The sequence below is a fragment of the Hemitrygon akajei genome, chromosome 5 (genome assembly GCF_048418815.1).
Source record: "Hemitrygon akajei chromosome 5, sHemAka1.3, whole genome shotgun sequence".
NCBI lineage: Eukaryota > Metazoa > Chordata > Chondrichthyes > Myliobatiformes > Dasyatidae > Hemitrygon > Hemitrygon akajei.
The window spans coordinates 140,379,624-140,829,736 of record NC_133128.1 but is presented as its reverse complement, the minus strand read 5'-3'; the positions used below and the strand labels follow the sequence as shown (position 1 = coordinate 140,829,736).

Sequence of the window (450,113 nt, the reverse complement as noted above, 5' to 3'; positions counted from 1 at the left end):
CTTAAAAAAAAAGGAGTAACAAGACTTTTCATGGACCATTAAGAAATCTGATGGTTGAGAGAAAAAAGCTGTTCCTAGGTCATTGAGTGTAGATCTAAAGGGTTCTGGACCTTCTCACTAACATTAGTAACAGGATGAGGGAATTTCCTTTATGTGAGGGTTTTTAAAGATGGATGCTGCCTTTTTGAGGCACAGCCTCTTGAAGATGTCCTTGATGGTGGGGGGCGGGGGGTTGTGCCCATAATAGAGCTGGCTGGGTCAAGAATCTGTGCAGATTTTTGCAATCCGATGCATTGGAGCCTCCATATCAGGCTGTGATAGAACTAGTCAGAATGTTTTCCACTGGACATTTGAAGATATCTGCAGGAATCTTTGGTCTGACATACCAGATCTCAAGATCATAATGGAATATATCCACTGGCATGCCATCTCCATGATTGCATCAGTGTGTTGGGCCCAGGATAGATCTTCTAAGATGTAAGATGTTAGCACCCAGGAACTTGAAGCTGCTCACTCTTTCCGTTGCTGACCTCCGATAAGGATTGGGGTGTGTTCTGTAGACTTCCCCTTCCTGAAATCCACAGTCAGTTCCTTGGACTTGCTGCCATTAAGTGCAAGGTTGTTACTATGAAACCACTCCACCAACCAATCCATCTCACTCCTGTAAGCCTCCCTGTTCCATCTGAGATTCTACCAACACGGTTGTCAGTGGCAAGTTGTGCCTGGCTTCACAGTCATGAGTGTAGATCAATGGGCTAAGCACATATCCTTGAGGGTGGAGAAGATATAACTGATTTACACTGACTGCAGTCTTCCAATAAGGAAGTCGAGGATCCAGTTGCAGAAGGAGGTACAGAGACCCAAGTTTTGAAGCTTGTTGATTAGTACTGAGGCAGTAATAGTGTTGAATGCCAAGCTGTAATTGATAAATAGTAGGCTGTCATGTCTTGCAACTGGCTAGATACTCTGAAGCAGAGAGGACAGCCAGTGAAATAGTGTCTGCTGTAGACCTGTTGTGACAGTAGGCAAATTGCTGCAGGTTCAGGTTCTTGCTCTGTTTACCACAATAGGAATTGAACTTAAAGCTCTTCTTAGGCACTCCCTTGTGGTCAAGGATGTCTTGGTCCTTCAGCTTTTAGGGGTCTAAAGTAACAGACGAGGAATAAGGATTATAGAAGATGGGTTGTCAGTCCATCTCAAAACAAGAAGTAACTTCCAGGGTGCCTAGGCACGACTTGAGTAGCAGCAGTACTCTCAATGGATATGATTATATATTCCTGTTTCAGCCTGATACAGCTAAAAAGCACAACTGCTTCCAAGGTCAAAACAGCCAACAAATATGTCTTAATGCATTTAACCAAACTATTGCTGCTTAAGACTGACGGAAACAATACTGATTGTGGTCAGAAGTGCCCACGTACGATACCACAGAGCAAGCATGGGTGCAGAATGGGGTTAAAAGTGCGTTTAAGGAAACGGGGTTTTAAACTCCCTATACTGACTATCTTGTGCTGGCAAACATGCAGTCTCTGGTGAATAAAATGGATGATCTCAGAGCTAGGGTGATGAATCAGAGGGATGTTAGGGCCGCGTGTGTCCTTTGTTTCACAGAATCCTGGTTAACCCCTTCCGTACCAGATGAAGTTATTCAGATGGACGGGTTTACTGTATTCTGTTATAGAGTCTCAAAAGCAGAGGTGGAGGAGTATGCCTCATGATCAACTCTTCTTGGTACACAAATATATCAGTGCTGTCCCAATTCTGCCCACCAGACCTGGAATATCTAGCAGTTAAGTGGCGTCCTTTATGCCTACCACGGGAGTTCTCCAGGGTCATTTTGGTAGCAGCATACATCCCACCTCAGGCCAGTGTCAATCAGGCTTTAGATGATCTGAGCAATAGGATCAACATGCACGAAACGGCGCACCCTAACACCTTCACTATCATTTTGGAAGATTTTAACCAGGCCAGTTTGAAAAAAAATCACTAAGCAATTACCATCAACAGATCACTTGCAATACCAGAGGTAACAACACACTGGACCATTGCTACATCACCATCAAGAATGCCTACCGTGCTATTCCACGCCCTCACTTCGGGAAGTCTGATTACTTGGCTGTACTTCCTGAGTATAGGCAGAGACTGAAGATTGCACCAGTAGTGAAGACCAAGAAGATACGGACAAGGGAAGCATAGGAGTGCCTACAGGATTGCTTTGAATCAGTGGACTGGACTGTATTCAGGAATTCGTCTTCAAACCTGGGTGAGTATGCTGCAGTTGTTACTGACTTCCTTAAAACCTGTGTGGATGAGTGTGTGCCTACAAAGACTTACTGCACATTTCCAAACAAAAAGCCGTGGATGAACCAGGAGGTACACCATCTGTTGAAGGCAGATCTACTGTGGCATTCAAGTCTGGTGACCCAGGCCTATACCAGAAAGCCAGGTATAATTTGCGGAGGACGAAGAGACAATTTCAAATGAGGTTGGAGGTGATATCGGATGTATGACATCTAGCAGGGTGTGCAAGACATTACTTCCTACAAAGCGAAACCCAATAGCATGAATGGCAGCGATGCTTCACTACCAGATGAACTCAAGGCCTTCTTTTCCCACTTTGAAAGGGAGAATATAACTACAGCTGTGAAGATCCCTGATGACCCTGTGATCTCTGTCTCAGAGGCTGATGTTAGGCTGTCTTTAAAGAGAGTGAACCCTCACAGGGCAGAAGGTCCACATGGAGTACCTGGTAAGGCTCTAAAAACCTGTGCCAACCAACTAGCGGGAGTATTCAAGAACATTTTCAACCTCTCACTGCTACGGACGAAAGTTCCCACTTGCTTCAAAAAGGCAACAATTATACCAGTGCCTAAGAAGAATGATGTGAGCTGCCTTAATGACTATCACCTGGTAGCACTCACATCTACAGTGATGAAATGCTTTGAGAGGTTGGTCATGACTAGACTGAGTTCCTACCTAAGCAAAGACCTAGACCCATTGCAATTTGCCTGTCACCACAATAGGTCAACGGCAGATCCAATCAATGGCTCTCCACAGGTCTTTAGATCACCCAGACAACACAAACACCTATGTTAGAATGCTGTTCATCGACTATAGCTCAGCATTTAATACCATCATTCCCACAATCCTGATTGAGAAGTTGTAGAACCTGGGCCTCTGTACCTCCCTCTGTAATTGGATCCTCGACTTCCTAACTGGAAGACCACAATCTGTTCAGATTGGTGATAACATCCTCCTCACTGACAATCAACATTGGTACACCTCAGGTGTGTGTGCTTAGCCCACTGCTCTACACTCTATATACTCATGACTCTGTGGCTAGGCATAGCTCAAATACCATCTATAAATTTGCTGATGATGCAACCATTGTTGGTAGAATCACAAGTGGTGACAAGAGGGTGTACAGGAGTGAGATGTGCCAACTAGTGGAGTGGTGCCACAGTAACAACCTGGAACTCAACGTCAGTAAGACGAAAGAGCTGATTGTGGACTTCAGGAAGGGTAAGACGAAGGAACACATACGGATCCACATAGAGGGATCAGAAGTGGAGAGAGTGAGCAGCTTCAAGTTCCTGGGTGTCAAGACCTTGGAGGATCTAACCTGGTCCCAACATATCAATGTAGATATAAAGAAGGCAAGACAGTGGCTGTACTTAATTAGAAGTTTGAAGAGATTTGGCATGTTGACAAATGCTCCCAAAAACTTCTGTAGTTGTACCATGGAGAGCATTCTGACAGGCTGCATCACTGTCTGGTATGGGGGGGGGGGGGGCTACTGCACAGGACGAAAGAAGCTGCAGAGGGTTGTAACTCTAGTCAGCTTCACCTTGGGTACTAGCCTACAAAGTACCTAGGACATCTTCAGGGAGTGATGTCTCTGAAAGGCAGCGTCCATTATTAAGGACCTCTAGCACCCAGGGCCTGCCCTTTTCTCACTGTTGCCATCAGGTAGGTGGTATAGAAGCCTGAAGGCACACACTCAGGAATTCAGGAACAGCTTCTTCCCCTCTGTCATCTGATTCCAAAATGGACATTGAACCCTTGGACAGTGCCTCACTTTTTTAATGTCCAGTATGTCTTTTTTTGCAAGTTTTTAAATCTATTCAATATATGTATACTGTAGTTGATTTACTTATTATTTCTCTCTCTCCTGTACTATGTATTGCATTAAACTGTTGATGCTAAATTAACAAATTTCACATCACATACCAGTGATATAAACCTGATTCTGATTCATCCTTTTCTTGGGAGGATAACACTCGATAATGTTTGTATCAATGAGACTTAGGAATCAATTATAAAAAACATTATGAAGTCACTGTTCTAATCTGAACTTTAGATTCCATATCTTCTTCCACACAGAGATCAATTCTGCCCAGATATATAACAGCTTTTGTTTCAGCCTTGCTTTTGTTAACTGTGGACTTGACTAATCTCTCTTGTATAAACTTGAGTGCTTTTAAGTCTCTGCTGTTACTCTGCTCGACCTCCTTACCCAAAACCATACGGTTACTGACATAGATGACTCCCAGTCTAAAAATCCATTAATTTCAAAATTCTCCATCTTGCCAGGCCTCATTAAGTTTATCCTTCCTTCAGTACAGCCCTGTGAGATGTCTTTGTCCTTCCAATTCAGTCCAAGGAAACGTTTGAAATTTTAATTGATGGTTATGCCTCCAGCTGCTGGGTCTCTAAACTGCAGTGTGCTTGAAATTGCTCCTAAAGCTTGGCATTAACCAAACTCTTGCTTATCTGCCCTAGAAAGTTAAAAGTTCTCCTTTACAAGTGGCCTTTTAGGGCATCCCAAGCCACCTAACAGAAGCAGTTTTCAGGTATGGTCACTATCCCAATGCAGGGAGTGCAACAGCCAATTTACACACTGCAGATTCCTGTGGAATGATGTAGACTGGAGTCAGTTCCATGATGTACTGCATCAACAAAGTAGAAGACCAGGAATGTTGGTAAGTGGAGGATTTTGACACGTGGGATGGAAATGCTGGTGTTTTTACTTAGTGAGTGAGTGTGATTAAAAGAAGCATGGCTGGCATCACAGTCCTGTGGAATGCACATCCTGCGCCATGTTGGAAGTCCAGCTATTGGAGTTGGAATAGCCGTTAATATCATTGCTGATCATCCTAGAGGCTGTGTTTGATGGATAGCATGTTTCAGAAACTGGTCACCCTGCAACTCTTGATACCACAGTCAGACCGTCATATTTCCTTTCAACATGGACTCAGTGGGTGAAGTGGCTTCCTCCAGTGCTCGGTCTCGGATCAATCCCTTTCTTCCACTTAATTCTCTGAAATTCATGCTCTCAAATTAATTCCCTGGTTCTCCCACCACTAAGCACAATAAGAATAATTTGGAATAATGCAGAGAGAAACTGTATGCAGTCACAGTGAACATGTGAACTCCACACACACCCAATGTCAAGATTGAGCCAGGGTATCTGAAGCTGAGAGGCAGCGGTTCCCAGAACTGGGTGACGGTTAGATAAAGTAAAAGTGGGATGTCTTTCAGAAGACCCAAGAGGGTATTTCGCTCTCTGGTCAATATTTGATTCTGAATTCTGATGAGAGGATTCCCCTGAGGAGTGCAGCTACAACCAAGACCGTTACAATACAGGTAGCTTGGGTGCACAAGGAGAGAAGAGAATAATGATTATAGGGGATATAATGGTTATGTGAGCAGAATGGTGAAGGTATGTTATCTTTGATCCTGACACCATCACTGACCAGCCTCTGAGCATTCATCTGCAGGTTATGTCTACTGACCTGGGTGGATAAAGGGATAAGATCCTGCAGGCTGAGTTTTAGTGAGTTTAAAAAAGTGATTACAAAGCAGAACCCGGGGGGGGGGGGGGTGTACAAATCTATGGATTAACTTTGTTGTCACACATCAGTGAATATAGAGGTGCAGTCAAATATGAGGCTGGAAAGGTGATGCAGAGAGGAGAGTTTCATATCACTGAGGCTTTGGGAGCAATTGTTGGGAAAGCTGGGTATCAGCCAAATGATTTGCACTCAATAGGACTAGACAATATCTTCATGAGTAGGCTTGTTAATACTGCTGGCTGAGCAGAAGAGTGAAAGCTCAGACATTGAGCAAAGAATCAAGCGAGAAAAGCAATGTTGGCAGTGGAAGGCAGAAAATGAGAGACAAAGATAAGGAAAGCAAAGTCTATTCTGGCTTCAGGGTATATAACTAAATACAAGGAGTATTTTGGATATGTCAGATAAGAGTACTGGTGAGCACCTGTAGGGTTTGATATTTAAGTCACTATTGCAACATGACTTAGGGAGGTGGGACTGGAAGATTAACCTTTCTGGTTACGGGTTTTTCTGATGACAGTTATGATTTTTTTAATGTGCTAGTGATATTGGTTAACACAGAGAAAACAGATGTTTCAGAAGGATCAAAAGAGACTGTATAGGTTGAACTAAGGTGAAGAATGGCGACAGTGACCTCTAAACAATCCAAAGCAGATGGAAGAGTAAATTTGTAAATGAATTATCAAGAGCAATGCACAAGGGGAACAATGGTGACAGATTTCAATTACCCTGGTGTTAACTGGAATGCATTCAGTGTTACTGCTGTAGAGGCACAGAATTTGCATTGTGGGGATCTTTCTTAGCCAGTATATAGCAGGCAGAAATGGCAGTGGAGAGGGAGGGTGATGCAGAATACATTTCTGGGTTTAGGATTTAGTTCAGGGATTGAGGTAGGTGGGAAGAGTAGTTCTGTGATAGTGATTTTAATTCAGTTAGAATTAAAAGTCTTAGTATAGAGTTTAGGGTAAATGTGTTCACATTCAATGGGTGGGACAGCAAACCTACAGCCCCTAAATGATGTGTGTAGAAGTTCAATGAAAAGGGAAATATGTCAGATAATAAATAACTATTGAGAAATGAAATCTATTTGGTTTTGATTTCACAAGTACATTAAGAGTTTGGAAAAAAGGAAGACCAACTGGGAAACTGTGTTGGAGCATGGATGTGAGCTAGGTTCATAATGAATATCTTGTGTCTATCACTAAAAAAGGAGTTGAAGCTGATGCAGTAGTCATGCAGTTGAATGAAATGATGGATGGGATAAACATGATGAAAGAGAAATTATTAAAGGGTTTAGCATCTTTCAAAATGGACAAATGACCAGATTCAGGTGAAACATATCTCAGTCTCTTAAAATAATCAAATGTGAAAATTGTGAAGGCTCTGACTCTAGGGGATGTAGAGTTGGACTTTGAGAGGCATAGACATTTTCAAATCCTCCTTCCGTTATGTGTTTCATGCAAGTTATTGGAGAACAATTAACATAGTAGCACACACTAAATACTGGAAGAACTCAGCAGGTCAGGCAGCATCAGTGGAAATGAACAGGTAGTTGGCATTTCAGGCTGAGACCCTTCATCAGGTCTTCGAATTCGGAAATCTGCAAATTTTGGATCAGGTCATCTGCAGCTTTCTCGTGTTTAAAATTGACTTAGTACTGTCATTAAAAAACGAACAAAGGGATAAACAATCTTTGGTGTTGAATAAACGGCTGAAATGCATTCCAAAAGGCAATAATAAGCCTTAATGTAGAAGGTTGCGGTTAATGAGGAACGGTCAACATGAATTTGGTGAACATGAGAAACAAGCAGGAGTGGGTCATTCAGCTCCACCATTCGATAAGATCATGGCTGATATTTTACCCCAGCACCATTGTGCTGCATGAACGACGTAACTCATAATGTGTAAACACACACACACACACACCCTACCCCTACATATACCCTGCCAGGTACTGTCTAGATTTTGTACATTTTACTGTGATTGGTTCTCAGCTCAAGTATAACCCCCTAGTTTCAGCACACCATCCCAGGAGACCATGACTAAACACAGTACTCCAAAGCAATGCACACAAAATATTTGCTAGATCCAGAGGAGTAAGAGGTGATGTTGCTAAAGTGTACAAAGTTCTTATGGAACTTGGACAGGGTAGATGAAGGAATGTTCCCCCTTGCTTAGGTTATCTCAATCGTAAGTGGGGGAATAGTGGACACATGAGTGTTAACTGATTTAGGACAAGAAGAGAAGTTGTTTCTATGGCCAGGGTTTTGGAATTCTCTACCCTAAATAATGTTGAAGAATCAATGACCCAGAGGTAGATTTTTGGATATTAAGGGAATTGAGAGACTCGGGGTTGGTGCAGAAAAATAGCACTGGAGTTGAAAGAAAAATCTGCTATTATTCCAATGGATGACAGAGCAAGCACGAGGAGCTGAATGGCCTACTGCATATTCTGATGTTATTTTGGTATGAGTAATGCAATTGATGGTGTGAAAGAAGTAGAATATACAATAAATGTCAGGGTATTGACTGATGTAGAGAAACAAAGGGACCTTGGAATGCATGTCCACGAGTCCTTAAAGGTCAATAAGGTGGTCTAAAAATAGATAAGGATAAAATTAGCTTTACTTGGCACGTGTACATCAAAACATAGAAACATACGATGAAATGCATCATTTTGCATCAATGACCAATGCAGTCTGAACATTGTACTGGGGAAGCCCACCAGTGCCCCTACACTTCCCACAACTCAACTAACCCTTTCCACATTCCACATTCTTTGGGATGTGGGAGGAAACCCACAAAGTCAACGGGAGAATGTTCAAACCCCTTACCCACAGTGGCGGGAATCAAACCCTGATCAATGATCGCTCGTGCTATAAAGTGACTGCCCTAATAGCTACGCTACTGTGCTGCCCTTACTGGTATAAGGGATGTTTTACTGGCCGAGGCAGAGGATGTAAGAATAGGAAGGCTACACCACAGCTTGGGAACTGGTTACATTATGGGAAAGATGTGAGTGCACTGAGGATATAGCAGGAATTTACCAATAGTTTGCTGGGACCAGAGAATGTTTAATTGTTAGGAAAGATTGGATAATGAAAGTCGGTCTGAAATGTTAACTCTATCTATCTATCGAGATATAGTGTGGCATAGGACCTTTGAGCCACGCTGCCCAGCAACTCCTGATTTAATCCTAGCCTAATCACAGGACAATTTACAATGACCAATTCACCTAACAACCAGTACGTCTTTGGACTGTGGGAGGTGGGGGGTGGGGGGGAACCGGAGCACTCGGAGAAATCCCCCGTGGTCACAGAGAGAACGTACCAACTCCTTACAGGCAGCGGCAGGAATTGAACCCGGGTCACAGGCAGTGTAATAGCGTTAGCTAACCACTACACTGCCGTGTCACCTTCTCTCCCTGGATGCTGCCCTAGCTGTACTTTGCTGACATTTTCTGCTTTTATACTATGGATGACTCCTTTGCTCTCTTCTGAAGCAGTGTCTGGCAGTCTCACGTCGCTGCAAGAAGCTCTTGGCTTAACATATGTCTGTAGGTTAACACCTCTGATGGTGCAATCATTGTGTGGGTTTCTGCGTGCTCACACTTACCAGCTTCTACATAGCACCTTTTGAATTGAATTGACTTTATTACTTACATCCTTCATATTCATGAGGAGTGAAAATCTTTACATCACGTCTCCATCTAAATGTGCAGTGTGCAATTTATAGAAATTTATAATAAATAGTATGTGCAACGGGACAGTCAATATAACATAGAAATACAGTTGTGTCAGCATGAATTAATCAGTCTGATGGCCTGGTGGAAGAAGCTGTCCTGGAGTCTGTTGGTCCTAGGTTCAATGTCCATTTAGGAATTGGATGGCAAAAGGGAAGAAGCTGCTCCTGAATCACTGAGTGTGTGCCTTCAGGCTTCTGTACCTGCTCCCCAGTGGTAACAATGGGAAGTGTGGTGGGGATCCTTAATGATGGACACTGCCTTCCTAAGGCACTGCTCCTTAAAGATGTTTTGGATATTACAGAGGGTAGTACCCATGACAGAGATGACTAATTTTACAAGTTTCCGCAACTTTGATCTTGTGCAGTAGCCCCTCCATACAGGGTGGTGATGCAGCCTATCAGAAAGCTCTCCACGGTACATTTGCAGAAATTTTCAATTGTTTTAGTTGACAAACCAAATCTCTTCAAACTCCTAATGAAATATTGCCACAATCTTGCCGCCTTTATAACTGCATCAATATGTTGTGTCTTCAGAGATATTGATACCCAGGAGCTTGAAATTGCTCAGTCTATCCACTTCTGATCCCTCTATGAGGAATGGTTTGTGTTCCTTTCTTTTACCCTTCCTGAAGTCCACAGTCAGCTCTTCGGTCTTGCTGACATTGAGTGGAAGGTTGTTGCTGCAACACCACTCAGCCAGCTGGCATATCTCGCTCCTGTACGCCCGCTCATCACCATCTGAAATTCTGCCAACAAGGGTTGTATCATCAGCAAATTTATAGACGGCGTTTACACTATGCCTAGCCACAGGGTCATGGTAGAGAGAGTAAAACAATGAGCTAGGCACACATCCCTGTGCTTAGAGCTGTTGCTGCAACAGTTAAAACTTAAGTCATAACCACCATGATCTGTCATCATCTACAATGTGAAATTGTAATGAGTGGATTTTAAGGACATAAACGTTTTTTGAATGAGGCCAGACTGTTTGTAACCTTTGTCATTTTCCATCAGTTGTGTAATGTTGGGAGAATACTCCCATAGATCAACAGGCTATTTTATTGATTTATTGAGATACAGCACGGAATGGGCCCTTCCAGCCCAGCAACCCCCAACTCCCGCCCCCGATTTAATCCTAGACTAATCATGGGACAATTTTCAATGACCAATTAACCTACTGACTGGTAGGTCTTTGGACTGTGGGAGGAAACTGGAATACCCAGAGGAAACACACATGGTCACGGGGAAAACATACAAATTCCTTACAGGCAGTGGCAGGAATTGAACCCATGTCTTCGGTACTGTAAAGCGTTGTCTTAACCACTACGCTATCGTGCCACCCCTGTGTACTATTGTAGTGTACAGTCTCCAAAGCAGTTTGTGCTTTTGTCAAGGAACCTTTGGTATTGGTTTGTCATTGTCACATACAGTGATTTGCCTCCCATCCAGATAGACCATGTCATAACACACACACACATGCTGGAGGAACTCAGCAGGTCAGGCAGCATCTATGGAGAGGAATAAAGAGTTGACATTTCGGGCCGAGACCCTTCTTCAGGACTGGAAAGGAAGGGAGAAGAGGCCAGAATGAGAAGGTGGGAGAAGGGAATGGAGTACACGCTGGAAGATGATAGGGGAAACCAGGTAAGGGGAGGGACGATGAGTGGGTGCAGGAGGGGTAATGAAGTGAGAAACTGGGTGGTGATAGATGGGAAAGGTATAGAGCTGAAGAGGAAGAAATGCTGTGATACTAAAACTATTCGGGAATGAGACAGGGTTGATGACAGGTCTGTAGGGGAACACTTTGCCTCTAGCGATCATAATACCATTAGTTTCAAGGTAGTTATGGAAAAGGATGTGGCCGGTCCTTGGGTTGAGATTCTAGATTGGAGAAAGGCCAATTTTGATGGTATCAGAAAGGATCTGGCAAGTGAGGATTGGGACAGGTTGTTTTCTGGCAAAGGTGTACTTTGTAAGAGGGAGGCCTTCAAAAGTGAAATTTTGAGAGGACAGAGTTTGTATGTTCCTGTCAAAATTTAGGGAGCCTTGGTTTTTGTGAAATATTGAAACCCTGGGTAAGAAAAAGGCGGAGGTGCTTAGCCGGTTTAGCCAAGCAGGTTGGGATGTTATGTTGAAATTGTATAAGATGTTAGGCCTAATGAGGAGTATTGTGTTCAGTTTTGATCACTTACCCACAGGAAAGATGTCAATAAGATTGAAAGAGTACAGATAAAATTTACAAGAACGTTGCTGGGACTTGAGGACCTGAGTTAGTGGGAAAGCTGGAAAAGGTTAGGACTTTATTCCCTAAAATATAGATGACTGAGGAAGATTTGAAAGAGGTATACAAGATTATGGGGGTTTATAGATAGGGTAAATGAAAGGCTTTTTCCACTGAGGTTGGATGAGGCTACAACTAAAGGTCATAGGTTAAGGATGAAAAGTGGAATGTTTAAGGGGAACATGAGAGGGAACTTCTTCACTCAGAGGGTGGTGAGAGTGTGGAATGAGTTGCTAGTGCAAGTGGTGGATGCCTGTTCGATTTCAATATTTAAGAGAAATTTGGATGGGTACATGAATGGGATGAAGACTATGGTCTGGGTGCAGGTCAATGGGACCAGGCAGATTAATGATTCAGCATGGACTAGACTGACCAAGGGGCCTTTTTCTGTGCTGTACTATTCTATAACTCTGTTCTAGAAATCAGATAGGAGAGGAAGGTGAACTATGGGAGAAAAGGAAGGAAGAAGGGCACCAGAGGGAGGTGATTTGCAGAAGAGAAGAGGTAAGAGGGGAGCCTGAATGAGGAATGGATAAGGAGATGGGGGGGAGAGAAATTAATAGACATTCTAGTAGGTACGTATGGATGTATACATACCTACATAGAGGTAGCAAAAGAAAGTGCAGAATACAGAGAAAGTGCAGGTTGACAAATAAAATGCAATGAGACAGACTGGGAGATCAAGGGTTTATCTTTTAACATATGAGAGGTCCATTCACAAGTCTGATGTCAGTGTGTTGGAAGCTGTCCTCAAGTCTGTTGGCACAAACTCTCAGACTTTTGTATCTTCAAGACACGGAAGAAGAGAGAATGACAGATGGGAGCAGTCTTTGATTATGTTAGCTACTTTAAAGATTCAAAATTGTTTGATGTCATTTCCAGTACACAAGTAATAAGGAGAATGAAATAAGAGTTACTCTGGATCTGATGAAACACAAAGGAAACTCAATAAGATAAAGAAAACTTTCAAAGTAACTTTATTATCAAAGTACATATATCACCAGCCATAGTCCTGAGATTCATTTTCTTGGTATACTCAATAAATCCAATGATCATAATAGAATCAAAGACCACAGCCAACAGGGCAGACAACCAGTGTGCAAAAGACAACAAACTGTGCAGATACAAAAGAGAAAATGGAAGTAATAGTAAAAATAAATAAACAATAAATATCAAGAACTTGAGATGAAGAGTCCTTGAAAGTGAGTCCATTGGTTGTAGGAACATTTCAATGACAAAGCAGGTGAAGTTATCCCCTTTGGTCCAAGAGCCTGATGGTTGAGGAGTAATAACTGTTCCTGAACTGTTCCATGTGGTGTGAGTCCTGAGGCTCCAATACCATTCTTCCTGATGGCAGCAGCAAGGAGAGAGCATGATCTGGGTGGTGGGGATCTCTGATGATGGATGCTGCTTTCCTGCGACAGTGCTCAATAGTGGGGAGGGCTTTACCTGTGATGGACTGGGCCACATCCATTAGCTTTTGTAGGATTTTCTGTTCCAGGTGTTTCCTTTCTAGGCTGTGATGCACACTCCACTGCACATCTATAGAACTTTGTCAAAGTTTTAGATGTTCACAAACTTCTAAGGAAGTAGAGGTGCTGCTATGCTTTTCTCATGCTGGGCCCAGGACGGGTCCTTTGAAATGATAACACTGAAGGATTGAAGGTTGCTGACCCTCTCCGCTTCTGATTCCCTGATGAGGTCTGGCTCATGGACCTCTGGTTTCTTCCTCCTGAAGTCAATAATCAGCTCCTCGGCTCTTGATGACATTGTTGTGGCACCACTCAGCCAGATTTTCAAATTCCCTCCTGTCTGTTGCAATATACAATAATAAAAAAACAATAAATATAATTACATAATATAGTGCAAGTTTTCACAAAAAATAAGGTTGAGGTGTTTTAAGTTTAAGAAAACCATAACAACACATTTATTGAACTCCAAAACCTGAACACAAAGCGAGCGGAAAGTCCTTTACATAATTACCTCATCACGTCAGACCAGCCCCTTAAAATGAACCCCAACCTAACGTCAGTGGTTGTGAATCATGTACGTCTCCACCAATTACATTACCCTACAATAGCTTATATACAGTACTTTGATTGTATGTCCATAAAATAATGCTAGGCACAGGAGTTGTCTGTACATAAGGTGACTGACAGGATATTAGAAAGTAGTGGGTGGGTGGAGGTGTTGATCAGCCTTACCGCTTTGGGAAAGTAACTTTTTCAGTCTGGTCTTGGTGTGGATGCTACATAGCCTCCTCCCTGTGGGCGTGTCCAGACAGGTATATGTAGTTCACCACACCTTCAGCACTTTACCTGATCCAGCTAACCTCCCAGTTTCTCACTTCATCATCAGTGCCCCTCCCACTCACCTGCCAGTTAGATAGATAGATAGATAGATACTTTATTCATCCCCATGGGGAAATTCAACTTTTTTCCAATGTCCCATACACTTGTTGTAGCAAAACTAATTACATACAATACTTAACTCAGTAAAAAATATGATATGCATCTAAATCACTATCTCAAAAAGCATTAATAATAGCTTTTAAAAAGTTCTTAAGTCCTGGCGGTTGAATTGTAAAGCCTAATGGCATTGGGGAGTATTGACCTCTTCATCCTGTCAGAGGAGCATTGCATCGATAGTAACCTGTCGCTGAAACTGCTTCTCTGTCTCTGGATGGTGCTATGTAGAGGATGTTCAGAGTTTTCCATAATTGACCGTAGCCTACTCAGCGCCCTTCGCTCAGCTACCGATGTTAAACTCTCCAGTACTTTGCCCACGACAGAGCCCGCCTTCCTTACCAGCTTATTAAGACGTGAGGCGTCCCTCTTCTTAATGCTCCTTCCCCTCCCCTCCCCCTACCCTTTAATCTGGTTTCCGCCCCTTCCTTTCTAATCCTAATGAAAGGTCTTGGCCCGGAACGTGACTATTTATTCCCTTCCATCGATACTGGCTGACCGGCTGAGTTCCTCCAGCATTTTGTGTGAAGGAGTTGCTTCTGACATTAAAACCACCAGATGGAGCCCTCCCCTCAACTGCAGAGCGAGCGAGCGAGCAAGCTCGGGTTTCCCGGTTTGTGCGTCTTCGGATCTTTTTTTCTTTCTGTTGAGCCAGTGGTGCCTATGTGATGGCGAGGGGAGGAGGATTGTGTCAGCAATATATATATATATCCTTATAAAAATATGTATCCTTGGTTGGAAGAGTTTAAAACATTGTAGGTGCATTAGTAGCCTATAGGTTAGGTTACTGGAATAGCGGCTTAGAATTTGATCCCGGGGCACGAGTTGAAATCTTGCTGTGGCAGCTGGGGAATCTAATATTGAACAAATAAATAAAATTGTGTTTTATAAAGGTGATTTTGTTTTTTTAAAAAACGGTAAAAGTTATAATGGAACTGCCAAATGGTTGTTAAATTTAATCTGGTTCACTCGCGTGCTTCATCGAATAAACATCCATATCTGGGCCAGCCTATATTTGACTCCAGTGCGGTTGACCCTAAAATGTCCGTCAGTTTACGATGATCGGGGATGCATGTTGGTATTCCCGGCAAATGGCACATCCTGTGAATGAATAACAAAACAAAATGGCTCCGTGCAGAAATCAGTATGCACCTGAATTGCTGCATACAGATTGGAATTGGTTTGGAATTTGTGATCAACTTCCGTGATGTTGAAAGATGTAACGGGAGCAAAGTATAATCACAGGCTTATTATTGGGAAGAGTTTAACAAAGGAAGACTTTGAAAAGTTGAAAAGCAATACACTTCCGATGTTGGAAATCTGAAATAAAATTGATCGGTTCTGAGGAGGGATCATTGGTGTATTGCTCTGTCCACAGAAGCTGCTTCAGCTGCTGAATATTTCCATTCTGTTCACGTTATGTAAAGTTGAGCTTCATTACTGCAGATGACCCAATAGAGAGAGGGGGACATTTTGAAGGTAATAATAAGGAAATATTGATTATAGTTCCGTTAGAAACCATTGTTGGAAGCCCTATCAAAAATGATTATAGAAGCGATTTTTCAACTTCTGACCCATTTTCTCAGATTCTTGCGGAATATCCTTTGTTTCAGTTCCCTTTAACTGCACATTGGTTAATACGTTGTTGAGCTAAAGAGTTTTGATGTTTTTGCTGTAACTTTCCAGCCTGTTCTCGCCTTCACGTGATCTTTTCAATTCCACAATCTGTCGCATGTGTTGTGTGTACTGCTATGTTTTACACCTTGGTTGGAAGAAACATTGTCTTATTTCTATACATCTATTGCATGATTATATAAGTTATATACATGTATATAGTTAAATGACAATAAACTTGACTTTGGGAAACAGGCTTGCAGCCATTACCCTGTTTCCACCACAAGCCCATATACTCCCACCCCTACCCTGATCATACTTCCTACCATTCTACTTTCTTTAAAGACTTAATTCTGTTCTCTTTCTGATACTCTGTCATATCTGCCTAATTTTTTCTCAAAAATGGATTCCCTTCAATTAATTAAATTGATAAAGTCCCAACTCCCTCTCTCTCTCTCTCTCTACTAGTTTACATACCTTGGCTCCCTCCTCACTCTAACTCCACAGAAATAGGATGAAATTACCTTTGTCTGTGCTTTCCACCTACCATTCCTGACAGTCAATGGATTTTCTAACAGTTTCCAACCCATCTCATGTGATGTGATTTCATCTTCTGTTCTCTTTCACCATTTCAGGATTCTTACAACCCTGCTGACATCCATTCCTCCCCCTACTCCCTTCCTCTGCCAAGTTCTTATGCAATTGTAGGAGGGGCATTACCTGTCTTTTCACTTAATCTCTCCCCATGTCCAGGATCTCAAACACTTGACAACTATGAATTTCTTGTATTGTACTTAATCTTCATAACCTGATACCCAGCGAGAAGACCAAATCTTGTTTCGTTTCAGCTTTTCAGAACCTTCAGTCTGTAAATGTAACTGAAACGCCACCTGCTGGTCACTTAAATCCTCCATCTCACTGCCCTCTGCAGTTGGCCACCCACGTTTAGGCATCTCTTCCTCCAAACCAGCACCTTAAGTTTTCTGCTCTCAACATTAAGTCAATAACTGAAGATTATAAGTAATTCCAACATTTATTTCAAGTTTTCAGTCATAATGCCCCTCCCCCAGAATTTCAGTTATTATTTTACATATAATCTCCATCTTGATCTTTTTTAGTTAACTTGCTCTGTTCAAAAGTTTAAAGGTTCATTTATTATCAATGTATACAACTCTGAAATTCTTCTCCAGATAGCCATGAATGCAAAAGAACGGAAGCATGATTATCAACCTTCAAATCCCTCCTCCCCACACAAAAAAGCCATAACAGAACAGGCACATAGACCCCCAAATCCTCCTCCCTGCACATAAAATATTGAAAAAAAAATCGTGCAAAAACACACAATATAAAAAAACTATAAGACTGAAAAAAATGTCCATTGTCTAAGTCCAAATCCAAAACGCAGAAAACCTGGGTAACATTCTCCAGACACTGTAGCAGGCTCTCTCTCTTCTAGCAGTAGGGCGATCCCACCAGCAATCAAAAAGCAGTCTCCCTTCTCCAGTAGCAGAGTGATCCCACCAGCAATCAAAAAGCAGTCTCCCTTCTCCAGCAGCAGAAATTATACTTCTTTCACGGTCCACAATCATTACTTTAATTATTTAATCTCTCCTACCTTCCTTCCTTTCACACACATTCCTGTCAGTTCTCTACCACCCTTTTCCTCTTTTCATCATATAAATTGCTTCACCTACAATTTTTTTCAGTTTCTGATGAAACATCATTGACTTCAAATGCCAACTCTGTTTCTCCCATAGATGGTAACTAACAGGCTGAGCATTTCCACCATTTTCTGATTCTATTTTAAGTCTTTCCATGTTCTGCTCCTTCAACTTTGTCCTCTTCATCCCTTAAATGTAAAATGTTCACACCATAAGTGGGTGATCCTTTAAACTCATGAGCTGGTTCCTTAAACGTCACCATAATCTTCATTTCTTTCATTCATTAAGAAGCCCCCTAAAACTAATTATTCCCATGGTGGTTCATTTCCAGTCTTTTTTCAATAACACAACTATGAAGCAGCTTAGGACACTTTACCACCTTAAAGGCATTTCATAAGTACACAGAAATGCCATTTAGAAAGCATTATTATAGATCCTTGGGAGTCAAAATGAGAGGAACATTGTGTAGGATTTTAGAATTCATCAGGATTGAGTAGGTTAGTAGAATCAAATTGGGCTATCTACTAAAAACAAAGATGAGTGAGCTGTTGGGTGAACCTAAACTGGGATATTTTTACATAGGGTAGGATAAGATCTTAGAAGGAAAGGAGGGTGCGGCAGGACAACAGGATATCAACATCAGAAGTTTTTACAAAAATGGTAAGAGCCTGGGTGATTAAAGATCTTGTACAGGCAATTACGTCAGGAAGTGGCAGATTTGCTTGGGCTTCATTCCTGTCCTGATGAAACACGTAAATTACCAGAGATATAAGCAAAAAAAATAAACAAATAAGGAATGAATTTGACAGATAAGTTAACATTCCAGATTTCTTTATCACACAGGAGGCCATTGAGTTTATTCAGACTCACTGAGCAATCCTTTTGCCTCTTTAGTGTTCCAAGCAATGTAGTTTCCCCACATTCTCATCAATTATACCATCTACCTACATGAGGGAAAATTCATAGTCTTTGTTTAACTTTCCAACCTACTTGTCTTTGGGATGTAGGGGGGAAAACCAGGTACCCACAAAGAAAGAGGCAAACAGCAAAAATATGCAACTAAATATAGGTAGGATTTAATGGTTTTTGTCCAGAAATTGTTAAAGAAAGATATAGCAATATTTTAATGAAAGCCTTCCAAATTACTTCATTCAGGAATCGTCCTTTCGTTTAAAAAAAACTCACCAATACTCATGTTCATTGCTTTATTCGCAGTTTGCCATCTTTTGCACACTGGTTGAGCAGTCGGCACAGACTTTCAGCGATCCCATTCCATTATGGATTTTATTGAGTATGCTCACAACAATAATTATGTATATGACATAATTTGAATCCCCACTCTGTCTCTTGGCACCTGAAATGGATGAGAGAGAGATTAGAAAATTGTGGACAATATTCCAACGTGTTGTGATTGTGAAGTGCATTCAAAGACCAAGCCAGGGAGGAGAATAGTGGGCACTTTGAAAATCAGAAAATATTTTCATCTTCCAGCAGCGCTTTTTTAAAAAAGATTTCAGCATCTGCAGTCTTTTCTGGCTCTGGTTGTATAAACTTCTGGTCTATATTGTTGATGAGGCTTGCACTTGCTTTTGTAGACGATTGATTGTCCTAATTATGCTCAAAATGATTAAAGGTGTTGATTGATTCGATGGTCTGAGGAAGATGGAATTGGACTCGTTGGAATGTAAGGATTATAGGGAATGATTTAGCGAATGAAATTAACCTAGGCGCGGCGGGCTGTAAACGGGTTTAGACCAGGCGGATCGTGAAAAATTTTACAGCGCACGTTTTGAATCAAATTCCAATTCCAATGGAGTGCCGCAAATGCAAAATTAAAACAAAAATGATGGAAGTACCCACAATCCTACAGATACAGCCTGATGTGCTGAGTGTTTACTGCATTTTCTGTTTGTATTTTAGTTTTACAGTATTTGCAGTTTTAAATTTCACCGACACGGTTGTCGATGTAGTTCTTTCTATGACCACTGAGTCGCCAGTGAGTAGCATGGGCGTGAATACTGAGCCGAATGCTCCCAATTTTTTAAAAAGGTTTGTTTCGATCGTGATCTGGAACTAATTGCTGCTCAATTACAGTCATTTGCAGAAGTTTGCGCTGGCAGTCCGTTAGGCACGAGCAAAATCTTGAAAACAATTATCTGCAGCTAACACGCACAAATTGCTGGAGGAACTCAGCAGGCCAGGCAGTATCTACGGAAATGAAAACAGTCGACGTTCCGGGCTGAGTTGATGCTTTGGATTTTCAGTTTCTGCAGAATTTCTTGTGTTTATAATTATCTGTAAGGTGATAAAATTGGTTTTCTGGCTTAAAGAGGAAATGAAATCGAGTTAGGAGGAGATACTAAAAAGAGAGTGGGTAACGGAAGGGTTGGGGTGGGAGAGTTTGAGACCGTGCTAGTCTCAACTTAAATTTAGAAAGAAGATACTGAAGGACAGAAGTTCCTCAACTTGTTACAGGAGAAAACCAGCCATAATTATTTAAAATAGGCAGAATATATTTAAATGTTTTAATTCTGAAGGTTTTGTTGTTCTGAAGGATAACGAATGAAACTGTTTAGAAATATTTCTAACTTTCATAACTTGCAATTAGATTAGTGACTTCACAAGCCAAATGTGTTTGTCTCGTCATTCATGTTCAAATGCTGGAAATGCTGACCTGAGCGTTTAGAATGGTTTCTGCTGCGGTCAGGTGTGTCAAAAAGTGATTCAGTCTCCCACTGAAAGTCTGCAGTTCACGTAGGCGTGATTCATCCCAATTGTCCCGCTGTTGAGAAAGAAGCTCTATGATCATCAAATGAAAGCAGTGTGCTGGGAGTTTGGCGCTATTGCACAAGGGAGGTCATTCATACTTAAAATGGTCTGTTTCCAGACGCTGTTACTGATGGGGACTGCACCTTAGATTGTTAAAGGTATGAGAGAGCTCTGAAGCTTGAAATATCTGGGGAGAATTTTATCTAGCCCTCCCTTCTCCCCCGAGGAGCCCAAAAACAGATTGGTGGAGAGTGAAAATTGGTGATACTTGAAGCAATTCGGAGAACAAAGCATCCACATCTGGGTTCAAACAACGGGATTCTGGATCATCACAAATAACCAGGTCATTGAACTCTGAAAAAATTTAACATGGAAGAGGGGATTAACAAATACTTGGCTGTTTCAAATTGTATTTCATCTTCCTCAAACTTCAACTTGAGCAGGTCAGGGTTGGAGTGATTGATGTCAAAATTGATATGCCAGGCATGTGTTTAAATCAGCTTGGATCTGGAACATTAAATGTTTCTTTCTTCCCAGATGTTACCTGACATATAAAATGTTGTCAGTATTTTTCCTGGATTTCCAGTATACGCAATTACCTTATTTAAATTAGTCATTGTCCCATCTGAATAAAACTTGTCATCTGCAGCTGTTGTTTCATCTCCCTCTGAAAGGTGCACAAGGGAGAGTTTGTGTGCATACGGCTGTTATCATCCTAATGCTACCTGTAAAATGACCGTCTAAAGAGTTGTACAGCACAGAAATAGGCCCATCGGCCCACTGTGTTTATGATGACCCTCTTTCCATTCTACACTTAACCTTTTATGCCTTGCCTATGTCAGTACCTGCCTCAATGCTTCTGAAACATAGTGTTGTATCTGATTCCTCCACCCCCTACAGCAGTGCATTCCAGACTCCTTGTAACTCACTGATGCTCTTTAAAACTCCTCCCTCTGATCTTAAAACTATGCCTTTTTGTTTTTGCAAAGCTGTGGCTGTGCATGTTGGAAGATCCAAAACCGTGTGCTAGGGTGAGTCTTGCGCAGGTCTAGGAGTGGGGCAGATGAGAGGGGCTAATGTCATGGGGGAGGGGGATATTATGGTTTCTGTCACAAGAGTCAGATTCTCTGCTGCTTTTAATTCTGGTGAGAGTAGTGTGTTCATTCCAGATGTCACATAATCAGAGATGCATCAGATAGTTAGGAGCAAGATTACTCCGAAGAGAGCCAGCTGATAACCAGGTCATTGGAGACATTGCTCATCCATTATCCAGAACCATCTGTAGACAGCTTTGGGTTCATGTTGGTGAGGGTGTCCGGAATCCCAGTCCGCTGCAATCTCTACATCATTGTGCAGCGGTGAGTACTGCAACGGGAGTGGGAATTAAGGAGATTTGTGACTCTGTTCCACGTGTTTTATTTATGACGTACAGGCATTGTTGATCATTTGTGTTAGTTCCTGAGAAGTTGAGGATGAATTTCTGCCTTGACTTGCTGTTGGAAGTTTGTTGGGCAGGGAATTCTGTTTCAACCAGTGTGCTGTAGTTCCAAGTCAGGATAGTATTTGAATTAAAGATAACTTGGGGCGGCACAATAGTGTGACACTATTACAGCGCCAGGGACCCGGATGCAGTTCCTCTGCTGTCTGTAACGAGTTTGTATCCTGTCCCCATGACCACACAGGTTTCTTCCAGCTGCTCCAGTTTCCTCCCACTCCCGCATTCCAAAGATGTATGGGTCAGTAGGTTAATTAGTTACCAGGGTGTCATTGGGCTGGAAGGGCCGGATACCATGCTGCATCTCCAAATAAATAAGTAAAGGACCTGGGTGTTGGCATTCAGGAGTGTCGTGCGAGGCCAATGTGGTATCTGCAAATCCAGCCACAGGAGTGGCAGGAGGTGTTTGGTGGAATAGTTGGGTGGGTGGGTGACGTGGGAGGAGGTGGAATGGGTGGGTGGGTGACGTGGGAGGAGGTGGAATGGGTGGGTGGGTGACGTGGGAGGAGGTGGAATGGTTGGGTGACGTGGGAGGAGGTGGAATAGGGTGGGAGGGTGACGTGGGAGGAGGTGGAATGGTTGGGTGGGTGACGTGGGAGAAGGTGGAATGGTTGGGCGGGTGGGTGACGTGGGAGGAGGTGGAATAGGGTGGGTGGGTGATGTGGGAGGAGGTGGAATGGTTGGGTGATGTGGGAGGAGGTGGAATAGTTGGGTGGGTGGGTGATGTGGGAGGAGGTGGAATAGTTGGGTGGGTGGGTGATGTGGGAGGAGGTGGAATAGTTGGGTGGGTGATGTGGGAGGAGGTGGAATGGTTGGGTGGGTGATGTGGGAGGAGGTGGAATGGGTAGGTGGGTGGGTGACGTGGGAGGAGGTGGAATGGTTGGGTGGGTGACGTGGGAGGAGGTGGAATGTGTAGGTGGGTGGGTGACGTGGGAGGAGGTGGAATGTGTAGGTGGGTGGGTGACGTGGGAGGAGGTGGAATAGTTGGGTGGGTGGGTGACGTGGGAGGAGGTGCACTCCCATTACCCACCTTTTTCACTTGGCTGCTCCAGGGAGCAGACGTTCATAATGCCACTGCCACATCACCTCCTCCACTCTGAACAGTCATGGGCCAGGGTTTCCCACCACTTGGCAATTTCCCAAGGAGGCTGCGATCCACCAAGTGCCAGCAGCACAGTGGGAGACATCTGACTGCCAGCATCAGACAAGACTAGGCAGTGGCTGCAGCCTGATCTGATCTTGTGAGGATGATGCACTGGACAGTCCCCACAATTGGAAACTTGGTTGGCCATCTCTAACCATGTACTGTGGCTAGTGGAGCAGATCAAAGGCTATGAATCCTGTGGTGAAAACCGTTGCCATATCACTCTCCAGCTTCACTTCACCTCACCCATTACCCGGTCACTATCAGTTGTTCAGCTCACCTTGCCTTTGGCGTCTTCACTGGCTGAGGAATCCAATGTGAGTGAACATCTCCACTTCAGGCAATGTGAACCAGCTGAAGATAGTCAAGTCGGGTGCTGCCTCAAGAAACTCCAGCAGCAATATCGAGAGACTGGGATGATTATCAACTCCCTTTGTGTTAAACTATGACTCCAGGTATAAGCCAGTGGAGATATTCTGCATCATTTCTATTGGCTTCTTGAACTCTTTGAAGTTGCACCTGCTTAAATTCTGTGTTTGCTGCCTAGAACAGTCATTCTCACTTGGTTCGGGAATTCAGCTCTTTACTGCCTGTTTGGACCCAGCCTATAGTATGTTCTGGAGCCACACGGTCCTGGTGAAACCCAGACTGGGCGTTAGCGAGTGGCTTGTTAACTGCTGCCTGATAGCTCTGTCAACAAAACCTTTGTTGTGGAATCTCTCATATCTTGCTGACGTTTCAGTGAATGGCTAGGGGCCCACATCCACACCTGGTGCAGATCCCGGAATCCAGCTCCTGACTGGTGAAACCTACACAGCTTAGTACCTTCCCACTGAAAGTGACAAGCCCAGTCTGGGAAAACACTTTGACAGCCAGCTGAACCATGCTCTCAGGTTGACTGTCTATCGAAACTGTTAAGAGGTGGAATGTTTGTGAATGAGTAAGCATATTTAAGTAGTTGAAGAAATATGTAAGTAGGCGTGTAGACATGCCAAACATGATTGCAGTGAATGAAGTGACTGAATTCATGGTGTCTTAACATCTGCAACGTTGGCATCTAGATTTCCTAGAGTTACTGTTGAAAACCAGAAGGAAGTTGGTGGTCCACCAAGAACCCAGAGACAAGTCAAGGATTTTATTGACTTTATTGACTTCATAAAATTTATTGATTTCATTGAATTTATTATCAAAGTATGTATGTCACCATAAACTACCCAGAGACTCAGTTTCTTGCAGGTATTTACAGGAAAATAAATGCAATAGATTTTATGAAAAAGTATACATAAACAAGGACTAACAAACAATCCATGTCCAAAATAAGACAAATTGTGCAAATAAATAATGCTGAGAACCTGAATTGTAGAGTCCTTGAAAGTGAGTTTGTGGGTTGTGAAATCAGTTCAGAGTTGAGGCAAATGAAGTTATCCATACTGGTTCAGGAGCCTGATGGTTGGAGGGTACTAACTGTTCTTGAACCAGGTGGTGTGGGACCTAAGGCTTCTCTGTACCTCTTGTCAATGGTAGAAGCAAGAAGAGAGCATACCCTGGATAGTAGGGGTCCTTGATGATGGATACTTTCTTGTGGCAACACTCCTCGTAATTGTGCATAGAGGTGTGGAGGGCTTTGTCCATGATGGACAGGGCTGTGTCCACCACTTTCTGTAGACTTCCATACCTGGGCATTGGTAGTTCCATATCAGATGTGATGCAACCATCCAAATTGTGCATCTGTAGAAGTTTGTCAGATTTTTGGATGACATGATGATCTACTGTACTGAAACCTCTAAGAAAGTAGAGGCACTATCACACCTTCTTTGTGATGGCACAACTGTTGGTGAAAAGCTGGAAGTCCGGGGGGGGGGGGGGGGGGGGTTTCTGTCAAAGTATATCATTTAAAAAGTCATGGGTAGATACATAGAATGAAAGCGAAATAGAATGTTGACCTTTCTATCTGGAGACCTTAAACAGAAGTAGAGATTCTATTGGAGGGTATGTCTAGACCAAGCTGGGGAACTGAGAACAGCCTGGGTACCACACATTATGAAAGAGTTGAGCATAGATTCACCTGATAACTTGATGCAAAGTGTAAAAATAGGTGTTACACAAATATGTCTAATATCCATCAGAATCTAAAAGATAGAATTACGTCCATCAGGATATTGACTACAAACATAGGAGCAGAAACATCCTCTTCATGTGCACTCTATCTAGGCCTTTCAACATTTGATAGGTTTTAATGAGATGCCCCGCCTCCTCATTCTTCTAAACTCCAGTAAGTACAGGCCCAGGGTCATCAAATGCTCCTCACGTGTTAACCCTTTCATTCCCATAATTCTAGAGAACTTCCTCTGGATCTTCTCCATCCTTTCTTAGATAAAGGGCCAAAAACTGTTCACAATACTCCCAAGTGTGGTGTTGTTAATGCCTTTTTAAAATCTCAGCATTACATCCTTGCTTTTATATTCCAGTCCTCTTGAAGTGAGTGCTAACATTGCATTAAGTTATCTTTAGGAAGTCCTGCACTAGGACTCCAAGTCACTTTGCACCCCTAATTTCTGAATTCACTCTCTGGAGTTAAAAGTGATTTTTTTTTCTTTTTTACAGAATCTGTAGTTTAGAACCAAGAGCTATAATTTAAATGCCAGACAGTCCATAAAGTGCATGTGCAAAGCCTGGGACTGTCCAATGCTAAGGAAAATTGATGCCAGTTCAATTGTTGGTTTTCACCATGAGTCTGATGGTAATTGCTCTAGAGCCTGGGTTTGCAACCTGGGGTTCATGGACTCCTTGCTTAATGATATTGGTCCATGGCATGAAGAAGTTGGGAACCCCTGCTCTAGAGCATGTGGTGGGGGTGGGGGGGGGGTAGGGAGAGGTTATCTAGAGATAACTGAGCAGCTGTGATAACAATTCTGGCTGAGTGTAGATCCCTCCGGACAGCTACAGTATATTCACTGGTTTCTCTGATTTGCAACATAGTGTTTTTTTGCACTTCTGCCCAAAATGAATAACCTTGCAATTTTCTGCAGTAATTTGGCTTCCGTTTTGACCTTCTGCTTCACCAGCCATCCCTTTGCAGTTTTACAATGCAGAAGCATCTAAATGCAGGTACTAACAGCAGTTGGGAAGGCAAATGTGAGATTAGGAGAAAGTAGGGGCAGAGAGAAGTGGGTGCGGAAAAGCAGGTGGAATAAGGAAGGGTTGGGAGAGTAGGGAAGACACAAGGGTGAATGAAAAGGGATGAGGTAAAGAGAGCAAGTAAAGAGCGGAAGGTATGAAATGCAATGGGGGATGGGGAAGGCAGATTGAAAGAGGAAGGTGAGAGAATCTGAGGGGTCAGATCCAAGGAAGAGGGTGTGAGCAAGAGTATGTGTGCTGAAAGAGCTATATGTATATTTAGCCTGTCCATCAGAGTTTGTTCTCCTTGAACCTCTTTGATATTGGACAAAAGCCTCATTGTGTCAAGACTATGTAATAACTGGAGGAGTTGGGGGCAGCACCATCGCACAGCAGTTAGTGTACTGCTTTACAGCACCAATGACCCGGGTTCGATTCCTGCCATTGTCCGCAAGGAGTTTGTACATTCTCCCCATGGCCATGTGTATTTCATCCGGGTGCTCCAGTTTCCTCACACACTCCAAAGATGTACCAGCCAGGGTTAGTGAGTTGTGGGGATGCCTTGTTGGCGCTGGAGGTGTGGTGACACTTGCCAGCAATTCCTCGGACTGCGTTGGTCGTTGATGCAATTGAAGCATTTTCACTGTCTGTTTCAATGTACATGTGATAAGTAAAGCTAATTTAATCTTTATCTTAATTTATGAAGGGATGCACAAACAGGCCTCAACCCCAAGCACAAGTGATGGAGAGGCAAAGTGGTTTTCTTCTGTTCTCACTGGACTTCAGTTGTTCATACAGATTGTGGTGTTAGACCATTGATGGCTTTTCCTGTAATTTAATGTGGCTACATTTAACCCTTCAATTTTGCCTGTGTATAGACAGACAGATTTTAATTGAACTGAGAGGAGAGTGGAATCGATGGACTGAAAGCATGGTGGAAGCAGATTCTCAAAAAAAAAACATGCAAGATGGAATTAAGTAAATGAGGAATTATCTGGCGAGCAGTGGGGAAAGAAAAGTGGCACTAATCTCAGAGCTGGCCTTTTGTTTTGAGGATCTGGGGTATTACTTGCAGGGCCATCGTTTATTGCCCATCACCAATTGCCCATTAAGTCACTGTCTTGAAGGTTTGGGGGGGGGGGTCACAGTTCCAGTGGTCCTGTCTCTGTGTGCAGAATCTCTTTGTGACAGTGCGGGCTCTCTCCCTAGGATATGCTTAAAGAGACATTTATGCAGAATACATGTTGCATTGATACCTATTACAAGAAACCTGGCATCACATAATTCCTGCTATCCTTGTGGAATCAGAATATTAACATCAGTTTGAAGAATCTGGGTGAAAATGTCTACATACAGAAATGATCACAGTAGAATCACAGCAGTAAAAGAAGAATTTGATTTTTCTCCACTTCACTTCTATATTTCTTATGTAGAATCATTGATAACTAAAGACCTTGATGCATATAATGGGTGGTGTTAGCTACAGTTTCATTCTTAGTAGAATTTAATCTATATATATATATATATATATACTGTTATTTATTTTAACTTTTTCTTCTGTATTATGTATTGCATTGAACTGCTGTTGCTAAGTTAACAAATTTTATGACACATGCCGGTGATATAAACCTGATTCTGATTTTCCTTTCTCTTTGCATTTGCATAATCCCCTTGCTGGATTTAATCAATTCTAGGTTAATGATTAACTAACAGTTATGTACTCCAGCAGTTTATTGTTAAATATTGTTATCATTGGTTCAACGGAATCACAAGGTTAAAATTTCTGGCAGCTTTTTTCTGTTGATTGCCAAAACCATTTGGAATAGATAATGAAAGTTCAAATGATGTTTATCAGTATCTGATGGACTCTTGTGTCTTGGAGCAGTGAAGCCTAAATAAATTTTAAATACTGTTTTATCGCTGTGGTGAATGTACTGAATGTTCCCTATTAATGTAGTTTCAGTGAGGTTTGACGATGTTGTATGTATTTCAAGTTTGGCAATTTCTCTATTCCCCGCCCTGTCACTGGACTTTGCTTGCTCTTGGCGTCCAATTGCCTGAAGACCTTCAGCAATGGCTTTCTTCCTATTGCTCCAATGTGGCTTTTAGTCCCATCGTGATCTGTTCCTCCCGCCGCAACAAGCGTGCTGGTACTTGTTGACACCGTCTGCAGGTACCAACTTAGTCACGCAGATATACCCTCAACCCTTCCTATCTTTCCAATCTCTTGCGCTCCAACTACAGTATTTCTGTTCTCTCAGGCACCTTGATGCAGCGTCTCGATCTGAAATGAGATAGCTCGGGAACTGCAGCTCGACCCGCCGCGTTCTTCCACGTTCCAGCATCCCCAGACTCTTGCGCATTCTTCATTGATGTGTAAATCCAAAGTGTGGCGGTCACGCCTCAGACGTTTCCTGCGAGCGCTTGTGCCCCCACCCTTCCCTCATCATCGCCGCCACCGCCGCCGCCGCCGCGGTGTTGCCGTTTTAAGGGGGGGAGGGGGCGTGGCCGGGCGGGGGCGCGCTGGTGGCGGTGGGGGTGGCGGACCGGAAGTGCCGCCACACAATAAGTCACTACGGCCGGAGCGCGCGGCGCGGACTGGACCGGGGAGCGTGAGGCGGCGGCGGCGGCGGCGGCGAGGAGAGCGAGAGGACAGGCAGGCGGTGAGTGGAAGGAAGGAAGGAAAGAGGGTGGCCGCCGTTTGGCGGTATGGGGGGGGGGGTGGCAATGGGGATGTGTCTGTGGCAAGCCACACATCCCACCCCACCCAAAAGCCAATCCATGGGTCACCGTGGCACAGATTTACCGGCCCTTGGCGGCTGTGGGACGGAGACCCTCCGGCCGTCGGACACCGATATTTCTTCCCGGCCGCGATGTAGTGACACCTCTCCCTCCCTACGTGGGCCACCGAGGGACGGAGACTGCGGCCTCTCTCCCGGCTCACCGAGAGAGACTCACCGTCCCCGGTCCGCTGCCGGACACCACAGATATTTCATCTCCCTCCCCAATATTCTCCCCCCCCCCCCCCCCCCCGCTTCCTTGGGCCAGTTGAGGGTCCGAGATCCCGAGCCACTGACAGACGGAGACTATGCCACCCATCCCCAGGCCACTGAGGGACAAAGATTTCCACCTTCCTCCCCGGTCACCGAACTCTCTCCAGTCGCTTGGGGCCTAAGTTCTATCTCTTTCCAGGCTGAAAGGGTTCCGTTCCCGCAATCACTGAGGAACAGATTTCTTCTTTCCTAGTTTCCTGCACAATAGAGATTTGTTTTCCTCCAGCACCACCCCCCTTCTCTCCGGCAATGAGAAATATTTCTCTTCCTTTCTCACTCCCAATTCCCCCCCCCCCCCCCCCCATTCCGAGCTCTTACGGAACAGTGATTCTAGTTTTCTGGCTGCTCATGATCAGTTTCCCCTCGTACACCTCTGAGGAACAGGGATACTACTTTTCCCCCTGCTGCGGGGCAGAGGATTGTCCCATCCTTGCATCACTGAGCTGTCTCCAATTACTGCGGGCCGGAGATTGTCTAGCCCCACCCCTCTGGGCAATTGAGAGGCAAGGGATTCCTCACCTCCACTCCCTGGGGTACAGAGGGACAGAATTTTCCCGGCTCGCGTCTCCCTCACGTGGACAAATATTTCTTCACTTCCTGGACCACAGATGTGTGATTTCCTTTTTTTCCATCCCTCCCCCCACTCAGGCAGAGGCTTTTTTTTCTTCTGTCTACGGAACAATTTTATTTATTGAGATGCAGCATGCGTGGAAATAGGCCCTTCTGGCTCATCGAACCCATGCTGCCCGTGAACCCCTGATTTAACCCTAACCTAATCACGGGACAGTTTGTAATGACAATTAACCTACCAACTGTGGGAGGAAACAGTCACCCAGAGGAAAATCATGCGGTCGCAGGGAAAACGTAAACTCCTTACAGGCAGTGGCAGGAATACAAGAGGCACTCCTCTCATTTCACTGAAGGGCAACAAATCGCCCTTTTCATATTCCCCCCCCCCCCCCCACACACACACACAGAACTGAGGGGCAGAAAATACTTACAAAGACAATGGTGGTTGAAGTGATATTTACAAATACTCTTTATCAGGAATCAATGGATATCATTGACCATTCTTTGGGGGTGCTAATGCCCATCTTTTTGCACACCCTTCCACTGAAAGCCAATGACAGAGTGAGCTTTGCCTTTCTGACACCACAGAGGGGCTTGTCTCAGTTGATTGGATGAGGTCACTGCAAACATGCTACTTAAATTAGACAACTGCACAACTCCAAATGCAGTCGTAATTGTTGGAATAACTGTGGTAGGAAATGGTATGGGGTGTGTATCTTTGGCAGCCCTAGAAGCGACTGTCTTTGGTCACAATTTGCGAGTCACAAATCTATTGAATATGTACAATAATGTCAAACATCTGTTACACATCCAGAAAAAGTGATTCCAATTTACATCTGGTCCTTGGGGTTGTTGCTTGGAACAAGAAACACTTCAATTGGCTGTGTACTTAGGCTAGAGGCTCAATTCTGCTAACTACAGATCCAAGAGTTTTGGAACTGTTTTGGCTTTGTGGGGGTGTGGGTGATCTAATATTTGCAGTGTTCATTGTCATGATTACTCAAATAACTAGAACTATTTTTTGTCAATTTATTCTTCAGATATTAAGCTTGGGTTGCATTATTTAATAGGTGGTGCATAGTTTACTTTGAAAATAATTTTAATGTTGTGCTCAAGTTATTTTCTTAATATTGTCAATGTTAATTTTTTTCCTCACTCGTTTGAAATCACGGCCTCAAACTGAGGTCCAGTTTTTCAATTGCTAGTCAATGTAGTTTTGTTTTGTGCTTGAAAGTTGTGCTTAGTAAGTTACTGGCAGGGCTAATCGCAATCTATCCCAAGGTGATGTTTACAAATACTTTTTACCAGGAATCACTGGACTTTATTCAGGAGTAGATTGTGGACTTCCTTTCCTCTAGCATTATCATAAATCTTCAGTGGGAATGTAGTATTTATATCATTATAAAATCTATAAGGAAAAGAAATTCTATATATTTTATTAATATGTGGTCAGTTGGATTCAACTTTGGCTTAACCGGAGTAGCAAAAGAGTGGTGGTAGATGGGATTGTCTCTCTGAATGGAGGCCTGTGACTAATGTATGATGCAGGGATCAGTGCTGGGTCTAGGGTTATAGTGAACAGCAGGGAAGATTATCAAAGCTTGCAGTGTGATCTTGGCCAGCTGAGAAAATGGGCTGAAAAACAGAAAATGGAATTTAATGCAGACAAGTGTGAGGTGTTGCACTTTGGGAGGACAAACCAGTGTAGGATTTACACAGTGAACAATAGGGCACTGAGGAGTGCATTGGAACTGAGGTACCTGGGAATACAAATCCTTAATTCATTAAAACTGATGTTGCAGGGCTTTTACAATGAGGGCACAGACTACATGAATTGGGAAATTATGTTGAAGTTGTACAAGGCATCAGTGAGGCCAAGTTTAGAGTATTGTTTGTAGTTCTCTTCACCTATCTACAGGAAACATTTTAATAAACTTGACAATTTATCAGGATGATGCTAGGACTTGAAGACCTGAGTTACGGTTGAATAATTTAGCACTTTATTCCCTTGAATGCAGGAGAATGAGGTGAAATCTTGGCGGTATACAAAATTATGAGGGATATATATGGTAAATGTATGTAGGATGTTTTCCTTCTGAAGATGGATGAGACTAGAACTAGAGTCTGTAGGAATAGACTGTGAGGTGAAATATTCAAGAAGGAACTTCTTCACTCAGAGGGTGGTGTGAGTGTGGGACAAGCTGACGGCGTAAGTGGTGGACATGGGTCCATCTATAGATGTACTGTGGAGAGCATTCTGACAGACTGCATCACTGTCTGGTATGGTGGGGGGGGGGGGGGGGCTACTGCACAGGACCGAAAAAAGCTGCAGAAGGTTATAAATCTAGTCAGCTCCATCTTGGGTACTAGACTACAAAGTACCCAGGACATCTTCAGGGAGCAGTGTTTCAGAAAGACAGCTCCATTATTAAGGACCTCCAGCATCCAGGGCATGCCCCTTTCTCACTATTACCATCAGGTAGGAGGTACAGAAGCCCGAAGGCACACACTCAATGATTCAGGAACAGCTTCTTCCCCTCTGCCATCTGATTCCTAAATGGACATTGAACCCTTTGATACTACTTCACTTTCTTTAATATACAGTATTTCTGGGTTTTTTGCACATTTTTAAATCTATTCAATATACATATACTGTAATTGATTTACTTATTATTGATATTTTTATTATTTTTTTCTTTTCTGTATTATGTATTGCATTGAACTGCTGCTGCTAAGTTAACAAATTTCATGTCAGATGCCTGTGATAATAAACCTGATTTCTGAATTGTAACATTGAAGATAAGTTTGTATAGACACATGGATGAGGGGACTTAGATATTGTCCAGGTGCTGGTGGATGGGACAAGGCAGAATATTGGGTTGCTTCGGATTAGGTAGGTTGAGTGACCTTTTTCTGTGCTGTAGTATTCTGACTCTAACAATTCCCTTTATTTATTAACAAGATAGAAGTTGACCAGATAGAAATTTAGTTTGGTTTGAATATTTCCATTGGGTTGAAGTTAATGTGCCTCTGATTTTGGAATTTATTATTTGTGCTTCTATCCTTTAACTTTCAATGTGGCTAACCTCTTGAGAAGTTTCCCTTTAATAGCTTCAGATTCTGATTTGCATTTGAAAAATTACTTTTTTTTCAGGTTGCATAGCAGCAGTTTTTGTATTTGAGAAAATGTTTTCCCTATATTTAGCCTGTACTCTTGCTTATTTCCTCTTGTAAATTGCATTTCTCATTTTCTTTCTTCCTCTGGAGGTAGTAACTGGTCCCACAGGGGACGGCTGTTGCATTTTCCCTCAGCAGTTCATGTCTCAACCTGGATGATGTATTATTGGGTTATGTGGGCAAAAGCTTTTCTTATAATTGTCTTGAGTTGTTGATATGTTTTATGTGCCTTTGAATGGAGAAGATATCTTTCCAATTTCAGATGGCAGCTGAGAATGCATCTGAAGACACTTAGTCTAGATTGGGTAAACATGGCAGATATACATAAGGCCATAGAGATCCGAATTGGTTTTTAAAATGGTCCTGGTCTATGCTGGATTTTTTTATTCTAGATTCTGCATTTAATAAAAAGCTACATTGGAATGAGAAATTATTCAGACCTCTGGTTTTCCAACCAGTATAACTCCAGTGCTGTCATACTTAATTTTAATAAAGTGTGAACTATGGCATTTTATCCTTTTATTTCAGTCATGGCATTGAGGTTAGTTCCTGAACATGCACAACCTTTATTACTGACTGTAACCAACTTGATTAAAACAAGTAACCAAAACCTGGATGTTCTATGCTGTTCAGAAATTTGTGAAATTGTGGCTTTGGTCCCAAAATATCTTTTCCAAAGAGGAAAAGTCTTGCATTAATACAACATCTTATTATTGACTATGCCTGCTCCAAAGTTCTTAATAGAATGTAAAATAGTGTGTAATTACTGTTGTGGAAATGCAATTGGTCATTTGCGTGTAACATTCTGATAATCAGGCAATCTGATTTTGTGGTGTTGATTATGGAGCAAATATTTGCTAGCTCATCTGGATTATTTTGTTCCCCATGATGAACCTAGATGGTTACGTGTATTTCAGAGGTCAGGATTTTGAATACTTAGCATAATATTGCTTCAGTTTAAACTTTGTGGGGAAGTTAGTACTGTATCACGTAGTGGATTATGATTTTTTTAAAGTTGGAACTTCTAGGAACAGTGCAGTTGATTTCTTGTAGAGTTTAATTGGGTAGATATGGAATTTTCTTCTCCGGTAGGGGAGTGTTTAGAACCCTGGGGTTCACAGTCTCAATGTAAGGACAGAGCTAAGAAAAAGTTATCTACCTAGTAGAGTTTAGAAAGCTCAGTTACCAAGTATTTTCAAGACGGATTACGGATTATTAGATATTAAGAAGTATGTAGTTAGTGCAGGAAAGTGGTACCAAATAAAAGATCAACTAAGATCTTGCTCAATAGCAGGGAAAATGTGAGCAGTCTGATGACATTTTGTTTTTAACTTTGCATGGTGGAGCATGTTCTGACTTTGAAAACATATTGTGATGGAAGTGAGTGGCTAACAGAACATCTCTTGCAGATTCTTGGAGGTGAATTCACCAAAGTGCTAAAAATATGGAGTTTACAAATCATCAGAAAATTTTCCTTGGTGTTATCATTGACGTATATATACTACTGCATTCTATCATATTAAATCAGTCACTCTTAGTTATGAAAAAGATGTGCTATTTCTAAACCACAGGCAATTTCCCACTGCCTTGTCTCAAACAGTCTCAATCATTTTAGTACATCCAGATTTGAAATCCGGAGCAACTCAATGGCCTTTAAGATTTTTGGTATTACTTGCACAAGGATTATCTTGGTTTGTTTGTAGTGCAAACTATATTTGTATTCATCCTCCTCTGACAGTGTTGAGGTAAAACTGGTGAAGGATGAGGTTCTTGCAATTGTGCTGATCTATATTTGTTTATTAAGAGTGATTGGTGTTTGGGGAAGTGGTAGTTTATATATTAGATTTATAACATGATGTATAAATGTATATTATACTTAACCTAGAATGAATTTTGTTATGTTTCAGAATGGATTAAAGGAGTTTGAAATGACAGGAAGTTTTCTTTAAGTAGGAAATAGCACATTACTACAAAGGATAGTGGCTTATTCATTGTTCTTTTGAGGCACCCGTGAAGGTGCAGTGCTTTTAAATGAGGTTAAGATGTTTGTAGTACTGTCAGTGAAACCTCAATCAAGTTTAAGTGAATGTGTAGAATTTTCAGTGTACCTGTTCGAATTGTACACAAATCTAATGATCCTAAATTTGGGTATTCTTGTGGTGAGAACATTTTCATTTGCATATTTCAGTTGTCCATCTCATCATTCAAAATAGTCTATTATTTGCTTAATTCATTCCTCAATATTGGTGTTCTGCAGTGATGGCTGAAGAGCTCCAGAATAAGTTTTTTTAACTTTGATGTCATTGACTGGTGTCTACAGTTTCATGTAATTGGTGACCAAAAGTTCATATTGCAAGATATTTGAGTAAATCTCAAGATTTATCACCCATATGTAAATGCCACCATCTTGCAAACTTTTAAATGTTTTATGCTCTGGTAAATCGTAGTGATTTTGGACAGTGATTTTAGTACTTAGACTCAAATAGACTGAAACTACTTGGTATATTTTCAAGACAGAGTAATCTATTGCTTGGAAGTAATATGCAAGTTCCCATATGCTGGTTAACTATGGTAACTTTGGGTATGATATTATGACTTTGAAAGCTGCTAAAGTCTTAATAGGATATTAATAGTGGGGATCTAGCAATGGTCAGATATTGAATGTCAAGAGACATTTGACTGTCTTTTGTCAGTGACAGACATTGGTTGGCACTATGAATCATATGGCTACATTTGTGGGTGATGTTCACAAACTATCAGGTTGTCGCTCTTCAGCAGCCCATCAAAATTGAAGGTGATTTGCTTCTAAGTCAGTTCTGTTGAATCCAAGTTAGTGGAAGAATCCATATGGGATCACAGATTCTGCAGTAGATAGGGGAGGCAGTGCTTGACCAAAGGGTTGAATTGTTTGGGATAATGTTCACATGTTTTCACGCATTTTGTATGGCCTGTACACCTTGAGTGATCACGCAACAGGGATTTCTACAAGTTAGGTAAATACAATACTATATTCATCCCAAAGGAAATTGCAGTGTCACAGTAGCATTAAAAGTGCACCAATATAAATATTAGTAGTGAAGTAAAAAAATAAGTTACCACAAACAGTCTAAAAGGAGGGGTCATCACTTCCCCAACTGTAGGTTGACTCATTATAGAGCCTATTGGCTGATGGTAAGAATGACTTCGTATAGCGCTCTTTGGAGCAGCGCAGTTGTCTTGGTCTTTTACTAAAGGTGCTCCTCTGTTTAGCCACGGTGGATGCAGAGGGTGAGAAACATTGTCCAGAATTGCCAGGATTTTCCATAGGGCCCTTTGTTCTTCCACAGCCTCCAATGTGTCTAGTTTGACTCCTATAACAGAGCTAGCCTTTCTAATCAGTTTATTAAGCCTGTTGGAATCACCTGTGTTGATGCCATTGCACCAGCACACCACTGCATAGAAGGTTATACTGGTGACAGCAGACTGGTAGAACATGTGAAGGAGAGGCCTGCATACTCCATAGGACCTCAGTCTCCTCAGGAGGTAGAGCCGACTCTAGCCCTATTGTATACTGCCTCTGTGTTGGTGCTCCACTCATCTGTCATCCAGGACCTCGCCACATCCATGTCCTGCTTAAAGTACTAAATTTTAGTACTTTCTCCTCTATGTTGATGATCATAATAACAGAGGGCCTATTTCAGGAGTTTGGAGCAAGACATGGGGACAATGTGATGTACTTGCTGGAGCTGATTTGGCATGCTCAGAGCATTGAAGCTGGCCTTGGAGAAGCTGCTTGTCCTCCGGAGGATGTGGAGAGTTCCATGCAAGCAGTGTAAGTGGTATTTCTGCAGCACTATGAAGTGACTACTTTAGGTTACGTCTTTGAAGCATATAGGAAGATGTGGATTACTGCCACCCGATAGGTCATGAGATTAGTGCTAGATTGCATCTCTGGGAGGAGTTAAAGATGATTAAGGATCTCTGCAAAGATTGATTTCTTGGAGAAAGTAAGAAACTTGTTTGTCATTATCCCAGTCAGTCTCATTTCTTTAGGCTTTGTCATTGTTTTTGTATCTTTGTAATCCCCTAGCCTACTTTCTTTTCCAGATTGGAGAGATGAGATAAAAAATTGTTCCAGAGGTACTTTAATGCCAGGTTCTAGTATTTAAGAGATTTTGTTAGCTCCATGTTCTTTGAAGGTAGCAAGATTGGTAGAGAGTTAACGAACAGTTTGTGATGGCTGAGCTATAAATTACTAGAGTGGGCAGATCAAGCTTGAGCTCCATTTATTTAAAAAAAATTGGGTAGGCTGAAGCAGGAGTGAAGTGTACAATTTTTTAACCACTTTATAAGGTGTCAGAATCTAATTCTTCTGAATAAGTATGGGCCTATTTTAGTAAACGCTGCACAATTAATCTATAGGAATCATTCTGAAGAATGTGTACACCTATTGACAATGTCATTTTGGAGTGAGGGCCTCCATCAGTCAGAGTTGACCATGGATATTGTGTCCTAGCTGTCTAGATACACAAGCCTGTGCCGTACGATAAGGAGAGCAAGCTGTTGCCCATATAGCGTGCACCTTCTCTGCACGCATCCGATGAACCCAAAGGAATGGCAAAAACCAATACAGTTTAGTACCAGCAGTGTCGCAGAAGTTCTCAAGTCAGCTTTGAACTCAATGTAGGATTGCCTTAGGGATTCCAGCTCCAGATTTTTCTCTCAGTTCAGGGTTTACTTCCGAAGCCTTCCCATGAGTAGGTAGCCACAAAGCACAGGAGGTTTGAAACCAGAGTTTTCCTTCTCCTAGATGAACTGCCAACTGCAGCTGACAAGCCCCATCTGCCAAATCAACTGGCTTTAAGGTGCCAGTAACCCACTTTTGCCCATTCTCCTTTTAGTAGAAACAATTTTATCGGGCTTAGTAGCTAAGCCACGTGTAAAGGCCAGGAGCTGGACTTGGTTGTCAGAGGCTATTTGAGGCACATGCAATGGAAGCATTTAATAGGTAGTGGGAGCTTGTCCCCATTACCACCCCCGACTATAATAATCTTAAGGAATCTTTTGAGGTGAAGACCAAGGAATTTACACAATACAAATGGCTTAAAATTAGTACTCTTAACTCCCTTGCACTAAAAGGCCATATACTGTTTAAACCAAATAAAAAAAATAGATCAATAATGATTTATTGCAAATCTGAAATAAAATTAGTGCTAGAAACACTCAGCAGATCAGATATCTTTGGGAAAAGAAGCAGCATTTTTGATTGAACATTCTTTGTCAAATTGGTGCAAGTGAGAAAACAAGTGGATTTTAAGTTGCAAAGAGGACGGAGGTGAATAGAACAAAGGACATCTAAAGTTAGGTGAGGCCACAATTGCTTTGGGAATAAGTTATAAATGAGATCATCTATTTGATCATTTAATGGGGGCAGATCTGAAAAAAGAATGCAAAAATTCTGAAATGAGGGCACAGAGAGTGAAAACACAAAGGAATGAAAAAGTTGAAAAATTCTGTAATACCATATAACAATCACAGCACGGAAACAGGCCATTCCGGCCCTCCTAGTCCGTGCCGAACTCTTAATCTCACCTAGTCCCACCTACCCGCACTCAGCCCATAACCCTCCACTCCTTTCCTATCCATATACCTATCCAATTTTACCTTAAATGACACAACTGAACTGGCCTCTACTACTTCTATAGGAAGCTCATTCCACACAGCTATCACTCTATTCCACACAGCTATCACTATAGGATATCAATATAGGATAAATTTGGCAGGCCAGACTATGGTGGTGGAGAGAAAAAAAACAGCTGGTATCACAGATGGGCTGATGAGTTCTCACATGAACAGGAAAGTGAACTACTTGAAGTAGTAGAACTCACAGTAGAGCTCCATCTTGTCTGGGTAGAAATTTGAGGTGGTTTCCTCAAACTTTAGGCATTGTAAGGAGAATGCCAGAGGGCACAAAAGGATGGGTCTGAATGAGTGTGGGAAGGAGAATTAAAGTGTTAGGCATTAGGAAGGTTTGCAAAGCAGTCCCTCAATCTGCATTTGATTTCTCCACATTATGATTATTGAGTGCTGTGCACAATATTGGGAAAGATGCAAATAAATTTCTGCTTAAACCATTTAGGTCCCTGAACTGTCTGAAAGGCCGAACGTAAACAGGCAGGTGTTGCATGGGAAAGTTACAAAAGACTGTGATTTCCATTCAGATGGAAGAATGGGCCAGAGTGTCACAAAGGGAATGGTTCCTTTTGAAATTTTGAAAATTCTCTGTTGGTATCTAAATTGCGTACTTTTCCAATCAGTTTTGTGTTATCAGCAATCGTAAGTGAGTTGCACTCAGTCCTTTCATTTATTAACATGGATTGTAATTTGCTCAGGCTCCAGCCCATTAGGATTGAGACAGACTGCCAATTTGAAACTGAACTATTTATTTTCAGTTTGTACTCTGTCCAAAAGGCAGTCCTCTAATTATGGTCCCCCAATCCTAGGAGTTCTTTTGTGCAGTCTCAAATCACTCAGATTATTTCTAGGATGGGACATTTAATTAGATGACCATTGAGGTTGGAGTGAGTGTGAGGGCACTTATGAACATTGAGAAGAATGAGATGTGATATTATTTCTTTTGACACAGTGGAGAACTGGAATGTGATTAGTTATTTAGTATGAGGTAAGGTGTTTACTCATTTTTTAAAAAATCTTCAGAAATCTCACCTCCGAGGGCTGTGGATGCTCAGTAAAATATTCAAGGGCACTGGAGGAATGGAAAGTAGGGAAACTGATGTAAGGATGTTGGAAATTAAAGATTGCAAGTTTGAGGGACTACATAGATTTAAAATGTGAAATTCCAGTCATCTAGACTTGTAGAGTTTAGTTCCAGAGCAAACCAAAGAGAAATTATTTATGAGTCTGAATAATTTCTGTCAGCAGGCATTTCAACAATGATTTTGAATTATGCTGCCTCAGCTAGTTTAGTGTTGCCCAGAATGCTCAGCTGAGGAAAAAAAAGTACAGCAAAAGTAGTTAGACTGAAAATTCACTTGCTAAGTTTTAATATTTTGTTGCATATGATTTTAAATGTTTGAAAGAACTAATTGGTGATTCATCACATAGAATTGGCTTAAAATGTATCCATTTTCTCCTGTGTTTAATAACAGTACTTACAAAGCTAGAAAAGCTTTGGTTGAGCAGTAATAGAATGCAATTGGTGTTGAGACCAGTGCTCATTCTAGTTATACTTCAGTTAGATATGCAGTCATCAAAGAATGGAGATTATTGTTCTCCATAAGTAAAGACATTCCTTCATTAAGAAAGAGAGGCTTTCTGGTAAAATGTCAATGAAAATTTTGTAAATCAAAACTTTGTATATAGAGAAATAACTGAAAAAGGATCTTGTGCTTTCCCAGTGTACATGACACATAACCTCTTCATGAGCTTCCAGCTGGGTACTGGCATCGATTTTAACTGATGAATTGATGATAAACACCACCATCTTCATTAGGGATGATGCCAAGCCACGTCAAGTCCGCTGGTATATATATTCAACTCCTGTTGTCCATCCCTCCTGATTGATTCCTCAAACAATCAGGTTTCCGCTGTCCCACCTTGTTTATAAAATTGTATTCAAATTCTTACTCTGAGCGAGACCTTTGTCTTTGTTAAAATTCTTATTCTCTAGTTTCTTTTCAATGGCTTCCTTCACCAAGTGGTCCCAAAAGCCACTGGCGCAGCACAGTAGTTTTGTGCTGTCAAAATCAATCCTGTGGTCATTGCATATGTAATGTTCTACCACTGATTTCTCCAGATAACCCAAATGGGCACACCTCCTGCTCTCCTTGATGTTGGTTTCCACCATGCACCCTGTCTGGCTGATATATACTGCTCCACATTCATAGGAAATCCCAGGTCATGTTTGACCTGCGTCAGCTGGGATTTGAGCTTCCTTATGGTTTTGTGGTTGGTATTAATCTGGTATTTATTCAGAATCCTGACACTCGTTCCAGAAACCATGGAAATATAGGAAAAATGGGCAGTAGCTATGAGTTCCTGGTTTTTCCATCGGTTCTTTAAGGGCCCAAATGATTTCCTTTGCCTTGTAGCTGTTCTGTAGGAACGTAGTACGTAATCATCTTTTATCTCCTCGTGGCGAATCTCTGGGTCAGAAATAATTTTCCCATGGTTAAAAAGAACCACTCTATGTTGGGAGGCGTGATGGTGACTGTTATTGTTGAGATACAAGTCTGTGTGAATGGGCTTGTTACAGATGTCATGCCTAAGGCTACCGTCCAATTTACTTCATATTAGAATGTCCAGGAACAGGAGGTAACCATTCTTCTACATCTCCGTCGTAGATTGAATGTTTGTTTGGAAAGTCCAATGGATTCTGGACAATCCTGCCTTCAGAGTTCTATAGCAGGATCCCATGGATTTGATTGTGAGGATGACCTCTGCCAACTGTCAGACCTCTCTGACCTCTGACCTCTGTCAGACTGCCAACAGACGTATGCAAGACCCTTCTACTTCAGGTACTGGTACCACCAAGATTTTATAGCTCCCTAAGATACACAAGGAACGACCCCCCCGAGGCCTGTCATCAGTGCAAAAGATTCTATGACTTACTCCCTTGCTAAGCATTTAATTACAATGTTGTCTCCCTTTGTTGGGGGCTGTGAGCATTACATCATGAATTCAACTGACTTTTTAAAAACAGTAACCAGTATGCAGCTGACCTGGAGGACATAATGGTCAGTTTTGAGGTGGTGTCCTTGTGTTCACAAGAGTTTCCATTAAGGACATCTTGGTTCTCCTGCAGTTAAGGTTTGAAAGGGTACTGTTGACCTTTTTGAACAGAACCTTACATCGACATACTTCCTTTCTAGGGAGAACTACTATGAACAGTTGAAAGGAGTAGCCATGGGGTCGCCATTGTTGCTGGCTATTGCTGATTTCTACCATGAGGACTTTGAGGAGAGGGCATTGAGTGTATTGCCTTAACGCTTAAATGCTTCTTTAATGACACCTTCGTAGTGTGGCCACATGGACTCCAGGCACTCCAACAGTTCCACAATCATCTGAACATCCAAACATTCAATTTATGATGGAGATGGAGAAGAATGGTTGCCTCCCATTCCTGGATATTCTAATATGACGGACACTGGACAGTAGCCTTGGACATGGTGTCTATAAGAAAACTACTCACACGGGCTTGTACCTCAACAGTAACAGTCACCATCACACCTCCCCATGTAGAGCAGTTCTTTATACTTTGATTAACCATGTGGAAACTATTTCGGACCCGGAGTGTCTCCATGAGGAAATTGATTATGCATGACGTTCCTACAGAATGGCTACAAGGTGAAGGAACTCAATCGGGCCCTTAAAAGGGCTGAAAGAAAAACCAGGAAACTTAACAACTAGCAGGAACCCGTCACTACCACCTGTCTTCCCTGTATTTCCACGGTTTCTGGAAAGCTTGCCAAGATCCTGAAGAAATAGCGGATTAATACAATTCACAAACCCGTAACCTCAAATCCTAGCTTATGCGGATCAAAGTTGACATATGACTCAGGACAGCTGGCATTTACAGGATTCCCTGTGAATACGGAACAGCGTGTATTGGCCAGGCAGGGCGCACAGTGGAAACCCGCATTGAAGAGCATAGGAGATGTATCCCTTCAGGTTACCCAGAAAAGTCGGGTAGGAGAACATTGCATACTCAATGACCACAGGATTGACTTTGACAGCACCAAATTACTGTGCCGTACCAATGGCTCCTGGTGAAGGAGGCCATTGAAGTAAGACTAGAGAATACAAATTTTAACAAAGACGAAGATCTTGCTCTGAGTAAGAACTGGAATATGATTTTAAACAAGATGGAACAGTGGAAACCTGATTGGTTTGTTCTTCAAATTATCAGCCGGGATGGACAACAGGAATTGAATATGTATGCCACCAAGCTCGTTCTGCCTAGGCGTCATCCCTGGTGAAGATGACGAAGTTTGTCATCGAAATGTTGGTTAAAATTGACACCTGTATCTGGCTGGAAGCCTGAGAAGATAGAAATAACTATTACAATTTTGAAAAAATATCAATACCTTTATTAGCTTGAGTCATTTTAAAGGTTCTAAGGTACAATTTAATGTCAGAGTAATTTATACAATATAATCCTGAAATGCCTTTTCTTCACAACCATCCACGAAAACAGAGGAGTGCCCCAAAGAATGAATGATAGTTAACTGTTAGAACCCCAAAGTTCCCTCTCAGCTTTCCTCCCTCCTGTGCATAAGCGGCAGCGAGCAACAATTCCCCCTCCCCCACCTGCAAAAAAAAAAGCATTGGCACCTGCCACCGAGCACACAAGTGTGAGCAAAGCAATAGCAAAGACAGACGTGCAGTTACTCCAAAGACTCCGTGTTTCACCCGATATTATACATACCACAGGTTCTCTCTCTCTTCCCTAATAATGGAGGAAGAGGTGTCTCCATTTCCCAGCGAGTGGTGGGGGGGGACATAATAAACAACTCACTGGTTTACGATGTTAAAAGTCCATTATGTCGCTTTTTTCGAGCTCTGTGCCTGAAGATTACAAAGATCCTGGGTCTCCAGCCACACAGTCGCAGATAACCAGACTCCTCTGAAGACACACGGGTCTACTGTAACTCCTTCAGAGGCCATTATGTGCTTTTACAATGTGAGAAGATCCTTATAGACAGCATAGTGATAATGGTTTAGTTCTTTTTCTGTACTTGATAGGATCTTGATTTGAGTCTTATATATTGGTCTAGATCTTGTGTCCCTTGTATCTGTTTGTAACACAGTGGTGTAAGCTGCTGAAAAATAGTGAATATTAGATTGACTCTGAAGTTTTTTCTTGCAAGCTTCTGTTCCTTGATCATTATTTCAGTCTTGTTGGTTGCTCGTACATTGAGTCAGTTGCTTTCTATAGGCTTTTGACATTGAAATATATTTAGGATTCAGAAAATGGCAAAATATCAAAACCCTTATTCTCCTTAGGATTGAGAATGATTTGCCTCCCCTCCTGGGCATTCTTAGGCGAGTGTTGGGACCAGCAGTTACTGCAACAGATGGGCCAGGAGATGCTTTGTAAATGGAGAAATAAAAACAAAAAATGCTGGATATACTGAACAGGCTGAACAACTACTGTTTCAGATCGCAAACTCTTCATTGGAACTGGAAAGGAGACAAAAAAAACTTAAGCTGCTGAGGAGGTGGAGGTGAGTGTGATAGTGTAAAACCAGGGTGACCATGGGATAAGCTGTAAACAAGATTTTACCTATCAGAAACCTTTCCCCTTGCCCACCTTCCCTACAGTTTAACAAAATTCCTTTATTTTCTCTTCGTTCTGATGAAGGGTTTGACGTGAAATGTTAACTACTTTTCTTCCCACAGATGAAGCTTAGGCTGTGGAGTATTTCCAGTATTTTCTGTTTATATTTAAGATGTCCAGAATCTGCAGTTCTTTCATATAAAAAAAATCTTACTCATTTTAAAATAAAACTGCTTTAAAACTCATTTTCCTTTGAGAACCATGGCTTCAAATTATGTTTAAACCTGGTTGGATTTTAAGAACGTTTTAGCCGAATTAACAAAAAACCTGTTGTGAATATTGTTTTCTCATGCTGTTCATGTTTAAGACAAAGCAATTATATTTTGAATATTTATTTATGCAAAGTAAAGGTTGGGATTACATTTCTGACAATATGTTATGATTTTCTTTTCACCTTTGTTCTGGTATTTTATTTATTAAATTTTAATCGGCTTTTTAGTTGCTGGTGGCAAAATATCCTTTTCCATTGTGTGGAACCATGTCTCTTAGTGCAACAAGATACCAGGTTTACATAAGAACATAAGAATATAAGAAATAGCAGCAGGAGTAGGCCATCCAGCCCATCGAGCCTGCCCGCCATTCAATAAGATCATGGCTGATCTGTCCAAAAACTCAGCTCCATCTACCTGCCTTTTCCCCATAACCCTTAATTCCTCTACTATGTAAAAACCTATCTAACTGTATCTTAAATATACTTAGTGAAGAAACCTCGACTGCTTCCCTGGGCAGAGAATTCCACAGATTCACCACCCTCTGGGAAAAAGTTTCTCCTTATCTCCGTCCTAAATCTTCTCCCCTGAATCTTGAGGCAATGTCCTCTAGTTCTAGTCTCGCCTACCAATGGAAACATGTTTCCTACTTCTGTCTTATCTATCCCTTTCAAAATTTTGTATGTTTCTATAAGATCCCCTCTCATTCTTCTGAATTCCAGAGAATATAGTTCCAGGTGACTCAATCGCTCCACATAGGTTAACCCCTTCATCTCTGGAATCAACTTGGCGAACCTCCTCTGCACCTCCTCCAAAGCCAGTATATCCTTCCTCAAGTATAGAGACCAGAACCACACACAGTACTCCAGGTGTGGCTTCACCAGAACCCTGTATAGTTGCAGCATGACCTCCCTGCTCTTGAATTCAATCCCTCTAGCAATGAAGGTCAACATTCTGTTTGCCTTCTTAATAACCTATTGTACCTGCAAGTCAACTTTTTGCAATTCATGAACAAGTCCCTCTGCACAACAGCATGCTGCAATCTTTCACCATTTAAATAATAATCTGTTCTTCTGTTATTCCTTCCAAAGTGGATAATCTCGCATTTACCAATGTTGTATTCCATCTGCCAAACCTTGGCCCACTCACTTAACCTGTCTATATCCCTCTGCAGACTCTCCACATCCTCTGTACAATTTGCTTTATCACCCAGTTTTGTGTCATCAGCAGATTTTGCTATGCTGCACTCAGTCCCCTTTTCCAAATCATCAATGTAAACGGTAAACAGCTGCGGTCCCAGCACCAACTCCTGCGGCACCCCACTCACCACTGACTACCAACCGGAGAAGCACCCACTTATACCAACTCTCTGCCTTCTTCTGGCTTTTCTGAACAAGTTTATTATATGCCATTTAAAGAAATTCAATGTGATGTCATAAATGAATTTTTAGTTTGGACTCCATTTAATATCACAATTTATTTGTGTTTTCTGTATAAATGTTTAGATTGCATGGTTATTTACATATTGGAGAAGTAATTTTCCATAAGGTTATTTCTTCTGTCATTTTATCACTCTAGCTTTTGCTGTTTGAACATGATTAATGTGACCCAAAGCAATGTTAAACCCACTTAATTGAAGCCACCATGCAAGAATTAAGTACTTGGGGCATCATGGGCTATCCAGCTTTCAAGATAATGCATCTTCGAGTCTTTGCATAACTACTTCAGGATTGTGGGAATTCAGCAGGCTTGGTGTACATATGATGAACTGGTACATTTTTGAGGGAAGTCAATTGAGATTGTGTTCTATCTAGTCCACTCACACAATCTTTTCATGGCTTTTCAAATGATTATGTTTAACTTTGAGATTTAAATGATTAATTGATTTGGAGGTTCAGCTTCCAAGACAATATTTTAAGGTGGAGCTCTGATTAGGTCTTAACCAACATCTGAGACAATCCTCATAAAACTAGATTGGTTAAATGGCACTTTTGTAGCTGTTTCTAAAAGAAAGTTAACAAAAATATTACATTAAAATGTATTCATTCTGTTTGTTTAAAGTAGTTAATTGAAGGTGCTAAAATAAAAAAAACACTAACATACACTTAACACTTTCATCAAATGTCAAGTTTTTCCATTGAATGAGGCCTGCTACTTATGCCAGACTTGGATTGAATGAAGGTGATGATGGCTTAATACCAAGTACTTCTGACCTTCAGTCCTGCATGTCCACTTTCTGTTGCTGAACTTAAATGCACTGCCATCTAGCTTCCAGCTCATCACTCGCTTTCAAGTATCTCAAAGTTCAAAGTATAGAGTAAAATTTCAGAGTACATAATGTCACCACATACAACCCCGCGCTGCTTTTTCCTGTGGGCATACTTGACAATTCTATAGAATAGAAAGAGCAAGTAGAGCATAGAAGACAAATCCTGCAAATACAAATATAAATATATAATGAGAACATTAAGTAGCAAGATAAAGAGTCCTTAAAGTAAGATCATTGGCTGAGAGGTAGTAACTATTCTTGAACCTGGTGGTGTAAGTCCTGAGGCCCTTGTACCTTCTACCTTGATGGCAGCAGCAGGAAAAGAGCATGGCCTGGGTGGTGAGGATTTTTGGACGCTGCTTTCCTACAGCAGCATTTCATGTAGATTTGATTAGGAGGGCTTTACCCATGATGTACTGGGCCAAATCCACTACCTTTAGTTGGATTTTCCATTCAAAGGCATTGGTGTTCCCATATCAGGGTGTAATACAGCCAGTCAATACACTTTCCACTACACATCTATAGAAGTTTGTCAAAGTATTTGATGTCATGCTTAATCTCCACATTCTCCGAAGGAAGTAGAGGTGCTGTTGTGCTTTCTTTGCAGTTACATTTGTATAATGGGTCCAGGACAGGTCTTCTGAGATAATGACACTCAGGAATTTAAAGTTACTGACCCTCTCCACCTCTGATCCTCAGATGAGGACTGGCTCATGGACCCAGATCTAGTTTCTCTGTCCTGAAGTCTATAATTAGTTCCTCGATCTTACTAAAATTGAGTGTGAGGTGGTTGTTATGACATTTCTCAGCTAAATTTTAAATATCTCTTTGGTATGCTGATTCATTATCACATTTGATATGGCCCACAACAGCAGAGTCATCAGCAATCTATATCCAGGCATGGAAGTTAAGAGATGAACTGTTCTGCAGGAAGGATGTTGTTTGTGGTTTTCTAACACTGGCCAGGGTAAATGTGATTCACACCTTGTAAAACACTGGTACCTATGGTGTAGAATTAAGTAGGCTCCTGCTCATTCTCAGTGCAATATTGGTTTTATTTTCTTTGCTGATGGTTCACACATGAAATTCTCTTGACCAATATTCAGTTGCTGATATAGATACCTTATTGATCCCAAATGAAATTACAGTATCACAGTAGCATTACAAGTGCACAGATATAAATATTAGAAGAGAAGTAAGAAAGAATAAAAAATATAAGTTGCCTTGAACATACTGACAGCAGGGTGTCATCCGTCCCTGGCTGCAGGTTGACTCATTATAGACCCTAGTGGCCAAGGGTAAGAATGGCCCCATATAGTGCTCTTTGGAGCAGTGCAGTTGTCTTAGTCTGTTAATAAAGGTGTTCAGCCAAGGTGGCATGCAGAGGGTGAGAAACATTGTCCAGAATTGCCCAGATTTTCCATAGGGTCCTTTGTTCTCCCAAAGTCTCTAGTGTGCCCAGTTTAACTCCTATAACAGGGCCAACCTTTCTGATCAGTCTATTGAGCAGGAGGTTGAGTCTGAGAGGAAAACTGGATCAACCATAATGAAATGGTGGAGCAGACCCAATGGGCCAATTAGTCTAATTCTGCTCCGACATCATATAGTCTTATTATAGGAAGGTATCTTCATGAATTTGTAGTTATTAAGTGTCTGTTATTATATGTCTGTGTTTTATAACATAGGGCATAGAATAGCACAGCACATTATGAGCTTTTTAACCCACAATGTCATGCCAACTTTTTAACCTACTCCAAGATCAATCTAACCTTTCCATCCCACAGAGCTCTTCATTTTTCATTCATCAAAACATGTAGTTTTTGAATTCATGACTAACCCTCAACAATTACCACCCCCCAACCACCAGGCTCTTGAACAAAAGGGGATAGCTACACTCAGTTAAGGACTCTTATTATTTCATGTTCATTATTTATTTATATTTGCATTTGCACAGTTTGTTTACAGTTTTCAGTTCTTGATGTTTACAGTTTACGATTACTGTTCTATAGATTTGCTACGTATGCCCATAGAAAAAGAATCTCAAGTTGTATATGATGTGTATGTACTCAGATAATAAATTTTACTTTGAACTTTGACTGGTGTCTTTTTCACTCTTGATCTACAGTCAGGCTGGGCTAGTAATATATATGGAGAGAACAAGCCAATACATTTCATCATAAAACCTTGACATTCAGTGGAACTCTTCCACAACCAATTATGATAATGCAGCCTGCAGCATTTGGGAGTGTACAGCACCCTACAGAAAGCTTCATAAATCATTTCAGCTTAATTTGTTATAATTTTGAACAAATGTATATAATCTGGGAGGACCAAAGGATGTAGTTAATGGCAAAGGTGGAGCACTGTGGAAGAGCTGTGGGACAGGTGGCAGAAAAGGAGTGCTGGTGGCATGGGTGCAAAGACACTCAGTCCTGAGATATCAGGCAGGATCATTTAATTCCAAACAATTGGCTTATTAATCATTACAGAATGTCCCTCCGGTGCTTCCCACTCCCTCCCCTCTCCCTTCCCCTTTCCCAACCATGATTCCCTTCTCTCTGCCCCCTTCCCATTCTCAGTCCACAAAAGGATCAGGTTTATCATCATTCACAAATGTCATGAATTTTGTTGAGGCATCAGTGCAGTATAATACATAAAATTACTACAGTACTATGCAAAAGGCATCCTAGCTATATATATGTACCTAAGACTTTTGTACAGTACTGTTATTTTGGAAACAAATAAATTAAATGTTGCAAGATTAGTGATTTAGTTTGTGGACTGATTACATCTTCCATTGGCATTTAAATCTCTGATTTAAGCTGAGCAATATTTGTTATTAAGTTGAGTTTTTAATCACTTAGGGTTATTTCCCTCTGTCTCCCTCCCTTGCCTACAAGCATGTAATACATAAGCACAGGATCAACTTCCATAAGTTTTAAAGGTGGACTTCTCATCGCCATTTCACTTGACACCTTTGTGGCCTATTTGTGATCTGTTTGACTGTGAGTTAAGAGTGAATGAAAACTTCGTGCAGTTAGAAATGTTTTAAATTCTGAAGTGTAATCACTAATTCCATGCCACATCATTCTAATCTGGAGTGGAATTTCATTTGAGTTGAGTCTTCAGTTCTGCATCTAATCCATCATTAATGTGGATTAATTTTAGTTACATGGCATTGCTTGTCTACAACCGTAACAATATTGTTCTGTAATTGAAAGTTAAATGTTTCTTTTTTACCCCCTTATTTGGAAGCTCAGTTAGCGTAATCATTATATGTGGGCATCTAAAATTCTGCATGTATTTCATGTAGTTGGACAGAAACCTTTAATGTGCATAACAACACATTCATATTGTTGGAGGAACTTGCTAGGTCAGGCACATCAATGCAAATGAATAAACTGTGATGTTTTGGGCCGAGACCCTGCATCAGGACTGGAAAAGAAGGGGGAATAACAATGGGGGTGGGGAGGTGGAGGAAAAGGAGAACAAGGTAAAATGTGATGGGTGAAGCCAGGTGAGTGCGGGGAAGGGAGATGATGGATGAAGCTGCAAGGTGATGGATAAAAAAGGTAAAGGGCTAGAGAAAAATCTGATGGGTGAGGAGAGTGGATCAAAGGAGAAAGGGAAGGAGGAGGGGGATCAAGGGGAAGCTGATAGGCAGACAATGATAAAAATTATGGCAGATGATGAGAAGAGGTAAGAGGCCGGATGGGGAGGGGGGGGGGGGGGGAGAACTACTGGAAGTTGGGAAAATTGATGTTCATGCCATCAAATGGAGGCTACCCAGACTGCTCCTCCTCCAGCTGCGTTTCACCTCTCTCATGATTCCGCCTTCTACTACCCATAGTGATTTCCCCTTACATTCCTTCTTCACTGGCCTATCCCCTCCCTGCTTCCCCTCTCCCACCCCTTGATCTTTCCTCTTGCTGGTTTTCACCTGGCACCTACCAGCATTCTCCTTCCCACCCTCCCCCCACCTTCTTCATAGGGTCCCGCCCCCTCCCTCTTCAGTCCTGACGAAGGGTCTCGGCCTGAAATGTTGACTTTGTTTCCACGGATGCTGCCCGACCTGTTGAGTTCCTCCAGCTTGTTGTGCGTGTTGCAGAAATTGAGATGTTGCTCCTCCACCCTGAGAGTGGCTGAGTGGCTTTATGGTGGCAGAAGACATGTCAGAATGGGGATAGGAATTAAGATGGTTGACCATTGTGGAATTCTGCTTTTTGTGGATGGAGTGTGCACAGTTTTCATTGCTCTTCATCCCAAAGCCCATAAGCAATGGTTATAGCTGGTAAAAGTAGTTCTTTCTGACAATCAAATTTATTTAGTTATGGAAGTATTGTATTTCATTGTGAGTGGGAATGCACCTTGTGACCTGAAATTTCTAGCTTCTAGGAGCTGTGCAAATCGAAAATGTGAAACTCAACCCTCTCTCACCATTTGAACTGGCATTGTGTAAAAATCCAATTAGACTACAGCTGATCTGTATCTTAATCTCTATTTGGTTCCATAATTCAGTAGGGAAAATTATATTTTCCATTGGCCTTGAAAGTGAAGATTTTTGTCTTTGATTCTGAAAGGAGAATCTCACTGCTTCCTGCATGAAGCTCAATCAGAAATAGGAGTGGGCCAAGCTCTTGATTCTCTGTAATTCAAAATGATAGGCTATCTTGTGCTTCAAGTTTATTTTTCCCACATTAATCCCTCCTTCTTTTAAATCTATTGTAACCAAGGCAATCTTTGAATTAAGCAGAGTTTATTAATTCATGATACAATGGTGGTTTCACCATTAGGGTGATAGGCTGCAGTTTATTTGCTCACTGATTTGCTATGATGTGTTTTGGGAGTGCATTGGAACATTTGAGTTTTGAAATAATGGAAAAGAATTACTCAATGAAGTTTGCAGATCGTGTTAAGTGGCACGGTAAGTAATATTGATAGGAAGTAGTTGTGCCAAGGTCATTAATTGTGCATCAACAAAATTGCAGACGAGATTGCATGTGAATAGAAATTGAGATTAAATAAGTGGAATTTAGAATGAAATAATCTAATTGAGACACAAGAATCTACAAGTAACTGACATTATGAATACTAAGCAACACACACAGAATGCTGGAGGGACTCGGCAGGCCAGGCAGCATCTATGGAAAAGGGTATAGTGAACGTTTTTGGTCGAGACCCTTCATCAAGACTGGAGAAAATTCTAAGAATACTAAGAATCGATTTTTGAAGCTACAGAGGTTCGGATTGGGGACCAGTCATTTAGTCAGTGTTACACAGCACAGGAGCAGGCTCTTCAGCCCATTGAGTCTACACCCTCAATTAAGCCCCTATGTAAACTAATTCTGAATTCATTCCCTTTTATTTTTCCCCATGTTTCCATCAACTTCCCACCCCCACCCCTCCAGGTTCCACCACTTGTCTGCACATCAGGCACAATTTAAATTTGCAAATTAATCTCCTGACTTGCATGTCTTTGGTATGTGAGACGGGGTGGAGTGAAATCAGAGCACCCAGAGGAAACCAATCCAGTTCATGCACCGCCAGGATTGAACCCAGGTTGCTGGAGTTCTAAGGCAGCAGTTGCACTAGTTGTGAAACAGTGCTGCCCTATGACTGAATTAAGGAGGAAATTTCATTGAGGATTGTGAGTCTTTGGAAGTTTATCTAAAGGGCTGTGAACGATGAGTCATTCTGCATACAGTATTCTGAATCTGTCTAATTCTTTAGAAGACTCGAAGACCTGAGGCATAGTCTAAAAATAAACGAACATCCCTTTAAAACTGACATTTCTAAAGTAGACGGTGCTGTATCTGTGGAATTCATTGGCTTAGAGGGCTGCAGAAACCCAGTGATTGGGTGTGCTTAAGGTAAAGATTGATAGGATCTTGATGGGTAAGGGGATTAAGGGTTATAGGAAGGCAGGAGAATGAGACTGACAAATATCAAATATAATTGAATGGTGGAGAAAACTCAGTGGGTGGGATGGTCTAATTCTGCACCTATATCTTATGACCTTATGGTAGATTTTTGAGCATACAAGAAAATCAGGGGAGGGGGTTGGGGTTATAGGAAAAGGGCTTTGAGGTCTGTATTTAGATTAATGGTGGAGCAGGCTGGAGGAGCCATAGCTATTCTTTTATTTTCTTATTCTCATTTAATGATTAGTTTGGTATTGGGAAGACATTTGCTGGTTTCAAAGGTCTATTAAAATGTCATCATTGATTTTATTTACCTTTTATAAAAATTGTGTGCATTATTCTCATGATTGAGTAATTGTATGCTGGAAGATTCCACCTTCAAATTTCACAAGAGGCATGCAAAGCCTCGGGCTAATAATTACACTCGACTTCTGATGCTTATTGGCTTTAGAATATAGAACACTATAGTATAGGTCCTTCAGCACACAATGTTGTGCCTGCATTTTATTCTATTCAAAAATCAATCTAGCCCTTCCCTCCTACATAGCCCTCTTTTTCTATTTTCCATGTGCCTATTTAAGAGTTTCTAAAATATATCTTAATGTATCTGCCTTTACCACTAACCCTGGCAGGGTGTTCCATGAACCCACCAGTCTGTTTATTTAAAAAAAATAACTTCTGACATGCCCCCTAAACTTTCCTCCATCACCTTAAAATTAAGCCCCCTCACATTAGCCATTTCTGCCCTAGGAAATATATCTGGCTACCCACTCGATCTATGCTTCTTATCATTTTGTACACCTCTGTTTAGTCAATTCTTGTCCTCCTTCACTCCAAAGAGAAAAGCCCTAACTTGTTCAAGCTATCTTCATGACATGCCCTCTAATCCAGGCAGCATCCTGGTAAATGTCATCAGAACTGAACACAATATTCCAAGTGTGGTCTAACCAGGGTTTATAGAGCTGTGTACAACACGGCTTGTGAATTCAATCCTCTGACTAATGAAGGTAAACATACTATATCTCGTCTTAACTGCCCTATCAACTTGCACAGCAACTTTGAGGGAGCTATGGATGTGAACCCAAGATCCCTTTGTTCTTCCACACATGAATCCTGCCATTAATCCTATATTCTGCCTTCAAATTCAACCTTCCAGAATCACTTCACATTTTTCCAAGTTGAATTCCATCTGCCACTTCACAGCCCAGCTCTGCATCCTGTCAACGTCCCATTGCAACCTTTGACAACCTTCAATACTATCTACTACTCCAACAGCCTTTGTGTCATCTGCAAATCTGCGTGTCATCAGCTTTAGTTAAAATAATTGTTGGCTAGATTCCTAATTACAGTGGATTCTAGTTAGTTGGGCCATTGGTTAATTAGGGCAACCCACTTATTTGAGAATTCTTAGGGAACATAAACTAATCAAGAAAGTAGTTGGGATTCCCTTTGTTTATTTGAGATACTATATAACTCTATTGGGACAGGAGACTTTTATCAAGCAGTTTCTAACTAGCATCAGATGCTTGTACTTGTGTGGCTGTTAGACATGAAACCATGCTTACAGTGAACAGTTTTTAAAATAGCATCAGTTGCGTGTGCTTGTGTTCAAAAAGCAGTGATTTTTGTCACTGATAGTTGGCAAGAAATAAGCAGCAAGACAATTCAGAACTGTTTTGCTCACGATGGTTTCAAATATTCAGGCCAAAATAGCTGGGAGTGAAAATCAAATGATTTCACTACTTCAAGTTAGGAACTACAAAGAATTTAAAGGTATCGACAATCATCTTGAATGTTACAGTGAAAATGAAAATTTGGAGGATGTAGTCGTCAATAGCATTGTATGAAGGTTCTCCATTATCTACACTCGGTGTCTGCGCTAATTTTGTTCATTTACAGTCAATCAAAAGAATGCGGCAGAGTACAAGTACACTGGATGTATTCCTTCAATAACAATTAGGAATTCATACAGTTTTATAGTACCATAGTAGTATTGAGAGTGTTCTAATTTGTTCTGTATTTCAACTAAATACATAATTTGTTACTCAGTTAAATAGTAGTAGTTATACTTTTTAAACTATTTCCATGAAACTGACTAATTAGGCAGCTGCATAATTGGGCCAAAATATTCTGGTCCCAATGTGTCCCAATTAACTGGAATCCACTGTACTTCTTATCAGTAGATTTCATTTTTTATGTTCATTGGTAAATTGTTCTTATAACTGCAGTTGCACAAGCGGAGTTCCTACATATTAATTCTGTTCCATTAATAAATATGAAGTGATAAATTTCATAACTGTGTTGCTGCACTTATTTCAATAGTGTTAGCCATAGCTGAATGAACAGTCTGAGAACACAGAAGGTTTAAGTTCCAGTTCTAAAACTTGGATGTGTTTAAAAACAAAAGTCTTTCACACATATGCAGAACTAATTGCATATGGTCAGAATGACTATCTTCCAAATGGCCAAATTTCTTCTACTATCTATCATTGATAAGGATCTCAACACACTGTCTAAAGACAGGAGAGTTATCCAACCAATTGTTTTACTTTCCAATCAACATCACTAAAATGGATCTGATGTGAATGGGAACATGAATATCACATGACAGTCATAAACACGAGATTCTTCAGATGCTGAAAATTCAGAGCAGCGCACATAAAATATTAGAAGAACTCAGCAGGTCAGGCAGCATCTATGGGGGAAAAAAGTACAGTCAACATTTTGGGCTGAAACTCTTCAGTAGGACTGGATTTTAAAAAAATGCTCAGGAAATGGGGATGAGCGTGGATGTCCAGGAAATGGGGGAGATGTGGACGAAGGCAGCATCAATGGTGGAGTAAGGGAAACCTCGTCCTTTAAAGAAGGAGGATATCTCTGATATCCTGGAAAGGAAAGCCTCAAGGTGGGAACAGATGTGGTGGAGACGAAGGAAGATAGCTGTAGGAATTGGTAGGTTCCTGAAGATATCAAAAGACAATTTGTCTCCAGAGATTGAGAGGAGGGAGAGAGGTGTCAGAAATGGACCAAGTGAATTTAAGGGCAGGAAGTTGATGAAATTGATGAGCTTGGCATGGGTGTAAGAAGCAGCAGCAATCCAGACATCAGTGGAGAGCAGAAACAGTTGGGGAGCATTAGCAGGGAAAGTTTGGAACATGGACTGTTCCACATAGTCAACTAAAAGCCAGGCATTGCTTGGACCCATGTGGGCTCCAATGGCTATTCATTCAGTTTGGGGAAACTGGGAGGAGACGAAGGAGAAATTGTTGAAGTTGACGACTTTTCCACCAGATGAAGGAGAGTGGTGGTGGGAGGGATACTGGTTGGGTCTTTTGTTAAGAAGAGAAGAGTTTCAAGGCCTTCTTGATGGGTGATATAATAACTGGACATCCATGGTGAAAATGAGATGGTTAGGGAATTGAAAGTTGCCGTGGAGATTGAGGGCATGTTAGGTGTTGCAGATGTTCGTGGGAAGGGACTGAACCAATAGGGAAAGAATGGAGTCGAGGATCACATGACAGTGTTGTTCACAAATGCTCTGCTATGTAGGTTGTCAGTTGTACTCAGACAATTTTATCCATCAGGACTTTGAACCAGTTAAGGATTTAGAATACTGGAGCAAAAACTGCATTGTTTGGAAGTTTGACCAAAACTTGAAATGTGAAATAAGAACAGAAAATGCCAGTAGCATTTAGCAAGTCTAGCTGAGTCCTTAGGGAGAGAAACAATCACGTTTCAAGTTAAACTTTGTCAACTTGTTGAAAGGTTCATTTATTATCAAGGTATATAACTGTGACATTCTTCTCCAGGTAGCCACAAAACCAGGAAAGAAAAGAGCAGCTGCACAATCATCAACCCTCAAATCCCTCCTGCTGGTAGCACAAAAAAAAATGAACAATAGCAGAACAGGCACTCTGACCCCCCGTCCCCCTAAAAATCACCCTCCCCTGCACACAAAAGATGAGAAAGATCAGGCATAAAACATGGAATATTTTTTAAAAACCTATAAGACTGAAAAAGAAGTCTCTAGTCCAAGTCCATATCCAAAAATCAGAAAACCTGGGTAGCATACTCTGTCTTGATAGAGTGATCTCACCAGCAATAAAAAGGCAGTTAACCTTCTCCGTAGCAAAGCGATTTCACTGGCGAATAAAAAGCAGTCTCCCCTCTCTGTAGCAGAACAATTCCCCCCCCCCCCCAAGTGATTTTTAAAAAGGCAGGCAGCTGGCTTTTCAACCTCCTCCGACACTTTTGTTGGTGAAATGGAGTCAAACATCGGCTCGTATCCTTCTCGCCACAGCGTTACCGCATGCTGCCTCTGCCTCCTGGAATCCTCTTGGAGACTGCAGAGCACTGAAGCACCCAAGCAATCTCCAAACTGCAAATCACAGGCTCCAACAGTCCCAGCATCACTTTCAAGATGAAAAAAAATGACATGAAAGAAGTGAAATATATGGTTTCATGATCTATCTGGAAGATGTCAACCGAAGGAGCGTTGTACACAGGCACCATCTTGACTAGTGTACCCATGTTCAGTCTTACAGATTTCTTGAAGTTCATGAATCTGTTGTTGAAAAAACAATAAATTTGAAAAACTGATATCCTTAGTGTTACTTTAGTTAATGTTGCTCTGTGTTGGTGAAAACTAAGGTATTTTAGATTTCCAGACCAATCAATGAATTCCATCTCTGTGGGCCAATGTGCATTAGTTTCTTATTGTCTTTAGCTTAGTTGATGAAACATTTAGGGAAATGAGTAGATGCCAGTGCTTTGTGAAATTGTTCATATTTGATAATTCCATCCCTGGAATAAATTAGCAAAAACAAATATTACTGCTATTTCCTGTTTTGTAATTTCCTATGAAATACGAGACAGGATGTCACAGATTTTATCGTAAATGCTGATTAATTCCTTGGATTTTGCTGGTCAGGGGTTGTTAAAGGCAATCCATCATCTTGTTCAGTCATAGAGACCAAGGTTTATCAGAATGAGCTGGTATCGGTTGGTGTTATTTAAAGCCTAGATGACTTGTTGAAGTGGCAGGTGTGGTGAAATTGGCCATGAATTGTTAAACGAAAACTATTGCATGAAAGCTTTGAAGCGAATACAGTATATATAATTAATATATTCCTACTCTTTATAATTTAAGCAATTAAATTCTTGTGAAATTTGGGCATTTTATGCACTTGCGTTTTCGATGTGTAGCATACATTACTGAAAACTTGCTTACTTTGTCTCCACCCTTGTGAATTAGCTTTTCACGCCTGTAAGAGTAGTATTGCCACCTCGTTTCATAGCTTTCTGTTTAAATGGCAGGGGTCATAACTCTGTTGCTGCTTAAATTCAATAAGTAGATTCTTTCTGAAACCGAAAATGTGTTGCATTTTAAAGTTTTAAACTATTTTCCTTCTCACTTAGTCCTTCAGTGTACATTGGGGAGAAATGGGATCAGAATTTTTACCAACGTTACTGCCTTCCCAATTTTTTGGGGCTCTTGCAACTATTCAAGTGCAAGAATTAAAAGAGTTCTCTCATCATTAAATACTGCACTTGTTGAAGTTTAAATGCTAAAACTAGATGTCGTAGAGTTTAAATTGAATATTTATTTTGACTTGAATATTCAACTTCAAAGCTTTCCAGTGTTAAATTTGTACCTGCTTAAAATTAATATGGTCCATAAAAGCCAAATTTTGCGGTTGTTCTTGTGTTCTTACTTTTTTCTAAATGCTTTGTCCAGCTTTCTCAAACTACAATAAATTTGATTCAAAATCATTAGATTATTATTGGTCACTTTGAATGACTTGGAAGTTATTATCCTCTTGTCCCATTGAGTGGCAAAATTTCTAATGAAGTTTATAACTTTTTTAGATAACTTTGATTTGTAGTTATTATTAAAATTACTATTCAGTCTGCACTTTATTTTCCCCCACCCCCTAGCTTCCATTCCAGCCAGTTATTTTACCATTTTCGTTGAATTGACATCCTAAGCTAATGTTCCTGTTAAGAATCCTTGTGATGGAATTAGTTATATATTTGCAGCAAAAAAAATTGAATTCTTGGGTTGTGTGTTTTGAATGTGCATAAAGAATGATGGATATTAACAAATCTACATTAAAGATAAAACATGATGAATTGAGGTCTGCATTTAATTCCCCTGGGGTGAAACATGCATTCTTTCAGCAATGGGAACATCGTGCTTGTTGCATGGTTTCAGAAGTGAAATTAGTGATTGGACATCTTGGTTGTGCTTTTATTGAGAACACTTATTCGTGGGTTCAAGAAGGGTCATGTGAAAAAATAAGCAAACTTCCAGTGCTAGAATGGAATGTGAAGCCTCAGTTTTTTCCCCTCATATTTATTGTTACTGATATTATAAGCATTTATATAGGGTATACTTCCTTCATGCTTTTGGTGCTTGCAGCGCACTGCACAGATTGGGATTGGTATGATCCTGTGGGTTTTTGGATAAGAGCACAAATGGGGCTCCCAGGGCTCTAGTATGGCTGAACTGGCTGCCAAGAATGTGAAAAATGCAGAGCATATTAGTTTGAGATTAGAGGTCTTTTTTTTTGCTTTACCCTCCACATTCCATTCTGATGTATTTTGGATGTGAGGCAAGACAGTTGATAATGGTGGATGTACTTTATGATTACAGAAATTATAATGATAAAGCTTGATTGTTTCCCTGTATAACATTGCAGGTATGTGCATCTTGCCAAGCATTAGCACGGTCATTATTAATTTGTTGAATTGTCAACGGGCTTGTGGCAGGGAGGTTGCAGAGAGCTAAGCAAATCTATATTCTCACTTTTAATCGATATCAGTTAGAACATGACTGTATAAGAAAAATGGGAGAGAGAAAATGAGAACCTTATTTAATAAGAATCTTTTTCTTAAGATTTCCAGCATATGCAGTTTTCAAATTCTCTAGAGATAATGAAGAACTAATAGAATGGTATTTTTTGGATTTTCACAAGGTATTAAGCAAAATTTTAGATTCATAGTGTTACACAGCATGGAAACCGTCCAATCAGACCAATTGGACAATGGCAACCAAGATGAGACCAATTTTAGTCTCATCTACAAACTTACTTATCATTTTATTTGCATTCTTATCCAGATTCTTTATAAATAAATAAAACAGACAATGGGACCCATCACCAATTCTTGTAGCACAACACTAGTCACAGACCTCCAATCTGAATTTCAACCCTCCATTACTACTCTCTGCCTCCTGTGCAATTGGCTCGCTCACCCTGGACCCTTTGTGGATTGGTCTACAATGCAGGACCTTGTCAGAGTCTTTGTTAAAGCCCAGGTACTCTTGTCTATTGACCCATACTCATCAGTCCTCTTGGTCACCTCTCAAAAAAATTTTAATCGAATTTGTGCAACAGGATCTCCAATGCCAGTATCCCTCGTCAGTCCTTGTCTTCTGAGATGTAATTAAATCCTGTTCCTCAATTCTTTCCAGTAATCACTGACATTGGTATTAGAGCAAAGGGGATAGGATTAATCAGAGATAATATACTGGTATGGATTGAGGACTGGTTGATGGATTAAATATGGATAGGATTAATCAGGTCATCATTTTTGGGATGGGCAGATAAGACAAGTGAGGAATTGGAGGGATTTGTTCTGGGACTCCAGTGGTTCATTTTCTACCAAGGCTTTGAAGGAAGGGATCAAGGTACAGTTTATCCAAGTTTGTTGTCTGAAATGGATTGGAAACAAGAATAGGAAAAGACTGTTGATTTACTGATTTTCTCCTATTGTGTTTGTTATAAGATATGTTGGAAAAGAGTCTACCGAATGAAGAACATTTTGGCTTAGATTGGACTGGGGTTATATGATGACAGTTTGGGATTGGAAGAAATAAAGCCCAGATTATCCAAGAAGGGATTGAAATAAAGCCATTAACATTCACTACTGATAATTCTCAGATTTTTAAATTTTAATTTTTAAAAAGAGATGTAGCACAGTAACAGGCCCTTCTCACCCAATGTGCCTGTTTTGCCCAATTATACTTGTGACCAGTTACTTAGTAATCCTTACATCTTTGCAATTTTGGGAGGAAACCTGAGCACCCAGAGGAAACCCACGTGGTTATGGAGAGAACATGCATGCTGCTGTAGACATCAGTGGGAATTGAACCCTGATCTAATGATGCTAACCACTACACTACTGTGTTCCTGGTTTTTATAGGTTTTTTAAAAATATTGCAGAGATCTCCAATAGAACTTCAGTTTTCTTAGAACCAGTAAGAGCTACAGTACCGTAACTGGACCAAAAACTGGAAATTTCCTGTTGTTGGGCTTGGGGGCAGAGTGGGGGGTGGAGCTGGAGAGAGGAAAACATAATGGAAGAGTTGTGATTATGGATTATGCGGAAGGGCAAACTAACCTTGTGCTTAACCTGTGATTCAGGGCATGCTGATAAGGAATGGGAGTGTTATTAGTGCAGGCTTGCTGCCATGAATGTCTGACAAATACTTCTATGTTGTATTCATCTATCCTGAGTTTTGCAATAATGTTTAAAGTTGAGCAGTTAAGTAACTTTACATTTTCATCCAAAAATAATCTATTGCTTTCCAGACTTTTTTCAGTTGTCTCACTGATGGTCAGGTCTTTTTAGCTTTCAAAATTTTTTGTTTCGGTAAGGTTTCTTTCCACTTAAAATTCTGCCTAAATTTATTTTGTGCCCTCATAGAATCACTGACTGGTGCACTGCTTCAGATTAATAAGCACTCTTAAGTTGCTTCACCTTTGAGACCCCATGGCAAATTTGATCCAGTCTATGTAACCTCAGTGCATTTTCTGAGAGAGCTCACTGAAATGGGCTGTATCTTGAATGCAAGCTAACTTTATACATTTCTATTTAAGAAGAATAAGAACTGATTCCATTGAAATGTACAAGGTTCTGAGAGGAAGTGAAGGGACTGCTGCCAAGGTACAGCATTTACCCACTGTTCTATGAAATATTTATTTTAAACTTGTAATGGCTGATTAATGCTAAATGAGAATGAATGATCAAGTTCTTGGATAATGTTCACCTTTTATTTTCTGGGTGGGTGCAGAAAATTGCAGGAAGTAAATAGTATTTGTTTCTATCATTGGTAATATTAATTTGTGATATGCATAGTCGTGAAGGGGCAAGTGTCATAATATAAAAACAAAAATGAACGTGAGGAGGTCTTGTGACCCCTTACAAACTTTATTCATCATTTAATATAATGGCTAATCAAGTACGCCACCCAGTTTTTGTCATTATCTCTCTATCTGCTGATTTCTTGATTTTTTTTTAAAAACCTGTTGGTCTTGACCTTGTATGTGCTTAGTAACTGAGCATTGAGTTGGAAAATTCCCAAGAACTACTGTCTAATGCATGGTCTTTTGCCTCAGTAATTGCCTCTCATTTCTCTTTATCTCATGTTGTTCGAAATTCACACTTATTTTTGAAACAGCACTGACAGAAGATCACAGATGTACTTGACATTATTCAAACTCTTAATTGCAAAGACAAGGTACAAATTCAACTCACGCAGTATGCTACCTTTGAGAACACAAGTCATGAGGTCATCACTTCCATTTTCTCAACAAATTGTATAGCATTAGTTCTGAGCCATTCAGGAACAGGGGTGTGTAGAATTGATTGCTCCTGACAGATTGAAGACCTCGGTCCCTACGTGGGTCTTTATAATCAAATCTCATCATTTAACCATGATAACACCCATCCCTTCTGCTCATTGTTGGGACCCTAGATAACATTGGAGATGTCATAGCAACACACACAAAATGCTGGAGGAACTCAGCAGGCCAGGCAGCATCTGTGGAAAAAAGTACAGTCGATGTTTTGGGCTGAAACCCTTCGGCGGGACCTGTACTTTTTTTCCATAGATGCTGTCTGGCCTGTTGAGTTCCACCAGCTTTTTGTGTGTGTTGCTCGGATTTCCAGCATCTGCAGATGATCTCTTATTTGTGATTGGAGATGTCGTAGTGTGTACCCTTTGTACCTTTCTTGTAACAACCAGAGTGCCTAATTAAGCCTGTGAAGCTTTAAGTGTTAGTAAAGCCAACTAACTTCCCAATTTATCACTGTTTCTTTCAGAAGCCAAGAGAGTAAAAACTTAAAAACTGTAGATGCTGGAAATCTGAAATAAAAGCAGAAAGTTTTGGAAACAGTCAGCAAGTCAGGCTGTATCTCTAGACAAGAAGTAGTTAGTTTTCAGTTGGAGGAAAAAAAAGGGTATTCCCAATATGATGTACGATTACATTAGAGAAACTAAACCAGGTTGAGTAATCATTTTGTAGAGTGCCTACATCCAGTCTGCTGGAGTGACTATGAACTTCTGTTGCCTGCCACCTTAATTCCCCATCCTACACTCACTTTGATCTTTCTGTCTGAGGCTTCCTGCACTATTAGCCAGCTGGTGGCATAGTGGCATCAGCACCAGACTTTGGAGCGAAGGCTCCCAAGTTCGAATCCAGCTGGCCCTCTTGCACGCTTTCCATCTGTGCTGGATTAAGCGTCGAGCTAGCAACTTGGCCTCGTAAAAATAAGGAAGCTTGCTAAAAAACTGCCATCATGACGGCGTCCCAGTGATTCTACTTGGAGTTAAGGGCTTTCTTCTTCTCTTCTTCCTCCACTATTATAATTAAACTCCACAAAGGCTTGAGACTTTGGCAGCACATTCTAACTAATCACTATTCTTTGTGTGATGAGCTTGCTTCTTGGTCTCTTAAGTTTTTTACTTTGTGCTGCCTCTAGCTGTAAACTCCCTAACTCTGGTAGTGGTGGGGTGGGAGAGAGAAGATTATCATGGTTCACCTTATACCATTCATTTTTATAACAATAACTTGAATAATTGCAACATAATGTTCCTACTCTAAAACTCAATGCCCTGACTGATGAATACTAATCACCTTCTCAACCCTGTCTATCTCTGGTTACTTTCAGTGAACTGTGCACTTGTATTCCCAAGTTCTTCTGTTCCACACCACTCACCAGTGCCCTACTATTCAATGTGCAAGACCTGTGCTGATTTGACTGTCTAGAATGCATCACCATTCACTTATGTAAGTGGAAATCCATTTGCCACTTCTCAACCTGTATTCCTAACTGATGAAGATCTCTTTACAATTCACTGTAATCTGCTTCATTACCAACAAGGCCTCCTAATTTACTATCACCAGCAAACTTGCTAATGAATAACAGAGGTCCCAACTCTACCCTGGGGCACCCCACTAGTTAGAGAATCAGCCTCCAACCATCATAGTTTTCTATCATTGAGCTTAACTCTGAATATACCTCACTAGCTTTCTCTGAATCCTATGCATCCTGACCTTCTCTTCTTGACTTGTAAATGGTCTTATAAAGTCCATATAGACAAAATACACTGTCCTACCTTCAACTTTTCCCTGAGTTACATCTTCAGAAAATATTCTAAAAGATTTGTTAAACATGTTCTCCAACGCACACAACTATGCTGACTATTCCTGATTAGGCTTTACTATCCCAAGTAAAAATAACTTTCCTACAACTGAAGTCAGGCTTGCTGGCCTGTAGTTCCCTGGCCTGTCTTTGCTACCCTTCTTGCTGCCTTCCTGTCTTCTAGCAACATTAGCTACCCTCCTGTCTTCTAGAACTTTGTCAGTGGCTAATGAAGGAGCAAATATCTCCTCAAGGTCCTCTGCGATTTCTTCCCTGGCTTCCTGTAAGATATGAGGTGCACTTGGTCAGCCCACCTTAGTGCAGTTCAAGGCTTAACAAGTCTGTAAATGTGCCCGTTACTCAACTTGGACTTACCCTATTAGAGATATTTCTTTTGTTCCACCCATGGTCACTTACCTATCCTACTGAAAAATAGCTTGTTTATCTCTTCAGTTTTGATGAAGGGTCTTGGATCTGAAATGCTGTCAGATGCTGTCTGACCTGTGAAGCTGAAGGAATGTTTTCCCATATTTCATGCTGGATTGGTTTATCCTGTAGTTGTGTCTATTTCACAGTTTTTAACAGCCATAGATAGCTTCTGCAAACAATTCTGCATGTGATCAATTATTGCAGCAGATTAACTCTTGTCAATTAACCATCCTTGTAGGTGGTTACTTTCAAGTGTGCATATTGAAAGCACTGTTCTCGGATGATGCTTTTATTCCAGAAATCAAAGTAGTAGAAAACAAACTGCTGGAGGAACTCAAAAGGTCAGGCAGTGTTTGTGTGGAGGGAAATAAACAGTCAACACTTCAGTTTGAGTCTCTTAATCTGGACAAAAAGATAAAGGAGAGATAGCCAGTATAATGAGGAAAGGATGCAGCAAGAGCGACCAAGTGATAGGTGGATGTAGATGAGAAGCTGTGATAGGTAGATAGAGGAGGGAGGAATAGTAATAGTGACAGTTGCTGGAAGGAGGGAGATGAAAGCAGCAAAAGCAAGATTGATGGAATCTGATAGGAAAGGTGGAGGGGACCCAGTGGGAGGAGTGTGTGGATTATGGGTAGATGGCATTGGTAGAGGAGGGGTAAGCAACAGGAGGTGGGGTTTGTTATGTTGGATGAATGTAGGAGGAAATGGATTTTTTGGTGGGGGGAGAGAAAAGGGACAGATGGGGCAGATTACCTGAAAGCGGAGAATTCATTATTCATACCATAAGGTTATAGACTACCTAGATGTAATATATTAGGCACTGTTCCTCTTGTTTGCTTTGAACCTCATTGTTATGGTAGAGGAGTTCAGGGACAAGACAGGCTGTTGTTTTGTTGGGAAGGGGAATTGAAATGGCTAGCAGTTGGGAGCTGCTAAAGGCTATGATGGATGGAGCACTATCAAGCTTGGTAAATCTGTGGCCTAGTTTTCACTTTCCTCAACAATATAGAGGAGGCCACACAGAGAACATCAAAAGCAATAAACAGGGTTGGAAGGGATGTGTGAGAATTTTTACCTCACCTGGAAGGACTGCAGTAAATTTGTGCAGTATTAGCACTAATGGAGGCTAGAATTGCTGAAGGGGCTCAACATGAGAACTCAGAATCTTATAGGATTTTTACTGTCATGTCAGCCTCTAATAGTTTAAAGGCTGTTCTTTAGAATGAATGCTGCAGGATTTTTTTTGTGTTTTTCTTTAGATTAAAGTTATAAAAATCCACTTGTGAAATGTTGGTCTAGGCTCATGAACTCTGAGTACATATGAGTGCTGGCAGAGCCAATTTCAGGATTTGTTCCATAATTTTTGTTGCTCTTTGGTCATTTTTCCTTTGTAACTAATCAAATTTGGGTTTACATTTTTGTTTATTCAATTTAATAGTTAATATTTCCATTGGAAAATTGGAAGGCTTTTTGAGTGAATGTGTCATAAAAGTTTATCGTAGCTCTGGCATTCAATGATGATGTTTTGAAGTTTGCAGAGCAAGTTAATTGTGTGTAACAATTCATTATCTTCAAACAAAAGACAGAAATTTTAATTATCATTTCAGTTATCTAATAGAGCTTAAAAGGTTGTGTGACACTCAAGGGGATGTTATTTCAATTTATTGTAACAAAAATTATTTCAGATTTTCAAAATTGACAATTGAAATCCACAATTTTTATGAAATCTTGGGATCTTGTTAAATAGTAATTATTATTCATTTGCACTACATGGGGCATAAGTAAAAGTAATATATAAGTACCTGAAGTTGTCATATCAGTGATTTTTAAAGATTATGCAGGAATAGGTTTCAGAATTGCTTTCTGTACAGAATCACGAATCATGCATGTTAACAGATTTTTGTGGTTAACTGCTTGTGAACTGCAGAAGAGAAAAGCATCATTGGATGTCTCCTGGTGTAACGGTGATTTCTGCCTCATTACTACCATTGAAATTGCAAAATATTGCCCATTGTTTAAAGGAATTCTTTAATAATCAAAAAATTGAAATCAAAGTTGGATGTCACAGAAAGTACTTCCTATTAACATCGTAAATCAGCGAGTTGTTTATCTCTCCCCTCTCACTATGAAACGGAGACACCTCTGTCTCCCTAATAAGGTATGTGGTATGTTGAATACCAGGTGAACGAGCAGTCTTTGGGGTACTGCAAGTCTGTGTCTTTGCTGTTGCTTTGTTCACGCTTGACTGTTCAGTGGTGGGTGCTGATTTTTTTTTTGCTGGTGGGGGTATGGGGGATTGTTGCTTGCTGCCACAGGAGGGAGGGGAGTTGGGGGGACTTTGGGGTTCTAACATTTAACTGTCATTCATTCTTTAGGAACACCTCTGTTTTTTGTCGATGGTTGTGAAGAAAAAGCATTTCAGGATGTATATTGTATACATTTCTCTGACACTAAATGTACCTTTGAAACCTATTACTGCATTTGGCTACCTGAAAGTATAATACTCTGGCATTTGGTAACCACTGAACAAAGTTTGTTTGCAGTCTTATGACATCATATGACTTCTGACTAGCATTAATTATTTTTATCTTTTTTATAGATGTCTTTGTTTTTCTCTTCTCTGTATAAAGTTCTCATTTATCAAAACTGTTCAACAAGGTTTAGTCTATAATTTTTTTGTGGGAAGTGACGTGTTGTCTGCTGCTTTTGCTGGCGCTTGCTGCAGTTGTGGGCTGTTGAAGTGCATGTTTGCTAAAAAGTTCCTAATTGCAGGCATGGAATCCCTAATGAAAAATCTTAGAGAGATGAAGGCATAACTGTTTGCATTCTGTGTTGAATTTAAAAAGTAACTTTTCTCTTTGCCAGATTTTTATCACTTTAGAGCATCTATTTGTAAAGGAGATCTTGTGTTCGATGAGAACAGATTTCTGTCAGTTTAAAAAAGTGTTGCCTGTTCTCCAGTAAATTAGCTGTTCAAATACTAGGGTTAGAAGTAGTAACTATGGGAGGGTTAAGTACTGATACTTTGTGGTTTAGATTATTGTATGGAGGAGTGTGCATAATAGTTTACGCATTTACTTTGCGTAATAATTTCTTTAATCTTGGAACACAGAACAGTATAGTACAGACCCTTTGGTGACCCTTTAACCTGCTCTAAGATCAAACTAATCCTTTCCTCCCACATAGCCCTCCATTTTTCTTTCACCTATGTGACATGTACCATTCTTTTTTGTTGAAAGAATTACTAATTCTTGTTCTTGGGTTCCAGTAACCTAATTCTAGAATGGCAGAGGAGAAGTGGAATGCTCTAATTTTCTAGGAGTTCTATCAAAAATTCCAAAATAAGGAAATGAGTTGAATCTCTCTTTAATAAGGATGGTTTATTCTTTTGTCATGAAGACTAACTTGTGACAGTGTGCATATATACTCATTAAAATGCACAATATCAAATGTAATAGTTACAAAAATAAGAAGGGGATATGAAAAATTATGTTATGTGACATCTGCTTTGACTAGGATTTCTTCGTATCTGAGGAAAGAAAGTTGTGCAGTCAGAGATGAATATGATGCAAGATTCTTATGCAGGAGTCCTGATTCAGGGTCTCGACCAGTAACATCATCAACTCCTTTCACTTCACAGCTGCTCAGCACACTGGGTAACTCCAGCAGATTGTTGCGGATTTTAGAATCTGCAGTATCTCACGCCTCTTGAGATGATTATTCTCTAATGGGGGTTGCTGCAGACCATACAAGTGACCAAATTCTTAAAGCATCTAGTTGTCATTGCTCTTTGTGTTCCGGTAGCTAATCGCCTCCACACAGTAAATGAGAGACATAACTGAAAGCTGCATTTGCTTAAAAGAGTAGCAACATCAAGGCACAGCAGAATAAAACTGCAGACACTGGAAATCTGGGGGAAAAAATGCACATGGAAACCTAAGCATGTCAGTTGGCATCTTTGGATTGGAAATAAAGTTAACATTTAAGATTGGCAAACCTCAATATACTGGCAGTGTATTTTGTACCATGGGGAACTCTGGGTAACTCTTTTATTTAACTTGAACAGTTTTTACATTGTTGCACCCATTTCAGGTACAAATTGCTGTGTTCTAGATCTTGATACTTACTCTTCTACAATGCTTCAAGTGTTCATCTGTGTAAGACCTTTATAGAAAACAATGCATTGGCCACCTCCAACTTTTTCAGCCGCAAGTTCCAGGGCCCCCCTCCCCCCCTTCCTGTGGCTGGAAAAATGTTTCAATGTCTCTTGAATCCTTCAATTGTTTTGTTTTAAACCAGTGGCCCTTCTTAATTTCACTGTAACTACATCAGGATCCAAATCACATGGCACAGAATATCCAATTTCTAATTTGGCTTGTGTTGCTCCATTTATGTTGTTGTTAGCCGAACAAAGATTGATGGACAGGGACTCAAGTGGCAATGCATTTGAATATTAATGATCAACAGATGAATTTTAGTTCCTTAGACTGTATGGTACCAGTACTGCTTTTCACTCACCAGCCCATGATAAAACCCTGTTTTGCTCTATGTAAGTATTTGGTATCATCTGAAAATGTGGCTGTTGCATTAAAATCTAATTCAGTGATAATACATCACAAAAGCAATGCACCAGGCTCTGATCCACTTCATAAAGCTTTCTAAATGATAAGTCACTTAACCTTCAACACTGATGTCTTCCCACACCACAGTGGTTTTGGAAGTTGCAGATGGGTCTGTTCTCGGTTTTGCACTGATGATATTGTCAGTTGGCACACCTGCCAGCTCCGTGCCTCCATTCTGTTTTGATCTCCACCAACATTGTCAACCTGCATTTTAAAAAAAATTCTAAGTTGTATGATAAGTTGCATTCTAGGAATACAGGTGTCCCCCGCTTTACGAATGTTCGCTTCACGCCTCTTTGCTTTCACAAAAGACCCAAGTTAGTAACCTGTTTTCGCATTACAAAGAGGAATTTTGCTTTTACGAAAATGTTTCCCATATAAGTTAATGGTTCTTCGCTTTACTTGGCTTAAGAAAGGTTTCATAGGAACGCTCTACCTTTGTGGGGGGGGGGGGGGAACACCTGTACTGAAAGTGTTTACTTTAGTCCCAGCCAAAATTTTCATACAATGACACTACTTCTCTTTCTAATCACTGTTTCAGACTTTACCAGCCTAACTGCAGTGTTAGCCCAACTTACCTGTCCCTTTCAATACAAACATTCTGCTTTCTGTGCAGTGTTTCTGCTGCTAAAACCCTCCATCTGTCTTTTTATTACTCTATTTGATTAATTCATCACTTTATTTGCTCTCCAAAACCGTGAATTTATCTAAAACGTTGACTAAATCACATTCACTCTTCTGTTCATCTGATTTATATTAACTAGCCATCAAATTTTTCAAACCTAACATTTACAGCCATTTCCTTTAAATATTTCTTCCATTTGATTTGCATTTCTGCCATCTGGTTGAAATGAAATAAGCTATGTGATTTTTTTTGTGCAGTATTCACATTATGAACAAAGGACATTTAAACATAACAGATCACTACTTGTAATACTGAAATAATCCTCAGAAATTAATTAGTATTTAAAAATAATATTGTCTTTTGGCAATACTGTGATCTCCATTATGTTTGAGGAGGGGCTAGAATTCAATTTTTTTTTGCAGCAAATGGTCTAATGTGTGTTTATATGAGAGAAAATGTAAAATAGAGCTGCCTGGTTAACCGAAAATCAAATGAATAAAACATATTAACATTATGAGAAGCTTCAAAAGAGAGGCCAAGAGTAAAGATGAGCAAGAAACACAAAGAAAGCAAGATAAATTCTGCTAGGGCCAATCATGTACAAAAAAGAAAATGTGCTTGTGGAGGTAAAGGGTGTGTTGATGTTTACATTAGATGCTGTTGTGTCTCAGCCAAAGAAGAGATCTTTCTAAGACCCACCAAAGGGCTCTTCCTTTGCTGACACTAGGCAGCATCAAGATAGAGGTTCAAGACACACTAGCTGCTCTTAAAATGAGCTCTAATAGCATTGAAGAAAATTACAGAACACAGTGATGAAGGATATTTTTATAGATTAGTGGGATGTGTACACTGGAGTTCCTTAGTGGTCATCAATAAAACCACTGCTTTTGAATGTAGCTGATCTGCACATTGGTGTACAAGGTGCAGTTTCTAAATTTGCTGATTCAGTTTTCCTGAAGGTGTTGTAGACTGGGGGAAAAAAACTGAGCACAAGGAGATACAGACAAGCTTATGGAATAATGGGATAGGTGACAAGAATGATGGTCTGACAAATATTAGATGTTAAATTTGGGTAGGAAAATTATATCAACTAGAAGGTGCAGTTGTAAAAGGAGTTCAGGAATAGATCAGTTAGTATATGGAAATAGTTTATTGAAAGTAGCTAGGCCAATTGAGAAAGTGGTTTTTAGAAAAAAAAACACATCATCCTGGGTTTCCAATAGTTGTAAAGTGGAAAGATGTGTAGGCTTGGAAAATGCAAAAGAGCTTTACCGATTAATTCCAGGGAGTGTTTAGTTACGTGTATTGACTAGAGAAGCTGTATGCACTTTCCTGGGAGTAGATCAAGTCTGTTAGAGGTATTTAAAATGGTTAAATTGATGATCAGAAGGAAGATGAGGGGAAATGAATTTTATGTTAGTCTCTCACAACCAGCTGTAGCAGCTGCATGAAAACTTTCTTTTTTTTAAAAAAAGATCTGTCTGCTCTAGTAATTCAGCAAGCATTGATTGTTGTGGTAGCTCTTGGCTTATCATTCCTGGTCCAGTATTACCAGGAGTGGTTAGAACTCTTCAGAACAGCTACTACAATGTGACTAAGCTTATCTGTTTCAGAAGTTTTGAAAGGTAATTCAGACCAGTAGAACTGCTGTCTCATTGTTCCAGTGACCTAAATTGAATCTTAATCTCCAGTGTTGTTTGTGTAGATTCTGTACATTCTTCCTCTGATCATGAGAGTTTGCTCTGGATACTCCACTTATTACCCCTCCCAAATATGTTCTGTTACAGATTAACTTGCCACTTGTGTATAGGGAAGTGGTAGAAGTAGGACGTGTTGATTATTGTGAGGTTTTTAAGTGAGCCAGTATAGATTCACTCTGCCAGATGATTGTGTGCTTTGTCCTAGGGTAATATGGAATGCAGTGCTTTTTATTCTGTTAGAACTGAATAGAAAACATTGGGGGAGGGAGCTTGTAGAGTTTTTTAAAGTTTGGTTTGAAGCTGGTGCGCAATGTATTAAATATAACTACTATGTTAGTGATTGAAAGTTACTGGGTTGATGGTTTTAACATCAAAATACTTGGCAAAAATGGATTTCTTTGTTAGCAAGAATGTGTGAATTTAAATATTTTAAAAAGCTTTAAGTTCTTAGTTCCCTCAAGTGTGTTATAAGATCTGATTCAGGACCTCAGCTTTCATGGATTTGTTTGAAGTTATGCGGATCACAAGTCGGCTCCTATAGGCAATCTTATAATTCACTCCAACAACCATTTGTATCTCAAAGGCAAGAAGAGACCAGAAGTAACAAATTTTAAAGTAATTGTAAAAACATGAAATGTAGAAGGGAGGATAAGTCATTTGATTGCTCATGCCTGCAGTAGTTTCAGATATTCAATTCTGCCCAGAGAAGAAATTTTTATTAGCTCTTTCCTAAATAGCTCACTTCTTGACTATGTGACCCATCATTCTGGACACCTTAGCAAGGGGAAACATCATCTCCTCATCTACCCAGGTAAGCCTCTTTAGAACTTTGTACATTTTACTGCTATCACTTCCTATTCTTCTGAACTCAAAGTTATGGGCCCAGTTTACTCCATCTCTCATATAACAAACTTACTGTTCCAGGAATCAGTGGAGTGAAGCAATGTACTCTCTCTTCCACAAGATTATCCCCCCTTTGATAGGGAGATCAGACCTATATGTAGTTATCCAGGATCTGGTCTCACCTGTGCTCATGTCACTGGAGCAAGAAGTCTTTCAGTTTGCACTCAATTCTCCTGCTATGAAGGCTAATGTACCATTTGCTTTTCTAACTGTTTGTCAATTTTATGTGTTAATTTTCACCAGGTCCGTCTAAGCACTAACACCTTCTAATTTGTCACCATTTAAAATTAGTCATGTCTTTCTTCCAAACCGAAGTGATGACCTCCATTGCATTTATCTGTGTATATTTGAAAATTTCAACTATGTTTTAATTGTATGGTTACTTATCCATTGAATATGCTTGATAAACTTGTGACTTTTTTCTATGTTCTGGTGTTTTGTAATGATTCTGTTGAAAAATGTGGTGGAAGTTCCCTATGAGACTATTGCTCTGTGACCCCAACAGCAATGTGTAAAATCTCTGAATGTAATTATAGTTTGTATATACAGTATTTGTTTGTTTTTCTTCATTCATTTTAGATGTCAACTTTGAAAGAGTGGAGTTTCTTAAGTGCTCCCTCCCTACCCCTTGATTCAGTAATAAATAAATGATGAATATGAAACTTGATGGATGGCAGGCTTATGCCACTGGATATCCTGAATACTGTGGAAATGAAAGAGAGTAGAATTAGTACAACCAAGTCTTGTTCTTAACTGAATAAACAGGAAACCCATAAGATTATTCACTAAATGCTATGAGTAATGGCTAAAATTAAGAAAGCGTCATACTAGGAGGTCACATTCTCTCTGGAAATTCCTATGAGCTTAGAAGCAGCAGTCTCACTCACATCCTCCTCATATCCTCATCCTGTTCAGAACAGAATTATTTAAAGTAAATGTGCTGAATTAATATAAATCAGTCTTGAATCAATCTCGTTAACACCTTGATGTCTGTTTGCCATCAAAGTGAACTTTGGACTACAAATCCACACTATCGTTAAGACTCCCAATTTCCACCTCCACAATAATGAAATTGACTGTTCCAGTACAATGGGAATCATCAAATATTCCCCTGTACTAGTCAGTATAGTTGAAATCCAGTCACAGATAGATAGATAGATAGATAGATAGATACTTTATTCATCCCCATGGGGAAATTCAACTTTTTTCCAATGTCCCATACACTTGTTGTAGCAAACCTAATTAAATATGGACATGTCAGTAAGCAACATCATTTTAAGATTTTTTAAAAAACCTGTCAATACTCAAAATCAACAAACCTCAGATGGCAGATTTGGGTGCCATTCTTCTTTAAGAAAATGGGAAGTGGGAACGCCACACTGGTCAACAGGTATGTTTGAAACATAGAGACCATTGACTTCCACTCCAGAATCTCTGGACAATAAAATTGAAGACCTCAGATCATGATTGCTGTATTAGAGGAACAGCAGGGAGTGTTGAACGTGGTATTGCACCCCATTAGCTTCACCATTCTCTGCAAATACAGGACAACTCAGTTTTAAAGGCAGAGGAGCTGGAATATGTTTTTTTTTTACAATTTTTTTAATTAGTTTTTCAAAACATTTTACAAATTAAAAACCCCAAATCCCAATGAGGAGCATTAATACAGTGCAAAATTAAACATACAATAACTGGAATATGGTTTTTGATTAACTCTTCATGGTGTACAAACTTGGCGGTTCTGTCGTAATCCTGCTTGTCCGCCGTGGAGTATCTAATGGTCAAATGTCGATTTTATCTGCCGATGGAGCTTTCCGCTATCTTCCTGTTAGCGATGTTAGCCTCAGGACATCATCAGGAAGGCACTGAAGGAGCTGAGTAAATTAATCAGCAGGCACAGAACTGTGCACCCTGATGCCTTTCCTATCGTTGCAGGAGAATTCAACCAAGCCAGCTTTAAGTGTCTGAATAACCACCACCAACCTATCATCTGTAGAACCAGAGGAGCCAACACACTTAACTATTGTTATACCACCATCAGGAAGGCTTACTGTGTCATCCTATGTCCACACTTTTAAAAGTCCGATCACGACACTACTTCTACTCCCAGTGTATAGGCAAAGACTAAAGACAGTAGCAACAGTGGTGAGGACCAAGAGGGTATGGACAAGGGAGATGGAGGGCGCTTACAGAAATGCTTTGAGTTGGTGGATTGGACAATATTCAGGTATTCACCTTTGATTCTGAATGAATATGTCACTGTGTCACCGACATCATCAAAACGTGTGTGGATAAGTGTGTGCCTTTGAGAACATACTGGACATGCCCAAACCAAAAGCCATGGATGATCCAGGAGATTCATAGACTGCTAAGGGCTAGATCTGTGGCATTCAAGACTGGTGATCCAGAACTACACATGAAATCCATGCATGACCTATGAAAGGCTATCTTAAGAGTGCAAAAGCAATTCTGATTGAGGTTAGAGATGCAATAGGATGTATGTCAGCTCTGGCAGAGTTTGCAGGCCAGTACTTCGTACAAAGTGATGCTTCACTCCCAGATACACCTGTGCGAATCCCTGTAGCAGCTGATGACTGTGTAATCTCTGTCTCGGAGGCCGATGTCAGAACATCTTTTAAGAGGGTGACTCCTCATAAGCTGTCAGGGCCTGATAGCTCTCAGCCCGGTAGGGCTCTGAAAACCTGTGCCAACCAATCTCACTGCTGCGGTCGGTGGTTTGCACTTGCGTCAAAAGTGTGATAAACATACCAGTGGCCCAAGAAGTGCAGGGAAAGCTACCTCAACGACTTTCACCCAGTTGCTCTCACATCTACTGTGATGAAGTGTTTTGAGAGGTTGGTCACGGCCAGAATCAACTCCTACCTAAACAAGAACCCGGACCGTTGCAATTTGCCTATCGCCACAATAGGTCTACAGCGAATGCAATCTCACTGGTTCTCCATTCAGCCTTGGCTCACCTGGACGTTAGTAATACTTGTGTCAGGCTGCTGTTTATTCATTACAGCTCAGCATTCAATAGAATCATATATCCTCATTTCCAGTCAGCAAACTCCAAAACCTGGGCCTCTGTGCCTCCCTTGGCAACTGGATCCTTGACTTCCTCACTAGGAGACCACAGTATGTGCAGGTTGGAAATAACATCTACTCTACACTGGCAGTCAATACTGGCACATCTCAAAGATGCATGCTTAACCCACTGCTCTACTTTCTCTATACTCACAACTTTATGGCTAGGCAAGCTCAAAAGGCATTAAATTTGTTGATGTCACAGTGATTGTTGGCAGAATTTCAGATGATGAGGAGGAGGTATACAGGAACAACATAGGTCAGCTGGTTAAATGGTATCACAAGAACAACTTTGCATTCAACATCAATAAGACCAAGGAATTGATTATGGATTAGGAAAGGCAAGTCAAGAGATCATACACCAGTCCTCATCAAGAGTTCAGCAGTGGAAAGGGTGAACAGTTTCAAGTTCCTTGGTGTCAACATCTCTGAGGATCTATCCTGGGCCCAACATACTGATGCAATTACAAAAAAGTCATGACACCAACTATATTTCATTAGTATGAGGAGAATTGATATGTCATCAAAGACACTTGGTATGTCACAGATTTTTACAGATGTACCATGCAGAGTGCTGCTGCCATAAAACAACATCTTTCAGGAACAGCTTCTTCCTCTCTACCATATGATTCCTAAATGGACGTTGAACCCATGAAAACTACCTCACTTTTAAAATATATTATTTCTATTTTGCACTATTTTAAATCCAAGTATTTAATATACATATACTTACTATAACTGATACTTTTTTCCTTTTTGTTATGTATTACATTGTACTGCTGCTGTTAAGATAACAAATTCACGACATGCTGGTGATAATAAATCTGATTCTGACATATTTCCCAACATATGTGAGTGATATTCTGATTGCTACCTCCAATAAGTGAACCAATATTTATCACTCAACCTGTAACTAAAGACCTTAACTGTTGACAGATTTGTATTTATTGGTGCACTCTAATTAGTATTTCCTACAATACTACAGTAATTGTAATTCCCAAGTCGTTTTAAGGCTGTAATGCACTTTTGGGTGTTCTGTGGTTGTGAAAGGTACTGTATGCACACTTTTTGTGACTTAGTATTAAATTTTAAGAATTTTGTAAAATGTTTTGTGATATTTTTGTGATGTTAAAGTCACAATAAAGTTTACCATTCTTCAAAATATTTTCCTATTCTGGCCTGGCACCCAAAATGCATGTACTTTCATTTGAGTTTGAAACTTTAAAATGTAATGTTGGCACCACCTTATTTTCTATTATGGGAAAATAGCTCTAGGGAATGTTCTGTTACACTTTAGTTGTTCCTGTAAAAGTTAATTCAGAGCTACAAGAGAGCTAGAATACCTGTATCTATTTCCTGAGCAGTAAAGATTAAATAATGTTCTTTAAATGATTTTTGATATGAAGAGTAAATGTGCAAAAGAATGGGCTCACATTTGGGAGTAAGATATGTACCACCAAAAAGGCAGTCTATGGCCTTGCCATCACTGAGTTGTCCATCAGGAACAATTTGCTGTCACCATTGACCAGAAACTTTACAGAATTGGATACACAGATACTGTGGTTACGTGGACAGACTAGACATTGGTTATCCTACAGTGAGTGACTTGCCCCCTGACAGTCCAAATACTTTCCACCATCTACAAAAGGCAAGTCAGAAATGTGACATACTCCTTATTTGCTTGAGTAGGCTGAGCACTCTCCAAGACTAAGCAGTGTGCTTGATTAGACTTGTCCCACCACTCAAAATTCATTATTGTCACTACTGATGCAATATTGCAGCAATGTGTTTTCAACTTTCCAATTGACTAACTTTAATCAAATGATTCACTCAAGCAACCTAATAGTATTAGGTCCTGGTCTATATATGTACAATTATTAAAGCAGTAGGGATGGTGATTGAATTTTTCATGATGATCTGACCCATCTGAGTGTTATTGGCCATACTTTAAAAGCCATTGATCTACAGTACAACTGCATTGTAACTAATCCCTTAGGTGAGTCTGACCGTTCTTTGCAACCAGCAAGTCAGATGAGGACTTCAGGTGAATGGAAACATCAACATTTACCCATCTCTCTCCCCCCCCCCCCCCACCCATATTGCATATGGCACAGATTTGCTGCTATACCATAGTTGAGTATGAATCTTCAAACTCTCTTCCTAACACTATGAAAATCTCAGATCATTAGGTCAAGGAACAGCTCACCACCTCTTGTATCAAGAACAAAAAAGAGATGGGTAATAAATACTAAGCCTTCTGGCAAGCCTGTTCTCAAAAGTTAATTTAAGAAAAGACATGTATTTTTGTGCTATCTTCTCCTTCCAGGTATATATCATATTTTAAAGGATTTTATATTTTTTATTGCTGATACTCATTCATCTTTTCAGCTCAAATTTAACAGGCTTAATGACTTGAGAAATTTCAAAATCTTCTCTAATTTGTGATCTAGTAATACAAACTTCCTTCAATGCACATAAAATCTGCTACTAGTGAGGTGTATGTAAGAGGTTTCAAAGTACGTTTTTGTGCCCTGCATTTGTTATGTTGATGTCTGGAATGGAGTCTAGGATATTCTCAATATTGGGTTAACCTGATATATAGCTAACTTGCTCTACCCATGTCCTGTGATGCGCTAAAAACTACAATTGACACTTTCTAAAGATTTCCAAACTTCTACTGTACTTATAACAAGAGTATTTAACAACTTAACTCTTGAAAGCTCTGGCCTAACTTTTAGAGTGCTGATATCTCCACCTGCAAATATTCTTCTATCTCTCCTCATTTGCCTTATCAATGTCATTAGATGTTTTCAAATTTGAAATCAGGACCTGAATGAATGTCCTCATACTTACCAGCAGTGAAATTAATTAATTCTGCCACAGATTTGGCTGTTTGCCTTATCTAATGGTATCTCTATAATTTTATACATTTTATACAACCTAATGTGGTGCATACTGATGTCATGAACAAATATTGATTTCTCTAATATCAAATAGTCCATTTACATATATAATGCTATTAGTAATCCTAACACACATTCTTGGGCATCTTGATTAGAAGATATTGCTAGCTAAGGAAACTCTAGAATTAATGGTTTGGTGGCAAGGAATGTGTAGTTTAAGATTGTGATATAGCAATAAAACTAAAACCTTACCTAACTCTGAGAGATCCAGAGATCCCTGATGGGAACCAACACATTGTTCCAGGGTTAGGTATTAGCATTATTAGGTTTGGGAGAGTCCTATTCAGTAAACAGTATAAATATGTATTAACATTTATCGAAAGTGATCAGAATATTGAGTTCCATTTCAGTTTTCGAAAGAAAAAAACAAAGTTTCTCTAAACCGGAATATTGTATGGATATCAAATTACCTTGAAAATTCACAAATTTTCTCGGATGCAGAGCTAATTTTAAAAAAAGTTAGTTGTAATATAATGTAGACACAAGATTCTGCAGGTATTGGAAATCTTGAGCAACACAAAATGCTAGAGGAACTCAGCAGGTCAGTGAGCATCAATGGAGAGAGATGAACAGTTGCTGTTCCTGGCTGAGATTGAAAAGGGTTAATGAAAGATCTCTGCCCAAAATATTAACTTTTTATTATTTGATTTTGTTAGCTCTCATGCTGAATTGATTTTTAAAGAAAAGGTGGTTGTAATATGCAGAAGGTGAACTGACTGCAGTTAAATTTTTTTTAAACTTAGTACTTATACTTTGCTTGTAATAGCTTTTAAATTGCACTTCATAAAAGTAGCTGGATTACTCAGCAAATGCTTAGATGAACAAATGTTGTATTCCTTTAATATTTTCAGTTCCTGTTGCACAACATGGAGTATGGCAAATTACAGTCGGCCCTCCTTATCCGCGGGTTCCGCATGCACGAATTCAACCAACCACGAATCGAGAAAACCCGGAAGTGCTCTTCCAGTACTTGTTGTTCAAGCATGTACAGACTTTTTTTCTTGTCATTATTCCCTAAACAATGCAGTATAACAACTATTTTACATGGCATTTACATTGTATTAGGTATTATAAGTAATCTAGAGATGATTTAAAGTATACGGGAGGATGTGCATAGGTTATCATAGATCAGGAATCGAAAGAAAACCGGAAGTTTTCTTACTAAGTAAGTCGGAACAGGTACATCCAGTGTTATTTAGCGTCAGTTAGTCAAACGTTTGTCTTAGTATATAGTATATATTTTACCTTTCTATGCATATAAAACACTTAAAAAACGTATGTTTCAGCGCCGGGCTTGGGAACGGAAGTTCCTGAGTTTGATGCTGGGTTGATGTGGAGGATCAAAAACCCAAAACCCTAAAAACCCAATAATTAAACCACTGCACACACAAAATGCTGGTAGAACACAGCAGGCTAGGCAGCATCTATAGGGAGGAGCAATGTCGACGTTTCGGGCCGAGACCACTGTGTTGCCTAGTAATAATTGCAGCTTTCATGCGGGCAGGGCCTTTCTCACTTTATCCTTTAAAATTGTTCCGATTGTTGACCGACTGTAGCCTAACGCTTTTCCAATGACCGATGGCATTTCACCTGCGCTGCTGGGTCCTAATGTCCGCTGCACTGAGACAGGTTAAATAAGGTTTGGGGTTCCGCTGGGTCCTAAGGTCCACCGCATTGATAAAGGTTGAATAAGAGACTTGAACATCCGTGTTTTTTGGTATCCACCACGGATCCCGGAACCAATCCCTTGTGGATAAGGAGGGCCAACTGTATTTTAAAAACTGGAAGGAAAACTTTCTTCCTACTTTCTGTTGAAGGAACTTTCTGCTCGTTTTGAATTCAGAAAGCACTGCTGTTGTGAGAAATCACATTTGAAAATCTTGCCACACTGGGCTATTTCATAGTTTTTTCCTATGAGGTTTGGAAATCTCAAACATCACATAGGAAATGCTTTGAAAATAGCTTTTTATAATTTTTATGAACTATGACATCATTCTGGTTTCATGTAATAGATTGAGCACCATTTCTGTCAACACCTCCAAATGATCAAAGGTATATGTATAAAGGACATTGGATTCACAAATCTGGCGAATAGTAGTTTTGATTGATGGTCTCCTGTTGTTAGTGTCTGTTTTTTTTCTTAATTTTTCTCAGGATGTCAATATCAAGGGCAAGAGCAAATTTATTGACAAGCTGATGCCATGCTGCTTTTTTCTGATGTGGTAGTTTAATGAAATAGCTACCACACATGAGTCAGCCACATTCATTTGAAAAATAGTCTCATTTAGGCCAGAGCTGTTAAAATGCCGTCTTTTTTTCCGTAATAACATGCTGTGTACATATATTCATCGCTCCCCACCCTCCTCAGCACTTGGCACATTAGGTAGATTTGTAACGACAATCTGGCAGGTTCAAAGCCACTTAAAGGCACTTCTCCTAAAACTTAACTATTTCTTTTTTCTATGTTTTTTAAAAAAGACTGAATTTAGTTTGTCTCATTGTGGTTTAATTTGTGTTCTCTGGTCATCTAGGATACCAACACAATATAGTATCATAACCCCTTGTTCAGTGAACTACCAGTTTTTACCTATAAGAAGGCTGTATCCAATCATATCCTCCCTGGTTCTAATGGCATTTCTGAACTTTGAGGCTGTCATGTGAAGGTTGATTATAAAGGTGTTGAGCTAACCAGCTCCTGTGGGAAGTGTTTTATTATGTTAGTGGATTTGAGAGATGAAACAGCTGGAGAAACTGCTTCTGAGGAATTTAAAAGCCTTCACTGTATAGTGTTTATGAACAGAAATTTATAATGTTCTGTTTATTGTTGTCCTCTCAGAGAGAAGTAAAGCATAAGCTTTAAGATTATAATATGAATCCTTGTCAAATTCATAAGTATACTGCAAATACATTTGCCCTCTGTTCAGTTAAATTCTGAATCCTTCTGAAATTTGACTTACTGTATTGTTACTGTTTTAACTATATTGATTTTGTTGCCAACCACGTCAGCAGTGTCTTCAGGAAAGCTTTGTGAAGTTAATAAACTTGATTTATTGCCTGTCGTTTTGCTGGCAGTCATTTGTCAATTTGTTTCTACAAGTGTTTTTGACCTTTATATATAAGCAGCATTTGATTTAAGTGTAAAATGAATGAATTAGCTTGATAGATTAATTGAAAGGATTCCGGAACATAGTTTGAGACTTTTTTTCCTGGAATGCTGTGTACTGTGAGTGACCTAATGTGTGCACTGTATGGCATCTGAAGTTGTCATAGATTTGTCTCATTAAATGCACATGCACACACACTGCATCTTTATTTTAAAACTAACATTATGGCATCCCCTTGTGTTATGGCACTTCTGTGCTTTGTTTGTTCATGCTGCTTTATAATCACGAGGTCCATCATCCAGGTCATGCTCTTCCCACAACTGCCATCAGGAAGAAGTTAAGGAGCATCAGGATTTGTTTTCTCCCCCTTTGTTGCTTGAAGGAAGAAGATTTGGATGCTTAAGAATTTCTCCCTGAACAATACTCAAGAGACTAAACCAGCAAAATTCATCTTGTAGCTCACTGAAGGGATTTTGTTTAGTACGTTGTATAGTATTCATTTGGTATTGTACCGAATGTGTTCATATGTGTTCCACAAACAGCAAATTAGCAACTTCCATTTGTTCAGTAGCTAGCCCATGGTCAAGACTTGTATGAATTCTGTTGAGGGCTGTCAATTTTCTTTAACTGAAGAGTAAGTGATGAGCTATTTGTTGTCTGAATTGAATGAATTCTACTGTTCTTACCTGGACTGAAGTTTTTTTGCCACAGTACAGATGTTAGCTGCTATTTTGTGGTGCAACCGGTTTGTTTCAAAGTGTTTTATGTCTCCATCTTTGCTTTTTGAATTGTGAGATTTCCTTTGCTTGTGATTATCTTTTCTATGTAGAATTGCACTGAATGGTAGATATGGGCCTGCATAGTTAGTTACAGGCTCAAGGCTCCCTGTCAGAGTCAGTTGGATATGGATTTAAGTGCACGTCTTTGAACTTTGTATGTCGGCTGTAGGACTATGCGAGAGAGTAGTATTCAGCAACAAAGCGTATAAGAGTTAATATTGCATTGTGGAATATTTAGCTGTATTCCATGATATACTAGTGTTTCCCTCTTCTTTATTTCTAGGCTGGGAACACTGCAAGAGATATGGGAAGCACCCATAACATATTCAGCTGTTGACAGGAGGTCAAACAGGGCCTCTAGTTCTTTCCCAATATGCTTTCTGTTCAGGTAGAATATTAACACAGTTGCTTCATTTTCCTCCCTCTTCATATTACTGCCAAGCCTCCATTCCCCTTTCAAGCTCGTATATAACCTTCCCCAAGGGTACAAGATCTAAGTTAATCTGTTGAGGGTTAGTTATTGGGGGATATGGATATCAAATTCGTCATAGCACAGAATAAGAAAGAGTTTTATTTTTTGTTTTTCAATAGCCTTAAATCTACCCACCACTACTTCTTATTTCACAATAATCATTGTGTTTGTTCCCTTCAGAATGAAGGATAATAAAATATTGACTGCATATTGTGTTGAGTAACACAGCAGGATTTGGAACTGCTGTTGTCTCTTGCACTAGTTATCTACTGTAACTTTTAGTAATTTTTATATCTTGTGCTGTACAGCTGTCACTAAACAGCAAGTTTCATGACATATACCAGCAATAATCTTGATTCTGATTCAGAAAAACCCTGGGCAGTTTCTGAAGTTCATCTATTGATGGTAACCATTGCAACCACAGTGTGCTATTGCTGGAGGGAGTGAAGCTCAGAAGAAGTGGATGATGTTAAAATGGCAAGGTAACCAGAGGCTCAGGGTCACTCCTACAGACTGAGCACAGATACCCGGCAAAGCAACCTGCATTTAGTTACTCCAATGAAAGGAAGGCCATATCCTGAACACCAAGTACAGTTTTGACTGCATTCCATAAATTCTGGGCAATATTGGGAGAAGGAATCGGTTGCTTCTAGTTATTAAATCGAGGGGGGAGGTTGCATAATTCAACTGCACAAAGTATATAATACATTTTATTTGTAGTCCTATTTTCCCATATTGTTGGAAATTGTGCATAGTTTAGCTCAAAATTTTAACTGCATTTTATTTGAAGCAAATTCCTATATATTCAGTATAATTTGCCTCTTGCAACTTTAGTTCAGTAACGAAAGAATTTTTAAGAATCCAACACCTGTGAGCATGCTAGATGTTAGCCTTTGATTAATTCCAGCTGTTAGAGCATGGAAAAGAACAGAAACACATGATAGGACAGGACAAAGATAAATGATCTTAAAATCTACATTTGAAAATTAACTTGTTTCTCCATATACAAGTGAAAATATTCCTGGCTAAAGTATTTCCCCAGTGTTCCAGTTGACGCAATGTATTATGCTTCTGGGATTTGCGCCAGGATTCTGGATGAGGAAGGCGTTTATTTCTGTGAATAAAATCATTTTAGGGAGCTCTGGCAATCTTTTGAGAGAATTGGCAGAAATTTGCTGGTTAACTATGTTGATTATAAAGTGTACGTGCTGGGTGGAGCTAATGCTGAGTTTCCTGTGAAGAACACTGAGGATGGAATTTTGAAACTGAACATACTGTGGGTGGAATCAAAATGCATTTGGAAATCGTGTTATAAACTTGAAATTCTTCAGATGCTGTAAATCCAGAGTAATACACACAAAATGCTGGAGTTATTCATCCAATCAGGCAGCATCTATGGAGAGGAATAAACAGTCAATGTTTCAGGCCAAGACCCTTCATCGGGACTCTTGTTAAATAATTTAACCATTCTTTTGGTGCATCATGTTATATCTGGTGGAGGTCATCTCGGTTGAAAGTGTTACAGCTATGAACTGGCTTTGAAATTTACATCTTGTGAGAATTTACATCATCTTTTATCCTTTGGCATGAAAAGTCTTACACTGAGATATCCAGGCTGCAAATGCAGTCACTAGTTACAGAGATGACGTACCTCTTGCACCAGATTCTAATAAGCAGGTTGATATGATAGGTTCCATGACTTAGGGCTTGTAGCCATTGTTGCACTTTGTCCTTTGAGATATTTGGTAACTTTGATTTGTATAGCATGTGGCCATATAATCCAAGGTCTGTTTAGATTCTGTTAAGGTCTGTCCATTTTCTTCAACAGTAAGGTTCGTGATGGGCTATTTGTTGGTTGAACTATTCTTGTCTAGATAGAATGTGTATGCCTACAACACAGGTGTAGGCTGCTCTTTTGTTTCAAATATTTTTGGGATTTTATCTGGTCTTTTGAATGGCAAGATTGCTGTTGCTCAGAACGTTTCTATCTTGAATTGCAGTAATTTGCAAATATTGGCCAGCAGAGTTAGCCACTCAATTAAAGTGGGCTCAAGGCCCCCTATCAGACTGCATCGTGGCATTTAGCTGCTTATCTATGATGCTAGTGTGTCAGCTGCAGAACCGTGGGAGAGAAAAGTCTTCTGCAACAGGGTATTGCAATGTGGAATATTTGGCTGAGTTCCCCATGATTTATCAGAAAAATTCTGGACCATGTTTTTCCCTTTGTTCTTTCATTTCGGAATGGAACAGTATATAAGAGGCTCATTTGGGATGTCCCCCGTGTATTTAGATGTTGATTTGAGGGCAGATGGGAACTCGAGTTCTTTCTCGATGTGCTTTGCATTCAGGTAGAATGTTGACTCTGCTGCTTTATTTGGGTCGGGCGACAAGCACCATGTTTGGAAATAGTTATTTCAATAGGTGCAAGTCACATGAGCATTTTACTTGCTTTCTGTGTCTTAGACTGGTGCTGTTGTTAACAGCACAAATTTGCCAGCATTGGTGTATGTACTGGGATGTAGTCAAGGCATATCCACTGTGTAAATGTTGAGAATAGAATAGCATCAGTATTGATCCCTTAATGAAGCTGTTGATTATTTTTTTCAGTCTTTTTGCCAAGATAGGGATGGAATTTGCAGATATTGAAGCTTGATCACTTTTTATTGAAAAGCAAAAAAAAACTGCAAATGGTTTAAATCGAAATATGGATAGAAAATACTGGAATTATTGACCTGAAATGCTAAGATTGTTACTCTCTTCACAGAAGCTGCCTGATTTTTCTGAGTATCTCCAGTATTTTCTGTTTTCTTTCAGCCAAAATAGAAGTCTCTTTATTTCCTTTAGTCCTTGTCGAAGTATCATACCAATATAAAATCAAAGAATTGAATAGACCACAGTACCTTGTATTTCTATCATAGTTCTCTTGAACAGAAGATATTTTGGATGATTTATGAGGTTGAGTGTGTACGCTTGGGAAGATCAGAAATTAAAAGCATGGTACAAAAGGACAGGAATTGGTAAAGGAAACTTTGATAGCCAGGTTGTAGCGAATAAGAGTAGATGAAAGGGCTTGTATGAATGTGACTTCACCACTGGACTAAAACCCTCTCGATATAGATTAACTTCAGTACCAGGGCCCCTCAATGCCACTTTCAATCAAATGCTACCTTCAAGCTGGATTCTGAAAGTATCATCTCACTCCAGAATTCTGTGCTTTTGTCCATATTTGGGCCAAGGTGGGTCTAGACAGAAATGATCATGTTGAAATCCAAACTCTGCATCAATGAGCAAGCAGATTATCATTGGCAGTTATCATTGATACTTCTGTTAGTGACACCTTGCATCACATTACTTTATAATTGAAAGTAAGCTGATGGGAAGATAATTGAATTTGTCCTGTTTTTTGTGATTAGGACAGAACAAGGGCAGTTTTCCACCTTGTTGGGAAGTTGCTATTGTTGTAGCTGTTAGAATAATTTAGTTAGAGGCATTAATGGAGAACAAAACAGCTTAAATGTTGTCTGAGCAACACACACAAAATACTGGAGGAACTCAGCAGGCCAGGCAGGATCTCCGACAGAAACATCAACAGTTTACTGTTTTCCATAGATACTGTGTTCCTGCAGCATTTTGTGTATGTTGTTTGGATTTCCAGCACCTGCAGATTTTTTTCTTGTTTTTAAATGCTGTCTGGTCCTCTTGGCTTTGTTGTATCCAGTTCGCACAGCTGTTTCCTGATTAAATGTAGTCTGAATTAAATTTGTTGAAGATTTTCAAATGTCAAAATAAAATGCAGCAATAGAGGATTGGTTTTGTTTACATGCTAGCCCATTTTAGTTGCCAAAATTTGTCTTTGCTTAATTAAATTTTAAAAAGCTGAGGGCATTGAATTCTTAATTAATGTGTTTGGAAAAAAATTCTGATTTCATATCATGAGACTTTATGGCTAGAGCTGTTTGACTGCATTGACTAATTCATTGAGTGGAAGACAGTGGTGTGAAATCTCTCAAACTCCAGTAATCTGGTTGATGGGTATTTGAACCCATGCCAACTTATAAATGTGCTGCCTTGTGTGAAAGGCTGCTATTATTGGTCCACAGGCATTGTTCATAATCCTACATCCTCTCGTCCCTCTTTCCAACTATCTACTGATGTAAGAATGTTCAAAGCAAGTCCAATTGCTGCACTGCCAGTTGAATTAGTTGCATAGTCCTGAATGTTGGTTTATATCATCTATAATGAGGTAGAACAAGAAGCTTGTTGTGTCTTGGTTTGGCTGGTTATGATTCAGAAAGCAAATAGATTTATGCATTATAGCTGACACGCAGCCAAGCTGCTGGCAGTTAGCTGTGAGTTGAGCATTGCTTTGCGCCAGAATGAACAAGGTTGGTGTCTCATATGGCGTGACTTCTCACTTTTTTAAACCCACGTTGATTTTTTTTTACTCGGTTCAAGAAAAGTGGAGAAATTTTACAAAACGCCTCTGGAGATAAAGGAAAAAATCTTTCTCTTCCCTTCCCAATTACTTTCTTTTCAAAAAGATTTGTATTTGTATGGTTTATTCCACATCTTCAAGAGTTAGTAAAGTTGTATTTGCCTGGTGAAGTATTAATGGTGTGTGTATTATTTTACTGGGGAAATTTAGTTATTTCCCATAGAGCTGTGCAACTGTCAGTGGCCAGTTATATTGATTGGAGGATAAAGTTTCAGCGAGTTCCTTTGTTGTCCTTTGATTAGTGGCATCTTTTCATCCACCTCAGACAGCAGATTGGCTTCGGTTTTATGTCTTGTCCTGTGGTCATGCTAGATTCATCCTAGACAGTTTTCTTTGATTATGTAGTGGATCCTTATCCTCTGATCTCTAGACTTGGAAGTAGGGATGCCACCAATGAAGCAAAGCTGCTGATTCTTACATTGAAATTCTCAGCACACAGTTTATATAACTGCATTTAGCATGTATTTGAAAGATTAAATTGTGTTGACCTTTCCTTTCCATAAACTTCTCTTTTCCTTAGAGGCATTAATTGGCTCAATGGGCATTAGGGACTGTGACTTCTTATCCATGAACTTAAAGAATGATGGCATCCAGCAGTCTTGATGTAGAGATCATTATCCATTTTGGTCCTTGTCTTGTGGAGTAATGGGTACTCAGTTGCCAATTAGTTATCGATATAGCAGTCGAGCAGAACATTTTATTTTACTTTGCCCTTCTCATCTTTTCACTCCTTCCCCACTTCCCATCCATTTCCCACCAGCTTTCATTGTGTGTTGAATTCTTAGTTGTTTGAAATAAGTGCAGATCTGGCTTTGTACTGCAGTTTCCTAACAGTAGCTTCCATGTTCTTCAGTACAGTGAGTATTCTTATTTTTGAGCAAAAAGCTGAAGTATTCTTAAAATCTTGAAGCTACATTTAACTATTTGAAAGAAAGATTGAAATAAACCAAGGCTATAAGCATTTAATTCTAAACTCCATTATACGTTCCTCTTCATTGAAGATGACAGAAGCTGCCTGGTAGGCTAAAAGGCTATATATCTCACTGTTATTTCCAAGCCTTTATGTTGTCTCTTCCATTTTAATGGCTTCCACTACTAGCCATGCCCATACTATTAGCCATTCCAGTCATGCCCATATATAATAAACAGTTTCCTTTAATTCTTGTGCCACTTTGGAATAGAGTCTAAATGGGATTAAAGATTCCCATTGAACTACCATTAACCCATTAACAAGTTTATGGTTAATTCAAAGCCTGTCAACTCATTTGCAGTTCATCACAAAGTGCATTGGAAACAACTACATTTGAAATTTAGAGAATTTTGATAATGTCAATTCAATTGTGAATGATAGCATCACAAAATATCAATTTAATTTTTTGATGACCTCTGAGATGGCACTTGAGATCAAACATTCCATTGTTAGGAAGTTTGAAAGTAATTGCTGTGTAGGGCTGGTTATTAGGAGTTCCACACAATGTTAAACTACTTTGTCAATCTAATTCTATACCACTCTATGCTGTCTCTATTAATGATCAGTTATGAGCTAAGGGAGCCAGCAGTTGAGGTGCCCATTACAATGGGAAAAGTAGGGTTAGGACCTAGAGAGTTTCAGCTCACAATAAATAAGTAATAACCCCTGCAAGGACTTTCAGAAAGTGTTATTAATAAATACAAGCTAAAAATACTAAAGGATGTACATTGTTCAATAAAGTATCCTTGGGTATGTATTAATAGAAGTGATTCCTTGTCAATTTCTAATGGCCTCCTGCAGTGAAACCAGCAATCTGTGTTCTTAAGAGGCAATGTTTTCTGATTACAGCTGGAAGGTTAATGGAAGTGGGATTTTTCCCACTGAGAGCATTTTTTCTGCTTGTCAACTTTAAAAACAACTCCCAAGTGGTTCTTTAGTTCCTCACCATGTAATACAAATAGTGTTCCTTAATTCATCAATCATGTTATATCCCATCCACGTTCTGGAAAATGCATTATAACAGAACTACCCTCTGTCATTCCTTCAGTCAAATATCATTCCTTTAGTCATTCTTGTATATCTTTTATGCCCTTCCAGCATTTTCATGTCTTTAAAAAAAACAGTAGAGTACCTGATATTAAGTGCAATTATAGTTGTGCTGAAAGCATTGATTTAGAAACATTTATTATAATTTCTTGTTTTCATTTCAGAACTCATGGCCTCCTGTTCTCTGCCAATCTGCATCATTCTGTATCTTTTTGTCATCTATTTCATCTGCCATTTGTTTCTCTGCTGTGTGTTAAAGTTTGAAATTGTCCTAAATAACTATAACTTATCAATGTCAGGAAAAAGTGTTTCTAACCCTAAGATGATACTAAGGTAGCTGGTGTTGTGGATAATGAAGTAGGTTTTCAAAACTTGCAGAGAGATTTAGGCCAGTTAGAAGAGTGGGCTGAAAGATGGCAGATGGAGATTAATGCTGATAACTGTGAGGTGCTACATTTTGGTAGGACTAATCAAAATAGGACATAGATGGTAAATGGTAGGGCATTGAGGAATGCAGTAGAACAGAGTGATTGAGGGATACTGGTGTATAGTTCCCTGAAGGTGGAATCTCATGTGGATAGGATGGTGAAGAAAGATTTTGGTATGCTGGCCTTTATAAATCAGAGCATTGAGTATAGGAGTTGGGATGTAATGTTAAAATTGTACAAGGCTTTGGTGAGGCCAAATTTGGAGTATTGTGTATAGTTCTGGTCACCGAATTATAGGAAAGATGTCAACAAAGTAGAGAGAGTACAGAGGAGATTTACTAGAATGTTACCTGGGTTTCAGCACCTAAGTTACAGGGAAAGATTGAGCAAGTTAGGTCTTTATTCTTTGGAGCATAGAAGGTTGAGGGGGGACTTGATAGAGGTATTTAAAATTATGAGGGGGATAGATCGAGTTGACGTGGATAGGCTTTTTCCATTGAGAATAGGGGAGATTCAAACAAGAGGATATGAGTTGAGAGTTAAGGGGCAAAAGTTTAGGGGTACAATGAGGGGGAACTTCTTTACTCAGAGAGTGGTAGCTGTGTGAAACGAGCTTCCAGTAGAATTGGTAGAGGCAGGTTCGATATTGTAATTTTAAAAAAAATTGGATAGGTATATGGACAGGAAAGGAATGGAAGGTTATGGGCTGAGTGCAGGTAGGTGGGACTAGGTGAGAGTAAGCGTTTGGCACGGACTAGAAGGGTCAAGATGGCTTGTTTCCGTGCTGTAATTGTTATATGGCTATATTATATGAAGAATTTCATACTGTTGTAGATGGCAATATCTTCAGAAAGCTTCTGAAAAACCTTGCCTAATAATTAGGTTTTAGAGTTAAGAGTCATTTTGCACACAGTTATGATTTTATAACACAGTTGGCTGTGTTATTCCCAACTGAATCTCCATTTGATATTCTGCATCCCTTTCTTCTGATGCAAGCAGGGGTTTGTTTATCCTGATTATTTTATTAGATGTCTAATGCTTGCTGCTCCTTGTGTAAATAGCTGTGGCTTATGTGTTAATGGTGCCTTGCTATTTAACTGTTAGGCTCCACAGATGGGTCCAATTTGATCATTACCCACCATTCTCATATAAATTCTTTGTTAATATGAGTTTACGATCAGGCCCCACGACTCTTTTAATATATGACACAGTTCTTCTTTTGATGCCTTTGTAGAAATTACAAACTGTTAATAGATTTGGAGATTGTTGCCTGTGCATTGCTGTGTCACACTGGTTGACGAATACTATAGGGGACAATATTGTGAACAGGAAATAAGATGCTGCATGATTTATAAATAAACCACATTTTGCAAGTTAGGCTGATGCTTTTTTGATCTGAAATTGCTTTGTTTCCAGTAATGTACATACTTTAAGATCAGAAACTCTGCTTGCTGAGTTTTATTAATACTCTACAAAATATTGTGGTATTAAAATATTTAATAAGGTAAGTCCTTAGGGCCAAATGAGATGTACCTTAGGATACTATGGGAAGTGAGGGAAGAGGTTGTGGTGATCTTTGTGTGCTCAATGGCCAAGAGGAATAGTACCAGAAGACTGGAGGCTGACAAATGTTGTTCCTTTATTCGGATAACACTAGGAATTATAAGCCACTGATTCATAGAGACAGACTTAAAAGCCTTTGTAGATGCACAGTCTGATTAGGATTTGTCAGCATGTCTTTGTGAGGGGCAGATTGTGCCTCATAAGCCTGATTTGAATTCTTTGAGGAAGTGTATATTGATTTTAGTAAGGGGTTTGACAATATTCCCCTTGGTAGGCCTACACAGGAAGTCAGGAGGCATGGGATCCAGGGAAATTTGACTGTGGATTCAGAATTGGCTTGTCTACTGAAGACAGGGTAGTAGTAGATGGAGCATATTTTGCCTGGAGATAGGTGACCAGTTGTGCTTGTGCAGGGATCTGTTGTAGGACCCCTCGTTGTTGTTAATTTTAATAAATAGTTTGGATGAAGAAGTGGAAGTGTGGGTGAGTAAGTTTGCAGATGATGTAAAAGTTGGTAGTGTTGTGGATTCTGTTGAAGGTTGTCATAGGTTACTACGGGACATTGACAGGATGCAGAGTTGGGCTAAAAAAGGGTAGATGGTATTCAGTCTGAAACAGTGTGAAGTGAAGAGCTTTGGAATGTCAAACTTGAAGGTAGAGTACAGGGTTAATGCCAGGATTCTTGGTGCGGAGGAACAGAGGGATCCATAGATCCTTTGAAGTGCATGTTGATAAGGTGGTTAAGAAAACATATGGTATGATGGTCTTCTTTACTCAGGGGATTAAGTTCAAGAGCCGGGAGGTATTTTTGCAGCTCTATAAAACTCTGTATAGATCATACTTGTGTTCAGTTTTAGGCACCTTGTAGGAAGGATGTGGGAGCTTTAGAGAGGGTACAGAGGATATTTACCAGGATTCTGACTGCTTTTGAGAGCGTGTCTTATGAGGAAAAGCTAGGGCTTTTTTCTTTGGAGGATAACAGATGATTTAGTAGAGGTGTATAAGAGAAGTGGCATTGATAAAGTGGACACCCAGTGCCCTTTTCTCAGGATGGGAAGGGCTAACATGAGAGGGCATAATTTTAAAGATGATTGGTAAAATTGAAGGTTGTAAGGGAAAGTAGGAGGTATGTTTTTTTAACGCAGAGAGTGGTGGGAGGATGGTGCTACAGGCATTTAAGAGACTCTTGGGCACATGGATGATAGAAAAATGGATGATGGCAGGAAGGAAGAATTAGGCTGATCTTGAAGTAGGTTAAAAGATCAGCACAACATTGTAGGCTGAGGGGCATATAATCTGTTGATAAACAATAGATAAAATAGCGCATTTAAACCAGAAAATGTAATAGAAATCTGCCGTCACAAATGCCTTTAGGTTACAATATCTGCAGTAATCTGATCCCTTTTTTGTAATGGATATCAGAGTTCTGCAGTTGAAACTAGTAGGCAAAGGTCTCCAGGTTATTAAAAGCTGTCATTTACTCTTCAAGAATTAATTTCTTTCTCTTAACACCTGCAGATTTCACTTCTTATCAAACAGATTTCAAAAACATTGCTTTTGTCTTCAGTTAGTTTGCCATATGCCCCGGTGAGGGGCAGTGGAGAAGCAGGTTGAGGGGATAGATGAAAAGCTTATGATGTATTCACAGGGGAAATGTCAAACCTAGTGTGCTTCAACTTTGAAGGAATTACAGTGAACTCATGGTGGAATTTGCAGGTTGTTGCCTTTGGAAATTAGTAGTTTACAAGTAATAGATTTGAATAAGTGGAAAAGTTTGGACTTTTCCATCATTCCCTGGTTCATGCTTATTTTCATTTAATACTGTCACTTGGCACAATAAATGGCATTAAACTTTTAATTTGCTTTTTCTGCTGTCCTGATTGAAATGGTTTAAATTAGTTCACTACTGGGCTGACAATTTCACACTCAAAGAAACTAATAATTTAAAATGAAGAAAAAGAGAAATAAAGCCACTCTCAGAGATCAGAAATGTAGAACATGCTGGAATGATACAGAGAAGAAAGATTAACATTTTAAATGAAATTTAACAATATAAAAGAACAAAAGAGTTGAATTATATATATAAAAAAATAGTTTACATACAGGAACTGATGGTCATACAAAATGGAATGCACACTAAACGTATTCTGAGCCTCTAGAAGCCAGAACAATGAATGTGTCCAAACTGGTGATCTATTTTTTTTAAAAAAATCTCTTTGCTGCCATAGTAAATTTGAGAAGAGATCATTGATAAATGAATTAGTAACAATAATTACCAACATCTGTCTTAAAGGAAAAGGATGTCCTGTTGCTTATTTACTGTTACTAAAAATATGAGACATATTGAAATAAATGAAGTATTTTAGAAAACCTATTGAAATTATTAAAATTAATCTTTTAAAGTCAATTAAAAACACAGCATTTTAAGTAGTTACTGTTACAGTTACCTTTTACAAATACTAAGGTGTACATACAGCATATCTGCATGGATTTCAAAATGTATCATCCAACACATGTTCTTGCATCCATCTCGTTTGTGTCAAGCTGGTGTGTAACGTTTCCTGTGCAAACATCTCACCGCTCTTGGATTGCTTTTTTTTTTAAAAAAAAGTCATTTGGCAGTAAAGATATAATCATTATGTATCTTCTTATTATGGGTGGGGTTTAAAGAACTGGGCCGGAACTGCGTACCACGTGTGTCATAGGTTCGCCATCTATGATAGGTGTTGGAACCCATTCTTTAATTTTGTCCAGCACTGCAGGGCTAATGTCAGTGTTTTGTTTTGAACACAGCAGCGGTCCTGTTCAACTCCTATTTATTTTCTATTATGATATAATATAACTTGTGGAAGAATCAGGGATATGGCTCCTTTGACCAGCTTTTTTAAAGTTCCCATTAATTTCTTGTCAAGGTCTGCTTATCCCAAGTTACCCTGTAAAGGTGCTGGTGAGCTACCTTCTTGAACTGCCCCAGGTGAAGTACTTTGAACTTGATGTTCAGCTGAAAATATTTAAAAGGCACAATAGCAAGTTGTCCCAGTATGGAATTAGTGCTACTGTACTTATAGGGCAGATCAAATATGGACATTAACAGTGGCTATATAGGAGATTTTGTTGATACCAATAGAGATACCAAAAAAGGTCGTGGGCAATTAAATTTGTGTATCCTGAATTGTTAATCCAGGTATCAGGGTCATTAGTCCAGAAGTAGTACCATTGACAAAATCTGTTGGTTAACCATAAGGTTCTCTAATGTCTCAGTTGTTAAAGATAATGCAACTAAGCCATTGGTAGGTAGTCGTGTTATGTTAATTTCTGTTCTGCACTGATTCAATTGGTTGTGAACTGAGTTTCAGAAACAGAAGCATATTTTCCAATGCTTCTCAACAGCGAACACTAAATCAACCCAGGTTTCTTCTTTTCTGCCGAGTAACTCGTGTTATAAAGTATTTTGTGTATGTAGGTGAAATTGAGATTTGCCTTCAGCTACCTGGGCTTTTATCTTTAAACTTTCTTTGTTTAAACCTATTCATCCATCCACATTTGTTTCCATTTGAAGTTGTTTCCTTAAATTTATCACAATGATTAAGTACTTCACCTATTCAGTTGTCTCCTCTATGGATCCATATCTTTTTGGTTTAGTTACACCTCTTTTGATGTGTTTGAAGTAGTCTACAAATAAAAATTACTGTTCTAGGTCTGTGATTTCATACTTGAATGCCAGAGAGTAATAGCTGCCCCTGGAGCTAAGCTTCTACACCCATCATCAGTCCATAGTTTTGACATGGTTCTGGGCCAGGACTAGAGAAGAAGTGATAATGGGGTAAATGTGAGAAGGACTAAACTTTAGTCACTAAAGCCTTCCTCATTGCTGCTGTTGAGTCATATCTGTTTACAACCACATTTATTTACAATGTGACATGGTTAATGACCTTTTCTGTTAACTTTGTTTCTCAATACACAGCTGCTAAATGTATTCACTACTTTCTACTTTGTTTCAGAAGTTGTGTTTTGGTTTTGAATGTGAGAACTGTTTTGTTGATTGTAAAAGAGAAATCCAATCGAATGTGTTGCTATTGTACTGATCTTGCTGTTCATTAACTTTTAACTCTATATTGTGGTAAATTTAAGAGATTTGTGCAGCATTATCAATTTTTACAACTTAGTATGTCTAACAGATGTTCCTTTTGACCACATTATTTAATTCCCTTTGCAAGTCAGGTTGTACATTATGAATATAATAAAATGAGGATTAAGGCTGTAGAGTATTTTCTTTGAGTCCAGTGTTTTTCAACAATTTTGGAATATTTGCAATTTACTGTTACAATTTTGGAATGGATTATACAAATGACTAAAAGCAGGCCACATTTCAGAAAGCCAGGCAACTGTCTTCTGAACTTTGTGAGGAATTTAGAATGTTTGATGGAAAATTCCAACTGTTGCACAACCAAGCAGTCACATTTATTGAAGTAAAAATTCAGCCCAATCTCTCTGACGACTTAATAGATTCCTGTAGAAATTAGACATCAAAACAGACGGTGATTAATTTTGGACACTATAATAAAGTTTTGGACAAATTAGGATTTCCTTCCCCTTGCTACCTAATGTTCAAATGCTAGTTACCAAAATAGTTTAAAAGATTGGGAGTAGAACCATATATTTCATGAAGTTTAGCTATTGGATTAATTGTGCCTCAAGTATCCGCTACTTATTATTAGTAGGATTTTGTTTTTCTGTGGATCTATTGCTACAAAGCAGACAAAGATGGAGTTTAACATTGAAGGCGCTACGGTAGCTTAGCAATTAATGCGACACAATTACAGCTCAGGGTGTTGGAGTTAGGAATTTAATTCCAAAGTCGTCTGTAAGGAGTTTGTACATCCTCCCACAAACCCCTGGATTGTACAGTTAACCTGTGTGGAATTCCTGATCTGAACTGGTGAGGGAGGAGAATTAAAGCAAAATAGTACATATGATGAAAACCAAAATCCTGCAGTAAAAAGAACGATAATATATGGGCCAAAGCATAATCTCTGGAAAGAAAAACAGGGTTAACATTTTGGGTTGATTGATGAGCCACCATTGTGTGCATTGACACGGAGCACTGTCGCAGGAAATCTGCATCCGTCATCAAGGACCCCCACCATGCAGGTCATGCTCTCTCCTTGCTGCCATCAGAACGAAGGAGCCCCAGGAACCATGCCACCAGGTTCAGGAATAGTTATTACTCAATTATCAAACTCTTGATCCAGAGGGTATAACTTCAACTTCATTCACCCTATCAATGAACTGTTCCCATAACCAATGGACTCATTTTCAAGAACTCTTCATCTCGTGTTCTCAATATTTACTACTGATTTATTTCTTTTTGTGTTTGCACAGTTTACTGTCTTTTCCACATTGATTGGCCTATTGAGGGCAGTCTTTCATTGATTCTATTATTTGTGTTTTTTGTGAATGCCCACAAGAAAATTAATCTCAGTGTTTGTAGATGGTGACACACCTGAGATTAATTTTCTTGTGGTGGGAGAGACCATTGTGTTTCACTGGACAGCTACCGCCCGCGTCAAGCTGGACAGCCCCCAGCACATAAGGTGTTGTCCCACCACAGTCAGTCTTCTTCATTGGGTGCATGGGGATAATGGATTATTCCACAAAGAGCTGACTGTAACTACTGCACCAGACAAGAAAGAAAACAAATTGAATGAGACAACACCCCTCAAGTTGGAATGATAACTGGACTTGACGCAAACCTCAAGGATATCGAAGATGCATGAAAAACAGCGGTCATTAACAATGAGCTACTAAGGCTCGAGGTAGATATAGCTACCCTACAAGAAGGACATTTGGTGGGGACTACACATTTTTCTGGCAGGGAAAGAACCAAGACGAGCCCCGTGAGCATGGAGTGGGTTTTGCTGTTAGGAACTGCTTGTTGCAAATGGTGGAGCCACTAGAAAATGGATCATAACAACTTATGACTCTCTGCCTACACACCAGTCATGGCCCAGTATCTCTCATCAGTGTGCCAGAGTAGGAGCTGATAACGATTCCTGGCCATCTTGTCCTGGCCACTTTGGAATTGGCAAAATAAATGACAATGGACAGTATCTCCTGGAGTTCTGCTCCTATCATGGCCTGTGTGTAACTAACTCCTACTTTCAGACGAAGTCGCAGTACAAGGTCTCATGGCAACAAACACTGGCACCAACTAGACATGATCATCACCAGGGGCTCTTTTGTCAGCTCTGTACTAATCACCCGCTCATACCACAGAACAGACTGCGATATGGATCATGCTTTAGTATGCTGCAAGATCAAACTACATCCGAAGAAAATCCACCACTCCAAACAAACTGGAAAACCTCGCATCAACACAACAGAGATGAAACAATCAGAAAAGGTTGACCAGTTTGCCAAGTCAGTACAAGGTGCTATGACTACCTCCTCACGAGGAGATACTGCAACAGAACAGTGGTCATACCTTCGTGACACCATCCGCGAATCAGCACTCTCCATCTTTGGAAGAAAGATCACAAAGAGCAGTGACTGGTTTGAGGCAAAGTCCAACATCGTGACTCCTGTCATCAAAACCAAGCGTGCAGTTCTCACAGAGTACAAGAGCTCTCCATCCGACCCAACACTCCAGGCACTTTGAGCTGCTAGAAGCAAAGTGCAACAGACTGCAAGGCAGTGCACAAATGAGTACTGGCTCCAGTTCAGTGAGGACATTCAGACAGCAGCTGTGACAGGCAACATCAGATCAATGTATGATGGTATCAAGAAGGCCCTTGGCCCATTGCAGATCAAACCAGCACCCTTGAAGTCATCCAGCAGTGAAATAATCACCAATAAAAGCAAGCAGATGGAACGCTGGGTAGAACACTACTCTGAGCTCTACTCGAGGGAAAATGTTGTTGTTAGCTCAGCCATTGATGCCATCGATTGTCTACCAGTCATGGATAAACTCGACTCTGAACCAACCATTGAGGATCTCAGCAAGGCAATTGACAGTCTGGCCCCAGGGAAAGCTCCTGGCAATGATGGGATTCCTCCAGACCTGATCAAACACTGCAAGAGCTCACTCCTCCAACCTTTACACGAGGTCCTCTGTTAATGCTGGAGGGAGGGAGCCGTACCACAGGATATGCATGACTCCCAATTTGTCATTTTGTACAAGAACAAGGGTGATAGGAGCAACTGCAACAACTACAGAGGTATCTCCCTCCTGAGCATTGGCAGCAAAGTCTTTACTTGTGGAACTCTGGCACGTCTACAAACTCTGGCAGAACAGGTCTACTCTGAGTTTCATGTGGTTTTCATGCAAGGAGGTCAACTGTCGACATGATTTTCTCACTCCGTCAACTCCAGGAGAAGTGCAGGGAACAACAGAAACTCCTCTATGTCGCTTTCTTCGACTTGACCAAGGCATTCGACCTTGTCAGCAGGGATGGACTCCTTCAGATTCTCCTTAAGATCGGCTGTTCCCTGAAGCTCCGAAGTATCATCAAGTCATTCCATGATGACATGAGGGCTACTGTTCAGTACGATGGCAGCTCATCAGAACCCTTCGCTATTTGTAGTGGAGTCAAACAAGGATGCGTGTTGGCCCCAACATTATTTGGCATCTTCTCTCTGCTATTGAAGGACGCGTTTGGGATGTTGACAGAAGGCATCTACATGCACACCAGGTCTGATGGGTGGCTGTTCAACCCTGCGTACCTGAGAGCAAGAACAAAGGTGCGAAAGATCTTAATACGTGACATACCCTTTGCCAATGACGCTGCTTAACCTTGCACTCCAAACAGCAACTACAAACTCTCATGGACCGTTTTTCTAAGGCATGCAAGGATTTAGGGCTTACCATCAACCTAAAGAAAACAAATGTCCTTGCCCAGAACGTAGTGGAGACACCAGTCATTACCATTGACAATTACAATCTAGAAGTGGTCCATGAGTTCACAGACTTGTGGTCGACCATTAGTGACACTCTCTAACTTGATGCTGAAATCAATAGGCGTATCAGCAAAGCAGTATCGATTCTTGCTCGACTCTCCTCGTGGGTCTGGGAGAATCCGAAACTCGCCACAAAGACCAAGACTGCTGTGTACAATGCATGCGTTATCAGCACCCTCCTGTATGGTAGCGAGATTTGGACCATCTACTCCAAGCAGGAGAGGAAACTCAATAGTTTTCACCTGTGCAGCCTTCACTGCATCCTCGGCATCACCTGGAGAGACAAAGTCCCAAACTCTGTTCTCTCGCGCGCTGGACTTCCCACAATGTTCATGCTTTTAAGACTACGCAGACTGCGCTGGCTGTGCCACGTCCATCGTATGAAGGATGGTAGACTGCCAAAGGACATCCTCTATGGGGGACTAGCAACAGGCAAGAGCAATGTTGGTAGACCCCAGCTTTGCTTCAAGGACCTCTGCAAGCGCAACATGAAAGCCTTAAAAATCAACACAGAGTGCTGGGAGGATACAGCAGATGACCGCAACAAATGGAGAGGCAGTCTTCAGCAACACCTAGAGCAGTGGTCCCCAACCACTGGGCCGCAAAGCATGTGCTACCGGGCCGCGAGGAAACGATATGATTTGGCGATATGAAATGATATGAGCCAGCTGCACCATTCCTCATTCCCTGTCACGCCCACTGTTGAACTTGAACGCACGCAAGGTCATTACACACGCGAAGTCATTACCCACGCAAGGTCATCAGTCGCTTAAACGCAGTGATACCCTCGAGCCAGGGATTACTGGTTGGCTTTGGGTAACCGGCCACCTCATGCGGTCGGCGAGAAGTGCCGTTGTTACTGGCCGGGAGTGCGGACAGATGGGCACCACCTCTAAACCTGTTTAGCACACCGAATGTTCGTGGGGAACCCAGTGCTAAAATATTCGCAGACAACCTAATTCAGGCTCAGGGTTTTGTAAGTGGCAGAGCAGCTACCTCACTGCGATCTACTGAAAGTCATCCTTCAAGCCAAACTTTTTTTCGGCCAATAGATCCTACCTACTTACAAGGGGGGGCGGGCGCGCACCCTGTCGCACTCCTCGCTTGGTCGGTCACTCTCTCCAGACTGCGACTGTTGCATCCCCGGTATGGAGGCCTCAGGCCTTTGTCCTCTCACTGGTGTGTTGCAGTGATTCATTCGAGGAAAATATGCGCTGTGTGGTTAATATTAAATTCGTTAGATAAACACTTTTAGAAATGAAATTGAGTGTATTAGCCACTTATAAGTGCAAAAATGCAAAAAGGTTGGTGACCCCTGACCTAGAGCAAGATGAAAGAGTGACCCTGAGTCAGTTTGAGGAGCGGAGAGCACAGCGGACAGCGAACAACAATTCCATGACGCCTATACATGCAGCATCTGTGGCAGAGCTTGCAGTTCCAGGATTGGCTTCAATAGCCACAGTCGACGCTGCTCGACAAACCAGTGACTACCAGAGGCGCAGTACCCATGGTCGACCACGACTGACGGAGGCCACACAGATGGTGACTTGTGTACTTTGATATAAAACTTACTTTGATCTATTGTCAGCACTGAAAAAGGTAAAAGTCAGACTTATCAGAAACATTTGTTCATTCTTCACCTTTCTCATTCTTCTGCATCCTAAAACTTGTTTTATCTCTTAACTACTTCTGATGTTGATGAATTGAAATTGCTTTGAAACATTAACTTGGTTTCTCCTACACAGATTTTGCCTGAAGTTATATTTTGTGTTTTATTTGGCAGAGGACACTTGAATTAAAATCTTTTCAGCTAATTAGTTTTCTATCTCTGGTTCATGTTCCCTCTCTGACTTTGATGCATTACCTATCATTACGGGCAGAACCAAATTTGGTAACCTGTGAAGTCATTAAGTTAGAACCACTTTCTGTCGGTTGATGTCATGCTTTTCACAGGATTAGCCAAAATGTCCTTGATCTTTATTTATTTATTTGCTCACTCACTCATTCTCACACATGGACATAGTTGCGCGCGCACACATTCCCACAGAGACAAATATGAAATATTGTAACTTGTTGCTCATTAAGAATCAGCATTTCTTCGAGAGGAGGACTGGTAAATTTTGTTCTGATGACATTTGGATTAGGCTGACATGTGAAGAGATTCCCAAAGGAGTTTGTTGTCTAGTTTTCTTGATAAAGTGCTGCTTTATGCACCCAGGCTGAGTTTATCAATTTCATCAACTTTGCCTCTAACTTCCACCTACCCTTAAATTTGCTTGGTCTATTCCTGACACCTCTCTCCCCTTTCTTGATCACTCTGTCTCCATTTCTGGAGACAAACTGTCCACTGTCATATTTTATAAACCTACCGATTTCCCATAGCTATCTTGATTATACCCCTTCCCACCTGTTTCCTGTTTTAAAAAAATGCCATTCCCCTTTCTCACTTCCTTCATCTCCACCACATCTGTTCCCATGAAGTCTTTCCCTTCCAGGACCGATATCCTCCATTTCTCCATCATTGATGCTGCTCTTACCCACATTTCCTCTAATTCCTCGACATCTGTGCTCACCTATTCTTGCCGCCTCCTTAACAAGGTAGTTTTTCTTGTCCTCACCCCATGAGCCTCCACATCCAACTCATTCTCCGCAACTTTCACCATCTTCAAAAGGATCCCATCACCAAAAATAGCTTTAATCCCCCTCCCCCACTCCCCATTTTAATTCCTATCCCCATTGCTGTTCGACATGTTGGCCCATGGCCTCCTGTCACAATGAGGCTACTCTCAGGGTGGAGGAGCAACACCTCATTTTCTGTCTAGGTAGCCTCCAACCTGATGGCATGAACACTGATTTCTGCTTCCAATCATTATTATTTTGCTTTTTGTCTTTTCGTCTCCCCTTTCCCTTTTATGTTCCCCATTCTGGCCTCCTACCTCTCTTTCTCACTTGTCTATCATCTTCCCCAGTGCACCTCCTTCCCTTTTTCCTTCTCATCTCTTATCAGATTCCTTCTTCTTCATCCCTTTACCTTTCCCACCCACTTGGCTTCACCTATCACCTTTTTACTGGTCCTCCTTCCCCATGTTTTACTGGTGTCTTCCTCCTTCCTTTCCAGTTTTGATGAAGGGCCTCACTCAGAATGTCACTGTTTGTTTATTTTCATAAATGCTGCCTGACCTGCTGAGTTCCTCCAGTGTTTTGTGTGTCTTTCTCTGGATTTGAAGCATCTGCAGAATCTCTTGTGTTTATGATAAATTTGGTCTTCCCTTTGAAATTGTTCATTTCATTGGCAACTTTTTAACTAGAATGATGTGGTAGAGATGGACCTTTAGATGTATATGGTCAATCTTTCTGCAAAGTGCAGGATTTAGCCCTGTTGATTAGCTTTCAGTTCAAAAGTGATTTCACAGCATTAATGACTTTAATTTAATTTGGCATGAACAGCGAATTCTCCAACTTACAGTAATTCCCTCCCTCTCCCTTCTCCCTTCCCCATCCCAGTTTCACTCTGCCTCCTCTTCCAGCTGCCTATCACCTCTCTCAGAATCCTCCTCCTACTACCCATAGTGCTTTTCCCTTGCATTTCTTCTTCACCTTTCCTGCCTATCCCCTCCCTGCTTCCCCTCCCCCACCCCTTGATCTTTCCTCTGATTGGTTTTTTACCTGGCACCTACCAGCCTTCTCCTTCCCACCTTCCCCCACCACCTTTATAGGGCCTCTGCCCCCTCACTCTTCAGTCCTGACGAAGGGTCTTGGCCCAAAACGTTGACTGCTCGTTTCCACAGATGCTGCCCGACCTGCTGAGTTCCTCCACCTTGTTTGTATGTGATGATTTTAACTTACTGTGCAGCCTATTCTGTCCATAAGAAATAAGGACAGCTCGAGCAGAGCAACTCACTTCTGATTTTGTACGGCCAATCTTATCCGAGAAAAGGTGGTCTGAGAGTCAGTTGCTAGTCCCTTGTGTAAGTTGTCACTTTCAGATGTGAACCTAGTCTGTAAATAGTCTAAACTGAAACCCATTCAAGGATATTTTGTGTAACCTCTAGTTGTTGTCTCCTGCTTAATAAATCTTTTTTTTGAAGTAACATCAAAAGCAAATAGCAACTGTTTCCCTGATGAATCTTGAAAGGGTGTCTTGAATTTTATAGTGACTTTCATGAGCTGTGCAATGTCCCAAAGCAATTTACGCTCAAAGCAGTAATTTTGAAGTATAGTCACCGGTGTAACCTAGAAGATGGAATGGCAGGAAAAAGCAACAAATTCCCACAGCAAAATGTGATCTTGAAGGATGAAAAAAACATGGAGAGATTCAAAATCAAGAAAGAGAATTTTAAAATGATGATGTTGTATAATCGGGAGTTAAAAATTAATCTCTGTTGTTAATTGTGCAGAGTTTACATTGTTGGCAGTATTTTGACGATATGACGTATAAGCAGGATTGCAGAAACCACCAAGGGGAAATAAGGAAGTGTTTTAGGGATGGAATCCTTGAGCTGTGAACTTGGCAGTGTAAGATAACTAGTACACTCAAGGCCCTGACTCCAGCCAACAAAGCTCTCTGGGTTACTGAGGCTCACAAACCTCCAAACCCCATGACAAAATTAAGGTCCTCTTGAGGTAGGTTAAATGGTAGCAGAATAATTAAAATCCAGCATACAAAAAAGCTCAATGTAGTAAAGCACTTTTGATCAAACAACATTTCCTAAACTGATTTGGCTTTTTGAAAGAGAGATCAAGTTTGACCGTGCATCCCCAGCGTCTTATGTACAGGATTTTCATAATGTTGTGGTTGGATTAATAACCCAGATGTATTTCTAAAGTTGTTACTGAATCTTGTACCATCACACGTCTGGGTTCTTATTCAAAATAATCATTTTCTGCACTTGTTTGATCAAGTTCTACTTATTGCATCTCTCCCCAACTTTCTGTGCTCTTGAGGGGAAGAATCATAGCATTTACAGAATCTTGATATTTGTGAAACATCCATGTTAAGGTGATGAGTTTGAAACTGTTAGCCATTTTTCTACACTTAATCGTGGTTCAGCATATGAGTGAGTTAATTCTAGGTTGATTTGTAGCTCTCAACTTCCTTAAAAACTGCTTGCAGAAATTGTAGGTTTCAACAGGATTTGGCAATACAATTAATCAAGCATTTAGTTTTTTGATTCCTTGTCAAGCATAGAATTGTATTTTACATCTAATTGTTGCTTTTCCTGCACCACTATACCCAGAGGATATAGCATGGTTGATGATGCTTAACCATGGTTGAGGTTTTAACCCAAAGCTTTATCTAATCCCTCAGATTCTCATGGTGCTGTTTGGAAGAAGAGTTGTGCATTTACCTTTTAATGTTTAAATAGTTTTCATTCCACCACTAGCATTATTTCAACTTTATCTGATTTGTATGTATATTTTTTTGAATAGCTTGTTTTACACATTGTTGAGTTTCATATATGTTTCATACATTTCTTACAACTACATTTTTAAGCACTGAAAAACTATTATTATTAGTATTGGTGAGCAGAGGTTTATGATGATTTAATGTTGGGGTGTAATGTTGTCACTGATTAATATTTTGAGGAACACCACTGGTGAGAGTATCCCTGTTACTTTGCAACATTGGGAATAACTCAAGCAGGGAAGAATTTTTCCTGTAACTCTAAGATGGAGGTTTATAACTTATAATTGAAGGAAGTTGCAGAGATATGTTAATGGTCCTATATTAAATTTGGTTACAGATGGATCAAACGTCTGATGAAGATGTGGACCATGCCGCAGAGGAAGATAGTGATAAAGAGGACCAGGACTTGGATAAAATGTTTGGTGCCTGGCTTGGTGAACTTGACAGGCTCACTCAGGTAATTAGATGGCATATAGATGAGGGAATGGTCTGTGTACCAGTTTTATTTCTGAGATGCAAACAATTATAGTTAGTTGTATACTGGTAGTATCATAGAAACATACAGGAAAGAAGCCAACCCTTATGGCTCACCTCATCCATGTTGACCTTGATGCTTATCTGTGCTAATCCTAATATTTATGCTTTCTGTAAACTTACCTGTCATACCCTTTGCATTCGCATATGCCTTTTATAACACCATAAAACACGGGAGCAAAATTAGGTCATTTGGCCTTTCAAGTCTACTCTGCCATTCCATCATGGTTGATTTATTATTCCTCCCAACCCCATTCTCCTGTCTTCTTCCCATAACCTTTGATGCTGTGACTAATCAAGAGCCTATCAACCTCCAGTTTAAATATACTCAATTTGGCCTCCACAGCTATCTGTGGAAATGAATTCCACAGATTTGCTACCCTTTGGCTAAAGAAACTCCTCGTCATTTCTTTTCTTAAGGGACGTCCTTGTATTCTGAGGCTATGCCCTCTGTCCCTAGTCTTACCCACTATAGGAAACATCTTCCTAATGTTCACTGTATTTAGACAATAGAGTTCAACAAGATGCTTCTCTCCCCACCTCTTTCTAAACTGCAGTGAGTACATTCAGAGCCATCAAATCCTGCTCAAGTGTTAACCGTTTCATTCCCAGAATCATTCTCGTGAACTTCCTCCGGACTCTTTCGGATGCCAGCACATCTTTTCTTGGATTAGAGTCCCAAAACTGCTCACAATACTCCAAGTGCAGTCTGACCAATGCCATAAACCCTCAACATTTGCATTCTTGCTCTTGTATTCTAGTCCTCCTGAAATGAATGCTAACATTGCATTTGCCTTCCTTACCTCCAATGCACCCTACAAGAAAACCTTCAGGGAATCCTGCACAATACTCCCAAGACCCTTTGCACCTCTGATTTTTAAATTTTCTCTGTTTAGAAAATAGCTTATGTCTTTATTCCTTCTATCAGAAAAGCATGACAGTACACTTCCCTTCACCATATTCCATTTGCCACTTCTTTGCCCATTCTCCCAATCTGTCTAGGTCCTTCTGCAGTCTCCCTGCTTCCTCAACACAACCTGCCCTCTATCTATCTTCATATCATCCATAAACTTGGCCATGAAGCCATCCAGATCATTGACATAAATGTGAAAAGAAACAGTCCTAACACCAACCCTATGGAACACTACTAGTCACTGACAGCCATTCAGAAAAGGCCCCCTTTATTCCCACTCTTTGAAAATCCAAGTAAACAACATCTACTGACTCTCCTTTGTCTTTCCTGCCTCTTATATCCTCAAAATTCAACAGATTTGTCAGGCACGATTTCCCTTTAATAAAACTTTAGCTTATTTTACCATGTGCCTCCAAGTGCCTCAAAGCCTCATCCTTAACAATGGACTCTAGCGTCTTCCCAACCACTGAAGTCAAGCTAACAGCCTATAATTTTCTTTTATCTGCCTCCCTGTTCTTAAAGAACAGAGTGATATTTGCAATATTCTAGAACTCCAGAGCTATTCCAGAATCTAGTGATTCTTGAAAGATCATTACTAATGCCTCCACAATCTCTTCAACAAACTCTTTCAAAACTCTTGGGTGTAGTCCATTTGGCTCAGGTGACTTAACTGTCTTCAGACTTTCAGCCCCCCACGCATCTTCTCCTTACTAATAGCAACTATACTCAATTCTGCTCCCTGACACTTTTCAATTTCTGGTATACTGTTAGTGTCTTCCACAGTGAAGACTGGCGCAAAAATGCTTATTAAGTTTGCCCACCATTTCTTTGTCCCCCATCACTACCTCTCCAGTGTAATTTTCCAGGAGTCCAATAGCCACTCTTGCCTCCAACAACAAATGCCGCGCCATCAGTCTCTGTACATCACTTGTTACAGATTTGCAGTCATAAATCGCCCATCCACTACTAATTTTGCTCCCTGTTATCCAGCCAATTTTAGATCCAGTTCATCAACACACCTTGAATCTCATGTCATGACCTTCTAGACCAGGATTTCCCAACGTTTTATGCTATGGTCTAATGATCCAATGCCATTAAGCAAGGTGTCCATGATACCCAGGTTATCATCTCAGGATGATAAGGGAAAATTCCGTGTAGCCAGCTAAATTTTTGTGTCAAAGTCCCAGTGGCAGTCTCTTCCCTTATCATCCTGAGATAGATCTGGTATGACTCTTGAGATATAACTGCCTTAATTTGCTCTAGTATTTCTAGCACATTCTCCTTTCTTATATAGATCTGCTCCAGAATATTAGCATATGCCTTCTCTTTACTTTCTAACTTCTGCATTCTTCTTCCTGGTGAAAATTGATGATAAATATTCATTTAAGATCTTGTTCATATCCCCTGGCTACATACATACAATTACCTCTTGTCTCGGAGGGAAGCTATTGTTTCCTTAGCTCCCTTTTGTTTCCAGTATACTTTTAAAAGGTTTTAGAATTTTCCTTAATCCTGATTGTCAAAATCATTTCATGGCCCCCTTTTTTTCCTGCTAATTATTTAAAAGTTTTTTTCCTTTATCTTCTATAAGAAGAAATGGATTTCAGTTCACAAAATGCTGGTGGAACACTGCAGGCCAGGCAGCATCTATAGGGAGAAGCACTGTCGAAGTTTTGGGCTGAGACCCTTCGTCAGGGCTAACTGAAAGGAAAGACAGTAAGAGATTTGAAAGTAGGGGGAAAAATGCTATCCCCTTCTCGCAATTCCTCTGTCTCCGCCGCATCTGCTCTCAGGATGAGGCTTTTCATTCCAGGACGAAGGAGATGTCTTCCTTTTTTAAACAAAGGGGCTTCCCTTCTTCCACCATCAACTCTGCTCTCAAATGCATCTCTCCCATTTCCCGCACATCTACCCTCACCCCATCCGCCCACTACCCCTCTCGGGATAGGGTTCCCCTTGTCCTCACCCACCACCCCACCAGCCTCCGGGTCCAACGTATAATTCTCTGTAACTTCCACCACCTCCAACGGGATCTCACTACCAAGCACGTCTTTCCCTCCCCACCCCTTTCTGCTTTCCGCAGGGATCGCTCCCTATGCGACTCCCTTGTCCATTCGTCGTCCCCCCCATCCCTTCCCATTGATCTCCCTCCTGGCACTTATCCTTGTAAGCAGAACAAGTGCTACACCTGCCCTTACACTTCCTCACATTCGGGACTCGGTGGCTAAAATTCAAAAATCAAGGGACCAGCTCCTCCAGCACAACACCTCATGGGGCAATTGGCGGCCGTTTGGGTCCCTAGAGGGGTGATGGGCAACTGTCATTCACTGGTCCATCACACTCATTCTTGTAATCATAGCCATTTTTATACTATGTTGCGCATGCCAGCTGATTAAGAGTGTCTCTGCATTTACTTAGCTGCTTAAAAATGGTTATTTCTGGTATGTGATATTGTTTCACCCTCTTATGTTGGCTATGTGGTGCGTCTTCCGAGGGGTGGAGTGTATCCAGAGATACCGGCCACGTGACAGACGCACTGCCACCTGGCTGGTCGGAGGACACACCACATGCCAACCAACATTTGGTCCCACCCAACTAATCAATGCACACCTAAATTATTGGTCACCTTAATTGGATTATCTAGCCCAGCCCCATGCTATAAAAGGTGAGACATGTGCCTGGCTCGGTCTCTGGACATGTGCCTGGTACAGACCACCTCACTGAAGGTTAGTGCATTGATTTATGTTTGGGAAGGTTTATCGTTGGTCCTGGTAAGGGAGCCGTAGCTATCCAAGGTCAAGGGGGATAGCTGTCGTAGTGCTTTTCTCTTGTTCTTTGTATGTGAAACTGTACCTGTCCCCACACCACTTTCTGTGTATTGTAGTTGCTTGTGTTGACCCGACTTCCCCTTGTAAATAAATTCCGTATTAAAACTGTGTGTGTCCAGGCCTCTACTGTTGAGACTCAAAGAACCAGTTATTTTCCATCACAACATTTGGCACTGCGGAGCAGGGTCTCGTAGGTTTTGGCTGGACATGAGCACAGGGGATAATGTTCTGGAATAAGGGGAAGAAAACCAGTGCAGGCACCCGGGATAAGATCCCCGGGTGGGCTGATGAAAGGGAGGGATTTGAGAGTCTGGCCAGCATGCTGGCAGACCATGGAAAACCAGTGGACTGGTCTGAGCAGTTAGAGCCCCGTGGAGAGAAGCTGGGCCATCATGTGGTCTCCCTCCTGAAGGAATCAGGGTTCCCCAAAGCTAAGGGGAGTCAAAGCGGTGCCTTCTGGTTGTTTGCGTCCCTGCTGAGACACCAGGTTAGAATTACTGATCACCTGCAGCACTTGTGTGGTCAGAAGGACAGGGAAATTGAAGACCTCAGTCAGCGTTGTTGCACGCTGAAGGAAGCAGCACAGGCTGCCCAGGCCCGAGCCAATGACCTTGAAGTTAGGAGAACTGAACTTGCCTGTCGCCTCATAAAACTTCAGCAGGCAAGGCACTCCATCGGTCTGGCTGGCAGCCGGACCCATTAAAGATTCGAGCCTTAGTCCAGTGCGGCGACAAGCTGGACGCATGGCTGGGGGATGGGGACATCTGGCTGGATAGTGACGACGAGGGGGTGCCCGAGGAGCCAAGGTCCTACAACCACCCTTCCCCCTTCTCACCCGTCACCACGCGGTCCCAGGTTCACCGCAGGGAGGAAGGGAACGAGGGGGAGACGCTCGGACCTTCCCCTAGTCACTCAGAGACCACGGAGACCCGGGACTTCTCCCCCAAGGAGCTGACCCAACTGGCGGATCGGTACCGCCAACGACCAGGTGAGCACCTGGCCGCCTGGCTGCTTCAGCTGTGGGACAAGGGGGGCCCCAACCTCAGCCTCTCCCATCAGGAGGCAAGCGCCCCGGGAAGCCTCTCTGACCAGCAGAGCATAAACAATGCGCTGCAGGCGCCACAAGCAGAAATCAGCAACGGCACAACCCTGTGGGATTGGGTAGTGACCGCGGTACGAGCTCGTTATCCCACACTTCTGGAGTGGGATCTACACGGGTGCCCGCAATGGGATACGGTCAGTGAGGGCACCTGGGTTATCAGGGAATGGGCACTGGTCAACGGCATCTATCAAGGTGCCTGTGACCGTAACTTCCTTGAAAACACACGAGTGACCGGTGCCCTAGCGGGATACTTGGTCACTACCGCGCGCCCCAATCTGAAGTCTGTAATCCTGCCCCTCATGGTACGGTAGGACCGTACGGGATGCCATCCCCCTCCTGGAGGGATTAGAATATATGCAGGGGGGGCACCTACGCAGGTCCGCAAGACCGAGACAAGGGCCCTAGACACTATCCCTCTCAGATATACACACAGGCAGCTGTACATGGACCTGCTGCGTGCAGGGGTGGATCGTAACAATATAGATGGCATCCCCACCCCCAACCTATATGCCCTGTAGAAAGAACATTGCAGGGGGAAGACTGCCAGGCCAGACCATGCCCACACCGAGCCACCCTCCGTGCCTCCCCTGCCCGAAACTGTCTCGAAGGCCCTCAAAGCAGAACTCAGACAGCTCGTCAGGCAGGAAATGCCCCACCTCCTCCAGCAAAGTGCCTCACCCTCGGCGTGGCAGCCCTCTTCCCCCCTCCCATAGGATGAAGGCCAGGGCCCCCGGCGCATTTGCTCTCTCACCCTTTCCCGCCCAGGGGACCTGAGGCCACATATACCCATCACAGTACATTGGGGAAAGGGAAACACACAGAGGTGGATGGCGCTTGTCGACACAGGCGCCCAGCACACGATTATCCCAGGCAATCCTGCCTTTTGGAGGGGTACGGACATGCAGATAGAGGGATTGAGGGGTTCCCTTTTACCCGCTAGGGAGGTCACCCTTCGCCTAGCCATAGGCAACCATTCCCCCAGACGTGTACAAGTCCTTATTGCCTCCTCCCTGGAATGTATCCTCGGGATCAATGTTTTAAAGGGACAATCACTTGAAACAAACCGGGGCAAGTTCACCTTCGGCATCGCGTGAGCCACTGTTGTCGTCGGGGCGGCTAAGTGGGAGCCAATTGTTATCCCCCCCCCCAAGATCATCTGTAACAGTCAGTACAGAGTGCCGGGAGGGGGGGGGGGGGGTGCCAAGAAACCGCAGACTCCATTCAAGCCCTGTTACGGGAGGGAATTATTAGAACTGCTACCTTGCCTTTCAATAGCCCCATTTGGCCCGTCCGAAAGAAGAACGGCTCCTGGCGGATGACCGTTGATTATAGACAATTGAACAAGGCTGCACCCCCCCTCGCCGCCACTGTACCTGACATTGTCACCCTTATTGAAGACATCGCAGGTCCTCCCCATAAACCCTGCTCGCAGCGCCAAATGTTGTGATGGAAAATAACTGGTTCTTTGAGTCTCAACCGTAGAAGCCTGGACACACACAGTTTTAATAATAAGGAATTTATTTACAAGGGGAAGTCGGGTCAACACAAGCAACTACAATACATAGAAAGCGGTGTGGGGACAGGGTACAGTTACACATACAAAGAACAAGGGGAAAGCACTATGACAGCTATCTCCTTTGACCTTGGATAGCTACGGCTCCCTTACCAGGACCAACGATAAACCTTCCCAAACATAAATCAATGCACTAACCTTCAGTGAGGTGGTCTGTACCAGGCACATGTCCAGAGACCGAGCCAGGCACATGTCTCACCTTTTATAGCATGGGGCTGGGCGAGATAATCCAATTAAGGTGACCAATAATTTAGGTGTGCATTGATTAGTTGAGAGGGACCAAATGTTGATTGGCATGTGGTGTGTCCTCTGACCAGCCAGGTGGCAGTATGTTTGTCTCGTGGCCGGTATCTCTGGATACACTCCCTCACCACCATTCAAGGCCCCAGACAGTCCTTCCAGGTGAGGCGACACTTCACCTGTGAGTCGGCTGATGTGGTATACTGTGTCCGGTGCTCCCGGTGTGGCCTTTTATATATTGGTGAGACCCGACACAGACTGGGAGACTGTTTCGCTGAACACCTATGCTCTGTCTGCCAGAGAAAGCAGGATCTCCCAGTGGCCACACATTTTAATTCCACGTCCCATTCCCATTCTGATATGTCTATCCATGGCCTCCTCTACTGTCAAGATGAAGCCACACTCAGGTTGGAGGAACAACACCTTATATACCGGCTGGGTAACCTCCAACCTGATGGCATAAACATCTCTAACTTCTGTTAATGCCCCTCCTCCCCTTCTTACCCCATCCTTGATATATTTAGTTCCCCCTTTTTTTTATCTCTCTGCCCATCACTCTGCCTGTTCTCTATCTCCCTCTAGAGCTCCCCTCCCCCTTTCTTTCTCCCTAGGCCTCCCGTCCCATGATCCTTTCCCTTCTCCAGCTCTGTATCCCTTTTGCCAATCACCTTTCTGGCTGTCAGCTTCACCCCACCCCCTCCGGTCTCCTATCATTTCGCATTTCTCCCTCCCCCTCCTACTTTCAATTCTCTTACTATCTTTCCTTTCAGTTAGTCCTGACGAAGGGTCTCAGCCCAAAACGTCAACGGTGCTTCTCCCTATAGATGCTGCCTGGCCTGCTGTGTTCCACCAGCATTTTGTGTGTGTTGCTTGAATTTCCAGCATCTGCAGATTTCCTCATGTTTGATTTCAGTTCACCGTATGTTTCTTGATGTTCCTTATACCATTCCTAATAAGCCTAAACTGCTCTCAACATTTATACTCTTTTTTCTACCACTTGTATGACATCAAACACCTATGATATTTGCTCAGGTACCTTTTAACACAAAAGATCTCAATTAATGCTGTAAAGCTACTTTCTTGAGTACATAAAACTCCCAGCATTAATAGATCAGTTATTGACATGCTAAATTATATTATCCATCTGGTCTGCAAGCTTCCTTGAACTAAAACAACCTGGAGTCAGCTTGACTGTTTTGAAACAAGCCAAATTAAACAATCCATTGTCCTGTATTGCATCTTTCAGCAGCAAAAAGCAGCTGTATTGAGTTACTATAGACAGAGCACATGTGCTATAATCAGAGTTTTTTTGAAAAGTTGTATTTTTAACTTCAAGCCAATGACTGCTTACAATTTGCATGTTAAGAACTGAAGACTGGCTGCCATTTATGACCAGAAGTTAAGCAAAGCAATATTATTTAAAAGTTTACTCGTATCTGTTTCTGATCTTTCAAGTAGCAGCTGCAGTGTTTAGAAAGTGAGATTAGCAAAAAAAAGGTAAATATCCATCACACCAGCTGGAGAATTTGTTGCTAATCACTATTTGGGGAAATTCAAAAAATCCCAACCAGGATGTTCTGGTAGATAGTGTATAAAATATGGTTATTAAATATAATGTAATTGGTTATCCGTTACATTCATCACAGTTTTATCTCCAGATAAATTAATAACGTCTTTTAAAGGCATCTAAAAGATATCTGTTCAATGTTTAGCTAATATACGCTTTAATGTTATTCCTTCCTGATCAGTAATTAATGCGCAGCATAATCAAGCTTTTAAACTTCCAATTTGTACTTCAAAGATCCTGTACATGTATAATATGTTTTAGAAGGTAGTTTGACATTAGGCCTAGAACACTGTTCAGGTAATAATACTTAGGGTGTGGAGATGGGTGGCATTTAGGTGGGGTGTTCTGGGCAATTGGGGAGAGAGTTGTTGGGGAAGAAGACTGTATGAAACTCGTTAAAGGTGGACCATTTAGGATTAGTCCAACTTCTGCAAATTAAACACAATTTTTGGCTGTCTCGCTTTTGCACTTTTGTATTCTCTCACCCAGGCTTGCTGAATTTACTTAATGTGTTTCTAACTGTTGCTATGTTTTTAAAGTCCAATTATCTGCTTTCCAGTTGTTCAGAGATCTAAATGGTTTAGCTTTTGACTCAGAAGTTGCAGATGGCCACCTTCCCCTCCACACATCGGGGCCCAGGGTTTTCACACTCCCCACTGTGCACCTGAATAGAAATACAAAGTGAAAAATCCTTTGGTGATCAGTACTCAGAAATAAAAAAAACAAATTCAGAACTGTAAGTTCTGATTTGGAATTGGAATGTTGGGCTGAGATGCAGTTTAAACAGTATTGGGACAATCCATAACTTCTCAGTGTGAGATTCATCAAATAGTGCTGGCAGGTTATTCATAGAGTCATAGAACATGACAGCACAGAAGCCCTTTGGCCTGTCTGTGCTGAACCATTAATCTTCCTAGCCCCATCAACAAACACCCAGACCATACCCCTCTCATTCATGTACCTATGTAAATTTCTGGTGCCATACCTTCTGAGTGAAGAAGTTCCCCTTAAATATTTCAACTTTCACTCTTAACCCATGACCTCTAATTGTACTTTCACCCAACCTCAGTGGGGGAAAAAGCCTTCTTGTATTTACCATAACTGTACCCCTCATAATTTTGTGTACTTCTATCAAATCTCCCCTCAATCTTATACATTCCAAGGAATAAAGACCTAACCTATTCAACCATTCACTAACCTCAGATCCTCAAGTCCCACCACTGTCCTTGTAAATTTTCTCTGCATTCTTTCAATCTTATTTACATCTTTCCTGTAGGTAGGTGGCTAAAAGTGCACAAGCACTGATACTGGTAATTAAGCCTTCTCACACAAAATGCTGGTGGAACACAGCAGGCCAGGTAGCATCTATAGGAGGAAGCACTGTTGATGTCTCGGCCCAAAACGTCGACAGTGCTTCTCCTTATAGATGCTGCCTGGCCTGCTGCATTCCACCAGCATTTTGTGTGTGTTGCTTGAATTTCCAGCATCTGCAGATTTCTTTGTGTTACGATATTAAGCCTTCTAACGTTTTTTTATCTTGAGTTACTGAAAGTTAATCATGAGTCAGAATTCTGGTGTTGCTGAAACAATATCATCTCAGCACTGAATTAAGTTATGTTATGATTCTTCGGAAGTAAGATTTATCTTTACACAGCATAAAGCAAAATCCCTTCAGGATTATTTCCAATATCTCATAATATTGATACTAACATTCCCCCCCACCTCTCTTTCTGATCAGAGCCTGGACACCGGGAAGCCTGAAGAGCTAAAGAGGTCCCCACTTCGACAGGAAACTAATCTAGCAAACTTCTCATATCGGTTTTCAATGTACAATCTGAATGGTAAGGTTTCTGGTTTTGGGAGAGGAAGCAATTCACAATGGAATTGCTATCTTGGTTTTGTTTGACGGTCTTTAATTTTGAGATTGGTTTGCTGGATTATATAGAAGAATGATGTATGACCGAATTTATTTGCACTATTCCCATTGATGATATCCTTACTTGAGTTCAAACAGCGCACAACTATTATGGTATGCTGACTGAATGTACATTTCAACTTAATACAGTACATAACATGACAGTTTCTCACTAATGTTTCTGGACATCCTGAGTTTTGCTCTTGGAGTTGACATTATTGCCACTTCCACATTTTCACAAGAATGGACAGTACAGCAATGCTCATTACATATGGTATCACATCCCTTTGCTTGAGTTTCATGTAACTGTTTTGATGATCATAATTTTAGCTACCCTTAGCTGCACAAGTAACATCACACAACGTCAATATCTTCTCTGTTGTTAGTTGGTTGATTAAATCAATGCTGAGACCAGCATTAGTTTTCCACAGTCCTGGACAAGGGAATGAAAATGAGCATAGATCTGAACTTACATTGGATTCTAGGTGAATAGAAGGAGCTGATCAAATAACATTTCTTTGTTGCTTCATCTGGAGCCCAGTATAATTAAAACTTTGAATGATTCCTCATGTTTTCTCTCTTGTGTTTGCTTATAGCATATACATATCTCTTGCACAACCAAGACTATGTAAGGATTTTCCCTTTCAACTATTTGCAAGTGCATTTTGCTGTCAAATTAGGGTCTGGTCCTCTGGTTTTTCCTCCAATCTATTTCCTATTACTTTTTAAACTTTCATCTTTTTTAAAATTTATTGAGATAAAGTGTGGAATATGCTTTTCTGTCCCTTTCGAGCCACACTGCCCAGCAATCTCCCAATTTAACCCTAGCCTAATCGCGGGACAATTTACAATAACCAATTAACCTACCAACCCGTATGTCTTTGGACTGTGGGAGGAAACCAGAGCACTCTGAGGAAACCCACACGGTCATGGGGAGAACGTACATCTCCTTACAGGCAGTGGTGGGAATTGAACCCGAGTTGCTAACCACTTCCCAAGCGTTTGTCAAGTCAGTGCCACCATTCTTTGATTCCTGCCTCATATTTTCATTGGAATCTGTTCTTTTTCCCCCTCTTTTGTCATCATTTCTTAAGCAGGTAATCTGGTTGTGATCGTGTTTCAGCAAGAAAGATGAAAGTTGTTGTAAATTCTCAGCAGATCAGGCAACATTTGCAGATGGAGGAGCAGGCAAACATGTTGAGTGTTGAGTGGGTGTAGGATCTCACCAATTTCTCTTGAAATCATGGAGCTAAAATACTTTCTGTCCCTTTTATTGCTGCTATATCCTGCTGAATATTTCAGAAGCTTTTACCTTTATTTCAGCATCCACAATATTTTACTCACATACTTATGGACCATTGAATGTAAAGCATTCTGAGATGCCCTGAAAGATGCAGTACAAATGCAGGATTTTACTCTTTTAAGTGTCAGGAAAACCCATAACCTTTCCCTTTGGTGTCTGAGGTAAACACCAATCCTTAGCTGCTGATGCAAATTTGCATTCCACATCTTTCCTAGTATTCTCAAAGCATTTGCTTTTGCTTGTGACATAGCTATTTGGACCAATTTCACATAGGCTGTCTAGTGACCTCTACTGAACACTGCCTGTATTTGTATCTATTGCAAGTATAAAATGGGCTTTGGCTGTCAATGTTTCTTGCCTTTGTACTTTAGTCTCTGTCCCCATTTTGAGCCACAGACTGAGAATGTTGATATTTATCTAAGAAAAACTGGCCAGATGACTGAACATGTGCATCCACTGAGCAAAACACAAGAATCAAATAGTGTGAGGAAATTGAAGGTGAGAATAACTTACTGTCAATGTAATTTTTGAAGTACAGCATTGAGCTGGGTGGATGCTTCCCTACACAGCTTTATATACCTAGGGCTTTCCCTGCTTGTTTGACCTGAGGTAATTCAGTTACTGCTGCCTTGTGATATAATGTTTATTACTAGGTGGGGTAATGAGCAACTTTCTCTGCTCGTTCTGTAAGTTTTGTATGAACATGGGCTTGTTTTCCGAAGTTGCTACTTTTCTACTTATTTCATACAAGATTAAAAACACTTTGTGACATAAATGTCAGCCCCTGCTCCACTTACCCTCTCCATCCTACCTCCATTCTCTGTGCTTGTCAAAATAAATTCCCTAAATGATGCAGACCCCCTAAAGTTTCAAGGTCAGTGGAATATAGATTTAAAAGCAGTATATTTTTCTCTTGGAATGCAAAAGGGTGCAGTTGGAATCAGTGTTCAGCTCACCTCTCTGTGTCAGCCAAGTATCCCCCACCTGAGCCCATCCCATCTGCCTGGGTTTGACTCGTCTCCCTCTCTTCTCGCTGCGAACATCAGGCAGGTGGTGCAGGAGTGTTGAGTTCATGTTGCTAGGTTCGGGAGTAGTTGTTGCCCTTCACCCATGGAGCTCCTGGACCAGCTTCATTGGCCATGGCTATGGTATCATTTCAGAGACTCAGTGGTTCATGTGCATTATTTGTTTACCTTTTTTATTGTTTGCACAATTTGTTCTTCTTTCACACATTGGATGTTTGTTGGTCTTTGTTCTGTGGGTGTTTTTGAGGATTCTATTGTGTTTCTTTGTTTTGTGGCTGTCTGCAAGAAGGTGAATCTCGAGGTTGTATATGGTATACATATTTTAATAATAAATTTACTTTAAACTTTGAGCTCACTCCAGCAAGGACTTGTCCAATCCAGACACTTGTTGAAGTTTGTCAGAAGTCAGCATAATTTCTGAGGATTATAGAAACTTATAGGAGCATCTTTTTTCTTAGTCTAATTTTGTATGTGTTGTGTTTCTTTCAGAGGCTCTGAGCCAAGGTGATGGAGTGGATCTGGATGCACTCATGGCAGATCTCTGTACTATGGAACAGGAACTCAGCAGTATCAGTAAGGAACCCTCCAGACAAGACAGTATGAGAAAATCTCTCAAGGAGGTGGTACCTGGTAAAGTGCACAGCAAAGAAACCAAACCAGCTCAGAAACAGTCCATTATTCAAGCAACTTCTAAGCATGGAAGTTTGAAAGGATCTTCAGCCAGAAGCCCGAAATCTTTACATTCCAACCTTTCTCTGGATGATATCACTGCTCAACTGGAACAAGCCTCCCTCAGTATGGATGAAGCAGCACGCCAGGCCAGCACCATGACACTTGAGATTAAGCCCCCTGTAACCAGTCAGCATCGACGAGCAGGCTCGGCTGGCACCGTCAGTGATGCAGATATCCGCTCAACTAGTACTTCATCTCGATCCAGTATTACTTCTGCTACATCAAGCCAGGATTCTTTGGACATTGACAAGGTTACTCGACCACAGGATCTTGATTTGAACCAGCGAGGACAACCGGCAACAGAGGTATTGTCATGTTAATTGCTTCTGTATATCTTGATATGCCAATGTGTTACATGTAAGTTTGAATAGAAATTCTTTTTGTGGAACTAAATGACATTTATAAGGAAAAACAAGTTAAGAGTTCAGGCAGCCTGCTGTCCTTGTCATTATCATCTCTAAAGCAAGATCATCTTTTTACTTAAAATTTCTGTTGTCATTTTACCTAATCTTTCTGTTGTCATGGTGCTTTTCTGGTATCCCAGTCCCTTCAAGTTTCTGCACTTTCTCTTTGTTGCTAATCATATATTTAAAAATCCAATTCATCAGTCTACAAAAATTGAATGAAGTCACTGATACAGGATGTTTGTAACATAGATTTGAATGTATATGTCACCTGAGTTTGTGTCAGTAAGGTAGAGCACAGTTTTGTCTGGAACTGGCATATCACTTAAATTTGAAGTTTGCATCAACTTAGTTTCCCATGTCTTGGTGCAACTAACGTGCCTGGTTTATTTGTTGGTCTCTGCCTCAGTGAGTGCAGAGCACTATGTATAGCTGCATCATGAATGGGGAGAAATCAGCCAGTTTGTAATTATGATCATGATTCAATAATATCAGGATGTCAAGCTGGTGACAGGTCAGACTCTGCATTGATACCTGTATGATTAATTGTAAAATTACTAAATTGTAGAACAAGCCATCATGATGGCCGGGATTTGGTTCATTGTGCTGGCAATTTGAAACAACTATTCCTTTGCTCTTTCCTCAAAGACCTATACCATCTTCCTTTTCAAGTAAATATTAAGTTCCCTTTGGAAGATACTGTTGAATCTTTTTCACTTCACCTCATTTCCAAATTTCAAAATGGTGTCAAAAGTATTCTGTTTTGCCCTTTAGTTCATTCACTATTTACTTTAAACCTTTATCAAGCCTTTCCTTAATCTTTTGTTCCAAACAAAATAGACTCTAATTCTTTAGCCTTTCCATGTTTATCATTCCTGGTATTAAATATACTTTGCAGCTCTGCCAGTGCCTTTGCTATCCTTCATAAGTATAGGCCCAGGACTGATATTCAGCTGGGAACAAGTGAATGACTTACCAACATTTAACATAGTTTTCTTGCGGGCCTTTATGTAGCAAGACATGAACAACATGTAGGCAAAGGCTTGTGTCAGGCAATGGCCATCTCCAATAAGAGGCATTTTATTGAATTGAATTGACTTTATTACTTACATCTTTCATATGCATGCAGAGTAATCTTTACGTTACATCTCCATCTAAATGTGCAATGTGCAATTTATAGTAATTAATAAATATTATGTACAATTGTGTCAGCACAAATTAAGCAATCTAATGGCTTGGTGGAGGAAGCTGTCCCAGAGCCTCTTGGTCCTGGCTTTTATGCTGTGGTACCATTTCCTGGATGGTAGTAGCTGGAACAGTTTGCTGTTGGGGTGATTCGGGTCTCCAATGAGCCTTCAAGCCCTTTTTACACACCTGCCTTTGTAAGTGTCCAGAATAATGGGAAATTCACATCTATAGATGTGCTGGACTGTCCGTGCCACTCTCTTCAGAGTCCAGCGATTGAGGGAAGTACAGTTCCCATACCAGGCAGTGATGCAGCCGGTCAGGATGCTCTCAATTGTGCCCCTGTAGAATGTTCTTAGGATTTGGGGGCCATACCAAACTTGCTCAAACGTCTGAAGTGAAAGAGGCACTGTTGTGCCTTTTACACCACACAGCCAATAGGTACAGACCATGTGAGATCTCGGTGATGTTTATACCAAGGAACTTAAACCTGTTCATCCTCTCAACTCCAGATCCATTGATGTCAATTGGGGCTAGCCTGTCTCCATTCCTCCTGTAGTCCACAATCAGTTCCTTTGTTTTTGCAACATTGAGGGAGAGGTTGTTTTCTTGACACCACTGTATCAGGGTGATAACTTCTTCTCTGTAGGCTGCCTTATTATTATTTAAGATTAAGCCTGTTAGTGTAGTGTCATCAGCAAATCTAATTAGCAGATTGGAGCTGTGGATGGTAACACAGTCATGGGTATACAGAGAGTAAAAAAGCCCTGAGGGACACCTGTGTTGAGGGTCAGAGGGGCAGAGATGAGGGAGCCCACTCTTATCACCTGCCACTAATCTGACAGGAAGTCCAGGATCCAGCTACAGAAGGCAAGATGAAGGCTGAGGTCTCTGAGCTTCTTGTTGAGCCTGGAAGGAATTATGGTGTTGAATGCTGAACTGCAGTCCAAGAACAGCATTCTCACATAAGCATCCTTCTCCAGTTATGTCGGCAGGCAAATTGTAGGGGGTCCAGTGTGGGTGCTAGCATGCTGCAGATGTAGTCCTTGACCAGCCTCTCAAAGCATTTGCTTATTATTGAGCTGAGTGTGACAGGACACCAGTCGTTCAGACATGTTATTGTGGTCTTTTTAGGTACAGGAACAATGGTGGATGTTTTGAAGCAGGAGAGCACTCTACACTGGGAGAGGGAGAGATTAAAAATGTCTTTAGATACACTCGCCAGTTGTGCTGCGCACACTTTGAGTACCCCCCCCTGTGATGCTGTTCAGTCCCACAGCTTTGCGACTGTCCACTCGTTGGAAACACCTGCATAATTCGGCCTCAGAGATGATCAAGCTGCAGATCACATCAACAGCTCTTTTCAGGGGCTCAGTGTTGGCAACCTTGAATCGAGCATAAAAAACGAGATTTAGCTAGTCTGGGAGAGAGGCAGCAATGTTGGAAACTCCACTGCATTTAGCTTTGAAGTCTGTGATGGTGTGTAGACCTTGCCATAGCTGTGTGTGTTATTGGTGGAAAGTTGTGTCTGAATCTTGTCCCTGTATTGTTTCACTGCCTTGATAACTTTACACAGATTGTAGCTGCATTTCTTGAGTGCCTGCTGATTACCAGAAACGTAAGCTCTGTCGTGTGGTAAGTGCTGCTCACACGAAACTGTTGATACAGGGTTTCTGGTTTGGATAGACCTTGACCGATTTCTGAGGGACAACATCCTCAGTACACTTCCCGATGAAACTTGTGATCCTATCCGTGAACTTGGAGACATCCTCATCATGGAAGACATTCAAGTCGATGTCATCAAAGCAGTCCTATAACATGGAGGCTGATTGGTTGGACAAACAGTGGATGTTTTTAACTATAGCCCCTCTTCTTTCAGCTTCTGCCTGTACTTTGGCAGCAACAAGATGGAAGAGTGATCTGATTTTCCAAATGGGGGGTGAAGGAGCACTTTGTAAGCATTGCAGAAGGGAGAGTAGCAGTGGTCGAGTATGCTTTCTCCACCTGTGCTTACCTGGATTTGTTGACAAAACTTTGGAGAGACTTTAGTCAGCGACATTCTATTAAAGTTACCAGCAACAATGAAGGCAGCCTCCAGGTATACAGTCTCCAGTGTGTTGATGGTTTCATACAGTTCCTTGAGGACCAAATCAGTATCAGCCTGTGGCAGAATATACACAGCTGTTATAATAACAGAAATGTCTACACAGCAGCACCAGGTGCTCCGGATCTGGGGAACAAAAGGATTTGAGGGCATGCACATTCTGGGGGTTGCACCAGGCATTAATGACCATTAAGGAAGCCATCCTTCCTTAATATTCACTGGAATTACCATCGTTAAGCTCCCCTCTATTAATATCCTGAAAAGATGGCCATTTATGTGAAACTCAATGGGACCAGTAACATAAATATTGTGATTATAAGACCAGGGCTGTGGCAGGGTATCCTTTGGTAAATGACTCATCTCCTGGCTCTGAAAGCTTTCCATCATCTGAGACATGTCAGAAGTGTGATAGAATATGTTGAGTGCTGCTCCAAGAGTATTCAAGAAGTCTAAGATCATCCAGGTCAAAGCAACTCTCTTGATTAGCACACCATCAACTTCCTCAAACATTGATATTTTTCTGAAAATTAATCTAGTGCTTTCCTGACGAATATGACAAATAAAAGATGGCAGAGTTTGTCATCGAAATGTCAGTTAAAATCAATACCTATACCCAGCCGGAAGCCCAAGAAGAGTTTATTCATTGTTTTTTTTCTGTTACGAACAACCATTAGTGTGCACAAGATGCATCATAAAAACAGCAACAATAGTTTTCTACACCAGCACCTCTCATACCCATAACTCCTGTTCCCTAGGACAGTGGTAGTAGGGCACATGGAAATGTGTTGCCTTTCCTTCATTACCTCTGGGTCAAAGTCCCAGAACTTCCTAAAAAGACGATCACACAAAGTGCAGATATACAAGAAGACAAGCATTTTCTTCAATGGGAATTAGAAATTGACATTAAATGATGGCCTTGCCAATGATATCCACATCCTGAGGTTTTGTAAAAAAAATTGTCACTACTTTTTCACTGTTTGCGAAATTCTGTGTTACATTGAAGAATATCTTGCATTCCCTGAACCAGATCTTTTGTTTGTATCAAAAAATACAATGATTCCTGATAGTGAACCCCATGGGCCTGAACACTTCCCTCCAGTTTGAGCAATATGCAGTCACCATCACAAACAAGAGAAAATCTACAGATACTAGAAATCCAGGCAAAACACACACAATGCTGAAGGAACTCAGCAGGCCAGGCAACATCTATGGAAAAGAGTACAGTCGCCGTTTCGGCCCAAGACTCTCAGGAAATGCTGAGTTCCTCCGGTATTGTGTGAATCAGCATCACTCTTTGCTTTCTATGCTGTTGCCAATGTTCAGTATACAGAACCATTGTCTCATGAATCGCATGGGCTTCAGTTTTGCTAACATGCCTAGTTTCTGTTAAGTTGAAAGTCCAAACACATCAGCAGCTTAATGTGCTTGATGGAAAAAAAATGAATATATGGACAGACAGTATAAATATCTATAAACACTGAGCAAGCCTATCACTGCACCATTACTTCCTATTGATAACAATACATGTGAGTCTGCTCACCATGAGCTGCTTTCTTTGAACTGTGTTCAAGAGAGGCTAGACAATTTAGATTTCTATTCCTTAGAGTTTAGAAGAATAAATAAGATCCTGAACATTGACTTAATGTTGAAATATTTTCATAATGAGAGAATCACCAACAAGATTCTCTGTTGAGAGAATTGACTGAAGCCAACAAATTATTGTCTTATCAAATATGGGGCCAATAATTCACAGCTGAGTTGTGTAGAAATTGGTGTAGATGCCAGTGAATCTCTAGAATTCTCTGACACTGTGATTGGTGGAGGCCAGATCATTTGATGTATTTAAGGTAGAGAATAGATTGAAGGAAATGTGGAACTGACGCAGAAGAGGAATCGAAGCCAGCAGAGATCAGCCATAGTCATATTGTACAGTACGACAAGTGACTTACTCGTGGCTCCTATTTTCTTGTGTTTGTTTTCATGTGAAAAGTGATCATGTTCTTTGTGTTCATGTGATAAGTCTTTAAAATTATTATTTACATTATACAAATAGACTATAGCAAATCAATTACACTGAAACAGTTCTATTAAAAAAAATCCCTCCACTCCCCCCCTCCTCCTCTTCCTCACTCTGGCCTCTCACCACTTCTCACCTGCCTATTACCTCCCTCTGGGTCCCCTCCTCCTTCCCTTTCTCCTATGGTCCACTCTCCTCTCCTATCCCTTCTTCTCAAGTGCTTTATCTTTCCAACCCACCTGACGTCACCTATCACCTTCTCATTATCCTCCTTCACCTCCTGCCACCTTTTTATTCTGGTGTCTTCCCCCTTCCTTTCCAATCCTGAAGAAGGGTCTCTGCCCAAAACATTATTTCCATGTCTCCATAGCTGGCTGGCCTGCTGAGTTCCTCCAGCATTGTGTGTTTGTTGCTTTGGATTTCCAATATTTACAGACTTTATGTCTATAAATTAATACTGGCTCACACCCGGGTGGTGATTTGTGGACCTGACCCTCTTCAAAGCAGCAAAGCAGAAATTGAAGAGTCATTTCTCAAGTACACTCCATGAGCATCAAACTTGAAAGTCTTATTAATTGGAGTCACAGATAATGTAACTACTTTGCCCCATTGTGCTGTTTATTTTTGTTAAAGCAAGTGATTCATCATGCAAAATTATGCTAACTTTATCTTCTGCTTAAATGAGAGAAAGGCAAGGAGAAAGAATTGATGTTTCGATGTGAAACAATTTGTTCTGAAAGCGCATTTGCAAATGTAACTATTCTGTGGTGATCTTTACTGGGTTTTGTAATTTAATCTGACCCTGCCCCCTTCAAGGCAGACTGAATGTTGTACTCTGGTTTATTTTCAGCAGAGAGGATCATCAGATTATGGACTGAAGTCTAGCTGTCTGATTTTGTCTATTTTTTCTCTCCCTTTCCTACCCAGAAGGAAAATGCCTTCTATAATTTTATTCATCCAGAGTTAGCATCAAATACTGCCCGGGCAAATTCACTGCACTTTACTTTTTTTTAAATACTTCAATCTGTCAATTTGCTTTTGGATCAAAATTTACCTTGTTTATGGAACCTGACTATGTGCAAATTATCTACATTTCATTTTTATTTATACCTAAGCATTATGTAAGAACTTCATGGGAATCTGTTGCATGACATGTAGAATACAATATCTTAGTTGAGTTGAATACATATATCCTTATTTAATCAATTAACTTCTGTTTTAAAAGGAGATTTTTTTGGTCCATGTTGCATAGTCATAATAACTTGATGGCTGTTTATCTCAATATGAACAGAAGTGTAAATTGACCTTTCACTTTATTCATTATCTTGTCTTTTCTCCAAAACAAGTAATCTGGGCAAAGAAAAATTCATTTATGCTAAGGGAATTTGAAAAATAGAAATCTGCTTATAATTTAAAAAGAATACTATCTACAAATAAGTAAATCTAAAATTTTCTATGATGTCATTACTTTGACACAAAAATGGCAAACTAAGATGCTTTGGAGGAGGAATATTTCTATGGCCCATACCAATTTGACTGAGTTTTAAACCCACTGAAATAACCTAGCAAGCTACTCAGTTTCATCAACCTCTGGTGAATGTGTTCCCAACCTGGGGTCCACAGACCCTCAGTCCATGGCATAAAAAAGGTTGGGAATCTCTGCTGTCAAGCAATGGTTAAGTGTAACAGTCCATCACCACTACAGGCCAGTGAAATAGACAAAGAATAGCAAAAGCTACATCCTGAATATAAAGTTTAATAAATAACATTGTAGACTCTTCTGTCAGTGCGCACCTCTTCAAAGCTGACTGGTAGGAACATGGAGTAAAACCCTGGTAATATTGCAAAAAAACTATCTTTTTGGCTTTCAAACATTAAACTCGACTCAACAGCAAAGATTATTGATATCTGACTAAATTACCTCTGAGCTTTGAGAGGGTGGTAGTGAATTTAAATTAATATCAAGTTACAATTTCTTTGAACTATAGTTCTGCAGTGATTTCCTAGACAGTAAATGCTGGCTGAATACATGACTACAGACTGTATTCAAGCTTATTTAATGTCATTTCCAGCATACAAATGTAAAGGAGAAAGAAATCATTGCTATTCCCGATCATCCCTCGTTGCCCACTGTCCATGTTGTCCGTACAAATATTAGAATCCATGTTGGTTTTCCTCTTCCCGGCATTGGAATAACATTGTTTGTGGCACTTGGGTTGAGATAGAATAATGTGAGGGGAAACTTGGAATCCATATGGGACCTCCTTAGCTATCGATCAAGCTGCTGTGTATTTTGCCAGCTTGCATATCAGAATTTGAATTGAACATGGCTGCCTCTACTGATTTGGCTAACCATGGTGGTACTTGGATAAATCCTAAATGCTGAGAAGAGTTTAAAACATTTTGGATGATTCACTCTATAGTAGGGGGTTCCCAACCTAGGGTCCATGATCCCTTGGTTAATGATAAGGCTCCATGGAACTTCTGCTCTTTAGAAATCAAGTTTTGTGCTGAATCATTGAATGATCAATTAAATTTATGCTGGATCATTGGAATTGGGCATTCTGCAAGGGAGATATAGACACAAATATAAAAATGGGAGAGAAAAATTGTGCACTTGAGGATGATAAATATATAGCAAATTATGCAAGAAGTTGGTGGTAGCAAATAATTTGGGGGTAAATTGGTTAGATATTGAAGGAGATATTAGTTATCCCCTCAACAGTTAGATATTGCAATTAAGATGCCTGACTTTGTCATTGTTCAGAAAACTATCAAGACTTTTCTTCTCCTGCATTCTCGTACAATATATACTAATACGGTGAGGGATATTATCAAAGAATGACTTGTAAAGTAAGAGGAAGTCTGTGACAGCTCAGTTGGATCTGGCAATTCAGGGCTGTCCAACTGTGGCAAGTAGTAACTGTGAAATGAGGTTTTGAATTAGTGCCTCAGCCTGAGATGAGCAAATGGAATAAACCATACTACATATATTTAGTAGAATAGTTCCTGGAGTAAGGCAATTCTGATCTCCAACAGAGGAAGCTAGGCTGTTTTCCTTGGAGCAAGATAGATTGAGAGATGATTTAATATCACTGTATGTAAAAAGGAATTGAACGGATTTCTAGACATAAATCCTGAAGCACAGGTGAAGAGAGCAGGAATTGGACAGTTTGATTTGAACGGTGCAGTACACTTGAAGGGCTAAATTGCCTCCATTCCATTTTCTAACACTCATTCATCTCCTTCCTTCTGTTTTCAGTATTTACTTGCTTTCATTGGAAACCACCTGCATACCATCTTCATTTAATAAGCAATTGTTTTGTGAGGAAGCCAAGGGTTTTGGATTTGTTCATCACATACTTGCATTGTTGAATTTTTCATTTGTTTTGTAATCTGATATTTTAAGCTTGTCAAAAAAAATAAGACTCTAAGAACTGTCACCATCTTACTTAAAATATATTCCAAGCACTCATGTAACTGGAAAGTATAAGCATTTCCTGGAAAAATAATTCTAAAGAACCAAGATGAGAATGTTTCAACTAGCTGTTTTATTGACTGGTAAATAATACTCATGCCTTTATTTCATAACAGTCCCCAGAGAAGTGAGAACTTTGATTCTGTGCGTGGAGAAGACAGATGGTTGGCAATAAATTAAATGAGTTCATGGGGCCCCTTAGTGCATATACAAACTGAAGACTATGAAACTGTTCATGCACCAACCCTGTACATTACGGGGTATATTCACCAAAGAACAGGCGGAGCAGAGATGTAGAATATTGGCACCCAGGATATGAGATGCAAAACTGTAGAGAAGCATTCTGCTCCAAGAACTGGTCACTTTGTCATGAAAACAGTTGTGGGCAGAAATCTTGAATCTACCAAACCTTAAATAAATGTGACTTCTATGTTGTGTGATGTTCACATCTGAGTTAGTGTTAGACAAATTAATTACCATCTTAACATTTTTGAGTTGCACTGCAATACCTAAGGAAGAAATATTTGATGTATTTCTGAAATTCATAGATAAATAATTGTAATTATATATTGTGATTGACTCATACAAATACACGCTTGTTTAAGGAGCAGCTGACTGATTCAGAAATTATCCCCTTTTCCTTCTCCTCTGCACCCACAGTGTAAAGAGTCTTGATTTGTTTCCTTTTGCATGATTTTAAACAAATTTCCTTCCCTGCTTTTTTCCCATTCCTATTTCCCTTGCACCTCCACAGCATGTTCCCTCGAGTCGCCACAGTAAACAGGTCAGACGCCATCTTGACTTTATGGAGGAAGACTTGGAGCTAAGGACTGTAAGTCATTACTGTAGTGCGTTTGGGCATGTTTTTTCTGTAATCTTCCTTCCTTGCATGCACTGTCCCCAGCTTATATTATTTGTTATTTCACACAGCTCCTTTCTTACCTGGTATGCTTCTCATTAAATAAATCAGTAAAAGGTTATCAGCATCTGAAGGAGAAATTCACAGTTCTGATGTACAAATGCTTTCTCAGGCTCACTTAAATTAAAAGCCCCTGTTTTTAGAGAGCCACAACATTGGCAAAAATTAGAATCTCTGAAACTTCTCCAAAGAATAAATAAAGGGGATAAACATCCCTTTGTTTTTTCTATGGAAATACACTAATGTAGAACCTTAAGTTTAATCTTCAGAAGAGTTATCTAAAGAAACCTCTCAATTTATTTGGATTTCCCTTTCTCATTGTTAAATATCCTGGCTGCTTTCTTCACCTATACATCCCTAACTTAGTTTTACAGATGAAGAGTAGCCACAAAAACCACAACAATAAATTCATGGCTTTAGTAAGGGGCAAGAGAGACAAGAAGCTCACTGCCGTAAATAAGTTAAAATATTTGTAGCAGAATTATTTTTATGATTATGTTTTTGTATTTAATGAAGTGGCATGTACACCTAGGATTTTGATCATTAGCAAATAAAAGATAATGTGATAATCTTGTTTCTGTGACTTATCCACAGTCATTTTTATAGTTTTATTGGTTGCAATTGGTGTAATTTCAGAGATACAATGCTGATTTCCATCTGACAGCATTTTTTGTGTCTCAAATCACTGTTTCTTAGCCAAAAATGTAACCCCTTTTACAGTGTCCTGAGAGGCAAATGCAGTTCAGTGGAAGTAATGTTCCAGGTGTTCCTGAATGCACAACCTTTCCTTATAAGTGTGCTGAGAAACTTTGCTGTTATACCAAAATAACTCCTTGCTGCATTACATTGTGAAAATGGAGAAACAAGTTCAGCCTATCTTAACTCCTAATCAGCAAGCACTGATTTCATTCAACAGCTCAGTAGGAACTGCATATCCTTCAACTTTAAACCCTTTGAGATTCGAAGGTACAAATTGGAACAAATCCCAAGTGCTTTTGTAAAAGCCAGGCTCAGCAGAAATCGTTTTCTCCCATCCTTGTAACAATTTTGTTCAATACAGTAATGAAAGCCACTATATGCTGCTTAGCAACAGTTTGCAACCATAAAGCCTATTTATAAATGTACCATAATTCACTTCTCAATAGAGAGGCTCTGAAATGATCTGCAAGGGTAATTTGTGATGACAGATTTAAATCATTTTTTGATTTATTATTTACTTAAGTACATATTTCTGTTTTCTTCTACTGTGCATATTGATAACTGACAAACCCCTCTTAGGTACCCTGCCTAAGAAACAATATTACCCTGAAATTGATATCTGTAAAGCCAAAACTCAGCCTTGTCATGTCTATGTATGCAGTTTATTCAGACAATATCAATTTGCATTTATAAAATAACAATGCTGAAAAACATGATCAATGCATAACAGGCAAAAAAATTAGAAACTAAAAGGTTTCCCTTTAGGATGATTTGAAGTAAGGGGTGTAGGGAGAAAACACATCTTAAAGCCTCAGTGGTTTTATCGCTGGCTTTCAGTGATTGAAATGGAAGATTTGTAGAAGGGTGGAATGGTAGGTTGTAGGTCAGGTGGAAATTACAGAAACAAGTGTGGAGAAAGCAATAAGGCCTTGAACACAAGGATAAGAATTTTGAATATACTTTTGGTGGACTATAAGTAGTCTCACTAATGATTAATGAGTGCTGTTTGGCACATTTACAAAGGCTAGAACAGTGTTTCCCAATCCTTTTTAGCCCTTTCATACTTAGCTCTTTCATACTTGCCAATGCCCCTGTAAAGCTCCCTCATACTTGCCAACACCCCTCTTAGGTCCAATATACTTTCCAGCACCCCCATAGCGTAAAAACACGTCTACCATATGCTGACATAAGAAGATTGATTCTGCTTTAAATTTGTATTTGTCTATCAATGCAATCCTTGAGCTTGATGGTTTTTAGCAAGAGTTGAAATGTCTGGTTCAAGTTGTTAAAGCAAAAGCCTCAAGTCCCCACACAACAATGTCCAAGCGGTTTCCATTTTTTTTTGTAAGTATGTGGCTCACTGCACTGAAGCCTCTTTCAACAAGGTAGGAGGATGGAAATGTAATGAAGAGCAGTTTGGCTCTTCTCCAAAACCAGGAACCTTCATATGACAGTACCACAAAAGCCGACATTTTTGAAAAGTGTTTTTGCTTCTTCAGTTTGAATTTCGGTAATTTCTTCTTACAAATTCTCTTCCTGTTCTTCCACCTTGCAAAAAAAAAGGGTTAATTACCCAGTCTGGATTTCTAGGTCATTCAAATCCTTGATTTGATTCTGGAAATCCTTCTTCAGTGACTCCAGGTGTAAGCTGTACTCTTGCAAATCACTGTCTGTGAAAGAGAGTGCCATACTTTCCATTCAGGGAAACTGTGAGAAAATTCTTCTTCTGATGTTTTGCTTACATATTTCCAATTTTCCGATAAAAGTGGACACTGTCAAGTCAAGTCGCTTTTATTGTCATTTCAACCATAACTGCTGGTACAGTACACAGTAAAAATGAAACAACGTTCCTCCAGGACCATGGTGCTACATGAAACAACACAAAACTACACTAGACTACATGAAACAACACAAAACTAGTGTACTTTTTGCCTGGATTAAATTGGTATTCTCACCCTGCAGTTTCATATTTAGTTTTGTTGTACACTTCGGCTAAGTATGCCACATCTCAACTAAAAGTTCAGTCTTGTTTCCCAAGCTCTTGTCCACTGAGCAAAAAATCAACCACAGTGTCAAAAAAGATCAAAGACATGTTTTAAGCAGCAGTCTTTTGACAGCCAGTGTACTTCAGTGTGAAGAAGCAAGTGTTCAAATCATTATCTTGGCATAACTGGTGAAATGTTCTGCTATTTAATGGATGAGCTTTAGTCTTGTTGATAGCAGATATTATGAGAGTCATGCTTGAAAACAGTCGGTTTCTGAGGTTTTTGGATGCAAGATGTTGACAATGACACAATGGATTACAAATAGACTTGATATGTCTTTCTTCTTAAATGCCACTAAACCAGCATGGTGACCCATCCTATACGAGCTGTGGCTCTTTGTGTTCCAGTGACTCATCCTTTTTTTTTGGAAGTGTTTGCTCTACTAACGGTTGGTCAGATCTCATGTCCTAAGTCAGGGTACCACTTACTGCCCGCACCCCACCACACCTCCACCCCCAGGAATCCTGAATGCAGCTGGCCTACAGATAAAGTTGATAAGCTTTGTCTATCAGCAAAGCCATACCTGAAAGGAACTGGATAAGACCTGAAACCTTTCCATTCTGTATTTTTGTTTTTCTTGCTTTCGCGTTCACGTGCTGAATCTCTAAAGAACTCTTGGGAACAGGTTTTATTTTGGTTTGTGTTGTAGCAGTGTGAAGTAATTTGTTTTCATGTACAATTTTGGAGAAAAGGTAAGCCTGGACGGAGAAATGATGGCAGTTCTTTTTTATTGGTGCCAAAAATATTTAGTTTCTGAAGAAACTTGGGTGAAGGGTCAAGGCTCATTATTCAGAAAAAAATACTAAAGATGAATTCAAGTTGAGAAATGATATGAAGTGAAGCTAGGATTGAATATTAAAATGCTATATACTGCAGGCTTGATGGACTGAGAACAGAACACAGAGCAGTACTGCATAGTACAGGCCTTTCAGCCCACAATGTTGTGCTGAGCTTTTAACCTACTCCAAAATAAATATAAAGTGCAAAAGTTTCTTCACATTGGTATATAAGGTAGTGGAATTTTGAAGAGATCTTTTGTGAAAAATTTGTACTACATTAATATAAAATAGTTTGGGCAAAGGATTCAAAAGGAATTTTGAAAATCTGACTTCAAATTAGTTGTACTATAGAAAAAAGATGAATGCAAGGGAAGTTGAATATATTCAGAGGGTGAGATGGATGGTTGAAGAAAGAAATTGAGTAATAATGTATGTTGTAGGACTGAGTGGAAGATCAGAAGTTTTGATGCTGTTGACAGTTCTGGAATTTTATTCTGAAGCCCGCTGTTACAATAGTAGTCTGAAAAAGTTGCAGCCTCGACAACTGTAAGGGGCATGATGTGATTGGGAGCAGGATGATTGAGAGTATCCACCTTGTTCTTTGCTGGATCTGCTATGGTGTCTGCAGCCATATCATTTTTTTAAAAAAAGGTCTACAAAGTGCCTTTAAAATGAGTGAGAATTATTCAATATAATGGAAGTTAGAGGATCTTGTTCAAACCAGTTAACTAGCCATTGTTGGTTTAGAAGCAGACGTTGATGATTAAGTTCACCACTGCCTATATGCGCCAGCACAGCCCTTGGACAATTGAGTCAAAGGGTATTCAAAGATAACATCAGACTTGACGCCAAGCTTGTGGCCTAGTAGGCAGCAGTAATTGCTGCCCTCCTAGATACATTTGAAATATGGACTGCTGACAGCAGGCAAATCACGACACATGAAAAATAATACCACTGTCTGAAACTTTGTAGAGCAAATAACTGGCCCTTTGGTTCAAAATGCTGTGCGGAGTTTTAACCTTCTCCAAGATTAATCTAACCCTTCCTTCTCACATAGTCCTCCGTTTTTCTTTCATCCATGTGTTGATCTCCACATTCATGCACATTCATCAGAAGGGTGGAGCACGTTGAGGAAGTGTTACAAGTATTAACACACACAAAATGCTGGTGGAACACAGCAGGCCAGGCAGCATCTATAGGGAGAAGCGCTGTCGACGTTTCGGGCTGAGACCCTTCGTCAGGACTAACCGAAAGGAAAGATAGTAAGAGATTTGAAAGTAGTGGGGGGAGGGGGAAATGCAAAATGATAGGAGAAGACCGGAGGGGGTGGGATGAAGCTAAGAGCTGGAAAGGTGATTGGGGAAAGTGATACAGAGCTGGAGAAGGGAAAGGATCATGCGACGGGAGGCCTCAGGAGAAAGAAAGGGGGGGGGGCACCAGAGGGAGATGGAGAACAGGCAAACAACTAAATATGTCAGGGATGGGGTAAGAAGGGGAGGAGGGGCATTAATGGAAGTTAACAAATATTTGTGACTTGCTGCAATAAAGGACTCTGTCTCATCTCTTATTTGATGGGAATCCTTTATCTTGTCGGTGTCATAGTTCATAAACCTAATTCTATATTCACCTGCAAGAAGAATCACCCTCTCCAAATCTTGTCACAATCCTTCAAAATCCTGCATATTTCAATCAAGTCTTTTGCTCTTAATTTCAGCATGTGCAAGCCCTGTCTTTCAAGCATATCATGCCCATTCTAGGTATTAGTCTCACAAACCTTCTCTGAACATTTTCCAACATATTAATGTTGTTAATTAAGGAGATCAATACTATATACACTATTCAATATGTGCTCTCACCATTGCCTTGGTTGTAAAGCTGAATCTTAATTCTCCTTGCAGTAGACAATATTCTGTTAGCTTTTCTGAATACTTTTCATACTTGCATACTAGCCTTTTGAAAATCATGTACTAGTGCAACCAGATCCCTCTACACCACGTGCCTTTGCAGCTTTGTTTTGTACTCTAATCTCTCCTTCTACACTCAGTGACCATTTCATTACCTACAGGAGTGGACTCATTGTGGTCTTCAGCTTCTGTAGCCTTTTCACTTCAAGGTTTGGTGTGCTTTGGGTTCAGAGATGCTATTCTGCACACCACAGTTTGAACCAGTTTGGCCATTCTCCTCTGACCTCTCTCGTCAACAAGGCATTTTCACCCACAGAACTGCTACTCACTGAATTTTTTTTTTTTTTTTTTTGCTTTTCACACTATTCTTCATAAACTCCAGACTCTGTTGTGCATGAAAATCCCAGGAGATCAGCAGTTTTTGAGATTCAAAAACCTCCCCATCAGTCACCAGCAATCATTCTATGGTCAAAATCACTTAGTTCACATTTATTCCCCATCCTGATGTTTGGTCTAAACAACTGAACCTCTTGACCATGTCTACATAATTTTATGCATTGAGTTGCTGCTACATGATTGGTTAATTAGATATTTGCATTAATGAGTAGATGTACCTAATAAAGTAGCCACTAAGTGTATATTTTTTCTGTCATACTTGGACTCTATACAGTTTTCTGATCTGCCATCTATACTTTGAGCAATGATGTGCTTTATCTTTTAAGTCTGATATTAATTGTAATCTTTGAAGTTAACCTCAGTTGGTGGGTTTTTTCTCTAGAATTTTTCTTTCTCATTTTGTTTTTATAACTATGTCCAATGAACTTGGTTTCCCTTCCTCTTCAGTTTCTTTTTAATAATAGATCATTTAAGGTATTCATTTGCTATGAATCTTCATCTTGCATTTGAACTGGTTTGAGAAGTTGGAGCAGATTAAATTGGTCAGTTACTTCCATCAACAATCCAGGCAAAACATAGAAGAAAAAAAGGCTTGTGTCTCTGCGGAACCTATCAGTCCATTGCATCTCATTGAAGTATTTGCCTTTGAATTGGGGTGCTCAAGTGAACTGTAGCAACATAGTTCAGCTTTAACTCATTGTGAACTTGGGAACTTCATGCCTTGGTTGGACACTGTTTTTAATCACCTAACTTCTGAAGGAAGTGAAAGTTAACAGCGCCTTTCAAAACCTGAAGTGTGAAATCAAAGGTTTGAGTTGGACCTAATGCCTGGTTTATAGTTTTTTGTAATCTGACGAAACAAATATGATCAAATGGTGGGATAACGTCATCATGTGACAGAGGAACACAATTTGATGTGGTCAGAAAGTTAAAGGAAGAATAACCAGGTGATAGCTCTGTTATGTTGCCTTTTTAATGGTATTTTGGGTTTTCTATTTATATGGAATAGTTTGAACTTTGTCACACGTATAAAGGGGAAGTTTTGAACAAGTGAGGAGCTACACTATATGTTATTTTCCACCACAGAGGCTGACCATGATAAAGGATAGTATGATCCAAGTAATACCATAGATTTACATAGACATGCTGTGAAGAATGCAGAAGAAACCATCCCTAACCAGCCAACGAACTAGTAAACTCAATAATGGTTTGGGAGATGAAAATGATTGTGTGGAGCAGCTGCTTTTCATTTTGGGTTATTTCACAATGTTAGGACAGTCTTAATATTCTACCATGAAGTAGTAATGATGGACGTACTCTTTAAATTGCTCATTACGGTTTTATATAACTGAATAACTTGTTAGGCGCTTAAATATGCCACAGTACATTAATTGCATTTTTCCTATGACAAAGGAATCACTGAAATATTTTGTGTATTTACAATGATCTGACAGCTTTGTAGTATGTATTAGGAATTTTATTTTAAATTCTCATTCCTAAATTGCTGCTGGGATTTTATTTGTGTTCTTTTGATGATTGGTCTGTGAGCATAATGTTTGCATATATGCTCCTTATGAAAACACTACTTTTGAGTTTAAACTGCATTTTATTTGCCTTAAATGTATTTTCTGCCTTCCTTGACTGAACTAGAAAATATTTACTTTCCAAATAGGTCGGCTGGTGGCGCAGTGAGATCAGTGCTGGGCTCGAGAACGGAGGTTCCCGAGTGCGCTCTCTCCATCTGTGCCAGGTTGATGTCGAGCTTGCAACTCGACCTCATTAAAAAAAACTACCACCTCCAGTTTAAATGCCCACGCGGAATATTGTGGAGGATCAAATACCCAAACCCAAATACTAAAATGACTTCTTTTTAACTATTCTGAAATGTAAAAGTCATAACCATTGTCTTGAGCAATCCTGTAATCTTATTGTTCAGACCTAATTGCCTTGCATTTATTTAATAAGTGCTGTGTGAATAAGCAAGGTAATTATAGCTAATGAGCTTTGCATCAGTGGTAAGGGAATTATTGGAGAGAATATAGAGATGCATATTTTGTGGGCAAACTCCATTTGAGTTTTTTTGAGGAGATACTGAGAAGATTGCTAAAAACAGGATAATACACATTGTCTGCATGGAATTGGGAAAGGCACTTGATAAGGTATTGAGTGGCAAGCTGATTCAGAAGATTAAAGTAGATAGAAAATAAGGTAAGTTGCTGAATGGATCTGTAATAGGCTTGGTGATAGGAGGCAGAGGATAGAGACCAAAGAATGCTTTGCTGATTAAAATTTTCTGACTAGTGGTATATGGCAGAGATTGGTGCTGGGAACCTTGTTGTTTGTGATGTGTAAATAAGATAGAACTGAATGTAGGAGGTATAATTACTAAAGTTGCAGATAATGCAAAAGTTAGTGGTGTTGTGGATAACAAAAGTTTTCTAAGGCTGCAAGCAGAATATGGATCAGATGAAAGGTTGGATGGAGCATTGTTAGATGGAATTTAATCCCAGCGAGTGTGGTGTGATGCATTTTGGTAAATCAAGTCAGGGTAGGACAAATACCATAAATGACAAGCAGTTAGAAATGTTAATGAGCAGAGTAGTTCAGTATTGTTTAAGTCCATAGTTCCCTGGAAGTGGTAGATAGAATGATGAAGAATTCATGTGGCATGTATGCCTTCACAGATTGGGTCTAAGATTATAAAAGTTGGGATTTTTTTTTGTAATTTGCTAAGATACTGAATGGACTGTATTTTTGCAGTATTGTGTGCAGTTCTGGTCCCTACTATGCACAGGAGATTCACCAGGAGGTCTTCTGTTATGGGGAACAATTGATTAGACTGGTCATGTACAAGAAATCCAGGTACGACCTATGGAAAGCTATTTTGGGGGGGGTGGGCTAGAGAAGTACAACAGTTACAGTTGAGGTTAGAGACAGAATTGGGTGCGCATCAGTTCTGGCAGAGTTTGTAGGTCATTACTTCCTGCACGGCGAAATCTAACATGAATGGCTGTGATGCTTCACTCCCAGCTGAGTTCAACGCCTTTTATATACGTTTTGAAAGGGAAAATAAAACATCTGTGTGAATACCTGAAACATCTGGTGACCCTGTGATCTGTCTTGGACGTCAGAACATCTTGCAAGAGGGTGAACTGTCGCAGGGCATCAGGCCCTAATGGTGTATCTGGTAGGGCTCTGAAAACCTGTGCCAATCAACTGGCACGTGTGTTTAAAGACATCTTCAATCTCTCACTGCTGCAGTAGGAGGTTCCCACCTGCCTCAAAAGGGCACAATCATACCAATGCCCAAGAGCAGCAGGGTCAACTGCCTCAATGGCTCTCCCAGTGGCACTTACATCTGCAGTGATGAAGTGGTTTGAGAGGTTGGTCATGGCTAGAATCAACTCCTGCCTAAACAAGGACCTGAACCTGCTACTATTTCCCTGTTTCCACCATAGGTTTGCAGCAGATGCAATCTTACTGGCTTTCCATTCAGCCTTGGATCACCTGGACAGTAGTAATACGTATGTCAAGTTACTGTTTATAGATTACAGCTCAGCATTCAACACATCACCATCATGCCCTCATTTCTAATCAACAAACTCCAAAACCTAAGCCTCTGTATGTCCCTCTGCAACTGGATCCTTGACTTCCTTACCATGAAATTGTGGCAAGAAGGCATACAGGAGTGGAATAGATCAGCTGGTTGAGTAGTGTTGCAGCAACATCCTTGCACTAAATGTCAGTAAGACCAAGAAATTGATTGTGGACTTCAGGATGGGGAAGTTGAGGGAATACACACAGTTCTCATTGAGGGATCTAAGTAGAGATTGTGAGCAGTTTCAAGTTCCTGGGTATCAACACTACTGAAGATCTATCCTGGGCCCATTGATACAATTACGAAGAAGGCACACAGCAACTTTATTTCATTTGGACTTTGAGAAGAATTGGTATGTTGCCAAAGACGCTTGCAAATTTTTACACGTACCATGGAGAGCATTCTCACTGGCTCTATCACTCTCTGGCATGGAGAGGCCACTGCACAGGATCGGAAAAAGCTGCAGCAAGTTGCAAACTCTTTGGCACTAGTTTCCCCAGCATCGAGGACACCTTCAGAATACGACGCCTCAACAAGGTGGCATCCATCATTAAGGATGCTTATCACCCAGGACATGTTCTCTATTCATTGCTACCATCAAGGAAAAGGTACAGGAACCTGAAGAGAGACACTCACATTTCAGGAACAGCTTCCCCTCTGCCATCATATTTCTGAATGGACAATGAACCCATGAACACTAAAGTATTTTCCCCCTCTTTTTGCACTGCTTAATTTTCCTTTTTTGTGTGTGTATATATATATATTGTAATTTATTATTATGTGTTGCAATGTACTGCTGCCGCAAAACAGCAAATTTCACAACATACAGTATGCCAGTGATATGATTCTGATTCTCTTTCCATGGTAGGAATATCAAAAACAAGAGGTACAAGTTTAAGGTGAAAGAAAGGAGCTTAAAAGGGATTCTGAGAGGAAAGTTTTTACACATAGTGGTTGATGACTGGAACTCACTGCCAGAGGAGATGGTAGAATTAGATGCATCACTTTATTCAAAAGACATTTAGTCATGTATTTAAGTAGGTGCAGCGTAGAAGATAATAGACCTGAAGCTGGCAAATGAGATCCGTGCAGTTCGGGGGGGGGAGGGGGCAGATAAGAAAGTTTGCATAGATGTGGTTAGCTGAAGGGCCCATTTCTGTATTGTACATCTCTGTGACTGAAAATACTGGAATAAGTGTTAATTTTTATCAGTTTGCCTTGTCACAATTGGATTAAGTGTTGGGTTATAACTGGTTTGCAGGGTTAAACATTGACCATAATCTTTCCTCTTTGCAATTCTTGGAAGGGCAGAGTAGAAAATGTGGGCACTGAGCAAAGAGAACCTTTTTAATGCTTGTAACTATTTTAGACTCTAAAGCTATATCTAATATGGCGAAAACAGTTTTCTGCTTTGTTCATAACCTAATTGTTAGAAGTGATGATGAGCACAGCACTCCTCAGAGTTTTGATTAAGCAGTTGGTGTCTTTGCCTTGAATGTTTAATCAAAACATTAAGTGTTGTGCTCATCATCACTTATAACAATTAGGTTTATGAGCATATGTGCAGATATTGAATTATAATTTGTTGGGTGTTAATGATGCTGTGAAAGGAAAAGTACAAAAATATTATGTCACGGCCTTTGGCTGCAGCTTTGTACTGTGTAGTTTTTGTAAAAATATCTCATGTACAATAGGACTTTAGCCTCGTTATTCAGTTTTCTATGTGGCTTAGCTGAAAAAATTAGTTTTAAATGCTCAAAGAAAAAATTGTTAATTATTTAAACTCTGCACTCAGTTTATTTCTCTGACACAATAACTAGACAATAGGCAAGATAAAGAGAGGATTCTGATTATTTTGTGTGCGTGTTTTTTTGTGTTTCATAAATGAGGTAAATGGTCCTATCCTTCCCATAGTTTGGTTCTGTTGCAACAAAGGGACATGGGCTAATTTGAACAAGGTCAAACATCAAAAGGGCTGCTCTGCATTGAACATTTAGGATAAGAATTATGCAATATGGAGCAAATTCCCAAGTGTATTACATGTTAAATGTAAACCATTAATCTTCCCCCATGGTATATAAATGTGTATTTTTGAAACTACATTAATTTCTGCCCCCACGATCCTTATTTATCTAGTCACAAATCCTTAACTATCAGTTGATCAACAATTATTCTTGGAGTCCATCATATTAATATCACCAAAGCGTTATAGTTGAACACATCATTCACTTGTTGGAGTTTTCACTAAAGACTTTTGAATGATGTTCGTTCCTTACCAGTAATAAAGATACCTGGACCTAAAATAGGTTCTTGTGCTACACATGCAGTAATTGTTTCAAGTTAAAATGTCTGTGTTCTGCAGGTTGTAGTGTTCAGCTTGTGAGTAAGCCAAAATGAATTTCGGCAGTTTCTCTCAAATACTTGACTAATGATTGTTTCTCATTAATGTTTTAAAAATAGTACACCAGTAGATAGAATTACATTCCAGATAAATGCAGATGTTTCATATCCTAGAACATCAAAATAGCCTTCAAGTTAGCCACCAATATACTCAAATCTTGATCCCATATCTTTGAAACAATGTAATATACTTCATCCTTTGTTCACATCCTTTTCCAAAGTAGGTTTATGACCCCCTAATATACTTAACTGAATAACATGTAGGGCTCTATTTGAATCTTTTAGAAGAGTGTTAAGTATTTTGCTGTATATTGTAATGTTCTGGTAAAATGTATGTTGAGTGCACATGATGTTTAAGGAATATATGAATGTGTTATAAAAAGTTGATATCGAGTAGTTTGCTGCTGAATTGCTTTTCTGTAATGAGTAGATTTCTTTTTATTCTATGCTTGCACACTTCATTTTAAAAAATCACTGCACTGATTTATTTCTCTCTTTCTTTATTTCCTGCAACAAGCATTCCTATCTGGACAGGGAAACGTCAATCATTTTGAGAAACATAGCTGGAAAACCTTCTCATTTGCTGACCAAGGTGAAGCGTATCTTCCAACCTGCATGTGATAAAACCCTGTAGGTAGAATGAATAACCCTGTGGATTTGTCACCATCCCTTGCCCTCCTTAATATATAACTATCAAAGAATCCTTTGATTTTCCATTTCCTCAGCCCCTTGCAATTTATTGATCAAGCTCTTAAGACTGGTAATACCCAGCCTTGTGTTCTTGTGTCTCTACTAGTAATTGACTTATTTGTTAACTCTTTCTGTTTGTGAACCACCCTTCCAAAAATGATGTGAAGCAGATTTTGTCTTGAATTCCTTTTTGTATATGTGCATTTTGGGAACGTGCTACTTAATTGGGTAGCTGCATGAGAACATCATGAGTACCTGCATGCAATCCCTTTGCAACATTTTAGTGAACTTTCTAGATAATTCAGAAAGAAATTTTTTACGTGGCCTTTGTAATCTCTTCAGTCCTTGTTTTACTGTTCCTCCAACCTATGTTAAATTACACGCAAGCTAACAATACCAAGGAAGTGACAATGTGCACCACCCCAATGAAAAGAATCAATGTCCAGCCAATATTTTGCAGCATCATTTAAATTGAAAATAAGCTTAGCTGACTGTTGACATTCTGTGAAATTTATTACAGCTAACAAATTTAATTCTCACTTAATAGATCCTATTTTTTTTAATGACTACAGAATTGTAATAATTTTGAAGCTTGAAGCTGGTGAAGACATGTAGATAGTGTATTGGCTTGCCATGTTTCACCAGAAGCTTGGAATTGGTAATTTTTGTATGAAGTTGTATCAAATATTTTGATACCCAAGGCTGCAGAAACACAATCCAAATGGAATGTGGTTGGGCAAATATTTGACATTTTCTGACAGCTGAAATTACCTCTTAATTATTGGAACATCTTCATAAGGTGTCCCTAATGAAATTCAGAAATCATGAATTTTCACTCAGTTATGTAATTATTTTCTTGCAGTGCAGTTTCTTATTCACCAGGATTCCTTGAAGAATAGGCATTGTGAAATAGATCCATACACTGATGAGTATTCATTGATTAGAGAAGTTTTAACTTGAATATAGATGATAGATCCAAAACCAGGTGTTTTTTTTGTTTCAAGCAACCAACATGGCTACCTTGATTACCTTTTTGGGTAAAGGCATTGTGTTGTACTGCATCAGACAGACCAAGAGCTCAGGTTTGACTCCTAGTATGTAATGAGTTAACTGATACAGTTGGAGAACAATTCTGATAGATTAGCTGGGCCAGACTGATAAAATAAAATCAATTGAGTCTTCCAAAAGAGGTTGCACATGCCAAAGTATCAAGTGAGGTTAAGACTTGGCTCAGTCCTATCAACCCTGTAGATAGGTTTCAGTTTCCAAGTGACCAACTGGTTGAGGCATTAGAGGATAGCCATCCATTGTGGATGTGTGTGTGGTGGTTGAAGGAGAGAGGAAAATAGAGAAATATCTCTTACACAGAAAGAGACAGGCGCAAGTTTGTGGATCTTGTGCAGCCCTCTACATTCAATTCACCTACTGTTTCCAATAGCCCTGCAACTCATTCTCTCTCTCACATACAAATCTAACTTCCTCTTGAAAGCACAGATTCTGTTTCCTTATGGTAGTGAATTCCAAATTAGAATTATTTTCTTTTACCTTAAATCTTTCTAATCTTTTGCCCATTTAAAAAAAAAATTAAGTTAAATTAGATTGGACCAATTGAAGACAAGTCTCCCAGAGGAATTTCTTCACAGCAGGTTAAAATAATCCAAACCTCAATTTAGTTAAAAGGTTCTGATATCTCTGAACTTTTGTATGATTTTCTTTTACTTCCCTATGGTTCATTCTCCTGTGTGCATCACACAAAATCATCCGATGCCAGTCAGCAACCTATTCCAAAGCTTCTGCTGAATATTTCCTTGGATCTATTGCTCAAAGGTAATTTGCCTGGTAAGTAGACTCTGCTTGCAGTAAAGCCCTTGCCTTTTAGTGACTCACCTAACTACCATATGAGTATCAGTGGATATGGAGCCCATATTTTGGCTCCAGAATAATATTCAAAGCAATTAAAAATGATTTGATAGCTTTGCATAGAAACCTACAGAGGACCATCTTTTGAAAATTGTTTTGTTTGAGCAGAGTATTTAGTAAATCTGATTGCTCATAACAGCTATCATAGCCAGTTTAGTTAGCACTAGAAGAATTCTCTGTATGTAAAGTTGATTAATCTGTAGTACTGGACTAGGGAATGAAGTGCTTTGTGAAGCTGGTATATTGTACATCAGTCTCCCAACAATCTTGACTCACTGCAATAAGCCTCTTGCAGAAACAGCTCCACAGCATGCACCATCTCCCAGGTCCTTCACTCATTCCGTCGCATATGGATAGTAAAGTCTATGTTAGACCATTGTTTATTAACTGTAAGTTCACCTTCAATACAATTATTACAAGCAAGCTCTTCTCCAAGCTCCTTGACGTGGGACTCAGCACTGCCCTTTACAAATGGATCCTTAACTTCCTGGCCAACAGATTGCAAACAGTAAGGGTAAGCAGCAATGCCTCTGTCATGATTATCCTCAACACTGGTGCTCTCCAAGGCAGCTTCATCCTCAGCGCCTTACTCGCTCCCTGTACACTCGTAGCTGCAGTGACAGCATGGATAGGCCCTACTCTAACTCCATTTACAAGTTTGCTGGTACACCATAATGGTGGAATCTTAAATAACAATGAGTCAGAGTCTCCTTTTAAAAAGGAGAGGAAGTTTTCAACGGTTATTTAAATCGCAGAAAGAGGCGGAGAGGGAAGAGGTAAAAGAAGCTTGGAGAGAAGCTGTTTTTTTTAAACTGATGGCGGCAAAGAGGCTAGACGGCGCAGGCACGTGACGTAGCGTGCCAAAGGTTTAAAAAGAAAGACAACCATATACAGCGGCCATTGTTGTAGTGGCCATTGTCGGAGTGGACTGAGGCAGGCTTTGGCTCAATCAGACTTCGGCGAGAACAGGCAGAGGCGAGATGGAACGGGGCATGACTGCGCAAGCGCGTGAAAGTCAGCCCGTGAGGCAGCAGGAGAATTTAAATAGCGAGCAGAGGCCGAGTATGAGCTTCACTCCAGGTGAGGTAAGGCCAGGTAAACTCCTTTAATTAATCTAATTAGATTAGGAGTAGGTAATGGAGGCAGCAGTTAGGGCAGTTAAGTGTTCCGTTTGCAGTATGTGGGAAGTCAGGGTGAACACAGCTGTCACTGATGACACCACCTGCGAAAGGTGCATCCAGCTGCAGCTCCTGACAAATCGTGTTAGGGATCTGGACCTGGATGAACTTCGGACCCTCAGCTCAGAAGGGAAGGAGGGAAAAGAGGAGAGCAGTAGTGACAGAGGATTCGATAGTTAGGGGGACAGATAGGAGGTTCTGTGGGAGAGATCGAGCATCCCGGATGGTCTGTTGCCTCCCTGGTGCCAGGGTCCGCGATATCTCGGATCGAGCTCTCAGTATTCTTAAGAGGGAGGATGAGCAGCCGGATGTCGTGGTCCATGTAGGGACCAATGACATGGGTAGGAAGAGTGAGGAGGTCCTGAAAGGTGAGTTTAGGGAGCTAGGTGCCAAGTTAAAGGACAGGACCTCCAGGATAGCAATCTCAGGATTGCTACCAGTGCCACGTGCAGGTGGGTTGAGAAATAGATAGTGCAGATCAACGCGTGGCTGAAGACATGGTGCAGGGGGGAGGGCTTCAGATTTATAGATAATGGGCAGTTTTCCAGGGAAGGTGGGACCTGTTCCGGCAGGATGGTTTACATCTGAACTGGAGGGGGACAAATATTCTTGCAGGTAGGTTTGCTAGAGAGGCTCCAGTGGATTTAAACTAGATATGGGGGGAGGGTTTACCAGAATGTAGGAACAGATGTATGGGGGAAGGAAGAAAAAGAAGACAGTAAAGTTCTTTGTACTGTTAGAGATAAACAAAGAGGAAGAGGTGGAGAATTTCTTAAATGCATTTATTTTAATGCTAGGAGCATTGTAAGAAAGGTGGATGATCTTAGAGCATGGATTGATACATGGAAATATGATGTTGTAGCTATTAGTGAAACATGGTTGCAGGAGCGGTGTGATTGGCAACTAAATATTCCTGGATTTTGTTGCTTCAGGTGTGATAGAATCAGAGGGGCAAGAGGAGGAGGTGTTGCATTGCTTATCCGAGAAAATATTACAGTGGTGCTTTGGCAGGATAGATTAGAGGGCTCATCTAGGGAGGCTATTTGGGTGGAATTGAGGAATGGGAAAGGTGTAGTAACACTTATAGGGGTGTATTATAGACCACCTAATGGGGAGCGAGAATTGGAGGAGTAAATTTGCAAGGAGATAGCAGATATTTGTAGTAAGCACAGGGTTGTGATGGTGGGAGATTTTAATTTTCCACACATAGACTGGGAAGCCCATACTGTAAAAGGGATGGATGGTTTGGAGTTTGTAAAATGTATGCAGGATAGTTTTTTGCAGCAATACATAGAGGAACCAACTAGAGAAGGGGCAGTGTTGGATCTTCTGTTAGGGAATGAAATAGGTCAGGTGACGGAGGTATGTGTTGGGGAGCACTTCGGGTCCAGTGATCACAATGCCATTAGTTTCAATATAATTATGGAGAAGAATAGGACTTGTCCCAGGGTAGAGATTTTTGATTGGAGAAAGGCTAACTTTGAGGAGATGTGAAAGGATTTAGAAGGAGTGGATTGGGACAATTTGTTTTATGGGAAGGATGTAATAGAGAAATGGCGGTCATTTAAAGGTGAAATTTTGAGGGTACAGAATCTTTATGTTCCTGTTAGGTTGAAAGGAAAGTTTAAAAATTTGAGAGAGCCATGGTTTTCAAGGGGTATTGGAAACTTGGTTAGGAAAAAGAGAGAGATCCGATACAATATATATAGGCATCATGGAGTAAATGAGGTGCTCGAGGAATATAAAGAATGTAAGAAGAATCTTAAGAAAGAAATTAGAAAAGCTAAAAGAAGATATGAGGTTGCTTTGGCAAGTAAGGTGAAAATAAATCTGAAGGGTTTCTACAGTTATATTAATAGCAAAAGGATAGTGAGGGATAAAATTGGTCCCTTAGAGAATCAGAGTGGACAGCTATGTGTGGAGCCAAAAGAGATGGGGGAGATTTTGAACAATTTCTTTTCTTCGGTATTCACTAAGGAGAAGGATATTGAATTGTGTAACGTACGGGAAACGAGTAGGGAAGTTATGGAAACTATGACGATTAAAGAGGAGGAAGTACTGGCGCTTTTAAGGAATATAAAAGTGGATAAATCTTCGGGTCCTGACAGGATATTCCCTAGGACCTTGAGGGAGGTTAGTGTAGAAATAGCAGGGGCTCTGACAGAAATATTTCAAATGTCTTTAGAAACAGGGATGGTGCCGGAGGATTGGTGTATTGCTCATTTGGTTCCATTGTTTAAAAAGGGTTCTAAGAGTAAACCTAGCAATTATATAGGCCTGTCAGTTTGACGTCAGTGGTGGGTAAATTAATGGAAAGTATTCTTAGAGATGGTATATATAATTATCTGAATAAACAGGGTCTGGTTAGGAACAGTCAACATGGATTTGTGCATGGAAGGTCATGTCTGACAAATCTTATTGAATTTTTTGAAGAGGTTACTAGGAAAGTTGACGAGGGTAAAGCAGTGGATGTTGTCTATATGGACTTCAGTAAGGCCTTTGACAAGGTTCCACATGGAAGGTTAGTTAGGAAGGTTCAATCATTAGGTATTAATATTGAAGTAGTAAAATGGATTCAACAGTGGCTGGATAGGAGATGCCAGAGAGTAGTGGTGGATAACTGTTTGGAGGCTGGTGACTAGTGGTGTGCCTCAGGGATCTGTTCTGGGTCCAATGATGTTTGTCATATACATTAATGATCTGGATGATGGGGTGATAAATTGGATTAGTAAGTACGCAGATGATACTAAGGTTGGTGGCATTGTGGATAATGAAGTAGGTTTTCAAAGTTTGCTGAAAGATTTAGGCAGATAGAAGAGTGGGCTGAACAATGGCAGATGGAGTTTAATGCTGATAAGTGTGAGGTGCTACATTTTGGTAGGAATAATCCAAATAGGACATACATGGTAAATGGTAGGGCATTGAAGAATGCTGTAGAACAGAGTGATCTAGGAATAATGGTGCATAGTTCCCTGAAGGTGGAATCTCATGTGGATAGGGTGGTGAAGAAAGCTTTTGGTATGTTGGCCTTTATAAATCAGAGCACTGAGTATAGGAGTTGGGATGTAATGTTAAAATTGTACAAGGCATTGGTAAGGCCGAATTTGGAGTATTGTGTACAGTTCTGGTCACCGAATTATAGGAAAGATGTCAACAAAATAGAGGGAGTACAGAGAAGATTTACTAGAATGTTACCTGGGTTTCAGCACCTAAGTTACAGGGAAAGGCTGAACAAGTTAGGTCTTTATTCTTTGGGGCGTAGAAGGTTGAGGGGGGAATTGATAGAGGTATTTAAAATTATGAGGGGGATAGATAGAGTTGATGTGGATAGGCTTTTTCCATTGAGAGTAGGGGAGATTCAAACAAGAGGACATGAGTTGAGAGTTAGGGGTCAAAAGTTTAAGGATAACATGAGGGGGAATTTCTTTACTCAGAGTGGTAGCTGTGTGGATGGAGCTTCCAGTAGAAGTGGTAGAGGCAGGTTTGGTATTGTCATTTAAAGTAAAATTGGATAGGTATATGGACAGGAAAGGAATGGAGGGTTGTGGGCTGAGTGCGAGTCAGTGGGACTAGGTGAGAATAAGCGTTCGACACGGACTAGAAGGGTCGAGATGGCCTGTTTCCGTGCTGTAATTGTTATATCCTCCACCGCAAAATTTTATCATTTTTGATTTTGCCCCACTGTTGGTTGCTAAACATGAACGCAACTGAGCGCTGGTCGGTCAGCAAGGTGAACCTTTTGCTGGCGAGATAGTGCCTCCAGTGCCTAATAGCTTCCACTATGGCCTGGGCTTCTTTCTCCACCGCGGAGTGCCGAATTTCAGGGCCTTGAAGGGTACGAGAGAAGAATGCTACCAGCCTTCCTGCCTGATTGAGGGTAGCAGCCAGCGCGAAGTCGGAGGCGTCACTCTGTACTTGGAAGGGAATGGTCTCGTCCACCGCATGCATCGTTGCTTTGGCAATGTCCCCTTTAATGTGGCTGAGAGGGGAAATGCGGTGGACTTGACCAGGGGGCGGGCCTTGTCTGCGTAGTGAGGGACCCATTGGGCGTAATAGGAAAAGAAGCCCAGGCACCGTTTGAGGGCTCTGAGGGTGGTGGGAAGAGGGGGCGCATACGGTCGGGGTCAGGGCCAATGACCCCATTCTCCACGACATACCCAAGAATAATAGCAAGTCGGGTGGTTCCGAACACACACTTGTCCCTGTTATAGGTAAGGTTAAGAGCTTTGGGCGCTTGGAAAAATCGTTGGAGGTTAGTGTCGTGATCCTGCCAGTCGTGACCGCAGATGGTGATGTTACCCAGATATGGGAACGTGGCCTTCAGTTGGCACTGGTCCACCATCTGGTCCATTTCCCTCTGGAAGACAGAGACACCATTCGTGACACTGAAGGGGACGTGCAGGAAGTGATAGAGCCTGCCGCCCGCCTCGAAGGCGGTGTAGGGGCGGTCCTCCGGGCGGATGGGGAGCTGATGGTAAGCGGATTTCAGGTCTATGGTCGAGTACACCTTGTACTGAGCTATCTGATTGACCATATCCGCGATGCGGGGTAGGGGGTACGAGTCAAGCTGCGTGAACCTATTGATGGTCTGGCTATAGTCCACGACCATCCTGTTTTTCTGCCCTGTCCGAACAACGACCACCTGGGCCCTCCAGGACTTGTGCTTGGCTCAGTGATCCCCTCCCTGAGCAGCCGCTGCACCTCCGACTTAATGAAGGCCCTGTCCCCTGCACTGTACCTCCTGCTTTTAGTTGCCACAGGTTTACAGTCGGGGGTCAGGTTGATGAACAGCGGTGGGGGAGGGATCTTGAGGGTGGAGAGGCTGCAAGTGGTGTCAGTAGCGCGGCTGTTGGCATGGTGCTGGGTGGGATGTGCGGGTCGGTGTGTGTGTGTGGTCAGTAGCGGGGTATATGACGAAGCCCCACAAAACTGAGGATTTCTGACAGTGATTGGTGGGAGGGGCCCGTCATACTCCGTTGTCACACTTTTCAGGTGGCTCTGGAAGTCGAGCCCCAATAGCACAGGGGCACACAGTTGAGGCATGACCAGTAACGCAAAGTCCCGATATTCTGTGCCCTGCACCACCAGTGTCGCTACACAAACCCCCCCCGGATGTCTGTGGAATGCAATCCAGAAGCCATGGTGATCCTCTGGCTTACCGGCTGTGTCAGCGTTGCACCGTGTCTGGGTGAATAAAACTCTCAGTGCTGCCCGTGTCAAACAGGCAGCTAGTCCTGTGCCCCTCCACCAGGATGTCCATCATTGACCTTGCAAGCTGGTGTGGAGCGCTTTGGTCGAGGGTTACAGAGGCCAGAGTTGAATCACCGTCTTGGTGCCCGGTAAGCACCCGTGGGTCAGAGGCGGGGCGAGGTGGCGCCGACAAAGATGGCCGCCCCCATGCCTCGCACGAGGCGGGTAGGCAAGATGGTGGCGACCAAGATGGCGACCCCCATGCCTTGCACGCGGCGCTGCTCGACCCCGCTCGTGGTTTAGACTTACAGGCCTTGGCGAAGTGGCCCTTCTTTCCGCAGCTGGAGCAGGTAGCTTCTCGGGCTGGACAGCGTTTTCGGGGGTGCTTTTCGAGTCTGCAGAAGTAACACTGCGCGGACTTGCGACTGGCAGAGCCGTGGTCGATTGCGGGGACTTCACGGGCTCGCAACTGGCAGCAGCTGAGGTCGATTCGCCGGAGGGTTGCGGGGAGTTCACGGACTCGCGACTGGCAGCAGCTGTGGTCGATTCGCCAGCGGGTGGAGGGGTCTGCAGCGTCCATGGGACTGGCGGGAGATCGCGCGGCTGGACAGCGTCAGCGTTGTGCAGAGCAGCCTCCAGCGTGCCGGCCAGCTCAATCGCCGACTGTAAGGTAAGATTGGCGTTTTCCAGCAGCCGCTGGCGCACGTACACTGACCTGATCCACGTAACGAAGGCGTCTCGTACCAGGAGCTCCGCATGCTGTTCCGCTATCAGTCCCCTGCAGTTGCAGGCCCGCACGAGTGTCTGTAGGGCCCGGACAAACTCAGCGCTCAACTCTCTGGCCCGCTGCCGCCGCGTCGCTAAGCGATGTCTTGCGTAGACGATGTTCACCGGCCGCAGGTACTGTCTTTTGAGGGCGTCCAGTGCCCCTTGGTAGGTCGGCAGGTCCCTGATTAGGGAGTATACCCGCGGACTGACTCTGGAGAGGAGAAATCTGTGCATGATAGCAGGCTCAGTCATGCGAAACTCTTCCAGGTACGATTGGAAGCATGCAAGCCAGAGTTCAAAGGCAATGGCTGCTTCGGGAGATTGAGGATCAATGTCCAATTTGTCTTGTCGTAAAATGCTCTGCATGTTTTAAAATTGCAGCTAATAAAATTGATGCACCATCAATAACTCTCGGAGACGGGAGGCGAATGATAGGCTTTTATTAGCTGCAAGAGACCACCACACAACATCCTGGAGACTGAGGGAGGAGCAGTGCCTCCAATCGCCTTTATACAGGGGTCTGTGGGAGGAGCCACAGGAGCAGTCAGCAGAGGGGCGTGTCCAGACAGTTATATGTAGTTCACCACAATGGTTATATGGTTACAGGAAGGAGTCAGAGAGCCTAGTTACTTGCTGTCATAATAACAACCTTCCCTTCAATATCAGCAAAAGCATAGCTAGACATTGGCTTCAGGATGTGGAAGTGATGCAGAAGCTCTTGTTTACATCAGTGCTGCTGAGGTTGAGAGGATTGACAGCTTCAAGTTCCTAGGAATGCACATCACCAATAGACTGTTCTAATCCACTGCATTGACGATGTGCAAGGAAACACTGTTTACTCTATTACTGCTGCCTCTATTGTTTTTCTTTGTATTACCTGAGTACACTGATGTAGTAAATTGACCTGTATGGATAGCATGTAGGACAGTTTTTCCACTGTTCCTTGGTACATATTTAAGTTACAAACCAATTTTACCTTGACATGTGGGAATATAGATTTTACAGATCAGAGTTTACCATTTTTTCTTTTGGCTCCTTTAAAAGATCCTTGCCTCTTTGTAGGAGCTTGACAAATCTCTGGATGGCTTTCCTTGTTCCCTTTTATTTAATTGTGAAGAGGTGCTTCTGCTGATTTTATCACGATTAGGAACACATCAGAAGAGATTCTCCACCCCCCCCCCCCCATCTTTAACTCAAAGGTATCCAGTTAAGAACACTAGAATTTTTGGTGAAAAGTCATCTGTATGAGGCTGTATCAGCTTTGCATTGACAGTGTTTCATCTGTGAATAACTCAAGCGTATTTGTGTTTTTATTAGTGTTTCGCTTCCTTCAGCATTCTCTTTGAGCAAGTTTTTTATGTCTCCTCTCCTCCTTCAGCATAATGGAAATAGTCTGAGCCAATAATGATTTCCCTAACCTTACCTCGTTATTAAGGCATGCAGAGCTGTTGAAAGGAGCACACACTGGGGGAGCAGAAATTTGTTACACAATAAGGGGGAAATAGATTAAGATGCAATTTTATATTGATGATAAATGTTTCAGCAAGAAATATGGGATAGTTATCTCCAGGGATTCTGTAATTGTTAGCACAGCAGGACTTCAGTGTTTGCAGTTTCCTTATGGAATAATTCAAGTTTTTCAAACTGTACCTCTGTTGAATGAAATTAAATTTAAACAAAATGTAAGTTAGGTTAGATTTAGATCATGCAACTAGCTGTGTGTTTGCACCAGCTGTTTGCCTTGTAAACTCTTGCAGGCAGTAGTTGGAAGGGGGGGGGGGGTCTGTGGCTGGAGTTCTGCTCCAGAACTTAGCTACATAATTTTAGAATAAATTACTATTTTTGAAGCAGTTGATTTCCATCGTCCATTAGGTTGACTGACTTTGATGCTTTCGAGTTGGCTTAGAAATCAGCTTCGGGACGCTTTCGATATGCCACCTCTCTCTCTCTTCCCCCCCCCCCCCCCCCCATTCACTGGATCCAATTCTTTGCTTTACATTTGTTTAATTCAGGAAAGATTAGGTTTGAATCCACTATGGAATAATAAACATGGTTGATTTATTTTAAGGTTATTTGATCTCAACAAGATGACTATGGAGTTGCTGAAATAGGCCTTGCTGTCCTTGTACTTATCGGTAAGGAGGGATGTGGAAGCCCTTTGGAGAGTGGAACAAGCTCAGTTGTATTGTGCTACTAATCAAAGAGTACACCAACACTGAATAATACTGTGAGGTATTTAAAAATACTTGCTCACAAGACTCTATCCAGCTTGCTCAGAGGAAAAAGGAGAAACTTAACAAATCATTAAGATTCTGTGGGTTGTGGTATCTTTCCACAGTAAAAACTTTTGAACTGGAAACATGTTTTAAAATGAAGTCACTATGTTTGAGCATAAAATCTGAAGTACAAAATTTAAATCGCAGTATAAAATGATATAGGCTTCCATTTTGTGAATATTTTTTTAAATGGTGAAATTGTATACTTCTCACCTGCTACCTGATCTTTCTTGTGTCCCCTCTGTGTTTTGCTGATTCTGCAGCCGAGCTCAATGGATGCCTTTTAATCCTTACACAAGACAACCTAGTCAACAACAAGTGGTCAGGGAAACCCCACCCTTTTCACCCCGCCCCCTTCGCACTTTTTAAAAACTCCAGTGAGGATAGGTCAGCATAGTAATCACTTTAAAGATTATGGAATATGGAACTATTGCAGTACTCTGATCATGGTTAAATTGTTGCCTTACCTTATTGTTTGGCGCCAAAAACTTGTTGACAAATCTCATTTATTCTCCTTTGAGTGTTGAGATTGGACTCCTTAGAGACTTCTGGTCTTAAGCAAAATGCACAGAAGTTAACAGTTTACAATGTAAAAATATAAAATTCTGCATTGTGCTGCAAACTGCCTGCACCTGTTATATCTTAGAGTAGCTAACCAGCAGGCAATGATTGAATATTAAATTATTTTTTTAAGCAGCCAGATTTTATTATTTCTATGAGTGATGGTGTTAAGAAAGCAATCTGTTGCTGAGGTTTTTATTGTTCTCTGCTTAATTAGGTTCTCAGGTAAGAGCTTGAGTCATGTCATCAAGGTAGCAGAGCAGTCTTTTGTGGCCTGGGACTACTCATTATGATGGGTTTATCCCTGAATTATCCCAGCTGTTGCTGTCAATCATGCATAACAAAACTGCTTTGAGCCAAAACTCTGTCATTATACCTCTCTGGAACATGCAGGTAAGGTTATGCTGTGTGATACAAGAGATGGTTTACAGGAAAGAAATTGGAATGAAACTACTTATTCTTAATGTATTTTACATATTTTATTTAAAAGGCATTTAAAAAAGAATTAATAGCACAGCTTTTTTTTCTCCTAAATGTGTATACTTTGGTTAACAACAATGAAATTTGTTCCCCTGGAGTTATTGATGGAACAAAAGAAAGTGTTTTGGCAAAATTACTCCTCTTGTTTTCCAGTATATTTTATACCATTAACAGGGGGAAGCCTAGAGTAAATGTAATGACCATTTGAGAGAGAGAGAGGGTATACAGTTTCATATCATCCCATTCAAATTCTTGTCTGATGCTGCAAGATTTGAGGATGTTGATTAAAATGACTCATAACATATTTATGACCAGTCTCAGGAAGTTTTCCTTCTGTTGTCAATTTGTAAGGTGCATTCTGCAAGGAAATTATGGTGACTTAGTTTGCCTTAATTTGCTTATTCTATTTCTGCAGGAGGAACAAGCTGCAAGACAAAAAGCGGAGAAAATCAGGGTGGCACTGGAGAAGATCAAGGAGGCACAAGTCAAAAAGGTAAGGGGTGGTAAAGAGCAATGAAAAGATCTGGTTGCAAAGTATTAAAGACAGAATTTTGAAAAGATCCAACGATCATTCAGCACTAGCAAAGAAATATTTAACAAAAATTCTTACCAATACTAATTGTAAAATAATTAGACATTCAGACATGTTTGTCTGAACTAACTTTCATAATTTCTAGACCCTTTGGGATTTGATTTGATAACTTGAATTAAAATTGAATATGTGAAAATAATATTGATACTAGAACATAGAAAAGTTGGGTTAATATATTGGATCATCATAAAAAAATCCTTTTGGTTCACTTGTTCTTTATGAGGGAAATCCACCATCCTACTGCGACTTTGTCCACGTATATCTTCAATTACACGCCAATGTAGCTAGTTCTTAACAGCTCTGTTAAGTGGCCTTTGAAGCCACTCAGTCTGTGATCATTATTTTCAGGACAAGAATGAAAATATTATTCTAATCTACCATGTTTGATCTTTTGGCAAGGGTATTTAACATTCAGCAGAGGGAACAGTTACTTCTCTTTGCCTGAGGTAAAACCACTCACTTAGGGTGGTAGGAGAAAGTACTCATGAGGTAAATTACCACACCAGCAATTAAGAGCCTGGAGTGTTGAGTTCAAAGCCCACTGTGACAGTTAGGTCATTCAATTAATTAATGGAGGCTTTGGAAAGGGTGCAGAAGAGATTTACTAGGTAGCAATCTTGGGCCAGCACTGCTCCCTCCTGAGGCATCAATTTGGACAAGGAACCTATGTCAGACTCTGGGCTCTAAAGGACAGGTGAAGAACATGTGTAGGTTTTAATGGCTTGAAAAGCATTTTCACACTCACTTGTCTATGTCACTGAGTGCTTACAAGCCTCCTGGTAAGATTAGTCAGAGGTGCAGCCAGAGTGGCAAATTGGGGAATGAACCTTTAATACCCTACTGCCAGACCCAGGAAGGACTTCATCTCCTCCTCAGTGTGCAGTTAAGGACTGTTGCCAATTGCTTCCTCTTTGTCCACCTGTGCTCAAACTTCTCCATGTCCCAGCTGGTAGCCAAGGTATCACTTCTTGTCCATTCACATTTTTGTAGATTAAGGGTGAGACCAGCAGCATGAATATTCCCCAAGATCAAGCACAGATGGTGCAGGTGCTCTGACCATGTCTGGTTTTAGACGACCATGTCATCTAGGGAGACCGCACTGCAGACCTCACAGCCTTGGAGCACCATGAAGACCAAAGGACATCACAGTGAACTGAAACAGACACAGAGGTGTGCGGAAGGCACTGAGGGGTTATGATTGGTCATCCAGGGAACCTGCCAGTAGCCTTTACAACAGGCTAGTGTAGTAATGCAGTTTGCCCATCCAATCATTACTTGTAGATCATCAATGCGGGGCATAAGATAAGCATCAAAAAAATAAATGGCATTCAACTTCTGGAAATCAATGCATATTGTCAGGTTGCCATCCTTGGGAATGATAATAATAGGATGGCTCCACTCACTATTTGAAGGCTCAATCTGTCCCAGTTCCAGCATAGTCCAAATCTCATGCTTCAGGGTCCCCCACAAGTTGCTCTGGCACTCTGTAGCAGTTTTGACGTACTGAACCTTGGCCAGGCCTGATCCAGATGGAATGTTTTATGACTTTTGTCAGTCCTGGTCTCTGCTGGAAGAGGTGTGAAAAAATCAGTAAACACTCTCTGCAGCTCTACTGCTTGGTGGCTGTCGAGATGGGAGAGGTCAACCTTCCCAGGCCCTTCCACAACTCCTTCCAAGTCATCATCAATGGGTACGTCATCTGTACAAATATCAACAGAGGCAGGAGAACCAGATGTTTATCATGGCACCATCGCTGATGTGACTCTCTTGGCCTTTTGGTTCCTCACTCACGTAGACTAGCAGTCAGGCAGTGATTGCAACCCAGCCATTGCTTTGGTTTTAGCATGAGTTATGACAAAATAAGAAACAGTGCTATCTATTTCTGGGGTAATAGATGGATGTGATTGCCTATTTTCCTTCCCCAGTAACTCATGTAAATCTCTTCCCAGAATCATGTCAATTGGTGGTTTCTCCAGCACCCCCACTTTAATCAAATACTTTTGGTCATCTAGCTCAATAATGAGGGGCTCAGACTTCCAGTCACCACTCCAGACAGGTGTTTAGTGGCTCTAGTCAACGCCAAAGGCTTTTTAAAATAAGTGACAGTTATCCACCAGAATCTAAAAGTGCTTTTACAGGTTTTCCATTAACTTGAATTATTATAAACACAGGCTCTTTCTCCTCACATTCTGCTTGTTTTCCAATACCGTACTCACAGTCATTATTATTATCACTGCATTCTCCCTCTCTTGGTACAAAGCACATACCTGACAATTTGGGTTTTTGAGTGGACATACAAAGGACTTATGACCTGGCTGCTGATAATGGTAGCAAATAAGTCTTAGAAGAAACTACCAAAAGTTCTTTGCCCTTGTTTCTTTTACAAAATTGCCCTGAGAGTTCCTTGGAGGTTTAGTGTCTCTGTTGCTTCTGACGGGCATGATGGCAACCCCTTGTGGGCACTGAGGTATTGCAGAGCAAGCAAGGGTCAGGATAGTTGTTGGACCTCTCTTCATCCATTGCAGTGTAGACCTTGAGAGCTTTATCCATTAGTGGTGTCACTACCTGGTAGGCCCACTCCTCCTTTGGCCATTACCATATCCAGGGCATCCCCTCGAATATGAGGAGAACATCATCACCTTGTTGATAAGAAGGCAACTTGGAACCCTTCCGCAGGCTCTGAAGTTCCTTTTTAAAAGCATCATCTCTCTTCTGCTGGGCAGACAAAATGCCTCTGAACAGATTTTCCAGGGAGGGTTCGGAGGTGGTGCCACATGAAGGCCCTTCTGTTTCAGGCCTGAATTTGGCCCTGGGCTGAAGTTCTTCCTCCTCTGGGGTCTTTGCTGTTTCCAGACATCTGCTTTAGTTTTTAACCTCGGGGTTTTCTTAACTTGGAACTGCAATCCCTCTCTCCCTTGAGTTGAATGCATGCCTTTGCGAACGGTCATCCCACCACTGCCACCAAATGTTAGATACGTGCGTTATGACCCCAAAGGAACAACGTGGCTGGAGTCACTTAGCCCTTTAGTGCAAGGCTGTTTATTAGGTGCACCAAAATTCAAACTTACAAAACTTGGCGAAAGTAGTGAAAAGGAAACTGACAATACTTACAAAAAGATACCTACCAGAAAACACAAAAATAGCTCTGTACTTATTCTTCCAGTGTAAACTCAAGGCAGCCCCATCTCTTCCCCTTATGGAGGGCAAATAATAGCTTTTTTTTAGGAACTTGAGGTCTGTCATTCTTATATCATCTTTAATTACCAACAAAGTTAAGACAATACATGAATTAGAATATGAAGCACCCCTCAATATAGTTACAATCTAAACTGAACAGAAGGATCTATCTTAACTATAGTATACAAGCAACATGCACAGTGACATATCACTGCCACTGAAGAAATGGAATAGTCCACAGGAAAGGCGCCATAAAGCCAACCTGAGCTCATCAGCTTGATTTAGGGCCCATTATGTGACTATATCGGGGAAGACATTGACCTACACACATAGCACAATGACAGCAGAATGACAAGGCAGTGTTTGTGTGCGTGTGAATATGCATGTGTAAGGAGAGCATTTACTGAGAACTCTTGTCACAACAAGTCAAAGGGCCTGTTCCTATCTTATACATTTTTTTGTTTCTAATGTCTATAAGGTTTCAAAATCTGCTGTTCTCCTTGGTGGTCCAGTTTTAAGTGGTTCAGCAAGCTGTTGGTTCAAGGGAAATTAGAGTTGGACATTAAGTGCTGATCTGTATTAAATATTTTGTTGTAAGAAGAATAATAAAGTATGGGAGTGATGGGGGGATTGAGGGGTGCCACTGTTGCTTAGCAGTTAGCACGACACTACCACAGCTCAGGGCGTCAAAGTTTGGACTTCAATTCTATCATCCTCTGTAAGCAATTTTTTTTGCATTCCTTCCCGTGTGAGCATGGGTTTCTTCTGGGTGCTCCACTTTCCTCCCACAGTTAAAGACTTATTAGTTAGTGGGTTAATTGATTATTGTAAATTGTCCAGGGTTAAATCAGTTGGTTGGAGGGGTGGAAAGGCCTGTTCTGCACTGTACCTCTAAATAAAATGAAATATGTAGTTGGAATGAGAAATCAGAAGATGATGTGATGCTTTCCTGAGATCTGCATTCATTTTATCCAGTCAGATCACATCTCTTTTTCAACCTAGCAGGAGCTGTTGAGTATACCAGATTTAACATCGCTGACAATCTACATTTAAAGCATTTTTTGGTCACCGAGGAATTGCATATCATACTTGGCTGTAGTTGGGCAACTTACCAATACTGCCTGTTTTGCTTGAAAACTTGTAAGCCAATAAATCCAGAGTAGCACAAGCAAGGACATTATTGGCAATCTGAGAGAAAGTTATTGTGAATTTGAAAGCATACATGTACTTTCAAATACTTTCAAGTAACTGCAGATACTGGGGAGCCAACTTGAGGTTTGTCATTCTTAATCTTTCATTTTACAAAATATGTTGACATGATTTGTTATATTGTTAGTATATTAAAAATGGAGATGATCAGAAATGTATCTGTGGCTGTGAGAATAAGGTACGGTGCAAAGTAATTAGCAGCATGACTCTCATTTTAGGTTGACTTTTTTACTGGAGGGTATTTTTCAAATTAGTTGATATTTGGAAATAATGAAATAGAAATTCTAACTTTCTGATTAACTATTTAATTTCATCCTTGCAGCTGGTGATACGGGTCCACATGTCTGATGAGAGTTCCAAAACTATGATGGTTGATGAAAGACAAACAGTCAGGCAGGTGCTAGACAACCTCATGGATAAATCGCACTGTGGATTTAGCTCAGATTGGTCATTAGTTGAAACAATTCCAGAACTTCAAATGGGTGAGTTAGTTGTGTTCATTGACCAACTGCACAAGGATATCGTTCAACTTTCTAAATAGATAAATGATCACTTTTCTCAAGGCTATGTACTCATCTGATGCTTGACTCTTTCAATATTCAGAGTGTCATCCGAAACCTGAATGACTGACCTTGATTGATTTATGAACTCAGTTCTAAATGAGCAGCCAGTAAAATGAGTCTCTCAAAATTTGCCTTTGCAGAATCTTCTATGTTGGTGGCCCTTCCAGGAATCTACACTGGTACCTCATGTACTGCTCAGGATATTAGCCAGGAATGAGAACTGTAGTTGAATTCACACTTAATGGGGCCTATATAGCATTATAGATATAGAGATGCAGTACTGATGATGGTACTGTGTCAGTTATGAGTGCTGGAAAGTTGATACAAATTCCAGCCCTCTTTGTTTCTGGGTAGGGAACTTGGTACAAATAATCACTCATTATATATTATGGAAGAGCTGCCTGACAGATCTATTGATGAATGATCTGGCCACTCAGTACTGAGATGTATGTTGTGGCTGGTAACTAGCAACATCTACCTCATTATAAGATTGTTTGAATCCTGCCATCTTTCATCACTTGTAGGTAATGAAAGCTGCTGCTGACCCCACCATTCCTGCACAGCTCTCTGCAGCCCAGAGATTTTTCTCTGGTAACCAAATCAATGATGATCACTGGCTGTTGAGCTTTTATGGCCAAACAAGCAGAAGAGGAAATAGTTTCCATTACATCCTGCAGGAGGTGAATAGAGCAATTGTAGGATCTGGGCAATTTGTCAACTTATGAAGCAAGTTCTGCCAGACCCTAGCAATGGCAATCATTCACCGCTGTTGGCCAGGATATGGACCTGAGGCCCTCGTCTTAGTAATGAACAACTAAACCTCTTGCCCTGATGAACCTTCAGAGGCAGATTCTATGTACTTAGAAGTCTATAGCTGTGTGTATTCAAATACATGGACTGGAAGATCAAGAGCCCTTTTAGCAGAATTGGTGCCAAGTTCAAAATCAATTTATTATTAGAATAATTATATGTCACCATATACCACCCTGTGATTCATTTTGAAGGCATTAATGGTAAATAGAAAGAAACCCAATAGAATAAATGAAAAACTGCACATGACAGAGAGGGACGAACAACCAATGTGCAAAGAACAACAATCTGCAAATACAAAAAAAAGAATACTAGTAATAGTAATAAATAAATAGAAATAATAATAAATACTGTATACACTAAATAATGAGAAAACACGAGTTGTAGAGTCATTAAAAGTGAGTCCATAGGTTGTGGAATCGGTTAGGGTGAGTGAAGTTAACCCCTCTGGTTCAAGAGCCTGATAGCAAAGGGTTAATAACTGTTCCTGAACCTGGTGGTGTAGGGCTTGAGGCTTCGGTACTTCCTGGCCAGTGGCAGTAGTAAGAGGACAGCATAGCGTGGACTTCTTCCACCAGGCTATCAGACTGATGAACTCTCACTGATTTTAGTGTACTCTATATTACATTTACTGTTCTATTTATAATAAATTATTATAAATTACTATGATTGCACATTTAGATGGAGATGTAAAGATTTTTACTCCTCATGTATGTGAAGGATTTAAGAAATAGTCAATTCAATTCAATTCTTGCATTTTACTTGGTTGCCAGACTTGAAAGCCACTGATCATTTTCTTGTGGGCATACTCAATAGATCTATAGACTAATAACCGTAACAGAATTAATAACAGACCACACTGAATGGACGTTCAGCCAGAATGCAGAAGACAACAAACTGTGCAAATACAAAAAGAATAAATAATAGTAAGTAATAAATATCAAGAATATGAGATGAAGAGTCTTTGAGAGTGAGTTCATTGGTTGTGGGAGCATTTTAATGATGTGGCAAGTGAAGTTGAGTGAAATTATTCCCTTTGGTTCAAGAGCCTAGTGGTTGAAGGGTAGTTGATGGTTGAACAATTCTGAACCTGGTGGTGTGAGTCCTGAAGCTCTTGTACCTCCTTCCTGATGGCAGCAGATTTTCAATCTCTCTCCTATAAGCTGATTCATCACCTCCTTTGATTCAGCCTGCAACAGTCATCAGCAAACTTGAAGATGGCATTGGAGCTGTGCTTGGCCTCACAGTCATAAATGTGCAAAAGTGCATCCTGGCTTATATACGTGTGCCTATGACTTTTGCACATTACGGTAGCTGTTAATGTTGTTGCATAGCTTTCAAAACCAGTCTAAATGATAATGGAATGAAATCTTAGTTTAAATTAACACATTTTAAAAAGCTGTGAATTCTGAGAAGTATGAAATCTTAGAGCAATATCGTGCATTTGTTGTCAAATTGATATGCACATTCAACTGGTGGGTCTTAAGACCGATCAAACTAAATATTTTTGAAAATTACTTACCATGGGGAATGATGTGTGAAAGGATATTACTTAGTTCAGAACATAAATATCCTCATCACTTTGCTGTGCAATAATGCACAAAATCATCACTGGAGCTGCAAGGCTGCATTCCCGAAAACAGGCTACTCAGACTGTTAATGGATGTGCCTTGCTATATTTTGGCTAAGACAATTTCCAAGACAGATCAATGTTGTTATAATAAGTTTTGTCCTTGGGATTCAGGACATGATTATAGTTTTATAATTTAGTTTTTAGGAGAGACAATTTGTTTTTACTCAAAGCTAAGATTCTATCTTTACTTTGTAGGTCAACATTTTTCAGCCTGTTAACATTTTTAAACACATTGCAGGTCCCTATTATGTCATGTGTATACCAGAAATCCAGGGCAGAAGGTGGTGGAGTTCCAAGTCTCCTCCAAATTTAATTACAAAGTGACTAGGGAAATTAAAGATTGAGAAAATTTTGCAAAAGAATTCTAGTAAACCAGGTTAATATTTACAACCTTTTGGGAATGTTTTATGGCAAGGCAATATAAATATACAGACTTTTGCCTTTTAGCCATATTCTTATCAGTCAGTGATGGTCAGTCTTGCTTTTCCTGCTGCATTCTTTCACTTCCCAGTAAGCTAGAGTCATAGAGTTCAGATACAGTTAATTCAAAATAATTCAGCATCTGTGGTTCTCCTAATAAAAAGCAATGATTTAATAAGGAACCATATATAAAACACCTGACATCATAGTGGCAATGGAGCTCGTGCAATAACTCATTGAAGTAAGCTGGTCTCTATGTACCAGAAATGTAGCATTAAGGGGAAGAAAGCATACATTTGAACAAATTAATGATTTGTATTGGCCTTATTCCATGGTGCTTCATTCAGTCTTCGGAAGTTACAGGGATGCATGTGAAGGTAGTAATGGGAAAAGTCTTTACAAAGTTGGACCACCTTGTCTGTAACAGACAATATGACCCCACTGCTGAATGTCAGGTTGCTTGGAGTGCTCAAGAGAATCACCAACTTTATCCAAGATACCAAGTCAAACAAAACTGAAACTTTATACTATATTCCTGCCAAATAAATATAAAACTTCAATGATATCCCCATTCTCCATGATAATTGATTCTAGTCTATACAATGAACTGTTGGATGAATATCCATTAATCAGAAATAAAATAGTAAATAAATCCACTGAATGAATAAGACATTTTCCATTTTTAATTGTACACAAAGATATTGCAATCTCTTAGGTCAGGTTGCTATAAATATCTAGAATTAAAATAACCAATTAAAACACAATCTACAGGTTACACAACAACACACACAAAATGCTGGTGGAACACAGCAGGCCAGGCAGCATCTATAGGAGAAGCACTGTCGACGTTTCGGGCCGAGACCCTTCGTCAGGACTAACTGAAAGGAGAGATACCAAGAGATTTGAAAGTAGTGGGGGGGAGGGGGAAATGCGAAATGATAGGAGAAGACCGGAGGGGGTGGGATGAAGCTAAGAGCTGGAAAGGTGATTGGCGAAAGTGATACAGAGCTGGAGAAGGGAAAGGATCTTGAGACGGGAGGCCTCGGGAGAAAGAAAGGGAGGGGGGAGCACCAGAGGGAGATGGAGAACAGGCAGAGTGATGGGCAGAGAGAGAAAAAAAAAACAACTAAATATGTCAGGTAAGAAGGGCAGGAGGGGCATTAATGGAAATTAGAGAAGTCAATGTTCATGCCATCAGGTTGGAGGCTACCCAGCCGGTATATAAGGTGTTGTTCCTCCAACCTGAGTTTGGATTCATTTTGACAGTAGAGGCCACGTATAGACATATCAGAATGGGAATGGGACGTGGAATTAAAATGTGTGGCCACTGGGAGATCCTGCTTTCTCTGGCGGACCGAGCGTCCGTGTTCAGTGAAATGGTCTCCCAGTCTGCGTTGGGTCTCACCAATATATAAAAGGCCACACCAGGAGCACCGGACGCAGTATACCACACCAGCCGACTCACAGGTGAAGTGTCGCCTCACCTGGAAGGACTGTCTGGGGCCCTGAATGGTGGTGAGGGAGGAAAGTGTAAGGGCAGGTGTAGCACTTGTTCCGTTTACAAGGACAAGTGCCAGGAGGGAGATCGGTGGGAAGGGATGGGGGGGACGAGTGGACAAGGGAGTCGCGTAGGGAGTGATCCCTGTGGAAAGCAGAAAGGGGGGGAGGGAAAGATGTGCTGGGTAGTGGGATCCTGTTGGAGGTGGCAGAAGTTACGGAGAATTATACGTTGGACCTGAAGGCTGGTGGGGTGGTAGGTGAGGACAAAGGGAACCCTATCCCGAGTGGGGTGGCGGGCGGATGGGGTGAGGGCAGATGTGCGGGAAATGGGAGAGATGCGTTTGAGAGCAGAGTTGATGGTGGACGAATGGAAGCCTCTTTGTTTAAAAAAGAAAGACATCTCCTTCGTCCTGGAATGAAAAGCCTCATCCTGAGAGCAGATGCAGCAGAGACAGAGGAATTGTGAGAAAGGGATAGCATTTTTGCAAGAGACAGGGTGGGAAGAGGAATAGTCCAGGTAGCTGTGAGAATCTGTAGGCTTATAGTAGATATCAGTAGATAAGCCGTCTCCAGAGATGGAGACAGAAAGATCAAAAAAGAGGAGGGAGGGGTGAGTCGGCTGGTGTGGTATACCTCGTCCGGTGCTCCCGGTGTGACCTTTTATATATTGGTGAGACCCGATGCAGACTGGGAGACCGTTTCGCTGAACTCCTACGCTCGGTCCGCCAGAGAAAGCAGGATTTCCCAGTGGCCACACATTTTAATTCCACATCCCATTCCCATTCTGATATGTCTATCCATGGCCTCCTCTACTGTCAAAATGAATCCAAACTCAGGTTGGAGGAACAACACCTTATATACCGGCTGGGTAGCCTCCAACCTGATGGTATGAACATTGACTTCTCTAATTTCTGTTAATGCCCCTCCTGCCATTCTTACCTGACATATTTAGTTGTTTTTTTTCTCTCTCTCTCTGCCCATCACTCTGCCTGTTCTCCATCTCCCTCTGGTGCTCCCCCCTCCCTTTCTTTCTCCCGAGGCCACCCGTCCCATGATCCTTTCCCTTTTCCAGCTCTGTATCACTTTCACCAATCACCTTTCCAGCTCTTAGCTTCATCCCACCCCCTCCGGTCTTCTCCTATCATTTCGCATTTCCCCCTCCCCCCACTACTTTCAAATCTCTTGGTATCTCTCCTTTCAGTTAGTCCTGACGAAGGGTCTTGGCCCGAAACGTCGACAGTGCTTCTCCTATAGATGCTGACTGGCCTGCTGTGTTCCACCAGCATTTTGTGTGTGTTGTTTGAATTTCCAGCATCTGCAGATTTCCTCGTGTTTGCTCTACAGGTTACACAGATACCACAGACTGTAGATACTGGAATCTAGAGCAATGTTGGAAGTGCTTGAGGAACTTGGTTAGTCAGGCAGCATATATGGAGGGAAATGGGCAATGGATGTTTTGGGATCAGGACTGGTAAGAAAGATGGGAGATCCACCAAGGTCCAATACAAACCCACCAACTCCCATAACTACCTTGACACACCTCCTCCCATCCTGTCACTTGCAAGGATGCTATTCCTTTTTTTCAGTTCCTTTTTCTTCCCATTTCTGTTCTCATAATGAGGTTTCCCATTCCAAGACATCCAAAATATCCTTTTCCAGAAAACAGGGTTCCCTCCACTGCTATTGATGGAGCCTTCACTGCATGCCCTCCCCATCCAATCAAGCACAACAGGAATAAAGTTGTTCCAATCCTCACCTATTATCCATATTATATTTTGCAACTTCTGCCACCTACAATGGGATCTTATAACCAGGCACATCTTCTCCCCTTTCTACTTTTCAAAGAGTTACTCTCTCCATGACTCCCTTGTCCATCCCTACCAAAGCCCCTTCACAAAGTTCTACACCTGGCCCTATGCCATCTCCCTCACTGCATTTCAGAGCTCTGAACAGCTATTCTGAGTGAAGCAGTATTTCATATGTGAATCCATCAGTGCCAATTTTTTGCATCCAGTGCTGCTGTTGTGGTTACCTCTACGTCAGCGAGACCAGGTGCAGATTTGGGGTATCACTTCGTCGAGCACCTTCAGTCTGTCTACCATGTCAGCCAAGATCTCCCGGTGGCCAGTAATTTTAGTTCCACTCCTATTCCCACACTTCTGTCTGTCTACAACCTCTTTTACTACCAAATCAAGGCTAAATTGCATATTAGAGGAATAGCACCTCAGCTGGTCAATTCCAAGCTGGCAGCATGAACCTAGAATTCTTATCCTTATAGTAAACCACTCTCCATCAGTCCCTTTTTTCTTTACTTTCCTCTTGGTCTAGCTGGCATTCATCACTCTTGACTTTCCCCACCCTTACCTCTCCCTCTTCATCAGCCCTCACCCCCACACTCCTCCCACCAGTTCACTCTCCATCACCTTTTATTCAATGTTCTACCTTCCTCTCCTATCATCCTCAACCCTTTGTCACTTTTTGTCACCTGCCAGCTTCTTACAACTTTCCCACTCTCCACCTCCCCATCTGCCTATTATGGCCTTCGTTCTGAAGACTGTGAAGCACATTAGAACAAGGTGAATACAAATAATTAATCTGTTCAAATGTATGCTCCCCCCTTAATGCTGTATTTGTGATACATTATTGAGACCCAGTTTGCTTCAATGAATTCTTGTATGAGCTCTTTCTAGTCAAGATGAAGGGTCTCAACAAGGAATGTCATCTATCTATTTCCCTCCATTGATACTGTCTGACCTGACTTCCTTCAGTGCTTTGCATGTTGCTACTGGTTATGCATTACCTGTTAAAAATCCACTGTTACTGTGTGTAAAGTAATCTGAAAGCTGAGTACAAGATTGCTTTGCAAGAGTTTCACTTTAACCTGAGCCAGGGTTTACCTCAGGCTGGGACAGTAGCCATTGGTATACAAAAACCATTGCACTGCAGCATTATCAGATAATTTTAGTTGTGAAAGTTTGAGAAATGAAATTGATCCCTTTTTTTGGACAAGCCTTCATGTACAAAATGTAACATTGTATTTAGGGTGGGAGATTTAGATGTAGGCTTATGCATTCTCTTGGTCTCCATATAAAACCCTTATTTTTTCAATTATAGAAAGGATCTTTGAAGATCATGAAAATCTGGTGGAGAACTTGCTGAACTGGACTCGGGACAGCCAGAATAAGCTCACATTTACTGAACGCATTGAGAAGTATGCTCTTTTTAAAAATCCACAGGTATGTAAAGTTTCTAAGGAAAATTGCAGGCCTCAATTGTTCTGTAGTATTACATATTTTGTTCTTGTTTGGACCACTGCCATTTATTCTACAGTCCATTTATGATCAAATTGATGGTCCTAAATTATTTCCAAGCTGCTTGCAAATAGTTTTTGTATTACTGGTAAATCTAAGTCTTGGATTGTAGAGTTTAGATGATTTCTATAAGCGACATGAATTTTGCATTCTTTTTTTACATACCATTGTCCAAAAATTTCAACTCCATGCCAGTTCCAATGTGAGGATGTGCATATGGTTCTCAGCAGAAGCTTCAGTTTCCAGTGCTGCTTTACACTAAAGTCCAGTTGTGGCATCTTCTACCAGCTGTCCCTGTGCTGCTTGGCTCCTCATAGGTAGTCTCAGGCTGGGAAGTCTGCCTGATTTGCGTGTATGCAATGGGTATAACAGACTCCATATCTGGTGAATAGGAAGCATTGGCTGAAGGAAACCCCATGCAGTGACAAGGAGATGCAAACTGCACACTGATAGCACTGACGATCAGAATTAAAATGCGGTCTGTGAAGTTGTGCCACTGCACTAACTCTGAACTAGACCACCAACAGCAGACTTGTACCTGGGACCTCGCTGAAATAAACAATGTGGCTTTGGGGCAGGAAGCCAGTTTTTTATGGGGCAAAAGGCAAGTGCTTTAAGGTCAAAAGCTTTAAGTTCCTCAGGGTGAATATCACAAATGACCTGACTTGGTCTAACCAAGCAAAATCCACTGCCTAGAAGGCCCACCAGCGCTTTTACTTCCTGAGAAAGCTGAAGAAATTTGGTTTGTCCCCTAAAACCCTCACTAATTTTTATAGGTGCACCGTAAAAAGCATTCTTCTTGGGTGCATCACAACCTGGTATGGAAGTTGTCCTGTCCAAGACTGGAAGAAGCTGCAGAAGATCGTGAACATAGCCCAGCACATCACACAAACCAATCTTCCATCCTTGGACTCACTTTACACCACACACTGTCAGAGAAGTGCTGCCAGGATAATCAAGGACAAGACCCACCCAGCCAACACACTTTTTGTCCCACTTCCCTCTGGGAGAAGGTACAGGAGCATGAAGATTCTTACGGCCAGATTTGGGAACAGCTTCTTTCCAACTGTGATAAGACTGCTGAACAGATCCTGACCTGGATCTGGACCATACCTTCAAAATATCTGGATCTGACTTGCACTACCCTTTTCTATTTTCTAATTATGATTTATAATTTAAATTTTTTATTATATTTATTTTGATTTGTACTTCAGGGAGCGCAAAGCGCAGAAACAAATATCACTGTGATGATTGTACACTCTAGTATCAATTGTCTGGTGACAATAAAGTAAAGTGATCTTTCATTGTGGCACTTGGTACTTTCTCTCTCATCTCAAAGTCCATTTAATACTCTACAGATCTAAAACCAAGTTGCATTTCAGTCTTTATGCATAGATGTGAGCATATAGAAGTGAGTACCCTCAGCATCATGAAAGTTGTGATTTCTTGAAGTGGCCAAGACCAATGCCTTGACTAATTGCTCATTTTTGTTTTACTTCATTTAGCTTGTGCTCAGATGAAGCATACAGTGAGACTTAAACAGTATTATCTCCATTGCGACAAATGTCATTAATGCTGGTGTGTGTAGTAGATTTGTTCTCAACAAAACTTGCTGCTGTTTCACCCTCATGCATATTATCCTCTTTTCCAATATAACAATTGGCATAAAACACTAAAAATGTACATTTGTGCATCTTGCAAACCATTCCAGCCAATTTAGCAGCTGCAGTATTGAATGGAATCCAATTTCACAGTTCAAGAGATCATGCTAGTATTTATACAGCAGGACTCTAACACACTGTACTCATGATGTTCTTCAACTTCAGTCCAAGTAATTCCCATTTCAGTTTACTTTTTGAAGTACTTATCTCATTGGTATGCTGTATATCCAATTGAGAAATGGATTGAATTACACAGATTCATTTCAGATGACCAAAGTACATTGCACCATTTGAGAAGTCAACATTGATACTTGGGACTCCAGGTGTTTCCTTTTGTTATCTTATTAATATGCTTTCATAAAGCCTAAATCTCTTGAGGGTGAAGGAAATTGAATTCATCTGTGCAGCCCCTTGAGAACAGACTTGTACATTTCCAGATATTCAGCTCTTTTTCTCTCCTTGTTTTCCATATACTATACATATGTGAGGCTTGTCTTGTGTATCACCAAACCTACATTGTATGTCAAATTTAAATTTCAAACTTAATAATTTGCATACATTTCAGTCAAGAACTTTAAACTTATTACTGAGTAATATGGGAGCAGCATTGGAAATTAATTTTTTTTCAAACCTCTAGGACCACAGAATCTGCAAGAAAGAAATGTGAGTACTAATAGGACTGAAAGGTATGGTTGTTCACTGTCAAGACTCATGCTCCAAATTCCTCATCAATCACTCTTTGGACACCCCAACTGTATCCACTCCAGAAGGCAGTCAGGCAATCCCCTTTACAAATGCATCACTGCATTTTATTCTTCTCTGCTTCCCTATCCTCATGTTCCAGGATGCAGAGCAGTGGATGCAGGCTAGGTGTGATATCACTGTCTTTCTCAGACCAAGCTCGGAAACCAGCTGAATATTGTGGTCTCACTTGGTACAAACCCACTTTGTCAACTGTTCTTGGAGCATGGGACTGCACTGGGTACAGCAGCAGGTAATGGGTCTCAATGCATTAATGAACTGCATTGTAGAAATGTTTCAAGTATGTTTGTATCTGCATTAATGAGTTTTATTCATAACAGAATTATCTACTGGGCAAGAGGGAAAACTCTGAAATGGGAGACAGAAATAAAGAAGCATTACTTGAGGTAAGCCAGGAGTATAAGTTAAGTTTCTGAATTATTAGGGTAATTGATGTTCATTTTGTAACTGACAATCAAAGATTGATCTTTTCTTGATCATCAGACCTATGAGCAAAATTAGGCCATTTGGCTTCGCCCATTCCATCATGGCGGATTTATTATCCCTCTCAACCTCATTCTCTTGCATTCTCCCTGTAACTTTTGTGCCATGATTATTTAAGAGCCTATCAGCTTCTACCTTAAATATACCCAATGCCTTGGACTGCACAACCAACATTGAATTCCGCAGATTCACCACCCTCTGGCTAAAGATAGTTTTCTACATCTCTGTCCTAAATGGGCGTTCCTCTATTCTGAGTTGTGCTGTCTGGTCCTACACAAAGTACACTGCAGATGCTGTGGTCAAATCAACACATACAAACAAGCTGGATGAACTCAGCAGGTGGGGCAGCATCCATTGACTGCTCATTTCAGCGGATGCTGCCCGACCTGTCTGGTCCTAGACTCCCCCGCTATAGGAAAAATCCTCTTCATGTCCACTCTATCCAGATCGTTCAATATTTGATAGATTTCAGTGATGATTCCACCCTCTCTCCCCCCCACCCCCCGCTCAAATTCATCTAAGCTCCAGCAAGTACAGGCCCAGAGCCATCAAGCCCTCATCATATGTTAGCTCTTTAATTCCTGGGATCATTCTTGTGTATCTTCTCTGAACCCTGTCCAATACCAGCACACTCTTTCTTAGGTAAGGTGATAATACTGCTCACAGTACTCCAAGTGCAGTCTGACCAAAGCCTTATAAAGCGTCAGCTTTAAATCCTTGCTTTTGTATTTTAGCCCTGGTGAAAGAATGCTAACATAGGATTTCCCTTTCTTACCACCGACTGAACCTTCAAGTTAACCTTCAGGGAATCCTGCACATTGACTGCCAAGTCGCTTTGTACCTCTGAATTTTGAATTTTCTCTCCACTTAGAAAATAGTCTGCACCTTTATTCCTTCTGCCAAAGTATTATATTCCAGCTACCACTACGTTGCCCATTCCCCCAGTGTAAGTACTTCTATAGGTACCCTGCTTCCTCAACACTACCTGTCCTTCCTTCTATCTTCGCATCGTCCACATACCTGGCCACTAAATCATCAATTCCTTCATCCAAATCATTGATATACAACGTGAAAAGAAATGGTCCCAACACCAACCCCTGCAGCACATCACTAGTCTCCAGCACCCAACCAGAAAAGGTCCCCTTTTTCTCACTTTTTGCCTCCTGAAGCCAATTTTCTCTCCATTCTAGTACCTTTCTCATAATGCCATGGGCTCTTGTTTTGATACACAGCCTCATGTGCAGCATCTTGTCAAAGATCTTCTGAAAATTGAAGTAAACAACAGCCATTGGCTCTGTCTATCTTATTTGTTATTCCCTCAAAGACTTACAATATATTTGTCAGGCAGGATTTCCCCTTTAGAAACCGTGCTCACTTTGGCCTATTTTCTCATGTGTCTCCAAGTATCCTTAGTAATAGACTCCAACATTTTTCCAACCACTGAAGTCAGGCTAACTGGCCTATAATTTCCTTTCTTCTGCCTCTCAACCTTCTTAAAGGGTGGAGTGACATTTACGATTTTTCAGTCCTCGGAAACCACTCGAGAATCTAATGATTCTTGAAAGATCATCACTAATGCTTCCACAATCTCTTGAGCTATCCCTTTCAGAACCCTGAGGTGTAGTCCATCTGATGACATATCTACAGTGCCCATAGAAAGTATTCACTCAGAAGTTTTCATGTTTTATTGTTTTACAACATTGAATCACAGTGGATTTAATTTGGCTGTTTTTGACACCAATCAACAGAAAACAACACATTAGGGTCAAAGTGAAAACAGATTTCTGCAAAGCGATCTAAATTAATTACAAATATAAAACACAAAATAATTGATTGCATAGATTCACCCCCTTTAATATGATACACCACATCATCATTGGTGCTGCTAAATGGTCTTAGAGTCACATATTTAGTTAAATAGAGATCACCATGTGCAGTCGAGGTGCTTCCATTGATAGTAGTAAAAATACACCTGTATCTGGAAGGTCCAACTGCTGGTGAGTCAGTATCCTGGCAAAAATTACACCATGAAGACAAAAGAACACACCAAGCTCTTCCGCCAAAGGTTATTGAAAAGCACAAGCCAAAAGATGGATACAAGAAAACTGCCAAGTCACTGAATATCCCTTGTACTGCAGTTAAGTCAGTTATCAAGAAATGGAAAGAATATGGCACAGCTGTAAATCTGCCTAGAGCAGGCCATCCTCAAAATCTGAGTGACCGTGCAAGAAGGGGATTAGTGATGGAGGCCACCAAGGGACCAGTGACAACCCTAAAGGAGTTACAAGCTTCAGTGGCTGAGACAGGAGAGCCTGCACATACAACTGTGGCCCGGGTGCTTCACCAGTCATAGCATTATGGGCGAGTGGTAAAGAGAAAGTCACTGCTGGAAAAACCTCACATGAAATCTCAGGCAACACACACAAAATGCTGGTGGAACGCAGCAGGCCAGGCAGCATCTATAGGAAGAAGTACAGTCGACATTTCGGGCTGAGATCCTTCGTTAGGACTAACTGAAAGAAAAGATAGTAAGAGATTTGAAAGTAGTGGGGGGAGGGGTAAATCCGGAATGATAGGAGAAGACAGGGGGGTGGGGGTGGGGTGAAGCTAAGAGCTGGAAAGGTGATTGGCAAAAGGGACACCGAGCTGGAGAAGGGAAAGAATCATGGAACAGGAGGCCTAGGGAGAAAGAAAAGGGGAGGGGAGCACCAGAGGGAGATGGAGAACAAGCAAAAAGTGATGGGCAGAGAGAGAGAAAAAAGGAGGGGGGAATAAATAAGGGATGGGGTAAGAAGGGGAGGAGGAGCATTAACAGAACTTAGAGAAATCAATGTTCATGCCATCAGGTTGGAGGCTACCCAGATGGAATATAGTGTTGTTCCTCCAACATGAGTGTGGCTTCATCTTGACAGTAGAGGAGACCATGGATAGACATATCAGAAAGGGAATGGGACGTGGAATTAAAATGTGTGGCCACTGGGAGATCCTGCTTTCTCTGGCAGACAGAGTGTAGGTGTTCAGCTAAATGGTCTCCCAGTCTGCGTTGGGTCTCACCAATATATAAAAGGCTGCACGCGTGAAATGGGAGAGATGCATTTGAGAGCAGAGTTGATGATGGAGGAAGGGAAGCCCGCTACCCCACTCAGTATAGGTTTCCCCTTGTCCTCATCTACCACCCCACCAGCCTCCAGGTCCCAACATATAATTCTCCGTAACTTCCACCACCTCCAACAGGATCCCACTACCAAAAACATCTTTCCCCCTCCCCCCCCCTTTCTGCTTTCCACAGGGATCACTCCCTTAGTGACTCCCTTGTCCATTCGTACCCCATCCCTTCCCACCGATCTCCCTCCTGGCACTGATCCTTGTAAGCAGGACAAATGCTACACCTGCCCTTACACTTCCTCCCTCACCACCATTCTGTTAATTTTTTAAAAGCTTCCCAATCCTCTACCTTCCCACTACTTTTTCCTCTAATATATGCCCTCTCATTTGCTTTTAAGCAGTCTTTGACTTCCCTTGTCAGCCATCGTTGCCTCATCCTCCTTTTAAAATATTTCTTCATCATTGGATATATCTTTCTTGCACCTTACAAATTTCCCCCAGAAACACCTATTCTGTCATCCCTGCTAGTGTCCCTTTCCAATCAACTTTGGCTAGCTCCTCTCTCGTGCCTCAGTAATTCCCTTTATTCCAATGTAATACTGATGCATCTGATTTTAGATGTCCTTCACAAGCTGCAGGGTGAATTTTGGCGTATTATGATAACTGTCTCCTAAGTGTTCCTTTACCTTAAGCTTCCTAATCAAATTTGGATCATTACATAACACCCAAACTATGACTTTGGAAATGCCCACAACATCGTACCTACCTTATTCCTTGTATTGAGTGCATTCAAAAATAGTGCCTTTAGTCCTGTATTCTTCACCCTTGTTGATGTAGGCCCCCAGTTACACATTAACTCATCCCACTGACTGCAGTTTTGTCCAATGATCTGCCTGTCCTTCCTCACAGTCTCACTATATACTGCATCTCCTTGTATACCAACATCCTCAGCCCTATCAGTCCAGTTTCCATCCCCCCACCAAATTAGTTTAAACTCTCTCCAACAGCTCCAGCAAACCTGCCCAAGAGAATATTTGTGTCCCTTGGGTTCAGGTTTAACCTGTCCTTTTTGTACACATCATGATTTCCCCAGAAGAGAACAGAGTGATCCAGAAATCCGAAACCCTGCCCCTTGCACCGGTTCAGCCACACATTCATCTGCCATATCATCCTATTCCTACCCTTACTCACTTGTGGCACTGGCGGTGACCAAAGATTACCACCCTGGAGGTCCTGCTTTTCCGCTTTCTGCTGAACTCCCTATTTTCTCTCTTCACATCTACCTTCCTTTTCCTACCTATGTCGTTGTTACCAATATGTACCCCAACTTCCGGATTTTCACACTCGCTCTTTAGAATGCCATGGATCCAATTTGAGACATCCCTGATCCTGGCACCTTGGAGGCAACATACCATTCGGGTGTCTCTTTCAAGTCCACAGAATCTTTTTACCCCTCTAATTATGGAATCCCCTCTCACTGTTGCAGTCCTCATCTCTACCCCCTCCACCCCATGGTAAGTCATTTCCCCAGCCCCCAAAGGTATCCAAAGGTTGTATACTTAATATTGAAGGAAATGGCCACAGGGGTACTCTGCACTGGCTGTCTGTTCCTTTTCCTCCTCCTGACAGTCATCCAGGGACTTGGGTGTGACTACTTTCCTCGTATGAGCCAAAGGTCATTGAGCTACAGCTCCAGTTCCTTAACATGGTCTTTATATGGAGCTGTAGCTCGATGCATTTCATACAGATGTAATTAACAGGGAGGTTGAAGGTCTTCCAAATTTCCCACATCTCACACAAGGAACATACCACTACCTCCAGATCCATTCCCAGCATACTAGCTATGTACTGACAGAAAACAAAATTACTACAAAATTTCTTACTTAGAGTGCTTAGAACCTCCAGCTGTGCTTACCAAAGCCAGACCACTCTAACCATACCCTATTCCAAAAGTGGCTGCTCAGCTTACACCTTCTTTCTTTTTATTGGGCACACACTGATTGCTGCCTTCTGAAAAAATGCCAAAAAGCACCTGAGGTCTTATTAAACCTTGTGCTGCATCACCAACGAACAACTTCTTGCACTGATTGCCACCCGTTGAGAAAATAGCTGAAAAGCACCGGAGCTTTTTTTAAATCTTGTGCAGCATTACCAACAAATAAACACTCTCACTCATTGCTGCTCGACACAAAATGTTATCAAGCAAGTGTTTGGCAAAAATAAACAAAAATGTATGAGGAAGGGCTGAAATAAAAATGCAAAAACACATTATGAAACAAAATTTCATCCAGAAAAGGGAACTCCAGAAAAGTTCTATTTTTTAGAACTGAAGCAAACAGTCAATGTTTCAGGTGAAAAGGTCTTTAACTCTGTTTCTCATCTGTGGATACTGACTGATCTGCTGAATGTTTCCAGCATTTTCTATCTGTATTTTAGATTCCCAAACATGCATCCAATTGGAGAAAATATCTACATTTTCAGAGGAAAAAAAACTGAGATTGGATTGCTTTAAACTTTGTCAAGAAAATAATTATTCTCCCTGACTGAATCTAGCAAAATAACTCATTCCCAGTTTGTAAGGGTTCAGTGCAATGAAGCAATAAAACTTTCAGAATAGTAAAGCTAAATAGAAATTTGTAGGATATCTTTTTATTAAATCATGGTGTTCTGATTATAATCTATGTATGATCCAACAAAAATATTACAAGAAAATGTGAGCTGTTGAATTGTTAAAGTCTGTATGTGTAGCTGGCTTCAGCTGTATTAGTACACTTGCCCGTCTGGGAGCACCATCTGAGAATAAGCGGAACAAATAATGGCAACAACTATTAGGATGGAAAAGTGAAATTTGCTGAGCACAATTGAACAACTTCAAATTAATCGTGAATGATATTTGCTCCATAGCCAGGAATTGCAAGATGTGTCTGCTTAAAAGTGCCAATGTTCTATACCTCTCATCGCCCAAATTCTCTGTTCATAAAAAGTTTAAGTTCTTGGTATGCTTTCTTTAAGTACATGTTAAATTTACATGCTTCTAGTAACCGGACTAGGTGATTTGCTATTCCTGCATTTTGATCTTTGCTGTGCATGGATTACTCTGATTTTTTTTTAAACTACAGGAATTTTTCTGTGGAAGTTCTGTGACTGTTCCAGAGATTGAGGGCTTACTTTGGCTGAAAGAAGATGGCAAGAAATCATGGAAGAAGCGTTATTTCCTACTCAGAGCTTCTGGAATCTATTATGTTCCAAAGGGAAAAACAAAGGTAATTTTTTTAAAAACTGAGGTTCTTCTTTGTTTATTAAAGACATGACAGCTGATTAACTTCAGTGAAAGATTTAATTGCTTTTGGGAACGCTGCTGAAAACACTACAACAAATCCCACCATGCCTTGTGTTGTATTCTGTGATGTTCTTGACTTTAGACATTCCATCTCCATTGGTAATTATTTGGAAATATCTGACGTTCGAGACTGCATGATCCTGAATTTATTAACATTAAGCATTTTTAGGAAAAATGTAGGAGGAGCTTATCTGATCTGGGAAAGGGGTATTGTTTTAGAACATGGAATGTGAATATTATGAGATAATTACCTTAAGACACTTCATGGTATACAAGTTAAGGATTTGATTAAAAGGAAGATAAAGGGGAAGAAAAATATGCAGGAATAATGGGAAAATCAAAGGCTAATTTTAACTGAGGTAATTCTGCAATAAAAGTCATACATAACTTTAGAATGAGGTATGTGTTTTAAAATATATATTAGTCCAATATGTGGAGCTCCCTACAGGTAAATGAATGGTGCCTCAATTTCAAATTTCCCTGTAGCTCTATAAATTAATTTCTTCCCACACAGTAATTCTCTGAATGATTGGCCATTCACTGATAGATTGGAAAGGAATATACTAATCATAGAAAAAAGTACATTTAGAGGGATACGGACAGTTCTTGGTACTCATGAGTAAGAATCATGATGACTGTGTTGTTTGCCTGGGGCCATCTTTGTGGAATCTGTATGGACTGAAGAGCATTTTGGAATGGGAAGGGAAATCAGCAATTGTAGTGTTCTGTCTGGGGACTACTGACATAGGTAGGACACAGAAAGTGGTTCTGCTGAAATAATGTAAAAGGCCAGAATCCAAATAAAAAGTGAGGATCACAATGAAAATCTCTGGTTTATTACATGGGCCATCTGCACATTGACGTAGAGTATATAAAGTCAAAGAATTAAATGCCTGGCTTAAAAACTGGTGGCAGAAGTTGGTTTCAATTCTTGAGGCACTGGCAGCAGTACTGGGAAAACAAAGATACTCTCCTTTGGGATGGGGTTCATTGGAATTGGGATGGGATCAGTATTCTGACAAATCAAATAATTGGGGCTCTCGATAAGATTTTGGTCAAGGGAAATTTAGAAACTTAAAAGCAAGGAACAAAGCAGTCGTGAAGCTAAGCAAAATGGTCAAGGAGAACTAGTCGGTCAAAAAGGGATAGTGCATAGAAACACAATAAAATGAAAAAGCTACAAAACTGATCGTTATCTAAATGCATAGCAGCAAGTGAGTGAATTAATAGTACAAGCATTATTAAATATGTAAGATGTACTTGGAAAGTGACTAAGTCAACTAAATATTCCAGAACACTTAATTGCTACAGGATCTGTGCAAAATGGATAGTAAGGTAGAGAGTGTAGTGATGTGCTACACACAGCACTGAAATAATGACACACAGTTGGTAAGTCGTTTCAAGACTAGTTTATTCAAACTTCGCGGCGCTGGCATTTAATCCCTAGCGCCTGCCCTCTCCAGGTGGAAATGACGTCAGAGGTGCATTACCAAAGTCTCGCTCTGTGTGCTGGCTATTTGTGAGCCGATTCGCCTGCGCAGAAAGTGGGTTGCCACATAACCCCCCCAGAGCTGGCGATGCACCCCCCAATGTCCACAGTCTGGATCAGCCTCTGTTTGGGAGGTCTGCCTCTGCGCCGCGGTGCCTGAACCTCGACCAGCTGCGCCAAGTCCACATGGGCTGGTTTGAGTCGGTCCACCGTGAAAACCTCCTCTCTCCCCCCAATGTCCAGAACGTATGTGGACCCGTTGTTGTTGATCACCTTGAACGGCCCCTCGTACGGCCGCTATAGCAGTGCCCAGTGCCCACCCCTTCGTACAAACACAAACTTACAGTTCTGCAGGTCTTTGGGTACATGGGTCGGGGTCCGTCCGTGCTGTGAAGTCGGTACGGGTGCCAGGTTGCCGAGCCTTTCACGTAGTCTGTCCAGGACTGCTGCGGGTTCTTCCTCTTGCCCCCTTGGGGCTGGTATGAACTCTCCCGGGACGGCCAGGGGTGCGCCGTATACCAACTCGGCCGACGAGGCGTGCAGATCCTCTTTGGGCACTGTGCGAATTCCAAGCAGGACCCAGGGAAGCTCATCCACCCAGTTAGGTCCTCTCAGGCAGGCCATTAGAGCCGACTTCAAGTGACAGTGGAAGCGTTCCACTAGTCCGTTCGACTGTGGGTGGTAGGCAGTAGTGTGGTGTCGTTGCGTTCCCAACAGGCTGGCCACAGCCGACCACAGGCTGGAGGTGAACTGGGCGCCTCTGTCGGCGATAATGTGGGCCGGTACCCCGAAACGTGCTAACCAGGTTGCAATCAGTGCTCGGGCACAGGAATCGGCAGATGTGTCGGTGAGCGGGACCGCCTCTGGCCACCTCGTGAACTGGTCTACCATAGTTAGGAGGTACCGCGCTCTTCGGGACACCGGTAGGGGACCCCACGATATCCACATGAATGTGGTCGAACCTCTGGTGGGTGGGTTCGAACTGCTGCGGCGGGTCTTTAGTGTGCCGCTGCACCTTGGCTGTTTGGCACTGCACGCACGTTCTGGCCCATTCACTGACCTGCTTGCGAAGTCCGTGCAACGCGAACTTGCTGGAGACCAGCCAGACGGTTGACCTGATAGATGGGTGCGCCAAACCGTGTATGGAGTCGAAAACTCGCCGCCACCAGGCTGCTGGGACGATGGGGCGAGGTTGGCCGGTAGCCACGTCTCACAGGAGGTCCTCTCACCTGGGCCTACAAGAAAGTCCTGCAGCTGCAAACCCGAGACTGCGGTCCTGTAGCTGGGCATCTCGTCGTCTGCCTGCTGCGCCTCCGCCAGTGCTGCATAGTCCACCCCCAGGGACAGGGCCTGGATAGCTGGTCTGGAGAGTGCGTCCGCCACGACATTGTCCTTTCCCGAGACATGCTGGATGTCCGTCGTGTACTCGGAGATGTAGGACAGATGTCGCTGCTGGCGACCCGATCAGGGATCGGACACCTTCGTGAACGCGAAGGCCAACTGTTTGTGGTCCATGAACGCGGTGAACGGCCTGCCTTCTAAGAAGTACCTGAAATGCCGGATTGCCAGATACAGTGCCAACAGCTCCCAGTCGAAAGCACTGTACTTGAGTTCGGGTGGTCGTAGGTGCTTGCTGAAGAACGCCAAGGGTTGCCAGCGCCCCTCGATGAGTTGCTCCAGCACCCCACTGACTGCTGTGTCGGATGCGTCTACCATGAGTGCGGTCGGAACGTCTGTTTTGGGGTGCACCAGCATCGCAGCATCTGCCCAAGGCTTCCTTGGCTTTAACGAAAGCAGCCGCAGCCTCCTCGTCCCACGTAATGTCCTTGCCTTTACCCGGCATCAGGGTGTACAAAGGGCACATGATACGGGCTGCTGAGGGGAGGAAACGGTGGTAGAAGTTCACCATACCAACGAACTCCTGTAGGCCTTTGACCGTGTTGGGCCAGGCAAAGTGGCGGATCGCGTCTACCTTGGCGGGCAGAGATGTTGCCCCGTCTTTGGTAAACCTGTGGCCCAGGAGGTCAATGGTATCGAGACTGAACTGGCATTTGGCCGGGTTGATCGTGAGGCCGAAATCACTCATGCGGGAGTAGAGCTGGCGGAGGTGGGACAGATGCTCCTGGCGACTACTGCTGGCTATAAGGATGTCGTCTAAATAGATGAACACAAAGTCCAGGTTGCGTCCCACCGCATCCATTAGCCGCTGGAACGTCTGTGCGGCATTCTTCAGGCCGAACGGCATTCGGAGGAACTCGAACAGGCCGAACGGGGTGATAAGTGCTGTTTTGGGGATGTCTTCAGGGTGCACCAGGATTTGATGGTATCCCCGGACGAGGTCTACTTTGGAAAATATTCTTGCCCCGTGCAGGTTTGCTGCAAAGTCCTGTATGTGCGGCATGGGGTAGCGGTCTGGAGTTGTAGCTCGTTCAGTTTGCGGTAGTCGCCGCATGGTCTCCAACCCCCAGCTGCTTTGGGCATCATGTGCAGGGGGGAGGCCCATGGGCTGTCGGACCTCCGTATGATCCCCAATTCCTCCATTCTCTTGAACTCCTCCTTCGCCAGGCGGAGCTTTTCCAGGGGGAGCCTTCGTGCGCGGGTGTGGAGGGGTGGTCCCTTGGTCGGGATGTGGTGCTGTACCCCGTGTCTGGGCATGGCTGCCATGAACTGCGGTGCCAGAATCGATGGAAAGTCCGCCAGGATTCTGGTGAATTCGTTGTCCGACAGCGTGATGGAGTCCAGGTGTGGGGCCAGCAACTTGGCTTCACCCAGGGAGAACGTCTGGAAAGTCTCGGCATGTACTAGTCTTTTCCCTTGCAAGTCGACCAGCAGGCTATGAGCTCGCAAGAAGTCCGCCCCCAGGAGTGGTTGGGCCACCGCGGCCAGTGTGAAGTCCCACGTGAACCGGCTGGTGCCGAACTGCAGCTGCACTGTGCGGGTGCCGTAGGTCCATATCGTGCTGCCGTTTGCGGCCCTCAGGGTGGGTCCTGGCTTTCTGTTGCAGGTGTCATACCCCATCGGGGGTAAGGCGCTGATTTTCGCACCGGTGTCGACCAAGAAGCGGCATCCAGACTGTTTGTCCCAGACATACAAGAGACTGTCCTGGTAGCCAGCTGCATAGTCATTAGCGGCAGCTGGCCCTGGCCCGTGCAGGGCGGGCGACAACGGCGGGCTTTTGTGCCCCACCGTTGGTGGCAGAAACACCACTGTTCACTGGCCTCCTCACTTCTGCCTCTGTGTTGTGTGCGCCCCCTGCTGGGCCTGGTCTGGTCTGCTGTTGGGCACATGGCCTGGTAATCAGACCGATGGACGCCACGCTCTCCCTCTTGACTTTCCACAGCACGTCTTCCCGGGCCACCACCTTCCAGGGTTGGCTGAAATCTGCGTTGCTCTAGGAACGCTTGCTCAAACATGAGGCAGGGCTTCTGTCTGTCAGCCAGGGCCAACATCTTGTTCATCAATGCTGATGGCAGTCTGTCTCCCAAACCGTCCAGGTGAAGCAGGCGGGCACCCCGCTCACGCCGTGAGAGGCCAGAGGTCCCAATGAGCAGCACTTTGAATGCTTCATATTTGCCTTCTTCCGGGGGCGACTGTATGAAATCCGCAACCTGGGCGGCCGTCTCCTGGTCAAGGGTGCTCACCACGTGATAGTAACGCGTGGAATCAGAAGATAGCTGCCGAATCTAGAACTGGGCTTCTGCTTGGCTAAACCACACGCGTGGTCGCAGCGTCCAGAAAGTCGCCAGTTTTAGCGAAACTGCGTGAACAGATGAAGAGTCGGTCATCTTCGGTCCAAATCCCATTTGGACCGTTGGGGTCATCAGTGTAGCGATGTGCTACACACAGCGCTGAAATAACGACACAACGTCGGTAAGTCGTTTCGAGACTAGTTTATTCAAACTTCGCGGCGCTGGCATTTAATCCCTAGCGCCCGCCCTCTCCGGGAGGAAATGACATCAGAGGTGCATTACCAAAGTCTCCCCCCGCACACTGGCTATTTGTCAGCCAGTTCGCCTGCGCAAAAAGTGGGTCGCCACAATAGTTCTGATGTTAAAGAACTGGGTAAGTACAGCTAAAAAAAAGAATCTTAGGTCTGAGGTCTCAGACCTTAGGCGGCTAAAATACTATGGCAGAAACAATTGTAAAATTTGAGCACATGGTTTTGGCCCAATATGTTGGCATTGATTGAGGATTGTTTTATGGACTTGAACAGACTGTAGGAATATAAATAGGTCATTTTTGGATTGCATTTGTGACCAGTTAGTTGTCAGGTATCAATGATGATCCCCTGCCATTCACAATCTATGTCAATGATGTGCATCATGGATTAATTGTAATATATCTTATGGTTTGTTTCTAACATTACAAACGGTTTCTGCTGTGAGACTCATGACTGGGATGAAACAATTTTTAAGTTTTTTTCTCAAACAATAACAAGACTCTCAGCAGTGTCTTTGAATATTTTAAGGCAAAGGTAGATAGGTTCAAGTTTATTGTTGTTCAACCATACACATGTATACCAGCAGACGAAGCAACATTACTCCAAGGTGCACAACACAGTAAATAACTCACAAATAGCACGTAAAGTAATATTACCACAAATAAATTAACAAATAATAAGATATATTCCAGAATAGCGATATTTTGTATAGTGTGCACTTATGACACGATCCAAAATGTAAACAGTATAGCACTGCCCAGCACCTCATACATGATGAGATCTGGGTGGTGGCAGGGTAGACTCATGGCCTGGGGGAAGAAGCTGTTTTCTCATCCTAACAGTCTTTGTTCTAATGCTCTTGATAAGAGGAGAAAGGGTATTGTAGGTTAACTTGAACAAGTTGAGGTTCCAATCACTTTAGCCATATTCTTATTACCAATACTCTTAATCTGTATGTTAAGAAATACTTCTGAGAAATGACCAGCAAAGTAGCAACAGTAACTGAACATTTGGTTGTTATGAAGCTCTTCATCAGTGACCTCTTGGCATCAGTTTCAACCACTGACCCCCATTTAACAAAAATAATCATTCCACTTAGGAATATGGAAGCTTGTTTTCTTTTTTCTTTTCCTTCTTTTTCTTTTCTTTTATTATTGAAGTGTTTGCATTTTATATTTAAGAAGTAATATTGTAGACATTGGTACAATTCTGTTTTGCAGACCTCTCGGGACTTGGCTTGTTTCATTCAGCTAGATCATGTGAATGTGTACTATGGCCAGGATTATCGAAGCAAGTACAAAGCCCCCACGGACTACTGCTGTGCACTCAAGGTGAGATGAGAATCTTAGGTTTAAATATTTTCATACTGTGGAGAAACCCAGTCAGCTCTTTTGAGTTTATACAATACATCCAGTAATGATTATTCTGCACCTTGGCATCTGAAAATGTTCAGAAAAATATTTAGGCTGAGATCCAACCTTAGTCCACTAATGTTATTGGGCCATTTCGAACATGAACATGAAATGTCAGTATTTGAATTCCATCAGTGATTTTGAAGAGAGTGGGGGGGGGGGTGTTGTGGAGAAGCACTGAAGTTCGCAGTAAATTTCAATTTGATCTTTGAGGATTGGAACTGAATTGCTATTGTGACCTGTCATTGCCAATAAATTGAACTCTGAAACTCACTCATTCCTTAATCGTACTGTGGACAGACGAGAAAACTTGTTAAACTAAACAACTGTTTTATTGTGATAAACACCAAAACAGACCGGGTACCATGACCCAGAGAACAGCTCAGTCTCACATAGACGGAAGTGGTGACCATAACACACCCCGGTTACAGTCAGGGTGACCCACAAATGCACAAGCGAGTAACTGTATAACCCAAGCTAAAATGTAAGAATAAATGAACTTGAACTTCCTACCATAATCCCACAAAACCATTTTAACACAAGAACAATAAACAGCATTGGTTATTAGAAATGCAGGGGCAGGTTGACCCCTGAACACCCCCCCCCCACTCCACCCAGTCCATGGAGGTATCACAGTACATTATTTTACTTGTGCATAATGGCCATACAGACATTGGCCATTTGGTAAACTGCATGTTTGAATTGCTTACTTGCAAGGTGAATCTCCATTCACAAGTTAGGTATTAAAAGTCAATAGAAACTACAAGCTGACAACTGATGATACTTTGAAGTCGGTAAAGGAAATTAAAGGATCACAGTGCAGATTCCTAGTGTCATGTAGCATTATAGCAGTGTTGGTAGCTGTTTTCTCCCACTCCGACTCCTATCAGGGACGAGGCAGCGTAGCATCAATGCCAGGGCCACCTGACTCAAAAACAGCTACTTTCCCCAAACGTAAGGCTGATCCACCATCTAACCTACCCCTCCACACCCCCAACCATCTCTACATGGTCATTTCCTTTCAGTCACCCTATGTATAGACACTACTGTGCCTAGCGTCACTTCATGGACATGCAGTCAATCTATGTATATAAGCTATTTTTTTATTACTGCGTTCTCCATCTTAATTATTTTTCTTTGTGGTACATTGGATCCAGAGTAGTAATTATTTATTTCTCCTTTCTACTTGTGTACTGGAAATGACATTGAACAATCTTGAGTCAGTGCTGAGGCCATGTAAATGCTTTCACATACCAGTCTGGCAAGTGCCCAGAACAGGAACACCACAATCCAGAAACGCTCAGTCCCCATAATCCTGCAACAGCAGACCCACACAGTAGGATTGAGAGAGCACAAAGGCAGGTGGTACATTTATGGTACTATGTAGGCCAGATAACAGCAACTTCTCCATGAATTTAATTCAGGCCAAAGATCCCTTTTTTAAGGGGTACTCCTCCTGGCAGCCAGTGACTGGCGGCTGCACGCACAATTAATACCATTAACAGGATTCAGATGCCTGGCCTGCTGAGCTCCTCCAGCATTTTGTGTGTGTGTTACTTAAGGAGTTCTAGCATCTGCAGATATTTTTGTGTTTATGATTTATTGTTACCTAAATCTAGTCCTATGCTCTGTATGCAGTTCTACTTTCATTGTCAATGTATAAAACTCATTACAATTCAGGGGTATAGGCCACATTGCAGTCCGCCTTTTGAATGTGTAGGCCCTCAAGAGCGTGCCCAAGAGTCTGACTGGTTAGTACACAAGACACATTCATAACTAAGGTGAAGAAAAGTGTTTAGAGTATTAGTGTTATGGGATACTTCTGCATTTAGGCAGAAAACAGATGCCCAAATTACCCAAAACTTATAATGCATAGTTATTATTTTGGGTGACAAATAACAAAGATCAAGATTTCAGCCCATCAGTACTTATCATGAAGGTTCTTTTGGCCTGATCTGGTGGCGCCACTGCCTGACGTGTTAGGCGTGTATCCATGTCAGCTCTCCTTCAGCCTTTCTAACACTTTTTAGCAAAGGAGTCAGCTCATTTCTTCCCTTTGGTTATTTCATCTTTCCTGTTGGTATGAGTCATATTGTTATTAACAATTGTAGTAAGTAATTGAAAAGCAGGAAAAGATTAATAGATAATTTTCTGTGTTTTATCGGAATTCCAAAGAGGTGAGAAACCCACATTTTCATAATTGTCCATTGTCATGTGCTACTCTGAAAGTGTAAAGTGATACCAACTGCAAGGTGCAGGATTTTGTTAATTTAAATGCTTGAGCAGAACAGGAAGGAAAATTGCTGTGCTGCTTCAGCTGCTACTGTGTATGAATTGCACACCACATATCCACTAGGATTTTTCCCAAAGAAGATGACATACAGGTTTACATCACATGGCATTTTGCAATAGGCATTCTGATAGACTGCATCACTGTCTGGTATGGGGGGGGGAGGTGCTACTGCACAGGACCGAAAGAAGCTGCAGAGGGTTGTAAATTTAGTCGGCTCCATCTTGGGTACTAGTCTACAAAGTACCCAGGATATCTTCAAGTAGCGGCGTCACAGAAAGGCAGCGTCCATTATTAAGGACCCTCCCCAGAACCCAGGGCATGCCCTTTTCTCACTGCAATCATCAGGTAGGAGGTATAGAAGCCTGAAGGCACACACTCACCAAAACAGGAACAGTTTCTTCCCCTGTGACATCCAATTCCTAAATGGACATGAAACCTCACTTTTTTAATGTTATTTCTGTTTTTGCACAATTTTTAATCTATTCCGTATACATATACTGGTGGTCCTAGAGTGGATGCTTTGTAGCCTCTTCCCTGATGGAAGAGAGACAGTCTATGAGCAGGGTCGGTGGAATCCTTCATGATGTTACCAGCACTTTTTCAGCACCTTTCCGTATGTACTGCATGTCCTTGATGTCAAGTAGGCTGGTGCCAGTGATGCGTTGTGCCATTTTGACTACCTGTTGTAGAGCCTTCCATACCATGCAGTAATGCAGCTTGTTAGAATGCTCTCTACTGTGCATCTGTAGAATGATGTGAATATAGATGTGCATAGTCCAGCTTTCTTCGGCCTCCTCAGAAAGTAGAGGTGTCAGGGAGCTTTCCTGATTGTGTAGGATGTGTTCTGGGACCATGAGAGGTTGTGCAAGATGTGCACTCCAGGAAGTTTAAAGTAGTTTGCAGTTTCCACTGCTGTGCTGCCAATGTGAAGAGGGGTGTGAATGGTGGGAGTTCTGAAAGAATTAACCATCTCCTTTGTCTCATTGACATTGAGGAAGAGGTTATATACCTGGTACCTGGGCTTGAGCTGTTCCACCTTCTCTCTGTAGTCTCATCATTGTTGGTGATAAGCCCCACCACTGTCATGTCTTCAACGAGTTTGACAATGTGATTACTTGGGTGTTTGGCTGTGTGGTTTTGTGTGAGCCAAGTTAAAGCCCTGTGGAGGCACCCAATGTTGAGGATGATGGGGAGGGAGCAGTGGTTGTTTAAACTGCATAGTCTATGGTACTGGAGTCTACAATGGAGGCGCAAATTGTTACCAAAGTTGCCTTGACATTAAGGCATCTTCGAGCCTCTGGCCAAGCTATCACAAACAAAACATACCTCTCATGGATATCCCCATGTTTATACCCCCACCGTGTCTCCCATCCCATTTCCATGTATGTTACATGAATCAAAGATCTATATAATCATCATTTAGAATAGCTTTGTCTAAAATACATCTTTGCTGTTCAAAACAAAAATAATATCAGTCACAAGTGAGTCACATGAACCATATGTGTATAAACTAGATTATGTTAAAACTGAAGTTCACTGTGAAATTTTAAGCAAAAGTTAATCTGGTAATGATTAGCCAAAATTTGGTCACTGTCAATATAAAACAAATCTACAAGTTTGAAAAAACATTCAAATTGTATAGGACAGCTATAACAATGTACAATATTGGCCAGAGGCTATAGTGGAGCAGCAGGAATTCTCACACAAGTATAATCCCCACTCCCCTTAACAGCGTTGTTCCTTTGCTGTAATTGATTTTGACAATATTGTAAAATACTCACAATTTTACTTAACTCTTCTCATCTCACATAAGTAGCAGTATGTTTTCCTTTAACCTAGGTTGCAACTTATTTACAATAACATTATTAAGATGGGCGACCCACTTCTAGAGTTCATCCGGAAAACTTTTAAAAACATTTACACATGAATTTTTAGATATTCATTAACAATGAGAGTACAGAGGGAGTGCCTCAGGGATCTGTTCTGGGACCCCTATTCTTCAGGATTTTTATAAATGACCTGGATGAGGAAATGGAGGAAATGAATGGATTTGCTGATGACACAAAGGTGGGGGTGTTGTGGATAGTGTAAGGGCTGTCAGAGGTTACAGCAAGATATTGATAGGATGCAAAACTGGGCTGAGAGGCGGCAGATGGAGTTCAACCAAGGTAAGAATGAAGTGGTTTATTTTGGTAGGTCAAGTATGATGGCAGAATATAGTATTAATGCTAACACTCTTGGTATCATGGAGGATCAGAGGGATCTTGGGGTCCAAGTTCATAGGACACTCAAAGCTGCTGTGCATGTTAACTCTGATTAAGAAGGTGTACAGTGCATTGGCCTTCATCAATCATGGGATTGAATTTGGGAGCCAAGAGGTAATGTTGCAGCTATATAGGACCCTGGTCAGACCCCACTTGGAGTACTATGCTCAGTTTTGGTCGCCTCACTACAGGAAGGATGTGGAAACCATAGAAAGGGTGCAGAGGAGATTTACAAGGGTGTTACCTTGATTAGGAAGCATGCCTTATGAGAATAGGTTGAGTGAACTCGGCCTTTTTCCTTGGAGCGACGGAGGATGAGAGGTGACTTGATAGAGGTGTATAAGATGATAGGCATTGATAGTGTGGATAGTCAGATGCTTTTTCTCAGGGCTGAAGTGGCTAGCACACGAGGATACAGTTTTAAGGTGCTTAGAAGTAGGTACAGAGGAGATGTCAGGGTAAGTTTTTTACGCAGAGAGTGGTGAGTGTGTGGAATGGGCTGCCGGCAACGGTGGTGGAGGCAGATACGATAGGGTCTTTTAAGAGGCTCCTGGATAGATACATGGAGCTTGGAAAAATTGAGGGTATGGGTAACCCTAGGTAATTTCTAAGGTAAGGACATGTTTGGCCCAGCTTTGTGGACCTAAGGGCCTGTATTGTGCTGTAGGTTTTCTATGTTTCTATTGTCTTTTGTCCAGCACTTTTTTTTGAATGCCAATCTGCAGTGCAAGGGAGACATTTTCTTAGAGTTTCTACTAGATCAGTTCCAGGTACATTAAAATTAACATATTGCTCCTCTTCTCTACACCCCTCTGCCTCCTGTCTCCCGTAGTGCTTTTGGGAACTGTGGCAAGGCATCAGCTGGCGCCGGCTTCACTGAGTACTCGAGAGGCACCAGTTGGCATGGTTTTTTTGTAACCATATCTGGGGAGGTCAGGCGTACACCAGATTCTCATCGTTCCAGTTCATCCTCAGACTTTGGTGCCAATTGTTTTTATTTCAAACACTGAAGTCGGCATTATTATACTTGTATTGCTGTTGAGCACCTCCGTTCCATCTGCCAAAGGCGGGATTTCCTGGTGGCCATCAATTTTAATTCCGACTCCATTCCTGTTCTGACATGTTGGTCCATAATCGTTGTGGTCTCTTTTGACACGATGAGTCTATTCTCAAGGCTGGAGAAGCAACACCTCGTATTCTGTCTAGGTAGCCTCCAATCTAATGGCATGAACATCAATTTCTCCTTCTGGTAATTTTTTCCCCCCCTCCTCCTCTTTTCTTCTATTCCCTGTTCTGGCATCTTACCTCTTCTCCTCACCTGTCTATCATCTTCTCCTGGTGCCCTTCCTTCCCTATTTTGCCTGGTCCACTCTCCTGTCCTATCAGATTCTTTCTCTCGCCCTTTATCTTTCCCGCCCACCTGGCTGTACCTACCATCTTCTTGCTGATCCTCCTTACCCTTCCTTTCCAGTCCTCAAGAAGAGTATCGGCCTGAAACATCAACTGTTTATTCATTTCTATAAATGCTGTCTGACCTACTGAATTCCTCCTGCATTTTGTGTGTGTTACTTTGGCTTTCCAGCATCTGTAGACTCTTGTGTTTGCTATTGTACTTCACCTATTCTTTGTCTTTTCCTTTAACTTTTATTCTCCTTCTCTGCTTTTTTATAAGATTAATCTGTTTTTACACTTCATATCCACACTGAACAAACACAGAAATTCTACAGTCTTCTCTCATTTTCCCTTATCTAGCAACATTTCTGCAGACACTCACTTAGTTCATTCCACCCATAAAATATACTTCCCAGCATACTTAATGCTTTCTGATCCACAATGTACAAACATGCACAGTACCTGAGTCCTTTGGAGGTCCGGGACTGGGGACTTTCATGCTACTATTCATGCAGATGCAGGAATGCACACAGACTCTCACATTTCAGAATTCTGTTTTTTACTCAAACATTTATTGAATTCGCGTGGGACCTGACTTGGACCACAGCAACTTTATCTTGTGCTTCCTGTGGGATCCGTCCCAGCCAGGGCAACTTTTCTATGTTGGCAACTAAAGTATTGGCATACCTTGACTACTCCATACAAGAGGAAATTTGGGTTTCAACAGCAGACTTAGTCCCTTTATCAAATATGTGCAGCCTAGGATTTAAAACTGATCAGCTACTGGATGAAAATTCCTTTCTTCCATATAACAAAGTCAAGGGTTAGTCACTTTGGTGAAACCTCCAAGTGACTGTCATTGCTGATAAACTGGACTCTGAAACTCACTCATTCCTCAATCATACTTTATTTTACTTGTGCACAAGGAGAACAGTCACCACACTGCTCTGAAGCCAGGACAGAAAACATATTACTTTTTGACATAATTGGCTTATCAGTTATGGATATTGACCATTTGGTAAAACTGTGTATGAATTCCTTACTTGCAAGATCAATCGCAATTCACAAATGAGGTGTTAAAGGTAAATAGAAACTTCAAATATACCAACCAATGATATTTTGAAGTTAGTTAAAGCAATTGTGTGTGCCTTGGGTCACCTTTCTCATATCCAGATTTCCCTTGTCTTGTTGAAGTTCCCATAGTCCCAGTTGCATTCTACTTCCATTATATCCCAGCTGTTTATTGCATGTTAGTTATTTACCCAAGTATACACAAGTAAATTGGTTTGCTGTCATTTACTTGTACTATTTTGGATGAATTAGATTCCTCTTAATCCCGAAACATTATTATGTATCTCTTTCTCCTTTTCTCTACCTTGCACATATATCTAAACCTACCCCAGCCTTTGACCATTTGCGGTACCCCCATTTTGAGTTGCTAAGTAAATCTCAATATAGTTCTCTCACGTCATGGGACCAGATTATCACTTCATTAAGTTCAACACAACTCAGCCACCTCTTGGCATACCATTGAAGTTAGAGAATAGTCCTACACTTTGATCTCTGCCTCTTCAATGATTCAATTCACATTCCATATACCATTATCTTAATGTAAAGTGCTTGTGTGATCTATTCAATGGACTCAAGAGAATTAAATATTCTGAATTGCACATTTTGGAAAAAATAATCTGTTGAGAAATTGTATTTGTGTGTAGTTCTATTTCAAAGCAGAAGAAAACTGTCTGAGAAGTTCTGGCACAATCGGGAGTAAATGATCAGCAGTTGTGTTTTGAGGATAGTTTATATTAATTTTTGCCATATTTATTGTTCTGCGTCTCCAAAGCTATATCAGGGTTTCCTGCTGATCAGAGGCAAGCTAAGGAACAGCAACTGCCTTAAACCTTTCAGGATAATAAAAAGCTCTTTTTATTTTCTTTTAATCACTCTGGGAAAACTGTCTCTCAGCTGGTCCAGCACCACCGGCTCACAAGAAAACAGGAACAGTAGAAAGTGACTTACACCCCCTCAAGTCTGCCCCACCATTCAATATGACAATGGCCTACTTCATGTTGGCCTCAATTCCTTTTCTGTGCCAGTTCCTGTAGCCCCCAATTTTACCCAATCTTTCATAAATATATTCACTTCCACCTTACATACCACTGATCTAGTCATATGCCTTGTCACCATGAGGATATATCTGGAAAACTTGAGCTGTGATTTTAAGGGTCTCGGCCCAAAATATCAACAGTGCTTCTTCCTATAGGTGCTGCCTGGCCTACTGCGTTCCACCAGCATTTTGTGTGTGTTGCTGTGATTTTAAGTATTTTTTTATAGTATTCCTAACAGTTACTGGCAATCTTCTTTCTTACCCAGTTTCCTTATTTGCACTATTTAAGACTGCCCCTTCCCCACAATCCCAGTTCTGATTTTAGCATGCAATATAAATTTCAACTACATTGAAAGTTTATCAATGCTGTCTACAGATTTAATTTGTGCTTCACAAGGAAGGTTTTGCTATTTTGACCCTTATCTGCTCTTTTGCCCCTTTTATCCTTTTATTTTCTTTACCATTAGACCTCCTTTCCTTGACATGCCTCTCTCATTCCCACCGGTTTCCTTGACATGCCTCTCTCATTTCATCCCTCTCGATCCCACCGGTTCTCCTTGGCCTTTCTACTTTTCACCCAAGCTTGATAACCTCTGAGATAAGTCTATAGTTTCTCTCCTGAAGAACTCAATTGAGGCTGTCATCTGCCCCCCCCCCCCCCAAACCAGCAGCAACACCTTTGCCTCAATACTTTGTATTTGCCAACTCCTCTCTGAGTCCCAAAATGTCCACAGCTAATCGTGCCAGTTTCCTTCCTATCCAACTCCCCACAGCATGTGCTGATCTCTGTGGTAAATGCCAGTGGGCCAGTGATCAGTGTCTGCATTTCTCCTCGTATTATTCCCAGAAAGCCAATGCAATGTGGCATCTGAAGTGTCTGTACATATTAATTCAAATTGAATTGATTCTGAGCAGGTTGACCACCTGCCTTTATTTGGTAGGGGCAAGTTTAGTAGATGACTGCAGGGATAATATTTGTCCTGTAGTTCCCAAGCATTATCCTTTATTGGCTTAGAACAGGAGGCAGCAGCAGGTGGAGCATTATTGTAGAGTGAGTAATTACTGGCACAATGCCAAAACAATATCAAGCACAACATGCTAACGGAAAGTGAGCTCAGGTAGGGTTCTGATAGCATTGGGCTGGAGAGATTACTTCCAGTTGTCTTGCACTATTTGGAGGGAATGAGTGGGATTAAACTGGTTGGAATGTTAAGGAATACTAGGAGTGAGTGGAGACTGAAATTAAATTGGATGAATTATTAAAGGACAAGTGGATAGAGAGATTAAGAATCAGGTTTAATATCACCGGCATATGTTGAGTGATTTGATTTTGTGGCAGCAGTACAATGCAATGCATATTGAGAGGGGGAAAAAATGTGAATTTGTGTGTGTGTGTGTGTGTGTGTGTGTAAGGCTCTTTAACAGAGGAAGGGATGGGCTACACCACCATCTGGAAAGGTTTCCCCCCAGGTGGACAACATCTCCACAGAGTAGGATTGGCCATCAAGTACACCTTTCTACCAAGTCTCATAGAAACATCTGTTGGCATTAGTGAAAGACTAATCACCCTCCGTATCCCCCGGCAAAGAAACGTTATGCCACGCTTCTCAGTGCCTATGCACCAACTTTGCCATCTGAGAATGAGGCCAAGGAATGCTTTTATCAGACACTGGATGAAGCTCTTTGCCGGATCCCTAAGAATGATAAGATCCTTTTGCTTGGGGTCTTCAATGCCAGGATAGGACAGAACAACAGGATATGGAGTGGAGTGCTAGGTAGGCATGGTATTGGCAAGGTCAATTCAGATGGCATGAGGCTACTTACTCTTTGTTCTGAGAATAACCTTACCATAACCAGCACCATCTTCCAGCAGAAGGCAAAATATAAGACCTTGTGGATGCACCCTCGCTCTAAACATAGGCACATGATTGACTTCATCATTGTGAGACGTAGTGACATCTAGGATGTTCTCATCACCCGTGCAATGAGAGGTGCAGAGTGCTGGATTGACCATCGTATGATTGTGGCCAAGCTCCATATGAAAGTGCATCTCCCCCCCTTGCAGCTGCAAAATCCCAATAAAAAGCAGCTAAATTGCAACTGCCTGAGAAACACAGATGCAAGAAGTGAGTTTCGACGCATCCTAGCTGAGAGACTAAGGGAGCTGGAACCTTGTCTGGGCTCAGAAAATACCATGGAACAACAGTGGACCTATATCAGCTCTGCACTCTATGAGGCAGCAGCCCAATCCATCGGCCATAAGAGCAGGAACCACCAAGACTGGTTTGACAATAACTCAGACACCATCCACAACTTGCTTAAGGACATGCACAAAGTGCAACGGGCAAATTTAGATAACCCTTCATCCACCAGCATCAGAAAGCTCGGAGGAAAGCGCAAAAGGTGATACGGGCCATACAAAATGAGTGGTGGATTGAAAAGGCACATGAAATCCAGTCCTTTGCTGATAATAATGACATGCATAGTTTTTACAATGCTGTCAAAACCATCTACAGCCCAATAAATCGATATGTTACTCCCCTGAAAACAGCAGATGGTCTAACACTTGAAGAATCAGAATACCATTCTGCTGAGGTGGGCTGAGCACTTTAACACCCTGCTTAATCAGGACTCTGACGCAGACCCCACCATCCTGGATGAACTGCCTGAACTTCCTCCTATCCATGACCTCAGTCTACCACCAACCTTCCAGTAGGTTCTATCAGCTGTCCATTCCCTTAAGAACAACAAGTTCCCTGGCACTGACAATATCCCTGCTGAGTTACTGAAGAATTGAGGGTACATGTTTGCGCACCCTCTACCAGTACATCACCAAGGCCTGGACTGATGAGAACATTCCACAGCAATGGAGAAATGCAAACATCATTGTCATTTATAAGAACAAGGATGACAAGGCCATCAGCGGTAATAGTAGGGGCATATCACTCCTTTCTGTTGCTGGAAAGGTCCTGGCTAAGATGATGCTTCAGAAGCTCATTAGCAACATCACCGAGTCAATACTGCCTGAATCGCAGTATGGATTTAGGAAGAACAGGAGCACGATCGACATGATCTTCATGGCCCGGCAGCTTCAGGAAAAGTGCCTGGAGCAACATCAGGACCTGTTTATGGCCTTTGTCAACCTCTCCAAAGCATCCAACACTGTGCAAAGAGAGCTCTTATGGATGTCCTCCTCAGGTTTGGCTGTCCCAATAAATTTGTTAACATCCTCCGCCAGTTCCACGATGGGATGACTGCTCAGGTGACCGTAGAAGAACAAGAGTTCCGAGCCCCTCCTTGTACGCTCAGGGGTGAGGCAGTGGTGTATGCTAGCACCAGTGCTCTTTAACATCTTCCTCTTGAGTGTTACCAAGCTTCTCCACAACGAGATTGAAGACAGCAGCAATGTGGCAGTGGACATCAGATTAGATGGCAACCTCTTTGACATCAGGAGGCTCCACGCAACCACCAAACTCCATAGAGAACGGGTCCTGGAGCTGCAATATGCAGATGATTGTGCTCTTGTGGCCCATACTCCGGAGGATCTTCAGACTGCCCTTGCTGTGGCGGTGAGAACATACAGCAGGATGGGGCTGACTGTCAATACTACTAAGACAGAAGTGGTTTGCCAGTGGAGTACCAGTGTCCCACCCACTCTACCTGTCTTCACTGTTGGTGATGAAAAGCTGTCAGTAGTGCCATCCTTCAAACATCTGGGGAGCATTCTCTCTGAGGATAGCGGCATTGACAACGACATCCAGAACCACATTAAACAGGCATCAGCTGCCTTTGGGAGACTTCGGCTTAGAGTCTTTCAGAACGGGAGCCTTCGTCCCTCCACAAAGGTCGTAGTATACCAAGCGGTCTATGTCACTACCCTCCTTTATGGCTGTGAAGCTTGGGTAACCTACAGCCATCACATCAAGTCCTTGGAGCACTTCCACGTCAGCTGCCTTCAGCACATCCTGGGAATTACCTGGCATGAGCGGGTTCCTCACACTGAAATAGTTGTAAAGACCAACTGCAGAAGTATTGAGGCCATGATCACCCAGCCTCAGCTGCAGTGGCTGGGGCATGTGATAAGGATGCCCCCATGTCAGCTACCCTGCAGAGTGTTATACGGCCAGCTACATCATGGTCAACACTCAGCTGGAGGATCAGGTGAAGAATGCTTTAAGGAAGTGCAAGATCAGACCGGAGGACCTGGAGGATGTTGCTGCTGACCGTATCACTTGGCAACAACTGTGTAGGGACGGGGTTCCTATTCTGGAGATGGAAAGAAGAACCAGAAGGCAGCAGAAGAGAGCCAGGAGAAATGCAGCCATGGTTGCCATCACTACCACATATACGTGTGCCACCTGCAATAGAGCTTGTGGGTCCAGGAAAGGACTGTATAGTCATCGAAGATCTGACCATTAAAGAAGTGGATGTCGTCATCGGATTTTGATGGACAACTGAAGAAGAGAAGGTGTGTGTGTGTGTGCGTATATGTATATATGTGTGATATGCATATATATGTATATGTATGCATATATACATATAAATTATATTAAATAAATAGTGAAACCACTAGATTTTTTTTTTAAAAAGTAGTATTCATGGGTTCAATGTCCATACAGAAATCAGATGGCAGAGGGGAAGAAGCTGTTCCTGAATGGTTGAGTGTGTGCCTTCAGGCTTCTGTACCTCCTTCTTGATGGTAGCAATGAAAACAAGTCATGACCTGGGTGCTGGGGATCCTTAATGATGGATGCCATCTTTTCGAGGCATCACGCTTTGGTATCCTGGATACTATGGTGGCTAATGCTCATGATGGAGCTTACTAAGTTTACAATTCTCTACAGCTTACTTCAATCCTGTGCAGTAGCCCCCCACCCCATACCAAATAGTGATACAGCCGGTTAGATTGCTCTCATGATAGATCTATAGACATTTTTGGCTGTTTTTGGTATTCAGTGGATTGAATTTGAAGAACAGGGGAGGTTCGACATATCCTATAGCTATACATTTGATTTAAAGGAAGTGAATGGAGTTGAAGTATTTCATTGTAATATGAAGTTTAGGTAGACACAAGGTGACAGATAAATTAAACTGGAGGAATATAGTGGGTCAGGCAGCAAATGTGAAGAGAAAAGATGGTCAGCATTTTCAGTCCAAATGAAGAGTCTTGATCCAAAACATCAGCTGTCCATTTTCCTCCACAGATGCTGCTTGACCCACAGAGTTCTTCCAACCTCTTGTTTTTTTTTGCGTTAGATTCCATCACCTGCGCTTCCTTATGTCTCTAAAGAGGGGCACAGGTTCTCTGTTTAAGGACAGGTTAAGGGAAGTATTTTGTAGAATAGGATGGAGATGTGGATTTTTATAATAACCCATTAAAATAATGGAGGGCATCAGAGATGTTACTGAAGTATATGGGAAGAGACTGAACATGGAAAGAAAGACTAGAGTCAAAGGAGGAAGAAGTAAGTTCTTGGCAAAACAACAGTGGAGCTACCTACTTTAGTCTCTGTAGAAGAGGTGCATAGAAGTGGGCTTTAATGCTTTTAGAGTACCATGAAGGCAGAGAGTATGAAGACTGTGGTACTGTCTACTTTGTATCTCTGTCCTCATTTCCCCTCAAGGTAATGAGGTCAGAAATACCAGGTGGACATTAGCCTGGTATTCAGTGGTGGGATCATGGCCCAGAGAAAGTTTTGAGAGAAGAGTTTTGGCCTCTGCAAAGTAGATTTTATTTCTTTCTTTCTTTCTTTTTAAATCTTTTTATTAATTTTAAGAAAAACATAAATGAAATATGAATACAAAGCGTTTGAGAGTACATAATTAATAGTTTAAATAGACAATCAGATATATAATAATCAATATATAAGGCCTCCCAAACTCATAGTATTTATGTAAAAGAATCGAAAAAGAGAAAAAAAAACCCCAAAAAAAAGAAAAAAAACTAACCAACATGGGCCATTGCGTAATGTTAAATACATACAGTAGTGCCAATAACTCCGAACCTCCATCCAAATAATTAAGGATAATAAAAGTAAGGTTTAGGATTAGACCATTTAACTCATATGAAAATGTTGAATAAATGGTCTCCAAGTTTCTTCAAATTTAACTGAAGAATCAAAAACCACGCTTCTAATTTTTTCTAAACTCAAACAAGAGATAGTTTGAGAAAACCACTGAAATACAGTTGGAGGGTTAATTTCTTTCCAATTCAGTAAAATAGATCTTCTAGCCATTAATGTAACAAATGCAATCATTTGTTGAGATGAAGCGATAGACGATTATTATCTATCATTGGTAAACCGAAAATTGCAGTAAAAGGATGCGGTTGGAAATTGATATTTAAAAGTCTTGAAATAATATTAAAAATATCTTTCCAATAATTTTGTAAACAAGGACAAGACCAGAACATATGAGTCAATGAAGCAACATCAGAATGACATCTGTCACAGGTTGAATTAACATGAGAATAAAATCGAGCAAGTTTATCTTTAGACATGTGAGCTCTATGTACAACCTTAAATTGTATTAGGGCATGTTTAGCACAAATAGAGGACGAATTTACCAATGATAAAAATTTTTCCCATTGCTCAGTAGATATAGGACAATGCAATTCTTCTTGCCATTCCTTCTTAATTTTTTCTGATACATCTGGCTGTAGATAGATAGATAGATAGATACTTTATTCATCCCCATGGGGAAATTCAACTTTTTTTCCAATGTCCCATACACTTGTTGTAGCAAAACTAATTACATACAATACTTAACTCAGTAAAAAAAAAAATATGATATGCATCTAAATCACTATCTCAAAAAGCATTAATAATAGCTTTTCAAAAGTTCTTAAGTCCTGGCGGTTGAATTGTAAAGCCTAATGGCATTGGGGAGTATTGACCTCTTCATCCTGTCTGAGGAGCATTGCATCGATAGTAACCTGTCGCTGAAACTGCTTCTCTATCTCTGGATGGTGCTATGTAGAGGATGTTCAGAGTTTTCCATAATTGACCGTAGCCTACTCAGCGCCCTTCGCTCAGCTACCGATGTTAAACTCTCCAGTACTTTGCCCACGACAGAGCCCGCCTTCCTTACCAGCTTATTAAGACGTGAGGCGTCCCTCTTCTTAATGCTTCCTCCCCAACACGCCACCACAAAGAAGAGGGCGCTCTCCACGTTTATTTTGCGATAAACGGAAAGGAGGGGGCGAGCACATTACACCCGAGCGAAAACACTGCAAAGCATATGATGCAGCTTTTAAGTTAAAGGCGATCAATAACTTTTCCTGGTAGGCTGCAGTATATATTTTTTTACCAGTCGTTAGGAGATATTGGAATGTTGTTCGTGCACTGTTCAGTAAAAAAGTATACGCAACGTAATTTGTGTGTTACCGATACGTATGTATATTTAAAAGTAGCCGTGTTACAGGCACGGTTCGAAAAAAAGCATTTGCAATATGTATTTGTTTATGTTACCATACGGATTTAATTAAAAGTTAAAAAATCCTCACGTGTAATATCTTTCTGTGTAAATATCTCATATTACAACGTGGGACACCTGCGGCTTAAAATCCGGTGCGGCTTGTACAAGTACAAAATTGATTTTCTTTCTAAAATTAGAGCCTGCGGCTTTTAATCAGGTGCGCTCTGTAGTACGGAATCTACGGTAGTTAGATATTATAGGACATGACAGCATAAACTTATTCAAGCCAAAAAATTTACGAAATTGAAACCAAATTCGTAATGTATATTTGACTATGGGATTAGTTATCTGTTTATTCATTTTGAATAAGGAAAAAGGAAGTGAAGATCCTAAGATTGAAATCAGTGAAAAATCTTGCACAGATTTACATTCCAAATTTACCCATTGTGGGCAAGCAGCTATAGTCGATTCTTGTGTCCAGAATATTAAATACCGTATATTAACTGCCCAATAGTAAAATCTTAAGTTTGGTAGAGCCAAGCCGCCCTCCTTCTTAGGCTTCTGTAAATATTTTTTGCCTAGTCTAGGATTTTTGTTCTGCCACAAATAAGAAGATATTTTAGAGTCAACCATATCAAAAAAAGATTTAGGAATAAAAATTGGTAATGCTTGAAATAAATATAAAAATTTAGGTAGTATCATCATCTTAATAGCATTAACTCTGCCTACCAATGACAAAGATAGTGGAGACCACCTAATAGCAAGTTGCTTAATTTGGTCAATTAAAGGTAGAAAATTAATTTAAAATAAATCTTTATTTTTTTTAGTAATTTTAATACCTAAATAAGTAAAATAATCTGTAACAATTCTATATGGTAAATGATTATAAATTGGAACATGCATATTTAATGGAAATAGTTTACTCTTATTAAAATTCAATTTATAACCAGAAAAGTTACTAAATTGAGTGAGCAAAGAAGAAATAGCAGGAATAGATCTTTCAGGGTCAGATATATATAATAACAAATCATCTGCATATAATGATACCTTATACGTCGTCTCCCCACGGGTAATACCAAGAATATTGGGTGATTCACGAATAGCTATAGCCAAGGGTTCTAAAGCAATGTCAAATAGTAAAAGACTTAAAGGACAACCTTGCCTTGTACCACGAAATAGCTGAAAAAAAGGGGATCTTTGATTATTGGTAAAAACCGAAGTTAAGGGTTTATGATATATTAATTTAATCCATGATATAAGTTTTGAACTAAAATTAAAATGTTGCATTGTATTAAATAAATATGGCCATTCGACTCTATCAAATGCTTTTTCGGCATCTAAAGAAATGACACATTCTGGTATTTTAGATGAAGAGGTATAAATAATAATATTAATTAATTTTCTAATGTTAAAAGATGAATAGCGATTTTTAATAAATCCAGTCTGATCTTCAGAAATAATTCGAGGTAATATATTTTCTAATCTAATAGCCAAGATTTTACTAAAAATCTTAAAATCCGTATTCAACAAGGATATAGGTCGATAGGATGCGCATTCAGTAGGGTCTTTATCTTTTTTAAGAATTAAAGAAATAGAAGCTTCATAAAAAGATTGTGGTAATTTGCCTATACTTAATGCATCTTTAAAAATTTTACAAAGCCAAGGAGAAAGTATGGAAGAAAAAGATTTTAAAAATTCTGCAGAGAAACCATCTGGACCAGAAGCTTTACCCGAATTCATTGAAAAAATAGCCTTTTCTATTTCAGACTCAGTAATAGGTGTATCTAAAAATACACTATCCTCAACAGTTACTTTTGGAATATTCAATTTCCTTAAAAATTCATTTATTATAGAAGAGTCCTTAGTAAATTCTGATTGATATAAGGAATTATAAAAATCTTGAAAGGCTTTATTTATCTCTTTGTGATCGATCGTCAAAGTACCATCTTGTTTACGAATCCTAATAATCTGTCGTTTATCCGAAACAATTTTCAATTGGTTAGCTAGTAATTTACCAGACTTATCTCCATATATATAGAATTGGGTTTTTGATTTAATTAACTGACTTTCAATCGAGGAGGATAATAATAAGCTATGCTCCATTTGAAGTTCCACTCTTTCTTTATAAAGTTCTTTGCTAGGGGTCATTGAATAAATCTTATCAATTGCTTTGATTTTATCAACTAATGTTAATATTTTAGAATTAGTTCATTTCCTAACTCCAGCAGAATATGAAATAATATGAAATAATCTGTCCACGAATGTATGCTTTAAAAGTATCCCATAAAATTCCACTAGAGATCTCTGCTGTAGAATTTGTTGAGAAAAACAAATCAATTTGCTGTTTAATAAAGTTAACAAAGTCAGAATCCTGCAATAAAACAGAATAAAACCTCCAAACTTTAGCATTAATATATGAATCCATTATCTTAATAGATAACTTCAGAGGTGCATGATCAGATATGGTAATAGTCATATTTACAATCAATAACATCTGTAAGTAAATGGTGATCAATGAAAAAGTAATCAATTCTTGAGTAATTATGATAAACATGGGAAAAGTATGAGAACTCTTTGTCATTAGGGTGTAGAAAACGCCAAATTTCACAAATAGCTGAATCAATCATAAAAGAGTTAATGAGAGAAGCCGATTTATTCGGAAGAGTTTGGGTGGGCTTGGATCTATCCATCAAAGGGTTTAAACAACAGTTAAAATCCCCACCCATTATCAATCTATATTGATTCAAATTAGGAAAGGATGTAAATAAACATTTAAAAAATTCAGGACAATCAGTATTTGGAGCATAAACATTAACTAAAACAGCTTTTTGATTAAAAAGTGGACCAGTAATAAGCAAAAATCTACCTTGCGGATCTGAAATTATTTCATGATGTATAAAAGAAGTTGATGAATCTATAAAGATGGAAACACCTCTTACTTTGGCTTGCGAATTTGAGTGATACTGTTGGCCCTTCCAAAACCTAAACAAACGTTGACTATCCACCTTCCTTACATGAGTCTCTTGCACAAAAATAACATTGGCATTCATTCTATGGAATACTTTGAATGTTTTTTTCCGTTTGATCGGATGATTTAAACCATTAGTATTCCAAGAAACAAAGTTAATAGTCCTATCCATATTGACAATATTTATTACAGTTAACACATAAGTTTAAAAAAAAGTGAACTCATGAACCCGGAAGAAGGAAGTAAGTTCAAGGAGAAACCGGAAGTCATGGCACTGTGACCATTTTTGTAGTTTCATATAAGCCCATGAAATAAAACTAAGCAAAAAGATTTTATTTCATAAAGCACAATGCCAGCATCTTTATCAACAGGCTTGATGACAATGTTGGGAGTAGTTCTTGCTGAATAGAATTCTGTAAATTCAGTACAAAGTAGATTAGAGTCAGTAAGGACATTGAAAAATTTGAGTGGCAGTATCACATCAGCAGTTAAAGATAAATCCATATCTGGGGGACTTCCGGTAAGATGGCGACTGCTTAGCTGCTTCGAACTTTTGCTCCATCATTCTTTCTATCTTTGCACTACATGTCTCCATTCTTAAACCTTAGGTATTTTATTGGGTTTCTTTTACTTGCCTGCAAACACATCTATCTTATAATGTCTAACAAAAGTGCTAAAACCGGGAAAAAAGAAATTTCTACGACTTTGCTGGTTGACATTCTCGCTGCGTTGGAACAGCATCGACAAGATATTTTAAAGGAATTTAGAACTTATTTCAACCAGCTGGATGCCAAATTGGATCTGATCAACGCTAGAGTGGATGAACATGCTGAACATTTATCTCGCATCGACTCAACTTCTGAAGATTTAAAACGCTGTATTCTTTATCTCGAGACTCTGCTCCAGCCTAGAGGAGAAGAATTGTAAACTTTTTTCCAAAATGGTGGATCTTGAAAACCGTAGCAGACGTTGTAATCTACAAATTCTTGGTTTGCCAGAGGCCACCGAACAGGGCTCTCCCATGGAATTTGTTTCTGATTTTCTCTGTGAGATTTTTGGGAATGAATTTCTTCCAACTCCACCTGAGCTTGAAAGGGCACACAGGATCTACGTTCCCCGTGCAGTTCTGGGTTCCCGCCCACGGCCGGTAATTTTGTGCTTTCATTAATACCAGGTGAAAAACCGTTTGATTATGGAGGCACACCGCAGAGGTACTTTTGCGTTTCAAAATACAGTCATTCATTTTGCCCCCCAGGTTCTGAAGATGCGTGCTGAGTTTAAAGGTGTAATGAAAGTGCTTTTTGATCGTGGTTTCAGACCCTCCCTTCATAATCCAGCTGACCTGCGAATTACGCTTACTACTGGAGAATATAAGTGGTTTAAATCAGTGAAGGATGCTGAGGCATTTGTTGGAAGTCTTCCGGCCAGCCCGTCTCCTTAGGAACCCGGTCTGACCTTCTAAAATGGTGGATAAGTACTTCTCGTAGTAAAGCTATTTTTTCTGGACTCAGACTTTTCTTGAATAATTCAGACATTATTTATTGAAATTCTAAGGGCTGTAGACAATCTCTCCCTGGACTTGGTGCGTTTTTTCTAAATAGATAATCCGAGTTTAATGTTCCCCTGCGGACGTTTAGATTGTACGTGTGTAATCCATTTTATTCTTGTATAACTTTATCTATAGAGATCTACAAACGACTTTAACTTGTTTTGGAGGTTTGGAGTTTTTATTGAAGGCCTCCCTGTTGGTTGATTCATAGTTTAAGTTTTGCTCCCTTTTTTTTCTGTAAATGGTTGATAAGTACTCTCTACGAATCTACAATTTCCCCCTTTTCTCCCTTCCCTTTTTTTTTCTTTTAATCTTCTATAATTTTTCGCGGGTAGGTTAGTTTTGGTTTTCTTTTGATTTTCTTTGTATTAAGTCTTATACTTCTGTTGAAGTTGTTCCTATTTGTAATTATATTTTCTAGTGCATAAACTAGCTACCATTTGCTATAGTATTTATACGGAACTGTTGTTAACGACACAGAACTGGAAGTCATACTTGGGTTAATTTTTTTGGTAGAGCTAGCTGCTTTTTTTGGTAGCCGTCTAGTTTTGGGTTGCGAGGGTGGGGCGGATTCTCCAGTTCCAACACTACTCACTTTGCTTTCCTGTGTTACTCAGGACATGTTTCTGTTTTGATTCTACGAATCTATGTTTACATTTTTGCTCCCAGACTGTTATTGTACTGCTTGACTTTTTATATGCCTGCTGCCTTCTACGCACTAACAATTGATAATGGTTAATACACTTAAATTTGTGAGCTGGAATGTAAAGGGATTGAATCACCCTGTTAAAAGAAGGAAGGTCTTCTCACATATTAAACAACTCAAAGCTGACATTGCTTTCCTTCAAGAAACTCATATTCGTTGTTTTGATAACTCCCGGCTTTTGTCAAAGTGTTTCATTCATCCTTTGCCGCCAAAGCTAGGGGGGTCTCCATCCTTATTAATTCAAATATTCCTTTTGAACTCCATAATAAGATTTCTGATACAAATGGCCATTTTATTATTGTTTCTGGTAAACTATATAATACTAAAGTTGTACCAGCAAACCTGTATGCCCCCAATTTTGATGATGTTAATTTTTCTGAATGTTTTTTCTCCTCACTACCAGACTTAAACTCATACTCTCTTATACTGGGTGGTGATTTCAATTGTTGGTTAGATCTGTTACGTATCCCGTAACTGGATCACTTTCCAGCAAAGATAGAGAGGTCCGCTGAAGTCTGATGGTACCATTTTCAAACGTTTTTATTTATAAAGGGGCACAAACGTAAGGTTAATACAAACATTCAGATAACATACGTCGTCAATACTCAATCTAAAGCGCAGGGGTAGTATTACTCAATAAGAACTAAGCTCTATCGTTGTCTAGGGGTTAAACGATTTGTCCAATTGAAATATAAAAGTCTCGCCAGTTCATGGAGGCTTTTTGCTGCTTGAGGGACCGCTGGGTGTTCATGGGTTGGAGAGAGAAAATAAACTTGCCAGCCTTCTGGGCTCAAAGCGTGAGATCGAGAACGAGAGTTCCTCGTTGTCAGTCTGAAATCCTTTTCGGGGTTATTAGCCACTCGATTCCCTAGCCAGGGGATCCAAATCACACGTGGCTTCCGAGCAGCTTCCCGTTATTACGAGAGGAATGAGCGATGGTCTCCGTCTAGTGCGTCGCTGCCGTACCGCCTCCAGCAGTCTCCTTTTTATCATGGCTGGCAGATTTGTAAATGTCAATCAAGGTAGGGTGAGGCCATCCCCACACCACATTGCCCGAGGGTGTCCATGTCCCTGATAGCTGGCACGTACTATAGAGTTGCAATTCACACAGGTGCCTCTAAGAACAATGGTCAACTCCGTGGCATTGTCTCTCATTTCCTGGGTCCAAGACCCGAATTAATAGCGATCTTGCGATTCTCTTGAAGGAGGGGGCTGGTCCCGCACCCTTCGGCCCCTCAGAGCTGTGGTACTTTCATAACCCCCTTTCTTCAGAGCGTTTTCACCAGTGGTGGAAACGAAGTGATACAGAGTCCTACTGGATTTTTGGAAGCTAACACAATACACAAGCTTTTCATTTCACTACAGAGCTACTCAGTTATACATTCAAGTCAGTACCTAAACAGTTAACGATTGCAGTGTCCCTTTCTTTAATATCTTAACATCGCGTACCGTACTGAAAATCTTGTAGCATCAGACTTCAATTAACCGTCGCCTCTTTTCCGGGGAGTCCCCCCGTGGGGAACTTGAGTAATTTGGCGTGGTGAACTCCCGCCCGTCTCGTTCATCGGGGTCATCTTATCAACACCACTTAGACCATTTCCACCCAATTCTGTAATGTTACCCAGGCGGCTAGCCCTTTTGTCAGGACCATGCAGGCTGATGGGTTTCCGTTCGAACCTTTCCCTCAGGCCGCATTTAAATTTCGGCTCTTTCACAGTGCGCTCTTGAATAACAACAGCGTGTGGGGCACCTTTATATTCCAAATCAACCTGTAACCGATGCGCAGGCACCGCGTTCCCAAGCCCTTGTTTCTGTAGCTTGGTTGCTTCTTCTGACACCAATCTAACCTTTAAATTTTCTTCATTCGATTTGGGAACTACAAACTTCCCATTCCCTTCAATAATGATGTTTATTCCCCCATGGTCGAGTTCCACTTTAAAGTTCACCACCCCTTCGTGTACCAACACCTGGGAACCCTCCCTTCCCCCAATTACCAGGGTTAACCCTGTCTTCACTGAACCCAGTCCATCTGACCCACAGGGTCTGCATTCCTTTTCAACTGAATCAAATACCTCAGACATGTTCTGAGCTCCATTACTAGGTTCAGTACCACGTGCATCCACATCTTGGACACACTCAAACGGGACATCTGCCTCTCCCAGGCTTTCAATACCCGTACCCTTTCCAGATTCTAAATTCCCCTGATCCTCCCAGTTTCTCTCTGGGCAACTCCCTTCCGGAGTAAACGGCTGAAACAACCTCGTCTGCCAACCCAGCAGACCTCTCCAAGGTAATGGCATCCTTTTCATCTAGGACTGCCTTCATCTCATTATCGGGAACACCTTGATAACTCTCAACTTCTTCAAACAGGGCTGCCACCCCCGACAGATCATCCATGTCCAACTCTGGACCTTTTAACAGCTTGTTCCATTTCTCATCTTTATTTCCTACCTCTAGGACCTTTCTCTTCGCTAAGGGAAGATCTCGCTCCTCTCCCTTAACCACTTTCACTTTACTACTCTTCGGTTTACCACCCTCAGAACCCTCGTGGTACAGGGTCGGTAGGACCGTCTCGGCCAAATCAATACTGGCCAGATTTAAACTGCTCGCTTTCTCAGCTGCCTTTCTCGACAGGCTGCGAATGCTCGCGCCTGTGGTACAGACTGGAGATGTGAGGGGCGGGGCTGCAATCCTCACAGGCTGTTTGAGCCGGGTCCAGACTTGCCCCCCGGCTAAATCATTTCCGAGGAGAACGTCCGCGTCAGTTCTCGGGAATTCTGCTGGCACCCCTATTTCGACTGGTCCAGATACCAGTTCACAATCCATAATTACCTGATGTAGGGGCACCATTTCTATTCTTGTACCTATCCCCTTCAGGGCGACCATTCCCCTTCTCCGACCGAAATCTAGTAACTCACGGCGGATCAACGACAGCTCCGCCTCGGTGTCTCGCCAGATTCGGATGGGAATGGGTGGGTCCCCCCCCCCTTCACAGACACGGTTCCGGGTGACAGCCAGGTCTCTGACCCTTCTCGTACTCTGTCTACCCGGGGCTCTCTCGTCGATTGACTGATTACCATGGCACACCCGATAGGGACCGCTGCTCTCCCTGTTTCTGGCTCCTTTCTCGGAGCAAAGCACCTAGAGGCAATATGTCCTCCCTTCCCACAATTGAAACAGGTCAAGCCCGGAAATCTCGGGCCGCCTGGCCTTTCCCCCTTGACCTTACCACTAGCTCCCGGCGGGACCTCTGCCTCAGCCGACGGACTTTCCCTACCGTTCCGACGGTCTCTCGGGTAACTTTTTGGCGAGGAAATCTTTAGCCTGTGGGTTAGGGCATATTCATCTGCGAAGCTAGCAATTTCTGAGATGGACTTATTCGCCTTCTCATTCAAATACATCCGGATCTCCTCCGGAACACACCCTTTTAATTCCTCAATCAGAAATAACTCCCTGATACGCCCATAATCCCCGTCCACCTGTTCCGCAGTGCACCAACGGTCCAAGAGCACACCCTTTTCATAGGCTAGCTCGGTATACGTTTGATTCCACCCTTTCCGTAAGTTTCTGAACCTTTGTCTATACGCTTCAGGTACTAGCTCGTAACTCCGGAGAATGGCCTCTTTTACTTTGGCATAATTCTCCGCTTCCCCTTCCTCGACGGCCAAGGCTGCATATGCTCGTTGTGCCTTCCCCTTTAACACACTTTGTAACAACGCCACCCACTGCTCTTTGGGCCACTTTTGATTTACTGCCACCTTTTCAAAAAGCAAGAAATAACTATCAACATCCGACTCTTCGAATGGAGGTACTACCCTCAACTCCCGACTAACAATAAACCTCTCCTCTCGATCTAACCCTAGATCTGTTCGCTCTTTCTTTAACTTCTCCACCTCCAAGTCATGTTCCCTCTGTTCTCGTCTCTCTCCTCATACTCTCTTTGCTTTTCAGCTCGTTCCTTCTCTTTCTCGGCTCATTCCCTCTCTTTCTCGGTTCGTTCCCTCTCTTTCTCGGCTACTTCTAGCTCTTTTAGCTGAATTTCATGCTGTCTTTGCTTTTCAGCTTGGTCCCGTTTCACCTCTAACTCCTTTATGTGGAACGCCTGCTCCTTTTCTTTCTCAGCCCTTTCTTTCTCTCTCTCAGCCGCTTCCAGCTGCTTCATTTTAAATTCATGTTCCAACTTTAATTTCTCCAACTCTAGCTGATCCATTCCACTCGCTGGTACTTTTTCAGGGATATTTTCCAAGACCCTAGCTTCAAACACTTTCTTCCCAATGTAATACCGAGTTATGGCCCCTCGCACCTCCCGCTTTTGCATGGACGACCTCACTTCTGCGAAGTCCAATCCCTTCGCCAAATTTAACAAGTCTGATTTGGTGGCCGCCTCTAGCGCCTCTACAGTCAGGTTTTTCATAAATTCATCCACGTCCATCTTTGCTGGTTTCCCGTCTGGCTACCCGCGTACCAGATCCAAATTTTTTTTTTTTTTTTTTTGACTTACACCCCAAGTTACTGCCCTCCCAATTTTGGTTTCAAATCTCGAGACGAGGCACCCACTTGTTACGTATCCCGTAACTGGATCACTTACCAGCAAAGATAGAGAGGTCCGCTGAAGTCTGATGGTACCATTTTCAAATGTTTTTATTTATAAAGGGGCACAAACGTAAGGTTAATACAAACATTCAGATAACATACGTTGTCAATACTCAATCTAAAGCGCAGGGGTAGTACTACTCAATAAGAACTAAGCTCTATCGTTGTCTAGGGGTTAAACGATTTGTCCAATTGAAATATAAAAGTCTCGCCAGTTCATGGAGGCTTTTTGCCGCTTGAGGGACCGCTGGGTGTTCACGGGTTGGAGAGAGAAAATAAACTTGCCAGCCTTTTGGGCTCAAAGCGTGAGATCGAGAACGGGAGTTCCTCGTTGTCAGTCTGAAATCCTTTTCGGGGTTATTAGCCACTCGATTCCCTAGCTAGGGGATCCAAATCACACGTGGCTTCCGAGCAGCTTCCCGTTATTACAAGAGGAATGAGCGATGGTCTCCGTCTAGTGCGTCGCTGCCGTACCGCCTCCAGCAGTCTCCTTTTTATCATGGCTGGCAGATTTGTAAATGTCAATCAAGGTAGGGTGAGGCCATCCCCACACCACATTGCCCGAGGGTGTCCATGTCCCTGATAGCTGGCACGTACTATAGAGTTGCAATTCACACAGGTGCCTCTAAGAACAATGGTCAACTCCGTGGCATTGTCTCTCATTTCCTGGGTCCAAGACCCGAATTAATAGCGATCTTGCGATTCTCTTGAAGGAGGGGGCTGGTCCCGCACCCTTCGAACCCTCAGAGCTGTGGTACTTTCATAACAGATCCTAATTTGGATCGAGACCACCTACTAAATCTGCCTTAGCTATTCAATTGTTTCTCTCTAATTATGGTATCTCTGATATATGGCGTTTCCTTCATCCTACTGAGAGAGATTATTCTTTTTTTTCACATGTTCACCATACCTTTACTAGAATTGACTACTTCTTACTTGATAATCAACTCATTCCATTTGTCTATTCTTGTGATTATCGGAGTATACTGATTTCTGACCATGCCCCAATTACTCTGTCTTTAAATTTTCCTGGTCTCCCTCAGAGGAATAAACACTGGCGGTTTGATTCGACTTTATTATCGGATGATGATTTTCTAAAATTTATTAAGGATCAGATAACCTTTTACTTTAACACCAATACATCACCTGAAGTGTCATCCCAGATTGTCTGGGATGCCATGAAAGCATATTTGAGGGGCCAAATAATCTCCTATACAGCAAATCTTAATAGAAAGTCCTGTGCAGATCGATTAGACCTCATTAATCAGATTAAAGATTTGGATCAACTGTATGCTCAAACTAAGAACCCTGAACTATACAAGAAGCGTGTAGAACTTCAAGCTAAATTTAACCTCCTGTCTACTCAACCTGTCGAACGCCAACTTCTTGAAAGTAAGAGTTGCTTTTATATCCATGGCGACAAATCTGGTAAATTTCTAGCCAATCAGTTGAGGCGTTCCAAAGCCAAACAACATATTACAAAGATCCGGAAGGAGAATGGTGACCTTACATCAGATCACCTAGAAATCAATGACTCATTTAAAAATTTCTACTCTCGACTTTATTCCTCTGAATCTTTGAATGACAATATCTCTGTTGACCATTTTTTAAATAATCTGAATATTCCTTTGCTTTCATCTGATTTTAAAGCCAAACTTAATGCGCCTATATCATCAGAAGAAATAACTTTTGCAATTTCTGCATTGTCTTCAGGGAAATCTCCTGGACCTGATGGGTTCCCCGTAGAATTTTATAAATCATTCTCTTCACTTCTCTCTCCTCAGTTACTCTCAGTATTATCTGACTCGTTTAGGTGTGGCCAATTGCCACCCTCCTTTAATGAGGCATCTATTATTCTTTTATTAAAAAAGGGTAAAGACCCAACAGAGTGTTCCTTGTATAGGCCGATTTCTTTGCTTAATGTTGATGTTAAAATCTTGGCCAAAGTCTTGGCATAGATTAGAAACTGTTATTCCCTCTATTATTTCCGATGATCAAACTGGTTTTATTAAAAACTGTCTCCCTTTTTTTAACATGCGACGCTTATTTAACATTTTATATTCACCTCCAACTGGGATTCCTGAAAGTGTTATTTCCCTCGATGCGGAGAAAGCATTTGATCATATAGAGTGGAACTACCTTTTTGCAGTTTTAGAAAAATTTGACTTCGGTCAAAGTTTTATCTCTTGGATCAAATTGCTGTATTTTTGTCCTACTGCCTCCGTTTTAACTAATTTTCAGAAATCCCAGTTATTTAACCTCAAACGTGGCACCCGTCAGGGATGCCCTTTAAGTCCCTTTCTCTTTGATTTGGCTATAGAACCCTTGGCGATAGCATTTCGAAATTGTCCTGAACTGACTGGGATTTGGAGAGGGGTTGTTGAGCATAAAGTTTCTCTTTATGCCGATGACTTATTACTTTTTCTTTCAAATCCGTCTACATCCTTACCTCCAATGTTTTCACTTCTTGACCAGTTTAGCCAGCTGTCTGGATATAAACTTAATTTACATAAGAGCGAACTTTTCCCAATTAATAAAGAAGCACAAGAATTAACATTTCGTGATCTCCCTTTTAAAGTAGTTCATAATCAATTTACTTATCTTGGGATTACAGTCACAAGGAAGTTTAAAGATCTCTTTCGTGAAAATTTTGCCAATCTTTCATATACTATAAAACAGAGTCTGGCACAATGGTCACCTCTTTCTATGTCTTTGGTAGGTCGTAGTAATGTTGTTAAAATGTATGTTCTCCCTAAACTTTTATATTTATTTCAATCAATCCCAATTTTTATTCCTAAATCTTTTTTTGATTCCTTAGACTCTATTATTTTGTCATATCTGTGGAAGAATAAGCGCTCTAGAATTAATAAAGGTTATCTCCAAAAATCTAAAAAGGAGGGTGGCATGGCTTTACCTAACTTTCGTTTATATTATTGGGCAGCCAATATACGTTGTGCTACCTTTTGGTCATTTTTTCATGGCCAACCCGAGTGCCCTAATTGGGTGGCAATGGAGTTGAGCTCCACTAAAGAATTATCTATCTCTGCACTTCTTGGCTCTGTACTCCCTAGTAGTTTGTCCAGATTAATAGTTAATCCTCTTGTTAGACACACTCTGCGTACATGGGCTCAGTTCAGGAAATTTTATGGTTTCCATGGTTTTTCCTTTTCTAGCCCTATCTTACATAATCACCTTTTTTTACCTACTACATATGACTCAGCATTCCGTGATTGGTATAGGAAGGGCATTAGACATTTTGAAGATCTTTTTATTGATAATCGCTTCGCTTCTTTTCAACAGCTCTCTGCTAAGTTCAATCTGCCAGATGCTCATTTTTTTAGATATCTCCAAATTAGACACTTTATTACTCCTTTAATTCCTTTCTTTTTAAATCTTTTTATTAATTTTAAGAAAAACATTAGTGAAATATGAATACAAAACGTTTGAGAGTACATAATTAATAGTTTAAATAGACAATCAGATACGTAATAATCAATATATAAGGCCTCCCAAACTCATAGTATTAATGTAAAAGAATCGAAAAAGAGAAAAAAAAAACCCAACAAAAACTAAAAGAAAACTTTAAAAAAAAACTAACCAACATGGGCAATTGCATAATGTTAAATACATACAGTCGTGCCGATAACTCCGAACCTCCATCCAAATAATTAAGGATAATAACAGTAAGGCTTAGGATCAGACCATTTAACTCATATGAAAATGTTGAATAAATGGTCTCCAAGTTTCCTCAAATGTAACTGAAGAATCAAAAACCACACTTCTAATTTTTTCTAAACTCAGACAAGAAATAGCTTGAGAAAACCACTGAAATACAGTTGGAGGGTTAATTTCTTTCCAATTCAGTAAAATAGATCTTCTAGCCATTAATGTAACAAATGCAATCATTCGTTGAGATGAAGCGGATAGACGATTATTATCTATCATTGGTAGACCAAAAATTGCAGTAAAAGGATGAGGTTGGAGATTGATATTTAAAATTCTTGAAATAATATTAAAAATATCTTTCCAATAATTTTGTAAACAAGGACAAGACCAAAACATATGAGTCAATGAAGCAACATCAGAATTACATCTGTCACAGGTTGAATTAACATAAGAATAAAATCGAGCAAGTTTATCTTTAGACATGTGAGCTCTATGTACAACCTTAAATTGTATTAGGGCATGTTTAGCACAAATAGAGGACGAATTTACCAATGATAAAAAATTTTCCCATTCTTCAGTAGATATAGGACAATGCAATTCTTCTTGCCATTCCTTCTTAATTTTTCCTGATACATCTGGCTGTACACTCATAATCATATTATAAATGATAGCTACTAAACCCTTTTGACAAGGATTGAGGGCTAAAATTCTTTCTGTAATGTCCAATGGACATTCTTTCGAAAAAGACTTTAATTATACAGAAAATTTCTGACTTGCAAATATCTAAAAAAATGGGTTTTAGGTAAATTATATTTATTAGATAGCTGTTCAAAGGACATAATGTTATCATCCAAAAACAGATCACGAAAACATGTTATACCTTTTGTTTTCCATAGAAGAAAAGCTTGATCTATAGATGAAGGCCGAAAAAAGTAGTTAGATATTATAGGACATGACAGCATAAATTTATTCAAGCCAAAAAATTTACGAAATTGAAACCAAATTCGTAATGTATACTTGACTATAGGATTAGTTATCTGTTTATTCATTTTGAATAATGCAAAAGGAAGTGAAGATCCTAAGATTGAGATCAGTGAAAAATCTTGCACAGATTTACATTCCAAATTTACCCATTGTGGGCAATTTTCTACCTTTAATCGATCAAATTAAGCAACTGGTTAATAGGTGGCCTCCATTATCTTTGTCTTTGGTAGGCAGAGTTAATGCCATTAAGATGATGATACTACCTAAATTTTTATATTTATTTCAAGCATTACCAATATTTATTCCTAAATCTTTTTTTGATATGGTTGACTCTAAAATATCTTCTTATTTGTGGCAGAACAAAAATCCTAGACTAGGCAAAAAATATTTACAGAAGCCTAAGAAGGAGGGCGGCTTGGCTCTACCAAACTTAAGATTTTACTATTGGGCAGTTAATATACGGTATTTAATATTCTGGACACAAGAATTGACTACTCCTTTAATTCCTAACTTCCCTGAAATGCCTGAGAAAAATGTTATGGACTTATTTCTTTCTATTAATCCACTAGGTAAAGGTTTAATATCATTTATTCGTGATAAATTAGCAGCCTTACGACATGCCCCTGTGGATAAAATTAAAATGGCATGGGAGCATGATTTAAGTACCTCCTTATCTGATGAGACTTGGGACTCGATTCTCAAATCGGTTAATTCAACCTCTCTTTGTGCTCGCCATTGCCTTTTACAGCTTAAGATTGTTCATAGAGCCCATATGTCTAAATCTAAATTATCTCGATTTTACCCTAACATTAGTCTGCTTTGTGATAAATGCAAAAGGGGCGAGGCCTCTCTCATTCATATGTACTGGCTTTGTCCTAGCTTGGAGAAATTTTGGAAAGATGTCTTCATAACGTTATCGCATATTCTGAATCACCACCTAGAACCTAACCCTTTAATTGCTTTGTTCGGTTTCTGGGGTGAGACAGATTTACGTCTGAATTCGACTAAGTGTCGAATATTATCTTTTGCCTCTCTCCTGGCTAGACGTTTAATCCTCCTTAGATGGAGAGATGTTGCCCCGCCCACGCATGCTCAATGGCTTAACGATATTATGGCATGCTTAGACCTTGAAAAAATTCATTATTCAGTTCTTAATTCAGATTTAAAGTTCCATAAGGTCTGGGGACCTTTTATTGAGTACTTTCATAACCTTCCTCTTGACTAGGGTTTTTTTTCGGTCCCTTGCTTTCAGCTCTTTTTTTTGTTGGTAGTAGGCATTAATATCTTCTGTTGCCAAGTGTATTTACAGTTTTGGGGGTTTGATTGTCCTGATTTATATTCCCTATATTGTGTTGTGGTTGGTCTGGAGTTTTTTTTGTTGCGGGGCTTGGGGAGGATACTAATTTTACATGTCTTCAATTTGGGTGCTTTCTCAATTATCTTTCTTCATATTATATTATTATTGTATGTTTATTTTTGCACTGTATCAATGTTCATTTTGATTTGGGTTTTTTTTTTATCTGTAGCTATGTAGAAAATGTAAAAAAAAACTAATAAAAAAAAGATAAATCCATATCTACAATTGAAACTGTATTCCTGAACCATTTTCTAGCTCTCTCTACAGGATTTGTCAAAGTTACTTTGCCTCTCAAAAGTTTGCAAAAGTAGGAAGGGTGTAATGACACCATTTTTTGCAAAGATTGCCTTGAGAAAGTGACCAACATAATCAACCACTCTTCCCAACCCAATCATTCTTGCTTGTCCCTCCAAGCCTTTCCATCAGGCAGAAGATACAGAGACTTCAAAGCACATACCACCAGACTTGAAAGATGAATACTTGATCTCACAATTTCTACCTCAAAGTGGTCCTTGCACTTTATTTGTTTACCTACACTGCATTTTCTTGTAGCTGCACCACTATACCCAGCATTCTTTTTTTTTCTTTTTACTACTTTAATGTATTTACAGTACTGTGCAAATGTCTTAGGCACCTTAGCAATATAAATATGCCTGAGACTTTTGCACAGTACTGTACATAGGGCATGATTTGACTGGATTGCATGCAAACAGAAACTTTTCACCAAATTTATCTGTACTATATGTGACAATAATAAACCAGTATTTTAATATAAATGTATAATGCTTGTTATGCAGTACTAACGTTTCTAGCCTAATTGGGGAATTTTTTAAGGCAATTTTGTTTATTGTTTCTACTATGTGATGTCCTTTTTCCCTGTAGCATCCTCAGATACAGAAGAAGTCTCAATACATCAAGTACCTCTGCTGTGATGACCTCAGAACCCTTCACCAATGGGTGAATGGCATTCGCATCGCCAAGGTAACTAGCTGATAGGATGAGTGATATGCTTTTTTGTAAAAATCTTTCAATGGAGCGGAGAACTGAAGTTATTTGATAGAACATTCCTCACCTGACCTAAAATTGAGTCTGGCAATTACCACCAACATGAAAGAATATTTCTTTGGCCTGTAGTGACCTTATTGAATCTCCCCAATTGTCCTGGTGAGATTTGCTTATATCTGATTGATCTGCATGCTTTTGGATTTTAAGTCCAGTATTTTGCTCACTGTGTATGTACCTCTTTGGAAATGCACAATGAGATAGTAATAATCTTTTATATCTCTGTTCATCAGTATGGGAAACAGTTATATGACAACTATCAAGATGCTGTGAAACGGGCTGAAGCTGCATATGAATGGTCATCCCTGTCCAGTGCAAGTATGAAATCCGGATCCAGTTCTTCCAGTCTGCCAGGTAAATTGGTCTTTCTGCTTATCTTTAATTTTTGTACCATCTACTCCTTTACTGCAACCTCCACAAAAGTATTGATTTTCATGGGGTGTGGGTGTCAAGAGCTAGGTGCCGCACGATTTCCTCAGTTTATTTTGCTGCTGTTATTTCATCAGAAATTCCACCACTTATGCAACAAAAGTTGTTTGTTGCTATTATTAATTATTAACCAGATTGAAATAAATCAAAATTGATAGATACAGAAATGGTGTTGCATGGAGACACACTATGCATGTTAATCTACTGTGACTATACCACATAGAAAATAAATTTTGCAAAGAAAGATTTTGAAAAGATGTATCATGCATATTTATTTATAGGTTCTGAACAGCTCATTTGCTCTTTAGGTGATTGCAGGGTATTGTACGTGGATGGATGGTGGAAGGAAAGTGGGTTCAGCATTGCATAGATTAAAGAAAGACTGCACACAAAAATTAGACTTCCAGATACTTTCGATTAAAATGTTTTTCTTTGATTGAGTTGACTCTAGCAGTTCATTTGGGGCCTGGAATATTGTTCATGTATGCATTCAGAAATGGATTGAGCATGAACTGATAATAATAGACTGGGAGCATTGGTTTTGTATCGGGCAAATACTATACTGAAAATCAAGTTGGCTGAGTAATGAAAGGTGTCAGTTCTCTGGAATTGGCAACAAGTGGGTCATTTTTTGTTTATATTTCCATAGATGATGCAAAGACATTCCTGTAAGGTGGCAACAAATCATTGTGCCAGGTGTCCACTGTAGAGACACAGCAGATTCCAATGGACAGGATCACGGAATGAGAACTAGACAATGCAGGACTTGTATGCAGTGTACATTAGCACAAGGTGTTACAATGACTTTACAAAAGAGTCTGTTGATAAGTGTAAAAAGAAAATCAGTGTATGATTATCCATTGAAAATATCTGCTCAGTGCTATTAACTCCTAAGGTGCAATATTTGCATTTAATAACAAACAAAAAAAATTGAAGTTGGAAGATTTGATAGTATGGACAACTGAAGAATACATGGATAGATTTTGGCTGAGTTAGTTACAAGGTGCTGGAAGTCTGAAATACATCTTGAAAATGCTAGTGAGGAATCGCTTGCAAAGAAATAATCAGAGTTAACATTTCAATATGAAGACCTTTCATCAGAACTGGAAATATGAGAAAACAAGTTAAAATGTAGGGCTGCTTGGATGGAACAGAGACAGTGCAAAGCCAAGATGGGGTGTGTTGTTGAAGCTGTCTGACTGGTAGATTAATGAAGGCAGTTAGAGATTATTGAAAAAGTAGCAAATGCCTGCAAGTGAAACTGTACCAGTGGAAAAAAGAAAGCTAAGTCAGTGTTGCAAGTGGATGACTTTCAGCAGAATTGGCTGGTCCTGATACACAGAGAAAACAGGCTGCCTGAAGTCGTTGAATTCAATATGAAGTCTGGAAGGATATGGCATTTCATATGTTCCTCGTGCTTACGTTGAACTTCATGATAGCAGTGCAAGAGGCAGTAGATAGGTCATTTTGGATGAAGAAGTGGCAAGCATCTAGAACCTTTTGAGGTCATCCAGAAGCTGAACATGAAGGCTCTGCAAATTTGTGCCCTAACTGGCTTTCAATTTCTGCTATGTCAAGGAGACCACACTGAGTACCACATGTTGAAAGAAAAATGTGCAAATTGCCACTTCATCTGGAAGACTGGTTGGATCCCAAATAATGGGAAAGTTCAAATTTAAAATCAAAGTATGTATACCATATACAACCATTAACTCTGACCACCCCCTTCAGCACAACCATATGGGAACTCACACTTCCCAAGGTTAACCCCTTTTTCCCCGAACCAAGTCTATCTGATCCAAAAGGACGGCCGTCTCGTCCAGCTGAGTCAAATACCTCAGACTTTTTCTGAGCTCCATGACTAGGTTTAGGACCACGTGCATCCCCATCTTGGACACACTCAAACAGAGCATTGGCCTCTTCCAGGCTTTCAATGCCCGTACCCTTTTCAAATTCTAAATTCCCCTGATCCTCCCAGTTACTCTCTCGGCAACTCACTTCCGGAGTAAACTCAACCCCGCGGGCTGAAACAACCTCATCTGCCAACCCAGCAGACTTCTTCAAGGTAATGGCATCCTTTTCGTCTAGGACTGCCCTCATTTCATTATCGGGAACACCTTTAGAATCATCCATGTCCAACCCTGGACCTTTTAACAGCTTTATCTGTTTCTCATCCTTATTTCCTACTTCTAGGACCTTTTTCTTCGCTAAGGGAAGATCTACCTTCTCTCCCTTACCCCCTTTTACGTTACTATTCCTCGTTTTACCACCCTCGAAACCCTCGTGCCACAGGGTCGGTAAAGACGTCTGGGCCAAATCAAAACTGGCCAATTTTAAACTGCTCCCGTTCTCAGCTGCCGCTCTCGACAGGCTGCGAGTGTCCGCGCATGCGGGATAGCTCGGGGACTCTATGGGCGGGGCCTCAATACGCACCGGTCGGCGGTTCAGTCATGGCCGACCAAACTTTTCCTCCTGCTATATCGTTCCCAAGGAGGACATCCATGTCAGTTCTCGGGAATTCTAATGGCACCCCCATTTCAACTGATCCATACACCAGCTCACAATCCAAAATGACCCTACGCAAAGACACCCTTTCTGTCCATTTTCCTATTCCTCTCAGGGTTACCTCGCCCGTTGGAGGTCCGAATTGTAATACGTTACGGCTAATTAATGATAGCTCCGCCCCCGTGTCTCTCCAAATCCGTACGGGAATTGGCGGGTCCCCCTTCCTCACAGACACGGTTCCGTGTGACAGATAAATCTCCGACCCCTCGCGCTCTCTGCTCCCCTGAGACCCTCTTGCCGATCTTCTGATTACCACTACACCCCCAATAGGGATCGCTGCTCTCCCTCTCTCTGGCTCCTTTCTCGGAGCAAAGCATTTAGATGCAATATGACCCACCTTTCCACAATTAAAACAGGTCAAGCCAGGACCTCTCCTGCCGTCTTGCCTCTCCTCCTCAATTTTACCACTAGCTCCCAGCGGGATCTCTGCCTCAGCCGGCGGGCTTTCTCTACCGTTCCCACGGTCTCTCTGGTAACCTTTTGGCGAGGAAAACTTTGTCTTGTGGGGTAGGGCATATTCATCTGCGAACCTAGCAATTTCTGAGATGGACTGATTCGTCCTCTCATTCAAATACATCCGGATCTCTTCCGGAACACAACCTTTAAATTCCTCAATCAAAAATAACTCCCTGAGACGCCCATAATTCTCGGCCACCTTTTCCGCGGTGCACCAACGGTCCAAGAGCACACCCTTCTCATGGGCTAGCTCGGTATACGTTTGATTCCACCCTTTCCTTAAATTTCGGAACCTTTGTCTATATGCTTCAGGTACTAACTCGTAACCTCGGAGAATGGCCTCCTTTACTTGGTCATAATTCCCTTCCCCTTCGGGGGGCAACGCGGCATATGCCCGCTGTGCTTTCCCTCGTAACACACTTTGTAACAACGCCACCCACTGCTCTCTGGGCCACTTCTGATTCACTGCCACCTTTTCAAAAAGCAAGAAATAACTATCAACATCCGTCTCCTCGAACGGGGGGACCAACCTCAACGCCCGACTAACATCAAACCCCTCCTCTCTCTCCCCTTGAGCTCTTTGCTCTTGCCTTCGCCTGTCCAGCTCCAACTCATGGCTCCTTTGTTTCTCTTTCTCAGCTGCTTCCAGCTGCTTTAACTGGAGCTCATGACCCCATTTCACCTCTAATTCCTTTAGTTTGAACGCCTGCTCCCTTTCCTTTTCCTTTTTTTTCTCAGCCAGTTCCTCAGCCCGTTCCTTTTCCTTCTCAGCTCATTCCTCAGCCCGTTCCTTTTCCTTCTCAGCTGCTTCTAGCTGCTTTACTTTAAATTCATGTTCCAACCTTACTTTCTCCAACTCTAACTGATCTGTCCCACTCGCTAATCTCTTTTCGGGGATATTTTCCAAATCCTCAGCTGCAAACACCTTCTTCCCAATGTAATACTGAGTTATGACCCTTCGCACTTCCTGCTTTTTCATTGATGACCTCACCTCTGTGAGGTCTAACTCCTTTGCCAGATTTACCAAGTCTAATTTGGTAGCCGCCCCTAGCGCCTCTACAGTCGGGTTTCTCATAAATTCATCCACATCCATCTTTGCTGGTTTCCTGTCTGGCTACCTGCGTAACCAGATTTAAGTTTGGACTTACAGCCCGATTCACTGACCCTCCCCTTTGGTTTCAAATCCCGGACGAGCCCCCACTTGTTATGTTCCCAGTAACCGGGTGACTTACCAGCAAAGATAGAGAGGTCCGCTGAAGTCTGATGGTACTATTTTCAAACGTTTTTATTTATAAAGGGGCACAAACGTATGGTTAATACAAAACATTCAGATCATATACATCGTCAAAACTCAATCTAAAGCACAGGTATAGTAATAATCAATCAGAAATAAGCTCTTTCGTTGTCTGGGGATAATACTGAGTCCAATGGAATATAAGAGTCACTCAAAATCTGCAGGCTTTCCCGTTTTGGGAACCACTGGCATTTCACGTGTTGGAGAGAGAGAGTGGTGAGAAAGAAGGAACACTTGCCCGTCGTCTTTGCGAAGCAAATCCCTGTTGCTAGTTAAAACGGTTTTCCTTTGGTTTCAGCCACAGACTCCCGATCTGGAATCTAACGCACGTGGCTTCCTTCAAAATGGCTTCCCGCTCCGACGGGAAGCGCTATCGTGTCTTCTTCATGTGTCTCCTTGGTGCGTCTGAGGCCCCGCCTCGGCAGCCCACCTTTTATCTGGACTGGCAGGGTTGTAGATGTCAATCAGGGTGGGGGTGAGGCAATCTTTCCCCCATCACCCAGCCCACGTTGCCCTGAGGGTTTGCACGTAGTCCAGTCCCTTATTCCACAAAGGTGTCTCCCAAGACAATGGCCGTGTCCGTGGCTTTTGTCTGGCTGAGAGGCCAGCCCACATTCCAAACCGTAAGGCTTCTCTCTCTCTCTCTCTTGCGATTCTCACAAAGGAGGGGGCTGGGATCATAAGTTTTCAGAATTGTGACAACCACAGAATTTTGCTCTAATGAACATAATGATGATGATACAAACAAAAGGGATGAGCAGTGTCTGCCAGTGAATAATTTAAATAAGAACCAGGCTCAAAGAATTTAAAATAAGAAGGAAAGTGAAATGGAAATGACAGACAAAGAGAGAACAAGAGAATGGTAGTTAACAAAACAAAACATAGGTCTTCAGTTGGCAAGTAAATAGTGAGCAGATTCTGAGAGGACCTTAGTAATTTTGAAAAAACAGTTGGGAAGGTACATGGATTGGAAAGGTTTTAAAGGCTATGGGTCAAATTCTGGCAACTAGGACTAGCTTAATTGGATTACTTGGTTGGCATGGAATGATTGAGCCAAAGGACCTGTCTCTGTTGTATAACTCTGATTCTTTGATATTTTAGAGGAAAACTACTGGAGTTAGAATGTGAACAAGGAACAAAAGGGCTGCAAGAATTACTCATTTTTCCCCAATGTTTTTATGAAACGGGGGGAATGCAAAAGATGAGAGAAAATGTTGAGATAAAGCTACACATAAGCTTTCTAGCAGCAGTGTTTGCTTTACAAAGTTTGAAGCAATGGGAATTTGATAAACTCTTTGTAATATTTGGGTAGACAGTTACTCTTATTTGAAGTGGATTTTAAATGAAGTATCAGCAGCAGTAGGTGTGATGATATATTTAATATCTCATGCTATTTGCACATCAGGAAGTCAGTGATGTAATTTGAATATATCTTCCTTATTTTCGCAGAATCCCATTCAAACCATTCAAATCAGTCAGACAGTGGTGTTTCTGATTTGCAGTCTACGGGTCATGTTCGCTCCCAAAGTATTGTCAGCTCCATCTTCTCAGAGGCTTGGAAAAGGGGCACTCAATTGGAGGAGCAGCAACAACACTCCAAGGTAAGAAAAAAGTAATCTGTCCTCCTGACCTCAGAAGAAGAAGTACATAAATCTGTCTTCAACTTTAAAGTTGAGTATTTTTGGTTACTGAAGCACAAGAAATGGGGGGAAAATCTACAAGCCGATCCTTTCTGGCATATAGTGAATTCATGGGAATAATTGGAGAAAACAAAGTTTACAGTCCAGGCCATGAGAATTTAGCATTTCTGCCAAGGTAAAGATCTTTCCTTGGCCTCCTGCGATGAAATTCAGTATAACATTAAGGAATAATTTTTTGACTAGACGTGCTATCATCTTACAAATGCAGTATTCAGTTCTACGGCATAATTTCTAGACTTCTCCATATCCCTTCACCATCCCATTTTTTGAGATTAATCATTCCTGCATTCCACCTTATTTTTCCACCTACATTTTCCCTTCCCAGCTCTTCCATCTGTACAACTTAAATTTTCTTTAATTTCAAAATATTTTCACTGAGTGAACATTTCAGGGCAATGACAACTTTATATGTCCCTCTGTATATGTTGCTTGGCCTGCTTAGCAGCATTTTCACTATATTTAGCTTTTATTACATATTTCCTACCTTCACAGTATTTTGCATTTAAATTTTTATGGGATGGTCTGCCATCATTTTATCTCATTTCTTCCTCGGCAAATGTGGAAGAAAGGAAGAAGGCTATTTACAATCCCACAGCTAACATAACAAAGGAAAAACACAATGTTTTAAAAACTGAAAGAAAAAGATGAGAACGAAAGGATAATGCATTATTCACATATAACTAGTTCTGCCGCCTGTATACCATAACCTATCTCTATGAGCATTGTCTGATTTGAATCCATCAGAAGATGTAAAAACTTAGCTTATCATTGCAGCCTAAAAATGGTTCATCGTTTGTGTTACCTTTGGGAAATACCTTATGAAGAAAAGGGCATAAAGGGAATATAGATTGAATAGGTTCATTGGCAAGCTATTCAACTCAGCAGTGGTCAAGCAATTGGATTCAAAGCCACTTAAAAGCAGAATAATTACAGTTTCATACATTATATAAGAATCATTTTGGCTATCTAAGAAACTTAGCAATTGGACAATCCCCTTCTATATTGCCATGGCTCTATATATGTTGAATTATAAATTATATAATATTGAAAACCATTCTTTCTTTCCATTTTATAACTCAGGCCTTTTCCTTCCAAATATTATTTATCCGTGTTCTTTGAGCATCTAATTGGTTCTACCAGTTAGAACACTTTCTCTTATCTACTTTCTATAAAATCCTTTTTGTGTTTTGTCTAAGGCTTGCCACCCTGAGAATAACTATCCTGCTAGTTGTAACTAATTCCTTGATTTTTGGTATTTTTCATTTGAGTTTTCTGTGTAAGGTCTTAACATTCTTACAATTCTTCAGCTGTGGTCTAACTATGATTAACAAAATATTTTTGTAACTTTCCACCTTCTGTACTCTTTGCTTCCAAAAAGCCAAGGATCCCACACCTTTTGGAAATCCTTATTGTCTCATTATGTCACCTACGAAGATTTGTATTTGCAAGCCATCAGGTCTTTTCTGTATAGCACTTCCTCCCAATTAAACCTACATCATTAAGTTTGTATTGTTTTTCCTCATTGTTTCTTTGTAAATATATTGTTTCACACTTCACTGCATAAAATTTCATTTATCAAGTGTACTATTTCACAATATCTCAGTAATTCAGACAGTATATGCTTCCATTTTAAAAGAATATGATCAGGGTTTGATTAAGCTCACGATTATTTGATTTTATTTATTATTTTTTATTCAGAGATGCAGGACGGTAATGGGCTCTTCTAGCCAACAAGCCTACATCACTCAGTTACTCCTACGTGACCAATTAACATACTGGCTATGCCTTTGTAATGTGGGAGGAAGCCTATGTGTCACGGGGAGAATGTGCAAACTCCTTACAGACAGTGGCGAATTGAACCCGGGTTGCTGGCACTGTAATAGCATTACACTAATCACTACACTACAGTGCTCTCTTGAGGAAATCTGCAGATGCTGGAAATACAAGCAACACACACAAAATGCTGGTGGAACGCAGCAGGCCAGGCAGCATCTATAGGAAGAAGTACAGTTGACGTTTCGGGCCAAGACCCTTTGTCAGGACTGCAATAAAAAGAGATCCAGAGCAGGCAGAAGACTAGAGTGGGGTGTCCATGAAGAGGAGGAGGGCTGAAGATGGGAGAGAGGGTCATCAGTGGGGGTGGGAGAGTACTTGCCAAAGAAGTAGGCTCGAAGACAGACTACAGGTCTCGGCCTGAAACGTCGACTGTATTTCTCCCTATAGATGCTGCCTGGCCTGCTGCATTCCACCAGCATTTTGTGTGTGTTGCTACAGTGCTCTCTAATTATTTTTCATTGGGAATGTACTAATTTTCCTAGCTAATGTGGAAGGGCCTGAGATTGCATTCATGCATTAAGTTTTGCCGTCAGCAACTAATGTAATTACATTGTAATGTGTTGGGGTGATGTCCTCTAATAAGATTTTACCTTGTGTTCCAACAACAGATAAAACACCCATTTAGCATTTGATCATATCCAGCTGTAATTATTCTTTTTAACACTAAGTCAGTTTTAACAAGTAACCTATAAACACAAATATGGAAAAATATAAAGCAAAGGAAATCAGGAAGTTATAGTTTCCTGAATGAGATGAACTAACCTTGCAAAAAATACTGTAATTATCCTTGCTGGTGCAATTTAACTTCTTGATGCTTGAACCAGTACCATCGTTGATGGCCAACTATGAATGTAATTGAACTTTCTAAATCCTTTTTTTTAAATGGACTAAGTTGATATTGCTTAGCAGAGAATTAGTGTCTAGATCAGTGACACAGGTAAGTTGTTCAGGGTGGCTTAGTAATGTTATTTGTGGCGTAATCTTGGAAGTGAGTATCACACACAGTTTATTTGTCATTTGTGTTGGAGGTAAATTGAACAATCTGTTCTGGATGCTGTTGAGTTTCTGTATACTACCTGATAATGGAACAAGCAATTGGCTTGATTTCCTTTCCATCACTGTAAGTGTAAATGTTTATTGCCTCCAACATTATTGTGCCAATGTTTGCCAAGTACAAAATAAAACTACCACCAAAAAGAACAAGTATGGCAGGTGCAAGATTGTCAACAGGTTGCCATCCGAGTTGCACAGCATCCTGACCTGGAAATGTAACACAATTTTCTTTATATCACTGGATCTAAATCCTGGAATTGTGTTTCCCAGTAGGAGAAGAGGTTAAACAAAGACTTCTCACCTTGATTCATATCCAGTAGGATCTGCTGACAGGAGATACGTTTGGGAAGTCTTTGATCCTGACGTGTTCCCTCCGCACTTACAGAGATCAGTTTAGAGTATCATAATGATTATGCTACTAAACTGGTAATCCAAAGACGTGAACTAGCGAGTTTTTATTTTATTACGGTAGCTGGAAATTTCTAATTCATTTAATAAACCAAATCAGTAATGCATATCACTAATCTCCTTTTTTTATATTAAAAGTCACCTTGTTTGGTTCTTTATAGAAACTAATTTGTCCCTGTTTGGTCTCAAATACTCAAATATGCTTGTCTACCCTCTGAAAAGACCTTGTACCTGCTTAGTTGTATCAAAACTACTATTTAGTGTGACAGTGTTGTGACCTCACAGATTACCCCAGATAACGGAGGTCTGTTTAGAAGGAGCAGCAAACTGTTGACTCACTGACAAGGTTCATTATCCATGAATAAATGATTGGAAAAATAGACTGTATAGGAATAAAGGAAGAGGACCCTAGCTTTTTTCAAAAGTATTTAAGCCATTTGGATCACCCTTTGCCTAAACCAGTCTGAGATCGGCATATTCACAGAATGAATTGCATCAGTTATATTTGCTCTTCATTGCAAGCTACAAACTGACTCTCAAAAGTAGAATGGTACCCAGTACATTTACTGGGGCTGTAAAGGATAAGAACATAAAGAATAGGAGTGGGAGTAGGCTATCTGGCCTGTCGAGCCTGTTGAAAAGATGAAAAAAAAAATTTAAAAACTTTCTATTTAAGGAATTTCTTAACTTCCGGCAGCTTTTAAAACTGGACTGAGTGAATAGGGTTTCTATTAAAAATGATGATTTTGGACTGATGTTCTGGAGAATTCTGGTAACTATATATTTATTTTCTTTCTACAGATCAGGACAGATTCAGTCAGATCCTACCCTTCTACTGTGCCACCAACTTCCCCTCAGACCAGGGTCAGTGTGTCTCATGTGGCACCACAGCCCTCTCCTCCCCCACCACCACCACCTCCACCACCACCTCCACCTCCCCCACCTGCTGCCACACTCAACAAATACAGCACAATCAGTAGAGAGCAGTCAAGCAAACGACCACCTCCACCTTCTTTTGCAACATTGCCCATGGGACAGCAGGTCCTCCCCCCACCTCTACCCTCACAACTTGTGAAGCCCCAGCTGCTGATGGAAAGTGGTGCTCAGAGTACTTCACCAGTCTCCTCAATGCCACCACCTCCATCACCACTTCAGGCAGCCTCTACTCCATCTCCTCTTAAACCAGAACTGCCTAGCCCTACTCCCATGGTTCCTGCCTTCACACCTCCACCTCCACCACAGAAGTTGCAACAGCAATGTGTTCTCTTACCTTCCCAGCAGTCCTTAGCTCCTCCTCCACCACCTCCGCCTCCACCTCCTCCACCACCTCCTCCATTACCTCCGCTGCAGGGTACTGTCACCAAAAAGATAGGTGTGCCTTTCGAGGCCCCTCTAAGTTATCAACCTGAAAAAGCTTCCAAACTAGCAACACAAAGTGCTGTTCAAATGGACCTCCCTCCAGCACTGTCCCCTCCACCACTTTCAGTAAAAGCATCTAGGTTCTCAGCTGCACAGGTCTCACTGCCCCCACCACCACCCTTGGGTCCCCTTTCTTCTCACCAAGCCACAACAAAGCAATCAGCTGTGACTGCGGACCAAATGCCCGTCATTCCATCTCCTGCTGTTTCCATAGTGAAACAGTCCTTAAGCCAGTTCCAGCCTCTACCTGCAGCCTCAAGTGCTAAGTCATCATCTGTCCCACTTCAAACTCCTACATCTCCCCCAGCTGTGAAAGCAAAACCGAAATGGCAACCGGGTTCCCTCCCATCACCTGAGTTTCCCCCTCCACCACCTGAAAGCAGTCTACCCCAACCTCCTCCACCGAGCCCTACCCCACCTCCCACCCCAGTCAAATCAACTTCAGTCAAAAAACCTCAGAAAACATCCAGTCCTGGTGGAAAGAAGCCGCCTCCCACACCTCAGAGACACTCCAGTATAAAAGGACCCAGTTGTGCAGATGCAAAAGAATCCAGAAAACCCGTGGAAACTCTTGGTAATAAGTCTGAACAACCAACAATACCTTCAGGACCTCCCACACCAGATATGAATGCTTCTCCGCCTGCCCCTCCAAAGCCTGGTAAATTAAATTTGGCTGCAGTTAACTTGATGTTCCCACCAGGAGGGCCGCCAAGCAAAGGACCAGGAGTTCCAGCTGTTCCAAAGGAGCCTGTTTCTGAGTTTCCCTCACCACCTTCAGATTCAGATTTCCCTCCCCCACCTTCAGATCTAGATCTTCTACCCCCTCCTCCACTGGAGATGGCACCTCCTGGCTTTTCCAATGCTGTCCCACTCAAGGTAGCAGTAGTGAATCCTCAGCCTCAGACGTGGTCCAAATCTTCAATGAAGAAAGCACCACCTCCAGTACTTCCCAAAAGGAGTGACAGCACTCGCTTAACACAGGGAGAGTCTTTGGAACAACAGGTTCCTCCCGTTGCTTTGGTACCGGTGTCTCCTAAGCCTGCCTTGTCTGTGCAGCCTCATTTTCTGGCTGACCTCAATAGGACTCTGCAGAGAAAGTCCTTCACTCGACATGGCTCACTTGCTTCCACACGACCATCCAAGGCGGAACACACCACCATGGACGACATGGCACTTCCTCCTCCTCCTCCTGAATTGCTTTTTGACCAGGAGTCAACCAGCTCATATGCTTCTGGCAACATCTCAGGCTATGCAACATTGCGGCGTGGACCACCACCTGCTCCACCCAAACGGGGTGACAACACCAAGTTGAGTAGAGACTGTTAATGAGTCAGCTGCCTGTGCACTGTTTACATGCTGCCCTATACACTCATAATCTGCAGAATTCGAAGCGGTACATTAACTGCTTTTCTTAAAACCCTGGCTGCGTACATCTTCCAACCAAGTTAACTCAGTTACCCTTCGTAGGATTGCTTGTCCTTGGATCAGTGAAGTGTTGTGTTTCATTTGTAAAGTCAAATTGCTCTACTCGTGTAAATATAGATGCTTTGATATATAATGGGACCTAGTGTTGGGATAGATGCTGAGTTTTTGTGATTCAAAGCTTCCCAGTTAGTAATGGGGGGGGGGGGGGAGGGGGGATGCGTGGTTCTGTCTCTATTAACATTGGAAGATGTCTTAATTGGCACCTTTCCAATGTAATAAATAATTTCCAATGCAGACTTTTGTAATAGGAAGCTCAGGTTTAAAGAGGGATTATCCCTTTGAATTGTAAGGGAAGTACTGTTGTGTTTTTTTTTCTGTTGAACTTCAACATTTGCGTGTTTCATGTCAAAATAAATCTGAGTATTCTGAGCTCCTCAATTTCACATTTTCTGATCACAGCAGAATAAGGAAATACTACAGTTTAAAGTAATGGCAATGATTCTGAAAAATACTAGTTATCAGTTAGAATCTGATTTAAGTCTAAAAGTAGGACAGATTGAGAACTAGATTGCATAGGTCTGACTGAACCTTCTCCAAACCAAAGTGTTGATGGTGTAAACACACTAAATTTCCAAGCTGGTGTATTGAAGTCTAAAAGCAGAGCAGCAATGAATTTCAAAAATGTTGAAATTTTTTTGCACTCTAGGGAATAGCCATACAGGCGACCCCAGCATTGCGACCGTTTGTGTAACAGAAATTCACTTGTATAGCATTGAGAAATCACTACCAAAAATGAATGGAATTTGTGTAAGGAAAAAGGAACTATTTTCTAACTTGCATATTTTGACATTTGAACAGATCACATGGCTTCAGGTTATGGAAGGTCACAATGCAGACCATTTTCTAGGAATGCAACCCACCTGTAATGTCGGGGTCATCTGTATTGCTTTGTACAGGTCAAAGAACAGGAGCAGGATTGCAACCATTGTTTTTTTTTTTTTGCAATTGTCTTACTTGTTTTCATTAATCCTTTAATTGAAGATTTTAGTTTGCAGATGAGCTCAGTAGGCAAAAAGGTTCTAAGATCCAATCATTGCTTTTCTCAGCCAGTAATCAACTGAGGGATACAGCTGGATTTGTGCCTGTCAGCTGAGGAAGTCAGTAATTGCTTCAGGTTCACTGAACCATGTGCAGTAGAAGTGAAAATTTGGCTGGGTTATGATGCCCTTTCCCTGACATTATAAAGAAGGTAATAACTTGGAAAATATTGCTTGGGCATCCAAGTGCAGCAAGGCACTTGAGAGAAAAGGGGGACAGAAGTGGGGGATAAAGAAATTGCCTTAAACATACAAGGAAAATAAAGTCTGATTTCACAACAGACTTGGACAGAATTTTTTTTTCAAACCAGTTAACTAATATGCCTGCTTGTAGAAATGTCAGCTAGATCAAAGAGCCAAAAACTTTTTTAAAAATATATATCTTTTAAAAAAAATTATCTAAGGTTCTAGTCCACTGCTCTGTGACCTACAGTTTATGCTGTATGACAAGGTTGTATCTCAGTTTCTTAGGCAGGTTTCACCCATGAAGACACCAACCCTGTTGCCTTACAGAATATAGTAAGACAAGGTTGGAGGTCACATGCAAGTACGGTAACAAACCTCTACCATCCTTATGGCATATTTGCATTCATGCTCCAGGTAACAAACTGATGACTACAGAAAACCTTTTGTGTTAAGTGATCCTTCCAGTATGCAATGCATTGTCTTTTATTGCATGGAGTGTAAGTAATAGCAGAGGAACTCAAAACTTCTGTTAAAGGATTGCATGAGAGATCTTCCTGTAAATTTCAATGAAACTTTAGAGTATTCAGCCCATTGGGACTGTACCAGCTTGTTGTTTTTGTAATTGGCCGTGCAATTTTTTTTCCTGGGAATGGAAAATAGGTACCTACCCTATTTCTTTTTAAATCCAATCCTGCATCATTTCAAGCACAATAACAGATCACCAAACCTCACTGTGTAAAAGAAAATATTTCCTCATTCGCTTCCTTTTAACACCTATCTTAATTTTGTGTATGCCGGTTACCAGCAATCTTACCAGTGAAAATAATTTCACTTTATTAAATGCCTTAATAATTTTGAAGATCTCTATTAAATCTTCATTTCTTTGCTCCATGAGCAATCACAGCTGCTTTAGTCTCTTTAAATAACTACGCCCTCTTCACTGGTGTCTTCTTCCCAGCACTAAGTACAGTGTCAATTCTATTATACCTATCAGCACTTTATTTATTGATTTACAATGAACAATTCTATATCCAACACCGCTTATAGTCATATAGTGAAGTTCAGCCACCAATTTTATGTTTCAATATTAGTGTGGCTCAAATATTACCAGCTGGCATCAGCTTTTTGGGGAAGATTGATTCTTGTGATTGTTTTAACTGCTACTTGGTGTGAAAATTTTGCACGTCTGCCAGTATTCTGCACTGAGTTCCAGTGACACATTGTAAAATGTTTCCATTTCCCACAGTAAAACCCTGTGTATTGATATGTTCTCATTCCTACAGTCCATCTGTAGGATATTCCAGTACACGACAGAGCACCCCACATACAGTCTTCAGTGCAGCACATTCTGCATTTACTTCTGAACACCTAGTGTCTAGTATTCTCATTTACTACAGCAAATCTCCCATACAGTGTTCATATTCCCTGCAGAATGGTGGGTACAGATTCTTTTCATTCTCTGCGGCACCTAGTGTCTGGTAAGAGTATTCCTATTCATTGCAGCATTAACTGTGGACAGTATTTGCATTCATTAAAGCATTTGTGCTGTATACAGTATCCCATTTCACTGCAGCGCACCCTACCTACAGTATTCCAATTCATTACGGTGCTTCCTGCATACAAATAGTATTCCCTTTCATTAAAGTGCACCCTGTGTACAGTCCTCTCATTCACTGCAACATATCCTAGTAGCATTCAGTGCCTTCCCATTCACTGCAGACTACTCGTTCTATGGTGCTCCTATTCACTACAACTTTGAAAGCACTTCATCCAAATAGTTAAAATAGATTTTAGTGCCCTGTTCAAGCTTGATAAGTGCTCATTGCATGGGTGTGAACTCAGCTGAATCAGATTTTATACTTGCCTTGATGCCATTGTCCTTTTTTTCAATTTGTATATCACCCAAGGATTAAAAGACAATGCTTGGTCTCCTTGAAAGGAAGTTCTAAATGGAAGCTATTGTGATAAATACTTTCTGCTACATGTTGCTTATTTATGATTTATATATTTTCCTTAACAATGATAGAATAATCAAATTTAATTTTCTGGTATCTGATCTGTTCAAGTACAAGTTATTATCACTGGTTTTTATAAATTTCTGGATAAAAACTTGAGAGTATGGTTTATGGGGAAAATACAGATAACACAAATAATCTAATAGTAAGATCTCTTGCCATTTAGCTTAAGTCTTTGATTACCTGCCTTTCTGTTGTCATTATTTACTCTAAATTTTTATTGATATTAAACCTCCCTTCAGTCCTTGAGGCCTAAGAATAAACCTGTATCTCAGTCTCTCCATATAAATAAATTCCTTCATTGCTGGTATTCATTCTAATAAACCCCCTTTTTACCCCCTCCAAGGCTTTGACATTCTTCCTTCTTTGTAGTTCAAAGAAGTTGAACATGACCCCTAACAAAGTACTAATTAATGAGTTAGAAAGATTTATTAGACTCCTATTTTTTAATTAACTCCTGTTTATAAAACCAGGAATATCAAATTCTGCCACAATTTGTTTTAGCACCTACAATGATTCAGTACTTTGATCTCCAAGTCACTGCCCTGTGCTACTTTAATATTACACCATTTTGTTCATATTGTTTCACCTCATTCTTAATTTAAAATGTCCCTGTATTAAATGTAATCTGGCTTGAATCTATCATCCTGAAATTTGCTGCAACCTTTCTCATAGCGTACTGTTTCTAAGTTTCTTGCCATCTAATTAATATTTATTGAAGAACAGAGATCCTAAAACTGAAATTGAACAGCAAAACGGCACTTTTTTGAAGACTGAAAAACCGCTGCCACCAACTTTGTCCTTTTACAGATTATCTGGAAATAAAAAGGAAATGACAATTTGATTGAGGAACAAGTATTGATTAGGGTATTTGTATATTTATATTTTTAGGAATAAGAAGTGATTTTATGTCATCATGTGAATATGTAGAGTGCTGCCATAAAAGCATTTCCTCTGTCCTCCTTTAGATGTAAATTGTTAAATCAGCTCCATCATGTAATTCACTCCCAAAAGAAAAGGAAAGTAATTTGAAAATCTCTTAAGTATATTTTTTTTATTCTGAGAACCAATCAGTCTGGCTAGGAAAAAATTTAACTTTGGTCTGAATGCCTTGACATTTGTTGAATAAAAGGAGAAAATCCACAGCCATTTTACGAGTTGGTTAGAAAGTACATAATTGGATACTGCTGAATGAAATTGTGGAAGAAATTTTTAACTTAGGGAATCCCATATCAATAAGTAAGAAATGCAGATGCTGGAAATCTGATGTATGAGCAGAAAACTCTGGAAATACTCACCTGGTTAAATGACACCTATGATCAGAGTTTGTATTCTGGCAACAAAACAATCTGATGTAGAATATTTTTGCTGGATGAATTTTCAGTGTAGTTTGGTGCATGATCAGGAAGCACAGGAGAAAATTCTATTTTATTCATAAGAGAATCAAGAGCAAAATATGAAGCCTGCTATTCTATGCCAAGAGTTTGGTCATGGATTTTGTCTCTATGTCTGTCTGATGTTATTTTAGAATAGAGCTCTGATATTGGATCTGAAGTAACATCAAACATCAAACCTTTTGAGGGGACCTAGAAAATGATATCATCTCCTGTACTTGTTCACAGGCTTGGGATTATTGCTGAAAAGATTTGCCAATTTGCTCCAATATATTCATTGACTAATATGAATTGCAATCACTCTATACTGGTGATAGAGGTAGGAAAAGGAGACTGATCAAATAATTAGATGTTTTGTAAATAGTATTCAGCTTACTGTGTATTGTAGATGGAATCTTTGAGGATCCAGATAGTGAGCAGAGACTTACTGTTGCCAGTCATAGGTAGCCTTTGTTGTTTCTTTCCAATCCACATGGTTTCTTTCTGATAAATCTTCCTTGCTTCTTATGGACTATATTCATGCATTTTGTACTGGTAGAGTTGTCTGTGGTGGACTGAGGAAGAAGACTCAAGTGGTCATTCAGCTTTTCATGGGGAAAGGTATCTTATGATTCCCAACAGCTGTCACTCAAAGGATCAAATGGGAAATTGTTCTTTTTTTACACTGTCAATTGTCTGTTGCACACTTGGTACATAAAAATCCTCATGGAAAGCTTGATATTATCTGTGTGTGGTTGATGTATGCTTTGGAGAAGATTTAACACAATGAAGAGAAAGGAATTTGTAATCCATTGTGAGCATCCATATCTGTTTTAAATCATTTGAAAATAAAGTATTGTTGAGATTTTAGAAGACTTTCTTATCTATCCATGCTTCTGTTCAGACTCACTGCTGATATGGGGAAAGGGGTGAATGGGGAAGGACAGTGGTAATAGGAGTGAATGTGAAAAAGGACAAGGTTTGTACCAAAGACAAAAATGAATTATTTTTAGCCAAAGAATTAGTAGTGGTTGGTGAATTATTGAGCTGGAAGATGCTCATGCGCATTGTCCTTTTAGGACTGTTTCTGGTTTTGCCATTGTTAATATGGTTATATCAGCAGAGAGAAAATCTGTTATCAAAGGACTTGAGTTAATGCAAAGGATTTGGATTGGTTTCTGCTGTTTATAAATCTCTTTTTGTCTCACTCTTTCCCCCCCCCCCCCCCAGATTTAGTAGGGTAGCTCAATTTTCTAATAAATGAAACACAGACTCAGATGATTGTTCTGCTTGTCTTTCCGCTTCAGTAATCATGAACCCCACAGACCAACCTTCTAAGTGCCAGAGTCAACTGCAGTTCTGGCAAAGACCAGTGTCAGTGTTGTTGCTGTGTGTATCTAGGAACTGTAATGTCTTCTTCTCTTCTATCATTTTGTCAATACACAATTCTCATTGGAATGCAATCAAATCATTATTAGCTATGTTTGATTCTGTATCGCCTTCTGTAGTATTGCTGGAGGTGGTTTGTGAAGATAGATGAGAGGTCGGTATGTGGTTGTTCCAAGAGGTCCAAGATGGGTGTAATTCACTGTTTAATGTAGGCTCAGCTCCTCACTGGTATCTGTATAATTCTGGGAGACTGGAGAATGTTTTGCCTTTAAATGGACACGAGTATCAGCCTGAACCCTATCTGAACAGATTAAAAATGTTGCAGCCATTTGCAACCTACCATGATCAATTTAAAGCCATGTTTCTATATTATATTAAGGTAAACAGTGCTGATTTTTTGTTTTGTTGTATACTTTATGAATGCTGCTGGTTAACTGTAGGGGCTGTTGGCTTTGTTCATCAATGTAAACCAATTGCCACAGCTTACAAATATAGGCCACTCTCATCACTTCTCTGGGAGTGGTCAGCTGGCTGGCCTCAAGGGACTGATCATGTGTCAAAGTGGGAGTGTAATATTGTATATAATTTCTGCCCCCCTCCATGTTCACTTTAAGAGAACATATGCAAGTTCATTTTTTAAATGTAAACTCTAAAATGTATTAATACTGGAGACTGTAATTAATGCATGACAAACTTATAACAGTTTTTATGACAATAAATTGATTTCAACTTGCGTGTGGATCTTTTGTTCCATGTAAACTCACTCGGGCTTGGATTTTCAGAAGGCTTTTGTCAAGGTGCGTATATGAGCCTGCTTAACAAGTTAAGAGCTCATGGTGTTACAGGAAAGATACTAACATGGATAGAGCATTGGCAGAGGCAAAGGGTGGGAATCAGGGGGCCTTTTCTGATTGGCTGCTGGTGATGAATGGTGTTCTGCAGGGCTTCGTGTTGGGACTGCTTCTTTCTATGTTATATATCAATGATTTGGATGAAGGGATTGATAGCTTTCTGCCCAAGTTTGCAGACGATATGAAGATAGGTGGAGGGGTAGGTCATTTTGAAGAAACAGAGAGGCTGCAGAAGGACTTGGACAGATTAGGAGAATGGGCAAAGAAGTGGCAGATGGAATATGGTGTAGGTCAGTATTAAAACATAGACTATTTTCTAAATGGAGAGGAAAAAATCAAAAATCATAGTTGCAAAGGGACTTGGGAGTCCTTGTGCAGAATCCCCTAAAGATTAACTTGTAGGTTGAGTCAGTGGTGAGGAAGGCAAATGCAGTGTTAGCATTCCTTTCAAGAAAATTGAAATATAAAAGCAAGGATATAATGCTGATGCTTTATAAGGCACTGGTGAGGCCTCACTCAGAGTATTGTGAGCATTTTTGGGCCCCTTATTTAAAAAGAGATGTGGTGACATTGGAGAGGGTTCAGAGGAAGTTCACAAGAATGATTCCGGGAATGAAAGGGTTATCATATGAGAAGCAATTGATGGTTCTGGGCCTTTATTAACTAGAATTTAGAAGAATGACGTGGGATCTCATTAAAACCTATTAAATGTTGAAAGACCTAAGTAGAACCATGGACGTGGAGTGGATTTTTCATATGGTGGAGAGTCTAGGACCAGAGGTCACAGCCTCAGAATAGAGTTATGTCCATTTAGAAAGGAGATGAGGAAATTCATCTAGCCAGAGGGTGGTGAATCTGTGGAATTCATTGCCACAGGTGACTGTGCAGGTCATTGGATGTATTTAAGATGGATGTTGATAGGTTCTTGATTAGTCTGGGAATGAAAAGTTACAGGAGAGTGGTGTTGAGACAGAATGGATCAGCCATGATGAAATCGCAGGACAGTCTTGATGGGCTGGATGGCCTAATTCTGCTCCAATGTCTTATGGTCTTGTATCAAACTATCCAATGAAGGCTCTAGTTAGATAGAGATTTCAAGGAATGGGAATCTTGGCTGGCTTTACCACCCCTCCCCTTCAATTGAGGGGGGATGCTGTAGGGTTGAGGCACTGGAAAGAAAGAGATTGCAACCCATCTATTCAGAATTTAGCAGAACAACTAAAAATGAAAATATATTAACCCAGAGCCACCAGCTGGTGGTATTGAACCATCAGCAAACAATTGCTTCTCACATCACTCAGTGTTAATAGCCTGGGCTTGTCAGCTGCATGTATGTTGTTCATACATAGCTGTATTTGATGCATTGTTTTGAATCTCCCGCCACTGTGGCTACAGCATATAACCAAAATATTTTTTCTCCATGAAATCCAGCTTAAGTTCAATTGTTTACTACAGGAAGATTTCCCATTTCAGCTGAATTCCAGGTTGTGTCACAATCAGTGAATTATATTGGAAAAGTAGTTGGTTTTGTAAATTACTGTCCTCAATTTATGTACAGCTGGCCCTTTTCAAAAAAAAGTGACCAGCTGAGTTTTTTTGTGCAACAGATTAGTTTTGTTAGAATAATGCGTGCCTTTGAGACCAAAGCAAATAGATGGAGCTTTGGTTTGCATCTGACAGCCCAAAGCTTCTCTGGTAGTAAAGCAAAAAATTGAAAAGGCTAGACACCCAAAATAAAAACTCAATGTTTATCATGTCATGCAGCATCTGGTGAGAGGAGAGCTAGCAGATGATCTGAATGTTTTAACTTTTAATATTGGGAATACTCAACAGGTTAGTCTCCACTCGTGGAAAGAGGTATCTGAACTGTTGACTGGAATTGACTTTTTTTCTAGTTCTGATAAAATGTTATCAACCTGAAACATTAACTCTTTATATCTCCACAGATGCTCTTCCCATAATATCTCATTATATTGTCAGCCTAAATTATCAATTCTGCTTCTGAAATAATTTGAAAAGGCAAGGCCAACATTTCATGTTAATCACTGATGGAAAAAAAATCTAACACTGGGGCTAAATAATAGCCAGCATCAGTTATTTATCATGAAAGCACAGGGATAGCTGGAAAATAAGCTGAAATATAAACAAATGATTTGAGTTTTTATTTAGCCCTTCAGTCAGTTTTTCTCCTGTCAGGGTGAAGAAAGTGGCTAAATCCTGGGTCATAATGATTTCAGTATTTGGAACCATAATGATGAACAAGTCAGGGAATACTTAACTTCTGCACAAGACTCAGAGAGAACCGTGAGCAATAGCACAAGGGCAGACGGCAGAGCAAAAGTTGCCATGGTTGGTGTAAGCAAAAGTCACTCCCATACGTGGGCATTTACACATGCATGCATGGGTAATACCCATCAGATCTCCTCATGCTTCCCTAATAAAATACTAATAGTTCATCTGTCTCAGACACTGAAGGCTACACAGCTGTTCTTGATTGTGCCAGCTTCTTTGTAAAACACTAATTGCTTTTCCTCCCTATACTTTTTCCAGAGCTCTGCAGTTATTTCTTATACATCTATATATCTGAATCTTTTTAGAAGGTTACCCTCTCTAGCCCCCACAAGGGAAGAATCGTTACTGAATCTGGGAATGAATGAATCAATGTGGATGAAAAAATGTACGTCAGCATAAAATGATACTGTTTAAGACCAGAGTGGGCAACAAACAAGAAGTTTCCAAAATACTTGCCTCAGTAGCTTTGCAAATATCTGGAGGCCATTTGCTGATCATTTAAATGAAACCCTTTCTCCCAACCAACAGGTTGGCTTGATTCCTAGATAAAGATTGTGGGGAGATCAATGTTATTGGCAAAGTGAATAGGAGTGCTGAAGACCGAGGAAGTAGCAGAGAGCAGGATTCATGGGAACAAGGAGACAGCAATAGCCAGCAGGAAGCAGGTAAAGAACAGTTGACAAGTCAAGGCAGTTGAGGGGATAGTGGAGGTATTTGAAGGGTCAAGGGATAAACAAGAAAATAACCACAGAACACAGTGAAGTCTGAGAGGATAAAGGAAACTTTAGTAGTCAAGATAAAGTAAAGAATGTCAAAAGTTCCAAGAGAACTGAATGGAGTGGTATTTCCTCAATGATAACAGAACTGAATATATGTTTAAGTTGTAAGGGGCATTTTTTTGTGTCAACAGATTTGCAGCTTTAGGGCACCAAACACATCAAATCTAATGAACTAACAGCAATTGCACAAATCTTGCAGATTTTAGGTGGCAATTTTCAGCCCAACTTTCAGTAAAGTGCGGAAAGAATCACAAATTGTCATAGGGAAAAGCTACAAAATTAATAAATTGGCTTGACATCTCAACATGGGAATTTTATAAATAAGTACTTACTAATATAAACTATTGTGTCATATTAAACCTCTTTAAAAGGTAAGTTAGATCCAAATAAGTGAACGCTGCCAGATTCATGCCAGCTGGAAGAATTGATGGAAGCACCAAGAGCTTCTCCCAGTCAGCAGGTAAATCCACAGATCCAGTTCAGATAGCATGATACTGTACCACTACTGAGCTTGAGGTACATGAAGAATGACCAACATTAATATTTGGGTGACTGGGAATGGACTACAAACTGATAAATTCTGGTGAAATCAACCATCAATTTCAAACAGATTTATATACCCAGTGCTGAGTATGGTCATGTAATTTAATCAAGTACAGGTAACATTTTGAAAAAGGTTGTGGAGCAGCTGTTAGAGAGCAAAGCATTGCTGATGAATGAAAAGCTGTTGACCTACCCAGAAAGACTGCTGACTGACATTTTGATCTTACCTTATTGACATTTCAAACCCACGTTAAGTACTGTTTGGTTTCAGGGAAGGGAGCACCTTGTGTTGAACCTAGCTTGCCTAATTACGTTCTTGGAGTAAGCTGAAACTGCTCCAAACAGTAATAGATTTGCCCCCAACAAATGTTTTCTGAATATGGTAATGATTTGGGATCCCAGTCCTAAGTTATGGAGCAGTGTTTGTTTGAACAGCAGCAACTTTCACACTTGCATAGACTGTAAAAATGCTGAGGTTGCTTGCTACCGACTGACAGCATACGAGGATCGTTTGTCAGCTGTTGGATTGTATTCATTAGAGTATAGAAGAATGAGAGGGGATCTCATAGAAACATTTCGAATGTTGAAAGGGTTGGACAGAGTAGATGTGGAAAGGCTGTTTCCCTTGGTGGGTGAGTCCAGGACAAAGAGGCAAAGTCTTAGAATTAGAGGGTACCCATTTAAAACAGAGGTGAGGAGAAATTTTTTTAGCCAGAGGGTCGTGGATTTATGGAATTTGTTGCCACATACAGCTGTGGAGGCCCAATCATTGAGGGTGTTTAAGGAAGAGATTGATAGGTATCTAATTAGTCAGGGTATCAAGGGATATGGGGGAAAAGCTGGAAATTGGAACTAGATAGGAGAATAGTGTAGCTCCTGGTGGAGTGGCGGAGCAGACTCGATGGGCCGAATGGCCTACTTCTGCTCCTTTGTCTTGTGATCTTGTGACTCCATGGAATTGAGTATTCAACTAGAACTTATTGATCAGCAGTTTCCAAACTCCCTTCCTTAAAAATGCTGCGAAGGAAATCTATTTAGTTGCTGTAATTCAGAAAGGTTTCCAATTATAGTTGGTAAGTATGAAGTTTACCTGTCTTTTAGGCAGTATATTAATTCATAGACATGCCTTTTCCCTGCTGAATCTCAACATTAGAAAGGAATGTCCAGATCACAGATAATCCTGAGTAATGTGCTTGGCACTATTGAAAATAAAGCCTGATATCCCCAAAGCTCATCTCCCAGAAGTAATTCAACATATCACATTAATCCTGCAAATTCTTCCACTGGTAAATTATAACATTTAGTAATTAAAACTCAGTCCAATTGTAAATTAGTAAATATCATAAATTTAAATATCGATGATACAGTGCTAGCATAATCAAAAACCAAATCTAATAGTAAATCGCTACAGAAGGTCATAAAATTGATTTTCAGTTAATTATACAGTCAAAGGTGCAAAAACTTCAGTCACTATTTTCCTTCTTCCATCAGTAATATGTGCAGGGAGGTGCTGACAGCGTTAGTGATATATACCAAGTGATTGGTGATGTATGCAGTAAACGTGCTGTCAAACCTGATGACCCGTGCTCGCATCTCACCGTGTGTGTGTGGAGCAGTTGATGTGTTGAGAGAGAGACTGACAGGTTGAAAATGAGCCTCGTCTGTGGAAATACTTAGATAGCTAATTAAGCCAGGTTCCAGGATGCAATTGCTAGTTAAAATGAGCATGAATGTTTTGACATTTGTGCAAAAACAGTTTAAATATCAAATTAAGCAGAATACTTGAATTGTTAAAACAAACTCTAGATGATACAAAGACAATTAAGTTTACATAATTAAGAAAGTTTTAATTGCCTTAAACCTCCCCTTTCAGTTATTTGTCTGCATTGAAATGGAGCCACTGACCCTGTCAGTCGAGAACCTGCACAGACATTTACTGGTCATATTCCCTGAGGAACTGGAGGAAATTTCCATACCACTGTTGGACCTAATGATGTCAGCATTCAAAAAGCCACTGAACACCATCGGCTTTCAAACAGGCTTATCCCGGGAAAATGAGCTGTTTGCTACTGTGTGGAAAATGCTGGGACTGTCAGTAATTCTCTCAAAATTCTGAGCTACTGTTTTAAAGGAAGAATTAAACCTGAATATAAAGCAGATAAAGGTATTCTGCAGATGCTGGAAAACTTGACCAACACACAAAACGCTGAAGGAGCTCAGCAGGTCAGGCAGCATCTGTGAAGAGGAATAAACAGTCGACATTTTCGGCCAAGGCCCTTCAGCCGGACTGGGAAGGAAGGGAGCAGAAACCAGACTAAGAAGGTGGGGAAGGCATACAAGCGGGCAGGTAATAGGTGAGGGGGAAGGTGGGTGAGTGGGGATTTCTCTATGTTAGTATGCTCAGTGGAGGGGTTGCCAGCACTTGAACTTCTCCAGCTATACAAGAAAAGAGGAAGACTGCAGCTTCCATTGCGTTCCTCAAAGCTGTCTGTCAAAACAGAGCAGGTGGCACCAGTCCCCAGAACGGGCCCCTCACTGCCGGATGGAGTGCGGTCCTGAGGTTCACATTTCAATCCTGAGCTGTCCACTCGCCCCGCCCGACCAACGCCTATCTCATAGGCAATCTCTCCTCACCAGGCCGTGGACAATTCGGCGAGAGAGCCAGAGGGGAAGGCAGGGGTTTGCACCGGGTACCTGTGAGTGTTCAGATTAAAGACTGTGTGTGGGTGCGAGGGAACAGGCTTGTTTTGCCTCGTTGCTTGGTATGTGCTGTTCTGTTGTATTGTGTGTTCTGCTGAAGGTCGTGGGCAAGCTGTGTTGGCGCCAGAATTTGTGGCGACACTTGCGGGCTGCATCCAACACGTCCTCCTTAGGTGTGTTGGTTGTTAACACAAACGACGCACTTCACTGCGTGCTTTGGTGTACGTGCGATAAATAAATTAATCTTAAATCCTGGCGTGGGAGGTCTCATAACCAGAACATATTCGGCAGAGACGGAGCAACTGAGAAAAGGAAATCGGCGCAGGGGACGGTGGGGAATAACTGAGAGTCAGTGGATAATGCCTTTTGAGATGGAGACAAATTAGATCAGTACCCGGAGTACGTAACGGCTTTTCAGAAGTAAGAAATGGGCGATGGTGTTTCACAGGGATTGAGGTTTGTACTATTCTAATAGACAAAAATTGTAAACAACTTGTACTTGGGAATCAGAGCTACAAGTTGTAAGTTTATAGATGTGACCAAATTAGGAGGATATCAGTGTGTGATAAGCACCGAATTTCAAAAGAGGCAATTGTTTTGCAGTGTAGTTTAGTAGAAAGATTATTATTGGGAAATAGTACTGTTAATAATAATAAAATAATAAATAAATAAAATAAAATAATAAATAATACTGTTTGGAAAATGAGAGCTGGGCGATTCATGGGGGGGGGGGCATAAGAAATGACTGCTCTGTTTAAGTGTTCTATGTTTTGTACCATGAATACCCATAGATAACTCTCATGGTGCTGATTGCCCCTGATCTGGTCAGCACTGTTAGATGTGAATTAGGAGCAGATGCCCGGTGCAATGCTCTTCATTTGCCACCTGGGGGTGCTCACGGACCACAATTTCACCTCATTTAGCAATCTTATTGCAGGCTCCAGTACTCATTTACTTTCTCCTACTTGTCACATTTCAATCATCTTTCCACTTCTGAAAAGCACCCACAGTCACACGGCCCAACTGCTCCATGCCAATCTAAGCGCATCCTATCTGCCCATATCCTCTAAACCTTTCCCATCCAATTATCTGTCTAAGTGTCTTTTAAATGTTTTTAACATACCTGGCTCAATCACTTCCTCTGCAGCTCTTTCTATATACGAACCCTCTGGATGGAAAAGGTTGCCCCTCCGGTTCCTATTAAACTTCTCCCCTCTCACCCCAAACTTGTGCCCTCTAGTTCTTCATTCCTAACCCTGAGAAAAAGACTGTGTGTTGACCTAATCTATACTCTTCACAATTTTATACACTGTATACAATTACCCCTCAGTCTCTTCTGCTCCATGAATAAAGTCATAGCCCATTCAACTCTCTGTATGTAACTCTATCCCTCTACTCCTGAAAGCGTCTCTGTAAATCTTTACTGCCCTCTTTTCTGTTCAATGTCATCTTCCCTATAACAGGAAGACCAAAACTGAACACAGAATTCCAAATGTGGCCTTTCCAGCATCTTGTCCAGCAACATAACATCCCAACTTCTATACCCAGGGCCCTGACAGATGAAGGACAAAATGCCAACAGCCTTCTTTACTGCCCTGTCGACCTGTGACATCACTTTCAGGATACTATGTATTTGTACTCCTGGTACCCTCTGTTCTACAACACCCCTGAGGCTGCACCACTCATCTGCACCTGACTTGCCTCTCCATAATGCAAAACCTTGAATTTCAATGGTGCCACTGCATCAACAGATGTGCTGCTACCGCAGTAAATCAGAACCAAGCAAATCTGAAAACAAAACAAGATCTTGAAAACACTCAGCAGGTCGGGCAGCATCCGTGGGGGGAGAGAGAGAGAGAAATCATTTATGTTGCAAGGCAAAATCCTGCAGTGTGTTCTTGTCCCAGCTGTCTTGTTCGGGCGTCTGTGTGCTTATCAGTGTTCTAAAATAACACGGCCCACACTAATGTGAGGAGCATAGCTCCATGCTGCAGATTATAGGTGGTAGCATTTGTTATTTACAGATAAATCTCTGAAGTTCACAGAGATTGTTCTCACCACCATTCTGAGAACATAATTTCAGAGTGTCTCCAAAAATCAATCGTGACATCACACTATTTCATGTGTTATTTGAGCTCTTTCTGTTCCTCATGTTCAAACTTTACTTTCAGTGCCAAGTTACAGGAAACTTTGACAATTTAGGTGGGTTACACCTTGGATAGATTATATCTTGTTAGCTATCTGCTAGTACTGTATCTTTCGTAAACAGATCATTAAATGTGCACATGTTACTGCTTCTTTAGATTCTTTCAAGTTGTGCAGATGTGGTCTGACCAGATTAGTTTAATGCGCTTTTAGTTTGATTGTATTATTGAACATTTCAGCTTTTTATTTTAAGTGCACATCTCATTCTGAAATTTGCCTTTTGTCCTATGTCCACCCGATTTGTCTCCCTGATAAATATTGAACTTAAATACGTTTGTCAGTTCATTGTCACTGTCTGGGATTTTGTTAGCTCCTCCTTCACTGCATCTATTCTCATTCCCCCTTTTTTTTGAGCTTGTACAAAGTTTGAATCCCAGTGCTGATTCCTTGAGAGCCTTATTTCAGTAATCCCAACTATTTTCTAACGTGGCTTCAAGCTCACCTGTTTTATTACAGCAGTGATTCGAAACTCTCAGCAGGACTCACTGAACCTCAGGTGCTACTCATTGTTTACACCATTTAAGTTCCAGCTCATTTCCAAAACCCATTCACCTAGCTCTTTCTGATATCTTAATTTCTGCCCTCGTGGTAAGTTTGTTTCATGTGTCCTTTCCTTGTTTCATTCATATTAGGCGTATTTTATTTCTTTACAATTCGCCTCCCTGGTGCCCAACATCATCCTTTGATGTTTTTTGCCATATCGCTTGTCACAAGGACTGGTCCAAATTTGCTTCAGATGGAACCAATATCTTGATGTAACAGTTCTGGTTCCAGTTCATTATCATTGGGGTAAGCTGGATTCAGGGTCACAGGCGATACTGAGACAAGTTTCTGGCTGTCGTTAGCAGTTACCAGTCAGGGGATACTAATTACAAGGCACGGGTTTAAGGTCAAAGGTGAAGATTGTATCAGGGACATCAGGACCAGCTTCACGCAAAGGGCGGAGGCAGAGGCAGACACATCAACAATGTTTAAAAGTCATGAATATGAGAGGTGTAGAGGGCTATTGGCCGAATGCAGACGGACGGGACTCGCTCACTGGACAGCATGGATGAGTTGGGCCGAATGGCCTGTTGCCGTGCTGTGTCTGAGAGTCAATCTTTTACCATCTCTGAGAATGTTGTGGTTGGTGTATGGGAGTCCTGAACTAAGACTCTACCATTGTGAACTGGCCACAACACCATCAGTTCCCTCATCCTGATCATGAATGTAGAAAGTGAGAAGCAGTGGGATTCAGCTACCCTGAAGCGAACGCGCCGCTCAGCCGGTCTCTGTCCGTGCTACCCCACTACCCAACATCATCAGCTCTTGCTGTGCTAGACCTTGGTTCACAGTCTTAGAATGATGGTACAGATTTATCCCCAGGAGTTCACTTAGTCCGTTGTATCATCCAACCAAAGTTAATCTTTCAGTTTATCATAATGTGATACACCGTCTTGCATCTTTCAACATAATTCATGCCTCACCGTGACCATAATTAGGGAGCGGTATACGTGTGTCCCACGTGGGCTCCGGGATCTGTGACTTTCAGAATCTCGGAGTTCAATGGGTATCTGTGAGATTGAGTCAGACTGTGTTTTTGGGTTAATATGGGTTCGGGTGTGACTGTTTGGGCTTTTAATGTCATTCCCTGGATTTTGGAAACGCGGCGAGGGTTTGGGGTGGATCTTTCATTCTAAGTTCAGGTTTTGGGTCGGTCGCTCTCCCTGGCAGGTTTCAATCGGTCCAGCTCGGTTGATTGTGTCGCTTCGGGGAGAGAACGGATCCGGGGGAGGAGTCGGGAGCTGGGATTGGCCGCCGCGCACTCCATGTCTGTCGGAATGGCTCCGTGCACCGGCCGGCTGCTCGCAACCTTGCTGCTCGGTAAGTCCGCGGGGCTTTCCTGCCTTCGGTCCGTCTTCCCCCATTCAGAGCCCGTGTGTGGATGCGGGTGCTGACCGAGGGTGTGTGGGGTCGCGGATCGTCATGTCGTAGTGTTTTTCTCGCTCTCTACCCCGCTCCGCGATCGCCGCCAGTTCACAGTGGGGAACGACCCCCGACCGCGGGTTGGTGGGGGTGACGGGATAAAGGTGGTGTCGGACAAGGGAGAATAGAGAAAGCGTGTGCGTGGTTTAGGCGGAGAAAGCACGGGGAAAACACAAATGGAAGCGCAGGTTTAGACATGCATAGGGAAGGTGTGGAGAGACCAGGAGGGACAGACCTTAATTCCCCGAGACGTGGATAGCGAGATGTATTGCAGACGCGGGTTGAAACAGATGGAGTTTAATAGACACAGTCAAGAAAACGTGTACAGAGGGGGAACTGTGAGAACGCGCCTGGAGGTGCAGAGAGCGAGGGAGACAAAGCGGGGGAAACAGCCGTGAAAGCGCAGCCTCGGGGGCACAGGCAGAGAGCGCTGGGCGAAGCCGAGACAGAGAGACAAGACTGACCGCGATAGGGAGAAGGAGGTACGGAGACTCGTCACGGAAACGCCGGGGGAGATGCTCTATCTGGATGATTAAGGACACGAAAGATCTCCAGACCCCCTTCGAGTGGGTGGCCGGCAAACGGAAGCCAACTGCCTGATATCGGTTGGCACCCCGTCCCCCTCTAAACTTCGCCGAATGGAACCTGGATTCTGGTTTGGGGCGAAGAGCAAATCCTTGAGGGCTCCAACCAACAGCGCATGGGCGGTCTGAGTGCCCTTTCCCCCAATTGCCATTTGATATCAGTGCACCGACAGCTCGCCTCTGGCACGCTGAAATGTTTATTTTTAATCTCTTCGTTCAACGCTTATATTAATGGACATATGTTATATTAATATAACAGTCTCCCGTTCTCAGTAGTCGTGTCTTTAGAGATAAAAAAGGGGCGTTCAGTGCATTAAATGCGTGTTGTTGTCATAATGCCTTTGAGTGTCAGGATGAAAACATGGAAATCAGGTAGTTGGAACCGTCGTCGCCGTGACCACACAGACGCTCTCGGTGGTGAAGATTTTAATGCATTAACAGCAGCTGTGCAGTCCCAGCTCCAGTGCATTCGCATCTGCAAGTAACACCGTTCACTGTTAGATTTTCAGGCACTATATTTCTAAACCGGCCATGGGCACTAGCTCGTTATTTCTCCCTTGCAGTATAATTTATTTTTAGTAACTTACAGCAAATGTATCTTACACTGTAGCGCTGCCGCAGAAACAATAACCCTCAGTGATAATAAACCTGCTTCTGAGAAAATGCAAATACTCAGCCGGCAGCATCAGTGCAGCGTATCACGGCAAACGTTTCAGGTCGAAAACCGTGGTTTTAATTTGCGGGGTGCTGGGAAGGAAGGGATGGGGAAGAAAAAGGGCGCATCTCTGATAAGGTGACATGGTTTCTATTGTGATAAGTTTTTGATGAAGCCAAATCATCAAGAAGATACAAGGAAGAATGTAAAAGCTGTGCATTGCAGAGCTGTAGGGAATGTCTGGCAAGTGGGTGCCACAGTGTGGAAGGCCACACTTTTAGCCCTTAAGTCGAAAGGGTTGCCGGTCTCCCAATGACAGGAGGTCCTCCCCGAGGCACTCCACTCCATCCGCTCCCTGTTATGTACGTCCACCAATGCCACCCCTCACAAGCGCCTATTCTCTTTTCCCAGGAAGTCTGCCACTGGGACCACCCTACCAGCTTGGCTGACATCCCCAGGGCCAGTGCTGCTCCGGAAACATGCGAGGAGCAATAAATACTCCCTGCTGGTCGAGAGGGTTCACCTTCTACATTCAAACCCCCAGTATGCCTACGTGGTCTTACCTGATGGACGGGAGGACACGGTCTCCGTCCGCGACCTGGCGCCCACAGGAGTAGCAGACCACTACCCCGAACACTCCACGGTAACTATGAACACTGTACCCGAGGTGACACCGCGCACACCAAGCCCTACACAGACTCCTCACGACACTCCTATACCGGGTGTCTCACACATGCATATACCAGGCATGAGGGATCCCACATGCATGAGGGATCACTGATGCCTAGTGGGCTGACACCTCCAGTTAGGCCGGAACCAGCACAACCACCGTCTCCGGTGCAATCACCACCGGCACCTGTGCAATCACCACCATCTCCGGTGCAATCACCACCGGCACCTGTGCAATCACCACCGGCATCTGTGCAATCACCACCACCGGCACCTGTGCAATCACCACCACCAGCACCTGTGCAATCACCACCGGCATCTGTGCAATCACCACCACCAGCATCTGTGCAATCACCACCACCGGCACCTGTGCAATCACCACCACCAGCACCTGTGCAATCACCACCACCAGCACCTGTGCAATCACCACCACCGGCACCTGTGCAATCACCACCGGCACCTGTGCAATCACCACTGGCATCTGTGCAATCACCACCACCAGCATCTGTGCAATCACCACCACCGGCACCTGTGGAATCACCACCACCAGCACCTGTGCAATCACCACCACCAGCACCTGTGCAATCACCACCACCAGCACCTGTGCAATCACCACCACCGGCACCTGTGCAATCACCACCGGCATCTGTGCAATCACCACTGGCATCTGTGCAATCACCACCACCAGCACCTGTGCAATCACCACCACCAGCACCTGTGCAATCACCACCACCGGCACCTGTGCAATCACCACCGGCATCTGTGCAATCACCACTGGCATCTGTGCAATCACCACCACCAGCATCTGTGCAATCACCACCACCGGCACCTGTGCAATCACCACCAGCACCAGTGCAATCACCACCGGCACCTGTGCAATCACAGCCGGTGCTACGTAGATCGCAGTGACAGATTCGATCACCTGATAGACTTAACCTGTAAATATACTTGTAAGAAACTTCGCCCCATGGGGACTCTCTTTTAAAACAAAGTGGGGGGGGTGAATGTGGTGAACTACATTTACCTGTCTGGACACGCCCCCCCCCACCCCGCTGACTGCTCCTGTGGCCCCTCCCACAGACCCCGGTATAAAGGCGATTTGAGCCCTGCCCTCAGTCTCCAGGATGTAGCATGGTGGTCAATTGCTGCTTGTTCTTTCTTCCAGTCAACAAAAGCCGATATCTCGCCTCACGTCTACGAGAGTTATTGATGGTGCATCAGTGGGAAATCGAGGATATAATTAAGAGTTTAACAATGCAAAACCCACAGCTGAACTGCACAGATATGAAAGAAAGTTGGTTGAAACTCTGCTGAGTCTGGAGAGCCATAACATGCCCGAGGGAAGATGAGGTGTTGCGTTTGGGCCTCATCATTATGGTGCAGGCGATTGAAATGAGAATTGAAGTGACCGGTAGCAGGAAATTCAGGGTTACAGCAGCAAATATACTGTCAAGGTATCACCCATTTTGTGTTCGTTTTCTCCAACACAGGAAACTACTTTTAGGGCATCAGACATAGAAAGTAATGCTTAAAAGTATAATGACTTTCTTTCTAAATTCTAAAAAAGGATCCTTGACCTGAAACAATATTTCTCTATCCATGATTACTGACTTATTGAGTAAACTTGTGATTGAGTTGTTACAAATTAAAAATACATGACGAATGGACAGAGGCAACTTAATGTAGCAACTTGCATTTTTAGTGTACAGCATTGAAGCAGGTCCTTTAGCTCAACTTGTTCATACTGAGCGAGCTGCTTACTTGAGCTAGTCTCGTCTGCTTGCATTTGATCAACGTTCCTCCAAACCTTTCCTCAGCACGTATCGGTCCAGATCTCTCTCAATAGTTGTAATAAGGGGCCATGAGATGTCCTCGGCAAGTAAGATTAAAGAGAATCTCAAGGCATCTTATACACACATTAGAAACAACTGGGAAGAGAATAGGACCACTCAGGGAAAGGAGGGAAATTATGCCTGGAGTCACAGGAAGTGGGTGAAGTATTAAAAAAAATAAATTGCATCAGTATTCACTGAGGAGAGGAACATGGAAGGTAATGAGATCAGACAGGGATATATGTTGATATCAAAGAGGAGGTGGTGTCTGGCAATTTGAATAACATTAACGTGGATAAGTCCAGTGAGATCTATCGTAGATTATTGAGAGTCAGTAGAGGAGATTGTTGGGTCCTTGACAGAGATCTTTGTATTCTCTTTAGTCAGACGCAAAGTCCTAGACTACTGGAGAATAGCCAGTGTTCTTTTGTTTTGAAAAGGCGATGAGACAAAGTAGGAATTTATAGGCTGGTGAGTCTTCCATCAGTGGTTGGGCTTCATTGCGGGAGATTACTGGAGGATAGATTCTACTCATGGAAAAGCATAGCTTTATTATCAACAGTGTGGCTTTGTGTGTCGGGTGGGGTGGGGGGGGTCACGTCTTATAAACTTGATTGTGTGTGTGACCTCTCCCAAGGAGAGGACATAGTCAATTAATGGTCATGTGTATTGTCAAAATGGACTTTAATAAAACTTTCAACAAGGTTCCTTATAGCTTGCTCACGCAGAAGATTAAGGCATATAGGATCTATGGTTGTAGAATGATATTGTTTGTGTGAAAAGGTGCTTTATAAATAAAGTTATTGTTTTTTCTCAGCTCAAGCTAGTAAAGCCCGGAGGTACAGGCATAGCCAAGCATGCTCATTTGTCAATTACTAGGAGCTTTCAGACTATTCAAATAGCTTTCTGGAGACTTACATAAATATTGCTGTGTAGGCCTAATTGTTTAATGCTATAGTGTAGAAACTCTAGGATGATACCAGTTGTGAATATTATTGTTGTTATTATGATTATTGAGACAGTTTAGTGGTGGAGAGGAGTTATTCTGAACTGTGGTGCTCTGCAATGTTCAGTGCTGGGATCTTTGTGATTTGGATGGAAATGTGGTTAGGATGACTGGTTGGTTTGCAGATGACATGAAAGTTGGCAACGTAATGGAAAGTGAAGAAGATTGTCAGGTGGTTCAGCAGAATATAGACCAGCTGGTGTATCACAGGCTTTTAAAAGGGAAGAACGGAATCATGTTTTAATCATTAGAGATCAGAGATGGCTAATTCTGGGGTGTTGTGAAAGGATAGATAAAGAGTAACAATTGTCTCATTCATTGTTTTGACAAATTATTGGAACAATTATGAGGAACAGCTTGAATCATTACTCAGATTTTCATCTTTAGTGAAGAAAAAGCAACATGGATTCGTTGAGAAAAGGTTGTCTCTAAAGATGAAGTCAATCAGGATGGAACATTTGACGTAGCATTCGTGGATTTTAACAAGGAATTTGGCAAAGATCTTCCTAATAAATTAGAAAGTAAAATCCCAAAGGTTTTTAATAATAAGTTACAATTTGGATTAAAAGTCATATTTTGGGGGCGGGGAGAAAGCTGTGGTAATGGGCAATTGAGAGTTCCAGTAACTGGAGAGTTGTGTGGAGTAGGCTTCTGCAGAGTGCAATGTTAGGCTCTTTACTTTGTACGATGTGTGGTTATGATTTGGACATAAATGTAGCAGTAATGGCTAACAAGTTTGGTATTGATGCCGATATTGCTAATAATGAAGAAGAAAGCTCCAGGCCTGAGGAAAGTATCAGTGGCTTGTTGGATGAGTACATACGTGGCACTTGGAGTTCAATCCAGAGAAGCAGAAGGTATTGCTTTAGGGAGGGCAGATGTGAGAAGAGAATACACAAGCTCCTAAGTGTAAAATAACAAACATGAGTATGTGTCCAGATTCCTGAAGGAAACAGCACAAGGAGGTTAAGAATATAATTGGAATAATTACTATTATTCAGCGAACTAAAAGGAAGTAGGGCACATCAGAATGGTTTAAAAACAAAATTCTGGTTAGGCACAGGCAGATACCACACTCAGTGACCGCTCTATCAGATACACCTTGTTAATATAAATATCTAATACACTAGTCATGTGGCAGCAGGTCAGTGCATTAAAATATGCAGGTATGGTCAGAGGTTCAGTTGCTGTTCAGAACAAATATCAGAATAGGGAAGAAATGTGATCTGAGTGACTTTGACCATGGAATGATTGTTAGTACCAGATGTGGTAGTTTGAGTATCTCAGAAACTCCTGATCTCATGCACAACACTCTCTAGAGTTTATGGAGAACAGCTCAAAAAAAAAAAACCAGTTCTGTGGGCAAAATTGCCTTGTTAATGAGAAAAGTCGGAGGAGAATGGCCAGACTGGTTCAAGGTGGCAAGAAGTTGACGGCAATTCAAATCACCACATACTACAACAGTGGTGTACAGAAGAATACCTCAGAACACACAACACATTGAACCTTGAAGGGCAACAGCAGAAGGCCATGAATGTACGCTCTGTGGCCACTTTACTATTATTCTGGGAGGTACATAATAAAGTGGCCTTTGGGTGTACATACATGCCTGGCCACCACACTACATTATGGATGTGATAACATGAGAGTGTAGAGGAGGTTTAAGATATCATTGTAGGATTGAACAATTATGTGGAGTGACAGTCTAGGCTGAGGTTGTTCCTTTAGAATAAACGAGCCTGAAGAATTAATTCATTAATGTGTAAATTATGAAAGACCAAGACAGTGTAAAAAGGAAGGACTTATTTCTGTTGGTGGTGAGTAAGATAGCTGAAGAATGTAGATGTAATTGATTGGATTTGAGCAGAGCCAAGGTAGAAAGCTTTCACTCACCAGGGTGATGGAGAGAGAAGCTCATGTTAATATAAAGGTCCAAGAAAGGACCTGTCTTGAAGAACAGTAATGTGCAGATCAACAGACAGACTGGGACTTTGAAGTACGGTAACTCAGCTAACTTTTTAATTTAAATATAAAAGCCTGCAGATACTGAAATCTGGACTGCCAAGAGAACGCTGAGTTGAGCAGTATCCATGGAGGCTCAAGGTGTAATGCTGAGACCCTGACATTAGTCCTAAGTTTTTCCAAGTGTTCTATTTTTAGTTCCATTGAGCCCATTGTATCAAGTTGGCAAAAGAAGATACCTTCTCTGTTGCAAATGATCTGTAAACTAACAACTGTACCATAACAACACATGCTATTCAGAGAATAGTAGCCAACAATGAATTGAACTATGGTCCAATGCCAGCAATAAACTACACCCAGTATTACTGGGCATGAACCAATGTACACAATAATTAGATTAGCCAACTAGTGCCCTCCGATATATTCCCTCCCTCAGTGCAATCAATAAAAGCTAACAAACATAAGTATAAAAAACAATAATATCAATTACAATGCACTTGTGATACTACCATAAGCAGTGTACATTACTTGGGTACTAGACCGATTAGCAGGTAAGTGCCTGGTGAAATTTAATGCTGAAATGTAAGCTGATCTATATTTAGAAGATGATTAATGAGGGGAATTTAGTGATAAAACTTGAACAGGAATAAAAAGAAAGGAGAAAGTACCCATCACATTCTATCAGTCAGGATAAACCTTGATCCTCAATCTGTGCCACTTACCAACCAACCTATATCTGGTTACTTCAAAATCAATGCTCATTTTTGCTAATGAATTCTTGTTCATCTTTGTCTATTAATACCTGGACTATACAAGTCAAGTCAATAGCTGTACCTAAACTGCCAATAAGTGATTTGCTAGTCTATTTCAGAGGTCACTTGAGTGCAAGGCGTTGCTGTGAGTTTCAGAAGATACGTTTCCTTCCTGAGATCGAGATTCCAATAGTCCAGTATTTCATGGTGTCTGAACTGATGGTAGCCTGTAATGCATTTAGTTACTAATTTAAGTTCCCAGTCATCCCAGTGGCAATCAAAGCTTGGGTATGTTTCCAAGTTGGGACTGAGTACAAAATGAAAGGAAACCTCTAAGTGTTGAGTGTTTGGTGGAGAGACTGCAGGGATTGGGAGATGCTGTATTGTTGATCTAATTCAATAGTGCTTTTTGTGATATTTCTTTTTTTTAAAAAATTGCTTCTCAAAACCTCATTTTCATGTTATGCACTAGACTTTATTTACTGCATTCACATTTAGTCTAACTTCTTTATCTCCTCTCAGCTGCATTTGTAGTCCTTGTGATCATTTCTTTTGTATAAATAGCTTTGACTTCTTTGTGCATCACCCTCAGAAATTAGTTTAAATGTATCTTTTCATTGATCTTTATCTAATGGTAAAGTCATAAAGAGTGCAGAATCATATAGATTCCAACATTAGGATAAAGCAAATGTGAATAAATAATAAAAAGCAACTCTTCCATAGATCCATTGGCACGGAATGGTAAATTTAGACAAATGATTTAATATTTACCAGTTCTGGCTTTTTACTATTTTCTGCATTTTTTTTGTTTGTATTTACAACTCCCAGCGCGCATTTCTATTCGATTAGTTCACACTTTCAGCACTGTGTCTCAGAACAAAATAAACATGAAAGCTGTAGACTAAGCACACCTCAGATTCACAGGGCCAGTGCCAGGGAGAGAGAACTAAAATTAGGAGCCAGAGCATTAGAACTATTTCTATGAGACTAGGAGAGTCGAAGAGTAGATTTAATAGATCTCCTTAAAGCAAGAATCTTTGTGATGTAAGCCTGCAGTATGGTTCAGTTATTCAGTGATGACGGATTACAAATGTTGCACCCTCACGAAGGAGAGAGGACAAGGAGTTTTTGGATTCATTCAAATTGGGGGGAAAGTTAAGGTAGAGAATTCCATTTATGGGACTGAAATAATTTAAGCTGGAATCATTTCAGAGTGTTGGGAAAGGTACAGGTCCTGTGATTCGTCTGTTGGTGGAAATATAATGAGTTGTATCTTTGATTCCCTGCCATCCTCACTGCTCTTCATTTGGCCTTCTATGTGCTCGTGTGACTGTTCCCTGTACTTCCCTGCTTTTGAAGGATGTGGCTTCAGCATTGAGATCTAGAATTCCTTACCGAAATCCCTACCTTTTGCCAATCTTTCCACCTCTAAGATCAGAGTCAAATTTTGTTCTCTAATACCCACTTGTAAGAAGACTTTCATTCACTTATAATGCACTCACCATGTAGGTGTCCTAATCTGCCGTGCCCCTAAGATTAATGTCCCAGGAAAGCCCGTTAACAACTGCTGTAATGACAATGTGGTTCAAATTCCTCTTCACAAGAGGCACTGCAAGAATGTAGTAAAATCTGTGCAGACCCTTGTTAAAGCTTTCCTAAGGATGGATCAGTTAACCATCAGTGTTGTACAGGTAAGTCCACAGTTTGTACAATGAATCCCAATATTGAACACAATAGTCCTACTGGGCCATCATTTAAACTTTAATAATATTCATAATACTTCAATAATTAACTTTAATGTTCTGAGCATTTGTTACAAATGCACAATTCCATCTGGGATTTTTACAGCATATTAACAGATATTTTCTGCCTTCCAACACCCTTGAATTTATACCCTGTAATACATTCTTCTTTCCCACAGCACTCAGCCCATTTCTTATATAAACACTGACATTATTTAGACTGAAGTGTAATACTAGAGATGAATTGCATCTGCCACTGTTGCTTTAAGCCATCTCCTTTGACATCAGCTGAAGATATGGATAACAGTTCTCTCAGCTGATAGATTTATTGATCTATTCTTTGAACTACAGGTGGCCTTTGAACTGTCCAATCTGAGGTACCATTTCCAGCACTTCTGGAAAAATCGCCCTTTTTAGGCTGGTCTTTCCTTTCTAGTCAATTCAGAAACATTTTCTTGTGTAGACTCGCCACTCCCAAGCTCCTTCAGAATAAATACTGGCTACTATTTTGTTCTTTACCTATGCAGTTGGTAATTTAGTCTTGAAATTTAAAACCCTAAAGTTATTCCCTGTAAGTTGATGACCATGGCTACTCTCCAGATCTCTGGTATCAATGCAGCCTGAAATGCAAATCCAGGAGCCTTTATGGTCCACTCCCACAGGCGCCCAGCTTCACCATGTTGAACCTTATTTCATCGAACTTTAACTTGCAAATCTCAGTTTTTCCCCCCATTATCACACATTTCTTCCATAGTCCACTAAGTGGTACAGATTGGCCCTTTGAATGTTAATTATTGTTTGGAACTTAGCCAACCCCGAGGTGTCATAAACAGGAGAGATTCTGCAGATGTTGGAAGCCTTGAGCAGCAAACACAAAATGCTGGAGGAACTCAGCAGGTCAGGCAGCAATATCTTTGGATGGGCATACCCAGTCAATGTTTCAGGACAAGACCCTTCATCAGGATTGAACAATCAATTACTGCTGATACCTTGAAGATATTCTTGCCCTAGTATTGCTTTCCTGACTTCCTCATCCCCAGTATTTAAGGGGGACATGAGGGGGATCTTCATTCAGAGGGTGGTGAGCTGCTAGTGGGAGTGGGGGATGTGAGTTTGATTGCAACATTTAAGTTTGGGTAAGTATCTAGATGTGAGGGGTATGAAGGTTCCAGGTCCTTAAATTTCTGCTTCTCATTTCTTGCTCTCATTTAACTCCTTTCGGCCTTCTTTCCGGAGTTTTTGCTCTCTTGTTTTGAGATTTGTATAACCTGGACTCATGGTCCTTCTCATTCATGTTTTTGTTCAAATCCAGTGCTCAAAGCACTCACAACCTGAACAAAGTTTATTCTCATGTTGCCATGGCAGCCTTACCTGATAGCTGAGAGAATATTCAGGGCCTCAGCTGATTGTTCCAATGAAAGAATGGTATCTTTGTAACTGCACTACATTAAGTGTTGAGTCTCATGTGAAGTTCTACTAAAGTTGTTGTATTTATTTGTTCACAGTAAATCAACTTAATCTGCTCTCTGCCTGCAATGAAGCCTATTACTCTTATCTTCTTAAACACATTTGCTTGGAGGCTTACAGATTTCAGATGACAGATGTTGGAAAAAAACTCTGGTGTGACTGGGAAGAAACACTAAGGTCTGTGTAGAATTTATTAGAAAATATTGCAAAAGAAAGTGAACTATTTCACCACTTCTGAACTGCACTGTCCTCATTGTATTATCATGTCATAAAACATTTACTTTTCAATGTCTTATCATCTGTAAGTGTCTATGTATGTTAATCAGTATGAAACCTTTGAGTGTAGGGATGCATGCATCTGTTTGTAATTAGCCATAGACGTGGTTGAGATTAATACCTGATGATTGGAGTGTGGCAGATGTTATGTCTTTGTACAAAAGAGGAGGTAGGGATAACCCTGGGTACTATAGACCAGTGAATCTTACTTCAACGGTGGAAAAATGATTGGAGAAGAGTCTTAGTGCCAGTATTTATGAGCATTTGAAAAAGCGTAGTCTGATTAGGTATAGTCAACATGGCTTTGTGAGGGGTAGGTCATGTCTCACAAGCCTGATTGAATTCATTGGGGATGTGACAAAGTATATTGATCAAGACAGAGCAGTGGATGTAATGTATATGGATTTTAAGGTTTCCCATGACAGGTTCATCCAGAAAGTCAGGAGGCATGGGATCCAGGGAAATTTGGTGGTGTGGATTCAGAATTAACTTGTCCATAGAAGGCAGAGGGTGGGTGTAGATGGAGTATATTTTGCCTGGTGTTCCGCAGGGATCTGTTCTGGGACCACTGCTCTTTTTGATTTTTATAAATGACTTGGATGAGGAAGAGGAAGGGAGGATTAGTAAGTTTTCAGATGGTACGAAGGTGGATGGACATGTGGATAGTGTAGAAGATGTCTAACATGTGGATATTGACAAGGTGCAGAGCTGACTGAGCAGTGACAGATAAAGTTCAACCTGAAGAAACGTGAAGTGATTCATTTTGGCAGGCCATATTTGAAGGCAAAATACCGGATTCTTAGCGGTGTGGAGGGACAGAGAGATATTGGGGTGCACGTCCATAGATCTCTCAAAGTTACCATGCCAGTCGATAGGGTGTTTAAGAAGGTATATGGTGTCTTAGCCTTCACTAGTTGGGGGATTGAGTTCAAGAGCCGCAACTATAAAACCCTAGTCAGACCACACTTGGAATACTTTGTTTGGTTCTGGTTGCTTCATTATAGGAAGGATATAGAGGCTTTAGAGGGGGTGTAGAGGAGATCTATCAGGATGATGCTTGGATTAGAGAACACATCTCATGAAGAGAGGTTGAACAAGCTAGGGTTATTCTCTTTGGATACGAGATGATGAGAGGCATAGACAGAGTGCAGAGCCAGAGGCTTTTTCCGGGACAGAAATGACAGGACATACCTTTAAAGTGTTTGGAGCAAAGTATAAGGGCAGAATATCAGAGGCATGTTTTATGCACAGAGAGGGGTGAGTATGTGAAATGCACTGCCAAGGGTGGTGGTAGAGGCAGATATATTGGGGGCATTTAACAAACCCTTATGTATAGTGTATGGTTGATAGAAAAATGGAGAGCTATGTAGGAGGGAAGGGTTAGATTGCCCTAAGAGTAGATTAAAAGATCGACACAATATTGTGGACAGAAGGGCCTGTCCTCTGTGTAGTTCTTGTTCTGAGCTGCGCAGTAAGTTTGGTAGTGTACATTTAGGTTGTGAATTGTTGGAGGAGTTGAAGTTTGGTAGTGTACATTTAGGTTGTGAATTGTTGGAGGAGTTGAAGTTTGGTAGTGTACATTTAGGTTGTGAATTGTTGGAGGAGTTGAAGTTTGGTAGTGTACATTTAGGTTGTGAATTGCTGGAGGAGTTGAAGTTTGGGAGTTAAAATGGGAAGGAACATGGAACAAAGAACAGTATTGAAGCAGTGATCTACACTGCTGATTATCAGTATTTTAAAAGTTTGTCATTAAACATTGAAAAATAGGAAGACCATTTATTCAGTAACTCCTGGAACCTTAAGATTAGAAACATAGAAAACCTACAGCACATTACAGGCCCTTCAGCCCATAAAGTTGTGCCGAACACGTCCCTACCTTAGAAATTACTAGGCTTACCTATAGCCCTCTATTTTACTAAGCTTCATGTACCTATCTAAAAGCCTCTTAAAAGACCCTATCATTTCCGCCTCCCCCACCGTTGCCAGCAGCCCATTCCATGTACTCACCACTCTCTGAGTAAAAAACTTACCTCTGACATCTCCTCTGTGCCTACTCCCCAGCACCTTAAATCTGTGTCCTCTTGTGGCAACCATTTCAGCCCTGGGAAAAAGCCTCTGACTATCCACACGATCAATGCCTCTCATTATCTTGTACACCTCTATCAGGTCAGCTCTCATCCTCCGTCGCTCCAAGGAGAAAAGTCCGAGTTCACTCAACCTATTCTCATAAGGCATGCTCCCCAATCCAGGCAACACCCTTGCATCCTTTCTATGGCTTCCACATTCTTCCTGTGGTGAGGTGAACAGAACTGAGCACAGTACTCCAAGTGGAGTCTGACCAGGGTCCTATATAGCTGCAACATTACCTCTCAGCTTCTAAATTCAATTCCACAATTGATGAAGGGCAATACACCTTACGCCTTCTTAACCACAGAGTCAACCTGCGCAGCTGCTTTGAGCATCCTATGGACTTGGACCCCAAGATCCCTCTGATCCTCTACACTGCCAAGAGTCTTATCATTAATGCTATATTGTGCCATCATATTTGACCTACCAAAATGAACCACTTCACTTATCTGGGTTGAACTCCATCTGCCACTTCTCAGCCCAGTTTTGCATCCTATCAATGTCCCGCTGTAACCTCTGACAGCACTCAACACTATCCACAACACCTCCAACCTTTGTGTCATCAGCAAACTTACTAACCCATCCCTTCACTTCCTCATCCAGGTCATTTATAAAAATCACGTAGCGAAGGGGTCCCAGAACAGATCCCTGAGGCACACCACTGGTCACCAACCTCCATGCAGAATATGACCCATCTACAACCACTCTTTGCCTTCTGTGGGCAAGCCAATTCTGGATCCACAAAGCAATGTCCCCTTGGATCCCATGCCTTCTTACTTTCTCAATAAGCCTAGCATGGGGTACCTTTTCAAATGCCTTGCTGAAATCCATATACACTATATCTGCTGCTCTTCTTTCATCAATGTGTTTAGTCACATCCTCAAAAAATTCAATCAAGCTCATAAGGCACAACCTGCCCTTGACAAAGCCATGCTGACTACTACTAATCATATTATACCTCTCCAAATGTTCATAAATCTTGCCTCTCAGGATCTTCTCCATCAACTTACCAACCACTGAGGTAAGACTCACTGGTCTATAATTTCCTGGGCTATCTCTACTCCCTTTCTTGAATAAAGGAACAACATCCACAACCCTCCAGTTCTTGGGAACCTCTCCCGTCCCCATGATGATGCAAAGATCATTGCCAGAGGCTCAGCAATCTCCTCCCTCGCCTCCCACAGTGGCCTGGGGTACATTTCATCCGGTCCTGGCCACTTACCCAACTTGATGCTTTCCAAAAGCTCCAGCACATCCTCTTTCTTAATATCTACATGCTCAAGCATTTCAGTCTGCTGCAAGTCATCACTACAATCACTAAGATTCTTATAACCCACATACTTTACAGGAAGATGTAAATACTTTTGAAGTACTGGTGGAGGTAGGAAACATGGCACCAATGGCAAATCAGGTTATCTGTTATGATAACAAGTGGTCACATCTGTGTACCTGCTGACTGTGAGTGTATTCAAAACCAAGATCAATATTTCCAAATGGGAAAGTGATCTCATTGACCAACATCCCTTTCATTGGTTCTTGCTCCTCCTCCTCCTTTCATTTTTGTTTGCTTTATCCCTTTGAGTAACTTAATGCACTTAAAATAGCATGAATTTTGTTCCAGAATTTTCAGCAACCCATACAGTATCTGTGATTAGAAATTTGGAGCACTACAGCATAGAAAAAGGCTATTTGACCCATCTAGTTTGTGCTGAATTGTTATTCTCCCTAGTCCCATCAACCTGACCTGGACCCTTCATACCCCTCACATCTAGGTACTTATCCAAACTTAAATGTTGCAATCAAACTCACATCCCCCACTCCCACTAGCAGCTCGTTCCACACTCTCACCACCCTCTGAATGAAGTTCCCCCTCATGTTCCCCTTAAGTATTACACCTCTCACCCTTAACCTATGATCTCTAGTACTAGTCTCACCCAACCTCAATAGCAAGATCCTGTTTACATTAATCATAATTTTGTATACTTGCAAATCTCCCCTTTCTCTTAAAATCCAGACAATAACGTTCTAACCTATTTATCCTCTTTCTCTAACTCGTATCCTTGCATCCTGCCAATATCCTTGTATAGTTTCTCTGTTCTCTTGCAATCTTGATATCTTTACTGTAGGTAGGTGACCAGAACTGCAAACAAAACTCCAAATTTGGCCTCATCAACATCCTACATAATTTCAACATAACATCCTAATTCCTGTACTCAATATTTTGATTTATGAAGGCCACACACAACTTGAGTACCTGATGTGTTTTTTTTTGTATAGAGTTAAGTTATTAACAATCTGTCATAAAGCACTCTTTACAACCCCGTCTACCTTTGATGCCACTTTCAAGGAAGGTTCTGTCCTGGTTTGTCTTCCCAAAGTGTAACACCTCACACTTGTTCATATGAAATCCTATCTGCTATTTTCAGCCCATTTTTAGATTAACTTAGATAGCCTTTCTCGTTGTTCTTTACGCCCCCCCCCCCCCCACAGTCTTGGTGTCATCCACAAATTTGCTGATCCAGTTTAGCACATTATCATCCAGATTGTTGATATAGATGTCAAATAACAATGGATCCAGTACTGATCCCTGGGGCACACCACTCATCACTGGCTTCCAATTACTATCACTCTTTGGCTTCTCCCACTAAGCCAATGTGAATTCCATTTGCTACCTCATTCTGCGTGGTATTCTCGTTAAGATACCCATCTTGTATTCTGTTGGCACATCTCCAGTTTTCTAATAACATTTAAAGACTGATAACAAATATTAGAAATGGGCTCATTAAAGTTTTGACTGTAAATCATTCATCAGGATATGGAATTGAGTTGCACAAAAAATGTGCATTTTTATCCAATGGGCACATGTTAATTTCCACTCATTTCCACAGGGTAATTCTGTTTTCTATACAATGGATTATTAATTTGACGAGTCTCATTTTTGTTTGCATTCAAATGTTTTCATTGGTATCTTTACACCGTACTAACAAATGCTCTCATTTTTTGTAGTTCCTATAGAGATATTACAAACTGCACATTTTTGATTGCTAACAAGATGGATTGTTTCTGGCCGAATCAGATGGTGGACCAGTTCTTCATTACCATTCACAAAGAATACTTTGTAAACTGTTCCATCTCTGGGAGAGCCTTGGGGGATCCTCCAAACAACATAGTAGGACCTTTCATTATGATCCCGGTGATGATTACTCTGCTTATGACAGCACTTGTCGTGTGGAGGAGCAAGCGGAATGAAGGCATTGTATAAAAAACTATTTTATCATCCCTTCCACTGGGTTAGAGAACATATGAAATTCAACCATCTGACAAGATGATATTGCTGTGTTTGACTTTGCATCGAAGAGGGTGACAAGCAAGGGACTGAACTGCAGCATCATTGAACTGTCACATGGTACATCAACAACAAATAATGTCTGGACATTCATCAGGAATTGCTACATTCTAGATTACTTGTCAAAGTTGAATACTTGGGCATAGTGAAATTACAACAATCTGCACTGGGTTATTAAGCATGTAACTTTAGTGAATAAAATTTTAACAAATTTTATAGCAATTGGGTTGGGTAACCATGCTGCCTTAACTCATGCATGAGAGATTAATGACTGAGCTCCATACAAAAAAAACACATCAAGTACTCAAGCTGTGTGTGAATACTGGTACCAATTTCTTGATATATTCAACACTCATTGATCCACTTGTGTATTTTTGACAATGATCCTTTTTGAAGGAGAATGAATTGGCCAGGTATTGGAGATAACAGAAACCAATCATTTGTGAACATTCAAATCACACCATGAAGCAGAGTATGTCGAGAGAGAAAAAACCACAAAACTTTTAACTTTTTGTTTTAATCTGGAAGATTTCTCAGTAATTTGATTGTTAGAAATGTGCTGAACATCTGAATCACTATTCTGGACCATCTTAAAATCAGGCAGGGTGGTAAAGTGACCTCTGGCTTCTTTCAGTGGCTGAGAGTGAGAATGGAATCCTTCTTTCTACCGTTTATTATTCTCTGGGGAAACCAAGTTTAAATGGGTAGTGCATTCAGACTTGGCATAGTCTACTCACATTTACGTAGTCTAACATTCACTGTCTAAAGTTACACACAAAAATAGAACTGTTTCTCAAAAGTTTTCAGTATCTTTGAGAGGATAAAAGAGGAAAGTAATATTTTTGTAAAATAGATCAATAAAAGTACAGACATTGCATGATTAAAGAGACTAATGAAACATTTTTTAAAAATGAAGAACAAATGTCAGTGACAAATTGGAACAAGCACACACATGTGCCAGAAAGAAGCACATCGTGGTCTGAGCTGTTAGGAAAGAAACTGTTTCATGTTGCTGACTTTTCATCAGAATTGCGAAAAGGCAAAGTTGAAACTATATAAGTAGGGGCAGAGAAAGGGGCAAAAGAAGGTGGGCCAGGGTAGGGTGAGAATAAAAAGGGCTTGCAATTGGTTATTTAATCACTTGCTACCTAAACATAGGGAGCAAGACAACAATAATAAAAAAAAACAATAGCAGGAGCCTGAGGAAAACATAGCAGAGAGAAAGTTGTCAATGGCCAGAGATCTAGCAGAGGTTCAACCTTCTGGTTTATCTCAAGTCCCAGCCTGCACCACACAAGCCATTCCCATTTTTAAGCCCCTGTTTACAAGAATGGAAGCAAAGCAGTAGACTTAAAATAGAGTTGGAAGGATTATGAATTAAGAGACTTCAGTTCCTCAAGCTGCATGTGAATAAATAGATGAGAAAGGTCAGAATATCAGTGGGATGGAGAACTAGTGATGGGTGAATAAAGTCCATGGTTGAACTTGAGAGAACAGAGGTTCAACAGACCCATGTTTGTCCAACTACAGCACATATCACTAATCAGTTTTGTGCTCCGTTGCCAACAGGGTGACAGGAGTTGAAAGAGCAGCACCTTCCTCTTCCATGTCAGAATAGAATGTTGGAGTCTGAAACCATCACTTTGGTATGTTGGAAAGCTGTGTATAGTGGTAGTGCCAAATGCAATGAACCATTAGAACATGGCTAGAAATTCAGGTTGAAAATGACCAGGTCACAAACTCTGGCAACTGAACTCGGGCAGGTGTGAATACATTCAAACAGTCATGCACAGGCTCTGAGTGGTAAGAACTTGTACTGAGAGCACATGGTACTGGAGACCTGCGGCTGCGGGTCTGGGCAGTGACACCTACCCAATGTCATAGGCTGCACATGCACAAATAAACACCTGGTCTTGAAAGATCTCAGGATGACCAAATTAATTTTCCAAGTCCAGAGGGCAATAAACAGTAGCCCTCTTGGCAATGTTAAGGATTTTTAAAAGCTGCCATAAACCAACAACAGAACACAGTAACTAGTGTATGGTGTGCAGTATCAGACCTCAAGATTTGCCTACCAGGGCACGCAGTATCAAGTATCACAAATTATTTTCAGGACTAGATAAAGCAACACTACCAGCATAATACATCACAGAAGGTAACCACTTAGCCCCCATCAAATCTGCATGGCCCCTTTCTAAAAAAAAGTGACCAAGCTGTCCCATCACTACCCTTTCTTCCCATATTCTTACAATATTTTCTTCTTCAAGTAGCATGATGGATTGTTCAGTCCTGATGTGCTTTGTTGTAGAGTTTACACAGCTTTCCTGTTGGTGCTTCAGTTTCCTTCCACGTCCTAAAGAAGTGGTTTTGTGGGTTAACTGGTCATTGTAATGAGTGAGAGGAGGAGAGGGAGAGAGAAAAAATGGTATCTTTTTGGTGACAATTTCCAAATCCTACCAATCTGTCAAGGTAAAAATCCACCTCAAATTCCTTCTGGTTCTTTCAATCATTGCTGTAAACCAGTGGTTTGGTTATCAACTCTTCAGCCGTGGCAATAATGACTGAACTTGCAGAATCGCACATTGGGGAATAGAAACTGAACTCAGAATTGTGTTTCATACACTTGTATAAGTAGTACTGAAATTACAGAATATTAGCTGAGTGCGAGTATCACATCAAATTAGCATAATTTTTGTCTATTTGCTATTAACTTTTCTTATTGTGCATGTATTGTGGACTAGTAATTAGATGTTTGTATACAATGAACAACTGGAAAAAGGGCACAATGATATGCATCATAGATTAATACTGGGTCATGTTTCATCTCAACTTCTCAACTGATAGCAGTCTTTGTCTAGAATTAACATTGTTAATTCTGAAATGCCCTCTTAAGTGGTCCAGCAAGCCACTTATTTAAGGACAATAGATTATAAATGCTAGAATTATTGTTCCTTATCCACAAAACAAGTCATAAGAACATAAGAAATAGGAGCAGGAGTAGGCCATCTGGCCCATCAAGCCTGCCCTGCCATTCAATAAGATCATGGCTGAACTGTCCGTAAACTCAGCTCCATCTACCTGCTTTTTCCTCAAACTCTTAATTCCCCTACTATGTAAAAAGTTATCTAACTATCTTAAATATATCTAGTGAAGAAGTCTCAACTGCTTCCATGGGCCAAGAATTCCACAGATTCACCACTCTCTGGGAAAAACAATTTCTCCTCATCTCTGTCCTAAATCTTCTCCCCTGAATCTTGAGGCAATGTCCCCTAACAGTCCCGGACTTATAGCAGAATCATAATTGAACACAGGAGATCAAGTACCATGAACTAATGCTGCACATTTATCAGTTGTTAAGGACTAGGCATGTTTAATCCTTAGAAAAAGGAATTTGCTGTCCTTACCTAGTCTGTCCTAAATGCAATTCTAGAGACAAGTCTTTCAATCAATTGACTGGACTCTGCAAACACAAACCTTTTGAAGATCTGTCTCTCCAACACAAATCTTAAACATGGCAAATAAATCTTCCTCTACTTACATTTTACTGCTCTATCTCAGCTGATGAAGTAGTCCTATTTGAGGGAGCAATGAGTGTAACAAAAACAGAGTCTGTACATATCCATCACCAACAGAAGCTCCAATAGAATTATTACTTCTATAGGATTATAGCTGGTTTTGTATCCTGAGTGTTGAGAGAATACAGTAATGAACCTCAAGCAATGTACGCGTTTGTGTTTAGTCTAAGACAGTATCCGTGAGTAACCTGTCAAGATGAAGTCCCATATAGATTCTCAGTTGTGTTGCATTGCTTGATGACAGAACCAGAAACATAAGCCATATAAACTGTTGGTCTGAAAGTTTGACATCTGTCATTACCAAGTCAAGGAATCAAAGTTGGTTCACTTACAGGAGCGTGCCAGGAAAATCATCAAGCACATCTTTGTGATCCAAATTCCAATGGTTCAGTTCCAATTTCTGCCATCTGGTCACATCCAGTCAAAAATGAAGGAGCATAATTAATGAAAATGTTCTGTTAAACATGTTTTATGGGATCGGGGGTGGAGGGAACCCAACACGCAAGATCTAAAAACACAGTTGAAACATCTACAAGCATTTTCAGCCAAGTACCAAAATGGTAACCCTGCCAAGCTGGCAATTACCTCTGTCCAATAACAAGTAACAGCTGAGCAAACCAAATGTAGCAAAGGCCAAGTGCTTCCCATGCTCCAGTCCAAACTTTTCCAGAGCTTCTAATTAACAGAAAGTTACTCAGGCTTTGATATGTCCACAAATGAAGGACAACCCCACTGTTTATCAATTACCAGTCCATCAATTATCAGCAATGATGGAAGATGCTCATCAATGATGACACTGGAGAGGTAGCAATGGAGGAACAAGGAAATGGTGGTTGAACCAAATAAATAATTTGCACCAGTCTTCACTATGGAAGAATGGAAGACACTAGCAGTATGCCAGAAGGGGGCAGAATTGAGAGCAGTTGCTACGACTAGGAGGAAGGTGCTTGAGAAATTAAAAGGACTCAAGGTAGATAAGTCACCTGGACGGAATGGATGACACCCCCTGGTTCTTTGAAAGGTAGCTGAAGAGATTATGGAGGCATTGCCAATGATCTTTCAAGAATCAATAGATTCTGGCATGGTTCTGGAGAAATGGAAAATTGCAAATGTCACTCCACTCTTCAAGAAGGGAGAGAAGCAGAGAAAGAAAATTATAGGCCAGTTAGCCTGACATCAGTGGTTGGAAAAATGTTGGAGTCAATGGTTAAGGATGTGGCTTTGGGGTTCTTCATAAAATAGCTCGAAGTCAGCATGGTTTTAAGGAAAAATCTTGCCTGACTAACCTGTTGGAGTTCTTTGAGGAAATAACAAGCAGGATGGATAAAGGAGAACTGATGGATGTTGTGTACTTGGATTTTTTGAAGGCCTTTGACAAGGTGCCACATATGAGGCTGCTTAACAAGATAAAAGCCCATAGTATTACAGGAAAGATACTAGTATGAATAGAGCATTAGCTGATTGGTAGGAGACAAAGAGTGAGAATAAAGTGATCCTTGTCTGATTGGATGCAGATTAACGGTGTTCTGCAGGGGTCGGTGTTGGACAGCTTCTTTTTACATTGTACACCAATGATTTAGAAGTCAGAACTGATGGTGTTATGGTTAAGTTTGTGGATGATACGAAGACAAGTGGAGGGGCAGGTTGTGTTGAGGAAGCAGGGAAAATGCAGGTGGTCCTAGAAGATTAGGAGAATGAACAAAGAAGTGGTAGAAGGAATATAGTGTCGGGAAACGTATGGACATACACTTTGGTGGAAGGAATAAAAGTGTAGATTATTTTCTAAACGGGGAGAAAATTCAAAAATCTGAGGTGCAAAGGGACTTGCGAGACCTCATGCAGGATTCCCTGAAGACTAATTTGCAGGTTGAATCAGTGGTAAGGAAATGCAATGTTAGCATTCATGTCAAAAGAACTAGGATATCAAAGCAAGAATGTAATGCTGTGGCTTTATAAGGCATTGGTGAGGCTTCACTTGGGAGTACCGTGAGCAGTTCTGGGCCCCTTATTTAAGAAGGAATGTGCTGACTTTGGAGAGGGTTCAGGGGAGTTTCACAAGAATGATTCTGGGAATGAAAGGGTTATCGTATGGGGAGCATTTGATTGCTCTGGGCCTGTAGCCTCTAGAACTTAGAAGAACATGGGTGGATCTCATTGAAACCTATTAAGTATAGAGTGGGTGCAGAGAGTATGTTTCCTATGGTTAGTGAGTTTAGGACCAGAGGGCACAGCCTCAAAATAGAGGGATGTCCATTTAGAAAGGAGATGAAGAGGAAATTCTTTAGACAGAGTGGTGAATCTGTGGACTTTGTTGCCACAGGTGGCTGTGGGGGTTGCACAGGATGCATTTAAGGTGGAAATTGATAGGTTCTTAATTATTCAGTGTATGAAATGTTATGGGAAGAATGCAAGAGAATGGTGTTGAAAGGGCAACGGATCAGCCATGATGAAATGGCTGAGCAGACTCAATGGGCCCAATGGCCTATTTCTGCTCCATGTCTTATGTAGCCGTGCTTTCACATGATAATCACTTTCTGATGTGTTCTTGAGCTCTGCCAGATCTCATTCAGAATCAAAATTAATATCAATGGCATATGTTGTGAAATGTGTTTTTTGTGGCAACAGTACATTGCATTACATAACAAAAAAAACTATAAATTAATAATAAATAACCATAAACAAGTAGTGTAAAATGAGGGGGGGGAAAAAACTGAGGTAGTGCTCATGGATTCATTGTCCATTCAAAATTCTGATGGCGATGGGGAACAAACCGTTTCTGAAACATTATCGCTCTTCACACTCCAGTATCTCCTCTTTGATAGTAACATTGAAAAGAGGGCATGAGGTGATGGGGGTCCTTAATGATGGATGCTGCCTTTTTGAGGCATTGCCTTTTGCAGGTGTCCTCTGTGCTGGAGAGACTAGTGCCCATGACGGAGCTGGCAGAGTTTACAACTTTCTGCAGCCTTTTCTGATCCTGTTCAATGGCCCCTCCATAGCAGACAGTGAAGCAACCAGTTAGAATGCTCTCCACGGTACATCTACATCTGTAGAAATTTGTGAGTGTCTTTGGGGACATATCAAGTCTCCTCAAACTCCTATGGAAAAATAACTACTGTTGTGTCTTCCTCGTAATTGCATCAATATGTTGGATCCAAGATAGCATGTTGACACTCAGGTACTTGGAACTGCTCACCATTTCCACTTCTGATGCCTCGATCACGACTGGTGTGTGTTTCTTTGACTTCCGCTTCCTGAAGTCCACAGGAAGTACAAAGTTGTCACTGTGATGTCATTCAACCAGCTGATCTATCCCACTCCTGTATGCCTCCTCACCAACTGGTCACCGCCATATGGTCGTGGGTGTAGACAGAGTATAGAAGTGGCTAAGCATGCATGCTTGAGGTACCCAATGTTGACTGTCAGTGAGGAGATATTATTTCCAATCCACATAAACTGTGGTCTCCCAGTGAGGAAGTCAAGGAGACAGTTACGGAGGCCTAGGTTTTGGAGCTTGTTGATTTGTACTGAAGTTATGAATGTGTTGAATGCTGAGTGTAATCAATAAACAGCAGCCTGGTGTGGGTATTACTATGGTTCAGGTGACTGAAGGCTGAGTGGTGAGCCAGTGAGATTGCATCTGCTGTAGACCTATTGTGGTGATAGGCAAATTGCAGTGGGTCCAGGTCCTTGTTTAGGCAGGAGTTGATTCTAGACATGACCAACCTCTCAAAGCACTTTATCACAGTAGAGCAACACCTACAAAATGCTGGAGGAACTCTCCAGCCCAGGCAGCATCTCTGGAAAAAGTAAGTAATTGATATTTCAGGCTGAGACTCTTCGTCAGGATGGATGTGTTTGTCATCATAGTAGATATGAATGCCACTGGGCCATAGTCAATGAGGTAGCTCACCCTGCTCTTCTTGGACACTGGTATGATTGTTGCCATTTTGAAGCAGGTGGAAACCTCCTTCTGCTGCAGTGAAAGATTGAAGATGTCCTTGAACACTCCAGTAAGTCAGTTCACACAGGTTTCCAGAGCCTTACCAGGTACACCATCACAGCCTGATGCAAAGGTTCTCTCACCTGAAAGATGTTCTGATGTTGGTCTCCAAGACAGAGATCACAATGTCACCCGATGCTGCAGGATTCACACAGGTGTAGTTTTATTCTCCCTTTCAAAGCGTGCATAAAAGGCATTGAGCTCATCTGGGAGTGAAGCATCACAGTCATTCATGATGTTAGGTTTTGCTTTGTAGAAAATAATAGCCAACTAACACTGCAATAATCTGATTCCATCTCTAACTCCAATCAGAATTGTTTTCCTGTCCTTTAAATAGACTTCCGTAGGTTGTACCTGGACTTCTTGTATAGATCGGCAACGGTCTTGAATACCACAGATCTAGCCCTCAGCAGACTATGAATCTCCTGGCTCATTCAAGGCTTTTGGTTTGGGTATCTCTGGTATGTTCTCAAAAAGGCTCACACACATCCACGCCGGTCTTGATGAAACTGATGATGCCTGGCATATTCATTCAGATCTGAAGATGAATCCCTGAGTATGGTCCAATCCATTGATTCAATGCAGTCCTGTGAGTGCTGCTCTGCCTCTCTTGACCATACCTTCTTGGTCCTCACCAATAGTGCTGCAGTCTTTAGTTTCACTTTATAATGCTGGGAGAAGAGTATGTAATCAGACTTTTCAAAGTGTGTGTATAGGATGACATGGTAAGCATTCTTGATGGTGGTATATTAGTAATCAAGTGTGTTGGCTCCTCAGGTGATATATTGGTGGTGGTTGTTTAGAGACCTCTTCAAGCTGGCCTGGGTGAAATCTCCCACAATGATAGGGAAGGCATCAGGTGCAGTTTCCAGCCTGCTGATTACATTGCTGAGTGCTGCCAGTGGTAAAATGTACACTGCTTCCAGCTTGATGGCAGAAAACTCATCCAGCAGATTAAAGCGGATCCCACCTCCTCTAACTTTAAAAGACACTATTTTTCCTGTCTTTGAGGAAAATGGTGAAGCCATTGGGTTGTATCAATGCATCCAAAACTGCCAGTGTGAGCCATGTTTCCATAAAGCAGAGTACCTAATGGTCCCTGATGTTCTGCTGGTGTTCTCTATGTTGCTAATGGGCTACAGATGGAGGATTTTGTAGGACCATTTGTGAAAAAGCACATCTTTACTGCAACCTAATTTGGTCTAGTTTCAGCAAAGTTTTACTTTTATTCTTTTCATATTGTAATATTTTCATTTAATGGCTTCTCAGAGGGCAGTTAAATGTCAACATTAGTGTGATACTGGAATTATTGAGACATTTATGAACCAATTGGGTTTTTACAACAGTCCTTCTGTTAAATGTTTACTTTCTATTGCTGACATTGCCTATTCTAGGACTATACCTCTTTTCTTTCCAAACTATCATGGTGATAATGTAGATATTTTTAGCGCAGGCCTACCAAAGAAGCTGTTGTAAATTTAAGGACCACATGAAATACTTCACAAACAGGATACTTAGATTTATTTATCTATACTTTATAAGTAGCTCTGTCTGCCTGCATCTTTCTACCAAAATAATCCCCAACTCTTCTTAAACCTCCGCTATACACCTCAATCACTTCCCTCTAAATTTAATTCCTAGTCACTCCATGGCTAAAGAAGTTTCTCTTCAATCCCTTCAGAATTTATCACCTTCTTACATTCATGGCTTTAGTTTTGGATTCTGTACCTTCTCTATAATCATTTAATAATCTCTCTCAAGTCACCTTTTCTACCTATGAGAAGAGCAAGATCCATGAGGTCAAGCCTTCCTGGTTGGCATGAGATCTTAGTTAGGTACCATTCTTGTGAATTTTTTTGTACCTTCTCCAGTGTCTCTAAACGCTTAAAATAAAATGGAGAGCAGAATTAGGCAGAGGCTTCTGGGTGCATGTTGAGCTAAGTTTTATGCAAATACAGCACAACTTTTCTGCTTTGCAGTTTTACCAGTGGGTTGTACAGTGTAAACTGGAGTAGTTTTACTGCCAATTACATTTTAATAAATAACAAAAGCTTTAATGCATTGTATGTGTTCACTATTTGACAGAATTGTATATTTCTTAAGCAAAAACCTGAGTATTATTAACTGGTTACAACTGAGCAGTGCAGTGGTATCAAGTTAGCAGTGTTTAAATCCATTTACATAAACCGCCTGAAGCTTGTCTAGTTAGAACTATGTTTTACATTCGCAGTTCACCTGCAAGTTACCTGAAGCCAAACAAGGAAGGTTATCAGCACCAGTATCAGGCTTGTTCCTGTACTTAAATTTGGAAAATTATATCCCCGATTACTATGTTGCTCACATTTGGACTACCCACTCATCCTTTCTTAGATGTTAATGGTGCTCTAAATGCAAATTCAGTAACACACAGGCACTAAGTTCCTCACCTTACCTCAAGTGCAAAATGGTTTTGAACAAGGAAATCATTTCACTGACTTTTTTTCCTCTAATGTTTTCTCACACAAGACTTAGGGGCACTTACCAGAAAAATGGAATGTAGTTGAGTCACTTGGCCCAGAGAGGCCAATAGTTCTCCCCTAAGAAACTGGTTTGATCTTGATCCTTTCACAAAATCTATTAATGGTCTTACATTCCAAATACATAGGAAACTCCTCTCCCACTATCTACCCAAACAACAGCACAACAGTAGGCAGCACTGGATTAACATCAGGAGAGACGGTCAGTAAGTAAATCAGGGTCTGGGGTGGGTTACTGGGAGACAGTGTGATAGGGAGAAAAATATTAGAAGACACACCAGAGAAGATGGGGATACTAAATGACAGTATAAATATGTATGATCAACAGAGATACAGTTAGGAATACAGGGTACTGGTATGCGACAGGATTGTGTAACGAGAGACCAGCAGAGATACAATGAGTAACAGAACAGGGTAAGGAATGACTGTGAGGGAGCCGGAATAACATCAATGGCACTGTGAAATTACACTTACACATTGTATAATAAACACTTGGTGATATATATGCAGACATGCAAGTACACAACATTTTCACATCTGGCAAAATATGTACTGATAAGTATGCTATATATTTCACACAAATAGAACCTTAATTTCATGTAGGGAGTTACAATTTTCAAACAACCAACAATTGCAGTAGACACACTTTATCCATTAATTGACCAAGCAGGAGCTATGGGATCAAGAAGTGTGTCCAGTTTAAGGCACAGCCCCTCCCGATGACAGACACCATCTCTCTGTGTTTTCCACGGTTGTTTAATATTTGCAAGCCACATGCTGTTAATGCTTCAAACACTTTTGCCTTAAGACATTTTGTTGCAAAATATTGTGGTTTCCAAACCATGCCAGATTACACTAGAAAAGCTGTCCTTTGTGATTCAACAGTAAAGAGATAGACTCCAGGTGCTCTGTTCAATCCTTATAATTGAAGAAAACCCGACTATTTTGCCACAATAAGAGTAAATTTTCTTGAATCTTAGCCCAAAGTTGCCCATCACTTGCTTTACTGATGCTGAATTCAAATAGCACCAACAGCCTCTCTTCATAACAACAGTGATACTGGACTGCTGTAATCCAGTGTTTAATTGACGATCGACATCAGAAGGCAGAAGACTTGGCTTCCACTGCTTGAAGTAGTGTCCCATTAGACAGCTCACATGATCATCTTGCAAAGCGTTTAATATAATCCTGCACCTTACTCCGAAAATCCTCCTGCAGGGAAAACAAAGACATCAAGGGTTTTACTTAAATGTTAATTGTTCACTCTAATTAAATTAGATCCAAAAATGGGACGTGGATGAAACTAGCAGTGCAGACAGTTTCTGAGGAGACTGAAGCATGCACGGCTCCTCACCCCCATTCCAGCAACTTTCTAAGGAGCACCGTCGAGAGTGTTCTGTCTAGCTGCATCATTGTGTGGCATGGAAGCTGCAAGGCATCAGATCTTAAGACCCTACAGAGGATAGTTAAAAACTGCCAAGAGGATCATTGGGGTCTCTCCCCCCCACCATCCAGCATCGTACATGAAAGGCCCAAAGCATTGTTGAGGGTCACTACCACCTATCCCATGATCGCTTTGACCCACTACCACCAGGAAGGAGGTACAGGAGCATCAGGACTACTACTAGAACTGCCAGACGAGTAACAGTTACTTCTCTCCAGCTATGAGACAAATGAATACCCTGCCACCACCAAGGTCTTGTTACTAGGACAGTGAGCTGTTTCCTGTTTACCTGTGCTGTGCACTATGTGCACTTAGAATTATATTTAATAAACTTATTAGTAATACTTTGTTTTATGTCAGGGGTAGGCAACCTTAAGCACAAATGATTTTCTAGCATGCGTTATTCATTAATTTGAGGCAAAACATAACTAGATGTATTTAAATGGATAATTCCCATATTTCAAGCTTTTTATGGCATTTATCTGGCCCACCATCCGCTTATTAATACGCGATCCGGCCCACAGAGGCAAAAAGGTTGCCAACCCCTGTTTTACGTGCTCTGTGTGATACATGTTTTTGTGGGTGCACCATGGTCTTGAGGAATGTTGTTTTCTTTAGTTGTAGAAATGTACAATCAGAGGACAATAAATTCGAACTTTTTTGAATTTCCATTTAGCAAATCTCAGCAAGGTTTATTAAAGGCAACTCATATTTGGCAAACATTGCTTTCCTTGTTGAAGTAAGAGAGGCCTGATGAGGACAGTGCAGCTTATACTGTGCATAAGGACATTCAAAAGACTAGCAAGATTAATGTTCATTTGATTAAAGTGCTAATAATTGCATGGGTATAACATTAGTTAAAGGACAGAAATCAAACTATCTGGTTGCATTTCAGACCAGGCAGATGAACACAACATTATTCTCTTGAGGTAGATATTAAAACCACTGGTCTTCCTGATTACAACAATTATCTGACCTTTGATGTATATAGTTTGATTTCCAAGTTGTAAATGTTTCAGAAGTTGGAAATTGCATAAACACTGAGGGGAGTAGCTCACTAAAAAGGGCAAACTTGAAACAAATAAAATTTAACAGTTCTATTACGAAGAACAGATGGAGTTCAATCCGGAAAACTGTGAAGTGATCCACTCTTTGGGAGGCCAAACTTGAAGGCTGAGTACAGGGTTAATTGTAGGATTCTCAGCAGTGAGAGGTGTATAGGATAAGGGGCGTAGATAGAGTGGACAGCCAGTGCCTTTTTCCCAAGGCAGCACACACTAATATGAGAGAGCATAATCTTAAGGTGAAAATAATAATGTCAGAGGTAGTTTTATTTTTGGACAGAGAGTGGTGAGTGCACAGAATGCACTGCCTGGGGTGATGGTAGAGACAGATACATTAGGGACATTTAAGAGACTCTTAGGTAGGCACATAGATAAAAGAAAAATAGAAGGCTATGCGGGAGGGAAAGGCTAGTTTGATCATAGAGTAGGTCGAAAGTGTGGTGCAACACTGTGGACTGAAGGGCCTGTAATGTGCTGTATTGTTCTATGTTCTAATACAAACTAAATGATATAATTCTGAAAAGAATGCAAGTCAGAGAAGCATTAGTGTTTATGTACAATGGATACCATTTAATTGGGTCTTTGGCTAAGCGGGGCAACTGTTTCTCTGGGACAACTCCTGAAGAACAAAAACTAATTGAGAAAATAGCAGAATTTCCTTCATTTATCTGGGACATTATGCCGCTTAATTTGGACAGAATTCTGTTGCTGAACAGTTTCTAACTAGTGTCAGTCACGTGCACGTGCGTGGCCATTAGACACTATATTGGGCTTAGAGTGAACAATTTTTAAATAGCATCGGTTCCATGTATTTGTGTTCAAAAGGCAGTGAGTTTTGTCACTGATAGTTGGCCAGAACTAAGCAGTAAAACATTTCAGAATTGTTTGCTTACTGCGATTTCAAGCTTGGAAATACCAAACCCATCCAGGACTGAAAGTGAAATTATTTCACTTAACAAGTTAGGAATTACAAAGAATCTGGAGGCATCGCCAATCATCTTGAATGTTACAATGAAAATTAAGATTTGGAGGGTGCAGTCATCCAAAGCATTGCATGACGGCAGTCCATTTTCTGCTATTTTATTTACAGTCAATCAAAAGAAACATGTCAGCGTAAACTGGATGAATGCCTCTGTCAATACTATTAGGAACTAATACACAGTTTTATAGCACTGGAGTAATATTAGTAGTGCTCTAAATTGTTCTGTATTTCATTAAATACATCATTTGTTACCCAGTTAAATAGTAGTTTGTCTTTTTTTTATATCTTTTTAACGCTTTGGATAATTGGGGCAATCACTTAAATGGTCCAAAATATACCGTTCCTGCTGTGTCCCAATTAACTGGAATCCACTGGAATAGGGTGCATGACACGTTGAACAGACAGCTTAAATAAAGCACTGGGATCCTTGGTAATGAAACTGGGCTAAATCTTCACCAGATTATTTTGCTCAATTCTGGGCATCATTCCAAAACAAGAACGTCAAAACCTCAAAGAAAATGGAAATGTTCTATTTATAAGAGAAAATAGAAAGAGAAAATGTTCCATTCACAAATGCAATTATTAATAGAATAAATAAACAAACTGGGAGAAGACCTCCAATTGGAGGACAGGCACTTGAAGCAATTGGCAGAGAACCAGAGGTTCAGAAGGAGACTTCTAAATGCAACAGGATGTTGTGAACAGGAATGCAGTCTAAGAAAGGGTTTGAATCTGAATGAATAGTAGAAGGTGAAAAGAATTTGTGAAAATACTTCAAATGCAAAACACTGCAGGCTGAGAGCAGGGCAAGTGTGATTAACCTGATGGTCTCACCATACTGAATTAAAACTAATTCAATAAAGTAGGGATGCAGGATAAGGAGAAGAGTTGTAGTTGCATGATGTGGGAGCTGGTGGACCCCCTTTGTGGTTCCTGCTGACTACATTTGCAGCTAGTATTGCTTGCTCGAGGAACTCAGGCTCAGCGATGATGACCTGGAATCTGAGCTTCAAACACTGCATCAAGGAGGGGAAAGGTTACCTGGACACTGTGTTTCAAGACAAGGTCACAATCATTAGCTTGTCATCCATGTGGGTACTAATAATGATGTAGGAAGGATGGGGTGTTCTACTGAGGGCATTTGAGCAGCTAGATACAACATTAAAATGCAAAACCAATAAGTTAATAATCTCTGGATTGTTACCTGAGCCACATGCAAGTTACCACAGGGTTAATAGGATCAGTTAAATGCATGGCTCAAACATTGGTGTGGGAGAATTGGGGTTTGAAGTCATGTGATACTGGCATCATTATTGGGATAAGAGGAAGCTGTTCTAAAGGGACAAGCTCCACCTGAACCATGCTGGGACCAGGTCCTCGCAAAATGCATAACAAGGGCTGTGGATAGGGCTTTAAATAGTAGGGTCCAACAGGTTGAAATAGTATGGGTGAAGCAAAAAGGAAGGAGAGGCTACTGAAGTCTCCAGCAGTTTAGAAAAGGTTAAGAATATGACTTCAGGCAACTTGGAGACAAAGTTACAACAAAGTGTGATGAATATGTGACAGAAGTGTTATATTTCAAAGTTCAAGGTAAATCTTGAAAAACTACATAAAACAAAGACTGACAAACAACAAACATGCAAAAGACAAACTGCAAATAAAAAATAATACTGAGCATGAATTATGAAGTGTCCTTGAAAGTGAGTTTGAATGCACGTAGTATATGTTGTGCGTGACTTCATGCATTGTGTTTTGCTTCTTGGTCATAGAGGAACGATGTTTGGTTTAGCTGTATACATGTGTATGGTTGAATAACAATTAAACAAACTTGAAATACGGTAGATGATGACCTTGTAGCACAGCTAGAACTTGGCAAGTTGAAGTTGTGGGCATCAGAGTTGTGGCTGAATAAAGATCACAGCAAGGAGTTTAACATCTAAGTATACACATTGTATCTAAAGGTCAGGGAGATGGGCAGAGAGAATGGGGTGGCTTTGTTGGTGAAAAATGAAATCAAATCTTCAGGCAAAAGTGATGAAGGATTGGAAGATCCTTATGGGTAGAGTTAAGAAAATGCAAGGGCAAAAAGGCCCTGCTGGGAGTTATATACAGCCCTCCAAACAGCAGCCAGGAGTACAAAGTACAATAGGAGACAGAGAAGGCGTTGTGGCGGCTTGTGACTCCAACCGCCATCAGGAGCCGCAGGCAGACACACGGTAGCGCGTTTGGAACTACCCGCTCGGGGTGGACCTTCCGGGGACAGTCTGACATCACGTTCGCCCCGCAGGTCACAGGGGCCCAGGGAAGGGGAGATTTAAATGCGTGATTTTGTATCAGTAAAGGCATTCTGAGTTCAGCTCTCTCTTCCTCCGTGTGTTTCTTTAGTAGCGTGTTGCGCACGACTACATTGGTGACCCCGACATTCCAGATGACATCTGGAGCCGGCGACTCAGCGACCAGCCATGAGTTCGAGCAACTCACACAGCGCAGTCTCTCTGAAGCTTCCGACTTTCTGAGCCACTCAGCCCCACGTTTGGTTCGAGCAGGCTGAGGCCCAGTTCAATATCAGAGACATTACAGCCATCGCCACGCGGTATTACTACGTGGTCAGCATGCTCGACCAGGAGACGGCAGGCCAGATCATTGACTTCCTACGCCAGCCACCAACGGGCTGCGCAGTTCCTACACATGGACGGCCTGGGCAATCTCATGCCATCCCAGCTCATGAAAGATATGCTGGCGCTCGTGGACTGCCATAAGCCGTGCCTTTTATTTGAACAGTTGTTCCTCGAGCAAATGCCAGAGGACATTCGCCTCCTCCTCGCGAGTGAGGATTTCAGTGACCCACTCAGGGTCATGGCTAAAGCAGACGTCCTTTGGCAGAGCAAACAACGTGGAGCAGCCTCCATTGGCCTAGCCACGGTCACGCGCCCCAAAGCCCAGGCCCTGCTACCGAAGCCGTCGAGACCCATGGGGGAAAAAGATGAAAGTTTGGAACAATGGTGTTTCTATCACCAAAGATGGGGCTCAGATGCGCACAGCTGTCGTCCACCATGTGCTTTTCCGGGAAACGCCGGGGGCAGCCGTTGCTAATGGCTACGACGGCTGGCCACCAAGACAGCCTCCTGTACCTCTGGGACCGACACTCCGGGCGGCGCTTCCTGGTAGACACCGGGGCCGAAGTCAGTGTACCACCCCCCTTGAACATGGACACTTGTAACACGGTCCCAGGCCCTGAACTCACCGCTGCAAATGGCTCCAGTATTCGGACATACGGCCCGCGAACTGTCTCACTGCATTTCGGGTCCAGCCATTTCACTTGGACTTTCACGTTGGCAGCGGTGTCACAGCCACTACTAGGGGCAGATTTCCTACGAGTCAACTGCCTCCTGGTCAACCTAAAAGGCCAGTGTTTGGTCCACGCCGAGACGTTCCAGACGTTCCAGCTCGGAGAAGCCAAGCTACCGGCCCTCCACCTGGATTCCGTGACCCTCTCGGGTAACAAATTCGCCAGGGTGCTGGTGGAATTCCCCTCCAAAGTCACCCCGCAATTCTCCACGGCCGACCCCAAGCTCGGCGTGCAGCACCACATCCCCATGCAAGGACTGCCGCTGCACGCCCGAGCTCGCAGGCTCACACCCGACAAGCTCCACCTCGCCAAGGAGGAGTTCCATAGGATGGAAGAGATGGGAGTTGTACGCCGCTCAGACAGCCTGTGGGCATCCCCGCTGCACATGGTGCCCAAGTCTGCAGGAGGATGGAGGCCCTGAGGAGACTACAGAAGGCTCAACGACGCCACAACCGCCGACTGATACCCAGTACCCCACATCCAGGACTTCACTGCGAACCTGCACGGAGCGACCATCTTCTCGAAATTCAACCTGGTCAGGGGATACCATCAGATCCCAGAGCACCCCGACGACGTGCCCAAGACAGCCCCCATCACCCCGTTCGGTTTGTTCAAATTCCTGAGGATGCCTTTTGGTCTCAAGAATGCAGCCCAAACTTTCCAAAGGCTCATGGACTCGCTGGGACGCGGCCTGGATTTCATTTTCATTTACTTGGACGATATCCTGGTGGCCAGCAGTTCGCACCAAGAGCATGTGGCACATTTGCACCAGCTCTGCCAATGCCTAAGTGACCACGGACTGGCAATCAATCCAGCAAAGTGCCAATTTGGGCTGATGAAGATCGACTTCTTGGGCCACAGAGTCAACCGACATGGCGCAGTTCCGCTACCGGACAAGGTCCAAGCCGTCCGCCAGTTCCCCAAGCCCAACACGGTTAAGGGCCTGCAGGAGATCGTAGGGATGGTCAGCTTTTATCATCGGTTCGTGCCGGCGGCGGCCCACATCATGAGACCCTTGCTCAGCCTGATGGCCGGCAAGGCCAAAGAAGTGGCATGGGAGGTGGGGTCCACGGAGATGTTCGAGCAGACCAAGGAGGCACTGGCGAAGACGGCCCCCCTAGTGCACCCGACAGTCCACGTACCCACGGCACTCACAGTTGACGCTTCCGACACGGCAGTCAGCGGAGTCCTGGAGCAGCTTGTCAAGGGCCAGTGGCGACCACTCGCTTTCTTCAGCCGGCACCTATGGCCACCAGAGGTAAAGTACAGCGCTTTTGACAGAGAGTTGCTAGCACTCTACCTGGCTGTCCGGCATTTCCAGTACTTCCTCGAGGGAAGGGAGTTCACTGTGTGTACAGACCACAAACCCCTCACCTTTGCACTGGCCAAGGTATCAGACCCATGGTCGGCTTGGCAGCAGAGACACCTGTCCCTTATTTCAGAATTCACCACGGACGTCCGCCACATTGCAGGGAAGAACGTCGTCGCCGACACACTGTCCCTCCCCTGCCTCCACTCAGTAGGCATATCGTCCTCAGGAACAGACTACGCAGCACTGGCGGAAGTTCAACGGTCGGACACTGAGATCCTGGCTTAATGCACTGCCGTTTCAGGGCTCCAGTTGGAAGACGTCTCCTTCGGCCCGACAGCGGATTGATTCCTGTGCGACGTATCTACTGGCAAACCCTGACCCATGGTACCAGCAGCATGGAGGCGCCAGGTGTTCGTCACACTGCACGACCTGATCCACCCGTCCATCCGGGCGTCCATCAAGCTGGTAGCGGACAGATTCGTCTGGCACGGTTTGCGCGAACAGGTCGGACACTGGGCCAGAACCTGCGTACACTGCCAGACCGCCAAAGTCCAGCGGCACGTGAAGGCTCTCCTCCAGTAGTTCCAGCCAACGCACAGGAGGTTCCAACACATCCATGTGGACATCGTCGGCCCCCTGCCAGTCTCACAGGGCGCCAGGTATATCTTTACCATGGTAGACAGGTTCACCAGATGGCCAGAAGCCATACTGCTCACAGACGCGTCCATTGAGTCCTGTGCCAGGAAGCTCATTGCAAACTGGATCGCCAGGTTCGGCCTCCCAACGGACATCACCTCCAACAGAGGGGCGCAGTTCATCTCTGGTTTGTGGACAGCACTGGTGCAGCTCCTGGGCACCCAGCTGCATCACACCACAGCGTACCATCCCCAATCCAATGGTTTGGTAGAGCAATTCCACTGGCATCTCAAGTTGGCCCTGATGGCACACCTCAGGGGCCCCAACTGGACAAATGAGCTTCCCTTGGGTCCTACTGGGCATCCGCACAGCCCCCAAGGAGGACCTGGACGCCTCCTCGGTCGATTTGGTCTACGGTGCCCCCCTGACGGTCCCAGGCGAGTTCGTACCAGAGGCCCGAGGTTCGGCTGAAACTCCAGCAGCGGTGCTAACGAGGCTGCGGGACAAGGTAGAGACTCTGGCACCAGTCCCGACCTCCAGGCATGGTCCCACGCCATCCTTCACCCCTAAAGATGTTCGAGACTGTGAGTATGTTTTTATTCGCAGAGGCGTGGACAGGTCACCTCTACAGCTGTCGTACGAGGGACCCTTCAAGGTGATCCGGCACAACGGATCCACGTGTGTCGTGGAGGTGGGTGGCCGGGAAGAGACTCTTACAGTGGACCCCCTCAAACCGGCGCACTTGGACATTGAGGGTACCCGCACCACGCCGGCAAGGCCGGCCACCCAGGCAAGCCACACAGACTGGGGGCTCCGCTCTCTCGATGGATGTTTCTGGGGGGGGGGGGGAGGGGGGTGGCGGCCCACACACACGGGACTCGAATTGCCATCGGAAGCCGCGGGCAGACATGCGGTAGCGTGCTTGGAAATACCCGCTCGGGGCGGACATTCCGGGGACAGTCTGACGCCACGTCCGCCCCGCGGGTCATGAGGCCCATGGGAGGGGAGATTTAAGTGCGCGATTTTGAATCAGTAAAAGCATTCTGATTTCAGCTGTCTCTGCCTCTGTGTGTTTCTTTAGTAGTGTGTTGCGTGCGACTACAGCATGTACAAAGGGCAATGTTACAGTGGTTATGGGGAATTTCAATATGGAAGTAGATTGGGAAAATCAGATTGGTGCTGCATCCCAGGGAGAAGGAATTTGTAGAATAGTTATAAGCAGCTTGGGGTTGAACTAATTACCTAACAATTCTGTATTGGGTATTGTGTAATGAACCTGATTTGATTAAAAAGCTTAAGGTAAAGGAACCCTTAGGAAGCAGTGATCATAATCTGATAGAATTTGAGAGAGAAAAGCTAAATCAGCTATATCAGTATTACAGTGCAATAAAGGGAGCTGCAGAGGCATGAGAGAGGAGCAAGCCAAAGCTATTTGGTAGGGAACACTAGCATGGATGATGGTAGAACTGCAATGGCTGGAGTTCTTGGGAGTAACTTGGAAGATGCAGAATCAGTTCACCTCAAAGAAGAAACAACATTCTAAAGGGAGGATGAGGCAACCGTGGCTGACAAGGGACGTCAAAGAAAGAATGAAAGCAAAAGAGAGGGCATACTATATAGCAAAAATTAATGGGAAAATAAGGGATAGGGAAACTTTCAAAAACTAACAGAAGGCAACTAAAAAAGCAATAAGGAGAGAAAGATTAAATATGAAGTTAAGCTAACCAATAATATAAAAGACATCAAAAGCTTTTTCAGACATATCAAGAGTAAAAGACAGTCAAGAGTGGACATTGGACTGATGGTAAATGACACTCTTGAGATAGAATGGTGGACAAAGAAATAGCAGATGAACTGAATAAATACCTTGCACCAGTCTTCACTGTGGAAGACACCAGCAACGTGCCAGAAATTCAAGAGTGTCAGTGGGACAGAAGTGACTGTAGTCACTATTACTAAGGAAAAGGTACTTGGGAAGCTGAAAGATCTGAAGGTAATGTTGGATAAGGTGATACTGATCTAGAGGTGTGTCGGAAGTCAAGGAATAAAACTTGGTGTTTACAGCTTTATTATTGTCTCAAAAAAAAAGCATTAAAAAGGCCAAGAAAAAAGAAGTTGCAGTCATCTTATACTAAAAGCTAGTTTAGACTGGAAGATAAAGGACATTTCATTATTACGAGGTAATCTATTAAACAGTCAGGTTCAGTGGTGTGACACATTGCAGAGAAAATTCGAGAAAAATGCTGCTACACTACAACTATTAATATTTACTGAACAATTTCACACATACAGGTGATTATATGAAAATTATAAGCAAGTATTACAAAGTTAAACTACAAGAAAATATAAGAAAAATAACAATTGTACGCCATAAACCAACAGTAGATGTTAAGTCACCTGGACTAGATGGACTAAAACCTAGGGTTCTGAAAGAGGTAGTTGAAGAAATTTTGGACACATTAGTAATGATCTTTCAAGAATCACTAGAGCCTGGAATGGTTCTGGATGAATGGAAAATTGCAAATGGCACTCCATTCTTTAAGAAGGGAGGGAGCCAGAAGAAAGAAAATTATAGGTCAGTTAGCCTGACTTCAGTGGTTAGGAAGACGATGGAGTCCATTATTAAGGATGAGGTCTCAGGGTATTCCGAGGCACATGATAAAATAGGCCAATCCTCATAAAGGGATCAGAAGTGGAGAAACTCAGCGGTGTTAATATCTCTGAGGACCTAACCTGGTCGCAACACATTGATGCAGCTATAAAGAAGACAAGACAGCGGCTATATTTCATGGGAGTTTGAGGAGATTTGGTTTGTCACCTAAAACACTTGAACATTTCTACTGATGCACAGTGGAGAGTATTCTGATTGGCTGCATCACTATCTGGTATGGGGGTGGGGCTACCGCACAGGATCAAAGAAAGTTGCAGTAAATTGTAAAACTAGACAACTCCATCATGGGTATTAGCTTCTGTAGTACCCAAGACATCTTCAAGGAGCAATGCCTTAGGAAGGTGGCGTTATTCATTAAGGACTCCCACCACCAAGGACATGCCCTCTTCTCATTGTTACCATCAGGAAGTGGGAACAGAAACCTGAAGGTACACACTCAGTGATTCAGGAACAGCTTCTTCCCCTCTGTTATCTGATTTCTGAATGGACATTTAACCTATGAACATTACATCATTACTTATAAAAAAATGTATTTATGTTTTTGTACTACTTATTTTAACTTAAATATTTAATATACATACACATGCTTACTGTAATGTAGTTTTTTTCTATATTTATCATATATTGCATTGTACTGCTGTCACAAAGTTAACAAATTTCATGACATATGCTGGTGATATTAAACCTGATTCTGATTAAGGGGAAATCTTGCCTGACAAATCTGTTGGAATTCTTTGAGGAAATAACAAGCACAATAGACAAAGGAGGGTCAGTAGCTGTTGTTTTTTTCTGTTGGATTTTCTGAAGGCCTTCGACAAGGTTCTGCACATGAGGCTGCTAAACAGGATAAAAGCCCATGGTATTACAGGAAAGATATCAGCATAAACAGAAGATATAGGCAGGAAAAGGCAAGAGGTCCTGAAAACAGACTACAGGGAGTTAGGAAGTTGAGAAGCAGGACTGCAATGGTAGTAATCTCGGAATTACTGCCTGTGCCATGTGACAGTGAGCATAGAAATAGAATGAGGTGGAGGATAAATGTGTGGCTGAGGGATTGGAACAAGAGGCAGGGATTCAGAATTCTGGATCATTGGGACCTCTTTTGGGGCAGGTGTGACCTATACAAAAAGGATGGATTACACTTGAATCCCAGAGGGACCAATATCCTAGCGGGTAGGTTGGCTATGGAAACAGGGGAGAATTTAAACTAGAATTGTTGGGGGTTGGGAACTGAACTAAAGAGACTGGGGAAGAGGTCAGAGCGATGGTTTCAGATGTGTCTATTTTAATGCAAGGAGTATTGTGAACAAAGCGGATGAGCTTAGAGCGTGGATCAGTACTTGGAGCTATGATATTGGTGGCCATTACAGAGACTTGGATGGCTCAGGGACAGGAATGGTTACTTCAAATGCCGGGTTTTAGATGTTTCAGAAAGGACAGGGGGGGAGGCAAAAGAGCTGGGGGCGTGGCACTGTTGATCAGAGATAGTGTCACAGCTGCAGAAAAGGTGGACGCCATGGAGGGATTGTCTACGGAGTTTCTGTGGGTGGAGGTTAGGAACAGGAAGGGGTCAATAATTCTACTGGGTGTTTTTTATAGGCCACCCAATAGTAACAGGGATATTGAGGAGCAGATAGGGAAACAGATCCTGGAAAGGTGTAATAATAACAGAGTTGCCATGGTGGGAGATTTTAATTTCCCAAATATCGATTGCCATCTCCCTAGAGCAAGGGGTTTAGATGGGGTGGAGTTTGTTAGGCGTGTCCAGGAAGGTTTCTTGACACAAGAGGAGAGACTGTACTTGATTTGATATTGGGAAATGAACCTGGTCAAGTGTCAGATCTCTCAGTGGGAGCGTATTTTGGAGATAGTGATCATAATTCTATCTCCTTCGCAATAGCATTGGGAAGAGATAGGAACAGACAAGTTAGAAAAGCATTAATTGGAGTAAGGGGAATTATGAAGGCTAATTTGGAAGTTCAAATTGGGAACAGATGTTGTCAGGGAAAGGTACAGAAGAAATGTGGCAAATGTTCAGGTGTCAGTGTTGCAGTTAAACAGGGGAAACTATGGAGCCATGAGGGAGGAGCTGGCCAAAGTTGACTGGAAGGATAGCCTAGCAGAAAAGACAGTGGAACAGCAATGGCAGGTATTCTTGGGAATAATGCACAAGATGCAAAATCAGTTCATCCCCCAGAGAAGGAAGGATTCAAAGGGAGGAAAGGGGCCTCAGTGGTTGACAAAGGAAGTCAGAGACTGCATAGGCATAAAAAAAAGGAAGTATGACAGAGCTAAGGTGGGTGGGAGGACAGATGATTGGGAAGTTTTTAAGGAACAACAGAACTTAATTAAAAAGACAATATGAGGAGAAAAAAATGAGGTACGAACGCAAGTTAGCCAGGAATATAAAGGAAGATAGCAAAAGCTTTTTTAGGTATGTGAAGAGAAAGAAGATAGTTAAGAACAATGTTGGGCCCTTGAAGAATGAATTGGGTGAAATTGTTATGGGAAACAGAGAAATGGCAGAAGAATTTAATGAGTACTTTAGATCTGTTTTCACTAAGGAAAACACAAGCAATCTCCCAGATGTATGGATGGGCCAAGGACATAGGGTAACAGAGGAAATGAAACAGATTGACATTAGGAAGGAAACGGTGATGAGAAGACTGATGGGACTGAAGGCTGACAAATCCCCAGGTCCAGATGGTCTGCATCCTAGGGTACTAAAGGAGGTGGCCCTGGAAATTGCGGATGCACTGGTAATCATTTTCCAATGTTCCTTAGATTCAGGATCAGTTCCTGAGGATTGGAGAATGGCTAATGTTATCCCACTTTTTAAGAAAGGAGGGAGGGAGAAAACAGAGAACTATTGACCTGTCAGCCTGACATCAGTGGTGGGGAAGATACTAGAGTCCATTATTAAGGATGAAATAGTGGCATATCTAGATAGCAGTGATAGGATCGGGCCGAGCCAGCATGGATTTACCAAGGGTAAATCATGCTTGACTAATCTGTTGGTGTTTTTCGAGGATGTAACCAGGAAGTTAGACGGGGGAGATCCAGTGGATGTAGTGTACCTCGATTTTCAGAAGGCATTTGATGAGGTCCCACATAGGAGATTGGTGGGTAAAATCAAAGCTCAGGGCATCAGGGGGAAGACATTGACATGGATAGAAAACTGGTTGGCAGATAGAAAGCAAAGGGTAGTGGTGAATGGGTGTTTCTCGGAATGGCAGGTGGTGATTAGTGGGGTGCCACAGGGCTCGGTATTGGGACCACAGCTGTTTACAATTTACGTCAACGATTTGGATGAAGGCATTGAAAATAACATCAGCAAATTTGCGTATGATACTAAGCTGGGTGGCAGTGTGACATGTGATGAGGATGTTAGGAGAATTCAGGGTGACTTGGATAGGCTGGGTGAGTGGGCAGGTACTTGGCAGATGACGTTTAATGTGAATAAGTGTGAGGTTATCCACTTTGGGAGTAAGAACAGGAAGGCAGATTATTATCTGAACGGTGTCGAGTTAGGTAAGGGAGAAATACAAAGAGATCTCGGAGTCCTTGTTCATCAGTCACTGAAGGTGAATGAGCAAGTGCAGCAGGCAGTGAAGAAGGCTAATGGAATGTTGGCCTTTATTACAAAGGGAATTGAGTACAAGAGCAAGGAAATCCTCTTGCATTTGTACAGAGCCCTGGTGAGACCACATCTGGAGTATTGTGTACAGTTTTGGTCTCCAGGGTTAAGGAAGGTCATCCTGGCTGTAGAGGAAGTGCAGCGCAGATTCACGAGGTTAATTCCTGGGACGTCTGGACTGTCTTACGCAGAGAGGTTAGAGAGACTGGGCTTGTACATGCTGGAATTAAGGAGATTGAGAGGGGATCTGATTGAAACATATAAGATTATTAAGGGATTGGACAAGATAGAGGCAGGAAATTTGTTCCAGATGTTGGGAGAGTCCAGTACCAGAGGGCATGGTTTGAGAATAAGGGGTAGGTCATTTAGGACAGAGTTAAGGAAAAACTTCTTCTCCCAGAGAGTTGTGGGGGTCTGGAATGCACTGCCTCGGAAGGTAGTGGAGGCCAATTCCCTGGATGCTTTCAAGAAGGAGCTAGATAGGTATCTTATGGATAGGGGAATCAAAGGATATAGGGACAAGGCAGGAACCGGGTATTGATAGTAGTTGATCAGCCATGATCTCAAAATGGCGGTGCAGGCTCGAAGGGCTGAATGGTCTACTTCTGCACCTATTGTCTATTGATACTCGTGTGGAGTTCCGTATAGGTGCGTTCCAATGAGACAGGGAAGTTATGGTAGGGTACAGGAACCATGGTGTACAAAGGCTGTAGTAAATCTAGTCAAGAAAAAAAGAAAGCTTACGAAAGGTTCAGAAAGCTAGGTAATGTTAGAGATCAAGAAGATTATAAGGTTAACAGGAAGGAGCTTAAGAAGGAAGTTAGGAGAGCCAGAAGGAGCCATGAGAAGGCCTTGGCGGGCAGGATTAAGGAAAACTCCAAGGCATTCTACAAGTATGTGAAGAGCAAGAGGATAAAATGTGAACAAATAGTACCTACCAAGTGTGACAGTGGGAAAGTGAGTATGGAACCGGAGGAAATAGCAGAGGTACTCAATGAATACTTTACTTCCGTATTCAATATGGAAAAGGATCTTGGTGATTGTAGTGATGACTTGCAGCAGACTAAGAAGCTTGAGCATGCAGATATTAAGAAAGAGGATGTGCTGGAGCTTTTGGAAAGCATCAAGTTGAATAAGTCGCCGGGACCAGATGAGATGTAAACCAGGCTACTGTGGGAGGCGAGGAAGGAGATTGCTGAGCTTCTGGCAATGATTTTTGCATCATCACTGGGGACGGGAGAGGTTCCGTAGGATTGGAGGGTTGCGAATGTTGTTCCCTTATTCAAGAAAGGGAGTAGAGATAGCCCAGGAAATTATAGACCAGTGAGTCTTACTTCAGTGGTTGGTAAGTTGATGGAGAAGATCCTGAGAGGCAGGATTTATGAACATTTGGGGAGGTATAATATGATTAGGAATAGTCAGCATGGCTTTGTCAAGGGCAGGTTGTACCTTACAAGCCTGATTTAATTTTTTGAGGATATGACTAAACACATGATGAAGGAAGAGCAGTAGATGTAGTGTATATGGATTTCAGCAAGGCATTTAATAAGGTACCTCATGCAAGGCTTATTGAGAAAGTAAGGTGGCATGGGATCCAAGAGGACATTGCTTTGTGGATCCAGAAATGGCTTGCCCACAGAAGGCAAAGAGTGGTTGTAGATGGGTCATATTCTGCATGGAGATTGGTCACCAGTGGAGTGCCTCAGGCATCTGTTCTGGGACCCTTACTCATCGTGATTTTTATGTTGTGGATAGTGTAGAGGGCTGTCAGAGGTTACAGCAGGACATTGATAAGATGCAAAACTGGGCTGAGAAGTGGCAGATAGAGTTCAAGCCAGATAAGTGTTAAGTGGTTCATTTTGGTAGGTCAAATATGATGGCAGAATATAGCCATTATAGAGTAAGACTCAGCAGTGTGAAGGATCAGAGGGATCTTGGGGTCCAAGTCCATAGGACACTCAAAGCAGCTGCGCAGGTTGACTCTGGGGTTAAGAAGTCATATGGTGTATTGGCCTTCATCAATCGTGGAATAGAATTTAGGAGCCGAGAGGTAATGTTGCAGCTATATAGGACCCTGGTCAGACCCCACTTGGAGTACTGTGCTCAGTTCTGGTCGCCTCACTACAGGAAGGATGTGGAAATCATTGAAAGGATGCAGAGATTTACAAGGATATTGCCTGGATTGGGGAACATGCCTTATGAAAACAGGTTGAGTGAACTTGGCCTTTTCTCCTTGGAGCCACAGAGGATGAGAGGTGACCTGATAGAGGTGTATAAGATGATGAGAGGCATTGATCATGTGGATAGTCAGAGGCTTTTTCCCAGGGCTCAAATGGCTAACACGAGGTGGCATAGTTTTAAGGTGCTTGAAAGTAGGTACAGAGGAGATGTCAGGGGTACGTTTTTTACGCAGAGTGGTGGGTGCATGGAATGGGCTGCCAGCGATGGTGGTGGAGGCGGATAAGATAGGGTCTTTTAAGAGACTTGGATAGGTACATGGAGCTTAAAAAAATAGAGGGCTATGGGTAACCCTAGTAATTTCTAAGGTAGGGCCATGTTCGGCACAACTTTGTGGGCCAAAGGGCCTGTGTTGTGCTGTAGGTTTTCTCTGTTTCTAAGATTAGGCTTCATACCCAAGAAAGGATGTAATGGCATTCAGAGGGTCCAGAGGAGGTTTACGAATATGATCCTGGGAATGAAAAGGGTGACTTATGAGGAGTGTTTGATAGCTTTGGAACTGTACTCATTGGAGCTTAGAAGAATGGGGGGGGGGGGGGGGGATCTCATTGAAACCTATTGAATACTGAAAGGCCTAGAAGAGTGGATGAAGAGAGGATGTACTAGTAGGACCAGAGGACACAGTCTCAGAATAGAAGGATGCCCTTTTAGAACAGAAGTGTGGAGGGATTTCTTTAGCCAGAGGGTGATGAATCTGAGGAATTCATTGCCACAGAAGGCTCTGGAGGCCAAACCACTTGGTATATTTAATCCAAAGGTTGATTTCTTCATTAGTAAGGGCATCAAAGAGTATATGGAGAAGGCAGAAGAATGGGGTTGAGAGGTAAAATAAATTGGCCATAATGGAATGGCGGAACAGACTCAATTGGTTGAATTGCCTAATTCTACTCCCATATATTAAGGTCTAGATCTGTTACTGGCATGATGGATCAATCTGATATCCCCCACCAGTCACATAAAACGATAAGAGGAGTAGATAGTGAAAACCATTTCCCCATGATGGTAGTATCAAAGTCAAAAGGGGCATAGGTTTAAGGTGAAAGGTAAGAGGTTTAGAAGGGATCTGGAGGAGATTTTTGATATAGAGTGTGATTAGAATCGGGATGCCCTGTCTACAGAGGTGGTGGGGCAAAGGTGGCTCTTGACCTAATGCAGGTAAAAGGGTTTAACGTAATTAGGTATAAGTGCTGTTGCTCGCGGTGGGCTGAAGGACCTGATACAGTGCCGTAGCACACTATTACTTTGATACTGAGTCTGCTCCAACATCTCCCAATACCACACTTACCAACCTGCCCCCTGACAATGGCCCTCAACGGTGCTACATGCAGTTCTCCCTCAAAGCCACATGCACCTCCAGCTCCTATAGACAATAGACAATAGGTGCAGAAGTAGACCATTTGGTCCTTCGAGCCTGCACCGCCATTTTGAGATCATGGCTGATCAACTACTATCAATACCCGGTTCCTGCCTTGTCCCCATATCCCTTGATTCCCCTATCCATAAGATACCTATCTAGCTCCTTCTTGAAAGTATCCAGAGAATTGGCCTCCACTACCTTCCGAGGCAGTGCATTCCAGACCCCCACAACTCTCTGGGAGAAGAAGTTTTTCCTTAACTCTGTCCTAAATGACCTACCCCTTATTCTCAAACCATGCCCTCTGGTACTGGACTCTCCCAGCATCTGGAACATATTTCCTGCCTCTATCTTGTCCAATCTCTTAATAATCTTATATGTTTCAATCAGATCCCCTCTCAATCTCCTTAATTCCAGCATGTACAAGCCCAGTCTCTCTAACCTCTCTGCGTAAGACAGTCCAGACATCCCAGGAATTAACCTCGTGAATCTACGCTGCACTTCCTCTACAGCCAGGATGTCCTTCCTTAACCCTGGAGACCAAAACTGTACACAATACTCCAGGTGTGGTCTCACCAGGGCCCTGTACAAATGCAAGAGAATTTCCTTGCTCTTGTACTCAATTCCCTTTGTAATAAAGGCCAACATTCCATTAGTCTTCTTCACTGCCTGCTGCACTTGCTCATTCACCTTCAGTGACTGATGAACAAGGACTCCTAGATCTCTTTGTATTTCTCCCTTACCTAACTCGACACCATTCAGATAATAATCTGCCTTCCTGTTCTTACTCCCAAAGTGGATAACCTCACACTTATTCACATTAAATGTCATCTGCCAAGTACCTGCCCACTCACCCAGCCTATCCAAGTCACCCTGAATTCTCCTAACATCCTCATCACATGTCACACTGCCACCTAGCTTAGTATCATCAGCAAATTTGCTGATGTTATTTTCAATGCCTTCATCCAAATCGTTGACGTAAATTGTAAACAGCTGTGGTCCCAATACCGAGCCCTGTGGCACCCCACTAATCACCACCTGCCATTCCGAGAAACACTCATTCACCGCTACCCTTTGCTTTCTATCTGCCAACCAGTTTTCTATCCATGTCAATGTCTTCCCCCTGATGCCCTGAGCTTTGATTTTACCCACCAATCTCCTATGTGGGACCTCATCAAATGCCTTCTGAAAGTCGAGGTACACTACATCCACTGGATCTCCCCCGTCTAACTTCCTGGTTACATCCTCGAAAAACACCAACAGATTAGTCAAGCATGATTTACCCTTGGTAAATCCATGCTGGCTCGGCCCAATCCTATTACTGCTATCTAGATATGCCACTATTTCATCCTTAATAATGGATTCTAGCATCTTCCCCACCACTGATGTCAGGCTGACAGGTCGATAGTTCTCTGTTTTCTCCCTCCCTCCTTTCTTAAAAAGTGGGATAACATTAGCCATTCTCCAATCCTCAGGAACTGATCCTGAATCTAAGGAACATTGGAAAATGATTACCAATGCATCCGCAATTTCCAGGGCCACCTCCTTTAGTACCCTAGGATGCAGACCATCTGGACCTGGGGATTTGTCAGCCTTCAGTCCCATTAGTCTTCTCATCACCGCTTCCTTCCTAATGTCAATCTGTTTCATTTCCTCTGTTACCCTATGTCCTTGGCCCATCCATACATCTGGGAGATTGCTTATGTCTTCCTTAGTGAAAACAGATCTAAAGTACTCATTAAATTCTTCTGCCATTTCTCTGTTTCCCATAACAATTTCTCTGACTTCCTTTGTCAACCACTGTGGCCCCTTTCCTCCCTTTGAATCCTTCCTTCTTTGGGGGATGAACTGATTTTGCACCTTGTGCATTATTCCCAAGAATACCTGCCATTGCTGTTCCACTGTCTTTTCTGCTAGGCTATCCTTCCAGTCAACTTTGGCCAGCTCCTCCCTCATGGCTCCATAGTTTCCCCTGTTCAACTGCAACACTGACACCTCCGAGCTGCCCTTATCCTTCTCAAATTGCAGATAAAAACTTATCATATTATGATCACTACCTCCTAATGGCTCCTTTACTGCAAGATCGCTTATCAAATTCTGTTCATTACATAACACTAAATCCAGAATAGTCTTGTCCCTGGTCGGCTCTCCTACAAGCTGTTCCAAGAATGCATCCCGTAGGCACTCTACAAACTCCCTGTTCTGTGGTCCAGCACCAACCTGATTCTCCCAGTTCACCTGCATGTTGAAATCCCCCATAACTACTGCGACATTACCTTTGCCACATGCCTATGTCAACCCAACTCCGACAACCCAATCCCCATGAATACCATCTCCACCACAGTATACAGAGACAGCCCATAATCACCAAAATTCTGCCCACACACCAGACAGACACCTTCCTATAAATGTGCATGTTAACTTTGTAGGTGGCTGCAAACGACAAACTCATGCAGTACCCCACAGTGCCAGCCCGCATGCCAGAAGGAGCTCATTATCTGCTCCTTTTGGTGTTAATTCCCATTAACATGTGAACTGACCCACCTTGTCACGCAGGTGTTGCTCTGCAGCTTCGATATTCAGGGGATCATCAAAGTTCAAGAGGTCCTGTGATAAAGGAAGAGAGGAATGCTCAAATCCAGCAAACCCCTAAATTATCCAATTTAAACTAAAACTTACAAAGACCAATAATCAAAAGCTTTCTGTCAGTGATGCAGGATTGAGGTGTAATCTGATCTTTGCTCCTTGCTGAGTTTGTAATTCTCAGCTGCAGTGCCATTTGTGGCTATAATTAGCCTAGAACTGCCAAGGGTCCGATGAGACACTATCATTGATCCAACATGTACACATGGATTGAGGATGGCACTCCAGGTGGGATGAGTCCTCGTTCAACCTCAATTTGTAACTCACTCCTACGTGATACTTAAAATAAAAAAACGATGACAACTTTTATTAAGATCACCACCATTACTTCCTTCCACCTATCTTATTCTATTTTTTTTAACCCTAAATCATTATATTAGATTTCAGCCTGTAACTCATCTATTATTTCACAAAGCATTTTGTTGCATTAATGAAATATTTTAACTGGTTTTAGCCGGGAGAAACTTAAAAGCCGACATCTTGAGCTAGTTACAAAGCACCATATTGCTGGTTTAGACAAAACAGGATAATGGAATGTGGATCAAAATAAATCTCTTTCTGATCTATTTTACACATGATTATTGCATGAATGGTTCAATGCAGATGATATATTTGCTTAAACATTTTTAGGTGATACATTACTTTGATCAGTTTGGTACTTACAGTAAATAAAGAGTTCAGTCCCCAGACCACATCCTGTAGGGAAAAAGACGTTTGAGATGAAATTCATTGCTGAGTAACAATGCAATAAACTGATGCAGAAGTCATGCTCACAATGTATTTACATGAGGAAGTGTGCCCATTACCCCAGAATATCACAGACTCAACACGTGTCATCACAGTGACCATTAGAGTCAGACAACATGGAAACAGGCCCTTTGGCCCAACTTGTCCATACTGACCATGGTGACCACCAAGTGATTCGCCCATATTCCTCTAACCATTCCTATCCTTATACTTATCCAATTATCTTTTAAATGATGTTTCTGTACCTCCCTCAACCACTTAATCTGGCAGATCATTCCATATATACACCATGTTCTGCACAAAGAAGTTGCTACTCAAGACTATTAAATCTTTCGCCTCTCATCTTAAGCTTATGCCTGCTAATTCTCTAGGAATAAGATTGTGTTCTCATGGTTGAAATATGATTGTGTTCTATGGCCCCTCATGGTTGTTGCACACCTCTACAAGACCAGCCCTCAATCCTCTGTGCTCCAGGAAATAAAGGCCTAGTCTGCTCAATCTCTCCCTATAACTCAGGATCTCAAATTTTGGTAGTACCCTCAACATTTTCTCTGCACTCTTTCCAGTTCAGTGATGTCTCTGTTATAAGAGGCTGAGCAGAAATGTACACAGCACTCCAGGGGCCATCTCATCAACGTGTTGGACAGCTCCTAAATTCAATGCCCTAACTGCTGAAGGTCAACAAGCCAAATGTCTTCTTCACTACCCTGTCTACATGTGATGCTGCTTTAAGTGAACTATGTACTTGTTATAAGTTACAAGTATTATATTTTGAATGTTTGTACGTTGAAAACTAACATAAGCAGGCAATTCAGGTAAAGCAGCCCTTTATAATGAGAGTCAACTGAAGATCTTTAAACTGTCCTGCTGGATTCACCTATCTTCCCTATGACTTCCCATTTTTACTGTTCCTACAACCTGACTATGCACTATCTTCACTCTAGCAGTGGTCAAGCCTTCATCCACTTGCGTCCAACAATATGTAATTCTCTCTCCTAAAACCCCCTTGATTCTCTCTCCATCCCTACCTCCTTTTAAACACACCTTTTTGCCTCATCATCTTCCTTAATATGCCTTCTATTCTTGGTTGATTATGCTTCTAGGAAGCACAGTTTTGACTTCTCAATTTCATTCTGCTCTTGAAGTTGCTGTGTCAACCCCAGGGCAATGATGTTCAGGGCTATGTGGAAAGAGAAACTCATTTCCACAAGAAAGCTCTCTTTGTTTGTTCAACCATCTAATAGACAAGGGTTAGTGGGTTTCTGAATATGCCTCACTTTCCACTCCCTTGTCCAAGGTCACATATCATTCAACTCACTGTTGCCAGGGGACTGAACATGGGTATCTTGGCATGTTTGTTTCAGGAGCTGATGACAACAGTAGCTCACCTCTCAATTAGTAAGCACTCTATCTTTGATGAAGTATTGATGCTGGCTCTGTTACACACAACAACCATTCCACATACACTTTACAGAAACAAATCCAACTGTTGTTACTCTAGTGGCGGCAGGTAGCTGAGGGAATCCAAGATGGCAGATATGGGACAGGTTCAGAAGGAGCGAGTGAGAATAAGGGGGCTGACTGAGTAAGAAAAAAGAGATGAAAAACAGACAGAACATTTCCAGACAGCAGCAACCATTTGGGTTAGAGAGAGTGTGCTAATCCTATGTGCACACATGGGACGGTTCAGGCAGTGTATCAAATCACTGATATTGCCCCACAAGTTCATTTCAAGGACCGGCTCACAGAACTAAACAGCTTTGGCCAAGTCTACCATGTAGGACAGTGAAATACAGAATAATATTGTAAAATTTGCTGGAATTCATACATGGCAGGTAAATTTTAATTTGTTAGAAATACATTAGCTTGAAAATATCTAATCATAAACAGAAAAAGAAATACATGGTATTGAACAGGATGTCTCAGCTTTAAGTCACTAGAACAGCTAGTCTTCTCACTGCAAACAGAACATTCTGGAAGTTTGATACCACACAGGACCTGTCATAACTTGCTAACTTGCTTCTACCAACCAGAGCAGGAAACATTAGCTCCCATCCAAGCTATATCTCAAGTTTCACACTTCCTTTTATCATCACAGGGTGAAAATTCTGGATCTACCTCCCTCACAGTCCTTACATCATGATAGGGTGTAGCAGTCTAAGAAGGAAACCCAGCACAATCATGTGCAGGCTGTAAGTTCTATCAGAGAAGCCCACGTTCCAAGAACATTTTTCAAGTACACAGCAAAACATCTGTAGGACTTATAAAAACATTGCAAACACAATAAGAAGCAAGCATAAGGTACTAATAATTCCTACACATATAATTAGTAAAATGCAGTAGAACGATATGTACATTGTAGTTCATCATAAGCAAAATCCTCTTGTATATCACAGGTACCACTTGTGAACTGTGATGTGCAACACCACAGACTAACATGGCACATACAAGTTCTCAACTGACTGTCACCTATAATGTGTAGGCAGACAATGATTCCTTCTTTACCACCTGTACAACACACATTATCAGATAAAAGAAGATGCACTCAGGCCTCTTAATTGGTAAAAACACTAAAACTAGAAACCTTGCACCAAGGAATTGAAGGAAATAGTGTTTTAAGTTCCAGATTCACAGTTTGATATCTCCAAAGCATATCTGAAGGAAATGTTCTCTTTGGCATCCAGTTCCAAAATTTGTGCTACAAATTGATTCCGGAATGTACACTTCCTCTCCAAATGTTTGGCTGTTTCAGTTGGAAAACTGGCTGCTGCTTCAAGGGCTGCAGATAGAACAGACCAATTTAATATTTACAGCCTATTTACTTCTGCATTTCTCAAGTCAGACTTTGTGGTCTACAAAATGCTTCACTGACCACAAAATTCTTCCCTAAAGTTGACAGTTTCCTGCTTTAAATAGTCACCATCACTCAGTCTTTACACAAATCAATTTGAAACTATTGACACACAAGCAGCACAAAAATTACACATTCCCCGATCTTTAACCAGTGATCTTCTCAGTCTAAGTTTTCAAGACATTTTAGTTGTCTGGAAGAATACGATTACAGGAAAAAAATTACTTAAGGGAAAATAACTTCATTTCAATTCCAAACTGATAGAAAAGAGGAGAATAAAATTGAAGATGAAATTGGGAGAACAAGAGCTCACTGCGATGCTCAGAATCAGGAACATATACCAGTACAAATTTACTGACTCCAGAGTTTAACTCAAGCAGATGACTCCTTTAGAACTTGGTGCTTATAGAGGGGGATTCTATGTCAGCTTTGTTTTGTGGCATATGTTACAGGGAGAAGAGATTTTTTAAAGTGCACCACAGGGTCTTTTCAAGCAGAATTAGATGTCCAAAATCAAGCAGCTGTTATTAGGGTTACATTAAGTCCTGTGAGCTCTTATTTGACTGACAATTTGCCATGTCTGACTTTGTCAAAACCCTTGCTAAAGTGCATACAGATTACATCAAATACATCACCCTCATTAACCCTTCTTATCTCTCTCTTTAAACTTCAATTAAGTTCATCAGATATGAATTTCTTGCAACAAATCTGTGCAAACTGCCCCCAATTCAGAATTAGGTTTATTATCACCAGCATGTGACGTGAAATTTGTTAACTTAGCAGCAGCAGTTCAATGCAATACATAATCTAGAAGAAAAAAATCATAATATATAAGTAAATCAATTACAGTATACATATATTGATAGATTAAAAAATCTTGCAAAAAATAGAAATACTGTATTTTAAAAAAGTGAACTAGTGTCCAAGGGTTCAACGTCCATTTAGGAATCAGATAGCAGAAGGGAAGAAGCTGTTCCTGAATCGCTGAGTGTGTGCCTTCAGGCTTCTGTACCTCCTACTTGATGGTAACAGTGAGAAAAGGGTATGCCTTGGGTGCTGGAGGTCCTTAATAACAGACTCTGCCTTTCTGAGACACCACTTCCTGAAGATGTGCTGGGTATTTTGTAGGCTAGTACCTAAGATGGAGCTGACTAGATTTAAAATCCTCTGCAGCTTCTTTCATTCCTGTGCAGTAGCCCTTCCATACCAGACTGTGATGCAGCTTGTCAGAATGCTCTCCAAGGTACACCTATAGAAGTTAATGAGTATATTTGCTGACATGCCAAATCTCTTCAAGCTCCTAATTAAGTATAGCTGCTGTCTTGCCTTCTTTATAACTGCATCGATATATTGGGACCAGGTTAGATCCTCAGAGATCTTGACAGCCAGGAACTTGAAACTGCTCACTCTCTCCACTTCTGATCCCTCTAAGAGGATTGGTATGTGTTCCTTTGTCTTACCCTTCCTGGAATCCACTATCAGCTCTTTTGTCTTACAGGTTCGGCACCACTCCACTAGTTGGCATATCTCATTCCTGTATGCACTCTTGTCCACCTGAGATTCTACTAACAATGGTTGTATCGTCAGCAAATTTATAGATGGTATTTGAGCTATGCCTAGCCATACAGTCATGTGTATATAGAAAGTAGAGGAGTGGGCTAAGCACATACTCCTGAGGTGCACCAGTGTTGATCGTCAGTGTGGAGGATACGTTATCACCAATCCACACAGATTGTGGTCTTCCGGTTAGGAAGTTGAGGATCCAATTGCAGAGGGAGGTACAGAGGCCCAGGTTCTGCAACTTCTCAATCAGGATTGTGGGTATGATGGATTAAATGCTGAGCTATAGTCGACGAACAACATCCTGACATAGGTGTTTGTGTTGTCCAGGTGGTCTAAAGCCGTGTGGAGAGCTGTTGAGATTGCGTCTGCTGTTGACCTGTTGTGTGAGGCAGGAGTTCAGTCTAGTCATGACCAACCTCACACAGCATTTCATCATTGTTGATGTGAGTGCTACTGGGTGATAGTCATTAAGGCAGTTCACATTATTCCTTTTAGGCACTGGTATAATTGTTGCCTTTTTGAACCAAGTGGAAACTTAAGCCCATAGCAGTGAGAGGTTGATATGTATCCTTCCAAATGCAGGTTTATAATGTCCTTCAGAATGAATTCCAATAATTTTCCTGTCACCAAAGTCAAACTAACTAAATTCTGATTACTTGAGATCAATTATTTTAAGCTATTCTACAATATTAGCAGTCCACACTTCTACAACCAAAAGGGACTGGAAAGTTGCAGGCAAAATCTCCATTTTCTCTGACATTGCTGGTCAGTACTTTTTCCACATTCTCTCTTTGCCTCCCAAATTTTTCTTTTCATTTCACTCCTATTCTCTGGTACGCTTGCAGAAGATGTGGTAAGGAAGGAGATAACATAATGTCCAGGCAAGAATAGAGTGCAGATAGCCCAGGCAAGGAAGGTCTTTGAAGAGCATAGCTTCCCTTTGCACAACATTGGTGTCATCAGTGTACTTGTATATGGTATTGGAGCTGTACTTAGCCACACAGTCACTGGTGTAAAGTGAGTACAGCAGGGGGCTAATTACACGCCTCTGAGCTGATGGAGATTATGGTGGAGATGTTTTTGCCAATATGAACTAACTGGGGTCTGCGAGTGAGGAAATCCAGGATCCAATTGCACAAGGGCTTATTGAGGCCCAGGTGTTGGACTTTAATGATTCATTTTGAGGGGATGATGGATTTAAATGCTGAGCTGTAATCAATAAAAAGCATCCTGATGTATGCATCTTTGATCTGCAGATGTTCTAGGGTTGTGTGAAGAGCCAGTGAGATGGCATCTGCTGTGGACCTACTGCTCCTGTAGGTAAACTGGATCATATCCAAGTCACCACTCAGATAGGAGTCCCTCAACACCAGCCTCTCAAACCACTTCATCACTGTGGATGTAAGTGCCACTGGGTGATAGTCATTGAGGCAGGTTACCATGTATTTTTGGGCAACAGGAATGATTACATAAGAGCATAAGAAATAGGAGCAGGAGTAGGCCATCTGGCCCATCGAGCCTGCCCCGCCATTCAATAAGATCATGGCTGATCTGTTCATAAACTCAGCTCCATCTACCTGCCTTCTCCCCATAACCCTTAATTCCCCTACTATGCAAAAATCTATCTAACTGTATCTTAAATATATTTAGTGAAGAAGCCTCAACTGTTTCCCTGAGCAGAGAATTCCACAGATTCACCACTCTCTGGAAAAAACAGTTTCTCCCAATCTCCGTCCTAAATCTTCTCCCCTGAATCTTGAGGCAATGTCCCCTAGTTCTAGTCTCACCTATCAATGGAAACAACTTTCCTACTTCTACCTTATCTATACCTTTCAAAATTTTGTATGTTTCTATAAGATCCCCTCTCATTCTTCTGAATTCCAGAGAGTATAGTCCCAGGCAACTCAATCGCTCCTCATAGGTTAACCCCTTCATCTCTGGAATCAACCTGGTAAACCTCCTCTGCACTGCCTCCAAAGCCAGTATATCCTTCCTCAAGTATGGAGACTAGAAATGCACACAGTACTCCAGGTGTGGCTTCACCAGTACCCTGTATAATTGCAGCATGACCTCCCTGCTCTTGAATTCAAATCTTCTAGCAATTAAGGCCAACATTCCGTTTGCCTTCTCAATAACCTGTCGTACCAGCAAGCCAACATTTTGCGATTCATGAACAAGCACTCCCAAGTCCCTCTGCACAACAGCATACTGCAATCTTTCACTATTTAAATAATAATTTGGTCTTCTACTATTCCTTCCAAAATGGATGATCTCACACTTACCAACGTTGTATTCCATCTACCAGATCTTGGCCCACTCACTTAACCTAACCATATCCCTCTGCAGACTCTCCACATCCTCTGTACAATTTGCTTTTTCACCCAGTTTAGTGTCATCAGCAAATTTTGCATGCTAAAATCAGTCCCCTCTTCCAAATTATCAATGTAAATGGTAAACAGCTGCGGGCCCAGCTCCGACCCCTGCGGCACCCCACTCATCACTGACTGCCAACCAGAGAAACACCCATTTAAACCGACTCTCTGCCTTCTATCGGTTAACCAATCCACTATCCATGCCAATACACTTCCTCCAACTCCATGCATCGGTATCTTAAATTTATAAGTCTCTTGTGCGGCACCTTATCGAACGCCTTCTGGAAATCCAAGTATACAACACCCACCTGTTCCCCTCTATCCACTGCACTCATTATGTCCTCAAAGAACTCCAGTAAGTTTGTCAAAAAGGACCTGCCTTTTCTGAATCCATGCTGCATCTGTCTAATGGAACCACTCCTTTCTAAATGCTTCGCTATGTCTTCTTTAAAAACAGCTTCAAGCATTTTTCCGACTACAGATGTTACAATTGACATCTGACAGATTGAAGTCTGCTTGAAGCAGGTGGGTACCACACACAGCTGGAGTCAGGGGTTGAAGATATCCGTGAACACCACCAACTAGTTGGTCAGCACAAGTCTTCAGACACAGCCAGGTACTCCATCCCGATGCTTTTTTTGGATTCACTCTCTTGAAGGCAACCCAGACGTCACCTTGAGATACTGAGACCAAAGAATCATCAGGAAAACTGGAGGTGCATGATGGCTCCTCCCTGTTCTGTGGTCAAAGCGACCATAAAAGGCATTGAGTTCATCTGGAAGTGAAACTCTACTATCCGCCATGACTCTAGATTTAACTTTATAGAAGGTTATGGCATTCAAACTCAGCCACAGCTATCAAACATCCCTCATTGATTCAAGTCCAGAATCTTCACTTTGCCTGTGAGATGGCTTTCTGGAGACCATACCTGCACCTCTTGTAGCTTTCTTGATCTCCAGGCTTGAATGCCTCTGATCTGGCCCTCAGCATATTTCAGATTTCATGGTTCATCCAGGGCTTCTGACTGAGGTACCCTGGAATAATTTCATGGGGACACACTCATCTACAGCTGTTTTAATAAAGTCTGCTACAATCCTGGTGTAGTCATTCAGATCCTCAGATAAGTACGTGAAGACGACCCAGTCCATCAACTCAAAGCAATCCTGTAATTGTTCCTCTGCTTCCCACAGCCACCTCTTTGTTGTCTTGATCTCTGGAGCCTTATTTTTTAGGTTCTACCTTTTTCTTTACCAGAGCATGCAGTTCGATCCATTCTGAAAATTGTAAAATCTTCTGGTCGGATCCTTGCATCCAGCATGTTTGCTGGCAACTAAGTTTCGATGCAACAAATAATTGAGAATCTAATGGCATTATGATCACTAGATACAAAGTGTTTCCCTACCTGTCTCACTCTCTAATAGGAGATCTAGTATTGCACTCTCTCCAGTCCTGAAAAAGGGTCTTGGTCCAAAATGTTATTGTGTATTAATTTCCATAGATACTGCCTGACCTGCTGAGTTCCTCCAGCATTTTGTGTGTGTTACTTTAGATTTCCAGCATCTGCAGAATTTCTCGTGTTTATGATTTCCACTCTCTCTAGTTGGAACTTCTGTGTACTGATTAAAGAAACTTTCCTAAACACATTTGACAAACTTTTTTCCATCCAGCCATTTTACAGTATGGACAGCCCAGTTAATAGGTGGAAAAGTTAAAATCACTTACTGTCACAACCTTATATTTCTTGCAACAGTAGCAATCTCTCTACAAATTTGCTCCTCTAAATCCCACAGACTGCTGGTGTTCTATAATATAATCCCATTAATGTGGTCATACCTTAAATATGAGAAATCAGCAGATGCTGGAAATCCAAAGCAACACACACAATATGCTGGAGGAACTCAGGAGGTCAGGCAGCATTTATGGAAATCAATAAACAGTCGATATTTTGGTTGAGACCCTTCTTCAGGACTGTAAAGGATTGGGGAAGATGCCAGAATGAAAAAGTGGGGGGGGGGGGGGTGGAGGGAAGGGGCATAGTTGGGGGGTTAGGTGAAGACAGGTGGGTAAGGAAAATAAAGGGCTGGAGAGGAGAGAATCTGATAAGAGAGGAAAGTAGACCATGGGGAAAAGGAGGGAGGAGGGGATCAACAGGTGAGGTGACAGGCAGGTGAGAAGAATTCAGAGCTCGGAGTTGGGAATAGAAGAAGAGATGAGGGGGAGGAATTTTTTTTTATGGGAAGGAGAAATCAATATTCATGCCATCAGGATGGAGACCACCTAGATGGAATATAAGGTGTTGCTCCTCCACAAGAGGAGGACAAGGATCAACATGTCAGTATGGGAATGGGAATCAGAATAAAAATGCTTGGCCACCAAGAATTTCCACTTTTGGTAGATGGAGCAGGGGTGCTCTACGGAGTGGTCCCCCAGTTTATGGTGGGTCTCACCAACGTAGAGGCTGCAATAGGAGCATCGGACACAATGGACAACCCTAGCCAATTCGCAGGAGAAGTGTTGCCTCACAACAATCTAGCCAATGACCTATCCAATTAACTATCTTTTCTTTGATCTCATGTGATCTAACTCTACATAGTGGTCTATCATGTGAAATCTTACCCAAGACCTTACCGAAGTCCATACAGACCACATCTATCACCCTGTTCTCACCGGCCTTCTTGGTTACTGCTACAAAAAACTGAATCAAATTCATGTGACACCATCTCTTACACACAAAGCAGTGCTGACTATCAACCCACACCTTTCCAAATGCCTAAACTTGCCTAGCACATATGTAAGGTTTATTGGTTTATGGTCCCCAGGTTTTTCTTGGCATTCCTTTCTAAATATAGGCACATTAGCTACCGTCCAGTCTTTCAGCAGATCACCTGCCATTAATAATGACTCAAATACACTCAGTAGCCACTTTTTTTAAAAAATTTTTTTAGGTACACCTGCTCATTGATGCAGGTTGAGAGTGATAATGAATCAGCCACGATCAAACAGTGGAGCAGACTTGATGGGCCAAATGGCCTAATTCTAGTTTTATGGTCCTTATGTCTGAAATTTTCCTTGCTCCCGTTTAGAATTTTAAATGATATCTGATTACACCATTTCCTCAGACAATACCTTCGAGTTATCAACCTCTGTATTAAGAAAATTACTCAGATTCCTTTCAAAACTCTCATCATTTAACTTAAACCTACGTCCTCTTGGTTCTGATATCTCTACCAAGGGAAAAGGATTTTTACTGTTTACCCTATACTTTTCATACTTTCATAATTTTATATACTGTACTCCTACAGGTCACTCCTCAGCCTCCTTCACTCCAAGAAAGTCAAGTCAATCCTATCCAATCTCTCCCCATAACTCAAGTACTCCAATCCAGACATCATTCTGGTGAACCTCCTCTGCACTTTCTCCAGGACAACTTGTAAAAAGATAAAAGCTGCTGGAGTCTTTCTGGTGAAGATGGTTCCACAACAGTTCCAGAATTTAGACTCAGTGCTGATGGAAGAAAAGTAACACACTTCTCGATTAGGATGGTGCAACTCTGTATGTGATAGTACTCCCTAATGCCCATGCTAGTAAATATTGGGTTTAGGGAAGTGCTATTGGAATAACCATGGAAAATACAATAGTGTATTTGGTACAAGGCACAACCACATGCTAATGAGGGAGAGCAATGAGTGTTCAGGATAGCGGATTAAGTGCCAATTAAGAACACACTCAAAATGCTGGTGGAACACAGCAGGCCAGGCAGCATCTATAGGAGAAGCACTGTCGATGTTTTGGGCCGAGACCCTTCGTCAGGACTCTGATCCCATCTATCATCCGTGCCGGGTCTTTACCATTCTGTCCGACCTTCAACTCTCTGAGGCAGAGCGTTCTGTCCTCAGTAAGGGCCTCAGCGAGTTCCGCGTACGCCATGACACGGAACTCTTCTTCCGCCGTCTCCGAGCTTATTTCTTTGGCAAGGACTCTCCTACCCCCACCGATGACCCCTTCTCCCGTCTTCAACCCTCCTCCTCTTCATGGACACCCTGCTCTGGATCTCTTTATTGCTAACTGCCGACGGGACATCAACCGTCTCGACTTCACCACACCCTGTTCCAATTCCAACCTAACTCCTTCCGAACACTCTGCTCTCCGCTCCCTCCGCACCAATCCCAACCTCACTATAAAACCCGCTGTTGTCTGGCGTACTGACCTCTACCTGGCCGAGGCACAGCGACAACTCTCTGATACCTCCTCTTATTTACCCCTTGATCATGACCCCACTAAGGAGCACCAGGCCATTGTCTCCTATATAATCAGTCCCGACGAAGGGTCTCGGCCCAAAACGTCGACAGTGCTTCTCCTATAGATGCTGCCTGGCCTGCTGTGTTCCACCAGCATTTTGTGTGTGTTGTTTGTATTTCCAGCATCTGCAGATTTCCTCGTGTTTGCCAATTAAGAAGTCTGTTTTGTGCTGTATATGTTGAGCTTCTGGAGGTTTTTCAAGCTTCAAGTGGAGGGTGTTCAATTATGCTACTAAACTGCACCTTACAAATGGCAAATAAAATCTGAGTAAATAGGTGAGTCACACCTCTGAGGCCACTGAAGCCATTGACTTTAAGTGGCTGGCCCAGTACGGTTACTGAGAATCAAAGCATTAAGAAGAGGGACGCCTCACGTCTTAATAAGCTGGTAAGGAAGGCGGGCTCTGTCGTGGGCAAAGTAATGGAGGGTTTAACATCGGTAGCTGAGCGAAGGGCGCTGAGTAGGCTACAGTCAATTATGGATAACTCTGAACATCCTCTACATAGCACCATCCAGAGACAGAGAAGCAGTTTCAGCGACAGGTTACTATCGATGCAATGCTCCTCAGACAGGATGAAGAGGTCAATACTCCCCAATGCCATTAGGCTTTACAATTCTACCGCCAGGACTTAAGAACTTTTTAAAAGCTATTATTAATGCTTTTTGAGATAGTGATTTAGATGCATATCATATTTTTTACTGAGTTAAGTATTGTATGTAATTAGTTTTGCTACAACAAGTGTATGGGACATTGGAAAAAAAGTTGAATTTCCCCATGGGGATGAATAAAGTATCTATCTATCTATCTATTCTAATAATTGGAAAATTGTTTAGAACAATAAATCCTGTGGTTCCTGAAAACATAATTGAACTTCGCCATAGTACACTTTGTACTTTGATGGAAATTCTCTCATCTATTTGTAAGGTACCTAATACTTGCCTCATGTTGCTATTTTCCTTTAACATACAAATAAAAGATCAGAGTCTGTTTTTATACTCTTTGCTAGTATCCAGTCATATTCTATCTTTATTGATTTTTTAGGTTCTCTGCTGAGTTCTAAAATGCTCCAAAAGTTCACACCTACTGCTATTTCTGGCAATTTTTAAAGCCTCTTCTTTTCACCTAGTGCTCTCATTCATATCTCCGAACAGCTGCAAATTAATCACTTTTCATCTGGATTCGCTTGTGAAGGTTTTATTGTAATGTGTGCATCATTTCTTTGTCTGCAACCACTTTCTTTCTATGCACCATCAGTTGTTGATGAGTAAGAGTGTCAAATGATACATGGAGGAGGCAGAAAAACAGGGTTGAAAGGGATAATAAATAAGAGATCCGATGGGTCAAATGGCTTAATTCTGCTCTTATGACTCATGGTGATCAACTCTGCTCAGGTATTCAGTTTACTTGGTTCAAATTTAAGATTATAATTTTGCACGAAACCACATTGTTTCAAAGCACAGTGTAAAATTCTACATTACGGTCACACTCTTTTAAAGGCTCCTTGAAAAAATTACCAATCAACTATTTCTCTCCAAAATAACCCCTTCTCTATTTAGTTCCTCAACACATCAATGTAGAAAAGCACCTTAAATATATTCCTGAAGTCATCTTCCTCCTTATTACAGCAAACTTAATTCATCCAGTCTGTTTCTAAGTTAATCACAGTATTACTCCATTATATGTACCTTCAACTCTTCAATATATGCTGCACGCAATATTATAACTATTACTTGATGGCCCATAAGCAACTCCTGTTGGTATTTTATGTCCTTTGTCATTTCTTAGCTCAACTCAAAATGAATCCAATCTACATTTTGATAACTATTTATTGAGATGCAGAATGGAATAAGCCCTTCTAACCTTTTGTGCCTTGCCACCCAGCAATCCCCCAATTTAAACTTACCCTAACCATGGACAATTTACAATGATCAATCAACTAAGCTGCTTTCTAACCACAGTATTAATCACTCCTTTATCAATCTCTTTTTCATTGTGACTGAGAATGAACATGAACTTTGGCTGCTGACCCTCCCCTTCTAGGAACTCTTGTGCCACATTCTTGAACCTGCTACCTTCCCAGAGAACCGTCAGAGAAATGGTTAGATCACAAATGGCTAGATAAGTCAATGAAAGGAGATTATTTATTTAGCAACACAGCATGCAGTAGGCCCTTCTGACTCTTCAAGTGCCTCTGCCCCAGTAACCCCACAACCCTGATTAACCCTAAAATAATCATGGGGCAATTTACAATGACCAATTAATCTGCCTGGTACATCACTAGACTGCAGGAGGAAACCACAGCACCTGGAGAAAACCCAAGCATTCCTCAGGAAGGATGTACAGCGGCATGTAAAAGTTTGGGTACCCCTGATCAAAATTTCTGTTACTTAAGTGAGTAGAAGATGAACTGTTCTCCGAAAGTCATAAAGTTAAAGATGAAACATTCCTTTCAACATTTTAAGCAAGATTAGTGTATTATTTTTGTTTTGTACAATTTTAGAGTGAGAAAAAGGAAAGGAGCACCATGCAAAAGTTTGGGCACCCCAAGAGATTTGAGCTCTCAGATAACTTTTACCAAGGTCTCAGACCTTAATTAGCTCATTAGGGCTATGGCTTGCTCATAGTCATCATTAAGAAAGGCCAAGTGATACAAATTTCAAAGCTTTATAAATACCCTGATTCCTCAAACCTTGTCCCAAAATATAAGCAGTAGCTGCCTGGTACTCAGAAAATTAGAATGAATGATACCCACAAAGCAGGAGAAGGATATAAGAAGATAGCAAAGCGTTTTCAGGTAGCCGTTTCCTCAGTTCGTAATGTAATTAAGAACTGGCAGTTAACTGGAACGGTGGAGGTCAAGTTGAGGTCTGGAAGACCAAGAAAACTTTCTGAGAGAATTGCTCGTAGGATTGCCAGAAAGGCAAATCAAGACCCCCGTTTGACTGCAAAAGACCTTCAGGAAGATTTAGTAGATTCTGGAGTAGTGGTGCACTGTTCTACTGTGCAGCAACACCTGCACAAATATGACCTTCATCAGAAGAAAACCTTTTCTATGCCCTCACCACAAAATTCAGTGTCAGAAGTTTGCAAAGGGACATCTAAACAAGCCTGATGCATTTTGGAAACAAGTCCTGTGGACTGATGAAGTTAAAATAGAACTTCTTGGCCACAATGAACAAAGGTATGTTTGGAGAAAAAAGGGTGCAGAATTTCATGAAAAGGACACCTCTCCAAATGTTAAGCACGGGGGTGGATCGATCATGCTTTGGGCTTGTGTTGCAGCCAGTGGCACGGGGAACATTTCACTGGTAGAGGGAAGAATCAATTCAATTAAGTACCAGCAAATTCTGTAAGCAAACATCACACCGTCTGTAAAAAAGCTGAAGATGAAAAGAGGATAGCTTCTACAACAGGATAATGATCCTAAACACACCTCAAAATCCACAGTGGACTACCTCAAGAGGCACAAGCTGAAGGTTTTGCCATGGCCCTCACAGTCCCCTGACCGAAACATCATTGAAAATCTGTGGATAGTCCTCTAAAAAGCAGTGCATGCAAGATGGCCCAAGAATCTCACAGAACTAGAAGCCTTTTGTAAGGAAGAGTGGGTGAAAATCCCCCAAACAAGAATTGGAAGACTCTTAGCTGGCTACAGAAAGCGTTTACAAGCTGTGATACTTGCCAAAGGGGGTGTTACTAAGTACTGACCATGCAGGGTGCCCAAGCTTTTGCTTCGGGCCCTTTTCTTTTTTTGTTATTTTGAAACTGTAAAAGATGGAAATAAAAAAGTAATCTTGCTTAAAGTATTAAAGAAATGTGTCATCTTTGACTTTATGCCTTTTGGAAATCAGGTAATCTTTGACTTGCTTAGCTACTCACAGTAACAGAAATTTTGACCGGGTTGCCCAAGTTTTTGCATGCCACTGTACAGAGACTCCTTACAGAACAGTGCTGGAATTAAACTCCGAACTCTGGAATGTCCCGAGCTGTAACAGTGTTGCATTAACCTCTATAGGAGCTTAATTAACATCTAAGGATACAATGTATCAATAGAACAGGCAGGTGGGCAGAAAGGGTGGGGTGGCTCTGTTGGTAAAAAAATGAAATCAAATCCTTAGAAAGAGGTGAAATAGGATCAGAAGATGTAAGATCCTTGTGGGTAGAGTTAAAAAATTGCAAGGATAAAAAGCCCTCGATGAGACTTATATACAGGCCTCCAAACAATAGCCAGGATGACATAGGGGATTTCAATGTGGAGGAAGATCAGGAAAATCAGGTTGGTACTGGATCCCAAGAGACAAAAATTGTAGAATGCTGATGAGATGGTTTTTTTTAAGAACAACTTGTGGTGAGCCTACCAGGGAAAAGTTGTTTCTGGATTGGGTGTTGTGTAATGAACCTTATTTAATTGCATAGCTTAAGGTAAAGGAAACCTTAGGAGACAGTGACCATAATGATTTGAGAGAGAAGCTCAAATCAGATGTATCAGTATTACAGTGAAGAAAAGTCAATTACAGAGGCATGAAAAAGAAGTGGGCCAAAGTTGATTGGAAGGGGACAGTAGTGGTAATGACAGCAGTACAGCAACAACTGGTGTTTCTGGGAGCACTTCAGAAGGGACTGGATAGATACATCCCAAAAGAAGAAGCATTCTAAAGAAAGGGCAAGGCAACAATGCCTGACAAGGGAAGTCAAGGACAGTATAAAAACAGAAGAGAGGGCATATAATATACCAACAAATTAATGGGAAGTTAGCAGATTGGGAAGCTTTTAAAAACCAACAGAAGGCAATAAGAAAAGCAATAAGGAAAGAAAAGGTGAAATGTGAAGGTAAGCTACCCAATAATACAAAAGCGGATACCAAAAGTACTTTCAGGTATATAAAGAGTAAAAGAGGTGAGAATGGATATTGGACTGCTAGAGAGGTAGAAATGGGGTACAGAGAGGAGGTGCAGTGGCTAACAGACTGGTGCAAAGCCAACAAACTGTCTCTGAATGTGAACAAAAGAGATGGTTGTTGACTTCAGGAGGGCATGGAGTGACCACTCCCCACTGAACATCAACGGCTCCTTGGTAGAGATCGTTAAGAGCACCAAATTTCTTTGTGTTCACCTGGTGGAGTATCTCACCTGGTCCCTCAACACCAGCTCCATAGCAAAGAAAGCCCAGCAGCGTCTCTAATTTTTGTGACGACTGAGAAAAGTTCATCTCCCACCCCCCATCCTCATCACATTCTACAGAGGTTGTATTGAGAGCATCCTAAGCAGCTGCATCACTGCCTGGTACGGAAATTGCATAATCTCAGATCACAAGACCCTGCAGCGGATAGTGAGGTCAGCTGAGAAGATCATCAGGGTCTCTCTTCCCGCCATTATGGACATTTACACTACATGCTGCATCCACAAGGCAAATAGCATTATGAAGGACCCCACGCACCCCTCATACAAACTCTTCTCCCTCCTGCTATCTGGGAAAAGGTACCGGAGCATTCGGGCTCTCACGACCAAACTGTGTAACAGTTTCTTCCCCCAAGCTATCAGACTCCTCAATACCCAGAGACTGGACTGACACCAACTTACTGTCCTCTACTGCGCCTATTGTCTTGTTTATTATTTATTGTAATGCCTGCACTTTTTTGTGCTCTTTATGCAGTCCTGGGTCTAGTGTACACTAGTCTGTAGTCTAGTGTAGTTTTTTTTCTCTCTGTGATGTTTTTCTTGTAGTTTAGTGTAGTTTTTGTACTATTCCATGTAGCACCACGATCCTGAAAAACGTCGTTTCATTTTTACTGTGTCCTGTACCAGCAGTTATGGTCGAAATGACAATAAAAAGTAACTTGACTTGACAAAAAAATGGTGAATGCACAGAATAAGTATTTTGTATCAGTTTTCACTGTGGAAGATACCAACGGTATGCCAAGAATTCAAGAGTGGCAGGAGGGCAGAAGAGGATATAGTTGCTGTTACTAAGGAGAAAGTGCTTTGGAAGTTTAAAGGTCTGAAGGTAGTTAAGGCAATTGGACCAAAGGGACTATACTCCAGAGTTCTGAAAGAGGTAGCTGAAGAGACTGTAGAGATATTAGTAGAGAACTTTGAAGAATTAGTAGATTCTGGAATGGTTCCAGAGGACTGTAAAATTGTAAATGTCACACTACACTTTAATAAAGGAGGGAAGCAGAAGAAAGGAAATTATAGGCCAGTTAACTTGACTTCAGTGGTTGGAAAGATGTTGGAGTCCATTATTAAGGATGAAGTTTTGAGGTACTTATCTTGAATGATAAAATAGACCAAAGTCAGAATGGTACTCCGTGCCCACTAATATGATGAACTGATAAATGAGTCTTTAGGCTGCTTGGGGTTTGGATCTGAGGACTCAATTTTAGTTTGGAATGCTGTTGTTCGCTTCAATTGTTTGCATGACTTTTTTTCTTTCTCTTGTGCATTGAGTGTTGGTGTTTAATTTTTATTTTCATTCTTTTTTTTCTTTAATTGGGATCTTTCAGGTTTCTTGCTTTGTGGCTACCTGTGAGCAAGCAAATCTCAAGGTTGTGTAATTTATACAATCTTTGATAATAAATGAATCTTGAATGATAAAATAGGCCAAAGTCAGGGGAAGTCTTGCCTGACAATTCTGTTGGAATTCTTGGAGGAACTAACTGGTAGGATAGACAAAGGATAGTCAGTGGATGTTGGTTACTTGGAATTTCGGAAGACCTTTGACAAGGTGCCACACATGAGGCGGTTAAACAAGATAAAAGCCCATGGTAATCCAGGAAAGATACTGGCATGGATAGAAGATTGGTTGACTGGCAGCTGGCAGAGTGGGAATAAAGGAGGCCTTTTCTGGTTGCCTGCTGGTGACTAGTGGTGTTCCGCAGGGGGTCAGTGTTGGGACCACTCTTTTCACATTGTATTTCATTGATGTGGATGATCAAATCAATGGTTTTTTGGCCAAATTTGCAGACAATACAAAGATAGTTGGAGGGGCAGGCAGGCTCGAGGAAACAGCGAGACTGCAGAAGGACTTGGACAGATTAGGAGAAGGGGTAATGAAGTGACAGATGGAATAAAGTATAGGGAAGTACACGGCCATGCACTTTGGTAAAAGGAATAAAGGCATAGACTATTTTCTAAGTAAGGTGAAAATTCAGAAATCATAGGTGCAAAGGGACTTGGGAGTCCTCATGCAGGATTCTCTAAAGACCAGTTTCCAGGTTGAGTCAATGGTAAGGAAGGCAAATGCCACGTTAGTATTCATTTCAAGAGGACTAGAATATAAAAGCAAGGAAGAAATGCTGAGGCTTTATAAGAGTAGCTTTGTGCCCCTTATCTTCGTTTTGGGGCATCATGGTAGCACAACACTATTAGGCTCGGAGCAACAGTTCAGAAATATATTTCAGCATCCTCTGTAAGAAATTTGTACATCCTTCCCATGAACACGTGGGTTTCCTCAGGATCGTCTGGTTCCTTCCACAGTAATCTATCAATTAATAGATTAATTGGTCCTTGAAGATTATCCTGCAATTAGGCTTGGGTTAAGTATGTGGGTTGCAGAGTGGTGCAACTCATTGGGACGGAAGGGCCTGTTTTGCACTGTTTCTCTAAATAAATAAAGTAAATAAATCTAAGTAAGGATGCGCTGGCATTGGAGAGGGTCCAGAGAAGCTTCACGAGAATTATCCCAGGAATGAAAGGGTTAACATATGAGCAGCATTTGATGGCTTTGGGTCTGTACTCGCTGGAGTTTAGAAGAATGACGGCGATCTCACTGAAGCCTACTGAATATTGAAAGTGGATGTGAAGAGGATGTTTGCTATAGTGGAGAAATCTAAGACCAGAGGGCACAGCCTCAGAATAGAGTGGCATGCCTTTAGAACAGAGGTGAGGAGGAATTTCTTTAGCCAGAGGATGGTGCATCTGTGGAATTCATTGCCACAGATGTGGAGGCCAAATCATTAGGTATATTTAAAGTGGAGGTTGATTGTTTCATGATTAGTGAGGGTATCAAAGGTTACAGGGAGGAAGGCAGGAAAATGGGCTTGGGAGAGATAATATAATCAGCCATGATGGAATGGTGGAGCAGAGTCAATGGGTCAAATGGCTTAATTCTGCTCTTTCGTCTTATGGACAGTTGATGCAGAAAGAGACTTTAAATGGGGTTATTTATAAAGAGAGTGTAATTCTTAAAATTTGGTCAGGATTGGGATCTGGTGCACGGGGGAAATCTGGTACCTTTGGTACTTTATGGTACATGTAAACTTGTTATAGTTGGTTTTTTAAACTTTGTCTAGTGATTCTGTGCAGGGTGCATGTTAAGGGATTTAAAGATGGAACCACTGACAACATGGCATCCCATCAAGTATGGCTCAAATGTAACAGAAACTAACAGTTTCATGATTTAGGTAAAGGTTCAGCTGGATGCAAGTAAAACATTATTGAAGGACTTCAAAGGCACAAGACGCACAATTACAAAGTTAATCACGTTATGGGAAATTACTGACTTCTTTTTGCTGGAAATCATTTTTAGAACATTGGAATGTGTTACGTTCAAGAAAGCATATCTGACTCAGACATCTAAACTGGGCATTTCTCTGATTCATAAGATGATAGTCCATAAGTTATGCCAATCACATATTTCTGTGAACATGGATTAATGCTGTGATGCTGTCTATTTATTTTGCCAGGTATCTCTCTCCCATGCAAGTTAGTGAGATGAGTCAGAGTGAAGATCTCCTGAAGCTGGTATCTACATATATTATGTTACAACAGTGGGGAGGAAAATTTTCAGAGGTATTCAGGTTCACACAGTCATAATGCAGAATTAATAACAGATGAACAACACAGATCAGTGGGCACCCTTCCATATTAACGCCATCTTGCAGTACTTGAACAATAGCCCGCTACGTCAAAGAAATTCAAGTGCCTATCTAATCACTTAAATACTTCCAGAGACCAACTTTTAACCACTCTCAGGCTCGCCACTCTCTAGGTGAAGTATGAGGGGTGATAAGTTCATGGCCTAAGGTAGAAGGAGTCAGTTTTAGGAAACCTAGCAGAGTTATTTTTCAACATTGTCCCCTCCTACATTTACACACCTAGTCCAGCAGCCGTGGAGCATACTTTGTAGAAGTCAGCGTCTTGGACCTCCAGAAAGTGGTCCACTGCAGGGGTGACTGATAAGTTTGTGGCCTAAGGTAGAAGGAGATGAGTTATACAGCTCTCATTACATGGTCAACTCTTTGAGTGATTATGCAGTAAGTTTGAAGTTAATAACTTTTGTGGTATTTCTGTTTCAGATAATTGAAAATTGCAAGTAAGCACTGTCTGAGAAAATGGACAACATCAGCCTTTGTGCAGTCATCCGCTACCTCGGTCTCAAGGGCTTATCACCCAAGGAGGTCCACGAGGACATGGTGGCAACACTAGGGGAGGGTGAAAAATAAATGTGCTAGGTTTTCTAAAATTGACTCCTTCTACCTTAGGCCAAGAACTTATCAATCACCCCTTGTAGATTTCCCCCTTATTTCCCCTCTGAATTTCTCCACCTGCTTACGCTAAACATATGTCCTCTAGTTTTATCTGATATAGGAAAATGCTTGCCGCAGTCTATTCAAACTATATCCCTCCCCCCCTAATTTTATATACCTCAACTGTTACTTCCTGAATTACCTCCACACTAGGAAGAACAGAACCATCCTCTCCAGTCTCCCTTCATAACATCCTGGTGAATCTCCTCTGCACCCTCTCCAACACCATCACATCCTTTTGACACTAGGTTGCTGAAGTAAACTTAAAATTATTAAAAAATACCCAATTTGACTGCAAATTACAAAGCTTCAAATACACTACTCGAATAATTTCAAATAAAAATGAGGCAAATCTGGTATCAAAACACTGAAAAGAAAGCTGCCTACGCAAAACCTGATAAAAAGGCAGGATACATTTTAGCAGTATATCCTTCAACAGTTACAGATTAACGGCCTGTACCCAAAACACTAAACTGCCATTGACTGAATGATGAGCTTTTCCAGAACAAAGAAGCAACATAAATAGAAGCTTTGTGTCAGCTGAAGATGCCTTCAGGATTATTTCTCAGCAAGGGATACAATTTTAAAAGGCAGAACTATACCCCAATAGATTTGATTAACTGCCTGCAATGGAATGGCTCAGTTATTTCAGGCACAGGATCATGTATCGTGGCAGATGTTACAATTCTACTCTGCAGGCTCCTAGTGAATTGCTTAAGCAGTGGATCCGACTTCAGTCTGTTAAGATTTTATACATGATAATGTGGAAATAAATGAAAAGTCAACCCCCTTTGTGCTTTCCATCCGGCATGCAATTATGCCACGGTAAACATTGCACCAGTTTCTTGGCTCTGTGGCTACTGATCACAAGTGCTCACAAAATGCCATGCCACAGCAACATGCCAAGGTGACATTTATCATGAAGCTATTTTTAGGTGCGACAAAAAAACCATTTGCCAATGACAACAGTAAATATACCCCATGTGTCTTTCTCAAGTAACAGACTGTACGACACAGGCATCATTCCCACCAAAAAAATCATTTCCCAATGTGTGGTGACACTTGTGGGATGCCCCAGCACATTCATGACACATGTCACTGTATGTTTCAATGTACATGTGATATATAAATCTAAGTCAGAAACTGACTCTGAGACAAATGTGAACAAACTAAGGACATGGATTGCCTCTAGAGACTGGCCATGACAGAAACGTGACTGAGAGAAGGGCAGCATTGACATCTCAGTGGTCTGGAATACTTTAGGCTTGACAAAGAAACAGGTAGGAGTAGAAGGGGTGTTGCTTTTTTTTTGATAAACAATGCTTAGAGAGCTTATTCTTGTGTGATCATCAAATTAAGCTATTTGGGAAGAAATCAGTAATAGAAAGGGGGTACCTTTGTAGGGACACATTATAGACCGCCCAAAAAGTCAGTGGGGACTTGGAGAGTGATTTGTTGAGAACAATTCTCACAGAGTTGAGAGAATAGCAGGGTAGAGCTAGTGGAGATTTCTGTTTTCCAGTATCATTGTGGACACTCAGAATGCAAAGGGCCTGGATGGGGCAGATTTTGTGTGATGCATGCAAGACAGTTTCCTCATACATATATAGAGTAGGAATACTTGGGAAGGAGCAATACTGTACCTCCTCTTGGGGAATGAGGTGGGCCAAGCACCTGGAGTTGCAGATGAGGAGCAATGTGGGTCCAGTGACCACAATTCTATTAGTTTTAAACCAGTCATAGAAAAAGATGGTACAGGCCCACAGGTTAAAGTTCTGAACTGGAAAAGGGCTAGCTTTGAGAACATTAAGTAGGATTTAGCTGGTTTCAACTGGCTGACCTTAAAGGCAAAGGAACAGTTGGTAAGCGACAGCATTGAAGCACATTAAGGTGGTCATACCTCCCGATCTGACCAAGTGGCAGCTGCATCTTATGGAAGGCTAGGTTAGAAATCAAAGAGCAACACACACAAAATACTGGAGAAACTCAGCAGGTGAGGCAGCATCTATGGAAAGGAATAGAGAGATTTCTGGTTGAGACCCATCATCAAGAGTGGAAAGATGAGGGAAGAACCCAGAATAAAGTGGGTGTCAAGAGGAAAGAGTACAAGCTGACAGTTGACTGATGAACTGAGAATCTGTGAGGTGATAGCTGAGTAAGAGATAAAGGGCTGAAGAAGAATTTGATAGGAGAGGAGAGTGAACCATGGGAGAAAGGACAGGGGGAGGGGCACAGAGGGAGGTGATGGGCAGGTGAGAAGAGAAGGGGTAAGAGAGGAGCTAGAATGGGAAATGGAAAAAGAGAGGAGGAGAAGGGGGAAGAAATTACCTAAAATTGGTGAAATCGGTGTTCATGTCATCAGGTTGGAGGCTACCCAGAGGAAACATGGGATGCTACTCCTCTAGCCTGACAGTGGCCTCATCGTAGAGCAGGTCACCAACTGACATGTCGGAATGGGAATAGGAAGTAGAATTAAAATGAGTGACCTTTCGGGCCCTGAACAGTGGTGAGGGAGGAGTTGTAGGGGCAGATGTAGTACTTGTCCCACTTGCAGAGCTAAGTGCTAGGACAGAAGTCAGTGGGGAGAGATGAGTGGAGAAGGGAGTTGCACAGAGAACAAACCCCGTGGAATGCGGAGAGTGGTGGGGGTGTGGAGATGTTTTTAGTTGTAGGATCCTGTTGAAGATGGAGAAGGTTATGGAGAATGATATGACAAGGGGTGGAAGGTAAGCACATGAGGAACACCTTTCCTGCTTTGGCAGCAGGAAGATGGGGTGAGGGCAGATGTCTGGGAAATGGAGGAGATGCAGGTGAAGCAGTATCAATCGTAGAGTAAGAGAAACCACATTCTTCGAAGGAGGAGATCTCAAACATTCTGGAAAAGAAAGTCTCATCTTGAGAACAGATGCAGTGGAGACAGAGAAACTGAGAAAAGGGAACAGTATTTTTGCAAGTGACAGGATGAAAAAAGGAATAATCAAGATAATTGTGAGAGTCAGTAGGCTTATACTGTAAAATATCAGTGGACAGTAGATCAAGAAAGGGGAGAGAGGTGTCCAAGATAGACCAAGTAAATTGGAGGGCAGGGAGGCAAAGTTGAATAAACTGATGAGTTCAGCATGGATGCATGAAACAACACCAAACCAGTTGTCTATTTAGCACAGAAAGAGTTGGGAGATCATTTCCAGTGTAGGGTTGGATCATGGACTGTTCTACGTAGCCAACGAAACGGCAGGCATTAACTGGCTACACCTGGAGTTTGGAGAAAGTGACAGGAGTGAAAGATAAATTGTTGAGGGTGAGGGCCAGTTACACCAGATGGAGGAGGGTGCTGGTGGTGGAAGGGAACAAGCCTCTTTTCTAGAAAGAAGGGGAGAGTTACGTACTTATTTTGAAGCCTGACTTCAGTTGGAGGGAAGATACTGGATGGAATTCTGAGGTACTAGATCTACCTTCACTTGCATAATCAGGGCCTGGTCAGGAGTAGTCAGCATGGTTTTGTGCATGGGAGTCCATGGCTGCTTAGTCTTTTGGAGTTCTTTTTGAATAGGTTACTGAGAGGGTAGATGAAGGGTGTGTAATAGATGTTGTCTACAAAATTCATCATGGAAGGCACAGGATTCAGTGGGAGCTAACGAGGTAGATTCAAAATTTCCTCAAAGTAGAGGGTGATGGTTGAGGTTTGATTTTCCGATTGGAGGACTGTGACTAATGAAGAGAGCAAAGGTCAATATTGGGACCTCTGTTAGTCATTATGTATGTAGATGATTTGGATGTGAGTGTACATTGCATGATTAACAATTTTTCTGCTGACACTAAATTAGGGAGTCTTTTTGATGGTGAAGCAGGTTACAATGAATTGTAAAGAGTTATTGATCAGTTGGAGAAATGAACTTCAACTTAGTTAAGTGTGAGGTGATTAGTTTCAACAGTGAAACCATAGTAGGACTTGTACAGTGAATGCCAGGGCACTGATGAGTTTTGGGGAATAGCGGGACAGGACAGAGGGGAGATATTTAAAAAATACCTGAGAGATAACTTCTTTACACAGTGGATAGTGAGTACCTTATGGAAGGGGAAACAGTAAAAGAAAATGGCCCAGATGGTCAAATAGAGTGGCTCAATCTATCTATCGCTACAAAGTTAAATTCAGCTTAAATAAATTTAACTATTAAGGACTGTAGTAGTACAGAGTCAAGTTAGATTTTCTTTCTGGGCAGAACCACCTTAATATCTCTGGATGGTAGATAGTCCATTTAAGCCTGACCAAGCTCCACTTCAGACAAAACTGAAAGCAATGCGAACTCAGAGTAGAGTATATCACGACAAAAGTGATGGATTGAAAGTCATTTATTTCCTCAGAGTGGACCACATGTTAATGTAAGCACAGCTTTTATTCAATATATTCAGTAGGGGTTTTCACTAAATTAGCAATACATACACCACAGTTTTCACATCAAAGTTATATCATTGTCTTCAAATTAATGATTCTGGCAGCTTGACAGGCCAGGCTTTGGCATAATTAGCTTTGAAAGGCACCAGAAACGTACCTATGATGAATCAAAGGGAATGAGAAGAGAGATGAAACTGTGGTGAATTTCTGACCTAATTTCATACACCGTATGCTTCTGATATTTATCTGTGCCCAAGTTCCGTAAATTTCTAACCACATCCTGTGTTTCTATTATTCTCCACTTTTCAGTTTTGTCAAGTTTGTGGTTGGCTTTGTTACATAGATTAATGACCTCTCACTACCAAGCACTAACCCTATAGGACTCGATAACTACAAGGTGAAGATTACAACTCTCACAAGTTTGACTTTTGCCCTGTTATGCTCTACTCTGGGTTCCCATTACTTTCAGCTTTGTCTGAAGTGGAGCTTGGTCAGACCTAAATGAACTATCTACCATGCAGAGATAATAAGGTGGTTTAGCCCAACAAGAAAATCTAACCTTGACCTGTGCTACTACTACAGTATGGGATTGAACAGATTTCAGTTTGACCAAAACTGCACAGCAACTCAATGTTACTATGTTACTTAGTACTTATTCCCAGGGCAAACTTAGAGAAGGTGAAAGGGGCAGGGGAGGGGGTGAGGGGTAAGGGGGAGGAAGCGAGGGGGTGGGGAGAAAGAAAAATAACTAGTGGTTCTCAATGATAAGAGTACCTTTAAAGTCCTGGTTGGAGCCCAGCCTGTGCCATCAATCGAGTGTTCCCTCAGCAAGCTGCAAAACACAGGCAAGGTTTCAGCAGGCAGAGGATACAACAAAGAGGTTGACAGCATTCCATTACAGGAGATGACTCCATGAGTAAACTTTACAACAGGATTCATTGCTTTTAGATTTTGGAGTGAATCTCAACTATTTCTCACACAACACCATATTTCAATCAGAGTAGCCACTTGTCTCTTAAATTTTGTTTAAAACTATTAATTGTATGGTACAGGAATTAAAACACAGAAGCAAATGAATAAAGTACTGAACCCTTGAAAGCAATTGATTTGTCTATAAGAGTTTAAAAGTGTTATTCAGAATTGATTTCTTTCATTGTCAAATGTTCATGGTTCCTTAGGGGTGTCATAGCCAGGGGTGGTAATGGGGATATGATCCTGTTAAATGCTCCCAATGGCGTGCGTCTCAAATAGCCTCCGACAACGAAGTCCAGTTCTTGGCCTTCATATGTGGTTTAGCTACAAACCTGGCAGACCCATTTCTACCGACAGGAAAAGGGACAATGGTAGGCTACTGGTGCCTTAAAACCAGTCACTTTGGGCAGGTACGTAGCCATGGTAGGCAGCTCATCTAGGTGAGGGAAAACTCTAGTCTGAAACCTCTGTTGTCTTGCAGCTATGCCTACTCATGGGGAAAGCTCCAGGAGCAAACCCCAAGGAAAAATTTGAAGCTGGATTCCCTAGGCAGCCCTCGTTGAGTTCAACACTGGCTGGCAATCTGTATCGGTCTCTGCCATTCCTTTGTATTTATCAGCTTGGTGGTGAGGGGGAACCTGTTACAGGGACAACAGTTGCTCTCTGTATCATACTGCCATGGTTTGCAGATCACATAGACAACTGGGCTGCAACATCCATGGTCAACCCTGACAAACAGAGGACCTCATAGTCAAATAAGCTGGAAGACTTTGAGGACACGGACCTATGTAAGCATCCTAGTGTGATTTTATACAAAGGAATGAAATATTCTTGATCTCATGGAGTTTAAGCATTAATTACAGAAAAACTGAGAGCTGCACTTCTAAAGCACAGAAAACATGATGCATTGCACTTATGGCAGAATGCATTCCTGTCAGAAAAATTATGAACATGAACAATTTTCTAACTTCAAGAAACCCGAATGATTAAATTGGAGGTGATGAATCCATCTCATTATGGCTGAAATTTATCCATTTCAGAACCATTCTCATTGACTGAGAACTTCTGCTACAATGCAGGAAAGATATTATAGCCCTGGAGGATATTTAAAATAAGAAACAATGAGATATTTCAGAAGTAAAGCCATGGTGCACTTTAAGATAGCAGAAATTTGTGAACTTCTTTTGGAAATAACAATCAGTTGTGAAATTAAACAGATTCTATTAATCACAGGTATAAAAGAGCATGGAACAAGTACAGTACATGGAGGTAATCATCAAGAAACTCACTGAAAGGCAAAAAAAAAACCTCTTAGGGAGCTTAATGCTTTGCTGCTATATCACTAGACTTCATCTCAAAGCATTAATTCAGTTGGTCTCAGAGAATAAACCCAAGCCATTCAAAAGAGTTTCTAGAACTCCTGTAACAGCAATCATTTTAAGAAACAAAATTTCTGAGTAAATGAATTATAGAAACTTTAAGGACCTCAAGGCAACCAATTATATTGTGCATCTTCTCATGAACTCTAACAGCTTATTACAGTCCTTTTTAAAGCAAGTCATACCTTAAACAGATTTCTCCCGTCTCAGTAATATTGGGGTGCCAAATTCTGGTTAAACATTTTACCTTGGGAGGCTGAAAGAAAAGGGAAAAAAATGCTTTTAAAATTGTCTGGCCAGCATCCTGGTGTTGAATGAAATGGGGAATTTGTTGCATTCATATTGCTATTCAAAGGAAAAATCCATTAAATGGGAAATGATTTAACAGCCATAACTCCAAATAAGTGTGAGATTATAAGGGTAAAGAATGGGCAAGCTATGATTGCTAGTGCATTAGAACCAGTGAGAACATTCAATAAACCAGCATCTTCACTCCTATGTATTCAAACTGTACTTGAGTAATCAAGAGTGAAAGGAAGCAGAGAAAGATAATAAACCAAGGACGATGCTTGCTAAAATAACAGTAAAGATGTTAGGATGTGAATAACTGGTGCTGCTACAGCACTGCATGCCAATCTCCTGAGAAGCTGAACTACATGACCATTCTCTAACAGGAATTTCCTCCATCTGAGATAACAAGAAAAGTTTTGCAGTTCATGCTTCACACGAACTTCTTCCCCCTCCATCACCAGGGATTTGCCAAATCAATGAATTCCTGAGTGGAAAGAATGAATAGGCCCATTTATCAGATAATTATTCTGGGAGTTAATAACTTCACAGTAAATTTCCCAGAAGTACCACTGGGACACTGCAGAGGAACCTGTGCCTGTTCAGATATGAACACAGTGACCATACAAATGTTGCTACTACCCACAAAACATATAGCTTAATCCCATTTTCTCAGGAATAACCAGGATCAGATTCTGAACAACTAACTGGGTCACTCCCACATCTTTATCTTAATCACAATTGAGAATCATTCCAAAATCACTAGTCACCCCTCAGATGGAGATACAGTAAATGTTTGGCAAAGTGGTTGCCTAGTCTACATTAGATCTCGTTGATGCAACCTCATCTATTGCATATGGTGCTGATCCTTTAGTTTAGAGACCAAACTTGGTTTTGCTCCAGATTCCAGCATCTGTAGTTTCTTGTGTCTCTGCTTTCAATGATAATGTCTTCCTCTAAAATAAACCTTTGATTCACAAAATAGAACAGTGTATTCTACAATGTCCCACAAGTTGGGAGCTGAAATGAAGTTTGAAATTTGCTTAACGCACAGACTGACATTGACTTCTCAAGCCCTGTTATAATTTATAAAGTGTTAAAAAGGTACAGTACCACAGTCATACACAATCTAAAGGCCACGAGTTTAAATCCCATTGTTAAAATATGTGGAATTCAATCCAACAGATTTAGTAAATTTAGGGGTAGCCCAGACAAGATGGAAAAATCTCAATTCACTCTTCAGTCTCTGTTTCAATCCATCGCTATCATCAATTATTCAGAGCCTCCTCCACAATCTATTGTTTCACATTTGTAATCAGCAGCCACTTCATCTCCATTCCCTCAATCTATTCACTGATTATCCTTCCCCTGAACTCTCCACATTCTCAGAACCTCCCCAGCTCTATCCATCTCTCATCTAGCATCAACAATTCAGTCCTACCTTCTATCATTAACTTCTCCAGAATTTTTTTACCCATTGATGGGATCAATTTAAGTGAACTATTGAATTCAGATTTCAATCTGCCTTTAAAAGGCACTCTGGAGACAATTCTTTGCTACAAATTTACGCCAAGTTTAATTGGCATTTACAGCATACCAGCAGATATGCACCTACATATCAACAATGGTACAAAGCATAGGTGCTCTCATACAGAGAAATGACACATTACTCTAATAAAGATTTAATTAGAAGATCTGAACTAGGCCCCTCATGTTAGAAAAAGGAGGAAAGTTTTTATAGCATCTACTGAGGAAATGTTTAACCACTTTCAACATGAAATATAACTAAGAATCATCTACTGAAAGCATTATATGAATTAATCTTACAATAACATTCAGCATGAATCTAGTCATATCTAATCTTATTCAGACAAGTAACCCTGACTACCAACAAAAACTTGACAAACATTAGATAAAAATGCAACTGGATTCTGTGCTGATTAAATGAATTATCTGCAGGCCCTGCTAGCCAGATTTCACAGGTAGAATGAACTTCGGTTGTTTTCTCTGGAGCAATGGAGACTGAGAGGAGATCTGATGGAGGTTTATAAAATTATGAGAGGCATAGGTAGAGTAGACAGAAGTATCTGTTTTCAGGATTGAAATGTCTAATACCAGAGGACATGCATTGAAAGTGAGAGCAGATAGGTTCAAGGGAGGTATGAGGGGCAAGTTCTTTTACTCAGAGTAATGGATAACTGGAATGCACGGTCTGGTATAGTGGTAGAGGCAAATACACTAGAGGCTTTTAAGAGATGTTTAGATAGGCGTATAGTTGTAAGGAAGTTGGAGGGATATGTACGTTGTGTAGGTAGGAGAGATTAGTGTTTGGGTGTTATTGCTTTGCTTTTTTAACTGGTTTGACGCATCATTGTGGATTGAATGGTCTGTTCCTGTGCTGTACTGTACATTACCACACTAACAACAAAAAAGATGACTGTTATTTAGGGCACTAAGTACTTAAATGTAATTTTGAAGTCTGAAAGCATAATATGGGATTCAAATCACACCTGAAGTACACAAAGTTAGTGTATCACTGAATGTGATCCCCTCATTGACATTACACAGATACTTCTCTATGTCTCAGACTATGATCAACAATGCCTCAAAAATCTCCAATCTGAATTCCCTCTGCACTCTTGAGCTAAGTACCATGCATCCCTGAAATTCAAGGCGGTGGGTCCCGGGCCTGAGAAGGTATCGAAGCAGCAGGGCCCTGGCCCGAGAGCGCAGAATGACCCGTTGTTTGGGTTCAATGTCCATTCAGAAATTTAATGGCAGAGGGGAGAAAAACAATTCCTGAATCAATGAGTGTGTGCCTTCAGGCTCCTGTACCTCCTTCCCTGATGGTAGCAATGAGAAGAGGGCATGTCCTGGGTTATAGGTGTCCTTAATAATGGAAGCCACCTTTTCAGGAATCGCTCCTTGAAGATGTCCTGGATGCTGGAGAGGCTAGTTCCCATGATGGAGTGGAGTTCACAACTTTCTACAGTTACAAGCCCCTCCCCCCATACCAGACGGTGATGCAGTCAGCTAGAATGCTCTCCACAGTACATTTAGAGTGTAGGGTTGATGCTGCAACACCACTTAACTAGCTGTCGCCTTCTCATCACCATCTGAAATTCTGCCAACAATAGTTGTGTCATCAGCAAACTTATAGATGGCATTTGAGCTATGCCTAACCACACAGTCATGGTTGTAGAGAGAGTAGAGCAGTGGGCTAAGCACACATCCTTGAGGTGTGCCTGTGTTGATTATCCGAAAGGTGGAGATGTTTTGAGCTTTTAATCAGAACTATAGGAATGACTGTGTTAAACGCCGAGCTATAGTCAATAAACAGCAGTCTGACGTACTTGTCCAGGTGATCCAAATCCACATGAAGAGCCAATGAGATCACATACACTGTAGACCTACTGTGGCAATAGGCAAAGTGCAGTGCATCCAGACATTTGCTTAGGCTGGAGTTGATTCTAGCCATGACCAACCTCTCAAAGCACTTAATTACTGTGGGTGTGAGTATTACAAGATGAAAATCATTAATGTAACTCACCATGCCTTTCTTGCCCACTTGTATAATTGTTGCCCTTTTGAAGCAGGTGGGAATACGGACAGTAGCAATGAGAGATTGAAAATGACTTTGAACACACTCACCAGTTGGTTGGCACAAGTTTTCAGAAGCCTACCAGGTATACCGTCAGGGCCTATCACCTTTCGTGGATTCACACTCTTGAAAGAATTTCTGACCTCAGCCTCCGAGACAGAAATCACAGTGTCACTGGATGCTGTAGGTATCCTCAAACCTCTAGTTTTATTGTCCCTTTCAAAGTGTGCATAAAAGGGTTCAAGCTCATCAGCAAGTAAAATATCACTGCCATTCATGATGTAAAGTTTCACTTTGTAGGAAGTAATGGACTGCAAACCCTGCCAGCGTTGACATGTATCTGATTCCACCTCTAACCTCAATCAAAATTGCTCTTTTGTTCTTGAAAAAGTCCTCCGTAGGTTGTACCTGGTCTTCTTGTATAGTCCTGGAGCACTAGAGTTCAATGCCACAGATCTAGCCCTCAGCAAACTATGAATCTCCTGGCTCATTTGCAGGTCTGATACGGTGGTCAGCAGCACAGGAGCGCCGCAGGGGACCGTGCTCTCTCCGGTCCTGTTCACCCTGTACACATCAGACTTCCAATATAACTCGGAGGCATGCCATGTGCAGAAGTTCGCTGATGACACGGCCATAGTGAGGTGTGTCAGGAATGGACAGGAGGAAGAATATAGGAAACTGATACAGGACTTTGTGATATGGTGCAACTCAAACTACCTGCGTCTCAATATCACCAAGACCAAGGAGATGGTGGTGGACTTTAGGAGATCTAGTCCTCATATGGAGCCAGTGATCATTAATGGAGAATGTGTGGAGCAGGTTAAGACCTACAAGTATCTGGGAGTGCAGTTAGACGAGAAGCTAGACTGGACTGCCAACACAGATGCCTTGTGCAGGAAGGCACAGAGTCGACTGTACTTCCTTAGAAGGTTGGCGTCATTCAATGTTTGTAGTGAGATGCTGAAGATGTTCTATAGGTCAGTTGTGGAGAGCGCCCTCTTCTTTGTGGTGGCGTGTTGGGGAGGCAGCATTAAGAAGAGGGACGCCTCACGTCTTAATAAGCTGGTAAGGAAGGCGGGCTCTGTCGTGGGCAAAGTACTGGAGTGTATAACATCGGTAGCAGAGCGAAGGGCGCTGAGTAGGCTACGGTCAATCATGGAAAACCCTGAACATCCTCTACATAGCACCATCCAGAGACAGAGAAGCAGTTTCAGCGACAGGTTGCTATCGATGCAATGCTCCTCAGACAGGATGAAGAGATCAATACTCCCCAATGCTATTCGGCTTTACAATTCAACCGCCAGGAGTAAGATATGTTAAAGTGCCGGGGTTAGGACTCAATGTATTTAAGTAAACTACTTAAGAACTTTTTAAAAGCTATTTATTAATGCTTTTTGAGAGGGTGATTTTAGATGCATATCATATTTTTACTGAGTTAAGTATTGTATGTAATTAGTTTTGCTACAATAAGTGTATGGGACATTGGAAAAAATGTTGAATTTCCCCATGGGGATGAATAAAGTATCTATCTATCTTTCTATCTTTTGATTTGGGTATGTACTGTATGTTCTTGTAGGCACACACTCATCCACACAGATTTTAGTGAAGTCAGTGACAGCTGTGGCATATTCATTCAGACTCGAAGATGAATCCCTAAATACTGACCAGCCCACAGACTCAAAGCAGTCCTGTAAGCGCTCCTCCACCTCTCTTGTCCATACCTTCTTGGACCTCAAAACCGGTGCTGCGATATTCAGTCTCTGCCAATATTCAGGGAGTAGAAATACAGCCAGGTGACCAGACTATCCAAAGTGTGGGTATGGAATGGCATAACCATCAAGCTTGCACAACTTTTTTTCCTGCATATTGGGTGTTTGACAGTCTTTCTTCTTCAATGGGTTCTATTGGGTTTATTTGTTTTGTGGCTGCATGTAAGGAGACATCATGCCACAAATGTGCTGGACAGAGACCATCTCTAAAAGGAGAGTTCAACCACCTATCCTTGACATTCAATGGCCTGCCACAAACACATTGCTGCTACAAGACTGAGAGTATTGCTGCTTCAGAGACAGCGTAGGGTAGTTCAGGACCATCTATGTCTTTCTTCCACCTACAAGACACAAGTCAGGAATGATGGAGCTAAGTTTTTTTTCCCTGACCGAAGTATTGCAAGGCTTTGGTAGTCACAGCAGAAACTCTCATCACACTTAAATAATATACGGATGTGTCCTGAACTGCAGTGTTACATACCTGGTGCTGGAAGTTAGGATTAGGTTGGATAGCTCTTGTTCAGCAAGTACAAAAACAGCCATTTGAATGGAACTTTTCCTTCTGAATCATTGATATTCTATAATAGCTAAAATCTCTAACCTAGAACCTGATTCTTGACTAAAACTCTTTGCCTTTCTAACTGTAGTATCTGCTGATTTTAAATCCTTTCAACTACGGTACCTTTGTCAATATTCTTGAACCTTGGATGGTTTTCCTCAATTTAGCTCATCATGATAAAAAAATTTCATTCGTCGTGGTGCTGACCTCCAGAATTAAACTTTACTTGTCAGTTTGTTCTACATTAAATTCCTCGGCATTTTTTATATTTGAAGTTTCCCCTCACATTCCCCTTAAACTTTTCACCCCTAATGCATGACCTCAAGTAGTAGTCTCACTCAACTTCAGTGGAAAAATCCTGCTTGTATTTACCCGATCTATAACCTTCATAATTTAGTATATCTCCATCAAATCTCCTCTCAACCTTCTACGTTTCAAGGAATAAAGTCCTAACCTATTAAATCTTTCCATATAACCCATATAACTCAGGTTCTCCAAACCCAGCAACATCCCCTTGTAAATTTTCTCTGTACTCTTTCAACCTTATTAACATCTTTCCTGTAGGTAGATACTCCAAATAAGGCCTCACCAATGTCTTACACAACTTCAACACAACATCCCATCTCCTGTACACAATACTTTGATTTATGAGGGCCAATGTGCCAAAAGCATTTTTCTATGACCCTATCAACCTGTGACTCTACTTTCAATGAATAATGTATCTGCATTCCCAGATCCCTTTGTTGCATTAATGCAGCACCTCACACCTGTTGCATTAAAATCCATCTCCCATTTTTCCAGCTTTCCATTATCCTGCTGATATCTCTAAACAGTAGAGATATCAGTAAAAAATAATAAACTATGGGGGAGAAAAAAAACTACCTACAGCTTTTATTTGCTTTCTCTGACTAAAGCCTCTCCTTGCTGAAGCCTTTGAAGAGCTAAAGCCTCAAAATCTCCACTCTAACTCCGTCCACTCCTGCTTGCTCCTGCCTTGCTTTAATGTGTTTTTGTCAATCAATCCCGAATGCGCATTGGGTGCTGCTCAATGCCCTAAGCTGCTGCAAGCCGCTGCCTTTTCATTTGAAATTATGGCCTATGCTTTGTGACACAAATCATCAATTGGAATTAAGAAGAAGTCTACTCTGGACTAATAAAATCCAATGATTCAGATATTTTACAGAAGCAGAAGCACATTTGTACTTCAACTCGGGAGAGTAGCTTTGTCCCATAAAGCCCTGATTAATGGAAAATAATACCCAAATATGATAGATAATTACATCAGTCTTCAACGAGACTAATTTTACACACATCCATGGGATTTTTATCTTCAGGACACAATCCTACAAAAGCAACAGTAACAGATTTTAGACTTCAGTTGCATAAATTAAATGTCAATTCTTAAGCAGAATACTCACCTTCATTGGATCAAAAATAATATAAATAAGTATATGAAATTAGACACAAAGATGGCAACCACAGGGTAGTCAGTATTGGTACTGGAGAGTCATCGAGCGAAGAGCCTTTTGGCCCACTACACCCATGCCAACCGTCGAGTATCCATCTGCACTAATCTCATTTTGTAAGCACTTGATGCTTTGGTGATTCAAGTGATTGTCTAGATTTGACACAAACGGTTAACTCACTGAATGGCACTCTTGCCTTAGAGATGGAAGACTGTGTGTTCAAGCTCTGCTCCAGATGCTTGGGTTCCAAGTTGATCCCAACAGAGGAGGAGCTAAACTGAGACACTACAGCAAAACGATATCCTGTCTGCCCTCTCTAATGAATAAAAAGGATCTCAAGGGACAATTTAAAGAAGAGCAAGACAGAGTCCTGGTTAATACTACCCCCCCCCCCCCCCCCACCAAACAAATATCGTGAGATTGCCTAGGCACAATTGCATTCTTATTCTGGTATTTAGACATTCCCTTTCTCTCTGAAAGACATGGCAAACTTAGTTTAGAGTCTAAATTTAGAGTACCCAGGGCAAATCTGTAGAATGAGAAAAAGACTTTCATTTTGCCAGAGTTGTTTTTACCTGAGGCACCAACTTGCACTTGAACTCTTTTCAGGTGTTGTTCTTCAAGACTGAGGAGCTATCTAACTCTGCACTGTCACAAACACACAACATATGAACATAGAGAACCCACACCCACCCCAATTCATTGTTTTATTTCCTTATACATAAGCTGCCATTTGCCCTATCAAGTCCACACCAGTTCAATCCCCCACTAAGTTTCCCCTGCAACCATCCTCCCTAAATATCCTCCAGGTCCCTCTCAGTCTCTACCACCTACCGATGCAAGAAGCAATTTATAGTGGCAAATAACTTACCAATCTGCAAATCTTTGGGACATGGTCACAGAGACTATTTACAGGCAACTTCAGTCCCTTTCTGATTGATACATGTATTTTCTGTAGATTTAGCAATTGCTTGAAGGTATGTGAACATTAATCCGACAACAATGGTGACATGATGAAAGTACCGAGCGTGGTAAAAATGTGAGTTGTAAGGAGGATGCTGACAGATACATTAAGTAAGTGGTAAAAGTATCAATAATAGTAAAATGTGGGAAAAATGTGAATTTATGTGAGTAAAGCAATAAAATAGTGAGAAACTAGTTCTCAGGAAACCTGTGTAATGATGTATGGAAGTAAGCATACACATAACTAATAAGGAAGGCAAGTGGTATGCCAGTATTTACTGCAGCAGGCTTGCAAGGAGTCTTGCTGTGATTGTACAGAGCTATGATGAGATGTGTTTTATAGTACAGTGTGCAGTTTTCATCTTTGCATCTAAAATTGCCCGGAAGTCAGTGGAATGTAGATTCTCAAAACTAATTCTTGAGGTTCTACTATAAAGCAAGCCCTTGAACTGGACAGCATAGAAACAGAGGGCACATTTTCCCCTCCCCCTCCTACTTTCAAATCTCTTACTATCTTTCCTTTCAGTTAGTCGTGACGAAGGGTCTCGGCCCGAAACGTTGACAGTGCTTCTCCTTATAGATGCTGCCTGGCCTGCTGCGTTCCACCAGCATTTTGTGTGTGTGGCACATTTTCAAGATAGGAACCATCCAATTAACACAAGAGTATTATTTTTTTCTGTTTGAGAGGAATAATAATGCTCAGTCAGTGAGAATATTCAAGGCGGGGTGACAGGCTTTAGACAATAAGAAAATCGGAAGACATTGGTACCAAATAGAAGCGGACCAGGCACATGAGCAGCCACGGTCAGACTGACAGGTCCAGCGTGCTCAAGAGACAGCAAGGCAGACTTACGGCTCCCATTTTGTTCATTTTTAGGATTAATGCAACACACAAAGGAGAAAAGCATGAAACATCTAATAGATTTCGAGGTTTAGATTAAGCTAATTGTAATGCAACAAGGCCCAATAATCTGTGAAAACTTGATAACAGACAAAGGCAACAGCAGAGTGGTGAAAGTGTTCATAATGTGACACTGAAGCAATTTATATTCCTTGGGGTAAGTGCACCATTTCTTAATAAAAATAGCCTGAATGACTAAGGAAATAAAGGGCAGCATAAATTAAAAAGACAAAGCATGTAAAATGCAAAATCTAACACAAATGTTCACAAATATACAGCAAATGGTGACAGGACATGTAGAACAGCTAACCAATGGGATTGTGAAAAGAAACTTGCAAGTATTTCAAATATTAACATTTTCTTTTCACTGATAAATTAGGTGAAAGCTGGTCTTGAGGAATGTGGGCAAAAAGATGATTTTGGTAGTATTATCTAATAAAAATTGGCAGAAATGTGGAACAATTATAGTAAAGGAAGAAAAATGGCATTTTGGACAATTAAAAATGTTGAATTTTGGTACTGACTAGATAAAATTGAAATAAATCAACAGTGAAGAAAAAATTGCACTAAACAGTAACATATCCTCAGTAGCAGATAGCTTACAGAGTCATAGAGGGAAACAAACCCTTTGCTCCTCTGTATCCCTGCTGACTATCAATCATCCATTTACACTAATCCTCCTTTAACAACTTGTTAAAAGTTCTTCCCACATCCCCATCAACTTCCCCTCACGTTCTATCAATCAATACAACCTAAGGCTACATCCACACTAGACAGGATAATTTTGAAAACGCCGGTTTTGTGTAAAAATGACAGGCGTCCACACTATGTGTTTCTAAAAATATCTCTGTCCACATCGAAATGGATATTTCAGCTAATCTCCTCCTACTGCGCATGCGCAGGACACATCTACTGAAAACAAGCGACATGTTTGGTGTCTAATCTCGCCGTGAAAGATGGTGTGTGTTTGTTCAGTTAAAGAGTAGAAAAACTTAAAATGACGGACAGCTGTTGGCTCTCATGCAGGAGGACTTAAAAGTTAAAAAAAACAAATACTGGAGCATATGGAGGCAATCGACAGTGAGTTCATGGACAGTATGAACCGGCTGACGACGAACATTGAAAAACTGATAACTCTGTTGCATTAATAAAGCCCCTTGTTAAATGTATAAAACATGTCTGCATCAGTATTATCTTGTATTTCCATACAACGTTACATTAGGCTGTTACACATCTATTGTCAGAGAAGTACTTGCATAAATAGGTAAAACCACCTTCATATGAGCAAGGACAGAAAACAGGGCAAAGTGAGTATACTTATTTATTCAGTAAGTTATGGGTCAAAGTATTTGGTGAGTACATTTCTAACTCTTCTGGCTTCAGACTCATTGCCATCTGTTCTGAAATTGTTAGGTTGCGTTCAAGAAAACAATGAAATGGCGCGCAGCCGTCACCATCTGTTCCGGCACGTCACAAAAGTGTTTTCAGATTTCTCCGGTTACCTTATCTGCACTGCTCCGGCCAAGTGGCGTTTTCAAAATTACACACTTTGGAGAGTGTTTCTGAAAATCTCTGGTTTCGGGGGGCGAAAACACCGTTTTAGTGTGGACAGAGGGTAAAAACAAAGAGAAAAAGCTTCGGTTACGGATTTATCCGGTGTAGTGTGGATGTAGCCTAAGGGTAATTTACAATGACTAATTAATCTAACATTCTGCACATCTTTAGGAAGTGGGAGGAAACCAGAGCACCCGCAGAAACCCACACCGTCATAAGAAGTATGTGCAGACTCCAGAGAGTCAGTATTTACAGTAGCCCTATTACCTGTGCCACAGGTTCCATCAATTATATGTTAGTAATTTAAACAAATTAACAGAAATATCAAATGGATTTCAATATCCATTATTCATATTTTGCATAATGGTGAAAATCTAAAAAAGGAATAGAAATTCAAGTTGATTTGGTAATCATGTGTTCTTCAGCAAATGGCAATTATTACTGGTTAATACTAATTATAAGATAGACTTTTAATTAAAAGCATTAAGGGAAGAAAGATGGATTTTACAGACTAGCCAAATTCTCAAGGAATGATTGCACAGGCTTGAAGAGTAAATATCCCTTTCCTGCTGCTATGTTTCTAACAAATGGAAGCAACCCACAGGGAATATGATTAAATGAGTAAAGCAGAGAAAATTCATTTAATTTCTATTTCTCTAATAAGTAGAAAGTTTCTTACAAATGGAAAAAAAATCATAATCATGAGAAATTCTGTAGATGCTAGAAATCCACAGCAAAGCACACAAATTGCTGGAGGAACTCAATATGTTAGGAAGCATCTATGGAAATCAATAAACAGTCAATGTTTCAGCCAAGACCCTTCTCCGGGACTGGGAAGGAAGGGGGTAGATGCTAGAATAAAAAGGTGGGAAGAGGGGAAGGAGGATAGCTAAAAAGTGTTAGATGAAGCTAGGTGGGTAAAGGTAAAGGGCTGGAGAGGAAGGAATCTGATAGGAGAGGAAATAGGAGAAAGGGAAGAAGGATGGGACTCATGGAAAGGTGATAGGCAGGTGAGAAGATTTATGAGGCCGGAGTTGGGAATAGAAAAAGAGGGGAGGGGGAGGGATTTTTTTTTAACTGGAAGGAGAAATCAATATTGGAGGCTGCCCAGATGGTATAAGGTCTTTGGCCACTTGCAGGGATAAGTGCTGGGCGTTAGATCAATGGGGAAGGAGCAAATGGACAAAGAACTCATGGAGGGAGCGATTCCTGTAGAAAATGGGGGGGGGGGGGGGGCGGTGGTAGATGGGGTGAGCTCAGATGTCCAGGAAATGGAGGAGATGCAGGTGAGGACAGCATCAACGATGGAGGAAGGGAACCCCCATTCTTTGGAGGACATTTGTGATGTGTCTTGGAAAGAAAGGCACGTCTTGGGAAGAATTGTGGCAGAGACGAAGAAACTAAGAAAAAGGAATAACATTTTTACAGGAGACATGATGGAAAGTGGTATACTAAAGATAGCCATGGTAATTGGTAGACTTATAAAGAAGGCCACTCAACTGTCTCCAAAGATGGAAACAGGGAAATCAAGAAAGGGGAGGGAGACGTCAAAAATAGACAAAGTGAATTTAAGAACAGGGTGAAAGCTGCAGGCAAAGTTGATAAAATTGACAAGCTCAGCATCAATATAGCAGAGGAAGAGTTGGGATGCATTACCAGGTCTTGCTTGCAACATGGACTGTTCTGCAGAACCAACAAAAAGGCAGGCATAGCTGAGGCTCTTGTGAGTGACCATGGCTAGAGTCTGGAGAAAGTGGGAGAAGCCAAAGGAAAAGTTGTTGAGAGCAAAGACCAGTTCAGTCAGGCTGAGGCTAGTGGTGGAGGGGAACTTTCCTTTATTGAGAAAGAAGCTGAGAGCTTTAAGGCCTTCTTGTCGGGGGATAGAAGGGAAATAGAAATGAGGTGATCAGGGTCAGGGAATTGAAAGTTGTTGAGGAGATGAAGAGCATGAGTAGTGCTGTGGACGTTGGTGGGAAGTGACAGAACCAAGGTGAATAGAATGGAGTCGAGACACAAGGACACAAGTTCAGTGAGACAGGAGCAGGCAGAGACAATGGGACTACCCAAACAGTCAGGTTTGTGGATCTTGGGTAGGAAGTTGAAGCAAGCAGCATGGGATAAGGGTGGCAGTGGATGGGAGTTCTCCAGAATTGATGAAGTCGGTGATAGTTTGGAGGCGGAACTGAGTTGCAATGGTGCTAAATGGCAATTTCTTTGCTTACATCTTTGGAAACAGCTTTATTTCTATCTTTGATATCTCTTTTTTCCCCTTTCAAGGTCCTTTTGAAGACCCTGACCTGGGGTTACACCCTGACTTCGGTTCTTTGCAGGACTGGGACACACTTTAGGGCCTCATGGCTGCTTTTCGATATGCCAAGGATGTGACCCGGAGCACGCCTTCAGGGTGCTGGATTTTCGTGGCTCTGGATGCAGGCGGACTCAAGGCTGTTGCTGCCGCCGCCAACAGATGCATTGCAGGAGAACAAGAAAGATTGGAAGCAGCGGGCTTGCTGCTGGATGTGTGCCCAGAGGCACAGCACTCAGAAAAAGCTTCTGTACTCTCCTTATTCTTTTGCTAAACATGTTGCTTTTAGCTTAGAGGACAAGTGCATATCAAAATGCTAACCATTATCTTTATTCTGTTCCATCAAACACAGGGTAGAGAGACTGTGGGAGCCTTATTATTTAACTAACCATTAATTTCACCTGTCCTAAGATGATATTGAAATCATTGCTTATTCTATCTGCCAGCACATGAATTACATAAAAAGATGGAAATGGAAATAATTTCCCTGATTAATTGCCTCGCGTTTTCTCCCTCTAGGCACTGCAATCATTTGCATATTAAAAGTCTGCAGAACTCCTCTACTCACCACCATATTGTAGGCTTCTGGAACATCTGTTTCAAACTGGAACTTGCCACCCTGGTAATACCCTTCATCTGTGAATAGAAAAAGAAATAAATTCAGGTCAGACACGTTAGCAAAGTTTTACTCCAAAAACTGCACTATTTACCACAAATGCACACTTGTTGGAAGCAATGCTTCCATGGGTCATTTCAGAATCAGAATCAGAATCAGACTTTAATCACCAAGTACCTATGCACATACAAGGAATTTACTTCCGGCAGATGTTGTCTGCTCATAACAATAATAATGATAAATATAAATGAAAATATAGATTATACATACAGGTAGTGCAATCCAAGTAATAGTTAGCAACGGGGCACGACTGTGCAAGTGCGTGAAAGTCGGCCCGTGAGACAGAGGGAGAGTTTAAAAAGCGAGCAGATTAACGGAGCGGGCGATGGAGTAGTGGGAGACAGAGTAGGAAGGCTTTGGTGAGCAGAGGCTGAGGACAAGATTGCTGCCAGTGAGGTAAGGCCAGGTAAGCTCCTTTATTAACTTGAATTAAATTAGGAGTAGGTAATGGAGGCAGCAGTTAGGGCAGTCGAGTGCTCCGTTTGCAGTATGTGGGAAGTCAGGGCAAGCACAATTGTCCCTGATGACTACACCTGTAAAAGGTGCACCCAGCTGCAGCTCCTGACAAACCAAGTTAGGGACAGGAGCTGGAGCTGGATGAACTTCAGATCATTCGTGAGGCAGAGGCAGATATAAATAGGAGTTACAGGGAGATAGTCACCCCTAAAAGTCAGGAGGCAGGTAGCTGGGTGACTGTCAGGAGAGGGAAGGGGAATAGATAGAATGAGCAGAGCACCCCTGCAGCCGTTCCCATCAATAATAAGTATACCGTTTTGGATACTGTTGGTGGGGACGACCTACCAGGGACAAGCTGCAGTGGTTGAGTCTCTGGCACCAAGACTGGACCCTCAGCTCAGAAGGGAAGGAGGGAAAAGAGGAGAGCAGTAGGCAGTAGTGATAGGGATTCGATAGTTACAGGGACAGATAAGAGGTTCTGTGGAAGAGATCGAGAATCCCGGATGGTCTGTTGCCTTCCTGGTGCCAGGGTCCGTGATATCTTGGATCGAGTTCTCAGTATTCTCAAGAGGGAGGGTGAGCAGCCAGATGTCGTGGTCCATGTAGGGACCAATGATGTGGATAGGAAGAAGGAGGAGGTCCTGCAAAGAGAATTTAGGGAGTTAGGTGCAAAGTTGAAGGACAGGACCTCCAGGGTTGCAATCTCAAGATTGCTACCCATGCCATGTGCTAGTGAGGCTAGAAGTAGGAAGATAATGCAGCTAAATACGTGGCTAAGGAGTTGGTGCAGGAGGGAGGGCTTCATGTTTCTGGACAATTAGGCCTTGTTCCAGGGAAGGTGGGACCTGTTCCGACGGGACGGGTTGTACCTGAACTGGAGGGGGACTAACATCCTTGCGGGAAGGTTTGCTAGTGCTGCTCCAGGGGTTTAAACTAGATTTGCAGGGGGAAGGGAACCAGAGTGTTAGAACAGATAGTGAGGTGGAGGAGGATAAAGATCATGAGAGAGCTGCAAGTATGGAGCATGGAGTAAAGCAAGATCTAGCATATAAAGAGGCTTTGAGGAAAGAGAAACAGATTAAAGGGTGTAAAAGTAGTAAGGTAGTAGGGCTAAAGTGTATGTACAAACGTTTGTAATTCAATGCAAGAAGCATCAGGAACAAAGGTGATGAACTGAGAGCTTGCATGCATACTTGGAATTATGATGTAGTGGTCATTACAGAGATTTGGCTGGGACCAGGTCAGGACTGGATTCTCAATATTCCTGGATTTCAGTGCTTTAAAAGGGATAGAGAGGGGGGAGAAAAGAGGAGGAGGGGTGGCACTACTGGTCAGGGATACTATTACAGCTACAGAAAGGGTGGGTAATGTAGCAGATCCTCTTTTGAGTCAGTATGGGTAGAAGTCAGGAACAGGAAGGGAGCAGTTACTCTATTGGGAGTATTCTATAGGCCCCCCTGGTAGCAGCAGAGATACCGAGGAGCAGACTGGGAGGCAGATTTTGGAAAGGTGCAAAAATAACAGGGTTGTTAGCATGGGTGACTTTAACTTCCCTAATATTGACTGGCACCTGATTAGTTCCAATGAAGATAAGATCGATTAGAGATAAAGGTGGGAAGATGTGCCTGGAGGCTATGGATGTGAGCAAGGTCCTCAATGATTACTTCTCTTTGGTATTCACCAATGAGAGGGATCTTGATGACGGTGAGGACAATATGAGTGAGTTTGATGTTTTGGAGCATGTTGATATTAAGGGAGAAGAGGTGTTGGAGTTGTTAAAATACATTAGGACAGATAAGTCCCCGGGGCCTGACGGAATATTCCCCAGGCTACTCCACGAGGCGAGGGAAGAGATTGCTGAGCCTCTGGCTAGGATCTTTATGTCCTCATTGTCCACGGGAATGGTACCGGAGGATTGTTCAAAAAAGGTAGTGGGGTAGTCCAGGTAATTATAGACCAGTGAGCCTTACCTCTGCGGTGGGAAATCTGTTGGAAAAGAATCTTAGAGACAGAATCTATGGGCATTTAGAGAATTAAAGTCTGATCAGGGACAGTCAGCATTGCTTTGTGAAGGACAGATCATGTCTAACAAGTCTGACAGAGTCCTTTGAGGAGGTGACCAGGCATATAGGTGAGGATAGTGCAGTGGATGTGATCTACATGGATTTTAGTAAGGCATTTGACAAGGTACCACACATTAGGCTTATTTAGAAAGTCAGAAGGCATGGGATCCAGGGAAGTTTGGCCAGGTGGATTCAGAATTGGCTTGCCTGCAGAAAGCAGAGGGTCATGGTGGGGGGAGTACATTCAGATTGGAGGGTTGTGACTAGTGGTGTCCCACCAGGATCGGTTCTGGGACCTCTACTTTTCATCATTTTTATTAACGACCTGGATGTGGAGGTAGAAGGGTGGGTTGGCAAGTTTGCAGATGATACAAAGGTTGGTGATGTTGTGGATAGTGTTGAGGATTGTCAAAGATTGCAGAGAGACATTGATAGGATGCAGAAGTGGGCTGAGAAGCGGCAGATAGAGTTCAACCTGGAGAAGTGTGAGGTGGTACACTTTTTAAGGACAAACTCCAAGGCAAAGTACAAAGTAAATGGCAGGATACTTGGGAGTGTGAAGGAGCAGAAGGATCTGGGGGTACATGTCCACAGATCCCTGAAAGTTGCCTCACTGGTAGATAGGGTAGTTAAGAAAGCTTTTGGAGTGTTAGCTTTCATAAGTCAAGGGATAGAGTTTAAGAATTGCAGGGTAATGATGAAGCTCTATAAAACTCTGGTTAGGCCACACTTAGAGTACTGTGTCCAGTTCTAGTTGCCTCACTATAGGAAGGATGTGGAAGCATTGGAAAGGGTACAGAGGAGATTTACCAGGATGCTGCCTGGTTTAGACAGTATGCATTATGATCAGAGATTAAGGGTGCTAGGGCTTTACTCTCTGGAGAAGAGGATGAGAGGAGACATGATAGAGGTATACAAGATATTAAGAGGAATAGATAGAGTGGACAGCCAGTGCCTCTTCCCCAGGGCACCACTGCTCAATACAAGAGGACATGGCTTTAAGGTAAGGGGAGGAAAGTTCAAGGGGGATATTACAGGAAAGTTTTTTACTCAGAGAGTGGTTGGTGCGTGGAATGCACTGCCTGAGTCAGTGGTGGAGGCAGATACACTAGTGAAATTTAAGAGACTACTAGACAGGTATATGCAGGAATTTAAGGTGGAGGGTTATATGGGAGGCAGGATTTAAGGGTCAGCACAACATTGTGGGCCAAAGGGCCTGTACTGTGCTGTATTGTTCTAAAAGAAAGTTCCTCGTGTAGTTTTAACCTTGCCATGAGAAGATTCAAGATAAACATCTTGAATCCATTCTTAACACAAGAAGTTCTCCAGATGCTGGCAAATCTGACTAACACACACAAAATGCTGGAGGAACTCAGCAGGTCAGGCAGCATCAATGGAGAGGAATAAAGAATCAACACTTCTGGCCGAGATCTTTCAGCAGGACTGCTGAATTCTTTCTACAGCAATGTGTGGGAGAGAAACAGCTTGATATATTATTGAATGAGATATGAGTGATGATTTCATAGAAAAATTACATATGGTGCAATATATTTGTCAGTGTAATATTAACTCTGAAATATACATTTGGTAAGGTACCCCATGCAAGGCTTATTGAGGAATTAAGGAGGAATGGGATCCAAGGGGACGTTGCTTTGTAGATCCAGAACTGGCTTGCCCACAGAAGGCAAAGAGTGGTTGTAGACGGGTCATATTCTGCATGGAGATCGGTCACCAGTGGAGTGCCTCAGGGGTCTGTTCTGGGACCCTTACTCTTCGTGATTTTTATGCTGTGATCGTGTGGAGGGCTGTCAGAGGTTACAGCGGGACATTGATAGGATGCAAAACTGGGCTGAGAAGTGGCAGATAGAGTTCAACCCAGATAAGTGTGATGTGGTTCATTTTGGTAGGTCAAATATGATGGCAGAATATAGTATTAATGGTAAGACTCTTAGCAGTGTGGAGGATCAGAGGGATCTTGGGGTCCGAGTCCATAAATCGCTCAAAGCAGCTGCGCAGGTTGACTCTGTGGTTAAGAAGGCATATGGTATATTAGCCTTCATCAATCATGGAATTGAACTTAGGAGCCAAGAGGTAATGTTGCAGCTATATAGGACCCTGGTCAGACCCCACTTGGAGTACTGTGCTCAGTTCTGGTCACCTCACTACAGGAAGGATGGAGAAGCCATAGAAAGGGTGCAGAGGAGATTTACAAGGATGTTGCTTGGATTGGGGAGCATGCCTTATGAGAATAGGTTGAGTGAACTCGGCCTTTTCTCCTTGGAGCAAAGGAGGATAAGAGGTGACTTGATAGAGGTGTACAAGATGATGAGAGGCACTGATTGTGTGGATAGTCAGAGTCTTTTTCCCAGGGCTGAAATGGGTGCCACAAGAGGACACAGGTATAAGGTGCTGGGGAGTAGGTACAGAGGAAACGTCAGGGATAAGTTTTTTTACTCAGAGTGGTAGGTGCATGGAATGGGCTGCCAGCAACGGTGATAGAGGCGGATTCAATAAGGTCTTTTAAGAGGCTTTTAGGTAGGTACATGGAGCTTAATAAAATAGAGGGCTATAGGTAAGCCGAGTAATTTCTGAGGTAGGGACATGTTCAGCACAACTTTGTGGGCTGAAGGGCCTGTGTTGTGCTGTAGGTTTTCTATGTTTCTGTTTCTATACAGTGCTGCAGATAAATCAGGTGCATGTTAGACAGATCCCGTAAGCAGCATAGTTAATGTGAGTAGACTGTATGTTCCACATTATTCACATGTCCAACAGCAGTGCACCAAAATCAGATACTCTCTTCAGAGCTGATGCAGAAAGGTATTACTAGGCAGAGGAAATGATACAAGAGTTCTGGAAGAAACGTAACATTACACATTGATTGCTGGAAAGTTGAGTATATTGAGGGAGAATTTGGGGTATTACTGAGACCCTCATTTAGGCAACAAATGCAAACCATCTCTCTCAAACTTTACATACTCTCAGTAGTATATTGCACCACCTCACACCTGTATAGAATACGATATCGCACTTTCTGTCTTTCAAACATACTCCTTTGCTCTCATACACTCAAATATATCTGATATAGATTAGGGGAATGCTTTGTCAAGCACCTTCGTTCTCTTTGCTTCAGCAGTCAGGATCTCCCAGTGGCCACCCATTTCATTACACTTCCCATTCCTGCACTGACACATCTGCCTATGGTCTCTACTGTCACAATGAAGACAGACATAAGCTGGAGAGGCAACACCTCATATTCCATCCTGGTTATCTTGAACCTAATAGCTTTCAACATCAATTTCTCTAACTTACGGTAACAATTCCCTTCTGTTTTCCCTTCCCCTTGCCTGCGTGATCCCCTCACTCCTTTCCTTCCCATCCCCCACCCTCACAACCTGCCTCTGGTTCCTCACCTCCTTCCCTTTATCCCATGGTCTAATGTCTTCATCTCTCAGATTCTTCTTACATAGGTTCTTTACCTCTTCCACTTACCACCTCAGAGCTTCTCATATCATTCCTCTTCGCCCACCTCCACCCACCTAACTTCCTCCTCTCACCTGGACTCACTATTACCTGCCTGCTTGTACTCTTTCCCATCCCCCTATTTTATTCTGGCTTCTGCCCCCTTCCTTTTCAGTCCTGGTGAAGGTTGTGGCCTGAAATGTCAACAGTTCATTTCCCTCCATTGATGCTGCCTGACCTGAGTTCCCCCAGCATTTTGTGTGTGTTGCTCAAATATATCCCTATTTTCTTTAAACACGTAAGCACAAAGTATGCAAGAAAATCTGGCCAGTTACTTAGTTCACAACACATCTGAGCCTGGTGAAACTGGTGTTCATTGTTAATTGTAATTGTCCTGTAAAATTGATAATGAACCTCTGGATTGCTACCTTGGCCACGCACCAGTGAGGGTAAGAATAGGATGATTTGGCAGATGAATGCTTGGTTGAGGAACTGTTTCAGGGACATGGCTTCAGATTTCTAGGTCACTGGGATCTCTTCTGGGGGAAGGCATGAACTGAATAAAAAGGTACACCTGAATCCAGGTTGGACGGATACCCTTGTGGGCAGGTTTGCTAGAAATGTTGGGGAGAGTTTAAACTAATTTGGCAGGGGGATGGGAACTGGAGTGATAAGGCTGAGGAAGAGGCAGTTGGTACACAAGCAGAGGCACTGTGCATGGTCAGGAAAGTCAGCAGATGATAGGACAGTGTAGTAGAAGTAGGCCTCTGTTAGTCTTGATAGACCATGGATTTGCGCCTTGGAAAGTTTCCAGGGTGCAAGTCTGGGCAAGGTTTTTGTTTAATAGAAGACCGGCAGTTGCCCAAGCTGCAAGTCTCCCCTCTCCACGCCACCGATGTTGTCCAAGGGAAGGGCAATAGAATAGGACAGTGTAATGGGGACAAAAGTGAAAAAATTTCTTTGATGAATACAGAACTGAAAGTGCAGTATTTGAATGCAAACAGAATAAGGTAGATGATCTTGTAGCACAGTTAGATATTGGCAGGTATGATGTTATGGGCATCACTGAGTCGAGGCTGAAAGAAGATTTACACTTTACACATATGTCTGTGCGGCTAAGTATAACTCCAATGCAATAATCAAGCTTTCTAATGACACCAGTGACATAGACTGAATTAGAGGTGGTGATGAATCAACAGACAGGAGGGAGATTGAAAATTTTGGCTGAGTGGTGTCATAACAACAACCTCTCACTCAATGTCAGCAAGACCAAGGAACTGATTATATCAGGAGAAGAAAACCAGAGGTGCGTAAGCACTTCCTAATTGGAGGATCAGAGGTCAAGAGGGTCAGCAACTTTAAATTTGTAGGTGATATTATTTCAGAGGACCTGCCCTGGACCCAATACGCAAGTGGAATTACGAAGAAAGAACAGCAACACATTTACTTCCTTAGGAGTTTGCAGAAATTTGGCATGACATCAAAAACTTTGCCAAACATTAACTATATATTGACTGGCTGCATCACAGCCTGGTATGGAAACAGCAATACTTTTGAATGGAAAATTCTACAAAAAAAAAAGTGGATGCAGCCCAGTCCATCACAAGTAAAGTCCTCCAACTACTGAGCACATCTACATGAAACACTATCACAGGAAAGCATTATCCATTATCAGGGACTCCCACCACCCAGGACATGCTCTCTTCTTGATGCTGCCACCAGGAATTGAATTGACTGTATTACTTACATCCTTCATATACATGAAGAGTAAAAATCTTTACGTTATGTCTCTGTCTAAATGTGCAATGTATAGTAATTTATAATAAATATTATGTACAACAGGATAGTCAATATAACATAGAAATACAGTTGTGTCAGCATGAGTTAATCAGTCTGTTAGCCTGGTGGAAGAAGCTGTCCCAGAGCTTGTTGGTCCTGGCTTTTCTTGGATGGTAGCAGCTGGAACAGTTTGTGGTTAGGGTATCTTGGGTCCCCAGTGATCCTTCTGGCCCTTCTTACACATCTGTCTTTGTAAATGTCCTGAATAGTGGGAAGTTTACATCTACAGATGTGCTGGGCTGATCTGCAGAGTTCTCTGATTGAGGGAAGTACTGTTCCCATATCAGGCAGTGACGCAGCCAGTCAGGATACTCTCAGTTGTGCCCCTATAGAAAATTCTTAGGATTTGGGGGCCCACACCAAACTTCTTCAACCGTCTGAGGTGAAAGAGGCACTGTTGTGCCTTTTTCACCACACAGCTGGTATATACCAGATGTGTAGGAACAGTACGTAGAGCTGTGGCTATTGCATCATCTGGCAATTAGCTGTGTTGGTAGGCAAATTGAAGAGGGTCCAGTGTGGGGCAGTAGCATGCTGCAGATATAGTCCTTGACCAGTCTCTCAAAGCATTTGCTTATCATTGAGGTGAGTGCCACAGGATGCCAGTCGTTCAGACATGTTACCTTGTAAGAAGATACAAGAGTCTTAGGACTTGCACCACCAGATTTAGGAACAGTTACTACCCCTCAACCATCAGGCTCTTGAACAAAAGGGATAACTTCACTCATCCCATCATTGAAATGTTCCCACAACCAATGGACTCACATTCAATGACTCATCATCTCAGGTTCTCCATATTTATTGCTTACTTATTTACAGTATTGTTTCTTTTTTTGGCATTTACACATTTTGCTGACTTCTGCACTCTGGCTGAAAGCAGTAGTTCGGCGATTGTTCAATAATTCTGTTAGTTACTATTCTATAAATTTGTTGAGTATGCCCACAAGAAAATGAACCTCAGAGTTGTTATATGGAGACATATATGTACTTTGATAATAAAATTGACTTTGAACTTTGAAGATTATAGTTGGGAGCTTAACATCCAAGGATACTGGTTGTATTGAAAAGACAGGTGCAGGTAGGCAGAGGGGTGGGTTGGCTCTGTTGGTAAATGAAACAACGAAAAAAATGAAAACAATGAAAAAAAAATGAAATCAAATCCTAACCCTCTCCTTTACTCTCTGTATACCCATAACTGTGTCGCCACCCACAGCTCCAATCTGCTACTTAAATTTGCTGATGATACTACATTGATTGGCCTAATCTCAAATAATAATGAGGCAGCCTACAGAAATGTCATCACCTTCCTGACACAATGGTGTCAAGGAAACAACCTCTCCCTCAATGTCGCAAAAAACAAAGGAGCTGGTTGTGGACTACAGGAGGAATGGAGACAGCCCAGCGCCTCTGTATATGCGAACTTCGCACTTTTCAGAACATTTACAAAGACAGGTGTGTAAAAAAGGGCCTTAAGGATTATCAGGGACCCAAGTCACCCCAACCACAAAATGTTCTAGAGCTACCATCTGGGAAACGGTACCACAGCATAAAAACCAGGACCAATGGACTCCGGGACAGCTTCTTCCACCAAGCCATCAGACTGGTTAATTCACACTGATACAATTGTATTTCTATGCTATACTGACTGTCCTGTTGTACATACTATTTATTACAAATTACTATAAATTGCACATTGCACATTTAGACAGAGACATAAAAAAGATTTCTACTCCTCATGTATGTGAAGAATGTTACGTAATAAAGTCAATTCAATTCAATTCAATTCAGAAAGAGGTGACATAAGGTCGAAGGATGTAGAATCGCTGTGGGTATAGTTAAGAAACTGCAAGGGTAAAAAGATCCTGATGGGAGTTATATACAGGCCTCCAAACTGTAGCCAGGATGTGGGCTGCATATTTCAATGGGAGACAGAAAAGGCATGTCAAAAGGGCAATGTTATGATAGTCACAGGGGACTTCAATATGCAGGTACATTGTGAAAAATCAGGTTGGTATTTGATCCCAAGAGAGGGCATTTGTAGAATACCTACAAGATGTCTTTTTAGAGCAGCTTGTGATTGAGCCCATTACAGGATCAGCTATTCTGGACTGGGTGTTGTGTAATGAACCTGATTTGATTACAGAGCTTAAGGTAAAGGAACCCTTAGAAGGTTGTAATCATAATATGATAGAATTCACCCTGCAATTTGAGAGGGAGAGGCTAACGTCAAATATATCAGTATTACCGTGGAGTAAAGGGAATTAACAGAGGCATAAGAGAGATGCTGGCCATATTGAAATCCCCATGACTATCATAACATTGCCCTTTTGACATGCATTTTCTATCCTCAGTCTCCTGTACCTTCTCCATTGTGTAGGTAATGAGAAGAGGGCATGTCTTGGATGGCGAGGATATCCAATGAAGGATTCGGCCTTCTCAAGGCACCAACTTTTGAAGATGTCCTTGTGGGGTGTCAGGTGCCCATGATGGAGCTGGCTGAGTCTACAATCCTCTGTGGCTTATTTTGATCCTATGTATTGGAATCTTTTTACCATGCAGTGATGCAACAAGTCAGAATGCTCTTCATGTTACATCTGTAGAAACTGGCTAGTCTTTGGTGACATACAAAATCTCCTCAAACTAATGAAAGCTGATGTGCCTTTTTAGTGACTACATCAAAATGTTGGACCAACAATAAAATGTTGACACCCAGGAACTTGAATCTGTTCACCCTTTCCACTGTTGACTACTTGATGTGGATTCATGCATTCTCCTGCCTTCCTCCTCCTTAAGTCCACAATCAATTCCTTGGACTTAGTGACGTTGAGTGCAAGACTGTTGTTGCAACAGCACTCACTCAGCCAATCTATCTCATTTCTGAACACCTCCAAGTCATCATCTGATATTCTGCTGAAAACAGTTGAGTCATCAGTAAATTTATAGATGGTGTTTGTGGTTTGCCTAACCATACAGTCATGAATGTAGAGAAAATAAAGCAGTGGGACAAGCGCATATCCTTAAGGTAAGTCTATGCTGATCATCAGTGAAAAGATGTTATTATTGATCTGTACTGACTGGTATCCTGATGAGGAAGTCAAAGAACCAGTTGCAGAGGAAGGTAGATAGGTCAAGGCTTTAAAGCTTGTTGATGAGTACTGAATAATGGTTTTGAATGCTGTGTTATAATCAATAAACAGCAGCATGACATAGGTATTGCTGATGGTTCAAGGGTGAGTGGAGAGCTAGTGAGATTGCAACCACTGTAGACTTGTTACAGTAGTCAGCAAATTGTAGCAGATACATGTCCTTGCTCAGGCAGGAGTTATTTCTAGCCATTATCAACCTCTTGAAGCACCATCACTGTAGATCTAAATACTACTGGCTGATAGTTGTTGAGTCAGTTGAGCCTGCTCTTCTATGACTGATGCCCTTTTGAAGCAGTTGGGAACTTCAGACTGCAGCAGTACTTACTTACTGCCTGTTAATGCCGTTGGCGTTCAGGGCAGCAATGAAGGTCCTCCATTTCTGGCAGTGGTCAGGGCTTCCTTTATCATGTTAATAGCTTCCTCTCAGTTTTCACTACTATCAAGTCATGCAAGTCCCAAGTGGAGACTCAGAAACACCATCACACGCAGTGTAGAAGGATTCTTCACTGCTGTTTTTATTTATTTTATCTTATTAAGATACAGCACAGAGTAGGCCCTTCTGACCCTTGGAACCACTTGTCCAGCAATTCCCCAACTTAATCCTAGCTTAATCACGGGATAATTTACAAAAACCAATTAACCTACCAACTGATATGTCTTTGAAATGTGGGAGGAAACTGGAGCACCCAGAGGAAACCCATGAGATCACAGGGAGAACATGGAGGAACTGCAGCAGTGAGAGGTTGAAAGTATCCTTGAACACTCCAGCCATTTGGTTTGCATAGATGTTCAGTGCCCTGCCGGGTACATCATCAGAACCTGATGTCTTGTGAGGGCTCACCCTCTTGAAGATGTTATAATATTGGCCTCCGAGACATGCGTCACAGGGTTGCTATATGGTGCAGGGTTTCACACATGTATAGTTTTATTCTTCTTTTCAAAACATGCATAAAAGGTGTGCACACCTTGAAATGAAGCATCCCAGCCATTTATGATCTTAGGTCTTGCCTTGTAGGAAGGATATGGCCTGCAAACCCTTCCATATCTAACTTCAATCGGAACTGGTTTTTCGCTCTTAAGGCAGCCTTCCATATGTTATATCTAGTCTTTTTGTAAAATTCTGGATCACCTGTACTGAATGCTACAAATCTAGCCTTTAGCAAAGCGTGAATCTCCTAGTTCATCCATAACTTCTGGTTTGGATATGTCCAATATGCTCTCAAAAGCTCATACTCATTTATGCTGGCCTTGATGAAGTCGATCATGGCCATGGCATATTCATTCAGATCTGAAGATGAATCCCTAAATAAGGTCCAGTCCACCAATTCAATGCAATCCTGTAAGCACGCCTCCAACCTCCCTTGACCATATCTTCGTGATCCTCACCAATGGTGCAGCAGTCCTCAGTATCTGCCTATATGCCGAGAATAGAAGTACAGCCAAATGATCAGACTTGCCAAAGTGCAAGCATGGGAAGGTACAATAGGCATTCTTGATAGTGGTGTAACAATGATCGAGTGTGTTGGTTCCTCTCGTTCCACAGGTGACATATTGGTGGCAGTTCGTCTGAGGTTTCTTCAAGCTGCTCTGGTTGAAGTCTTCCATGATGATCAAGAAGGCATCTAGGTGCATTGTCTTAGAGTCATAGAAAACTACAGCACAGAAACAGGCCCTTCAACCCATCTCATCTGTGCTGAACCATTTAAACTGCCTAGTCTATTGACCTGCTCCCGGACCATAGCCCTCCATAACCCTCTCATCCATGTACCTATCCAAACTTCACTTAAATGTTGAAATCAAAATTACATCTACCACTTGCACTGCAGCTTGTTCTGCACTCTCATCACCTTCTGAGTGAAGAAGTTTTCCCTCAAGTCCCCCTTAAAGAATTCACCTTTCACCCTTAATCCATGACCTCCAGTTGTGGTCCTAGCCAACCTCAGTGAAAAAAGCCTGCTTGCATTTCCCATAATTTTGTATACCTCTATCAAATCTCCCCTCAAATCCTTTACATCCTAGGGAATAAAGTTCTAACCTATTCAATCTTTCCTTATAACTCATGCCCTCCAGTCCCAGCAAAATCCTCGTAAATTTTCTCTGCACTCTTTCAACCTTATTTACATGTTTCCTGTAGGTAGGTGACCAAAACTACACACAATACTCCAAATTAGGCCTCACCAATATCTTATACAACTTCAATATAACATTCTAACTCCTGAACTCAATACTTTGATCTATGAAGCCACTGTGCCAAAAGCTTTCTTTACAACACTATCTACCTGTGATGCCACCTTCAAGTCTGAGCACTGTGATCAATAGTCTTGAAACTGTTGATCACGGTGTTCAGCTCCTCTAGTGCCAGCCTTACAGTGGCAACACATGCTCTCCATCCCCATTACCCCTCCCCATTCTGATTTGACACTTGATGACATGGACCTGTTGTTCCAAGCTCAGCTGGTGTGTTTGGTTTTCGTCTCCTGTTGCAAAAACAAGTTCTCAATCCAAGTGGATGTATTTTATCTGCTGCTGCGTCACTCTTACTTGCTTCATCAACAATTTTGCCAAATTACTTCCTGAAAACCTAAATAAATTGCATGTGCTGTGTACCCCTGGGTCGCCTCAGGCATCGCTCAAACTCGTTCTAGTCTAGGGGGAGCAGCCTTCGGCCCCGCCAAACTGGGTAATCAGCTGGTGTGGATGCTGTGTGATGTCCCCGCCTCACCCAACAAACAGACAGTACACCTTATGCGATTAAATGAGTACAATTTATAAAGATTACTATAACTAAGCGATTACTAATGATACAGTATATATGAATAAGAGAAAAAAAAGAAAAGGCGCCAAACTTATCAAAGTCCAAATCACTTCGTGCACAACCGTTGGAGCTCAATTACTGAAGTCTTCTGGTATTCGATCCCCTCCGAATTCCTCGACCAGCCTCCTGGGACCCCCACGATGGTCGACCAGACACTCCACACTCCTCTGTCTCCGTCTTCTCTCATCACCGAAAACCTTGGACCGGGGACCGTCGCCCAGCTTCCAGCATCCCGTCCTCTCTCTCTCACTCCATCGCCCCAACTCCCCAAAATCCCGCCAACAATCAGTTTACAGTCCCAAACAAGCTTCCAGCACTTATCATAACAAAGACGCTAGCATTCCTACTATTAACACAGGCGCCAGCATTCCTACTTTTAACAAAACAAAGACGCCATTTTGATTACATACACAGTAACAAAGAAAAAGAAAAAAAAACCCGTTACAGCTGGATTAATCTTGATACAGGTTGCTGTTTCAGTTCCATTTGGGTAAGAGATACGATTTCTATGAGTAAGGTTTTTGCAGAAAAATGTGATCAACTCAGAGGTCTGATAACCAGAAGAAGCACCAACGTCAAACAAGATGAAAAACAATATTTAACAAATGCAATCACACTGAATGCATGTTCACTATTCTTAAACCCCAAGGACATGGTTCAGCTTTAATGAACAGCAGAGAGGTATTTCACTTAAAGACATTTCATGGTCAGAGATCTTGAATAGGAAGTGATCTTTCAAAGTTGAGTACGAATTGCAGATGACATTCAGCAAACACAATTAATGAAAACTATTAAAAAGAAATGTTGGTAATGAGCCCATGATGATTGTACATTGTATTAAGCATGCTGTGGTACAAAGGGAAATACTCAGTTCACTATGTTTAAAATGTCACAAGTTGCACATTTACTTTCTTTCAGGAGCTAGAAAAAAGATTTACAAAACATTTTATTAAGGGGGTGCGGGTGAGAGGGAAGGAGTGAGGGAGGGGACAGAAGGAGGCAGTGCAGGGCAGGGATGGAGGCAGAGAAAGACAGAAAGCAGGGAGGAGGGAGAAGGCAGTCACAAAAAGTGGGGTGTGAGACATGGCACAGGCGCACAGAATGGGGGAGAAGTGAGGTGCAGTAGCAGAGAGGGTTGAGGGGCCAACTACAGAGACAGGGGGCCAAGGAGGCAGTCACAGAGATGGCGGGGGGGGGGGGAGGTGGCCACAGAGACAGAGGAGGGGGTGAGGAGATAATCACAGGAGATGGGGGGGCCGAGGGTTAGGACACAGAAATGGGGTGTGCGAGTAGGCAGCCGCAGAGACGGAGGGGGGGGGGCAATGAGGGAGTCACAGGGATAGATGGTGGGCTAAGGAGCATGTTACAGAGACAGGACAGATTAGGAGGGGGCTGCAGAGATAGGGGTGGGGGGGTCAAGGAGATGGCCACAGAGACAGGGGAGGGTGGGGAGGCAGCTGCAGAGACAGGGAGGACAAGGAGGCGGCTGCAAATTCAGGGGAGGGTGGGGACGAGGCTGCAAAGACAGGGGAGGGTGGGGAGGCTGCTGCGGAGACAAGGGAGGGGGGGTTGTGGGGAGGCGGCTGCAGAGACAGGGGAGGGGGTTGTGGGGAGGCGGCTGCAGAGACAGGGGAGGGGGTTGTGGGGACGAGGCTGCAAAGTCAGGGGAGGGCGGGGAGGCGGTTGCAGAGACAGGGGAGGGGATTGTGGGGAGGCAGCCGCAGAGACAGGGGAGGGGATTGTGGGGAGGCAGCCGCAGAGACAGGGGAGGGGATTGTGGGGAGGTGGCTACAAAGACGGGGGAGGGGATTGTGGGGAGGCGGCTACAGAGACGGGGGAGGGGATTGTGGGGAGGCAGCTGCAAAGTCAGGGGAGGGCGTGGAGGCGGCTGCAGACAGGGGAGGGTGGGGAGGCAGTTGCAGAGATGGGGAGGACAAGGAGGCGGCTACAGAGACGGGGGAGGGGATTGTGGGGAGGTGGCCGCAGAGACAGGGGAGGAGGTTGTGGGGAGGCAGCCGCAGAGACAGGGGAGGGGAGGGAAGCGGCTGCAGACAGGGGAGGGGGTTGTGGGGAGGTGGCTACAGAGACGGGGGAGGGGATTGTGGGGAGGTGGCTACAAAGACGGGGGAGGGGATTGTGGGGAGGCGGCTACAGAGACGGGGGAGGGGATTGTGGGGAGGCAGCTGCAAAGTCAGGGGAGGGCGGGGAGGCGGTTGCAGAGATGGGGAGGACAAGGAGGCGGCTGCAGAGACGGGGAGGGGATTGTGGGGAGGCAGCCGCAGAGACAGGGCAGGGTGGGGAGGCGGCTACAGAGACAGGGGAGGGTGGGGAGGCGGCTACAGAGACAGGGGAGGGCAGGGAAGCGGCTGCAGAGACGGGGGGGGGGGGGTGCGAGGAGGGATTGGGATCAATTGGACCACAACGCCTACAAGTGCAGATTACTGCTTCTTTTACCTAGCTTTTTCTACAGACTTGATCTACTTACATAGAAGTACTCCCATTAGGCCTACTACATTATCAGTCATGGATTCCTCTGCATCACAGATCATTTTGAATGGTTTGCTGCTTCACTCTTTACACCCTTTTCTGCTGTCCCAGCACCAGAACAGAATTCCCCTTGTTCTCATTTTCCATCCAGTTTGATTTTTTGTCTTAGTCAGGAGTTAAATTAAGCAAAAAGTGCAATACTCCAGTGTCATTCTCCTGACCTTTTAACTCCATTGAGTGAATCACACACCCACAATTTCTATTTGCGCTTTGAAATTTTTAAAAATTGATCACAGATGACATATTCTGTGTGCACGCAATCTATGTGCATCTGATGAGTCTTTTATCTACCAAGGTATTAGTAATAGCTTTAATTCACCAAATAGGAACTTGACTACATGTTTGTCAGCTAACTGTGATTTCATGCACACTGGTCTTGCTAAACTATGTTCAGGTTAAAAGGCTTATCCTCAGATCTACAGAGACATACACACTGAAACAACAATACACACAAGGCTCCATGCACAAAAATAAGCCTTCAACATCCCCAAGATTGTTTGAGTATATTTTGTGGTATTTTTAACATAGCAAAACCTCCCAAGGCAGAAGCATCGCCAATCACCATATTATGCCATAAAACAGTGGTCCCCAACCACTGGGCCACAGACCAGTGGTTGGGGACCACTGCTGCCATAAAACATAGGAGCAGAATTAGGCTCCTATATTAGGTCCATCGAGCCTGCTTCACTAGTCTATCAAGGCTGATTTATTATCCCTCTCAACTCCATTCTCCTGCCTTCTCTCTGAAACCTTTGAGACCCTTACTAATTAAAAACCTATCAACCTCTGTCTTAATATACTCAATAACTTGACCTCCACAACCACACTGGCAATAAATTCCTCAAGAAATTCCTCCTCATTGTGCTCTAAGGGACGTCCATGTATTCTGAGATTGTGCCCTCTGGTTCCAGACTCCCCTACTCTGGGAAGCATCCTCTCAACATCTAATCTATCTTGGTTTTTCAAGAATATAAAGCACATGTTCTGTCAATGATCAATTCTGTGCTTAGCTGCTTCTTTCAGCCATGCCACTATTTACCGTAGATTCCGGATTATAAGCCGCTACTTTTTTCCCACGCTTTGAACAGCTTTGAACACTGCGGCCTTTACTACGGTGCGGCTAATGCATGGTTTTTTTTCATGCCGCCAAAAACATTTTGCCTCGTAACAGTAGACCAATAAAATTGATGAGTAGTTCACAGAGGTCCAATGAAATTGTACGATAAATCAAGCGCACTTTCACAATTAAATTATTGTAAATCAGTCATTTGTACTCACCCTCATCAACATGGAAAACACTCGAAGAAAAGCATTGTGCTGCCTTTATGGCAGTTATTTAGTTTATAATATTTTCGCTTAGTAATTCATTTGTTAGTATTTTCTAGTTAAAGTTAGAAGTGTTTTAAGTATATTTGTTTTCTGTACTACATCCCGGGATGCTATGACGTCACATCCGGTTTCGCCGCGTCTTGTGGGGAAAATACCGGTTTGCGATAAACAGAAAGGAGGGGGCGAGCGCATTAGACCCGCGCGAGCTTTTAAGTTAAAGGCGATCAATAACTTTTCCTGGTAGGCTGCAGTATATATTTTTTTTACCAGTCGTTAGGAGATATTGGAATGTTGTTCGTGCACTGTTCAGTAAAAAAGTATATGCAACGTAATTTGTGTGTTACCGATACGTATGCATATTTAAAAGTAGCAGTGTTACAGGCACGGTTCGAAAAAAAGCATTTGCAATATGTATTTGTTTATGTTACCATACGGATTTAATTAAAAGTTAAAAAATCCTCACGTGTAATATCTTTCTGTGTAAATATCTCATATTACAACGTGGGACACCTGTGGCTTAAAATCCGGTGCGGCTTGTACAAGTACAAAATTGATTTTCTTTCTAAAATTAGAGCCTGCGGCTTTTAATCAGGTGCACTCTGTAGTCCGGAATCTACGGTAATTTCAGATTGTTTACCATTTAAAATTCCTGCTCTTAATTCAAAACAATATCTACTCCAGTCAAAATGGTTCCTGTGTACAATGCTCCTTTGGGTCAACAACTTCTGGTTAGATCATGAAACCATATATTTTACTTCTTTTATGACTTTTCCGTTTGTTTTTGTCTTGAATGTGATTTGCTGTTTGGGTGTTCCAGTGCTCTATAGTCTCCAAGAGGATTCCAAGAGACAGAGGCAGCATGCACGAACCTCGTGGTGGGCAGGCCGTGGGGCAGAGCACTAGCTGATGTCCGATTTCTTTTAGTCAATTAAAACTTCCATTGTTTGCCAATTAAAACGATGAGGGACATTGAAACATTGAGGCAAATGTGGAAGTTTAAAGATTGTTTGGTGCTTCAGTGCTCTGCAGGATCTGAAATGATTCCAAGAAGAAGAGGCAGCGTGCGTGAACCTCATGGCAGGCAAGCTGCAGGATAGGGGCGCAAGCCAATGTTTGACTCCATTTGATTGATTAAAGCTTCCATTTCTCCCCAATAAAAGAGACGAGGGAGAATGAAACATCGAAGCATATGCAGGTGAGCGTGGCTGCCTGCCTTTTGATTACCAGGGAGGGGAGAGCCTGCTGCTATGCCCGTAGAATGTTGCCCAGGTTTTTTTTGCGTTTTGGATGTGGACTTGGACTGTAGATCTTTTTTTTTGGTCCTATAGTTTTTCATATTCTCTGTTTAATGCCCAATCTTTCTCATTTTTTTTAATGGGGGAGAAGGTTGAAGTGTCTGCTACATTTTATTTGTTTTTTTATGGGAGGAGGGATTTGGGGGGTTGATGCTTTTCTTTCTTGGTTTCATAGCCACCCGGAAAAGTATAATTTCAGAGCTGTAAACTTTAATAAATGAACCTTTGAGCTGAGCAGCAGGATATGATGCCAGCTATGACCTAGAGAAAACTGAGGGGAGTGCAAATCTGTGGAATAGTGACAGGAAAGCAATTGTTCTAAGATCTGATTACTCTATTAATTAACTCTTTTGCTAATTATCAATCACCAAACTGATTATCAATAATATCACCCAGACTCATCATTCAAGCTGGTGGTCTCATAAAACATAAATACAATCCTTCCTTTTAAAATATAATCTTAAAAGTACCAAGCCTACAAATTCAGAGGTACTAACAGAAACAAGATCTAAAATACAAATGCATAACTGAAGAAATATGCTACTTCTCATTCTGTAGGCACAAAGATATGTCTCCTCAATCAAAGGTATTCTCCTTATCTATTGGTATATCCACAACCTACCATGGTGAAAAATCAGTAATTACTTCTGTTAGATTATTTCAGGAATTCATCAAAACAAAAAGCAGCCATGGCTGAACAGTAATGAGAAATTCAATGAACTGCATTTGCAGAATCATAGCAATAATTCACTGTAATTATTTTTATGTTAAGTTTCTTTTATATTTAGAGAATGATGTCAACTCTCCTGCTGCAACCAGCCCACACCAACAATACTATCATCAGCTGCTGACGCAGTAATGAGCCAATAGCTAACACATTAATGCTCCATACTCACCAGTATACATAGGTTTAAGAAATTCAAAAATTTAAATATCAGCTTTAATTGTCACATGCACATTGAAACATAGCATGCCCACAATTCATTAACCCTAACCCACGTCGCTTTGAAATGTGGGAGGAAATCAGAGCATATGGAGGACAGCCAAATGATCACGGGGAGAATGTGTACAAACTCCTTACAAAGAGCAGTGGAAATCAAATTCTGATTGGTGATTGCTGGTGCTTTAAAGCGATTGCGCAAACCGCTATGCTACTGTGCTGCCCTCAAAATACTGCGCTAGTTCTTTCCAAAATACTATAGCATAAACAAATTTTATGACTTTGCCTGAAAGCCACTTACTCCACAAAGTAAATCCTCAAAGGATTTACCCGCTGACCTAGTACTGAATGTACATCTTTCTCCAGTTTATCATCATATTATCTTTGCTCAAAATGCCACCTTCTCCTTCAACTTGATTTTCTCCAAAATGGAGGGAGCAACTAACTACAATTTCAATGAACAGGAGTAGTCTGATAAATCAATGATCATTTACTTATAGAAAATCAAGTGGAACAAAGTACTGAAGAAAGCAAGAGAGCAATTAGAAATATAAATATAATTTATATCATCAAGGATCATTAACGGTTCCTCATTCTGGAGTATTTTCTCTTCTAAACTGTCAACATCATTGCTATCCTTAAAAATTGACATGACATCTTTTTTTATAATTATTTGCTGTACAAAAATGCTTCAACTCACATCTGCCATGGTCCTTCTGAAGATCCCTTAACTCACGCCCTCTGATGCTCAACCCTCTTGCCAACAAAGCAAATTTTGCTTTGTGGTTCTGAACATTTTTATCAAACCATAACTCAAACCCTCCAGCTTTAAGGATACAAGCCCAACTTTTTCCATTTATACACGTCTGGGATTATCCTACTAAACCTTTCCTATACTCTCTTTAGTGGTGATGCTTTCTTCCCATACTGTGGTGATCATAATTGGGCAACACGCTCTAATTACCTTCCTCCAGTTTCACACACCCTTCCCTTGACTCCATTGTCCTCTCCTATCAGATTCCTTCTTCTTCAGCCCACTACCTCCTCCACCTTCCAGCTTCTTACATCTCCACTCCTCCCACACTCACCCATCTTCCTCCCTCACCTCATCTATCACCTGTCAGCTTCTCCCTCCCCCCCCCCCCCCCCATCTTCTTATTCTGGCTTCTTCCCCCTATGTTTTCAGCCTTGATTGAAGTTTTCAGCCAAAACATCAACTGTTTATGTCTCTCCATAGTTGCTGCCTGACCTGCTGAATTCTTCCAATATTTTGTGTGGGTTGCTGGAAATACTCAGCAAGTCAGAGCTAACATTTCAGATTTAAGACTATTTTTGATTTACAGTATCTGCAATTTTTTTTGATTTTCACATACTCTGTTTTGCAGTGATACAACAAAAACTTCTTGTTCTTGTATTTTGCGCTGTTAAGGTTCTGTAGTCAATTCTATGAAATGAAACTTGAACCCACAAATGCCTGCTTAAGAGGTAAAAGTATTATTTCTTCCACTTCAATTCCTTTTCAATTAGAGCATTATTAAATTCTGTATATCCCTTAGCAATGAAATAAACTGATTGCTGCATATACAACCCTACATTTAATCAGTGGTAATACATAATTCATTTGGTTTTAATTGTTTTTTTTCATAAACCAAAATCATCACCTCACGAGGAAATCTGCAGATGCTGGAAATTCAAACAACACACACAAAATGCTGGTGGAACACAGCAGGCCAGGCCGCATCTATAAGGAGAAGCACTGTCAGGGTCTCGTCAGGGTCTTGGCCCGAAACGTCGACAGTGCTTCTCCTTATAGATGCTGCCTGGCCTGCTGTGTTCCACCAGCATTTTGTGTGTATCATCACACTCAAGTAGTTTTATGATCAGGTTAGTAAAGATTACCTGGCATGACATTCAGCTGGAAGAAATAAAGTTTGTTTGCATCAGGGAAATCCAGTTTGCATGTACCTGCAGAAATAAAACCAATAATTAGAGCGAATGAAAACAGTTAGTACCAAGAACATAAAGCACAAACCATGTAGAACAAAAAACTCTCAGGCTATTCACTAGCACAGAACACTCCATCTGTGCTGACCTTTCTGGTACATTGACTCCCCCCAGTCCTTTGTCACATCACCACTTCTGCTGAAGTCCAACCTTCCATTATATTAATTCACTACTGGAACCTGTCCCACTACTGTCTTAACTCTCCATTGAAGACCACCCTACCACAATGTTAGTTTTTCATTGAAGTCACTTCCCTGGTACAAATACCTTTAATCTTGATATAGAATATAGAAATAATAACTAGCAGTAAGCAGTCAAATATTTAAAATATCACAATATTATTTACAAAACAGCATTATCAATAAAACTATACACTCTAACAATAGGGCAAACAGTCAACTTGCATGCTATGGATCTCACAGTGATACAAATGCACAGGGGTAGTCTGATAAATCAATCTACTGAAAAATCATGACTATTTATTTGTAGAAAAACAAGTGGAACAAAGTATAGAAAAAAGCAAAAAGCAATTGGAAATAAATAACCAGCCCATTTAAGGATTAAAAAAAGGAATGAGGATATGGGTACTGAACTGATAAAGAGCAAAATTTAGAGCAATGAAGCATTTGTCCCAAATTAAGAATCTTCAAACACAAAGTGGATCACCATGACCGAATAAATATATTATTGACAGACAGCAGGTGTTGTTAAAGGAAATCATGCTTGATAACCAAGATACTATTAAAGAAAATCAATAGATGACTTAAAAAAGTTATACAAATCTCACAAGAGACGATGCAGAAAGAAAGATTTGAACACATAATCTCAAATTGCAATTACAAAAAAATGAGATTCAGTCAACCATGAAGGGGACTGCAAGCACTTCAGGAAAGCAGAATGGAGGCATGTGTATGTGTATGGACAAGTTTGAAGCAACACTTTTGGAAGAAATATCTGGAATGAGTCCATACATTCCGTGACGGATAAAGGGTGATAAACAGAGAAAAGCAAGGAGTCAAATATAAAGACTTCTGTCAGTTCAAATGCAGAAATAAAGATATACTGCATTTTATAAATAATAGCCTCAGAGGACTGAAAACCTCAACGTTTTATAGTAAATTCCTCCACTCCAAGTGAATACAGATATTTCATGCGGAAGCATTATGTGATAAATCATCCGTGGAAAATCAGTTACCAAGAGTCTTTAAAAAGTGAACACTAGAAACATACATAAGCAGCTACAGAAATTATTTTAGAATTTAATGATATTAGACAGTAAGGACAACTAAAAAGAGCAGACATTTCTTAAAGGCCATGTCCAAAAAATTAACGGAGAACCATCTGCAAAGAAAATGAGAACGATGAGCTCCTTTGAATGCTGCAAGTGATTGTGCAAATGATTTATCAGAAAAGTAATAACCAACATTCAAGATTCAAGATTGTTTACTGTTATTCTTCAGTACATAAATGTTAAGGAGAATGAAATGTTATTCCAGTTCGAATGCAGCATAAAAAAACAATAAGCATAAAGAACACAATAAACAGTACTACTTAAGTTTAGTTTATGGACATAGATTGATTGTACAGTCCATTAGGTGGCTCTGATAAGAAATGATAAAATAGTGGTGGGGGGTGGGTTAATGGGTGGAGGTGTTGATCAGCCTCATGGCTTAGGGGAAGTAACCGTTTTGAATCTGGTAGTCATGGCGTGGATGTCCCGTAGCTTCATAAGCAGGGTGGGTGGGATCCTTCATGATGTTGCTGGCCTTTTTCCAGCATCTTTCTGTATATATATCCTTGATGGCAGGTAGAGTGGTGCCAGTGATGCATTGACCAGTTTTAACTAACCATTGAAGAGCCCTCCTGTCCACCAGAGTGCAGTTTCCGTACCACACAGTGATGCAACATGTTACTCTAGCGTCACATATGATCAATCTATGTATATAAGCTATCTTACTGTATATCTTTACATTTATTGTGTTTTAAAATTATTATTATATGCTTTATTTTTTGTGTTTTTTTATGCTGCACCAAATACGGAGTAACAATTCTTTCATTCTCCTTTACATTTGTGTACAAGAAATGACATTACACAATCTTGAATCACATATCTGTACAGTCGTGAATATTGATGTGCATAGTCCAGCTATCTTCAGCCTCCTCATAAAGTTATGCATTGGTGAGCTTTCTTGACTGTAGAGGTGGTGTTTTGGGACCATGAAAGGTTGTGCGAGATGTGGCCTCACAGTTTCTACTGTTTTGTTGTCAGTGTGAAGAGGGGTGTGAGTGGTGTGAATTCTCCTGAACTCAATAACCATCTCCTTTGTCTTGATGAATTGAGGTTATCTGGCAAACGCCAGGCCTCAAGCTCTGCCATCTCCTCTCCGTGGGCCGCCTCATCATTGTTGTTGATGAGCTCTACTACTGTTGTGTCATCAGTGAACTTGACAACGTGATTGCTTGGGTTTTTGGCTGTGTAGATGAGTGTGAGCACAGTGTACAGAAGTGAGCTCAGCATACCGCCCTGGGAGGCAGCCATGTTGAGGATTATGGGGAGGGAGGAGCAATTGTGCATCCTGACAATCTGAAGTCTATTGGTCAGGAAATCCAATAAGCAGTTGGACTTCCTAACCAACAAAATGTTGTACTTACACTGAGGAGTAGAAGTTTGTTCACCAAGGTCTGCGAGACAACAGTGTTGAATGCCAAACTGAAATCCAGAAATATGACATGTATGTAGCTCTAGATTTCTACCATCTGCAGATGTGTCAATGAAATAACCAATATGTTATAATGCTAAATCAACATCCTCCAATCAGCTAAATTTCACAGCTGGTTTGGATATTCTTCTCCACGTGCACACACTTCCACAGAGAGGCCTACAAGAATTCTGAAATATTTGTTTATGTTATGATTGCTTCATGAACTTGTAAAACTCATGAAGAAAACCACCTTTTCCTGCAAACTTTAAACACTGCCTATGAGCATCCAATAATACAGCTTTACTAAGTGCTATTCAATATGTTTTAAAGTATGGCCTTTTTTCAAGAGTACCATGGGAATCAGAAGACAAATATGTCAGAAATTTCATCAAAAGTAAATCAAGCTGAGGATTAAAATACTGGAGAGTGATGGTGATCTTACTGGGGTATGTGGGAAAAGATGAGAATTTTATTTGTTTCCTGAGTTGGCTTGATTCATGTGAATTACAGGGTCTTGTTTCACCAGATGGCTTTCTCTCTCTTACAAACATCCATCTGCTTCGCTATTCAATTTTAAAAATAGATTGCTGCAATTTAAAAATCAGTGTGGGATCTCACTCTCACTGGTCATTAATATCAATGCCAGCATTTCCCCAGATTTTGACAGCTCCATACATACTTAGCATTTGCACCAAACACATACAGCTTTTATTACATACAATCACTACGAACAGTAAGAAGAATGCTGAAGAACAAGTTATAAAATCACTAGAGCATTCCTCAGACCTCATTAATCTTCTCAAGGAGTTGTTTGAAATCTTCATTGCTTAAAATTTTAGTGTATTATTTGCTCACGTCCTGAAGGTCAGACTAGAAAGGAATCTGGATGTGACAATACTGACCATGCTAACCTTGCCCCTTAGACTAAACTTTAGGTCATTGTCACTTGGCCTGAAGGATGCTTATAGCATGGTCAGCATCTTATCACTCCACTTTTAAGCTGCTCAATCCTGCTCAACTCCCAACTTAATACCATTCAGCATCAAATCGCATTCCCCAGCAAATTACAGACAGGTGAACCATTCTCATTCTCCTTCAGTACTCTGGAAAGCTGAGCCTGCCTGTCAATAGTTCCTTCTGGTTTAAGATGGCACTGTTGAAGGCAAGCAACTACTTACTGAAGGTTAAAAAAACAAGGAATACAACTAAATACTTTATTAATAACCCCTTTTCTATAAAGGATTATGGTAAACAATCACAGCAAACAATGAAGTGGCAAGTGAAGGTGAAGCTGAGTTGAATGTGCACGTGCAAGGTGAAGTTGGGGCGAGGTCAAGGCATATTTGGGGTGAGGTCGAGGCGAGCAGGGTGGAGGAGAGGAAGATTTTAGGCCCATCAACCTAAATAGAGAGCGAGGTTTGAACAAACTATGCGGCGGGCCGATTTGGAAAAGTAAAGGATGGGCCAAAACATGGTAGCTGGGTCCAGGCACAGAATATATCGATACAACACAGCTGGGATCTTACAGCGAGGAATGACCTGATGTAAACACGAGGAAATCTGCAGATGCTGCAAATTCAAGCAACCCACACAAAATGCTGGTGGAACGCAGCAGGCCAGGCAGCATCTATAGGGAGAAGTACAGTCGATGTTTCAGGCCAAGACCCTTCGTCAGGACTAACTGAAAGAAAAGATAGTAAGAGATTTGAAAGTGGGAGGGGGAGGGGAGATCCGAAATGACAGAAGACTCCTCAATTCCTAATTTTTTGGTAAATTTTCAGGATATAAACTTAACTTGAATAAAAGTGAATTGTTTCCATTAAATGTCCATGTTAGTATATATAATGACATTCATTTTAGAACTGTTAATACATTTAGGTATTTAGGTATTATAATTACTAAAAAATATAAAGATCTCTATAAAGCGAATATAGCTCCTTTAATGGACTCCATGAAACAACTATTTTCTAGATGGAATCCACTTACTCTTTTTTTAATAGGTCGTATTCATGCTGTGAAAATGAAGATTTTACCTAGATTTTTATATATTTTCCAAAATATACCTATTTTTTAACTAAAAAATTTTTCAATCAAATTGACACTCTTATTTCTTCTTTTATTTGGAACAATAAGAGACCAAGAATTAATAAGTATCATTTACAAAAATCTAACAAAGATGGTGGACTTGCACTTCCTAATTTAAGACTGTATTTTTTTTTAAGAATTTTTTTTTTAAAAAAAGACTATTATTGGGCTGTGAATATTAGACAATTATGTTTTTGGTTATATTGGCTTGATAAGAACCAAAAACCATTATGAGTTGATTTGGAATTAAAAGCTGTTAAACAATTTCATTTAACTTCAATTTTAGGAGCTCCATTACCTTTACAGCTCTCTAAAATTCCAAATTTAAATCTCTATCAGGTTATTAAACAATCCCTGATTTGGGTTCAGTTTCGTAATTTTTAAAAATTTTAAACAATTTAAGTTATCTAGTTTTTTATATCGAAAATTTTCATTTAAAGCTTCAACAATTGATCCCATTTTTCTTCTATGGAAAAATAAAGGAATTCATTCTTTTACAGATTTATTTTGTGATGGTCGATGGTTGACTTTTGAGGAGTTAATTAGCAAATATTCTCTTACTCATACATTTTTTGCAATATTTTCAGGTTAGACATTTTTTACAACAATATTCACCTAAGTTTCCATATTTACAAGAATCTGATTTGTTGGATACCATTTTGAAATTGAATCCCTTAGTGAAAGGTTCCATTAGTAGAATTTATAATTTATTTTTGTTACAAAAAGAGAACCTATCACTAAAAATTAAACAAGATTGGGAGAGAGAACTTAATATGACCTTTGTTAATGAAGATTGGCTTCGAGTTTTGAAAAACGTAAATTCTTCTTCTGTATGTGCCAACCATTGTTTAATTCAATTTAAAATTGTACACTGTTATTACTTAACAAAGGAGAGACATTCTAAAATATTTCCTAGTATAGATAACTATTGTGATAGATGTAAAACTGAAGTAGCTACTTTGTCACATATGTTCTGGTCATGTTCTTCATTAAAATCGTTCTGGACATCTTTAGTTTCTACAATCTCTAAAGCTTTGAAAATTAATTTACAACCTAATAGATGACTGTTCTATTTGGAATAGTGCCGCATCTCATTTTCAGATCAACACATAATTGCCTTTGTTATACTACTGGCAAGAAGGGCTATCTTATTAAAATGGAAAGATATTTCTTCCCCTACATTAATTGAATGGTTTTCTCAAGTGATGTTATGTCTTAGTTTGGAAAATCGAGGATCAAAAGTTCTACTTCTAAACTGAAGGTGAATGAGCAAGTATCATTTAATTTGAATTAAGTTATATGGTATCCTACCAATTTTATTTTTTTATTTTCTTTTATAAATATGAAATGGCAGTTGATGACTTTTTAAAATATATTTAGATGATGGTCAAATGTATTGCTCCGGGGGCTTGATTCCTAATGGGTGGTTTTTTTTGTAGTCAGTGGGTTTTTTTCCGAGTTAGATGGAGTTTTTTTTTCCTTCTTTTCCTATACATAAGTTTTTTTTCCCCATTTTTATATTTTAAGCTCAGTTTTTTTTCAGCTTTATTAATTGTATACATATTAATCTGTTGAAGTTTTGTATCATTTTATAGCTGTTAAAGATTATAGACAATAGACAATAGGTGCAGAAGTAGACCATTCGGCCCTTCGAGCCAGCATCGCCATTCTGAGATCATGGCTGATCATCTACTATCAATACCCGGTTCCTGCCTTGTCCCCATATCCCTTGATTCCCCTATCCATAAGATACCTATCTAGCTCCTTCTTGAAAGCATCCAGAGAATTGGCCTCCACTGCTTTCCGAGGCAGTGCATTCCAGACCCCCACAACTCTCTGGGAGAAGAAGTTTTTCCTTAACTCTGTCCTAAATGACCTACCCCTTATTCTCAAACCACGCCCTCTGATACTGGACTCTCCCAGCATCTGGAACATATTTTCTGCCTCTATCTTGTCCAATCCCTTAATAATCTTATATGTTTCAATCAGATCCCCTCTCAATCTCCTTAATTCCAGCGTGTACAAGCCCAGTCTCTCTAACCTCTCTGCGTAAGACAGTCCAGACATCCCAGGAATTAACCTCGTGAATCTACGCTGCACTTCCTCTACAGCCAGGATGTCCTTCCTTAACCCTGGAGACCAAAACTGTACACAATACTCCAGGTGTGGTCTCACCAGGGCCCTGTACAAATGCAAAAGGATTTCCTTGCTCTTGTACTCAATTCCCTTTGTAATAAAGGCCAACATTCCATTAGCCTTCTTCACTACCTGCTGCACTTGCTCATTCACCTTCAGTGACTGATGAACAAGGACTCCGAGATCTCTTTGTATTTCTCCCTTACCTAACTCTACACCGTTCAGATAATAATCAGCCTTCCTGTTCTTACTCCCAAAGTGGATAACCTCACACTTATTCACATTAAACGTCATCTGCCAAGTATCTGCCCACTCACTCAGCCTATCCAAGTCACCCTGAATTCTCCTAACATCCTCATCACATGTCACACTGCCACCCAGCTTAGTATCATCAGCAAACTTGCTGATGTTATTCTCAATGCCTTCATCTAAATCATTGAAGTAAATCATAAACAGCTGTGGTCCCAATACCGAGCCCTGTGGCACCCCACTAGTCACCACCTGCCATTCCGAGAAACACCCATTCACCGTTACCTTTTGCTTTTTATCTGCCAACCAGTTTTCTATCCATGTCAATGTCTTCCCCCTGATGCCCTGAGCTTTGATTTTACCCAGCAATCTCCTATGTGGGACCTCATCAAATGCCTTCTGAAAGTCGAGGTACACTACATCCACTGGATCTCCCCCGTCTAACTTCCTGGTTACATCCTCGAAAAACACCAACAGATTAGTCAAGCATGATTTACCCTTGGTAAATCCATGCTGGCTCGGCCCGATCCTATCACTGCTATCTAGATATGCCACTATTTCATCTTTAATAATGGACTCTAGCATCTTCCCCACTACCGATGTTAGGCTGACAGGACGATAGTTCTCTGATTTCTCCCTCCCTCCTTTCTTAAAAAGTGGGATAACATTAACCATTCTCCAATCCTCAGGAACTGACCCTGAATCTAAGGAACATTGGAAAATGATTACCAATGCATCCGCAATTTCCATGGCCACCTCCTTTAGTACCCTAGGATGCAGACCATCTGGACCTGGGGATTTGTCAGCCTTCAGTCCCATCAGTCTACTCATCACCGTTTCCTTCCTAATGTCAATCTGTTTCATTTCCTCTGTTACCCTATGTCCTTGGCCCATCCATACATCTGGGAGATTGCTTGTGTCTTCCCTAGTGAAGACAGATCTAAAGTACTTATTAAATTCTTCTGCCATTTCTCTGTTTCCCATAACAATTTCACCCAATTCATTCTTCAAGGGCCCAACATTGTTCTTAACTATCTTCTTTCTCTTCACATACCTAAAAAAGCTTTTGCTATCCTCCTTTATATTCCTGGCTAGCTTGCGTTCGTACCTCATTTTTTCTCCCCGTATTGCCTTTTTAGTTAAGTTCTGTTGTTCCTTAAAAATTTCCCAATCATCAGTCCTCCCACTCGCCTTAGCTCTGTCATATTTCCTTTTTTTTAATGCTATGCAATCTCTGACTTCCTTTGTCAACCACTGTGGCCCCGTTCCCCCCTTTGAATCCTTCCTTCTCCGGGGGATGAACTGATTTTGCACTTTGTGCATTATTCCCAAGAGTACCTGCCATTGCTGTTCCACTGTCTTTTCTGCTAGGATATCCGTCCAGTTAACTTTGGCCAGCTACTCCCTCATGGCTCCATAGTTTCCCCTGTTCAACTGCAACACTGACACCTCCAATCTGCCCTTATCCTTCTCAAATTGCAGATAAAAACTTATCATATTATGGTCACTACCTCCTAATGGCTCCTTTACTTCAAGATCGCTTATCAAATCCTGTTCATTACACAAGACTAAATCCAGAATAGCCTTGTCCCTGGTTGGCTCTCGTACAAGCTGTTCCAAGAATGCATCCCGTAGGCACTCTACAAACTCCCTATCCTGGGGTCCAGCACCAACCTGATTCTCCCAGTTCACCTGCATGTTAAAATCCCCCATAACTACTGCGACATTACCTTTGCCACATGCCAATGTTAACTCCCTATTCAACTTGCACCCAATCTCCATGCTACTGTTTGGTGGCCTATAGTCAACACCCATTAGGGTCCTTTTGCCCTTACTGTTCCTCAGTTCTATCCACACAGACTCTACTTCTCCTGATCCTATGTCCCCCCTCGCAAAGGACTGAATCTCATTCCACACCAACAGGGCCACCCCACCCCCTCTGCCCACATTTCTGTCCCTACGATAGCACGTACACCCTTGTACATTCATTTCCCAGGTCTGATCTCCCTGCAGCCATGTCTCCGTTATCCCAACAACATCACAGTTACCCATTCACACCTGAGCTTCAAGCTCATCCGCCTTATTTCTGACACTTTGTGCATTCAGATATAGAATTTTTAGCCCATTTCTCCTCTCTCTGTTTACATCGCTGCCTTATTGTGCTTAACCCAGCTCCCCGAACTCCCATCGGGCTATACGCCCCTTGAATTTTGTTGTCCTTCCTAAATTTACTTATTCTTTCTGCACATTTAACTCCATGTTCCGTCAGACCATCCCTCTGTACATGTGTCCTCCTTATCACTTGTTCCGCCTCACCTTTCTCTACTACACACTTAATATTCCAGAACAGTGTAGTCCCCACCTGTCCTTTATTCTTCATCTCGCTATCCTCTCTCACATACTGGATCCCCGCCCCCTGCAAATTTAGTTTAAACCCCCCCCCCCCCCGGAGAAGCACTAGCAAACCTTCCTGCAAGAATGTTAGTACCACTCCAGTTACTAATTGTAAATTTCAAAGAGTATGCCACTAAATAAATACAGTTGCAAGAAAAAGTTTGTGAACCCTTTGCAATTACCTGGTTTTCTGCATTAATTATAAAATGTGGTTTGATCTTCAACTAGGTCACAATAATAGATGAACACAATCTGCCTAAATTAATAACACACAAACAATTGTATGAGGGGTGATTGATAATTTCATGGCCCAAGGTAGAAGGGGTCAATTTTAGAAAACCTAGCACATATATTTTTCAATACGAATCTTGGACCTCCAGAAAGTGTCCATAGCATGGGTGATTGATAAGTTTGTGGCCTAAAGTAGAAGGAGATGAGTAATACAGCTCTCGTTACATGAACATGCAGGTCAACTCTGAGTGATAATGCAGAAAGTTAATAACTCATCTCAATCTACCGTAGGCCACAAACTTATCAATCACCCCTCATATTTTGCATGTCTTTATTTATTTAATTATTCACCGTCCAGGCTGGAAAAAGTATATGAACCCTTGTATTTAATAACTAGTAGAACATCCTTTAGCAGCAAAAACCTCCACCAAATGTTTCCTATAGTTGCTGATCAGATTTGCACCATGGCAAGGAAGAATTTTAGATCATTTCTCCATTCAAAATGGTCTCAGTTCACAGTATTTCTGGGATACCTTGCATGAACAGCCCTCTTAAGATCATGCCACAGCATCTCAATTGGGTTAAGGTCTGGACTCTGATTTGGCCATTCCAAAACACAAATTTTCTTCTTTTTAAACCATTCTGCTGTTGAATTACTCTTATGTTTCAGAATATTTTCTTGTTGCATCATCCAACTTTTATTAAGCTTCAGGTGATGGACTGCTATCCTGACATTCTCCTTGTGAAATCTCTATATACAATCTTGAATTTATTGCTCCCTCCAATGATTGCAACCTGTCCAGGCCCTGAGACAGCAAAGCAGCCCCAAACCATGAAGCTCCTTCCACCATGCTTTACAGCTGGGATGAAGTTTTAGTGTTGGTGTGCAGTGCCCTTTTTCCTCCAAACACAGTGGTGTGCATTTCTGCCAAAAAGTTCAACTTCTGTGTCATTTGTCCACAGATATTGCCCCAAAGCACTGTGGGACATCCAGGTGGTCTTTTGCAAACTTGAGATGTGCAACAATGTTTTTTCAAAGCAGTGGTTTTCCGCCGTGGTGTCCTTCCATAAATACCTTTCTTTAGTGTTTTTCTTATAGTGAACACATAAACAGAGACGTTAGCAAGTTCTAGAGATTTCTGCAGGTCTTTTGCTGTTACTCTTGGGTTCTTTTTCACCACCTTCAGCATAGATTGTTATGCTCTTGGTGTGATCTTTGCAAGACACCCACTCCTAGGGAGAGCAGTAACAGTACTGAATTTCCTCCATTTGTGCAATTTCTCTTATTGTGGAACTCAGGTCTTTAGAAATACTTTTGTAACCTTTTCCAGCTTCATGTATCTCTATAATTCTTCTTCTAAGGGTCTCTGAAACTTTGCATTAAATTTAATTTACTATATGTCTATCCACTCCAAGTGCTTGGCTATAACCTCAAAGTCCACCTCCTTCCACTTCATTGTTTATCATAGTTCATTCTTTGCAATCTGCCAACTTTGAATTCAGACCAAACCCAACAAATCAAATACAGACTATGGATTCCACATTTCTGTAAACAAAAACGATCTTTGAATTTGATTATTAGAGTCTGTTAAATCAATTAAAGCACAAAATAGGCCACAAAGTCTATTACACCATTTAAAGACTGACTGGTGTCATAGATGTTGTCCACACTACCTTGACTGTTAAACTGCAAAACCAGCTATTTGGATCATGATGTGTATATCCAATATGAAAGGGGCCATTCAGCCCATCAATTCTATGCCTGCTCAAAGTGCAATCATATAGAGTCTTTGAGTCACAGAACACTACAGCACAGAAATAGGTCCTTTCGTAGATCTAGTCCATGCTGAACTATTAATCTGCCTACTCCTGTCAATATGCACCTGGACCATAGTCCTCCATATTCCTTCAAGTACCTATCTAAATTTCTCGTCAATGGTGAAATCGAACCCGCGTACACCACTTCCGGAGGCTGCTCGTTCCACACTGTCACCACCCTCTGAGAAGAAATTCCCCCTCATGTTCCCCTTAAACATCACCTTTAATGCATGAGTTCCAGTTCCAGGGTCATCAAACCTCAGTGAAAAATGCTTGGTTACATTTACCCTATCAATAGCCCTCATAATTTCATATACCTCTGTAAATCTCCCCTCATTCTTCTATGTTCTAGAGAACAAAGTCCTTACCTATTCAACTGTTCCCTAACTCAGCTATTCAAATCATCCTTGTAAATTTTCTCTGCACTCTTTCAATCTTATTGACACCTTTTCTGTAGTTAGGTGACAAAATCTGCACATAACATTCCAAATTAGGCCTCAGCAATGGCTTATACAATTTCAAAATAACATCTCAACTCCTGTATTCAATACTTGGTAAGACCTACCCTGGTTGGTCCTCCCAAAGTGCAACACCTCACACTTTCCTGTATTAAATTCCATCTGCCATTTTTCCAACTGGACCAGATCCCACTGAAAGCTTTAATAGTCTTCCTCACTGTCCACAATACCCCTTATCTTGGTGTCATGTGCAAATCTGCTGATCCAGTTGTTAATACAGATGACAAACAACAATGAACCCAGCACTGACTCCTGTGGTATACCACTATTCACAGGCCACCAGTCAAATGACAACCATCTATTATCACTCTCTGGCTTCTCCTGTGAAACTAATGTCTAATCCAATTTGCTACCTCATTTTGAATGCCAAGCAACTGAACCCTCTTGCGCAATCTCTCATGCAGGACCTTGTCAAAGCCTTGCTAAAGTTTATGTGGACAATATCTATTACCTTGCCTTCATTAACTTTCCTGGTAACTTCCTTGAGAAACTCTATAAGATTGGTTAGATACAACCTACCACGCACAAAGCCATGATGACTATCCCTAATCAGTCCCTGTCTACCCAAATACTCACGTATCCGGTCCCCTAGAATACTTTCCAATAACTTTCTCATAACTGATGACAGGCTCACTAGGCTATAAGTTCCTGGTTTATCCTTAGAACATTTCTTAAACAACAAAATTAACTATCCTCCAATTCTCTGGCACCTCACCCATGGCAAAGGATGTTTTAAATATCTCTGCTAGGGTTGCTACAATTTCTGCAACATGCTCCCACAGGGTCCAGGGGAACACCTTGTCAGGCCCTGGGGATTTATCCACCCTAATTTTCCTGAAGACAGCAAGTAACTCCACCTCAGTAATCTGCATACAGTCCATGACTTCACTGTTGCTTTGCCTCACTTCTCTGTGTGCATCTCCTAAGTAAATACAGATGTAAAAAAAATACATTTAAGATCTCTCCCATCTCCTTCAGCTCCATGTATAGATTACAAATCTGATCTTCCAGATGCTTATTTAGGCAGTGCAGTCACAGTTGAATTGGCACAGACAGTCTCATGCAGGTTGGGGAGTAAGAAATTTTACAAAGGGAGTTTTCACAGGATTACGGCTTTTTTGGCAGCACAATCATGATTCATTGGCAAGGGCAAATAAAAATAAGGCAGGGACTAGTGGAACAGCCATTGTGTGAGTTGACCAGTGTTAGAGTGGGGAGTCTTTGTCTCATCAGACTACAGCAAGAACATGATTGGGCAAGGTACATTTAGAGCAGCTTGTGGTTGAGCCCACTAGCTGATCAGCTCTTCTGGTTTGGGTGTTGTGTAATGAACTGGATTTGATTGCGGAGCTTAAGTTAAAGGAGCCATTCAGAAGCAGTGATCATTATATGATAGAATACACCCTGCAATCTGAGAGGAGAAGCTGAAGTCAGAAGTAGATGAGCTCTCCAGTCTGTCCTGTCTGAGCACTGTCATGCCACCCCTTCCCCTTTAATCCCTTTCACTCTATCACACTAAACCGATGAAATCCCGGAACACTGAGATGTCAGTACTGTCCCTCCTGCAACCAAGTCTCAGTAATGGCTACAATATTATAATTCCACGTGCTGATCCATACCCTTAACTCATCCATCTTTCAACAATATGCCTTGCATTGAAATCTATGCAGCTCAGACCATTTAGTTCTACTATGCACAACCTTTTGATTCCTGATTTTGTACGTAGGCTTAACAACACCTTCTCCACTATCTGCTCTGTCCCAATCTCTTGCAACTCTAGTTTAACCCCCTCCATCCCTATCCGCCTGCAGCACTAGCAAACCTTCCCGGTGGGATATTAATCCCCCTTCAATTTAGTACCAGCATAGCCCTCCAACGCATGATGTCTGTGCCAAATTAAAATTTCTTCCACCTGCACAGGATCCACATCCTTCTATTCCTCACATATTCATGTGTTTACCTAAAAGTATCTTAAAATCACTACTTAACTCTTTTCAACCCAGCAGGAATTTCCAGGCACTTACTAACATCTACGTAAAAACAAACTTGCACTGCACATTTGCCATAAATTTCCCCCTTCACTTTAATAAGTCCTCCAATATTTGATGTTAAATACACATCCTCTCGTATTACCCTTCATGCTGCCTTTGTACTTACCTTGTCCATGAGACATATTCTGTTCTCAAGTTGACCATGATTGCTTAATTGTATATTTGGAATATATTTTCTTTAGGTATATTGGGCTCATGTTGTATATATTAACTCTTTCAACAATTTTCCCTGTACTCTGTGGATGTTTAACATATTCCTCATTCCTTCAGCAGCACTATTATTTAAGCTTAAATCTTAGTTCGTGTGGGAGTTCTCAAAATTAAATGTAATACAATATGGTAAATGCAAGACATTACCTTGTTTAAAGAAATTATGTCTGGTTCATTTTCATTATGAAATCTGGTGTTATTTGCTTCCTTATCAATTATAAAACATGTTGCCAAGATACCTTCCTGAAATCACACGACAAGCTCCCTTCTTTATGACCCAAGCTGCTCTGCTATTTTCAGGTTAAATTTCCCTAATGCACACTTTGCCACTTGTACGTACTACTCAGTTATGAGAGTTTATGAATTCCCTTACTACTTCATTGGAGTCAATAATGCCCACCCACCATCCATCCAAGTGTTTTTTTTATTCTGATTTGATTCTTTTTCTTGTGTACTCACCCAAACTGACTGAAATAGTGTCATAAATAGTTTCACCTCCTCCTCTTTTCTTTATTTCACTAACCTTTTCATCTATCTTTTCTCTGGACTGTTAACTTTCTGCTCACATGGTGTGCTCACTTGGGATAGGCTCCACCAGGGTCATTCTCTGATCTCTCACCAGGTCAGAATGCAGCAGGGTTGCCGCCCACCCTTTCACAAAGTTAATTCAATTCACAATTCTGGGCTACTCCAGTTTCTCTCTATGAATTACCCCTTCGCCAGGTAAAGCTGCACTAATAGCACAAGTGCCAACTCACACGTACTGGATGACTATATTAGCAGAATGCAATCCAGTACCTCCCTTACTGAGAGAGCAATAGACTTGCTTCATAATTACAGCTGGAATGTCACTGAGAGACTGGCTTCAAAGTGAGCTTTAGCCGAAGACCTGTGAAATTCCTCCAACTTGGGCAACGCAAACAAAGAAACAACTGTCTCATAATTTGCAGGTTAATTCTTGAGCTTGCGAAAGTTGATGAGCTTTGCGACTATAACTGCGACACTACTAATGATATCACTGTCTTCAAAGGATAAGAAGAAAATCTCATATTTCTGCTCAAGGTTGCTACCCATTGACCAGCAGGGATGTGGATATACAGTGGCTTGCAAAAGTCTGGGCACCACTGGTCAAAATTTCTGTTACTGTGAATTGCTAAGCGAGTAAAAGATGACCTCATTTCCAAAAGACAAAGTTAAAGATAACACATTTCTTTGATATTTTAAGCAAGATTACCTTTGTATTTCCATCTTTTACAGTTTCAAAATAACAAAAAAGGAAAAGGGCCAGAAGCAAAAGTTTGGGCACCCTGCATGCAGTACTTAGTAACACCCCCTTTGGCAAGTATCACAGCTTGTAAATGCTGTAGCCAGCAAAGAGTCTTTCAATTCTTGTTTGGGGGATTTTCGTCCATTCTTCCTTGCAAAAGGCTTCTAGTTCTGTGAGATTCTTGGGCCATCTTGCATGCACTGCTCTTTTGAGGTCTATCCACAGATTTTTGATGATGTTTAGGTCGGGGGACTGTGAGGGCCATGGCAAAACCTTCAGCTTGCACCTCTTGAGGAAGCCCATTGTGGATTTTGAGGTGTGTTTAGGATTATTATCCTGTTGTAGAAGCCATCATCTTTTCATCTTCAGCTTTTTTATAGATGGTGTGATGTTTGCTTCCAGAATTTGTTGGTATTTAATTGAATTCATTCTTCCCTCTACCAGTAAAATGTTCCCCGTGCTACTGGCTGCAACACAAGCCCAAAGCATGATTGATCCACCCCTGTGTTTACAAGTTGGAGAGGTGTTCGTTTCATGAAATTTTGCACCCTTTTTTCTCCAAACATACCTTTGCTCATTACAGCCAAAAAGTTCTATCTTAACTTCATCAGTCCACAAGACTTGTTTTCAAAATGCATCAGATTGTTTAGATGTTCTTTTGCAAACTTCTGACACTGAATTTTGCGGTGAGGATGCAGGAAAGGTTTTCTTCTGATGATTATTCCATGAAGGTCATATTTGTGCAGGTGTTGCTGCACAGTAGAACAGCGCACCACCATTTCAGAGTCTGCTAAATCTTCCTGAAGGTCTTTTGCAGTCAAATGGGGGCTTTAATTTGCCTTTCCAGCAATCCTATGAGCAGTTCTCTCGGAAAGTTTTCTTGGTCTTCCAGACCTCAACTTGACCTCCACCGTTCCAGTTAACTGCCGTTTCTTAATTACATTACAAACTGAGGAAATGGCTACCTGAAAACGCTTTGCTATCTTCTTATAGCCTTCTCCTGCTTTATGGGCATCATTCATTCTAATTTTCAGAGTGCTAGGCAGTTGCTCAGAGAAGCCCATGACTGCTGATTGTTGGGACAAGGTTTGAGGAGTCAGGATATTTATAAAGCTTTGAAATTTGCATCACCTGGCCTTTCCTAACAATGACTGTGAACAAGCCATAGCCCTAACAAGCTAATTAAGGTCCGAAACCTTGGTAAAAGTTATCTTAGAGCTCAAATCTCTTGGGGTGCCCAAACGTTTGCATGGTGCTCCTTTCCTTTTTTCCACTCTAAAATTGTACAAAACAAAAATGACACACTAATCTTGCTTAAAATGTTGAAAAGAACATTTCATCTTTAACTTTATGACTTTTGGAGATCAGTTCATCTTCTACTCACTTAACTTTCACAGTAACAGAAATTTTGACCAAGGGTGCCCAAACTTTTGCATGCCACTGTGTACGTATGTATGTGTACAAAATGAATTATCACTTAAAGACCCTAATATTATCCTTAGAAGTTAAAGCACTGAGCTGCACCCCAGTGATGGACTATCATCTTCAGAAGGATAACCAGGATCCAAATTTGTAAAAATTTGAAATAATTCGGACATTTCCATAATGTATTTGTAGCTGAGCAACATGACTGTACAATGGTTGCAAGAAGTACGTTCATGGATGGTTGAGATGTGAAATCAACTAATGTTTCCCATCTGTTCAACTGACGCAAGACACTGACCATGACAGCAGAAAATTATTTCAAATTGAAGTCATATGTCTGCCCTGTCAGGAAGCAGCATGTGAAAGCTTGTGGGACCTTCACTGTTACCACAAGTACTCTATGAGATCTAAAACTTAGCAAGCTCCTGTGGCTCAAGGGTAATCATGTTTTTAGTAACTTTGAGTGCCTATATGATCAAACACACGCACACTGTATGTACCATTTCCATCTAATCAAATCCAGATTAGCCCTTGGTAAACCTCCGGAAGTCACAACACAAATACTCTTTACTCTCAGGGTCCAAGTGTCCTGCAGGCACAGAACAGGCAAAACTAAAAAGAATAAAATATGTCATCTCAAAAATGCAGGTACAATATTCACGCAGTAAAATTAAGAATTATACCCACCTATAATTCTGCAGGTTCTAGTTCTGAAGCTGGAAGGTATTTTTCCAAGACATAAACATATATTAATGCTTTACTCAAATCTTCTTCCCTTTTATATACAGCAACACTTCTACTGTACCAAGGTAAGACTCTGCTACCATGGTCTCAATCTGAGGGCCTCCTTTGGTCGGGGTCAATCATGGATGCTGCGTCCTAGCTGTCAAAGTCAATACATAGGATGGGGAGAGCAAGTTGTTGCCCATACAACAGGGTCCCCCTCTCCATGAAGCTGATAAATTCAAAGGAACAGCAAAGAACAATAGCTTGGCATTGGCAGCATTGCAGGAGTTGCCAGTCAACATTGAACTGAACATGGGACTGCCTTAGAGACTCTAGCTCTAGATTTTTCCTCAGGGTTTACTCCTGAAGCCTTCTACATGAGTGGGTATAGACGCTGGCTGCAAAAGTTTGAAATCAAAGTTTTCTTTGTCCCAAACATCTGCCCAAAGCCACTGGATTAAAGAGTCAGTAACCCATCTTTGCCCTTTCTCCTGACAGTAGAAAAGGTTTCACCGGGCTTAGTAGCTAAGCCACACATGAAGGCCAGGAGCTGGACTTGGCTGTCAGAGGCTATTTGAAACACATACCATTGGGAGCATTTAATAGATAGTGGGAGCTTATCCCATTCCCCCCCCCCCCCAACCCACTATAACAACCTTAAGATACACTGGTCACACTTAAAGCAAACTCCAATCACTTCTTTGTAAAGCTCTCTACCCAAACAATTTTACCTTCTTTGCTATCTCAATTTCTTTTGCATTCAGCCAGAAAAATATCTCCACTAGATCAAATATGGTTGCGCATTCACATTCTCAACTACATATAACAAGCACATGGAACTTTTAGAAGTTCTGGTACTATCATTTGTTTATTAATTTTTTAGAAATTGAACATCATTGGACATATTTCTGCCATTGCCTGGTAAGGCAAACTCCCCCCAAGGTGCTCACAACTCATTAGCTATGTATATTTCACCACTTTTTCTCATGCCCAACGTCCCTCCCAAAGCCCAATCCAACCTCAGCTCATCCAAAAGATCAATTTCAGAGCCAGAAATGTTTAATTCAAAGCCAAGTCCCAAATGCATAGCCCCATCACAAGGCATATTACCAATCACCTTCCAATTATCAACCCAAATTTAATCTCATGCCCTCTAAGAACATAAACCATGACACAATCCTGGCTTTTAACACACAACTTTAAATAACCTATTCACAATTTGTACACCCAAAAATACCCAATCCATAACTTATATCCCAATGTCAAGTCTTTAAATATACATACATTCTGGAAGAAAAAAACTATCAAAAATACCGATGCATTTCCCAAACTATTGCTTTGTAGCCAGCAACTCTCAAACCAATCTCCATACTGACTGCTAAGTTCAACAAACAGCAAGAAATTTAGCACATGAAAATTTTCTGGCTATCACCTGAAAATATTTGTAAATAAATACTTACTGGGTAGGTTTGCTTCAAGTTCTGCAACTTCTAATGAAAGAAAAAGAGATACACAAAATTAATATCCAATAAAAATTTAATGACCCAAATAATCTTTTATGGTTAGAGGCACATGATACATGAGCAGCTTATCAAATTCTCTCTGGATCTTAACTCCCAGATTAATTTTCTACCAAATTTCTACTCTTCACCCCTTTTACCAATTTAGATGGACATGTGGATACATAGGCAATGGGAGGATATGGATAATGTTCAACTAGAAGGTATTTATTTTAATACAGTATCATATTTGGTGTAGCCATTATAGGCTGAAGGGCCTGTTCTTGCAATGATCTATGTTCCATATTCTATATTCTATATGTATGAAGCATTTCTGAGTGCCTATCCTTGCTATATTCAGATATCATTCACTGATCAAAGAGGTCAAGCAAGACAGTCATGCGTAATATATACAGTTTGTTTCTGATATAAAGCTCAGTGCAGTATGGACTTTAAGGAGGATAAAGAAAGGCTCATGGGGACTTAGACAGTCAGGAAACAGCAGATGGAATGTAAGGTGGAAAATTGTGAGATCATTCAGTTAGGTAGAAGAATCAAAGCAGCAAGGTATTTTCTTAAATTGTAAGAGATGGAAAGTGTTGTTGATCTAAGTGACCAGAGTCTCCTTGAACACAACTCACCAATTTAACTTGCAAATTCAACAAATAATTCAGAAGGCAAATGTGGTACGTTGGTACTTATTGCAAGCATAAGAATAGAGACATCTTGATATAATTATATATAACCCTCATGAGACAGCATCTGGAATATCATGGACAGATCTGATCTTTCTACACAAGGATTCATTTACTTGTAATAGAGGGAATGCAAAGATTCATCACACATGAAAAATATGCTTCCAGATGAAAGGTTATTGATCTGAAACGTTAACTCTGTTTGTCTTTCCAGACACATGCTACTTAACCTATTGAGCATTCCCAGGATTCTCTATTATCAGAAGACAGTTAGACCCAAAGCATAGCTCTGAAGAACTCCTGAAGCAATGTTACAGAGCTTCGGGTGTATAACCTGAAGCAAGTGCAAGTATCCCAGCAGCATGCCATCACATTGTAAGTCTAGCTAGGCCTCATAAAATGAGCTTAAAACACGGAAGATGAGTCACAAACAAGAGCAAATCTGCAGATGTTGGAAATCTGAGCAACAAATCTGAGCTAGAGGAACTCAACAGGCCAGGCAGCATCTATGGAATAAAGCACATCGACTTCAAATCCTTCAACAGCACGTGAGAAAAAGAGCTGAGGAGTAAATTTGAAAGGTGGGGGTAAGGGAGAGAAACACCAGGTGATAGATGAAAGTTGGAGGGGGAGGGATGAAGCAAAGAGCTAGGAAGTTGATTGATGTAAGAGACAGAAGGCCATGGAAGAAAAAAGGGGGGAGCAGCACCAGAGGGAGGTGATGGGCAGGCAAGGAGATATCTTGAGAGAGGGAAAAGGTGATGGGAAATGGTGAAGGCGGGGAGGGGGAGACATTTCTGGAAGTTTGCAAAATCTATGTTCATGCCATCAGGTTGGAAGCTACCCAAATGGAATATAAGGTGTTCTTTCTCCAAACATCACGACAGTGGAGGAGGCCATGGATAGACATATCAGAATGGGAATGGGAAGTGGAATTAAAATGGGTGGCCACTGGGAGATCCCGCTTGTTCCGGCAGACGGAGCACAGATGCTCGGTGAAGTGGTCTCCCACTCTACATAGGGTCTCACTGATATGTAGGGGGCCACACTGACAGCACTGAACACAGTATATGTAAAGAAGAAGGCAATGGCAAAACACTTAACAAAGAAACATAGAAAACCTACAGCACAATACAGGCCCTTCGGCCCACAAAGTTATGCCAAACATGCCCCTACCTTAGAAATTACTAGGCTTACCCATAGCCCTCGATTTTTCTAACCTCCATGTACCTATCCAGAAATCTCTTAAAAGACCCTATCGTATCCGCCTCCACCACCATTGCCGGCAGCCCTTCTGTAGAAAAGTGTGCCAAAAACAATCATGATCATAGACCATGATCGCCTATGTCATATGACATGGCACATGATGAGGATCATGATACTTACTCAGGTGGACTCTGGGGATAATGATCTGTTACAAAAATATCTGAACACTGTACAGTGAAAGACCAATAGAAATATATGAAATAAATGAAGTATATGGAAAGAAATACAACACTGATCAGGAAAATTATCCTGAGTGCAGCATATAACAGAAAAATCTTCCAAATGCCAGTTTTCCAAATCACTGAAATAGGGAAGACATTGAAATATGATTTCACCAGGAAAACAGAACTCCCTGAAGTACTTTCTGCCACGTAAACTCCAGGTCCGTGATTGATCTATCAAATAGTTGGTGGAACACAATATTCACAGCCAACCTGTAAGAAAGCCGGGCTTTCAAGTCAACTCAACAAATATTTGCCCAAACACTAGAAAACTTAAACATAAAAAAAGCTGAAAACATTCAAAAGATTTAAAATATCATCAATATGAAGTAGAGCTTACATTCACGCAGGTGCTGTCTAGTTTTATGAATATTTCCAGAATTTCTGTTTTTGCTTTCATATACTCCATGTCAGTTGTCATTTTCCATTTTAATGAACACCATTGTGTAATGTAACCTCATCACACTTTGCAAAGGCTGATGGCAAATCCCCTACTAAAGGCCAGATTTGCACACATTATTTTGTATGTAATCCACCTCTTTTTTTTCCACCTCGAATTCTGCATCTCAGATGGTTTCAGACACACATCACAACTGCTTCAAGATTTCTGAACTGACTTTCCATAATGTCTGGTTTAATCTAACAGCCTTAAGCCTAACGGCAGGTGATTATCGCTTGGAAACAATTTATACTTCAAACCCTTTTCACTTCATGACTCAGATACTATCTCTTCATTAGTGGGTTCAGAAGCTGCATCTTCGAACACAACCACCTCGTAAAGGATATTACGCAAACATATCAACTAAACCTCACGTCACTGTTTTCTGCACTCAGTTCCTGGCTCAAATTAACAAATTTATCACAATGATGGAATTAACACTTAGTCACCACATCAATCGTGAATCTCTAGAGGTTACATGCCAAGCTGTGAGTAGAAACTTCTCCCACACCATATCATTTGAATAAACATCATTCACATTTATAAAGAGCAGAGGTTTTATTTGAAGTTTAGTAGTTCTTCAAATGGGAACAGTGATTTTCTGGACATAGCATTCTGCTCCAATTCAGGTATATCAGAATTGCTTTGAAATGATCCACATCACTGGTCAGGTTATTTACTGAATGGTGATTTCCGTATTTGTTAGTATTTTTATTCCGTTTGAGCTCCAGCGCAAATTGATGCCAGCATTCATTTTCAGAACAAAGAGTGACTTACATCAAAATAATACGGGTTACACTGCAGTCAGTCAGGAACAGACAGTGAAATGCATTAGTATTGAATTAATTCTCTGGGATCAATGGATACAGGAAAAGGAAAATCACTAACATTTTTGTTTAAACTAAAAACATTATTGTGTCATTCTCTTTCATTAGGAGTCATGTTTTTACAGCACAATGTAATTTAGTTATCACAATATGAAGTAATTTCATTTCAGACAAATTAAAACATGCCTCTTCAAGTTGATGAGCCCCGCCTGAATCTAGATATGGTTTGCAGAGAAGGATTAAAGAATCTAATGCTTATCAATTTATACCATACACCATCAGACAAATTGGGACTGGGCGAAAAGAAAATACAGATTGAGCTAGCTGGAAGGAAGTCTGATTTCCCATCCTCCCTCCTGACAAACTCCCTACTGTCCATCCAGCACCAAAATAGATGGCAAGGCATGAGGTGAACAGAGATGACAAATAAAGACATTACAAGAAGCATCACAAAGGCTTTGCAATGATGAGAATCAAACATTTTGAAATTCTAGTCAAAATCATTTAAGTAAACTTCCACCAGCATTCAAAATCTGGCTGACACTTTTTGGGCACATTGACAGAAACTTAAATGAATACAACTTGCAGAACTGGTTAAACACATCAGTAAGGTGACAAAATCCCTCATGGGAGGCTCATCCAGTAGATTAAAATGAATGGGATCCACAGTGGCCGGTCATTTGGATTCTGAACTGTCTTGCCCAATGTAAGACAGAGGGTTGCAAACACGAGGAAATCTGCAGATGCTGGAAATTCAAGCAGCACACACACAAAATGCTGGTGGAATGCAGCAGGCCAGGCAGCATCTATAGGAAGAAGTACAGACAACGTTTCAGGCCGAGACCCTTCGTCAGGACTAACTGAAAGAAGAGATAGTAAGAGATTTGAAAGTAGGAGGGGGAGGGGAGATCCGAAATGATAGAAAACTGGGGGGGGGGGGGGGGAATGAAACTAAGAGTTAGAAAGTTGATTGGCAAAAGGGATACATAACTGGAGAGGGAGAGGATCATGGGATGGGAGGCCTGAGGAGAAAGAAAGGGGGAGGGGAGCACCAGAGGAAGATGGAGAGCAGGTAAGGAGTGATTGTGAGAGGGACAGAGAGAGAGAAAAAAGAGAGAAAAGAAAAACAGGGGATAGATAGATAGATAGATAGATAGATAGATAGATAGATAAATAGATTGATTTGGGATGGGGTAAGAAGGGGAGAGGGGCATTAACAGAAGTTAGAGAAATCAATGTTCATGCCATCAGATTGGAGGCTACCCAGACAGAACATAAGGTGTTGTTCCTCCAACCTAAGCGTGGCTTCATCTTGACAGTAAAAGGAGGTCATGGATAGACATATCAGAATGGGAATGGGACGTGGAAATAAAATGTGCGTCCACTGGGAGATCCTGCTTTCTCTGGCGGACAGAGCGTAGGTGTTCAGTGAAACAGTCTCCCAGTCTGCGTCAGATCTCACCAATATATAGAAGGCTGCACCGGGAACACCGGACGCAGAATATCACACTAGCCGACTCACAGGTGAAGTGTCGCCTCATCTGGAAGGACTGTCTGGGGCCCTGAATGGCAGTGAGGGAAGAAGTGTAAGGGCAGGTGTAACACTTGTTCCGCTTACAAGGATAAGTGCCGGCAGGAAGATCGGTGGGAAGGGATGGGGGGGGGGGGGACGAACACACAAGGGAGTCGCGTAGGGAGCGATCCCTGCAGAAAGCAGAAGGGGTGACGGGAATGTGCTTGGTGGTGGGATCCTGCTGGAGGTGGCGGAATTTACGGAGAATTATATATTGGACCTGGAGGCGGTAGGGTGGTAGGTGAGGACAAGGGGAACCCTATCCCGGGTGGGGTGGCGGGAGGATGGGGTGAGAGCAGATATGCGTGAAATGGGAGAGATGCATTTGAGAGCAGAGTTGATAGTGGAGGAAGGGAATCCCCTTTCTTTAAAAACGGAAGACATCTCCTTCATACTGGAATGAAAAGCCTCATCCTGAGAACAGATGTGGCAGAGACGGAGGAATTGCGAGAAGGGGATGGCATTTTTGCAAGAGACAGGGTGGGAAGAGGAATAGTCCAGGTAGCTGTGAGAGTCCGTAAGCTTATAGTAGATATCAGTAGATAACCTGTCTCCAGAGATGGAGACAGAAAGATCAAGAAAGGGGAGGGAGGTGTCGGAAATAGACCAGGTAAATTTGAGGGCAGGGTGAAATTTGGAGGCAAAGTTAATGAAGTCAACGAGCTCACCATGTGTGCAGGAAGCAGCGTCAATGCAGTCTTCAAAGTATCAAAGTAGCAAAGGAAAAGTGGAGGACGGATACCCGTATAGGCTTGGAACATGGACTGTTCCACAAAGCCAACAAAAAGGCAGGCATAGTTGGGACCCATATGGGTGCCCTATGGCTACATCGTTGGTTTGGAGGAAGTGGGAGGAGCCAAAGGAGAAATTATTAAGAGTAAGGACTAATTCCGCTAGACGGAGGAGAGTGGTGGTAGACGGGAACTGGTTAGGTCTGGAATCCAAAAAGAAGCGGAGAGCTTTGTGACCTTCCTGGTGGGGGACGGAGGTATATAGGGACTGGACATCCATGGTGAAAATAAGGCAGTGGGGGCCAGGGAACTTCAAATCATTGAAAAAATTCAAAGACAGAGGATAGTGGTCAATGAGCCAACAGTTGAAGTTTCAAGCCAAGACCCTTCATCAGAACTGAAGGACCCATTCTTGTGCTGTGTTTTTCTATGTTCCAACACTAACAGTACACTACACAAATGGAAGGCATTTGGTCCTTTATATCTGTGCTGGCTTAATGATGGTTAGTAAAAACAAACTTATTTAAATTCTTTACATATTCTGCAAAGCTGCTTCTTCCTCTGATTCAAGGATGCACTCATCTGTACCTCAACCACTGCTGAGATAAAACGCTCCAAGCTCTAAAACACCCTCACTGTCAAAAAATTTCTCACCTACTTACTCAGAGGATATAAATCTTTATTAAAAACAGTCAAGCCAACAGAATACTCTGGAGATTCAGATGCAAACAGCAGAAGGCAGCGGACTGGAAAATGAAGTACTAATGCATGCAGTAGAGTCCCAGAACATTAATGGGATAGTCTGCTTTATTGGTGTTAGCTGACATTTATATTGGCCAGAGGAATGGGAAAATTAACTGCATTCCTGTGAAAGATGTCTTGCAATTTTTAGCATTCATGAGAGGGCACAAAGGGGCCCCAATTTAATACTTCACTCAAAAGTTATTACATCCAACGATCCTGTAGTCCTTCAGTGTTTCACAGAATTAACAGCCAGATTATGAAGTCATGTCAGTAGTGTGGAGATTTAACAAACAGTTTAACTAGGTTAATACTCTTTTCAATATTTTTAGTTACTCTGGCAAACTGTTATTGCACATTCTTGATTTTCTTTGTGAAGGTAAAAGTTGAGTTGCCTTCTTTAGATTTTATGATCTGGATTATGGTATTCCCACAGCGCAGTTAGGTAAGGCATTTCAGAAACTATGAAGGAATGAGACATCTTTCAAAATCAAGTTCACATGCAATTTGGAGGGGAGAGTTTCCCATGCATTTATATTCATTGCCCAGTAAATACTTCAAAAGTTTAAAGGTGGTGTTGAAGAGGCCTTAGCAAGTTGCTGCATTAGTTCTTGGGGTCTTGGCAGCTACAACACTATAAAATGTATTCTGACTTCTGCCCTCTTCCTTACCAGTCCTGATGAAGAGTCTCAGCCTGAAATGTTGATGATTTATTCTCTTCCATTGATGCTGCCTAACTTGAATTCCTCCAGCATTTGGTGTGCTCGGCTCAAGATTTCCAGCATCTGCAGAATCTCATGTTTTTTATCTGTGTTGTTTTCTTTTGTACTGGTCTCTGCTGTTCCTTTGGATTCATTAGCTGGGTGGAGAGGGGGAGCTTGCTACATGGGCAACAGCTTTTTCTCCATATCTTACTGCCCTGACATGTATATAACATAGACAGCTAGGATGCAATATCCATGGTCAACCCTGATCAATGAGAGCTTTATGTTTTCTTTTTAACCATTTTGATGTACTTGTGACTGGCATGATTTATCTGGATGACAAACAAGCAGAAGCATTTCACTGCATCTGAGTACTGTACATGTTCAACACACCAAAAAGCAGATGAGATTGGCATAACTGTTAAAGAATTATGTTAACGTACAGCTAAGTGAGATCATGTAAATAATAGTTTAATTCAGTTAAGGAAACTAACTGAAACAGTGGCTGGTAAATACCCAGATTGTGTAAGTTATCAAAAGACTATGATTATGTGGCAACACACTCTCACAGATGCTCCAGCACAAATTAGCATTCAGAATCGATGGAGAATGGATCCAGAGCTAGTCATTATCACGGGTAAATCTAACCTTCCAGAATCCACTGAAAATCACCTTTGTGGAACTGGCAAGTAAAAACATGCAAGATTTGCAAGTAGGTCTGACTGAATCATGTAACAACACATGTGATACCTTGAAGGCAACTAAACCTCACTTCAAAAAGGGGAACATATGACATCTGGTTTGGTTAAGAAAAATGCGTCATATAGAGGGAACCTGTTACATATCACCCTTCATTGCTTTGCACTTACTTCGCCAACAAACTAAGGTGTACATTTTTGCAAAATCACATTGGGACAACAGTTTAATCTTCAAGATTTTTCAGGGAACATTTGATCACATCTAGAAAGCAATCAACGTCAAGCAAAAATGTGACAATCTGTGAGACTGCTTGTAAAGTTTGCCAGGAGCAGTAAAGATTCTACTGGTTGTTACCAAGAATTATTGAGAGATAAGCAGCACGCAAAACAAAACTCTAGACATCATTTTCTGGAGAAAAAATAATGATGCAACCACAGCCTTCCACTGACAAACCTCAAACAGGCTCCTGAAGCCTTCAAGTGATGAAAGTCGAAGATGTGAATGAGACAGAAGTTGATGAACTTGCATCCCCTGCTTCACTCTCTTTCTGTATATAATACACCAACATAATACTCTGACCAATCAAGCTTATGAAGCACCAACTATCTAATCTTTAAGATAAGATTATTTACTAAGGTCGAAACTGTTCTAATATCAGCAAATAGAAAATCGTTTAAAAACTTGGTAACTATCAAACACTTTCTATTATTCCTTTAGGTAACTTCAGTGATTTCTAAGCACATATATTATTATGGGTGAAAATTTCCCACTATACAACACGACTTTCTAGTCCCCATCACTAATTCAGAGCAAGGACCCCAGTATATTGTTTAAAGACTGTAACAGCGGAGCTTATGGGAACAAGTTCAATATTTCTGGTTTCCACCATTCTTACCAGATTAGTGGGAAGTATTGACAATGTTCAACAAGAAAGGGAAAGCTTAACAAAGGCAAAACCTATGTTAAGCCTTTGAGCTTTGAACTTTAAGCCTTTTATTCATTGACTTCTGAGGTGAATGGCAGATATGAAACTTGAGCTCAACATTACATTGTTGAACTAGACTCGGTGGAGAAACAAATCTGAAAACCTATATAGGGAAAAGCACTAATGCTGTCAGTGTAATTATATGACAGTGTAGTACCAAAAAGAGATTGTAAAAATTAGTTGTTGAAGACTCCAGACCAAACCTGTTAGGAAGAGACTGGCTGATAGAAATTCCCCAGAATTGTAGAAACATTCTTCACATTAAGATGGGTGAGGCTAGAACATCACAGGAGCCCTTTAGTGGTTTCAAACATGAGCTAGGCATTTTGAAGGGCACCCAAACCAATATTTATATTAATTCTGATACTTGGTTCTTAAAGCTAAGATCAATGGCTTATGCCAAAATTGGAAGCAGAAATTGACAGGCTTAGCAGAGAGAAACTAATTGAACATGATTTTCTAATGCATAGTTTTCAAGCTATTAATTGAGACTCATCCCAGTAAAAGAATCACATTCCTAGATGTCTGTACTTTTGCCTGAAAGGCTGCAAGATGTTTCTAATTTTGTACAGAGTCATATACAACAACAGATTCTGTTGGAGAATTTATCTACAAAGTTTTCCATCATCAACACACCACTGAATTTCATCTGAACCTGCTATCTTTCAGACAACCATGGAGGGTTTGCAGCAGGACAATCCCAGGATCATTATTGTACTCAGATAATATCCTGCTTTAATATAATATAATATAATATAATACTCCTGCCCAGGAGTCAAAAGCAACAAACACCTGCAAAATCTGCAAAAAGGCCTATGGTTAAAGAGAGATGTGTGTATTTCCTTGGTGAATGAAGTACAGTACTTCCGACGGCATATGGACACTAAAGAACTACACCCAGATCAAGAGAGAGCGAAATTTATTACCAGTGCTCCTGCTCCAATTAATCTAACTGAGCTCACAATATATCTGGAATTGTTAAATTCGTTTGCCAACATTAGAGTGACAGATCATGTTCACACAATTGAAATATTTACACAGCACATTCAACACAAAAGCAGTAAATTGCAAGAGGTGAAATAACAAGAAGGGACAAAAGGTGTTAATAATGACATGAAAAGAAACTAAAGATCAAATTCAAGGAAGTGTAAAAAGAAAACGCCTAATCAACACCTGAAATTACTGAATAAAAATTCTCACAACACACACAAAATGCTGAAGTAACACAGCAGGCCAGGCAGCATCAATGGAAAAGAGTACAGTCGACGTTTCGGACCAAGACCCTTCGGCAGGACTGGAGGAAAAAAAGCTGAGAAGAAGATTTAAAAGGTGGGGGGAGGGGAAAGAGAATCACAAGGTGATGGGTGAAACCTGAAGGGGGAGGGATGAAGTAAAGAGCTGGGAAGTTAATTGGTGAAAGAGATACATGGCTGGAGAAGGGGAAGTCTGATAGAAGAGGACAGAAGGCCATGGAGAAAAGAAAACGGGGGAAGAAACACCAGAGAGAGGCGATGAACGGGCAAGGAGATAAGGTGAGAGAGGGAAAAGGGGATGGGGAATAGTGAAGTGGGTTGGCATTACCTGAAGCTCGAGAAATCGATGTTCATGCCATCAGATTAGATGCTACCCAGACGGAATACAAGGTGTTGTTCCTCCGATTTAAGTGTGGCCTCCTAATGACAGTGGAGGACGACAAGGATAGACATATCTGGATTGGAATGGGAAGTGGAATTAAAATGGGTGGCCACTGGGAGATCCCGCTTTTTCTGGCAGACTAGGTTTAGGTGATCCTCCCTCCTTTTCTTTCTTCCATGGCCTCCAGCATTTTGTGTGTGCTGTTTGGATTTCCAGTATCTGCAGATTTTCTCTTGTTTGTGAACGAAAATTCTCATTTAATTTGGTGAAATTTCTCATTTAAATGTTGGAAATTCTAATTATCTGAACTCTGTTGAGCCAAGATGATTGTAATATGCGTAAACAGAACATAAGGTGCTGTTCTTCAAGCTTATGTTGAGATTTGCTATAGTTGTGTAGGAGCTATAGAAGAGGGAGGGATAGGGAGGGATTAGGTGGAAAGTTGAAATGGCAAGCACCTGAAAGCATGGCATAATGCTTACACACTGAACACAAGGTTTTTTTGCAAAGTATTTGATCTCTATAATGGAAAAGTGATTAAACTAGGAGTAGCAAATATAATCAATGAAATCAAAGTGATATAACTGAATTAATACTTTATCCAGAAAATGTGTATGGGGCTCTGGGCAGACAGAGGAGGAGATAAGTGGGCAATAGAGTAGTATAGTAAGACAGTTTGGGGAGGGGCACTGGCATCGATAGGAAGAGGTACCAACCTTCTCTGGACGCATGTTGTGTCTGATGACATCATCATGTTGAATGGATTGAAAATGCTGGGGTTTAATTTGCTAGATCTGTAAGTTGATAGGTGGGCGTGTGTGTGGGGGGTGGGGAAGGACTATCCAGTTCTCAGATTGAATACAGAAGAGTGGGATATGGAATCGATACAAATGGCCTATCAAATTCAGTCCTTTTCTTCATCTTAAAATCCATTTATCGCTCACCTCTCCTGACTCTAATGAAAAGTTATCAAGCCAAAACACCTCTCTCTCCAGGTTCTGACGCACCTGCTGAGTATTTCCGAGGTTTTCTGCTCCAGACTGCCGGTATCCAATTAAATAAAGACTAGTCACTATAGCATATGTCATGAACACAGGCTTGATCCTATTACATAGCACTTCCTGAACACAATATAATATTTACACACCATGACCTAAGCGTGGTCTGAACACCTTTCCAAACACAGGCTGGACTCCTTACTACAACATAACTTAAACACAGATTGGATGTTTTGTTTTGCACTGTAGGATTGGAATACAAAGTATGACGTGAATACCTTTATGCAGCATGACATGAGCACCAACTATGCATCTTTACACAGAATACTCAAAGAATCATTCACACATTCAACACACCAAAAAGCAGCTGCCATAGCTCTAAAAAGAACATTTTTTTCAAATCTATTTTGAGCAAAATATAAGACAATACGGACTTGCACAAAAGGACATTCTGTGTGGTGGTGAAAATCTATCAAAAGCAAGGACAACAATCTGTAAAGCTACTTATTGGCTCATCTGCTGGGCCATATTGCAACTTATCACCCATCAATCTATTTGTTCTTTCAAATTTCATATGAGAACACACAATGACGAGGGATCCATGTTACAAGGCTGGAGAAATAAGGTTGGGTTCTCTCAGTAATTTGTACAAAGTAGATGGAAAAATCATTTCTCCATGAAATGAAACCCAAGGCTGGGAATGCAGAATAAGCACAATGCACAAAGACCAAAAATTTAAAGGAACTTTATGTTTTTGGAATGCAAAGTTTGGCACAGGAGTATTTCAAAGTCACTACATTATTCAGTAGAGCTTGGATAATGTAAGAAATAGGAGTTGGTGCAAGCCATGCAGCCCCTCGAGCCTTCTTTCTAATTTAGTAAGATCATTATTGAAGTGTTACATCAACACTGTATTTGCAGCCTCTCTTCACATCCCCTGAATTATTTGTCCCCAAAAAGAAACAATCTGAAACTTGGGTGTTACAGATGCATATGAAGATATTTCACCTCCTCTCAATATAAGGTAACTAATCAGCACAAGGGGCACATAGCGAGTGCCAGGATCTGTTCATTTTCAGTTACACTTTGGAAACTTTGCCAGCTAAAGGCCCCAATATCTGAAAAGCACAAAAGCCCCGTGCTCTGTGCTGCATTCCATTCCTCAGTTAGGTTAGCACAGACTAGGAATTGAACCCAGGATCATACTACTGAAAAAGACCAGAAGACATAGCATCAGAATTAGGGTTAACTGGCTCATCAAGTCTGCTCCACAATTCCATCATGACTCATTTATTATCCCTTTTCCCTGCCTTCACCCCGTATCCTTTGATGCCTTTATTAATCAAGAACCTATCAACCTCCACTTTAAATACACCCTATTATTTAGCCTGCACAGCCACCTGTGGCAGCAATGACTTCCACAAATTCACCACCCTCTAGCTAAAGAAATTCTTCCTTATCTATACTCTGGGATGTCCTTGTATTCTGATGGTGTGTCCTCTGGTCCTAGTCTCATCCACTGTAGGAAACATCTCCTCCACTACTCCAACAACTGAGAAAGAGAAACTCATTTATTATGAGGTATTCAACATCTTTGACATTTCAGAACATTCTACATCACTCTGATTTATTAAGACTCCATCAGACATCAACCCCTGGCACTTAATCTCCTGATCACGGTTTATCTATCTGATAATATTAATGTAATCTAAGTTCATTCCTTCAGCATCTTCTCTTATATAGATGGCTAAAAGAGGAATTTTCACTTATTAATGTTGGAACATTACATTGCTTTGCTATTGTTGTAAAACTATATTCCAGAAGTGCCTTTATTTGAGTAGTTGTTTGAAAGGAGAACAATAACTGGTAGGGAGGACCAAAATACTACTTATTCAGGGAGCATGACCAAAATCAAACATTGGAAACTACTGTTACAACATAACAACAGTGCATCAGATTATTCAAAACTATATCTTTTAGGCATTCTGCAAACCCTTTGATTCAATTATAAACCATGAAATTAATTATTCCTTTTCCTTGTCTACTAATGTGTTAATGGGCTGGTGACCACCATGATGAATCCTAATGATGAAGAAATGATCTACAGAAGAACGGCACAGAGGAGTCAGACACGCACCTTTGACAAGCAGCTTATCTCGAATGGATACACGGCGGGATGAATCAGTCCCTGGATTTGCGTTGCCTCTCCCTTTCATACCATCTTCACGTTTCAACTTTTTTGCTAAAGTCAGCATGGCTGGGACACTTTCTTAAACCTGACAATAAGCAAGAAAACATTTCAGAAACAGTTCACCTTTTAAGAAAAAAACTTCTGAAAAATTGCTTATTGTGGACTTACACCACAGAGATAGACAATAAAATCACAGACACTACAGACCATCATAGCAGATTATCAAAGAACCATCAAACCATTGACTGTCCAGGAAGTTTCATTATGGCAACCAATTCCAAGGAAACTTCATTCTTCTCCCAAACATCTATGTCACCTCCCTACCACTTATTGTTCCCAATGGAAGTCACTGCCAGATTATAGTTTTACAACAATAGGAAAGCAATAGAATGAAAATTTCTTTTTTAGCCATCTCTATCTTTATGATTACCTTTAACTTCTGTACGTCTGACAGCTAATTCAATGCTCACCGAAATGGGTGACAGCTCATTGACAATGAAAATGACAAAGCACTATTTACCATATTATTATCCTCCATAATCAACATTCTTTTCAAAATATTAGAACATTAACTAGAGACATAAAAAGATTTTAAAAGCTTCTACAGATAAAGAAATAATTAGCTAAATATAATGTGAATCTCTCAGGGACCCCAGTGGGAGATACTATACTGGGAAGAAAGAAATAACAGAAAAATAAAATTAGCATGTGCTCATCTTCACAAATACAGTGGATTCCAGTTAATTGGCCCATTGGTTAATCAGGACAGTTGCTTATTTGGGACAACTCTTAAAGAACAAAAACTAATTGATAAAACAGCTGGGATTTCCCTTGTTTATTTGGGACACTATGCTGCTTAATTGGGACAGGAAACTGCTACCGAATAATTTCCAACTAGCATCAGTTGTGTGCGACTGTGTAGCCATTAGACACTACACTGTGCTTACAGTGAACAGTTTTTAAGTATTGTCAGTTGTGTGTGCTTATGTTCAGAAAGCAGTGATTTTTGTCACTGATAGTTAACAAGAAATAAGCACTAAGATAATTCAGAACTGTTGGGCTCACTGTGGTTTCAAGCATCCAAAGTAAATCCCCAAAATGGCCAGAAGTGAAAATGAAACAATTTCACTACTTCAACAGGTTAGGGACTATTAAGAATTTGAAGGTAAAGGTGGCCCACGTATTTCGAACGCTCGCTTTACGACAGCTCGCTGTTATGAAAGACATACATTAGTACTTGTTTTTGCTAACCAAAGAGGATTTTCACTTTTATGAAAAAAAGACGCCCTTCACTTTTATGAAAAAAAGACGCCTGCTTTATACGTGTGTTTACCCCGAGAAAGACTACCATGACTGTGAAACCTTGTGCGGGCAGTTGAATGCGCATGCATGTTCGTGTGTAGGCGTGTATGTGCACATGCACGTACATGTCAATTCTTTTTCTCCAAATCGACTTTGGCTCACTGTCTTCCCGATTTTGATAAGTGAAACTACACCGTAATTCAATATTTCTACTTTATATAAGCTGTATACTTATCATATCATTCCTGCTTTTACTATATGTTAGTGTTATTTTAGGTTTTATGTGTTATTTTGTATGATTTGATAGGTTTTTTTTGGGTCTGGGAACGCTCAAAAATTTCCCATATAAATTAATGGTAATTCCTTCTTCGCTTTACGACATTTCGGCTTACAAACTGTTTTTGTAGGAACGCTCTACCTTCGGATAGCGGGGAAAACCTGTATCGACATTCATCTTGACTGTCACCTTCAGTCCCTATTGGACACTCAGTTCTCATCTGTCTGTATGCAACAGCAGCCACACCCCGGCACACCACTTTGACTGGTCAGGGTAGCCGATGTGTCTCATACCACGCTGAGACAGGGACATGCCTGTCCTACCATGCGAAGTCAGCTCTAGCAGTCTGAGTGGATGAGATTTACAGGGAGATCAAACAGCCAGGAAGACGGTTCTGCAACATTACGTCTAGAGCAAAGGGCATGATGAAACACAGAAAAAGTAATAGTCATCCACTGCAACCAGGGATGATCCCAGTTGTGACGTCTACTAATACCACTGGGTCCAGACTTCCGAGGTCAAGAGAATGGAACAACCCAGTGAAGCAGCTTTGCCATTCTAAAAATTCTCCTGCACAGGTCTCCTGTCATCGTCGAATACAACGGACAACCACCAGTGGTATTGGTAGTGTTCCAATTTGTTCTGTATTTCATTTAAATACACAATTTGTTACTCAGTTAGGTAGCTTGTCTTTTTTATACCTTTTTAACTATTTCCATGAAACCAGCTAATTAGGGCAGCTGCTTAATAGGGCCAAAACGTACTGGTCGCATGCCTCCCAGTTAACCGGTATCCACTGTATATAGAAAACTGCCATAAATAGTGGAGGACAGCTAGTCAATAGTAGCAGTAAATTCTACTAATTTATACAGATTAACAAAATATTATTGGGCAAATTATTTGAACCAAAATGCCCAGGACTGGTGTCGTGTGCCCAGGAGATTTGAAGGAAATGGCACTGATTGTTGTCTTTCACCATTTCGTAGATTGTAGAACAGTTTCTAGATTGGAAGGTTGCACTGACACATAAAACCTCACTATTTAAGAAGGACAGTGAAATCAACAATTTTAGAAAAATTGTTGGGATCTTTTACATAAATACCAAGCTTGATGCTCAGAATACATTTCTAGAAGTGACAGCTAATAGAATCAGAATTAAAAGAGGTCATTATAGCATTATATAGTACACAGTGATAAGTTACTGACAGAATTGCTGTGCTGGGAACCTACTATAAACATCTGCCCTCCCCAGCACTGTGAAGGAAATCCTGAAGCCAAGAATCTGGCCAACCCCCATGTTTTGCACTGTTGTGAACTTAACCTGTTCGTGGCTCAGGGGGACAGACAGCCTGATAGTACAGATTTTGGGCAGGCTAAGTGCTTAGTACTGAGATGTAGAGTTAAAGGCTATATCCTAACTTAAACTGTGAGTATGGGCCATGGCTGGGGGCTAGTATTATCAGCTCATATCTTATGGTCTCTTCATTACATGATGAATGTGATGAAAGCTGCTACCTTCTCTCATTACTTGGCTGTACAGCTCTCTTCAGACCAAAAGGTTTTTCAATGGCAGCAAGTTCAACTACCAGTGATTGCCATTGCATTTGTTACCATGGAGAAATCTCCAGGCTGGAATGTGCAAACCCAGGTTCATCATATAAATTCTAGGGAAGGTGGATTTGCCATATGAAGTCAGGAATATGAATAACCAGGGAAATGAAGGATATAGACAGATATCAGTTAAAATTGGCATCATGTTCTGAAGAGAAGCAAGGGCCAAAGGACCTGTTCCTGATATGTACTGTTTTATATTCAATAACAGGTTAAGCAAATTAAGCCTACACTGGCTTTGGTTTAGATTCTAACCTGGGGTCCATGGACCCCTAGTTTAATTGTATTGGTCCATGGCATTAAAAAAAAAGGTTGGGGACCCATGGTTTAGAAGAATGATAGGCAAAGGCAATTTAATAATTTGTTATTATTAAACTTTACTTTGATATGTTAATTTTGATCTTTTTTCTATCCATCACAACCCCTTCTGTACATCCTCATATTCTTTGATATTTCTCACTGAAATATACAGAATTTTCTGGGTGGATAAAATTTGACATTTCCTCTATCACAGAGGGGTATGGCTCATTGGAATTCTCTGTCCAAGAGGACTGTGCATGCACAATCACAAATAATATTCAAATGACAAAAAATAGTGGACATTTAAGGCATCGAGGGAATCAAAGGATGATGGGATGATGAAAGTGACATCAGCCATGATCTGACTGAATGATGCGGCAGACATGAAGAACCAAATGGCTTACTCCTGCTTCTATTTCTTTTATTTGCATGAAAAAGGACAAACTTCTCAATTTCTGTAACTTCTCAACCTTGGTAATATCCTACTGAACACACCCTGAATCTTTTCCATTGTTTCATATTTTTCCTGTAATAAGCCGTCCAAATTCCATAAAATTCTCCATCTACCATCACTGATCTTGCAGATTTGGCATGAACCTTTTCTTGTGAGTGGCACTTGGTGAGGCTAAGTTAATTGGAAATTTCACAATAGACAGAGACAGATTTTTGCTAGAAAAGGGAATCAAAGGATATAAAAAGAACTTACCTTTATAGAGCACAATATTCCAAAGCCAATACTGTACTTCTGAAGTGTAGTGACTGCTGAAAAGTGGAAACACAAATTCTTGTAATGCATGTTAAGAAATTAACACATCAATATCTATAGTCAATTTAAACAATAGAATAAGATCGAAAGATTGAATGTTCTCAAGATCATCATGTCCTTTTGATATTTAACTTCAGATTTTACCATTAAAGTGTTTTTCCATTTGTACTCCAAGATAATAATGCACAGAATGGACAGTGAATAACTATTGTACAGATTTAGAGTTTCAAGTTATATCAGAAAAATACTTCCAAGTCAGATCAAAGCATATCCATGAAGTAAAATCTGATTTACATATTCTATTTATTCAACATTTACAAGTTTCTGAAATGGTAGAACTAGGGAACAGACCGGCCTCATTCTAAACAAATAGCAGATCAGTGTCAAAGTGCTGAATAGCTATTCCTGCTCCAATAGAATGTTTTATGTCAGTTGCAGTGTTTTCCCTAACTTATGAAAAACATACTCAAAATGTTCCTTTCAGTCTTTGATATTAACAGGTCCAAAACAAATAATGCTTGAACCACAAGAGAAAACTCCCTCTGGACTTCATCTGGGGACACTCATCTCTCCTTGGAGCATCTGAACATGAGAATGAAGCAACTGGAGCATGAGCTCACTGTCTTCTGAACTACACTCTCTTCATCACAACCTTTGTTTCTCAGTAATGTATTAATGCAACAATTAATCATCCTCTAAACTTTCTTAAGTTCCAAGATGGATCAGTGGAATAGTCTTGCACTTTTCTGCATCCTTCTGTGTTGCTATTGAAGTTCATTCCCTCTCCAGGACTTCAAAACAATGGAACACCATTGTTTTGTTGCTTAACACCCTTAATATGCATTGGAAACCCATAACAGTTGTAGTAGCAGATAGCAATTAAAAATCTTCTGTATGTGTATTCTTTAATCTACTTCAGAAATATTTGCCATTATGACTATTTTTTGAGACTCAAAAGTAGGAATGTTATAATTTTGTAAAATCTCAACTCAGTTGCTCAGATGAATATGTGTAGTGAACAAGCATTTAGTCTTTTAATTTGATAGCCTTTAACTTCTCATAGCACCAACAAAATGTCATTGACCTGAAACATTAGTTGTGTGTTCCACTTCACAGATGCTATCTGATATACTAATTATATCTTTGACAAATTACCGTAAATTCCTGTGTATAAGCCGAGAATCTGGCCCTAAATTTTGGTCCTAAAATTAGGGGGTTGGCTTATACAGAGGGTGCCAACTTTGGAAAAACGAATACAAGGAAGACAGGTCATATTTATTGGCTGTTTTTGAGTCAAATTGGTTCCACTGTTGACACATGAGTTCTTTGGTTTGTTTAAACTCACATCTAGTGACTGGAGCACGGGCATCAAACCACCGGGGATGTCTGCAATGTCCATCTTTTCAGCTTTCAGTGCTGCTTTTGTCTCATCTGACATGCGCGCTTTGAACACATCCCAGACAAGTAGTGACTTTTCCTTCCTGACACCTTCGGGACGTCAACGCCACACCTCTTTAACCCACTTCAAGCAACTCGCTTCGTCCATCCAGCAGCGTTCTTGAATGTAAACAACACACTGCAGGAATTTTCTGAGCAATCTTTGTTTTTTGTCTCAACACAAGATCACGTCTACTCATAAATCGGCTGCACCAACTTCACGTAGCTTTTAAATTTACGCTGACCTCACGGTGTTTTTCAGCCCATTTCAACACTTGAACTCGAATCATTTCTCTGGTAACAATGAATCCAGATGATCACTGGTGATTCACCCACTCTATAACTTTTTCTTAAAGTTCTGGCCACTGGCATGTTTTCCCGTGATTTGCACATTTCATCTTTGGCATTTCCCTCAGCGTGTCCTCTGCCTTTCTCCACTCTCTCTCATTTACACCAAACTTAGCAGCTGCAGAATTATTCGTTCCTTTAGCAAAATCAACAACCTTCAGCTTGAAGCTAGCATCATATCGCATTTGTTTTAATCTTTTGTACATGGTGGTCACAAACTCAATACTGAGTACACGTACTGATCCCGCCACCTCGTGTTATGTTTTAACAAGATTGCGATGGGCACTAAATGGTTTCACAGGGGTTACACTTCAGAGGATTCTTTACCATTGGGAACCTAATCCAAAACTTCCCTCCCTGATTTATTTACTAAGAATTCGTCTATAATGCCCTACAATGTGTAGGCCTGTTTTCTTAGCAGGTATCAGTTCACAAAATTTCCAGGTTCCAGATCTGGCAAAGCTGAGTACCGGCATGTGAGATCTTGTGATTTTTTCTGGTTAAATCAAAAACCTCTACAAAAGGGGTCGGCTTATACAAAGGTAACATGAAAAAGTCACTTTTTTAACCTTGAAAATGGGGATCGGCTTATACTCCGGAATATACGGTATGGCAATGAAAGTGGTACTTCCTTTATTTACTTTGATAAAGCCAAATAGTCTTCTAACAACTGCAAATTTGTGTTATGTGATATTGTAATTTTAAAATGGGTATCAATAATCATTGATCAATTTGTAAGTATTTTTATTGCTACACATTTCACCTTTGCAAAATATAATTCCTCACCCTTTAACATTGTTCCTCAGCCTTCAGAAAATGCAAGAATAGCAATTAGTTTTAAGTAGATATAGATAATATATACCATTTAATTTAAATTTTATTTAGATAAAATCAAAGATCATGCAATATATAGAGGAACATATTCAAGTAGGAGCAATACTGAACCTCTTCATAAGAAACAAAGCAGGCCAAGTAACTGAAGTGGCAGTTGGGGCTCGCTTTGTGTCTACAACTGTAGACGCAATTGAGTACAATAATCATAATTTTAAAACAGCTATGGAAAAAGACTGAAAAGGTCCACAGATAGTAAAGTCCTGAACTGAAGCACAGACAACTGTGAGAACATTAGACAGGATCTAGCTCAAGTCAACTGAATGACCCTATTTAAAGACAAAGTGGTAGGCTTTTAAAAGGGTCACACCAAGAGTCCAGGAGCAGCAAATTCCCGTTAGGTAGAAAGGTGGATGTGCTAAAGCAAGTGAATCTGGCTAATGAGAGATATCGAGGCTCTGGTAAGGAAAGGCATAGATTGTGCTTTGGCAGCTTAGTGCAAATAAGTCCCTTGACAAATATAAAAAGTTTAAGACCAGGCTTAAGAGGGATATCAAGAGGGCAAAAAGAGGGTGAGGTGGATTTGATGGGCAGAGTTAAAGATAAGCCCAAGAGGTTCTTCAACTATATTAGTAGTAAAAGGGTGACGAGGGAGAGACAAGATCCTCTTAAAGACTTGCAGGGCCAACAATGCACGGACAGAGCTGACATTTTTGCTGTTAGTCCTGACGAAGGGTCTCGGCCAGAAACGTCGACTGTACCTCTTAATGCCTGGCCTGCTGCGCTCCACCAGCATTTTGTGTGTGTTGCTAACATTTTTAATACCCATTTCTTCTTGCTGTTTACTAAGGAGAACATCATGGGTGCCAAAGAAATTGGGACAATAAGAAGTGAGTTCTTTGATCATATACATATTACAAGGGGGAGGTATCTGCAGCCTTGAAGCACATTAAGGTGGGCAAATCCCAGAATGTGAATTGAAGAAGCCCTTGTTTGCATTTTGACTAGTTTCAGAAGACCAGAGGGTGGCAAATGTTGTTATCCTCCTCAAACAATGGAATAAGGAGAGGGCAAAAGACTACAGGCCACTGAGCCTGACTTCAGCTGCAGGGAAGTTACTGAAGGGAATTCTATGGGACAAGACTTACCATCATTTAGATAGACATGGTCAAACCAGAATAAGTGCGTGGGAGGTCATGACTGAAGTGTGCAACAGAACAAAGGGTCCTGGGAGTGCAGATCCATAATTCCTTTAAAGTGGCATAATAGGTAGATAGAGCTGTAAAGTGAGCTTTTGGCACATTAGCCTTCAAAAATCAAGACACTGAGCACAGGAGTTGGATGTTGAAGTTGTAGAAAACAAGTTGTACAAGGTAGTTGGTGAGGCTGAATTTGCAGTATTGCATGCAGTTCTGGTCACCTACTTACAGAAAAGATATCAATAAGCTAGAAAACGTGCAGAAAATATTTACAAGGATGTTGCCGGGATGCCAGGACTTGAGGACCTGAGTTATAGGGAAAGGTTGAATAGGTTAGGACTTTATTCCCTGGAGTGCAAAAGAATGACAGGATTTCTTATAGATGTATACAAGATTATAATGTGTAAACAATAGGTAGTGTGAATGCATGAAGGCTTTTCCCCCTCATGATGGGTGTGGCTAGAAATGGAGGTCTTAGGTTTAGGATGAAAGGTGAAATATTTAGAGGGAATCTGAGTGGAAACTTCTTCAGTCAGATAGTGCAAGTGTGGAATAAGCTGCCAGCAGAACAGGTGGTTGTGGGTTCAATTCAATCAAATCCAATCAAGTTTAATTATCATTCAAGCCCTACATAGATACAGCCTCACTATAGGAAGGATGTGGAAGCATTGGAAAGGGTACAGAGATTTACCAGGATGCTGCCTGGTTTAGAGAGTATGCATTATGATCAGAGATTAAGGGAGCTAGGACTTTACTCTTTGGAGAGAAGGAGGATGAGAGGAGACATGATAAAGGTATACAAGATATTAAGAGGAATAGATAAGAGTGGACAGCCAGCACCTCTTCCCCAGAGCACCACTGCTCAATATAAAAGGACATGGCTTTAAGGTAAGGGGTGGAAAGTTCAAGGGGGATATTAGAGGAAGGTTCTTTTACTCAGAGAGTGGTTAGTACATGGAATGCACTGCCTGAGACGTGGTGGAGGCAGATACACTAGTGAAATTTAAGAGACTACTAGACAGGTATATGGAGGAATTTAAAGTGGAGGGTTATATGGGAGGCAGGGTTTAAGGGTCAGCACAACAGTGTGGGCCGAAGGGCCTGTACTGTGCAGTATTGTTCTATGTTCTCTGGCAGCGTTCCTCTGGGGCCAAGGTGCAAAACATTCAAAAATAGCAAGTAAACTTTCAAAAACAGCAAGTAACAAATTCCATTAAAAAAACATATATAGCCCAAGACTTTGAGTGACAATGTCCAACACTTGATGGTACAGTCTCCCGGTAGTGTCCAGATGCACGCAATCCAGCCTGTCATTCCACCACTCGAACACGGGAGGGCAGCATCGACGGGAGAGGCCAGGCTTCAGTATAATTCAACCATGCTGTAGCACCTCTGTGTCCCTCATCTGGTCTGCAGCAGCAAGCAAGCCCAAGGCTTAAGGCCTAGTTCTAGCTATAACTGAGGCTATACAGCTCCCATGTCGCCTGTCCTTCCACCAGAACAGAGTAACAAGCCTGCGACAACTTACATCATCTCTGTCCAACAGAATCTTGCAATCACAAGTGAACTGTCTGAGACCATCTCCCATGGTTACACTGCAGAAACTCCTATGTTTCTGAGTAGTGGGCAGCAACATGGTCTGAAGCCATCTCAGCTCTTCCACACCCAAACCAGCTCCTCCAACATCCCAGCAGACTCCTCCAATATCCCGACCAGCTCCTTCGACACGTCGGCTGGCTCCATCACCACCAACCAGGCCTTGGCTGGTCCTTTCAATACTTCGGCAGGCTACACCACCAACACCAGTCCAGCTACTCTGATCAACAAGCAGCTCACTGATGGTGTAGCACTACAGTACCCAATGTTCTTGGAGTAGAATTATCTTTGGATCATAAAAAATAAATCTTTCAAAGGAAAAAAGCACCTTTGGGTGGCCCGCGAGAGACCCCTACGTTTGCATGTGCTGCCATCTTACTGGAAGTTTTAAGAGAAGTTTTGAGGAGTACATGGATGGGAGTGGTTTGGAGGGATATGGTTAGAGTGCAGGTAAATGGAACTAGGCAGAATACCAGGTTGGCATGGAATTGGAGGGCTGATTGTTTTTTTTCTGAACTTTATGACTATGATTCTAGTCTGACATAAGGCTTAATCCACGTTACAACCAAGGCTATACAGCTCCCCACTGTCAGTCCCACCTATAAACCAGTGAACTGGACTTGCAGCATTCCACATTACCAATGTCCAACAGGGTCTTGTGATCACAAGAAAAATTACTGAAACAATCTCTTGTCGTTAGCTGCACATCGTCTTCGTGCACCAACTCCGACACCTCCGTAGCAGGCAGTCCACACCAAGTCCAGATCCTCCAACTTCTCTGTAAATGAGCAACTCTCTGATAGGGTAGACCTGCAGTATTTGGAAGTTCTTCATGTCCAGCAATGTAAAAAATACAATAAGACCTCTGGTTGGCCAGTAGAAGCTGCTGCGTCTGAGCCCTCCACCTTCTTCCCAGTTAGTACTTTACAGTTTTTGTAGCACAAAGGTTACGTGCCATTTATCAGTCCAATGATGAATGCAGTTCTGGTCTTGTTGCATTCAAGATTAGTTTGATGAGGAATTTGTCCTTCCACTCTCTGATATCCAATACTACATGAAAAGAATTTTTTTTCAATCAAGTATTAGGAAGATCAAAACCAAAACCATCATCATTACTCATAATCAATTTCTTACTCTAATCACCAGCATCATCCTATATCAGACATCTCTAACTGATCAATCACAATTTTGTATTTGCCAATAGCTGTTACTTAGACCAAAAGTCCATGTCCTCACTAAAACAATTTCTATACTGTTTATTTTCTTATCTCTCCACTCAGCTGCTAAAGCTCAAAGCTAAACAACTTTCATCTGCTGTCCTATTCATCTTGTCAGTCCAATCTGGCTCTCATTTAGAATCAGTATCACTTTACTGCCAGGATGTGAAACGTACCAGAACTGATTGTAGTTCGATGCCAAGCATAAAACACAGGGTAATACCATAACAGACAACACAATAGCAACCAACAATTTACAAGACAGTAGTGTAAACAGCCATGAGCAATCAACAATTAACGAACAGTCACGCACTTAAATGTCAATTATCAAACTTAAATTAATGTGAGCATGTGAACATATTAAACAATTATTAACAGAGCAAGGAGAGCAGGAAAGACCATTTAACGGATGTTGTACAGGGACAGTTAGGATATTACACCTGAGTGTGAAGTAAGGGGTGGTGACATTGGAATGGTTATGAAAGGGCTCAGCATATCAGGATCAGAGGAAGTGAAAAAAGAGAGATGTCAATGTTCTTATCTAACTGGCAATAAAACTGATTGAACTGATTGGCCAAAGTAAAGGAGGTCATAGTATCGCTGTACAAGATGTGAGATATTGTGTCTAGTTTTCAACAGCTATCAATAGAAAGAATGCCATTACACTAGAAAAGGTTCAGAAAAAGGTCTCAGCCTGAAACAACTGTTTATACCTCTCTGTAGATGCTGTCTGACCTGCTGAGTTCCTCTAGTAGTTGTGTGTTACTCTGGATTTACAGCATCTGCAGAATCTCTTATGTTGATCCAATGAGGAAAGGCTGGATAAGCTAGGGCTGTCTTCTCTGGAATAAAGGATGCCAAGGCAAGGCTCAGTTATAATGTATAAAATTACATGAGGCCTGGACAGAGAACTAGGTCTTTCCTAATCACTTATAGCAGAGGAGGCAAAGATAAAAGTAATTGAATATGTAACTGATAGTAGGATTAGAGGGCAGATGGAGATTTATTTTAAGTATAGAAAGTTTTAGGAATCTGAAATGTAACCCTTGAAAGGTGCTAGATGATTAAATCTCATTATATTTAAAACGTTCAGTATGTGTGGAGGCCTGTGACCTGCAGGGCAAAAGTCCTAGTTGAAAGATGGCATTAGACTAGATAGCTCTTTTCCAGCTGGCACAGATATAATGGGACAAGCAGCCTCCTACTGTATTGTAAATTTTCAATGATTTTCTTTCATCCCATTGCACCTCACATTGACTCTTAGTCCCAACTCATAAGAAAATTGACTAATATCTCATCATACACACTTTGACCATAGGAGCTGTCATCATCATTAATTAAAGGGCAAAAAAGCCCTGCAGATGCTAGAAGTTGAAATACGAAATACAAGGAGAAAAGGCTGGAAACACGCAGCTGGTCAGGTCACAAGTGTGAATAGAGTAACGGAGTTAATGTTTCAGGTCAATGACCTATCACCTGCACCAGCTAGACCTGCCACACAACTTCAGCATTTTCTGTCCTCATTTCATTATCAGTAGCTCTAGAAATTTCTACTCCCTGTGTACAGGCAGACTGAAGACCACAGCACCAACAGAGGACCCAGAAGGTATGGGCAATGGAAACACAGGAGCACTTAACAGGACTGCTTTGAATCGGTGGACTGGACTGTACTCAGGGATTCATCTTTAAATCTGGATGAATATGCTGCAGTTGTTACCGACTTCATGAAAACCTGTGTGGATGAGCATGTGCCTATGAAAACTTGCTGTATATTCCCAAACCAAAAACCACTGATGAACCAGGAGGTTCATTAACTGCTGAGAGCTAGATCTGTGGCTTTTAAGTCTCGTGATCCAGGTCTGTACAAGAAAACCAGGTATGGCTTGCAGAGGCTTATTTTAAGGAAAAGAAACAATTCCAAGTGAGTTAGAGGTGGCATCGGATGCACATCAATTCTGGCAGGTTGTGCAGGACATTACGTCCTACAAAGTGAAACCCAACATCATGAATGGCAGCGATGTTTCGCTATCAGATGAACTTAATGCCTTTTATGACTACTTTGAAAGGGAGAAATTAACTACAGCAGTAAGGATCCTTGCTGCACCTGGTGACACTGTGATCTCTGTCTCAGAGGCCAATCTTAAGCTGGTACAATTGTACTAGTGCCCAAAAAGAGCAGTGTGAGCTGCCTTAACAACTATCACCCAGTAGCACTCACATCTACCATGACGAAACGCTTTGAGAAGCTGATCGTGGCTAGAATCAACTGCTGCCTCAGCAAGGACCTGGATCCACTGCAATTCGCCTATCGCCACAATAGGTCTACAGCAGTCTCAATCTCAATGGCTCTTCACGTGGCCTTAGATCACCTGGACAATACAAACACCAACTATCAGGATGCAGTTCATTGACTATAGCTCAGCATTTAACACCATCATTCCTACAATCCTGATCAAAAAGCTACAACCTAGGGCTCTGTGCCTCCTCTGCAATTAGATCCTGGACTTCCTAACTGGAAGACCACAAACTGTGCAGATCGGTGATAATATCTCCTCCTCACTGATGATCAACACTGGTGCACCTCGGGGGGGGGGGGGGGGTGCTTAGCCCACTACCCTACTCTCTCTGTACCATGCCTGTGTGACTAGGTTTAGCTCAAATACCATCTATAAATTTGCTGATGATACAATCATTGTTGGCAGAATCTCAGATAGGGGTGAGAGGGTGCATGGGAGTGATATACCAGCTAGCTGAGAGTATCAAGCAGCAGTAAATCAAGGCAACCATACGCTGTGTTGTCTAGAAAACATTTTGCCACTCATCCAAGAGGCTTCTTCAGTTCTGATCCATGGTGGGTAGTTTTCCAGCTTATAAACTCTGAGTTTTCTAAAGGTATAGCAATCACACGAGGGTTGTTACATGAGTACATACACCTAAAGGACAAGGGACACTCCTTTGATGATAACAATGTGCATATTTTGGACAAGGAGGGCAGGTGGTTTGAAAGAGAAGTTAAAGAAGCCATCTTTGTCAAACTGGAAAACCCATCCCTGAACAGAGGGGGTTGGGTACAACATCACCTATCAGCTACTTACAATGGAATCCTAACATCCCTACCCCAGCATCTCCACAACAGTTCACACTACCATTCCTGCAAAGATAAGACTAATGACCCTCTCATTACCTCTATGACTCTTAATAACCTTCATGTGAACAGAAACCTGAAGGCACACACTCACTGATTCAGGAAGTTTCTTCCCCTCAGCCATCTGATTTCTAAATGGACATTGAACCTATGAACACTACCTCACTTTTTTTTCCAAATTATTTCTATTTTTTCATTATTTTTAATTTAACTGTTTAATATTTTATATGTAATTTGAAATTACTGTAATTCATTTATTTTTTTCTCTATATTTATCATACTGCATGCTAAGTAATTCATTCCAAGTACTTCATTGGGTTGTAAAGAGGCCAAAAGCTATATATAAGCTACAGAAGTTCCTCAGCTGGATTCCAGCTCATAATGCATGTACCTTCTGGTATTTATTGCAAAAGAAAATACATTACACCTAGAATATTAGTTCTGCTTTAATCTCCATATGTTGTGACTAATCCATTAGGTATCTCCAGCCCAGAAACAGAACCACCAAAAAAACTAGAAATCAGAAATAAAGGCACACAAATTTCCAGAAGTACTCAGCAGGTTGACAACATCTAAAGAGTTCATCTTCTAAGACATTGATTTTTTTCATCAGAACCAGAAAAAGATGAAAATTGAATATATTTTAATTTGCAAGGAAGCAGGAGCAATGAAAAACAAGGGACATTGAACAAAGCCAAAGTTTGCAATTGGTAAAGATGAAGACAGACTGGGTGAAGTTATAAGATAGTACTTCCACCCTCTCTAAGCTTGCACCAGCTTTTGCATTATTCACTCTATTACTTTCAAAATCTTTCACAGAAATCCCAAGTTCTCTCCACCCCTCATTCTTCTTTGCAACTTCAAGCATGTTTGATTTCTAACTTTCCTTAGCTCTGATAAAAGGTTATTGAGCTGAAAGGTAAACACACTGTCCCTCTACATAGATGTGTGATCTACTAAGTATTCCTTCATCTCTTTGCTGGACATACAGTTGCAAGAAAAGGTTTGTGAATCCTTTGCAATTACTTGCTTTTCTGCATTAATTATTCATAAAATGCTGTCTGATCTTCATCTAAGTTACAATACTAGACAAACACAATCTGTCTAAACTAACAACACACTAACAATTGTACTTTTCATGTCTTTATTGAACATTATTTAATCATTTACAGTCCAGGCTGGAAAAAATATGTAAATCCTCGTACTTAATAACTAGTAGAACCTCCTTTAGCAGCAATAACCTCCACCAAGTGTTTCCTGCAGCTGCTGATCAGGCTTGCACAATGGCAAGGAGGAATTTTAGACCATTCCTCCATACAAAACTGTTTAAGTTCAACAATATTTCTAAGATAACTTGCAGCAAGAGCCCTCTTCAGGTCATGTCACAGCATCTCAATTGGGTTAAGGTCTGAACTCTGACTTGGCCATTCAAAAACTCGAAGTTTTTTTCTTTTTAAACCATTCTGCTGTTGTCTTGCTGCATCATTCAACTTCTATTAAGCTTCAGGTGACAGGCCATTACCCTGACTTTCTCCTGTAAAATGTCTTGATACGATTTTGAATGCATTGTTCCCTCGACGACTGCAAGCTGTCCAGGCCATGAGGCAACAAAACAGCCCCAAACCATGATGCTCCTTCCATCATGCTTCACAGCTGGGATGAAGTTTTCCCTTTTCCCTCCAAACACAGCAGTATGCATTTCTGCCAAAAAATTCAATTTTTGTCTCATCTGTCCACGGAACATTGTCCCAGAAATGCTGTGGAACATCCAGGTAGTCTTTTGCAAACCTGAGACGTGCTGCAATGGTTTGATTTGGAGAGCAGTGTTTTTTGGCGTTGTATTCTTTCATGAACACCATTCTTGTTCAGCGTTTTTCTGATAGGTGACACATGAACAGAGATATTAGCAAGTACTGGAAATTTATGCAGGTCTTTTACTGTTACCATTTGGTTCTTTTCCCACTCATTCTGCATTGCACATTGTGCTCTTGGTGTGATCTTTGCAGGATGCTTACTCCTAGGAAGGGTAGCAGCAGTACTGAATTTCCTTCCATTTGTAGACAATTTCTCTTATTGCGGACTGATGAACACTCAGGTTTTTAGAAATGCTTTTGTAGCCTTTTCCAGCTTCATGCATCTCTTCAATTTTACTGCCTCTGACAGTTGCTGTGATCAAGGCATGGTGCACAAAAACAGATCTCTCTTGAAAAGAGCAGGCCTGTCAGTAATATGACTTCGTGTGTCTTTTTTATATATAGGGAAGGGCACTTCTGCAACCCACGTTTCCAATCTCAACTCATTGATTGAAACATCTGACTCCAAATAGCTTTCGTAGAAGACGTTACCCAAGGAGTTCACATACTTTTTTGAACCTAGACTGTGATTTTTAATGGTGTACTCAGTATTGATGAGAAGTAGTAAAATTGTTTGTGTTATTAGTTTAGACAGATTCTGTTTAACCTAGATGAAAATGAGACCACACTTTATGAATAATTAATACAGAAAACTAGATAACTGCAAAGGGTTCACAAACATTTTCTTGCAACTGTACCTACAATTTTCAAAAACGCTAATATATTTACAACCTGATATCCAATTGTTTTACCTATTAGAACATTACTGGAATAAATTGGTTAACAAAAAGAAAGAGAAAACCAGTATACATTGGAGACCTTGTGACAGGAAAAACTACTATGGTAGCATAGCAGTTAACACAATACTATTACAGCTCCAGCATCAGAGTTTGGAGTTCAATTCTGACATCATCTGCAGGAAAAGAAGTCTGTACATCCTTCCTGTGAACTGCATGGATTTCCTCCCACAGTCCAAAGACGTATTGATTAGGAGGTAAATTGTCCTATAATTAGGCTAGGGTTAAATCAAGGGTTACCGGGCAGCACAGCTTGAAGATCCCAAAGTGCCTATTCTATGACATATCCTAATAAATAAACAATGTTAAAAGTCGGCAGATACAAATGCAAAACAAATCAAGATACAGAAAATCACACAGGCAATCATCATTATGGGATGTCAGTAGCTAAAAGCAAATTAGGAGCTCTATTAGGATTTTGCCCTGATGGAGATGACAGATTCTACAGACTGGGTAGTTTTCCTTTTCCTGCAGTAGGTATGACCAGATGTTCAAAATTATGAAGGGCATATTAATGTAAACAGTTAAAAAATGCTTTCCTATTGCATAAGTGCTTTAAACAAGAGAACATAGGTTTAGGGTAAGGGCTAAGAAGTTTAGAGGGATTTTAAGGAAGATTTTATTTATCCAGAGGGTGAATGAAATCTGGAATGGTCTGCCTGTGTGAATAGCAAAACAAATGCACTCGCATTTATGTAGTACCTAATGAGAATTACAACACCAAGGCATAGAAAACCACAACCTAAGTGCTGGGAAATGGGATTTGTGTAGATAGGTACTTGATGCTCAGTATGAACATGGTGGGCTGAATGGCCTGTTTCCATGCTACATGAACGTGAGCTAGAAGACATATACTCAGCATTGCATATTGTTTCCAAGAGAAAATCTGACTTCCTCATCAATGCAATACAAATAATACAAATACTTAACTCACTGTGCATGTCAGAGGACCTTTCACTCACCAAGTGAGGGCATCATGATATACAGAACAGCTGACCTGGATAGCCTTGCCTATATTACCACTATCTTTTGAAGTTTCTAAAATGTATTAGATCACATCATATCACTATCTACTTATTATTTAATTGGCACGTCTATATGTCTTCCTGGCATTTTTCGACAACTCCCCACACTAATGGACAGGTAAAGTTTAAAGCATGGGTTCCCAATCTGTTTTATACCACAGACCAATACTATTAAGCAAGGGACCCCAAGCTGGAAACCCCTGGTTTAGAGGGATAAGGGCCAAATACAGGCTTCAGGAAGGGGAAATTGAGGAAACACTCGCCAGTTCTCATTAAAAGATCAGAAGTGGAAAGGGTGAGCAGTTTCAAATTTTTGAGTTTCAGCACGTCTGAGGATCGATCCTGGGCCCAACACAATGATGCAATTACAAAGAAGACACAAAAGCAGCTATATTTCATTGGGAGTTTGATGAAAATTGGCCTAAAGACACTTGCAAGTTTCTACAGATGTACCGTGGAGAGCATTCTAACTGGTTACATCACCATCTGGCATGGAGGGGCCATTGCACAGGATTAGAAAGAGTTGCAGAAAGTTGTAAACTCTGCCAGCTCTATCATGGGCACGAAGCCTCCTCAGCATCCAGGACACCTTCAAAAGGTGATGCCTCAAAAAGTCGGCATTATCATTAAGGGTCCCCATCACCCAGGACATGCCTTCTTCTCATCAAGGAGGTGGTACAAGAGCCAAGACAAACTCAATATTTCAGGGATAGATATATATAGATATAAATATACACATATATACACACACACTTCTTATTTATAGTTTTTATTATTAGTTATTACAATGTACTGCTGCCACAGAACAACAAATTTCATAACATATGCTGGTGATATTAAACCTGATTCTGACTGGGACAAGCTTTGTGAGTACTTTGGAGGGCATGAATGACTTGGGCCAAAGGGCCTGCTTCTGTGCTATATTACTTAATAATTATGATTCCATTAATTAATGTTGCATTTCAAAAAGCATTAACTTCATCTTGAATTAATTGCTCTAAGAGCATACTGATTTATAACGTAGTTGCAGAAGAATGACAGCTATTTGGGCAAGCCCTCAAACCATGACACATCCTGAAATTTGTTGCTATGACACAGCATTACAATGCAATAAATTAGAATACTATAAATAAGAAATATGGTATTTTTTGTATTGCTCTGTAATGCTGCTACAAAACAACATTTTGTCTGTTCCTTTTCCTCCATAATAGATGCTCCCTAACCTGCTGAGTTCATCCAGCATTTTGCATGTTTTGCTGAGAAACATATACATGGTGTTCCAAGTAATATTGTCAGCATCTGAATGGTTTTTGGCCTATCAAGTTGAATTGGCTACCGGGAGTTATACAACATTCTCCTACTTCCATGGCAACAATAACATGCAATCCTGACAGGTGAATAAACAGTTGCATTCTGATCCAAATGGAAAACTTGGCACTGTGCCTCCACTTCACCACATACTGATGGGGAGTTGAAAATGCAGCACAAATATTAAATACAATAGATTCCAGTTAACTGGGACACATCGGGACCAGTACATTTTAGCCCAATTAAGCGGCTGTCCCAATTAGCCAAAGTTAAATGGAAATAGCTAAAGTAAAGATATAAGAAAGATAAAGTACTGTTTAACTGAGTAACAAATTATGTATTTAAATGAAATGAAATACAGAACAAATTAGAACACTATCAATACTACTACAGTACTATAAAGCCATGTATCAGTTCCGAATAGTTATCCATCGAGGAATTCAGTGTACTCTGCCATGTTCTTTTGATTGACTGTAAATTAACAAAATCATTGCAGGCACCTCATGTAGATAATGGACTGACTTCATACAATACTTCATACAACACAAAAGCAATCCCCAAGTCTTCATTTTAATTGTAACATTCAAGATGATTGTCAATACTTTCAGATTCTTCACAGGTCCAAACTTGTTGAAGTAGTGAAATCATTTCATTTTCGCTCCATGCTTGAAACCACAGTGAGCAAAATAGTTCTGAATTGTCTTACTGCTTATTTCTCACCAACTATCAGTGATAAAAATGACTGCTTTTTGAATGCAAGCACATATAACTGATGCTAAGCACATTCTAGAGTCTATGGGCAAACAAGTGCAGACGTCTGACACTAGTTAGAAACTGTACGGCAACAGTCTCCTGCCCCAAATAAGCAGCACAGTGTCCCATATAAACAAAAGGAATCCTGGCTATTATCTCAACTAGTTTTTTTTCCTATAACAGTTGGCCCAAATAAGCAGCAGCCCCATTTAACCAATGGCCCAATTAACTGGAATCCACTGTATTGCACTGTATTTCAAAGTGCTAAGCTGGATGGCTCTAAGAAACACTTTCAAAACTTTCACTCTAATATTACTTTAGGTCAATAAATGAAGGTCACTCAGCTGGGTATTATTAGCACAGGAACAGAGGGAAATCAAAACCACTGAGAGTGGCAGCAAACAAGTATATCATGTTGAGATCCTTTATTCAGTAAATGAGATAATGATGTAGACTAGAGGACTAAGGCAAGTGACCCAGAGCAGCAAGGCTGGACTAAAACATCTGATGTTCATCATCATCAGAAAGACCAACAGATATTAACAATAAAGTTATCCAACTGCATATTTACATTATAGCTCAACAAAGCATAATGCAGCTTAAACTACTGTAAACTCTCACAAAAGTGATGGGTAATAAATTAAAGCCTGGAACAACTGCTACCTAGTACAAAAGCTAAAGCAAATCCTTTACTACCATCAGGAGCCACACTCAACAATTCAGGAACAGTTTCTTCCCCTCCGCCAACAGATTTCTTTCTGAAAGTCCATGAACACCATCCTGTTATTTGTTTTTTTTTTTGCAGAAATTTATTTTTATAGTTTATAGTTAATTTTATGTCTTTGCATTATATTGCTGCCACAAAACAACAAATGTCACATCATATAAGTCAGTGATAATAAATTTGATTCCTTTCTGCTTCTTTTGTTTAAGAACAGCAGGAACTCCATCAGCATCCTGCAGTTTAACTTATTCTCATTTTAGCCTAGAAATATTTTAACCAACTCTTACTCATAACTCAAAACAGATGAACAGATATCCTAGATGCAATCATCTTCCTTCTTTCATGAAGGGCTGTTAGAAACATGGATGACCTGCTGAACATGTAAAAGCACTGCAAAATGCTTACACGTATTCCCTCTAAATTACCCTTGTTGAACCATCCGGCTCCTGAACCAGCATGGATAATTCCATTCAGCTCAACTGATTCCACAAACTATGGACTAAGGCTACATCCACACTAGACCGGATAATTTTGAAAACACCGGTTTCACGTAAAAACGATAGGCATCCACACCAAGTGTTTTTGAAAATACCTCCATTCACATTAAAATGGGTATTTGGGCGAATCTCCTCCTACTGGGCATGCGCAGGACACATCTATAGAAAACAAGCGACATGTTTGGTGTCGGATCTCGCTGTGAAAGTGTGCATTTGTGCAGTTAGACTAGAAAAACTTTAAAGGAAATTGCCAAACGACAGACAGCTGTTGGCTCTCGCGCAGGAGGACTTAAAACTAAAAAAAAAAACAAATACTGGAGTATATGGAGGCAACCAACAGTTCATGGACAGTATGATCCGGCTGACGATGAACACTGAAAACTGACTAACTCTGTTGCATTAATAAAGCACCTTGTTAAATGTATAAAACATGTCTGCATACAACGTTACAGAAGGCTGTTACACATCTATTGTCAGAGAAGTATTTGCATAAATAGGTAAACCACCTTAATACAAGCAAGGACAGAAAACAGGGCAAAATGAGTATACTTATTTATTCAGTAAGTTATGGGTCAAAGTATTTGGTGAGTACATTTCTAACTCTTATGACTTTAGTCTCGTTGCCATCTGTTCTGAAATTATTAGGTTGTGTAGGGGGGTTGCGTTCGATGAAATGCCGCAATGCCGCCACCATCTGTTCCAGCACGTCGTGACAGCGTTTTTAGAAATCTCCAGTTACCCCATCCACACTACTCTGCCCAATCAGCATTTTCAAATTTACACACTCTGGAGGGCATTTTAGAAAAGCTCTGTTTTCAGGGGAGGAAAACACCATTTCAGTGTGGACGGAGGGTCAAAACAAAGAGAAAAAGTTTTGGTTATGGATTTATCCAGTCCAGTGTGGACGTAGCCTCACATTCAAGGACGCTACAACTCATGTTCTCAGTATTATTTATTTACTTTTTCATTTATTTCATTTTTAGTTGCATGGTTAGTCTTCTTTTTCATATTGGTTGTTTGTCAGTTTTTGTGTGTGGTTTTTTATTGCTTCTATTGTATTTCTTTATTTTACTGCAAATGTCTGCAAGAAAATGAATTTCAAAGTAGTATATGGAGACATAAACTTTGATAACAACTTTGTATTTTGAACTTGGGTTAGATTTGGCTGTTTCTGAAGGCACAATACAAAAAGCAGATGATGTACAAATGATGGAAAAACAATGCAGGATATTATATTTTTAAAGATTAATATTTATAAAGTCATACTCATCAAAAGAACAATATCTGTAATCAATGCTGTAGTTCCAAATCCTGGTTAAAAGTCAATAATATCTAGGATACTTTATGAATATAATGAAATTATCATAGATCATGTGGCTGCCCTTTCATTTGAAGCTATAAGTAGCCCACAGTAAACTTAGATTATTAAATTTGCTTGAAATAATAAAGCAATTCATAAAATAGTAAGAGTGGCAAGGGATTGTAATATAAAAGAAACACCAATATTTAGTGGAAAAAAGAACTCTATCAAACAGAATATCAAGGGGAAATGGGGGCCAATTGAAGATGCACAGGTAGAACTGCTATGAAAATGGTAAACAAATAGCAGGTCTGTTAAATGAATACTTTCTACATCCAATTACACGGTGATCAAAAAGTCACCCTACTGATGGCAAAATGTCAAAGAAAAAGTGATAAATTTTTTTTAATTGTCAATGAGGAAAATTGGAAAGTTGCATGGCGTCAGATAAACCTCCAATATATTTAACAAAACTGGCAAATTCTAAATATAAAAATTAATTTTCCAAGAAATTTAGATCCAGGAATTGTGTTTTCAATTGAAGAATTACAAATATGATCCCATTATTTAATGTTCCTTCTCTCCCCACCCACCTTTTTTATAACTGGTTAACTCCCTTCTTTCATTCCAGTCTGTATCAAAAATGCTTTTATGCATTTCCCTCCATAGATGCTGCCTGAACTGCTAAGTTCCTCCAGCTCCTTTGTGTATTACTCCATTACTTAAGACAAGAAAAAAAATGGAGAAACCAGATAACTACTGAACTGTCATTATAAATTCATCATTGACTACAGGATGAGGAAACCAGATGTCTATGAGCCAGTCCTCATCAGGAGATCAGAGGTAGAGGGGGGTCAGCAAGCTTAAATACTTCATCTTTATCAGCTTAGAGGATTTGTCTTGGGTCCAGGACGCAAGTACCAGTATGAGGAAAGTAAGGCAGCACCTCTACTTTCTTAGAAGTTTGCGAAGATTCAGCGTGTCATCTGAAACTTTGACAAATTTCTACAGATGTGTAGCGGAGAGTGTATTGACTGGTTGCATCTCAGCCTGATGTGGGAACATCAATGCCCTTGAATGGAAAAACCTACAAAAAATAGTGGATATGGATACAGCCCCATCCATCATGGATAATGCCCTTCCCACCATTTAGCACATCTACACAGAGTGCTTTTGCAGGAAAGCAGCATCCATCATCCCATCATCAATTACTCCCACCATCCAGGCCATGGTCTCTTCTCACTGCTGCCATCAGGAAGATGGAACAGGAGTCTCAGGACCACACCACCAGGTTCAGCAACAGTTATCACCTCTCAACCATCAGACTCTTGAACCAGAGGAGATAACTTCTCTCACTCCATCACTAAGCTGTTTCCACAGCTGCTTCTCACTTTCAAGGACTCTGCATCAGATGTTCCTAATATTTATTGCTTATTTATGATTATTATTTTTATTTTTTCTCAGCTCAAGCTGGTAAAACCTGAGGTACAGGAATAGCGAAGTACACTCATTCCTCAATTGCTAGCAACTTTCAGACTATTAAGAAAATCTGCAGAATTTCAGATTCTGCACTAATTCTTTGGCCTTGAAGTAAATTTTATCAAAAGTTTCCCTTTTATCGCACTATGACCTATTTTCTTTGTTGATATCCCAGATACTTATGTTTCATATTCATCAATGGTTATATTGTATCCTGCTGTTCTGTTTTATATTCTACTAGCTCTATTGCACCTTTAAGTTTAATGTTCTGCACTTATCTAAACCAAAGTACATGTTTATATCTTTTGAAAATAGTTCTACTCTTTGAATTAATTGCTTTAGCTTTACTGATGAAGGAGCATACAAGTTCAAATCGTCCATGTATAGAAGGTGTCAAGGTACAAGTCATTGGTTGTTTCTGATTTGACAGAATTTTCATGAAATTCTGTAAATTAGAGAGTGGGTTTAAAGCTGGACAAAACCATCGCAAGTTCAAAGTTGCCCTGAAAAATACCTCAGTTTATTTTGATAATGGTGGTTGTTATTTTTAGTTTGTTAATAGATAGGGAGATTATAGTACACCAATGCTTTATCAGATGTAGGACTTTCACAAGTACTGGGTGTAGTTTATATAATAACTTATACTAACTATGAGTGTGGGTCAGAATCAAATGCTTTTTGGTTGTCTATATAACAACATGAAAGATTTCTATTTTTCTGCCATGGCAGAATCTATTTCATACCCTTAAGGCATCTCTTCTACTCTTCAGTAAGAATATTGCGGTTACCTGTGTGAGTGGTGGTTAGTTACAAGATGCATAATATTACAATTTTATATATAATTTGTAAACAAGTAATAGGACAATATTTTAATATAAATTATCATCATTATCATCAGAAAATTCCACAAAAAAAAAGCGGATACAGCCCATTCCTTCGTAGGCGAAGCCCTCCCCATCATTTACAAGGAGCGCTGCCACAAGAAAGTAGCATCCATAAAAGACCCCATCATCCAGGCTATGCTGTCTTCTTGTTACTACCATCAGGAAGGAGGTACAGGAGCCTTAGGTCCCACACTACCAGGTTCAGGAACAGTTATTACCATATAATCATCAGCTCCTGTACCAATGTGAATAACTTCACTCACCTCAATGCTTAACTACTCCATAACCTATAGACTTACATTCAAGGTCTCTACAACTCACATTCTCTGTATTATTTATTTACTTTTTTATTATTTGCACAATGTCTTCCTTTGCATGCTGGTCGCTTATCAGTCTGTTATATATAGTCTTTCATGAAATTTGTTAAATTACTTTATTTTCCTGTAAATGCCTGAAAAAAATAATCTCAAGGTAGCATATGGTGGCATCTATGTATTTTGATGATAAATTTACTTTGACTATTAGTCCTGCCTTCCCTTAAGTGCAAAAATGCCCTTTTCACTCCACGTGGCAACAAGTTCCATTATCTTACCACTCTAGGCAAAGAAATTTTTCCTGAAAAATTCCTCTCAGAACCATTTATATTTGCTCCTGCATTCTAAAGAGAGATTAAAGAGATGAGCTGTATTTGTCCCACATACACCGAAGTAAATAGTGAAATACATCATGCCAACACAGTGTGCTGGGGGCAGTCTACGAGTATCACCATGTTTCCAGCACCAACATAGCATGCTCACAACTCATACCCCTAACCCATATGTAAGTCTCTGAAATGTGAGAGCAAACCAGTGCAGCTGGAGGAAATCCAGTCACAGGGAGAACATACAAATACCTTACAGCAGTAAGAATTGAACACTAATCTTCTGATCGATCACTGGCACTGTAAAGAGTTATGCTGACCACTGTACTACCATGCCACTCTGCGACTCACCCATGTAAAAAGGTTCACCCCCTCGATCATCCTATCAAAATCCCTTCATAATTTTACAAGATTTGATCCCACCAATCTAATCATTCCTGACAATTGTCCATGGTCTTCTACCCTCTCCCATCAGATTCCCACTTCTCCAGCCCTTTATCTCTTCCACCAATCAACTCCCCAGCTCTTTATTTTGCCCCTCCTCTTTCCCCATTTCACCTATTACCTTCTACTTTGTACTTCTTCCTCCCCTCACCTTCTTATTCTGACTTCTCATCTTTTTTCCAGTCCTAATGAAGGAATTTGTGCTGAAACACTGGCTGTTTACTCTTTTCCACTGATTTTGTGTGTGTTGCTTGGATTTCTAGCATCTACAGATTTTCTCATAATTGTACCTCATTAATTCTAGCACGAGGAGACAAATCTTTTTTACACTTTCTTCTGTATCTTTAGACCAGAACATGTAACTAGTATTAATTTATCAAAATCTCACTGAGAATATTAGATTTTCTCTTGAAATTACCATTATTCTTCAGATTTCACACCAAACATGCATTCCTTCTTTTAATAATTTAAGTTTGTAGATCCACAGTATCCCACTCACAGTCAATAGTCATGTCTCTCCTTAGGAAATAATGATTGTGTCACTAAAGCAATAGTCAAACCTCCAAACTCTGAAGATGTGAAAATGGTGTTGATCAGTGGCAAGTCTTTGCACACAGCTCCAGTATTCCCATTTAGGACCACTACAGCTGAAATCCACTGTCACAGCCATGGGTACTTCAGACAGCAGCATTGTTTTAAGACTTTTTTAAAAATCTATCAATACTCAAATCTAGTAATATCGGCAGATCCTGAGTGTTGTTCGCTTTAAGAAAATGGACGCATGGAAGCCGAACTGATCTGTAGGTACAACTGAAATGCAGAAGCCTTAGACATCCAATCCCAACTATACTTGGAAAAATAAAATTGAGACCTCAGAGCAAGATTGCAGTACCAGAGGGGCATCAAGGATTGCTGTATACTTTGCTTCATGAATACATAGCACACTGGCACTATTTCAGACACAGCACTGCAGCCCATAGTCTGCTTAGAGCTAGATCTGTGGTTTAGATCGCTTAGGGCTAGATCTGTGATTTAAGACCAGTGATCCAGAACTATACAAAAGGTAAGGTCAACCCAAGGAAAGCTATGTTAAGAGCAAACACAAATCCCAACTAAAGTTAGAGACAGAATTGGATACATGCTAGCTTTGGCAGGGTTTTCAGGCTATTTCTTCCTAGAAAGCAAAACCTAACAGCATGAATGGCTGTGATGCTTCACTCCCAGATGAGCTCAATGCCTTATATGCACACTTTGAAAATGAGAATAAAACTACACCTGTGTGAATCTCTGCACATCTGGTGGCCCTGTGTTTTCTGTCTTGGAGGCTGATATTAGAACATTGCAAGGTATTAGGCCCTGATGATATACCCGGTATGGTACTGAAAACCTCTGCCAACCTACTGATGGCAGTGCTCAAGAACAGCTTCAATCTCTCACTACCTCAGTCAGAGGCTTCCACCTGCTTCAAACAGGTGACAATTATACCAGTGTCCAAGAAGAGCGGGATGAACTGTCACAATATCTATCACCCAGTTGCAAACTCATCCACTTTGATGAAGTGCTTTGAGAGGTTGGTAATGACCAGAATCAACTCCTACCTAAGCAAGGATCTGGATTCGCTGCAATTTGCCTATTGCCACAATAGGTCTACAGCGGATGCAGTCCCACTGGCTCTCCACTCAGCCTTGGGTCACCTGGACAATAGCAACATTTACATGAGACTGCTGTTTATTGATTACAGCTTAGCATTCAACACAATCATACCCTCAGTTCTAATCAACAAGCTCTAAAACCTGGGCCTTTGTACCTCCCTCTGCAATTGGATCCATGTCTTCCTCACCGGGACACCACAGTCAGTATAGATCAGAAATAACATCATCTCCTCGCTGACAATGGACACTAACATATCTCAAGGATGCACGCTTAGCCTACTGCTCTACTCTCTCTACACCCACAAATGTGTAACACGGCACAGGTAAAAAGGCATCCCTAAATTTGCCAATGACATAACTATTGTTGGCAGAATTTCAGATAGCGACGAGGATGCATACAGTAACAAGACAGATCAGCTAGTTGAGTAATGTCACAACAACAACCTTGCACTCAACATCATTAACAGCAAAGAACTGATTATGGACTTCAGGAAGGGTCAGTTGAGGGAACATACACCAGTCCTCATTGAGGGATCAGCAGCAGGAAGGGTGAGCAGTTTCAAGTTCCTGGGTGTTAACAGCTCTGAAGATCTAGCCTGGGCCCAACATATTGAAACAATTACAAAGAAGGCACGACAGTGGCTATACTTCATTAGGAGAATTGGTATATCACCAAAGACAATCACAAATCTCTGCAGATATACCGTGGAGAGCATTTTAACTGACTGCATCACCCTCTGGTATGGAAGGGCCACTGCACAGGATTGGAAAAAACTGCAGTAAGTTGTAAACTCTGCCATCTCCATCATGGGCACTAGCCTCTCCAGCATGGAGGACATCTTGAAAGGTGATGCCTCAAAAAGGTGGCATCCATCATTAAAGATCTTCATCACCCAGGACATGCCCTCTTCACACTGCTACCACTGAGGAGGTACAGGAGTCTGAAGACACACACTCCATGTTTCAGGAACATCTTCCCCTCCACAGTGACAGTGAACCCATGAGCATTATATCACTGTAACTTCCTTTATTTCTTGCTCTCTTTTTATACTACCTATATAATTTAATTTTGTTACACAGTATATATTTCTTATTTCAATTTAGTTTTTTTATTGTATCCTGCAATTGTTCTGCTGCCACAAAGTAACAAATGTCACAACATACGCCAATGATATTAAATTGAATTCTTATCCGGATTCTGAATCTCCACAGAAACTAACTACTAGTTAGAAATGCAGACTTTATTTGGAATTCACTTGTTGAGCTGCCTCCTCAGGAATTAAGATGGCAGTTATAATGTCTACATTCATTGAGAGGCCAGTTGGCACTTCTGCTATCAGTAAAGGACAAGTAACATTAATAATTTTGAAATTCCTACCAGCCTTCTTATACCAATCACTGCACAAAGCAAAATTACCATTCATTTTAGCGGCTCAACAAGACATTAAACCTTGCAAAATCTGTGATCCACAGATGTCTTTGTATACTAGAGATCAATTTAATTGCAATAGTGAAGCGAGTTCATTCAGTCGTTTAAGTGAATAAACTGCATTGATTTTCCAACACCAAATTGTTTCAAAATTAAGCACAATACAAACTAATTGTTGTGCATTGCCAAAAACACATCTGCTCTCAGTCCTTTACTAATGCTACTTGTCCTTGTCCTTTACTGATAAGACAACAAGAGCACAACTCATTGAGAGATATTGCAAATTATAAACTTTTTTTTAACTGAAATCAAATATTTTGCATTTGGGAAGCTGCAATGTTTGTTACAGAATGTGAACAAATACTCTGTTCAATAGGGACCACTATTTAAAGGATTAAGCTCCTGTACTAAACTAATACCTAATCCACTTGGCCAGTCAGGTACCTCATCTTTGGGGGGTTGGGGGAGGGGGAAAGGATATCACAAAGTTTTAGGAAAAGGAGGAAAAGCCACGCAATGATAAGAGCCACCATATCCACAACCTCCTCATCCTTTTATTTAGCTCTCCCAACTATAGAACACTATATTACAATCAAAAGTGAACAAACATGAAAAAAAAGCAGGCTCTTCAAAATAATGGTCCCAATTCTAACTTTGTCAGTGGGACAAACACCCTGAATGCAGGTATCTTGCACCCAAAGACCAGAGGCTATATTTGCTTATGATTCAAGAAAGGCAATTTGTAAGAAGACATAAGGAGGCTAATAAGGTAGTTGGATAGGTTGTGTATTAGATATACTGTATTGTCAATGTTACATTAACCTGCCCAACTTAAGAAAACTTTTAAAATATCCTTAAGATTTCTGAATCCATGGAAGTCCCTTGCAGAAGCTTAGAAAAGTGAGCTTGTTTTGGGAATCTTGTGTCAGGCACACAGATGAGGTAATCTGCCTCAGACGTACATTGATTGTGCTCAGAGCATTAATCTGTGAAAGCTTAATGGATATGAAAGATTTTGCAGAGATGTTTGTGGTACTTCTCCATTGTTTTAAGATGCTTGATACAGGTTACTCCTGTTTCTCAAGCATTCAGGAGGGCAGAGCTCGCTGCCACTCACTGGACCATGAATTTGATCCTGGGATTTAAGTCTTAGTCTTTGAATACTTATCCTCAGACAGCTAATGAAATGCTTTGAGTGGCTGGTTAGGAGTCACATTAAATACCATCTTCCTTCTACATTGGACCCTTATCGCTCTAATCTGTCCATTGGAGTGCCTTTGCACTCCACTCTATTCTGTCCACCTGGGAAATCTTGCCTCATATACCAGGATGCTGTTTATCAACTTCAGCTTAGTGTTTAATACAATCGTCCTCAGAAGCTGGTGGGTAAATTGTCCTCGTTGGGTCTCAACAGCTCTTTCTGGACTTCTTGACAAAAAGGCCACAGTCAGTCCACATTGGCAGAAACACCTTTAGCTCCATCACCAGCAACTCCCAGGGCTGCATGCTCAGTTCGCGTCATTCACACTGCTGACGCATGGGTGCATTTCCAGATCGAGTTCAAACCGAATCATCAAATTCACTGATAACTCAACAATGATGAGGAGATGGCATACTGTGGGAAGGTAGAGCAACTGGTAGAATGATGCAAACACAACAACTTGAGTTTCAATGTAACAAAACTAAAAAGATGACTGTGGACTTCATGAAGGTGCAAGCTGACCACTCCTCACTGTAAAAGGCCCCTCCGTGGAGAGAGTTAGAAGCACCAAGTTTCTGGGAATTCACTTAACAATGATTTCACCAGGTCCCTCAACACCACCTCTTTGGTTAAGAATGCACAGCAGTGTCTCCACTTCCCAAGGAGACTTCCTGTGAAGCTCTCCACCCCTCCCACTCCATTCTAACCAATTTTTACAGGAGCACCATAAGGTGTGTGCTAACCAGCTGCATCACCATCTGGTACAGGAATTGTAAGGCATTTGACTGCAAATCCCTACAAAGGATTGCAAAGACTGCTGAGAGGATCATTGGGGTCTCTCTTCCACCCATCAGAAATATTTATCAGGAGCATTACATACGCAGGGCTCTTAGCATTACCAATTAACCCTCCCATCCTTCCAACAATGTCTTTGACCCCCTACCATCAGGCAGGATGTACCATAGCATTAGAACCAGAATTGTTAAGATAGGAAACACCTTTCTCCTCCAGGCCGTGAGACTCCCTGCCGCCACCCAAGTCTCATTACATATGAAGTGCCAGTAGCGTTATACTGTTTACTTTTCAACTTGTGTCATAAATGCATCTTTTTATTTATTCATTTATATGCTGTGTGTGAGAATTATATGAACTGTGATGTGCAACATGGTCCAGAGGAACATTAAAAACATTGTCAAACATGTCACCTCGACTTCCGGTAAGATGGCGATTGTTTAGCTGCTCCGAACTTTTGTTCCGTTACTGTCGCTACCTTTGCACTAAATGTCTCCATTTTTTAAACCTTAGTTAGGAATTATTTCGGTATCTCTTACTTGCCTGTGAATATATCTAACTTACAATGTCTAGCAAGAGTTCTAAATCCGGGAGAAAAGAAGCTATGACCCCGTCGGACGAAACTATGGTGGTGCTTGGAAAGCTCCGAGACGAAATCTTAAAGGAATTTAAAACCGCTGGGGACTTCCGCAAGAGTTCTAAACCCGGGGGAAAAGAAGCCATGGCCCCGTCGGACGAGACGATGGTTGCGCTTGGAAAGCTCCGAGACGAAATCTTAAAGGAATTTAAAACCGCTGTCAAACAGTTAGAAGACAAACTGGATCAGATCAACGAGAAAGTGGACAAACATGCTGAACACTTATCTCGCATCGATTCGACTTCTGAAGATTTAGAAAGTCGTGTTCGATACTTGGAGACTCTCTGTTCCAGCTTAGAGGAAAAATCTAACAAACTTCTTTCCAAAATGGTGGATCTCGAAAATCGTAGCAGACGCTGTAACATCAGAATTCTGGGATTACCAGAGGCGACTGAAAAGGGATCAACCGTGAAGTTTTTCGCCGAGTTTCTCTGTGAGTTATTCGGGAAAGATTTGCTTCCGAAGCCGCCCGAGCTCGAACGGGCACACAGAGTTTACGTTCCCCCCGGAATTCTGGGCTCCCGCCTGCGACCAGTAATCTTGTGTTTCCATCAATACCAGGTAAAACACAGTCTGATCGTAGAGGCGCGTCGCAGGGGGTCGCTTCCCTTCAAGGATACAACCATTCGCTTTGTGGAAGATTTTGCACCCCAGATCTTAAAGATGCGCACTGAGTTTAAAGGCGCAATGAAAGTGCTTTTTGATTGTGGTTTCAAACCTTCCCTTCGTAACCCTGCTGATCTACGAATCAAGCTTAATACCGGGAAATATAAGTGGTTCAAATCAGCGAAGGAAGCTGAAGCGTTTGTGGCAAGTCTTCCGGCTATCCAGCCATCTTCGGAATCTGATCGGACCTCATAAAATGGTGGACAAGTACTCCTCGTAGTAAAATTACTTTCTCTGGACTCGGAATTCACTTGAATCACTCGGACATTATTTATTGAAACTTTAAGGGCCGTTGACAATCTCTCCCGGGATTTGGTGTGTGTGTAATCTATTTTTATTCTTGTATAACTTTACCTACAGAGTTCTGCAACTAACTCTAACTTGTTTTGGAGGTTCGAAGTCTTTAGTGAAGGCCTCCCTGTTTGTCGGTTCACAGTTCAACTGCTGATTTATTTTTCCTTTGTTTTAAATATTTATTTATTTTATCTTTTTCTTTTCTTCACCCCTTTTTTCTAATCTCTGAATTTTTTTCTCTCTTCTCTGTAAATGGTTGATAAGCACTCGCCTTGAATTTATAACTTTCCCCTTCCTCTTTTTTTTCTTTTTCCTTCTTACCTTTTTTCCCCTTTCTCTTACTTTATTCTTCTATAATGTTTCGCGGGTAGGTTAGTTTTGGTTTTCTTCCGATTTTCTCTGTATTAAGTTGTATATTTCTGCAGAAGGAGTTCTAATCTGTAGTTATGTTTTCTAGTGCATAAACTAGTTACTATTTGCTATAATATTTATACGGAAATGTTGTTAATGACACAGATTTGGAAGTTGTATTTGGGTTAATTTTTTTGGTAGAGCTAGCTACTTGTTTTGGTAGCCGCCTAGTTTTGGGTTGTGCGGGTGGGGTAGGTTTTCCAGTTCCAACATCTCTTTATTGCTTAGGACATGTTTTTATATTTTGACCTTACGAATCTATGTTTACATCTCTGCTCCCAGACTGCTATTGTACTGCTTGACTTTTTATATGCCTGCTGCCTTTTATGCATTAGTAATTGATAATGGCTAGTGCACTTAAATTCGTGAGCTGAAATGTAAAGGGACTGAACCACCCTGTTAAAAGAAGGAAGGTATTCTCACATATCAAACAACTCAAAGCTGACATTGCTTTCCTTCAAGAAACTCATATTCGTTGTTTTGATAACTCCCGGCTTCTGTCAAAGTGGGCGGGTCAGCATTTTCATTCATCCTTTGCCACTAAAGCTAGGGGAGTTTCCATTCTTATTAATTCAAATATTCCTTTTGAACTCCATAATAAAATATCTGATACAAATGGCCGTTTTATTATTGTTTCTGGTAAACTATATAACACTAAAGTTGCACTAGCAAACCTGTATGCCCCCAACTTTGATGATGTTAACTTTTTTGAACGGTTTTTTTCCTCAATACCAGACTTAAACTCATACTCTCTTATATTGGGTGGTGATTTCAACTGTTGGTTGGATCCTAAACTGGACCGATCGTCCTCTGTTACCAGATCACCTACTAAATCTGCCTTAGCTATTCAATCGGTTCTTAATTCGGATCTAAAGATCCATAAGGTCTGGGGACCTTTTATCCAGTACTTTCATAACCTTCCTCTTGACTAGGGTTTTTTTTTTTCTTTTTTTTTCTTTTCGGTCCCTTGCTTTCAGCTCCCTTTTTTTTCTGGTAGTAGGCATTATTATCCTCTGTTGCTAAGTGTATTCACAGTCTGGGAGTTTGACTGTCCGGACTTATACTCTTTATACTGTGTGGTGGTTGGTCTGGAGTTGTTGTTGTTTTTTTCTTGTGTTGTGGGGCTTGGGGAGGACGCTAAGCTCACTTGTCTTTAATTTAGGTGCTTTTTTTTGTTAAATTCTCTTCCTTTGTAGCATATTGTTATTGTATGCTTAATCTTGCACTGTATTAATGCTCCTCATTGGGATTTGGGGTCTTTAATTTTGTAAAATGTTTTGAAAAACTAATAAAAAAATTTTTTAAAAAAACATGTCACCAAACATTGTTTGGTGATATACTTGTGTATTGTTGAATGACAATAAAGTAAACTTTAAAACTATGCTGGTGCACTGGGGAGTGGTCAATTTCATCATCAATTAGGGGACCCCCCAAGATATTAGTAAATTGGTTTATTATTGTTACGTATAAAGTACAGTGAACAACTTTGCTGTGCAATCTATCCCTGTAGATTGTTTCATCACATCAATAGGTCAAGGAAGTGCAAGGGAAAAGCCATATCAGAATGCAGAATAAAAGGTTAGAGTTACAGAGAAGTGCTGTGTTCTCATAATAAGGTGCAAGGCAATGATGAGATAGATTGAGAGGTCAAAAGCCTATTTTATTGTACAAGAAGTCCGCTCAAGTCTTGTAACGGCATTAACTAAGCTGTCCTTGAACTCTGTGGTATGTGCTTTCAGACTTGTATATCTTCTGTCCATTGGTAGCGGATGGTGGTGGGGGGGAAGAATTGAGAATGTCAGGAGGGAGAGGTGTTTTTGATGATGTCCTCTTCTTTATGGAGGGAGTAATAAGTACAGAGTCCATGGAGGGAAGGCTAGTGTTTATGATGTGCTGAACTGTGTTGACAAATTTCTGCAGTTCCTTAAGGTCTCAGACAGAGCTGTTGCCATACAATATTGAGATGCATCTCGATAGGATGTTTTCTATGGTTCATATATAAAATTGCTGAATTTCTTTAGCCTCATGAAGAAGTAGAGGAACTGGTCTGCTTTCTTGACCAATGCATCTATGTGGCTGGAACAGAACAGGCTATTGGTAGTTTAGTCCTAGGAACTTTCTCTCAATCCTCTAGAATTCAGCACCTTTGATGTAAGTAAGAGCATGTACACTGAATTCACCCCCCACCATTCCTGAAGTCAATGACAAGCTTTAGTTTTGTTGACATTGAGGTTAAGGTTGTCATCACATCACTAGGTTCTAACTTTTTCCTGTACTCCAACTCACTATTATTTGAATTTTGGCCCGCTATGGGCGTATCATCTGCAAACTTGCAGATGGAGTTAGAACAGAATCTGGTCATGCACTCGTGAGTATATAGGGAGTAGAGAAGGGGACTGAGGACAGAGCCTTACTGGAACCCCAGTGCTGACTATAATTGTGGCAATGAATTGCTGTCTATTGTTCCTGATTTCAGTCTACGGTCAGGCATGAGCGGCGGACCAATCGATTCAAAGAGAGAGAGGGAAAGAACTTCACACACATTAGGGAGTAAAAAAGTAAAAAAGGAATGTTTTGTGGGGATTGGCGCATTAGTGGTGAACCAATTGATTCACGATTCATTAGCAGGAGCAAATAAAAGTAAAGCAGGGTCAAAACAGAGCAGCCATTGTGTGAAGAGACCAGTGTAGCAGAGGGAACTTGAGGCTTTGGTGAGGAGGCACAGGTAAGAAGCAAGTAAGGCTTTTGTAACGGTTGAATTAAAAAGTCACTAAATTACAATTAGTTAAATAAAGGGAAGATGCAGGATCAGGTAATGTGCTGTAACTGCATGATATGGAAGCTGGTGGACTCCATTGTGGTTCCTGGTGACCACATCTGCAGCAAGTGTTGGCTGCTTGAGGAACTCAGGCTCAAAGTTGATGATCTGGAATCTGAGCTTCAAACACTGTGGCACATCAGGGAGGGGGACAGTCACCTGGATTCTCTGTTTCAGAAAGTTGTCACACCCATTAGATTAGCTGCCTCAAATTCGATCTGCGGTCATGGATAAGAGGGTGTGACTGCGAGTGAGGAGGGTAGTGGGATCCAAGAGACAGTGCTGGAGGAGCTTCAGCCCTTGAGCTTGTCCAACAGGTCTGAGATTCTTGCTCCTTATGTGGATGAGAATGGGGGTTATAGGAAGGATGAGCAACCTAACTGTGGCAGCATAGTTCAGGGAGCCATTCAAGAAGGGGGAAAGAAGAGAAATGTAGTGGTAATTGGGGATAGTATAGTCAGTGGAATAGACATGGTTCTCTGTCGTGAGGATAGGGCGTCCCGAAGGCTGTGCTGCCTGCTTGGTGCCCAGGTTCGGGACATCTTATCTGACCTGCAGATTAATGTGGGAGAAGAAAGATCCAGTTGTTGTGGTTCATGTGGGTATCAATGGCATAGATAGAATGAGGAAAGAGGTTCTGCTGAGGGAATTTGAGCAGCTAGGGACTAAATTAAAAAGCAGAACCAAAAAGGTAGCAATCTCTGGATTACTACTTGAGCCATCTGCAAATTGGCATACGGTCAAGAAGATTAGAGTTAAATGTATGGCTCAAGGATTGGTATGGGAGAAGTGGGTTTGAATTCATAGGAAATTGGCACCAGTATTGAGGAAGGAGGGAGCTGTACCAATGAGACAGGCTCCACCTGAACCGTGATAGGACCTGGATCACAGCGAATCACATAACTAGGGCTGTGGATAGGGCTTAAACTAAATAGTGTGGGATGAGTTCAACAGATTGGAAAAGTATGGATAAAGTAAAAAAGAAAAGTGCAGATAAAGATAAAGAAAAAACAAACGCTAAAAAGAGAAAAGTAAGAGTGGAGTGAAGAAAAGTCAAATGCAAAAGAGTAAAAGATCACAAGATTTTAAAAGCACAATGAGTGTCAGGGCACTTTATTTGAATACCCATAGTATTCAAAACAAGGTCAGTGAACTTGTGGCTCAAATCAGTACAAAGAGGTATGATTTAGTGGCCATTACAGAGACGTGGTTGCAGGATTGAGAGGATTAGGAATTAAATATCCAGGGATATCAGGTAATATGGAAGGACAGTGGGGTAGTGCTCTTAATTAAAGATGAGATCAGGGTGATAGTGAGAAACAATATAAGATCTAAGGAGCAAAATGTTGAATACATCTGGGTAGAGATTAGGAATTGCAAAGGGAAAAAAAGTCACCATCGGCCACTGAATAATAACATTACAGTGGCACAGGCAGTAAACAGAGAAATATCTGAGGCATGTAAGAATGGAACAGCAGTTATCATGGGGGACTTTAACTTGCACATAGATTGGGTGATTCAAGCTGGTCAAGTCGGTCCTGAAGAGGTCTTCATTGAATGCATCTGTGAAGGTTCTTTAACAGTCTGTTACTGAACCTACAAGGGAACATGCTATCTTAGATTTGGTCCTGCGCAATGAGACAGGTAAAATTAGTGATCTTGCACTCAGGGATCCTCTTGGAAAGAGTGATCACAGTATGATTGAATTTCTCATACAAATGGAGGGTACAATAGTTCAATCTAAAACCAGTGTATTATGCCTAAACAATGGAGACTATAATGGGGTGATGGAGGATTTGGCTAGTGTAGACTGGGAACACGGGCTAAATAGTGGGACAGTTGAGGAAGAGTGGAAGACTTTCAAAGAGATTTTTCACAGTAAAGGTGTGAAGAGCCTGTCCTGGATAACTAAGGAAATAAAAGAAGGCATCAAACTAAAATCTTCAAGTAAGAAAAAAATCTCTTACTATCTCTTCTTTCAGTTAGTCCTGACGAAGGGTCTCGGCCCAAAACGACGACTGTACTTCTTCATATAGATACTGCCTGGCCTGCTGTGTTCCACCAGCATTTTGTGTGTGTTGCATCAAACTAAAAGCTCATGCATACTAAGTCACCAAAAGTAGTGGGAAACTGGAAGATTGGGAAAGCTTTAAAAATCAACGAAGTACTACTAAGCAAGCAATAAAGAAAGGCAAACTAGGTTATGAAAATAGACTAGCACAAAATATAAAAATGGACAGTAAAAGTTTCTTATAATTATATAAAGCAGAAAAGCATAGCTAAGGTAAATGTAGGTCCTTTGGAAAACGAGAAGGGGGAATTGATATTGGGTAATGAGAAAATGGCCGAGGCTTTGAATGACTATTTTGTGTCGGTCTTTAGGGCGGAAGATGCATCTAACATGCCAAAGAGAGATGTTATGGATGTGATGGGAAGTGAGGACCTCGATACAATAGTTATCACTAAAGAGGGAGTGCTGAGCAAGCTTGAGGGCCTGAAGATAGATAAGTCCCCTGGTCCTGATGGAATGCATCCCAGGGTACTGAAATAAATGGCAGAAGTTATAGTAGAGGCTTTGGTGATGATTTACCAAAATTCTCTGAACTCTGGGCAGGTCCCAGCAGATTGGAAGACAGTGAGAGTCACACCACTGTTCAAGAAAGGATGTAGGCAAAAGGCAGGTAACTATAGGCCAGTCAGTTTAACATCTGTAGTTAGGAAAATGCTTGAAGCTATCATTAGAGAAAAACTAGCGAAGCATCTGTAAAGAAATGGATCCATCAGGCAGATGCAGCATGGATTCAGCAAAGGCAAGTCCTGTTTGACAAACTTAAGTTCTTTGAGAATATAACAAGCACAGTGGATAGAGGGGAACAGATGGATGTTACTTACTTAGATTTCCAGAAGGCATTGAATAAGGTGCCACATAAAAGACTTATCCATAAGATGAGGATGCATAGAGTTGGGGTGATATATTAGCACGGATAGAGGATTGGTTAACTAATAGAAAGCAGAGTTCGGATACATGGGTGTTACTCTGGTTGACAATCAGTTGGGAGCGTGTGCCGCAGGGGTCAGTGTTAGGCCCACAACTGTTCACAATATGCATTAACGATCTGGAAGAGGGGACTGAGTGTAGTGTAATCATTGTATCCAAGTTTGCTGATGATACCAAATGGAGTGGAAAAGCAAACTGTGCAGAAGATACGGTGAGTCTGCAGAAAGATATAGATAGGTTAAGTGAGTGGGCAAGGGTCTGGCAAATGGAATACAATGTTGGTAAATGTGAGGTCATCCACTTTGGAAGGAAAAATGAAAAGCAGATTATTATTTAAATAGTAAAAAATTACAGCATGCTGCTGTGCAGAGGGACTCAGGAGTGTTTATGCATGAATCACAAAAGGTCGGTTTGCAGGTCAGCAGGCTATCAAGAAAGCAAATGGTATGTTGGCCTTCATTGCTAGAGGGATTGAATTTAAGAGCAGGGAGGTTGTGCTGCAACTGTACAGGGTACTGGTGAGGCTCCACCTGGAGTACTGCGTGCAGTTCTGATCTCTTATTTGAAGGATATACTGGCTTTGGAGGTGGTGCAGAGGAGGTCCACCAGGTTGGTTCCAGAGATGAGGGAGTTAAAATATGAGGAGAGATTGAGTTTGCTGGGATCATACTCACTGGAATGCAGAAGTATTAGAGGAGATATTATACAAACATATTAAATTATGAAAGGGATAGATAAAATAGAGGCAGGAAAGTTGTTTCCACTGATAGGTGAGACTAGAACTAGGGGACATAGCTTCAAGATTCAGGGGAGTAGATTTAGGATGGAGATAAGGAGGAACTGCTTTTCCCAGAGGGTGGTGGGTCTGTGGAATTCTCTGACCAATGAAGCAGTGGAGGCTACCTCAGTAAATATATTTAAAACAACGTTGGATAGATTTTTGCATAGTAGGAGAATTAAGCAGTATGGGGAAAAGGCAGGCAAGTGGAGATGAGTTCATGACCAGATCAGCCATCATCTTATTGAATGGTGGATCAGGCTCAACAGGCCAGGTGGCCTACTCCTGCTCCTATATTTTTTAATGAAATTAAGGATCTAGTTGCTTGAGGATGTGCCGATTACCAGATCTAGGAGTTTGAAGATGAGTTCACTTGGAACTATGGTATTTAAGCAGAGGCTGTGGTCAATAAATAATAATAATTCAGTATGTAGTGTGGCTTTATTATCCAGATGAGTGCTGGGACAGGGAGATGGTGTGGACATTCAGCAGTGGGTTGAGGTTGCCTGGGAAGCTTGAGTTGAAGTATGCCATGACTAGTCTCTCAACTGACTTCATATCAGAGTGGATATCAGAGCCACTCGGCAGTAGTCATTAAGGCGTGTTACTTTAATTTTCTTTGGTACTAGGATGGTAGTGGTCTTCGTAAAGCAGGTGGGAATCTCAGATTAATGTGGTAGAGGTTGAAAATAACTACAAATACTCCTGACAGCTGATCAGAATTGGATCTAAAGGACACAACCAGGGAATCCACCCGGGCCAGATGATTTCCACGAGTTCACTTTCTGGAAGACTAGTCAGATGTATGGATGCAGGTGCAATGGAGGCTGTTGAGGTGCGTAGTAACTATTCCATTCCCCTTTTGTTCAAAACCTGCAATGGTGTTTTGGACCAATATTGTCTTTTGGCAGCCCTGATAGCTTCATAGAGCCATAGAGCAATATAGTGTGGATACAGGCCCTTTGGCCCAATGAGTCCATGTTGAACAGGGTGTTCCATTACACTCCCTAGTGCTCTGCCATTCATTGTATAAATCCTAAACTGGTTTGACTTCCCAAAATGCATCACCTTACACTTATCTGTATGGAAATCCATTTGCCACTTCGTGACACACGTACCTTACTGATCCAGATACCCTTGTAATCTATAACCTTCTTCACTATCAACAACACCTAATTCCATATAATCCACAAAGCTACTGATCAAGTCCTGTGCGTTCATATGCAAATCATTTTGGTAAATAATGAATAACAACAGTCCCAGTACCAACCCCTGTGACATGTCAATGATTACCAGCCTCCATTCTGAGAACCAACCTTCAACCACCACCCTCTACTTTCAACCCTTGAAATTGTTAGTCCACCCACTCACCCGGGTTTCATGAGACCTAACTTTTCAGACCAGAATACCATGCAGGATCTTGTCAAAGACCTTATACAAATGTAAGTAGACAATATGCATGGCCTTACACTCATCTATTTATTTTAGATACCTCTTCAAAAACTCAAAAGATTTCCAATGCACAAAGCCATACTAACTCCTCCTAATCGGACTCTGTCTATCCAAATTGTGGTAGATCCTGTCCTTCAGAATTCCCTTCAGTAACTTCCTGCATCACTGATGACTGGTTGATTGATCTGTTGTTCCCTGGTTTTCCTTGCTACACTTCATAAACAACAGAACACTAGCCACCTTCCAGTCCTTACGAACTTTACCAGTGAATAGATTTGTAGAAAATATCTCCACAAGGGCCTCTACAATTTCTTCTCTGGCCTCTCACAAAGTTCAAGGATGTGCTTGGTTGGGCCATGAGGATTTGTATATCTTAATACACTGTAAACCTGTAAATACCTCTTCCCTGGTAACAGGAACATCCTCCAAAACAGCTTCATGTTTCCCTTACCTCTTGAGCTTCCATGATTTTCTTCTCAGTAAACATAAATATGAAAATATTTATTAAATATTGCACCCATCCCCAGCAGCACAAGACACAGGCCTTGCTGATCTAAGGGGATCTACTCTCTCCCTAGCCATCCTTTTATTATTAATATAGCTATAGAATATCTTGTTCCTCTCCATGACTTGTGGCACAATTGACAGCAACCTTTACAGTTTCCTTAGCATTTGGCATATTTTTTACGAAGCTGAGATAGAAAGCGTAAAAGGAGCCAGCTGGATTCGAACCCAGGACCACTTGCCTTTGTCCGGTATGGATGCCACTACACCACCAGCCAGCTTATAGAACTGCCAGGGTTTCCCAAATAAGTGACTGCCCCAATTAACCAATGGCTCAATTAACCAGAATCCATGAATCCTTAAAATGCAAAATGGTTACGATCTGGAGCTACAAAGGTGGTAAAATCTATGAAAGGGAAATGGATATCCACACTAAGGAAAATAATTTCCAGAACTACAAGGAAAGAGGAGACTAGGTCTAATAAAATGGTACTGCAAACAGATGGCACAACCTTGATAGCCAAAGGCCTCCTGTACTTAATTTTAAAATTCTACAATGCTAGAAATCTCACTCCTCTCTATCAGAATATTCCCATCATACTTCTTTTTGATTGAGAAATTCTTTTCGTAATTCTCACCACCAACCCCTCAATTAAAGCTTCCTCAATAGAAAGTCTCTTTCAAAAAACAGGACATTAACCAGTTAGTTCCACCAAAAAGACATTCTTTCCCCGTCAAAAATGGACACAATTCCAACAAATGCTCTCTAAAGGAACAGGGTATAACTGTCCTATAGAAGGAGTTGCTTGTTTTGATTTGACACTCACATCCACATAAATCGATTCACATGGAGAGGAGGTTTGCTCCAGTCTTCCTCCCAATAAAACCAAAGCCCCTATTCTGACCTAACAGAAACCATTTTAAAGTCCATTCCTGTCTCTAACTTCCTCCCAGTCTACTAACTAACTGCCTCACAATGCTGAATGCAGCTAACTTCTAAATCCTAACTTCTAGGATTTGCAAATTGAAGTAGTGAGATAGGGAAGAGATTACTTTTATCTTTTATCTATTATTGTTGAGTTACTTCATGAACTTTTGGGAAACTGAAAAACTACAATAGCTCACAAAGGAAACAGTTAGTGTACAAAGCATTGACAGGTAAGTGCAAAGTGAAACCCACCCTCTGCCAAATGACTTTCTTCAGATGGAATCTGTAAAGATTCTCATTTATAATTTCACTGTATTCAGTCTTAGCTCATCAACTGCAGACAGTGAAATTATTGTTTGAATTAGTGGAACACAAAACATTAATCTTACTTAGAAATCCCAGAACAAGTTATTCACTGCTGTACAAAAGCCTTCCCTATCACATTAATTTAAAATTATTAATGCGGCACACAGAAGAAAAAACTGCATCCTGAAGCTATTTAGACAGTGAGATCTGAATGATACCTTCAGTCTGCCCTGAGCCATTTTCCACCAATAACCCTCATCCACCATTAGAAAATCTGTTTTCTCATACATCTTATATTTTCAAGGCTTTCATAATGTCGGCTTTGTTGCTTTCATGAAGTTGGCTCATATTCTAAGCATCACACTCCAGCTATTGCAACAGCATGTGTTAATGCTCAAGTATGACTGCATTCACAATATTTTCAGAAAAGGTGCTTGAAAGTGTGCAAGAGATTAAAACTCATTCTAGATATTTACACAGAGTGGCCACTTTATTAAGGACACCTACCAGTTAATGCAAGTATCTAATCAGCCGGTCATGTGGCAGAAACTCAATGCATAAAAGCATGCAGACATGGTCAAGACATTTGGTTTCATATATGTGTTTATTTATTTATTTATAGGTACAGAGTGAAATAGGACCTCTAGCCGGCCCTTCAAGCTGCACCACCCAGCAACCCCCAACAACCCCAATTTAACCCTAACCTAATCACGGGACAATTTACAATGACCAATTAACCTACTGAGTATGTCTTTGGACCGTGGGAGGAAACTGATGCATTCCACAGAGACTCCTTACGGAGGATGCCTGGATTGAGCTCCGAACCGTGACAACCTGAAGCTGTAATAGCATTGCGCAAACTGCTATGCCAGCATGGTACCCCAATGTTATTCAAACCGAACATCAGAATGGGGAAGAAATGTGATCTAAGTGACTGTGACCATTGAAAGGCTGCTGGTACCAGAAGGGGTGGTTTGAGCACCTCAGAATCTGCTCGTCTCCTGGGATTTCCATGCACAAGTCTCTAGAGTTTACAGAGAATGGTGCAAAAAAAACAAAAAGCATCTTGTGAGCAGCAGTTATGTGGGTGACAACTCCTTAATAATGAGAAAGATCAAAGGAGAATGGCCACTGGTTCAAGCTGACAGGAAGGTGACAGTAACTCAAATAACCATGCTTTTTAACAGTGGTGTGCAGAAGAGCATCCCTGAACATACAACACATCAAACCTTGAAGTGGACAGGCTACAGCAGCAGTAGACCATGAACTTACATATAGTGGCCACTGAGTGTACACTGTTTACAGATCCCCACAAATTCATAAACACATATAAGTGAACAGTTTTCTTTTCTCATTGGGAATGGTTGTGAATTTCAGATTTTAAATCAGTTGTGCAGAAAAATTATTAAGGAAATTCACATCAATCACCAAAAGCAAAATATTGTTTCAGCAATCATTCATTAGTCTCCTAATGATCCCTTATACTAACTCTGAGGAGCTAGAACGGAACTCTGCAAACCATACACCTGTAATCTCTTGAAGATATGTTTCAATAACATGCTAAACAGAAACAGCATCATTAATATTTCTACATTAATTCCCTATAATAATACACAGCCCCAAATCAACAATACCAAGATGACTGCATCATAATATCCTGATTATAATTCAGCACCACAATGGGACTCCACATCAATACAATGAAATAGTGCAAAAAGCAGTATATCTGGAACCACTGGACACATCTGTTTTATGGCACAGTCCCAAGTATCCATTGTGTAAGCAGTTTTTGTGCATTGAAGCAAAACCACATCACAGAAATAGCCCACATTATTCAATCTATCACAATTATGGCAATCACAACAGCAAAACAGCACTGAGAGAGACACAAGAGACAGCAGGTGCTGGGACCGAGAACAAAAAAAGCCTCCACAGATGCTGCTAGACACACTTAACTTCTCCAGCAGTTTGTTTTACATGCCACAGTACTTTAAATTCTTGGGCATTAATATATTGCTCCTTCTTGTCCTGAGCCCAGCAGAGAGATGCAATCACAAGGAAAGCACACCAACATCTTCTAAATCTCAGAAGGTTAAGGAGATACCGCCCGTCACTGAGCACTCTAATATACCACTAAAGAAGATATACTGCTAAAAGTATTAGTTGCATCATGGTCTGGTACAGCAATTTGAATGCATAGGAACATAATAAGCTGCAGAAAGTAGTGAACTCAGTCCAACATATCACTGGCACATCCTTCCCCATCAAGATCCATGCCACCCAGGCATGCCTTCTTCACACAGCTACTTCTGGGCAGGAGGTACAGAAGCCTGATATCCCTCAGTAATAGGTTCAAGAAAAGCTATTTCCCTTTAATCATTTGGTTCTTACATAATCCTGATCATTATCACAGTGTTGCAACACTAGACTACTTTGCACTGTCATGGGCTTTGTTTTGTTTCTCTTAAAATTGCGTTTTTCTGTATAATTTGTATCTTTCTTGTGAATATTAGGTCTCTAATATCATGTACCAGTGATACTGCTGCAGGCAAGTTTTCATTGCAACTGTGCATATGACAAAAACTCTGACTGATGAAGTTTTTAAAAAAAAACACACAAATCTCATGTGTGTGCTCAATGCCCAGCACTGGTTCTGCTTGCAGTGCTCAATGCCAAGTCCCACAACTGTAATTAATCCACAACACTGACTGCACTAGCACTTCTAAGTTCACTGTACTATTGAGCTTGTAGGACCAATACTAACATTGCATCAATGACTAAATCCACAGCACCAATGAAGCTGAAATATGAAAACCAAAGCACAGGCAGTGTTTGACAATTTCATGACATAAAATCATAATGATAATATATAAATTACTAATAATATTATTCCTGCATTCACTGAAGTATCAATACCTGTAGTAAAATGTATTGTCTAGCAACAAATTATTGGCCAAAGCCTTCTGCCATCATTTTGTGAAATATCCAGGTTATATAATCATGGAATGGTTACAGTGCAGGCCATTTGTCCTAATGTGTCTGCACTGCCACCATCTCAGCACTCCATGGAGCTTTGCAAAATTATCATTATTATATATTTGCTCAACTTCCTCTTGAAGGCCACAGCAGAAGCTGTTCCACCACATCTGCAGGCAGCGCATTCCAGATTCTAAACACATACTACATTAAAAAAAAAGTGTTCCTCATATCACTATCAATTGTCTTCTTAATTTCCTAGTCTTCTACTGTGTTGCCAAACAGCCCACTCCTCTCTGCACTCCCTTTAGCTTTCACTGTCTCTCCAATCTATCCTTGTAACTGTATTCTCTCATTCCAGGAATCACCCTTGTAAATCTTTTTCTAGACTCTCCATCACATCCTTCTAATGAGGTCAGATTCAGATTTATTTATCACTTGTACATTGAAACATACTGTTAAATGCATCATTTGAGTGAACAACCAACTCTGAAGGGTTTAAACTAGTTTGGCAGGGGAATGGGAATCAGAGCACCAGGTCAAGTGGAGGGATGGAGAAGAAGGTAGATGTCAGGGCCAGTAAAAACTGGAAGGAGCAAAGTAATAGATATCATGGAAGGGATAATCTTAAGTGTGTGTATTTCAATGTTAGGAATATTATGGGTAAATGTGATGAGCTTAGAGCATAGATCAGAAGATGGAACTGTGATGTTGTGATCATTACAGAGACTTGGTTGACAGAGGGACAGGAATGGGTGCTTTGTGTACCAGGGTTTCAATGGTGTATAAAAGATAGAGAAGGAGGTAAAAAAGAGATGGGAGAGTTGTACTACTAATCAAGGACAATATTACAGCTGCACTCAGAGGGGACACAATGGAGGTCTCGATCACTGAGTGTATAAGGGTAGAATTCAAAAATAAGGGTGCAAATCACTCTGATGGGATCACACTTCAGAACCCCTACCCGCCCCCAATAGCCATCAGGCCAATGAGCAGGCAAATAAGGGAAGGTGTAAAAACAATAGGGTTGTTGTCACAGAGAATTCAACTTCCCTAATATAAACTGGGACCTTCTGAGAGCAAGAGGCTTAGATGGGCAAAATTTATTAGGTGCATCCAGGAGGGTTTCTTAAATTAAGATGTAGATAGTCCAACAAGAAGAGGGCTGTACTGGACCTGGTGTTGGGTAATGAACCTGGCCAAGTGACCAACCTTTCAGTGGGTGAACAGAAGGGGAACAGTGACCACAACTTCTAAGTTTTAAGATAGCAAAAGATAAAGATAAGAATGGACCTGTGGGAGAGTACTAAATTGGAGCATGACAAATTACAAGAGCATTAGACAAGGACTAGGGAGAGTAAATTGGGAATAACTGTTTTTGGGCGAGTCTACATCTGACACCGGGAGGATGTTTAAAGACCAACTGCGCTGAATACAGGACAGGTATGTTCCAGTAATAAGGAAGGACAAGGGTGGCAAGGTAAGAGAACTTGCGCACCTTAGTAGTGTAGTGGTTAGCGCAACCTTATTAGAACACAGGGCATTCCAAAGTTCGGAGTACAATTCCGGCACCCTCTGTAAGTTTGTACATCATCCCCGTGAACCACGTAGGATTCCTCAATGTATTCTGGTTTCCACCACAGTCCAAAGATGTACTGGTTAGTAGGCTAACTGATCACTATAAATTGTCCTGTGATTAAGCTAGTGTTAAATAGGTGAGTGGTGTGGCTCACTGGCCCAGAGGGCCTGTACCATGTTGCATCTTTAAATAAACAAATAAATTGACAGAAATTGCCTTTTGGGCACCAGAGAAGCACGGAGGCTAGTGCAACACAATTGCAGCGCTTTCCAGAGGCAAGAGTTCAATTCCGATGCCATTCTGTAAGAAATCTCTATACATCCTCCCCATGGAATGCGTCGGTTTTCTCCGGGTCCTCCAGTTTTCTCCCACAGTCCAAAGATTAATTAGTCATTGTAAATTGTCCTGTGATTAAGTTAGGGTTTGTCGGGGATTGCTGAGGTGGCATAGCTCAAAGGGCCAGAAGGGTGTACTCCATACTGTATCGCTAAATAGAAAGAAAATAAAAAGTAAGTAACTTTGTATGTCCACAGAGGCAATGAAATTCTAAAAAAATAAAAGAATGTAAAGTTTAGGAAGCTAGAACCAAACAGAGCCCTTAAGGATTATAAAGAAGCCAGAAAAGAACTCAAGGACAGAATTAGGAATTGGCAAGTAGGATTAAAGAGAATCCCAAGGCATTCTATACATACATCAAGAGCAAGAGGAGAACTTGGGAGCAGTTAGAACCACTAAAGGATAAGGGGGAGGGGAACATTTGCTTGGATGTGGAGGATGTGGATGAGGTCCTTAATGAGAAATTTATATCAGTATTTACCAAAGAGAAGGATGTGGAGGATAAACAGTCAGGAGAGGGAAGGGCAGGAGTCAGAGGCTAGAGAGCACCCCTGTGGCTGTACCCCTTGACAATAAGTACTCTTGCTTGAGTACTATTGGGGGTGTTACTTGTCCGGCAACAATGAATATAGAATTGAGTCAGATTTTATAAACAAACATAAACATTTATTAAACTCTGCTCAACAAAAACGAAAAGTAAACAAACGACTAACTTAACCAGAAGTTAACTGCTATACGGCAACTTAGCAAATAGCCAAACTCTGAAATAGTTCTTAAAGTGGTAAATTCGAACACGGTCTTAAAGTGGTAAATTCAAAAGATTCAAAAGGTAAATTCAAATACTTTAGTAAGGTCTTCACTCTCCAATACTTAGACTTTAAAATTAAATCAAAGATACACCAAACAAAACTGGCAGCACCTGGCAAAACTGCCAGCACAACAATTCTGTACCTTACAGTAGAAAATAAAACTCCACTTTAAAATGAAACTGCGTCATGAGACAAATACTCAGCATAACGGAGTAACTGACAAATTAAACGATGAATCAACTGCGTAACAACAGGGGTTTCCCGTTATACACCTGTTGAGAACGACATCACGTGACCTCACACTGGCGGAAAAATTACATCACCCCACCATCACAAGACCATTACATCATGCTTACAAGATACTCAATTACATCATGGTCATAAGACAGTCACAAGATACCCAAGGGGTATGTAACAGGGGGAACAGCCTACCTGGGGGAAGCAACAGTGGCCCTGTGGCTCAGAAGGGTAGGGAAATGAAGAAGATGGCAGCAGTAATAGGTGACTCTATAGTTTGGGGGTCTAACAGGCGATTCTGTGGAAGCAAGAAAGAAGCACGGATGGTAGTTTGCCCCCCAGGTGCCAGGTTCCGGGATGTTTCTGATCGCGTCCAAGATACCCTGAAGTGGGAAGGGGAACAGCCAGAGGTCGTGGTACATATTGGTACCAACAACATAGGCAGGAAAAGGGAGGAGGTCCTGAATGCAGACTACAGGGAGTTAGGCAGGAAGTTGAGAAGCAGGACTGCAAAGGTAGTCATCTCAGGATTACTGCCTGTGCCACGTGACAGTGAGTATAGGAATAGAGTGAAGTGGAGGATAAATGCGTGGCTGAGGGATTGGAGCAGGGGGCAGGGATTCAGATTTCTGGATCATTGGGACCTCTTTTGGGGCAGGTGCGACCTGTACAAAAAGGACGGGTTGCACTTGAATCCCAGGGGACCAATATCCTGGCGGGGAGGTTTGCTACAACTGTTGGGGAGAGTTTAAACTAGGATTGCTGGGGGATGGGAACCAAACTAAAGAGACTGGGGAAGAGGCAGTTGGCTCACAAATAGAGAAAGCTATCCACATGGATCTGCACTGGGACCTCTGCAGTTTGTAATGTATATAAATAATATTGTTGAAAATGTAGATGGGTGGGTTAGTATGTTTGCAGATGATACAAAGATTGGTGGTGCTGTGGATAGCGTGGAAGACTGGCAAAGAATTAAACAGGATATAGAATCAGTGTTTTCCAACCCTTTTCAGTCCTATGCCTCACTAAAGCACTTCCATACTTGCCAATGTCCCCATAAAACACCTTCATACTGGCCAACGCCTCTCTAATGCACAATATACTTGCTGGCGCCCCAATAGCGTAAAAACATGTCTACCATATATGCTAATATGAGAAAATATTTTCTGCTTTAAATTTTTATTTGCCTTTAAATCTAGTTTACACAGTACCTGTGCACTGTACAACAGCTCCAATATCAATGTGATCCTTGAGCTTGATGGTTTTTAGCAAGAGTTGAAACATCTGGTTCAAGTTGTGACAGCAAAAGCCTTTGTCCCCATGCATAACAATGTCCAAGCAGTTTCTGTTTTTTGAGAGTATGCGGTTCACTGCATTGAAGCCTCTTTCAACGAGGTAGAAGGATGAAAATGCAGAGAGCAGTTTAGCTCTTCTCCAAAGACCAGGAAACTTTGTATGACAGTGTAGCCACATGCCACAAAAGCCAACATTTCTGAAAAGGATTTTTGCTTCTTCATCATTCTCAAGTTTGATCATTTCTTCTTGCAAGCTCTTTTCCTATTCTTCCACCTTGCAAAGAAATGGGTTAATTACCCAGTCCAGAGTTTCCAGATCATTCAAATCCTTCAATTGATTCTGAAAATCCTTATTCAATAACTGCAGTTGTAAGTAGTACTCTTGCAAATCACCATCTGTGAAAGAGCGTGCCGTACTTTCCATGCAGGGAAACTGTGAGAACATTCTTCTCCCAATGTTTTGCTATTATATTTCCAACTTTCTGATAAAAGTGGACAATGAACTTCTTGATTGGATTAAATTGGTATTCTCACCCTGCAGTTTCATACTTAGATTGTTCATTTTGTCATATAGATTGGCTAGGTATGCCACATCTCTACGAAGGAGTTCGTGGCTTTGAGCAATAATTCAGCCATAGTATGGAAAAGATCAAAGAAATGTCTTAAGCAGCAGTCTTTACAGCCAACACACTTCAGTGTGAAGAAGCATTCAAACTCTTCATTGTTATCTTAGCAAAATAATCTGCTATTTAATGGATGAGCTTTAATTTTGTTGATAGTAGATATTACAAGAGTCATGCTTGAAAAAAAGTCGCTGGCTGAGGTTTTTGGCTGCGAGAGGTTGATAACAATTTGCACAATGGATTGCAAAATTATGAATTTCTTTTCTCATAAATGCCACTAATCCAGCAAGGTGAGCTGTCATATATGGTACTCCATTTGTTGCACAAGAAATCATGGTCCTAATCTGAATACTTTTATCCTCAATATACATTTTGAGCTCGTTGTAGAGGGATTCTCCATTGATATTTGTTCCTAACGTTTTACAAAAGAGAACCTCTTCATAATCTTTTCCATTTTTAATAAAGCGTACATATACCTTTAGCAATGCCTCATTGTCTCACACAGTTGACTCATCCAGTTGTATCCCAAATTCTGTTTTTTTTGTAGCTCTGTGCATGGTTCATTGATACTCAATGCCTTCACACATTTCATCAGTACAATGAGCTACAGAGTTATTACTCAGATGCATTGATTTTAAAATACTGGCATCCATTTTGAGAGCAATGGTGAGTACTTCTAATACAGCAAGCATCATTAATCTTTATGGTATTTTCCACACTTTGCTATTATTTTGGAAATGTTATAAGAAGCAATGAGATCACTATCATGGTCATTTTTAAGTTTTCTTGGCAAATGACTCAAGTGTGCAACACTTTGCAGATGCTTCTTTCATCTTCTGGAACTGAGTAATACCATAAGTAACCTTTTCAAGGTGTCTTTTATGGAAGTGTTCCTGCAATTTTGATGGTTTCATCTGATGGAAATGAAATAGAACCATACTCCAGCTAAGCAACATTGTATTGATGCACTGTAGTTTCTGTTTCTTAGCAGGATTAGAATTCAAGACTTCTTCACCTTCAGATTCATAGAGATCATACTGTACATATTTATCCATTATTAATGGGGCTAAATTTAAATTAAAAATTAACACAAATTGGGAATGCCTATCGGATGTTGATGATGGCAGCGAGTTGACACAGTCAGTCAGGTCTTGTACGTCAAGTTAGGGTGTGCTTACCAGCCCCCCCCCCCCCCCAAGAATATTGAACATCTCCTGACAACTTCTATTTCCCCGTAACACCCCCTTAGGACAAGTAACTGCCTCCATTAGGAATCACTGATAGAGATCAATTGCAGATATAGGTGGAGAATGACAGATGGAGTTTAACCTGACCAAATGTGAAGTGTTGCACCTTGGTAGGTCAAATGCAAAGAAAGATTACACGGATAAGGACAAGATCCTTACAACTGTTGATGAGCAGAGGGAACTTGAGGTTGAAGTTCATAGCTCCCTGAAAGGGGCTACACAGATTAATAGGGTAGTTAAGAAGGCAGTTGAGTCACTGAGTTCAAAAATCAGGAAGTTATGTTGCAGCTTTATAAAACTCTAGTTAGATTGCAACTGGAGTTTTGGTCAGTTCTGGTCACCCTACTAAGAACGTTGAGTCTTTGGAGAGGCTGTAAAAGAGGTTTACCAGGATGTTGACAGATTAAAGGGCATGTGCTATAACAAGAGATTGGACAAACTTGGGTTGTTTTCTCCGGAGCAGCAGAGGCCAAGAGGAGATCTGATAGAGATTTATAAGATTATGAAAGACATAGACAGAGTAGACAGACAATTATCTTTTTTCAGGGGTCGAAATGACTATACCAAATGGCATGCATTTAAGGTGAGAGGGGGTAATTTAAAAGGAGATGTGAGGGGCAAGTTTTTGTTTTTACACGAAGAGTGGTGGGTGCCTGGAATGTGCTGTCTGGAGTTGTGGTAGAGGTAGAAACATTGGAGACTTTTAAGAGATGTTTAGACTGACAGAAGAATGTGAGGAAAATGGAAGGAAATGGACATTGTGTAGGCAGAAGTGATTAGTTTAGTTAGCCATTTGATTACTAATTTAATTTAATTAGTTCAGCTCAACATTGTGGGCCTAAGGGCCTATTCCTGTGCTGTACAGCCAGGAATAGGCCCTTATATAAAGGTTCAGTACAACATCCTGCTTTTATATTTTATACTTCTACTGATAAACTCGAGAGCTGTAATCTGCTTATTAACTGCTTTCTCAACCTGCATTGCTACTTTCAATTACTTATGCATCCATTCCCCACAACCCCTCTGCTCCAGTGCTCCTTTTAAAACAACATCCTTTATCCCATTTTGCCCCTCTTCATTACTCCAATCAAATTACATCAACTGCCACACATTCACTCTACCAGTCTGCCTATATTCTACTGAAATCTATCGCCATCCAACTCACAATCCACAATACAGGTTGAACACCCCTTACCCAAAATTCAAAAAGCTCAGAAATCTGAATTATTTTGAGTGCTGACATGACATCACAGACAAAAAATTCCACATGGTGCTCGGAAGGTTCCCAAGTTTCAGTGTACCACAGACAGTTCTGAGAAGTGACTTCACGTATGTTATGAAAAGAAGTTAATGAAAAATAGAAAAACACTGCATAAAGTGAAAAATGAAGATCTCGATCATGTATATAAGGAATGGACTTGGCAGCATTGAAAAGAACGTACTCCACTTAGCAGTAATCTGATCGTGAAACAAGCAAAGATTTATCACAACGAACTGAAAATTGAAGGTAATTGTGAATATTCAGCAGGCTGGTTGCAGAAATTTCGGAAAAGACACAGCATTACCTTTTTTAAAATTTAAAAAAATTTAAAGTGTCAGCTGATCATGAAGCAGCAGAGAAATTCATTGATGAGTTTGTGAAGATTGTCACCGAAGGGCAGAGCTTAGGAGGACGATAGCACCTAACAGCAACTCTGCTTGCATCTTCGGAAGCAGTTCTATTTCTATCTTTGAAATCTCTCTTTTTCCTTTTCAATGTTCTTTTGAAGACCCTGACCTGAAGTTACATGCTAACTTCAGTTCTTTTCAATATGCCAAGGACGCAGCCTGGAAGACAAGCGCGCCAGATTTTCGTGGCTCTGGAGGTGGACGGATTCTAGGTCGGTGCTGCCACCGCCTGATGCGTTGTGGAAGACGGAAGATCAAAAGCAGCAAGCTTTCTCTGGCTGTGTGCCCAGAGACTTGAGTTCTTTGGGCACAGAGCTCAGAAGAAGCGGCACAATAGACTTTTAATATCATAAATCAGCCAGTTATTTTGTTATGTCTCCCCTCTTGCTGTGAAATGGGGACACCTTTTTCCCTTATTAGGGAGAAAGAGAGCCTGTGGTATGTTGAATACCAGGTGAACGAGTGGTCTTTGGGGTACTGCAAGTCTGTGTCTTTATTGATGCTTTGCTGCGCACTTGAGTGCTCGGTGGGGGGTGCCGATGCTCTTTTGCTGGTGGGGGAGGGGACATTGCTTTGCTGCTGCTTATGCGTGGGAAGGGGATCGGGGGGGGGGTCTTTAGGGTTCTAACATTTAACTGTCATTCATTGTTTGGGGCACCCTTCTGTTTTTGTGGACATTTGTGGAGAAAAAGAATTTCAGGATGTATATTATATACATTTCTCTGACATTAAATTGCACCTATTGAAACCTATTGATGAAGATCTAACACCAGAACAAGTCTACCATGCTCAATGTTTTTATAACTTACATAAAATCTAAAAAGTAAAATAAAATACAGTGTACTATAACCTTTTAATCAAAACACAGCATCGTAGGTGGAGACTGAAAGCCTGCTGTTGCTTGTTGCTGTTCAACAGATGATTCAGGTAGTCCCCTGATGCTGTTGTGCTGTTTTTGTTACCCTGCACTCATCATATTTCCATTATATTAATGGTGTGTAATAATTTTTACTGTTAAGTACATATGCGATGAACAAGTGTAAGACAAAGATTGATTACCAATAGCACATAAATACAGAATTGGAAAATATGGTGATCCCAAGCTATCTCATTATATACTCCAAAATCCAAAAAATTCCAAAATCTGAAACATCCTCTGGTGCCAAGCATTTCGGATAAGGGGTACTCAACCTATACTGTCAAATTTTGTGTCATTCACAAATTGAGAGGTTTTGACCTGCATTCCAAAGTCTAGGTCACTAATAAAAATATAAATAATTTCTGAAAATAAAGAAATAGAGGTTGCTATTCACCTTCCTCCAGTGCAAAAAATAAACACTCACTGTGACTTGTATTACCTGTTGCTTAACTTCATAATATTGTGATCACTATTCCCTCTTAAGCCAACTGTTTCAACTTTGTTGTTATACATACCTTATCAAAAGTCTTCTGGATGTATAAGCACAACACATTAACCACAACTCTCTCCAATACATTATTCTATCAAATTATCAGAAAACAATATACTTTTCACAAATCTGTAGCCTAGATTGATCTAGTACCCTTCAGTAAATATCAATCCTGCTTATTCTTATTTTACATTTTGAACATGAACAACATTCTCCTGTCTCCAGTCCTCTGGCATGACAAACCCCAACAACACCGGAAGATTATGGTCAATGCCCCTGCAATTTCCTACTACATTTACCTCAAAATTATGGAATACATTACATCCAGTTCTGGTTACTTACCTACTTTCAAATTCAGCAAACTTTTTTAATCTCTCAATGCCACTAAATTGGGACAGGAGACTGTTGCCTAACAGTTACTAAATAACATTCAGTTGCATATTCTTTTGTGGCCATTAGACACTACATCATGCTTAGAGTGAACAGTTTTTAAATAGCATCAGCTGCTCGTGTTTGGATTCAAAAAGCAGTGATCTTTGTCACTGGTAGTTGACAAGAAATAAGCAGTAAGATAATTCAGAATTGTTATGGTCACTGTGGTTTCAAGCATTCAGGCTTAGAGATGCCAGAAACGGCCAGGGGTGACAATTAAACAATTTCACTACTTCAACAAATTAGGAATTACCAAGAATTTGAAGGTATCAACAATCATCTTTAATGTTATAATGAAAATGAAGATTCGGAGGATGTAATCGTTGAAAACATTGCATGAAGGTAGTCCATTATTTGCTCATTTAGGTTAATTGGTCATTGTAAATTGACTAGGGTTAAATTGGGGGCTTGCTGAGCCACACAGCTGAAAGGGCCAGAAGGGCCAATTCTGTGCTATATCTCAATCGATAAATAAATAAACAAACATGCAGAAATGGGGCAGAAAGCAAATTCATGGACTGAGTTCAAGATGGTAATCTCGATTAATATGTTAACCAGGGAATCAAAGAAGTTTGTTGACATCTCAAATTCTGCAACATGAAAGGTTAATTTATGACTAAGGGACCATTCTGAAAGAGTAACCATAAAATATGGCATTAAAAATGAAAGTGATTTAGTTTAATCCAAAATCAGAATCTAAAATCTAAACAAAGAAAACTGCAAAGGAAAAAGGACAGGAGCTGACTATGGCAGATTGGGAAACTATATTAAAAGCAGGACAGCAGGCAAGCAAAAGCTAATTAAATAATAATTAACAATAAGTATATTTCCCCTTACCATAAAAACCCAACAGGAAACATAATCCAACCACAGCTAACAACAGAAATTAAAGATCATAAGATCAAAGAGCTGCAACATTCCCAAAAAGAGCAGTAAGTATGAAGTTCAGCCAAATTTCCGGAACAATTAATTGATAAGGAAAGTAGAATACAAAAGTAATTTAGCAAGAAACTTGGAAACAATGTCAATGCCTCTGTAGATACACAAAAGGAAAATACTTGCAAAGATTAATGTGGATCCGTCAGAATAAATTCAACTGCAGGACAAGGGAATAGCTAAGAAATTAAACAAGCATCTTTAATGTCTTCATTTAAGGCACAAAAAATAACCCAAAAATCATGAACAGCCACTGATTCAGGAGAGTGAGAACATGGCCCAGTACAGCATACAACAGGGAAAATGATTCAATCCACAACTTAAAATATGATAACTAGACATACAGAAAAATAATAGGATAGGGAAAATTCAACAGGCCCTTCAGACCATGATGTTGTGCTGACCCTTTATCCTACTTCAAAATCAATCTACCACTTCCTTCCCACATGGTCCTACATTTTTCTTTCTTTAAGAATCCCTTAAAGAGTCCCTAATGTATCTGCCTCTATCACTCCTGACAGCATGTCTAACACCCACCATTCCTGTGTAAAAAAATCTGCACCTGACATCTCTCCTACACCTTCAATCACCCTAAAATTATGTCCTCTTGTATTAGTCATTTCCATGCTGGAAAAAAAGGAGGTGGCTGTCCACTCCATCAATGCCTCTTTATTATCTTATACACATCTATCACATCACCTCTCACCCTCCTCACATCCTATTAATATCTCATTGTAACCTTCCACATAATCCACAAAATCACCAACCTTTGTGTCATCTGCAAACTTACTGACCTAGCCTTCCACTTTCTCATCCAAGTCATTTACGAAAATCACAAAGAGCAGACATCCCAAAGCAGAACACTGTGGAACACCACTGGTCACCAAACTCCCGGCAAAATACATTCCATCTACTATCACACCCCACCTCTGTAGGTAAGCAAATTTTAAATCCACATAGCCTCCTGACTTTCTGAACAAAACTACCATGGAAAGCCTTCTCAAATGTCTTACTAAAATACATATACACCTCATCCTCTGCTCTACCTCCGCCAATTTGTTACTTCCTCAAAGAATTCAATTAGGCACAACCTGCCCCTCACAAAGCCAAATTGACTATCACTAATCAGACTATGCTTCTCTAAATGCTCGTAAATCCTGTCTCTAAGAATGCTTTCCAATAGTTTACCCACCATTGATCTAAGACACACTGGTCTATAATTTGCAGGAATGCAAAGATCATTGTCAAATGTGCAGCAATCTCTTCCCTTGCTTCCATAGTAATCTAAAGTATATCCCATATGGCCCAAGTGACATATTTAATGTTTTTCAAAACTTCCAGCACATCCCCTTTCTTAAAGTTGACATGATCCAGCATACTAGTCTGTCTACACTGTCCTCACATTTGTCTAGTACCAAAATATTCATTAAGGACCTCCCATAGCTTGTATGACCCCGGGCACATTTCCTCTTTTTATCCCTGACCAGTCCTAGCTTCACTCTAGTCAACCTCCTGCTCTTCATGTATGTGTAGAATGCCTTGTAGTTTTCCTTAATCCTACTTGCCAAGGATTTCTCACATCTCCTTTTAGCTTTCTAGAGAAGTAGCTTTCTATTCTCTCTTCAGGGCCTAATCCCTTTTTGTACCCATGTTGCTGGTACCAATGTGAACCATGATTTCTGGTTGCTCACCCGCCCCCTTAAGAATGCTGTGGACCTGACCCTGGTACCTAAGAGCAACACAACATCCAGGAGACTCTTTCACATCCACATAATCTCCTATCATTTCCCTTAAATATTAGATCCCTTATCACTACTGTTCTTCCCTCCTCCCCCTTCCCCTTCTGAGGCTGTGTACCAATAAAGAATTTTTTTTTAAGTTTCTAGGTGACTGAAAGCCACACTTCCCAAGTTCTGCTGAGCTGTATTTCAAGGCACTGAAAACAATAACGATAAAGATGGTTCCCATACATTGGAAACAGCAAACACATTCCCACTTTTTAAGGAAAAAGACAAGACAGAGACAACTGAGCCCGATAGCAGTAGTAAGGAAAATGATTCAATCCACAACTTAAAATATGATAACTAGACATACGGAAAAATAGGGAAAATTCAACAAAAATTGACAAAACAGTGATGCTTGACGAATTTCTCACTTTTGAGTGTGTAATGAGCAGAATTAATAAGGGAAACAACAGTTGTGTGTTTGGGTTTTCTAAAGATCTTAGGTGCAACAAGAGGTTATCGAACAAAACTAAACTGGTGGGAATTATCGATAATACACCGGCGAGGGATGAAAATCAGTTAATGGACAGAAAACAAAGAACAGGAAGAACCGAGATTTTCTCGGGTTGGGGCAGTGCGACTGGTGGCGTTCATCAGGAACCAGTGCTGGGGTTCTGCTGCATTTGAGTGCCAGTGCCCTTGGCAGTAACTATCCATCAACTAAAGCCGCTCAGATACAGATGACTGGGTCAGCGCTGTGTGGTTTGCAGGATCTGACTTTACGCAGCTGCTCCAACCACAGTTCAGCGGTTGCGAACTGTTTTCATCGTCCTACCTCGTCCTCTTTCCCTGCAACTGACAGCACCGTACGCTCATTCACCATTCCTGGCCCAGGTCGGCGACCTTCAGTCTGCCACCAACGACTACACGATTCCCGTGTCCCCTTCACCGAGCCGGTCCCAGGCTCCGGCCGTACCACAGGCCGTCACCGGAAGACTATCCCGGTCCGACTAACAGAATGTTTCCCTCACTTCCGTGTCGCTGCCAATAGAAGTCTGACACCAAGACCAGGACGAGGACACCTCAAGTCCAGGCTGTCTGCTGCCTGCATGAAGAGTGGCTCGTGCATTGAATGCAGCAGCAGCGCATGAACCCGCATAACAGCTTGTGGGTTCACGGAACCAATCGGATTCTGTCATGTACTCGGAGGGGTGAAAGTACTGTCGGACCCTTGAGCGCGAGCGTACGGGAACCGAGAGCGCGCGTGGCGCTACAACGAATAGCGCGTGCATGTGCTGCAATTTGATTGGCTGCCTGGCGAGAGGGCGCGTCTCCCTTGCCCCGCCCCTCAGGATCGTACCTGGTCTGCACGTTAACCGTCCTGAGAAATGTCCTGCTCCTTTAACCGCGTTTCTTTACTTTCCAGCATAATCTGGCGTTTGGCCCTCAGGGTATCCCCGTTCATCGAAAGCTACCGAATGGCAAAAGGCCTAGAGTGGACGTGTAGAGGAGGTTTCCAAAGTGAGAGAGTCTAGGACCAGAAGGCACAGGCTCAGAATTGAAGGACATCCCTTTGGAACCAGGAGGGATTTCTTTAGCCAAAGGGTGGTAAATCTGTGGACTTCGTCGCCACAGACGGCTGTGGAGGCCAAGTCATTAGGTATATTTGACAGAGGTTGAAGGTTCTTGATTAATAAGGGCGACAAAATGTCACTGGGAAACGGTAGAATGGGTTTGAGAGGGGACTAAAACAGTCGTGATCAAATGGTATATCTGACTCGATGAGCCAAATTGCCTAATGCTACTCCTATGTCCTATACTCTTATGATCATTGAGTATAATTAATTAAGCATAGGTTTCCCATCTGCCTGGTGTGGGATGTAGACAGTGGTTAAGATAACTTGGGTGAACTCCTGTGGCAGGTAATATTGGCGGCACTTCACTGTTAAATATTCCAAGTCAGGCGAGCAGGAACTCATTAGGACTGTCATGACTGAGCATCAAGAATGTCATTATGGTCTGTTGGGTGAATTGAGAAGCCCTCGGATTGTATGGTGCAGCCAGTTGAAGCAGGTGTAAGCCATGTTTCAGCAGTGTCTTCCTTTATTCCAAGTGCAATTTCCACTCTTTTGATGGAATTCTCAAGCTCATCTATATTTCCTGCACTGTAGGTCCCTTTCG

General features: G+C 41.2%; 4 protein-coding genes and 1 long non-coding RNA gene across 13 annotated transcripts; 2 read left to right on the top strand and 3 right to left on the bottom strand.

The window, feature by feature from the left end:
• Window positions 1–12,883: 12,883 nt before the first annotated feature.
• Window positions 12,884–20,412, bottom strand: LOC140728236 (uncharacterized). Its single transcript, XR_012099025.1, has 3 exons — window positions 20,289–20,412; window positions 18,800–18,968; window positions 12,884–13,686 (listed from the first exon to the last, which is right to left on the bottom strand). It is a non-coding gene; the product is annotated as an uncharacterized lncRNA (long non-coding RNA).
• An 8,247-nt stretch (window positions 20,413–28,659) lies between these two features.
• raph1a (Ras association (RalGDS/AF-6) and pleckstrin homology domains 1a) lies at window positions 28,660–234,524 on the top strand. Of its 6 annotated transcripts, XM_073046679.1 has the most exons (16): window positions 28,660–28,802; window positions 104,997–105,116; window positions 115,155–115,257; window positions 118,149–118,696; window positions 128,334–128,411; window positions 140,837–140,911; window positions 153,798–153,875; window positions 158,683–158,842; window positions 166,401–166,522; window positions 169,341–169,406; window positions 175,728–175,871; window positions 182,598–182,708; window positions 214,967–215,065; window positions 215,380–215,500; window positions 221,340–221,491; window positions 225,689–234,524. In XM_073046679.1, the coding sequence occupies exons 2-16, from the start codon at window positions 104,997–104,999 to the stop codon at window positions 227,630–227,632; spliced, it is 3,921 nt and encodes a 1,306-aa protein (XP_072902780.1). In that variant the 5' UTR covers window positions 28,660–28,802; the 3' UTR covers window positions 227,633–234,524. The 6 variants fall into 6 exon arrangements, with proteins under 6 accessions (XP_072902780.1, XP_072902782.1, XP_072902781.1 ...); XM_073046681.1 differs by lacking the exon at window positions 128,334–128,411; XM_073046680.1 differs by lacking the exon at window positions 140,837–140,911.
• Window positions 234,525–240,783: 6,259 nt separating this feature from the next.
• ramp1 (receptor activity modifying protein 1) lies at window positions 240,784–261,766 on the top strand. Of its 3 annotated transcripts, none has more exons than XM_073046673.1 (4): window positions 240,784–240,952; window positions 244,875–245,024; window positions 255,834–255,972; window positions 261,205–261,766. In XM_073046673.1, the coding sequence occupies exons 1-4, from the start codon at window positions 240,799–240,801 to the stop codon at window positions 261,458–261,460; spliced, it is 699 nt and encodes a 232-aa protein (XP_072902774.1). In that variant the 5' UTR covers window positions 240,784–240,798; the 3' UTR covers window positions 261,461–261,766. The 3 variants fall into 3 exon arrangements, with proteins under 3 accessions (XP_072902774.1, XP_072902776.1, XP_072902777.1); XM_073046676.1 differs by lacking the exon at window positions 240,784–240,952 and adding an exon at window positions 241,221–241,412; XM_073046675.1 differs by lacking the exon at window positions 244,875–245,024.
• LOC140727424 (uncharacterized) lies at window positions 247,019–252,620 on the bottom strand. The gene is made up of 3 exons (XM_073044703.1): window positions 252,557–252,620; window positions 247,333–247,925; window positions 247,019–247,263 (listed from the first exon to the last, which is right to left on the bottom strand). The coding sequence occupies exons 1-3, from the start codon at window positions 252,618–252,620 to the stop codon at window positions 247,171–247,173; spliced, it is 750 nt and encodes a 249-aa protein (XP_072900804.1). The 3' UTR covers window positions 247,019–247,170.
• A 10,614-nt stretch (window positions 261,767–272,380) lies between the features above and the next one.
• ube2f (ubiquitin-conjugating enzyme E2F (putative)) lies at window positions 272,381–449,128 on the bottom strand. 2 transcript variants are annotated; one of them, XM_073046678.1, is made up of 11 exons: window positions 448,768–449,128; window positions 394,259–394,311; window positions 390,009–390,147; window positions 376,319–376,348; window positions 356,942–357,007; window positions 335,046–335,113; window positions 321,257–321,327; window positions 319,495–319,552; window positions 293,632–293,664; window positions 292,870–292,932; window positions 272,381–272,850 (listed from the first exon to the last, which is right to left on the bottom strand). In XM_073046678.1, exons 3-11 carry the CDS (start codon window positions 390,124–390,126, stop codon window positions 272,800–272,802), a joined length of 558 nt encoding a protein of 185 aa, XP_072902779.1. In that variant the 5' UTR covers window positions 390,127–390,147; window positions 394,259–394,311; window positions 448,768–449,128; the 3' UTR covers window positions 272,381–272,799. The 2 variants fall into 2 exon arrangements, with proteins under 2 accessions (XP_072902779.1, XP_072902778.1); XM_073046677.1 differs by having other exon boundaries at window positions 394,259–394,314; window positions 448,768–449,127.
• Between the last annotated feature and the right edge of the window lie 985 nt (window positions 449,129–450,113).

Bases quoted from the DNA above. Each gene is read 5' to 3' on its own strand.
- raph1a (XM_073046679.1), top strand. From the start codon at position 104,997: ATGGATCAAACGTCTGATGAAGATGTGGACCATGCCGCAGAGGAAGAT. The intron at 105,117-115,154 runs GTAATTAGATGG...CTTTCTGATCAG, and splicing joins AACTTGACAGGCTCACTCAG to AGCCTGGACACCGGGAAGCC. The intron at 140,912-153,797 runs GTGAAGCGTATC...CTATTTCTGCAG, and splicing joins CTTCTCATTTGCTGACCAAG to GAGGAACAAGCTGCAAGACA.
- ramp1 (XM_073046673.1), top strand. From the start codon at position 240,799: ATGGAGTGCGGTCCTGAGGTTCACATTTCAATCCTGAGCTGTCCACTC. The intron at 240,953-244,874 runs GTGAGTGTTCAG...TCTCCCTGGCAG, and splicing joins GGGGTTTGCACCGGGTACCT to GTTTCAATCGGTCCAGCTCG. The intron at 255,973-261,204 runs GTCTGTGTAGAA...CATTTTTTGTAG, and splicing joins GACTGGGAAGAAACACTAAG to TTCCTATAGAGATATTACAA.
- LOC140727424 (XM_073044703.1), bottom strand. From the start codon at position 252,620: ATGAACAAGAATTCATTAGCAAAAATGAGCATTGATTTTGAAGTAACC. The intron at 247,926-252,556 runs GTAAGTGGCACA...CGATCTACGTAG, and splicing joins AACCAGATATAGGTTGGTTG to CACCGGCTGTGATTGCACAG. The intron at 247,264-247,332 runs GTGCTGGTGGTG...GTGATTGCACAG, and splicing joins TGCCGGTGGTGATTGCACAG to GTGCCGGTGGTGATTGCACC.
- ube2f (XM_073046678.1), bottom strand. From the start codon at position 390,126: ATGCTGACTTTAGCAAAAAAGTTGAAACGTGAAGATGGTATGAAAGGG. The intron at 335,114-356,941 runs GTAATCTTTACT...TTCTATTCACAG, and splicing joins CCAGCTGAATGTCATGCCAG to ATGAAGGGTATTACCAGGGT. The intron at 319,553-321,256 runs GTATGACTTGCT...TGTGTTTTGCAG, and splicing joins ACGGGAGAAATCTGTTTAAG to CTTGCTGAGGGAACACTCGA.